This window comes from Homo sapiens, chromosome 4 (assembly GCF_000001405.40).
Source record: "Homo sapiens chromosome 4, GRCh38.p14 Primary Assembly".
In the NCBI taxonomy this organism is placed as follows: domain Eukaryota; kingdom Metazoa; phylum Chordata; class Mammalia; order Primates; family Hominidae; genus Homo; species Homo sapiens.
Genome location: NC_000004.12, coordinates 120610810 through 121130312, shown reverse-complemented (window position 1 = coordinate 121130312; position 519503 = coordinate 120610810). Strand labels below are relative to the sequence as shown.

Here is a 519503-nt window from a genome sequence, read left to right as displayed (position 1 = left end):
CTGTGTCCCTCTACCCACACCATTTGTTTGGGGACTTTTCTGCTTCAACTCATTATAAGAGTTATACCCTGAGCTGTGACTCTTACTTCATTATTAATAATACACAACTTGTGGAAATTGTGTGAAGAATAGCTATGTCCCTTTGAAAGGAGAGGAAGTCACGTGATCTGTTCTTAGGAAATGTAAAACTAAGCGTATTTTAGGTTGTTGGTAATCATGAAGATTTTGATCTTTGATTGAAGGTCTCACATGAAGAGAAAGTTGTCTTTACTTTGTCTTGGTTGTGATATGGTTAGGTGAAAGCCTTCCTTCAGGGTCTGGTTAGAACTGGGAGTTAGGCCAGCCTCTACTTCTCTTTGCTATGTTTTGTTTTGGGCTCCACTTTTCTCACCAACAAAAAGAATATTTTGGACTATATTGCTAGCATTATTGAGCATGAACTAACTTGTAGATGATCTCCCTTAGTTTATTTACTGAGCTTTCTCACCCAGCAGGAGAGGTATAAATACCGCCTTGATGATTAATCAAGAACACAGAGAGATTCAGTAATTTCCCTAGGTTCTTATGGCAAGTAAATGGTAGAGCCAAGATTCAAAACTGTCTTGAACCTGGGAGCACCCAGTTTTTGGCGTGCTACAATTCTGCTTTGTAGATTACCTTGGAAAGCTCAACTTATTTTTATGATTCTTTTGGGTTATCATCAAGTAGCATTACAGGAGCACACTTCTTAGGAGAAAATATTTTGATTAAAAATACTATAAATTGAATGGGAATTGTAAGTTGCCTCCTGAATTAAGAGAAGTAGTATCTCATTTGCGCTACTACGTGGGAAAATAAAAGTGTATACTAATGTTAAAATGCACTAAAATAATGCAAGCATGGGCATAAATGATGCCTTCATGTGTCAACACTTTTTTTTTTATTATACTTTAAGTTTTAGGGTACATGTGCACAATGTGCAGGTTAGTGACATATGTATACATGTGCCATGCTGCTGTGCTGCGCCCATTAACTCGTCATTTAGCATTAGGTATATCTCCTAAAGCTATCCCTCCCCCCTCCCCCCACCCCACAACAGGCCCTGGTGTGTGATGTTCCCCTTCCTGTGTCCATGTGTTCTCATTGTTCAATTCCCACCTATGAGTGAGAATATGCAGTGTTTGGTTTTTTGTTCTTGCGATAGTTTACTGAGAATGATGATTTCCAATTTCATCCATGTCCCTACAAAGGACATGAACTCATCATTTTTTATGGCTGCATAGTATTCCATGGTGTATATGTGCCACATTTTCTTAATCCAGTCTATCATTGTTGGACATTTGGGTTGGTTCCAAGTCTTTGCTATTGTGAATAGTGCCGCAATAAACATACATGTGCATGTGTCTTTATAGCAGCATGATTTATAGTCCTTTGGGTATATACCCAGTAATGGGATGGCTAGGTCAAATGGTATTTCTAGTTCTAGACCCCTGAGGAATCACCACACTGACTTCCACAATGGTTGAACTAGTTTACAGTCCCGCCAACAGTGTAAAAGTGTTCCTATTTCTCCACATCCTCTCCAGCACCTGTTGTTTCCAGACTTTTTAATGATTGCCATTCTAGCTGGTGTGAGATGGTATCTCACTGTGGTTTTGATTTGCATTTCTTTGATGGCCAGTGATGGTGAGCGTTTTTTCATGAGTTTTTTGGCTGCATAAATGTCTTCTTTTGAGAAGTGTCTGTTCATGTCCTTCACCCACTTTTTGATGGGGTTGTTTGTTTTTTTCTTGTAAATTTGTTTGAGTTCATTGTAGATTCTGGATATTAGCCCTTTGCCAGATGAGTATGTTGCGAAAATTTTCTCCCATTTTGTAGGTTGCCTGTTCACTCTGATGGTAGTTTCTTTTGCTGTGCAGAAGGCTCTTTAGTTTAATTAGATCCCATTTGTCCATTTTGGCTTTTGTTGCCATTGCTTTTGGTGTTTTAGACATGAAGTCCTTGCCCATGCCTATGTCCTGAATGGTAATGCCTAGGTTTTCTTCTAGGGTTTTTACGGTGTTAGGTCTAATATGTAAGTCTTTAATCCATCTTGAATTAATTTTTGTATAAGGTGTAAGGAAGGCATCCAGTTTCAGCTTTCTACATATGGCTAGCCAGTTTTCCCAGCACCATTTATTAAATAGGGAATCCTTTCCCCATTGCTTGTTTTTCTCAGGTTTGTCAAAGATCAGATAGTTGTAGATATGCGGCATTATTTCTGAGGCCTCTGTTCTGTTCCATTGATCTATATCTCTGTTTTGGTACCAGTATCAAGCCAAAAGAACAAAGCTGGAGGCATCACACTACCCGACTTCAAACTATACTACAAGGCTACTGTGTCAACACTTTTAATGTGGCTAAGTCGCTAATAGAATCAAATCTAAAAGACATATGACCTCCCAATTTTGTAAATCAATTTAACAATTATTATTTAAATACCTACTTATTTCTAAAAATGTCTAGGCAGCCCACATCTCATACTGCCTCTGTCTCTATGCACTGTGCTTGGTTGAATGCACACTGAGAGTGGAGGACAGAGTTGTTTACCAAACATTATTCCCCTAACTTGAAGGTCCCTTTGCTCTTTTTTTATTTCTGCTATTTTTCTTCCCATCTCCCTGGGGAATCCTAACAAGATTACATACTAGAGAGATAAAATCCATTGCTTTGCTATTGTGGCCGCACTATGATCCTTCTTTCTCTGGCTCCAATTTGCTGAAGTCCCAATGACACAGCACAAAAGAGAAGAAAATATTTGCTATAATCCCTACTTTTCAATAATTTTAGAAATAATTTCTTTTGCCTAATTCTACCTCTTTACTTTCATCAATCTTTTGCTCCAAGAAAGAAAGGTGTTATGGGGAACAGTTATGCTCACTATCTTTGTGATTCCATAGAAAAGAAAAGGAAGCTTCTGTCAGCACACACACTCCACATATTCATACACACCACAGACACAAACCACACTCACCACACATGCACACACACCCCACATAAACACACCAGGCACATACTCTGCCTCTGCCTCCCCAGTCTTGAAGGCAACGCTACAGGTTCCTGGCTTCTCCATTTGTGACTGGGGAAATTGATTCCAGTTGAAAAAATTGCATAATAAAGCTAACTTTTTCTCATTTTGTCTCAAATCCTTGTGTGTATAATATATTGCCAAGAATACTGACTAACTCCATGCAAAGATTCCTTCAGGAAGTAATAATGTTGAGATCTAGACCCCATTAATTTGGCCAGTTATTGCTAAGTAATGTGACGGAACTTTTAATGTTTGGGGGTGGGAGTGTGTGAATCTCACTGCTTTGTGTATTGTGCTCAGAAGCTAAAATAATTTCTGTCTGCCCTCCTTCCACTTTATTCCATACTAGTATCAGAAGGAAGAGTACAATGAATGAGGCTGCTGACATATTGTGGTAAACCAGATCCAACCCTTGGGGCTTCCTAATGTACTTAACTTATTAAGATTAATTTTCTGGAAGACTCCATCTTTTAACTGCTGTTCCTGAGTCTGCTCTTTGCTGGGTATGAGTATGCTTCGATGAAACTGACACTCCATTTCCACATTTGTAGGAAAGCCTCTTGGCCATAGGATAATGACCCACATCCATCCACCACAGCCACACACGGAGCTGGCAAGAATGCAGCTCCTCACTCACAGCTGCCTCTGCAGGCAGGGCTGCGGATGGCGCTGAAGCAGAAGAAAAATGGAAAAATGAAGCAAAAGAAGAAAACCTTTCCCTTAATACCTCCCCGCAAACCTGGTTCATCGGGCATTTAAAGGAAGACAACACTCAGTTGGCACATGCAGCATCTCACAGGAACAATTAGGCTTGAGAACAAGAACAGGGGAGTGAGAATTGTTAGTGCAGCACCCTAATCCTGACGTATTCATATTTAGAGAGGATTTAGGAGGCATCAGCGCTGGCTATGCTGCTTCGTGGGTCGCCTCTTGCTCATTTGCCACCCTCGTGGCTCCGTCATGGCCCTGGGAAGGGAAACTGAGAAACAACATGTGTGAGATCTCAGAGTCTGGCCTAATCAGAGGTATTTTGCGTTTATCTCTAGGGGTTCGAAAAATTGGGCAAGATGTGGCAGGTAAAGAATGAGAATGGACTCTTTTCCTCCTTTGATGCTGTTTAAACCATATATGTTCTTTTCCTCTGTTCTTGGAAAGGAGGACCTAATGTCTTCTCACTTCCTGACCTCTCCTGAATTCTTTAGACTGAAACCACGTCTTTCCCTTTGACCTTTATTTCTTTGTTCATACTGTCCTCATATTCCTTTCAGGTAACTGAAGGTTCAAAAAGGCAAGATGGATGTTAGAATGGATGTAGACAGTATAATCTCAAAATTCTCTCAGGAGATGTGGTAACTTATTTGTGATCTCCAGATTCTCATTTCTCAGTCCAGACCTCTCATGATTCCTAACAGAGAACTCAGTGTCCCAAATGGAATTTTCCTTCTAAACTTATCTGCTCTGTTGTTTATTCACTCTTCTTATGTACACAACTGCCATTTATCTATTCCTGCAAACCAGAGACCTATGAGAGAGCAGCCCCTCCACCCTCTGCCAGAAGGTGCCCATTCTGGCTTCTACATCTCTTGAACTGCCCCTGCTCCTCTCCAGAGCCTTCACCCTGGGCATGGTCCACACCTGCACCACCTTCACCTGGCCCACAACTGTGGTCCACATGCCAGCTGGGTGCCCTGTCTTGCAACCTTGCGACTCTCTCCAGGAGTGGCTTACAGTGTTCCAGAAGCACTAGGCCCCGAACTGCGGCTTTTGCTGAATGAGTTCAGGTTTGCAGATGATCTCAGTGCTGCTCTGGCTCCACACTGAGCTGCTCCAGCTATGGAACGCAAAGTCTTCTCTCTACCGTCCCTGACGCAAGATATGTGTATGCAGTAGAATACTTGGAGAGCTCACTATTCTAGTATATGCTGAAGAAAACAACTGTGTATAACCAAGGTTCTCTGTAATTGCTTAGGCCTTTTAAAGGGAGAGTGGGCAGGTACAAATCATGTTGGTGAAAAGTAAATCCCTATACAGATGGCATACACTCACAAAGAAGAGCAAAGGATGGGGAAATGGAAAGAACAAAATTCAAATCAAGAATCAGGTCGTTTATGTTCCACCCTTCGGCAGCCCAGTAAAGCTGGCAGAGGCAGGCTATTTTGTCCTCCAGCCTGTGTAAAGAGAAGTCCCCAGAAGCAGTCCAAAGAGCCATCACCAGGGGCAATGGAGAGTTAAGTGCTCAGGGCCCTGGTCCTCTACCTAATTCACAGAGAAGCTCCTCTTTCTTTTTCTTTCTTCCTTTCTTTCTCTCTCTCTCTTTCTTTCTTTCTTTCTTTCTTTCTTTCTTTCTTTCTTTCTTTCTTCTTTCTTTCTTTCCCTTTCTTTCTTTCTCTTTCTTTCTTTCTTTCTTTCTTTCTTCTTTCTTTCTTTTCTTTCTCTCTCTCTCTCTCTCCCTCCCTCTCTTTCTTTCTTTTTTCTTCCTTTCTCTTTCTTTCTCTCTCTCCTTCCCTCTGTTTCTTTCTTTCTTTCTTCTTTCTCTCTTTCTGTCTTCCCTTCCTTCCTTCCCTCCCTCCCTCCCTTCTTTCTTTCTTTCTTTCTTTCTTTCTTTCTTTCTTTCTTTCTTTCTTTCTTTCCTTCTTTCTTTCTTTCTTTCTTTCTTTCTTCTTTTTCTTTCTAGGTCTCACTCTCTCTCCCAAGCTGAAGTGCAGTGGTGCGATCTTAGCTCACTGCAACCTCCACCTCCCAGGTTCAAGCGATTCTGGTGCCTCAGCCTCCTGAGTAGCTGGGATTACAGGCGCCCACCACCACACTCGGTTAATTTTTTTTTTTTTTTTTGAGACAGAGTCTTGTTCTGTCACCCAGGCTGGAGTGCAGTGGTGCAATCTCCACTCACTGCAAGCTCCGCCTCCCAGGTTCATGCCATTCTCCTGCCTCAGCTTCCCGAGTAACTGGGACTACAGGCACCCGCCACGATGCCTGGCTAATTATTTGTGTTTTTTGTAGAGAGGGGGTTTCCCCATATTGGCCAGGCTGCTCTCAAACTCCTGACCTTAGGTGATCTGCCCACCTTGGCCTCCCAGAGTGCTGGGATTACAGGTGTGAGCCACCGCACCTAGGCAGAAGCTCCACTTTCATCTGATTTGTAGACTAGAGCTCCATTTAAAAGTTTATCTGACAAAAAGGGGGTCCTGTTTTTAAAAATTTAAAAACCTATAGGCTATAGAATAAAGGACAAACTCCTTATTATGATTTTCAAGACATTTACAACCGGCGGCTCTATCCAGAGCATCCTCTGCCAGTCATAGTCAGCAAACCCCTTCCTGGCCAAGTAAAGAGCTTCCTTCCAATCTAGAACTAGAAATACCATTTGACCCAGCCATCCCATTACTGGGTATATACCCAAAGGATTATAAATCATGCTGCTATAAAGACACATGCACACATATGTTTATTGTGGCACTATTCACAATAGCAAAGACTTGGAACCAACCCAAATGTCCATCAATGATAGACTGGATTAAGAAAATGTGGAACATATACACCACAGAATACTATGCAGCCATAAAAAAGGATGAGTTCATGTCCTTTGTAGGGACATGGATGAAGCTGGAAACCATCATTCTCAGCAAACTATTGCAAGGACAGAAAACCAAACACCACATGTTCTCACTCATAGGTGGGAATTGAACAATGAGAACACATGGACACAGGGTGGGGAACATCACACATCAGGGCCTGTTGTGGGGTGGGGGGAGGGCGAGGGATAGCATTAAGAGATATACCTAATGTAAATGACAAGTTAATGGGTGCAGCACACCAACATGGTACATGTATACATATGTAACAAACCTGCACGATGTGCACATGTACCCTAGAACTTAAAGTATAATAAAAAATAAATAAATAATTTAAAAAACATAAAAAAGAGCTTCCTTCCTCAGAGAAGTCTTCCCCAAGCCATTTATTCATTTCCTCTCCCATGTTATCAATTACACCAACTTCGTATGTTTAGTCATTATTATACCAATAACATTGTTTTATCAACTATTTTGTTTCCGCGCCTGTTTCCCTTGCTTATCTGTTTGCTCCTCAAGAACAGGAGCCTTATTTATATCTCCAAGGTGCAGCACTGAAAGTAACTCTAGGTGTTTGACAAGAGCACTTAATTTCTGTGAACTTCAGATTTTCCTTAAGTATCCCAGACATTAGTTGGAGGCTTCCAGCCCCTCTGATGTGACCTGTCCTCTCTGTTTCACCATCTCACCATAACCTCCAAAGCTCATATCAATCTGGATGTAAACTTGGATGTGAAAACCAGAGCCTTTCAGAGGTGCTAAAAGTCATCTGCCCTCTGCAGTGATTTTCCTGTGGTTTGTACAGTCTGTCCTGAAGATTTGTGGAGCCATGGGAAAGGCTTGCATTCATAGAATTCCACTAAAAGCTCCTATCTAGTATTCGTGTATCCTGCCTTTCCCTCCACCACAACTTTGTTGTATGGTTATTTTTATTATTACTTTCTCGTCTGCTTATCTCCATTTAGTGCCTGGCCTCTCATCACTTTCTCTAACTTCCTACTCTTTCCCTCTCCTCAATAGTAATAAAACTGTCTCCTTTTGTGATAAATATAGCTGGTTAATGGCCATCACTTATTTTTCAATGTGTCCTTGAGGTCTTACCCTCCACCAAAAAGAATTATCAATGCAACCTATCACCAGAAAACAAACCAAAAATATTGCAGGGCTCTCATTAAGATGAATTCTGATGAATGTAATTTTTTTCAAGGGCTGAGGCTTAAAATGAAAACAATGGCTATGAATTTGTAGGAGTATGTAGGGTTCAATTATAAAATGCATATAAGCTTAACATGGTGGCTAGCACATGGCAGGGGCTCAATAAATCCTTTGGTTTCTGTATCTATAAAGACAAAGGTCAATGTTGAAAAGGCTAATAAGATATTGTCAAGAGCTGTAAAATGTCTGAGACTTTATTCTACTTAAAAGATAACTGGTGAGCCCACCACGGTTTCATGAATGCTGGCAGAGGATAGAAGACTCCTGGATCAGAGACAGAGACTTCGTGACTCATAGTGATGGCTGTAGTCACAGTGTCATCATTTTCTTGGGCCAGTTATCTGACCCCCAACTTCCACGGGGTGAGTAAAGAAGGCCAAGGGATGCCTACATAAGCAGTAGGCCGCATTACAGGAAGGGGACCCTGAGCTTAGAGAGCCCAAGTCTTTGAAATGGGCAGTAAGAGGACATTATCTTCATTATGCTGGACATTTAGCCTGTGTGCCATTAATTCCAGAAGGAGACACTATCTTCTAAGTCTGTTCACCACAAAATTTTTTTTGCAAATATAGTCTAGAACTAAGGCAGCCAATTCCTCTGCTTGCAGGACATGCAGAAGAGGAACAATTATCTCCCAACAGATAGTTATGAATAAAACCACAAAACTTTCAAATACTGTAATAAATTGTGCTATCTATGTGAGCCTGGGGTTAAAACTTGGGTTACAGATACATTAACTTCTTCATTTATAAATAGGAATACTTCCTATTAATAATTCAATCTCAGACATAGTCTGATACCCTTTGTCAATTACAAGTTTTAAACTCAGTTATTAGGAATATCTTTCCTTATTTATCTTTGGTTTGTATTGTATGTGCATACTCAAAGAATGATAAAAAAAATAAGTGAAGAGTTTTCCTGTTCTTTGAGGAAAGCTATTCTAATTTAATACTCCATTAAAAGTCCCCAGAGAGGCTGGTTGCTTGCTTGGTTTTTATACACTCAACTCAACATCCTTTTGAAAAATTATGCTTCCCCACTGGACCCAGTTTGATCCAAAGTACTGTCTACCCTCTCCTGGTTTCCTGGGCAAAGGATAAACCATGTGATCCAAACCAGGCCAACTGGACACTCCTTTGCTGGAATTGGAACTTCCATTTGGCAGAGCACCTTGGTAAGGTAATGGTTGCTACCTAGGCCTCTTAAGATGCACCTTGTCCTACAGCTTCCCTGTCATCTCTGAATCAATCAGTATCTCTCCAATCAATTCTTTCAGTCAGAGAGTTAGTTTCTCTAGTTTTAAATGAAAGAGTCTTGATTAATCAGAAATGTGGGAGTTAAAGTTCAGAGAGTTTATGTCAAGGGTATTGTGGGGAATATATATAAGTGTGTGTGTGTTGTGCGTGTGTCTGTGTGTGTGTGTATGTATTTTTTTCTTTTCCTCACAATATGTTTGAAAATGGAAAGTGGAACTGGAGGTAGCCTTATAAGAATATAATCAGATATGATATAATCAGATGAGTTAAGCAATTCAAATGTTATGATTGGCAGTCTTACAGAATATTACCCTGAATCATAGTGCAGTAAATTTTAATATATTTTAAAGTGGAAAACACTGTAATAAGGAATAAAACAATATTTCATTTGAGTTTTCTCTGGAAATCTAACAAAGCCCCTTAAGAAGATATTTTAATGAAGTAAACTTGGAAAAAGTTACAGTAAAGTGAGACCACCAAAGCCCATGTCTAATTTCTTTATTTCTTTTTCTGAAGTGCTTACTTGCATATAATTTATATGTTAATCAGTTATTAATAAATAAACCATAGGAAATGGAATTCCTTTGTGTAAGAGCTATACCAAATGAATTCTGCTTTAAAAACCAGTGGGACGATGGTGATTCTTTCCAGCAAAATTAAATTCTAGCATTATAAACTTCCAGTTATTCTGTCATAAAATGTTAATTCAAACACAGAGTAGCTCCTTAATGGGAGGTTAAGGTAAAATTCCTGATGGCTTCAAAATTTTCTGTAAATTAGTATCTTTTTGGACAGTTGGTCAATTCTACACGTATCCTCTTGGTCACTTATCTATTTTGGATCTTACTGTTTGTCAATATCATTTATTAGAAGTTTCTTTCATTTTCAGAAAACTATACTGTATGTACAGTGATGGGTGATGAGAAAGAAATAGAGATATTTCCTACGTTTTCTATTGTCAGAGGAAAATTATTAGCAGCCATGAGACGATGCAATGAAGCAAAGGGAGACTGAAGCTCCTTTTAATTTTCGATATATTCCTTGGTCTTTCAGCGCCTCTAGTAGTCTTGCCCTCATTATATAAAACACAGTAGTAAAGCTGTCACAATTTGGCAGTTTAAATTAGAGAAAAATATTGAAATTACATTAAATTTATATAAATGGTCCCAAAATATCTTAATTTATGGTAAGCAATTAGAAGTACCTTATTTCTTAGTAATGTACTTGCACTTTAAAAAAATACATCAAAGTACTACCATATCTAGGGTTAGTTAGAATGTAGCAATGGCACATTCAAGGAGTCTGCCTCTCTGAGAGTTTATCTTTCAATTTTGAAATTCTGAAGATTTATCAGTTTCGTATTCTACAGGCCACAATTCAAAGTTGAGGACCACTTGAGTCAGAAGTGTTTACTTTTGAAAACTAAGAGCATTTTGCCTTTTGGCCATTACACAAAATCCTTTTTATAATTTTCATTTTGCAGTTCTGAAGAATTTTAAGTAAAACTCTGATTCCAGTGTTTTTAAGATTATCTCCTTTAGAAAAGCAAATTATATCACTTAAGGAGAAGCTAAATCACAAATGTGGTTATAGAGTTAGCAATCTAGCAGAATGACAGCTTTTGATCTCATATTATAGTTTTTAGGCATCCTGATGAAGCCTAACTTACATGTTAACATAGAGAAATTTGGAAGGTCTGACAATATTTCAGAGTAAATTAGCTTCAGGAATGTTCCTGATATTAAGGCCTGCAAAGCACCTACAATTTTCAAGAGACAATCAGGCTGTCAATCAGTTTTCACAAAATATGCATCTCAGATCCTAAAAAAATGGAAGTACAAATATGTCAAAAATATACTTGAAACTGTTGTTTAAGTGACAGGAAATTACTGATAGGAAGTATATACTCCAAGTGTTCTTTCCTTTGTAGCTAAATCTGTGAAAACTTTTATAAATCTCACAATTTTAAAACAAACGTTCTACTTTGTCTAGTAAATCCTAATTTAACGTATTTGTTCAATTCTAAGTATACCATAAAATAGTCAGATGGACAATTGAAGTATCCTAACAGAAATTTAACAGTGAAAGAACTAAGCTTATGATAAAAAGAAATTTCTTCAGATAACTTTCTGAAAGTGTTTTTGCACCTATAAACATGACATCTAAGTGCATTTCAGATTCTTTATAAAAGATATCCAAATTCACTACTAAGAATATGGCAGCTTGGAAAAGTTAGCAACAGCCAGACAGGTGTGGCATTTTCATGTTCTTGCACTGTGGATTGCTAGAATAAGAAACTGAACTCAGAATGTAATAAGCTTAAAAACAAATTCTTTTTCTCCTCCTCTCATCTAAGCTGGTCTTTTCACAATCTCCTGTTTTCACAAGTGTCTGGAAGTAGGAGGAAGAGGGAGTAGGCAGAAAGAGGGAAGGTAGGAGGTTGATTGGTGAGGTGGAGAAAGGAAGACATCAAAGAGCAGTCATCACCTGTCACTCTGAGCAAAACCAATTAGCTTCATTCATTGGGAACCCCAGGAATATCGCAGCCAGAAACCAGCCTTAGTGTCAATGTCTTTGAAGCATCGAAGCCATCTTTGGTAAATTAGCAGCCACTCTAGCTGCATCATGACCCTCAACCAGGCCAGCAGAGAACACTTTTCTGAAAATTGCCATGCTCTTCCTGGAATAAGAGTCATTAAGTTGTTTTCTTGAGTTTCTGGATCTTAGCACATAGTTCACAGCAGAAGAAGCTTCTCTGTACAGTATTCTTCAATTGCATCAAATCAGCTCCAATAGCCCACAAGGGAAAGGGGCTTGTCTTTGCTTTGTTATGCTCCTGACATTCATCAAAATCACTACATTTGTTTTTTGCTCTTCACAAACTTTCCTAAGATGAAAAGATGTTTTTCCTTCTTCCTTTTCCACTGGCTATCACTGCCTTGGGTGTTTTGAAGATTACACTTCACGTGGAACTCCTCTTATTGATCCAGAACCAGTGATGTTGGACTGCACGGCCCTCACAGGGCCAGGGATGCATCACTGAGCCTTCCACATGGAAACAGTATCCCTCTGTGGCCAGACTGGCTCCCAAAAGTGAGGGAGAAGTCCCATAAAGTTTTGCAGAAAAAATATTGTGAACCAATGTACTTGCCAAAATCTTGTAACATGCGTGAATGCTCTCTCTCTCTCTGTCACACACACACACGCACACACACACACACACACACACACACACACACACACACTGTATATAGGAGCTCAGAAAATATATCACTCATGTGAAGTTCTAAAAAAAAATGTTTTGAAGATACATTGTAGCTGAAGAACATATTATAGATGGAATAGATGGTAAATTAAAAATATAAAACCCTAGTGGCTCACGCCTGAAATCCTAGCATTTTGGGAGGTGGAGGCAGGCAGATCACTAGAGGTTAGGAATTCAAGAGCAGCTTGGCCAACATGGTGAAACCCCATCTCTACTAAAAATACAAAAAAAAAAAAAATAGCCAGGCATCGTGGTGCACACCTGTAATCTCAGCTACAAAGGAGCAGAAGGCTGAGGCAGGAGAATCGCTTGAACCCCGGAGGTGGAGGTTGCAGTGAGCTGAGATGGTGCCACTGCACTCCAGCCTGGGCAACAGAGTAAGACTCCATCTCAAATAAATAAATAAATAAATAAATACCTAAAAGCTATATTCAACATAACATAAGAAAACATCAATAAACTTGATCCACAAAATGTAACATATATATGTAAATATAAACCAGAAAAATAAATATGTAAATGTCATAATACCTTATGTGATATTTACATGTATCTACATGTAAATTTTTTAAACAATATAATATATAAACAAGAAAAACAAATGCATCAAATATGATAAACAATTAGCTAACATGCTTAATATGCAAATTACTCTAATAATTTTTTAACACATTTAAGAAATATTTGGTAGACATTCACTCATATCTACTAGCTAAAATGAGCATGGAATTTTTATGTACTGCTGATGAGAGTGTAAATTTGTTCAACTTTTCTGGAAAGCAATATACGTCACATATCATGTCTTAACATGTTTCTATTCTTTGATCCAGTAAAGTCCATTTCTAGAAATCTAAATAAGAGTTAATAATATGATCAAAGATTTATGCAAAAGAATGTCTAATAATATAAGAATAGTTAAGAAAATCAAGAAACATTCATGAAATGAGCTATTTTGTTATTAAAATTTTTTACAAAAATTTATCATCAGAAAATATTAACATAACTCTAAGTTTTTAAAAAAGCCAGCATGTTAAAAAATGTACTCAGGTTCACAATTTCTTATCTGCAATTCTGAAATCCAAGAAATTTACAAAAACCAAAAGACTATTCTGTAACTATAATTAAACAGCAAAACATGACCTTAACTAATATAAAACTATAGACTTTATTCATCTTATTTATTGTGAATAGCTGAACATTAATTATTTGTAAAAATAATTAATGTATTTGATTATACAGTCTAATCCCAGATTATACTGGAGGTATCATACAATATACAGTTTACCAAATTACCTTTTTATATTCAATCATTTCTCAGTTCTTAATCACATTTGGTTCCAAAGGTTTCAGATAAGGGATTGAGGGTTTAATTTTCAAAAATGTTATCCATTTGTATATAATAATCCTTAATTCTATCTAGGTAGTTAGAAGGGTGCGAAATAGAAAGGCAGAGAAAGGAAAGAGTTCAGGGATAAAGGAATGGAGGAAGTGTTCTAGAATATTAGTAGTGATCTATGAGAAGTGGAATTACAGGTGATTTTTGTTTATTTTTCAATATTTTGAATTTTCTAAAATAAACAAGCTTTTAGAATCAATTAAAACAAAAAATACTATAAAAATATCATTTTAAAGGTCATTTTTCACTATTAGAAACTCTTTATGAAAAACACAAAGAAATGCTTAACCAAGGTTGTATTTAAATTATGACAAATTTAAACTTAGTGGAAGATATATTAACGGATTTTAGTGTAAATATATATATACATATACACATATCTATGTAGTTGGTATTTACTTCAATTTAGCTTGCACTTCCGTACCCATGTAAATGCACACATATATGTAAATATTTACACATATAAAGTATATGCATATATATAAAACTTTCTCAATTAGGTCTAGCTTGTTCACCTCATTTAAAAACGCAACATCTCTTGTGCTCTAGATTTTCTAAGCCTGCCCTATTTTTCCCCATTACTCTTACCACCTTCTATCATAGTATATTTGTTATTTATTTATTCATTCATTTATTTTAATTTCAATTTTAATTGATACACACATAACGGATGTATGTATTTGGGGGGAACATGTGATGATTTGATACATTCATATCATGTGTACAAATGAAATCAGGATAACTGGGATATCCATCACCTTAAATATTTATCTTTTCTTTAAGCTAGGAACATCTGACTTAGTCTACCTATTTTATCATAGTAAATTTATTAATTTATTATGCTGATCATTTATTGTTTATCTTTCTCCCTGTAGGGTATTAGCACACAAGGGCTTAAAATGTTTGTCTATTTTCTTCACAAACATCCCAAGCACCCAGAACAGCTTCTGACACATATTAGGTATTCAAGAAATATCTGTTGAATTAGTGAACACATATAATTTTGAATAATACTCAATAACATAGAGAAGAACACACATTAAGTGATTCATAGAATCTCTGAATTTTCAGGATCATAGAATACCAGATCTGAAAGAAGCCTGACATCTCTTTAGTCGAACTAAATATGATTTATCTAAATGTGACTTTAGGCCATTAATTACTATTTGATAGGATATCCAAGTACGGTATTTCTTTTACACTAAGAAACATTTATAACCAGTTTTCTAGTAAAAAGTCTTCTCAAAGTTTGCCTTTTTAAGATGTTTTTCATTTCTAAAGAGAAGATTCAGGACTCCTCTTAATTATTTTGTGATGTAATTCTGGTTTAGTGGTTTATTAAAATAATATTCCTTTGACCCCTTTAATCTTGTTTGAGAAAAAATATCCTATCATCTAGTTTCTGAGGATAATGTAGAACATTATAGGAATGAATATGCAATACAGACAAAATTATCTACATAAACTTCCATCTTATTATTTACATAACCTACATTGACACCATGCCCTCCTCTCACAGGATAAAACAACTCCAGAATCAGCCACACAGCAAGGTTAGATAGAGCCTGCATGAGTTGTGTATGTGTAAGCATAAAGAACCCACAGAATTATGGTGGGGAAAGATGCAGTCAGAACAAAACCCTTTTGCTCTCCCACTATTCTGCAGAGCAAGTCATTATCATTCTTCTACTTTTGTATACGCTCCCTGTGAAAAGTGGCCCTAAGATGTTAGGCTGCCACTGCTTGGGGTGGTCTGGAGTCAGAAATAAAGTTTCCAGATACAGAAGGATTAGATGGAAGCATACTTCCGATGTTTTTCCTTCCTTTAGCCCCTCTGAGTGTGTTTCTTTTTTATTTATACATTCTATTTAGCATGGTATCTTCCATGCTAACAGTTTCTCTGTTGGCCTTCGTGATGTCAATTTCTGTTGCTTTATGTTGTGCTGTGTAGCAGACACTTGGTTTTCTTCCCAAGGAGCCCGTTTCCTTATTATAGAACTTATATTTGATGCAGGTATTATTAGAGTTCTCAGAGAAGTCCAGTCCTGCTTTAGTCTCAGCCCAGATGGAACCTTAATTATCCTCTACCAATCATAACACAGTACAGGAATTGCATTTCCCTTGCCAGTTTGAGGTTGGGTTGCAAAGAGGTTCCTGATCCAATTCTAAGTAGTAATACATGAGTGGACATTGAAATATATGGGGTATTTTTTGGGGAAAGATTCCAAGTTCTTAAAAAGAGATGTGTGTGTGTGTGTGTGTGTGTGAGAGAGAGAGAGAGAGAGAAAGAGAGAGAGAGAGGGAGCACCCTTTTGTTTTTTTGTTTTGTCTCTGGACATTGATGTATGAGGATATAAGGTTTGGAGATAACGTCATTTTGCAAACATGAAAAGGAGTAACAAAAGAGCAAGGCTGAAGGCTGGTAGAACAAAAAGAATGACTGTGGATACTTAATGACATTCTTGATTTGCTGAATCAATCAATCCTGGCGCCTCCCTACATCAGAAGCCCTAGTTATGTGTGACAATAAAGTGTCCATGTTGGCCAAGCCATTTTGACTAAAAATCAAAAGCCTGCCTCTTCAGCAATATGATAGCAGCCAATCTGCACATTTTTAAGTCAGGCTTGGTTGTTTGCTGTAGTAATGCAACCTTAGATGTTTTCAGTTCTCACTTTTGCCAACCTCAGTCTACGATTTCAGTTTGAGCAATCATTTGGCATTTTTGAAGTGGTTTGCCTATTCATAGGCTACATCTTAATCCCTTAGACCTTCAGAACCTTAGACCCTCATCTATGGTCTTATTTCAAAGCTATTCTTTGAACTTTAAATTTGGCCTAAATTTTAGTGTCTTTATTATATGAAATAAATGTATTTCAGAATGTTGACTGCATTATAAAGCTAGTGTTGGTGATTTATCTGTTGTCTTATATGAAGAAACTAATGGCATATTTGCAATCAACAGTTCCTTCAAGTGAAATTGAATTTTAAAATATTCCAGCAAAAGAGATTATCAGGTTCACCAGTGTACCACTGGATGACATTCATAGTTGCTTGAGAACTTGCAAAGGTTTCTCAGATGGAGTATTTTATTCTAGCATTGCTATCAATTTTCAGGGTCATGGAACTTCTTACATTCCCAACATCCTTTTGAAATGTTTATCATATTCCAAATTTAACATTTTCTTCTAAGTTTCTAATTGACATTCAGTAGTTGTTCATAGTTGGGGGTGCATGTGATATTTCAATGACTGTATACAATGTGTGATGATCAAATCAGGGTAATTGGGATATTCATCACCTCAAACATTTACCTTTCCTTTGTGTTGAGAATATTACAATTCTTCTCTTCTAGTTATTTTGAAATATACTATACAAATGAAAATCCTGTGATTAATTCTGATGAAAAGAATATAAAAGTTTGAAACTCTATCTTCTCCGAACCTATCTCTAAGCCCAGACCTAGAGCTGGAAACATCACTTCCTTATCTTTCACACAAGAGAGATGAGCTAGACCCAATATTTCTAAAAGTTTTCCACTGGAGAACCTCTAATGGCAAGATGATAATGAATGTGTTAAGAACATAGACTCTTTTGGAAGACCTCCATCATAAATGAAAAATTGAGGCCAAGTTTGCAGTTAAAGTCATGATATAGATTTGCTTTCATACATAAATATTGAATAAAATTGATATGCCAAAAAAATGTGCCATGCATATTCTGTGACTACTTATACTTCAGATGCACCATTTTACTCTAGTAATATATATCTTGTAATTTTATAATTTGACAGAACAGTTTCTATTCTAAAATGTTAAGAATTTTTATATTGACATTAGACTGCAATATCATGTGTCATCAGTAGGTGCCACCACTTAACATAAATTTCAGAATATGACTATTCCTTAGTTCAATGTTCATAATTAATTAGTACATTTAACAATTAATGTCATAAATGTAGAAAATGCATAGTTCTATTTGAAATAGAAATACTTTCCTTAGGAATCTAGAAAAAGTTAAATTCTGTAAAAGAATGCTGTAAAAAAAGAGGCTATGTGAAATTTAGTGAAATCAATGGAGAAAATGAATGCAATCCTTTGGAAAGGCATCCATTATCTTTCTGGAGTTTGGAATACCAAAGTTCCTATTATAATAGATCATGCCCTTGGAAGTTTTCAAAATAAAAAGATAAGCCTGTTCACAAATACATTAACACAATTCTCTCTTCTTCTTAAAGAAAAAAAGATAATAATACTAGCAAAGAGTTATGGTGGAAAACACATGGGATTTGTGATTGAACAGACCTATTTGATCCTAGCTCTTCTACTTACTATTTGGACCATCTTAAGCAATTTTAATCAATCTTTTCTCTTTTTATACAGACTTTTTGAAAGATTAATAACTTTTGTAAATCACCTGGCACATAGTAGGCGTTCAGAAACAGTAGCTATCAGTAGCAGTCATGTTTCAGCTAAGTGTAGCATCAGCATGAATAAAGCACTGCTAGGCATTGGTTCTCGTGTTAGTTTCCTAGAAGTGCTGTAATACTCTATTCAACAGTCTTCTCAGATGTCTTTAGAAATGCTTTAAAAATGGGTGGGGCATGGTGGCTCATGCCTGTAATCACAGCACTTTGGGAGGCTGAGGCGGGAGGATCACCTGAGGTTAGGAGTTTGAGACCAGCCTGGCCAACATGGTGTAACCCCATCTCTACTAAAAATACAAAATGTGGGCATGGTGGCCGGCGCCTGTAATCCCAGCTACTCTGGAGGCTGAGGCAGGAGAATCGCTCGAACCTGGGAGGTGGAGGTTGCAGTGAGCCGAGATCATGCCACTGCACTCCAGCCTGGGGGACAGAGAAGACTCTGTCTCAAGAAAAACGAAAAAAAAAGAGAGAGAAATGCTTTAAAGATGAATGGTTAAGATCTCCATGCTTGAAGTATAATTTGGAGGCATGAAAACAAAAGCCATGTGCGTGCCTTACAGGATTTTATATTGTTCTAGGTTTTGTGGAAAAGAAAAGAAAAAGATTTTTTGGTGTTTTATAACAAATTCTTTCTTTCTAATTCTTTCCAGAATCTTCTTATTGGAAGACCTTGTTTATTTTTAGCTCAGTATCTTGAAATCTCCCCATTCCCTGTCCAGTGTCCTGGTGGTAGTGGTGGTGGTGGTGGTACTGATGGTGGCAGTTTTTGCTCTACATACACCTAAGTTTGTCTAGAACACAATTAACAATTATGCCTGGGTCTTGAGAAGCAGTCCGCCTGGGCAATGAATAATGTCATGATGGCTGTGACTCAGTATGTTTCTTTCACAAAAGAATTGCACATACAGTTCTCGAGACTGACCAAAAAAAGGTTGAAAGTTGTTTAACAATTTAAATAGGCTACCTTGACAATAAGCTTTGCATTGAAATACAGTTGAAATGAAAACAGGAGATATGCTTTGGATAGCTAGTCACAATACTACCCAACAAGACCAAGATCATGACCACAAGAGCCTTGTAAATGAATTGGCATCAGATCACGGAACTTCTGGCATGATTGAAAACAAAGAGAAAAACTGTTTTACAAATGCCAAACATATGGCAAGAATTCTTGTTTGGAAAACTGAAGGGCCAGTGTTAGTGTTGTTAATAGATATTCTAAAAAATCAGCTGTCTTGCGTTGATGCAATAAACACATCTCTGTAGAAATCGCTTCAAAGCAACACAATCATGAGGTTATAAAGGTAGACTGAAAATCTGCATCGCTGTTTGTGTCATTTCTGGTCCCCAGGATCCTTATCCTGCAGCTTTTTCTCTAGGTCCTTTCCCATTGGCTCTGCCACACTTTCAAGACACTGTTGGTCTAAAAGACAGAATCAAATCTATGCATGACATTTTAAAACTTGCCTTATGAGAAGAGTTTTGCAATAATTACTCTCCAATTTTGAATATGATCTTTTCCTTTGGTTCAATTTCTGAAGGCTAAGCAATAAGGAATAAACTGTAGGGATCAATTTATTCTCCATGTTTGGAAAGTCCCAAATATTCACAAGCACTAATACCACAAAGGTGCTGAGCTCAAAGTGTGTGCTTAAAAGAACACTAGCTGCTTGAGCGTAGTGGGCTAGAGTGAGTCTTTCCTGATCACTCCATCTGGGATTTGTGGTTACCTAGGTCTACCCCATATTCAGAGAGGAGAATGGAGCCATCAAAATACTGACATCATGGAAAGAGGGCTAATGGAGGTTCCTTTGAGTGTGTGGTTAATGTTCTACCTTGGTCTTAGCCTTTTGCATTTATATGGGCACATTCAAGATACTCACACCACACAAGCATGGCATATAAGCAGAAGGGGAACAAACAGATGTTTTTTCCCCCCTGGTATGACAGGGCCGTAACTAAAGGGTGCTGCAGAAGCTATGTCACACTGATCTCAGCTGGTCTTTACTTTAGCATCTGTTTTTTTTTCTAGGGCTCCCTCAAAAGGGATATCCCTAACTAACCCATCAGGGCCTTCTCTCCCATACATCAGTCCATGTAGAAACAACAAAGGAATTTGATTGTGCTAGTTTTCTGTGTAAGCCCCCACACCAGGCTTGTTAGCAGAAGCCTCCTCCTTCACCCAGCCTGGCTGGCTTCCCCTTCGCAGTCAGGAGTCTTCATTTAAGTCCCTTTTAATGAGAGGAGCTGAGAGCTAACTCAATAGTCCCAACCTTCCTCTTAAAGGAATGAGCTCCACCCTCCCACAACAGCTACTTCCAACAGCATTCCTAATAAGACTCTGTAATGTTTTCCTATACTTATTCAGTGCCTACACATTTTTATTTTCAGAACCAACGGTGCTATTTTTCAGAGAAACAGTGAACTTATCACATTTGAAAGAGGACCCTGTCACCTACTGCTTTCCCAAATGAGCTTACAGGCCGAAGGTTACCTATTAATATACCAATCTCCATGAGTACTGTAGACTAATGAAAAGCATGGTCACTCACCGATAAATATTGAAAATGCCATCATCAGTTTGAGCTTATTCCACCGGAATTCCGAATCCATTATTGCTTCATGAGTTGAAACCTGTTTGCTGAAGAGAGGTGTTCGGCACTCAAAGAAGGAAGGATGGCGTGCAAGGGCTATTTCTGCTTCCAATTATTTCAGTGGCTTGTTTGGGGCTAAATAAGCCACTTAATCTAGAAATGCTTAAATAATTGCTTAAATGATGCCTGGGTGAGGGGTAGCTTGCTGAATCTCAGTGGTAGTTCTTTTGATTTGAGAAAGATTTGTACGGGTTCCCAGACCTGCTTGTGGACATCCCCGGGAAGTCTATTCTGTGCTATTCTCTGTTTTTGTTTCCAACTGACAGAGTTCTTCAAATACAGAGTGGCATGTTCAAAGATATATGTAGCACAAGTATCTCTTTGATTCATGAATATATGCCCTCAAATTTACCTCTAGGAAATTTTTTTAAAATATTTAATAGAAAATTTTTTAAAGTCTATTTTTTTCAACTCCTCCATTTAATCAGCCTGACTCAATCAGCCTTGTTTAACTTTATAACCAGCTCTCTTTCACTGAGGTAGAATTTTTGAAATGCTGCTGTATTGCACCTGTCATTTTGCGTATGACATCTTTGGTAAGCAGCAGGGGCAAAATTGGCAATATCTCTCAGCCGCAGAGTGAGAGGTACACACATTTACTCAGGTGTTGCTCTTCACTCATGGGCTTTATCACACAGCTTTGGAAACTGTCCAAAATCTGTGACTTTTGCCATTTTAAACACTGATTTCCTATTATAAGAAATGAGATGATTCATGTTTGCAAACAGTGGTTCTCAAAGCATAGTCCTCAGATCAGCAGCAGCAACATCAGCTGGGAACATGTTTGATATGCAAATCCTCAGGCCACACCCCAAAATTTGAATCAGAAACTGGAAGAGTGGGGGCCTACCAATCTGTTGTAACAACCTTCCCAGCGCTTCATTGCACACTGAGAGATACTTAGCAGAAGAGCAGATTTTACCTGCACACTAGTTGGATAACACAGAGGAGAAGCTGTCCTGTGCTCCTGGAAGTCTTAACAAAGCACTGTAACATTCACTAAACAATCTCCCACTTGCTGTGCGTTCTTTTAATCACAACCCAAAGATACCATGGTCAGTATGCTGTAGAAGACCTTAAATAACCAATCCTTTTAAAGCCTTTTGCCTTTACTAAAGAAATGATGAAATTTTTTGTTGTTCTCACCCAAATCCATGTACCACATTAATCATATTCTTTGAAGTGGGAGGCCCTGTTGAAAAGAAGAGAATGAACAATTACGAGGCCAAAAGGCAGTAGAGACACCATAGGTATGTACAGCTGGCATGGTTCTCATGAAGTAACCCACAGGTTATGCCTGTTTTAAATATTTTTTTAAAAAGAATCTTCATCTATAAGATTTTTCTCTTTCTTTACTACTGAAGCTAAATCTCTTGTTCAGAACATTGTTATCTTGCTTGAGAACTCTGTAGCCTTATCCTAATCGGCTTTCTTCTCAAGCAAATTTATTTTTAATCCTCTCAGGTCAACGCTAAATTTAGCCACTCAGGTAATCTTTTCTGTTGTTGTTGATCGATGTGGCATGCTGGTCATTTTCTTTAATTTTTTTCCGTTAATTTCTCGGTTCATATCTTGAGTACTCATGTCTTTCAGTCATCTTCATTTGGCTTTTTGGTCCTGTGTGGTCCTCTCTTTTATTCGCTCACTATCTTCCACCCATGCCATTATTTTATTAGTTTTATTCAACCTGCCTTTTGAGTGTCCTATCTTTGACTTTTTCTGCCATCTACTTAATGTCAGACAGTATTGCCTGGTAAATAGGTAAGCTGAGGAGCTGTCCATAGTGGCAGGGTGAAGTAAGGACAGTGCCTACATAGAATCTCTCTGTGGAGGAGAATCAAGGTCCCTGAGTGCAAGAGACCACAGATAGAAGTCAGGTTGGCCAGCATGGAGTCATGTCTTTACCATCACTCGTTTCTTCTGGGCATACCGAGCCATCTCGCCATCTCCAGTTCCATGTTAATCTTCTGTTTTGCATGTCTCTTCCAGACTCTGGCATACCCATGCCCTTGTGGAAGAGGTCTGCAGTGGGATTTGAGAATTTGTGTTTCTCGTATGTAGTGTGCTACTAGTCCAAAAACCGCACTTTGAGAGGCTTTAGACAGAGCAGTAAAAACCAATGCCACAAAAAAATGGTCCCTCTGGGCAGATCAATGATAAAAAGACATACCCACAGGGCAGAAAATGTTGTAAGAGTTTCTCTGGGTAGACAAAATACAGTCAGGTGGTCCTTCCCTTAAGTGGATGTAGCCCTCAAGGCTTGGCAAGTGCTGTCTGGACTGAATTGCAAGCCCCATTCCCACCCCACTGCCCAGCCTAGTACCTTTGTTTCATGCCAGAACTGCACAACCTGATCCATGGTGCTGCTTGTCTTTCCCTCCTTTCTTACTACTCTGTCTAAAGCAATGGCTCTCAAAGCACGGTTCTTGGACCAATATCACTATCACCTAGAAACATACAAGAAACACATATTCTCAAACCCCACTGCAGACCTTTTGATTCAGCAAGCAGCAGTCTGTGTTGAATCAAATCCTCCAGATGATACTGATGCATGCCAAAAACCAAACAAACAAACAAACAAAAAAAAAAAACCAAAAATACCTGGCATACAAGTCCTCAGTAAATGTTTGACTGTTAAAAGAATACATGAATTTATCCTTCAAAATTAAGCTCATGCATTGTCTCCTTGAGAACAGCCCCATTCCCAGCCCCCATCTTCTGTTCTATATCCTCTGTGTGGCTGTATCTTCTGTGTTCTCACAGCACTCCGTATCACTGTGCAGCAAGATTTAATGCGTGATGCAAAATCATTTCCTTTCTTGGCTCTTTCCATGACACGGGCATTTCATGAGCATAGAATCTGTTCACCGAAATTAATTTTGCAGTCCCCAGCACAGTGCCTGTGCCACTGTGAATAGAGACAATTCACATGAGAGAAAGCAAAGGAAGAAGATGCAAGCAAATAAACAGGCAAAGAATAAAGTAGTCACTTTCATCTTCTTTGCATCTTCTTGGAATTTTACCTGCCCAAAGGACTGTGGGCAAGCAGATTTCTTTGCATAAAATTCCAATCAATTCAAAAATCCATGCTCAGAAAAAATCTTTCCTTATTGTGCATGAAATAATGTGCATTTCTTCTTGTCCAGTGTTTTGCTTACCGGTAGTTTGATTACTTGTAAACTTGAAGACATATTATATGAAAATATCCAGTCAGAAGGAAAAAAGAAGACAGTCCATAGAATTTGTGGGACACCATCAAGGAAATCAATGTATGCATGATCAGAATCTCAAAAAATAGAAGAGAGAGAAAGGAAAAAAACTTATTTAAAGAAAAAAATTGAGAAAAACTTCTCAAATCATGGGAGAGATATAAACAATCAGATCCATGAAGTTCAGAGGTTCCTAAATAGAATCATCCCAAAGAAGATGACACCAAAATACTTATAATTAAAATATGAAAAGCTAAAACCAAAGAGAGAATTTTGAAAGCAGCAAGAGAGAAGCAATTCATCGCTTAAAATGGAACCCCCATACAGCCATGAATAAATTTCTTAATAGAAACCTTGTGAGCCAGGGGAAAGTGGAATGATATATTTTAAGTGCTGGAAAAAACTGCCAATCAAGAAAATTATATTCAGCAATATTGTCCTTCAGAAATGGAGACATAAAGACTTTTTCATATAAACAAAAGCTGAAGCAGTTCATAACTGTTAGATCTGCCTTACGAGCAATGCTAAAGGGAGTTCTTCAAGTTCAAATGAAAAACTGCTAATTAGTAACATGAAAACATATAAAAATATAAAATTCACTGGTGTATGAGTGTATAGTCAAATTCAGAATATTCAGAATATTCCAATACTGTAATTGTGGTGCACAAATTACTTTTAAACTCTAGTATAAAAGTTAAAAGACAAAGGTAGTAAAAATAACTATGGATAAAGTGATTTGTTAATAGATACACAATATAAAAAGATGTAAATTGTGACACCAATAACATGAAATATGAGGGGGGAGATACAAAAGTGTAGAGTTTTTGTATCTAATTGAAGTTAAATTCTTATCAGCTTAAAATAGACAACTATAACTAAAAGATGTTATAGGTAAGACTTACGGTAACTACTTTAAAAACTCTAGTAAATATTCAAAAGAGAAAGGAATCAAAGCATATCATCACAAAAATTCCTCAAATCACAAAGACAGAAAGAGAGCAAGAAGGAACAAAAAAAAATACAACAGTCAGTGAACAATTCAAAAAATGGCAACAATAAGTTCTTACCTATCCATACGTACTTCAAACATAAATAGATTAAATACTCCAATCAAAAAATATGGAGTAGCTTAAGGGACTTAAAAAGAAACAAGATCTAGCAATATTCTGCCTACTAGTGACTGCCTTTAGCTTTAAGAACACATAGTCTGAAAGTGAAGGGGTGGGAAAAAAAAAAAAAAGAACTCCATACAAATGGTAACCAAAAGAGAGCAGGAGTGGTTATACTTAAATCAAACAAAGTAAATTTTAAGTCAAAAAATGTCATAAGAGACAAAGAAGGTCATTACATAAAAATAAAAGTGTCAATTCAAGAGGAAGAGATAAGAATTATAAAAATATATGCACCCAATATCAAAGCACTTAAATACATAAAGCAAACTTTAACAGATTTGAAGAGATAAATAAAGAGCAATACAATAATAGTAGAAGACTTTAATAACCCAATCTGTGTAGCAGATAGATCATCCAGGCAGAAAATCAATAAGCAGCAGAACTAAACAACACTATATACACCAAAATAGACCTCCCAGACCTATATAGAACTTTCCACCAACAGCAGAAGAATCACATAATCTTTTTTAAAAACTTGTATATTGAGTTGTAAAATGATAAATTGTACTTGAATGTATTTATGGGTTACAAAGTGATGTTATTCAATGTGGAATAATTAAAGCAAGCTAATTAACATGTCCATTAACATAAATACTTATTTTTTTCTGATGAAAACATTTGGTATTTATGTCTTAGCAATTTTGAGATGTACAATTCATTTTTTAAACTATTTCCACCATGCTGTGCAATATATCTCAAAGAAAAAAAAAAAACACCTTTATTTCTCACTGGGTGTGAGCATGCCTATTATCCCAGCGCTTTGGGAGGCTAAGATGGGAGGATTGCTTGAGCCCAGGAGTTCGAGACCAGCCTGGGTAACATGGCAAAACCCTGTCTCTACAAAAAACACAAAAATTAGCTGGGAGTGATGGCAGGCACCTGTAGTCCCAGGTACTCAGCTACTTGAGAGGCTGAGGTGGGAGGATCACTTGCACTGAGGAAGTCAAGTCTGCAGTGAACAGTGATTGTGCCACTGCACTCTAACCTCCATGACAGAATAAGACCCTATCTCAAGAAAACAAACAAACAAAAACCTTATTTCTCATTTTTCAGGATAGATCACATGTTTGGTCACACAGCAAGTCTTAGCAATTTTAAGAAGATTGAAGTTATTCCAAGTATCCTTTCTAACAAAATTAAAATGTAACTAGAAATCAATGACAATTAGGGATGAAAAAATTCACAAATCCATGAAAATTAAACAACATATTCTCAAATAACCATGGAGTCAAAAAAGAAATCAAAGAGGATTTTTTAAAAAATCTCACAATAGGCTGCACATAGTGGCTTGTGCCTGTAATCCCAGCACTTTGGGAGGCCCAGGAAGGTGGATCATTTGAGGTCAGGAGCTCGAGACCAGCCTGGGCAACATGGCAAAACCCCATCACTACTAAAAATACAAAAATTAGCCAGGTGTGTTGGCGCACATCTGTAATCGCAGCTACTCGGGAGGCTGAGGCAGGAGAACTGCTTGAACCTGGGAGACGGAGGTTGCAGTGAGCCGAAATTGTGTCACTGCACTCCAGCTTGGACTACAAAGTGAGACTCTGTCAAAAAAAAAAAATCTCACAACAAATGAAAACAAAAATACAGCATATCAAAACATATAGGATAAAACAAAAGCAGTACTAAAGGTGAAGCTTATAGCAATAAATGGCTATATTAAAAAGGAAGAAATATCTCAAACAAACAACCTAACTTTACATTACAAGGAACTAAAAAAAGAAAAACTAAGCTCAAAGTTAGCAGAATAACAGAATTAATAAAGATTAAAGCAGAAATAAATCAAACAGGAAATACAAAAACAATAGAAAAAATCAGCAAAGCTAAGAGTTGGTGTTTTAAACAAAATGGACAAACCCTTAGCTAGATCAACTAAGAAAAAAAGAGAGAAGATTCAAATAAATAAAATCATAAATGAAAGAGGAAACACTACAATGCATGGCTTAGAAATAAAAAGGATCAAAAAGGACTATAGTGAAAAATTATACACCAACAAATTAGATGATCTAGAAGCAATGGATACCTTCCTAGAAACATACAATCTTGCAGAATTGACTCAAGGAAAAATAGAAAACACAAACAGACTAATAACAAACAAGGAGATTGGATCAGTGATCAAAACCTTCCCAATGAAGGAAAACCCAAGACCAGAGGGCTTCACAGGTGAATTCCATCAAACATTCAAAGATGAGTTAATACCAATCCATCTTAAACTCTTCCAAAAAATAGAGAAATAACATTTCCAAATTAATTGTATGTGGCCAGGATCAACCTGATACCAAAACCAGACCAAGACTATAAGATAAGAAAAATACGGAGCAGTATCCCTGATTAACACAGATGCAAACATCTTGAATAAAATATTAGCAAACCAAATTCAACAGCACATTAAAAGGATTATACACCATGACCAAGTGGAATTTACACCTGCAATGAAAGAATGGTAACAAATATGCAAATTAATCAATGTGATACACCACATTAACAAAATGAAAGAATAAAACCACACTTTCTGATTTCAAAATGTATTATAAAGCTATAATAATCAAAGCAGTAGATGCAGAAAAAGCATTTAACAGACATTTGCGATTAAAACTCCCAACAAAATAAGAATAGAAGAAACTTAACACAACAAAAGCCATATATGGAAAGTACAGAGCTAACATCATAATTAATGGGAAAAATCTGAAAGCTTTCCCTCCAAGATTCATTCCAAGGCCAAGATGCCCACTGTCATCACTTCTATTTAATATATTACTGGAAATCCTAGCCAGAGCGATTAGACAAAGAAAAGAGATAAAAGTCCTCCAAATCAGAAAGGAAGAAGTAAAATTATCCCTGTTTGCAGATGACATGATTATATGTGCAGAAAACCCTAAAGATTCAACAGAAAAACTATTAGAACTAATATACGAATTCAGTAAAGTTACAGTATACAAAGTCAACATACAAAGATTAGTTGTATTTCCATATACAAACAAGGAACTTTCTAAAAGAAAATTAAGAAAGCAATCCCATTCACAATAGAAACAAAAAATGAAATACTTAGGAATAAACTTAATCATAAAGGTGAAAGACTTTCACATTGAAAATTATAAATCACTAATGAAGGAAATTAAAGACACAAATAAATTGAAAGACATGCTGTGTTTGTGGATTGGAAAAAAATCACATTGTGAAAATATTCATACCTTCCAAAGCATTCTACAGATTCATTGCTATCTCTATCAAAATTTCAATGACATTTTTCACAGAAATAGAAAAAACATCCTAACATGTATATAGAACCACAAAAGAACCTGAACAGCCAAAGAATTCTTGAGCAAAAAGAACAAAGTTGGAGGCATCACATTTTCTGATTTCAAAATATATTACAAAGCTATAGTAATCAAAACAACATTGTACTGGCATAAAAACAAACTTACAAATCAATGGAACAGAATAGAGAGGGCAAAAATAAATCCATACATCTAAGGTCAACTACAATGACCGTAGATGATTTCACTGTGGTGCCAAGAACACACAATGGGTGTCTTAGTTCATTTGTGCTGCTATAACAAACTACAGACTGAGTAGTTATAAAGAATAGAAATTTATTTCTCATAGTTCTAGATGCTGTGACCTCCAAGATCAAGGTGCCAGTAGGTTCTTTTTCTGTTGAGGGTTTGGTCCCTACTTCCAAGATGACATCTTGAACTCTGTGTCTTTTGGGGTGTAGGAGGAGAAATAATGTGTTCTCACATGGAAGAAGGTGGAAGGGCAAAAGAGAAGAACTCCCTCCATTAAGACCTTTAGTAGGGGCACTATATCCCATTCATAAGACCTTCACTCTCATGACTTAATGATCTCCTGCAAGGCCCACCTCTTAATATTACTACATTGATGTCTCAGCTCATTTTCTGTTGCTTATAACAATATCTGAAACTGGGTAATTTATAAAGAAAAACAATTTGTTTCTTTCAGTCATAGAAGCTGAGAGTCCAAGGTTGAGGGGCTGTATCTGGTGAGAGCTTCTTGCTGGTAGAGACTCTCTGAATAGTCCTGACATGGTACAAGATATCACATGGTGAGGAGGATAAGCATGTTAACATGCTAGCTAAAGTCTCTCTGTCTTTTCTTATAAACCATCAGTTTCCCTGACCCCATGAAAACCTATTAATCCATTAACTCATTAATCCATGAACCCTAATCATCTAATTACCTTTTAAAAGCTTCACCTTTCAATACTCTCACATTTGGGGATTAACTTTCAACATTAATTTTGGAGGGGACATCAATATTTAATAGCAATAGGGAAAAAATAGTCTCTTCAATAAATGATGTTGGGAAAACTGGATATCCCTATGCAGAAGAATGAAATTGGATCCTTACCTCACACCATGCATAAAAATCATCTTAAAATAGATTAAAAAATTAAAGATAAGAACAAAAACCATAAGACTACTTGAAAAAAGCATAGAGAAAAAGCTTCTTGACATGAGTCCAGGCAATAATTTTCTGAGAGATGACACCAAAACCACAGGTAACAAAAGCAAAAATAGACAAGTGGAATTGCATCAAACTTAAAAGCTCCTGCACAGCAAAGGAAACAATCAATATAGCGAAAAGGCAACCTAAAGAATGGAAGAAAATATTTGCAAACTGTATATCTGATAAAGGGTTAATATAAAAAAATTTATGACACTTAATGGCAAAAACAGCAACAAACAATACAATTAAAACACGGGCTAAGGACCTAAATAGATATTTCTCAAAGTATGACATACAAATAGCCAAAGTTATATGAAAAAGTGCTCAACATCACTAAACAGAGAAATGCAAATCAAAACCACAATGAGATATCACCTCACACCTGTTAGAATGGCTGTTATTAAAAAACAAAAGATAACATGTGTTGGCAAGGATGTGGAACAAGAGGAATACTTGTTCACTGTTTATGGGAATGCAAATTAGTACAGTGACTATGGAAAACAGTGTGGAAGTTTTACAAAAAAAAAAAATAGAATAACCATATGATCAAATAATCCCAATTCTGGGTATATGTCTAAAGGAAGTAAAATCAGTATATTGATGAGATACCTGCAGGCTCCTATTTGCAGCTGTATTCACAATAGCCAAGACATGGAATCAACCTAAGTGTCTGTTGATGGACGAATGGATAAAGAAAACTTAGTATACATGTATAATGGAATATTATTCAGTCTTTAAAAAGAAGGAAATTCTGTCACTTGCAACAACATGGATGAACATGGAAGATATTATGCTAACTGAAATAAGCCAGAAACAGAAAGGGGAATACTGCATAATCTCACTTATTTGTGAAATCCGATAAGTCAAATTCATGGGAGCAGAGAGTAGAATGGTAATTTACAGGGTCTGGGTATTGGGGAAAATTGGGGAGATGTTGGTTAAAGGGTACAAAGGTTTAATTATTTGTGATGACAAGTTCTGGAGATCTTACAACATTATGGTGACTATGGTTTAAAATACTGTATTTTATACTTGAAATTTGCTAAAAGAGTTGATCTTAAGTTTTCTCACCAAACACACACAAAATTATAACTATGGGAGATGATGGATATGTTAGTTTGCTTTATTATGGTAATCATTCATATTGTACATGTATATTAAAGCATCACATTGTATACCTAAAATATATACAATTTTTATTTGTCAAGTGTACTTTAATACACCCAGAAAAAGAGAGAAAGAAACTAGAGTGTCCCAGAATCAAGTTTCAACTGTCACTGTTGTGTGCCAGCCTTAATAAAATAATATCATTTCTGCAAATAGAGGAAGGGTTTCCTATTACCCCATTTGGAGCAACTTTGGAAATTCTCTTTGAAATGACTTGACAGGCACTTTCCCACATTACCTGATAACACATTACAATTTCATTGGACTGAAGGTACCACAGTAAAATGGTTTGTCTCATTATCTGTAGGTTACATATCATTGTTTTCATACTAAAATGGAAAAGTGATACATATTATTCACAAACTTGTAATTTTTTCAACTTTTTAGAGTGCATTTCTGTGTACGTTGTTGAGTGAGCCTTCATAAACCTTAAAGTCTGGCAGGAAATAATTTTACTAATGAAGTAAAAAATATAAAGAACTTCACTCCTTTTTAAGGCTCAATAATCTTTCACTGTATGTATACACTTCATTTTGTTTCTCCATTCTTCTGTTTATGGACCCTTGGGTCATTTCCACCTTTTAACTACTGGGAATAATATTGCTATGAGCAGAAAAGCCTTTTCCATGTAGAGTAATTCACAGTTTCAACTACTTTCCATGAAGCATTTTTTCATCTGTTCTAAGTATCAGCATTTCATCGTAGGGTTAAAAAGTAGTTTTGCTGTAGAAGTAGAATGAGCCTGGGGTTTGAAGTTAGACAGCAAGTGACCATTTCTGCTTCTATTTCTGTGTGAACTTGGTTCAGTTTCTTCATCTCTTAAATGGATCAATAATAATTTCTGCTGCACACACTGTTGTGAAAATGAATGAGACAATAAAGCAACTAGTGTAGTGTCTGAGGCATTGTGTAGTGCCTGACACGTCGTAAGAGGATAGTAAATGCTAGCCATTAGTAATACTTCCAAATGGCCACATATTTCAACCACAAGACTTAATCTCATCTCAAGCTGCTTCCTTCACCCCATTATCTCACACTGGGGCTTTGTTCCTACTTTTTCCTCTAATGGTTCTTAAGAGTTTTACTTCAATTGCTTACATAGATCACAACACCATTCCCCAGTTTGTTAACCTTTTTAATATTTCATTCTCAAAAAGGTCTATTCTACCAGATTTACCTTTAGATCTGTGTTATAACTTCTATTAGTGAGAATATGTTTTTAGAGGTTAAAGATTATTCATATCTGAATTATTTTGCGGCCCATATAAGAAAAAGTACTGAAATGATAACAACGACATTTGGTAAGACTCTCTCCATCCCAGTGAAAGAGCAAGGATGATTAACTTTTTAAGCCTACAGAGAAGACATTCTAGGACCATATCACTAAACTACTGTTTTATAATTACAAAGTGGCATTTTGTCACCAGAAAGATATATGGGAATCAATGGAGGAATACTAGCTCACATGTCTAAATCCAGGAAAAAACATTAGGAAGCCCTAGAATTAGGAAGCCTCAGAGTGTGCAAAAGAGGTAAAGAGATTCCATTTAACCTTAGACTGCCCTGGTAGCCAGTTTGTTTGCTCTGGGTTGAGCCATCCATTGTCCAGGAATGTAATGGGTAAAAGAGACTCAGAAACATCCTTCCTCAACCCCAACACCCTTGCATCTGCAAACCGATTTCACATTGTTAAAGGTTCACTCAGTTTAGTCATTTTAATTTTAAACCAAAATAAATGTAAATAATGATCCAATCAATAAATTGGTCTTTTTATAAAATAAAATCAATTCTAAATCTACTTTAAAGAACCATTTGTAGAGGTTTTGGTTTTAAGTTCATGAAAAGCATGATAACAATCACAAGAACTGTGATTCCATGTTTTCAGAAGTTTATACTGCAGGCCTTCAACCTGCTTTTAGAGATAATGCAGTTAAAACTAACACTCAGCACAATCAATTAAAAATATCCAACCATGCTAACATTTTGGAATGATCCGGATGGTTAATATTTGAACGAAGCATCTGAACTGATTGGCTGTTTTGCTACTGTGTTTCAAGTTAGAGGTATCATCAGAGGCCAAGGTTTCTTTAAATTCCTCCAACAGTTCATTTTAGACTACCGATACTAATAGGTAGCCTCTTGAACTATGTGAATGAAGCAATTTTCAGTACCGCCAGGTGTTAGAAAGTGACTAGTACGTAATGGAAGCCCAGTTAATGTTGCTGCCAAAATTGATATATGAATGAATGATCTCTATTGGCCTGTATGTTTCAAAGCTTCTATACCAGATCTTAAAAAAAAAAATCCAAGTTTTAGTTTGGTTCTGGTTACAGTTACTCCAGGGCCTGTGTTATCTAGTTTGGCTCTCTACAATAAATTAGCCAATTTTTTACCAAATTTTTAGTGTATTAAACATAGGAAAGTCTTATATAGGCAGATACTTTGGTTTGTTTTACAATTTAATCATTTGATTTCTATTTTGTTCCTTGCGAGCTTAATATTTTGAACAAATTATCTCTGCTATTGTCCCTGTTATTTTCCTTTAGTGCTGATTTCATAACAAGAAAAAACTGACATTTGAAATCAAAGGTTTTTTCCTAAGTAAAATGTCCACTAGATGGAAGTATTGTTTCAAAAGAACGAGGGTGATGGCTTTAAAAAACTATTTCTAAAACTTACCCAGTGAAAGTTACATCATAAAAACTGATAGACAATTCCTTTATTACTTTCCTAATTTTTTTATTTTTATATAAATGACAGCATTTAAAATCCATGTCATTAGGAGGCTTATATTGTGAAAATTGTTGCATCTCTGTAAAGACTTAAGATGTCTCAGTGCTGAATTCTCTAAGTTTATTTTCTATATGTTTCATAGGTTTAATGACAACAAAGAAAATATCTTAGTTAAAAAACATGCCTTAAAATCAGAATCCTGGGAACTTGCTTCATGAGTCAGAAATAAAAAATTTGTAGAGGGTTAAATAAAAACCCTAAACATAAAGTGCCTAACAAAAAGATTATAAAACCCTCAAGTGTGGAAAAATACACACACATAGATTAGATGTGAGTGTCTTAAAGTTCTCAAAGAAACAGTATCATTGTGTATTCACACATTCTTGCCCAGTCTACACAACTGTATTTAAAGTGCATATTTTAATATTTGCTAATGCAAATGGCATAGTAAATTTGCAAATTACATTCCATTCTTATTTGCAGTTGCTGACCTGAATATAAAAATATCTTTATTAACTTAAATTTGTCATGGTTTGCCATTATTTTAGTATACTTAAGGCAGTACTTGAGCAATTTTTTGTTTTCTTACTATGATGTTTATGACTAATATTTTTGAAAGTATTTACTCAACCTCTTATGGCATATTATGCTTTATAATTAAATATGGCTTTGGAATTAATTATTAACATTATCTTTAAGAAATACAATTCTGAGGAAGCAAAATTTTAATGCAATATAAAAGCATTTTAGTTGGAGGCTTCAAACCTCCAACTTAATGACAAGCTTCTTCCACACATTGCCCCACAAGTGTACACTTTCAACAACTGATAAAGGGAAATCAATCAGCCCCCTCTGCAAGCTCTTTGAGGTAATAATTGGAAATATCAAAGAGTATGTATTTCATAAAGCAAGGCTGAGTCATCATGATGCCATTGAAAATACTGTAGTTCTTTTTTCTCTATAAAAGCTGTGGGACATTTTAAAATTAAATTGGAATAGCAGTAATACTTTCTTAAAGTTTTTTCTAAGCTCTCACAATTGACAAAAAAAAATCTTTTTATAAAGTTTTGAGAGTAAATGGTTTGTTTTTTTACATATTTCCTTAGTATTATTTCCTAAGTATATTAACTTAGTAAAAGTTAGCAAGTAAAGGAAGGTTTTCAAAAACTAACATAACAATTTTCTATTCCTCCTTTAAATCATTCAAAAAAAATGAAGTTTCAAACGTTGTTTTGATTTAATATTATATTATGTAGAAATACAAAGGCAGTTCACGCTTTGTAAATTGTATTTAGAAAATTGTGTACTTTGACAAGTCTAGAAGTTCATTTTCCCGTCGTAAAGCTAGACAACTAAATTGGCCTACTAAAGGACTGTGAACCAGTTTGTTATATAAATGAGAACATGTTGTTGATGTTTGACATAAACAGCAGAGGTGCAACTGAAGTCAGCCTGCTCACATAATTAAGTAGTCAATGCAAGACTACGTAAACCCTTGATTCCAGTGTTAGAATGACTGTCTGTGTGTTTCTTTGTTCACCCATCCAACTAGCCCTATATTTATTAATCAATATTTATCGAATGCCGAGTATACTTTTGGAGCAGTCAAGGTTTTCCGTGCCTTTATATTTGTGTGCTGTCAAACCTTTCTAATTTGATTCCCAAATGCTCCATTTTTTAAACATTATAAAAAATTCTTCTGTAACTTCTTTCTGCCTGCTGAAAACAAGGCCAAACTCTTTGGCCTGATATGCATGGCTTTCCTCAATAAAGCTCCAACTTATATTTTGAGATTTATTGGCTATTATTTTACATATCTTCCATTTCATTCAAATCTTATCTACTCACCATTTTCTGCACACCTTCACTTTACTGATATGTTTCCTTTGCTGAAAGTACTCTCGTGCTATACTATGGCCTACACCTCCAAATTCTTCACATATTTCAAGACACATCTCAGTTTTTCACTTCCTTATGCAATTCTACTTCACCCCAATCAGAAACAACCTTTCCAGTCTCTGAGGTACCAGTCACTGCCTTTGACTTATAAGTTTCTTACATTATTTATTACTTTGACCTGAATAGTGGAATTATTTGCTTGTGTTGTTTTTTGTCTCTCTCTCAAACTGAAAGAAGACTGGGATCCTGTAATACTCATCTTTGCATCTCAAAACTCTTATCACACTACCTCCTGTTACCCAACCTGTGACTGGACTATCATCACTACTTCCTTCTCTTTTTCTGGCAAAGGCTAAGGCTTCCATCAGTGCTGTACCTCAAATCTTCCTTCCTACATCCTTAAAAATCTCCTCCCACTGACTATCCTCTTATTCATCATTGGCTTCTGCCCATTAGCGTATTAACATGCTCAAGTCCTTTTTGCCCTAATACAGTCTAGCACCATCTTTCTCGACTCTCTTTAATAGCTAACCTCTTGAAAGTGTTTTCTACACATGCTGTCACCACAGCCACAGCTTTCACTAACTTCTCATCCTTATGTAATCTGCCTTTTACCTCCATGACCTAGGTGAAACTGTTCCCACAAAGGACACCAATGACCTCCTGCTTGCTAAATCCAATGACCGTTTTGGGGTTTTCTTGTTTTTGACACAGGGTCTCATTCTGTCACCCAGGCTGGAATGCAGTGGTGTGATCACAACTCACTGCAGCCTCGACTTCCTGTGCTTAGGTGATCCTCCCACCTTAGCCTCCCAAGTAGCTGGGATTACAGGTGCACACTACCACGCCTAGCCAATTTTTTGTATTTTTAGTAGAGAGGAGGTTTCACCATGTTGCCCAGGCTGGTGTCAAACTCCTGGTCTCAATCTGCCTGCCACCTCGACCTCTCAAAATGCTGGGATTACAGGGGTAAGGCAATACACCTGGCCCACTTCTTAAATCTTTCCTTATTTGGGCTCTCTACATCACCTAACACTATTTATCATTCTTCCCTCTTTAAGTCACTCTCTTCCCTTGAAGCAATTCTCCTGCCTCAGCCTCCCTAATAGCTGGGATTAGAGGCATGGGCCACCACACTCGGCTAATTTTTGTATTTTTAGTAGGGATGGGGTTTCTCCATATTGGCCAGGGTGGTCTGGAACTCCTGGCCTCAAGTGATCTGCCCACCTCAGCCTCCCAGAGTGCTGGGATTACAGTACCATGCTGGGCCTGGTACTTATTCTTACATTTCTTTCTGGATGGCCCATATGCACCCAAGTACAATGTGTCCCAAACCAAACTCATCACATTTCCTCTTTTAACCTAAATTCATTTCCTATTTTTTGTTCCTCATCACATTGAAAGGCAGTACTATTCATCAAGTTTCCCAAGTCAGAAACCAGAGTATCTTCCCTGGATTATCTCTCTCCCTTATGTTACATATTTTAATCAAATACTGAACCCTGCCACTTCTATCATCTACAAAGCTTTTGAATGTGCTCCCTCTGCTCCAATGTCTGTCCCACTGCCCTGGTTAAGACTATCATAATTTCCCACCTGGATTTCTGTCATGGCCTTGTAAATTGTCACTCTGCCTCCAGTCTTGCTCTCCGGCCATCCATTTTCCACACTGAAGGTAGAGTAAACTTGACAAATACAAATCAGATTATTCCGCTGATTGAACACATCAATTACTCTAATGACTTATAGGATAATGTCACACTGCCCTAAGATAGTTTATAATGGTATGCATAACTTGGCCACCACTCACTACTCTGGCCTCATGTGGTCATACCCCCTTCAAACCCACTAGTCTCACTCTTTTAACCTGTTCGAGTTCCCTCAACATGTTCTGGTCACTCTCACTTCTGGCCCTTTACATATGCTGTTTCCTATGTCTAGATGCTCTTACTTCCACCTCTCAACCCCTTGCAAGGCTAACTCCTTCTCATCCACCCAGCCTCTCAGCTTACATGTCTCCCTCCAGAAAATCTCTATTAACTTACTGCGCCTGGATCTAGCATGCATCCCATGCATGTCTAGTAGCATCCTGCATCTTACAGATGATGCTTAATTGTTTTTTGCTTTTTACACACCTGCATTCTTATGAATTGGCATGCAGTGTCTATATTATGCACAATATTAAAGTCATCCTGTGGTAATCAATGTTGATCTTTAACGAAGTCAGAACAAATGGAATGGTCAGAGTAACGTCCATATGTTCAGTCTTTGTATATAATGGCATATTGTAACATTTATATTGAAGAAGTAATTTAGCATGGATTATACTGAACTCCTAGAGAAATCACTTGTTGCTGGATAATGTTAGTCATTAACAAATTGAAGTGAATTTTTCAGCTCTGTTTACAGATTCACATCAAATGAAACATTTTTTCACTGTCCAAAATGGCTAACAACCTACCATAAATAAATAAATAGCAGGATGCTTTAATTGTAGAAAGTGTTCAGCATCTAACTGGCAAGAGCTGGACAAATGAGGGTCATCTTTTTCAATTCCTGCATCTTATAGATGGGAAGAAAAGATGTCTTGAGAGGTAAGGTGTTATTTTAAGGTCATCCCACCACATAGTGGTAAACCTCCCATCCTGTTAATAGGACCATAGAAGAACCCATTTGTCACAGTGTCCTACCCAGTGCTCTTTTCATTACACAGTGTTATTGCTCACCATGTTTCTTCTCATTTGTAGCTTGCATGAGAAACCCTTGGCCTGGCTCAGAGTTTCCAAATCTTGCAACACTGAGAATGTATTTCAATGATGTATGTTTTCCAGCTGAAGTTGTATTTGTTAAAATTAATCAAATCTTATCTGGAACTACAATACATGCAACAGGTAGAATCAAGGAATCATTTTGTTAGGCAATTAAAATTTCCATTGTAAAAACCCCTCATGCCCTTTCAAAGGTCCAAAATATCTGGGGAGCTCAGTTTGAAAACTACTTGAGACTGAGGGAAGGGCACATTTGGTAGCAGGAGTTGTGAATTCGGCCACTCAATCAACCTAATGCTCCCCTTGGACTTGAACAGAGCTGGCAGATACAGCAAAAGGTTACTTTAGCATTCTTTTTTTTTTTTTTTTTTTTTTGAGATGGAGTCTCGTTCTGTCACCCAGGCTGGAGTGCAGTGGCACAATCTTGGCTCACTGCAAACTCCACCTCCCGCCTCCCGGGTTCACACCATTCTCCTGCCTCAGCCTCCCAACTATCTGGGACTTACAGGCGCCCGCCACCACGCCCAGCTAATTTTTTGTATTTTTAGTAGAGACGGGGTTTCACCATGTTAGCCAGGTTGGTCTCGATCTCATGACCTCGTGATCTGCCCGCCTCGGCCTCCCAAAGTGCTGGGATTACAGGCGTGAGCCACCGTGCCCGGCCTACTTTGGCATTCTTATGTCTCTTAACAGTGCACTAAATAATTACCACAATGAGATAGTAGTGTAAAGCAGAGCTCAGCCAAGACAGAATGATACAAAATTGGGCAGTAGGAGTGGTCCTCCCATGCTTTCTTTCCTTCCTTTCCACCTTACATACATTCATTTTAACAAATCATGTTTCTGGTTTTTGCACTGTTTCCCCTAAGGAGCATTAGTCACCAATATCTTGGCAGTGTCCAAAGTGCTCCAGTAACGTAAAGATCTGAAATGGAGGATGCAACAGGCAATTTTTAAAATATGGTTTATGTTCTAGACAACGTCAGTCATTAAGTTATTCACACAGGCCTACTCCATATTTCAAGCTCCTAGTAATTCTTCAATGTCTATTTCTTATCCTAGCTCTTTTGTGAAGCCATGTCTAACTCATCTAAAGGAGGCCAAGATTGCTTCCTCCTTTAAATTGTTACAGCGTTTTGCTCAGACTTCTTTTGTAATACCTAGATTCATCAGAACTAGTCTTCACAGGACTTCCCTTCTCTCTGCCCAACGATTCTCTTCTCTCCTTACCCCACAACACACACCTCTATTTTTGAGGCAGCTGCTCTCTTTATCTACGTATCCAAAAGAGCAACCAGCCCAGTACCTGGAAAAAGACGAGACTTTAGGAAAGATGAATTGAGAATATATTTTAGTCTTAGCATTTTTTTATCTTAACATATTGGTTATGTAATCATTTTGTATCTCAATATTCCCATCTGCAAAATGGGGATAATACCTGTCTTGGAGAGGTAGGTAAAATTCTTGGTAAATATTGTAAATAATGCCTGCAGTATCATTATTCAACACATATTTATTCTAATTCACTGGCATGGAGCTTTGGGTCTGCTCTTTGGTTTGTAGATTGTCATGGCTACAGTAATAGTCTTTCTGCCAGACCTAGAAGGCTGCGTAGCCCAGAGCTTGGCCCATCAATTCTGTCTTGTACAGGCAGATTTTTTTTTCTACCCAATTTGTTTCGTGGTCCTCGGCATACCCAAGAAAGCAAGTTATGATGGGACAAACGCTGGATTTGGAGGCAGAAAACCTTGGTTAAACCTAAGCTTTAATTGATTGTATGATATGGAGGAAGTCAGACACCTGTATCCTCAGTTAATTCACATATAAAATGAGAATACCTGTCATGTTTGCCTCACAGGCTTTTTGCAAGTACCAGAGGGAATTACAGAAGTGAAAGCTGTTTGGAAACTGTAAAGGACAATACAAATATGAATTAAACATTTGGTTATTTTGTTTGTATTTTGAATAGGTAATATATATACTTTGTACAAAATTCAAAAAGTACAAATGGGTATATAATGAAAGGCAACTCTCTCCATCCTGTCCCCCAGCCACTCAAATCACCCCCATAGGGACAACAGATGCTATTACTTTTTGCTTATCCTTCCATAGATTTTTCTACTTACATGCAAGTTATTATGTAACTTTTTATAAATCTTTCCAACTGCCCCCATACTTTCCTCCAGCCTAAGGCTCCACTTAACACTTTTGAAGCCAGCAACACCCAGGGTTAACACCTACAGTTGGCCTACTTGCACTGTTAACTGTATTTACAATTAAGAGTCACTCAGTCACTGAGAAAGATTCTGTCATAAGTCTGAAAAAGCCATCATTCTCAGTACACAATGCCCCCGGGGAGCACAGGGCATGGTGAGGCCCAAAGTTGCTACATCTTCTGCTCAGAACCCTGATGGTCCCTATTCTCGCACATTCCAGCTGAAGCTGCAATCCATTGAAAATCAGTTGCTTTACTTTTTTCTTCTACATACCTTTGCTTAACTTAGTTACATATAAAATGTTTTATTTGGATTTTCTGCAATATTTGCTTGAATCTCGTACACTTGAAACAATCTTAATTTTTGGTTGTTTCATATGTGTGATATTTGCATCCTACTATATTCATGAGAATATTGTACAAATTAGCTAAAAGTGTCAATATTACAAAGTTCTTTCAAATCATTAGGTGAAAAGTCTACATTTATGTTAATTATATGGTATATTTTTTGTAATCCCATCCTCTAAGTATGTGATTTCAATATTAAAAGTCTCTCTAATTTTAAACCGCTTCAAGTGAGTTTTGTAAATCCTGAAATTTCTTAAAGATTATATTCTTTAGACCCTTTTGCTAGATACAGTCTGAACTTTTAAGACCACACTTCAGTTGATCACGATTAACTATATGTTGCTATTTTATCGTCCGTGTTTCTCTTTCATCACATTTTCCACCAGATTTATTAAGGTATAATTGACAAATAAAAATTGTGTATATTTATATTGCACAACATGATGTTTTGATATATGTATATATTGTGAAATGATTACATCAAGCTGGTTAATATATTAATTACCTTACATATTTATCTTTTTTTGTGGCAAGAACATTTAAGATCTAATCTCTTAGCAATTTTCACGTATACAACACATTATTGTTAACTATAGTCACCATGCTGCACTGTAGATCTCCAGAATTTATTCATCTGTCTAACTGAAACTTAGACTCTTTAAACAACATCTCCTTATTCCTCACCCTACCCCCAACCCCTGGCAAAGACCATTCTACTATCTGTTTCTATGAGTTCAATTTTTTCAGATTCCAAGAGTAAGTGAGATCATATAGTATTTGTCTTTTTGTGCCTGGTTTATTTCACCTAGCATAATGTACTCCAGGCTCATCCATGTTGTTGCAAATGATGGGATGGGATTTTTTTCTAAGTCTAGATAGTATTCTGTCATCTTACACACAATGTGTGTAAGATATTCCATTATTTTACACACATTATCTTATACACACATGCATGTGCATTTCATATTTCCCTTATCAATTTACCTACCAATAGACATTCAGGTTGATCCCATATCCTGACTATTGTAAATACTGTTGCAATAAATATGGGAGAGTTATATCTCTTCAACATACTGATTTCATTTCCTTTGGGGAACCTCCATACTGTTTTCCATAATGGCTGTACTGACTTACATTCTCACCAACAAGGTACAAGGGTTCCCTTTGCTCCACATACTTGCCAACACTTGTTATCATTTGCTTTTTTTTAAAAAAGATAGTCATTCTAATTGGTGTGAGGTGAGATCTCATGTGAATTTGATTTGCATTTCTCTGATAGTTAATGATGATGAACTTTTTTTTTCATATATCTGTTGGCCATTTGTATGTTTTCCTTTGATAAATGTCTTCATTTCCTTTGCTCATTTTTTATTTTTATATTTTTTTCATAGGTTATTGGGGTACAGGTGGTATTTGGTTACATGAGTAAGTTCTTTAGTGGTGATTTGTGATATTTTGGTGCACCCATCATCCAAGCAGTATACACTGGAACCTACTTGTAGTCTTTTATACCCCACCCCCCTCCCATCCTTCCTTCCAAGTCCCCAAAGTCCATTGTATCATTCCTATGGCTTTGTGTCCTCATAGCTTAGCTCCCACATATCAGTGAGAAAGTATGGTGTTTGGTTTTCCATTCCTGAGTTACTTCACTTAGAATAATAGTCTCCAATCTCATCCAGGTCACTGCAAATGCTGTTAATTCATTCCTTTTTATGGCCGAGTAGTATTCCATTATATACATATATGTGTGTGTGTATATATATATATATATATATATATATATATATATACACACCATAGTTTCTTTAGTCACTCGTTGATTGATGGACATTTGGGTTAGTTCCACGATTTTGCAATTGAGAATTGTGCTGCTATAAACATGCGTGTGCAAGTATCTCTTTCATGTAATGACTTCTTTTTCTCTGGGTAGATACCCAGTAGCGGGATTGCTGGATCAGATGGTAGTTCTATTTTTAGTTCATTAAGGCATCTCCACACTGTTTTCCATAGTGGCTGTACTAGCTTACATTACCACCAGCAGTGTAGAAGTGTTCCCTGATTATTGCATCCACGCCAACATCTACTGTTTTTTGATTTTTTTGATTATGGCCATTTTTGCAGGAGTAAGATGGTATTGCATTGTCGTTTTGATTTGCATTTCCCTGATCATTAGTGAGGTTGAACATTTTTTTCATATGTTTATTGGCCGTTTGCATAAAAATTCTAGAAGATAACATTGGACAAAGCCTTCTAGACATTAGATTAGGCAAGGATTTCATGACCAAGCACCCAAAAGCAAATGCAATAAAAACAAAGATAAATAGCTGGGATTAGTTAAACTAAAGTGCTTTGGCATGGCAAAAGGAACAGTCAGCAGAGTAAACAGACAACCCACAGAGTGGGAGAAAATCTTCACAATCTATACATCTGACAAAGGACAAATATCCAGAATCTACAACGAACTCAAACAAATCAATAAGAAAAAAACAAGCATACCCATCAAAAAGTGGGCTAAAGACATGAATAGACAGTCCTTTGCCCATTTTTAATGTCATTTGTTTTCTTGCTATTGAGTTGTTTAAACACCTAATATACGTTGAATATTAACCCCTTATCAGATATATAATTTGCAAACATTTTCTTTCATTCCATAGGCTGTCTTTTCATTCTGTTGGCTGCTTTTTATGCTGCACCAAAACTTTTTAGTTTGATTCCATTCATTTTTCTAGTTTTGCTTTTGCTGCCTATGCTTTTGGGGTCATATCCAAAAAATCATTGTCCAGAGCAATGCCAAGAAGATTTTTCCCTGTTTTCTTCTAGCATTCTTGTGGTGTTAAGTCTTACATTTAAGTTTCTAATCCATTTCGAGTTGGCTTTTGTATGTGATGTGAGATAACGTTCCAAGTCATTCTTTTGCCTATGGACATTCTGTTTTCCCAACATCACTTATTGAAAAAAACTCTTCTTTCCCCATTATATTGTCTTGGAAACTTTGTAGATGATCAGTTGACTATAAATTCATGGATTCATTTCTGGGCTATCTATTCTGCTGCAGTGGTCTGTGTGTATGTTTTAAAGCCATACCTCGCTGTTTTGATTACTATAACTTTGTGGTATATTTTGAAATCAGGTAGTATGATGCCTCCAGCTTTGTTTTTTTTTGCCTAAAATTACTTTGACTATTCAGGGTCTTTTATAGTTCTATATGAATTTTACAATTGTTTTTTCAGTTTCTGTGAAAAATGTCATCAGAATTTTGATAAGGATTGCATTGAATCTGTAGGTCACTTTGGGTTCTATGGCCCTTTTAATAATATTAATTTTTCCAGTTTATGAACATGGACTATCTTTCCATTGTGTCTTTTGCAATTTTTTAATGAATGTTTTATAATATTCAGGGTGCAGATCTTTCACCTTCTTGGTTAAATTTATTCCTAAATATTTTTTAAATGTAGCTATTGTAAATGGAATTGCTATCTTGATTTCTTTTATGGATAGTTTATTGTTAGAGTATAAAAACACTACCAATTGTTGTGTGTTGATTTCATATTCTGCAACTTTACTGAATTTATTAGCTCTAAGAGTTTTTTGGTGGAGTCTTCAGGGTTTTCTGTATATGAGATCAAGCCATCTGCAAACAGGGACAGTTTAACTTTTTCCTTTCCAATTCAGATGCCACTTATTTATTTTTCTTGTCTAATGGCCGTGGCTAGAATTTCCAGTACTAGGTTAAATAAAAGGGTTAGACTAGGCATCCTTATCTTGTTTCTTATCTTAGAGAAAAAGTTTTCAGTTTTTCAGCATTGAGTATGATGTTAGCTGTAGCTTTGTCATAAATGGCCTTTATTTTGTTGAGGTGCATTCCTAATACCTAATTTGTTGAGCATTTTATCATGACAGGATGTTGGATTTCATCAAATGCTTTTGCTACATCTATTGAGATGACCATATGGTTTTTTATTCTTTATTCTGTTAATGTGTTGTATCACATTTATTGCTTTGTATATGTTGAGCTATCCTTGCATCCCAGGGATAATTCCCATTTGATCATGGTTTATAATCCTTTTCCTGTGCTGTTGAATTTGCTTTGCTTGAATTTTACTGAGGGCTTTTACATCTGTGTTCATCAAAAATATCAGCCTATACTTTTCTGGCAGTACCTTTGTCTGGCTTTGGTATCAGAGTAATGCTGGCCTCATAAAATGAATTTGGAAATGTTACCTCCTGTTCAATTTTTTGGAAGACTTTGAGAAGGATTGGCATTAATTCTTCTTTAAATGTTTGGTAGAATCTTTAGTCACTTTATGAATGAAATTTCACCAATAAGAATAAAGCCAATCTAAAAATTTGAATTTCTTTTATACAGGAAACAATATGTATTTTGTTTCCTGTATAAAAGAAGAGAGAAACCATATCTGTTATCTAAACAGAGAGAGTTTTATATAACCAATTATCAAAAACTAAAAGCAAATGGGAACAGAGGTAGCAACTGAGAAAGCAATTACAATCCCTGTCCTGGAGCACAAAGGGAAGAGGTGGAATTGTCAAAACCTAGAAACTTAGAGTTAGAACCATGGACGGGCTCTGTGGAGCTGAAACTGGTATCTGAGGAAGAGGCCCTGAGTAGGCTAGTGTTACTGCCTTCGAGCTGCAAAACAAACTTCTACCTCGAGGACAGGGCACTGGTAAATTGGCACCGACGTCTCTGAGGGACTGTGATGAAGCTAGTTCTAAAGCTTGGGAAAACTGTGAACTGGAGTCAACAGCCGCTTCTACAAAATACTGCCACTGCCAAGTAAATAACTATAGCTACATTGAGGGAGACAGGAAGAGGATGCAAAAACAGAAGTAGGAATAAACTAGGAAGCACTGAGGAAGAAATGCATTATTTGTCTCTCCTCCACCTTTGCATTCTCCCTCCATAATCGCTGACTGGCAGAGCCTAACAGGAGCAGCTGGCAAAACAGAAATGTGTTTTGTAGAGTTTATCCCCAACACCACAAAGCAGGGTAGGGAGAAGCGCATTAAAAATTAAGTGAAAATAGCTTAACCCTGGGCACAAAATGTTACATAAAATTCAAAAGGGAACCTCATACATGTTCAGATTTTGAAAAAACAGGTGAACAAACAGAAAAAAAAAACCTGAACCCTAGCAATGAGACAAAAAAATGAAAAGTTCTACGTTGTTTTAGAGAGACCTGTGAACTTTCCCATTTCTTAAAACATTGGTTAATGGAATGTTGACATTATTGTCTTGTATACTTTTGAGGGAACAACAATATGCTAGAAGAGTTAAACAAAACACTGTCATATTACTTTTATGAAGAATTAATTAAGTGGAATATAAATCATTTCTCCATCTCCACTCTAAAATGGAACTATTCTGCTATCCTAAATGAATTTTTTTTCTGTTCAGATGCTTGAATTAGTCGTTTCACCCATTGAGAGATGCCATACAAAACCAAGAAATTGTGTGTTTTCTTTAGGTTAAAATAAATTAAGATGGCCTTTAATTTGGTTCTTCTCATTCATATTATAAAAATGTTCTAGTTCACATGAACAAAGATAGTACAAGAAACCCACACTAGCCCAGTAGCTGTTTGTGTTTCTGTGAATGTGTATACCTATGTTAGGGTCTAAGAGAAATGAAAGGAAGAATTAAAGTAAAACTGTAGATTTCTTCCTTTTCTATCTGACCTAATTCTGTAAAGCTCAGTTCTACACATATTATATCTTCAAAAGTACATGAAATTGGGGGCATTCCAAATTAACATCACCTCTTTTGAATTATGTCAATGACTGTCTGTTGAGCTTTTGAACATGTAATTATAGAGCTGTGGTGGGTTAAAAATGGCCACAAATTCTTTGCAGTTCCTTTCATCAGGGGTGGAGACTGATTCCTCACCTCTTGAATCTGAACCAGGCTTGTGAGTTGCTTTGTGAGACCAATAAAACGAGACAGAAGTGACAGTGCTCAGCCTCCATACCAGGCCTCAAGAGACCATTTCCTCATCTCTGCACCCCCTTCTCCAGCCCTACCCCATTGCAGGCCTTGGGAAACACTGCCCGTTCCTCTACTGTATTTCTTCCCTCCTTAGAATCTTTCAGGGCTTCCCTCTACTGTGAAGGATAAGACAAGATCCCTCCTGCCTTCCATATTAGCCTAGGAATATCACACTTCCCATGCATGCAAAACAAGAAGAGAATTAGATATTATTTTAGGTGGTTCTATAGCAAATATTTTGTATAATATGTATGAGGTAAAAAAATGTAACCCACACATAAAACAGATATTACTATTTAAGTTGTTAATTTTAAATAAGCTATTTAGTTAAAAGAAGATCTACAGCTTAAACTGAGTAATAGTAGAGGCTGTGTTCAAACACAGAAAACTTTTGGGGAATCCTGCTTTAAGGCAAATTGGTTCAAGTCTCACTTGGTACAAATACACTATCCAATTCACTTTATTTCCTTTCACCAAAAGGATCCCTCTAACTTTAAGATCCACCCTGCTTCAGCTTTCTGTTGCCAGTGAAAAAAATCAAGCAGCTTTTTAAAGCTTTCCTAACTAACTAGTAGCAAGATGGTAATTTTGGAAATATGCTACTCTTACCCCCCATCAATATTATTGTGCTTCTCCATTCTATTCATATTTTCTCATCACACAAGTTGTGGCTTTTTTATGTTAAATATGTATTGTGGTAGAAAATTGCAAAACATTTTCATCTCACTGCTCTGGGAACTTCTCTTTCATCTTCAGCCTTTCCCATTTTTCTATAATTCGTACCCTATGTAGCCCACTTTTCTGGCATTACTTCTAGTTTTAGTGCAGAGTAACATATTGTCCCTTTTTTCCCTTAGATTTCTCAACTCTTCTAGTGCATTTACACTGCTTCTCATTATTTTCTTGCCTTCTTCATCTCTTGCATGCTCTGCCTCCATGCTCTTTACTAATTATCCTTAACCCTCATGATTTTACCTGTCATTATTATCCCACCACTATTTTAAGCCCTAACCACTGTCTCCTTTTCTCTTCACTCTTTTCTCTCCTTTTTCTCCTCTTACTCAATGCCTTTATCCTTCATTTTATTGTGTTTCTTCTACATTGTGACCTGTTGCACTTACCTTGAAATCCAGAGGAGAAGCAAATAGAAGGTTTGTAAATGTGTTGCTGATGTAAAGATAAAGGGAGCCAGACACTTCTAGTGCTTTTGAAGTTCTTTTGGCATTTGAGTCCCACTTGATTTGTGTGACTGATTCCCTTAAGAACATTCTTACTCAAAATAAGTTACAAAAATTCTGGTCTAAAATTGATTGGATATAAGATTATCCTTAGTCTTTGAATGAGACTCTGTTTAACACAAATTACATATTCCTTACAGGTCAGTGTGCAATTTCCCACATAGATAAGGTCTTTGAAAAGTCCTTTCAAAATCAGAGTGATTTTCTCATGTTTTGACAGATGTACAAATGAGTTCTTTTGAGTTTAGTGTTTCAAATGACCTTTGAGTTTCAAGCCTATTTGAATTTTCATTATGTTATTCTCTTCTTCTAATTGCAAAAAAAAAAAAAAAAAAAAAAAAGTCCACCCTCTAAATTTGCAGTTTCTTCAAAATAGGAATTCCCTCAGAGTTTCACTGAGTAGTTTCAGCTAGGCGATTGAAAGTGACAGAATACCACTATGATTATCACATTAATAGAAATTATGGTCTTAGAAATAGAGAGAGCTATGGATAAAATGCTATGGAGACAAAAGAGAAATATTCAAGGCTCTATGTTTGGTTATACTTTTTGGACAAGAAAACATTGAAGGATTACATGGAAGGAATGGAGAGGATTTCGACTGGGTACATTTAAGCTTACATTAGAAAAATTCAAATTTTTCCTTTATAACACCAAGAGTTTTCAGAGTTACATTAGACACTATTGGTATGGAAACTGTTTTCCCAAAATCATTTCAGTGATTCAATTACCATTTATTTTCTAGAAAAAATGGCCCTACTTCTTTTAAATGACCGGAAATAATGCATTTTTTCTACAACAGAGCATAATGAGGGTTGAGAAGTTGCGCCAGAAAATGAGAACAGTCCCTGTTTCTCTTTACAATCCACGTACAGATTTTTGCATTTTATAGTGTAGTGATTCATTTTTGATCTAGTTTTACAATAGAATCTGATTTGGCACAATGAAGTAAATATTAACACATTTCTTTCCTAGATGTGGTATTCAAAAGTAGAAATGTGACAAAATCCAGTGTTAACTGGTCTAATCCAATAAGGAATTTAATACATTTGAGTCTGATAACACACACTGAAAAGCTTAACATAATTTTAAAATAATGCTATTCTACTAAAGTTTTATTTTCTCGAGGGAAATTTTTTTATATGCCAAACTACTAGGAAACAGTTAAAAATGGTTGTTAAGATGACTGGACTTGGCTTATTATTTCTTTCTTCAGTTTATTCTCCACATTTGTGAGTGACTACCTTGAATCCATTTCAAAAGGGGAGGAGCGAGTATAATAGCTGAAAGCACTGCCTGGGTTCAAATTTCTTGGCTAGAAATATGACAAGTTCTGACAGCCTCAGTAGCATCATCTCCAAAATGGGAATTCTAATAATTCCTACTGAAGATTGCTCTCACAAGGACTAATAAGCAGTGAGCGACAACAGCAGGCACTTAGAAACCACTCAATAAATAAGTGATTAAATGGCCAAAAGGTTAAGGTGGAGATTCCCCTCCTTTTTTTTAAAAAAAAAAATAACTAAGTTCTAGGGTTCACAGGTTACTTGTAATAGAAACTGGTTGAATCAAAGGTATATATAATCATATGCCTACTTTTTATGAGCTGCACATGTTGAGAGTTTTAAAAATTGTGTCAGCCCTCCTATTCACTGCTTTTCATAGAGAAGTTAGTTTTTAAAATGTCTTTAGGAAAGGACTCATACTGTGTCAATGACAGAGTTTAAGTGATTTTCAAATAAAAGAGAAGACTCAAGCAGCTAAACCAGTTTGGACTATTCCACCTCCCTCTGGCTTAATCTTTGAGATTTCTGACCTTAGAGGTTTGTGGCTAGAATTGATGGATAGGTACACTTTTGTGAAAACACTACATGTGGTTAGATTTGCTCTTATATGGTGTCAACAAGGAGACACCAAATCAAATTCTGTGGTAAGATCCCTTTTTAAATAATGCCCATTAACATGACAGCAGCAAAAAGGAAAAAAAAAGAATCTGTGAAATTAGTTGATAGAGGCTCCAAGGAATATCCTGGGGCAGCTTGAGTTGGTTCAGAACGCAGGCTTTAGAGTTTGACAGAATGAGACTCCGATCCCTGCTCAGCCACTGATGGCCATAAACCTCCGTTTTCTCATCTGTGAAATGCAAATAATGTCTTTTTCACTGGTTGTTTTTGGAATAAATTTGTAAAGGAAAGAGTTTTTGATTTGTTACATTTTGTCAAACCTGAAATTAATCATTTTGGCCATCCTAACAAGCAAGGTCTAAGTGATTCCTTTTGTTTTATTTTTTCACTTACAAAGTACGGTTTTCTGATTAGGGAGAAGCAATGTTTTATTTGAACAGAAATTGAATCCAGGGAGTAAAAATTGGTGATTATTATATAGGCAATTGTTTAGTGCCTATTATATATCACATGCTTTACATATTAAAAATAGTTTAACCCTAACAATAACCTTATCAGAGAAATTTTATTATCCCCATTTTACAGATGAGGAAACTGAACTTCAGAAAGATTAAATAACTTTCCAAGTTCACACAGTCACAAAGTTATTAAATGTCAGTGCAGGAAACTGTACCCAAGACCTCTGGCTCCGATGTCTGTGTTCTTTCCACTACATCTGATGCCATTCAGCTTCAAAACATTTAAAAAAATAACCAGGCTTTATGTCTGTGTGGCCTTAAGGCTGTATGATATCACTGGCACATAGCTATCAGGAACTTGGGCCAAACTGCTCACATGAAAGAGTGTTCTTCTTTAGCTGTGCCTAAACAAGCCATGGGATGTAGAAAATAAAGCAATTATTAAATGAACTCAAATTATAGGAATGTATTAATCACACAATCTCAAACTCTCTGTTATATTTAAGGATCTATCTCCACCCGTTTCTTTCAGCCCTTTTCATACTCTAGGCTGGCCCAGTATTTTCTCATCTCTCTCTTTATTTTCATGTATGCATAGCTTTAGTACCCTCCCAACACTGCTGCTAGCTTAGGCTTGCATTGACTATCATTGCTACATGATTGATACAGTGCAGGCTCCTGGAAACAGCCATCCATGCTGCTTTGGTCAACGAACCTGGACCACAGAATAGTTGTTGGATCACAGGCTGAGACTCAACGTTATCAGTGGATTCCTTCTTCTAGAACACAGGAGGCGGTTAGGAAATGTTTTCAGTATTGACATTTTAAAAAATACCTCAGTTTTTCCATCATGTAAATGATATAGTGTAATACACTAATTAGTAAAAATGTTCACAAGAAATGGGATGATGGGTGGATATATACTCTGAAGTGAAAACAAAACAGGGATTTTTATATCAGAGGAACCCATTAACTGCAATCAAGAGAATGTCTCTTTTACAAACCACCAGAGTCCTTCTTAAGTGTGGCAAATGGCATTTGCCTCATTGCTTTATTCCTTTAGGTTTTACTCACTGCCAAGAGGATGAAGCCTGTACCTCTACTAACATGGTCTCTCCAATTTGCCCAACCTAGGTATCCAGTTTCTTCTTCTGTTAACTTCGTTAGCAAAATCCATCTCACCAAATGATTCTATTCACTGCCTCTGAAATGTACTTTGGTTATTTCCTTCCTGTGAACCTTTCCTGGACGCCATTTCTGTGGTTTTGATGCTCTCATCCTCTTCTGTACCAAATCAAACCTTTCCCAGTGGTGAATAAGTTACATCCTATAATTCTTAACACTCCTTTGGCTGTTATCATTTGGCATCTGATGCTATGAGTAATATTTAAAAGCCAAGTAACTAGTCACTATCATACTGTGGGCAGGAATAATATCTGTCTTTTTAATAATGTATCTTCAACATCTGAAATATAACAGGCATTTAATAAATATTTACTGAGTGTCTAAAGGAAAGAAAGAAAACATATCTAAACTCATCTTACAGACTTTTTCTGGGCAAATACTAAGTTTTAGATTTTTTTAAATCTCTTTTAGCACTGTGCTCAGTGACTTGAACAAAGTAAGAATTACATTATTTTTTCAATGTCCTAAATTAATCGTTGGAAATTCAAGCAAATTGCATTTGAGGGCTTAAATATAATTTTTAATCTTTTATTTTAATCCAGTGCTTTTTTGTAAGATAGTGGCAATTCCGATTTAAGTAAGACATTGTTAAACGTACCATAATGATCTTAAAACATCCCATTCTACTTCCTGAACAAACTAAAACAAGGAAAATCGGTTGATCTTATGTACATATTTAAAATTAGGGTGATTTTTAAAGCAATAGTTAATTTCATAACATTTCCTGAATATGTCATAGTCTATGCTGTTCCCTTTTCCTTCAAACCCTTATTTACCCCACACTTCCCTCCGTTAGCCTAGGATGACTGACCCATCCTTCGGATCTCTATTTAGACGTTACTTTCTCCAAGAATCCTGCCCTAAGGCCGCACTCTCACCTTGGTCATGGACTTACACACTGCCCCATTCCCTTAAGATATCACCTGCTAATTGCTTAACTCTTCACTACACCGCAGGTTCCTCAGAGCAAGGGCCTCATTTATTCCTTTGTTCCCAGCAGCGAGCAGAGGGCTGGCATATAACAGGTGCTCAGCAAATGTTTATTAAGGGAATAAACACCCTCAGGAAGAATAAAAGGTGACTCAGACTTGATGTTTCAACTTTACATTGGCTAAGTGTGTAAGAGGTGTCAAATTACAGATAATCATTAATTTTTAAGAGACTTTAGAGAACTACTTCTTGAACTGTTTAAAGAAGAGACTGAAACTGAACCAACAGACAAAAGACTATCTGGTGCTAGTATGATCCGGGATGTGATACTGTTTTATCCAAGCTTCAAGATTTGCAGGATGGTTTCTATCGGTTCTGTTGTCCCAGCCCCCAATGTAGAGATGTCGACTATAACACTCTAGAAGTTTATGTATAGAAGGATCTATTTACATTTGTGTAAAATGAGAATTGTATTATACAATACAACTGAGGTGATGGCCAATCCATGGGCAGAATATTATCATAAGCTTCTGATGATCTTTCAACCTTCTTTCATGAGTGAGCCTAGTTCATATGACAGTCGTTCTTAGGGCCACTTGACAGTCTGAAAATTATTGTGGACCCCAAGGAGTTTTTGTTATATAGGTTATTTCTTTCAATAGTCAACCTATGAATTACAACAGAAATCTTTAAAATATTTATTAATTCATTTAAATAACTATAGTAAACCTACTGCACATTAAAGTAACATTATTTTCCAAAGAAATGTTTTACATTTTTGTTAATCTCTTTAATGTCTGGCTTAATAAAAGACAGTTGAATTCTCATATCATGTCTGTTTTCAATCTGTTGCAATTTATTTTGTTTGAAGTATATCTTCAAACAAAGGAAAATCCAATTTTTCACAGATATGTAGTTGGAAAATGAAGAAACATTTCAATAATCTTTTCAAACAATTCTGGATATTCTTCTTTAACGTGACACCATAACTCAACAAATGGTAGTTTCTTAAACCTTATAATTGCAGTATGGAATATGAAACCATATCAGTTAACTTTTCATACTGTGTTACATTAAAACCCGTTCGTCTATTTTGCATTTTGAATGGATCCTTATGCGTGATTTTAGATCATGATGCATTATTAGTCATTTGGAAAATACTTGTTCATTGAGCTATGCAGTTCTTCCAAATGTTGATATATGTCATTGTACGATATCTAAAACCACATTCATTTAAATGATCACGATCTTACTAGGAAAGACTTTAAGTACTGGGAAACTGTCAAGCTCATGGTGACAAAAACAAGTTTTAAAAATTCTAATTTTTTACTCAAAAGTTCAAGTTTTTCACTGGAAATAAATATTGCTGTTTGTTTGCCTTGAAATGACAGGCTGACTTCATTCATTTGTTAAAAAATTTTTTTAAAAAAGTGTTTGCTAAGTATCCAAGTCTGAGTAACCATAGTTTGTCTGTCAGTTGTTCTTTCAAGTAAAAATATGTCACATAAAAAAGCAGGTAGTTTAGCTCACAAATCAATTACATAAATGTCTTCGTTCAGGATAAACAACTGCACTTTAGTATGCCACAGAAGAGCTTTATTTGTGCCTCCCAGTTTGCCATACGGAATATTAAAAAGACATAGTCAAGAGTTGAAATTTAATAAAATAAGTATTTTTTACTGCTTCATCAAAGACATTCTTAAGCGAAACTCATATTTGGGGCAGTAAAAAATACAATAACTACCAGGATAGTTGGGTGCCACTGCTTTGAACATGCTAAGGTGCTAGCAGGTTTACCCACCATTGCTTTCGTATCATCAGTGCAAATGTCAACACAGTCAAAGAAGGCAAATTATGTCTTAGAATTAATATGAAACTAGCTTTGTCCTTGCAGACCTCCCCTGAAAGGATCTCAGAAACCCCCATGGGTCTACGAACCCCAGTTTGATGACTGCTGCCTTAAAACATAGGTTTCAACCAGTAGTTCTCCTAAATAGACTTAAATTCACTCTTGGTTTTATAATAGTTTTTGGCTTTTTCCTCCAATTGCATATTTAAGAATTGCCTGGTTTAAAAGTAAATGCAGATATAAATATGTAAATATCTTGCAAACACTTGAATATGTTATACTATCCAATCCTCACAAAACATCTGTAAGTCAACTATAATTTATTCCATTTTTATATTTGAAAAAAGCCACTGATGCTCAAAGAGGTTTTGTCCTACAGCAAATAATTTTCAGAGTCTAGAATTAAATATAAGCCTGTTTGGCTAAATAACATATGTTCTATCTAATATGGCACATTACCCAAGTCTCTCAAAACACTGAAGATAACTTACATATATATATAAATATAAATATATACAATGCCACTGGTTTTATCGGTGGCTTGTTTTTTTAGAAGACAGAGTATACTGATATATGCAAATCCTGATGTTCAAAACACAGATATTTTGATGAATTTTATGAAATTCACAGAGTCCTTACAGAACTTTCCTACAGACTCAGGTCTGTCATTAATTGCCTGAATTAATGATGTCTCTCTAACATCATTAGCACTCAGTTTCTTCCTAATGGCAATTTTAAATCAATACCCCAATCACTGGTTCATTTGAATTCCCAATCAACCCTGTGAAATGCATGGGGGTAGATAGTGTTGCCCCAATGTACCAAAGAGGGAAGTGATCCTCATATACATGCAGCATAAACTAAAATTGCATTGGTCAAGAATACCAAGACTTTTTGTAAATAAGAGCAGCAGCTTTTCAGTCTAGTTGTCTCCATCTGTCTGCCTCTTTCTACCCTGGTCACTAGCCCTGTCCTCCCTTGGCTTCATTGGTCCTACTCTGTTGCCCTTCTTCTCTGGTGTTCATCCCTTTCTTTTGCAGGGTCCTCTTCCTTCATCCATGTCTAAGACATTGGTGTCTGCCATGTCCCATCCTAAGTCTTCTCTTCCTGGCTGCCTTACTCCTCCCCCATGCTTGCCAGACACCTGAATGTATCCTTCCAGCTCCTGTCTACCCTCCTAGGAACTTTCCTTTTGGCTGCCTAAATGGCAGGGCACTCAGATGTCACAGAGGCACCCCCAACTCCACAAGTTTAAGACAGAACTCATTACATTCCTCCTAAAACTGCTCCTCTCTGTGTGTTTCTCTTGGCTAGTGGCACCATCCCTGCCTTAGCGCACCAGCCAGAAAACTGGGAGTCAGTCTAGACTCTCTTCTCTCCATTACCCTCTATGTCCAATCAATCACTAAGCCTTGTCTATTCTATTTCCTAAATATCTCTAGAGCTGTCCTAACCTCCCAAACAGCATTTCTGCTGCCTTGGTTCAGACCTAATTTTTCCTCTGGAAATAACCTCACTGTGATCTCTCTTCTATTTGTCTTGCACAGTGAAACCAGAGGAAACCTTCTAAAACACATTATCTAATAATACTTACAAACCTTAGAATCTGTCCTAGCTTAACACCTTTAACAGTTTCCCAACTACTCACCACCTCCAGGCAAGTTCTGGCTCCTTACACCCAGAGAGCCTTGTGTGGCTTGGCCTTGCTTACTTCACCTGCAGTCTAGCCGCACCTAGTCTCCTAGTTTCCAGGACACACCATGTACTTTGACACTTTCCTAACCTCTTCACTTGCTTCTGTTTGTGGAATGCCCTCCCCCCTCCACCACATCCTTGTTGGCCTTGTATTTCTTCCTTGTCTTTCAGAACTCTACACTGAAATCTCTACCAAGAGAAGCTTCTGAAGGGGAGTTAGCTGTTTCCTTTTCCATGCTTCCACAGGACCAGGTACCTGCACTTATTATAGTGCTAATCACATTTTCATTTATGCCTCTGTCTCCTCACCAGGCGGTGAGTTCCTTAAAGGCAGCACCATCACCTCTAAATCTCAGCACATAAGACATACCTGGTACACAGCAGGGACTTCGTAAGCTTTGTTAATGAATGACCCAGGGATCTGCTCTAGATCGTATCTCCTAAGTGGAGATACAATGAGGACTTTTCTCACCTCATTGTCTCATCTGCAAAAAATATGCTTGCACAGTGATCTGAAATGTCCTTTTCAGTGTTTAAAAATTTTACAAAACTATTTTATGTCGTGTAAACGGTTTTATAAATCCATTTCCTGCAGTGTTTTCATCTAGGAACCACAAAACTTTAGGAGCTGCATTGGTCCACCCTCTGTGACCAACTGTTTAGCAAAAAAGATCATAGTTCTTAATATGACCGGGATAAGGCTGATTTTCATCCTACCTACCTTAATTTCATTGTGGCAATAACAGAACTAGTGTTTTCAATACTGACACTATATCTTAATAAATAATTATATATTATTAGAACTTATATAAAACCAGGTTTGCTGGAAATCAGGTTCTCAGTTGCAAAAATGAGATCACCAAATCATTCGGTACTTTTTTTTTCTTGGTTTTCCTAAGCCCAGGCCAGGTTGCTAATTAGGTAACTTTTTATCATAATTACCTAGTCAGCCTTAATGGCTTCACACACTCTGCTCCGTTTCACTGGTCCTGTAGGGCCGCTTTTTCAATTGTTAAAACAGCTGCTGAGTTTCAAATCGGAGGAGGCTCGGTCTGCGCCGAGGGGGAAGCGCTCCCTGAGTGAAGGCTGTGATAGGCAGGCGTTCGGGTGAAAAGTGGGACATGAATGCACAGTTTGCACACTCTGCTTTCCGCCTCCAACCACCAACCTTCTGGATTTAACACGTCCCCCTCCCTGCCCCCAGATCAACCCCAGAGTTTCCCTCTATTGTGCACCCCGGTCTGCTTGACAGTGTGATGGTCCCGCGTGCGCGTCTCCTGGGTTTTGCAGCTTTGTCGGGGGCTCGGTGGGCCTCCTTCATTCTCCCCGAGTGGCGCTAAGGTTAGGACAGCAGCGTGTCCCTCGCGATGCCGCCCGCGAGGGTCCTGTTTGGGGAGCGCTGGGTCGCTGAGCAGGGTGGTGTGTGTGTGAGAGAAAGAGAGGGAGGGAGGGCTACAGGGAGAGAGAAAAGGAGGGAGAGGGTGTCTGTGTGTGAGTGTGTGTATGTGTATGAGTGTGTGTGTGTGTGTGTGTGTGTGCGTGCGCGCTGGCGCGCAGCGGGAGGGAGAGAAGGAGGGACGGAGGGGGAGGCAACGGGCAGAGGAGGGAGGGGGCGGGCGGGCAGCGGTGAGGCGGGAGGGGTTAGGGCTGGGAGGGGAAGAGACTCCGGGCTTCAGCAGTGACACTCGGGAGCGAACACACACTCCCCACTTCCAGCCGCGAGAGAGTGGAGCTAACTGAGCAGCGCACCCGCCACGGCCGCTGCCGCCCCGTGCGCCCGGCTCTCCCAGCACCCCGCGCGGCGCTCCAGCCAGGCGCCTGTGCGACTAGCGGCGGCCGGCGAAGCCCGCGCCAGCCCCGCGGGTCGCTGCGGCATCCTCCCGCCGCCCAGCCCCCGCACGCTCCCTGCAGTTTAAAAGGACCTCCCGCCGCTTCTCGGCGCTGCCCCGGGATTCCCCAGCCCCGCGCGGCTCCCTACTCCACTTCGCAGCAACTTCGGCGACCGCGCGCCGCCCGCCCTCGCCCGCCTTTGAAGTTTGCTGTGCCGACCGCAAAGTTGGGACACTTCAGCGGATTGAATTTTTCTCTTTTATCTGCCTCCGTCCCCGCCCTCCAGGCTTCTCGTTCCTGGATATTGGTGCTTAGCATCTTGGCAGGGTCCGGGGACGTGGACTATTTCGCACACCACACCACGGGGAGGGATTTTTTTCTATTTTCCCTACGAAAAACAGATCTTTTTAAGGTAAGTGGGGAGAGGAAAGCAATGCCCCAGAGACCCGACGCCTTAGCCCGCCACCCTGAGACCTAGCACAAGGAGCGTTCACGCCCGAAGGGTCATCCGAGATGGGGGCTCGAGGCACGCGCCCCCAAATCTTCAAGGCCCAAGAAGCTTCTCAAGGGCGCCCTATCCGTAGGAGCTGAGGGCATGAGGGGCAGGAGCAGGTTTCCCTCGTTTTTTTTTTTTTATTGTTGTTGTTGTTTGTTTGTTTGTTTGTTTTTAATTTAGCTGCTTTCGAAGCTGGGCGGCCCGGAGAGATGTGAGGAGGTGGACAGACAGCGCAAGGGCGGGGAAGACCTGGGACCCGGGAGCTCGGGGTGCAGTGGGGTCTGGGGAGCCGCGGAGCCTTTATCCCGGACTTAGCCTGGACACTTACTTTGCCCGCCTGCCAAGAGGGCTGTTGCCTCCCTTTCCAGGTTCATGCCCTCCGCCCGCCGCTAGGGAAAGTCTGCGGGACTGGGGTTTTGCAGAGGGCGTCTGCGTGTAGGGCGAAAAGCTAGAGGTCCAGGCAGCGCACGAGTTCTTGGTGGGCGTCTGGGAGCTGCGCAGCCGGGGCCGGGAGTTCGGTTGGCCCGACCCCCAACCGCTCTGGCTCCTCATTTGTCCTCTGCGTGGTAGGCGAGCATCGTTATAGAAACTTCCTTGGGCTGAGCGAGGTGGCCTGGGACCGGCTCATACTTTCTTCCGGAGAGCAGAGCGGCCACCGAGGTGACGCCCCCTACGGCCCCAGCCAGGAGACTCGGCTTCGTGCCCTCGTCCTGTCTGTGCGTGAGTTGGGGTTCGCTCTCACCCGCGCTACCTTTCTAACTGAGCGGAGTCGCCGCGGCCCCGATAACCTAGGAGTCCGAACGAGTGATTGCAGGTCCCAGCTGTTTTCTTGGAGGCACTTTGCAAACTGCTGAATTTGGAGTGCGGTTTCGTTGCATTGTGCGCTCTCGGTTCACCTTTCTGCCCGCACCCTATCCCAGGCCCAGGCGTGAGAGCTCCCGGCAGTTCCCCGGACCCGCCCCGCATCAGCTCCTCGGAGTTTGCCGCGGGCACCTCTACGCTGTCTCTGAGCTGTCCCTCCGGCCAAGTTGCGGTTCCCCTCCTGGCCCCCTTCGGGGCGCTGTCCATTTCTTGCTCTTGGGTACGGGTGGCTCCCTAAAACCAAGACCTTGAGCGGGAAATGAACCTGAGTGTATGTCTGGGTTTTGTTGTTGTTGTTATGTTTTTTCCTTCTTTTCTTTAAATTTATTTACAGAGTTCTTTTTAGCAACTTTGTTGGGTTGATAAATTTGCTTCTCATCTGTCGATCCCGCTAAATCACAAAGAAGAGTTTATTTTTTCATTTAGTTGCTGCTTTCCCCAAACACACTACCCTCTCTTTCCCCCCTCCACCCCTCCTCCTGCTGCCTCGCTTCCTGAACCCTTTTTCTTTTCTGACGGAGGGAATCTCCGCACCTCCTCCTCTCCTCCTCCCACCCGGTCCCTGAGCGCCTGTGAGAACCAGGGGAGTCATCAATGGAAATAAATAGGACTCCGCTCCATTCTCCGCCCCCTTCAAACAAGTAAAATCCTCCCTGGGTTCGGAGAAGTAGAGATAAAACATCCCTCCCAAGGGAGCGGTTGCAGGGGATTTGATGGGATTGAATTGTTTTATTATCTTGAAAGAAGTGATGGATGGATCCGAGAGGGAATATGTATATAAAGCAGAGTGTAGTGAGGGCGATCGGTATGATTATTCATTATTGTTTGTTAAGAGTGATAATAAGGCCGCAACCTTCGCTCAGACTGTGTTTATACTGGGGTTTGAGTTTATGTCAGTCTCTTATTACAGTGGTTTCAGAAAGTGAAAACACCAAAACCGTATTAATTCTTCAGTCATTCTGCATATGGGATTAATCAAATGTCAAAAAAGATACTGTCGTTTTACCACAGTTTTAATCTATGATCTTTTAGAAGGTTGCACTCTTATAAAATGTCATTTGCCTCCATCTGTCTTCTTAAAGTTTAAAAAACTTGGCAACATAATTAATTATGGTCCCAATTCCCATTTTCAATCTAAACCTATATTCAGGATTATATTAAAATACCCCATCATTTATTCCTCAGAAGTGACTCTTATGAGTTTAAACTCTTGGAGGGGAGAGAGGGACAACTGGGAATGAGGGGCCTAGGAGTTAGATAAATTAGTACTATTTCAGATTTCTCTAAAAATTCCTTTACTTCTTCCTTTAGAGAAAGAAATTACAAGGTCCTTCTCTGCACAGTTCATCACTTCAGTGAATGCCCTTAATCTTTACCACACACTTGAAACATAACAGCTTGCAGCCTTGTCTGCATTATTGCTTTCATTTTTGTGTCAGGACATTTTATTCATTAAACCTGTATGTCAAAGACTTAGGCTTAGTGTGGCAGTAACACTCTGTTTTAATTAGTAACTATCATAAAAAAGAAGCTAGAACTCTGTAATAGGCCTAAATTGCTATGAATTATGTTTGGTTTAAATTACGCATTTATTTCAGCAGAAATGAAACCATGAATATAAAACATCTTTTAATCACTTGCAGATACAGCTTTTATCTCTTAGGATGTAACAAAATATGTAATTGAAAAATATCCTTCTAAGGACAAGAGAAGCCCCCACCCTCAGCTTATTTGTCCTGGGTCTGTTTAACATTCATATGGTGAAGTATGAATGTTAAAGAGTAAAGACTATTGTCACAACATTGCCAATACCAGGTCGATGGAATGCTACCTTGGAAATAGCCACAGTAGGTCAGTCGTCAGCTTAATGTAGAGACTTTTCTAGTTGGCTGCGTGAACCTTGTTGTTTCAGATTTTAGTTTTCTCACTTGGATTTATCGACCAGACTCTGTTGTGGAAGGGAGAAAAATGTATTTTAAAACTCTAACAAATTATTTGACATGAAGGGGAGAAAAGTAGAAATAAAGTGTATCTCTTCTCTTCCTATATTTATTTCTATAGCAATTCTCTTCAGCCTATCTAGAGGTCAGAATTTTTACTTTAAAACTGAATGTGTTTTTGTTGTCGTCGTTAGGACTTATCATTTTGGTATGATGGATGAGCAGATATTGGAAATGGAATAATGATGACTGAATCAACCGAGAGCATAGGAACAGAGTGTGAATTACACATCATATGTGCTAATTAAGATTATTTTAATCTCCTTTCCTTAGTTTCTCCATGATAAGGTGGTCGATAGTGACCAAGTAGTGCTCTCTCTCTCTCTCTCTGTCTCACTTTTTTGCTACCTGCCTTCTTGTCAGGTCTTGCTTTGGGGACCTATACACCTATAGTAGCAGCTGAACCTTGCCAGTCAGTGGCCATCAGCTAATCACTTGGAAGAAAATATGTCTCATAGTCATCTGTATTGGGTCAAAGGCAGGGATACCCAATATAACCAACAAAATAGTTCAACTAATTCATTTGACCCTGAAATAATATCTAGAACCTCTAAATGTTTATTTTAGAATGATTATTCTAAAGAACACAATTTATTCTTCCCCTGTGGGCTCATAATCATTTAATAGAAGCCACAGCGTGGTTGATAGTAAATAGTAAACCCCACAAAATCTTTGCTTTGAAAGCTGATTTTAAAATCAAATCCTCCAGGATTTAAATACTCTATTTTAAAATACTTTGCATTTTATTCCCTGAAGTTAGGATAAATTCTGCTGTATTTTTCCACTGTATTACAAATGTAACATTACGTGACACTCAGCATGCATGCAGTCAAGCTTCCATGTTAATTTCCTCCTAGAAAAAAAAAGTAAATACTTTGCTGCTGTTGTTAAAAAATAATCATGTAGTATGAGACAGAAAAACAAGAATGCTAATACTTTATTGTATCACATGGTGGTATGTTGACCATAAACTCAGTTATATTTTTGTTGAAAATCACACCATTTCAGTGTAAGTCTGTTTGCTTGGCTGTGTGTATTTCACGTATTTCTTGCCTCTTCTGAGATGACACCTGGCATTTGCTGTACCAGTGCCTAAGCCAGTGCCAAAAGCAGGTGTATCCTTGGCTGCTTCCTTCCTAAACACACAACCCAAAGAAGCAATATCCACACCTTTCCCCTTCCTTCTGGTACTTTACTAAAAACTGCAAACCAACAAACACATGAATTTTAGTCTTTTGAAATATTTGGAAAACATGTAATATATAATGTTAATTCCCCCAATAAAAAAAGTTGTGGCTTGTTTTGATTTTAAAAATTAAGGGTAACAAATTTGATCAATGTGGTATAAAAGCAAACTAGCAAAATGGTCTGTAGATTTTTCACTTTGGGATAAAGAGACAAATTTGGCCACAGAACAGCTGGGTATTTGGCCCTATTACAATGCCAATTTTTTTCAAGGAACTCATTGAGTTAACTTTGATTTAAACTTCACTTTAAAGTCCACAAACCTCAAGTTTATGAGAAAAGTATAGAAACTTTCAAGATATATGTCATCATTCTTTCAATAACTTCCATATCCTTTGGAAACTGATTTATTTTAGTAAGTTAGTTAATAGGTCTTGGTTTTCGCTTGTTAATTTTTTCTGTAACAAATTTGAACATGACACATTTAATATTTTATATATTTCTCTGAAGTATTTATTTTTAGCTTCACTTATGAAAACTCTAAAATGAATCTTTTCTTTAAAAAAATGTGGCTAGAGGTAGTAGTATAAATGTATAATTTATCAAATGTCTCTTTTAATTCTTCTTTTAAAATAATTTGCCGTCTTTTTTATAGTTAAAAGAAAAACTTTTTTAGGAATAATGGTAAGGTTATATAAAGTTTGGAGAGTACTCAATAAAAATATGATTACGCGTGATTGGGAATCAACTCATTTGAGTGGAACTCTTAGACACTGCCTCCACAGCGTGGAGACTTTTAAATATAAAAACCAAATTATAAAAACAATTCACAACATGCATGCACGTTTGCTTTCTAATTGGAATGATTTCAGCTAATATCACAAATAGTGGTGACCAGCTGAAGTAAATGGAGACTGTACAAGTTTCTGTCAGTGTTTCTTCTCTCTAAGCGGAAATCAAGGTAAACACCCTCTTCTTCCAGCTGTGTGCTCTGAGAACATATATTCCACAATCTAAAAACATAGCCAAAAATATGGACTATATTCAAATATGTGTTTTATCAACAACTGAAAATCACCATATCTTGTCTTCTGAGGCAATGCTGTTATATACACAGATGTAGATAGAATATGAGCCTGAAATTTAACATTTTCTAAAATAAGCAGTAAAATCTGAACTCATAATTAGACCTCTAAAATATGACATCTTGTTTTTGAAATCACCATGACTGTTTTTAAAATTTATAATGTAGGAACTATGAACAAATTGGTATATACAAGACAGACAATGCCCTATCCTGGCAGTTGGCAAACAAACTGTTGGCAGACAGTTAGGGGTAGTGTTGTGGTACTTACTTGAAAATACTATATTTAAGAGAGAAAAACCAGTATAATAGGGCCTGATTGATTTATTTAGGATTACTTTGTCCAATTTAGCTGTTACAAGTGTATGGTGACTTCTGGAGTGTAGATGGTTATAATTTATATATTAGAAATATATACTGCTGGATCCTGTAATTGAAGAGAGATTTGTTGCCAACAGTGGGACAGATCAGAAACACCAGCGCTAGCTAAGACACGTAGTAAACTGGGGAAAAACATCAGTCGTTTAACTCTGTGCCTCCCTGAGTCTCTGATATTGTTAGTTCTTCGGGTGCTATGAAAATATGTTACTTTTTATGGAAAAAGAAAACTGCCTCTTAAATGAGAGATAAACATTTAACACTCTAATGATAGCAATAGCAGGATTCACCATACTAATAGAACTAACAGATGGGTTACATGAGAGATGGCCTTAGAGGTACCAGGGAAGCCACCCTGCTCCCAGGGCCTCTCAGGGTACCAAAACACTACCTGAAAAAATATGCTTTTTTTTAACTTTTAAATTAATTTTATTTTTAACTTTTACATTAATTAATTTATATTTAACTTTTAAATTAATTTTATTTTTCAGTGTCCTCTATAAATATGAAAATATCTCTGCAATGGGAAATGGGTAAACTGATACCAGCTAACATTTTACAAAGATATTTTAATAACTAGATAAAGCCAGATCACTTAAGACAACATTTTAGAAGGGGTTATTTTATACATATATATGTATAAAACATATGTAAAATATATGTGTGTGTGTGTGTGTGTGTGTATTTCATTCTTTACACATAAAAGTGAATATAAATAGATCTTTTGGTATTTCCTTCTTACACCATAATGGGCAATTTGTGCCCCACAATGAAGCAAAGAGGACACCCCCTTTTAGAGACCTCTGCTTTACAAGGTTGACACTATCAGAAGCTGTCCAGGAATTAGAAAAGGACATTTGAAATTATCTTTGCAAGGTTAGACCCAGTGAATATTTGCATTTAAAAGCTTGTCTTTTAATTACAGTAAAGTGGAGGATACAAGATACTCTTTTAAACAATCGAAGGTTGCCCATTGCCTCTAAAATCGTACTGAACAGATATTCAGCTTCTGTTAGTGTCAACCTTGTAAAGCAGAGGTCTTTAAAAGGGGGTGCCCTCCTTGCCTCATTGTGGGGCAAAGATTGCCTCATTATGGTGTAAGAAGGAAATACCAGAAGATCTATTTATAGTCACTTTTATCTGTAAAGAATGAAATCAAGTTTTGTGAATATTACTTAATACTATATCAATTAACGAAAGCACTCTTACTCAGGATATCAGATGGTCATGGAACAACAAAGAACGGCAGAGGTGACAGCATGTATGAAGCAAAATTAATGCAAGATAAAAATAATGACATTCTGCTAGGTGCAGTGGCACAGTTATAATCCCAGCTGCTAAGGAGGCTGAGGCTGGAGGACCACTTGAGCCCAAGAGTTTGAGGCTGTAGTACACAATGATCTCCCTTGTGAATAGCCCCTGCGGTCCAGCCTGGGCAACATACTGAGACCCCATCTCTAAAAATATAATAATAATAATGACATTATAATCAGCCCTGTTTATAAAACACCCCTGAAATTAACCAGAAAAAGATTTGAAATGTACAATTATATCTACTGTAATTGTCTATGATACTCATCCCAGTGTAGAGAGCTTTTAAGTATTTTTTAATGTATTATAAGTATGTATGTGTGTATTCAGACACACCCACACAAACCCACGCACACGCATACACACTTTTTTAAATCACAATTCTAAGAGGTTTGGAGACCTCAGACCTCAGACCACACATTACTGAGTGAGAGACGTTGAAAAGAATTGAGCAAGAAGCTGAAAAAGCTCTCAAATTAGTCACTATTTTCAATATTATTCTGTTATTTGTAGAGGTATTTCATAATTCCTCTTTTATGTATAAATGCATATTGTGCCCCATTATGTTTTGAAAATATCAGTAATCTGAGAGTTTAAAAAGTTCCATCCAACATTTTTTATGTATATTGTGTTATATTTTGAAGTTTTTCTTTGAAATTATATTTTTTCTTAGTAATGTTGTCAGTTGTTAACTAATGTTAAAGTTGTTTCCATGCTTTGAATTTCACAATGGAAGCAGAAATGATTCTATTTATTAATAATAATAATATATCTTTGTATAACCCTTGATTGTTTACAAGGTACTTCCACATCCATCACTTTCCTTAACCCTCACAGCAACCCAGTGAGGAAGATATTCTATCCTTCTACTCCTGATAAATCTGACTTACCTAAACTCACATAAACTTTTTAAATAAAGTTGTAACTCTTTGGTTTTAGAAGCAAAATTGATGAAAATGTTTAAAAGCTTAAGCTGAGATTAGTTGCCACATTAATTTGTCTGGACAATTTGCTTAGAAGTTTTTTACAATTTAATTATTCAGAATACCACTTATTTAGCCTAAATCCACAAGACCATAATTGTAGACTGTCTATGCACTCACTGTTTGTTTTTGGTAATAGTTAACTTCTTAGGGAATTTTTAAAGGGGAAACTGATTAAACTCTTTCACTTGTAGATAATTATTTCAGGTAAAACAGAAACAAAACTTACCTTTGAGAGTAAAAAGCACCAGTTCTAAATGGCACAAAGGGCTAACAGTGATAAATAATCCCCATATCTCTCCTTCTAGAAGGTTAGTCTTTTTTAACAGGGGAAATCACTGAAAGTGAAGTGGAACATCAGTCTCTGAACACGCGCAGGTTCTGATGTAAACCTCCCATGGCCCCCCCGACACCCCCAATCACCATTTGCATAGATTCTCCTCTAATCATAAAAGGTAAACTAGGTTATCAGTTTACTTTATTAAGTCTACTTATAGCCTGAAATCATCTGTTGAAGTCAAATTTTCTCTCTTCAGCCCTCCTTTTAATTAGTCCTACTAACCCAGTCATTCAAATCCGGGTATTACAATGTTCTAAGATATGCTATTTGTTGAGTTTGATTTCTCCTCTCTCACTCTGTGTGTGTGTGTGTGTGTTTATGTGCACATATGTGTAATAGACAAAGCCTTTCACATACCTTAGAGACAAGTTATCGGAAAAAGGAAATAATAAAACATATTTTCTTCAGTAAATAGAGCCCAATAAGAAAATTTGGGATTAGAAAAATAACTCAAAAGTTTATTAGAGACACATAACCCATGATATTGAAACATATTCCAATTATTATGGTAGCTGCAATCACTGAAAAATCAAGAAGCTGCAGAATCCTCTGTGAAATTAGTAGCAATTAGTAATTTACCTATCAAGTTGTTCCATTATAATGTTAATTATGTGGCATTCTTGAGAGGCAAGAGTTGAGGTTAGATCAGTTCTAAGATTTTTAAAATTATTTTTAAATTAGTTTTTAAAAATTGGATGAAACTGTACATTTCAGCAAAACAAGAGCGCCTATAAACATATATAAAAAAGATACTCCAAAAATTCCAAAGTTTAAAACCCTTTAAAATTTAATAAGAAAAATAAGTTCAGATAATGAAAGTATTTATACACTCAACACTTCAGCCAAACTCAGTCTATAATTTTTTAAAACATTTTCCACATTTAAAGTTTATTCACACGTACAAAGCAATGACAACCACCAGGCATTTTCGAGATCTCTTTTTCTCTTGGCAGGCTCTATCTTGTGTAATGATCACTGAACGTTGTTGACCGCGACACTCACCAGCTGCAGCCTTTTCCTTAGTGCTTCCCTTAAAAAAATAAAAAAGAGAAAAGAAAAAAAATAGGAGAAGAAAAACCACACCTAACTGTGTATCTTACTTCCTTGGGGGGGAAAGGATTACATAATTGTGGGTCTGAATTCCCATATTGTATCAGTACTTGTGGTTTGTCATCTCTCTAATTGTTGTAAGTTTACATGCTTGTATTATTTCATCACAATTTGCTATAAACTATTGAAAATGACTGTGGGATCTGTCTGTGTTGTTTGCCTTTTGAAAGTGTACTTTTCTTTAATCATCTCTTAATCCAGAAATAATAATGCAGAACATCCCAGGAACTGATCCTGATCCTCAGTGCTCTGATCTCAACACGTGCATCTTAAATCCTTTGCTAGATATAGTGCCTAAAAAGCCCAAGCACGCTCGGCTTTGAACCAGTGTTGATCAGTTTTGTTTATTAAACAATGTTGATGTCCTCAGATATGGTGTATGAAGGATAACAAAAAGCATATTAAGAATTTACAATTATTTTTGAGATTATTTTTTAAAATCGACATCTTGGCCTTTAACTCTGTGCTTCTAATCAGTCTCTAATTGAATAAGGTCCTAATCTTTTACCTGATAGGTAAATAAAGATGGAATAATCTGATGCTGAAACTCCTTCACATATCTCTGTTTTAAGAGCAAGTCAAGACGTGTTTTTTGCTGCCGAATAAAATGTTGCAACCAGTCTGAGAAACTGGCTTACACTATTTGAAGATAAATAGAACCTTTTTAATTTTAAAAGAACATTCATATCAATTATTTCATTTAATCTCATAACAATCCTGGGAATAATTGTCTCCATTTTGTAGATGAGGTAATTGAGCTTGAAGGGGATTAAGAGGCTCACTCAAAGTACCAAAGCCGATCATGGTTTAATCAGGACCTTTTCAACTTAGATCTTTGACTCAGATCTTACTCTAAGTTGAGTGATCTTTTTCTATTTTGCTTTGGCAGCCTTTAAACTGTTTCAAAACTTGAATAAATGAATAAATGCATGAATAAATGAATAAATACACGAATAAATAATAAAAATTACATAATCGTTGGTGGGGGGATGGTGGGGGAGTAAAGAACAGACCAAAAAATAAATTCAGGTGTTTGCAAGAAGACTCAATCCTGAATTGAAGAGGAACTCAGACATGAGAAGAGGTCACCTGAGACATTGAGCTATGAGCTAGGAGAGAAGAGACAGAGAAGGAAAAGGAAATGATATGTTTATTCTTTCTCCAAATCGTGAGATTGTGGACGTGAGGGCGATCTGGCTGCGACATTTGTCAACCCTTTGATCGCCAGGGTTGATTCAGCTGATCTGGCTGGCTAGGCGGGTGTCCCCTTCCTTCCTCCCTGCTCCATGTGCATCGCTCCCGAAGCTGTGCACTTGGCCAAAGAGAATGACCATCCCCGATGAAGGAGGACCGGTCTTTGGTCAACGGTATATGAGTAGCTGCGCTCCCCTGCCAGAACCTCCAAACAAGCTCTCAAATTACTAAATTATCAGGAACCACTGTCTTTGGAGAATATTTTCTAACCTTTCCGGAGGTGTTTTTGTGTGTTTTGGGGGGCCTTGGATTTTACAAGAGGGCTGGTAGAATAAATACATACTTGAAGACTGTTCCTTTTAAGTTACTTTCTTTTACAAAAACAAGTTAACTGCATACTTGTGTGCCCTCCCCTTTTTTCTGGAAATAATATTTCCAGGGCGTGGAAAGAGTTTAACCCTTTTAACTCTTTAAGGTCCCTGGTACATCTACTCACTCATCTATCTATGGATTATGTTAGCTTTATTACAGTTTTTAAAAATTACTATTTTGGTTTTGTCTTGTACTTTGGCACTGGAGGCCACCACACATTCTTTAATAGTATAAACACTTAGGCTTTAGTGCTGACCCATCAAAAGAACTGCTGGGGACCTTGGGGGTAAAGATGAGGGAGAGTTGAAGCTTCCAGACCATCAGATATTTGGGTAAATGTGGGATTAGGCCCACAGAATGAAGCATCACTTTTTTTACTCTATTCAATTTATTATTCTGTAGTAGTAATAAATGGTTTCTTCTTGATCTCATTTTATTTATTGGTAGTGTTTTTGCAAACTCTGTTAAGTATATGAACAAACTAGAAACTTTGGTGTAATTTTGAATCTTGTCACCGTCTCCTAAATAGTCCACTGGTCCATTAGTGGGCTTTGTGTTAAACACAAACTGCTTGGGGGAATAAACTTTTTTTTTTAATGTAAAAAAGGTAAGCTGGGCACGGTGGCTCACACCTGTAATCCCAACACTCTGGAAGGCCAAGGCAGGAGGATCTCTTGAAGCCAGGAGTTCAAAACCAGCCTGGGCAACCAATGGAAACCTCATCTCTACCAAAACTAAAAAAATTAGCTAGACATGGTGACACGTGCCTGTAGTCACAGCTACTTAGGCGGCTGAGGTGGGAGGATTGCTGGAGCCTGGGAGGTCAAGGCTGCAGTGAGCCATACTTGCACCACTGCACTCCAGCCTGGGTGACAGAGCAAGACTCTGTCTCAAAACTAAAAAAATAAAAAAACTAAAGAAGGTAGAGAAAAGAGAAAACTGAAATAGTATGGATATAATAATAGTTCTTAGAAAAAGAAAGGATATGGGCAATGTCTTTCATTCATACCTCTCCCTAAATAGAGGTTTAAAATATTAAAACTTGGTAGTCAGTGAAAATTAAAGATTAGAAAGTTCTAACAAAATCCTAGAGATGAAAATCCTACTGCTGCTATTACCAGATTATAGGTCTTCATAGTTTGGGAGTTTCAAAATAAAAATACAGGAGAATCACGAGATTGGAAGAGACAGACCCACCCATCACCTGGCTATTCAAGTGCAGTCCATGAACTGTCAGCATCAACGTCTCCTGGGAGCCCGTTAGAAAGGACCATTCTCAGGACTTACCCCTGACCTGTTGAACCTGAATCTTCATTTTAACGGGAAAAGAGCGATTTCTGTGCGCATAAAGATTTGAGAAGCACCCGTCTATGCCATTCCTGTGCTCAGATCAGAATAGATCCTAACCAAACCAAAATTTACATGATTTCAGAGGAAAGAGGCCCTCCTGAGTAATACGCTATTTTTCTTATCAGGACATTTTTGTGTTCTTAAAGACAGAAAAATTATACCAGGCTCCCGGACCATCCAGCACATGCCATCACTGTATGGCAGCCATGCCAGTGGATATCCGTGATGTCCCCTTCATCAGATTAGAGATATGCTTCCAGACTACTTAGGTTTCACACAATAGCCTATTATATATAAGTTTAGCACCCATAAAATTGTCAAAAGCATTCATATTTTATTTGCTATTAAGCCTATATTCTCTTGAAACAAATTCTACACATCAGCAACAATAGTTAACTTGAATGTTCTTTTTCATTTATTCGTTGTGCACCCACAAAATGTCATGAGTATCTACTTAATGTTGGGCTCTGTGGTCAATACTATCTATCAGTTATAGTACTTGTAGATATATGTAGGATTCCTTTTCTACCCTTAGGAAACTCCAGAATATGTACAAACAATTTAAGATGGTCTTCAATAGAAATATGAGCATAAAAAAGTGCACAGCCAAATTTTTCTGTCATTGTTGAGGACTGAGTCTTAAAGAATGAGTAGACGTTTGCCACCCAGAGAGGCAGTAAAGGCATCCTAGCAAAAGAAGTAGCCTGTGCCCAGGCTAGAGGCACTTGCTGGGAATATGAAGCAGAGGGTGAGGAGCTTGTAGGAAATGAGTGTGGTAGAGTGCAGGGCTTGAGAGTGAAGGACCTCATGGGCCGTAGACTTCATCCTCTCGGTAATGGGAAGCCATCTTACTTTTAATTTTTTCGAAGAGTGAAACAGATTTTTGTTTGTAAAGATGCCAGTGTCAGTACTGTAGAAAATGAATGAGAGATATTGGAAATGGGTATGAGAGCAGTTAGGTGAGATGCAATAAGTGGATAATTTGAGGCTTTGGCAATTTGGATAGAAAAGAGAACAAATTTGGGAGAATACGCAGCAAGTAGAGTGGCAGGATTTGAGGATTAATAGGACATGGGGATTGAAAAGTCAGATAGTGTGGAAGTCCCTAGTTTCATAATTGGAAAGATTGCGCTGCTGCACTGGCATGTCCTGATTTTCATGCAGCATCTTCGTTTATGCTTCAGCCGCCTCGTCAGGACCTACTGTTCACTTCAGTCAACAAACATGGAAACCGAGGCTCGGAGCAGTTGCATCATCTGCCCACAGTCACAGTGGCATGGAAGCATTCTGGCAGAGGAAGGAGTGGAGCCCAGATTCAAATTCAAGCCTGACTCTCAAGTCTGGCTTGCAGAGGTGTCCGCTGAGTTATTTTACACTCTTGAGGGTTAGGTGCCTGGGCTTCAGAAGGAGAACGAATTTGAAGCTAAGAATTAGCCTTGAGGGTTTGGTAAACAGCCGCCCCTAACTTCTTTGCACAATACAGAAATCTTAGGAATTTTTCTGATGGGAGTATTTCAGATTGCTTTGCTGTCTGCTGTTAGCTTCTTGAAAACAGTATAATTCAGCAAATATTTATCTAATGCCTACTTTATACAAGAAAACTAAAAACAGCTATGTAGGGAATATAAAGGGGAGTAAAAAGTAATTTTTGTTCATAAACTTGTGTTATATAAGCCCCATGAAGAGCTTTTTTATAAGGACAAGAAAAATAAAAAAATAACTATAATTCAAGTGAGACGAGAAAGTAACATAAGAAACAAAGTCTTTGGTTTCACCAGAGGACTGTAATTCCACCTTATTGGCCTCTAAGGTTCCCAGGGGACTTGCAGTAGGCACTTAATAAACACTGGTTGACTTATTGACAGTGTACAGGGAGAGCTCAGATAGCAAACCATCTAAGTAAACACCACACTGTCGCAATCCTATTAAGAATTTCCCCGGAGATTTTATAGCGCTCTGTTTTGGGTATCTCACTCCGGAAAGTCAGGAAGCATCCTCCCTCTGTAGGAACACTTCCTACTTTTCAAACTGCTTCCTTCAGTGGAATGGCTTTGTCAGATATGCCTTTATGTTGCTGAGCTCCAAGCTCCTTTCCCTAAAACCATGCTGACAATGGGGACTGGCTGGGCGAGCCGGAGAGCCTCTAATCCGTTTCATCTGATAATGGACGTCAGAGCATCTGGTGTCCTCCCTGGATTTAACACTGGCCAGTTATTCCTCACCTGACCTGACTGCCGGGTCTTGGTGAGCCAGTGCCTGTCTTCCAGTCCCTGTGGCTTGGCAGCGTGTCCCTCTTAGTGGGTGATGGTTGCAGTTAACTCAGATGAGGCAGGTTCCCAGGTGCAAAGACTGGGAGACCAGTGTTTGTCTTTCTGCTGTCTCTTCCTCAGTGTTCTCATCTGTTAAAAGTCCCTTCTGGTTCCAAAATCCCATGACTCTGTATGGCTTACTCTTCACGTGAGCCCTTGCTGAAATGTTCCTTCTTCAGAGGGGGTTTCTTGACTACTTAGCCTAGAAGGGCCCCTTCTTCCCCAGTCTTCACCTCTCTACAGGTCCTCTCTAGTCCCTTAGCCTGTATCATTTTCTTTAGAGTGCCCTCTGGGATCATTATATTAATTATACTTTGTTCTTTACTTGTTTTTCATCCCTCTTATCCACTGAGTATAAGCTCTACGAGCTCAAGATCTTCACACATCTTGTTCGCTGCCTCATTCGCAGCACGTCAGGCAGTGCCTAGTACACAGTAAATGCCCTACTTGTATTTGTGGAATTACCCACTCCATAATCCCACCACACTTGCTCTTTTCTGTTGTCACTGCCTTATTGGTGGGTATCGCTTACTACATCACTGGAAGCTGGGTTATAAAAGATTTCTTTGATGGAAACTTTAGGGAGGATGCAACCCATGTGTTTAACAGACATTGCCAGTAGAATCACCAAGGCAGTTTTTAAAACCAGGTTTGTTATAAGAACAGAAACATCTTTGAACTTGAATCATGTTAAGTACCTTGTCTTGTTAATATGGTAAGTAGAACTAGAAACACCTTTTGAATGTTGAAGATCCTTTAAGAAGATAGTACATATGGCCTGAGATAGATGGAAAATATGCAGAAATTCAAGGTCGTGCCTGAATGAAATGATTGATAGTTTTTTAGAATCTTTTTTTCTTGCTGTAGTATTCTGTTTTAGTCTTTCAGTTTTATCCTTGCTGTTACTAGCAAACAAAACCAGTAGTTATCTCAATTCAGAAGAGATAGTGATGGTTCGATTTGATCCATCAGTATTTAGTGAGCATTTAACATGTGTATTGCAAAATGTATGAAAAGATTGCTGACCTGCCCTGTAGAGTATTATACATCAAAGCTTGGTGTCCATCCTAAAGACGCTGCCAGTCACTTCCTTACTCTCTCTAGCCTGGTTTTCTCAACTGTCTCAGTGACTGCAGTCAATTCCCTCCTGGTCTTTTCTTCACTGAGCTCACCATCTGCCACTTCCCTGCTGGTGCCTGTGTAGTTCGCTACATTCCGGATTATTCCATTGCCTTTAGAATTCCTCCAGGGATGGTGCTTCTTTCCAAATAAGTGCCCAGTAGCATAAGTTATATGGTATTTGGCAGGTGTGAGTTTGTAGGAAGGCTCACAGGTTTTATTTAGCCTATCTGTTTGGATACAGTTTATGAAGAGGTCTGGTCACATATACCAAATAGTAATATTTTCTTGTCAGATTTTCTTCATACCTTCTGTATCTGTCTTTCTTAATTCTGTTTCCTGCTCATTTACCATAACAACCACTTTCCAGGACGAAAATATGCCTTTGGACTTCTTTCTTCTCTGGGTACTTTCAACAAATGGGTTGGCCTCAAATAATATGCATCCCTTCACTTAAAATTTAAGTTCAAAGAAGCAACTTCTGGGGTGCGTGTGTGTGTGTGTATGTGTGTATGTATTGCCTTTCTCTAATATGTCTCTTCAACCATCCATGTATCTGGCGGATCCCATTTCCCACCATGATAATTGAAATCAGTCTTTTTATTTTTTTAGCCACACTTCCTACTAATTTCCACTGTAGCCTCTCCTCATTTATGTTTCTCATCATTTAAAGAGAATGCCTTCCTCTTTTTCTCCTTTCTTCTAATACCTTCTTAAATATAATAACCAGTTTTTAAAACTGCATCTAAGATAGACAGCTATTCAGGCTATTTGATGCCACCTGAAAATTCTGCTTAACTAATTTATTTCTCTCATTTCTTCCACCTTTGCAGTACTTTCTGTTTGTCATTTTATCATATGCACGTTCCTATAATCAATGTGTTATTTTTTATTCCTCTTTTTTCCTCACTTCCTTCCTCCAACTTACCAGCACATTCTGGCAATCCAACTGCAAAGCATATCCCCAGTTTTTCCATTATTCCTCATCTCCTCTACAAAGCTGAAAAAACCACCATCTCTACCATGGACAACTGCAGTAGCCTTCATCTGATCTTTTTGTTTCAGAAAGATGAAGTTGTTTTCTGCTTTTAAAACTACCACTTCACTGAAATCCATTTTCTGCACAATAGACAGGGTTATTCCTAAAAAAGCTTGGATCACTTCATGGCCTTTCTGTGCTTAAAGAGCTTTCCACTCATGCCTGTAATCCCAGCACTTTGGGAGGCCAAGACGGAAGGATCACCCGAGCCCAGGGGTTTGAGACCAACCTGGGCAACGTGGCAAGATCCCTTCTATACAAAAATAAAAAAAAAAACCTAGCTGAGTAAGGTGGCACACACCTGTAGTCCCAGCTACTCAGAAGGCTGAGGCGGAAGGATCTGTTGAGCTCAGGAGGTAGAGGTTGCAGTGAGCCATGATTGCACCACTGCACTCCAGCCTTGGCAACAGAGCAAGACCCTGTCTCAAAAAAGTTGGCAATGGGGGCCTTCCCAACACGCTTAGAACAGAATCCAAACCCCTTAATATGGATGTGAATCTCTATGTGATTGGCACTTGGTCTTCCATTCTTCCCTCACCCACTGTGTTCCACAGTGATGTCCTTTCCTTTTGTCAATACCTCAAGCTTAGTGCAACCTTGGTGCCTTTGCACCAGCTATTTCTCTGCCCAGAATGCTTTTTCTCCTGACATTTATTTGCTTCATTGGCTTCCTCTTGTCATTCAGATGACAGCATAAATGTCATCTCCTCAAGGAAAACTTCTCTAAATACTCAATCTAAAATGCCCATCACCACACTGTCTTTCACAGAAGCCTATTTTAATTTTTAGCATAGCTAGCAGCAATAGTATTTTCTTGTGTATCTGTTTATGTGTTGCCTGTCACTCCCACTAGAACACTCACTTCCTGAGGTCACCACTGTTCCTAGAAGAGTACCTGGCATGTAGCAAAAATGTATTATATAGATATTGAATTAAAAAAATAATGAATGAGTAGAAATGCTGACATTGGACTCTGTTGGCTGGGCAGGTACATTTTGCCCCATAAATAGATTCTAAGTTCCTAAGATACATATTTTTTCAGACCTCACATTACCCAGTTGAGTTTGGAGTATGACATCGATATTTGACAAAACTCTTATTCTCTTCATTTTTTGCTCTTTTGGCCATATTTAGGTTTTGGTATCCTAAGAAATCCATGGAGTGACTTACTGAAGAGTTAACTTCTTGGATAAATGGCTATAAAAAATCAAATTTTTATGGTGCTACACACTGCAGTGACTCAATATTTTTTTATTGACCACAACAATTCATGCCTCACCTTCCAGGCTGATACGTGCTGTTGCTGAATGCTACTGGCGCGCTGCCATGCTCCATCTTAGCTAAATTTCAGTAGAGAATGAGGTATGCAGTTTGTAAACTGCTTTGGGGAATGTTGCACAGGAAGTCATTTTCATTTGGTTGCAGATCAACAGGAAATAAGGCTTAGTTGCCAAACAAAAGCAAGAAAAGCAACCAAGCATATTATTCCTTCCTTTGGGGCTTTCATTATTCTAAGAATCATTAGCATCACCTAAGACAGTGGAAGTTATCCCAGCTATCTCAGTTTCACATATAGAGGACATTTTGATAGGAAGAAGGTATTTAGTATTCTGTTCCAGTTTTTCTTTGCATTCTCCCATACACTGCTTTTGAACTTTGTCATATCTTCTAACCATCCATCTGATACATTTTAAGAGTTCTACTCCTTTCTTTACTAAAATGGGTCTGGCTTCCTGAATTACAGACTACTCCTATCTATGAGACATTTATTTCGGCCAGTTCTGTTATTCATTATTCTTCTCATTGGCATTAATATTGATGGGAATACAAGATTACTTACTTTAAAATCTGATCCTCTTTGAAGTAATTCTGATTGTGTAGGCTTGGCCATCTTTTAAATTAGAATGCCCTAACGTTATCCCTGTTAGGAACTCTGCATCATGAGACTCAGAGGGAGCGCATGACAGAATGGAAACTTTATTCGAATCCTTGGCATGTTTTAATTTCACATTGCTTTTTTATATTAATTTAATTTCCTTCCAGAAGGAAAGTTGGCAGTCATTTAGAGAAGTGCTAAGGGAGGTTGGAATCATTGCAGTTGAAATGCATGTGCAGGTCCCTAATCTGTAGATTATTGACATAATGAACTCTAAAACTCTTAATAATCATGTCACTGTGTACTGACAGCCTGCATTTAGAGAGCTTTAGTGCACGAGTTCTGTACATAATGTCGGCTCTACTTCATTGGGTTGGGTAGAAGTTGGCATGTTATCGCAGAGTGAGAGCTCACCTAGCATGTGCCAGAGACCACTCGTCAGGGCAGACCAGGAATCCTTTACTTCCATCTGCTTTATTTCTCCCTTTTCAGGTATGGAAATGTCAGCCCATAATATGCTGTATTTCCTTCAAATTTTTAACAGATTTGGATTTTTAAGAACAACTAACTTCAGACATTTTCATTGTTTGCAAAAGAAAACAAAATAAAACACCTTTTGGGAATTCAACTTTTGATTGCTGCATTTTTGCCTCGAAGGAATCCGTACATCCACGCTGGCACATGTTGGACATTCAGTATTAAAGTGTGCAGTCCTCTTCGCTTGCTGCCCAGCAAGTCATGGCAGACACACGGCTCTTCCCCTAACTAAAGCTATATATTTTTTTCTTACACCTGGACCAAATGCTTCAGATTTATTATCAAATGTGACATGGATGATTCAAACAAAAACAAATGCTCTTGAGTTTGAAAATAGAAATTTAAAAGACTAAATATTTGCATTTAGAAAGGAAAAGAAAATAACAGAAATCTCTGTGGCAGACCATTCCTTGAAATTATTCTCGCCAAATTATAATCATGCACTTTCCACTCTCTTTAATTAAACATTAGATTTCATTTATTCTCTATACATTTGCTTCAAGTAAATCAGAATGCCCATCCTTTTTTGTCATTGTAAATGTATTTCAACTTCGTGGCCTGCACATGATCAGGCACATTAGATAATTTTTAAGCGAATCTCAGTGATACTATATATTTTTTCAAATTTTATACTTTATGTTATATTTATAGTGATGAATCTGATCTTAAATTTTATAATATGTAAAGTGTGTAAGAGCTTGATGACATTTTTCACAACTACATTTATACATTTCTGCAAAGAACTTGTTGGTGATAGAGGGATGGAGGAATTTGTTTTGATCATATTATCACAGGTAGGTAAAGCTGTTGGCTGCTGTTCTGAGGAAGCTACAGTGATGAGAAAGGTCACAGTGCATTAATTTATATCACGTCTTCTATTTTGAGAGCCTTGGACCTTTACATGAAAGCCCAAAAGAACTTTCTATCTACCAGATTTGCAATTGTTTGAATTGCTCAGATAATATAGCCAAATAGCAGTCTATAACTATTAAAGACAAGCTTTCTAGTGGTTGAAATAAGAGTCTGCTCTTAAAAGTCTTAATTGTTTTATGTGGTAAAACCATTTAGTGGATTTTTAAGGAAAAAAAATTAGCCAGATTTATTTCTTATCACTGTTCATACAATTTCAAAGAATAAATGTTAACTAACTGAACCAGTGGTTTAACCCAGATGGGTAAATTGACTAGTTGATCTTATGTAATTGCAGATAAATTTTGCAAAATGACAGCAGTAGAACTGCTATAGACATTCTGGGGCAAGTTGAATTTTTGTAGGGTATGTTGTGCTTTTTTGTGATGATAGAGGTAATTCTGGGTATTTAATTGATACAATGAATTACTCAAACTCCCTTTAAATTTTTACTTTGCTTACCATTGACCATTTTATAATTTACAAGCATTTCCACAGGTTTGTGGGAAAAAGATATGCCAGGTCAGTTGGACAGTTTATTTTATCTAAAAGTTCCATAGAATATGAAGTTTAAATTAATGCTAAAGAAAGGCTTAGAATTGTCTGTACATGTTCAATTATCCATCATGTGCTCCACTCCCTACTCCTTGCAGAACAATAAAAACGCTTTAAATCTATTCACTGACATTTTCTTTAAAACTGGAGGAAATGAAGGGGAGAAGCAAGTTCCCATCACCATAGTCCTAAAACATTAGAAAGAATCCCTTCTCCATATCTCTTGGGTTGTATAGTATTTACCTGCTCGCAAGAAAGTGGGCAGCAGATGTTCCATTTTTATATTTAAAAGTTTCCTCTTTGGGGACTACTACTTATTTGCCTTAACTCCAATATCAGCTGATTGAACTCATAATGTTTCCACATTTTTGATCTAAAAATATGTGTGTGTATATATTCATACACCATATAAACTAGTTATTTACTTTGGATTATCCAAACCCATCTCTACCTTTGTAAGTATAGACTATATGGTTAACCTTTGGACAATTTTATTTCCCCTGTAGGATATTGGCATTCCAAAGAAAAATCTCATATCACCAATAATCTATTTTCTAAAGATTGAGTTGTATCAAATCATTAGGTCATTTTTATTTTCTCACCTCAGTTTTAGCAGGATCTGAGGACTTGTGCCAAATGTGAAGAAGGCCTTTGACAACACAAAAATAGCAGAATTATAGATTGCATCTATATCTTTTATTCATTAGAACTTTTCAATTGAAACAAAGTCAATTTTTTCAGTATCAGAGTAACACTACCAAGTTCTTTTGGGTTGTGGATACTGTGCAACCAAGTTGATCTGCCAAGCAAAATAAAAATATTTGGAATTATCCTAGCAACTTTCAGCTTATGTTTGAACTAAAGCCTCAATTGTAGAAAGATAGCAAGATTTGTTGCTGTGCAAACACATTTCCTACATCATCCACCAGATGGCCATGAAAAAAGAAAGTGCTTAAAGTGAAACTCTGATTGATGTTATTTAATGTAAAGTTTAAATCTAGATAAGCTCTGCCTACCTAGAAGTAACAAAAAGAAATGAGAGGAAAAGTTATGCCATTAGAGGGCACTTTTGTAATCTTAGAAAAAAAGTCTGTTCTTATAAAGCAATTTAAGGCTTATGCTTAACAAGAATGAATTTTCATTTGTTTATTCTCAATGACTAATTCTTAAATTGTATATCTGAGACAGAACATTTTATTGTTAGGGAAAAATGTGTAAAATCTTAAAACCACCATTTAAATAATATTTATGTAAAGCTTCAATTTTTTATCAGTCAATATAAGTTGTAAAAATATATACAATGTATCTACACAGTCATTTTTTGATTAGCTATATTCAATGCTCCTTGTAAATACATTTTAACTTCTGCCTGTAACCTGACCAAATTGAACAAGCCATCAGTGCTCCCTAATATTTAAGTTTTTCCCCAACAGTAGTTGCATGTTATTAGATAATATTTGTAGAACCAGAATCTGACAGAGTATAAATTCCTGTGTTTGGGGTCCATACAAATTTTTAAAACTTTTTTGAAAAGTATGTTTTGCCCATAATTGGCATAGCAATTGAGATGGTTAAAACTGTTTCAGAAACAAAAAATGTGGCCTGATGGAATTTTAGTTTGGGAAATATGATGTTTTTGATAAAGCAAAAGATAAAGTTTCAGTCCATTATCTATTGGTGATTGTCTAAATAAAAATATCTACCTGAGCCAATAAAGTAGGTAAACCAGTAAAATAGTTTAATAAATAGAAGCTTAGTGTCAAAGACTATGAAAGACTTGAGATTTTAGCCCACTTGCAAGCTAATAAATTAGTCTGTCATAGTTTCATGGATGCTAGAAGAAGGCAAGATACTCCTGGGTCAGAGACAAAGGACTTTATTACTCAGAGTGACGTATTACTCAGGCAGAGTATCATTATTTTCTTCCACTGGCTCCCTGACCCCCACTTCCCACAGGATGATGCAAAGAGGGCCAGCGGGCACTGGGCCATGTTTGGATTTTATTACAAGAGAGGATCCCTGAATTTAGGGACCTAAAATCTTCTATAATCGGTGGTAGCCATGCCTGCTCTTTGCTCCAGAGGCTTTATCTGCCAAGACTGCTCACTATACAAATATCCTTGAAAAGATAATGTGGAACAAAAGCAGTCAGTACTTCTGCTCCCAAGTACTTGCAAAAGCAAACACAGAGACCCATGGAGAATTGCCTCCCAACACTTACTCTGCATAATCCTATAACTTGAATTTGTTTACTAATATTAATTTGTTAAGTAGCTGAACTGGAGAATATATAATAATCAGATTTACCATATTTTAAGCCACCTATAATAAATAGTTCATATTTTTTACATCAGATAGTATTTACTGTATGACCTTACTTATCTAAGTCTCACTTTGATCATTTTTAAAATGAGAAAAAAGAATAGTGCCTACATTATAGTGTTGTTGCTAGCATTAGATGAAATAATATATATAAAGAACTTAGAAGAATGCCTGGCATGTGGCATGTATACAACAAAATTTATTAATATTGTTTTTATCTCAGATTTTTTTTTCTTTTTTTGAGACGGAGGCTCTGTCGCCCATGCTGGAGTGCAGTGGCGTGATCTTGGCTCACTACAACCTCCGCTGCCTGGGTTCAAGCGATTCTCCTGCATCAGCCTCCCAAGTAGCTGGGATTACAGGCGCCCACCACCACACGCAGCTAATTTTTGTATTTTTAGTAGAGACGGGGTTTTGCCATGTTGGCCAGGCTGGTCTCAAACTCCTGACCTCGTGATCCACCTGCCTTGGCCTCCCAAAGTGCTGGGATTACGGGCGTGAGCCACTGCGCCCAGCCAGAATTCATTTTTTATAAGTATCTGATTTAATAGAGAGTTCTTTCCTAGGGCAGTTGAGGATGCAGGGAAAGTTCCTATCAATCGACACTATTTTTCCAACTCGGGCTGACCTAAATATCCCAGATACCCTGGGTCCTTAGGCAGCTTGTCCTGCTAAGTCATACTGTGGCACCGTGGTTGGCAGCTTTGTGGGCAAACATGGGGCCTAAGGAGGTAAGCCTTGAGTGGCTCTGAGGCAAATATGCCTGTGTATCTCGCTTTCAAGTGCTCTGATAGCATGTTTGCTAAATTTCTAACAAGTACAGAAAGCGAAATTCTAGCTATTTCTAAAGAGATTTTCTTCTTTATTTGGCCTCGTCTGTTCTCACAAGGCAAGTTTTGGGGATGGTACTACAAAGAGAAATAAACTTGTAGAATTGCATGTGGCATGTCTATGGTATTTCTAAACAGAGGCAGCATAGCAAATGCCATTTGGATTTTCAGTTTCTGTTAGCTCCAAACAAAAGAGGAGCAGAGGGGAGGGACAGACAGCAGTGAGGGAGGTCCCATTCAGGTCAGTCCACCATGTCCTTGCTTGGTTAGATTATATCAACCTAGTCTTGATTTTGATCCATCCAGCCATCTTTTGCAGACATAGCCCTTGTCTACTGTTAGCAACTCTCATGAGCTCCCACTGACATCCCCAAGTTCTTTTGGATTTCTCCTTGACAATCATCTGGATATCTGAGGGAGAGATTACTTCAGGCAACTTAAGAAGGCCTGGTCTTATTCTTAAACTGCCAGCTTTTTAGGAAGAAAAGTTTATTCAGTCTCAGAAGCATTGCTGATTATAGATCACCCATCCAAACTCTTCAAAAAACTGAGGTCCGGAGTGGCTAGGTGAATTGCCTAAGATCACACATCTAGTAAGGAACTGAAGCTAAACATCAAGTTTCTTAGCTCTCAGTTGAATTTTCTTACACTTGCAATACAATTAAGAAATAAGAGTGGGAAAGAAAAGCCTCATAATAAGTTATTATGGCTTTCTGGAGAGATATTACAGAGGATGAACACTGGGCTCTGCAGTCAGATCCACCTGTATTTGTATCCTTTCTCTGCTTACCTAATGGAGTTTTGTTTTTGCATAGGATAGCAGCTACTTCACAGGCTTATTGTGAGGACTAAAAGTAGTAATGCAACTCGTGAACTTAGAACAGTGCTTTGCACATAGTAGCTCTAGATCACTGCAGATATTTTGTATGGAAAACCGCAGAACACAGAACAGCAAAGAATATTTGGAGAAAAGTAAAATGCATTTTGCACAAGCTCGTTGTGAAAAATCCAACTCTCATGTCCACATTGTAAAAAAGAGAATGTTATTTCTTTCAAACTATATATTTTTGCAATCTGAATCTATTTTTGATAGCATTCAAAGAAAGATAAAATTAAAATCAAATGATGTTTTAAGTAGAGGTTGATTATAGTAATGTCCATTTAAAAATAAAACTGGCATTCACTTCATCTTGAATTATCACAAATATTTGCTATTTAAAGTACCTCAATGTAAAAACACTATATTTCTCTAATGCTTTAATTCCCTGATGTATGTTAAGTCAAAGAGGTAAAGGAAAACAATTCTTTACATATTTCTTTCTGTGAGGAAAAAAAAATACCAAATGGTCAGAGGAAGCAAAGTTTTTTCATGAGACCTGTCATGTCAAGGAACTTGCCTACCTGGGGCTTCCTGTTGGGAACACCAAGACATGTGGAAGACAGTGTCTTTGACAACACCCCTACAGCAATGTGCAGTAGAGAATGATCCATCATTACTTAGAGGATCTTTGATGAAAGTCAGTGACAAATGCCAAAATGTAACTCAGTGAAAGTACTCTCTGCTGGAGGTTAAGACAAATGTTCTAAATATACACCTTTCTGGCTTGATGTGTGAGTGAAGGTTCAAGCCCATTTTCTAAAATGATAGAGGTGTATATGTCAACGTTGTGTTGAAGACTCTGGTACCTGATAACAACTAAACATCAACTAATAACTCATCTTGTGATTCTGGACAAATTGCTTAATCTGTGAAGGAGATGAAGTTTATGATTTATAAAAATCCTTGACTTATGAAAATTTGATCTTGGAAAAAGCATAATACTACGTAGAGAGTTATATATGTATAACCCCTAGTCAGATTTTAGGGAAGAATAAAAATAATTGAGCAGTGATAATTTTCTGGTTCTCAATGAGTCTCTGTGATTTATGTTGAATGTAATAGTTCAACCATATCAGCAATTAGCAACTTGACTGCTGAGCAATGATACCAACCAACCATTGGTATAACTTTTATAATAGTTCAAAAAACTGACCTTAAGAGATTATTTTCGTGCAAGCTTTGAGACATTGATATAGCGTTATCTACAATGTCCATATAGGCTTCTGCTGTAATGAAGTGAGGATTTTCTCTCTGAATACCCAGAGAAGTTAATGCAGCAAGAGTCTTTTCATTTCAAAATCTTTTTAATGTCTGAAATTCTAGTGAATTTATTTTTAACATCATGAAAATGTTTGAAGAAAAAATATAGTAAAGTTGCCTTGAAGATCATGTGTATGTATCCAAAATACATGATGCGTCCCTAAATTTCCATCAAAGCTAAAATAGTGTTAACCCTTTAGAAAGTCTGTGACTTGCCTGAGTGTCTGCCTGCAGAACTAATAAAGTAGTCATTTCTGTTGCCTCAGGATGGTGCTGCTCCACTGGTGCCTGCTGTGGCTCCTGTTTCCACTCAGCTCAAGGACCCAGAAGTTACCCACCCGGGATGAGGAACTTTTTCAGATGCAGATCCGGGACAAGGCATTTTTTCATGATTCGTCAGTAATTCCAGATGGAGCTGAAATTAGCAGTTATCTCTTTAGAGATACACCTAAGAGGTATTCTCCCTGCAGTATTTTCTTTATTAAAAAGCTCACAAAGGATGCCTCCAAAAAAGAGAGTAACCTTTAGACTTAGTTTAGGTAATTTACAAATCAACCTATGAATGGCATTACCGATTTTCTGTAAGTAAGGGGGAACATGGCAGTGCAACTTCTAATTATGAAATAGAGGCTGTTTGATTCTTGCTGATTGTCATCTCCTTTTGCGTGTAGGAGGCAATGCTTGCATTTCTTACATTTTGGAATGATTATTTTCTTCTTTTCAGTACAGGAGGATTTTTTTTTTTTTTTCCCTGAGACGGAGTCTCGCTCTGTTGCCCAGGCTGGAGTGCAGTGGCACAATCTCGGCTGACTGCAAGCTCCGCCTCCTGGGTTCACGCCATTCTCCTGCCTCAGCCTCCCGAGTAGCTGGGACTACAGGCGTCCTCCACCACGCCTGGCTAATTTTTTGTATTTTTAATAGAGACGGGGTTTCACCATGTTAGCCGGGATAGTCTCGATCTCCTGACCTCGTGATCCGCCCTCTTTGGCCGCCCAAAATGCTGGGATTACAGGCGTAAGCCACTGCGCCCGGCCTCAGTACAGTAGGATATTTCTAAGAAGGATTCTGTAGGATTAAAGTGAAATCAATTTTCATGAATATGTATGATTCTTCAAGAGTTTGCATTAAGTTTTGTTTCTGAGACAAGGTCTCACTGTGTTGCTCAGGTTGGAGTGCAGTAGCACGGTCATGGCTCATTGTAGCCTCAACATCCCGGGATGAATCAATCCTCCCACCTCAGCCTCATGAATAGCTGGGACTATAGGTGTGTGCCACCTTTCCCCTCAAATTTTTAAAATTTGTAGTAGAGATGGTGTCTCACTATGTTGCCCAGGCTGGTCTCTAACTCCTGAGCTCAAGTGATCCTCCTGCCTCAGCATCCCAAAGTGTTGGGATTACAGGCATGAGACACCACACTTAATGCATTATGTTTTATGAGTATAATATTTCTTCAACAAATATTATCATATTCTGAGAGAATCAAACTAAACAGTCATAAAAACTGACACGGTTTATTTACCTTTACTCCAACATCAACAAATTGGGCTCACATAAAGTTTCTAAATATTTTGACCTTTAAAATATATATATATATAAAATAAAAATAATATGTTATAAATTAATTACATTTAAAGTTACCTATTTTGTAGTGCTCAAACTCTTCTCCCTTTGTAAGTTTAGCACACACAGTTAATCTTTGGATAATTATATTTCAAAACCAGTTGCTCCTTCTAACCTGGGATACAGTGAAATTCCAAAGGATTAAACTGTTTCAGAACATCAATAACCCATTTTCTAGAGATTGAGATATATCAGATCATTAGTCATCTTTTCAGTTTTGATTAACAGTAATCATGGAAGATGGTGGTCTGAACCCCTTCCACTCAATGGCCCAGTCTTATCTCCATCTGGTTAGTCAAAATGATGATAGGTGATCAGTTTTCCTACATTAACTAGAGTGAACTATTGTTCGGATTATCATTTTGGCACTGCTCGAGTAAAATTATTTGTTTGCATGAACACACTAGACTAGTAACTGACTTGTCAATAACATATAAAATAATTTTGAATCTTTAAATGACATTCATGGGAGTGAAGGCAGAAAAGGAAAGGATGATTACATTGAAGGAACTTGCTCTCTTGGTCCTGACTAAAATTGAGTCTGTGAAAACAGTAAAAGGCATACAAAGCAGTCATAATACTTCAAGTTAATCTTAACTATTAACTGAGTTCTTGCTGGGCACATTTGGCTTTTCATATTATTTTGTCCTTTGAAATTTACGTGTGAGTGAAATCAAATCAAAATTTTTCTGTAGAAATTACTTTCATTTCCCAAATGCACTTGGGCACTGCCTTCTTTGCAATATACTTTAAATACAGCATTCCACATTATGTAATCCAATCACTTAATTAAATGATTCATCTTTCTTTAGTCTTCCAGTTTCTTAAAAATTAAATAAGTTTTGCCTGTAAGAGCTGTTTTAGAAATTACACTTTTAAAGTAAAGCGCCATGTTTTTATTAAGAGACATTATAAAACAACATTTTCTCTTTTTATTTCTCTCATTTATTCATTCTTTATATTTATCTTTTTTCCGCCAATGATTATTGAGGCCCTTGGTATCCACAATAGGAAAAAATGTTAACATACACTAGTAAAAGCAGACTTATGCTAGTAAAGGATTATAACCACAAGTAGAAACTTCATTTCTAGGGGTGAAATATGTAATGATAAGCACACAAACATGTTGTTGATATTCCAACTAAAAAAAGAAATTCCAGATAAAGTTGCACAGCAGTAAATTTAAAAAGACAGCAAATGCATTAATTATTCTTACGTTTATACATAAATTCCAAAGGCTAAATGGCTCATGGTGTGCTTATCCCTCAGCTTTGGCACTATAATTTGGGCCATGTTTCCTTAGTTATTAATTATGTTTCTGTGTCCCTCACTAGCCAGTAAATATCTCGAACATGTAGATTATGTCCCGTCATCTCTGATTGTCACTCTCTTCTACAGTTGCTTTGTGCATGGTAGACAATAAATATCTGTCAAATTGTTAAGTATATTCAAATTATCATTTATCCCTAATCATAAGTGCTTCCATATGAAAATGTTAACTTAGAGGGTCTCCCTGCTGCTTTATATGCATAATCATTATCTTGTGGAATGAAAGCATTGTTTTATTTGTAACTGGTCACCTATGACCTACGTTTAAGTTACTAAGACACAGTTTTGGAAATAAACTACTTCCTTGTGTGAAATGAGAACAGAAGGTAATAGACAAACTTGTACATTGTTTTCTTCTGTGCCGTTGCTTAGCTCTGTTATTCACATAAAACCTAAAATCAAACACGAAGTTTTGAACACTCTTTTACTTATATGATGCCAAACTAGTTATATTGTTGTACCTATTCCTTTGTAATATAGATAGGTTCAATTATGTTTATGTGGTTAATAACTCCCATGCAATCTGGCCAAAGGGACAAAATTCTACTCACAAAAAGTAGACTGTATTAAAAATTAAGCCTTCTGACACTGTTCAGGAATGCTTATGGTACATTAAACTTCACATACAGTAAACAATTCAATCATCTATTTTGTCTAGATGATTGTTTAACTTTACTGTTATATGAATAAGTTGCTTTTGCATTTATAGGGTCTTCACTTTATTTGTCTGCCCACAGCCCCACTCCCATTCTCCATCTCCAAAAGCATCTTTGAATGGTGGTGGCTGGGGGAAGTACTTGTATTTCAATTCAGATTCTATATCTTCAGATAGAAGGAGACTCTAGGTGTATGAACCAGGCTAGAACAAGAAGTGTGGTGTTAGGATTCTTAGGTTTTATTTACTTATTTAGTAATTCAATTATTTTAAAATGTTGATCAAGTACATACATGCAGAAACCTGTGCTAATTGCTGGGAATACAAAGGCGTGATAAATGAACCCTAACAGGGCCCTTGTGAGGAAAATGACATTAATCAAATGATAATACAATTATATAGTCACAAGTAACAATAAGTGCCCGAAAGTAAAAAGTATAGGACGTTCTGAGAATGCATCAGAGGACCTGATCCAGAGTGAGTTGGAAAAAGCATCCCTGAAGAAATGACTCTAAATGTGAGTATGAGTCACAAACCTCTGTAGTGACAGGGCCTCTGCCTACCTCACCTGTTTCTTGTCCTGTCACTACCCACTTAACTCTGTGCTCAAACCACAAAGTACTTCTCTAGTTTCTGAACCCTACTCACCCTACCGTCTATGGGATGTGGTTTTCTCTGCCTGAAAAGAACTCCTTTGCCCCAACTCACATGTAAAGTCATTTCTTCGGGGATGCTTTTTCTTTAGTCTCAAAGACTAAAATAAATCTCAAGGAATGTTTGTTGGATGAATTAATGAGTAGTTTCCCATACCTCCACTTTCACCACCTCCGAATCATTCCTTAAAACTGCAGCAAGAGGAATCTCCTAAAAAAGCAAATGTACTATGTGATTTCCAGCTGAGAGTCCTATCGGAGCTTTAGGTTTTAGCCTTAGGGAAAAATTCCTTAATTGTATGAGCCTGGATGAGGTCACACAGGGAGTGAGCATAGGTAGAAAAGAGACGTTCAAGCACAGTCCTGTGGTTCACTCCCAACATTAGAGTTCAGGGAGGTGAGAAGGAACCAGCAGAAGAGACTGCTGGGGTCGGAGGCTCTGGTGGTCAGTGTTGGTCAGGGTTATGGAGAGAATAGGAAGGCAAGAGATATCCAGGAGGTTCAATCCACAGGAGGCAAAGCCTGCTTTTCTCTGCATGGAATCAATGAGCAACTCTGGGCTTGCTGGAACTGAAACCACTCTTTCCTCATTGGCAAGATTATAGGTTTTGAAAGATAATTAAATGAAACCATCTAAGTCATTTGGAGTAAGAGTATATGGTATTTCTATAGTTAAGCAATATTTTTATTCTTTTTAAGGCATTACAATAAAGGCTCAGGGGAAAGCACAGAGTAGAACATTTGATTTTTTAAATTTTGTTTTAAAATCATTAAGTTATTTAATTCAACAGAAAACCTGTGTTAGAGAAATGTGTCTTTCTACTGACTGACACAGTGCTCTTTACTTTTTAAAGTATTTCTCAAATGGTGATTAGATAATGCGATTCCAAAAGATATGAAATGGGCTAGGCATGGTGCCTCACACTTGTAATCCCAGTGCTTTGGAAGGCTGAGGCAGGAGGATCACTGGAGGCCAAGAATTTGAGACCAGTCAGAGCACCACAGTGAGACCCCCATCTGTACAAAAAAATTTAAAAATTAGCCAGATATGGTGGCACACGCCTGCAGTCCCAGCTACTCAGGAAACTGAGGTGGGAGGATCGTTTGAGCCCAGGAGTTTGAGGCTGCAGGGAGCTATGACCACGCCACTGCACTCCTGCCTGGGAGACAGCACAAGACTGTCTCAAAACAAACAAATAAAAAGATATGAAATAGTAAAGCTGTGAATAAAAGTCACTAATGTAAAAATGTGAATACAGCGTTATATTGCCAGAGACAAACACACAGTTTAGAACTAGGTTGCTGTGAAAATGTTCTTTTGAAATAGTTGCAACTATGTCAGAGTGCCCTCAAGTTAATGTACAAATTTATCACCAAATGTATGGAAAGCATGGCACCTATAGGGCAACAAACCTGGAAATTTTCTTGGTTGTGATTTATTTTGCAGTGGCGGGGCCTGTGTTAAATAATACCAGGCAACAGGTCAGTGTTGATTTTTAACTCAAAATACTTTGGGTTCAATGTGTTTTATTTCACGCTGTATTTGTTGATGATAAATCTGGTTGCAGATCCTTGGGGCTGTTGGACTTCCACAGTTAATGCTGTATCATGTTTTGTGTCAAATAGCCAATTTTATTAAACTGTGTTAAGGGAAAATACAATGACATTTTATGAAAATTTTATAAAATTTATAAAATGAAAAAAAAATTAAAACCAAATGATTTTTCTGGTAAGTCTTGATTGTAAATGTTAGAAAGAATTACCACGGTCTAAAGTGGTCCACTTTCCCACAGGTATTTCTTTGTGGTTGAAGAAGACAATACTCCATTATCAGTCACAGTGACGCCCTGTGATGCGCCTTTGGAGTGGAAGCTGAGCCTCCAGGAGCTGCCAGAGGACAGGAGCGGGGAAGGCTCAGGTAAGCAGCAGGATAGATCTGCCCCTGGACCTTTGAATGGATGGTTTTAATGCTTGTGAAACATACAACCTTCTATGTGTTAGTAAGAAAAGGCAGCATGGGTGCACAAGTGAATCTGGAGGTATGAGACGGAGATAAGGGAAGTGGGAGGGTGGCATCAGATGACACTGATCCTGATAAAATAAAAGGTTAGGAGAGACAGGTACAGGGATTGACGGCTTGAGGAGAAGGGGAGAGGTTTGGACTAGCCTCTATGGCTGTGGTTTGCAATCTTGCCTAAACATCCTAATCACGTACGTATAAGGCTTTAAAAACTGCTGATGCCTAGATCTTGCAAAGGTCTGATTTGATTGGAATGGGGTGAGGTCCAAACTTTGGGATTTTTAGCCACACTCCCCAGGTGATTCTAATATACAGCCAAGGTTAAGAACCTCTGATCTCCAGGGAATAACAGATGGAAACAGAGAAGCAGAGAGGCATTTAGTAGCAGTTAAAGGCCAAGATGAAAACAAAGTTAGTAGGATGAGTGGGCTAAGCATTTAAAGAAGACAGATGATAGAGAGCAAATAAAATAAAAGAGAAATGAGAAGAGTTTGTATGGCACCCTGAAAGCTCTTTAAGGGCATCATAGGTTAAAGGTGAAGGCTTGACAATGGGTGCCCTACAAATGACTATATATATATACATAGTCTTTATATATATATATATATATATATATATATATATATATATATATACACACACACACACATAGTCTTTATATATATATATACATATATATATACACATATATATATAACTATGTATACGTATCTACAAAGGCTAGCTATAGTAGTTTCAAAGAGGGGCAAACATCGCAATTAGGAAAATTATGGAAGTGTGTATGGGGAGTAAAGAGACCAAGATACAGAAAACAAATCTTGATGGGCTTTTTTTTTTTTTTTTTCAGGACAGGGTCTTGCTCTGTCGCTTAGGAGTGCAATGGTGTAATCTTGGCTCACTGCAACCTCCACCTCCTGGGCTTAAGCAATTCTCCTGCCTCAGCCTCCCAAGTAGCTGGGACCAGAGGTGCATGCCACTACGCCCAGCTAATTTTTTGTATTTTTGTAAAGATAGGGTTTCACTATTTTGCCTAGGCCGGTCTCAAACTCCTGAGCTCAAGCAATTCGCCCACCTCGGCCTCCGAAAGTGCTGTGATTACTGGTGTGAGCCACCGCACCTGGCCAAATCTTGATGTTAATATATCTGTTTGATGATTGTGTTTATCCCATAGTTTAGGAATAGGAAATTCTGTATAGCTCACTTTCAACCTGCAATGATAAGCTGGAAAAGGTTTCTTCTCACTGTAGCTACCCAGTCATTCACCAAGCCCTGGAGACTAAGCTATACACTGATATCTGTGTGATATCTGATACTTACGGTAACAAAATATGGAAAAAATTAGTTTAGCTTTACCACTATTCCTGTGTTATTCCTGGGTGCACGTTCTATACTTTGAACCTTAAGCATTCTTTTTTTATTTTGTTTTGTTTTGTTTTATTTTATTTTATTTTATTTTATTTTATTTTATCTTATTTTGAGACAGGGTCTTGCTTTGTTGCCCAGGCTAGAGCACAGTGGTGCAATCATAGCTCACTGCAGCCTTGAACTCCAGGGCTTAAGCAATCCTGCCTCAGCCTCCCAAGTACCTGGGACTACAAGCATGTGCCACTATGCCCAGCTAATTTTTTTATCTTTATTTCTTACAGAGACAGGGTCTCTCTTTGTTGTCCAGGTTCAGCTTCAAGTAATCTTACAGCCTCAGCATCCCAAAGTGCTAGGATAACAGGCATGAGCCATGACACCCAGCCAAATATTCTTACTGGTACTTTATATTGTGTATTTTAATCAGATTGTCTAGTCCTTCTAACAGCCGTGAAATTAGCAAAATGGCTGGCCATCCAAATGCAAACTGATACAATTCTTTTGGTAAGCAGATTGACAGTTAGGATTAATAATGTCTCAAAAGTTTACAGTCTCTGACCTAAAATTTTTACTAATTGGATTCTGCTCTGAAGAAATAATTTATATTCAGAGAAGCCTTACACATATATAAGAACATTATGTATAATGGTCAAAATAAATATTATCTTGAATACATTTATAAATATTTTTACTTATGAACATGTACTATTTTCATAACGGAGAAAAAATAAGATAAAAGGATAACTTAAGGTTGGCAAGCCACAGTGTATGCCCTGACAGTAGCCTGTGCTTCTCCTGTATTTTCTAGGTGATCTGGAACCTCTTGAGCAGCAGAAGCAGCAGATCATTAATGAGGAAGGCACTGAGTTATTCTCCTACAAAGGCAATGATGTTGAGTATTTTATATCGTCTAGTTCCCCATCCGGTTTATATCAGTTGGATCTTCTTTCAACAGAGAAAGACACACATTTCAAAGTATATGCCACCACAACTCCAGAATCTGATCAGCCATACCCTGAGTTACCCTATGACCCAAGAGTAGATGTGACCTCACTGGGGCGCACCACGGTCACTTTGGCCTGGAAACCAAGCCCCACTGCCTCTTTGCTGAAACAACCCATTCAGTACTGTGTGGTCATCAACAAAGAGCACAATTTCAAAAGTCTCTGTGCAGTGGAAGCAAAACTGAGTGCAGATGATGCTTTTATGATGGCACCGAAACCTGGTCTGGACTTCAGCCCCTTTGACTTTGCCCACTTTGGATTTCCTTCTGATAATTCAGGTAAAGAACGCAGTTTCCAGGCAAAGCCTTCTCCAAAACTGGGGCGTCATGTCTACTCCAGGCCCAAGGTTGATATTCAGAAAATCTGCATAGGAAACAAGAACATCTTCACCGTCTCTGATCTGAAACCCGACACGCAGTACTACTTTGATGTATTTGTGGTCAACATCAACAGCAACATGAGCACCGCTTATGTAGGTACCTTTGCCAGGACCAAGGAAGAAGCCAAACAGAAGACAGTCGAGCTAAAAGATGGGAAGATAACAGATGTATTTGTTAAAAGGAAGGGAGCAAAGTTTCTACGGTTTGCTCCAGTCTCTTCTCACCAAAAAGTCACCTTCTTTATTCACTCTTGTCTGGATGCTGTCCAAATCCAAGTGAGAAGAGATGGGAAACTTCTTCTGTCTCAGAATGTGGAAGGCATTCAGCAGTTTCAGCTTAGAGGAAAACCTAAAGCTAAATACCTCGTTCGACTGAAAGGAAACAAGAAAGGAGCATCTATGTTGAAAATTCTAGCTACCACAAGGCCTACTAAGCAGTCATTTCCCTCTCTTCCTGAAGACACAAGAATCAAAGCCTTTGACAAGCTCCGTACCTGTTCCTCAGCCACCGTGGCTTGGCTAGGCACTCAGGAAAGGAACAAGTTTTGCATCTACAAAAAAGAAGTGGATGATAACTACAATGAAGACCAGAAGAAAAGAGAGCAAAACCAATGTCTAGGACCAGATATAAGGAAGAAGTCAGAAAAGGTCCTCTGTAAATATTTCCACAGTCAAAACCTGCAGAAAGCAGTGACCACAGAAACAATTAAAGGTCTTCAGCCTGGCAAATCTTACCTGCTGGATGTTTATGTCATAGGACATGGGGGGCACTCTGTAAAGTATCAGAGTAAGGTTGTGAAAACTAGAAAGTTCTGTTAGTTACCTTCTTATAGAGATATATTATGTAGAACTCCAGGAGGGACATTAAATCACTTTAAGTATAAACTGACTACTCCCACAGTTGAGAGAAGTTGTGACCTGTACTTGTACTATGGAAGGAAGGATATCAACGTGTGTATATTGATGTTTATATAAGTAACTCTTGAAGGAGACTTGTTCTAGCGTGCCCCATGGTACCTAGTGTGTGTCTGATGCCGGTTGGTGTCAAAGATAGAGGGCTTCTTGAAGGAACTTGCCATTCCTTGCTTTGACCACTGCATGAACTGCTTCTAAATTATTTTATTACCTAAAAATTTAAAATATGCCATTCATTGCACACACCCACAAATGCAAATCATTCCTCTCTGTAGATGCTAGGATATATATAAATTATTTTATAAATTCTTGTTTTAAATGTCAGTGTTTCTATGATTGTAAACTATTAAATTCTTTTCCTATTAAAGTACAGATCTAATCTAAGTATTATTAAGTTGATAGCCCTCTAGTCAGTTATATTGCTATTGTAAATTCTTGTTTGTTGAGTAAAATGTTTAAATACTATATGTATCTCATGTACAAAGTTGACATACATTATATTCATGTACATAAAATTAAAGAGATTAGATTATATACTGTTCATTTTCCCAAGCAGCTACCTTGGTGTATTCAATTTCTAATCTGTCCTCAAAACTGCACCTTCTGTAGTTTGGCACCAAAACAGACCCTTTTTTAATAATTAAAAAGGGATGCCCCATCTCTCTAAAGTTACTATGGCATTAGAAATAGTTATTAAAATTTGTACTTTTGACGTTGAATGGGAGCCAGCTGTTAGGAGAGTTAAGAGAGCTACAATAGACTTGTTTTAAAAGAATAGGACAAGCCAAACACTAACTCGACAAGTATTCAACAAATTGTCCTTAATAACCTAAAATATATCACTTTATAAGCATTTATTTTAAGTACAAAATTGAGATATTTCAAGCATTTTCCATCTGTTTGAATCTTAGCAAAATAGTTAATAATTATTTTAATCTCTAGCTGATGCAACTTAACAAACACCAATCAGGACTTTTATTAGTAAGAAGAAAACTAGGAAAGCTGTTGTTTTATAACATTAATGGTCTGCTACTTTTAACTTTGATTTTTCATGGATTTTTTAAAAGTAATTTCAAGTGTAAGAGACAATTTAGGCAAATCATAACATATTTTATCAGAGACTGTGCACAAAGGGCACTTTTAGGTAGCTTCATTCTCCACAGGTTCTATACATAAATCATGAGGTGTTACGAGAATATTGGTCCAGGAATCAGAAAAGTGTGGAATTTACAATCACCTAAAGCAATATGACTTTAAGAAAATCTGTTACCTCCCATCATCTCCCTTTCCCATCTGTTAACATTTGGTGGTGATAGATTTAGATGAGTTGACATTGTTAGATACTTTCTATTATAAGAGGTTGTCTTTGGTAGAATTCTATGATTCTAAAGTGCTGTGACTACAAGTGTGGACAGGTGTAATCACTTTACCTCTACACTGCCCGCTGCATGCTGACACTGCCTTTCATATGGTGGGCATTCAACAGCAACATTCCTGTGGAGTATAGATGGCTATGACTAAGGTAGTGTAAGTGGTGGTCCTTATAAAATATGCTCTGCTTGCCTTAGGGGAAAATAGTTCCTTAAAAACGTTCTCATCCAACTCCTCAGTGTTAAGATATCTAAACAAAAGTGACCACATCTATACACAACAGTAATGACACCTGAAAGAATTTTTTAACAGATAAAGAACAGTACTCCCATGGTTATGTAACCAACCAACTAGGAAGGAGAGACTTTAAAATTGACAACATCCCAGAGATGTTATATCCTAAGTTATGAATGTGCTGCCGTTGAAGAAAAATCAGCTTTCTCATATTACTCACATATATATATTATTACATAACAATGTGTTAAATTGGACTACAGTGAATCAAAGAGTTATTGCAGCTTCTGAAGGTGACAGACTTTTAACTTTCAGATATTGCTTAATGCCTGGGAAACCCTGGGAACCACGCCAAGTCAATTTAACCAAGCTTTTGCTTTTTAGCCAGCTGTGATGGTGGTTTCTACATAGTCTGGATAAATCCAAGAATACTTTCATGGCCCTAGTGAAATTTGCCTTTTTGAAATTATTAGGAAAACGAAATACACATTATGAAACTTCTATCACTCCTAAAGAAAGGGGAAAACCTATTAAAAATGAAGCTCTTATTTACTAATGCATTTCTATTTCAGGAGCATTTGGCTAAACTGGGGACAAAAAACAAAAACTTGTTCTTAATTAACAAAAGAACTAGAAAGAAGCTCATATGAAAGCACCACCTTGTGTTCAGTAAGCTTCAGGATAGCTCTGTTGACAGCAGGGCATTTAGAGAGTCCCAAGTATAGTCATGTATCACTGGGGAGGGAAGAATCTTTGAGGACATCTAGTTTACAATCTTTATTATTTTTCAGGTGTAGAAAAGAGATTAAAGATCATAGAAGTCAGAATAAATTTGTAAAAGTTCTCATAGTCAAAACAGCTAAGTAATGGCATTGCCCAGACTCCAAAATCCTGACCAGAATATAAATCACCAATTGTTGGTTTAAAGGGGTTATTTGTGAATCATTTTCCAAAAAAAGAAGTACACTTTTTGTGTTACTTACCATTTCAAAGAAACTTATTCTTCAAGACCATTTCAGATTTCCTTAGGAATGTATGTGTTACCCATAATTGACCACTTCAAACTTGTAAGAAAAAAAATGTTATGGTCATTTTGTTATTTTTAGAGACAAAGTATTTCTAATCTAGGTTTGCATACAACCTTGAGGCTGTGAGATCATTAGTCAATTGCTTTAATTATAAGCCCTGTTTTTTTTTTAAATCTAAAAACTAATAAACATCTATAAGAATTATAACAGATTATTTTCTTCATTAAATTTGTAATCAAGTTCTAGATTAAATGTTTAAACATGCATTAAAGGATTAGTTCTGAAAAGCACTTATTTTCATTACTCAACACATTTGAAAAAATGATTTTGATATGATGAAGAGACTTAAAAAAAGACAAAGATGAACTTCAGAGTTTGAAAAAGGCTTAATAATTCTCAACAGTTTGAATGAAACCACACATGCGTGCACGTGCACACACACCTACACTTTTGTATATATTCAAGGGATCCATTGTAGCTGAAACCAATCCAATATCTCTTCCAATATTTTACCAATCCCTTCTAGAGATTATCTAGTTCTACCATCTCATTTTACAGATGAGGAAATTGAGGCCCAATTAAGACTAGAATCTAGATTCTCTTACTCCCAGTTTAATGTCCACTCAGGACTTCATCTTAAGCACTTCTTCACTATAGAAAGCATGGGACAACTCACCCAGAGTATACTTCTTTGTCTCTATTCACTGGCTGGCTTCAAAACAACACAAAAGCATCTAACTTGGAGGACAATGTCATCTGGAGCATCTCCAGCCACTTCCTTCCCCCACTCTGATATGGTGTGACAGAGGTACAACTGGCTGGGAGCCTGCCTTCTGGCCCTCTCCCTATGACCAAGTAGAGTGACCACTGCCAGACTTTAGCTGATCTCTATATGTAGTCGACCAAATGACCTGGGAAGCATCAAGGCACCCTCACAACTGTGTTTCCCCAGAGAGTTTTAGCCAGAAAAATACAGAGTCTTTGGGGATTTGGGCCTTTGTTGTTTTGAAAGTGGGAAGTAGGAGAAAGAACAGGGAGAGAAGTAGGTAGGGTGTGAAGAGAAGTATAATTTTATCTCATTTCTTTCTCTGAGAGATCTAAGAAGTCAAGAGACACAAGAGATCCAGTGTAACTTGATTTTATTAATGTTTGCATTCTGTCCTTCATGTAACCTTACGCTGGAGTATTGGACCTGGATCACCATCCTCTCTGTCAGAATTGCGTCTCACTGATGAACATTTTCATTTCCCAGGAGTGGTTGATCATGCATCTTGGCAAATTTCCCTCATTTCTCTTTACAGTCCCCATTCCTGACCTTTGAGAAACAGTCATCAAAGTGTAGAAGTAAAGTCTTTTAAAATGCCTTTCCAGATGGACCCTTAGAACTCTTTCAAAGATATTTGTAAATATTCACTCTAAATGTAATAGAAATAAAAAGCTGTAGATCTTCATTACAGAAAAACCATTAGCTCAAGATTGAAGAGCTCACAGTCTTAGGCACAGTTTCATCTTACGCTGTCATTATTTAGATCCCAAGAAAGAGAGGGTGGGATTGGCTATCCCACAGTATAGCGGGGAGGAGGGCAGTGCAGGAAAGGACATTGATTCCTAGTAAAAGATCCATTAAAAAACAGAAATAAGAATGAAGTACCAGAACGTAATTTATCATCCCTTTATGCTACAGAAGAAAACTTGCAAGACAGTGTAAGGTTTCCCTGGAACTTGTTAGAAATGTCATCTAGACGTTGAGCCAGGAACACAATCAAGCAACCTTTCAGGATATAGCCAGGCCCCAAGCCTCTTCAGAACTGGGAATAATGTTTTGAATTGAAACAGAGGTGTAAAGCAGAGAGGTCAGAGCAGATCAATACTGGTTATGGGTGATGAGATCCAGACAGAACAGTCCCCAAAAAAATAACTGTCTTACAACGAGGGGGTGTGATGGATGTGTTATTTTGTTTTTTTTGAGTCTAGTAGTATTACTGTCTGAAACTGGTCAGTTTTTAGGGGCAACTTCAAAATGTTATTTGTGTCTTTCTTGTAAATACCTGCCAAGATTAATACCCAATCAAATGCCATGACTTGGAAATAAACAAATATTCATTTCTTATCTATAATTACCTTTTGGTGTAATCCTTTCAACTTGTGTAAATAGGATATAACAGAATAACACCAATAGTTGTTTTAAGATAGACTGAAAAACCCAAAATGCCCATATTTAATTATAACTCTGACAGTAGTGTGTTTCTGAGAAAAATTGTTTATAATAAACAGAACCAAGTGTATGAATACATCATAGGCATAGAAGTCTGACTGACTGTTCATTCTCATCTTTTCCTATAAAATGAACTCAGACCTATTTAAATAGGATTAATATATTAGTTCCTTTCACCATGCAGGCCTGATAATTTCCACATTGCCAGACCAACAAACAGTTTTTGGAAGAAGCATGCCACCCTCAAGAACCACTGGTAAATGTCTCACAGGCATCTGAATTTGTCTGACCTGGTTTGCGCTCTGTGGGTCCATATGGCTGAAGTAACAAGATTGTGGCTCAACTAATGTCACAGTTATAACAATAGACATAGATTGCTACATGAGCAGTTTGGTAACAGCAACTGATCTAGTCACAAATATGGCCCATTTCCAATGGTTGAGTTTCCGTGTATCACAGTAGCTACAGTAGCTTCAGCAACATTTGATGTTTCCAGCTCTTCTGGATGTGGTAAGAACTTTAAGTGAGAGGGACAAACAAGCATACTTACATGTTTTAAATAACCAAATAAAATTCAACCAGTTTTATTATGGTAAAATATAACTTTAAAAACATTTTTAAAGAAATAGCAGATTCTTGGTTGACTATTTTAAAAGAGTAATATTGAATATCTCCTTCCTGCTGAATAAAGCTTGTCATTCTTCTTCAAATAAAGAGGTCAAGCTGTAAATTACAGCTTGCGGAATTTTGCCTTCTATTATGCACAGGATCCCAGGTTCTGTTGGGTTGTCCTGGGGTGATCATCAGGTATGGAAAAAGATAAAAGAGATATGAAAGCTGGGTAAGAATCACAACATTTACATCTAAATTGAATTTTGTGCAAGTTCCATTGACTAATGGCAGAGAGCTGTGCTTCAAATACAGCTGTGGTCTGAGCAAACTTGGCTGCTCTAAATACTGAATGCCAGTTCCTTTGCCAATTCCATGGGCAAGCATTCCAGGAGGCTTGAGTTAAAATGTGCAGATAAATACTCAGTTCTGGAGTTTTTTGGTGCCAAAGCATACAAAATACTTATGTTCTGCTATGGAAATACTGGAAGAACAGAACTTCTGTTTTTAATATCTCTGAGGATTTAAAACAGTTCTTAGACTACTTATTACCTTTCATAAAACTCACTCCTACTTTAAAAGTCTCTTGGTGGCTTACCTATATTAAAAAGAGGAAAAGAATTCTTTTTGATTCTGCTGAGTTTTCTCTTCTCTATTGAAGTTAAGCAAGCTAATAAGAGGACAGCAGAGGAAAGAGTGCAGAAGTGGGACTTTGGGCATTTTCTTAAACTTCTGTGGGCTTGAGCTTTCTCATTTGTAAAATGAGAAGGGTGATGATCTCCTAGATTCCTTTTTGGAGAAGCAGGGAAACTAACAACCTTTAAGCACATACTGAGTGCCAAGCATTTGAAATACCGTTATTTAATCCTTGTAACAACCCTGAGATGGAGACATTATTGTATTCTCATTAAGCAGAGGAGGAACCCAAAGAACAAAGAAATTATATAATGTGCTCAAGGTCACAAAGTTAATACAAGATGGAGCTGGAATTTAAACACAGATACATCTGGTACCAAATGAATGCGTTTTTCCACATCCACCTGTATGCTTGTGAGTTCTAGTGCTACTTAGTGAATCTCACCAGAATAGAATACATGACAAGTCCCTTACTAAAACTGGAGAAAGTCAAAGTATATTAAAGCTTGGCCTGCATATTTATAAACAAGTTTTCTCTGACATAGATAAATATCAAGCATTAGGGACAGAAGACGAATAATTGACAAAGTATTGCTAAGTTGCTCTTATTGTGTAGAACTTTCCCATTTTAATGGTGACTCATACTACCATAAAAACTTTGTTTGGTATTTGTTTGTGTCTTATTATATAGAGTTTGATGTAATGCTTACATATGGCATAATGTGTCTTTAATATGATGTTAATAAACCTTTATTTAATGCTTTTGTTTTTTAGCATATAAAGAGTTGTCTGTGGTTGTCTTTGTTTTTGTTTCTGCTTTGCCCTTGCACATGTTTGACTTCTGTTATCATTTTTTAATAGCAGATGTTTACTGGGCCTTCATTAGATACCACATCCTGATATGATAGTTATAGCCTGAGCTGAGGCATCTCTTTAATCCACATAACAACCTTATGAAGTAGACACTGTTGATTTTCCACATTTTACTGATGAAGAAACCAAGGGTCAGAGAAGTTAAGTAACTTCCCCAATTTCATGCAGCTAGTATGGGGTGCAGTTCTGTGTCCAATTCAGGGTTTTAGATAACGCCAGTGCAGGAAGGGATGATACTTATTTACTGCCTTTGGGAAAGATCCTCTGACTGCTTTCCAAGGAACTCATCGGCACAAATCTACTTTTAAAGTTTGTTAGACTTGTGTTCGTTCTACAAAGCACTTGTTTTGATGGCACATCAGATACTTACTATTGACATTCTTGTGATTTGCTTTATTACACTTTTGTTTCTATATAAATTTTTCCTCATGTACTTCAAAGTGAAGGAGTTCACACAGCCACTTCCACAGTCCCAGGCTGAGAGCTAGTGATCTTCATGTCCTGCATGGGAAAGGAGCGGGCTGATGACAGGATTCAGGTAGCATCAGCAGGGCTTGTTTGGTTGGACTCCATCCTGGACAGCGCTAGGGAGGAATGATGGCCGTGTTGATTCTCTGGGTCCTCCTCCAACTTGAAAATATTTTTTCTAATTGCTAAAGTAATATTATAGATATATATAAACTACAAATTACTGAAACACGTGACATGAAACTTGAACATTGGCCCTGATTATTTTCCCCAAAGAAAACTATTTTTAACAATTCTACTTGCATTCCAGTACTTTTCCTTTCCTGTTCATAAAATAATATCTTTCATTTTTATCAAATATGGAATTATACTGAATACACAGTTTTGCTTTTTTCATTGAATTTGATATTTTGAGTTACATTCCCTGCCAACTTGACCTTTAAAAAAAATCAATTATTCTCAGACATTCTCCAATGATTTGTGAAGGTGTGTGTCTTATGAACACACATATTAAACCATCCTCAAATTTAATGCTGAAGCATCACCTACCTCTTCTATGTTCACTGTTGCATATGAGCTTCCTCTCCCAACAAGTAACATATTCTAGAACTTGTCTTCATCTTTAGGCTCATCAGTATCTTTGTGGAGGTGTTTCCCAGATAATATGGGATATTGCTTAGGGGTTCATGGACATATGAGTCTAAGAATCGGAAAAATATATTTAAATGTAAGTTCAAAGAAAATGTTCTTAAAGCCCAATTAGGTATTTTTTACATCAAAATTTTACTGAATACTGTTTCTGTCTCACACTAATCAAGTTGATATTTGGCGAGTAAAGATGACATTCTGTGTAGAAATTTTTCCTGAGTACATGTGACAAAGAGGTTGGGTTAAAAGCAGGTCATCCATCCCGGTGGAGTGGGATCGGAAACAAAAATAATAATAATAAAAAATAATAAATTTTAAAAAGCAGGTCATCACCTGGTGTCTCTTTTACTATCTCCCCACAAACCTCTACCCCCTAACCACTTGATCTAATCAAAGCAAGGAACCAAGTATTTTCTTTTTTAAAAAATGTTAGTTTATTGTGGTAAAAACACCTAACATGAAGTCTACTTAATAAAAAAGTTTAAGTGTACAATACAGTATTGTTGACTATAAGTACTATGTGTATGGCAAATCTCTAGAGCTTACTCATCTTGCTTGACTGAAACTTTATGCCCATAGATTAGTAACTCCCTGTGTCTTCTCCCCTCAGCCTCTGACAATCACCATTCCATTCCTTTTTTTTTTTTTTTTTTTGTAAGACAGAATCTTGCTCTGTCACTCAAGTGCAGGAGTGCAGTGGTACAATCACAGTTAACTGCAGCCTTGACCTCCCCAGGCTCAGGTGATCCTCCCACCTCAGCCTCCCAGGTAGTTAGGACTACAGGTGTGTGCCACCACACCTAGTTAATTTTGAATTTTTTTGTAGAGAGGCAGTTTCCCCATGTTGCCCAGGCTTGTCCCAAACTCCTGGCCTCAAACAATCCGCCTACTTCAGCCTCTCAAAATGCTGCAATTTACAGGTGTGAGCCACCACACTCAGACTTCCTCACTTTTACTCTATGAATTTGACTATGATAGATACATCATATAAGTGGAATAATGCAGTGTTTGTCTTTCTGCAACTGGATCATTTCACTCAGCATAATATCCTCAAGTTTCATGCATGTTGTTGCATATTGCAGAATTTGCTTCTTTTTTTAAGGTTGAATAGTATTCTAATGTATGTATTTGCCACATTTTGTTTATCCATTCATCTGTCAATGGACATTTAGATTGTTTCCATAACTCAGCTACTGTGAATAGTGCTACAATGAACATGGGAATGCTAATATCTTTTCAATATCCTGATTTCAATTCTTTGAATAAATATCCAAAAGTGGGATTCTGGATCATTTGGTAGCTCTATTTTTAATGTTGGGGGAAACTTCCATATTGTTTTCCAAAGTAGTTTGCCATTTTGCATTCCTACCAATAGTTTTCAGGGGTTTCAATTTCTCCACATCCTCACCAACACTTGTCTTTTTTTTTTCTTTTAATAATGGCCTCCTAACAGGTGTGAGGTGATATCTCATTGTGGTTTAAATTTGCATTTCCCTGATAATTAGCTATGTTGAGCATTTTTTTCATAAACTTGTTGGCCATTTGTATGTCTTCTTTGGAGAAATGTCTATTTATGGCCTTAGCCCATTTTTTAAATGTTGTTTTTAAACACACAATAATTGCACATATTTATGAGGTATAGTGCAATGTTTTGATACATGTGTACATTGTGTAACGATAAAATTAGGATATTTAGCATATTCATCACCTCGAACATTTATCATTTTTGGTGAGAACATTCAAAATCCTCTCTTCTAGCTATTTTGTAATGTATGATATAACATTGTTAATCATGTCATCCTATTGTGTAATAGAACACCAGATCTTTTCCCTCTTATCTAACTGTAACTTTGTACCCATTGACCAATCTCTTCCTATCCCCCACTTCCCACTACCTGGTTATTAGTTGTTTCCTACTGAGTTATAGGAGTTTTAAAATACCTTTTGAAGATTAACTTTTTACCAGATATATGATTTACAAATATTTTCTCCCATAGGTTCCATAGAACCATAGCCTTCTCACTTTGTTGATCATTTCCTTTGCTGTGCAGAAGCTTTTTAGTTCAATATAATCCCAGTTGTTTATTTTTATTTTGTTGCCTGTGCTTTTGGTGTCATATCATGACCTTTCAAAGTAAATCTTCACTCTACATGTATTTTTGAATCACAATTAAATATTCTGAAGGTTTTGATAGTTTCTTGGTTGGGTAGCGGGTAGTGGGAAGAGAAAGACTCTTACCTTTTCATCTATTACTGCCAAACAATTCTGGCATAGGTGAAAAAGATAAACATCTTCACGCTATCTGGCGGCTTTCTCCTTTGCATGCTGCTCTTTGGAATGTTCAGGCAGAAGACTGACACATGGCAGGGACAAAAGAAGATAGAGATGTGGGTTCAGTGTCTCTGCTGTCTGGGGATTAAATGTCACAACAGTTGTCTCTGTAAAGAGCTTGAGCAAAAATACTTTTAAAATTTCCATTTCATGCTCATTCCAAATTCTGGTTAAGTGAAGTGACAATAAAAAAGTAAACTGAAACTACTTTCAAGGGATCCATAGAGGACTAAGACTTGAAAATTATATTTAAGCAGTATATAGTAAAAATTTTTATTGCATCTGCATTTGAGGTATGATAAAATATGCAGTTAATGCTAACATCTGGTTTGTTGTATATGTCCTGATTTTATGTGTATTTACAGGAATGTATGTGTGTTTTATATGAATAAACAGAGGATATAAGGTTATGTATAAAAACTATATATGGCATATATTAACCATGACATACTTGACTTAGATTTACGTTTTCATGTTCCAGAATGAGAATGCCTTTTAATTTTTAATTTTTCCTTCTCATACTTCCTTTGTCTGGTTTTCTTATAAACGTTATCCTTGCCTCACAAAACTAATTGGGAGGCATTCCTTCTCTAAGAAAAAATTTGTATAATATTAGGAATTATTGTTTTCTTGAATATTTGATAAAACACAGCTGTGTTTTATCATATTTTATTATCATTTGGGGTGTTATGACTACTTTATTATTCTACTTCATTACTGATTATATTCTATTCAAGTTTTTTCTTTTTGAGTCAAAATTTTAATTTATATTTTTCTTTAAAATTTGCAGTTTTGACTTAAATTTTCAAATTTATTGCCCTCAAGTTGTTCATAGTATTATGTTACGGTCTTTAAATATTTTACCTATTTATAGCATTGTTTCCTTTATTATGTTTTAAATTGTGTCTTATCATTTTCTTAAAAATCTTCCCAAGAGCTTACCTATTGCTGTATTTTTTCAGAAGCAGCATTTAGTTTTGCTAGTCTTCTAAACTGTTTCTTTGTCTTATGTTTTGTTGATTTCTAATCTTATTGTTATTATTCTCTTCCTTCTGCTTTCTTTGCATTTTTACTATTTTTCCAATTGCCTGAGTTAATCATTTAGCTTACTTATTTTTATGTTTTTACTTTCTAATACATGGTTTTCCAACCCTACATTTCCTTGTGAGTGCCACAATAGCATTCCCTTTGAGTATAACTCACTAGTGTTCTATTTGTTTTTATATAAAATGTTTTGTTAAGTGATAAGACATTCATAATTCTCACAATGATTACTTCTATTATTCAAGAATTGGAGTATTATTTTCTTTTGGTTATTTATATAGACAATTTTATTGTGGTCAGAGAATGTGGTCTGCGTGCAATTAATTCTGTGGGAGTTATAGTTATTAAGATTTGCTTTGTGTCTTATTCGCGTTCAATTTGTATAAATGTTTCATGAGAGCTTGTAAAGAACATGTATTCTCAAACCATTAAGTTTCCACAGAAAATATGCCCATTCACACAGCTTGTAAATTGTGTGCTTCAAACATTCTATATCCTGGCCGGGTGTGGTGTCTCACGCCTGTAATCCCAGCTCTTTGGGAGGCCGAGGCAGACGGATCACGAGGTCACAAGATCGAGACCAGCCTGACCAACATGGTGAAACCCCGTCTCTACTAAAAATACAAAAATTAGCTGGGTGTGGTGGCGCACCTGTAATCTCAGCTACAGGAGGCTGAGGCAGGAGAATTGCTTGAACCCGGGAAATGGAGGTTGCAGTGAGCTGAGATCATGCCACTGCATTCCAGCCTGGTGACAGAGTGAGACTCTGTCTCAAAAAAATAAATAAATAAATAAAATTCTATATCCTTTCTTTTTTGGTTTATTTGATACATCATTTCTGAGAAAAGTTTATTAAAATTTCCAACAATTGTAGAATTATCAAATATTCCATGTAATATTGTTAGTTTTTGCTTTATATATTATAAAGTCGTGTTGCTATGTGCATACAAGCTCATTATTTATAACTTTTCAATGAATTTCCCTTATATCATTAAAGAATAATATTTATACTAAATATTCATTTCCTTAATCAAGTTTTTTGTCTAATATTTTTATTTCTACCCCAACTTTCTTTAGATTAGTAATTCTTTGGTATGGCTTTTTTTATTTTTTGCCCCCTTACAAATATGTTTAAATTACATTTCTTTTGAATAGCATAACGGTAAAATACGCATGTGATAAGGTTTGGCTGTGTCCCCCGCCAAATCTCATCTTGAATTCCCATGTGTTGTGGGAGGGACCTGGTAGGAGGTAATTGAGTTATGGGGCAGGTCTTTCTGTGCTGTTCTCATGATAGTGAATGAGTCTCACGAGATCTGATGGTTTGATAAGGGGAAACCCATTTTGCTTGGCTCTCATTCTCTCTTTGCATGCTGCCATTCATGTAAGATGTAACTTACTCCTCCTTGCCTTCTGCCATGATTGTGAGGCTTCCCCAGCCACGTGGAACTGCAAGTCCAATTAAACCTTTTTTCTTTTGTAAATTGCTGAGTCTCAGGTATGTCTTCATCAGCAGTGTGAAAATGGGCTAATACAGTAAATTGGTACCAGTAGAGTGGGGCATTGCTGAAAAGATATGCAAAAATGTGGAAGCGACTTTGGAACTGGGTAGCAGGCAGAGGTTGGAATGGTTTGGAGGGCTCAGAAGAACACAGGGAAATGTGAGAAAGTTCGGAACTTCCCAGAGACTTGTTGAATGGCTTTGCTGAAAATGCTGATAGCGATACGGACAATGAAATCCAGATTAAGGTGGTCTCAGATGGAGATGAGGAACTTCTTGGGAACTGGAGCTAAGGTGACTTTTGTTATGTTTTAGCAAAAAGACTTTAGCAGGCAGCATTTTGCCCCTGCCCTAGAGATCTGTAGAACTTTGAACTTGAGAGAAATGATTTAGGGTATCTGTTGGAAGAAATTTCTAAGCTGCAAAGTATTCAAGAGATGTCTTGGGTGCTGTTAAATGCATTCAGTTTTATAAGGGAAGCAGAGCATAAAAGTTCAAAAAAATTACAGCCTGACAGTGCAAAAGAGAAGAAAATCCAACTTTCTGAGGAGAAATTCAAGCAGGCTGTAGAAATTTGCATAAGTAACCAGAAGCCAAATGTTAATCCCCAAGAAAATGAGGAAAATGTCTCCAGGGCATGTCAGAGTTCTCACTGGCAGCCCCTTTCATCACAAGCCCAGAAGTCTAGGCAGAAAAAATGGTTTAGTGGGCCAGGCCCAGGGTCCCCATGCTGTGTGTAGTCTAGGGACTTGGTTCCCTGCATATCAGCCACTCCAGCCGTGGTTGAAAGGGGGAAGTGTAGAGCTCAGGCCATGGCTTCAGAGCATGCAAGCCCCAGGCCTTGACAGCTTGCATGTGATGTTGAGCCTGCGAGTGCACAGAAGTCAAGAACTGGGCTTTGGGAACTTCTGCCTAGATTTCAGAAGATGTATAGAAATGCCTGGATGCCCAGGCAGAAGTTTGTTGTAGGGGCAGGGTCCTCAGGGAGAACCTGTACTAGGACAGTACAGAAGGGAAATATGGGGTCAGAGCCCTCATGCAGAGTCCCTACTGGTGCACCATCTAGTGGAGCTGTGAGAAGAGAACCACTGTCCTCCAGATCCCGGAATGGTAAATCCACCTACAGCTTGCACCATGTGCCTGGAAAAGCCACAGACACTCAGTGCCAGCCCGTGAAAGCAGCCAGGAGGGGCTATACCCTGCAAAGCCACAATTCAAGCTGCCTAAGGCCATGGGAGCCTACCTCCTGCATCAGTGTGACCTGAATGTGAGACATGGAGTCAACAGAGATCATTTGGGAGCTTTAAGATTTGACTGCCCCACTGGATTTCAAACTTGCATGGGGCCTGTAGCCCCTTTGGTTTGGCCAATTTCTCCCATTTGGAATGGCTGTATTTACCCAATGCCTATACCCCCATTGTATCTAGGAGGTAAGTAATTTGCTTTTGATTTTACAGGCTCATAGGCAGAAGGGATTTGCCTTGTCTTAGTTGAGACTTTAGACTGTGGATGAGTTAATGCTGAAGTAATTTAAGACTCTGGGGGACTGTTGGGAAGGCATGATTGGTTTTCAAATGTGAGGACAGGAGATTTGGGAGGAGCCAGGGGTGGAATGGTATTGTTTGGCTGTGTCCCTACTCAAATCTATCTTGAAATCCAATGTGTTGTGGAAGAGACCCAGTGGGAGGTAAATGAATTTTGGGGGCAAGAGTTTCCTGCACTGTTCTCATGATAGTGAATGAGTTTCACGAGATCTGATGGTTCGATAAGGGGAAACCCTTTTCGCTTGGTTCTCATTCTCTCTTTGCCTGCTGCCATTCATGTAAGATGTGACTTACTCCTCCTTGCCTTCTTCCATGATTGTGAGGTTTCCCCAGCCATATGGAACTGTAAGTCCAATTAAACCCTTTCTTTTGCAAATTATGCAGTCTCAGGTATGTCTTTATCAGCAGCATGAAAGTGGACTAATACATCATGAGAATACAAAATTAGTAACAGTGATGTGTTAATTACAAAGGCTAGGTAGTTATTCAAGTCGAATTTCAAATTCTAAACTCTTTTTGATGGCCAAGTTAAAAAGAAGACGTGGCCAGTTACATAGATCATAATGCCGTAGAGGAATGGTATCATGCCAATTCCTTAAAGAAATAAAGTGTTTCCTAGCACTAAATTTTAAATAGAATTGGATGTGAGAGTGATCTGGCATTAACTCAGCACATTTATTTACCACGGCTTATTTATATGACCTGACCAGCAAAATGTGTGTTGTATTCATCCCATTCCTGTTTGTGCAAAATTGAACAATCATATGAGGAGCTATCTTCCTAGCTGAGGATGATTTTCTTTGAAAAGCTTATATGAGTAATTATATTCCCCTAAGTGAATATCTAAAAAGCTCTTCATTAAAAAATGCCTGCATTTCTCATTTGGAACTCCTTTCTGGAAGGTAGAGAGATGAGGTTATGTAATAAAAAATATATTCAACAGTCTTCCTATAGCAAGTGCAGTGAGGGCTATTAATGTGGCTGTTTGTTCCAATCCCTCAACAAAAAGCCTAAGGCTTAACCTTAAAACACAAGGTCCATGTAGACAATCTACCTGGGGCCAAGACAATATGGCACCAGCATGTACTTGATAATCTGGTTTGATAGAACTTCAGAATATCTTATCAAAGGAGTCAGTGTTCCACAAAACATAGCCTTGATTTAGTCTGATCATGAATATTTTTCTAAGGTGGGATTCTGATAAAGATAGAATAGCATAGTCACTTCAGTTTGAATTCTCTGGTGAGGAGCTGAGGTTTTGAATTGCGGATTGCAATTACTCCATGCACATTAAAAGCAAAACATGAAGATGTGTTAATTACATGGAATTCAATTCATGGAATTGAAGAATCTAAGCAAAAATACACATAGAATGGAGGGCCATCTCAACTATACATACAGTGTTCAAACACAAACAATATGATTTAAAAAAGGTGTCCATTTTATACATGGGAAGTAATTGCTTAAAAATACACATTTTTACAGTGTATAACGTGGTCATAATGATTTTGGCCATGTTAAAAAAGTAGATGTTGCACACTTTTCAATTTTAAAATCCATTAAACTTTACAGCACAATGACTATGTATACCTTAATATATGCAAATATTACAAAATCATTTAGGAGCTCGGAGGATCCCAGAATAGAATGCAGACTTTGATCATAGAATCTTACCGTATTATAAATGTATGAAACAATCTCACTGAAGAAAGTATGGAAAAAAGTTGCTGACCTCAGTAACTTGGTAAATAAATTTTGTGAGGTTCAGGCCAACATAAGCTGTATGTAAGCACGGTAGTCTACTTGATAAAGTTCTTCCCAATGAGGGCAAAAGTTATACAATTCTGAGAATGCTATGCATGTATAATGAAACTGTGCAATTAGGTAAATGGATTACAGATGGTGGAAGGCAGGTTTCTCGCTGTTAGAGTGGGAGTTTACAGGTAAGTAAGGACAGGAGGCTAGAATGATTCATGTGATAATGAATTAGAGTCAGAGATGCCAGTATATATTCATGTTTTGATTAATATAAATATAAATATTTATATGTAGAAATATAATATTTATCAGTTTTGTATATACAAAGGTTAGTATACATACACATATTCCTATGCTTTGTCAGCTGAGAAGGCCTAGAAGCAATGAGACCCTAATCACAATGGGCGCATCTAGTACCCAAATCTTTGTTTCTAACACCATTCTCCAAAAAAGGATTCAGCGTTCCTTTGAGAAATGGTTGATTCTATGACTGGGACATGAAATACACAAGATGAGTCTGGAACATTTTATACTACCAGAAAGTAAGAAAATAATTTAAAAAATAATTAAAAAGTTTTAAACCCCACAATAAGTATATGTCATTAGAACACGCGAACCAACTGAAAGTGCTCCCAATGCCAAACCAGGAAAAATTTGAGCAACAAAATTAATAAAGTAGTATTGGATTATAACTTAAACCATAAATAAATATTCATGGTTTTACATTAATGTAAATAAATAAATTAATTAATAAGTAGGGAAGAAGAGACAAATCTTCCAGGCAGAATTCCAAATAATGTATGTACATACTCTCCCTGGAGGGTGTAGAAAGCAAAACTCTCCACTCCTCAAGTGTAAGCTGTGCACAGTGACTGCCTTCCAAAGCGTACAGTAAGGAAAGCCAAGTGGAGGAAGTAACTTCACCGAAGAAAAACCTGACAAAACCCCATCACAGTCAGGTGATTAAGGTCACCATCAGCAATGATAAGTCATCTTGATAGTAATTACTCTGACACATGAAGTGGTGAAAAATGGTACTTTATCTCTATGATCTTTCTGGGTGCCAAAATCCTACTACCTCAATCTAATCATGATAAAGATCATCAAATTCCAGTTGAGGGACCTGTTGCAAAATGCCTGACCAGTACTACTCAAAACTGTCAAGGTCATCAAAATCAAAGATAGCCTGAGAAATTATCTCAACCAAGAGGAGCCCAAGAGACATGACTATTAAATGTAGCATGGTAACTTCAATGGGATCCTGGAAAGGAAAAAGGACATTAGGTAAAAACTGAGGAAATCTCAGTAAAGTGTGAACTTTGTTTAATAATAATGTATCAGTATTGGTCCGTTAACTGTAACAAATGTGCCATCCTAACATATGATGCTAATAATAGGATACCGGCTATGGGGTAGATGAGGACCCTCTGTCCTCCCTTTACAATTTTTCTATCAATCTAATATTGTCTAAAAAATAAAGTTATTATTTTACAATACATGTTGCCCTGTGTGACCTTAGAAAAAGCTGGGAAACACTACCAGCACATGACTAATATTGAAAAACATGGTTTCTTATAAATTCACAAGAATGTTCTAGTTGTAAATATACCCGTTAGCATCTAGACAAATGTATCCACTGTATGAAGTTACTGGATATGAAACAAATAGTGAAGACTTGAGAGGAAAGACAACCTGTGACAAGTTTTATAATAGTTTATTCACTTATGCATTTGGCAAATATTTATGAAGTGCTCCCCGTGACCCAGGCACCATGCTAGGTAATGGGCCAAAAATAGGGAAAAACCAGACATGGTCACTGCCTTCCCAGAAAGTCTAGTCTACTGAATACTAAACTTTTTTTTCTGACAGCTGAGTGGAGGCAATGCCTATCGAGGTGACTTCCAGCTCCAGCAGTAGCAATGTATAGCCAACAGATAGAATCCCAGATATTTTCTGAGTCTTTAGCATGGGGAGCAAAGGAAGAAGGAGGTACCCAGGACTTTAGAAACAGTTTCAATACAAATCTAAAATAAAATAAGAAAGGGAGCAAAAAAACCAACCAACAAACAAACAAACAAAAACTTCCAGAGGCCAGGCTCAGTGACTCTCACCCATAATCCCAGCACTTTGTAGGGCCAAGGAGGGAGGATCGCTTGAGCCCAGGAGTTCAAGACCAGCCTGGGAAACAGAGCGAGACTTTGTCTCTACTAAAAATAAAAAATATTACCAGGCTTGGTGGCACGTGCCTGTAGTCCCTGCTACTAAGGCGGCTGAGGTGGGAGGATTCACTGAGCCCTGGAAGTCAAGGCTGCAGGGAGCCATGATCATTCCACTGCACTCCAGCTTGGGTGATAGAGCAAGACCAAGACCCTGTCTCAAAAATTAAAAAAAAACAAAAAAACAAAACACTGCCAGAATGTAGCCCTGTTTTCCTGTTTTTGTTTTTGTTTTTGTTCTTTTGTTTTTTGTTTTTGTTTTTTTTTTTGTGCAGATCAGGAGACCATTATCACTGACTCTGAAGATGGGGCTTCTACATTGAAATGTAGACTTTCTTTCCCTCAGCAGTTTCTAGCATTGGCACAGCACAGAGAAGAACCTGGGGGCATGGGAGCAGAGCAGAGCTGCAGGTGGAACACAGCCACAGAACACTCGGTTAGGGTTGAGAGCCATGGCCTCACAGAACTATCTTGTTATAAAGTGTGCAGCAGCCAGAATTTTGCGAAGCATTCAGGAAGGAAGTAGATCCTTCTAATGAAATCAATATATGTTTAATCTTCTGTATATTGGCTACATGTGAGACATGCATCTTTACCATGAAAACAGAAATAAAGTTAGCACAGGCTTAAAGTCAGACAGCCTTAAATTCAAATGCTGGCTCTTCTACCTTCTAACAAGGCTACCTCGGGTAAGTTGCTTAATTAAGCAAAACAAGGCTCGGAAAGGTTAAGCAAGCTACTTGAATCACACAGCTGAGCTAAATGAACTTTGAACTCAAGTGGGACTCCAACCACTGGCTCTTTCCACTTCCCAAAGCTGCCGTCCTGTGCAGGAAGCCCTGAGAGACTGAGCTGTGTCATCCCACATGGTCAGCGTGTCCAGCTGCCTGTCCCCAGGAAAAGAATGTCCAGAGTGAGTAAACAGAGCTGCACCTTGCCACACCCCTAATTGGTGAACTGAAGTGCTTATTTCCTTTCCTCAACAAAAATGATTGTCTTTCATTCTGTGATGTGTCATAGAACAGGGATCCCCAACTTAAGGGTCACAGACCTGTACCGGTCCGTGGCCTGTTAGGAACCAGGCCACATAGCAGGAGGTGAGTTGTAGGCAAGAGGGCACTACCGCCAGAGCTCTGCCTCCTGTCAGATCAGCGGCGGCATTAGATTCTCAGAGCGCAAACCCTATTGTGAACTATGCATGCAAGTGATCTAGGTTGTGTGCTCCTTATGAGAATCTAATGCCTGAGAACAGTTTCATCCCGAAATCATCTTCCCCACCTCTGTAGGTGGAAACCAGTCCCTGGTGCCAAAAAGGTTGGGGACCGCTGTCATAGAACACTGAAGTCATGGGTCAAATGTAACACAATACTCATGGAAAAAAAAAGTAATAAAAGCTCAAGGTTATTGTCTAATCACAAAGACTGAAAATATTTTCTATTTGCTTTGGATTTGCATTATTATACTATTTTGAACCTATTTGAGATTGGTTTTTGGTTTACTTTATTGGTTGACACAGTAGTATTTCTAGTATCCAGGGATATATTTAAGCTTCTCATTAGTGAGCTGACTAATAAAAGCATGTTTTAGGTAATTTCAGTTTAACCATAACCTTCATGTAGAAAGGGGCAGGAGGAGAAAAAGATATAAGCCCTCCTGAAGTGAGAGAAAAAACTTTTGTTCAAAATATTCTATATAAGGTGAGCTGTACAGGAAACAAACAACAATATGAAATAACATTATATTCCTACAGTGAGTGATAGGGTCAGAAGAACACTTACTTTCATACATAGGGAAAATATACAGTGGGTTTTGAAGTCCTCCTGGGCTGGACTTCATCTTGCTTTCCCAGGTCTTGTGACTGGCAGTGTATGTGGAAGATTATTTTTCCATTTAATCAAGGGTCACATGTATCCACACACTTGTGGGAATTCATTTGCTATACTTAAGTTTGGGATCAGCACACTTAACCAAATTAAAGGCTCTATATTGCCCCTCATGTGTTGTTGTTGATTGCTTGGAAAACCAATATTTCCAGCCCATTTACTTCAAACTCATTCCTTCCAAGGTGTTATTTTGCATGGCCAGCACGCCTGTGTTACCCCTGGCACAGCTGTTGATTTCTCTGTAATTAAAATCCTTGTGGGGAGAGCAGAAAGCTGGCCTTTTACATCATTTTCTCATTAGTTTGGTTTTTAATTCCTATTGGATCATTGTTTAGGCTTGTCACAGGGAAACTTTCATTAGAGTCTTTTGGCTGCAATGCTGTTTTAACAGAGCAAATGGAATTTGAAAATCCAAACAAATATCTCTTCATCATTTTTGATGGATAAAAGAAAGATGCTGCTAAACAAAGCAGGCTGTAAAGGGTGTTATTTCAGCTGTAATTAATATTTGATCTCCAAGTTTAGGTAAATTCCCTATCATTTAAGACGTTTTCACAACTGTTAAGTCAAAATTTTAAGAGAGTCAGTTGAGTTTCCTACTAGGGGGGTGTAGAACCAAAGTGTCAGAAACTCAAGAATGTGGAGACCCCGTTTGTGTTGTTGACTTTCTTTCATTGATTATGACTGAGTGTTAGCCTTGATTGCAGACCTGGAGATACAAGTGGAAACTGCTATTTGATGGTCATTATAATCCTTCTGATTTTTGCTATTTTGAGCTCAGCTATCTCTTCCTAAATTCAACTTACCAGGCCATATTTGAATGCCTACTTAGATATATATGTGTGTGTGTCTATAAAATACAAATCTACATATCCACCTCTAAGTCTTCCTCTTTTATAGAGGCCCACTTCTAACTCTGGGTTTATATGTAACTGCTAAATCAAATGAAGAGAGTAAAGATAGCTGCTTCCCCTCATAATTCTGCTCTGGACTGACCTTTATCACCAAAGTATTTAGGGAAGCCTGGTACCAGGCTTCCACACACAGTGAGATTATACCAAGGAGCCATAAATAAACTCAAGGTTGCTGACATTATTGCAGACAGCAGGATCAAAAGAGGAAATTGCATTGAAACTAAACCTGATTTCAGATAAAAGAAAACCTTAGCCTTCAAATTTTTTCTTTTTGTTGACATTAGTTTTACTCAAGTTTCCTCTTACTCCGCCTTTGCCTACTTATAAACCAAAATGAAGTCCCATGGCTCTACAGGGTCTTGGAAAGCACATGCATTGTGAAACTGTAAAAATTCAATGACTTCCCTCTGACTACATCACAAAATAATCATGGAGAATTTATCACTTCGATAAAAGAAGAAAAAATGTATGTTAATAACAGTCTGTGCATCAGGAGCTTGCAAACTCTGCCCTTTAAACGTATTATCGAAACATTACACTCAACCATGGGCCAACTAAAAATGACTGTTTGCAATAGAGGGTAAATATTCCTCTTTGGGTTCTGCTTAATGTTATGACTTGAGCTTCTGTGATTAGTTTCTTTAACACATGCCTGTTCTGAGAAGCTTATGTAATGGTCCTGCTGTTTTGGTTCTAACTTATTAAAAACATTCTGTGACCCTCCACATTTGCAATATAGATAATGTGGGTGCCTTGAAACATGGGCTGTAAATCTGCAGTGTCATGAAACAGATGGTCTCAAATGATGAGAAATGAACAATATACCTTGTTGATTCAGAAACAAAATGAAAACCATCTCACCCCTCCACACCTAGTAATTCCTAGTAAGTAAAAAAACCACAGAGATGTAGAATATTATAGATAATTAATGCCAGAAGCGCTCTATCAGCTAATCCAGTCAACAGCCTCACTTTAAAGAGACAGACTCAGAGTGATGAAGTAGGTTGCTTAGGGTCACACAGCAAGTTACAGAGGCTCTTCCTAGATTCCTACTCAAAGTCCTTTTTTTCTACCATATTTCCTTTGTTTGGCTTCTCTATTCACTGACACAATGTCGAAATATGTTAGCAAACTTTGACCTGATAGTCATAATTATTTTTCAAGTGTTTATTTTTAATGATCAAAAGTGCAGGCAAATATAAGCTTCAGATTCAAATGGCAAAAGTGATGGTCAGAAGTATGTTCACTGCTACATTTTTCCAACTTGCATGAACATTGATCATTCAAAATACTTACGTAGAGTCTTACTTCAAAAATAACATTTACTCACTGGTAATAAAAACATTAAAAATAAGGATCGGCCTATTGTTTTTAGCTGCACTTAACACAGCCCATGCCTAATCAAAGGCCATTTTCTTTTGGAAAACAAATCTTGATCAACTCTAACCAAGGTGCTGAGGAGCGGTAATCATTAGTAACGACCTTGTGAAACTTATGAGGTACCTATTGTTTGCAGGCCTCTGGATGGAGCTAAAAACACTGCTTGCCAGAGCTAAAGGCAATAAAGACTAATAAATGCCAGAGCTGGTGCAGAAACAGAAATTCTACCTCCCTGCATCCTTTAAAGTAAGAACAAGTCACGAACAACAGAAAAGGAGAAGGGTGGCCTTATCAGAGAGGATGCTGATGATGGATTTTGTCACATGTGAAATAATTCAAAGGCCTTCCAGAGTAGCCAACACTTGCAGAGAAAAAGCAGGATGAAGCCAGCACAGGGCTCTTTGGGGGTGGGTGTGAGTCTTCTACATTACAAGTAGTGTTGATGGGAGCCATGAAATGGGACAGTGCTAGTTTCTTACACCATTGTAAACAGTCAGGAGCACAACTGCAAGGTTTTGTTGTTTGCTTCGCTTGTTTGTTTTTCTGCCTCTAAGATAGATGTTTGAGATTTCAAAGAATTGTGGATCAGGCCAGTCACAATGGCTCACGCCTATAATCCCAGCCCTTTAGGATGCCAAGGTTTTGGTCCAAGAGACCAGCCTAGTCAACAGAGCAAGACCCCATCTCTACAAAAAATAAGACAACTAGCCTGAAGTGGTGGTGCATGCCTATAGCCTCAGCTACTTGGGAAGCTGAGGTGGGAGGGCTGCTTGAGTGCAGGAGTTTGGGGCTGCAGTGAGCCACGATGGTGCCACTGCACTCCAGCCTGGGTGACAGAGCAAAACCCCATCTCTAAAAATAAAATAAAATAAGAATAGTTGGTCAAAACAGAATTGTAGCAAAAAGCCAAAGGCATGGGCTGCTCTAAAAGTAAGTATAAAGGTTTAAAGTGTAAAAGATATCTTCTTGTATCCTTCTAAATGAAGATATAAATCTAACTTGAAAGGAAAAGTTGAGAGTGAGACTTTTTATTGCTCTGGTCTTGAATTCTGGAGCTTGATTGTTAGAAGAGAAACACTGGAGTGACAATGCAACTTGGACCAAAAGAAAGAGAAAGGACGAGTTCAACTAAGTAAACATTTTAAAAATTCAACTACAGGAATATTCAGTATACAATAGAAAAATGACACTGATGTTATCTAACAATAAACTATTAAGTTTTCATTTCCTGTATCACTGGACACTCTGCTCCAGGGATCCATGGGACCTTATAAAGGAGACATACAGTGTTGAGAGACTTGACTATATTGGAATGATCACTAAGCTGGTTGGGCTGAACTGGGAGCCAAAAACCAGGAGGCCCTGCCCAGCTGTTGACCTCACTGGCTATGAGTGAAAGCCATTTAGCTTTCTAGGAGCTCTACTTTTTCAAATGTAAAATGGGGGATTGGGTTGGAGAATCCTTAATGTTCTTTCTACTGCTAAAACTCTATGACTCACAATGTAAGTAACTCCATACACTCTTTCCTTAGATGAGATAGCTCAATAATAATATTTGGTGAAAATGAAATAGCTGAACCAAAAAATAACATTGCATGCATTCAACAATATTTAAATCAAGAGAACGTAATTATGGCTTAAATTTAATTGAATTTTTTGGAAGTTGGACAGAATTTAGCAAATGCACTTTAAGTGGTGGTAAAAATGTAATACCTTCCCTAGATGATAAAAACTTTGACCATGAGTTTGATCCTAAAAATTCTTTTCTGTTTCTATTTAAACGAAAAAAAAGAGATTTTGCACATTTTATTCCTCATGTAAAACTAAAGGCACAATTTTACATTCAGATAGCTCTTCATACTTTTCAGCAATTCCAGTAGAAAGGATTTAAATATAGCATCCTTTAATACTTCTTACAGACACAGTAATAAAAAAATAATTTGACAATATTGTTCTTTACTTAGAAAAGCCCACAATAATTATACCTTATTATTATACCTCATATTTGTACAATGATTTACATTTCAGACTACTCACACACCCATGACTTTACTCAATTCTCACAGTAACCCTGTTAATAGGTATTGGATCCCTATATTTTAGGTGAGAATACTGAGGTTCAGTGACGTTGAGTGACTTCCTGAAGGTCACACAGCTGCAGGTATCAGTTAGGACAAAGCCCACATTTCTCTTGTCTAATCCAGGTCTGCTTCCGTTGCATTCTTCATGGAGTGCTATTGTCATGAGAATGTGAGCTCCACAGGGCAGGGAGTTTTGTCTCTTGCTCACTCCTCTATCCTTGCTGCCCAGATGAGTGTCTAGCTAAGTAGACACTCAATAAGAGTTTGTTGAATGGATTATTGGTTATTTTATTATTATAAAGGCAATACATATTTGCATAGATATTTTTTCAAAATGTATGCATTGAAATGATGTGCCAATATCCAACCAAACATAATCAGTATTATATTTTAATAAATTGGTTTGAATTTTCTTCACTATGCATCTTTTTTTTTAGATTTTAATTTTATGTTGTATTTTGTAGTGACAATGGGATATATGAGGCATATAGATGTATGTATCTACAGGTTCACTTTCACAAATCACACTACCAGTAAGTAATAGATCCAGGGTTTAAATGCGGTCAGTCTGCCTACAGAGTGCTTGCCAGGCAATGAAGGAAGAGCATGCCTGAGAATAAGGACAACCCAGAATGGGAAGCTAGGGATGAACAGAGAAGCAAGTTCTGCCAGCATTCTTTTACCCCATGTCCAGCTATTCCCAAAGACATTTCCACCCGTAGATAGGGTCACACATGTGTGACATATATTCTGGCTACTTATAGCTTCATTATCTCAACAGCAAAAGACCAGAAACAGCCCAGTAGTCTACCAACAGAGGACTAGTTAAAAGAAAAAGTATAAACTATTTGTACAATGGATCGACATGACCATTATAAAGAATGAATCATCTCTACAGCCTAGGAAATTCCTAGTGCAGTTACCAAAAGGAATCCTAGGCCTTTTAAGGATATCTGGATATTGGAGCCCAGGATGCTGAATTCTGCTGAGATCACTGAACCTTTTTCCTGGGAAACTAGACTAAAGAAGGCCCCTTTCTTTTTTGTTTAGCTATTACAAACCCTTTTGTCTTTTTATACCCAATGTTCTGGGCAGGCAATAGAATACTGTCTCAACTACAGGGAAACAATCAGAAACCCATTTTTTATTTCAGTCCATTGGCCAATGCATATCTACCCTGTGTAAAAGATGTGGTAGCAGAGCTTGTGAAAGCTTCAGCTGACAAGGTTCTATTGTCTCTACCAATGTGATGATTCCTCATAATGTGCAGATTCAGCATTCCTCAGCTAGATACCTTACTTCCTATGAAATTGTTACTTTCCCCTTTAAAGATCTCTATCGGTTGCTATAACACCAGGTACCCAGCAACTCTCATTTTTTTACCTAAGGAAGGAAAATCTCATTATTTATTGTTTGACCTCTGTGGGAGAATTTTCTGGAAACACCCCTGGACAATCCTGATTTAATTTTGTTTGTACCTAAAAATAAGAAATGGAAAATGATAAGCAGGCTATCACAAATCTAAATTCACAACTGAAATCTGAGCTTCTACCAAAAAGTTAAATCAGCCAAATGGCTGAATTTATCACGCCTCTGAGACAGCCAAGTAACAAGAGTTAAAGAGCAAATGTTTGTACAGACAGTAAGTATGCTTGTAAGGTGGTCTATGATGTGGTAATGCTTTAGAATAAAAGAGGTTTCCTGTTCTCTGCGGATACTTACATAAAAATGAAAACAAATTAAGCTTTTACCCATAATAAAAGTAGAGACTCATTCAAAGCATAATGATCCAGAATCCTATGATAATGACCTAACTGGCCTATGCTAAACAAGCAGCATTTACTAAAATGATTGTACCCATCACCTCCCAAATAGGAAAAACTCTGGAGTGATTCAAAGATGCTATCATTAATTGCCAAAGATAAGCCCCTGATTCAGATGGAAAGCATTAGGGGAGGTCAGAATGCACATTACTTAAAGATAATATGGTGTTATAAAACTGTTGTCTGATCATAACAAATTATCTTCTGGAGTTTAGCAAAAATGCTTTGTTATTTTACCTAAATTGTTACCTAAATAAGTTAACCTAAATTAACATAACAAAATTGGACATGATATTGAAACATCATTACCTGGGTAATTTTAAGAGTCTTGCCAAAGATGTTTCCAGTGTATATCTTACTTGCCAACAGCCTAATCCTGCCAAGACTGAAAAGAAGGTTCCAAGTCCCTTTGAATACCTTCAACCCCAATCATTCCCATGACAGGACAATAAATATCTTTTAGTTATTGTTTGCTTATTCTCAAGATGGATTGAGGCTTTTTCTTGCTGGAGGGAAAAGCTGTGATGGTAGTGAAAAAGTTATTTGATTTTTTTGTTTGTTTGCTTCTGACATGGGGAAATGTAACCCTTCACTTCAGTGACAGGGCACACATTTCCCTGGGACTCTTCTTAATGCACTTTGCAAAGCCTTAGGTTTTACTAAGAGAAATTTCATCCTCAATATTCAGAAAAAGTAGAGAAAATAAATGAAACTCTAAAACTGAACTAAGCAATGCATCCAGGTGTCTTCAACTTTTTCTGGCCTAAGGTATTTCCTAAGCTTTAATGACATTAAAATCAACTCTTTCTGGCATCCATCAGCTTTCACCTTATAAATTAATAAGAGGCCATCCCATGTATCTAGGAATTACACCTTTAATCTCTGTTGCAATACTTGCAATCCAAGTATTGCAATGGATTAATGCATATACCCAGTCTTATCTACAGCAAGTACAAGTGGCCTGCCCATAACATCACACTAAACAGAACCTAAGTAAGATTTGTTCCTCTGAAATAAGACCACCCACAAACCTTGATAAAAAGACCTTACCAGGTATTATCAACAGTAGTACCATGGTAAACTCCTAAGGCATTGTTTTTGGATCTATGTTCTCTAATTTAAAAAAAATTCAAACCATCTTACCTGGACAATTGGACATCTATTTTATTGGGAGAGCTTCAGCCAAGAATTCTTAAGAATCTTTCAAAGACAGAAAATAGAGCAAGTTTTCTAACCAAAGATCTTTCGATCAAGCTGAGGAAAGCACAAAGTAGACAGCTTCCATCTAAAATGCTGAAACAAGATTATTTATCTAATATATTTCCTATCCTACTTATCGTTCTGTATTGTTAATCTTACTTGTTATTGTACTTCAGTGAACCCTAGAAATTACTCAAAAAGGTTTATCAATGTTTTTTACACATGTTAATCATTTTCAGAAAGCTAACCTTCCATAGCCTTCCTTTATCACCAAAGAAAAGAGAATCTAATGAAATACTGAATTTGTCACTGCCCTACCTGATCCTGCTAACAAAAATTTAATGGCTGTTCAGTTGAAACATCAGAAGGCATATTTCCTTTCACAGGTCCCTTTAGGTACATGAGTTTTCCTCACATTATCAAGCCAATCTTCAGCTTTAGGGAAATTGGACCCTGACTACAAATCAACACTTCTACTGAAATCTATAATATATAGCCCTGTCAGTGGCATTGACCTCACCAGGGTCAAAAGCAAATATTGTGCTATCCTTTCTGGCTTCAGCAGTAGTCAGTCTGTTACTTTTTCTTTTTTTTCTTTTTTTTTCAAGGATTCTCCAGCCTCTTTGCAGGAACTATTTCTTCCACTCAATAAATGTGCCAGCCAGTGCCGGGGACTGGTAATCAACTCACTGCTATTATGATAATCTGTGCTTTCCTAGAATCCTACTTTTTTTATTTCAGTAGTTTTTGGGGTACAGGTGGTGTTTGCTTAAATGGATAAGTTCTTTAGTGGTGATTTTTGAGATTTTAGTGCACCTGTCACCCAAGCAGTGTACACTATACCCCCCAATGTGTAGTCTTTTATCCTTCATCCCCTTCCCAACATATATCCTCCCAATTCCCCAAAGTTCATCATATCACTCTTACGCCTTTGTGTCCTCAAAGCTTAGCTCCCACTTATAAGTGAGAACACACAATATTTGGTTATCCATTACTGTGTTATTTCACTTGTTTATTTTATTTTATGACAGAGTCTTGCATAGTCACCCAAGCTGGAGTGCAGTGGTGCGATCTTGGCTCACTGCAATCTCCACCTCCCCGGTTTAAGTGGTTCTCGTGCGTCAGCCTCCCAAGTACTTGGGACTACTGGAGTGTACCACCATGCCCAGTTAATTTTTTGGAGAGACGGGGTTTCACCATGTTGGCCAGGCTGGTCTCAAACTTCTGCCCTCAAGTGATCCACCCACCTCAGCCTCCCAAAGTGCTGGGATCACTTGGGATCAAGTGCAGGTAGATCACTTGAGGTCAGGAGTTCGCGACCAGCCTGGCCAATATGGTGAAACCCCCCGTCTCTACTAAAAATACAAAAATTAGCTGGGCATGGGGGCACGAGCCTGTAATCCTAGCTACTAGGGAGGCTGAGGCAGGAGAATCATTTGAACCCAGGAGGTGGAGGTTGCCATGAGCCAAAATCATGCCCCTACACTCCAGCCTGGGTGACAGAGTGAGACTCTGCCTTTAAAAAAAAATGCTGGATGCAATTAAGTTAATTGATGGCCTACTAAGGAATTGCAACCAATGTTTGTTGCATACTGTGCTCTCCCATGTGACATTTTAGTCATATATATACGGTTGTATAAAAATTTTGCTTTACAAAAATTTTTAGACAACATCCTGTCTACTTCATAATGCCATTCATCCTGACGGCAGATTATATGATCAAGGAATCCCAGTTCTTCTCAGTCATTTAAGGTTTAGACTGAGTCACTTCTTTCTCCCTAAGAAAATGCCAAAGTTACAAGTATTCTAAGTTTTACATACAGAACATCATAGCATCATAGGAGGGCATTTATATCCTATAATGAACTCATCTTATATGAACCATGTTGTGTCTATAGCTCCAGAGTCATCACCTCTCCTCATGGAACAGAGATTCGCATGTCCCTACCTTGTTTATTTGGGGGATGTGGAAACTACACTAGGTGTGCAGCCTCTTCCCGTGGAAGAGCCAGTTCTACTGTCCTGCTCGGTATTGGCACAGGGAAAACTCCAAGGCAGCTGTTCACACCCAAATTCCAGATAGAACACAAGTTTCTTCTGCTCTCAGATAGTCGATATTTTACTGATTTATTGCCCCAACTCTGCAGACTTTAGCCCAGGGATGGGGATAGCTTGTGCTGAAACACTCATCAAAGACTAACTCTTACTTTACCTCTCATGCCCTCTTTCCTCATCTCAGCACTAGAGATATTTTTGTTTCATTTTTAGCCATAAAATTGCCTCATACCATCATATAATCTTTCAAAAATACACTTTAGGGAACAAACTTTGAGCTGATTATTCTCAAAAACAACAGGCCTTTCACACTTAGAAACCTTTTCTTTCAAGTTCTTATCTCACCCCAGAGTTTAACATCCATCTAGAATTTAAGAGTTGAGGGTTGTCTTTTGTTTGCTGGCTTTCTGTCCTGGCCTGACTAACTTTTTCCGAAGCAATAGCTTTCTCAGCCTTACATCCTATGACAGAGAATGTATTACCTGAAACATAATATGATGGAATTTTAAAATATAGGCTCACCATTTCAGAACTACCTATAGTAAAATATTTTTAATCTCACCATATGATATGAGTCATTCTCAGTGGATTCTTCTTTTTTCATTATACATTAAGTATACCGAGCCTCATGTATAAATATATCCCTTAATTATACTATCATGTACAGTACAACTGAGCACCCCTTCATGCTCACAAGTGGGGAAAATCAGATATACCATGCCTCCTTACAGCATCTATTTTAAGGTGTATTTATATTTGTATAGGTTAGAGATTATAGACCTATCATATGCCCAGATTCATGAGGTTTTCTGTGAAAGTCTTATATAAAAGAATGATATCCTGCCTCCAAATCAGTTAAAAACTAAAGGGAGGATAAGCACATTAGTAGATTATGAGAACAAAAACAAAGAGAAAGCCATAAAAATGTACAAGTGCTATCAGTGCATTCTTTTAAAGGAGGGATGAGGACTCACATACCCTGGTTGGTATCAAAGTTTTCATGAAAGGGGTGGTCTTTGAAAGACAGAGAAGAGAGACGTTTGTGGTGCGGAGACCAGTATAGGATGACTCAGAAGGGAATATTGACTAGAATAGCAAGTAAGTAAGCAACGTGGATTGCTGCAATTTATCATTCATGTAAGTCAGCGAGCACATTGATAAGATGGGAAGAGAGAAACAGCCCAGAGGGAATCAACAATAGGAGTAGTCCATGGTGTCAACACTTGCAAGAAGATGAGCACAGGAGGAAATATTTTTGTTTAATGGAGCCATATTGACCTTTAAAAATACAATTTCTCCAGCCTGGGCAACATAGCGAGACTTTGTCTACAAATAAAATAAAATAAAACAAAATAGCAGGGTGTGGTGGCACACACCTGTAGTCTCAACTACTCAGGAGGCTGAGGTAGGAGAATCACTTGAACCCAGGAGTTCAAGACTGCAGTGAGCTATGGTTGTGCTACTGTGCTCCAGCCTGGGCAACAGAGGCAGGCCCTATCTCAAATAATAAAGATAATAAATTTAAATATTTTTTTAAAATACAATTTCTTACTATCTATATGTATCTGTGTTTCTATATGTATCTGTGTTTCTATATGCATCCCATAATATCATGTTGTAAACCTCAAATATATACATTTACTTTTTTAAAATAATAAATAAAATTCAAAATAAGAAAAAATACAATTTTAGATGATGAGTAGGCATGAAAAGCAGATTACAGCAGGATAAAGAGGGAAGGGTAAGTATACTAACATAGTAATGTTACAGGATAGTACAGAGATATTAAGAGATAGTATGAGGGAGCCTAAGGATCAGTAAATAAAAACATTTTGTCTGTTTATTTGGGTTTTGTAGTACATGGTATATAAAAGTATGTTGTCAAAAGAAATGGAACCAGCAGAGAAGGTGTTGTGGGATCTTTGGGGGTCACTTTTCAGGCTGGAAACCACTGTGGTCAGTGGCATCTTTTCCCAAGTGTTGCTAGGGCCCGCTGGGCTTGTTCTCCCCACTCAGTCTGGCAGGCTATGCTCAGCTCATGCTACCACCCTGGATCCCATACCTCCACGGGAGACTACAAGTCAGGTGTGGAACAGTGAGGGGTGTGTGAGCGTGGGGTCCAGCCACTGTGCAGTCAGACATGTCAACTGCTGCCACAGGGTGGGCAGCTCCAGGTGTTTGCATGGGCACCAGTTCTCTGTGAGGCTGCAGCTGGACTAAGCATACCACAAGCAGCTTCCCCAGCTGGCACCAGGGAACATGGTGACACCAAGACGCTTGGAGATACCAGGAACCACAGGGCCCCAAAGAGGAAGTCACAGTCCTGGCTCAGGGAGCTCCAGGTCTGGGATCTCCGAAGGGCCACAGCTCTTCTCTCCTTCTCTTCACCCACATGGTGGCTAGCAAGGGGCATGTCTCAGCCCTGTTTGTGTTATAGCTCTTTCAGCATTGCCATTCGGCAGGTCCCAAGTTCTTGTCCTATGACCAGGAAGAATGAGGTAAGCAGACAAGTGGAGAATGAGCAAGACAAAGAGGAGCTTTATTGAATAGTAGAACAGCTCAGAGGAGACCCACAGGGGGTAGCTCCCTTCTGCAGCCACAGTGTCCCTAGGAGTGTTCAGCCTACTCATCATCTAAAGTTGTATTCTTTTCTTCTTTTGAATTTTATTTTATTATTTCAAAAAAGTAGGTTGTATTGTGTCTTTTTTTTGTTTTTTTAAACAGGGTCTCACTCTGTTGCTCTGGCTGGAGTGCAGTGGTGCGATCTCAGCTCACCACAATCTGTGCCTCCTGGGTTCAAGTGATCCTCCCACATCAGCCTCCCAAGTAGCTGGGACTACAGGTGTGCACCACCACACCTGACTCATTTTTTATTTTTTGTAAAGTCTGTCTTGCCTGTGCACCACCACACCTGACTCATTTTTTATTTTTTGTAAAGTCTGTCTTGCCATGTTGCCCAGGCTGGTGTCGAACTCCTGGATTCAAGTGATCTTGCCATCTCAGCCTCCTAAATTGTTGGGATTACAAATGTGAGCTCCACACCTTGCTTGTGGACATAGTCTTGATTTCTCTTGGTAAAGACCTAGAAGTAGAACTGCTAGATCATGATGTAAGTATATGTTTACTTCATAAGGAACTGCTAAAAAGTTTTCCAAAGTGGTTATATCATGCTACACTCACACAGGAAATCTATAGAGGGCCGGGTGCTCCATGTACCAAAATTTAATATTGAGAATATTACATTAGCCATTTGGTGGGTATGTAGTTGTACCACATTTAAGTATCTCTTTTTGTGCTAATTGGCCATTCATACATTTTATTTGCAAAGTATCTGTACAAAACTCTGGCCTATATTTTATTGGGTTGATTGTGTTCATATAAGAATAGTACTATATTATATTAAGAATATTATATTATTCTTATATAACATATATATCCTTTGTCAGATATAGGTATTGTGAATATTTTCTCTCAGTATGTGCCTTATATTTCTGTATTCATAATTTGTCCGTGGTGGGTTTAAAATATCTCCACAAATTCTTTTATATTTATTCCTTTAAGAAATGGAGCCTGATCTCCTTCTCTGGAAGTTGGGCTGTACTTGGGGAAGAAAAGTGAAAGTGATGGTGTGCACCTTTGGAGAATGGATCACACTCCACCCTTCTTCTCTCTTATTAGTGTGAGCATCTCTATTCACCACCCTCCTTCTTGAGCCAAGACTTAGTGCGGGGTAATGTTACTGCAATCAGCTTCTGGATATTGATCTGGGAAATCCTTTTTCTCTGTCCAAATGAGTAAAGAGCACTAGACCTTTACTTTTCCCAAAGAGTATACCTCCCCTATCTTGTATCAGGGACTAGGTCTACCCAGATATTTGTGATAATTTAGTATATAGAGAATTTGGCCATCTCGCCAGTCTTCTCCTCTATCTCTCTCTCTAACTTTCTCTCTCTCTCTTTCTCTCCCTCTCTGTCTGTTTCTCTCTCTATCTTTCTCTCTTTCTCTTTCTTTCCATGCATTTAAATTTTTTTTATTTGAATAGCTTTAAGAGTACAAGTGGTTACCATATAATTTGGGAGTCCTAAGCTAGAGGTTGTTGTGGGGCCAATTATTTTTTACTCACAGATTGTTCATGATTATCTTCCCATGGCAAGGGCAGTGGGACAAAGTTTTTTGTGAGTTCATTATAAGAATAATGCCGAGGTCCATTCCAAGATGGCCAAATAGGAACAGCTCTGGTCTGTAGCTCCCAGCCTGACTGACGCAGAAGACGGGTGATTTCTGCACTTCCAACTGAGGTACCTGGTTCATCTCACTGGGACAGGTTGGACAGTGGGTGCAGCCCATGGAGGGCGAGCCAAAGCAGGATGGGGCATCACCTCACCCAGGAAGTGCAAGGGGTCAGGGGATTTCCCTTTCCTAGCCAAGAGAAGCTGTGACAGACTGTACCTGGAAAAACAGGACACTCCTGCCCAAATACTGCACTTTACCTATAGTCTTAGCAACCAGCAGACCAGGAGATTTGCTCCCGTGCCTGGCTTAGTGGGTCCCACACCCACGGAGCCTTGCTCACTGCTAGCGCAGCAATCTGAGATGGACCTGCGAGGCTGCAGCCAGGTGGGAGGAGGGGTGTGAACCATTGCTGAGGCTTGAGTAGGTAAATAAAGTGGCTGGGAAGCTTGAACTGGGTGGAGCCCACCACAGCTTAGCAAGGCCTACTGCCTCTGTAGACCCAACCTCTGTGGGCAGGGCATAGCTGAACAAAAGGCAGCCAAAACTTCTGCAGACTTAAACGACCCTGTCTGACAGATCTGAAAAGAGCAGTGGTTCTCCCAGCACAGCATTTGAGCTCTGAGAACAGACAGACTGCCTCCTCAAGTGGGTCCCTGACCCCCAAGTAGCCTAATTGGGAGACACCTCCCAGTAGGGGTCAACAGACACCTCATACAGGCAGATGCCCCTCTGGGATGACGCTTCCAGAGGAAGGATCAGGCTGTAATATTTGCTGTTCTGCAGCCTCCACTGGTGATACCCAGGCAAACAGGGTCTGGAGTGGACCTCCAGCAAACTCCAACAGACCTGCAGCTGAGGGACCTGACTGTTAGAGGAAAATGAACAAACAGAAAGGAATAGCATCAACATCAACAAAAAGGACATCCACACCAAAACCCCATCCGTAGGTCACCAACATCAAAAACCAAAGGTAGATAAAACCACAAAGATGGGGAGAAACCAGAGCAGAAAAGCTGAAAATTCTAAAAACCTGAGTGCCTCTTCTCCTCCAAAGGATCACAGCTCCTCACCAGCAACTGAACAAAGCTAGGCGGAGGATGACTTTGATAAGTTGACAGAAGTGGCTTCAGAAGGTCGGTAATAACAAACTTCTCTGAGCTAAAGGAGGATGTTCTAACTCATCGCAAGGAAGCTAAAAACCTTGAAAAAAGGTTAGACGAATGGCTAACTAGAATAAACAGTGTAGAGAAAACCTTAAATGACCTGATGGAGCTGAAAACCATGGCATGAGAACTTCGTTACACATACACAAGCTTCAATAGCTGATTCGATCAAGTGGAAGAAAGAGTATCAGTGATTGAAGATCAAATTAATGAAATAAAGCGAGAAGACAAGTTTAGAGAAAAAAGAGTAAAAATAAATGAACAAAACCTCCAAGAAATATGGGTCTATGTGAAAAGACCAAATCTACATTTGTTTGGTTTACCTGAAAGTGACGGGGAGAATGGAACAAAGTTAGAAAACACTCTTCAGGATATTATCCAACCTAGCAAGGCAGGCCAACATTCAAATTCAGGAAACACAGAGAATACCACAAAGATACTCCTCAAGAAGAGCAACCCCAAGGCATATAATTCTCAGATTCACCAAGGTTGAAATGAAGGAAAAAATGTTAAGGGCAGCCAGAAAGAAAGGTCGGATTACCACAAAGCAAAGCCCATCAGACTAACAGCAGATCTCTCGGCAAAAATCCTTACAAGCCAGAAGAGAGTGGGGGCCAATATTCAACATTCTTAAGAAAAAAAATTCAACCCAGAATTTCATATACCACCAAAATAAGCTTCATAAATAAAGGAAAAACAAAATCCTTTACAGACAAGCAAATGCTCAAAGATTTTGTCACCACCAGGCCTGCCCTACAAGAACTCCTGAAGGAAGCACTAAACATGGAAAAGAACAGCCAGTACCAATCACTGCAAAAACATGCCAAATTGTAAAGACTACCAATGCTATGAAGAAACTGCATCAATTAATGGGCAGAATAACCAGCTAACATCATAATGACAGGATCAAATTCATATATAACAATGTTAATCTTAAATGTAAATGGGCTAAATGCCCCAATTAAAAGACACAGACTGGCAAATTGGATAAAGAGTCAAGACCCATCGGTGTGCTGTATTAAGGAGACCCATCTCATGTGCAGAGCACACACATAGGCTCAAAATAAAGGATGAAGGAAGATCTATCAAGCAAATAGAAAGCAAAAAAAGCAGGGGTTGCAATCCTAGTCTCTGATAAAACAGACTTTAAACCAACAAAGATCAAAAGAGACAAGACCATTGCATAATGGTAAAGGGATCAAGGGATCAATGCAACAAGAAGAGCTAACTATCCTAAATATATATGCACCCAATACAGGAGCACTCAGATTCATAAAGCAAGTCCTTAGAGACCTACAAAGAGACTTAGATTCCCACACAATAATAATTGTAGACACTGTCAATATTGGACAGATCAACAAGACAGAAGGTTAACAAGGATATCCAGGACTTGAACTCAGCTCTGCACCAAGTGGACCTAATAGATATCTACAGAACTCTCCACCCCCAATCAACAGAATGTACATTCTTCTCAGCACCCCATCACACTTATTCTAAAGCTGACCACATAATTGGAAGTAAAGCACTCCTCAGCAAATGTAAAAGAACAGAAATCACAACAAACTGTCTCTCACACCACAGTGCAATAAAATTAGAACTCAGGATTAAGAAACTCACTCAAAATCACACACCTACATGGAAACTGAACAACATGCTCCTGAATGACTACTGGGTAAATAACAAAATGAAGCCAGAAATAAAGACGCTCTTTGAAACCAATAAGAAAAAAGACACACATACCAGAATCTCTGGGAAACATTTAAAGCAGTGTGTAGAGGTAAATTTATAGCACTAAATGCCCACAAGAGAAAGCAAGAAAGATCTAAATCAACACCCTAACGTCACAATTAAAAGAACTAGAGAGGCAAGAGCAAACAAATTCAAAGGCTAGCAGAAGGCAAGAAATAACTAAGATCAGAGCAGAATTGAAGGAGATAGAGACACAAAAATCCCTCCATAAAATCAATGAATCCAGAAGCTGGTATTTTGAAAAGATCAACAAAACTGAAAGACTGCTAGAAAGACTAATCAAGAAGAAAAAAGAGAAGACTCAAATAAAAAATAAGGGGATATTGCCACCAATCCCACAGAAATACAAACTATCATCAGAGAATAATATAAACACCTCTATGCAAATGAACTAGAAAATCTAGAAGAAATAGGTAACTTCCTGGAAACATACCTCCTCCCATGACTTAAGGGGGAAGAAGTTGGATCTCTGAATAGATCAATAACGGCTCTGAAATTGAGGCAATAATTAATAGCCTAGCAACCAAAAAAAGTCCAGGACCAGACTGATTCACAGCTGAATTCTACCAGAGGTACAAAGAGGAGCTGGTACCATTCCCTCTGAAACTTTTCCAATCAATAGAAAAAGAGGGAATCCTCCCTAACTCATTTTATGAGGCCAGCATCATCCTGATACCAAAGCCTGGAAGAGACACACACACAAAAAAAAGAATTTTAGACCAATATCCCTGATGAACTTTGATGCAAAAATCCTCAATAAAATACTGGCAAACCGAATCTAGCAGCACTTCAAAAAGCTTATCCACCATGATCAAGTGGGCTTCATCCCTGGGATGAAAGGCTGGTTCAACATATGCAAATCAATAAACGTAATCCATCACATAAACAGAACCAATGACAAAAACCACATGATTATCTCAATAGATGCAGAAAAGGCCTTTGACAAAATTAAAAGGCCCTTCATGCTAAAAATTCTCAATAAACTAGGTATTGATGGAACATATCTCAAAATAATAACAGCTATTCATGACAAACCCACAGCCAATATCATACTGAATGGGCAAAAACTAGAAGCATTCCCTTTGAAAACCGGCACAAGACGAGGATGCCCTCACTTACTGCTCCTATTCAAAATAGTGTTGGAAGTTCTGGCCAGGGCAATCAGGCAAGAGAAAGAAATAAAGGATGTTCAATTAGGAAAAGAGGTCGTCAAATTGTCCCTGTTTGCAGATGACATGATTATATATTTAGAAAACCCCATCGTCTCAGCCCAAGATCTCCTTAAGCTGATAAGCAACTTCAGCAGTTTCAGGATACAAAATCAATGTGCAAAAATCACAAGCATTCCTATATAGCAATAACAGACAAATAGAGAGCCAAATCATGAGTGAACTCCCATTCACAATTGCTACCAAGAGAATAAAATACCTAGGAATACAACTTACAAGGGATGTGAAGGACCTCTTCAAGGAGAACTACAAACCACTACTCAATGAAATAAAAGAGGACACAAACAAAGGGAAAAACATTCCATGCTCATGTATAGGAAGAATCAATATCGTACTGCCCAAGGTAATTTATAGATTCAATGCCATCCCCATCAAGTTACCAATGACTTTCTTCACAGAATTGGAAAAAACTACTTTAAAGTTCATATGGAACCAAAAAAGAGCCCACATTGCCAAGACAATGATAAGCCAAAAGAACAACATTGGACGTATCATGCTACCTGACTTCAAACTATACTACAAGGCTACAGTAACAAAAACAGCATGATACTGGTACCAAAATAGATCTATAGACTAATGGAACAGAACAGAGGCCTCAGAAATAATGCTACACATCTACAACCAGCTGATCTTTGACAAACCTGACCAAAACAAGAAATGTGGAAAGGATTCCCTATTTAATAAATGGTGCTAGGAAAACTGGCTAGCCATATGTAGAAAACTGAAAGTGGATCCCTTCCTTACACCTTATAAAAAATTAATTCAAGATGGATTACAGACTTAAATGTTAGACCTAAAACCATAAAAACCCTAGAAGAAAACCTAGACAATACCATTCAGGACGTAGGCATGGGCAGGGACTTCAAGTCTAAAACACCAAAAGCAATGGCAACAAAAGCCAAAATTGACAAATGGGATCTAATGAAATTAAAGAGCTTCTGCACAGCAAAAGAAACTACCATCAGGATGAACAGGCAACCTACAGAATGGGAGAAAATTTTTGCAATCTACCCATCTGACAAAGGGCCAATATCCAGAATCTACAGAGAACTTAAACAAATTTACAAGAATACAACAAACAACCCCATCAAAAAGTGGGTGAGGGATATGAAAAGACCCTTCTCAAAAGAAGACTTTTATGCAGCCAACAGAAAATGCTCACCATCACTGGTCATCAGAGAAATGCAAATCAAAACCACAATGTGATACCATCTCATGCCAGTTAGAATGACAACCATTAAAAAGTCAGGAAACAACAGATGCTGGAGAGAATGTGGAGAAATAGGAACGCTTTTACACCATTGGTGGGAGTGTAAATTCGTTCAACCATTGTGGAAGACAGTGTGGTGATTCCCCAAGGATCTAGAACTCGAAATACTGTTTGACCCAGTGATCCCATTACTGAGTATATACCCAAAGGATTATAAATCATGCGACTATAAAGACACATGCACATGTATTTTTGTTGCAGCACTATTCACAATAGCAAAGACTTGGAGCCAACCCAAATGTCCATCAATGATAGACTGGATTGAGAAAATGTGGCACATATACACCATGGAATACTATGCAGCCATAAAAAAGGATGAGTTCATGTCCTTTGCAGGGACATGGATGAAGCTGGAAATCATCATTCTTAGCAAACTATCACAAGGACAGAAAACCAAACACCACATGTTCTCACTCATAGGTGGGAATTCAACAATAAGAACACTTGGACATGGGGCGGGGAACATCACAAACCAGGGCCTGTCGGGGGGTGGGGACCTGGGGGAGGGATAACATTGGGAGAAATACCTAATGTAAATGACAAGTTGATGGGTGCAGCAAACCAACATAGCACATGCACACCTATGTAACAAACCTGCACTTTGTGCACATGTACCCTAGAACTTAAAGTATAATAAAAAAGAAAAAAAGAGTACAAGTGGTTTTTGGTTACATGAATGAATAGTATAGTGGTAAAGTCTGGGCTTCTTCCATATATATTTATTGAGTGCCTATTACATGCCAGCAAAATTCTAAGTACTTGAGATATTCATCAAAAATAAAGCAGGTAAAATCTACTCCTCAACGTTAAAATTGTAACCACATTTTATTGGAATTACCAACCTTGCAGAACATACTGCTGGTAAACTTAAAGTCTATTGATGATCTCATGATGATAGGCCTTTGTGAGCAGGAAGTAGCAGACATTCTGAATGCCTTAGTAAAACAGTTATATGCCAGAAAGACATATAACATAGGAAAGTTCAGAGTTCTTTTAACTCAATAATGTTTTGTGGAATCTGAGGCATATCAGAACATGACTTCCAAATGAAGCATAAACTGCTGCATTTGTCCCACTCCCCACTACTGCTAAGAAGAAGAGGCATATGGCTTGAAGGGCATTTATAAAGGATTTTGATTTTGAAAGTAACATAGATTGTGTGTGTGTGTGTGTGTGTGTGTTTCTCCTCCAGATAATCCATAAAGCTGCCAGCTTTGCTTGACCCTAAGCATGAGAAGTCTTTCCAGCTGGTTCAGTGTAAGCATTTTCCAAATCAGTGGCTGCATACCATATGCTAAGGATGGTGTTGATTTGCTCTTATAAATATAACACATCTGGAAGAGCCATTACAATTTGAGTCACCACCTTATTAATTTCAGGAAAATCCTTTTTTATTCTGAAAGACCAAAAACCAAGTTTAAAGACAATATGATAGGAAATACCACCTCTGTTTCTTTCAAATGTTTGGGGATAACGTGAATGTCTGTAATTTCTCCAGAAAAACTATATTGCTTTTGATTAACTCTTTTGGTATGGAAGTGTACTTTCAGATGCTTCCTTTTTGCACTTTGATCAAAATAGCAATTGCCCTTTAAGTTAATAAGCCAATGTATATATTCTGCCAATTGCCAAATATTCCAATTTAAAATCTATATTCATAAATGGCAAAAAATAACAAGGGTATGTTTGTGGAGCCATTGTGTCTCAAGCCAAAACTGTATTTATCCCATGAGCTTCATAAGCACCAATGTAATTGGTAGCACACAGTGATATTTAAGCAACAAGGCTTAGCATGAGAGCAGAGCCCAGTAATCCCTGAAAGTCTAGGTACACAGTGACTTCAATAAAGGGCCTCATCACAGTACTTGCTATGATTTGATTGTTCCCCCAGACCTCATGTTGAAATCTGATCCCCAATGCCAGAGGTAGGACCAAGTGGAAGGTATTTAGATTCTGGGGGTGGATCCCGCATGAATGACTTGGTGTCATCTTTACAGTAATGAGTGAGTTCTCACTCTATCAGTTCTCATGAGAGCTGGTTGTTAAAAAGAGCCTGGCACCTTTCCCCTCCCTTTCTTGCTTCCTGTCTTGCCATGTGATCTCTGCACCTATCCATTTCCCTTTGCTTTCTGCCATGAGTGGAAGCAGCCTGAATCCCTCACCAGAAGCAGGTGCTGGTGCCATGCTTCTTGTACAGCCTGCAGAACCATAAGCCAAATAAGCTTCTTTTCTTTATAAATTACTCAGCCTCAGGTATTACTCTGTAGCAGCAGTAAACACACTGAGACAATGCTTTTTCTCAAAAGCGTTCTTCATTAATGGGCCTCTGGAATTTGAATGAGAAACCATGCTTCTCCTGTGATAAGTCAAATCAGGCTGCTGTGTTTGCTAGATCCAGAGTATTTTAGAATCTTGATCAGCTGCCCTTCTATTTCAGTTTGAGGATACCCATTTATCCCCAGTATCTATTGCCAAAATTTTCTAAACCATTGTGGTTGCCACTCCTAACCCTGCTGCCTACTATGGTAACCATGCCTACCTTAGCTCTGATGATTGAGAGTTGCTTTTCAGCTTCTGCTATCATCATCTGCACTGAAACAAAGAATCCCATTTCAATAGAGACATTTCTTGCCCTGATCTCTAGAGAAAGGAAGGAGAAGCTTCCTCTTCTTTTAACAAGCAAGATTCTATGAAGCTTGGGTGCAGAGTGCTAAGATTAATCTAAATCCCCACCAAATGTCTTCTTTCCAATTCTCAGTCCCTCTCTTTCCCAATTAATACTCTAAATTTAATGTAAGAGACTAAAAAGACAATGAATTCAACTTACATTGTAAGATCGGACACCATATTTGATTTTTGGTCATACTGGCTCTGAAATTTCAAGAGATTATATATATATTTATATATATATATAAATATATATATAAAATATTTATATATATAAAAATATATAAAATATTTATATATAATATATATATTTTATATATATATTTTTAAGGCACTCAGAAGGTTGCTGGTTCTTTGTGCTAATTGAAGTAAGAACTTAAAATCCTAAGCTTTATGTTTTCTTTTTTTCTTTAAAGCTTTATAGAAATCTGAAAAAAAAAAAAAAAGCCACCTCTTCTCAAGTCCTGGTATTTCACATTCTTGCCATAATGGTCCACCAGAGTTGCCACTCAGCCTTCCCAAACCTTGCCTTCAATAGGCCTTTATTCCAGGGAGTCACAGGGGATAATTTAAATGAATACTTTGCCCTTGTGTGCCTTGTCTTATTTTCTATTGATAAATGAATTGTCCTCAAGTAGGTAAGAAAACTAAACTCAGTGTCTCATACTTGAGGCTTCTGTGCCTGAAATAATTTTGAAAGTAGCAACTGCACAAAACAAGGTCCGAGTGCAGAAAGCCAAAACTAAATTAGCAATTACAAAAAGAAAGGCATTCGGTTGCTTAAAAATCTTAGGAAAGGCCAGAGAAGCACACTTCGGAACAACACCGCAGAACTGGCCTGCCAAAAGAGTTTCTGCCACCATATAATCAGGAAGATTAGAATCAGGAGGCTGCTAGTGAAATTGTTGACTTCAAAAGCACACTGCTGGGCTGGACATGGTGGCTCATGCCTGTAATCCCAACACTTTGGGAGGCCAAGGTGGGTGGACTGCTTGAGCTCAGAAGTTCAGGACTAGCCTGGTCATCATGGCAAAATGTTACCTCTACAAAATATACAAAAATTATTTGGGTGTGGTGGTGCATGCTTGTAGTCCCAGCTACTCAGGAGTCTGAGGCAGGAAGATAATTGAACCCAGGAGGTCGAGGCTGCAGTGAGCTTTGATCATCCCACTGTACTCCAGCCTGGGTGACAGAAAGACACCCTGTCTCAAAACAAAACAAACAAACAAACAAACAAAAAACCCAAAAGCACACCACCTTAAGCTAGATCCAGAGAAGAGGACGTGATGCTGCAGCTGCCATAGCTGCATCTCACCACCAATAAAGCAAGTGACTGGCTGCTAAATCTCTGATGAAGAAAAACCCAAAGGTCTCAAGGATTGTGCTTCCCAGCTGAAAAGCTGAACAGCAGGCAGATGGCCTATGCCTCACTGGCCTTCAAAATCCTGTATGACTACTTCTGATAGCCAGAACTTCAAGCTAGCAACCAGAAAGAACCCTTTTGCAAGGGATCCAGGAGTACAGGAAGATGCGCCAGAAGAAGGTTGGAAGGGATGCAAGGTGTCAATCTATCATATCTACACAGAAGAATTTTTCTGTAAAGAAATAAATGTTTAAAATACATTTGCAGGACTTCTGGTTCTATTAAGAGTATAAAAAATTTTGTTCTGAACCTCCCACTTCTCTTGAATACTATACAAAGAAATAATGTGGAAATATGACAACAAAAAAAAATCCCCACAAACAACATTTTATGTAACACTAGAAAATGTATACAACTCCAAAACTGCAGACGATGAGTAAGAAGTGTGGCTCCAATCAGAGGCAGGAAATCGTGCCTCAGGACAGTGTTACATTTCTGGTGAGGGCAGATTTCAGAGATCTCTAGAAAACATTCCTTTATAGGAACAAACAGCTGGGAAATTCATCACAAAAAGATCACCTAGGTACACAGTTATCAGGCCATCTAAAGTCAAGACAAAGGAAAGAATCTTAAGAGCTGCAGGGCAAAAGCATCAGGTAACCTATGAAGGAAAATCTATCAGATTAACAGCAGATTTTTCAGCAGAAACCCTGAAAGCCAGAAGGGATTGGGGTCCTATTTTTAGCTTCCTTAAACAGAATAACTATCAGCCAATAATATTGTATCAAGTGAAATTAACCTTCGTAAATGGAGGAGACATAAAGTATTTTCATACAAACAAATGCTGAGAGAATTTGCCATTACCAAGCTAGCACTATTAGAAATGCTAAAAGGAGTCCCCAACCCTGAAACAAAACCTTGAAATGCACCCAGATAGAACCTCCTTAAACCATAAATCTCACAGGTCCTATAAAAACAATAATGCAATAAAAAAAAAGAAAAGTTATTCAGTCAACAACAAGCATGATGAATAGAATACTCAATACTAATGTTGAATGTAAATGGCCTAAACGCTGCACTTAAAAGATATGGAATGGCAGAATGGATAAAACGTATCTTCTGTCTTTAAGATACTCACCTAACACATAGGGACTCACAGAAACTTAAGGTAAAGGGGTGGAAAAAGATATTCCATATAAAAGGAAACCAAAAGCAAGCAGGAGTGGCTATTCTTATATCAGACAAAATAGACTTTAAAGTAACAAAAAAAAGACAAAGAGGGACATTGTATAATGATACAATTCATTAGGATTCAAAAGGATTAGTCCCACAAGAAAATATCACAATACTAAATATATACACAACTAACACTAGAGCTCCCACATTTATAAAACAATTACTGCTAGATATAAGAAATGAGATAGATGGCAATATAGAATAAATAATAGTGGGGGACTTCAATACTCCACTGACAGCACTAGATAGGTCATCAAGACAGAAAATCAACAAGAAACAATGGACTCTGATGGCTGGAAACATGGCCAAATAGGAACAGCTCTGGTCTGCAGCTTCTAACATCAACCCAAAAGGCAGGTGATTTCTGCATTTCCAACTGAGGTACGCAGTCTATCTCACTGGGACTGGTTAGACAGTGGGTGCAGCCCACAGAGGGTGAGCCGAAGCAGGGTAGTGCATCACCTCACCCTGGAAGCACAAGGGGTTGGGGAACTTCCTCCTCTAGCCAAGGGAAGCTGTGAGGGACTGTACCGTGAGGAACAGTGCATTCTGGCTCAGATACTATGCTTTTCCCACAGTCTTCGCAACCCACAGACCAGGAGATTCCCTCTGGTGCCTACACCACCAGGGCCCTGGGTTTCAAGCACAAAACTGGGCGGCTGTTTGAGCAGACACCGAGCTAGGTGCAGGAGTTTTTTTTTTATACCCCAGTGGTGCCTGGAATGTCAGCAAGGCAGAACCGTTCACTCCTCTGGAAAGGGGGCTGAAACCATGGAGCCAAGTGGTCTAGCTCAGTGGATCCCACCCCCATGAAGCCTAGCAAACTAAGATCCACTAGCTTGAAATTCTCACTGCCAGCACAGCAGTCTGAAGTCAACCTGGGATGATAAAGCTTGGTGGGGGAGAGGCATCAGCCATTAATGAGGCTTGAGTAGGTGGTTTTCCCCTCACAGTGTAAACAAAGCCACCAGGAAGCTCAAACTGGGCGAAGCCTACCACAGCTCAGCAAAGCCACTGTAGCCAATCTTCCTCTCTAAATTGCTCCTCTCTGGGCAGGGCATCTCTGAAAGAAAGGCAGCAACCCCAGTCAGTGGCTTATAGATAAAATTCCCTTTTCAATGGGATACAGCACCTGAGGGAAGTGGGGGCTGTAGGCGCAGCTTTAGCAGACTTAAACATTCCTGCCTACTGGCTCTGAAGAGAGCAGCAGATCTGCCAGCACAGTGCTTGAGCTCTGCTAAGGGACAGACTGCCTCCTTAAGTGGGTCCCTGACCCCTGTGCCTCCTGACTGGGAGACAGCTCCCAGCAGGGGTTGACAGACACCTCATACAGGAGAGCTCTGACTGGCATCTGGCAGGTGCCCATCTGGGACGAAGCTTCCAGAGCAAGGAACAGGCAGCAATCTTTGCTGTTCTGCAGCCTCTGCTGTTGATACCCAGGAAAACAAGGTCTGGAGTGGACCTCCAGCAAACTCCAGCAGACCTGCAGCAGAGGGGCCTGGCTGTTAGAAGGAAAACTAACAAACAGAAAGGAATAGCATCAACATCACCAAAAGGACGTCCACTCAGAGGCCCCATCCGAAGGTCACCATCATCAAAGACCAAAGGTAGATAAATCCATGAAGATGAGGAAAAACCAGTGCAAAAAGGTTGAAAATTCCAAAAACCAGAACATCACTTTTCCTCCAAAGGATCACAACTCCTCACCAGCAAGGAAAAAAAAACTGGACAGATAATGAGTTTGATGAATTGACAGAAGTAGGTTTCAGAGGGTGAGTAATAACAAACTCCTGTGACCTAAAGGAGCATGTTCTAACCCAATGCAAGGAAGCTAAGAGCTTTGGAAAAAGATTAGAGGAATTGCAAATTAGAATAACCAGTTTAGAGAAGAAAATGAGTGACTTGATGGAGCTGAAAAACACAGCATGAGAACTTCATGATGCATACACAAGTATCAATAGCCAAATCAATCAAGTAGAAGGAAGAATATCAGAGATTGAAGATCAACTTAATGTAATAAAGTGTGAAGACAAGATTAGACAAAAGAGAATAAAAAGGAATTAACAAAACTCAAAGAAATGTGGGACTATGTGAAAAGACCAAACCTGTGTTTGATTGGTGTACCTGAAAGTGATGGGGAGAAAGGAACCAAGTTGGAAAACACTCTTCAGGATATTATCCAGGAGAATTTCCCCAACCTAACAAGACAGGCCAATACTCAAATTCAGGAAATACAGAGAACACCATAAAGTTACTCCTTGAGAGGAGCAACCCCAAGACAAACAATCATCAAATTCACCAAGGTTGAAATGAAGGAAAAAATGTTAAAGGCAGCCAGAGATAAAGATAGCATTAACTACAAAGTGAAGCCCATCAAACTAACAGCAGATCTCTCTGTAGAAACCCTAAAAGCCAGAAGAGAGTGGAGGCCAATAGTCAACATTCTTAAAAAAAAAAAAAATCAAACCAGAATTCCATATCCAGCCAAATTAAGCTTCATAAGCATAGGAGAAATAAAATCCTTTACAGACAAGCAAATGCTCAGAGATTTTGTCACAAGCAGGCCTGCCTTACAAGAGCTCCTGAAGGGAGCACTAAATATAGAAAGGAAAAACCAGTATCAGCCACTGCAAAAACATACCAAATTGTAAAGACCATCAACACTATGAAGAAACTGCATCAACTAATGGGCAAAATAACCAGCTATCATCATATTAACAGGATCAAATTCACACATGACAGTATTAATCTTAAATGTGAACAAGCTAAATGCCCCAATTTAAAGACACAGACTGGCAAATTGGATAAAGAGTCAAGACCCATCAGTGTGCTGTATTCAGGAGACCCATCTATGTGCAAAGAAATACACAGGCTCAAAATAAAGGGATGGAGGAATACTTAGCAAGCAAATGGAAAGCAAAAAAGGCAGGGGTTTCAATGCTGGTCTCTGAGAAAACAGCCTTTAAACCAACAAAGATCAAAAGAGACAAAGAAGACCATTACATAATGGTAAAGGGATCAATGCCACAAGAAGAGCTAACTATCCTAAATATATATAAATCCAACACAGGAGCACCCAGATTCATAAAGCAAGTTCTTAGAGACCTGCAAAGACACTCAGACTCCCACACAATAATAGTGAGAGACTTTAACACCCCACTGTCAATATTAGACAGATCAACGAGACAGACAATTAACAGGGAAATTCAGAACTTGAATAGACATCTACAGAACTCTCCACCCCAAGTGAACAAAATGTACATTCTTCTCAGCACCGCATCACACTTATTCTAAAATTGACCACATAATTGGAAGTAAAACACTCCTCAGCAAATGCAAAAGAATGGAAATCATAACAAACAGTCTCCCAGACCACAGTGCAATCAAATTAGAACTCAGGATTAAAAAAACTCACTCAAAACCGCACAACTACATGGAAACTGAGCAACCTGCTCCTGAATGATTACTGGGTAAATAACGAAATTAAGGCAGAAATAAATAAATTCTTTGAAACCAAGGAGAACAAAGTCACAACATACCAGAATCTCTGGGACACAGCTAAAGCAGTGTTTAAAGGGAAATTTACAGCACTCAATTCTCAGAGGAGAAAGCAGGAAAGATCTAAAATTGACACCCTAACATCACAATTAAAAGAACTGGAGAAGGAAGAGCAAACAAATTCAAAAGCTACCAGGAGACAAGAAATAAATAAGACCAGAGCAGAACTGAAGGAGATAGAGACATGAAAAACCCTTCAAAAAAAATCAGTGAACCCAGGAGCTGGTTTTTTTTTTGAAAAGATTAACAAAATAGACTACTAGCCAGACTAATAAAAAAGAAAAGACAGAAGAATAAAATAGACACAACAAAAAATGATAAAGGGGATATAACCACTGATATACACAGAAATACAAACTACCCTCAGAGAATACTATAAACACCTCTAAGCAAATTAACTAGAAAATCTAGAAGAAATGGATACATTCCTGGAAACACATACTCTGCCAACACTAAACCAGGAAGAAGTCGAATCCCAGAATATACCAATAACAAGTTCTGAAATTGAGGCAGTAATTAATAGCCTACCAACCAAAAAAAGCCCAGGACCAGATGGATTCACAGCCTAATTCTACCAGAGGTACATAGAGGAGATGGTACCATTCCTTCTGAAACTATTCCAATCAATAGAAAAAGAGGGACTCCTCCCTATATCACTTTATGAGATCAGCATCATCCTGATACCAAAACCTGGCAGAGACACAACAAAAAAAAATTTCAGGCCAATATCCCTGATGAATATTGATGCAAGAATCCTCAGTAAAATACTGGCAAATCGAATTCAGCAGCACCTCAAAAAGCTTATCCACCACAATCAAGACGGCCTCATCCCTGGGATGCAAGGCTAGTTCAAAATATGCAAATCAATAAACATAATCCATCACATAAACAGAACAGATGACAAAAATCACATGATTATCTCAATAGATGCAGAAAAGGCTTTTGAAAAAAGTCAACACCTCTTCATGCTAAAAACTCTCAATAAACTAGGTATTGATGGAATGTATCTCAAAATAATAAGAGCTATTTATGACAAACCCACAGCCAATATCATACTGAATGGGCAAAAGCTGGAAGCATTCCCTTTGAAAACCAGCACAAGACAAGGATGCCCTCTATCACCACTCCTATTCAAAATAGCATTGGAAATTCTGGCCAGTGCAATCAGGCAAGAGAAAGAAATAAAGGGTATTCAAATAGGAAGAGCGGAAGTCAAATTATCTCTGGTTGCAGATGACATGATAGTATATTTAGAAAACCCCATCATCTCAGCCCAAAGTCTCCTTAAGCTGATAAGCAACTTCAGCAAATCTCAGGATACAAAATCAATGTACAAAAATCACAAGCATTCCTATACATCAATCATAGACAGAGAGCCAAATTAGGAGTGAACTCCCATTCACAATTGCTACAAAGAGAATAAAATACCTAGGAATACAACTTACAAGGGATGTGAAGGACCTCTTCAAGGAGAACTAGAAACCACTGTTCAAGGAAATAAGAGAGGAAACAAACAAATGAAAAAGCATTCCATGCTCATGGATAGGAAGAATAAATATTGTGAAAATGGCCATACTGCCCAAAGTAATTTATAGATTCAATGCTATCCCCACTAAGCTCTTATTGAGTTTCTTCACAGAACTAGAAAAAGCTACTTTAACTTTCATATAGAACCAAAAAAGAGCCCACATCACCAAGACAATCCTAAGCCAAAAGAACAAACCTGGAGGCATTGCGCTACCTGACTTCAAGCTATACTACAAGGCTACAGTAACCAAAACAGCATGGTACTGGTGCCAAAACAGATCTATAGACCAAGGGAACTCAGCAGAGGCCTCAGAAATAACCCCATACATCTACAACCAGCTGTTCTTTGACAAACCTGACAAAAACAAGCAATGGGGAAAGGATTCCCTATGTAATTAACGGTGTTGGGAAAACTCGCTAGCCATATGCAGAAAACTGAATCTGGGCCCCTTTTTTACACCTTATACAAAAATTAACTCAAGATGAATTAAAGACTTAAATATAAGACCTAAAACCATAAAAACCCTAGAAAAAAACACAGGCAATGCCATTCAGGACATAGGCATGGGCAAAAACTTCATGACTAAAACACCAAAGGCAGTGGCAACAAAAGCCAAAATTGACAAATGGGATCTAATTAAACTAAAGAGCTTCTGCACAGCAAAAGAAACTATCGTCAGAGTGAACAGGCAACCTACAGAATGGGAGAAAATTTTTGCTATCTATCCATCTGACAAAGGGCCAATGTCCAGAATCTACAAGGAACTTAAACAAATTTACAAGAATACAACAAACAACCCCATCAAAAAGTGGGCAAAGGATATGGACAGACACTTCTCAATAGAAGACATTTATGCACTGAACAAACATATAAAAAAAAGCTCAACATCACTAGTCATCAGAGAAATGCAAATCAAAACTTCAATGAGATACCATCTCATGCCAGTTAGAATGGTGATCACAAAAAAAGTCAGGAAACAACAGACGCTGGAGAGAATGTGGAAAATTAGGATTGCTTTTACACTGTTGGTGGGAGTGTAAATTAGTTCAACCATTGTGGAAGACAGTGTGACAATTCCTCAAGGATCTAGAACTAGAAATACCATTTGACCCAGCAATCCCATTACTGAGTATATACCCAAAGGATTAAAAATCATTCTACTACAAAGACACATGTACACGTGTGTTTATTGCAGCACTATTCACAGTAGTAAAGCCCTGGAATCAACCCAAATGCCCATCAATGACAGACTGGATAAAGAAAATGTGGCACATATACACCATGGAATACTATGCAGCCATAAAAAGGATGAGTTCATGTCCTTTGCAGGGACATGGATGAAGCTGGAAACCATCATTCTCAGCAAACTAGCACAGGAACAGGAAAACAAACACTGCACGTTCTCACTTATGAGTGAGAGTTGAACAACAAGAACACACAGACACAGGGAGGGGAAGAGCACACACTGGGGCCTTTTGGGGGATGGGGAGATAGGGTAAAGATAGCACTAGGAGAAATACCTCATGTAGATAACAGGTTGATGGATGCAACAAACCACCAGGGCACGTGTATACCTGTGCAACAAACGTGCACATTCTGCAGATGTATCCCAGAACTTAAAGTATAATAAAAATAAGTAAGTAAAATAAACAATGGACTGAAACTATATCCTAGGACAAATGGACTTAACAGATATTTACAGAGCATTCTACCCAACAACAGCAGAATATACATTCTTTTCATCAACACATGGAGCATTTTCCAAGATAGACCATATGATAGGCCACAAAACAAGTCTCAATAAATTTAAGAAAATCGAAATTATATCAAGTACTCTCAGACCACAGTGGAATAATATTGGAAATTAACTCCAAAAGGAACTCTCAAAACTATACAAATATGTGGAAATTAAATAATCTGTTCCTGAATGATCTTTGGGTCAACAATAAAATCAAGATAAAAATTTAAAAATTCTTTGAACTAAACAATAATAGTGACACAACTGATGAATAACTCTGGAACACAGCAAAAGCTTTAAGAGGAAAGTTCATAGCATTAAATGCCTCTATCAAAAAGCCTAAAAGAGCACACATAGACAATCTAAGCTCACACCTCAAGGAACTAGAGAAACAAGAACAAACCAAACCCAAACCCATCAGAAGAAAAGAAATAACCAAGATCAGAGCAGAACTAAATGAAACTGAACCAAAGAAATTCAAAAGATAAATGAAACAAAAAGCTGGTTCTTTGAAAGGATAAACAAAATTGATAAAACATTAGTGAGATTAACCAAGAAAAGAAGAGAGAAGATCCAATTAAGCTCATTTAGAAACAAACTGGGAGATACTACAACTGATACCACAGAAATACAAAAGATTATTCAACACTACTATGAACATCTTTATGTGCACGCACTAGAAAACCTAGAGGATATGGATAAATTCCTGGAAACATACAACCTTCTACATTAAACCAGGAAGAAACAGAAACTCTGAACAGACCAATAATAAGTAGTAAAATTTAAGCAGTAATAAAAAAATTGCCAACAAAATGAAGTCCAGGACCAGATGGATTCACAGCTGAATTCCATCAGACATTCAAAGAAGAATTGGTACAAATCCTACTGAAACTATTCCAAAAAATGGAGCAAAAGAGATTCCTCCCTAAAGCATTCTATGAAGCCAGTATTAACCTAATACCAAAACCAAAAAGGACATAACAAAAAAAGACCAATATCCCTGATAAACACAGCGCAAAAATCCTCAACAAAATACTAGCTAACAGAATTCAATAGCATATCCAAAAGATAATAGACCATGATCAAGTGGGTTTCATACTAAGGATGCAGGGTTGGTTTAACATATGCAAGTCAATAAATGTGAGACAGTACATAAACAGAAGTAAAAACAAAAACCATATGATCACCTCAATACATGCAGAAAAAGCATTTGACAAAATTTAGCATCTTTTTACGATTAAAACCCTCAGCAAAATTGGCATAGAAGGGACATACCTGAAGGTAATAAAAGCCATTTAAAAATAAAAAATAAAAAACAAACATACTGTAAAGGAAAATGTAGGGGGAAAAGTGGCTCAATTTTCCCACAGATGATGAAAACTCACTAAAAAATATTGTCATAAAGAATATAAAAAATTTAAACCATCTATTCTACAGAAATCTTGAAAGTTAATGGAAGATCACAAAATGCAAGTATAATAACTCAGGGAGAAGCAATTCAGTACAGATAAAGGGAGAGAATGATTACATAATTGGAGAATTTGAAGTGGACCTGGAGATCAAAGACAATTTTGAACATGCAAGAGCTCAGAAAACCACTAGAACAAAAATAAAACTTTTTAAGGTTTAGAACTACATATTTTTTTTAAAAAGCAAACATACTGAAAAACATTTATAAGTAAAGAAATAATACAAAGACCAAACATATAAATAAGTATAAATTGATTATTCTCACTTACGTTTTTATAGATTTTAAAATTGATTCACAAAACTGAATCAGAACAGTTTTTAAAAATCAGTAAAGCTGAAACAACCCCAGAAATATAAGGATGGCTCAATATTAGAAAATATATTAATAAAATATATTACATAAATTTGAGGAAAAAAATTATCTCCATATATCTTGATAAGCAATTATTCAACATTCACTCTTGATTTAAAAATAAACATTTAATTACATAGGAATTGGTAAGAAAAAATTAACAGGAATTGATGGGTACTTCCTTACTAGGAGCTACATATATTGTAATAAGATGTGTGTATATAAGACTAAATGCATTTTTTGCTAGTCAGTGAAAAGGTTGCCTAATAACATTGCTGCCATTTAATATTATACTGATGATATTAGCCAATGCAACTAAAGAAATAAATTAGATATTTAAAGTTGGAAAGCAGGAGCTAATCTATTCCTACGTATAGATGATATGATTATAAAAGTGCAAAGCCTAAGCACTTTCAACTGGAAAACTACTGCAAAGAATAAGAGAATTCCATAAGATAAGGGTGACAAGGTGTAGAACACACTATCCCCAAATATGGTGCTTTGGCATATTGATTCTTTTAAGCTGAAGGAACTTGAGAAATGCCAGGTACAGGAAGTACTCTCTGACCTTCCCCTGAAGCAGGTCATAAGACCCTCATGTGAGAGGTGCCCTTCCTCTACCCAGAGGAAAGGAGCATCCTCGTCTCCAACGACAGAGGGGCTCTGAGAGCAGTCTGAGTAAACAGACCTTGCCATTCCCTCCAGTTTCCTAACCTTCATTCAGACCCTTTGTCCCATCACATTTTTCGACAACTTTCCACTCTTGGTCAAAGCTAACATAAAAACACTCAGGCTTAACTGCTTCTTGGGATCTTCATTTCCTTATGAAGGCTCCAGTGTCATGTAAGACTTATGTTATATAAATGTATGTTTTTCTCTTATTAATCTGTATTTCATTCATCTATTTTACAGGGCTTTAGCCAGAGAACCTAGGAGGGTAAAAGGAAAAGATTCTTCCCCCACTGCCCCAGTAGGATGTAAAAATTATATCTCTAAATATACAGCTAACATTTGTAATAGCTTCAACAATGTACTACCTAGAAATAAATTGAGCAAAAATGTGTTAAAAGCTCATATGAGAAAAACTTTATGAGACTCTTGAAGGATACCAAGTAGATGTGAATAAATAGAAAAGCATATTATGCTCTTTGGTAGGAAACGTTAATATGTGATTTTTCTGATTAATTTATAAATTCCCAAGTAAATTATAAATGTGTCTGTCTTTAGAATTGGATAACTTAATTATTATCTTGACATTATATAAAAATCAAGGAAGAAGGAAAATTGAAAAAAAGTGCAATGAGAATTGGGTAGCCCCATCAGTTATTAAAATAAAGTGTAATATTTCAAAAGTAAAACAACATGGTACTAGGGCAGGAACACATGGATAGATTAATAATGCAAAATAGAAAAGTCCAGAAATAGACTCAAATATATATAGGTGTTTAGGATATGTCAAGATAGACATGGTATTGGAACAATTGTGTAGCCATCTGGCAAAAAAAAAAAAAAAAGAATCCTTTCCTCATAGGAATCTATGGAATTAATAATTCCAAACAGATTTTAACTGTAAAATATGAAACTTTAGAATTTCCTATATATTACAAGGTGAATTCCTAATCTTGCCAAAGCTTACAGTGATTCAAAACCCAAAAGTCATATTATAAAAAGAGCTCCTAAAAACTAGGATAAGCAAGCCAGTTTTTTTTTTTAATGGCAAAGTACATGAATAGACAGTTTACAAAACAAAAAATGTGCTCCATTCACTTATTAAAAATAAATGAATGAATACACATATGCAAATATGTTCAGCTTCATTCATAATAAAAGAAAAAAATTTAAATGATGCTGGGATATCATGCAACCTGATTGGCCCAAACTGGACAGTTTGATAACAATCTCTTTTGGTGATGCTATTGGAAAACAAATACACTCTTAAATTGCTGGTGAGAGTGTAAAATGTTACTACTTCTATGGAGAACATTTATCAGAATTTACCGAAATCGTATCCTTTAAACCAGTCATGCTACTTCTGGAAATGTAGAATACAAATTTACCTACAATCACAGAAAATGGCATGGTGTATAAGATCATTAATAGTAATTTGTAAAAGCAAAAGTTTAGAAACTTCCCTGGAGTACATCAATAGGATATTGGTAAAATAAACTATGGTTCAGCCACAAAATGAAACACTATGTAGTCACACCAAAAGAAAAGAAAGAGAGAAAAAAGGAAATAAGGCAGGAGTGAGGGAGAGGAAGAGAGGGAAAAAGAGAAAAGAAGTAGATCCTTTCTTTTTACTGATATGGAAAGATTTCTAAGATATATTGTTAAATGAAAAGAACAAGTTAGAGAACAGAGTTATCAGTGTGCTATTCTTTATATAAGAATAGGGCACATAAGAATATATATGTGCATAAATATTAGAAGTATATATGATAAACTAATGAGAAGGTATTAGCACCAAGGAACAATGTGAACTAAGAGGATGAGAGAGATTTTTCTATATAAATATTTTTATAGCATTCTGACTGTGAAACTTGTGAATACCTGTTTACAAAATAAGTAAAAGTGGCTAAAAGAATGGAAAGAAACCCACTAGTGTCATCCAGAAAACACCAACTTACACATATTTTCTGAATTTACTCTAGTTTCCAACTCACAAAGCAGAGGGGGAAAAGGAACTCATGGTCATCCTGTAAATGAAACCCCAGAGCTCAGGATGTAGGAAGGATTGTTGAAGTAATGAATATGCAAAACACTAATATTTCAAGATAAAACAATGAAATTGAATTAAGAATGATACCCTGAGGACCTGCCACATGTGGTATTCTGCTGTGCGCTGTAACAGAACTAGAAATTTGCTATTGGGGTGTGGGGATTCAATACACCTATTAATCCCAAAGCATGCCAAAATCAAATCTCACCTCACACATAAAGGTAGCAAAAGATTGGTAGTATCACAGGTTTGGAATAGGAATAGAAACAATAGGCTAAAAATGGAACAGTTGTCTAATCTGGGACCACTCAGGTTAAAGACATTAATGAGTCCATTTCCTAATGGATTATAGGTAGGAGTGAGTGGATCGTGGACAGCATTGAACTGGGAGACCTACTTCAAAGGGCATCTAGGAAAATTTATAAAATATCTTTACTCCTTTACCTCTGAAATATTATAAGTTAAATTTGATTAAAAACAATGAGCAATAATATCAAACTTAGAAGAAAAATAGACCTCCAAAAGAGGTGTCTCAGAAGCGCAGCACTCCATCTAAGAATGGTGGGAGAAATGGAGAAAGCTTTGTTATTTGAGGGGCTTTAACATGTCAATCACATGGACATCAGTCCCTGAAGTCTTTTGTTAACACCAACTGCTCTCCTCACTTACTTTCCTCCTCCTTAATGTCCTCCTGGTTTCTATAGCAGCATCACTTTCCTTTTCTAGTGAAGAATACATGACCCTAGGCTTTTGCTCCAATTTATCAAACCTTCAGCACCGAGCCCTCTGAGGTAAATCTTCAACCTCTCATGGACTACCATAGAAAGAAACTTGACCTTCCAGGGCAAGTCCATTGTTACTACTCTAAGAAATAGGCTAGAGTCTTTGCTGCAGTACTTTTCAGGACAGTTTCATGTTCTGCATAAAAGTCAAAACAGTATTTCATTCTTGTGTATTTCTAAGAAATGGCTAGAATTTGGATGCTAACAATGAACATGTAAAAACTAGCATTGTGCTTTAAGTATGGATGCCAGAAGCTATAATTTCTCTAGAGGGACCAGATTTTAGTATCAAGTAACTAGCATTTACTTTTATGGTTGCCTTTTGGATAGCACCTTATGTGAAAGAAGAGCAGAGAACTAGAAAATTCACATCAAAATAGATAAATTTTGAAATGATTTAAGAATTCAATTCTGGGGCCAGGCGCGATGGCTCACGCCTGTAATCCTAACACTTCGGGAGGCCAAGGTGGGTGGATCACGAGGTCAGGAGTTCGAGACCAGCCTGGCCAACATGGCGAAACCCTGTCTCTACTAAAAATACAAAAAAAAAATTAGCCGGGCATGGTGGCACATGTCTGTAGTCCCAGCTACTCGGGAGGCTGAGGCAGGAGAATCGCTTGAACCTGGGAGGCAGAGGTTGCGGTGAGCCGAGATCACGCCACTGCACTCCAGCCTGGGTGACAGAGAGAGACTCTGTCTCAGAGAAAAAAAACAAAAAACAAAAAAAAAAAAACCTTCAATTCTGGAAAGGATTTTGTTTGTTTGTTTTAACTTTGATTTTCTCAAAAGGGTTTCCACAGAATAGGATCTTCTACCAGCTGTATCTGTAGAAAAGGAGATGTGGTGCATTTTTTTTTTTTAACACTAAGGACAGTTTTTTTTTTTTTTTTTCCCATAAGTTATCAGGGTACTGGTGGTATTTGGTTACATGAGTAGTGGTGATTTGTGAGATTTTGGTGCACCCATCATCCAAGCAGTATACACTGCATCCTATTTGTAATCTTTTATCTCTCTCCCCCTCCCACCCTTCCCCGCAAGTCTCCAATGTCCATTGTATCATTCTTATGCCTTTGCATCCTCATAGCTTAGCTCCCACATATCAGTGAGAATATACGATGTTTGGTTTTCCATTCCTGGGTTACTTCACTTAGAATAATAGTCTCCAACTCCATCCAGGTCACTGCAAACGCCATTAATTAATTTAAGGACAGTTTTTTAAAAGAGAAAACAAACAAACGAAAACCTTTGGTTGCACTAGTTTGATCATCCTCGCTGTGAAAGGTTTGCAGAAGCTAAGCAAATTAGCTCCAGTTTCCTAGCCCAAAGCTATCTCTCCTTTGGAAATCCTGAGATACTCAGTCATTGCAAAGCTCTGTTCTGCTCAGCCTGGTACCAGAACATTCTTCACGTTAGATCTGCCCCAGGACTTTGGGGAAGTACTGTTGTCTCTGAGGAGGAAGAAGGACAGGACTTCACCTAGAACCTTCCAGATGTAAGCTTCTCACAAAGGCTACACACTCAGATGCCTGTAGGGGGAGTAAAGTACATAAATGTGAGAAGCAGGCCCATGTCTTAAGAGTATGAGCAAGCTGCTCAGATTGCAAAGTAAGTTGGGAGAAAGAAAGCACTCCAGGTGGAGGTGAGGAGCAGTGTGAGCAAAGATCCTGGGGCAGGAAAAATGTTGAACAAATTGAAGGTGGTGAAAGAAGGCCCATGTGTCCTAGAGCAGAGGGTAGCTAAAGATTTTCTTTTGTGGTACAATGGCAGAGTAAGTAATCGCAAAAGAGATTGAATGGCTTAAAGAGCCTGAGATATTTATTAGAAAGTTTGCTGACCCCCTCACCTAGAGAATGAAGAGGCAATAACCAGAGAAATGGTTTGTGAAATGTAACCTGAATCATGCAGGACCTTGAAAATGGGAGTTAAAGTATTTTGATTTTATGTTTTGGGCCATAGATAACCACTGAAGGGTTTTAAACTGGGAGTGCCATAACAAGGTAAATGTCTTTTAAAAGAGCATTCTGGCTTCTATGTACAAAACAGACAAGACAGAGACATAAATGGAAGTTAGGAGACCCGTTAGGAGGATATGATGGTATTGCAAAGAGATGATGGTAGTTTGGGCTTCAGTGACTTCAGTGAAATCTAGTTTAAGAAGTGTTAAGGAGATAGTGTTTAGGATACTAAAATTAGAAAAAAATGGAATAGGAGTTTCTTGAGGCCTCTACTATTCCATAATGTTTTAATGTTAAACTTATGCATTGATAGCTTTACTATTTGTGTTCATTATTATTATTTTAAACTTATAATTTATGATATATCAGTTATAATTGCCAAAGTTTAAAATCGTGACTACTGGGCAAATATATAATGATCATACATAAACATACTATTTAACTCACTAATAAATGAAGAACCAGTAAAATGTTATTGATTCAAAGAATACTTATGATATGTATCTGTATATAATCTATTTATGTATCTATCATCTCTCTCTCTATCCGTCATCTATCTGTCTATGTATTCATCTATTTGTAATTTTTTTAACATTAGGATAAAATTGTTAGATTAGATATTAAACTGGTTAATGTCTTACAAGGTGATTAGCTTTGGGGTTATCCACTCTACTAGATAAAAACTATCCACATCTCTAATATACAAAATCTGTAAGTTAACCTTCGCTCCTACAGAGTTGTAATGTGCTCCAAACAAACAAATATCAAGCCCACTGCTGCACTGAAAGAACACCCAATAATCTCTTTTGCCCATTTCAACTTTCACGTAATTTTTCTGTTAGGTACATTATGCTGTCCCATAAGTATAATAAAGGGGATTGCTCATTTCAGCATAATCTAGATTTATAATCATTTTATTTCTGTTCTGATATCTGTCATATACAGATCCAAGTGAGGGATAAACAGAAGAAGGCTTGGGCATAAGAACAGTATCAGGTGGAAAGCGAGTTTTACATATAATAATGGTTAGAACACTCCTTTCGGATTTTAAGTGTATGTTTTCCATTTCTGGGATATTCACTAAAAATTTATTTTAAATCCAAAAGTTTAAGTACTTAAACTCAAATTTGTGGTGGGAAAAATACTCTTATTCTTAAAATGGAGAGCAAAATTAATGATGCCCTACTGCAGCCAAAAGCAAGATTTAAGGACATTTTCCTTAGTTGTTTCATAGGACCTAGGCTTGCGTGGTTGGCAGCTTCATCATTTGAATGTGTCCTGCCGTGAACTGAAATGCTGACCAGAGTTTTTTGAAGAACAGCTTAACAGGATTGCAGTTTCTACCACCAACTGTACTGTGTATGTAAACTTAATGCTCTTCTCATCTAACAGTCAGACTTATGGACAGATTTTCTCTTATGTGACTAATTATAAAGCATATATAATGAACTGCTTTAGTATTCCATATTTGTTTTGAACTTTTACATTTTCTCAAAGCATACCTTTGTGGGCAGGAACTTGTATCATTATCCATCCAACCTGCCAGTGGGAAGTCCCAGCCATGAGAAGTAAGCATCATGGCTGTGATGTTCCACTAAGCAATTAGGAGAAGCTAGGAATGTATTTTCCTGGGGAGGTGAAGGAGTCAAATCATGGGGATTTAGTATTGGCTGGGAATTTGGATTCCTGAAAATGTATTTTGAATGTCAAAAATAAAAATCCTGAGATGAATAACTTTACAGAGGAATTCTAAGACTCTTTGGCTTTTTAATAGGTGTTGTTCATGACTAATGGGGTGTTCTATTGTGAACTTGGATAAGGTAACTCCCAAAGGCAGTTTCATACAATAAGGTGGGAAGGAGGCCATATCACTCTGTAGTATCAGACTTGGGAAATGGAAATGGAATTACTCCCAGTGCTAGGATTTGTCTGTCATTTACTACTAAGTAAGCTCAAAGGCCCAACTCTCTTTCTCTTCTTGGTAAAACAAATGCAAAAGGCAGAAGAAAATTAACTATTTCTTGCTAAATTCACACAACTCTAGCAAATAATCCAAATTCTCAAATTATTTATTTGGCTTGTGGCAGACACCTAAGTCATCCTCACAAGTTAATTTATTGGATGATAGTCAAAAGCCATTTTCCACTGGCCATTTATAAAAACAAAATGGTACCTCCTCACAAGAGCGTAGAAGACCAAGGAACTTGGAGCAATTCTGTACTGGTGAAGAAGTATTTATGTTGCAAAAGTAAAAGGTACAGTTTTCAATAAAAAGCATTTGCCATTATCTAAGATAGATTTAACTTCATTAAAACATAAAAAATGTTGATTAAATAAATGAGTTATTCAAAATACTTTTATTTAATGTCATGGATTTTTTTAAAGCAAAGACAGTTCTGGAATCCAATTTTATATCTTATATTTATATCAGAAACAACTTCACTTTTGTCAGCGATATCTATAAGTATAGAGAATCTTGTACACATACCTACAATTTTTAATGGTAAGGTGGACACATTTTCAGGCCACAACCACATGTGTTTACTTGATTTTAATTTTCTGGATGTGTTTATTAAGGGAAATTCTCTTTCTTTCCTGAAAATTTAAGATAATATTTATTTGTACCTTTCCAAGTTTAGGGTGAAACGACATCACCTACATTCTATTTACTCCCATTGTCTTCATCTGCAACAGACATAAACTATTACAAGAAGTGGATGGGTGATCTAAAAGACAATGGAAATTTTTCCCTCAGTGGAGAGTGAGAGAATTACCAAACTTAAGGTGCTAAAACCCACCCTGAAAGTAATTTCTTCTACTATAATAATAGTAAGGACAGTGATGATGATGGTGGTAACAGTAGTAGTAGTGGCAGCAATGATTAGGCTTAACCAAGTTTTTGGTATGCACCAAGCACAGTGTGAAGCACTTAACATTATCTCATTTACCCACAGCCTCATCTGTCTATGCATTCTGTCCACAACAGAGGTACTACTTCCATAAGCATATCCTATCAAATAAGTCCACTCTGGGGAGAATCTATAGACATACCCAAAGTGGGGTTCATTATAATAACAAAAAATCTAAAATCTCTTGTTTGATCATTAACATATAGGTTAGTTGCACTTTCTATATCATAGTACAAATATCTTTATTTTAAAATAATATTTTAAATTACTTAACAATAAAAAATTTAAATTCCTTTTAGGGTAATCAATATTCTTTATCTGGCATTTGATAAGCTAGGGGAACTGAGCAAGGCCTGTTTGTTCAGATTCATCTCTGTGTCTCTGTGTCTTCAGAGGTAAAAACATTCCTTTCCTCTTGGTACAGGGAAGACATCTCTGGAATGGCATCTTATGACCCATTCTGGGGGAAAGTCACCTAGCTTTTAAGCCTCACTTCAGGGGAGAAAGGGTGAAGAGAATTCTTTCCAGTGTCTATGACTGATTTCTGCTGTTTCCTCAAATACCAAGGTGCCATATTGTGGGGTTGTGTGTCCTGAAGCCCATCATAGGTAAAGGAATGCAGGATGAAAAGTGGAGGCAGTTAAGGAGAATTCAGTGGAATAAGAGCACTTACTATTGAACTATAGGACCTGAGACAAACCCAGGCACATAATAAAATGAGGCTCTTAAAGATGACTTGAAGTCTTTCATCTTCTTGCTACTAGGACACTGTTAGTGACTATAGGAAGATCTTCTGCTATGTCACATTATTGTCGTATATGAATATATTCCTTTCAGGGATAACTTGGATAATAATTTGGGTGATGTCTCAACCCATAGGGTGCTTTTGAAGAGGATGACTCTAGTAAAGGAAAGTAGAAAACATAATGGCCTGGCATGACTTGTAAGAGTTTCAGGAACTCTCAGTCAGGTCATAACAGAAAGAACATTAAAAAGTGAGAACTGTTGCTCTTTTGCCAAGATGACTTTACCCTGTTCTGAGACATTCGCAGCATTCTGGGTGAGTTCAAGCTTTCCTCTATTACCATGGAAAAAGAGGGGGGGAAGTGACATCAAGGAAAATAGAGGCAATGTGACCTTAAGTCCTTGGCCCTTGACAAATTTTGTAAGCAAGGTTACAGGAGGAAAATATATCTATGTGTCTCTCCTTTCTCTTTGTCATTTCCCCTATTAAATGACAATTTTAAAGTCCACACTCAAAGCACACTGGGCAGCCCTGCCAAATGATCCATTAGAACTAGTTCTGCTGTCATAATACAATTTTTCCTGTTCTTGTACTTTTGTTCTGTCACCTTTATCTCTTGAACTTTATAAGTAATGGAGAAGAATGGCACAAAGATGGTTTAGAGGCAAATAGCTGAATAGACATGTGCCTATTTGATTAAAAAACACACCATTCCAATGGAAGACACATACAATTTGTTGACATATTCCCCATGGACCCAGGGAAATGAAAAGTAGTCCTTAACACTGTGCAGCCTATAAGCTTGCTTTTCAATGTCAGTTCTTTTTACATTTATCAACCACCCCAAAGTTGTTGTGGAGGCATATATTTTCAAAGTATTTCTTTCTGTCAATATGCAGTGATTCTGTACTTCATCTGTCATCAAAAGAAATATGTCTTGGGGTCAATTTTGTATGATACTTTATCATATGAACAAGAGAACTGCAAAAGTATGAAATAATTTTTTTTTACATAAAGTACATGTTTGATCTATTTTTACAATGTACTGATAGTTATAAAAACACTCAGAATGTGTCCATCTTTGTGTCAGTATTACCTCCCTGGCAGTTAAATTGAACATGGTCTCTTACTAATTATAACCATCCTATGTAGCTATTTGTCATTTTTCCAATAAAATTTAATAAAGATTAAGTGATCCAAATACAACACTTCACATTGAATATGAGTCAATTAGCATGGATCAATTAGGAAACTTCAGTTCTACAATGGACACACTTCTGTGCTTACAGAAAAATTCAACGCAGAATATAAACTTTGTGTCCTGTTCAATAGCGTTACAAAAACACTTAAGACTGTTAAAACTCCTTCAGGAATTCATAATGAATTTGCTGTATTGTTTTACTGCCAAATTTGGGGAGTTTACTGATAGACCATAGTCTCTAGATCAAAACCTAATTTATAGGGTTTTCCAAGAGGACAATCCTAACACTGGGGAAAATAAGCCAAGGCTTCTAAAACACACTAGAGTCACTCAATCACTTGCTTAACTGTTCTACGCAGTGAATAAATTCTGTGACTTTCAAGGTCACATGGGCTCTTTTACTGACTGCTATCCTCTTGCCTGCACCTGCACTTCTGTTGTGCTTGGATGACAAAGCAGACAGCTCTAACTCAAATCATGGAGAGCTCTGTGAAGCTTGGTGTTCTCTTGTTTTCTTTTCTATCAGTTTTGTTTGGCCTCAGTGACCCAGATGTAGGCTAATGCCAAGCTTATATACTTTAATAATATTTAGTACAACTGAAAAATAACCCACCTAGGTTTGATTCTTACAGACCTATTTAGAGTCTGGATGATCTCTGATTATTGCTCATTATTCTCGAAGTTGTTCACTGGGGGACTATTATAGCCTCTGTTATAGCACTAGCTGTCAAATCTAGTTTTTAAAATGCTATCCTTTCATCCATCCATTCATCATACATGTGTTGGGCACTTCTATATTTAAGCCATTGCATGTTAGTTGTTATGGATTTTATCATAATATAGAAGATCACTAAGGCAGTATGATTCTTAGTTCCCAAATTCAGGTAAGCAAAATCAAAAATTGTATTTCTCTATTTTCTTTAAGGTCAAGCTGGGAGATAATTCAGCTTCAGTCTTCACTAGGATTCCCTGAGCAAAGCTATTCAAAGGCCCTAGACTTTCATATAAGTTCAGACATATCAGAGAGGTCCTATGGGTCACTGCTGGTTCATTTTTCTATACTAGTTACTGATGATACACACAGGGTTGTAGTGTAAAAGGATCCAACAGGATGGATCATTCTGATCCTGCTGTGCCACCCTTGGTATTGACGTTTTTTTCGGTCAAATTCTAGTGGCTCAGACTGGCCTCTCTCAGTGTACTGTGCAGCCATTCCTTCCAGAGGCTCTTTAGAGAGCAAAGCGTAGTTCCCCTGTGCCCCACAGATCACCTTTCCCGTCCCAGTCTAAAAGGATCACTTTCTCTCCTGTCCTTTTTTCCAGGATACTGTTTACTGGCTTAAGTTTTAGGAAAATGGAGCCACAAAAGGAAGCATCAAGCAGGCAAGTTGTGATTGTTGACTTATAACATGAATCATAATCCGAAAAGGAGGATAAAGAGATGCCTGAATTCCCAGAAAATGCCTGACTTTTTACTGATAAGACCATTTCTTAAATAATCTCTATGACCAGGCAAATGTCTTGCACTCAGCTGGCCTAAGCACGAGTTAGCTTCCCTGTGGCAAAGGAGATGTAATTAACCTCACTGATTTATCAATCAGGATTCACTCTCGGAGTTTGGAGTTAAGTTCACCCAAACCAAATAGCTACCATATGGAAGAAGAAGCTGAGAAGACAGACTTAATGCATTTCATTACATAGCTTAACAGACTATTTTCATCCCAGAATCTCGTAGTATTTTCTGGTACTCTGTATACAGAACATTTAAATACTGATTTCAACTTCAGTGGCTGTCCTAAAGAAGGTGCTAAATGAAGTGCCAGGGGTCAGCAAGCCAAGAAATCAAATATTCTGTCACTAACCGCTCCATTACTAACCAGGCACATTTTATTTATTTTCTATTCACTAGGGTCCTAGTATATACCTAGTTGTGTGTTGGACAAAGACAAAACAGTCCCTGCCCTCAAAGAACCGAAGATTGTGTTGTTCTCACTGCTAGCCTCACATTAAGCATATCTATTGAAAATACTTCCTGCACATCTCTTGAAATTGAAACAAAAATGTTAAAGAAGTGGGAAATTTAAAGACTGATAAGGTATTTAAAAGTTTGCATGGACGGGTATGGTAGCATGTACCTGTAGTCCCAGCTGCTTGGGAGGCTGAGGCAGAGGATTGCTGGAGGCCAGGAGTTCAAGGCTGCAGTATGCTACAATAGTGCCGGTGAATATAGCCACACATTCCAACCAGGGCAACACAGAAAGATCCTGTCTCAATAAATAAATAAATAAATAAATAAATATTTGCATGAACATCCCTATCATAATTTCTGGCACATAGGTTCTCAAATTCCTTTCTCTTCAACTCTTAAAAACCTAGCAAAATTGGCCGGGCGCGGTGGCTCACGCCTGTAATCTCAGCACTTTGGGAGGCCGAGGTGGGCGGATCACAAGGTCAGGAGATTGAAACCATCCTGCCTAACATGGTGAAACCCCATCTCTACTGAAAATACAAAAAATTAGCTGGGCATGGTGGTGGGCACCTGTAGTGCCAGCTACTTGGGAGGCTGAGGCAGGAGAATGGCATGAACCTGGGAGGCAGAGCTCGCAGTGTGAGCCGAGATTGCGCCACTGCACTCCAGCCTAGGCAACAGAGCCAGGCTCCATCAAAAAAAAAAAAAAAAAAAAAAAAAAAAACCTAGCAAAATTATAACAGCTCTCACTACTTCTTGAAAAATTCAGACGGTTCTTTCTCAGTCCTCATCTTTGATTTTTCCTAGGCATTTGGCTCTTTGGACTTCCCAGACCATCTTAAAATTTCTTTCCTTGCCTTAACTTCTAGTTCTCTCCACTGTTTAAGTTTCTTCTTTGTTTTGTTGAGTCTCACTCTTCTATCCCCTTACTGACACTGCCTCCTCTTGCCCAATACTCTGGTTTCATCCCCTACCTTAATTTTGTACCCACTTGTGTCTGAGTACATCTGTTCATCCTTTTATGAACTCTCAACTTTGATGATCTTATCTAATTGCAGAATTTTGACCAACATCTCTTAAAATAATTCCTAAATAAATATGAAATTTCTTGTCTTTTGCCTGCACTTCAGGTCCTCATTTCCTAAGTTTCAACAGGACATTTGTCCTGACAGTTTTTAATATTACCTGAACACCACTATAGCTTAAGATCTGGCTCTAACTCTTACCACTCGATAACTTTGAATAAGTCATTTCACTGTCTAGGTCTCAGTATCTCTCCACAATCAAATAAGGAAATTGGATTTAGGGATCATCCTAGATGATCTCAAAAGTTTCATGCAGGTCGAAAGACTCCATGCTAATTCATTTCCAAAACTGAATTTATCTTCCTCTCCCTCAAAAAACTTATTCTTATCCCACCCTCTAGTTTCTGTTCCATTTTATTTTTGAACTCTTGTCTTTCATATTGTCTTTCACCAATTTTTTTCTCTTCAACATGTATCTTGCCTTTTGACTCTCCTCTGCCACTTCAATTCTACTCTAATTTAGTTATTTTCCTCCAAGCCCAAACTTTTCTTATAACTGTCTTAAAACAATGATTTTTTTTTCAGGCCACTCTCTATGCAAAAATCCACAATGCTCATATTGTCTATGTTAACTTTCCTGAAAGTACACCAAATCAGGAAAAGTATGTGCATATCTCTTATAAGAGGTTCAAAAGCCTAGCCCAAGGAACTCTCTGCAAATGCAAACATTATTTCTCTTATTTTGTTTTAAGACAAAATTCATTTAAAAAGTGTTTAAGAATGAAATCTCCACTTTACTTCATGATATACCCATATAATCACCGTGATGTAAGGACAGTGTTTGGGGCAGTGTACTGAAGTGGTTGAGTGCTCAGGCTCTGTAAACAGACTAGCATTTGAATCCCATTCCACTCATCATCAGCTAGGTGACCTTGAACAGAAAATAGTAATACCCACAGTTGACACTTGAACAACATGGAGGTTAGGGGCATTAACTCTCCCATGCAGTCAAAAATCCACATATAACTCCCCCCAAACTTAACTACTAATAGCCTACTGTTGATCTGAATCCTTATCAATAACATAAACCGTTGAATTAATACATATTTTTCATGGTATATGTATCATATACTGTGTTCTTATAATAAAGTAAGCTAGGGAAAGAAAATGTTAAGAAAATTATAAGAAAGAAAAAATATATTTACTATTCATAAAGTGGAAGTAGATAATCATAAAGCTCATTATGCTCATTGTCTTCCCATCAAGTAGGCTGAGGAGGAGGAGTAAGAGGAAGTGTTGGTCTTGCTGTCTCAGGGAATGGCAGAGCTGGTAGAGGTGGAGGAGGTAGAAGGGGAGGCAGGAGAGGCAGGCACACTTCGTGTAACTTTTAATGAAAAAAATCTGCCTATAATTATACCAGTGACATTCAAATCCATGTTGTTCAAGGGTTACTTGTATAATGTAATATTCTTAGGAGATTAAACCATGAATGTAAGGAGCTCAACATACCTTCTGGCCCATCGTAGGTGTCTCATTATATGTTTTGGGTTCCACACTCAACCACTTGGGGTTAAATCTTGGTTCCAGCCTTTGCTAACCATGTGACCTTGGTCAAGTCACTTGACATTTCTGAATTCCCTCATCTGGAGATGATGAAAGTGCTTTCTCATAGGGCTACTATGAAGGGTAAGTGAACTAATCAGAGGCAGATTTACCATAAAACTAATGAAGTTTGAACTTCAGAACCTCTCATTCCACAGGAGTCTTCCAAGACTCTGGGAGGTAGGGCGGGGCTGGTATAAATCTATTCATTTGGTTATATGTTTTTTATAAAATTTTAAAAAGTAGAATGTTTTATCTGCATTGTTTCTGTGGATAAGATTGATGGTTCTAATCCAACTTGCCCTCCATCACTGTTCCCTCCGGTTGGATGAGGTTAGAATGATCCGTGGCATTTTTGAGATTCAGTAAAGGAAGCTAAGGTGGAAATCCGTTTAGTCTATGGTTATGGGGAAATTTTTACTGGCTCACACTACTTCCTACATGGTTTAGTCATCACCAGCTGTCCCTAGTGTAGAAATAATTTCAGGACTACAGCTACCTCCACCTCTACCATGACAAAACATTGCAGGACCGGCAGTCATAATGTGAGGATGTTCTATAGTGCCCAGCAGTGAAGTATGTCTATAATGATGGAGGGACTAGGTTTGAAATTCACACAACCAGAAGCCAATCTATAGGTATTATGCATTACTCCGTAATGTATAATATATAATACATAATTATATATATTATATAATATACAATTATAAGTATACCATAATTTTTTCTTTTTCATGTATATGTCATATTTCATCAAGCTCTAATATGTCATTTGAACTGCACGTTGGAAAGACATTTAGGAATGTTTCAATAAAGCAAGTGAAAATTTATGAACTTCTAATTTGGACATATATAAAGGGGATACTTCTTTTGTTATCTTTAAATTTATTTATTAAAAAGTAATTAAAATTTTGCCCACAAATTAATGAAATATGAAACAGAAGTATTGATGAGTAAGGAGATTAACATAAATTTTTCTGAAGTTTAGAAACAAGTTGTAGCAAAAAATACATAATATCATTTCAAAAACAGAAATTAAAAGGAAGAGATAAGGTTTGAACACTAGGATAAACAGGCTCTTGGATTGTTTGATAATCAAATTAATGAAGAGAAGTAAATCATGTACGCTCTGGAAAAGGATTTATATTTCTTGCTGATTGGGTGTTAAATAGTGACAGTGACAAAGGTGACAAAAAACGCAATAAACACCACTACAACCAAGAATATCTATAACAAACTGGCTAACAGTCAGTTTAATACATATGGTTACTCCCTGCATGCACACACACACACACACACACACACACACACACACACAACTTCAAATGCCCTGAAGTGAAGTTGATAAATATTTTTTAAGTAGGTCTTTCTTCAAACTTGACAAAAAATTCCAAATATTTATATGACATACCAATAATTATTTGTAATGCTAAAATTACTTCTCTAAACTGTCAGTAACTATTAAATAAAATTTACAGTTGGTCATTGTTTTGGACTAAGACCCTGCACTAGGTCCAACAGACCAGACCAAACCAGAATGGAGTCACGTGTGCTCAGTGCCACGGAATCAAACCGAACTTTAAAACTAGCCAGTTTTCAAAAAATATAGGAGATTCGCAACAATCAATAGAAAAGGGACCTCGTCTACTTAAGCTGGCATGATAAGGAAGTCCCCCTAGTAAGCTTTAACCCTTACTAGGAAAGCAACCTGAAGTAACCTAATGTTAACCAATCCACTTTTTTGTACTGTGCTATTTCCTTGTTCCTGCTCAAGATACTTTACAAAATCAACTATTCTGCCAGCTCAGAGGAGTGCCTTTCTATTTCATAGATTGGATTCTGCCTGAATCATGAATCACTAATCACAGCCAATTAGATTACTAAACTGAAAATTTGTTTAAATTTTGTTTTTTGACATAATGAAAACAAGTTTCTAGCAATCATGATAGGGAAAAGTCTAAATTATCTTTCTTTTGTCTCTGTGGAAAACAGTATCACTAAATCTTTGTCATTGGAAACAGCAATCAAAAAGAGTACAGCCAAAAAATAAGGCAACAAGATTATTACATAAGTATGTACAAAATATTGCATCTTTTTTCTGGATTTTGGGATGTTTGTAGTTTTGTTGGCTTTTTAAAATTAGTTTTGAGATATAATTTATATACTGTAAAATGCACATACCTGTTTTTTCAGCTATTTACAATTTAAAATATATTATTTCTTTTCTCATTCTAAATAAATTCTCACTTTCAAACTTAATGTTGTATTTGTAATTTTGTATTCTTTTTCCTGAAAGTACTCCCTTCCCCCATCTCAACTGGATAAGCTTTAGGCCCCACAGAACCTGGTCCCACCCCTGGCGGTTTGTGGGGAGTGCCTGGCACATAGGAAGATCTCAATCAATGTTTGCTGTGATGGCTGTCCTTCATGTTTTTAATTTCTTAGCATTGGGTGAAATTATGCACTCAAAGGTAGAGATATTCACGTTTCAGAGTGAAAACATCAAATCCAAATTCCTTGGTTCAGCTTTCAAAGCCTTCATGTTTCTGGTTCCAAACTCCCTTTTATGCAAACATTTGCTCTTGTCCTCAATGTGTATCCTTGGTTCTAGTCTGCCTATTTTTTGTTTATTTCTGAGACTTTGCCTTTGCTATGATTTAGGAAAAAATCAATTGGCATGGAAATATATTCACACACACACGTATTTCAGTGAAAAAAAGCAGTGTATAAACCTCAACTCAAGCATATCCTCAACTTCGTAAAATAGAAAAATTATGTACAGCAAATATACATTTACATAATGTTTAATTATGATTATCTCTGAATGGTGTGTGGCTTTTAAAAAAATTCTTCATATATTTCGAGTATTCTACAATAAACGTGTTCAGAAAACTATATTGAAAAATTTAGTAGTTCAGGTACATATTTTATGTAGTTTTTTTAAAGAAGAGAAAGTGCCTTCAATAAAATGTGCTCTTATTCAGACTTTTCAATGGGTCATTTTTATGAATGTGATCTTCTAATTGGAGCTTAAAGGCAGGAACCTGGCATTTCTGTGATCTACTCTGAGAAAGAGTATTAACTTATTCTGTAGCCTTAAGCTCTTCACTTAACCTTTCAGCTTACCCTTTGTGAAGAGAGGATAATAGCCATTCTGCAGAACTACAATGGCAAATTAGCTTAGGTTTGTAACGTGCTTTAAAGATGAATCCCTGCCTTAAATACCTTTGTAGTTTTCAGTATTACTTAAGGAAACAATGAGGAAGGTAATTTATTATCCTATGTGTCTATGTTTCACATGGTAAGAGGAAACAGAACTTTAGTAATGTACATGGTAAAGGCTTGGAATGGAGGCAAAATAGCTTGGTGGATGAGAGCAGGCATGTTTGAAAATAAAAGTCAGAGGAAAACAGCAGAGCGTGTGTCCTTTCCCCAGTACCCATATAGTTGATTCCTATAAAAATTCTATTTATTTATTTATTTTTGAGGTTGATTGAGGATCGAGGAACCTAGGATGAGAGGGAAGACAATATTCCATGTAATGTTATTTAAAATATGAATAGGATGGGAGAAAACACACTGGAAAATTCAGAAATAATTTTAATCAAAGCCACTTCCATGTAAAGTAGCAAACTTACAGCATAATGTCACTTTAATAAGTATCTTCCTGGTGATCAAAAAAAAATTTTCCAGGTCTGACCCAACCTAAATTTAACTTAGTTGGGTATGATGATACTCTTATAATTTCTGAGACTTAAGAAAATAATAGGCTAAACTGATACTGATTAAAGTAAAATGGTTTTGAAATAACATCTAGAAGCAAATGTTACCAACTTTTATCTTTATAAATCATTTGATCATAACAAACTAAAATATATTAGAGAAAAAAATATGTTTTTAAAATCATCAAAAGTGTAGGCAAAGAAAACAGCATTATAAAATGAGGAGGTGGTGAAGGGGTAGCATTTTCCCTCTAAGGGTGGGAGGGCCTTCTTAAATACTGACAAAAGGCTCATTTAATTGTTGAAGAAAGTAGATTATGTCTTTGATTTCTTTTGAGGAACACAAAGTTCAAAATCAGTAGTGAACATGTGGTTTGCGTTGAGTTCATGTCAATGCAATTTGTTCCAGGCCTTATATCCCCAACTGTCCTGTTGCTGTCAACACCAGACTGTGAAGGAAAAAAGAGAGTCGAGAAGCTCAACCTTTCAGAAGCAGAATGTAGTACATAGGACATTATATGACCTTGCCCATGCCCTGCAGTGATACCACGTCTTCGTCTTAATCCTTATCCTTCCTAATGTCACAAGGGGACTCTTCTAATTCTGAGCAATTGCTGTGGAAGTATAAGAACTGTCAAAGGCAATTTTAATAAAGTGGATTGTCACCTTCCAGACCCTCACCCTGAGACTTAGCCAAAAACTAGCCCAGTAGTTTCACATACTCTCACCTGCACCCAAGGAAACTTGCCCTTTACAGAGGCTTAGCGAAGGTTTGTCTTGCAACTTCTGGCTCCAATTTTGTTCTTTTGAATGTTCACCTAAACCTTCTGGGAGTTCCTTCCAGGTTTGCAATTTTCTTGACCCTGCTTTACTTGCTTGGCAATTTTAATAAACAATGAGTGAAAACATAACTCGGTGTTAAGAAACAGTATTCACATATTTGATGAACATATTATTTATAGAGCTCTTTTGGATTATGTCAGAAAAGAACCAACAGTTTTTCACAAGTCATGGACCTGTCGCTTTTGTTGTGTTGTGAAAGAAATGTACTTATCTGAGAATCCTTGCCTTTGTTTCAAGAATATGAATCAAATACTCCTTGTCAGATTTCTTATTTATACATTTATTTATTTATTTACTTTGAGACAGAGTTTCCCTCTGTTGCCTAGCTGGAGTGAACTGGTGTGATCTCAGCTCACTGCAACCTCTGTCTCCCAGGTTAAAGCGATTCTTCTGCCTCAGCCTCCCTAGTAGCTGGGATTACAGGTGCCTGCCACCACACCTGGCTAATTTTTTTTTTTTTTTTTTGTATTTTTAGTAGAGATGGGGGTTTCACCATGTTGGACGGGCTGGTCTTGAACTCCTGACCTCAGGCAATCCACCTGCCTCGGCCTCCCAAAGTGCTGGGATTACAGGTATGAGCCACTGTGCCTGGCCCCAGATTTTCTTGTCAGCATTGTTCCAGGCACTAAAATAAAAGGAAAGCATAAGTGAGGGAAAAAAGTGGGATGTCTCTTAAGACTTCTTATAGTTCTTGTTATTGAACCCCTTGTCTCTGGAGTATAGTTTTTTTGGCCATCAAGTCGATTCTATAGTGAATATTAATAACAGTAAAAAGATAAGGTAACATATACTAAAAATCTTGACCTTTTGAGATTTCTGTCTTGCTTTGAGTATTTTTTATGTGCTTTTCATAAGCAAATTAATTTGAATAGCAAGTTAAAACTGAATTCAACTCTGGAAACTCTTCACACTTTTTTTTTTCCTTATCATTAACTCCAAGTGAATATACTCCCTAAGAAATTGGTTGGAATGTTATGGAGTGTAATGGTTCATTTACCTGAATAAAATCTAGGGGGCATTAGGAGCTTTCAGCTTAACATAGTTCTCCGTTTAAGAGAAGAAAACTTGCTTTCAGCAGATCAAAGACACAATCATCAGACCCTTCTTACTTTTTAGTTCCCTTAATGTTATTATCACATCTTCATAAATGTGGTAAAAGAAAAACTTCAGTCAAATTAAGTTTAAAGGAGTTTAATTGAGTAATGAACAATTTGTGAATTGGGCAGCCCCCAGAATCACAGCAGATTCAGAGCGAGTCCAGCGCAGCCACGTGGTGGATGATATACAAAAAAAAAAGGAAATGATGTACAGAAATTAACAGTGAAGTACAGAAGCAGTTGGATTAGTTACAGCTTGGCATTTGCCTTATTTGAACACAATTTGAACACTTAGCAGTCTATGAGTGGTTGAAGTATGGCCGCTGGGATTGGCTAAGACTTGGTTATTGTTACAGGTGCATACTCCTAAGTTAGGTTGTCAATTTTGTCTGGCTATTAAGCTAGGTTACAGTTCATCCACAAGGACTCAAATACAGAGTCATTCTCAGACCATATTTAGTTTGCTTTAAGAAATGTTGTCCATTGGCAACAGATTCTGAAAGGGCAAGAGAATTGAGATTTCAGGGCTTCTTATTTAATTCTCAAGAAACATATTTTAAAGCCAAACATTAAGTATTGTGTCTTATCTACCCTGAGTACACTTGTGAACATGTTGATCACATTTTGGGAGAGGTTACACTTCTTATATTTGTCCTCTGCAAAAGAAGGGTTGGCATGTGCGCATCATAATTTTATCTACACCTAAGGAAAGCTGATCTTTCCACGGGAAAATTGCACATTGTTTTACGTTTTCCTTTATCCAAATTTACTTATGTGGGTTATTTTTACTTGTCTATATTTCCATTGAGTTCCATAATCACACTCCTCTCCACTTCCATGGGGAACTTGTAATGGACCAACCATGAGTAAAGTAATAGACTGCCTATGATTAAAGTCTTCAAGATTTTTCTCAAGTGAACAGCATGAATCATTTTTGAAGAAAATACAGTATGATTACAGTCATATATTGTTCTTTGAAATACAAATCTTGACCATTTGAGACAGGAGAGGTAGTCAATGAAATAACCATGTCTTTGGGATTCAGCAATGGTGGTGCCTATAGAGTCAACAGAAAAAGCCTCAGCATTCACACTGTAATTGAGCTCATTCAAACAAAGCGACCTTCACTAGGTACTTTCCTGTTTAGAGAGCATGTGGACTTTGATTTTACCTGCCCTCAAACTGACTCTTTGCTCATTATAATGGTATAAAAACACACCCCTGGGTGGAGATTTTAGATGCTAATGAGACATGAAACATATGAACAAGCTTGTATAGTTACTGCGCATGTGCACCCAGAGGACCACCCAGAACATGCTTACTGGTAACACCTCTTCCCACTTCCTTATGAATAATCATGTAAGAGTCCCATAAAGAGAGTCTCCCTAGTGCCAGTCTTTGCTGTCTCATCCTGATGAGTAGTCTGCCCTGAACTCTCTCTCTTTCAGGGTGTATGCCTATTCTGCACTTAACTTCCAAAATATTATTTTTCTTTTGCAATAAATTACTTATATTTCATCTCCTTTGCTGTGTGTATGTTGGTTAAATTCTTTTAAACTAAGGAAACAAGAACCAAGGTCTTAGAACAGACATCAACACATCAATAATCTACCACTGATTTGCCTTAGAGTTATGTCTTTGTGAGATAATAATGTTTTAGTAAATAAGTATAACTAACACTTATTTAACAGTTGGTATATGCTAGTCTATCTCTCTATGTTGTATATTCATCATCTCATTTACTCTCCACAACAGCCTCAATAAATACTGTAAAATTTAGGTCAAATATTTAAGCCTTCCACAAGTTAATCAGGGTTTGCTATGAAGTAAGATAATAATATGGAAACCTCAAACAATTAGCAAGCTAATTTAGACAAAACACCTATTTTATACTTTGCTGAATTACACAGTTCTAGCTAAAATAAATCATTTTTTGTATAGGTGTGTTTGTACACCTTTGTGGGTGTTTGCAGACTCTAAGTAATTATTCTGGTTCAATTTTTTTTTTTGTATAGGGATCATTTTTCTAAGTGATATAAAGTTCCTTGTATTTGTAAAGATAAATGAGAAAGTCTATGTGGGAATTTAACCAGTATTTTGCTAATATGCACTCAATAATAGCTTCTATTGTTTTGTTATGCATTCATTCATTCAATAGTTTTATTGAGTGCTTTCTATGACCCAAGTAGTGGGAGATTAAACAGTGAGCAAAACAGAGAGAAATCCCTGTATAATGTTGAATAATGTGAGAAGATTTTGCAAGATAAGACTAGACTAGAGCCAGTTTTCACAATAATAGCAACTTCTAAATAATGCTTCTTGTTTTTATTCCTTATTATTATGTTTCTCTCAGGTGCTGTAAGTGTTGTTAGATGTCTGTAATTTTAGCCAACTTGACAGTTCTTTTAAAATTTTTACTGTTTTTATGTATTCAGCTGTATTTATGGAGTGCCTACTATAATTTAGCTATTCCTCTAAAAGTAATTAAGAGGCATTTAGCACTGAACAGCACTAAACTTTGCATTAATAATTTTTAAATACAGAAAGGTTATTCATAGACACATAATTAAGGGAGAGCAAGGGGGAAATACCCAACATGTTGATACCAACTGTTTCCAACCAAAGTCAGAAAAGATGATAGCTTTTTGGCCAAGCGTGGTGGCTCACACCTGTAATCCCAGCACTTTGGGAGGCTGAGGCAGGTGGACCACCTGAGGTCAGGAGTTCGAGGCTAGCCTGACCAACATGGTGAAACCCCATCTCTACTAAAAATACAAAAATTAGTTGGGCACGGTGGCAGGCACCTGTAATTCCAGCTACTCAGGAGGCTGAGGCAGGAGAATTGCTTAAGCCCTGGAGGTGGAGGTTGCGGTGAGCAGATTGCGCAACTGCACTCCAGCCTGGGTGACAGAGTGAGACTCTGTTTCAAGCAAAAAAAAGAAAAAGAAAAGGTGACAGCGCTTCATGCACAGCACCCGTCATGGGTCGGAGAGCAGTCATACATTAGATATTTGACCATCCAAGAATTGGTAGGAGTCAAGTAGAGGAGCTCCTGGTGAGTTTGTGACACTGCCTTGTTTTGAACCATTGAGTAATGCCCCTTGGCCACATCGCTTTTTTTCTCAAAGTAGTAAAGGACAGAACAGACATCTTATAGACTCAGACAAGACACTGAGCCTAAATACTTTGATTTATGAATTAGTGGTCTGGGATGGGGAGAGGGGTGCATTAGATATGGGACAAATTTATAAAGGGTGACTAGGAGTGGAAAGGGTTGGCAGAGTGAAACCTGCTAGGTAAAGAACGTTAACGGATGGCTGGTGGTGGATGGGCATACTATCTGGTACCTAAACAGATTGTCCCACATGGGTAAAGAATGAAAGAAAGATTCGGAAACAAATGAATCCTTCATTCATTTCTGTGAGAAACATTTTTCTTTTGGTTTATAATTTTTTTAGGGTCATAAAACTGTATGCAACATTATATAAAGAAATTAAAATTCAGTTTAAAGTTTAATGGTTTGAAGATAAAGTACAATGTTTGGCCACGAGAGCAGCTATTGACTAGGCAAGAGAAAAAGAAGTATCAATTCATTTTAAAACAAAATTACTTGTGTTTTAAAATTCTGGCCAAAGATGAAGTTGGGTTTTCAACATATGGAGACATTTGAGGAAGTGTATACATGCTCCAGTAACTTACGCAAGGTAACATGGTTATAAACTTTCTTTTGGAAGGAGCATAAAAAATATTTGGGACTGTTAATCTGAACAGAAGTGCAATATTTTAAGTGATTAAGTGTTTTTTTGATAACTTTCTTAAATGTTAATAAACATACTTAATATCATGTTGTACTAATAAATCCACCTCTGGTTTTGTAGACAACAGGATGAAATTAGTGAAGAACCAAATTCCAAGTTACAGTGAGCTGTTCCTCAGAGATCTTCTATACTTTTATTTATGAATGATTGTGTAACATTTATATGAATATAAAAATACTTGTAATCAAAACATTCTTTATCATGAAAATTGATCCTCTGCAGTAGAATTAGAGTAGTGAAATAAGCTTCTTATCTTAGTAGCTGTTTTAATATTAAAGACACTTGTGTGTAAAAAAGGAAACATGGGCTAGTGAATCAAGGAAGTCTTCAAGGTTTACATTGGAAAAGAGAAATGGAGAGGGTGTTCCAGATTGGGGGATTTTGATGAGCAAAGTCAAGAAGAGTGAAAACTTAACTGTGAAAAGATGTATAGTAGGGAAAAAAAAGGAATGGAAATTTCAAATGAGTTGTTAAGAAGCAATTATAGGCCGGGCACAGTGGCTCATGCTTGTAATCCTAGCACTTTGGGAGGCCAAGGTGGGTGGATCACTTGAGGTCAGGAGTTGGAGACTTGCCTGGCCAAAATGGTGAAACCCTATCTCTACAAAAATACAAAAAATTAGCCAGGCTTTGGTAAGGTTTGCCTGTAGTTCCAGCTACTTGGGAGGCTGAGGCAGGAGAATTCCTTGAATCTGGGAGGCAGAGGTTGCAGTGAGCCGAGATGGCACCACTGCACTCCAGCCTGAGTGACAGATCAAGACTGTGTCTGAAAAAAAAAAAAAAAAGAAGCAATTATAGAGAGATTATGACTCCAATTATATTAATGCATGAATCCTTTAAATATTATTAATATTTGTATTTATAAATACTGTTTGTAATAGTTTAATTGAAGAACGATGGATTGAATGAGTACTTATCTGTCCAATAAAGATTGATAAAACAGATGAATTCATCTTTGCAATTAATTTTCTCCAACATTCTTACACTTGAATATATGGAAGCTGTATTTTCTCATGTTCTGAGAAGTTTGTTGAATGTCATCAAATGTGGAAGCCATGGACAGTTTTGGAAGGCTTGTGCTTTCCAGAGGATATAAACCTGAGTTAGTATACTGGGTGATGAGGGCTCTAAGTAGAACCTTTGGGGTAGATGTTTACCTGCAAACCCATTAAGTACTGTATTTACTGAAATTGCTTCCTAATGCCTAGAGGGAAAATGTGGAAGAACTTAGTTTTAAAGAGATAAGAACTCCTGTAAATCTGGTTTAAGTTACTTGATCTAGTGAATAATCTACTTCTAAAAGACCAGGCCAGGTATGGTGCCTCATGCCTGTAATTCCAGCACTTTGGGAGGCCAAGACTGGAGGATTATTTCAGCCGAGTAGTTCAAGACCATCCTGGATAATGTAGTGAGACTCCATCTCTACAAAAAAAAAAAAAAAAAAAAAACAAAATCGCCATTTTTTACTTATCAAGCAATACTTATTACATTGAAGTAAATGTAGAAAAACCAAAGCTATAAAAAATGATTCTCTACAGCATACCACTTCATCTGGAGATGAGCCATTTCTCCAGCTCAACAGTAAGAAATAGTTGACTTTTGTCAACTCTTCAACGGTATTTTTCCAGAAAGAAGATTTTCTGGAGAAAAGTGTTTTCTTTGTTTCTCCAAAAAGAGGTGCTGCAATTTTGTGTTTTAAAACTTTTAATAATAAAAAAAGTTTGAGGATGAGAAAACAAAGAAAAATTATTAGTAGCTTTACATATAATCAATATAATTAGCAATCACTAGATACTAATTGTCTCTTTACCAATGAAGAAGTGAATTTTGAAACCATTACACATTATACATATTGCAGTTTTAATTAGCAATGAAAATCAGCCTCAAAGTTAAGTATACCTTAACTATGAACTTAAAAAGATTTTGATGGTCATTCTTAAAAGTCTAGTTGACAATTTTCATAGGTACTTTCATTTGTATAATTTAATATTGAAATAAAACATTTATTAGAATTAAACTATTTGAATAAAAAATTTTGCAATGTGCTGGGCGCGGTGGCTCATGCCTGTAATCCCAGCACTTTGGGAGGCCAAAGCAGGCAGATCACGAGGTCAGGAGATCGAGACCACCCTGGCTAACATGGTGAAACCCCATCTCTACTAAAAATACAAAAAATTAGCCAGGCATGGTGACGGGTGCCTGTAGTCCCATCTGCTCGGGAGGCTGAGGCAGGAGAATGGTGTGAACCCAGGAGGCAGAGTTTGCAGGTAGTGGCAACAGAGTGAGACTTGGTCTCAAAAAAAAAAAAAAAAGTTTGCAATTTTACGTTTTTAGTCATTGAAATAATAGATGACTCTTATGCCATTTAAAAAATCAGTAAGTACTTGTTTGGTTAGTAAAACTCAAATGCTCAGTTATATATTTGAGCGTGTTAATGTATATTTCATTTTTTTTAACGAACTTCTTTGAATCCAGAGTGAATGACTTAAAAAAGACCTCCTGAAGGAATACCAGCACCTTGAACAACCCCGTAAGAGAGGACAGAACCCTACTTGTGTGGAGTATGGAAAGGAAGCTCCCCTCAGTTTTGTCTGTGAAAGTAAGGAGCGAGTGTTAAGATGGGGTGGGATGTGTGGTGGAATCCATCAACTACTCTTACCAGGTTTATCTACTTTCTCTGGCCCCTTAGAATTTCTGGGGTAATTTATTTTCAGAATATAATTCAGAATGCAGATTTTTTTTCCCTAAGAAAACAGTGACAATCTGTCCATACTTCCATAAGAGTTTTACACTGCTTCCTTAATTTGACATCAAAATTTGCCTGTGTCTTTACGAATGGTGAGGGCTGTAGGAACACTGGCAGACACTAGTATGAATTTTGGCTGGGTTTCTCTAGGTTTAGATCTCAATGTGGTTGTATGAAATCCACAAGCTTAGAGATGGGCTTGAGTGATTTAGAACAAACATGAAAGACAGAAATCATAGTGTTCAACAATAAGTTTATTATGAAATCTATCAATGTTATGCTTATTACATAAGAAATGTACTTCATATTTGGCTTAAATCCATTCTCAAATCTTCATCACCAGATTAACTCCACAAAGATATTGCATTTTACAAATTCCAAGAGATTAAAAGGAGGCAATCCAGACTGGAGAAAGAAATGCAATCTAACTTGACACTTGTTTTTCATAGAGAACCGGATTTTCAAAGAAATCTTTTTGGTTAAGTATCATTAGAGTTGGGCTTAAGATCAGGGCCCACATCACTAGTCACATTAATATGGCCTGAAAGAGTTAATATGTCTTTGAAATATGAATAGCCCTACTTTTTGGTAGTGCCTGATAAATGGTCTTCAGTGTGCTTTAAACTCTTTCTTATTATATTCTCATTACATTCTTTTTAGCCAAGTGATTATGGGCAACTGTCAATTATACTTAGCAATGAAAAGCTAAGGTCACACAAAATTGAAATCTACAAAGTAGACAAGCAATTCAATGTAGTTATTAATTTTGTAATATAGAATCATGGTTAAGTGTACAGATTTAAATGTAGACTGTCTTCCCCAAGTCTAGCTATGTGATTTTGGAATTTGATTTGGTTGTGTGAAAAATGAGGATAATAATAAATTTTACCTCCCTACAAGATAATTGTGAGGATTAGAAAAAACATGTTTTAGGCTGGGCATGGTGGCTCATGCCTGTAATCCCAGGTCTTAGGGAGGCAGAGGCGGGAGGTTAGCTTGACCCCAGGAGTTCAAGACTTGCCTGGGCAATATAGTGAGACTCCACTCTCCACAAAAAGGAAAAAAAAAAAAAGACAAAAAAAGAAAAAATGTATTTTAGAAGCACTTAGCTGTGTCTGGACTATAGTCAACAATCAAATCATATACATAGGTGGCATATATGTCAGTGTATGTAAGAAGGTGCTCTCCATTAAACTGTTTGTCCGAGTGATTCTTGTTTTTCTCATCCACTGACAATTATGGTAGTGCTTGGGAGCAAAGAGACTTGAACAATCTATGGTCATCATAAATTCATAATGAAAAACTAGATTTTCTTTTGAGCAGGTCAGAAAAACTATGGCTTTAGAAAATCATTAAAGTCACATAATAGTTTAATGTTATTGACAATATTAAAGTCTATGGGGTTAAAATATGGTTGGAATAATATCTCAGCTCCAAAAAACTCATTCCACAAGAGACTTGTATCATAGTTGGGTGAAAGGTTTGGGCTAACTGATGTGAATTTAATGGCCTATTCCAGCCCTTGGGTTTAGGTTATACTTTTGGCAGAATGAATGCCATGGGTTGAATTGTGTCTTCCCAAAATACATATGTATTCATGCAATGGATTCTTCTTGCCTGCTGCACAGTTATCCCAATTATCTGAGAGTATTACTGCAGTTAAAAAAGAAGTTTCATTAGTGCAAAGCTGGCCAAGTGAAAGAAGAGGAGTTTATTATTATTCAAATTGGTCTCCCAGAGAACTCAGAGGCCAGGGTTTTTATGGATAATTTGGTGGGCAAGGGGTTTAGGGAATGAGTACTGCTGATTGGTTGGGAATAAAATCATAGTGTGTGGAAAATGGTCCTCAGGTGCTGAATGTGCCTCTGGGTGGGGGCCACAGGACTGGCTGAGTCATGAGTCATGGGTCCCAGTGGGGTCTGTTGATTGCTGGAATGCAAAAGTATGAAAAGCATCTCAAAAGACCAATCTTAGGTTCTACAATAGTAATGTTATCTATAGGAACAAATGGGGAAGTGACAAATCTTGTGATCTCTGGCCACATGACTCCTGCGCAATAAGGGATTATAGAAAAGCAAGCTAGAGGACAATGGCTGATTATCATTTAGCTACATCAACTTTGTAGCAGAATTCAGGCCCCTTCTATAATCTTAACCTTGTGGACTTTCATAAGTCTTACAAAGGCAGTTTTAGTCCCCAACCAAAAATGGGATCAGTTTTAGGTAGGGACTAGTATCATCCTTAATTTAAAGTTAAACTATAAAATAAATTCCTCCCGTGGTTAGCTCAGCCTAGATCCAGGAATCAGCAAGGACAGCCAGTCTGTGAGGCTAGAGGCAAGATGGAGTCAGCCATGCTAGACTTCTTTCACTGCCATAACCTTTGCAAAGGTGGCTTCACTTATGTCGAAGTTCTTTTCTGTTTTGTTTTGTTTTCTTTGAGATGGAGTCTCGCTCTGTTGCCCAGGCTGGAGTACAGTGGCATGATCTCAGCTCACTGCAACCTCTGCCTCCTGGGTTCAAGCAATTCTCCTGCCTCAGCCTGCCGAGTAGCTGGGATTACAGGTGCCTGCCACCACGCCCAGCTAATTTTTCCATTTTTAGTAGAAATGGGGTTTCACCATGTTGGCCAGGCTGGTCTCGAACTCCTGACCTCAGGTGATCCACCCGCCTCAGCTTCCCAAAGTGCTGGGATTACAGGCATGAGCCACCACACCAGGCCCACTTATGTTGAAGTTCTAACCCCCAGTACCTCAGAACATGACCTTATTTGGAATTAAGGTTGTTACAGATGTAATTAGTTAAGATCAGGTCATAGTGGAGAATGGTGGGCCCCTAATTCAATATGACTGGCATCCTTTTAAGACAGTCATGTGAAGCCAGAGACACACAGGAAGTATGTCATGTAAAGATGAAGACAGAAATCAGGGTGATGCAGTAGAAGCTAATGAATGCCAAAGATTTCCAGCTAACCACCAGAAGCTAAGAAAGAAGCATATAACAGGTTCTTTTCACAGCTCTCAGAAGGAACCAACCATGTTGGCACATTGACCTCAGACTTTTAGCTTCCCAAGCTGTAAGACAATATATTTCTATTGTTTAAGCTCCTAGTTTGTGGTACTTCATAAGTGCATCCCTAGCAAATGAATACAATTAGTAAAAAATATAAAATTAAGAAATGAGAACCTACTGATTCCAGCAACATGTTAAAGTTATGAATTTGTTTTTCTTTTCTTTTTTTTTTTTTTTTTTGAGACAGAGTCTCTGTCACCCAGGCTGGAGTGCAGTGTCATGATCTCTGCTGAGTGCAACCTCCGCCTCCCAGGTGCAAGCATTTCTTCTGCCTCAGCCTCCCGAGTAGCTGGGACTACAGGTGCGTGCCACCACACCCGGCTAAGTGTTGTATTTTTAGTAGAGACAAGGTTTCACCATATTGGCCAGGCTGGTCTCGAAGGCATGATCCACCCGCCTCAGCCTCCCAAAGTGCTGGGATTACAGACATAAGCCACCACGCCAAGCCAAAGTTATGAATTTTTTAAATTTAAAGAGATCTTAGAGATGTACTCATCCAATTCTTTTTTTCCTGCACCTGAGGAACTGAATTATAGAGCGATCTCTGTAGTACACATAAAGTATTATTTGAATAAGACAGGTTCCCGTTACCGGTCCTTTTCTCTTAGTTGCTTTTTATTACTTGAAGAGAAAGTACCAATAACCAAACACAAGGATGACTATAAATAAAATGGACAAGATAGATGAATGTATCTGAAATTCAGGATATGCAAAGGCCACTTTTCTGGGATGATCAAGGTGGGGCTTAACAGGGAAAGTAGGGAAACTCTGTGTGTGAGAGAGAGAGTAGGGGAGGGAGGGAGAGAGAGAAAGAGAGAGATCTTGTTTGTGCTTTGTCTTAATTTTTGGGTTTGAATGAAAAGCAAAAGGAAAATTATTTTCTGAATCAAAGACCAATCAAACTCAAGGTAAAGCAATGACACTTTATAAATAATGCCTGTTCTTCCTCTTCCCTTCCCATCCCAAATTGCTAAAGATTCTATAAATATTGATTTATGCTAATTCTTTTCAGACTATTATTTTTGCTATGGTCTGAATGTTTGTGTCCCCCAACATTTATAGGTTGAAATCCTAATCCCCAAGTTGATGGGATTAGGAGGTGGGGGCTTTGGGAGGCGATTAGGTAATTAGGACAGAGCCCTCATGAATGGTATTTGTGCCATTATGAAAGAGACCGGAAAGAAACTCCTAACTCCCTCCACTGTCTGAGGACTCAGCCAGAAGGCACTCGTATCATCCAGAAAAAAGGCCCTCACCAGACACTAAATCTGTTGGAGCCTTGCTCTTATAGTTCCCAGCTTCCAGAACTGTGAGAAATAAATGTTTGTTGTTTATAAACCTCCTAGTCTATGATATTTTGTTATAGCAGCTCAGATGGACTATGACAATTGTTTTTATTGTAGTCTAAGTTCTGGGATACATGTGCAGAATGTGCAGATTTGTTACACAGGTATACATGTGCCATGGTGGTTTGCTGCACCCATCAACCCGTCATCTACATTAGGTATTTCTCCTAATGCTATCCCTCCCTTAGACCCCTACCCACTGACAGGCCCCAGTGTGTGATGTTCCCATCCCTGTGTCCATCTGTTCTCATTGTTCAACTCCCACATATGAGTGAGAATATGCGGTGTTTGGTTTTCTGTTGTTGTGTTAGTTTGCTGAGAATGATGGTTTCCAGCTTCATCCATGTCCCTGCAAAGGACGTGAACTCATCCTTTTTTATAACTGCATAGTATTTATATATGTGCCACATATTCTTTATCCAATCTATCATTGATGGGCATTTGAGTTAGTTCCAAGTCTTTGATATTGTGAACAGTGCTGCTGCAACAAACATACATGTGCCTGTGTGTTTATAGTAGAATGATTTATAATCCTTTGGGTATATACCCAGTAATGAGATTACTGGATCAAATGGTACTTCTGGTTCTAGATCCTTGAGGAATCGCCACATTGTCTTCCACAGTGGTTGAACTAATTTACACTTCCACCAACAGTGTAAAAGCATTCCTATTTCTCCATATCCTCTCCAGCATCTGTTGTTTCCTGACTTTTTAAAGATCTCCATTATAACTGGCATGAGATGGTATCTCAATGTGGTATTGATTTGAATTTCTCTAATGACTAGTGATGATGAGCTTTTTTTCATATGTTTGTTGATTGCATAAATGTCTTCTCTTGAGAAGTGTCTGTTCATATCCTTTGCCCACTTTTTGATGGAGTTATTTTTTTCTTGTAAATTTGTTTAAGTTCTTTGTAGATTCTGGATATTAGCCCTTTGTCAGATGGACAGATTGCAAAAATTTTCTCCCATTCTGTAGGTGGCCTATTCACTCTGAAGATAGTTTCTTTTGCTGTGCAGAAGCTCTTTAGTTTACTTAGATCCCATTTGTCAATTTTGGCTTTTATTGCCATTGCTTTCGGTGTTTTAGTCATGAAGTCTTTGCCCATGCCTATGTCCTGAATGGTATTGCCTAGGTTTTCTTCTAGGGTTTTTAGGGTTTTAGGTCTTACATTTAAGCCTTTAATTCATCTTGAGTTAATTCTTGCATACGGTGTAAAGAAGGGGTCCAGTTTCAGTTTTCTGCATATGTTTTCCCAACACCATTTATTAAATAGGGAATCCTTTCCCCTTTGCTTGCTTTTGTCAGGTTTGTCAAAGATCAGATGGTTGTAGATGTGTGCTGTTATTTCTGAGGCCTCTGTTCAGTTCCATTGGTCTATATATCTGTTTTGGTACCAGTACCATGCTGTTTTGGTTACTGTAGCCTTGTAGTATAGTTTGAAGTCAAGTAGCATGATGCCTCCACCTTTGTTCTTTTTGCTTAGGATTGTCTTGGCTGTGGGGGCACTTTTTTGGTTCCATATGAAATTTAAAGTAGTTTTTTTTCTAATTCTGTGAAGAAAGTCAGTGGTAGCTAGATGGGGATATCATTGAATCTATAAATTCCTTTGGGCAGTATGGCCATTTTCATGATATTGATTTTTGCTATTCATGAGCATGGAATGGTTTTCCATTGGTTTGTGTCCTCTCTTATTTCCTTGAGCCGTGGTTTATAGTTCTCCTTGAAGAGGTCCTTCACATCCCTTGTAAGTTGTATTCCTAAGTATTTTATTCTCTTTGTAGCAATTGTAAATGGGAGTTCACTCATGATTTGGTTCTCTGTCTGCTATTGGTGTATAAGAATGCTTGTGATTTTTGCACATTGATTTTGTATCCTTAGATTTTGCTGAAGTTGCTTATCAGCTTAACCAGATTTTGGACTGAGACAATGGGGTTTTCTAAATATGCAATCATGTCATCTGCAAACAGAGACAATTTGACTTTCCCTCTTCCTATTTGAATACCCTTTATTCTTTCTCTTGCCTGATTGCACTGGAAAGAACTTCCAATACTACGTTAAATAGGAGTGGTGAGAGAGGGCATCCTTGTCTTGTGCCAGTTTTCAAAGGGAATGTGTTGCAGGAAGTCAGGGACCCTGAACGGTGGGACTTGCTGAAGCCAGGGCAGAAGAACATAAATTGTGAAGATTTCATGGACATTTATCACTTCCCCAATCAATACTCATAATTTCCTATGCCTGTTTTTACTTTAATCTCTTAATCCTGTCATCTTCGTAAGCTGAGGATGTATGTCATCTCAGGATCCAGTGATGATTGCGTTATTTGCACAAATTGTTTGTAGAGCACGTATGTTTGAACAACATGAAATCTGGGCAGCTAGAAAAGGAACAGGATAACAGCAATTTTCAGGGAACAAGGGAGACAGCCATAAAGTCTGACTGCCTGCAGGGCCAGGCGGAACAGAGTCATATTTCTCTTCTTGCAAAAGTGAATAAGAGAAATATCACTAAATTCTTTTTCTCAGCAAGGAACAGTCCTGGGAAAAGAATGCACTCCCAGGGGGAAGCCTCCAAAATGGCCGCTCTGGGAGTGTCTGTCTTATGCAGTTGTGGATAAGGGATGAAATACGCCTTGGTCTCCTGCAGTGCCCCCAGGCTTGTTAGGATTGGGAAATTCCAGCCTGGTGAAATTCTAGTCAGACCGGTTCTCTGCTCTTGGACTCTGTTTCCTGTTAAGATTTTTATCTATGACAATACGTGCACAGTGGGACAGGGAACCTCATTACTAATTCTAATTTCACCCTGGCCTTGTGACCTTGCCCTGCCCATTTGCCTTGTGATATTTTATTGCCCTTGAGGCATGTGATCTCTGTGACCCACACCCTATTCGTACACCCCTCCCCTTTTGAAAATCGCTAATAAAAACTTGCTGGTTTTGCGGCTCAAGGAGCATCATGGAACCTGCCGATATGTGATCTCTCCTGGACCCTAGCTTTAAAAGTTCTCCTTTTGTACTCTTTCTCTTTATTTATCAGACTGGCCGACACTTAGGGACAATAGAAAAGCACCTACATTGAAATATTGGGGGCTGGTTCCCCCAGTAGGAATGCTTCCAGCTTTTGCCCATTCAGTATGATATTGGCTGTGGGTTTGTCATAGATAGCTCTTATTGTTTTGAGATACATTCCATCAATACCTAGTTTATTGAGAGTTTTTAGCATGAAAGGGTGTTGAATTTTGTCGAAGGCCTTTTCTGCATCTATTGAGATAATCATGTGGTTTTTGTCATTGGTTCTGTTTATGTGATGGATTACATTTATTGATTTGCCTATGTTAAACCAGTTTTGCATCCCAGGGATGAAGCCAACTTGATCATGGTGGATAAGCTTTTTGATGTGCTGCTGGATTCAGTTTGCCAATATTTTACTGAGGATTTTTGCATTGATGTTCATCAGGGATATTGGCCTGAAATTTTCTTTTTTTGTGTGTGTGTCTCTGCCAGATTTTGATATCAGGATGATGCTGGCCTCATAAAATGAGTTAGGGAGGATTCCCTCTTTTTCTATTGTTTGGAATAGTTTCAGATGGAATGGTACCAGCTCCTTTCTGTATCTCTGGTAGGGTTTGGCTGTGAATTGGTCTGGTCCTGGACTGTTTTTGGTTGGTAGGCTATTAATTACTGCCCCAATTTCACAACTTGTTATTCTTCTATTCAGGGATTCGACTTCTTCCTGGTCTAGAGTTGGGAGTGTGTATGTGTCCAGAAATTTATTCATTTCTTCTAGATTTTCTAGTTTATTTGGGTAGAGGTGTTTATAGTATTCTCTGATGGTAGTTTGTATTTCTGTGGGATCAGTGATGATATCCCCTGTATCATTTTTTACTGTGTCTATTTGATTCTTCTCTCTTTTCTTCTTTATTAATCTTGCTAGTGGTCTATCTATTTTGTTAATCTTTTCAAAAAATCCAGCTCCTGGATTCATTGATTTTTTGAAGGGGTTTTCGTGTCTCTATCTCCTTCAGTTCTGCTCTGATCTTAGTTATTTCTTGTCTTCTGCTAGCTTTTGAATTTGTTTGCTCTTGCTTCTCTAGTTCTTTTAAATGTGATGTTAAAGTGTTGACTTTAGATCTTTCCTGCTTTCTCTTGTGGGCATTTAGTGCTATAAATTTCCCTCTAAGCACTGCTTTAAATGTGTCCCACAGATTCTGGTAGGTGTGTCTTTGTTCTTATTGGTTTCAAAGAACTTATTTATTTCTGCCTTAATTTCATTATTTACCCAGCAGTCATTCAGGAGCAGTTTGTTCAGTTTTTCTGTAGTTGTGAGGTTTTGAGGGAGTTTCTTAAGTCTGAGTTCTAATTTGATTGCACTGTGGTCTGAGAGACTGTTTGTTTGATTTCCATTCTTTTGCATTTGTTGAGGAGTGTTTTACTTCCAATTACGTGGTCAATATTAGAGTAAGTGGGATGTGGTGCTGAGAAGAATGTATATTGTGTTAACTTGGGGTGGAGAGTTCTGTAGATGTCTATTAGGTCCACTTGGTCCAGAGCTGAGTTCAAGTCCTGAATACCCTTGTTAATTGTCTGTCTTGTTGATCTGTCTAATACTGACAGTGGGGTGTTAAATCTCCCACTATTATTGTGTGGGAGTCTAAGTCTCCTTGTAAGTCTCTAAGAACTTGCTTTATGAATCTGGGTGCTCCCATATTGGGTGCATATATATTTAGGATAGTTAGCTCTTCTTGTTGTATTGATCCCTTTACCATTACATAATGTCTTTCTTTGTTTCTTTTGATTTTGGTTGGTTTGAAGTCTGTTTTATCAGAGAGTAGGATTGCAACCCCTGCTTTTTTTTGCTTTCCATTTGCTTGGTAAATATTCCTCCATTCCTTTATTTTGAGCCTATGTGTTTCTTTGCACATGAGATGTGTCTCCTGAATACAGCACACTGATGGGTCTTGACTCTATCCAATTTACCAGTCTGTGTCTTTTAATTGGGGCATTTAGCTTGTTCACATTTAAGATTAATAGTGTCATGTGTGAATTTGATCCTATCATTATGATGCTAGCTGGTTATGTTGCCCGTTAATTGATGCAGTTTCTTCATAGTGTTGATGGTCTTTACAATTTGGTATGTTTTTGCAGTGGCTGGTACCAGTTGTTCCTTTCTATGTTTAGTGCTTTCATCAGGAGCTCTTGTAAGGCAGGCCTGGTGGTGACAAAATCTCTCAGCATTTGCTTGTCTGTAAAGGGTCGTATTTCTCCTTTGCTTATGAAGCTTAGTTTGGCTGGATATGAAATTCTGGGTTGAAAATTCTTTTCTTTAAGAATGTTGAATATTGGCCCCCACTCTCTTCTGGCTTGTAGGGTTTCTGCAGAGACATCTGCTGTTAGTCTGATGGGCTTCCCTTTGTGAGTAACCTGACCTTTCTCTCTGACTGCCCTTAATGTTTTTTCCTTCATTTCAACCTTGGTGAATCTGATGATCATGAGTCTTATGGTTGCTCTTCTTGAGGAGTATCTTTGTGTTAGCCTCTGTATTTCCTTAATTTGAATATTGGCCTGTCTTGCTAGGTTGGTGAAGTTCTCCTGGATAATATCCTGAAGAGTGTTTTCCAACCTGGTTCCATTCTCCCCATCACTTTCAGGTATACCAATCAAATGTAGATTTGGTCTTTTCACAGAGTCCAATATTTCTTGGATTCTTTGATCATTCCTTTTCATTCTTTTTTCGCTAATCTTGTCTTCTTGCTTTATTTTATAAGTTGATCTTCAATCTCTGATATCCTTTCTTCCACTTGATCGATTCAGCTATTGATACTCGTATATACATCATGAAGTTCTCATGCCATGTTTTTCAGCTCCATTAGGTCACTTATGTTCTTCTCTAAACTGGTTATTATAGTTAGCAATTTGTCTAACCTTTTTTCAAGGTTCTTAGCTTCCTTGCATTGGGTTAGAACATGCTCCTTTAGCTTGGAGGAGTTTGTTATTACCCACCTTCTGAAGCCTACGTCTGTCAATACATCAAACTCATTATCCAGTTTTGTTCCCTTGCTGGCAAGGAATTGTGATCCCTTGGAGGAGAAGAGTCATCCTGGTTTTTGGAATTTTCAGACTTTTTGCATTTCATCCCCATCTTCGTGGCTTTATCTATCTTTGGTCTTCGATGTTGGTGACCCTCGGATGGGGTCTCTGAGTGGACATCCTTTTTGTTGATGTTGATGTTATTCTTTTCTGTTTGTTAGTTTTCCTTCTAACAGTCAGGCCCCTCTGCTGCAGGTCTGCTGGAGTTTCCTGGAGTTCCACTCCAGACCCTGTTTGCCTGGGTATCACCAGTGGAGGCTGCAGAACAGCAAAGATTGCTGCCTGTTTTTTCCTCTGGAAGCTTCATCCCAGAGGGGCACCTGCCAGATACCAGCCGGAGCTCTCCTGCATGAGGTGTCTATTGACCCCTGCTGGGAGATGTCTCCTAATCAGGATGCCCGGGGGTCAAGGGCCCACTTGAGGAGGCAGTCTGACCCTTAGCAGAGCTCTAACGTTGTGCTGGGAGATCCGCTGCTTTCTTCAAAGCCATCAGGCAGAGATGTTTAAGTCTACTGAAGCTGCACCCAGAGTCCCCACTTCCCTCAGGTGCTCTGTCCCAGGGAGATGGGGGTTTTATATATAAGCCCCTGACTGTGGCTGCTGCCTTTTTTTTTCAGAGATGCCCTACCCAGAGAGGAGGAATCTAGAGGCAGTGTGGCCATAGTGGCCTTGTTCAGTTGCAGTGGTCTCTGCCCATTTCTAACTTGCAGGTGGGGTGGCTTTGTTTACACTGTGAGGGTAAAACTGCCTACTCAAGCCTCAGCAATGGCTGATGCCCCTCCCTGCCACCAAGCTGGAGTGTCCCAGGTCGACTTCAGACTGCTGTGCTGGCAGTGATCATTTCAAGCCAGTGGATCTTAGCTTCCTGGGCTCTGTGGGGGTGGGACCCACTGAGCCAGACCACTTGGCTCCCTGGCTTCAGCCCCCTTTCCAGGGGAGTGAACTGTTCTGTCTCACTGGAATTCCAGGCACCCCAGGGGTATGAAAAAAAAACTGCCGCTTGCTCAATGTCTGCTCAAACGGCCGCCCAGTTTTGTGCTTGAACCTGAGGGCCCTGGTGATGAGATTGAGGGTATCTCCTGGTCTATGGTTGCAAAGACTGTGAGAAAAGTGCGGTATCTGGGCTGGAGTGCACTGTTCCTTACGACACAGACCCTCAAGGCTTCCCTTGGCAAGGGGAGGGAGGGAGTTCCCTGGCCCCTTGCACTTTCCTGGTGAGGCAATGCCCCACCCTGCTTTGGCTCACCCTCCGTGGGCTGCATTCACTGTCCAACCAGTCCAATGAGATGAACTGGGTAACTCAGTTGGAAATGCAGAAATCACCCACCTTCTGCGTCAGTCTCACTGGGAGCTACAGTCTAGAGCTGTTCCTATTCAGCCATCTTGCCAGAAATCTTTCCACAATTTTTTAAAAGAAAATATGTGGATGTCTGCTGGGCCCTGTGGCTCATGCCTGTAATCCCAGCACTTTGTGGGGCTGAGGTGAGAGGATCACTTGAGGTCAGGAGTTTGAGACCAGCCTGGCCAACATGGTGAAACCCTGTCTCTACTAAAAATACAAAAATTAGCCAGGTGTGGTGGTGGGTGCCTGTAATCCCAGACATTCAGGAGTCTGAGGCACAATAATCACTTGAACCCAGGAGACAGAGGCTGCAGTAAGCCGAGATCACATCACTGCATTCCAGCTAGTGTGACAAAGTGAGACTCTATCTCAAAATATAATAAAATAAAATATGTGGGTCAATTTAAACCAACACTTTTCATCTTGCATCAATAATTGCATTTAAACATATGTTAGGTACAGTTCATAAGGCCATATATTTTTCTAGGAATATTATCTTTACTGCAGCTTGTACACTGGTAGGTACGTTGTGTTTTTAGGGTCTGTTTTATTAACCTGTGGAATTATGCACCTTAAGTACTACCATCAAACTCAAATTAAAATAGTTCATAAATAACTGAGAATAAATTTAGTCCCAAATGTTTATCTCTAAGTTACAGATGTTTTCTTTCCTCATTTTTCTGCCTTAGATGCATTAGATTTTTTTTAACTTTATAATCAAAGTTAAATAAATAAACGTTTCCATTGGGAAAATGATGGACTTTCACCAGCTGCAAACTTCACAGCATTGGTAAATTTATGTTTATTCTGTAGTAAAACAATAATGCATGGTCCTGGCCTGAATTCACAGCTAGAATTTAATCTGTTTAATAGGGCGAGTTCAGTCTGAGGTCCTTCTCTCCTTCATAAAACTGTACTCTGGCAGTTTACGATTCTAACAAACCTCCAAGAGTGAGTTACCATTTGGTACTCAAACTGGAATATCTACAGGATTATTCAGAAAGTAATATCCCAATAGGGGGCACTTTATCTTTTTACAATGAGATATTTAATTTTACTGTGCCTTGAAATATTTGTCAAAGAGGCAAAAATGTCTTTTCAAAGAACTTTGGTTCTTTTCTCCAGTTTCCTAAGGTAATTAGTATAATAGTGCTTCAGTTCCTTTGACTGGAAAACAAAGTATTTTAAAACTGTCAGATGAGTTTTAAAGAGAAATCATAACATACAGGTTAACAAATTATGCTTGAATTTAGGTTTTGGGTTCTCCTCCATCCTCTTTATCAAGTGTTTCTCAGATAGACTGAAAGTAGACTATGAACCCATAAATTAGGCATACCCTCATAAAAAGGCTTCAAACACTATTGAGCTTGCTCTATTTTTATTGAATGGAAAGAGAAGGAAACTGGCCCTCTGTGGAGCACCTAATGCTGTACTATAATCTAGTACAGTAATTTGTTCTCATTTTGCCTATTCTATCCATCTGTGATTTTATCATGTTTTGTTTTTCTATTCCTATATGGGAGGAAGTAGTGATTTCAATTACATGAATATTGTGACTCAAGAATTCTCCTTGAGTATGTGTTAGTTTTTCTGTAAGAGTAGAAGATTCCATGTAGAACTGCTGGGTCAAAGTGTATGTACATTTTTAAGTTTTAAAAGATGCTGCTCAATTTCTCCCCAAAGTGGGCCTCCCATTTTTTACTTGTATGAACGGCATGTAATAGTGTCCATTTTGCCACATCTCACCAACATTTGTGGCTTTGTTCAGCCTTTACATTTTTTTTTTTTTTGCCTGATAGGATCAAAAAAGTTTTCTCACTGTTACTTCCATTTGTCTTTCCCTGATTACTACAGAAGTTAATAATCTTTTCAATGGTCATTTATATTTTTACTTTTATTTATTACTTTTTCATTTTTGTCCATTTGTCTTTCAGGTATTTGTCTTTTCTTATGGATATGTTGTCTGTTACATATATTACAAAAATTGTTCTTAGTCCGTAGCTTGTCCTTCATCATTTTAATGATCTCTTGAACCATTCAGAATTTTATATTTTGTTGTGCTTTCCCATACCAAGTTTTTTTTTTGTTGTTTGTTTGTTTGTTTGTTTGTTTGTTTTGAGGTTGACTTTTGCTCTTGTCACCCAGGCTGGAGTGCAATGGCGTGATTTCAACTCACGGCAACCTCTCCCTTCCAGGTTCAAGCGATTCTCCTGCCTCAGGCTTCCAAGTAGCTGGGATTACAGGGGCACACAACCACACCTGGCTAATTTTTGTATTTTTTGTAGAGATGGGGTTTCGCAATGTTGGCCAGGCTGATCTTGAACTCCTGACCTCCAGTGATCTGCCTGCCTCGGCCTCCCAAAGTGCTGGATCATAAGGCAGTGCCCTGTATCAAGTTTTTACATTAAAAAAAATTTTATTCCTCAGGAAAGTTCTCTCCGCTCCATAGTTATGAACATAGTCTTCTACATTTTCTCCTAGTAATTTTAAAATTTTCATTTTTATCAACTGCAAAGTTTTATTATAGTGTGAACTACTGATTGAAATCTTTTCCTGTCCCTTGAGGTTGCCAAATACTGCAAGGGTAAAGGTGGAAACAGATCTCTGTTGAGAACAAAGTTACTGATTTTTCTAAGGTGGAGTTTAAAGAGGGCCTGCCCCTTGCCATTAGATTCCTGGTCTGACCTCAGCTACCAGTGGGGCTAACCTGCTCTGACAGCCTTTACCAATGAGATATATGAGAGAGAATTTGGAGGAGATCATGCCTGCTGGAAAGTGTTCTATATGTTTAGAAGTACAGCATTTTGTTCTCAATCTTAAACACTGGGGGCAGTGAAAGAGATATGTCCAGTGAAATTTATATTTAAGGGTGTTTTTTTGTTTGTTTTTGGTCTGAAGACTGAAGAAGAGATAGCTTCTTCCTTGCTGGTCATGAAGGGAGAAAAGTGCAGTATGTATTGCTCCAAAGGTTCAATATGGAAGGGCCACACCAACACCGTATTTTCCTGTGAGCCTTTGAATATCTGGAAGAGAACTCTAGTGGTTCCCTGTGGGCAGAGCACGGAGAACAGCAGAGGGAGACCAAGGCCATGAGACTGCCCAGGTGGCCCCTCAGCCAAGGGATGGTACACCCAACCTGGAAATCCTTTTGGCAGGTGAACCCCATATGAGTGCTACATGGAGTAAGGCTAACACTCTTGGGGTGAGAGGGGTTCATTTGTAACAGAGGCAGCCCAGGTAAAGCTGAATCAGTCCTTCTGAAAACCAACCTCAAATTACATCAGTCAGAGCACAGTTACATGAGGAGAATCTCTTATGCCTCTTTGCTGCACTTGCCACCTGGAAAGAGGCTAATATGAGCTAGTATTAAGAGTTAGAGAGAGAATTTCAAATAAAGAAAGATACGGGAGGCAAAGGAAGCAGAGCATATCCACTTCCTCACTCCCTGATGCCAGAGACACAAATCCAACAGCTAAGAGGTGGAGTTGCCAGATTCCGATTTCAGGCAGTTAGGCTTTGAAATTGAGCTCTTAATAATTATGCTAACGTGTGACCCTCAGGTATGATCTCTGCTTCACATTTCCTGCTTATACTCATTTTCAGATTAAGAATATTTCCTTTGAGTTCTAATTTGTGTATACACACTTACACATGGGCACACACACATATACACACACACATACATATCTATGATACAGTTTAATTTATAAATTAGGCACAGTAAGACACTAACAACAACTAAGAATAAAATAAAACAATTATAACAATAAGCTGGCATCACTGCTCTTGCACTTTGGGGCCATTACTAAGGAAAATAAGGGTGTTTGAACACAAGCACTTGCCACTGGATCTGATAACCAAGATGACTACTAAGTGACTGATGGGTGGGCACAATATACAGTGTGGCTCTGCTGGACAAAGGAATGATTCACATCTGGCTGGGCAGAGCAGGATGGCATCTGATTTCACCACATTAACAGAAAGGCATGCACTTGGACAGTTATAAATTGTTTACTTCTGGAATTTTTAATTTAATATCTTTGGACCTTGGTTGACTGCATGTAACAAAAACTGCAGAAAGTGAACCCACAGATGAGGAGGGGCTACTATATATATAAAGATTAATGGTTATTGACTTTTATTTGGAAAATTGGGAGCATCTATTTAGATAAAAAGTTGTTAATGCAGGGAATTAAAATGATAGGTTTTCTAATACTGAATTACCCTTGTAGCCTATTTTAAATATGTCATATTATTATACATTTTTTTCTTTTTTTGGGGCAGGGGGGAGTGTCTAGCTCTGTCACCCAGGCTGGAGCACAGTGGTGTGATCACTGCAACCTCTGCCTCCTGGGCTCAAGTAATTCTCCCACCTCAGCTTTTCGAGTCGCTGGGACTACAGGCACATGACACCATGCCCGACTAATTTTTGCATTTTTGTAGAGAAGGGGGTCTCACAAAGTTGCCCAGGCTGGTCTCCAACTTCTGCGCTCAGGCAACCGGCTTGCCTCAGCCTCCCAGATGCTGGGATTACAGGCGTGAGCCACCACACCTGGCCACACATTTTCTTTTAATAACTTGTTGGATTCCATTTGCTAACATATTAATGTATTATTTAGGATACTGTTGTATTCATGTTCAAAAGTGAAATTGAATTATATTTTTTTCTTTTATTGTTATTGTCCATTTGTGTTATCAAGATACCGAAGGCTGTGAGAATAGATGATTAGATTTACTATTTTTCTAAATTCTTATGTGTTTACATAAAAGGGGGATTACCTGCTCCCTTATCTTAAATCTGTCTTGAGTCTAACAACTTCTGTATAGATACGTTTTTAATGACCTATTGAACTTTATTGTTGTTCTATTGGGTGGTTTTCTACTACTTCCTGGACCAGTTTCGATAATTTATATCATCCTGGAGAAGTTATCCAATTATGTAGATGACATGTCCAAATTCATTGGTAGAAAATTACTGATAGTACCAACTAAAATCTCGTAACTTTGCAAACCTTTTTGAATTAGTAATGTCCCCCCTTTACTTACCTTATTACTAATAGTTTTATGTTCACATTTTAATTACATGTAATTGCCCTAAATTTGTCTATTTTATTAGATTTTTTTCAGGTACCATCTATTATTATAATCAATTGTATTCATTTTTTTTGTTTTCTGTTTTCTTACTTTATACTTTTATTATTATTGTGTTCTTCCTTATACTTTGAGTTAATTTTTGTTTTTCCCTTTCTTGCCTCCTGATTATAAGATATAGTTCATTTATTTCAATCCCTCTTTAAAATTAATAGTCAAGGCTGTATACTATTCACACTAATTATCACTTTGCATCTACCCTGCAGGTTTTGTTTTGTATTGTTTTCTCTTTTTTTGATAAGCTCTAAATATTTGATTACTATTGATTTTCAGTTTTATTGCTCTGTTCAATATGTTCAGTCTGTGTGATATAATTTCAGGTTATTGTTTTTTGTTTTAAGATTAATATACAGTCTTGCCAGTTTAGCTCTTAGGCCCTTGCAACACAAACTCTGTTTCAATACTTGTGCTTTACAAGGCTATGCTTTGGCCTTCATTTTTAAAACTCAGTCAGTGACTCTGTCTTATATAGATTGTTTTAAATAATTCAAAAGTTTATAATTATAGTAAATAATATATAACATAAAACTTACCATCTTAGCCATTTTTAAGTGTGCAGTTAAGTAGTGCTGAGTATATTTATATTGTTGTGCAACAGACCTCCAGAACCTTTTCATCTTGCAAGATTAAACTCTATACCCATTAAAAAATAACTCCACATTTTCCCCTCCCTTCAGCTGCAGATAACCACAATTGTACATTTTTTCTAGGAATTTGACTACTTTACATACCTCATGTAAGTAGAATCATACAGTATTTGTCTTTTTGTGACTGGCTTATTTCACTTAGCATAATGTCCTCAAGGTTCATCCATGTTTTACCATGTGACAGGATTTCCTTTAAGGTATGTATATACTACATTTGAGTTTACCATTCATCCTTTGACGAACATCTAGGTTGCTTCTATTTCATATAGATTATTTAAAAACCAGCTGCATGGATTGTGATTATTTCTATGTTTTGACTTTTTCTTTTATTTAGTATTTTATCTTCATTATTCTCTTTCCCTACCTATTTTTTTTCCCTTTTCTATTTCTTCATTGTATCCTAAAAATTTTAACATATGCGCCTAAACTTTTTCTCTGGCAAGTTCTAAAGTCAGCAGATCGAATGAAGCTCCCGAATATCAACATGACTTTTATGCCTCTGCTTCCCTTTACATCTTCCAAACAGACTTATACCTTGTACTTTCCATGTCAATAATGTCTAGAATTAAAGGTCAAGAGTGACATATTAAAAGATATTTGAAAATATTTGAAGTTTTGCAACCCACAATTATGTAAATTTACTTTTTTTTGGTTATCTTTGTTCATTATATCATTGCTTCAACCTAGTTTTATTTTTCTTCTTGCTCGTTTTCATCTTTTGGTTTCTTTCAGAGAGTTTTTGAGTAATAAATATTGTGAATCCATGTACATTTGAAAATGTCATTATAGGATTTTGGGTGTGCATGATAGTTTGGTTGGATATAAAATTCTAGGTTCAGTTTTCTTTTCCTTTATTGGCTATCAGTTTTAAGATTTTGCTTCATTGCTTTACTGTTTCAGTATGGCTAATCAGATAACTCACACAAATCTGCTTATCATTTTCTTGTAAGCTATGTGCTCTGTTCCTCTTTCAATATGTAACAAAGTATAAGAAGATAGTGATGGTTAGGTGCCAAAAGAATGAACAGACAACAGAAACTATGGATATATAAAAGATCACTTCCAATGATGGTAGCCAGAAATAGTTTCATGGAAAAGATGAAGCATAGATCATACTATGGAGGATGGTATCAGTTAAATAAGAAGAAAACAATAGAGAAGACATTTCACGCAATGGGTAAAATGTAAGTATGACATTGAGCCAGGTATGATGAGGGAAGAGAGAACAAATGAGTTTGATTGAATGAGGGATTCTAAAAGAATGATAGGAGTTAGGGTCAGAGGAGTAGGATGGAACTGGACCATGAACAGCTTTTTGACTTCAGAATAAGGATTTGGGAATAACCAGTAGGTATGTGGACTTACTCAAGCTGCTAGAAAAAAGGATTGTCAAGAGAATATTTTAGAACTATTAATCTATCAGTGATGCTGACAGTGCATTCAAGCAAAAAGATGCTAGAGTAGGGAAATATAAATATTGTAATAGATGTGGGGCTTTAGGGTCTAAACTATAATTAGTGCTAGCCATATGGACAGAGGCAAAACAAGAATGGAATGAATCTAAATCAAAGGCAATTGGTAAACAGGGAGTCCATATTTCAAGCACAGATGCTGGCAGAACTGTTTCTAGAGTAGGAAAATCAGAATAATTAAACATATTGTGGTTATGTCTCTAAAGGTCTAAAATAAACTTTTGACTCATGAATTTAGTAAAAAAATTAAAGTTAGTTTTTCCTCTTTAATTATCTTACCATTTATCTCTATTTTTCTTAGAAACAGTGCTAGGATCTTTTGCTTGCAGCTAAATATATTCCATGGATCAAATGCTTCTTTTATACTATACCTTAGGTAGTACTTGGAGCATTTTCCCATTTTACATTAGAACTAAATGTCATATGAAATAGTATTGGGCTAGAAAATATTTATCCTTTGGAAAAAAATGATGTTGGTATGAATAAATATTTTTGAATAAATAAAGCATTCTTTATTAGGTATATTCTTTAAAATAAGCGATAAGTCTCCAAAGTTAGATAAATTAACAACTTATTTTTAATTGAATTTTACTAATTCTAAGTTTTGTAATGTCTTCCCTTTTAAAAGTTCACAGCTACCATATAGTCATGAACATAAGAAATATTTTACCTACCCTTCCTGCTCTACAATCATTTTACATTTCATGGGTCAAATTCTCTTCTCAGATTTATTTTTATTTTTTGTAAATCCCACTGAAGATAGTGGAAATGGAGCCAGACTATCTGAGGGCAAAATTTAAAATCACATTTGCAAAGATATTGACTTTCCCCAATTCATATTTTATTGAGAGATTGGACATTGAAATTGGTTGGAATTATCTGTAATAAAGTATTTGAACTTGATGTCACTGAGACATATTGAGAAAAGAAGAAAAATAATGTTTTACTGCAAGTTGCTACTTTTCAGATTTCGACTTTCATTTCCCATGAAAAAAATGTAAAACTGGAGAATTGAACATGTTCACATTTCCCCCTACTGAGCTTGAAAGTTGAGAAGCATTGCAACTGCACGAGTAAAATATTTTTTACAGCATATAATAACAGTGGAGCTTCAGGAGATTGGCAGGAAAAGGGAAAGGAAATAGGGGGGAAAGAAGGGAGGGATGTGTGTCAAATATTGGACCCAGGAGTCCAAAACAAATTAACTAAATAATTTTAAGATTAACTCACATTGTTTCATCTCTACATTCTCATTGTGTAAAAATTATTACAAAGATTTTAAAGATTTCATTTTTTGGTGTTTTTAATGATCTTTTCTAAGTATTAGATAACATAGCATGCCCAGACAAAATTCAAACTCACGTATACAGAGTCCTACAAGGGATGCTGTCTATTGTGAGTTGCCCACTCTGAGCAACATAATTTTAGTGGCAAAACACAGAGGTCATTCAATTCTATTGACATTGAATTAGTTTTGGAGGAACTTTTTAAACACCTAATGAATGATTTGTTTGAGATGATATTACCCATGCTCTCAGTGAGAGCAATTTGCACTTGATTCCTCATAATGATTTATAAATCTCTATTTAGAATTTACTACATGGACATATGTGTCTTGTCCCATGTTTCCCCATTTCCTAACCTTAAGTACAAACCTTAAGCAATTCTGGCCCTTTGGATCCTTTTCTGTGTCTATCATGTTTAAGTCCTGTTTTTCTTTTTTTCCAAGATAAAGTCTCGCTCTGTCACCCAGGCTGGTGTGCAGTGGCATGATCTTGGCTCACTGCAAACTCCGACTCCCGAGTTCAAGCGATTCTCCTGCCTTAGCCTCCTAGGATGCTGGGATTACAGGTGCCTGCCACGACACCTGGCTAATTTTTTGTAGAGACAGGGTTTCACTATGTTGGCCAGGTTGGTCTCGAACTCCTGATCTCAAGTGATCTGCCCGCCTCAGCCTCCCTGTTTAACACACCCTTAAAATTCTCATTTCAGGTTAAGATGTCATGTCAACTTCTACCTTCTGGAAACTTGCTAAAGAATTCGTCTTTGCTTATGCACTTGCTCAAATGCAATATGTTAATGCTGAGTTTTACCAATTGATGCTTAGAAGGCCTTGCTTCTTTGCTGTGAGGTCTGCAAGATGTCTGTATTGCTACGCAGGATTACAGTGCTCTGTCTCCAGTCTGACTGCTCAATATCTGTGTTCTCCTCCTATTAGTAGGACAAATGCTATAGTGACAGAAGTGCTGCTAAAGCCTCCTTGTTAGAAGTAATTTCTCCCCACCCTGACACCCAAATTTACCTCCAATTGAGCAGTAATATGGACTGCATGAGACATTCTTTGTAACACATTAAACAGGCTCCCCTGTCTTTCTTCCCTACCCTGAAGTAGTTTCAATTATAGGAATATTTTCATGCACCCTTGTATTTACGAAATCTGATAACTAGTGTTGCTTATTCTTTGTGCTTGGTGCACAATTAGGAATTCTATATGAACTTTTCAGGAATACATTATTGTCTTAAATGTTTATTTTTGTACAGATACCATGTTTTATTTTATTTATTTTGAGATAGGTTCTTGCTCTATTGCCCAGGCTAGAGTGCAGTGGTGTGATTATGGCTCACTACAGCCTTGAACTTCTGGGCTCAAGTGAGCTCCTTGCCTTAGCTTCCCCACTAGCTGGGACTACAGTGCACTATCATACCTGGCTGTTTTTTAAAAAAAGAAAACTGTAGAGACAGGATCTCACTGTATTGCCCAGACTGGTCTCAGACTCCTTTCCTCAAGTGATCCTTCCACCTTGGCCTCCCAAAGAGCTGGGATTACAGGCATGAGCCACCATGTCTGGCCAGATACCACATAATTTGAATTAAAAAATGAAGAACTTCTTACACAGTTTTAAGTAAATTTGGAGTATAATCAAGAACTTTAAAATGACAAAATATGTTTAACACAATTTAACTACTATTAAACTTATTTTTCACATCTTTTGGAGATACAAGTGATCTATAAGCCCAGAAAAGAAAAAAAAAAACAACGTTTCCTACAAGCTCTTACTAACAATTTTTGGGAAACTGGCTATCTCTCTGAAAGCATCATTGGCCCATAGTGAGCTTCACGTAGATATTAAAGACATCATTCTTGCCCTGGAGGGATGACTGGAGGCTGCCTTGTGCCACAATACTAAGTAATAGATTCACTTCTGTATAATTAAAGCAAAACTCAGATGGCTTGGTGAAGAACATTGAAGTACAGCTATGAAACATAGTTCTAATCCATGGTAATAATAACAATAGCACCCATTTATTTTGAACAGGTTTTGTGTCTGGGGCTCTGCAAAGCAGGCATTATCATCCTCATTGCCTAGGTAGGGAAATAGCATCTCAGAGTGGCTATTAGCCTTTCCCACGGTCTCATGTTAATACATCTCAGATCTGTGATTTAAACCTCATACTCCCTGATTCCAAAATGTCTGCTGTTTCCATGGCTCCTCATCACTCCAACTGAGACTGGGAAGCACTCTTAATACATGGGAATTCCCCTTAGGAGCAGTAGAGTCTATTTTAGTAGTTGTATTTGGAAGAAGAAGTTTCAAGAAGCCATTTTTGTGGGTAGCCTATATAATTTAGCACAGACTCTGGTATGGCCTATGCAATTTTTTTTAAAAAAGTCTTTTTGTTTCCTTCTGGTCTAAGGTTCATTATGGTAAAATTTTGCAGAAAAGTTCAGAACTCATGATTTGAGAGATCAGCCCAATGCCATTTTTTTCATTACAGTTGCATAGTGTCTTTAATAAAGACAGATATATAATAACTGAACTCCTTACACAGAGAACAGCAGTGCAAAGGCTGACTAGATTCTAACTCAGGGAGAAAACATTTGACTCAATCATGTAACAGAATCTGTTATTTTTTATGTATTTGATTATTATTATTAATTTGTATCTTTTCTTCAGGGAATACCCCTGTCACACAGCCAGAAGTCTTCCAATTTGGTTTTCCATATGTTGACAAGTTTCTTATAATAAAGGATTTAAATTACCTTCAGGGCATACAGTACCAGTCACTTTCAAAATTATATATTGCTTCTTATTTCAGCCACATATACAATTTAAATACTTTATTTCATAAGTTAGGGTTGGATATAAGAACTTAAAATCTACAGACCTGTTTCAGCAATAGAAAATTTTGCTGCTGTGTAGAAATAAGTGACATTACTCTACTGTTGCCCAATTTTTTTAAAAAAAAACCTTTTAAAAACACAGAAAACCAATGTCAATAAATACTGTTTTGAACTTCTGGAAGAAATCAAGTTAAAAAATTATTGATTCATATGTAAAGACATATTAATATGGTGTCCAGTTACAATTGGAAACTACAGGGAGGAATTCTAAAATTAATGATCTTCAAACAAGGTTAATTTACCATGATTTCCCACTCAGTGTAACAGGATGGAGTTAGAAACTTACCTTTCTGATGATAAAATACTACCTGAAACTTCAAGCTGCCAAGCAAAAGAAGAAATAAACAGTTGGCAGAGAGAAGGTCTTATGTGATCCTAATTCAGTAGGGGATAATTGGTCTTTGTGGTGTGAGTGCCCCGTTTTATTGAGAGGTCACCAATCCATCAGCACTCAACTGTAATGTTTATTTGAAACATCATTTTCTAAGGAAAAAGATGACGAGTTAGTGAGTGCAGCGCACCAGCATGGCACATGTATACATATGTAACTAACCTGCACAATGTACACATGTACCCTAAAACTTAAAGTATAATTAAAAAAAAAAGATGGTTTTTACTGTTATGCTAAGTAATTAGTATTATATCATTATTATTACTTTGTCTACATAATTTCAGAGAGTTTATAGAAAATGATCACTTAAACTAATAAGAGTCCTCCTCACTCTGCCGTCTGTTTTTAAAATACTTTAGCTTTGAAGTTGCCATTTTGTTTCAATAAGTGCAAAGAAAAACAAGTGGAACAAATTGGGAGGTTCTGACAAATATTTGGTATTGCTTTTTCATTAATTACTGATGTCTTTTAATGTTATCATTTCTGTGAAGTAAAAATTTGTGGATGAGCTAGGCTGTGGTTATAAATAGGTCAAGCCACAAAATAGCTGCTAGAGTAAGAGAAACTTTCTGGAAAGGCAGGTCCTACCTTAGAGCCCCTCCCAGATGAAGATATGTCCCTGGAGAAACTGTCTTCTCTTAGACACAGTTGACTAGACCAAAGTTGAACTGACCACAGAGCAACCATTTTATTGTTTTTTACTGTTTATTGTTTGTACTGACAAAAACAAAGAGCTTGGCCAATCAAATTTTCTGCCAATTTGTAGAGGAAAAATGGGAGGGGGAGTCGGAGGGAAATGGGGAGAGACAGAGAAATGGAAAGTTCTACCTGTCCTAGAGCCACTGCTAAGCCCCATGGGAAGTATAACCGGAAAGTGGTCAGGACAAAGTAGGCAGGATATAGAATCAAGGGCTCAGGATGTTGAAATCAGCCAGTCCTGGGCTTGAATCATCCCTACCACTTCGTGAATATATGAAATTGACTAACAAGGTTAATAGTCTCTCTAAGATTTAGTTTCCTTGTGTGTAAAATGAGGCTTATGAAATTACTTTACAGGTGATGAAATCCAGGACGTACAACCCCAAAACGTGGCACTTGGGTATTTGAGGAAACTGCACAAACAAGGTCATTCTTTGACCTTCCTTCACCCTTCTCTCTTGAAGCAGGTCATGAAACTTAGGAGTTCTCTAATCTTCCCTGGAAAAAGATTATAAGACCCTCATTTCAGAGGTACCCTCCCTATATCTAGAGGAAAAGAACATCCTTATCTCTGAAGACACATGGACACAGAGAAGAATCTGAACGCACAGGCCTTGCTAAGTCCCCAAGTTTATCACTGTTAGCTCATACCCCTTTCGTCCAATTTTATTTCTCCACAACTGTCCACTTCTTCATCAAATCTAGCATAAAAAACACGCAAGTTTACCTGCTTCTTTGAGTCATTTCTTTATGAAGGCTCCTGTGTCACATAAAAGTTATTAAATAAACTTGTCTGTCTTTTTTAATAATTGGTCTTTTGTTATGGGGCCTCAGGGATGAGCAAGGAACAAATAATTTTTCATTCCCCAGTTTCTGGTGGCCAGAAGGAGATGGCCGGGATACCCCACTGGTTCTGGAGATTGCAGGTGAGATCCTGGGAAAAATGACAAGTGCTGGAGAGAGGTAAGAATTCTTACCAGGGTCACCTCTCTCAGATCTCTATCTGAAATGCCTAGTTGAGAGATGAAGGTAGAAATTTCTCCTCGTTCCTTCCTTTCCAAATTTAGATTAGCAGATGAATTACTTGTTTGGATAGTGAGATAATGACTCTGGTTAAATTTGGATTGGGGTACCCATTAGTTACTGATCTTTTCTCTTCAGAAACAGCTATTGCTTTCCTTTTTGTCTTGTTTTTTTTTTTCCTCTGAAAACTTGGCTTGACTTTCTGGCTGTCAGAGGTGCATGAGTTATTGGTTTTGCATTGCAGGCAGCCAACTTCAGGATGGAGGCCCCAAGAATATGGCCAGGCAGAAATGTGGATTGCATCCCTTTTTGGTTAATATACTGATTATTGATAGCTCTTGGGTGTGGGGGTGTTATATGTGTCTCTGTTTCTTTTGGCTATCTTTGAGAATGGTTCTGGATCATGGGAGGGTTATATCTTTTTGCATCTTATTTTGAGGACATCTTTGGCGTCCATGATTAAGTCATAAAAGGCTTATTGGTTTCAGTTCTGAGTCATCTGAGAGATACCTTTTGTTTATTAAAAAAAAGACAAAAAAAAGGAGTTCAATACTTCTAGAAATATTTGCTATTTGTCCCAGCTGAAACCTTACAATAGGATTTGAAAGTATGTATTTTTTAGGGCTCTATAGTCAGAAGTTGGCTCATTGGAAGCTGATATTAAAGGCACTCCCTATCTCTCTCTCTCTCTCTTTCTCTCTCTCTCTCTCTCTCACACACACACAGTTGATCCTTGAAAAACATGAGTTTGAATTGCATAGGTCCATATACATGGAATTTCTTCCACTCCTACCACCCCTGAGACAGCAAGACCAACCCCTTCTCTTCCTTCTCCTCAGCCTACCCAATGTGAAGGCAATGAAAATGAAGAGCTTTATGATGATCCACTTCCAATGGAAATATGTTTTCTCTTCCTTATGATTTTCTTAATAACATTTTCTTTTCTCCATCTTACTTTATTGTAATAATTCAATATATAACATGTATAACATACAAAGTATGTGTTAATTGTTTCTAATAAGGCTTCTGGTCAACAGTAGGCTATTAGTAATTGTGTTTTGAAGAGTCAAAAGTTATACTCAGATTTTTCACTGCATCGGCGTTGGCATCTGTAACCCCTGTGTTGTTCAAAGGTCAACTGTACATATATTTAAGGCGTTTTTGTTCTATTGGATAGCACTTATCTCATGGGAACTTCTCAGCTGACCACAACCTTCTTCCAGAATCCCTGCTGAGTATATGCTTCACCAAAGCTGTCGTATAGGCTCCACCAAAGGAAGCTTCCACTTTCTTCTTGTAGGAACTTTGGTAAGGCTGCTAGGGCTTTAAGATAGTAGATATAAAGAACCTAGTCTGCTTTCTGGCATGTACTAGACACTCAGTACCTGGAACCTTAACCTTGGTTTCTTTCACGTTTCTTTGGCTTTCTGTTAATTTTCCATACTCTGCTCCAAGAATAGCACTGCCTGTTGGGTGAGATGACTACTAATTTATCCTTCAGCTTTTCTTTTTATAATGTGTCTTAGTTCATGTTTTGTTGCTGTAACCTGGGTAATTTATAATGAAAATAATTTCATTCGGTTCACAATTCTGGAAGCTGGGAAGTTTAAGCATTGCACTGGCATCTGGTGAGGGTCCTCCCATGGTAGAAGGGTAGAAGGTGGAAGCAAGCATGTGAGACAGACAGCAAATTGGCCAAACTCACTTTTATAATAATTTACCCTCAGAAAAAGTATCCCATTACTAGGATAATGACATTAATCCATTCATGAGGGGTCTGCCCTCATGGCCCAATTAACCTCTTATTAGGCCCCACCTGCCAACACTGTTGCGTTGAAAATTAACTTTCCAACACATGAAATATTCAAACCATAGCATTCCACCCATGGCCCCCCAAATATATATACTTTTCACAGTGCAAAATACATTCATTCCATCCCAGTGGCCCCCAAAGCCTTAACTAATTCCAGCAGTAACTCAAAAATCTAAAGTCCAAAGTCTCATCTAAATCAGATATGGATGAGACTTACAGCATGATTCACCTTGAGGCAAATTCCTTCCAGATGTGGGCCTGTAAAATCTATTTCCAAAATACAATGGTGAGACAGGCATTAGACAGAAATTCTCATTCCAAAAGGGATAAATAGGCAAGAAGAAATAAGAGGTCCCAAGTAAGCCCAAAACCCAACAGAGAGCATTATGTCATAAAGCCAGAGAACAATCTCCTTTGACTCTATATCCCACATCCTGAGCACACTGATGTAGGGATTGGGCCACCATGGCCTTGGTTAGCCACAGCCCCACAGCTTTGCTGGGCTCAGCCCATGACTCAGCTCTCTTGGGTTGATGATGTATGCTGTTGGCTCTGTAGTTCTGGGGTCTTGGTGGCAGTCCCACTTCCACAGCTTCATTAGGCATTGCCCTGGTGGGGGCTCTCTTTGGCAGATCTGCCCTGTGACAAGTCTCTGTCTGGGTCTCCAAAGGCCGTATGCAACATCCTTTGAAATCTAGATGGAGAAAATCATGCCCCTACAGCTCTTGCATTCTGGACACCTGCAGACTTAACATCATGTGGATGCCACTAAGATTTGCCACTTGAATCTTCTGGAGTGACAGGTCAAGTCACACCTAGGGTGTCTGAGGAGCACTGTAATGAAATGGGTGGAGCAGAGACGTGAGGTGGCTCTGGGTGGCAAGCCCATGGAGGGCACTCAGGGCCCATTGCTCAAAACCATTCTGCCCTCCTACAGCATTGGATCTGTGTTGGCAGGGTTAGCCTGGAAGATCTCTGAAATGCTTGCAGGATCTTTTCCCATTGTCTTGATGAGTAGCACCTGGCTCCCTTTATTCATATTAACCTCTTTAACAAATGGTCACCATCCACACCCTTAGTGTTCTCTCCTGAACAGGCTTTTCAGTTTTTATCTGGCCAAGATGCAAATTTTCCAAATCTTTTCACTCTGCTTCCCTTTAAATTAGTTAATACCTTTGCTCTCATATCTCACTGCATGTAGTTAAAAGTAGCCAGACAGAAGTCTGAATGGCTCACTGCTTTGATATTTCTTCCACCATATATCCAAGTTCATCACTTTTAAGTTCTGCATTCCATAAAGTCTTAGGATATAGGCATAATTCAGCCAAGGTCTTTGCTATCTTATAACAAGAATGGTCTTTATTCCAGTTTCCAATACCTTGTTCCCCATTTTTGTCTGGAACTTGTCAGAATGACTGTTACTGTCTATATTTTTCTCAACATTTTTAGGAAGATTTAGACTTTCCTAATTCTGGGATCTTTTTCTAAGCCTTCATCAGAATTGTCCTTCATGGTCTGTTCATGGCAATATGTACCTTTTCTTGCTTGCTCCTCCAAATTCTTGTAGCCTCTACTCATTACCGAATTCCAAAGCTGCTTGCACAATTTCAAGTATTTGTAACAGAAATAACTCCACTTCTTGGTCCCAATTTTCTGTCTTAGTCTGTTCTCTTCTCCTATAACAGAATACCACAGATTGGTTAAATTATAAAGAAAAGAAATTTGGGGCCAGGCATGGTGACTCATGCTTATAATCCCAGAACTTTGGAAGGCTGAGACTGGAGGATCACTCAAAGCCAGGCGTTTGAGACCAGCCTGGGAAACAAAGTGAGACTCCATCTATACCAATGAAATAAATAAAATAAAATAAAATAAAATAAAATAAAATAAAATAAAATAAAATAAAATAAGATAATTAGCTGAGCACAGTCATATGCACCTATAGTCCCAGCTACTTGGAAGACTGAGGCTGGAGGATTGTGAAGCCAGGAGTTGGAGGCTGCAGAGAGCTATGATCATACCACTGCACTCCAGCCTGCAGACCGAGCAAGACCTAGTTTCTAGTCTTGAAAAAAAGAAAAAAATTATTTGGCTCATGGTTCTGGTGTCTGGGAAGTTCAAGAGCCTACCACTGGCATCTGGCAAGGGTTATTTCTTGGCAGAAGGACAGAAGACAGAAGCAAGCTCTAGAGACACAGAGAGGAAATGGGGTTAAGCTTGCTTTTATAACAACCCACTTTCTAGATAACTAACGCTCTCCTGTGGTAATGACATTAATTCATTCACGACGGCTCTGCCTTCATGACCAATTACCTCTTGTTAGGCCTTGCCTCCCAACACTGTTGCTTTGGGAATTAAATTTCCTACACGTTAACTTTTGAGGGACACATCCAAACTGTAGCATAATGTTACTCAATTTAGTCACAACAACCTTCAGTTTTCTTCTAGTTAAAATTTATGATTCTTTTTTGGTACCACATACAAGTGTATGGTACCTTTCCAAAACTCAAGACATTAAGAAAAATTTAGTGTTCACACTTTTTTAGGTTTCAGGGACATCTTTTCATGGTGCTGTTGCTATTGTAGAATCAATGCTGAGGATAGATGTTTTAAGAGCAAGAATCTGACACCGTTACTCTCCATTTTATTTTAACAAACTTTTTTTTTTTAATCACACCAACTAAATCTTTATTCTTTTCTGCTCTGGAAACTTGGTTTTATATTCAATTATTACAAAAGCCCTCTGGTTCTCTGATAACTGAAGACAAATATGTTTCAGGTTATTATTATTTTTTTTCTATCAATCAGGCTTTTAGTCTACCATGGTGCTTGGAATCAGTCATCAATAACCAAGGCACAATTAAAAGAGTTCGACAGTATGTATAAATACTGACAGTATGGTAAAATAATTAATTAATATACAGTCATAATTCAAGTCTTCCCTAAAAACAAGGCCCACTCAAGTACATACGTTTAAATGCAATAACTAGAGCTTGCTTTAGACATATCAATGAAAAAGATTCCTCCAAAAGCAAATCTGAAAGTAAGGAACAATGTATTTTGAATAATTTCTTGTTTGTCAAGACAGTGCAATATTTTCTAGAATAAGTAAATCAGGTGCATGGTAGTACTTTAATATCAATTTTTTTGATTTTGTTATTTATTTTTTAAAGACTGGATTTAAACTCCTGATATAAAGCAGACTTTTAATTTCCCGTTTTTCAAAGATAATATTGAAAGGTCGCTTTCTAGCTTTTAAAGTTTTAAGAAATGACTCATTGTACTATCACTGTCTTACAGGCTTCAAAATCAAATATCCGGTCAATACTGTGCATTTTGATTTGGCAAACATGTATCCTTTTTGTGTGTTGTAATGGAACTTATTATTAAGAACTTTTTATTGCTAGTTCCTATGTTTTAGTTAGTAGATCTTCAGAACACTCCATTAAATAGATAAAAAAGAACATTGCATGCTTTAATGAAATACACTGAATGTGTCAATTGTAACAAAAATATCTGACCAAGCTTCATAAAATATCTGGAAAGTTTCTCATCTTATTGATTTCAGATTTATCTTTAAAATTTTATTTATATACTTTCACCATTTTCTAATTAGTAAAGAAGCCTACATTCAGAGAGGGGCATTCTCAAGGCTGCAGCCTTGCTCCCCAGAAAGACAGCATGCAACCAAATATTTGAGAGATATGCCTAAATAAGGATCCCTAAATAAGGATTGTTTCAGACTAAAACCAAAAAACGTTTTCCTCTCCAGCGATCAAAAGCTGTGGAAATTCTCGTGCCCAAAGAGACAGTGGCAGAGCATTTGACTGAGAGCCCTGGATGGCTTAAGGGTGGCTGGAAGCCTGTGTTTGACAAAGAGCTGAATGCTCCAGGAAAATGCCAGGGCCCCACCTTCTGGACTGTGGGCCCAGTGGATCTGGTCTGGCATGGTTTCAGCCCTGGTTCTAAGGAACCCTGGAAAACCTACTTAGTCCAGTTCCTTGTGAAGCACAACAAAAAGTCAAGTAAATTCTAGGCTCACCATAGAATTTTTGAACATCTCAGATCAGCCTCAGAAGTGACTTTCATTCAAGACATATTTAATGAACACCTACTATTTTTCAAGGCCATGGAACTCCCAATTCCCCCAAAAGAGAGTTTTTGTTTTTATTGATTTATTTTCCCCTAGAGAAGTTAGAGATCTTCCATGGGAAGTCAAAGGTATCAAAACTCACAGAGTGGCTAAGTGTTCCTCTCCCTGCTGTGAAAGCTAAACTTACATTTCTTAGAAAGAGGATCATGTCATCATTTACTGTGTTCCTTAAAGTCTCCGAATATTGCCACTACATGATTTTTTTTTCCCATAATGCCTTTTGTTCTTGTTTTTTAAACCTTTTTCCAAACTTGAATCAAAATCTACATAGGGGCCGGGTGTGGTAGCTCAAGTGTGTAATCCCAGCACTTCAGGAGGCCAACGCCGCCGGAGGATCCCTTAAGCCCAGGAGTTCAAGATCAACCTGGGAGACATAGCTAGACCCTGTCAAAAAAAAAAAAAAAAAAAAATCTGCTTAGGAACTATGTTCCAAGGGTTTCCTGCAGAAACAGGAATCGTTTCCATGGTGTGTGTGTGTAGTCTGTAATTTTGTCAAACTTTTGTGTGTGCTTTTAATGGTTTATGAGAACATCAATTAAGAACATCAAATGGTTTCCGAGAAAAGACCCTAGAGTAGAAAATTACCATAAATATCAAGAGAAATGAGTAGATGACCCCAGGATCACTTTGAAGGATGAAACAGGCTTTTAAAGGTCCTGGGCACACTGCACAGCCTAACAGCTTATTAAAAACACTAAAACAAGACTTGTGACTTTATTGCATTGTTGTGACACCAGATGCTATTGTTTGGGTGTCCCCTCCTGTCTCCCACAAATCCACTTCCGTATGTCTGAAAATCCGTAATACGTCTAATGATTATCAAGCAAGGGAGGTCTCAGGAATATTGTACCTTGAGAAGTATAAGAACTTCCCAGAGGTTATGTTACCATAAAATATCTAGTTTCTAGTGCTTAAAACATTAAATTGTTTGCAACATATTTTTCCGTACGTTAATCAACATACTTTGCGATCCCTTATTAAGTTCTAGCCTCTGCAACAAACGTGAAAAAAAGCAAAGACGCATAACTCAAATGTGAGAAGCACGGAAATTTCCTAGACCGCAGGGTTCGTTCTCAGTAGTCGGCAATAAGCTGGCTTTCAGAGTCAGGAACTTGATAAAGTTGTTTTGGAGGATGCCCCAGCTGTGTGAAGGTCCATTTCGTTTTGCATCTGAAGAGAAGCAAGCGAGACTCCCCTACAGGGAGTAATGGTTCAGCGGGGCAAGGTTTGAAAACCCAGAGCTGGACAAAGGCGGGAACGCACGCCGCCGCGCCGGGGCTAGGGGTGCTGACGGCCCGCGCAGCTCGCGGGCCTCCGGGTTTGAGGCCCTGGGGTCAGCCCTGCTCCGGGCTTCGCGCCCGGGCGCGGGTCAGAGCCGCCAACTTCGGGCCAATCAGCGAGCGGCGTCCCGGCGCCCGCAGCGCCCAGGCCCGCGCCCCCCGCGCCCCCGCAGCAGGAATGGCAGGAACGGATCCGGGCCGAGCCCGACCCGGGACGAGGAGGGGCTGAGCCGCGGGGGATCCTGGAATCGGCAGGGAGGTGGGGATTCTGGGAGGAAAACTCCATTTCCTCCTTCCCTGCCGGTTTCTCCCCTCTACCCTGGCACCCCAAATTTCGATGTGCCGCCTGCCGGGCGCTAAGCGCCGGTGTTGAGAGAGGCGGCGGCCGCCGCGCCCGGGAAAATGCTGGGCATGTACGTGCCGGACAGGTTCTCCCTGAAGTCCTCCCGGGTTCAGGACGGCATGGGGCTCTACACGGCCCGCAGAGTGCGAAAGGTGGGTGACCCGGCGGCGGCCTGCGCGCCCCTGCACCTCGCGCGCCCTGTGCCTCCCGGAGTCGCCCTGCCGCAGGGCCCGGGGCGCGGCGGGCTTCACCCCGGTCGCCCCTCGCCCGGGCCGGGCCAGGCGTCCGTGGGAAGGCCGGGGACCGCGGGGCACGGCGGGGGTGGCCTTTACTCGCTGCGCCACCCGAGCAGGCAGCGCCACGTAGGTGGCGGCGGGGTGCGCTCCGCTGCCGGCCGGTCCAGGGGCGGAACTGCCACCGGCCTCCCTGCCGCAAGATGTCTTTCCTCTCTCCCGCAGGAAGTGAGCGCGGCGGGAGCCTCCCTCTTCCTCGGTTACGGGTGTGAGCTGCGTCTTTGCGTTGGCGAAGGCACGCGTGGGCGGGTGTTTTCCCCCGCGCGCACGCTGCTCCGCTGTCGCCTCTTTTCCTTTAGGATGAATTAATGTGGCTAGAAACGCCTAACTTTCCATGCGGGGATGGGAGGAGCAGCCCAGAGCGCCGCTCCACGCAGGCCGTAGAATCTCATTCATACGCCCAGGATTTCCTTCCCTCCTTCTGGAATGTATTATATGTGCCTTCAGGGAGGTGCCAACCAGATGATCTTTGAGTGTCTATACCTTTTTTCTCCGCTCTTTTTTTTTTTAATTTGTCTCCAACATCGGTTCGATCTCTCCAGCCAGAAAGTTACAGGCATGTGATGAGAGGAAGCACATTGCTCAGTTCGTACAGGAAGGGCCTGAAAGTGTTGGATGTTGAAAGCAAAGGCCTAGGAAGAGAGGCCACAGGAAAAGTCCAGCTCTTTGGATTTGATCTTATAATATTATAACTTGTTAGAGTCGTCCTAGCCGTCCTCGCCCCCTTTTCTTAGTAGATATTTTGTAAGATGGAGGTTTGGGCAAGAACAGGCTTGTTCAGGTAAGGTATGTTAACAAGAGGTTCAGAGGATGCAGTAGAGACACTAGGGTGCCTTTCATCTGCATATAACCCTCTCCCCTTTGCCTCTGACCTAAAGAGCTGGTGAAGAGTAGTAGAAAGTGCTAGTAATCCCCAAAAAGGGCTCCACTGACAACATGATCTCCAGTCATCCTTCAGGGCAAAATTGGAGAAAATAAACCACTTATTTATTTTTTCAAGTGGGAGTTGGCGAGAATGTTCAAATGTTAAAAACAGGAATAAATAATTTATCTGAATTAGAGGTGTATTGAATAGTTGCCAAATGGCCAAATGTTAAAATCAACATTTTTTGAAGGCCAAATACAACCATCACCAAATGACGTCTGTACAGAGTTGAAATTCTCCTTTTAATTCATTCTTAAAAGATGTGAAAAATTCTCAAACAGACCTTCCTTAAAGGTTTCTGGCTTAAATTTAATTACTTTAAAAATTAAACACAGATCTTAAAAATCATTTTATTTAATGTTATGAAGAGTACTGTAAACAACTCTGCAAAGATTAGAATTATTATATAATCCTTGTTGTTTCCTTATATTACCATATAGATTTTTAGAAACAGCTGGCCAACCTACTTTCTTTTGAGATTTTTATTAATTTCAGTTTATTTTTTTCATGTGTTTGATTCTTTGTAAGTATTTTATTTTTGGGCATGCAATGAAATGAACAGCTTCCAAAATCATCATATATTATTGCATCACTTTACTATTGCAATGATAAATGCTTATCTTTTCCTGGCCAGTTTAACTTTAATAAATAAAACACATACAGATTTTCATCCAGATCATATTTAGAATGCTTCGCTGTATTTCAAAGTGAATGTGCAGATGTTTGCTATGAATCCAAACTATTATCGATGTTTAGTTATGATCCCAAAATATTCAGTCACAAGGTCATGGACAGGTTTGTTGATCTCAGAAATGACCTTAAAGCAAGCTTCAGTTCCTTTTCCTTCCAAAATCTGAGGACGAAGACAAAGCTAAAGCCAAACAGCAGACTTTAGCTGAATTGTGAGGCTGCAGCTGAGTATCAAGGCATCCCTTACCTGCTTATGGAAGGCAAACAGTCCCTCAATTCTTAGGTATTTTCCAAGTAACCTTGTACTAGGCCTAATTCTGGACATAAATCAAGGGATCTGAGAAGAGAGATTTATCAGCAGCTACATTAAGAACCTTACTTAAAAGTTTTTATGCTCTCTATTCTAAACAAATTTTGGAAGATACCACTTTTAATACATGTGTTGGAAATTACAGATGTTTTGCCACACTTTTATAACACATATGCTTGTATAACACTCCTGTTTTAAAAAGTGCTTGCAATTCAAGCCATCTGTTGATTTCAAATTCAGAGAATCTAATCCAGACTGAGGTTGGGGAATCTTGCTAGAAACCCCACCCTCATTACATTCACCAGGTTGAGATGGGATTTTCTTGCTGGTGGTACCTCTTAATCCTCTAGTCCTACCCCTTTTCGTGCAGTGCTTCCTAGAGTGGTGGTGTCTTTGCAGCAGAATCACCTAATTCCCTGGCTTTACCTTAGTCCTACTAGATTTTTCCTTGGCAATTATCCTTTTTTGCTGGTCTGTTGCCTCTGATTTTTTTTCCAGTATAAAAATCTGTATAGTGACAACTCAAGAAAACGAAAAGAGTCAGTTAGAAAGCTTTTGAGAAGAAAAAGGAGACCTGAGTTCATTCATACTTTTACACATTGTGATTTGCTAATAATCAGAATAAGGAAAAATAATGAAATTGACACTTTTTGCATGCTGTGTGCCAGACCCTGTCTAATGCTTGCTGTGTTTTCTCGGGAGCACAGTTGAATGCTTCAGTGAAAATGTGGCATTTTAGGTTGCAAAGTATTATGCAGATTAAAATTAATATTAGTTACTCAAAACTCATAAATTAAGTATACATCCAATAAAAATTTAAAGTTAAGCAGACACCTTACTACATTACATTTTTTGTTTCATGACCATTTTTTTCCTAGCTTGCTTATATGATTAACCACCAGTGGGTGGTGTTTTTTGATATTGTACCTGAAACTGCAAAGTGGAAAGGTTATTTCAAGCTCTCAGATTATGTGATTTTAAGGGAAAGATTAAGGTGGAAATACACTGCTCTCAGCTTTCTTTCCCTTTGGATATTTTAGGCTGTAGGTTTTTCTTCTCTGACTTTCAGTCATTTAATCATTCATATGTGGCAGGTACTGTACTAGGCCCTGGGAATACACAGGTGAGCAAGACAGACAAGGTCTTTTTCTGCAAGGAGCTTGCTTTCTTATGTGGGGAGATAGGCAGCAAACAAGTATAAAATGGAAGATTACCAAAATGATTGAGGCAAGTGTTAAATTAATTGCAGGAAATAAACAGGATGAGGCATTAAAGAGTAAATGAGGGGTGGGTCTACTTTAGGAGGGTCAGCAGGGAAGACTTTTCAGAGGAAATGACTTCTGAGCAGAGAGCTGAAGTCGCTGAGCCAGCCAGGAGATTCTCTAGGAAGAGAAGTGCAGAGAGCCAGCCTGTTCAGTATAAAGTTCTTCCTCTTTCAAAGTGCCTGTCTCTGGGCTTTGGCCAGAGGCATGCTTCCCAGCCTGTGGGCTGGCCACTTGGCAGGCTGCAACCATTTAGGAGAAATAAAGTCCTGTCTCCGCCTCTCCTTTTCTAAAATTATATCTTGTAATTTTTTGCTGAGTTAACAGACATCATCTAATTGGCACATCCTCATTTTACAGGTGAGAACACTGAAGCCCAGAGAGTTGCAGGGAGTCTTGCAGCTCACAGTTGCCTCTCAGATTCCTATGCCTTCCACAGTGTCAACTCCCTCCTTTCCAAACCAAGGCACACACCTTGATTCTCACTGAGGGATTTGTACTAAGGTCATTTGGTGAGGTAAAATCCTAAGTAAAAAAAAAAAAAAAAAAAAATACCTGACGTAAAGGCTTAAAGGTGAGTTTGTAAAAATACAGTAAGATTTTAAAACAAAAGTCAAATTTTACAAAGTTAAAAAAAATCAAAGAAAGAAAAAAGCTGAAACAGATAAGTAAATAAAAGCCTGTAGAGGAAAAATCACCATGCATAAATGTTAATACAGGAAGAGCAGACTTTGTGGGATAAGGTGTTGTGTTGATCAGTGTAGAAGGTGACTTGTCTGAAGAAACATGGATTTGTATCCTAGGGCTAAAAATCTGCCAGCCAATGTTTGCTTACATTTCCTGGTGGCCGATGATAACTAATCTGGAAACATAATCAGAGGAAAAGTAATCATGAAGCCTGCCGTATATGCTATCTCTTCCCTGTGTTCACACATTCACACTTCTCCATAGTGACTCAAGGCAGCTTTGTATTTCCTGGTGTTATTAAACATTTTTTAAACTATGTAACTACTCTAACATTTTCTCCAAACTATATTTTTTGTGATAATGGCAGCTACAATTAATTCAATAAGTATTTATTGAACTATGGCAGTTTTTAGGCACTGTTTTAGTTACTAGTGGCAGAAAAGCGAGTGACAGAGACAACAGTCACTAGATGCTTTACACAGTTTTTAGTGAAGTCCTGCAATAAACCTGCAAGGGGGCTGTTAGTATCCCTGTTTTATAGATGAGAGAGGTGATGTTGAGGAAGGTTACATCAGTCATAAGTGGATTAATGAAAATTTGAACTCAGGTCATTCCATATACACTTTTCCTTAAAAATGTTTTTTCTCTATTCTGATAAAATGCTATATCCACAAATATACAAACACATGCACACTTTTAAAAAAAACATAAGTTTACAAAAATAAGAAAAGAGTAAACTCACTTCATCATCTCACACTTCTTTCGACGGTATCTTGTGGAAATTCCTGTATCTACCTTGGCTCTGTTTTTTTTTTTTTTTTAATGTCTGACTATAGTCTATGCTGTGGATGTGCCATAATTTTTATTTATTCAGGTCTTGTTTTACACATTCATTTAACAATCTTTATCACTCTATATGCCAAGACCTGTACTATTCACTTTGGGGTACAATAGTTAAGAAAATAGGTATTCTGGCTCTTGGGGAGCTTGCAGTCCAGTGAGGGAAGACACAAGATAACAGACCTATAAGATAAATTTTATACTATGTTAAATATTATAAGAATTATAGAAAAAAGAAAAAGAGCTAGGTATGGTTGACTTGGCAGAAAAGGTGTGTGGGTGTGTGTGTGGGATGCTATACATGTTAGATGGGTCAGTTAATCCTCACTAAACAGGAGAGATTTGGGCAATTATTTGAAGGGTGGTAGGAAATTAGCCAAACATATATCTACGGGAAGAGCATTCTAAGTGCAGAAGAGGCAGCTACAGTAAAGGACCTAAGACGGGAGTTTGCCTGTTGTGGTCCAAGCACAAGGAGGTCAGTGTGGCTGGAATGCAATGAGCAAGCAGTTGAGGAGGAGGTCAGAGGGCTAATGAAGGGATGAGTGTTAGGGGAAGATCCACTGCTTAGAGCCCTTTAGGCCACTGCAAAGCCTTTGACTTTTACTTTGCGTGAAATGAGAGGGCACTGCAGAGTTTTGAACAAAGGAGTGACATAAGTTTATCAAGCATGACTCTGGCTGTTCTGTTGAGAAAAGTTTGCCACAGGGCAAGTGTGTAAACTGGGAGAGTTAGGATTCTACTGCAGTAATCCATGTGAGAGGTGATAGCAGTTTAGACCAAGATAGTGGCTACTTTGGTAGTGTGGGGTAACAGAACATGCTGATAGGATTGGATGTGAAGTGTGAAAGAATGGGAAGGATTCAGGATGATTCCACGGATTTTAGCCTGAGGAATTGGAAGGATTGGATTGTCAGCCAACAACTGAGATGGGGAAGGTTGTGGGTGGAGGAGGTTTGAAGAGGGCAGATCACGGGTTCAGTTTAAGGCATGTTGTTTTTGAGATGTCTGTTAGACAGCAAGGGGATATGTCAAAGTGTCAGTGAGATACAATTGTATAATGCAGTTCCTCCTTCCCATTCTTTAAAATGTCACACATTTTATGTTTTATGTTATAAATCTTACAGTACGTTTTTACTCTTGTTTCTTTAGATCATCAGTGATCTTTTAGAGCAATTAAAATGAAGACAAATTGTCTTTGTTATGTACCTCTACTTTTTACCATTACATTTAGCTATTTATTTATTTATTTATTTATTTATTTATTTATTTATGAGATACAGTCTTGCTCTGTCGTCCAGGCTAAAGTGCAGAGGTGCGATCTCAGCTCACTGCAACCTTTGCCTCCCAGGTTCCAGCTATTCTCCTGCCTCAGCCTCCTGAGTAGCTGTGATTATAGGTGCCCACCACCACACCTGGCTAATTTTTGTATTTTTAATAGACAGGGTTTTACCATGTTGGTGAGGCTGATCTCGAACTCCTGACCTCAAGTGATTTGCCCACCTCGGCCTCCCAAAGTGCTGGGATTACAGGCATGAACCACCGTGCCTGGCCCATTTATTTATTTTGAACTAAGTTTCTGTCTGGTATCATATTCTGAATGCTGAAGAACTTCATTTAACATTTCTTATAACACTTGTCTTCTGGCAATGAATTTTCTCAGCCTTTATCTGCCCTTCTGCCCTGCTCTTGTTCTTCTCCCCACAGTGGACTTCGCTGTGTTATTTTTTGGTGCTGGGTGGGCTGATGGTGAGGGGTATGGGAGAAGGATCTCTGTTGTCTTGTTCCATTCGCCCTCTTATGTAGGGTTTCTCTGCCTGGGCACTGGGAGTTGGGCTTTCTCAATATGCCTGCTCCTCTTCCCTAGGAGAGCTAATCTTTTAACTTGTGTCAGTGGTTGGTCTTTTGTGGGTGAACATTTCTTGTCCCTTCCCCAGTGGTAGGAGTCCTTTGATGGTTGTGGTCTAAGTGCTTGAGCCTGTACTGTTTCTTTCCCTTCTCCCCGCAGTGGTGGATCTTTACTGGGGTCATCCTGGGGATGACATAGTTTATTGCTTTTCTTCAGTAGCTAAAGGCTTTCTTCTGATATGAGAAAAAGGTCAGGACAGGAGGTGTACACTGTCATGCCATTCTTGCAGCAGCTGCTGTTCCGCTCTTGCATGACAGCATCACTGAGGAAGTCTCTTTGTTCTCCCATCTGTTCCCAAACCTCTCTCACATGGGGAGGTCCTTGGAAAATAATGTGAACATGCCTGTGAGCATCTCTTGGGTCTGGGGCTTGCTGTAGTTCTATACCTTCATTCTGTCTCACATTCCTCCTTTAGCAAGTTGTTAAAATGTTAGTTGATTTTTTACTTGTTTGGATGGTGGATGGAGTAGGGCACTGGCCACAGGTAAGCTAGTGCTCTCCTTAAGAAAAGTTATGATTTTGCAGTTTATCATTCTCATTGTTAGGATAGTAGTGATACTCTTACTAACCTTCTTGGTGGAAACTGAACTTTTATATATTTTTTATTTCAATAGCTTTAGGGGTACAAGTGGTTTTTGGTTACATGGATGAATTGTATAGTGGTGAAGTTTGAGATTTTGGTGTACCACTCACTGAGTAATGTATATTAAATCCAATATGGAGTTTGGATAACCCTCCTAGCCTGTCTCTTCCGAGTGTCCAGTGTTCATTATACCACTCTGTATGCCTTTGTGTACCCACAGCTTAGCTCCCATTTGTAAGTGAGAATGTGTGGTATTTGGTTTTTCATTCCTGAGTTACTTCACTTAGAATAATGGCCTCCAGCTAGATCCAAGCCGCTGCCAGAGACATTATTTTGTTATTTTTTATGGCTGAATAGTATTACATTGTGTATATATACATTTTCTTTTATCCACTCATAGGCTGATGGGCACTTAGGTTGATTCCATCTCTTTATGATTGTGAATTGGGCTGTGATAAACATACATGTGCAGGTGTCTTTTTGATACAATGCAGTTGATACAAAGCATTTCCTCTGCTTGCACTCACTCCATCCTGCAGCCCTTGGAAGAAGGTGCGTGCTTCTCTTTTGCCTTCCACCATGATTCTGTTTCCTGAGGCCTCCCTAGCAATGTGGAACTGTGAGCCAATTAAACCTCTTTCCTTTATAAATTACCCAGACTTAGGGAAGTTCTTTATAGCAGTGTGAGAATAGATTAATACACTTCTCATCCCTTTAAAAAAATACTCTGGAGTTATGGTTTTATATGTGAGGTTTCCTGGATCTGTTCTCTAAATATCATATTTTTATCTGGTCATGGTTTTCACTTGAGATTTTGTTTTTGAATTTGATTCTAAATATCATATTTTTATCTGTTCGTAGTTTTCACTTGAGATTTTTTTTTGAATTTGATTCTTATCTCTTTCTTTCAATTCATTCTGTAAAGATATTTAATTGGGAAGTTAATGGTTTTTAACTCTTAAAAGTTTTTTTTTTTTTGAGTGCTGTATTTGAATCTCCTTAAATTTTCTTAGATAATTCAGGTATTCCCTTTAGTTGAGGTATTCTGTCTGCTGCAGAACACAGAGCGTGGGTCTAATTCTTCTGCCTTATCTTCCTTTTTCTAGCAGCTCTGCTCCTTTGTATGGGCTGTATCCCTTGGTTGACTCATTGGAGCTCAAGACTGTTATTGAATAGTCCTCTGTGGCGTCAGTCCTGCAGGTGGTAGAAGGCAAATGGGTCTCTCTTCAGTGGGCCTGCACTGGCAGATAGGCTGTCAGTTCCCTGTCAGTCAGCTTTCTGGTCTCCTTGTACTTTTGTGGGCATCAAGAGCAGGAAAGATTGTGGGCTGTGACCCCCTCCATCTCTGACTTTCAAATTCTTTTTGGGATTCCCTGGTTTTCAGTCCTTGTCCCTGGTTACTCTGCTGTCCTCTACTTTATTACTAAGTCTACTGGAGAGAACACCTCACACCAGATTTCTGCCAGAACCTAAGGCTTCACTTGCATCCATTTGCCCACAGATGCTAGTAGTAGTTGTTTTGCTCAAGAGAGGAAAGTAACAGGTTTGAGGGTGAAGGGGAAAGGTGTTGCATTCAGGTCACCATATACCCACAATTCTTTTTGTCGCATCTCTTCTGCATTTCCGTTTTGTATTATTTCATAAGTGATGCATTTCATAAAGAATAATTCCATTTTATTATAGGCACCACTACATTTCTTTCCCCTGACCTCTGCTATATCAACTGGAGTAAGAGAGACAACTGCAGTAATTAAACTTGAAGTTTTTGTTCTCCCTCTAACAGGAAGCTGGCAGATGGAACAAGATGTTTGTGGCCATTAGTTCAGTGGCTCAAAATGTCAGGGCAGAAGTCTTTGCAATTCTCTTGGACTCAAGGTGGCTGCTTCAGCCCCAGCTATCATGCTCATATTCCAGGTAGGGAGAAACAGGATTAGGTATACTTTCTAGTTGACTCAGCTTCATTTAAGAACTTGTGTGATAGTTCCATACAATGATTTCTACTCACAGGTTGTTTGCTCCCTTCTCTTCGAGATAAATATAGTATTTTACCTGGATACATTAGTACCCTTAACACGATCAGTGTTCTAGTACTAATGGGAATGGATATAGGGAGGCAACTAGTCTGCCTCAGACTTCCTACAGTGGGGAAGGAAGATTGGTTATTTTTCACATTGAACTTTTAAGAAACACATTTAATACACTATTGAAGGTCTAATTATATTGCAAAGGCACATCCATGCACAGTAGTTTAACATTGAAACATAATTATGTTCTAAGTGGGGACTCTAGTCTCCTTCTGTGAAAAACATCATTATTTCAAATATAAATGACTCAACTGCAGATTGATTCACTTTAATGTATTTATTTCATCTATATGTATATTTTTTATTTCTGAACTATTTCAAAGTAAATTACAGATGTTGTGACAATTCACCCCTCAATACTTTAGCATAAGGACATTCTCCTAAATAGCCATGATGCTGTTTTAGCAAATCCAACAAAAATAACAGTAATTTCCTAATGTCTTCTAATGCTAGTCCATATTTAAATTACTCCAATTGCCTAAAAATGTTTTTATAGCTATTTATTTTTGAACCAGGATCTTATCAAAGACTACATATTACATTTAGTTATGTCTATTAAATATCTCTTTAATCCCTCCCTCCCCCTTTTTAATAACAGTGACTCTCTGAAGAGATCATGTCAGTTGTAGAATATCTCACATCTGGATTTACCTGATTACATTCCCAGGGCTTTATTTAACTTGTTTCTCTATCTTCTATAATTCCTGCAGTCTGGAAGTTAGATATAAATATTTCTGGCAAAAATACATTATGGAGTGATGCTGGTTTATTTGTGCTGCATAACAGTAGGGGGCATATAATGTATCTGGCTTCCCACTGTTACTGATGCCAACATTGGGTTAAGGTAATTTTTCTGTTGTAAATGTCCTGTTTCCCCTTTGTTCTTAGCAAGTAATCTGTGAGCTGATACTGCTAAATGGATATATATTTTTTCACCATCAACCTTTTGCCTAATGGTTTTAGTATCCATGGAGAATTCTTGCCAAATCAGTAATATTATTAGGGATTTCAAAATGGTGATTCGCTAACTCAAATATTCCCCCTTTATTTATAAGTTAGCATTCTCCTGTAAAGAGGAGCTTTTCATCATCAATTTCTGCTGTCTGGTTAGCCTGAACTATGGTTAGTATTGAAAAGGCAGGATAAAATGCTTAATTCCTTTTCTTTACTAATTTTAATAATAACTTATTATCCTCTAATGATAGCAAATGAGATTTTAAAAACATTTTCTCTCACTGACAGTATGGGCTTACAAATTTGTTAATGTGTTTCAATCAGTTATCCTCTTGTCCTGTTTGAGTCTCAGATTGTTCTAAATTTGGTCTGTGGAAGCTCTTTCTATTGGAATTTAAAAGCTGGAAGAAATCTTAGAATCAACTAATCTAAATCCCTAAGTTTTGTAGATAAGGAGACTGAGGCTTAGAAGATAGTGCTTTTCCCCACAATTCTGAGAGAGATATCTGCAGTGAATCTTGTTTTTAACTTCTCACTAATAACATTCAGCAAAATGAGAGAAAATGGCCCACATTTTTGCAATCATACAGTTTTTGTTTATTAAAAGTTACTGTCTAGTCCAGTGAATAGAAGATTGAATGGATTAATTATCTGCTTTATTCAGAAACAGTTTGAATAAAAACAAAGATGCTCCATTATGGGCTGGACATTGGATCAGTCTGAGAAGTGAGTTTGACTCAGACAGTTTGGTGTGTACAGGCTGAATTTATCTTGAAGTCACATTTTATTTGACCTGCACAAAGTGTTGAGTTCTTGGAATTCATTGACAGTGTAAAAAATCAGTGATTTCACACACAAATTTGAGTTATTAGCTTCTCTAAAAATCATGTATATATCTGGCAACATTGGGTCCACATGGTGATACAGCAACATTCAGTTGGAGTGGAAAAGTTTTTAGGTGGCATGCTCTTTCCACCTTACCTCCTGGCTACTCTCTAAAATATCATTTACATGTTTATGGTTGGGTATCTGGTGTTGTGTTGCCCTACTGCCTAACTTGTAAGTGTTTGAGGTGGTGACTCTTGAGATAGAAGTGAAGAAGTCTAGGAAAGTTCTTGCAAAGAAATCACAAGTCAAAGGTAATACCAATAATGCAGGCACAAATGGACAGCAAGAAAATGGAAGAGCGGACAGTTTTCCTATCTGCTAGTGTGAAATCTTCAGCAGGTTTATTACAAAAAGTAAAACCAATGATATCAGGAAGTCAGCCAGAAATTTTTGAAGTTTTCAAGAAGAGTGTTTGAAATACAGGTTTCCTTCCTGTCATTAATTTTGAACCTCCTCCTAGGTGTTTAATTTACTAAGGCACATGTATATACTTCATTTATGATGAATCATATGAAAAACTTTCATTTTGTAGGTCAAAAATGGTCAAATATTGGCAATTTCATATAATTCCACTAAAAGAAAAAGAATTATATATGTATGGGGTATGTGCCCCAAACTTCCCTTTCATAGATGTGCTGCCCAAGCAGATCTGAAGTCCACTGAGGTAGAAGAGGCTTATACTGAAGTTAGAATCTCTGTAGGAAATGTGGTTAGTGAATAAAAATAAAATTGTAATTACAGTTTTAAGAAACTACTGTTTGTATGATAGAGACAACAGTGAACAAAGAGAGAGAGAAGGATTGGGTAGCTGGTGCTGGAATCCCTAGGGGAAGGCTTCCTAAGAGTGGGTCTACTCAGTATAAAATCTTCATCTAAAGCCAAATATAAATTAGGTTTTCAATATCTGCATTGTTTCTCACCACAGTAGTATGGATAATTGAGAGTTGGCTATTTACATTTTTATAATCTTGCAGCCATGAAAATTCAAGTTTATTTGATGAACTCTTTGTAACAGACCCGGTAAGGTACTTTGAAGAAATGTCATCAAAGATAGAAAGCTAATTTACCTCCCCTATCAGTGTTTTTAATGTCAGTGTTTTTCAAGCTGTGAATCGCAGCCCATCAATGAGTTCTGTAATTAATTTAGTGGGTCAAAACTCTTTTTTTTTTTTAAAGCATATGAAATAACACAGAGTAGAAAATATGAAGAAATTTATACAGTATCACAGGGTTTTTTTTGTCTTTTCTTTGAAGGATATTCCTGAAATATTAAGTATCTCAGTTTTATAGGTGTGTGTTTCTGTGTATGTGTGAATGTGCTAAGTTGAGATACAAAATACATTTCTTAAAGCTAAAAACCACTATTTATTATAATTTGGTGGTTTGAGTTTATGATAGAGAGTGATTGTTCTCTATTAATGGTGAAGCTTTAAAATCAGCATTCTGCTTAATCTGAATTTTCAGAGCTTTAAGTCTTTTAATAATCTTACTAGGCCTGCATCCAAGCAGGCTTCCCCCGCACCCCCCACCCCCCGATCCCATTGCATTTATTTGAGTTTCTATTCTTTCCTCTTTAGTCCTCTGAACACTGCTGAATTGATAGATTCACTTTTTTTTTTCCCCTCCAAATTTGTACTGCAAAGAGGAACTGATTGGTTTGGATAGATCAGTTACTTTGGAAAGTGTGTACTTAGATTATTATTACTTTCTGTAATAGTTGATAAAGGCTAAATACATGACAGAGTGGACCGAAAATGGAACCACATTCATTCATATTTAACCCTCACATTTATTACAGAAAACACACCTTATTTTTTGGTCTGTTTTCTAGATTGGCTTTAACATAAGCTCACAGTTTCTTCAATTCAGTAGTCAATGTATTGAGTGTGTACATTGGGCAATTGCACGGCCCAGGTCATTGCTAAATTGTAGTCAATGGAAAGCTGAGGAGGTGGCATCAGGTGGCCTCAGCAGTGGACCATGCAGCTGTCTGTCAGGGTTTTGAGTGTTGGCTTGGTGAAGTGGATGTTGCCTGAGCACTCCACTCAGAATAAACCACTGGTTCCTGATACTATGTCTAATCATCGCCACCTGATTGACCTTAATCAAGCAAGCTATTTAAATTCCGAGGCTCAATTTTCTTAGTTGTTAAATGGGGAAACTCCCACATAGGATTATTTGGAATGCAGCACATGGTAGTTCAGTAAGTGTTAACTCTTCTCCCCTGTTCTTGTGGAGCTTTTCCTACCTGCCATCAAATCCTGGTTAGGTCCCATCTGGAGGAGAGAAGTGATTACTTTGTAAAGAAAGCCTCTTTGGGGCTGTTGTGTTTAAGTGTGATGTTGAATGCCCATTTTAGCATGAGGGGACTAGTGAGGCATGAGAGGATTGTGAAGCAGAGTAGGCTTCTAGCTTCTCTGAAATTGGCTGTCTAAACTTTGTATTAATATTTCTAATGTTATGAATAGTGAGCAATCTCCCTGTTTCTTTGCTATGCCTGTGTTTAAATTACTTACAATTATAGTCTTGATTTGAGGAATCTCTGGGTATTTTCTGCCCCTAAGTTAACATTAAAGAAATGGTCTTCCTGGCTCTGCCAGTATTTATGGCTTCTCCGGACCTCTTTTCTTCATCTGTAAAATGAGGGGGCTGGGTTAACTATTAATATTTGTAATTCTTTAAGCTTTAAAATTTTACTGTTCTCAGGAGTTGGGTGTTCTGTTGTTCATTAAGTAATTTATATCCTTGAAATATTGCCTTAGTGGTTATCTTTTCTCCTTACAATGTTCATCAAAAGAGATTTTGTTGGTTTTTTTCTTGCATCACCTCCATGTGAAGGGAAGGATTCTGCTGAAAAATAGTCATAGGCAGGTTTAGAAGCATGAGTGGCTCTGTGTCTCCTCTGCACACATTTCAACAAAATGTCTGGTTGGACAAATTCAACTCATTCCCACTGTCTCTGCAGTCCCTGCTTTGGTCACTTTAGAGAGAAAAGAGTGTTACTTGCCCATTGAACATGTCCTTAAAAGTCCCGTCAGGGTAGATTGAAGGACAGCCCATTTCCAGATTCTGATTTTAACAAAGACCAGAATTCTGTATCTCAAACTAGTAACACGGGTGTTTCTCATGCATGTGGGCTTCAAAGCACACACTTCAAGAAAGCATGGTTTAAAGTGTGCCCATTTGCCTGTTTGAAAGATTGGCAGGCAAATTTAAAGTTTATTTATGAACACTCTTCCTCTGAGAATGCCAAGCCCACGTCCTTCTTGTCCAGAATATGGATGAATTTATGATTTTTATGGAAACCAGGTGATTTTCTGCCTGGTGGGCTTGTCTCTCAAGTCAGACAAAACTCAGTGCTTTTTTCAACATCGCTTGCCAGAGGCTATGAAGAGGATTGAAACATATGAAATACAATGTCCAGTGCCTTGTCAGAATTTGAAAGTAAATGATTTAACCCTTTTATGTTGCTCCTATGTTGTGGATTTAGCGTTTTAGGCTAAAAACAGATTAAGTTGGATTGTAAATAAACATTTTGTGTTGGGTAAATTAGTTAATATTTCAAAAGCATCTCTTCTTTGGGCATGAAGATTTGCAGAAAAACATTCCAGAAGAAAAAAGTCGTTTATTTTAGTATGTTGATTTATTGTACTAATCCTTGTTCAATATAATCATTGCTACTCAGGGTGAAAAGTTCGGACCCTTTGCTGGAGAGAAGAGAATGCCTGAAGACTTGGATGAAAATATGGATTACAGGTTGATGTGGGAGGTGAGGATATGACTTATTTTAATGTTAAAAATATATTTGTATTGTACCATTTAATGCATTTTTAAGGCTACATTAATTGATATTGATTCCAGTTAAGTATTTAAGTATTGAAATGTTTTAGGTTTTTTTTTTTTTTTTTGAGATGGAGATTTGCTCTTGTTGCCCAGGCTGGAGTGCAATGGTGCGATCTTGGCTCACTGCAACGTCCGCCCCCCAGGTTCAAGCGATTCTCCTGCCTTAGTCTCCCGAGTAGCTGGGATTACAGGCGCATGCCAACATGTCCAGCTAATTTTGTATTTTTAGTTGAGACGGGGTTTTGCCACATTGGCCAGGCTGGTCTTGAACTTCTGACCTCAGGTGATCTACCCGTCTCGGCCTCCCAGAGTGCTATGATTACAGGCATGAGCCACTGTGCCCAGCCAAAATGTTTTAGGTTTTAAAAAAAGTTCAGCTTTTTTTTTTTTTTTTTTAGAGAAAGTGGACTGTTGAGATATCTTACTAGACAGTTCTTTTAGAGATCTGAAGTTCTTCGTTGAAAAATAAGTTTTTCAGGTATAGTGATGTTTGACTTTCAAAATAAGCATGCCCTGAATTTAGAACTTGACTTCTGTAAATAAAATTATACTTAATTTTTTTTATTTACTAGTTGAAGTTCTAATTGTATAGAAACAAATCTCAGTTTCATGTTGTAACAAAAATCCCGCCTTAAAATGTACTTTACCTTTAAAAACACATAGTTAAGGAGTTGTAACACTAGAGACAGTCTTTTGCAGTCTAAAGTTTCACTTAAGCAGAGATCTGTATATGCCAGTATATGTCTGCACGTTATGAGAATTTTCATCCTAGTTTATGCCAATTATATTCGTTGCTGTTCTTTTCTAGGCATTAGAAAAAGGACCTAAGGTATCAAAATAGGAAAGCAGTGGTGTAGACTGTTGAAACAAAAATTTGGAAAATGCAGTCCTAGGAATTATATATGCATGTGTTACTTAATGACAGGGATTCATTCTAAGAAATGCGTCATCAAGTGAACATCATAGAGCATATTTGTACAAGCCTAGATGGTATAGCCTACTGTACTCCTAAGCTATAGGGTATAGCCTATTGCTCCTGGACGGTAAACCTGTACAGCATGTTACTGTACTGAGTAATGGAGGCAATTGGAAGACAGTGGCAAGCATTTGTGGATCCAATGTATCTATACAAGCCAGGCACAGTGGCTTGTGCCTAATTCCAGGTACTCAGGAGGCTAAGGCAGGAGGATTGCTTGAGGCCAGGAGTTGGAGCCCAGCCAGAGCGACATAGCAACCCAATGTCTTAAAAAAATATAAAAAATTATCTGGGCCTTGTGGTACGTGCCTGTAGTCCCAGCTACTCAGGAGGTTGAGGTGGGAGGATTGCCTGAGCCTAGGAGTTCAAGGCTGCAGTGAACTATGATCTTGCCACTGCACTCCAGCCTAGGCAACAGAAGGAGACCCCTTCTCTAGCAAATGAAATTGAAAAAGATCTAAATACAGAAAAAGTACAATAAAAATATAGTATTATAATCATAGGAGACCACCATTGTATGTATAGTCACTGTTGACTGAAACATTGCATTGTGACCCAAGACTATTTGATAGTTTCTATGAGAAGGGTAAGAGCTGAGATACATGTAGGAGGTAGAGATTATGCAATCAGAAAAGGTTGGAAAACTGGAGTTTTCCACACATAGAGAGTCTCTCTTGCATGTATCAGTAAGGGTCTTCAGAGAAATAGAACCAAGGAGATAGTATATATATTTGTTTATTTTAAGGTATTATGTTATTGTGGTGGTAGCAAGTCTGAAATTTATAGGGCAGGTCCTCAGGCTGGAACCTCAGGCAGAAAGGTGATGCTGTGGTCTTGAGGCAGAATAGCTTCTCCAGGATACCTTAGTTTTTGCTCTTAAGGGCTGTGACTAAATGGATGAGGGCCACACATGTTATGGAGGGTGATCTCCTTTACTTACAGTAAACTGATTGTAGATGTTAACCGCATCTACAAAATACCTTTACTCCTATATCAGTATTTGATTGTTAGATGTTAACCGCATCTACAAAATACCTTTACTGCTATATCAGCGTTTGATTAAATAATTGGGTACTATAGCCTATCCATAGTATACATAAAACTATCAGTGTATTACCTGTAAGCAAAATGCATTTTTAAGCATCACCCGTATTGTTGAAACTGCTGGGGGTGAGGAGTGGAGGTGACTGAGAAAGGATTCTGAAAGGTTTCTTCAGTGCAAGTGATAAAAAATGGAAATTCATAATATAGTCCTCACTATAATTTAAGTGGGAAATGTTATTGATATTGTCTGAATTTAGCCTGCTGTTTTGTTTACTTTTATGTACTTAAACATTTTAATGGCTTTCACTATGTTTCTACAAGGTCTTAATTTCCTCAGCAGTTAATTCTTTTACTATGAAGGTTTTTCAGAAACCATACATTTATGTGAACCAAAAAAACCTGATAACTTAGTAAGTCATAAAATGATAAAAATGCTACATTTTTAACAGGTTTTTTCTTTTTTAAAAATGTTATTTGTATAAATTTAAGGGGTACAAATTCAATTTTTAACATGTTATTAATAGTTTATGTTACTTGTTTTGTTATCTGAAAATTTTAGTGTGATGATCATATTAATGTTTTGTGTAGCTATAAGGTAGTGTTAAACAGATAATAATTTTTATTTTAAAAGGAAGACTTGCATATAGGAAACAAAGTCATTTTTGTACTATTATATAGTTGACAGTTCCACAGTACATCATCTAGTTTTGCATTATCTATTCCTGTAGTTCTTTAATGTCTTTGCATTATTATTTTGTTTTCACACTAGTTGTCTCCAGCTCTCTCACTCTGCTACCCAAGGAGCTATTGATTTTATACATTTTTATGCTCAGGTAATGGTACACTCACACGATTGCCATTCTCTGTTTCATTTTACTTCACCCTTTATGTCTGTGTTTTGAACAAGTAATATTTTTACTTGTTACACAATTCAGAAGGTACAAAAGGGAATTGATGAAAAGTCTCTGTTCCCTTCCAGCCTGTTTTTTTCACCTGAGACCTTTTGATACATTTAACCCCTTAGTTCATATACCTTCCCCCTCCCCTTCTGGTTCTTTTTCCTCTTGGTCTCGTCTTCATTTCGGATTGTCAGCCATTGTATTAGTCTGTTGTCATGCTGCTAATAAAGACATACCTGAGACTGAGTAATTTATAAAGGAAGGAGGTTTTTTTGTTTTTTTTTTTTTTTTGAGAAGGAGTCTCCCTCTGTCACCCAGGCTGGAGTGCAGTGGCACGATCTCAGCTCACTGCAACCTCCATCTCCTGGGTTCAAGAGGTTCTCCTGCCTCAGCCTCCCAAGTAGCTGGGATTACAGGTGCATGCCACCACACCTGGCTAATTTTTGTATTTTTAGTAGAGACGGGGTTCTACCATGTTGGCCAGGCTGGTCTTGAATTCCTGACCTGAAGTGATCTGCTGGCCTCGGCCTCCCAAAGTTCTAGGATTACAGATGTGAGTCACCATGCCCAGCCAGGAAGGAAGTTTAATGGTCTCACAGTTCCATATGGCTGGGGCAGCCTCACAATCATGGTGGAAGGCAAAGGAGAAGCAGAGGCATGTTTTACATGGTGGCAGGCAAGAGAGCTTGTGCAAGAGAACTCCCGTTTATAAAACCATCAGACCTTGTAAAACTTATTCACTACCACGAGAACAGTATTGGGTAAACTGCCCCAATGATTTAATTATCTCCAGCTGGCCCTGCCATTTACACATGGGGATTATTGCAGTTCATGGTGAGGTTTGGGTGGGGACACAGAGGCAAACCATATCAGCCATTCCCTGCTCTGCCCAGTTGTGCAGCTGGACAGGGGAAGGGACAGATTCTGTGGTAGGTCTTCTAGAGGGAACATTTCAAGAACAACACTTTTAGAATTGCAGAGTTATTGCTTGCTATCTTTAATCTTGTCCCTTATTATGTTGAGTGAGCAAGCTGCTTCCAAACCCTGAGTTATACCATTGAAAGTCCTTTATTTTTTTATTATTTTAGCTTTGGAGGTGCTAGGATTCAGAAAGAGCACAGATACAGGAGAATAACTGGTCCTGTTACTGGTCCTGCTTCTGCCCCTTGTGGAACTGTTTGAGTCTTTCCAAAGGGAGATAATGAGCCTTCCCTCCTCTGGTGGGTAAATTTAGATTGGTTATGGGAGTCATTTCTGCTATGCCCCATATCTATGGTGCTAACCACAATGAAGCTCTCAAATGAGTAGTCCTTCTCAAAAAAATAGTTACATATGTTGTGGTTATGGAACATGAACCAGAACCTGGTGGTAGTGTCTGGAAAATGATGTCATGTGAGAGAGCATGTGGCATAACTCCTTCTCAGTTTATACCTGTATTCTGCTTATGATGCCAGTGGTTGTGGTGGACAAGGCCAAGAGCCCCTGGGGAGCCATTTCATACCAAAGAACTTGGAGTTACCAGTCAGGATTGAGCCTCCTGGTAGGTGTGAGCCTTTGTGAGCTTGGGACAGGGTATGAAGGGATCTTAGGGTCATGGGGAGCACTAATAATATCTACTGCCACCTCTCTCTCTTTGTCCAAAGGTGCAGCTTAGAACTTACTGATGCCCACTGCTTCAGAGTGCTCACTAGTACCTCAGTTACTTTCTGTATTGGCCATCAGGTTTTGAGCTTGGTCTCTGAATAGACTGAGTGTTGTGGGTCTTTAATCCTTCTTGATCACCTCAGATTTTTACTTTTCTTTTAAAATTAAGTGCTTAAGCAGAAGAACTCTGGATTTCTTGGGCCTCAGGCATATTACAAAGCTTGAGGTTAGGAACCAGTGTTTGACTGTAAATGCTTCCCTTGGACAATTTGGTGGAATATACCCAGTTTTCTGCATTGTATTCCATTCTTCTCTTAATTAGAAGTCTTTCTGTCTACTTTTTGCCAGGTGGTTTGGAGCTTGAGATACATTTCCTTCAATTCTCTACTAATTCAGACTCATTCTATGACCTATGACCTATGTTCTATTTGCTAAACTCTCAATAATTCTTTGTTTTTACGTCTCCAAGACATCCTCTTTCTATAATATTTTCTTAGATATTTCAAACCACAATTCAAGTACGTTTTCTCCAGGCACTGGCTCTGTGCTTCCAGCATATAACTTTACATTTTGGCACCTGTGGAATGCAGCACAGTTTGTGCATTTCCTTGCTACCTGTTCTGACCATGATTTAGTTGTTCTAAAGTGGCTACTGGTGAATCCAGTAGCAGCTGGAATCCTCCAAACAGCTCTTTTCTATTGGCTCTGGGCCTTTCTTTCCATTTCAAAAGTGATTCTCTGGGATGCTTGCAACAGGTTTTGTGTAGAAACTGCCCTGATAAGTTCTCAGAAACTTGGTGTTGTCCTATATTTCCAGTGGAGTCATTCATTCTTGAACTTTACAACTGCTCCAAGATCACAAGGTCTCTGCCTCACTCTCCTCTTTTTCTCTCACTCATGCTGAGTCTGCATTTGCCTCTTAGTCTTTGAACGTTTCTGTGGATGCAGTGGGTGTTCAGTGGTGTGATCTGATGCAAGTGGAGTCATATGCTATGCCACAGTTCAGTACACTGGGTGGTCCCTCTGGAAAGACAGCTTTTACTGTGTGCAGAATCCTAAAGAACCAGATACAAACTAAAATTTCAAGTAAAATATCTTAATTCTGGGTGGCATTTTCATAGGAAAAATTTAAGCCTCTTTTACTTAAATACATTATATCATCCATAACTTATGCTAAAAAGGTATTTATCTCAACACAAGGAACATTAGGACAAAACCAAAACAAATAGAGGTTGAACTTTGCTTTTTTAAAAAGTCTGTGGCCTCGTAAGGGTTCCAGATGTAACACAATGTGGGATACCCAGAGCACTGTGAGAGCCGTGTGCGTCACCTGCAGCAGCCTGACTTAATGGCATTTAAAAAGTTTTACATGCATTTATTTTCCTACGTCTGTCTCCTGGATCATTCATGAGAAAACTCTATGTTTTACATCTGAGGTTAGTGTATTACCAGGGTAATTAGTCATTACAACCTACTAGAAAATTGCATATTACAAAATCCAGAGGATCAAATTATCATGATTTTATTTATTTTTGTGGGCAGTTTCTGATTTTGTGGACTGGATAAATAACATGTTTTCAAAATATAGCCATCATGGTGGGAACAGGGTGAGGGATAAAAGACTGTATATTGGGTACAGTCTATACTTCTTGGTTGACAGGTACACTAACATCTCAGAAGTCACCACTGTAGAATTCATCCATGTAACCAAAAACCACTTGTACCCCCAAAGCTACTGAAATAAAAACAAAAAATTTAAAAATTTAAAAAAGGATGGAAGCTTGTACATAATCTATCACTCGTTTATTTAAATACATGAGGACATATATAAAAGTGCTTAATGTACCTAAAATAGAAGTGAATGGGTAACAATAGCTGTCTCTAAGGAAAAGGAATGGGTGACAAGAAATAGAGGAGAGAGGGAGACTTTTTTATTACTATATAATCTTTTTACCTTTAAATTTTTATTGTGTATGGGCATTACCTGTTGTGTGAAACAAACTTTTTTTTAAGCAATAAATACCCCCCAAAACTCCACAAAATATAGCAATTAAAAGACATCATTATAAGATTTGCAGCTGTTTTTGTATGATTGTGAATCTCTTACAGTTATAGCAAATTATTATTTCAAAATAAGTGTACATAGCAGATGAGTTGGGGCTCCTTCTGTTATTGATGGGGTTTAAGACATCCATTTATCAGTTAAAATATATATGGATTGTTTTTGGAAACTTCTTTTCCAACCCTTGACTCCCCTCTTCACTTACACACTGGTGATGGTTCTTAGTTAATAACCTCTGTTTGTCCTTGGTTATTAATTTGAACCAATGAAGAACAGATAGGAACCAGATGAAGATAAAATATCTACTTTATTAATGAGCATGTATGATATTATGAAATCTATATTTGGTCCTCATCTACTTCCTTGACATTTAACTCCTAAAATCCTTGGAATCCCTAGAGTATAAGAGTGTTTTTTGTTTGCTAATGAGATGACTGGAGGCTGGAGTCCCCTAGATAGCCTCCAGGATGGGACTGTTTGCCAGGGGAAGCAACCACGTGGTGATTAGAGGGTTGGAACTTTCAGCCCCCTGTGTCCCCCTCACCTCTAGGGAGAGGAGGGTGGCTGAAGGTTAGGTTGATATACTAGTGACTAATATCAGTCATGCCTAGTAATGAAGCTTCCATAAAAACCCAAAAGAACTGTGTTCTGAGGGTTTCCAGATAACTGAACACATGGAGATTTCTGGAGGGTGGTGCACCCGGAGAGGGCATGGAAGCTTTGCGTCCCTTCTTTTATAGCTATTTATCTCTTCTATACCTATGCCTTTTTCTGTATCTATGCATCTCTCCCATCTGGCTGTTCACCTGTATTCTTTGGAATATCCCTTATTAATATACCTGTAAACATAAGTGAAGTGTTCTCCTGAATACTTTTAGCCTCTCTAGCAAATTAATTGAACCTGGGGAGTGTGTCATGGGAACTCCAGTCTATAGCAAGTTGGTTAAAAGTTTCAGAGGCCTGGACTTGCCACTGCCTGGTGCAGGACAGTCTTATGAGACTGAGCCTTCAACCTGTGGGATGTGACGTTATCTCCAGATAGATAATATAAGGATTGAATTAAATTAGAGGACACCCAGCTGGTGTGGTACTGAATAATCTGAATAATCCACCAGAGAGTTGCTTGCTTGGTGTGTGATGGGGGAAACCCTACCACATGTGGTAGTAGAAGTGTTCTGAGTTGACTGTGTTGTGAGAATAAAGTAGGAGATTCTGAGTTTGTTGTTTTCCTATCCCTACAGCATGCAATAATTTTCTAAGTACCTAGCTCCAGAAAAGCTGGATTGGTGACTAGGAGCCCAGGCCTTCATGCCTGGCTTCTGAAATCTTGAAGTGTGTACCACCTGTGGCAGGAATTGAGTCAGGAAAGTAGATTCAAAATCTATTGCCAATCAGCTGTGTGACGAATTATGGCCTAATTCAGACTCACTTCACAGCATAATTGGAGTGGAGGATAACAGAGAGCACTGGAGAGAGACAGGTCTCCAGCCTGTGTAGAAGGCACATCCTGAGTCAGCTGGTATGTCTGCTTACTATACAGCATGGGGATGGGCACAGGAAATTCTGGCCCCTGCTTTTTTTCTGAGGTATGGTAACCAAAGTAAGTATCAGACCCAATGACTATCAGGGTCTCAGTAATCAGCTGAAGAGAGGGAACCATGAAGGAAAGAAACCCAAAGTATATTTATTCCAATCTATTTCTCTCATGGAGGAGGAAGTAAGGAAATATGAAAAAGGAGAATAAGGATTCTTTATGAGAACATACAGAATTATGTTCTTCTCGTTTCTCATACAGAAAAAAATGATGTGCTCGTTTGGAATTCTTCACAAAACAAAAATAGGCATGGTGAGTGAAGCGGGATGGAAAGAGGAGCGCTATCAGACAGTCAGACAGTCTTCAGTCTGATTGCTGCCCCTAGGATGCAGTAGAGCCTTTATTCTTCTGGGACCTATGTTTTAGTAGCAAAGATAGAATTAAAACATCTGTAATAAATAATATAGTGAAAGGTAGTGATATATGGTATAAAGAAAGTAAAATAGGGCAAGAAAGCTTCTGTCTGATACGAACTTGAACACATCAATATTACTGCTGATAACAACTCCAAAAGACAGGTTAAATATAAAAATAATTTGTTTAACAGCTTCAAGGGGTGTTAAAGCAAGGAGTCCTAGAGTGACTAAAGCTCCAGAGAGGTGATAATTTTGGAGAGATGAACTGATAATCTGCAGTTGCTTTTCTCTTGGGGAAGTGGTCAGACTGCTGATTCTGTGTATAGGCAAGAGGCTAAAAATCTGAGCTCAGCCTGTCTAGAGGGTTACTCTTTGAGGACACAGAAATAGGTAGAGCTTTTGGAAATCTTGTCGTGTGAAGCAACAATATTGGAGACCCAAAAGGACTAAAAAATATTGCTGTCTCCTTCTCAAGACATTTGCAGAATTATGAAGCTGCGTGGCAGATTATTATAAAGTTAAGCCACATGCCTTTGAAAAGCAAGGTGTTCTGTGGTCTCATCTTGCTGAGGAGAGGCTTTCAGTGCATGCCATACTTTGAATTGGAAGCACCATAGGGCTGTGGGTAGGAATATAGTACACTGAAACAGACTGAGCCTTGCCACAACTGAAGCCCAGCTGTGAATCACCTCACTCCCTGATGCGTTTAAGGTGAACAGTTTCTGCTCTGCCTGATAGAAAACAGGGTAAATCTACTCCAGAGAAATATAATACCTGGATCCTCTAAACTTTTCAATATAAAATATCCAGCATTTTATAAAAAATGACTAGACATGAAGAGATAGGACCATATCACTAAAAATGATAAAAGCTGGACAATAGAAACTGACTTAAGGATATTTCAAATGTTGATTGGAGTTGGCAGATGTGGACTTTATAATAACCATGACTGTTATACTCTAGCACATGGAAGAAAAGATGAGACAAAAAGAGGAAGAGATGGAGAATTTTACTAACAAATTGAAATGTATAAATGGCAAATTTATACATTTAGAGCAAATTTATATTTTAGAGCAGAGAACTCAGTGTGCAAATTACATAGTAGGTATGACAAAGCAAAAGACAGAATGAATGAAAAGGAAAAGAAGTCAGTAGAAAATATTGAAAATGAATTACAGAGATTAAACTGATATGTGAGACAGTGAAAATATCTAATACATCTGTAATGTTAGGACCTTTTAGCTTAGCAGGAGAGGATGTAGAAAATGGGACAGAAGCAGTTTTGATGAGGTAATGGCTAAGAATTTTCCAGGACTTTTTAAAAACATTATCTGATGAATTGAGGAAGCTGTATGAGCCTGAAACAGTGTCAGTAGAAAGACGGTTACACCTACAGATATCTTAGTAAAACTACTTAAACCAAGACAATCCTAAAAGCAGCTAGAAAAAAAAGGAGACATTAAAAAAGAAACAGTAAGAGTGAGAGTTGATTTTTAACAGAAAAATTAAGATAGTAGACAACTGAATAATATTTTTAAGATGCAAAAAGAAAATAGCTGCCAATCTAGAATGCTTTATCCAGTAAAAATATCATTAATAAAATGACCTAGTTCTTCCCATCTCTTCCAAATGTGACCTGATTCTTTGAGTCACTTCTATGTGACTGGTTCTTTGGATTTGTCAAAGAATTAGCTTTAGTTTAAGGCTAAGGCTAACAGCATTGTTCACATCATTCATTCTTCAAATGAGGGTACTAAGACCACCTCCAGATCTTACCCAGAGGAAAACTTTGCTACTTTGGATTTACTGAAAGGAGGAAAAAAAAAAAAAAAACTATAGGAAGGCTGCGCATGGTGGCTCGCGCCTGTAATCCCAGAACTTTGGGAGGCTGAGGCAGGCAGATCATGAGGTCAGGAGATTGAGACCATCCTAGCGAACACGATGAAACCCCGTCTCTACTAAAAATACAAAAAATTAGCCGGGCGTGGTGGCGGGTGCCTGTAGTCCCAGCTACTCGGGAGGCTGAGGCAGGAGAATGGCGTGAACCTGGGAGGTGGAGGCTGCAGTGAGCCAAGATTGTGCCACTGCACTCCAGCCTGGGTGAAAGAGCGAGATTCCATCTAAAAAAAAAATTATGTGTGTGTGTGTGTGTGTGTGTGTGTGTGTGAAATATTTAAGCACAGGGATGTTGCACAAATTGAAATAGACAGACTTTACAAACAAGCCAGTGAGGAAATTTCCAAAGTAGAACAAAAATGTAACAAACTTCAAACTATTTAAAAGAGGTTGTAATTGATCTCCTGAATTTCAAATTTAGAGGTACTGTTAATCAACTATGTGCAAGTGACTTCCCTGCTTGAAATGCGAATGAAGAGATGCTGTGCTATCTCTTTAGAATGAAAGTGACAGAATTTAAAGATATTAAATGATATTATAGAATAGATTTTTATTTTGCTGAAAAACCTTATTTTAAAATAAAGTTCCTCGCAACAAATTTCATCTCAAGTAGAGTGGTGGCCCATCTTCAGTGTTGACTAAAGTTAAATGGGAATCTGAGAAGGACTTGATTAAATGATCATGTCAGAAGTAAAATAAAGCTGTCTAGAAGAGGAAGCATGAAAAATCTCAGGCCTTCTTCACTTGATTCACCAATGATTCTGATGCAGGTGCAGGTGAATTAAGAGAGCTCATCAAAGTTGCTCTTTGGGACTGGGCATGGTGGCTTATGCAAATAATTGCAGCAGTTTGAAAGGCTGAGGTGGGAGGATAGCTTGAAGCCATAATTTGTTTTTTGTAGAGACAGTGTCTTGCCACAAAGCAAGATTTTTATTTTGCTGAAAAACCTTATTTTAAAATAAAATTCTCACCAACAGATTTCATCTCAGATAGAGTGGTGGCCCATTTTTAGTGTTGACTGAAGTTAAATGGGACTCAGGGAAGAGATTGCAACAAAGCAAGACCCTGTCTCTACAAAAAATAAATTAGCCAGGCATGGTGGTACATGCCTGTTGTCCTAGCTACTCATGAGGTTGACGTGAGAGGATTGTTTGAGTCAAGGAGGTTGAGGTGTCAGTGAGCTATGATGGTGCCAGCCTGGGCTATAGAACAAGACCCTGTCTCAAAATGAAACAAAACAAAAACCTGCTATTAAAGCGCAGATTGGCTTCTTATATGATAGATAAAGAAGTGGAAGGAGAAGAAGCTGATGTTCATAATGATGATGAAGAAGACTTGAAACATATTTTGATGAAGAAGATGAGGGCAGAGGGGAAGAAGATGAAGATGGTGTTGATGTGGAAGAGGGAGGAAGGTTGAAGAGGAAGATGACTAGTGGAATACTAATAGATTCTGACCCTCTTTTTACTTTTAGAAATTTTGCATTCTTTGGGAGCCAGTTGCCATCTCCTATTTTTTCCCCTTTTGTACTCAGTTGCCTTGTTCTAATAAGGTCTCTTTCTCTCTCTCTCCCTGATCTGGTTCTTCACTTACTTTGTGGGAGACTCTTGAGCAAAATACAGTGGAAAAAACATCTCTACCCATTTCTGTTCCAAGTTTCTTGCCTTAAAAAAATGTGAATGTAGTGATGTGGAACTAACACATCAACCTGCACTGTGGGAAAGAAGAAATTTTCTCCCTTTGCTTTGCTGGAAGCTGGAGGGTGCTTATCCCCCTTGCATTAGTGCACAAAATTCTTGATTTTACTTTCTCTAAAGGATTCAGAGATTACACTTTGTCTCTTTGTGATTATGGACATTTAACATTATCATGTACATGCACTTTCTCTTGTTAAATAAAAAAGAAAAATCTTACAAAATGGAATTAAGTCAGGAAAGGATGGATTTCCGATGTTTTGGTGTTTAGTGTTACAAGGAGAGGAGAGAAAGAATGGAGCGGAAGCAGAAATGATAATGGCTTTAAGTGGGTATTTTGGTGACATGGCTTCTTCTTGTGCATGGGTAATTGAAGTTGAACTTATATTTTTAAAACAGAATTCTCTTCTAGTGATGACTTGAGCTCTACTAATTGCAAAATCATCCAAAATATATAAGATCCTTGAAATTGACATTCTCTGTTTTAATTTTGTCCCTTTTCATTTGTAAATTCTACTTTTCTTTTATGGGAAAGGAAAGAAGATTCTCAGTTTTAAACCCTGAAAATACATATATGTTTCTTTTGTTTTTACAATAAAGTTAAATGTATACACAAAAGATTTGATACTGTTTTCCTCAGAACAGATAAACTTGAGATCTTCCAAATTTCATTTATAAGTAGTGTTGTCAAACTTTAAAGGCAAATAAAGATGTTTTCAAACAAGCAAAAACTGAGACTTTATCACTAGCTGACTTGCGCCAGAAGAAATATTAAAGTAAAGGGAGCTCTTCATGGAGAAGGAAAAGGAATCCTGATGGAAACATGGAAATGCAGAAAGGAGTGAAGAGCAGTGAAGGGTAACCATATTGGTGAATAACATATTGTTGGTGTTGGACAATAATAATGTTGGTTTAAAAATATATGCAATTTATATAATAAGAACAATTTGAATGGCTGGAGGGAAGTAACTGTAATTAAAGCATTGCGGGTTTCTAGTAAGTAAATTTATTAAGTAAATTTAACTAGATTATCTAACTAAAATGATACTAAAATATGGTTTTAACTAAAAAGTTAATACAAGGGAAAAATAGGATGATAAAATCATTTTATTAATCCAAAAAGAAGGCAAGGAATGAGGAGAAAGACAACTGTGTCATATAGAAAATAGTAACATGGTAAGTATAAACCCAATTAGATCAATCATTGTGCTAAATTTAAATGGACTAAGTATTTCAATTTAAAGACTTATACTATTAATGAATTGGACCAAAGAACAAAGCAAAGCTGATGCCTCTTTAGAGACAATTTTAAAACTTAAAGACTCAGAAAGCCTGAAAATAAAAGAATGAAACAAATATATTATGCAAAGACAAATGAAATTAGGTTTAACCTTATTAATATTTGATAAAATGCACTTTAAGGAAGAAACATTACTAGAAATAAAGAGGGTCAATACATTCGAAAATAGATATGTTCCGAATGTGAATGCGAAAACTAAAATAATTAGCAGTAGAAATAGGCGAATGAATAATCCTAATGGTAGACTTAAGCACAACTTTCTCAATTGCTGATAGAATAAACAGGAACAAATAACCTGGAAAGGACATATAGATAATTCAATCAATACAATTAATACAAAAGACCTAATTGACAGATACAGAATACTGTGTCCAGTGACAGTTGGTCAAGTAACGCACATGGAACACTTACCAAATTAACTATATGCTGAGTCATAGAGTGCAAGTCAACTGCATCAAAAGATGCAGTCTTGGGGGATGGGCCAAAATGGTGGACTAGAGACAGCTCATGTGCACCATTGACAGAAAGGAAACAAAAGGGCTGGTGAATACTGACCCTGCTGGCCAGCCATCTGAGAAGCCATGTGGGGATCCATCAAGGCAGCAGGGAGACACAGAGAGTAGAGAGGAATAAAGCTGGACACCAGTCTGTCTAGGTTCAGTGCAGGAGAACCTCTCGGACATGGAAAAGGGTGAGTGAATGAGAGCCCCCTGAGGAATTCACACTTTCCATAGGGACCTCTGCAAGACTGGAAACGGGAGAATCCCCCTGGACTCCCAGCAGCCTGCCATCTTCCTTCTGGACTGAGGCAGAGAGCCGTCAGGATGTTTTTCATGGGCAACTCTTTTGAGTCCAAGGGGACTTTAATAAACCTCGGGTCCTGGAGCAGACCACCACTGGCACTGTAGCCTCAATAGAGGCTTCAGTCATGGGGCCTGGGAGCAGTAAGATTGCTCTACTCCCCCTTCACTGGATGGGGCTTAGTGCCAACTTCTGGCCCAGTGGTCCTGCTTCTGCCTGAACTTGGTGCAGCTGCAACCTTCTGCTGTCCTCGGAAGTACCCAGATGGTAGGGTGGGAGCCCCCACCCACCACTGCCACTAGTAGCCAGTCAGGCAATACGTGATAGAGCTGCCAGCTAGTCAGTGGTCCCACTTCTGTCTGAACTTAGCTGGCAGGCACAACCTTCTGTTTTCCTGAGAAACAATGAGACAGCAGGCAGGGCAGGTGACTTCACCCTCCTCCACCTCTCATAGCCAGATGAGCCACACCCATTAGAACTTCCGGCCCAGTGGTCCTGCTTCTGCCTAAATTCTATGGGCAGGTGCGCCCCTGTGAAGCACTCAGACAGCAGAGTAGGGCTGACCTGGCAAGGATATGGCCTGTCTGCCAACTGTGGTTCCTACCTGAGAGAGCCCTGTGGACCAGAACACTCAACACCAGGAACATCCAGATTCATAAAATGAGTTCTTATAGATCTACAAAGAGACTTAGATAACCACACAATAATACTGGGAGACTTCAACGCCCCACTTGACAGTATTAGATCATTGAGACAAAACTATCAGTGACGTTCGGGACCTGAACTCAACACTTGATCAGATAGGGCCAACAGACATCTATGGAACTCTCCACCCAGAAATAACAGAATATACATTTTTCTCGTCTGCAGGTGGTACATACTCTAAAATTGACCACATAGGCATAAAACAATCCTCAGCAAATTAAAAAAGAAAAAAAAACCCTAAAATCATAGCAAACACACTTTCAGACCACAGTGCGATGCAAGTAGAAATTAATACAAACAAAATCACTCAAAGCCACACAACTATATGGAAATTAAACAACTTGCTCCTGAATGACTTTTGTATAAACAATGAAATTAAGGCCAAAATCAAGAAATTCTTTGAAACTAATGTGAACGAAGATACAACATACCAGAATCTTGGCGATACAGCTAAAGCAGTGTTAAGAGTGAACTTTATGGTGCTAAACATTCAAATAAAAAAGTTAGAAAGTGGCTCATGCCTGTAATCCCAGTACTTTGGGAGACCGAGGCAGGTGGATCGCTTGAGGTCAGGAGTTCGAGAACAGCCTGGCCAACATAACGAAACCCTGTGTCTACTAAAAATACAAAAATTAGCTGGGCATGGTGGTGGGTGCCTGTAATCCCAGGTATTTGGGAGGCTGAAGCAGGAGAATTACTTGAACCCAGAAGGCGGAGGTTGCGGCGAGCTGAGAACGTGTCACTCTGGGTGACACAGTGAGACTCTGTCTCAAAAAAAAAGTTAGAAAGCTCCCAAATGAACAACCTAACATCACATCTAGAAAAACTAGAGAAACAAAAGCAAACCAACCCCAAAGCTAGCAGAATACAAGAAATAACCAAAAATCAGATTTGAATGGTAGGAAACAGATGTGAAAAACCATACAGAAGATCAAAGGGTCTAGAAGCTGGTTCTCTGAAAGCATAAATGAGGTCAATGGACCACTAGTTAGACTAATAAGGAAAAAAGGAGAAGATTTAAATTAGCACAATCAGAAATGACAAAGGAGACATTACCACCAACCCCACAGAAACACAAAAAACCCTCAGAGACAATTATGAAAACCTCTATGCACACAAATTAGAAAGCCTAGAAGAAATGGATAAATTGCTGGAGACATATAATCTTCCAAGATTGAACCAGGAAGAAATGGAATCTTTGAACAGATTCAATAATGAGTTTAGAAACTGAATCAGTAATAAAAAGCCTAAAAACCAGAAAAAGCCCGAGACCAGATGGATTCACAATCAAATTCTGCCAGATGTATACAGAAGAGCTGGTGCCATTCCTACTGAAACTATTACAAAAAATTTTAGGAAATTTCATTCTGGACATAGGCCCTGTCAAAGACTTTATGATGAAGATGTGATAACCAATTGCATCAAAAACAAAAATTGACAAATGGGGCCTAGTGAAACTAAAGAGCTTCTGCACCATAAAAGAAACTATGAACAGTGTAAACAGACAGCCTGCAGAAGGGGAGAAAATATTTACTAACTACACATCTGACAAAATTCTAATATCCAGAATGTATAAGGTACTTAAACAAATTAACAAGCAAAAACCAAACAACCCCATTTAAAGGTGGACAAATGATATGAACAGATACTTTTCAAAAGAGGACATACACATAGCCAACTAGCATATGAAAAAATGCTCAACATCACTAATCATTAGAGATATGCAAATCAAAACCACAATGAGATACCATCCCACACCAGTCAGAATGGCTATTACTAAAAAGTAAACAAAAACAAAAACATGCTGGTGAGGTTGTGGGAAAAAGGGAATTCTTATACACTGCTGGTGGAAATGTAAATAAGTTCAGCCATTGTGGAAACCAGTGTGGTGATTTCTCAATGAACTAAAAACAGATGTATCATTTGACTCAGCATTCCCATTATTGGGTGTATACCCAAAGAAATTGATATGGTTTAGATATACGTTCCTACCCAAATCATGTCAATTTGTGATTTCCCAATTGGAGATAGGGCCTAGTGGGAGGTGATTGGATCATGGGGTGAGTTTCTCATGAATGGTTTAGCACCATCCCCTTAGTACTGTTCTTATGATAGTGAGTTCTCCTGAGATCTGTTCATTTAAAAGTGTGTAACAATTCCCCCTACTCTCTCTTGCTCCTGCTGTGGCCATGTGAGGTGCCTGCTCCTTTTTCACCTTCAGCCATGATTGTACATTTCCTGAGGCCTCCCCAGAAGCTAAGCAGATGCCAGCACCATGCTTTCTGTACAGCCTGTGGAACCATGAGCCAATTAAATCTCTTTTCTTTATAAATTACCCAGGCTCAGATATTTCTGTATTGCAGTGTGAGAATGGACTAATACAGGAATATAAATCATTATACCTTAAAGATGCATGCACACGTATGTTCATCACAGCACTATTCACAGTAGCAAAGTAATGGAATCAGCCTGCATGCCCATCAATGGTAGACTAGATAAAGAAAATGTACACTATGGAATACTATGCAGCCATAAAAAAGAACTAGATCATGCCTTTGTAGCAACATGGGTGGAGCTGGTGAACTAATGCAGGAACAGAAAATCAAATACCACATGTGTCACTTCTAAGTGAGATAAACACTGAGTAGACATGAGTAGACATGGAGAAAAAGAAGGGAACAACAGACATCAGGGCCTACTTGAGGAGGGAGAGGATTGAAAAACTATTGTATACTATGCTTATTTCCCAAGCCACAAAATAATCTGTATACCAAACCGTGTAACACACAGTTTATCTATATAAGAAACTTGTGTGTGCATATGTCCCTGAACCTAAAATAAAACTTAAAAAAAGATGCAATCTCCATAAAAATCCTGGAAAGTTTATTTTTATTAATTTTTTTTGCAAGGAGGGTGATGGTATGGAAATTGATTTTATAATTTATGTAAAAAGCTAAGGTGCCATCAAGGCAGCTTTGAAGTAAAAAAACAAAACTGGAGGACTTATACAACCAGATTTATAAAGGGACTTTGGAATTGTCATGAGAATAGACAAATAGAAACTGTTGTCGACAAAAATAACATTAATGATATAGTGGGAAAAGTATGTCATTTTCAAGGATTATATTAGATCAAAATTATATCCTCATGGAAAAATAGTATTTTGACCCCTAATTCACATCATATATGAAAAATCAACTTAATATTATTGTAAATGTAAACATATCAGATGAAAGCAATAAACCTTTCAAAGAAATTTTCTAAGAGAATACTTTTATGAACGTAAAGACAGGTTTCTTAAATAAGCACAATAAACACTAACCTTAAGTGGAAAAATGATAAATTGGTGAACACTAAAATTAAGAACTCTTTATCAGAAGATACTACAAAGAGAATGAAAGAGCAAGTCACAGAGGATGATAAGATATTTGTAATACATTTCTGAAAAAAGGATTTGTATCCAGAATATAGTAAGAACTATAAAAATCAATTTAAAAAAAAGAAAAATGGGCAAAATACTTGAACAAGGATGTCATACAAGAAGATGTCCAGATGGCCAATGAACATGAAAAGATATTTAACTTTATTAGTTATCTGGGAAATGCGAATCAAAAGCGCAAGATGCCACCATATGTTCACCAAAATGACTAAAATTAAAAAGACAATGTCAAATGTTTGCAAACATCATCTGAAACTCTCATATACTGCTTCTGGGTTTTTTAATTGGTCACATCACTTTGGAAATCTATCTAGTGGTATCTACTAGAGCTGAATATATGCATATGATATGATTCAGCAGTTCCACTAGACAGATATTAACTAGAACACGTTACTAAAAGATTTGTACAAGAACCTACATAGCAGCAGTATCAGGAGTTGTCTCAAGCTAGAAGTAACACAAATGTCCGTATACTAGTAAATGGACAAATACATTCTGGTTTATCATAAAATGGAATATTATAAAGATTTTATGATAATATTTCTATTATGCTTAGCAACATGGGTGAATCTCAGTAACAAAGCCTTGAGTGAAATAAGCTAGAGAAAATGGAATACATCTGTTTGATTCCCTTTAGCTAAAGTTTGAAAGCAGGTGAAGCTAATCTATAAAATTATAAATCAGGATTGTGGTTACCTCACTGTGAGGGTAGTGATTAGAAGTAGATATCTGGGGAGACTGTTTCTTGATCTGTGTGATAGCTATATGGCTGTGTTTACTTTGTGAGAATTCATTGAGATGTATGCACCAAGTTTCTGCGCCTTTCAGTAATTGTGTGACACTTCAATAAAAAGTTTAGTTAAAATAATAAGACAGAACAACAATAGGATAAAATGTCGGCCGGGCGCGGTGGCTCACGCCTGTAATCCCAGCACTTTGGGAGGCCGAGGCGGGCGGATCACGAGGTCAGGAGATCGAGACCATCCCGGCTAAAACGGTGAAACCCCGTCTCTACTAAAAATACAAAAAATTAGCCGGGCGTAGTGGCGGGCGCCTGTAGTCCCAGCTACTTGGGAGGCTGAGGCAGGAGAATGGCGTGAACCCGGGAGGCGGAGCTTGCAGTGAGCCGAGATTGCGCCACTGCACTCCAGCCTGGGCGACAGAGCGAGACTCCGTCTCAAAAAAAAAAAAAAAAAAAAAAAAGGATAAAATGTCTAGGCTGTGGGTTTCTGCTTTAGCTGGGCTGTCAAGTTGTGGTAGGACCTAAATAATAAGTGTAGCGGCCATCTGAAGAAGAACTAGGTGAAGAAACCAGATTGTAGCAGAGATGACAATGAAGTCAGATTGTTCAAAGGACAGAAACAAAGCAGCTAGGCTAATGGTTAGTGGATGAGAGACCAGTAGTGGTGTGTAGGATTAGAGAGGCAATTCTAGATTAGATAATGAGGTTTATTCTGGTGGTAGAAGGAAGTCATTTAAGGGATTTGAGCAGGAGACTGATGAGATTTGATTTATGTCTTGAGAAGGTCTTTGTGTCTGCCTCGTGGAGAACAGGTAGAGAGGCAAGAGTGGAGCAGGGAGACCACCTAGATGTCTGTTGCTGTAGTCAAGGAGTGATTTGATGGTGGCTTGGAGTTGGGCCCTAACAGTAGATTTGGTGAGAAGTGGTTGGCTTCCAGTTGTGTGTTGAAGGTAACTAACACTGATGGGGCTTGCTGATGGATTGTGTATTGAAAGAGAAGAGTCAGCCAGGCGCAGTGGCTCACGCCTGTAATCCCAGCACTTTGAGAGGCCAAGGCGGGTGGATCACGAGTTCAGGAATTCAAGACCAGCCTGGCAAACATAGTGAAACCCCGTCTCCACTAAAAATACAAAAATTAGCCAGGCGTGGTGGCGGGCGCCTGTAGTCCCAGCTACTTGGGAGGCTGAGGCAGGAAAATCGCTTGAACCCAGGAAGTGGAGGTTGCAGTGAGCCGAGATCAGGCCACTGCACTCCAGCTTGGTCAACAAAGTGAGACTTCATCTCATAAAAAAAAAAAAAAGAAAGAGAAGAGTCAAGAATGACTTTTAAGTATTTGGCTTAAGCTATATGAGTGGAAGGTGATGACATGTCTGAGATAGGGCAGTTATATAAGACTGAGACTGAGAGGGATGACAAGGTGGGGTAGACTATGTTGTAGACTTTTGAAGGAAGGGCATTGTCTTTTTATTACCTTATTATTATCTTTACTCCCCAGGTCTTTGCAGAGTATCTAGAACATAAATATAATTGAATAAAAGTTCATTTCATATTCATTATTCAACAAATCATTCATATTGAATAAATACATTGCATAAATGTATAGCTATTTTTACCATTGGCGTTCTTAAAAAATAAGTTACTTAAAGGTTAAAAAAAGGAAACAACTGATTAACTTCCTTAGTATTTTAATTCTCTGAGCCTTGCCTACTTTATAGAGATTTTTCTTTTCTTTTTCATGATGATGTTGATTTGACTGAAATATAGTCTTTAAAGGAGCAGATTGGTTGGATATTAAACTGGACATTTTGTTTACATGTTTTTCTCATTCTTTGCAGTTATTATGTGATTACAGCTGTCCTGCTGTTGGGAACTTGGTTCAGTACCAGGTTTCCAATGTGTTTTAGTTTTGGGAAAAAATGTTTTCAATTGTTTAAAATCTTTTGTTTTCTTTATTGTTTATGGAAGTCCTTTTAGGTGTTTGGAACAAATAATTCTTTTTACCAAATGTTTTTCTTTTGCAGATGATAACATTTTGTTATGGGGTCCAAATGGAACCACTTAGTGTAGACCTTGGTGGAAAAATACCACCTATGAAGCCTTATAGAATGCTGGAACTCCTAAAACAAATGTCATAGTGCATTCTTCCTGACATTAGTCCTCTAGTTAGGGAAAATGCAAAGCAATCGAATGTTTCATGTCTTCTGGAAGTTCTGTGTTTTGTGGTTGTCCTTTATCTGCCATTCATAAGATGGGTCCTACCTAAATATGCCAGCCAATTTCTGGTCATTCAGCAAAACCTGAGGTGTGATTAAAGAATGCTTGGAATTAGAAGCCAAATTGTTTGACTAAAAGAAAAAAAAACACATAACTTTTGTGTTATTGGAGTACTTCCATTCCCTTTGTGGTTCTGATCACAACTTATAGAACTGGAGGAATTTTTTTTTTTTTTCTTTCGGTGATAGGGTCTTGCTCTGTCTCCCGACTGGAGTGCAGTGGTGTGATCTCAGCTCACTGCAGCCTCTGCCTCCTGGATTCAAGCAATTCTCCTGCCTCAGCCTCGTGAGTAGCTGGGATCACAGGCATGTGCCACCATGCCTGGCTAAGTTTTGTATTTTTAGTAGAGATGGGGTTTCACCATGTTGGACAGACTGGTCTTGAACTCCTGGCCTCAAATGATCTGCCCACCTCGGCCTCTCAAAATGCTGGCATTACAGGCATGAACCACCATGCCTGGCTGGGTAGAACTAGAGGAATTTTATCAGATAGATGTAGTTGATTGCAACTCCAACTCCAACTTGTTAAATAATGAGGAAGGACATTATGTCAAATAAGAGGAAGTTCAGTAGTCAAGCAGGCTTCAGGGCTGGTGGATTAATAACTTAATGTTACCCAAGTTTTTTCCACCTCTTCACCTTTCTACCTTGGTGGAGGCTTAATCCTCAAGCTAGTGGCAGGTATCAGGTAGGTTGCAGACAAGATAGTGTCTGTAAGGAATAGGGGTACCTTTTGAAGAATCTTCTTCTCCTAGTAGATCTCCTCTAATATGCCAGAGGTGGGTAATGTGTCGTATGTCTTTTCTTTTCTTTTTTACTTTTTTTTTTTTTTTTTTTTTTGATACGGAGTCTTGCTCTGTCGCCCAGGCTGGAGTACAGTGGCGCGATCTCGGCTCACTGCAAGCTCGCCCTCCCGGGTTCAGGCCATTCTCCTGCCTCAGCCTCTCGAGTAGCCCACCATCGTGCCTGGGTAATTTTTTGTATTTTTAGTAGAGAGGGGGTTTCACCATGTTAGCCAGGATGGTCTCGATCTCCTGACCTCGTGATCCACCCGACTCGCTGGGATTACAGGCATGAGCCACCGCGCCCGGCCAGTGTTTCTTTTTTTGAACTGGGAAAGGGAAAGAGATGAAAGAGATTGCTTTTATTCCAGTCAGGCATAACCTAGAGCTGGGAAAGGTCAGCTTTTTATCAGACTTCATAGGAAAGAGTAGGTATATGAATAAATTTAATGTTCTTTGAAGGAGGAGGATGGTCAGGGTGTACACTCAGAAGTAGTGTCCCCCATGAAAATGAACACATTTGTTATTTTTCATTCAACAAATATGTCTTCGATGTTTACTCTTTCTTAGATATTTTGTACTGGGTGCTGGATTTACTTAGAAAGATAAAAAGTATCGGGCAGAGAAGGTAAAGCTTAAAGCCTGGTAAGCAGTCCAATATTTGTATCTTTCATTATTTCTATGTTATACAAATGTTTTGATTGGGGAGCATAGAAAGCATACTTAATGAAAGTGTTTTTAGTTGTAGGAACTATAAAAGAACATTTCTTTTATGCATTTTTAGGGGTTAAAGCAAGTGTTTCAAGTAGAGAGAAAGTGTAAATGAAGGTAGGAAAAGTGTAAATTAAGGGAGATACAAATATCAACCAGGTTATGTTTTCAAAAATGCTTATTTTTCATTACATATCATCACACATGATGTAAAAAATTATAGCAATACATACGACATTAATGTCCCACATTATTTTTTTTGTGTATTCACTCTTGCTGATATTTTTGTGTGCATTTCTATGTATATATGAGACCAATGGGATCCCTATATAAATCTTTTAAAGTAACTCTTATTTCAATATATGCAGTAGTAATATTGCTTCTCTGATATGTGGTCATGAAGAGATTTGTTTTTTCACTAATAGATTGGGCATAAATGCAGGGGGCATTTGTGAATTTTTCATAGCAGTTTTATTAAGATTTATACACCACAAAATTTACCCTTTTAAATGTGTAATTCATTAGTTTTCAGTATATTTATAGAGTGTGCAGTTACCCTCACTGTCTAATTTTAGAATATTTTCATCACTCCAAAAAGAAGCCCTGTACCCTTTAGCAATTATTTTTGAATATTTTATATATTTCATTAATATCTTGTGCAAAGTTTCATTTGAAGAGCTATGATTCTCTAAGTAATCTTCTAAACACATTAAGTCCTTATATTAAAATTTCAGTTAACTTCTTTTTTTTATTATACTTTAAGTTCTAGGGTACATGTGCACAATGTGCAGACTTATTACACATGTATACACGTGCCATCTTGGTGTGCTGCACCCATCAACTCATTATTTACATTAGGTATATCTCCTAATGCTATCCCTCCCCCCTCCCCCCACCCCACAACAGGCACCGGTGTGTGATGTTGCCCTTCCTGTGTCCTTGTTAACTTCTTAGAACCAGTTTCAGATAAGTATTTTGGATTCTTAGAAGGATCTCCAAGAGATGAATGTGTGTACTTTTAGAAGTAAAACCATTAGCAGTGCAGAAAATTTTTGTGTGGATTGATATCAGTTTTTAGTATTTATTGCATAAATAAAAATAAGAGTTGCATTAAACTAGTGGTAGTCAGGTTTCCTATGTTTTTAGATTTCTAATTGTATACTAGAAAAAGAAAACATTTAGCAAAATAAACGAAAATCAACTTTAAGAAAGTGCAATGTGGAGATGATTAATTGATCTTTATTGTACCTTCTAACACTATAATACTTAATAATTCTGTTTGCTTTACATTGAGAGAAAAAAATGAAGGCAGAAGGGGAAAATGTAAGTAATGTGCTTGCATTTAAACTTTTCATGTTTCCTACAATAACACTTTAAAAGAAACTAATTTAACCTTAAGCATACAAATGGCCACTGTCCACTATGGTAGCAACTGGTTACATATGGCTATTGAGCACTTGAGATCCAGCGAGTACTACAGGGGACTGAATTTTTAACTTTATTTTAGCTTTATTTAATTTTAAAAACTGAGGCAATGTAAAATATGTTTTTACCAAACAGCTTTATTCTTTGGTAGGACTACATTTTAGTTTACTGTTGCATTGTGTGAGATATAACTGTATTGTAGGGTGTGTATGAGGCACGTACGTTGTTTTGAAAATTATATCTATCACTGATTTAATTGTCAATGGAATAATTCAAATGATTTTTTGAAAATAAATTTTTTCTACACACGAATGTAACTTTGTAATGTGTTCATTTGAATATTTCATACAGACAACATGATTTCCAATAATACCTTTGTAGATTGTAGATTAGTAATAATATAGAGATTTGTTATACATGCATTATATACATGGTATTTATGTATTATAAAATGGTTATTTCAATTACTGTATTGCGTAGCTTTCTAATATAAAAATGCAAATGTGGCAAAAATTTATATAAAGAAAATATACTACTGATGCAGAATTAAGTGGAGATACAGAAGCTAGTACCAGAACAATAAAGGACAAAATGAAGATGGAAGAAGGTGGCCAGGTGCGGTGGTTCACGTCTGTAATCCCAGCACTTTGGGAGGCCGAGGCATGTGCATCACCTGAGGTCAGGAGTTCGAAACCAGCCTGGCCAACATGGTGAAACCCCGTCTCTACTGAAAATACAAAAATTAGCTGGGTGTGGTGGCAGGTGCCTGTAATCCCATCTACTCGGGAAGCTGAGACAGGAGAATCGCTTGAACCCGGGAGGCGGAGGTTGCAATGAAGCCATATGCTTCCTTCATTGGTTCAAGTCTCAGTGGCTTGCTGGACACACTCTCCTGGCACCATTGCTGTGCTTTTCTGCAGTGCAACTTTATTAGCAGCTTGTCACAGGGCCTGGCTTGCTTAGGACCCCGCTGAGCGAGGGAGAGAAGGAAGGAGGCAAGGAATCTGGGAGAATGCCCTCTGGGGCTGTGCATGTGGTCCAAGAGGCCCACAATAAATATTTTTCATATGATTTCAACAGGATCTGTAGATTTGGTCAGCTTGGTTCCTGCCTCAAGAAAGAGCCATTTTTGGTCAGAGGGATTGTAAAAGAAATTATTTCAGTTATCAAAATTTTGTTGCAGAAGTATGAGGAAAAGCCTAAAAGTGAACATTAGACAATAGAATACATGGCCTTTCCAACAATAAGGAAGATCAATTGAGTCAAAGTTTGAAAAATTGCAAGTAGGTTTTTTATTTTTTGGCTTTAGGTGAGTCATATTACATGAGACACCACCCAGTTAATACTTTCCATACAGTTATTTTCAAAGGTTTTCAAGATGTACAAAGAAATGTCAATTCATGGCCTAAATAAATGAACTTGTGGTGTAGAGTTTTAAAAAATTCTTTATATGGTTAGTTTTCTCATAGAGAATGGTGCTCTGGCTATGGTAAGTCAAAAAATCCAGACACAAAATTTTTAAAGTGTGAGACTAATGTTTCCCATACTGGTTAATTCTACTTCATGACACATAATGAAAATATTTGCATTTAGTTTTTTGAAGTAGACTCTGTGAAAAATGTCATGGATTTAATTGTTAAATTCATTCGTTTATTTGCCAGCGATTTTACTTATTGCCAATTTGTGGAACTATTAAAAGGAATAGAAGACAAGGAATTTAATGGATTTGTGCCGTTTGCCAATACTCTATGATTGAGTTGCAGAAGAGTTTTACAAGGATTTATCATACTGCTGACTCTGAAGATTTTCTTGAGAAATAAATACTTGACAAATAATCAAAGACAAAAAAATCTTTGTGTGATTTGTGTTTTCTCACCAATATCACATTGCACATAAATGAGCTAAATTGAAGCTCCAGGGAAGGGAAAAACATTTTATAACCTAGCTGGTTGTTGAAACTTTCAATACAAATCAATAATTATGTTTTTACACATAAAAAAAATTCAGTTGATTTTAATTATAGTACAGTGTTATGTAAACTTGATGTGAAAAACCAGGAGAACAATTTGATGAATGCTATGTTGATAATGGTAAGCTTAGTGTTGTTTTTCAATTTATACAATATTTCGTTGAACTTAATTTCATTAATACTTCATTGACACCCAGAGTTGATAAATTTACTTATCTTGGATTGATGCAATTTTGAAATTGATGAGCGTTTTCATCAAAGTCAAATCAATTCTAAAAAAAGACGAACCAGCTTTGTCAATGTAGATGTAAATGTATTAAAGGACAATGATTTTTTGGTACTCTATTTACATATTGGAATATTTTAAGTATCTTTGGAACAACTTGCTTTTGTGAATCTATTTTTTTAATTATGAATTTTATAAAACCTAAACTGAGATTAAATATTAATGACGAAAATGTAGTATATGAGTTGACATGTGCTGTAGGTATAAAATACAACCAGATTTCAAAGATTTTGAAGAAGGTAAAATGTCTCATTAATAATTTTTGTATTGGTTACATGGTTGAATTGATAATATTGTGAATATATTGGTTTAAATATAGGTATTAAGATTAATTTTGTATATTTCCCTTTGCTCTGTTTAATGTTACTACTATTAAAATTACATATGTGGTTTACATTATATGTCTGTTGGACAGTGCTGGCATAGAGAGTGTCAAGAGTACCCTGAGCTCCTTCTCGGGAATTAGCTCATGGCAAATTTAGAGAGAAGTATAGGTCATATTTATGGAGAAAGTGAACTTTAATATTTTAGTTTATATATTCTTTACTTGTATTGTGACATTTAGCAGTTGATTTTAGCTTCAGTTTAATTATTTGTGTGTGAGTTTTAATTAATAGACTTTGTTTTTTGAAGTATATTAACAGAAAAATTAAGTATAAATTACAGAAGAGTTCCCATGTCTACCCTCGTGTTACCCCCATTTTCCCCTATTATTAACATCTTACATTAGTGCAGTACACTTGTTACATTTGATGAACCAATATTGATACATTATTATTGAGATCTATAGTTTACATTAGAATTCACTCTTTGCGTTGTTCATTCTATGGGTTCTGACAGATGCATAATGACATATGTCCACTGCTACAGTGTCATATAGAATAGTTTCACTGCCCCCAAATTTCCTGTACTCTATTCGTCCCTCCCTCCTTCACCCCAGTGCCCAGCAGTCATTGATTTTTTTTTTAACTATCTCCATAGTTTTGCCTTTTCCAGAATCTCATAATCAATTGATCCTTGAACAACACAGGGGAGGGGCACTGAACCCTGTGCTGTTGAAAATTGATGTATAACTTTTGACTCCCCAAAAACTTAACTACTAATAGCCTACTGTTGACCAGAAGCTTAATGTAAATACTTGATTAATGCATATTTTGTATGTTATGTGTATTATGTACAGTATTCTTACAATAAAGTAAGATAGACAAAATGAAATTTCACTAAGAAAATCTTAAGAAAGAGAAAATATATTTTGTATCTAATACGTGCAAGTGGATCATCATTAAAGGTCTTCATCCTTGTCACCTCACATTTAGTAGACTGAGGAGGAAGAGTAAGAGGAGTGGTTGGTCTTGTTAACTCAGGGATTTTAGAGGTGGAGGAGGTGGAATGGGAGGCAGGCATATTTGATGTAGCTTTGAAAAAATCCACCTATAAGTGGACCTGCACAGTTCAAAATCTGTGTTATTCAAGGGTCAATCATAGTTGCAGTCATATAGTATGTAGCCCTTTCAGATTGTCTTCAATTAGAAATATGCATTAAATTTTCCCCTGTATGTCTTTTTGAGGCTTGATAGCTCACTTATTTTTATTATTGAATAATATTCCATTGTATGGATGTACCACAGTTCCTTTATCCATTCACTTATTGAGGGACATTTTGATTGCTTCTAAAGTTTAGTAATTATTAACAAAACTGCTATAATTATTTGTGGGCAGTTTTTGTGTGGTGTGGACATAAATTTTCAACTCACTTGGGTAAATGCCAAATTGCGTGATTGCTGGATCACATGGTAAGAGTATGTTTAGTTTTGTTAGAAACTGTCAAAGTGTCTTCCAAAGAGGCTGTACCATTTTGCATTCCACTCAGCAGTGAATGAGAGTTCCTGTTGCCCCATGTCCTTGTCAGCATTTGGTGTTGTCAGTGTTTTAGATTTTGGCCATTCTAATGGATGTGTAGTGGTATTTCTTTGTTGTTTTAATTTGCAATTCCCTAATGACATATGATATTCAACATGTTTTTCCTATACTTATTTGTCATTTGTTCATCTTTTGGCCAAGGGTTTGTTTAGATTTTTTTTGCTCATTTAAAAAATTGAGTTGTTTTCCTATTTTAAGAGTTCTTTGTATCTTTTGTATACCAGCAAAGATTTTTGTATCACTGTGTGGCTCATCTTTTTGTGCACTTTACAGTGTCTTTCACAGAGCACAAATTTTTAATTTTAATAAAGTCAAACTTACCAATATTTCTTTCATGGGTCTGTGCTTTTGGTGTTGTATCTAAAAAGTCATCACCAAACACAAGCTTACCTAGATATTTTCCTATGTCATTTTCCAGGAATTTTTTAGTTTTAGAAAATTTTACATTTAGATCTGTGATTCATTTTGAAAAGTTAATTTTTGTGGAAAATATAAAGTCTGTGTCTACATATGTATTTTGTGTGTGAACATTCAGTAGTTCCAACACCATTTGTTGAAAAGACTATCCTTTTCCCATTGAATTGCTTTTCCTTCTTTGTTAATCAGCTTATTTATTTATTTATTTTGATGAATATTTCTACAGAGTACTTTTTAATCAGGAGGTAAGTTCAACAAGTTTGTTTCTTAGGGAGAAAGGTCATAGGTGTAAGAATACAGAAATGAAAGTCTACAGAAATTAGATCTTCTGTAGTCCTTCTGTAGACTCCTATAGCAGTTAGTTTCTGCTCAAAAATTGTATTATTCTCTCTGAATGTTTAGTTACCATATGGACGTATAATATCTGTTTGAGATTTTGGATATATCTGAGTGATTTCACTGACTTCCAATCTGAAAACAAGGTGGTTAGTTTTTTGTTAATAATCCAAAACTAGTTGTTTATTATTTTATTCTTCTTTTATCTTTGTTGTGTGGCCAGTAAAAAGAGATTCTTACATGCCACATTTTATGAGTTCCTGGGCAGTAAACACGAAGTTGGCTGAAAGATAAGTTTGTTTGTTTGTTTATTTATTTATTTTTGAGACGGAGTCTTGCTTTGTCACCCAGGCTGGAATGCAGTGGCACAATCTTGGCTCACTGCAACCACTGCCTCCTAGGTTCAAGCAATACTGCTGCCTCAGCCTCCCAAGAAGCTGGGATCAAATGACTGTGCCACCATGCCCAGCTAATTTTTGTATTGTTAGTAGAGACGAGGTTTCACCATCTTGGCCAGGGTGGTCTTGAACTCCTGGCCTCAGATGATCCACCCGCCTCAGCCTCCCAAAGTGCTGGGATTACAGGCGTGAGCCACCGCACCCGGCCCCGTTTATTTTAATATAAATTATTCTTCTAGCAGCCTGGAGTTAAAAATTGAGTCCAGGAATGGAAAAGCAACTGAATTGTTAAATTGCACAGTTATCCCAGGAACATGATGTGGTTATCACAGCAGCTGGCCAAATAAATAACTGCTAGGCTAAATAAGTGTTACTTTGATTATTCAGTTAAAATTTCAACCTAAGTGATGTGGTACATGGAAATAGCCATGGTCAGAAATACGGGTTTTTGAGGAGGAAACTATTTGCTACTCTAAAGGTCACTTGTGTTTCAGAAACAAAGTCTTCGTTTATTCAAGGCCGTAAAAATATAGCTGAACTTACCTCATGCTCTCTTCCTTGTTAAGTTTATGATTCTGAACTCTGGCTGATTGACCCTACCTTGTCTCAGAGTTGGCACTGGAGTTATTTTTCAGCAAGTTAGTCTTTATCCTTCTCATGAGAAAAAGTTATTTTTTATTTGTAATAAAAAATATAATATGTGCTGTTTCTCAGATAAGATTTTTCTGGATAGGTTTTGATAAGACACCTATTTAGAGTTTTACAAGAGAATGTCCTATAAGAGTTTGTTTTGTTTTTAAGGATTCCTCTGGATTTGACTGCTCTCCCATGGCCCACATTGTAAATTTTTGTCAGTATTTTACTCAAGTTATATAAAACATAGTACATCCTAGTTCCTATAGCAATAGAGAATAAAGGTGGTTTTTATTTTTCTAAAATTTTGCATGCATTCCTTCATGTCCTGGGAATTCCTGAGATTTGTGGTAAATAGAATCCTTATATTTTTTCATCAAATGTATCTCTGGTAAATAAAGCTTATAAAATTTTAATTTCACCCTGGAATATATCTGATGTGGGATTCATTTCACAGTCTGAAGTGCTTTCAACTTTTTTACTTTGTAAGGTCTTTATGTTTTTAGACCTTGTTTCTCTTTAGTTGTTTGGTTATACAGTCAGTTCTGTTATAATGCAATATATGTTCCTAAAAGTCACTGTACTATGCCAAATCAAACAATAAAAATCACAAGTCTTATGGGAAAAATGGGGTTAGGGACACAATACACAAAATCTTTGTAATTGACACACAAAATAAAAGATAGGCATCTAATAAAAATGATAGCACAATTTTACATATGTTAAATGATTAAGAATGATGAATAGTACAATAAATATTTCAGTTTACTTTAAAAAAGACCTAAAGTTTTCTTGGGGAAGTCTCCAGCAAGAAGAGCTGCAGGTTGTGATTCTTTTGCAGTGGTGGAAGGAGGGTAATCTGAAAACAGATGGAAGGTCATAACTCCTGATGTGGATGTGCGTGTCTCACAATACATGTGGTGAACCAAGGAAGGTGGTAGATATTTGAGGTGTGAGTGTTTTGTGCATTTCTCTGTGGCTCATTTGTATTTCTCTGTAGCTCAGCTAGATGCAGTTTTCTTCATTCACCTAGTGTTTCTGGGAGACGAAATTGTGCATGATCAAAATCAGAAATTTTATTGTGCTCAGATTGTTCCCTAATATATCAATAGCATTGGAGCCAGTTGTCATTTTACAAACAAGCATTCTAGCAGAACAAACTCTATACACTTTTGAAATAATGATGATTTTATAGCTTTATAAAATACTGTTTAGAAGCAACGTGGCTTGAATTACTTACCCACTCCAACATGGCATCTATCCTGTAAGCAGCTTTTTTCTGTGAAAAAGAATTTTTTGGAAGCAATTTCTTATTTAAGGAATAGCTACCAAAATGCCTAGTCATTTGTATTTTGCCCCCTGTCTACTACTCTACTACTTTTTTTGTGAAATCTGTCACTAACTACACTGCTTTCTTTCACATCATACTCTCCCCATGCCCTTGGGTTAATCATATTCTCATAGTTTCCTCAGAAATCTAGCTTTGGCTTGTTTTTTCTCTATGGCCAGTTTTCTTGTGGAAACTTGGCTGATTCCCATTCTGACTTGACCTGGTCCTCAGAGACCAGAGTCAGCTTTCCTAACAGCTCTGCTTCCAGGGCATAAATGAACTGATGGTTTCAGGGTTGCCCCTGTGAGGTATTTCAAGTGCCATGACCATCTGACACTGGATTGAAGATAAACTCCCCTCCTGTACACTAATTCAACAGCTAGTGCAGACAGAGGCTGCTGGCTCCTTGGCAGTCTCAGAGTCATCCTCAGCACAGTGCTCCAGGCAAACTCCACTGATCAATTGGAATTGGCACTCAAGTTGAAATTGTTTTCCTGTCTTTGTTTTAATCTGTATTTGTGTGGTCTAGGCCCTGGCTTCTAGGGTGGCCTGAGTCAGGGCCCTGGGTTGGCTAACAAATAGATGGAAAAGATTGGCCGCATGCTTTAGGTCACCAAATTTGGCCAGGAAACTCTCTTTAAATATCCTAGCCAGTTCATCAGGGAGGGCCAGGCCAGGCCTTCTTGACATCACCACAGGTGGGGAACACTCTCCGTCCACCGCCCATCAGAAAAGTGAGCTTGTTCTCAGCTCAGTGTTGTGATCTGCTGCTGAGAGCCAGGCCAGGTGATTATGCAGCTGGCACGCAGACCACACTTAGAACAGGAGCCTCCCACCACCTCTTCCCTACAAGGTGCTACAATTGCTTCCTGAGCAGTGGCTGTAGTCCCAGGCCATAGGACACACATATACTTCCTGTCAGAGCCAGAAGCTCAGATGCTTCAGAGACATAGACAAAATCTGCAATCTGGGACCAGTTTCCTCAGTATACCCACAGTATCAGTATTGGGCAAGAAAAAGAAACTCAATTTCTTCTTCCCCCTCTTTGGCTAGATTTTTTTCACAATAGTGTTAAATAATAAAGCTAATAGTAATCAATCTTGTCCTAATCTTGATTTCAATGTCATGTTTATGTGTTTTACCACTAAGCATACTGGCTTTGATTTAAATTGGCTGTTATTTGCATTTTAAAATGATTTTTTTTTCTTAGTGAACTAAGAGTTTTTTTCAGGAATCTTGTGAAAATTGAAACCAATCACATGCAGTTAAGCTGAATGTTTCATTTGCTTTAATCTTCTCTTGTGATTCTGAAGCAGAAATCCATTTTAAATTCCACATATTTGACTTAAATCTCTATTTTATCTATTAAATAAAGACAGAAAACATTTCACCTCCACTGCTTTCTACTCCCACTTTGCATGCTCTGTTAATGTGTGATTAAAGTCATTATTATTAACTTTACATATTCATCTTCTACTTCAATAATAGAAGCTGCTGGACTTTGGAGTTCCTGATTTTGATTACTTGGACAATTGACTGTGAAATTTTCATTAATGATAGGAAGAATAAGTTTTAGTGTTCTGTAGCACTATAGAGGGACTATAATAAACAACAGTATATTGTATACTTTCAAATAGCTAGAAGGGCGCATTTTGAATATTCTAAACACAAATATCAGATAAATGTTTGAGGTGATGTATATGTTAATTACCCTGATTTAATCATTACACATTAATATATGTGTATGAAAATAGCACACCATACCCCATAAATATGTACAATTATTATGTGTCAATTAAATAAAAAAACTGGATAAACATTTAATAAAGTGTACATAATAGCCCAAAATGCATGAGGAGCTAATAAAAAAACAGCTATTTAATAGTTTCTATCTACTATCCCAGAAAAATTATATACATGGGTGCTGAAAAAATAAGTACCTTTTCTTGCAGAAACTTTCTATTATTTTTTGAGAAATCATGGCAAATAAAGGCAAATGAAGCCCCTAGTGGGGAAAAAGTAGATTTTGGAAATTATGAAGTTCTTCAGTTACAAAATTTTGGAATGAAATAACCGACATATTGTTGGAGAGTATTCAGAACACTGGTAAACATGAGAAATCTGTAGGATGTTTTTAATGGTCATGTAAACCCAGGAGAGTCCAATAGATATAATGACTTTTGATTTGAGTGAAATGTTTGACAATGACTATTGTAAATTTTTGTGGGAGGTGAAGAAATGTGGATTGTGTGATAGTAAACTTTGAAGTACTGATGGATAGTTGGCCACTTATAGCCGGAGTGTTGAATTTTAATTGAAAAGCAGGCTCTGTCTTGGCTCTTCCTGTTCAATTATTTCTATCAAAGACTCATGAAAATTGAGCACATATCTTGAGCCCACTGTCTGTACAACTAGAGTGAAGGGAGGGGATAGATACTGTTTTTTTCTCTTCTTAAAAATTGTGGTCAGGGCGTGGTGGCTCACGCCTGTAATGCTAGCACTTTGGGAGGCCGAGATGGGTAGATCACTTCAGGTTAGGAGTTCGAGACCAGCCTGGCCAACATGGTGAAATCCTGCCTCTACCAAAAAAATACAAAAATTAGCCAGATATGGTGTCACATGTCTGTAGTCCCAGCTACTTGGGAGGCTAAGTCATGAGAATTGCTTGAACCCATGATGCAGAGGTTGCAGTGAGCAGAGATTGAACCACTGTACTCCAGTTTGGGTGATGGAGTAAGACTCTGTCTCAAAAAAATAAAATAAAAAATATGGTAAAAACACATAACATAAAATTTACCATCTTAACTGTCCACTTACCACTTTAAGTGTAGAGTTCAGTAGTGTTAAGTATATTTACATTGTTATCAAGCAGATCTCCAGAACTTTTCTATCTTGCAGATCGGAAACTCTATATCCTTTAAACATCTCACCTCCCCACTACCCCCTGCCCCTGGTAATCACCATGCTACTTTCAAATTCTAGGAATTTGACTACTTTAGTTATTTATTTTTTTAGAGACAGGGTCTCACTGTGTCACCCAGGCTTTAGTACAGTGGTGCGATCATAGTTCACTGCAGCCTTAAATTCCTGTGCTCAAGCCATCCTCCCAGCTCAGTCTCCCAAGTAGCTAGGACTACAAGTGTGCACCACCACCACTGGCTAATTTTTTATCTTTTATTTTTGTTGTAGAGATTAGGGTATGTTGCCCAGACTGGTCTCAATTTCTTGGCCTCAAGTCATCCTCCTGCCTCGGCCTCTAAGGATTTGGCTACTTTAGATGCCTCATATAAGTATAATCATACAGCATTTGTCCTTTTTCATGACTGATTTATTCCATTTGGCATAATGTTTTTAAGATTCTTCTGTGCTGTAGTGTGCAATAGGATTTCCTTCCTTTTTAAGGCTGAATAGTAATCCCTCGTGTGTATATACCACATGTTGTTTATCCATTCATTCCTCAGTGGAAATTTGAGTTGCTTCTCCCTCTTGGTTATTGTGAATATGGGTCTGCAAATATCTCTGTGAGATCCCACTTTGAATTATTTTGGATTTACACCCAGAAGTGGAATTGCTGGATCATACCTCTGTACAGGTTTTTTTTTTTTTTTTTTTTTTTTGAGATGGAGTCTTGCTCTGTCGCCCAGGCTGGAATGCAGTGGCGTGATCTCAGCTCACTGCAACCTCCGCCTCCCGGGTTCAAGCAATTCTCTTTTCTCAGCCTCCTGAGTAGGTGGGATTACAGGCGTGTGCCACCACGCCTGGCTAATTTTTGAATTTTTAGTAGAGATGGGGTTTCACCATGTCGGTCAGGCTGGTCTCGAACTCCTGACCTCATGATCTGCCCACCTCGGCCTCCCAAAGTGTTGGGATAACAGGCGTGAGCCACGCACCTGGCTCTGTACTGTTTCAATAGCAGTTGCACTATTTTACAATCCTATCAACATGGCACAGAAGTTCCAATTCCTCTATATTCTCACCAATTCTTTCTTTTTTTTTTTTTTGAAACAGTAGCCACCCTAATGTATTTGAAGGATCGATAATATTTTAAGATACTTAGCATTCAAAAAGCTTTTAGTAACTAGAGTGATGGATTAAATGCATATATGATGAAATTCAGAGTAATTTTTTAAGTTTACGATGGAGGATACTAGACTTAATATTGACCTATATGCAAATATCTTACTTGATTTTATACGGACATTTTGGTTAGCAATATTATTTGGTGGCAATAACAAAAACTCAGAATGCAATAAAAGAAGTAGAGTGGTCAGATTACAGGGAGAGAATAGTGCTTTGGTACTGTGTACTGGTCAGACCATATCAGGAGGGTCGTGTCAACATCTGCCTGTTAGACACAGACCTGGAAGTTGATAAACATCTGACGTGCCACAGGGAGCCATACCCAGAAAGGGTCTGGAAGCTGTGACCTGTCAGTCAGTGAGGGAACTAGGGCTCAACCTGAGGAAGAACAGAAGCAGATAGTTGTCTTCATATGATTTAAAGTGGTGTCATGTGGAAGACGGTGAAGGCTTAGCTTTCCTGTTCGATGACAGAACAACAACAACAACAACAAAACATTATGTGGAACTAGAGAGAAGTGTGTTTCTAATCAACCTGAGGAAAAACTTTCTGGCAGGCAGAAGGGTACAACTGTGAAACCTGCTGATTCACAGCCTAGAGAGTTCCCTCTTCCCATGTGGAGAGGGAGGTGTTCAAGGATAGGCTGGATGATGGCGGGAGCATGGCTGTAAAGTATAGTCTTCTACTGGAGGGGAAATCTGGCAAGATGAATCTATATTCTGTGCACAAGAGAGTAGGAGAAGGTAGACAAAACATAGTTCCAGAGGCAAAACCTCTAACATATAGTAGGTGGTCATTCTTGCCTGCCCAGGCTCAACCCTACCTAGACTCTGAATAAATCTCCTTCTTAGGAGGAATCTGAAACTCTGTCCTGACTGCTGAGAATCCACTCAGGGGTGATGCTGAGCTACCGTCCGCTCCACACTGCCACCAAATGTCACACGGAGCCCAAGGTCTGACCCACTGCAAACCTCTCTGAACCTTGTTCTTCAGAGTTTCCTGCCTCACACTTGACTCTTTACAGCTTCACGTTTAATTCACACTCACACATGTGCCTTTCCTCTTGCTGGTCCCTTTACTTGGACTGTCAGCTCTTTTCTCATCCGTACTCACTCATTATTTTTCCTGGGCTGGCTTAGGGGCCTCTCCCTGCTATTCTCTGAATACCCAAGGCAGGTCAGGCAGGTGAGGTTTTTCCCCCACCCCCCACTAGGTGGCTGTTCCCCCACCTCCCACTAGACTGTGAGCTCTTTCCAAGCAGGTCCTAGATGTTGATCTTTATTAGTGCAAACAATGTTTATCGAATGAAATAAAATGGGGCAGAGTCTTTTGTTTGTGTGTCCTAGTGCCTAGTGTAGTGCTTAACATGTAGTTGCTTAATGATTTTTGGAGTAATAGAAGACTTAAATATTTGTATTTCTTTCACTCGAGGTCATAAAATCATCATATGGCTCTCAGAAACCTTAATGTGGTTGGGATGTGCCTGGTGAATCAGAGTTTGAGACCAGCAGGCCTCCACTTTCCTCCTCTTTCCTGCCTCTCCCTCCCTTCCTCTGTCTCCTCCGTCTTCCCTTCCTTCCTCGTCCTTTATCTCGCTGTTTCTCCCCTTCTCCTCCGAGTCCTTCTCTCTGCTTCTTCCTCCTATGTCCTCCTCTCCTATTCTTCCTCCTTCCTCTCTCCTCTACTTCCTCCTCTTTTTTTTTCTTTGTTCTTTTTTGAACTGTGCAGTCTCCTTACACAGTGCTCTCATGTAGACTTTGGCAGACTTTAAAAATTCTGTAGTTCATGCATGGGTTAATTGAGGCTGAGTATTTCACAAGATCTCAGATGCATGAGTGCTAACAGAGATTCCAGACCTCTGTGTGTTGACATGAGGTTTTTTTTCAACATGGCAAAGGAGGATCAAAGACACCTTGTTCAATTTCTACACATTTGCCTTTTTATTTACTTGTCTTTCTAGTTTTTCTGTATCTGTGCCAGTCTCCTGATGCCAACCATCTGTTGATTCTTTAATATTATAGCAACACAGGCTCTGTTTGTATTCATGGTAGTTTACAGTTTTATGTTTGCCAAGACCTTTTGTTGTTTTTATGTACTAAATTAAATGTGAGGACAACAGGCAGGCTATGAGTGTCTTTATGAGCAGCTTGATTTATTTGTATCAGATTATATAAGCTGTCAGGAGGTTACCTTTTGGTCTGTTTAGCAACCAATTGTAGGTCTAATTTATGTTTAATGTAAAAAAGTGAATTCAATGAACTTTTTAAAAGTTAGGTATTGTATTTTCTACAAGTGAAAACCACTTGCATGAATGTAACTACATTGCACAATGGAGGCTCTGCAAACACTGCTGAAAAAGTATGCATAATATTCTACCTGAGAAGTTTTGTTTTCTTTTTATATAAAGAAGATTAATGTTCATGGACTTGAATAAATTCCATTTAATGATTTGGTCTATAATTTCCTTGCCCTATGATAAATGACTACTCAGAAGTACTTTGAAGAATTTTTAGTGCAGCTTAGATAATTAATGTTTTGATGTGTATATTTGTTACATTTTAACTTTTGATTTAACAATCATGTTTTTTAAAAAAAATCTGTCAGGCCATAGAGATCGATGGAAACATATATATGTATATTCTTTTGTCTGCATTTAAGGTAGTAGTTTTATATTTTATAAATCTCAGACATTTCAAATCCCAAAGGAGGGCTATGTTGATATATTGCCCAGGACTTGCAAGTTGTTTCCAATTTGCATATTAATGAGTAGATTGTAGGTGACATGGAAAAGAATATAATATTCATAAGTATGGAAGAGACTGTAAATGCCTTATTTTTATCTATAGGCTTCATTTTTAGGTCAAAGAGAGTGTAGAATTAGTTCTCCATAAACAAAATCTGTTTTCTTAGGAGTTGTCCTGAACAGTAGTGTCAGGACATTTAATCATCTAATACTCCTTTGTGTTACCTACTATCCATGCCACCTTTTACAGACAGAACACATTAAGAAGCTTTGGTCCCAAATAAATTAACAGGTTTTTCTTTAATTCTGTGGCATTGCACTTTTCCTTGTTACCATTGCAAGAGGACCTGTCATCATTCTACTAAGTTTGTATCATCTCTCTGGAGGAAAAGGACTTTAATGGATTATCTAATCACTCATTCTAACCTCTAGGTTCATAGGCCCTTAATCTAGAAATCTGAAATCCAAGAGGCTCTGAAAACCACATTTAGAAAAAAATAACTCATTTAGAAGCAAATCCTGACTTGTACTTATGTAAAGTTGTTTGTAGCTTTTTGTTTTTATCCTACCTAGCTAGCATTACTATTTATACATTTAGTTGCAGAAATGTGAATGTGCTTGATTATGGAATGGTGTCCCAAACCCTGCAGAAAATGTTATATAAACACAGTATATATGCCATATTTTCTTTTCCAATAAGTTTTTTTAAAATCAGCTATGCAAAACCTCTGATTAAGGAATTTTGATACTATATAGGAACATTTCCACTTCTTGTTTAGGTAAAAAAGCCCAAGAACTATAGATATTTCCATAGGAGAGACCCATTAAAGGAAAGTATAATAGGGTTACAATATGTGAATAAAGCAGTAGATGTTAGAGTCAGTAAGAAACTGTTAATGAAAGTAAAATATTATGCATATTCATGATACAGAACAGCATAATACCCATATTTAAAATCTGTCTTGAAGGAGTTCATTGGCAGCGCCCAATGTTGTTCCCATTTCACTCAGTGAACACATTTGGAAGGTGAAGTTGGGTCCAGTTTGCTTGTCATTAGAGTTTAATATTAGGGTTTTTGTATGTGCTCAGGCCAAGTTTTTCTCACTTTTGTGCTAACAGCTGCCAATGAAGTGAGATATCTCTGGACAAAGAAGGTGTTTTTGTCACTTTGTAATTTTAGATGACTTATTTTAAAGGGTAGTTTGTTGCAAAATTAAAAACACTCCCTTGGGGAAAGCCCCAGATTTGTAAGCATACTTTAAAAAACTCAAACTAAAGTTACATAATACCTTTTGAGCATCAGTTTTCCCAACTGCTTCCCTTTATTGTGTTCTACATCTGTATTTTTAATGGTTTATTATGTCTTTATGAGGTGAAAAGAGCAATAGAAAAAATATTTATGGTCAATAGTTTCCTTATGTGTTAAATTCTTGATACAAGTTTGATGTCTCTATATACACTGGTGAAAGTGTACTCAGACCATTCAGTAATAAATGAAAAAAATATATAATTTAAGCCTTAAGATTTGGAGAAAACTGATGAAATGGGAAATGTAGAAACATATGTTTTGGTTTTTTAAAATTTTATTTTATAAGAGGAACTGATTTTCTCTATTTGTAATATGAGTTAGTATTAAAATTTATGAAGATCATTTAATATTCCCTATACAACATTTTTTTTTCTTATCTCACAGTTGTGTGGGTGAGAAGTCCAGGTAGGTTTTCTGCTTAAGGGTCTTAAAAGGCCAGATCAAGGTAGTGGCAGGGCTGGGTTCTTATTAGGAGGCTTTGAGGATCAATTTGCTTCCAAGCTCATTCAGGTTGCTGGCTGAATTTGGTTCCTTGAGATTGTAGGACTTAGGTCCTTATTTTATTGCTGGCTTTTGGCTAGAGACTGTTTTCAGTCCCTAGGTCTGCGAATGGCCCCTCTCAGGCCACCCTGTGAGCCCCTCAATCTCAGCAATATGTCAAATCCTTTACACATTTTAATATCTTTAACTTCTATACTTACCAGCCAGAGAAAATTCTCTGCTTTTAAATAGCTCATGTGATTAGGTTAGGCTCCCCAAAGATTATCCCTATATAACATGATCATAGGAGTGATATCATATTCACAGGTTTCTTTCATACTCAAATGGGAAGGCATTATACAAAGGTGTGAGTTATGGGAAGTCAGTCTTAGAATTCTGCTTACCAGTTGGCAAACTAGTGACCAAGGTAGTGAGTGTATTAAGGTAGTATAACATGGTGGGCTCTGGAATCACATCATCTTGGTTCAATCCCTAGCTCCAGTAACAGCTGTGAAACCTTTGGAAAGTTATTCATTTCTGTTTCTGCTTCAGTTCGCTCATCTGTTAAACGTGCTTAATATGTAGCACTTACCTCATAGAGTTGTTTTGAGGAGTAAATTATATAATATATATAAAGGTGTTTAACAAAGTGCCTGGCACATAATAAACACTCAATAACTATTAGCAGTTATACTGTTAGTATTTGTTTTTTAAAGCAGATTTCTTTTCTTTCATGTTTCACTTTTCATAGAATAAATGAGTATAAAATGCAAAGCACATGTTTGTAAAAGTAACATGATGTTGACCCAAATAGGAATCTTTCATCCTTATGGAATCTGACTCATGTGAGAATCTCTCAGATGAAAGTGTGAAGCACTGTTCCCCTGCTCCAGGCAGTGGATGTGCATTCTTAGATGGCTAGGGCCAGGTGTGTGTGCAATGAAGTGTGCAGTGAAGTGGGAGGAGGTACAGTGATCTGAGCTGAGACAGACAAGTCAGCATGTGAAGGGCCTCTTTTGTCATGCAAAGGAGTTTGGAATTCTGGCAAACAGCATTGGTATGAGGAGGTGGAAGAATTGCAAAGAGTACTCTGGCAATAGTGTGAAAGATGAATTCGAAGATAGATTTTGAGTTGATATAGAAAAAGAGTCAATTACAAAAATGCTATTGTTATTCAAATGGTGGATCATTGATTGTCATAACATGCCCCAAATCTAAGAGTTTTTCTTGACATCTTAACAAGAAAAGTTGAGGAAGCTCTGATGGGGGTGGGGGCTGGGTCAGGCTGGAGAAGTCCTGGTGGATACTCTTGGTCAGGAAGAGGCAGAGAATTAGAAGCAAGACCAGGTTTGAGTGAGATTCAATTTCTAGAGTAGATGAGAACCCCGGAGATCAGTGTATGAGGACAGTGTAAGTGATGCCCAGGAACTATAATTCACCATTCAGGTTACCCATCTCAGAGGAGTGGAACTGTGGACATGTTGAGGACCAGGGAGTGCCAGTTGGCAGAGATCTGGGCTAGCAGTCATCTGACCTCGAGCAAATCCAACCATGCATCGCTATAACCCTGTCACCAAAATGTCGGGATTGAAGAAAGAGTTTGATGAGTAGAGTGACTCCGTGGGGTGTAGAGCAGCTGGTGGTAACCCAGTCACTTAAAGGCTTGGTTGGGAAGGAGATATCAGATTATCCTACAGGAGAACAAATCACAAATGGAGTTTTAAGATTTTGTGGTACTAGAGTTGGAGCAGGATTGATATCAAGGCTGACTCAGCAATGGCAAGGACTGAATAATCTCAGTGTCTGTCCCTACTCTTCTTAAACAGGCCATATGTTTTTCTCAGAGTGAGGAGATTTGAGAGTGATTATTAAATGTCCTGAGTGGTAGAGTCCTTGAACCCAGACAGACCATTAAGCCCCATATCTCTGGAAAAGACAACATTCCTGAAGAATTTCTCCCCACTTGGAGTGTCCCAAATTCCTTTCTTGAAAGGTTCCCGTGCAGCCTCATTTTCAGTTCCTTTGGTTCAGGCACTTGATGGTGTAAGAAAATCACATCAAGGGAAGAAGCCCTGGTTTTCTTTGTAGAAAATGTCTTCTGCTGCAATATTTGTGTTCTAGGTTTGGATGGCATTTCTTGCCAGATTTTTTGTTGCCAGAGCAGTTATTGATGCGAGACACAGCTGTGTCTGTAGCAGGGAGATATTCCTATGCCAGTGATCCTACCTCCTGGCAGCATGAGCCTTTTGGCAGAATTCTAGAAAATGACCTATAGTAAGAGAGAAGTGTGTACAACATGGATGTACGGGCTCTTCTGAGTTGGTGCTTCTGTTCCCATTTAATTGTTAGGACATAAGAGCTTTAGTCAGATTCTGAGTGAGGAAACAAAATCTTTTAGGAACAAGTACAGATCAATTTCTTATTTTTATGAATAAAATGTTTACTTTTAGAGAATAATTTTTCTGAACACTCCTTAACTTAAAGGATATTCTGTAAATCACCCTTTCTGATACTGATCAATGACACTCAGAGATATCAATATCTTTCCACTCTATGATGACACTGCTAGGAGATGTAGAGTTGGGAATCCTCAGCCAACCTATCTGATGGCTGGATGTGTGGGAAGAGGATTTAGAAAGGATTTGCTGTGTTCCTCTTTGGTTGCATGTAACATCAATATTTCTTAATTTTGTGTTTTTATTGTTTTCTTGTTTACATTAAGTTTGCCTGTCCTGATTTCACCTGCCTTGGATTAAAAACATCTAGAATATTGGTCTGTCTGATTTTTAATCTTTGATACTGTGCTTTTTAGATATCAGATATCAACTTTATGTTCAAGGCCTGTAGATCGTACTTCCCATCCTTATGCTTTTCTCCTTAGCTCCTAAGATGTAGATTAATAAATTAATACAATTATTGTCATAGTATATTTAGTCCTTTCACCTTTCACAGAATTTTCCCTCCATACACAATTCATCATGCACAGTAGGGTTGTTGGTCACCCATCATCTATTCCCCTTCATCTTTCGCAGTTGAATCGAGATTTGGCAGAGTTTCCACCCTTCCTCCATGCAGCAGTGTATTATTACTGAGAAGCTAACGCCTTACAGGGGTGGCCCCTGATTAGTCTTAGCCATTGAAATTTCTGTTAGTTGGAGGATAGAATATCCTAATTCATACAGTCACCATTTATTTCCTGTTATTGCTTTGATTTTGCTGCTCCAGCCACAAAATTTGAGTCCTATTGTCCTTGACTAACTGCATCTTCCCAACCAGATTTACTTCTGTCGTTCATTATGTCTCCTCCACACAAAATGACTAAGTTACTTTACCATTCTTTCATTGTTATAATTTTCTCTACAGTGGATTCACCTCTTTGCAAAACTTACGTTCTGAAGCCAATTTATAAGGCAATAATTTCTTATAATTACTCCTGAATATTCTTCCTTATTTGATCGCTAGATGGAGTTGGTTTGTTTTTTGGCCACAAAAGGGAATGGTCTTTATTATTTCAATTTATTTTCTTTCTTTGATTTTTCTCATTTTTTTAAATGCTTTGGTTGAATTGGTATGGTTTAATTTCTGTAAGTTAAGTATTTGTATGATAAAACTTTGTTAATCTTGAAATGACCCTCTGCCTCTCCTATTTGCAAATTTGTATCCCATTTTCAGCACATGGAACTAAGTTCACCTTGTGTGTTGGAGGTTCCCAACACTGCCCCAACACTTGATTTTTTAGAAGAACTCGCAGGACTCAGCCCATTGTTGTACTCATGGCTAAGGTTTATTACAGTACGTAGTAGGTGTGTACAGCCCTATCATAAGGGAAAAGGCATAGGCAGAGTCTGGAGGAACCTGTGTGCAGTCTTCCTTATGCTGTCTCCCTCCCGTGAAGGATCACACAGAGCAAATATATATATACATATATATGTGTGTGTGTGTGTGTGTGTGTGTGTGTGTGTGTATATATATATATATATTTTTTTTTTTTTTTTTTTTAGACAGAGTCTTGCTCTGTCACCCAGGCTGGAGTGTAATAGCCCAATCTTGGCTCACTGCAGCCTGCAACTCCTGGGTTGCAGCAATTCTCATGCCTCAGCCTCCCAAGTAGCCAGTTTATAGGCATGTGCTACCATGCCCAGCTAATTTTTGTATTTTTAGTAGAGACAGGGTTTTGCCATGTTGTACAGGCTGGTCTCGAACTCCTGGGCTCAAGCGAGTCACCCTCCTTGGCCTCTCAAAGTGCGGAGATTACAGGCGTGAGCTACTGCACTTGGCCAGAGCATACTCTTTGCCCGCAAATAAAAATGCAGCCATACATGTGTGACGTTTCTGTACAAGGAAGCCCATTAAACATTCAATGCCCAAGATTTTTATTAGAAACTCATAGATGCCTTCTCCCTAGGATATACCAAAATTCCAGACTTCTGGAAGGAAGACAGGTGTTCAACATAACCCATATTGTTTACACAAGTAGTCTAGGCACAGTAAAACACCTTGATATGTTAACTATTGACAGGGAACACTCTGAGAGCCAAGTTCTCCCATGCCCACCAAAGGCCAAACTTACAGGCAGGACTTTTTGGCAGTCTCAGGCCTGCTAGGTTTATTCTAGAGACGTACCTCTCTACTGGAAGCTTTTCATAATGCACTCTTCTCTGCTCTCTTACTTTTCATCTTGGTCCATCCTCAGGACTTGGCATTGTATGTTACTTTACACCCTTCTGTACCAATTCATTTTGGAAATGAATGCAGTTCATTTGTATGTCCTTTATAGTGATCAGTACATTGCTTTGTGAGCTTTTTAAACATTGTGTTTTCTGCTTCCTCATACTGAAGGTATAAATTGAGTAAAGGAACTGTGTTCAAAAATTTCATCTGTGGCTTTTCATAGCACATTTGAAAATAACCAATAAAGAAATGTATAGTAAATGTTGTTCAGTAAATGTTTACTGACAAAGGATGTTACTTTTTAGAATTTTTCAGCACAGAACTATGATTGCTGGATGATTATGAGAATTACCTTAGTAACTGGGAAGTATTTGGTTGCCTTAGGTGCATTTTTATGCTAAGATCATTAATTGGTTTCTCTGTCAAGTTATGTACATTTTGAGGAGAATACTGTTAGATTTAAATGGGTTGGGTGGATTCAATTTTAATAGCTTTAGAAAACTATGCAGTTAGGAGAGGAATTTGGATTAGGAGATCAAGATCAAAGGAAAAGTAGATTAAAAAAATTTTTTTCTCCCTGTGGATTACATGATGTTCTTTTGTTATTTAGTGTTTCTATAACCTTTGCACAGAAGTTTTCAGATACAAAGCATCTTCTCCTTTTTTTTTGTTTTTTCTTTTTTTTTTTGAGACGGAGTCTTGCTCTTCACCTAGGCTGGAGTGCAGTGGCACGATCTTGGCTCGCTGCAGCTTTCACCTCCCTGGTTCAAGTGATTCTCCTGCCTCAGCCTCCTGAGTAGCTGGGACTACAGGCGTGCTCCACCAAGCCTGGCCAATTTTTGTATTTTTAGTAGAGACAGGGTTTCACCATGTTGGCCAGGCTGGTCTCAAATTCCTGACCTCAAGTGATATGCCCGCCTCGGCCTCCCAAAGTGCTGAGATTACAGGTGTGAGCCACCACACCCAGCCCAAAGCATCTTTTTCTAAAAACACCATCAAGACTGTGATCTCTGGATCTGGGATATTGCCATTGCTTTATGTATGACCACCAACTCTTTAAAATAATTTCATGTTTTATGATTAGAATTTTGCTACCAAAAATTGCTTATTAATATTTAATACCTTTTGTAAACTCTTTTAATATGCTGTAGGGAAAATTCTCCAAAAGCTGACTACAGGCTGGTCATGATAGCTCATGCCTATAATCCCAGCACTTTGGAAGGCTGAGGCCGGCAAATCACTTGAGGTCAGGAGTTTGAGACCATTCTGGGCAAAATGGCAAAACCCCATCTTTACCAAAAACATAAAAATTAGCCATGTGAAGTGGTACACATCTGTAATCCCAGCTACTCGGGAGGCTGAGGCTGGAGAATTGCTTGAATCCAGGAGACACAGGTTGCACTGAGCCAAGATTGCACCTCTGCACTCCAGCCTGGGCCACAGAGCGAGATTCCATGTTAACAACAACAACAAAGAGATAACTGATGACTATAAGGCTAGAAGTCTTTGCAGGTCTGAAATCTATATTAAAAATTGGGCAACGCTAAGGCTTCATAAAACTTTAACAGGATTTAAAGTCTTATGAATCGTTGCTGAGGGATCTGGTGGATGCTGCCAAACTGTCAGAAGACATGCTGGCCTTATTATTATGGTTTTCTAATACTTTGGTGAAATAACACTTTTTGCTTATGGAAGTCACTTGCTTAACAATATTGACAAAATAAAAAGTAAACAAATAAGCCACTAAGTAGCTAAGAGAAATGCTGTAACATTCGTGCATAAAAACCAGCATGTTTTACAGAAAACCCCTAAAACAATGGGTACAATAAGCTAATGTCAGTTAAACTCAACTTTATTCTTTTTTTTTTTTCCAAGAAGGGAGAAAGTGGTCACTGTTGTATTCTTCATGTGATAAAAAAGCCTATCTGTCCAGAAATGCCATTGAAATCTGAGTAGCTGAACAGGTTCGTAAAACTATAGAAAAGGACAGTTTCTGTGCTGTTTAGGCGCTTTCATAAATTTGCTGTGGAAAAGATGATGTGGTTTTCACTATGTGTTTCATTTTTTGTCAGGTATTTATTTTTTTAAAAAAAATTAGCCCAATTTAAAAAGTACTTTGAAAGGCAAAGACATGGAGTGCTTTAAAATATTTTACATTAAGTGTCTTATAAAATATTTTTGAACATTTAAAGGAAATAAAGGCAATGAGAGTTAAAGAAAAGACACACTATATGAGCTTTTAGTTAATAAAATATTTATTGAGACTGTATCAAATAACAGGCTTCCTTCTCTGAGTGGTCAGTTGTCCAGGTATAGGATTTGCTTAGCTACAGAAACCTGACCAAGTTCTTCAGTTATACTTGTCTTTGTGTCTTTGACAGTATCATGAGACCTTTCTTAATATGGATTGTTTATAAAGGTAATCTCAGCTAAATGTCAGGTGTGGCAACCAAAAATTGCTTTTGTGATTTTTAAGCTGCTTCAATAGAAAGAGTGCCTAGGTCAGAGGTCATAATCGTCCTTTCCAGGCTGGATTCTGTCCCATGTTAGGAGGGTTTTGACAAGTTTGTGTGCACCCATGAGGATAACCCGGACAGTAATGGAACTGAAAATCATGTCCAAAAAGGAAGGAGTTATTTGTTTTGTGGAAGAGAAACGTAGAGAGGGAGGGATTCTTGCCTTCAGAAATTTGAAGGGCTATAGATGGTAGAGAAATTAAAACTCTTTGAGAGGGCAGAGCTTCAGTTACTGGCAGTGGGTCACAGAGCAAGGTGTTTCAGTTTGGCATAAGAAAGTGTGTCAATACAGCTAAAATGACATCTGGGTTTGCTACTACCTTATAATATTCAGTTAGAGGCTATTTGAATATGTATTTGGATTTGAATAATAGTGTTAAGATATCCTTAACACTATCTTTGTTCCTTGAAAGTACTATGTTTGTTCCTTGAAAAAGCTGACATGGCTGGGTGTGAACACTCATGCCTGTAATCCCAGCACTTTGGGAGGTCAAGGCAGGAGGATTGTTTGAGCCCAAGAATTCGAGACCAGCCTGGGCAATATAGGGAAACCCTGTCTTTATAAAAAATAAAATAAAATTATTAGCCGGGCAAGGTGACATGCACCTGTAGTCCCAGTCCCAGCTATCTGGGAGGCTAACATGGGAGAATCATTTTTTGAGCCCAGGAAGTTGAGGCTGCAGTGAGCCATGATGGTGCTGTGCCACTGCCCTCTAGCCTGGGCAACAGAGATGCTGTTTCTAAAAAAAAAAAAAAAAAGTTGACATGGTATGTATGTTCCCAGCTGTGCCATTGAAAGCAGAATGTTTATATTTAAGGTGCCTGTAGCCGTTGTGGGCCCAGTTTCCTCATTTTACTAATACCTTATGATTGCAAAATACCCACTGGTATAAAGAACTGTCATGCATTTTATTTCATTTGATGCTCTCACAGGTTCTGTGAATTTGCAGGGCAGAAACTGTTGTCCCCATTTTAGAGGTCAAGTGATCACGGCTTAGTTCAGTGAGAGGAAACGACTCACCCAAAGTGATGTAGTCAGAGCCTTGGATGACATCTAGGTTTTTGATTCCTAGTTTAGCATCTTTACCACTCCAGAATGATTTTCTTCCACTTGAAATTTAAATATTTGTCACAAAAAGTGACTTTATTTTTCTCATCAGTACTTTTATATTAACTTTGTATGTATTATATGATGGATGTTATTTAGTAAAGAAACAGTTATCTGTAAATGCCTGTATTTCCTCTCCATCTGCTTTCCCAGGGCAGAGGAATCCATGGGTTAGGATTACCAGATAGCAATTAGCAGGTGGGAGGCAGAGGGACGGAAGGTAGAAGGGAGTTATAAGTAGATAAGCTACAATGGTGTGTGTGTGTGTGCGTGCGTGCGCGCGCACGCACGCGTTCATAAGCACACACAAGCAAATAGTAATTTTAGAGAGAATCCTTTGAACAATCAGTGGGGGAATAAAACCCATGCCCTTTTCTTGGAAACTATAAATCACTACAGTTTCCTAGCTATGATCATTGCTGATTTCTGAAAGTGTGTCTCCCTTTGGTTTAAATCTGACAAACAATGTGCCGTCAGAATTGACTACTTGAGCACACTTGCTTTTTTGTGCTCCTAAAGATATCCTGAAGTCTGGATAATTAAACACTGAAGGCAAGGCATATGGCCTTACTTTAGTTAAAAACAATTGCAGAAAGAATGCCTGTAATTTAAATACAAAAACATGGTGGCATTTTATACTCTAAAGACATCCATACTCTAAATTTTAGTGCTTAAAACTGCTTTCTTTGAAGAGCCTTGTTGAAAGACAAAAAGGGAAATATGTTTTATTTAATAAATAATACTGTAACATAACGTATTGTAATTTTTCATTAAGGATATTATTGCTGTCTTTTTTGGAACTGACTGTATTTGCTGCCATTACATTTTACCATACATTAAATCAAATTTTATCTATCAGTTACATTTTGCCACTTCTGGGGGGCAAATCTGGCTGACTGGCTTTGCTCTTGGAGCCTTGATGGAATGTATATAGTTAGTGAAAAATTCCTTAGGCATTTGAAATGATTGAAGGAAAATAATAGAGTAAGCAACATTGTAGACTCGTCTTTGAAAATTAACCATCCAAATAATAATTGAGCTTCTCTGTCTATAGTTGACCCAATTTAACAAATAAAATATTTAAGTTTAGGGAAAGAAGATTTGTATCTCTCTCCCCTGCTCCCTATTTCCACTTTCTTCTTTCATTTACACGTTAGGGTTTTCTGTAATTGAGCTGAGATTTTTTGTGGTTTCCTCTGTCTTTTTCTGGGTGGAAACACAAAATCAACTATGACATATTCAATGTTGTGAACTTTTAGGCTGAAAAAAGGTACAGATACATGGTAGCAATGACCAGCACATTATTTCTCTCAGATACTTGAAAAGTGACGTCAGTAGCATTCAACAGAGGCTAGACCCTGCCAAGTTCCCATAAGGGAATAATTTCATTAAATGTGAAGCAGCAAAGTCATACAGACATGAACAATTATATTGAAGCATAAAAGTTTTCATTTTCACAAGAAGGTATCTTTCCCTTTCCTACTTTATTTTATTTTACTTTGAGAGATAGAGTCTTGCTCTGTTTCCCAGGCTGGAGTGCAGTGGCGTGATCTCGGTTCACAGCAACTTCTGCCTCCCGGGTTCAAGTGATTCTCCTGCCTCAGCTTCCCAAATAGCTGGGACTATAGGCATGTGCCACCACACCAGCTAATTTTCGTATTTTTTAATAGAGATGGGGTTTTACTATATATTGGCCAGGCTGGTCTCAAACTCCTACCCTCAGGTGATCTGCCCACCTTGTCCTCCTGAAGTGCTGGGATTACAGGTGTGAGCCACCTTCCTGGCATGTTTCCTACTTTAGCTAACCTTTTTGTGTAACTACTGTAGGAAGCCTGTGCAAATCAAACAGGTTTTCGAACTGAGGTGGTTTTTACTACACGATGAGACTGTTGACTTCATCATTGGCCCCAGGTATGCAGAAGATGATCCTAAGTCAGATAGTAACCAAATACACTTCATTTCCAAGAAAATTCAAATAAAAGAAGATGGTATTTGGAAGACTAAGTCTTGACAGTAACATAATACACTTTGGCAGCAAAAATTAGGGAGATGCTGAAACATGGTACTAGGAGGAATTTTCAGTCTTTTTTATTCCTTAGATTTAAAAAATGTTCAATTTATTACCTCAGGGTTCAGTATCAAATTAAAATAGATAAATGGAGACTTTAATAATAGCCAGCTGTCTGGAGTTGTTTTGATTTGGTGTCTCTGGGAAGAGGAATGATGGATTAGATTACTTTTGGATGTCTCTTTCAGATGATATGTCAGCAAGGCGAACTCTGTGTTTAGGGTAGTGAGATAAAAGTCGTGTGCACAGGTAATCTACCAGCTTTGGTGGAGTGTTGAAGACTAGACTGGTGCAATGAGGAAATGGCCAGCCACTTGAAAGCTGGAGAAAACAGGCAGGCCCCAGAGAGCAAAGACTCTCTAAGAACTTAAAAGTTGTTTGGGTAAGCATATTTGGAATAAAATGGGCAGTGATTCTGTTAATGAACAAAGAAAGTTATTTCAAATATGAATATGTAGGTAATGTAGTATATTGCTGGTTGTGATAGTGTTGTTCTGAGAATAAAGATAAATCAGCACATAAATTTGTGTGTATTAAAAGTGATACATTTCAGAATAGTTTTAGTATAAAATCAAATTATGTATTTCCCTTAAGACGGAATATTGTGTGAGAAAGTGATAGACAGGAAGTGCATATGTCTAATGGACTGAAAAGGAAAATAAGTTGCTAATACTGAATAATTGAACATAGTTGGGGCTAAAGGGCCTGGGAAAAAGCTGAAATACACAAAGAACAAACAATGCCCCTGGTAAAAACTCAAATATTCTTACTATAATAAGTCACAGAGAAATATTTCTTCTGTTTCGTATCTTTGAAGAAAGAATTCCAGATGTTAAACACATCTGATATATATTGTGCTTACTACTGAGTGACAAATGTATGATTAAGAAGGGCCATAAACTAATTTCTCTAAGTAGTGCTGTCCTCTCAAACTGAGATATGCCTGGGCAAACCCATTTGTGTTTCACTACACAAAGTTAGTTAGCTTGTGTGGATTTCAGTAACAGTTATAGATTTTCAGTTTCAATTCTACTGAGAAAATTTTTCTTTCAAGTATTAGGTGGCATTGCCACCTGCTGTGCTTAATTTGGCTTTTTGTCAATATAAACAGTTTTGGTGCTATTGCTGTGAGGGTACCTGAAAGGAAGGACTTTATATCCAAATATTTAAAATTATTTGTTTACTCTGCCAAAAAAATGTGAACTGACATGCCCATTGAGGCAGAGGTGTAGAGTGTACATTCTCTTTACCATATCAGTGTTGCTGGACATTTTTGGAATTTCCCAGTGGGCAGTGAGTGTTCTGAGTCGAAGTGTAAGTAGGGAGGCAGAACAATTTTCAGGCACCTCCCAAAGCAGATCTTTTCAGTGAGAGTTTGTTATTTAGTGAGAAGTGTTACAAATTCCCATACCTTCACATATAAGCATCTTAAGTATGTAAATATGAGGTATTTATAGTCCTAAATTGCTCTTTTAGAAATTACAATATGAAAAATTAAATTCGTGCTTCCCAGTGATGGTCTGGCATTCATTATTGAGGATCCTTGGGCACTTAAGAAAACAGGAATTGTTTGAGAAACATGGCAGTATGTCACATATAAGGAACAGGCAGACTGTATTCTTTCCTGGGTATTATATATGAGAATCTTTAAATATCAGTTTTTGCAGTGCCTGTAACAGATGTGTCTTTAAAATGTTTTTTGGGTAAAAATAACTGTACCTGCCCAAAGTAACTGTCTAGATGGATTCCTGGTCTGTTGGTCCCCGCATGATCTGGTGTCTGCCAATCTGTTAGATCTCAATGCCCACCACTTTCTCGGTTGCTCCTTCTGTTCCAGCCTCATAACCTTCTTATTGTTCTTTGAATGCACCTAATTCATTTCCAAACCGAAGGCCTTTCTCCTTGCCTTTCACTTGCTGTACCCTCTGCTTGGAAACAGTCTTCCCCTAGCTCTCTACTGGCCTGTTCCCTCCCTTTAGAACTCTTAAGGTCCTCTCATCAAAGGGCTTTTCCTGATGGCCTCATGGAATAGAGCCCTTCTCTTAGTACTCTATTTTCTCCTGCTCTGTTTTAGTTGTCATCATAGTACTCATCTTTACACGAAATTATATTCTACATTTGTTTACTTTTAAGTTCCATGTGCTCTGGGGCTTTGTCTTGTTCACTGAAAGATTCTTGATGCCTTCAGCCATTAAGGACCCAATAATTGTTTGTTGAATGAACAAATGATTGTTCAGATGTAGCATGAAAATACATACCTTATTGGACTGATTGTCTTTTATTTTATAAAATAAAATTTTGGAAATCTAGAATTCTTATCAAGTCTGCCAAGGTGAATTTGTAACCTGTATGTTCGTGTTACTTGGTGTTGGAGATATGGAGTGCTAATCACTCACTCCTTTCCTTTTTTTTCTGGATTCTAATGGAATAGAAACATGAAATCAGAGTTGAATGGTGATTGGTATATAAGTTTTATAAACTGGGCAAGTCCCTAGCAACTGATAATGCAGGGGTTTTGGAGAAGCTAGATTTCAAGTAACTTGGGTTCAAGAATGTCCAATGGGTTACCTGCTTTTGGAGTTACTCCCCTCCTCTCTCCAGTTGAATGTAGAGTAGGCCTGAGCAATGAGAGCGTATGGTCTGAGACAAAAATCAGAGAGCCCACCATCCTCAGCAATCCATGAGTGGGCCATGAAAGGATAAAATGGGATTGTTTCATTCATTCACAAGTAAAGAGCATAACATTTTGTTTCATTGGATGTCAGATTCCCGCTGGCTAGATGAGCAGGTTCTCCTTTTATGGAGATGATTCTGTAAGCAGGTCCAGAGAGGAATTGAAATGATTGCTCCAGTTCTACCCCTCTCAACTGGGAAATAAGCAGTATGACCCTTCTCTTTGGAGAAAAGGGGAAGGTTGCAATAATGATTATTCTCTGAACAATTGTGATTGCAATACATATACTGGAATATACTTACAAACCGAAATAATTTTGACCAGAAAACAACTATCAACGTAGGATGTTTCTGAGAGTTCATTGCAATTGTGAGTCATCTAGACATCTGCCAAATGAAATAGTAGGCTGTATTTCTACATGTGTTTAAGAGAAGAATGCATGTTAGTCCAACTTCTATTTATCACCCATCAATAAAAAAGGTATATACTTATGAAAAAACGTCATGTCCTAACCTTGATGTGTTTAAAGGCTAATATTCTGACTTCCATTGTAAACTCAGGAGCCTTTAATGTTTCAGGTTCGTGGGAGTAAGGGAGAAGTTTTGTACATTTTGGATGCTACCAACCCACGGCACTCCAACTGGCTTCGCTTCGTTCATGAGGCACCATCTCAGGAGCAGAAGAACTTGGCTGCCATTCAAGTGAGCTTATTTGCTTCTCATTTGTACTATGCACTGTGAGGGGGGATGAATTAATATATGACTGTACTCCCTGTTTTAAATTTGTTTCCCAATGACCTCCTTCAAATAACAGTAACTCATAAAAGCAGAGAAATCTCATCTAGTCAGCATATGTAGGAAAGGGCAAGCCTAGCTGTAAACTAACACCAGGGTACTTACTTTATGAGAATTCCTGAGGGAATGAATTACACAGTCTGATATTGTCCTTGGCAGATCTCGCTTTCAGGTACTTTTATTTCATTCAGTGAATATTCATTGATATTTTAATTTGTTTGATAGTTTATTTTGTTCATAGTACTATACCCTCTGTTAGTGTTTGGGAAAGGCTTTATGGAGAAGGTTTACTTGGGGATATTCCCTGTGACCAGGCTTTGAGCTTGTCGGAGGTGGTGTGTTAGTCAGGGTTTCCCAGAGAAACAGGTGCAGTGGCTCACGTCTGTGATCTCAGTATTTTGAGAGGCTAAGGTGGTAGGATCACTTGAGCCCGAGAGGTCAAGGCTGCAGTGAGCCATGAAGATGCTGTTCCACTTCAACCTGGGCAACAGAGCAAGACTATGGCTCCAAAAAAAAAAAAAGAAAGGATATATCCTTATATATCCTTTTTTTAATATAAAAAATATATAAAAATATATATATGGTTGTGTGTATATATGTATTTGTATATGTGTGTATATATGTGTGTATACATGTATATGTTTATGTATGTGTGTATATATACGTATATATAAAATAGGGGATTACCTCACAATGATTATAGGAGCTGGTAAGTTTAAAATCTACATTGCTGATGTACCAGTTTAAGTCTAATGGCCAGAAGCTGCTATAGAACCAGGAAGAGCTGATATCCCACTTGGAAACCCATCAGGCAAGAAGAGCTAGCGTTCCAGGTTGCAGGCTGTTAGGAGAATTCTCTCTTACTCTGGGGTAGGTCAGCCTTTTGTTTGATTCAGGACTCAGCATGATTGGATGAGGCCCACCCACATTATGGAGGGCAATATACTTTATTCAAGTCTCCTGATTTAAATGTTAATCTTTTCCAAAAACACCCTTACAGAAACACCCAGAATAATGTTTGACCAACTATCTGGGACCCTGTAGCCTAGTCAAGTTAACATGTAAAGTTAACCATCACTGGTGGGAACCGTGTTTTATTGAATTCCATTTCCCTGTATCCTAGCATACTGCTGGACAAAACATTAGGTTTTGATACAAACTATGAGTTGAACTTAGGTGATCCCTCAGTGGAAAATAAGGCAAGAAGAGAAAACGATATAGTTTTTAGAGGAGCCCTATAGTTAGGGCTTCTCTAAAACACATTGATCAGATGACCAAAAGAATAAGGAAACATTAAATTCTGGCAGATAATTGACTGATTACATGTGAAAGCTCATCTTCCTGGATTCTAAACTTCAGAAGAGGAAGTAAAGCTATGGTTGGCAAAAGTAAGAGGGGAAGGGAAAAGAATAAGACATGAACAGTATTTGAGAATCTACCATGTACACTGTTCAAGAAGCTTCATATACATGTGGTCATTTATTCGTAGAAATTCTGATAGTTTGACAATTTGTTGACATTACACTGATTTCATTCAATTCTCAATATAAAATCAACAGTAGCAAGAAGGAAAAGGCACAGAATTAAGTTTTAAAGTAACTAGCAAACAGTCATCTAGACTACTTAATTTCCTAATGTCATCTAAACAATTTTTTTCAGTACAAATGAGTATTAGATAATCAATGTGACTACTGTCCCTTTTTGCATGGATACATGAGAGATGACTCTTACTAAACAGCTGAGGTGACATGGAAAATAGGATCTCTGGCAGCCGGGGATATTCAAGCCACTTTTCCAATTATTCATGATGGCCATTGATCCAACCACAAGTTTAAACTGATGTTTTTTTTTTTTTTCTTTTTCAACATGTAGACATTATTTTTTTCCAAGTGTTTATATATTTTTTCATGGCTTTCTGAGGCAAACTCATCCATGAGAACATCATTTATGTCAATATTTTAATTTACGGACTCAGTTTGTTTCTTTGTAAATGTTACTATTATTAAAATTGCCTATAGAGCCATGAATTTACCTTAAGCCAACCCATTGTTTTGGTAGGTTCTCCATCATTGTGATTGTGGAGAATATTATTTATGCTAGATGGTTTTTCTTTTCAGGTGTAAATAATGATTTTAAGCCTTCTCCAAATTCCTTCAGTTTCAGAAATGTCTTCCTATTGCCTATTATTTCTGTAGAATCAGTAGGTCTCTTTCTTTGCCTAAACTTACAAAGTGTTATGTGAGTTTCATCTTATATTTACTTAGGTAATACTTGTTTAGGAGTTCCCCTTAACTGAACATCTTACTTGTAATGATCCCTTTAGTTAATGGAAAACAGTGTCAATAAGTATTTATACCTTGATCTTTCACCATTTACTCTGCTACTCTACTATGCCCTGTATGTTATCATATTGTAGGCACTTCGCTCATTTTCAGTAATCACATTGTCTAAGACTTACAGTTTTCATGTTCATTTAGTACATTCCACGCAGTACTTTTCTTCCTCTATATCAACTGTGTTTTTTCCTTGAAAGAAAATATAAATCACAAAAGATGACAGGTACTCCAAGAAATTATTAATGACTTAACAAGAGGAGTGAGGGGGGATTAGAACAGGACTTATGTAACTGGTGGGCTCTCTGAAATTTCACTCTTGAATTATAATCTAAGTATGTTCAGAAGCCACTCTGAGAGGCTTTTGGTGCAGAGCAATGACAGTGGCTTTCATTTCTTTTAACACTGTTTTGCACTTTCTTAATAGGGATGCAGTGCACTGCTACCATATTTTTTGTCATAGATTACAATAGGGATCTTTGTTAGCTCCCTTGAGGTAACATCTTTCTTATTTTGAACAGTAGCTGGAGTAGAGGATTGCTGAGGGTTCAAAATCACATCTGAGCTAAAGGCAGAGAGCATAATAGTTGGGTCACGTGGCTGAAAGAGATTTCAGCCTTCTAATTGGTTGGAATGATCTCCTAAAGATTGCATTCCAGAAACATTGAGTTGGTAAGGTCATGATGTTTCCTGCATAACATTATGAATCACTTGCATTCCAAATTGCATCTGAAGTTTGGGGTATTCAGGAAATTTTTTATTTGAGCTGTATATCCCAGGAGTGGAGTAAATGAGAAACATTTGTGACTATGTGGCTTGCTCGGTGGAAAACGTCAATACTTGGTCCAACTTTTTTGGACAAGGGATTATGAAGTTGAGGTCTGTTTTGGCAGATAATTGGAACTCCTTCTTGGAGACTTGATTATATTTCTAGTTTTGCAATTTATTTGATTTTGAAAAATTTGCTTTGCAAATGATGACTTAAGTATCTGAATTATCAAAGACGGATCTAGTAAGCAAACAGTTCTTCCCACATGCACACTTTTCAGAATAATCATTTAACTGTATGTTCAGACTTCTGAAAAGTTTCCAACTATGGCTAGAAAATTCTAAATGTGAAAGTTGTGGCTTAAAATGAACTAAAATATCCTTAAGCTCCATAGGAAGTGGGTGATTCTTATTAAATGCTAATTTTGTTGCACTAAAGGAAAAAAATGTATATGTAGCTTAAAAATATTTTTGACCTAGTTTGTGTTTTGCAGGCTCTTAAAAATTTCTGTTCTTTTGATAGAAGATGAATATTTTATGCCACTTACAGTTGAAACTATTAATTATTTGAACATTTCAGAGATGGAGTGCTACATCTCATATTCTTAAGCCCATATTTTCAGGCATGTCTTTTCTGTGACTAGTTGCCATACTTATCGATTTACATAAAAAGGTAAAAACATTTGGGTAAAAACATTTGGGTCCTGGTGCACTTCATGAGGGGTGTCAGGATGTGAGGATGGTCTAAATGAGGTGAGAAGGCACTGGGTATTGAGCCAAGATATTCTCACAGCTCTGCCCCAATTCTGCTGTCAGTTTAGAATGCTCATTACCAGCAGTTATTTTGTCACAGATTATTGAACCTCCTTTCTCTGCCTTGCCTGAGGATGGATAGTCATAAACAATTTATCCTGGGGTCTTCTCTGGCGACACGTGAAATTTAAATATGACAGAGCTGGAAAATCACATGTGGATCTCTAAAGAGAGAAGCAACTTTGTTTTCCAAGCACAGATAAGACATTCTCCATTGTCACTAAGCTACCAAGATCCATAGGAGTAACAAATAATGTTGATACAGAATTCAAATAGCAGCAGTACCAACTAAGCAACCAACAAAAATAAATACCAAAAGGATTTATTACTTATGTGCAAAATGATGGCTTTTCCAGTTCTCTATCTTTCCTATTTCTGTTTTTTCTTACCAGATTTATACAAGTGGCATTTTTAGAATTTTTTTAAGAATCTGTCACAAAATGATAAAGTACAGCTGTCTAGTGATTTTCTTCAATAATAACATAAAAATAACAGTTAAATAACTTACAGATCTATCTTTTAATAGGTTATCTTCCAGTAAGGTCTGCATTTGTATTTTATTAGGGTAACATTTTAAACTAAAGTAAAAATGCAATTGGTCCCGTGAGTTTTTAAATACCTGCTCTACTTTGGTCTTATGTGGGGAATTTTATTACTTATCAATATTATTTTCATTAATTTTGTAGCTTATTGACAGGGCAAATTTGCATTTATAGGAATATTCTTAAGTTATTTATAGTGGTAAAGTTGAAATCTGTGTTAATCCTTAAAATGATGATGATGGCAGCTAACACTTACTGAATGCTTACTGCATGCCAGTTAGCAGTTATTCACTTATTAATGTATTTATTAACTATTTACTGTGACTGTATGAGAAAGATATTATTATATAATTTTCATCTTCCTTTGTCAGATAAGGATACTGACTCTCAAGAGCATCTAAGTAACTTGCTTGAGACCACACAGCAAGTGAGTGACTGGGTTTGATTTGAATCCAGATTATATGTCTTCATTGTCCACTCTTTTAACCCCTGTGTTGTAATGCCTTAAAGTTGAGATTACTTTTTAAAAATGTAAATTCAGATCTTAAAAATCTTTCATGTTTCTGAACTTGGTATTAGATATTTTTGAAACTACTGACAATTTTCAAAGCAGGTTAATTTTAAAATATATATTTTAAGTTATTTATGTTATGTATCCCTTGATTTTTTTATGTTCCCAAACTGTCCTTAATCCATTATAAAGCATTGCACCTGCTTCTTCTTCATATACAGATCATGCCTAGGCAACATCTATTCTTGTTTCTTTTTCCTTTTGTCTCCTCTTGCCTCATTTTAGCTGCTAGCTAATGTGCTAAAAATGTGATAAAGGTAACATTTAGATCTCTTGAAATTATTATTATAATACACTGTAGTAAAATTTCAGAATCAGAGCCTGTCAGGTTGGGTGTAGAGGAAAGTTTTAATTAGGTGGGACTTTCTGTGCCTCTCGTCCTAGGAACCATAGAGGAAGTTACCTTTTCTACTTCTATTGAAGACCAATCCTGCTTCCCAGTATCCATGTCTCACCCAGCGGTAAAACAGAATCTTTTATAACCTTATCTTTGACTAATATGAAGGTTCTGTCAGTCACGTTTATTAGAGTATGACTTTTGAGTTATTTGCAGAATGACTTTCATCTAGCCTGTCTTATTGGTATGTATTTATGATTGTAGTAGTTATCCATCGTTATGTAACAAATTTACCCCAAATTTTAACAGCTTAAAATAACAAACATGCAGTATGATTTTATACAATTTGTAAGGGTCAGGAATTTAGGAGCAACTTAGCTGAGTGGTTCTGGGGTTCTGGTTCAAGGACTTTCATGAGGTTGCTGTCAAGTGGTCAGCCAGGGAAAACTTGATTGAAGTCTGTGAAGACTTGATTAGGCTGGAGATTCTGTGTCCAAGGTCTGTCACATGGCAGGAGGCTTCAGTTCTTCACCACTGAACTGGGGCTCTCTCTGGGGTTGCTCAGGACTTGACAGCCTGCTTCTCCCAGAGAGGGTGATGAGAAAGAGTGAGAGCAAAAATGAGTGAGAGAGAGAGAGAAAGAGAGAAAAAGGGGGAGCTGCAACCTTTTATAACCTAATCTTGGAAATAACGTTCCACAGCATCACTTCTGTTGAATACTATTAGTCACACAGGCCAACCTTGGCACAGTGTAGGAAGGGACTACATGATGGTCTGGATACCAGAAGTCGAGACATCCTAGAGGTTGAGACATCTGTCTTCAAGCTACAGCAGTGATCAGTGGGGAGAATATACTTTATGTAAGGATGGAATAAGGTTAGAGTAAATGGAAAAGGCAAACACTTGATACAGACTCAGAAGGAATGCAGAACCCAACCCAGTTTGGATAATATTAAGAAAGGCAGTTTCAAGCAGTAGAAAGAGCATGAACTTTGTTGTCTGAAGGACTTTAAGTAGATCCCGGGCTCTGACTTTTGCTGGCTGAGTAAGTTACTTAACTCATTCATTCAACCCATAGCTATGGAGCATCTGCTACGTACCAGGCCCAATGCTGAGCACTGGAGATACTATGACTAAAAAGATGATCTAGCTCTTGCCTTCATAGCAGTAAAAATAACCTTTAAAACTGCTCTTCTTTATGAGTTGATTGTAATAATGCTTACTTTATTGGATTTTTGTGAGGACTAAATTAAATGAGATAATATATGCAAAACACTTAGCCTCTACACACCTGGGGATGCTCTGGGTTTCATTCCAGTCCACTCCAAGAAAGTGAGTATCTCAGTAAAACACCATAACATCTTTGGTTTCACAGTGCATGTAAACGTTATATTTATACTATACTGTTGTCTATTAAGTGTGCAGTAGCATTATGTCTAAAAAATACACATATCTTTAAAGAATACTTTATTGCTAAAATGTGTTAATGATTATCTGAGCCTTCAATGAGTTAGAATCTTTTTGCTGGTGAAGTGTCTCACCCTGATGTTGATGGCTGCTGATTGATCAGGGTGGTGGTTGCTGAAGGCTAGGGTGGCTGTGGTAATTTCTTAAATAAGACAACAATGAAGTTTGCTGCATCAATTGACTTTTCCTTTCACAAAAGGTTTCTGTGTAGCATGCTTTGCTTTTTGATAGCATTTTATCCACAGTAGAACTTTAAAAATTGGAGTCAGTCTTCTCAAACCCTGCTGTTGCTTTATCAGATAAGTTTATGTCATATTTGAAATTCTTTGCTGTCATTTCAACAATGTTCACAGCATCTTCACCAGGAGTAGATTCTATCGAAGGAAACTACTTTCTTTGTTCATCTGTAAGGAGCAACTCCTCATCTATACAAGTTTTATCATGAGATTACATCAATTTAGTCACATCTTCAGGCCTCACTTCACATCTTCAGGTCTCACTTCTAAGTCTAGTTAGTTTTCTTGGTATTTCCATCACATCTGCAGTTACTTCTCCTGAAGTTTTGAACACCTCAAAGTCATCCATGAGGGTTGGAATTGACTTCTAAACTTCTGTTCATGTTGATATTTTGCTCTCATCTCATGAATCACACATGTTCTTAATGGCATTTAGAATGTCAATCCTTTCCAGAAGGTTTTCAATTTACTTTGCTCAGGTCTACCAGAGGAATCACTGTGACAGCAATAGCCTTATGAAGTGTGTTTCAGAAATAATATTTGAAAGTCGAAATTTATCCTTGATCCATGGGCTGCAGAATGGATGTTGTCTTAGCAGGAATTAAAACATTCATCTTCTTGAACACTCCATCAGAGCTCTTGGGTGACCAGGTGCCTTGTCAATGGCAGTGTTATTTTGAAAGGAATTTCTCAAATGAGCAGTAGTTTTCAGAAGTGGGCTTAAAATATTCAGTAGACTATGCAGTAAACAGATGACAGTGCCATCATCCAGGCTTGGTTATTCCATCGATAAAACATAGGCAGAGTAGATTTAGCACAATTATTAAGGGCCCTAGGATTTTCTGAATGGTAAATGAGCATTGGCTTCAATGTAAAGTCACCTGCAGCATTAGACTCTAACAAGATAGTCAGCCTGTCCTTTGAAGCTTTGAATCCAGGTGTCACTTCTCCTCTCTCGCCATGAAAATTCTAGATGGTATCTTCTTCCAATAGAACTATTTCTTGTACATTGAAAATCTGTTGTTTAGTGTAGCCAGTTTTCTTAATTATTAATATCTTAGATAGATCTTCTGGATAACTTGCTGCAGCTTCTCCATCAGCTCTTGCTGCTTCACCTTGTACTTTTGTGTTATAGAGATGGCTTCTTTCCTTAGACCTCATAATTCTGCTAGCATCCAGCCTTTCTTCTGCAGCTTCCTTGTCTCTCTCAGCCTTCACAGAATTGAATAGAATTAGGGAGTTGCTCTGGTTTGGGCTTTGGCTTAAGAGAATGTTGTGGCTGGTTTGATCTTCTATCCAGACCACTCAAACTTTCTCCATATCAGCAATAAGATTGTTTCACTTTCCTTATCATTTGTGTGTTCACTGGAGTAGCACTTTTAATTTCTTTCAAGAACTTTTCCTCTGCATTTATAACTTGGCTGTTTGGCCCAAGTGGCCTAGCTTTCAGCCTGTCTCAGCTTTTGACATGCCTTCCTCATAAGCTTAGTCATTTCTAGCTTTTGATTTAAAGTGAGAGACGTGTGACTGTTTCTTTCACTTGAATACTTACAGGCCATTGTAGGGTTATTAATTGACCTCATTTCAGTATTGTTGTGTCTCAGGGAATAGGGAGGTCTGAGGAGAGAGAGAGAGATGGGGGAAGGGCTACTGGTAGAGCAGTCAGAACACACTATCAGTTAAGCTTGCCACTATATACGTATGGTTTATGGTGGCCCCCTAAACAATTACAATAGTAACACCAAAGACCCTTGATCACAGGTTATCCTAACAGACACAATAATAATAAAAAGGTTAGAAATATTGCAAAAAGTAGCAGAGGCATGAAGTAAGCACATGGTGTTGGAGAAATGGCTCTAAGAAACTAGCTCGATGTAGAGTTGCCGTAGTCCTTCAATTTGTAAAATATGCAATGTCTATGAAGCACAATAAAGCAAAGTGCAAGTAAACAAAGTACGCCTGTAAGTGCTGATATAGTAAGCTTAAATTTTCATTATCACCACCCCTTGCCAGGTTTGTAGTTTTTGTCTTTATAATATCGTCTGTATATGAAACAAAGTAAAATCTGTTTTATTTCTTATAAAGCTTTCCCAGAGTATCTAGTATAATTCTGTGCATGTAGAAGACTTCTCAGTAATTATCCACTACTCAAGAGACAACCTGCTGTGTGGAGTGACTGAATCCTAGTGAGCCTGCCCCACAGTGGCCGCAGCGGCCTATGCACCCTGCTACTGAGCTCCTCTGTGTTTAGGTGCACGAAGCATCCTCTTAGGCCACTTGAGTAGTATTTACTGTGGATGACATTGTGCTTGCTGTGCTCTGTGGCCATTCTTCTCTTTGGAAAGATAAAGACTTTATAGACACAAGAAATGCCCTGTGGGGAAGAAGTCTTACTGTACTGTGTGCTGAGATCTTTATTAGATATAGTGGCTTGGTGACCCTAGGGATAAGATTAAAATCATTATGCCTATATGTTTGTGCCAAACCACTTTTCAGCTTTTTTAAAGAAGAAAGTTTTGTGCAGGCTGATTCTTTCTTTATTTTCTTTTCTTCTTCTTTTTTTTTTTTTTTTAAGGCCGGATCTCATTCTGTTGACCAGCGTGCAGTGGCCTGATCATGGCTCATTGCAGCCTCCATCTCCTGGGTTCAAGGGATCCTTCCAAGTAGCTGTGACCACAGGCATGTGCCAGCATGCCCATCTACTTTTTTAAATTTATTGTAGAGATGGGGTCTTGCATTGTTGCCCAGGCTGGCCTTGAACTCTTGTACTTAAGTGATCCTCCTGCCTTGGCCTCACAAAGTGCTGGGATTACAGGCATTAGCCACCATGCCTGGCCTATAGAGCACCTTTTATGTGCTCATTTATGGTAGTCTTGTGCAGGACATTGGCATTAAATTAAATTAATTAATTAATTAATCTTGAGACAGGGTCTCTCTCTGTTGCCCAGGCTGGAGTGATGCAGTGGCACAATCTCGGCTCACTGCGACCTCTGCCTCCTGGGTTCAAGCTATTCTCCTGCCTCAGCCTCCCGAGTAGCTGGGATTACAGGTGCACATCATCACGCCTGGCTGATTTTTGTATTTTTAGTAGACAGGATTTCACCAGCTACGTTGGCCAGGCTGGTCTCAAACTCCTGATCTCAAGTGATCCACCTGCCTCGGCATCCTAAAGTGCTGGGATTATAGGTGTGAGCCACCATGCCCAGCTGACTGATTGTTTCTTACAGAAATCCTCTGAATTTTGCCTGCTCTCAGATGTTTTTGCAGATTGGGTAATGCTGGATATTAGAAAGTTGTGTCCCTAGAAATTATAGCCTTATGGGGCTCATATATTCTTTCCATATTTAGTGACCTAACAAAGCCTACCTCTGTAACATTAACCAAAAGAAGGCTAGAGGGCTGAAGAATGTTTGTTCCCTCATTGATTTGGGGCTTTTGGTTGTAATAGGATTGGTGATAGTGAAAGTGTGAAGTAGAATTGAAAATAGAAATTCTGTGAAGCTGTCATGGGGGGAAAGTGGCAAATCTTACATTTCATATTTAGATTAAATTATAGTGTTTAATTTAAAAATTTTAAAATTTAAAACATTTTAAAAATAGTTAATTTGAAATATTCCCAAGACTCCTAGAATTGAAATCCAAAATACTTAATATCATGATGACACTTAGATAAACTATTTATTTATGTTGTCATCTCTATCACTAGGCTGAATTTCTCAAGAGTGGCATTTGTGTCAGTTATGTTTGTTTCCCAGTGTTCATTTCGTCTAGTGGGGGCTCAGTAAGTGCTTGTTGAACTGGCCTCCTTTGGCAGCTCTTCTGCCTCTTTCCTGATGTGGTACACCTAGTTGAATGTACCTTGTCACTTGGGAAAAGGCTTACATCTGTTTCCTTTAAAATAACAGAAAGCAAATGCTTCCACTTGAACTCTGGCCTGAAATATATGTGCATGCGAGTATTTGGTCTGGCAAAGTGTCACATTTTTACTCTGTGAGTGCTGAGTATGTACTTGTATGTGTGTACACATTTCAGTCTACTGCTAAGTAGTTTTATCTTAGCCAGACTGCCGTGCAGCCAACAGCACCTCATCGTTAATGTCAAAAGTCTTTTTACAGATATAACCACAGACAAGCAGAACCTTTAATTCAGATACTCTGTTGATTAACAACCAGAGAGTTCAGTCTGGACTCACTCAGAAAACTAGGATATAGAATAATGAAATAGCTAAGGCTACTGAGAAAAGAAGTATTTACTATGAAGTGGTAGTGTGCTTTCAAATCATACGTAACAAATGTAGTAATGAAAGATTAGTATTTGAGAATTAATCAATATTGCACTAAATATACTGGAACTGGGCTATATCATTACAAGATTTAGGAGGTATGTTAGAAATTAAAAAGAAGAATCTTAGGAATGTTTTAGTCACTAGAAAATATAATGAAACATTTGTTATATATGGAGCCAAGCAAACAACATGAAAGCTCACTTACCAGAGGAGGAAATTAAACTAACAACCATGTACGTGTGAGTGCGTGGGTGTGTGGTGTGTATTTTTGAAGTGTTAAAACTAAAATTTAGACACCCAGAATAAGCACATATACTACTTGTTGCCAGGCAAGATTTTTGGTGTATGAACATAAAGAAGGAAATGACTTTGTTTTTGTGTTTCAAAATTGGAAATATGTTTTATGGTAAGTTTTAAACTATTTTTTAATGGTTGGCATTAAAGAAGTCAATAAACAAATTACAAAGTGAAGTAAATGTAATGGATACAACACAAAACAGTAGAATTAGCCACATGTAGGTCTTTATCAATGGAAGTTGAGTAGTCTAGGGAAATTTCTATTCAAAGAAGACTGTACTACATCCAGTGCCTGAATAGACTGTCATAAAAGGTTCAGCCACTGTTGAGCAATACGAAGTAAAATGTGAAGTTCTGCATTCTATCACTGAATTCACTACTCAAAAGAAGGTATAAAAATTACCTTGTACTTTATATACTGTACTCAATGTAATTTGTATAACAAAGTTATACTGTATTAAGCCAAGTATATTTCACTCTGATAATTTTGAGAAGTCTACTATGTCACAAAATCTAGGAAAATGTTACCTTAGACCCTAATCTAATCATCCTTGATTGAGTCTTAGTCACCGTAGAAATCTCACATGATTTAAAAAACACAAGGATAGGTAGAGATTTGTTAAAGGATACAAAATTACAGCAAGATAGGAGGAATAAGTTCTAGACTTTTTCACTGGGGTCCCCAACCCCTGTGCCGTAGACCCATACCTGGCTGCACAGCTGGAGGTGAGCCATGGGTGAGCGAGAATTACTGCCTGAGCTCTGCCTCCTGTCCGAGCAGCAGTGGCATTAGTTTCTTATAGTGATGGCAGTGGAGGGCTGTCTCGAGTGGCCGCTGCCATCATGCCAGCCACTGCAGGGAGGGTATGGGGAGGAGGCAGATAGCCCCCTGCAGCCTGCCGCCCTAGGGGCCACCATGATGTGTCCGGGCTGGGTCGCCTGTCAGGCCTATCGTGGGCAGAGTCGTGACCTGTGATGGACAGAGGGGCCCCATATTGCGGTCCCAGGTTGGGCAGAGAGGGGCCCTGAGATGAAGCTGGGCCTGGAGTGGTGCTGTGCTTGCCCATGGGGGGAAGGGGCTGGGCCTGGGTCACGGAGCTGGGGCCACACTTTTGGGGCCTGAGGTGGGAATTGGGAGCAGTGCTTGCTTTGAGGACCCGGCCAGCCATGCAGTCACTGTACCCACCCTGCTGAGGGTGCTGGGTTCCTATGCCTTGGGAGGAGGCTCTGCGTGGGGCTGCCCAGGGCCATGTCCATGGGGTCCACCCTGCATTGGGGTGACTGCCAAGCCTGACATTCCCAACGGCTGGGCCTGGGGCCCGTGATCCACTCCCAGAGGAGCCCCTCCCCAGGCAGGGCCCTGAGCCAAATGACGGGGAGCCCCAGGCTGTCCCTGAGCACAGGGCCAATGGGGAGAGCTTGTGTCAATGTCACTCTTACCCCAAATGCTGGCCCCAGCCCGGCGAGAACCTGGAGCCCTGCCCCAGGGTGTGAAGGGGCACAGCCAGGACTGCATGCTCCATGGAGCCAGTGGGAGCCAGGAGCAGGTAGCAGCCGCACCCTCCCAGATGCGGCTTCAGCTACCCAAGTTGGCGCTGTGGACCCAGGCCTCCCTGTGCTGCTTGCAGGCTCTGAAATGCCTGCTCCCGCTCCCTGGCTTCTCCCAGCTGTCAGCGCCTACTCTGATCTCAGAGCAATGTGGGGCTGAGCCCGGTTGCTGTCACAGCCTGGCTGGGGGTGCATACACCTGGGGCAGTGCTGACACACCAGCTGCCTGCTGCCTCAGCTCCCCGCTGCCTCAGCTCCCCCGCTGCAGACTTGGGCACCAATGAGTGTGGGGGGGTTGGAAACCGATGCAGAGCTGAGGGCAGCTCAGTGTGGCCTGCAGGTGCCCCTTGGCACAAGCACCTGGGCTCCATGGAGGGTGGCAGGAGGCAGATAGGCTCCTGGGCAAAAGGGGGCAGGTACCCGGTGAGGCCCCACCTTCAGGCTAGGGATTGCCTGAAGGCTGGGGGCCAGGCTGACAGTCCGGTCGACCAGAATGGGAACTTGTGGTGCCTTTTCTGGGCCTGCCCATGACTGCCTGTGAACCAAAGAATGCACACTTCCTCCCCTCCGAGGCCTGTAAAAGCCTCAGGCTCAGCCAGAGCAGAGCAGATGATGGAATGACCAGCTGCAGAGAGGAGCTACCCTCTCTGCTGAGAACTGAATGCTTATTGTGATGACTTGCCTAGAGAGAGGAGTTACCTTCTCTGCTAGCAGCCTGAATGCTCATTGGTATACCCTGCCTGTGGAAAGAAAACCTGCAGGTTTCCTCTGAGCTGTTCTGTTGCTCAATGAAGTTCCTCTTCATCTTGCTTACCTTCTACTTGTTTGTATACCTCATTTTTCCTGGTCACAGGACAAGAATTTGGGACCCGCCGAATGGCGAGGCTAAAAGAGCTGTAACACAGACAAGACTGAGACCTGCTCCTTGCTTGCCACATTGCGAGTGAAGAGAAGGAGAGAAGAGCTGCAGCCTTTCAGGGATCCCAGACCTGGGAGCTCCCCAAGCCAGGGCTGTGACTCCTTCTTTGGGGTGCTGCAGTTCCTGGTGTCTCCGAGCTTCTGGATGCCACTGTGTTCCCTGGTGTCAGCTGTGGAAGCTACTTGCGGTGTGCCTGTCCCAGCTGCAGCCTGGCAGAGAGCTGGCACCTGTGCTGGCACCTGGAGCTGCCCACCCTTCTGCAGCAGCCGGCATATCTGACTGTGCATTGGCCAGACCCCACACTCACTCTCACACCCCTTGCCGCTCCATGCAGTCTCCCTTGGCAGGTGTGGAATCCAGGCCATTAGTGTGAGCTGAACACAGCCTGCCAGGTCGAGTGAGCAGAATGAGCTCAGTGGGCTGAAGCAAAAATTTGGGCAAAGGCACGACTGGCCACAGAGGTTTCCAGCCAGAAAAGCAACACCCCAAAGATCCCATAATAATAGGAGTGCAAAACCTGTTGTAAACTGTGCATGCCAGGGATCTAGGTTGTGTGTTCCTTATGAGAATCTAGCTAATGCCTGGTGATCTGAGGTGGAACAGTTTTATCCCAAAACCATCCCCAGCCCCATCCCTGTCCATGGAAAAACTGTCTTCCACAAAACCTGTTCCTGATGCCAAAAAGGTTGGGCACTGCTATTCTATACCGCTGTAGGATGACTATAGTTAACAATAATATATAGTTTCAAAAAGCTAGAAGGAAGACATTGAATGTTCCCAACACAAAGAAATGATACATGTTTGAGATGATGGATATGCTGATTATCTTGATCTGATCACTATACATGATATGTATTGTAACATCACTAGGTACCCCATGAATATGTACAATTATGTGTCAAGATAAATAAGTAATAAAATAAAAAGCTTTATCTTATTCCCCAAAAAAAGACAGCTTGAGGAAAGGAAAAAGGAAGATTACTAGCAGAGTTGTAGGCTATTGTCTATGGTACTTTACTGCATGAAGAAGGTACAGAGGCTGAATGGAAGAGGGGTTGTAAAACTGGAGTATGGGCTTTCCTTTCACATGGAGCTTTGTTTAACAGAAGTCTAGAAAGTAGATATAAGAATCATTATCATGGTTAGTTTATGTCAAAACTATACATACTGTCTTATTATACTTAATTAAATGGGTAATCATTTGACTAGTGTGTCTATGAGTTCGTAAGTTGGTACTTAATGGTTATATTATTTAATTCACCTCAGTGGACAGAGATTAAAACAGAGTCATTTTCTGGTTCCTTTTCCTGTGGTTAATTAAGTCCTTTGAGATATGGCTGTATACACTTTATGGTGGTTTACACATGTCTGTTTTATTAGTTTTGCAGACAGTAGACAGGAACAAAAAGGGGCATAGTCATTCTTGCTGTGAGTTAACCCTACACTTCTCCAAGCAGTAGAATGTAAACTCAACTAGGCTTTTGAGAACTTTCCCTCAGTGACTTAATTAATTCCATGCCCATTTCTGGACTTTGGAATATAGCATGCATCTATGTAGCTTGTTTTTTACTTTATCAAATTTAAAATGCTCATTATCGAACATTTATATTTTTATATTAAACTTTTGTAAGTATAACCTGCTTGGTTTCAAATATTTCACATGCAACATGACATTGGTTGGAATAATGTTATGTTGTATGTAAAAGTGTAAGTTGTATGTAAAAGATTAATATCACAATCCTTTGAAATACTTTGCACCTTGCTATTGAATAAAGTTGATGACTTTTAATTCTGTTGACATAATCTAGAACCCATAGGGAAACTCTATGATAATGTTTTACTTCTAGAAAGTCAGTCAATAAGTAAAAACAAAACAGAAAAAACATAAAAAACTTTTATTATCCATGCTTATGAAATGAGATTTCAAATGGAGTCACTTTGATGCATCATACAAATGTATCAAATTATTGAAATTTTGCATCAGCAGGCACCTCAGAGATTAAATATATCCTTCAGGAAATCTAGCCTTATAACAGTATCACTAGCCTTATAATAATCAGGTAGTTGTAGTATCCTGTCCTTTTAGACTTAGTATTGGACTGACAGTCAGGCATGGCAATTCCTGAGCATGTTGGTGGTAGATTGGTGGAGATGGTGCTGGAAGTCACCTCCAGAGCATGGTGAATTTGATAGGCAGGTGGGTAGAATAGCCTCAGAACATTTGACTTTCACTCTATATAAATCTTGTGGCACATAGCCCTTTATATTGGGTTTATTAATAATAATGATAAAAATAGTCATTGTGACTAATAGTAATTGGCACTATGCTTAACACTTTAGATATATTGTCTTATTTAATTCTAACAACCCCCCCTAAAGTAGTAGTAATATTCCCATTTTGCTGATGAAAAAACTGAACCCAAGTATATAGAGCTTGAAAGTGGTGGAACAAAGAGCTTTTCACCCTAGCCAGTCTAACATGCAGTTTTGGTATCTAGATTCCCCCAGTTAGAGATGATGAGCATAATAATCAATTTTTATCTAGAAGATTCAGATGAATACTTGTACATTTTACAGCAATGATAAATATGTGCTTTAAGTACCTTTTAAATATATGAGTTGTGGTGATGTTTACAGTTGATCTAACACCAAAGCTAATAAAGTATCTAACTGTAAGTCTTACAGGAGAAATCATGGGTTAAAAGTCATTTGGAATTGAGGGCACTCTCAGTGCTTAAGAGGATGTTTCTATAGAAGAATACAAGTATCCTGTTTTATACTTGATCTTAGTAAAAAGACCAAGAAGAGATGTAATAGCCTTTGTTAATGTTTGGAAATATATTAAAATTAAAAAGATATTATAAAAGATATATTTTTCTATTTTTTGGAATATTAGGAAAGATGATAATAAACAATACGTATATATTCCTGAACTTCTGACATCAACATTCACACTGCCTTACAAATGCACACTTTCTCATTCTTTTTTCCTAAAATAGAGAAATATCCCCTTCTCTTTCTTAAGAACAAATCTCCTACCTGTTTCTCTTTCTGATGAACACTTACCTTGTAGGTTATCCCTTCTCTCCATTTGATCTTTATCCTCTCCTTCCTTCAATTGTCTGTATGCTGTGTCTTCATTTTCTTACCTCCAACGTTCTCTGCCACCCACACTAACCTGGTTTCTGCTTCCCTCTGGCCTTCTGTTTGTTCTCTCTCAGGTCACTAGTTCTGCCCTCATTATGAAGCCACTTGATGCTTTTCAGATTTCCTTTTACTCTCAGACTCCAAGGCAACATTAGGTGTTGTGGACAGCTACCTCCATCTTTCAACTCACCCTTCTTTGGCTTCCTGAAACCACCTATCCTCTGAGTCACTTTTTTTTTCTTTCGCCTTTATAGCTTATATTCTTTTACTCAGCTATTAAATGTGCGAGTTCCTTTCCTTTTGTATTAGTCTGTTTTTATGCTGCTGATAAAGATGTACCAGAGACTGGGAAAAAAAAGAGGTTTAGTTGACTTACAGTTCCTCATGGCTGGGGAGGCCTCACAATCATGATGGAAGGCAAGGAGGAGCAAGTCACGTCCTACATGGATGGTGGCAGGCAAAGAGAGAGAGGTTGTGCAGGGAAACCCCCATTTTTCAAACCATCAAATCTTGTAAGACTTAGTCACTATCACAGGAACAGCACAGAAAAGACCTGCCCCTATGAGTTACCTCCCACAACATGTGGGAATTCAAAATGAGATTTGGATGGGGACACAACCAAACCATATCTCCTTTATTCTACCTCTTTCAAATATGTGTGTACATGCATGCACACAGGCATAGGCACACATGTGCATGCACACACAGACACATTTTCTCTTTACTAGGTTTCTCCTATTTGAACTCTAGACTAGGTCAGTTTTCTATTATATACTTCAGTAGTACTGTGCTGCTCTTTGTCGTCACATTCATCAAGTTATTTTTATTTCTTTGGTGGTTGATTAATGGCTATTTCCACTCTTTAGGAATACTGTAAACTCTTTAGGAATAGGTACTGTATTTTATTGCATTATGTTATACTTAGTCCTAATTGCTTCACCTTATGTGCTCAAGTCCTAAGAGCTCATAAGTGCTCAACAATTTTTTCAAATGATTTATCTTTATCAGAACTACTTTCAGATTACTTAAGTGAAAACAATCATAGAATTAAAAATTGTTGACATTGAAGGATTATGTGCAGGTGAGTCAGGAAGAAGAACTGGGAGAGCCCACATGTAATTCTAGTTCATATTTAAAGGCATGAGAGCCAGGAGAAATGATGGTGTAGTTTCAGTCCAAAGGCAGGCAGGCTTGAGACACAGAAAGACCTGAATTTGAGTCTGAGGGCATGAAAAGCCAAATTCCTTGCTTGATGATAGTTGAAATTCTCTTGCTTGGAGGAGAGTCAGCCTTTTTGTTTTATTGAGGCCTTCCACTGATTGGATGAGGCCCACCTACACTTTTTAGGGTAATCTGCTTTACTGAGTCTACTCTACTGATATAAATGTTGATTTCATCTAAAAACAACTCCACAGAAACACACAGAATAATATTTGACCAAATATCTGGACACTCCACGTCCTAGTCAAGTTGACACATTGTCTTAGTCTGTTCAGGCTGCTGTAACAAAAATAGATGATGCTGGGTAGCTTATACCCTACAGAAATTTATTCCTCACGGTTCTGGAGGTTGGGAAGTCCAAGATCAAGGTGCCTGCTGTTTCAGTTGTCTGACGAGGGCCTGCTTCCTGTTTCATAGGCAGCTGTCTTCTTGCTGTAACCTTATGTGGGGCAAGAAAGTAAGGGAGCTCTCTAGGGCCCATTTTATAAGGGCACTAATCCCATTGATGAGGGATCCATCCTCATGACCTAATCACCTCCCAAAGAGCCTCCCTCTAAATGCCATTACATGGGGAATTAGATTTCAACATATGAATTTGGGGGGACACAAATATTCAGCACATATAAAATTAACCATCACATTGATCAAATGAACATTTCTTATAGGCTGCTTTCAACTAGTTTTTTCAAATGTGCAATCCATAGGCCATGTTTAATCTATGCCTGATTTTTCAGTCCCTCCACGTGTTGAAGCTACTTTTTTAGTCTGATCGTTTACAAATTTCCTGTAATAACCAATGTTTTAGCTAGATTTGTTGCTTTTTATAGCATAAATCTACTTTTCTTAGTGCTTTCACTTTGCTAATGTTGTTTTCCCTACTTTAATGAGCCCATTCCCTACTAATATTATTTTGTTTAGGACTTATCTAGCTTTCACAGATTCAGAGTGCGTTTCAAACATCATCGTGAAACTACCTCCAAAAATTCTGTAACTACCATTCTCTGTACAACTATCTTGGTCCTTTTTACACTTTATAGTCCCCTCTTCGGGGATATGTTCCAAGATCCCCCGTGAATGCCTGAAACTGGATAGTACCAAGTCTGATTATAATTACTGGAAACACATTTCTGTTCCTGTCTTCTATCCACAAATTTAATGCCTTTTCCATCTTAACTAAGCACTTATCATGGACCGTGGCTATAATTTTTGCAGTTTGAAGTGCAACAACAAGACTAGCATAGATTCCTTCCTCAAAATGTTATGGTAGAAGATTCATTTTTAGCATAGATGTTATCAATCTCAGCATATTAATGTTTTTTTTTCTTTCCTAATTAGGTCAAGAACTTTCACCTTTTCAATTAAAGGAAGCATTTTACAACTTCTTTTGGGAATATCTGAGTTGTTAGCACCACTACTCTGGGGCTATTACTAAGTAGAATAAGGGTTACATGAACACAAGCACTGTGACAGGTGGCAGTTGGTCTGATAACCGAGAAGGCTACCAAGTGACTAATGAATGGGTAACATCTACAGAATGGATACATTGCACAAAGGGAGGACTCCTGTCCCGGGTGGGATGAAGCAGGGCAGCATTAGATTTCATCACATTGCTCAGAATGGCATCCAATTTAAAACTCATTAATCGTTTATTTCTGGAATTTGTCATTGAATATTTTTGGATCAGGGTTGACCAAGTGTAACTGAAACAGCAGAAAGCGAAAGTGCAGATAAGAAGGGGGCTACTGTACTGTTATTCAGCCTGTTTTTTCTGTTTCCCCTGAGAGCATATAAAGTCCAGGGGGAAAGGACCAGCCTTATGTGTGTGGGTATTCAATACTCTGCACATTATATACTGTAGTAAATGTATTGAATAAACTTTCAGCTATCTAATATGTTTCTGGTATGTCAAATGGGTGTATGCTTGGCACAATGCTGGTTCTCTTTCCAGGGAGCACAGTTACTTGTCTAATCTTTTTTAAAGATTTGAGTGAAACCCTCTCACCCTCTCAACTGTTGACCAACTTTTGACTTCTTAAGAATTTGTTGAGAATAGGAAATTTATTCTACAACCCCATTGTAGCTCATTCTACTTTCTGAATGACATTCTTGCCTTTACTGTCTTACTAATTCAAAAGGAAATGACAATTTTTTTCTCATATTTGATTCAATTCAGCAGATACTTTGTTGATAGCCTTCAGTGAGCAAAGTGTCACATCAGGTACTGAGGTTGCACAAAGGTGAATATGATATAGTGCCTGCCCTCAGGGGGCTCACAAGCTCATGGGGAAGTGAGGAGGCCAGGGAAAAGAGAGGTTTGTGTTTAGCTAATTCTCATGCAATACAGCGTAAATGAATATTTGGGGAATAATTTATATGTAATTTGTGATATAGTTTGGCTGTGTTCCCACCCAACTCTCATCTTGAATTGTAGTTCCCATAATCCTCATGTGCTGTGGGAGGAATCAGGTAGAGATAATTGAATCATGGGGACAGTTTCCCCTACTCTGTTCTCATGACAGTGATTTAGTTCTCACGTGATTTGATGGTTTTATAAGGGGCTTCCTCATTTGCTGGGCACTAGTTATCTCCCCTGCCCCCAGAAGAGATGCCTTCTGCCATGATTGTAAGTTTCCTGAGGCCTCCCCAGCCATGCAGAACTGTGAGTTAATTAAACCTCTTTCCTTTATAAATATCCTAGTCTCAGGTATTTCTTCATAGCAGCGTGAGAATGGACTAATAGAATTTGGGTGTATGATCCCTTCCCCATGGAGCTTCCAACCCAGTTGGGGATTCAGCTAAATAAATACAGATGAACATGGAAAAGACTCTGATAGGACCAGCACAGATGGTTAGGAAGTATGTATGGGGGGCCTGTTCCTCACACTTGCTTATATAATAATTTAGTTGACACTCTCTTTTTTGATGTGATGTGGACCAATTCATGTTAAGTTAATAAAAGTTGGCCCCAGTATGGGATCATAGACTTGATACTTCAAACATTTTATTTTACCTTAAGTTTTATAAATCTATATTTATTTACCAATTTACTGATCTATGACCAAAGCTTTCTTGGTTCTAAGTATAGGTTCTCTCATTAGCATTTGCTGTCATATTTTTTCATAACCACTCAATATCCAGTTTTACTCTTTATAAGTAGTATAAGTAGACTCTTGCAAAGCATCCTAAGTTCAGAGTCCTTCTAGAGTTGTGATTTTCCCCTTTTATAATTGTTTTGCCTCATATAATTTGGCTATTTCTTTTATAGACTTATCGTTGAGACTTTTCAAAACATTCAATTGATTTTCTTAGAAACAATTGAATTTTTCTTACTCAGCTGTCTTTATTTTATTTGAAATGTAGTTCAATTATATGATTAAAGTAACTTGTCCCCAGTGTTTTAAACAGGTGTAGGAATGAATGCGTGGGACTGTGGGAAGCATGCCTGACAGTTAGGTGGTAGGAACAGAATGTGTGGGCAAACAAGAAGACAGCAGCTTCCTAATTGAGAAGACTTCAGGTGGGGCATCATTCAGTAGATTTTGTGGTATGCAGAGTGTCAGTTAAGTTTAGGACCTAATTAAGGGGAGGTCAGTTAAAAGAGCTTCTGATGTAAATAAAGCAAATTTGCAATAAGAACATGTCCGCCCTCTAATCACTTGTTTATAAAACGGCTGCCCTCTCCTCCACAGCACTATCTGATTCAACACTTTCATGGTTTGTCAATATTGATAACTTATTTTTAAATAAAAAAGTGAAGTATATATATTTTTTTTCAAAAGCCACTGCTTCCCAAGCTCACATCACAAGAAAAAGTAGCAACTTTTTCTGTTTATGTTCTTTTTTGTTGATTCTTTTCTCCACAATATCAGATTTGTGTCATGAGATGGTTCAAACATTACTAGCTCTGCTTGAGCCCCTCAGAGAAAGATATGTGTATACATACACATATATGTTAGTAATTTGTGATTGATATTCTTTGCTTATAGACTTGATTTTTTTGTTTAATATAGTATTCTGTTTTTAGGAATCATACTAAACTGTTTCCTCCCTGTATGGCTGATTATAAGCTATGACTAGCAAACCAGATTTTATTTGCAGTTGTTTGAAACTTCATTTTTCTTATATGACCTGATTAATGCACTCTGAACATGAATCAGTGTATCCTGCCCTGTTCTTTGTTTTGAATACATCTGTCATTTTCTGCCTCACATTATTTTCCTTGATTTCAAGTCACTTGCTTCTTATTTTCAAATAAAATAATTTTTAAGAATATTATTCTGCTTCAGTCAATTTTTGCTCAGAAGACCGCTCCAACGAACAACCCTAAACTCTTAGTGGTTTATAGCAACAGAGGTTTATTTCTTGCTGACAAAGTATAGGCTGCCAGAGGCTATGACTCTGTCCACAGCTTGGCTCCACATGGCATCTGAAGATACAACCCTTATCAGGGACATGTGTTTTCCTGGCAGAGGGGAAAGAGAGCGGCGGCCAAAATGTGATGATTTTTAAAGCTTTCACTTGGACGTGGTTCACTTTGCTTCTGTTCACATTTCATCGGTTAGTGCAAGTCACCCGGCCAAACTCATAAGGTATACCCACTCCCCAAAGGTAACTTTCTGAGTCACATAGCAAGTTGGGAAAGTCCTCTTACTGGGAAGAGAGTGAATAAACAGGAATCCTGTCTATTACAGTTATGTCTTAAAGACTTTTGGTTTTATTGTTGGATTATAGATACATTTTGTGAATTTTAATGTGGAAATGATTTTTTTCTTGATGTTTGTCAGCTTTGTATGTTGAGTGCTATAGACATATCGATACACAGGTTAAGACTGATTCAGGAGTTTAGTAAAGAAGCTTTATATGAGAGGATATTAAATATGAAATCTTTACTGTTTCATTCTGTTTTCTTTTTTGCACCTTCATCGCTTGTCTTTTATTTCTATTGATTATTGGATAGCAGTCCAGAGACTTTTTTTTTCCTCTACACTGGTATAAGTTGTTCATTTATAAGCCCTTGCATTGTTTTGAAGATAATTCCCTTTTCCATGGATTACCCATTAGTCATGTTAGCTGGATAGTGTGGATTTTCACAATTTACTACCTTTTCAATATAATGAATTGTACCTTTGCCAATTTCACAATCATGGTTTTTCTTACAGTGTCCACATGTGGATAGCAGCCTGCCAACAAGTAAACAAAAACTGAGTTAAGCGACATACAGATACAGCTGAAATACCAAATTACCCGTGGCCTCTCCTGGAGTTATATTTATTTGCACACAGTGGGGACTAGTATTTCCTTGTGAAACAAGAGACTTTTACTGTTTTGAAATAGCAGAACTGAACCTCAGATGCATGAGTTCATTAGGATAGATTTATCCTAGTGAGGCATGGCACTTGAGAAGAGACAAAGAGCAAATTATCAGAGAAGGTTGAGGTGTACACATAATGCCGGATGTGGAAGGGTCATAGAGAATTTGAAAATTAGATTTATTGCCTAGATATCTAGGAGTAAATGTTTCTGTGTAGTGATAGAAGCAGAAATAATTAGACTGGAAGGCATCTTGAGTTCATTTGGTCCTAACCATTACCACAGTACAGAAGTAGTCACATTGATAAAATCTTATCAAAGCATGGCTTATGTTACGCTATGTAATTTTGGAGAATGGGCCTCTCAACCTTACAAGGTTGTATATTCCAGCTTTTCATAGGAATCCTAGTTAAGTATTTCTCTTAATTCCATACCATGCTTTGCTTTAGTAGGGTGAGGTCTGAGAGGGAAAGCAGTAATCAGATCAGCCTCTATATGTACTTTTCCTTTTAAATTCATTAACTAGACTCCCCTAAAGATGAGTTTATTTCACTTGTGATTGAGTCTAGCTCTAGAAGGGATGAGATTATAAAGTCCAACTCTATCATTTTACAGATAAAATAAGAGTACTGATGATAAGAGGCTTCCCCAAGGTGACAGAGCCTCAGAGCGGCCAAGCCAAAGCCAGAAGATAGTCTTGATAAAGTGTTCTTCCTGTCATATACCACATATAAGGAACTACTCTAAGAATATATTAATATCAGATGTAGCTAGGTAATGGAATGTAAGCTTCTCCTGTGCCTGAGACTGAGGCCACAAAGTTAACTGTATGTTTTGAGCCCAGTGCTTGACCAAAAAAGAATAATTTTGTAAGTCACTGAAGTAAAGAGAAAGAATAAAAAATTATATGGGGCCAAATTCCCTTCAGCCCATAAATGCATTGGATTATTTTAGGCTCATTTGGAAAATATTTTATCTAGTGAAGTTAAAATTATAGTTGCATAATTTGATAACTAATTCTACTTCATTCCTGACCTGATTATTCTAGTTCTCATGATGCTAGTCCTAGCCTCAGGTTCTAGATTGGCTCTAGAATTTACTATTTGTGGGATCTTTACATTTTATTTTTCATCTCTGAGCCTCAGTTTTCCCATATGTAAAATGCAGGTGTGTTGGAGGGGCTCCTTTGGAGAAGTTCCTATTGGAGACAGACCTTGATGCTAATCATTTCCTGTCTGCCAGATATACTTTACATATTCTATATTATTTAATCCTCAAAACAATTCTTTGAAGTAGATACTATTGAACCCACTTTATAGATGAGGAAAGCTAGACTAAGACAAGTTAAGATAACCTTGCTTAAGATCTGTAACTAATAAGTTATATACTAGGATACAAATTCAAGTCTATCTGACTCCCAAGCCAGTATCTATCCAGTGTACTGGACATTTCCATTCCTATCTCCAAGGGTTCCATGAAGGTAAGATGAGACAAAGTACATGAAAAACTAGAAACTGCAAAGTGCTATATAAAAGAGGGATACTGTTATTTCTTCTAAGTGTTCTTGGCTACGTAATTAGCAGAAATTAGCAGTAGAGTCCAGTCCAAAGCATTAATAAGTCTAGGGGCATTGTATTTTCTATTTTACAATGAGGACATTGAGGCCCATAGGGATAAGAAAGATGCCCACATAGCCATGAAGTGACAGAGCACTTCCTAATCGGGTTCCAAAGCCTACCATCTGGCTGGCTTCTACAGTACTTTGCCTCAGGCCTTGATATTAGCCCTTGGCATAGGAGCTGGGATTCTGTTACCCACGGATTGATTTTCTGTGATGGAACTTCCCACCCAGTGTGCTGAGATACCTTGGGAATCTAAGAATTAGGTTACTAGTGTGAGGTGAGATACTGATGATAGTAGTTTTTTCTTATAGTGTTAAGACCATTTACATAAAGTTAACCATTCAAAATTTGTGAAAGTCCAAATGTTATTTGAATATCACTGTATTTATATGACTACTCTTCTAAACTTTCTGAATTTAGCAATGATTAATTTGATGCATAAGAAGTTTGTTGGTGCCCCTGCCTCTAGAGAATGCTCTGTAATGGCCACACCACATGGCACTACCTCTGACTTTTCTGCTGAAGCAACCTAGCCAGGTTATTGCTTTTTTTCTGGATTTGTTTATCTTTATTACAAAAGTTTTTTTGAAAACCATGACAACCATCATATTTGGAGAAGCTTTTGTGTGTGTGTTTGCCAGCAAATCTGAATTCCATATTATATGATGTTACCAAAATGACCAGTCTGATACAATCTAAGCCACTGCTATTGTTTTTCAGCTTTGTTCAAAGAAGCAAAATTCTACTCTCTTCTTTTCTTATCAGAATGCATTCGTTGTCCGAAGGAAGGGCTTTGCGAGTCGATTTGTCATCTAAAATAATTTTTTTGGTTGGGGATTATGAATGACTCACTTTGTAGATTTGTTGACTGAATTGACTAATATTCTACGGTACCTTAGTGAAGGTCCACATGAAATTATATTTATGTGTACAGAGAAGAGATAGATTTAAAGCAAAAATTCACAGTTAGTGTTTTGTTTCGAATCTGTAAGAAGAATCATTATTAAATACAGCAGCATCTTTGAATGCTTCAGGGAAAACTTCATTACCTTGGACTCATCCTTGACCCTTCCTCTCTCACACTCCATATACAGTCTGTCAGGAAATGGCATCTGCTTTCCCTTCAAAGCATGCTCAGAATGATTACTTTCCACTGCCTCCACTACTCACTGCTACAGTCCTCATCGAGTCACCACTATCTGTGACCTGGCTTAGTTTAATAGCCTCCCAGCTGTAAATAAATAAAGGAAAAGCTGAGTAAGCTTTTTATTAATATGTGTTGTTTTTCTTCTGGCACAAGTATTTTACTACCTATTATTTTAAAAATATTGAGCAAGTATTATGAGATTAGCTTGCACTTGATAATTCTTTTCCACTTGAGAAAATCATCTTTTGGGGAGGTAAAAGCAACACATATTAGAAATTCATTGATCACATGAATTAAGTGACAAAAACCACAGAAGTAAATGATGTGCCCAATTGAAGTTAAGACAGTTGATATAGAGAACTCCTAATTAAAAGTTCCTACATGAATTTAGTAGATTAGAGAAAGTTTCTTGAAGGAGGATGAAAGTGAGCTGCGCCTCAGAGCACATGGAGGAGTTATAGCAAGGGGCCAAGTGGCATCTTTGCAGTTGTACTAAGGTGGGAATTAGCTCTGTGTTTTCTGAGAAGTGTACTAGTTTGATGGAAGAAGAGGAGCAGGTACATTTGAAGGAGATTTGGGGACAAGAGAATGACATGAAAATTCAGATGATGGGAGTTCACTTGGTAAGCTGTTGGAGTCGTCTCTGGGAATATGACTGGTCCTAAATGTTGAGAATCCTGATGTGGACCTGGAGATGGTGAAGGAGGTAGACCCAGTCAATATTGTTGTTAGGAAATCTTAAGTGGAGTTAAGAATGTGATTTTGGAGAGCATGATGGGTGTAGTTAGGTATCCAACTATCCTAGTTTGCCCAGGACTCTCTCAGTTTTAGCACTGAGTAATCCCTATCCTTGGAAACCCCTCAATTGCAGGCAGACTTCATGGTTGGACACCTTGGGTATGGTTCAGACAATTGATTGGTATCTGAGGTCCAAACCAGAGCAACACTTTAACATGTTAACAGTGGAAGAGAGCATGACAACAGGAGATCCAGGGCAGAGCATTTAAGAGCTCTACTAGGCAGGCAGATTTATTTCAAAAGTAATAAATAACAATAAGTAAGAAAAACAACACATATTATTAAAAGCTTACTCAACTTTTCCTGTATTTATTTACAGCTGGGAGGCTATTAAACTAATCCAGGTCATAGATAGTGGTGACTCGATGAGGACTGTAGCAGTGAGTAGTGGAGGCAGTGGGAAGTAATCATTCTGAGCATGCTTTGAAGGGAAAGCAGATGCCATTTCCTGATAGATTGTATATGGAGTGTGAGAGAGGAAGGGTCAAGGATGAGTCCAAGGTAATGAGCTGGATGTCTTATATTTTGGCTGAGAGCATTTTGACCAAACGAATTGTAATCAAAGCAGCACGGTAAAAGCAACTTTGTGTGATAGTTTGGTTGAAACAGACTTTGGACACAAAATGAATATGTTAACCACTGGCATTCAAGTTTTTATTAAATAGTAATGATAGTAACTACCACTCATGAATGCTTTCCACATGTAGGGCATCTGGCTAGACTTTGCAAATATTACCATCTTTAATCTTCACAGCCATCCTATGAGATAGGCACTACTATTTTCTCCATTTTACAGATGAGGAAATTGGTGGTTTGGGAGATTAGGCTGTTTGCTCAGTCACATAGCTAGTCAATCTAGAGTGAGACTTTGAACCCTGAGCATCCCAAAGTCCTGCTCTCTTTGGTTGCCATATAGTACTGCTTCCTGGTATCAAGGAACAGGGTTCATTAATTATCCATTGTTATCTTTTACTACAAAAGTAATAAATAAAATAAATTAATTAATTCTAGGAAAATTATAAAATGTAGAGGAGCAGAAGATGACTATACAAAGTACTCACGATTTCCTCCATTAGAAACAGCCCTATTAACACCATTGTTTACATATTATTTTCTTTTTTGGGCATATTGATTTACATACATTTTTAAAAATTAAAATGATATTTGATAAATGTTTTAAAACCAATTGTTAGAGATTTGACTTTTTTTCAACTTATATTGTTGGGCCAGTAGGCTATGGTGACTTTTTGATATTACAAACACTGTGCAGTAGAAGTAATGAGCCAAAAAACAACATGCAAATAAAATAAAGCAAAATGAAATGAGACTAAAAAAAGACAAAAAATTCAAAACAATAGGCAAGAGATGAATAACAATTGTAAAACCATTCATTCTATAAATATGTTGTATTCAAATTATAATGCTTTGAAAACTGATGGCTGGGGAATATTTGCTTTTGAGCAGGCCTTGATGTTGAACAAGTTTCTAAGTGTTTTTAATAAAATCACCTGGAGCCAGTGACTTGAATCACAAGCAGGATCTCAGCCCTTAGGCAGAGTCACAGGAATGTGGCTCATCTTAAGTGTATATACAAGGCGTCCAGGAGGGACTGTGCTCAAGGGAATAACCTAAGACCAGAAATGATAGATATAGTAAGGAGAATTAATCTCAGTATGAGAATATTAAACCAGTGATCAAATCTGAACCACAAGGTTATTGCTAGGCTAACAGTAACATGACGACAGGAAGCTGATACTGAGTCCCAGAGCATTGGGGCAACACCCTTGTCTTAGTCCATTTGTGTTGCTATAAAGGAATACCTGACACTGGGTAATGTATTAAAAAATGTGTATTTGGCTCACAGTTTTGTAGGCTTGTACTGAAGTGTGGTGCCAGCATCTGCTTCTGGTGATGGCTTCAGGCTCCTTCTACTCATGGTGGAAGGTAAAGTGAAACAAACATGTGTAGTGGTCAAAGAGGGGATAAGGAGGGTGCCAGTCTCTTTCTAATAATCAGCTCTCTGGGGAAGTAATAGAGGAAGAACTCATTCATTATACTGAGAACGGCACTAAGCCATGTATGAGAGGTCTGTCCCCATGACCCAAACACTTCCCATCAGGCCCCACCTCTAACATTGGGGATCACATTTCAACATGAGGTTTGTGGGCACAAACACCCAAACTATAGCAACTGTAAATCCTTCCTGCCAAAGGGCATGAGATTAGGCCTGGGATGAGCCTCCAGGTGGACAAAATGGCTCCAGAAATTAGGGATCTGGCAGGCCTTGTCAATCTGAGGTTTGTAGGGAGGAGAACAACACCATGAAGAGTTGCAGGATTTGTAGGATGATCAAAAATTAGTGCAGTGTATGCAAGGAAGTGACTTAAGAGGATACTTCTTAATAGTATTGGGGTAGCAAATGAAAGGAAAGAGACTGTTGGTCTGCACAGTGGTTGGAATTATATGTACAGAGATATCCAGACATTCCCATTAAATAAATAGATTGAAGTAATACCTGTAACTATATTCCTCTTTATATCACATTTTTTGGCAAACAGAGAAAAACCATGCAGCTGGTCCTGTGGAGCCTGGAATGCTGCCATTACTTTCATTAAATTAAAGTTTTAGCTGGTATATGAAAATTTTCTTTTATTACAGAGCCTCTAAACAGACATGCCATATCCTGTGATTACAGTTTAAGTTAATGGTATCATGTTTTAAAATTAAAAATTATTATCTTTCCTTGGTGCTATCAAAACCATCACAAAATTAATCACTAATATACTAGGATGACGGTTCAATTAACTTTCATGGATATTGATCAGATAAACACTAATATTTATTATTGCATTCTGAAGTCTTTATTAGGTTAGTGGGTTACCCAAACAGTTAAAAACTCATCTAATAAAGACCTGGAAAATGCTGCTTTTGAGTTAAAGAGACCTCTTGCTTAGTGTCTATATATTTTTTGCTTGTTTGCTTTTGTTGCACTAAGAATACCAATAGTATATAAGTTAATTCAGTGATCTTAATTAGAAATAACCTTTTTAATGTTTTTGGATATATAAAATTTAAAAACTTCCAAGAGTGTTCAAAATGTTATAGGAATGTCTATACATTAAGTGTAGCACATGATTAGATTTGCTTCAGTGCTTTGAACTTTTGAATCAAGCCTTCCTTCCATAGGATTGGATGCATATGATCATAATTTCTGTCTCTTCCATGAAATTTTCTAATATATATTGTTTTAAAATTACAAAGTAGTCATGCTTATTATTCAAAAAAGCCCTCCCAAACTAAGACAATGTTGAATATAGCCCCTCTCCCATCCTCAAAATAACTGTATGTACAATTTGATGCATGTCTTTGCAATTTTTCATGAAGGTTCTAATTGTGTTTACATATATACATAAATCTATGCATGCATACACTCTCCTTCCTCCCCTCTCTCCTATTCCTTCCCCTCTCACATCTTCTCCTTTGTCTTCCTCCTCCTGCTTTTAAACATAAGTGCTATGATATTGCCAAAGAAGAGAAGGCTTTGTTCTGTGCTCTGTGCTTTATTGAATTTCATTCATTGGTGGACCTTACTTTCTTTGTCCTTTCCTGCCTTTGCCACTATGAAGGTTCAATAAATTCAGTCTCTGTTTTGCTTTTCTTTATATTCAGCAGCCTCACTAGGAACCCTCCCAGAACAAATCCTTAACTATGTAAAAGAGAGCAATTCTGGGTGCTTTCTCCTGGGGACAGCCCGCTTTACAGCTTCAGTTCTGGCTTCCCTGGTGATTGGCCCAAGGCCCAGCATGGCTTTTGTATCAGTTGATTCCAAGTGTGAAGTTTCTCTGGGGTTTCCTTGGAAAGAAGGTTCTTTGTAGCATTCCTCTTCTGTGTCTGTTATTGGTCGAGGTTTCCTCTGCATTAGTTATCTATTATTTCGACTATGTCTGATTTCTGTTTTCCAGGACTTTCTAAAATATCTTGATATGTTGATGGTGGACCTTGTTTTTTTTTTTTTTCTTTTTCTCGTGTCTGTCATTTCTGTGGGATTTAGAGACCAAAGAGGTGAGGTACACATGATGGCTCCATCAACACCTTGAACTTCCCAGATGTCTAGTATTTTTTCTATTTCGGGACCAGGTTTCAGTAAATTCTTTCAGGGGACGAACTTATTTGCACTTCCTCTGGTTTGTGTTAGAACTTGAAAGGCTTTTTTTTTTTTTAAGTTTTGTGTTAGTGTTAATAATAACGAAATCATTGATATCTCATTGCTCTCTGTCTGCATGTGTGAATGACACTGTTGCATGACAACTACATTTATAGGCCACCACAAAGTGTTGCTTGCATAAGGCCAGTTAGTGATGCAAAATTCACTTTAAAAATTGAACATAATTTCATTTGACATGTGTAAATGTCACTTTTTGTCATATGTATTTGTATTTTATTTGCCAGGTAACTGAATATTGTCACCTGCCTTTTTCAGCACCCAGATCAACTAGAAATAAAAAAAAGTAATAACTTTTCATGCACACATAGTACTCCATTAATGTATCTTAAAATTATTTCTTAATTACTATCAGAAACAAATGAATGGTTCAGCATTTAAAAAAATTTGTTTCAGGAAGGAGAAAACATTTTCTATTTGGCAGTTGAAGATATAGAAACAGACACGGAGCTTCTGATTGGCTACCTGGATAGTGACATGGAGGCTGAGGAGGAAGAACAGCAAATTATGACAGTCATCAAAGAAGGGGAAGTTGAAAATTCTAGAAGACAATCAACAGCGGGCAGAAAAGGTATTGCATCTTTAATTGGTGATCTGGGAGAAGAAAAGTTGTAGAAAAAAGTGTAGTTTAAACTGTGGTTGAATTATAGTTGCCTTGTAATATGGCATTCTCAAATAAAGTTAGTTTTTGTCAAAATTATTCTCGAGGGTATCCTGTGGTGGACTCATCTTTGTTACAGCAGGAAAAGTATTTTGGGAGTGGGTGATGGATGTACCCTATAGGACTGCCTAGGCCGCAGGCAGGGCTGCATTGCTAGGGCAGCTCCCGGCTCTCACTGCTCTCACTGGCGCATTGGGGTAATGAGTAGTGAGGATTTTTATAGTCTTGCCATAGCTCTGCCACTAATCAGTCTTGTAACGTTGGGCAAGTTGCTGACTTTCTGAGACTTTACTTTCTCATCTGCATATAGGAAAAGGTGAGAGTGGAGGTGAGGTACACAAGAGAGCCTGCTGGATCCGAAGGGGATTGATTCCTCTTGTTTGGGATCTTTTGGGAACCTGCAGCTTCTTGGCATCTCTTTCTGTTCTGATCACAGAAGCCTGGAGGATTGCTAGGTTGCCCTAGTGTGGTTACCAAAAACTTTCAGTGACCGTAGGTCAGACCTTCCTCAGTCAATACTGCAGCCACTTGCTTGTTAACTGCCAGGGAATAATCAATTATTATTGGCCTTGTTTCTATTATGTTGTGTTTTACTCCTAAGGGAAATTTAAGGGATATATGAATGATGCTATAGGTATTCACATTTTGTAATAGGCCTCGTCTTTATCCTTTCAGGCTGTTATAACAAAATACTTTAGACTAGATACTTGGTAAGCAGCAGAAATTTATTGCTTACGTTTCTGGAGCCTAGGAAGTCTATCAAGGTGCCAGCAGATTTGGTGTCTGGTGAGGGCCCGTTTCTAATTAGATAGCACCTTCTAGCTGTGTCCTCATGTGACAGAAGGGACAAGCAAGCTCTCTTGGGCTTCTTTTACAAGGGCATTAAGCCCATACATGAGGACACAGTGCTCATAACCTAATCATCTCCTAAAGGGCCCACCTCTTAATACAATTCCATTGCGGTTTCAGTTTCAACGTATGAATTTTGGGGATTCACGAACATTCAGACCATAGCAGGCTGATACTTACTATACAGTACTTTTCCATTTTGTGTAGCAAAGCCACTTCAGAAGTGATACTGGTTTCATTAGTCAAAGTGGTAGTATGCTTTTCCTGTACTTTTTCTGTTCTAACTGCATGTTATTGGCTGAGAAAGTGTGAACATTCTGTCACCATTGCCAGCTTATGCTTCTGTTTCTTTATTTTAGTTGAATTATTTAAGGGGAAGATAAGGACAGGCTTATATGCATTATGCTATTTGGAATATCATATTTTGGGTGATGGGAATTATTTCTGTGTTATTCTGTGTTTTCTTTGTTTTTGTATTTTATTTTTTCCCTGTTGTCCCCAGGGCAAGTTATTTTATCCATTATTTTAATTTAAAAATAAGTAATCTACTTACCTATTACTGCCCTGATTTCTGCTTTAGTTATTAAAATACCAGTTTTCATTATCTTTGTAAAAAGAATCAACAGAAACTTAAACAGAATTTTTTAAACACATGAACCAAGCACTTGCATTGTGGCTATTTTGGTTTTTTTAAAATTTTATTTTATTATTATTATACTTTAAGTTTTAGGGTACATGTGCACAATGTGCAGGTTTGTTACATATGTATACATGTGCCATGTGCCATGTGCCATGGCTATTTTTATTTTAGAATTCTTAGTTTTATTTAGAAAAGCAAAGAAACAAAATAAAAACAAACAGCAAAAGAAACAAGCCACCCAAATGTCTAACAATGAAGAGTTTGGTTAAATAAATTGTGGTACTTTAAGTTTAAAAATATGCCAACATTTGACTTGAGAAGATGTTAAATGGGAAAACATATAAAATTGTATATAAAGTATGATCCCAAATTTACCTCTTCTTAGACTGCGCATAAAATATGTATGCACTAAAGGCAAGTCAGGCTTGCCAGTAATATTATGACAGTTGTCTCTTCCTGATGGGATTATTGGTGTTTTTTATTTTCTGCATTTTCTAAGTCTAATTTTATTTTATAATCAGAAACAAATGTGTAATTTAAATAGCACGCTGAGAAATTTGGTCAGACCTGCACCAGTCTATATGGGACCGTGTAGCATAATTCACTCTACTAGCTTAATCAGCACTGTTTTTATGACCTTGGTCTTTTTTCACATGTATGTGAGATTCTCCTTGGTAATTCAATATAGTTTGCATCAGTTGGATTTTTCTCCTTGTGAAGGTAAAAATGAGCTAAAAATGACCAATTTCAGGAATAGCTTTTGTTTTCTAATTTAACATTTTGATCTGAAAAGTTAACATTATAGGATGAATTAAATAAGGAATTTGACTTTGTATTAATTTGGTGAAATACAAGTGATTTTGAAAATAATGTATTTCTCTCTAGTAACACTTGCTATTATTTTTTTGTGGCCAAATACTATTAATATTTATAGTGATAATAAGAATTTATTCATATGGTATCATTAAGCACAATTAATTAATTAATTTAAAATGAGAGCAAAACTGAGCATTTCTTGGCTCTGAATTTTTGTCTCATGAATATGTTTCCTTGTGAATGTGCAGATCGCCTTGGCTGTAAAGAGGACTATGCTTGTCCTCAATGTGAATCGAGTTTTACCAGTGAGGATATTCTTGCTGAGCATCTCCAGACATTGCACCAGAAACCCACAGAGGAGAAAGAATTTAAGTGCAAGAACTGTGGGAAGAAATTCCCAGTTAAGCAGGCTTTGCAAAGACAGTGCGTATATTAAAGAAATATCTTTAAAATTATAAGCTAACACAGTTTATTCCATTCAGCTTAACTCATAGTTTTTAACCTGTGTGTGTGTGTGTGCACGCGCGCACGCGCATGTTTTGTGTGTGAATGAGAGATTAAGCATTTTACATTGGTATTGTCATTAACTCATCTTTTCTTAGTATAGTATGTTGATTATTAAAATATTCAAATTATGGATTTTAACACATAAACACTGTTTATGGTAATTAGTTTTTGTCCATTTATTAATTTGCCATTATGTATCAAGCTTACTGGTTTAATCTGAAATTCAGATATGCCTACTTTAGTTACTCCTTTGAGGTAACAGACTTTTAGTTGTCTACGTTTTATATTCCTTCTGGAATCTGTTTAAAAAAAAGTTTAAGAAATGGGGAGTTCAAAGTATAAAGAATTCCTGGACATTTTGGGAAGCACTGTTTATTTGAGAGCAACTTTGGAGGAATAATTTAAAGATGCATAGGTCCCAGTTATAACAATATGATTAATTAGATGATCCCACACATAGCTCTGTACCCTTTTTTATTTTAACAATTTATATTAACAACATAAAATTATCTTTATTTAAATATTTTACAGGATCAGAAATTGTTAAAAGTGAGAAAGTAGGTATATGCATTTGTAAAGTTTTATTTTTTTACTCATTAAAGTTTGTAATTTTAATCAGATAATTGAATTTAAGTAATTTAAAAGCATATTTACATATTGGATGCAACTGTAGACTCTCATTGTGTTGAAGCCAATTACTTCCAATATGAAAGTAATGTAAATTGTCCCATCTCATCAACATATCTCTTCTCTTATGTGCTCCCATCCTGCCATTTACTTTCTTTCTCCAACCTTAGCTTCTCATTTTAACAGAATGTTACCTTACTTATGAGCAAGAAATCTTTAACATAGGCTTTAATGTTACATTTTTACATTTTTGTGTTTCATTGAACTAAAATTCTGAAATATGCTACATTTCATACTAAGACTGTATGAATATTATTATATGCATCAACTTTTGCTTATAAAAATTGAGATGAAAATTGTGCTTAAAACTTAATAAATGTTCAGAATATCAAAACTTTTATAATAGCAGGATACTACATATTTAGAAATTCTATTGTACTTCCTTAAAAAACAAGCAAGGACTATATGCTTTTAAATAAATAGATGTTAAGTTGCATTCTGGTTAGCTTTTATTGCATTTAGTATTATATATTTATACAAAAGACACTGCTGAGCAAGAGCTTATAGTTAAGGTACTGCTAAAAATTTAAAAAGGCAAAAGACAATGAAAAAAGGGATCACGAACATGACTTTATTCAGAGTTAGTGTAGTTTCATTTTTGTCTTAGAGTTCCAGTTTTTGTTTTCTTTTCTTTCTCTTTTTCCTATTTCCCTTTAGTGTTCTTCAGTGCACAGCGAAAAGCAGTCTAAAGGAGTCTTCGCGAAGTTTTCAGTGCTCTGTTTGCAATTCTTCCTTCAGTTCAGCATCGAGGTTTTGTGTCTGAGTTATGAAATGGCTGTTATATAATTGTGGGTCATTTTTTGCATGCATACTTTCATGCTTCTTAGTAATTCAGTTTCACATACCTACAGAATTTAAATGCTTTTCTTCTTACCTGCATAGGTAATGCATGGAATGACCCCGAAACTCTACTAGGGAGCATGTATTACAAAATCTTGCTGATGTTTGAGTTTTGTAGGTATGTCTTCACCATTTCTTCCTGTTCCGCTTTGCTGGTTGTCTTGTAGTTTTGAGCAGCACCAGGAGACTTGCCGGGGGGATGCCAGGTTTGTGTGCAAGGCTGACAGCTGTGGAAAGAGGCTGAAGAGCAAGGATGCCCTGAAAAGACACCAGGAAAATGTCCACACTGGTGAGGAGTCGTTGGAGGGTCGTTTCCGAAGGGGCTTCCTTTCCCCAGGCTGCAGCGATCTGTTTTTAATTCTCGCTCTTGAGGAGAGAGCTGGCTTTTCCATTGTGTTTCACACAGATGTGGAGCGCTGGCAGTGGATTTTTTTCTTTCACTGAACACTATTTCTTTCTCAGGTTGAATTTAGCAGCATTTGTTCTTTTTCCCATTCCTGAATTAATTATAACTGTAAGCCTTAGTTAAAGTCTAGTTATGTTTGGGTGGTCAGATGCATTAAGAATTAATATTTTTAAGTAACAATTTTAAATGTTTTGGCATGTGACATTTCTTTTATAAATTGTTAAAATTTATCATTATTAAGTGATGTCCTTCTGCCTTATTATTTTTACAGTAAAAATCCAACTTGTGAAAATACAGTTCTCCTAAGTTAGAGAAAATTGCTAACACATTTTGACATTGGAATTGAATATGTATGGATTAACAAAACAAATATTATTTGAATTCCATCTGATAGCTAGCTAAACAATAAAACAAATATAAAATTTGACTGTCTTTTGGGTTTATCTGCTTAGCACATGGTATACTGTCAGTAAATATATTTTGGCTTAGGGATTAAATCTATTGCAGTGAGTTGAACAGATGGCTGTATTGTCTCAGTTAACTTTTTACTTCTTGTCTTTTTACCTCCAAAGACTTCCTCCTTAAAGGAGGTTGAGATTTATGAAACCCTGTGTGTTCTTCTCTTCATATTCTTTGTTCATGTGTTTATTTTTGCCCTTGACTTCTGGGAAATGGGTGGCTATGTGTCTCTGGATGTGGGGGAAAGTGGATTTCTTTTCTCCCTTCAGTTGTTTATTCTTATATTCAGGAGAAGATGATAATCTGCACCCAGCATCTGTATCCTGTATTTGTTCATTGTCCAAAAAGTATTCACTTTAATAATAATACAGTTATAGAGGCTAGCGTGAACAACTGCTAGCTGCGACTTTGCATCATTGGTTTGGGCTGCATATTAAGTGCAACCTATGGTGAAAGCTCTGTGTGGTGGAAGTAGGGCCTTGTGAAATGCACCTCCAGCTTGGTGCCCTTCACTAGGCTTTTACAGTGTTCTGGTTTCTTTCTTTCCTTTTGAAGAATACACAGCTGACTTAGGGAAGATGGATTTTTTTCTGAATTCAGTATACTGGGGTCTTCCCTATGATTGCAAAAGGCAAGCATAACTTTTTGATAGACTTGCCTTCGTAGTTTTTTGATTTTCAATGCTGTTCTAGTTAAAATGCTATTCTTAATTTTCTTCATCTATGTCTGCAATATATTGTAATAGAACTTTCATGTCAGTTTTAAAGCTTAAGTTTGCTGAACTAAGTAAAAAACCAGATGCATACGAAACTCTGGAGACTTGCATTCTTATTACTGGGCATGTTGTCTTCAGGCTGTGCTATAAGCACAATGTCTTTGAGGCTTCTTGTAGTTGGCCTTGCATATTGTAATATTATTAATTCTGGAAATTTATGGTGATTTTGTAGGAAATAATTCATAAAAGGAAATCTTGTTTTATATATATTTTTTAATTTGTGGACCATATAAAGTGTAAAATCTTGCTGTATTTTAGCTAACGGTTACTATGCCATATGTTTTGCTGGGGTTGGTACATGATGTCATTCTCTCATTCACAGTATGTCTCTTGCTTCTCCCCTTTCCTCCATGGGCTGCACAGGCATTGGAGGAAAGAATATTCCCTATTGGAGATAGCAAGCAAAGCAGCTCTCATATACATGGTTGTAGAATCCTTTATTATAGAAAGGCAAAGGCACTCAAAGAAAGAGATCTTTGATGGCAAATGTTTTTTTGTTAAGGTGATATGAATTGAGGATGATGATTAGAGAGAAGCTGAATTTTTCAATATGGATCACATTTTTCCATAGCAACCATAACATGGGTAGGTAGGTTCTCAGACCAGCTCCTAGAAGCATACTTAGCTCACAGCGTGTTGAAAGTTGAGTACTTAAGTGATTGTGTATTCAGTACAGTTGTATTAATTTCCTCACATGGCCTACTGGTATAAGTAATGTGTTCCTAAATGTTTTTGAAAGTTTAAATCTGAAAGTCAAATATCAGATTTACCTAAATAGGAAAGTTAAGACAGTATAACATCTAGTTATGGCTTTGCAGGTGCTGTTATCCATGAGCCTAGGGGAGCTGGTAGAGTGGTGAGGCTCCTCACAGTTACTTAAGAGGGAACAGAGTGAAGGGGCTAAGCTCCTCCGTCACTTCCCATCTTTCCCTTTTGCTTAGATTCCATGGTTGCTGACAAAGAGACTTTGCATTAATGGGAGATAACATTTATCTACATTCTCAGATGAATAGTCATACATTTTTCCTGTGTGTCTTCTCAGAGGAGCTAGGATTCTTCTAGGGTGAAAAAGAGGAGAAGCCATGAAAAGGAGAGAGAAGACTGAAGATTGGGGATGAGGGTTTGATGTATACCCTTTGATACCTGCAGGCAGAGTTGTGGCAGGAGTGCAGGGGTAAAGTGAGAGTGGTGGGTGGAGAAATCTGTTTCTTTCTCTCCTCTCTCCTCCTCGGACCCATCCAGTGGGAAGGAGTAGGGCCTAGTATCAAGGAGTAGTTGCTATGAGGGCTAGGACAGGGCAATAAAGGATTATTGGTGGAAGATGGACCATCCCAACTAGTAGGACCTGGAAAAGAGGGAATATTCTTTCTGAATGGTGCCTCAGGTATGATATGTTTAGGAAATTGATGACCAAATATATGCTATCAGATATTCATTTTGCCTGGGAGAATTTTCTCCTTTAGTAGCCATGTTACTTTTCAATCACTGAGAAGCATTTTCTTGGCTATCATATTTAGCCTGCTAAAAACAGTGCATTAAATGGAATAGGCATCTTGAATAATAAGACAAAAATTCATATTTGCCATTTGAAAGTATATTTCTTTCATAAATGCAGTCCTATAATAAAACGAAATCATTTTGTAATATTGATTTTACTTGTTTTAGATTTGCTTCAAAATATAGAGAAGTGGGAGAGTGGATGGGATTGAGGTTGAGGCAGGAATGGTCATGGTGAGTCATTGTTGGGGCCAGGTGATGGATAGATGGTGATTCATTATACTATATGCTTACTTTTTGTATATTTGAAATAAACCAATTAAAAGTTGAAAACATATTTTATGGTTATTCATTGTGGTGCATTTGATATTATTATATCACATTTAATAATGTTTGATTGCCTCTTCATTTCTATAACAACTGTGAAATTTGAAATATGAAATGAGCTACTGTAAACATAATCACTACATAAGAAGACAGAATCTGGCTTTGAGTAATAGTATGAATTGCCAATATATTGTTTTATTGTACTTTATTTCTTAATGTTAACTTGATAAGCATATACTTAAAGATTTTATAAAACTCTAGTGCTGGAAAGAATAATCTATAAATTCTATCTTAAAAAACCCAGCTGATTAAATAAAATATTCTGTTGAAATGTAAAAGAATTAACACAATCACTTTATGAATTAATAAATTTAGTTTTTTCTTTTACAAACACATTTGGTTAATTTTAATTTTGCTTTGAATTCCTTGTGGATATATCACTTTCTCTTTTAATACTATACAGTATTAGTACATGGAAAAGTGAAAGGCCTGTTTTATATATGAGAAAGGTGGTATATGAAGCTGTGAAGATGTCTCAAATTTAAAAAGAAAGCATTTACACAGAATGGGAGAAAATATTTGCAAACTACCCATCTGACAAGTGATTAATAACCAGAATATATAAAGTGCTCAAACAACTCAATAGGAAAAAAATCAAATAATCTAATGAAAACATGAAGAAAATATCTGAATAGACATTTTTCAAAAGAAGACAAATGGCCAACAGGTATATGAAAAAATGTTCAGCAAAATTAATCATCAGAAAAAAATGCAAATCAAAACTACAGTGAGATATCATCTCACCCTAGTTAAAATGGCTTCTATCCAAAAGACGGAATAACGAATGCTGGAGAGGATGTGGAGAAAGGGGAATGCTTGTACACTGTTGGTGGGAATGCAAATTAGTACAGCCTCTTTGGGTAATGGTATGGTGGTTACTCAAAAGACTGAAGATAGAGCTAGCAATTCCACTGTAGATATATACCCCAGTGAAAGGAAATCAGTATATTGAAGAGATATCTGCACTCCCATGTTTATTGCAGCACTATTCACAATAGCCAATATTTGGAATCAACCTAAGTGTCCATCAATGAGAGAATGGGTAAAGGTAATTTTCTTAAGTGAAGTAAGCCAGGCACAGCTGCACAAATTTCACATGTGCTCACTTATATATGGAAGCTAAAATTAAAACTATTAAACTCATGAAGATAGAGAATAGAATGATGGTTACCAGAGGCTGGGAAGGGTAGCGGGGAGGGGGTGAATAAAATGGGATAGTTAATAGGTGTAAAAATATAGTTATAATGAATACGATCTATTATTTGATAGCACAACAGGGTGACTATAGTCAACATAACTTATTGTATATTTAAAAATAAAAGAATAGAATTGGAATGTTTCTAACACAAATGATAGATGCTTGAGGTGATAGGTACCCCAATTACCCTGATGTGATTATTACACATTGCATGCCTATATTGAAACATCACATGTACCCGAAAAATACATAACACCTATTATGTACCCATAATAATAAAAATTATGAAAAGGTATATAAGCTTCTGCATTCTCTTGGGAGCTTGGGTCTTTATTCTGAAGGCTCCCCTATATACATGTTAATTAATTTGTATGTCTTTTCTCTAATTAAAAATAATTAAAAAGATTTAAAATATAACTTACTCTTTAAGTTTAATGAATATATCTACAACACTGAATTGTTTAGAATTCTAAATTATGAAGATGAACTTACATATCACCTCGAAACACTATTTGTTTTTCCTCTTAATAGTCTCATTTAAATCATCATGGTATTTTATTTCTATTTTAGGAGATCCTAAGAAAAAGCTTATATGTTCAGTGTGCAATAAAAAGTGTTCTTCAGCATCAAGCCTACAGGAACATAGAAAGGTCAGTAAGATAAAAATTCATCACAGTTTAATATCTATCTTTAATAATTTTAATATGTTTTATAGTAAGTATAAAAGTTACCAAGTTATTTTGATGTGAAAAGATAATCTGAAAAATCAATGGCAATTATTAACTCTAACAACATTAGCAACTATTTAATATAATTTGTAATAAAATAGAATTAATGGAGTTTTAATTTTTGCTCTTGTTATGACAAGGTCCAATATATTCATACTATATTTTATTATTATAACAAAGATGTAAATGATCATTGTTAATTTCACATATTGTTTCTTTTAGCATAGCTATGAGCATGAGATATTTTCTTTACAAAAGAGAAGGAGATGGTATTCGTGAAAATAAAATTTTACTTTTGTTATGGTTTGTAAAATGAATTTTTGTTTCTGTTTATATATAGATGTATTACAAAGTAATTTGACAGGACTTAAAATTTATATGATTTTTAATCCAGTAGCTCCAACCATGTGCTGTGGGTTTAACTTATAACATGTGAGGCAGCTAAATTATTGTGTTGATATGTCTGAGGTTATATCTTGTATGTTTAGTGATTTTGATACTTAAGGAGAAATAATAGGACAAGCACCAGACCAGGAATCAGGGTAGTGGGTTTCTTTTTCTATCACTAACCTTCCATGTAACATTAGGCCTTTCTTCTCCCATTTATAAAATGGGACACTGAATTGATCAGTATTCTCTTGTTTGTTTGTTCTCTATGTACCATGAAACTACTTTTTTTTTTTGGTTTTCAGTTTTCAAGTGGCAGTCTTATTAGATTGTTTAGAGATATGGAATGCTTTATGAATTTGTGTGTCCTCCTTGTGCAGAGGCCATGCTAATCTTCTTTGTTACATTCCAATTTCGGTGCTGCTAAAATGAGCACTGAGATTACTTTTAAAGGAAAAATTTTATGCAGAATGCCAATCCAGAGGACCCTTTTATAGGTCTTTTTTCCTCCTTCCCCCTCACCCTTATGGCTTCTGAAGCAGAACCCTTATGGCTGAAGCAGTTCATCTTCTGCAGAGACAAAACAATTAAGTCTACTGGAATAGATCTCTTCTAAGCATCCTCTTTTATAATTCTATGATTTATTTTTCTGACCCATTTAAATCTTAGAGGTTGAAATTTAAGCTATTTTACCAAATAGAGCAATGGTTCCCAACCTTCTTGGTACTAGGGACCGTTTTCCTGGAAGACAAGTTTTCCAAGGACCAGGGGGTGGGGGAGGAGGTTTTAGGATGATTCAAGCACATTACATTTATTGTGTACTTTATTTCTATTATTATTACATTAAAATGTATAATGAAATATTTATAAAACTCACCATAATATAGAATCAGTGAGAGCCCTGAGCCTGTTCTCTTGTAGCTAGACAGTCCCATCTGGGGGTGATGGGAGACAGTGACAGATCATCAGGCATCAGACACTCCTATGTGATGGTAATGGAATACAGAAACTATAACTCATGCCTCCTGAGTGGTCTTTGCAGAATGTTAATAAGTTGCTAGCTCAATGCAGCCCTTCCTCCATTTCAGCCATAGTCCTTCACTATTCAGCCTTTCCGAATCCATAGTCAACTTTTATTGACTCCAATTGGAACTTTTCCTATAGTTGAGAATGTCTAATGTCTAATAGAGTTAGGTTGCAGTATTTCACCTTGCCAGTAGATGATGCTATATGACAATGCCAAATTATACTATAGTCTAGTATCTTAAATTACTATTTATTATCTCCTATAATGATAAGGTATATTATGATTCTTCTTGAAAATAATTTGGGAGTTCAAATTTTAAAATATTACCCTCCAAATTAATTTGGTACACTGTAAATTTTATAAAATCTCATAAAAATATACTTTATTTAGCATTTGGCATAATTAAATAGTATTACTTGTCATTTTCACTTTAAATATGATCTTTTTATTAAGCATTTTTTTGTTTTTTTTAAAAGTATTTTTTTATTATACTTTAAGTTCTAGGGAACATGTGCACAACGTGCAGGTTTGTTACATAGGTATACATGGGCCATGTTGTTGTGCTGCACCCATTGACTTGTCATTTACATTAGGTATATCTCCTAATGCTATCCCTCCCCCCTCCCCTCACCCCACGACAGGCCCTGGTGTGTGATGTTCCCCACCCTGTGTCCAAGTGTTCTCATTTTTCAGTTCCCACCTATGAGTGAGAACATGCAGTGTTTGGCTTTTTGTCCTTGCGATAATGAGAGGTGACAGTGTGCTGGCAGCCCTCGCAGCCTTCGCTCCATCTTGATGCCTCCTCGGCCCTTGGCGCCCGCTCTGGCCATGCTTGAGGAGCCTTTCAGCCCACTGCTGCACTGTGGGAGCCCCCTTCTGGGCTGGACAAGGCCGGAGCCGGCTCCCTCAGCTTGCCAGGAGGTGTGGAGGGAGAGGGCCAGGCGGGAACCGGGGCTGCCTGCGGCGCTTGCGGGCCAGCGTGAGTTCCAGGTGGGCGTGGGCTAGGTGGGCCCCTCACTTGAAGCAGCCGGCCAGCCCGCAAACCCTGGGCAGTGAGGGACTTAGCACCTGGGCCAGCAGCTGCTGTGCTCAATTTCTCACAGGGCCTTAGCTACCTCCCTGTAGGGGAGGGCACGGGACCTGCAGCCCACCGTGCCTGAGCCTCCCCATTGCCGTGGGCTCCTGTGCAGCCCGAGCCTCTCAGGAGGAGTGCCTCCCCCTGCTCCATGGTGCCTGGTCCCATCGACCACCCAAGGGCTGAGGAGTGTGGGCACACAGCGCGGGACTGGCAGGCAGCTCCACCTGTGACCCCAGTGTAGGATCCACTGGGTGAAGCCAGCTGGGCTCCTGAGTCTGGTGGGGACTTGGAGAACCTTTATGTCTAGCTAAGGGATTGTAAATACACCAATTGGTACTCTGTATCTAGTTCAAGGTTTATAAACACACCAATCAGCACCCTGTGTCTAGCTCAGGGTTTGTGAATGCACCAATCAACACTCTGTATCTAGCTAATGGGGACGTGGAGAACTTTTGTGTCCACACTCTGTATCTAGCTAATCTAGTGGGGAGGTGGAGAACTGTTGTCTCTAGCTCAGGGATTGTGAATGCACCAATCAGCACCCTGTCAAAACGGACCAATCAGCTCTCTGTAAAATGGACCAATCAGCAGGATGTGGGTAGGGCCAGATAAGAGAATAAAAGCAGGCTGCCCCAGCCAGCAGTGGCAACCCGCTCAGGTCCCCTTCCACACTGTGGAAGCTTTGTTCTTTTGCTCTTTGCAATAAGTCTTGCTGCTGCTCACTCTTTGGGTCCACACTGCCTTTATGAGCTGTAACACTCACTGCAAAGGTCTGCAGCTTCTCTCCTGAGGCCAGTGAGACCGTGAACCCACCGGGAGGAGCAAACAACTCCAGATGTGCCGCCTTTAAGAACTGTAACACTCACCGCGAAGGTCTGCAGCTTCACTTCTGAAGCCAGCGAGACCATGAACCCACCAGAAGGAAGAAACTCCAAACACATCTGAACCTCAGAAGGAACAAACTCCGGACACACCACCTTTAAGAACTGTAACACTCACCGTGAAAGTCTGCAGCTTCACTCCTGAAGCCAGCGAGACCATGAACCCACCAGAAGGAAGAAACTCCAAACACATCCGAACCTCAGAAGGAACAAACTCCGGACACACCGCCTTTAAGAACTGTAACACTCACTGTGAGGGTCTGCGGCTTCATTCTTGAAGTCAGTGAGACCAAGAACCCACCAATTCCGGACACATAGTTTGCTGACAGTGATGGTTTCCAGCTTCATCCATGTCCCTACAAAGGACATGAACTCATCCTTTTTTATGGGCTGTGTAGTATTCCATGGTGTATGTGTGCCACATTTTCTTAATCCAGTCTGTCATTGATGGACATTTGGGTTGGTTCCATGTCTTTGCTATTGTGAATAGTGTTGCAATAAACATACGTGTGCATGTGTCTTTATAGCAGCATGATTTATATTCCTTTGGGTATAACCCAGTAATGGTATATACCCATATATGGCTGGGTCAAATGGTATTTCTAGTTCTAGCTCCCGGAGGAATCACTACACTGTCTTCCACAATGGTTGAACTAATTTACAGTCCCACCAACAGTGTGAAAGTGTTCCTATTTCTCCACATCCTCTCCAGCACCTGTTGTTCTCTGACTTTTTAGTGATTGCCATTCTAACTGGTGTGAGATGGTATCTCATTGTGGTTGTGATTTGCATTTCTCTGATGGCCAGTGATGATGAGCATTTTTTCATGTGTCTGTTGGCTACATAAATCTCTTCTTTTGAGAAGTGTCTGTTATGTCCTTCACCCACTTTTTGATGGGGTTGTTTGTTTTTTTTCTTGTAACTTTGTTTGAATTCTTTGTAGATTCTGGATATTAGCCCTTTGTCAGATGAGTAGATTGCAAAAATTTTCTCCCATTCTGTAGGTTGCCTGTTCGCTCTGATGGTAGTTTCTTTTGCTGTGCAGAAGCTCTTTAGTTTAATTAGATCCCATTTGTCAATTTTGGCTTTTGTTGCCATTGCTTTTGGTGTTTTAGAGATGAAGTCCTTGCCCATGCCTATGTCCTGAATGGTATTGTCTAGGTTTTCTTCTAGGGTTTTTATGGTTTTAGGTCTAACATTTAAGTCTTTAATCCATCTTGAATTAATTTTTGTATAGGGTGTAAGGAAGGGATCCAGTTTCAGCTTTCTACCTATGGCTAGCCAGTTTTCCCAGCACCATTTATTAAATAGGGAATCCTTTCCCCATTTCTTGTCTTTGTCAGGTTTGTCAAAAATCAGATGGTTGTAGATGTGTGGTATTATTTCTGAGGCCTCTGTTCTGTTCCATTGGTCTATAGATCTGTTTTTGTACCAGTGCCATGCTGTTTTGGTTACTGTAGCCTTGTAGTATAGTTTGAAGTCAGGTAGGGTGATGCCTCCAGCTTTGTTCTTTTTGCTTAGCATTGTCTTGGCAATGTGGGCTTTGTTTTAGTTCCATAGGAACTTTCACGTAGTTTTTTCCAATTCTGTGAAGAAAGTCATTAGTAGCTTGATAGGGATGGCATTGAATCTAGAAATTACCTTGGGCAGTATGGCCATTTTCACAATATTGATTCTTCCTATCCGTGAGCATGGAACGTTCTTCCATTTGTTTGTGTCCTCTTTTATTTCACTGAGCAGTGGTTTGTGCTTCTCCTTGAAGAGGTCCTTCACATCCCTTGTAAGTTGGATTCCTAGGTATTTTATTCTCTTTGAAGCAATTGTGAATGGGAGTTCACTCATGATTTGGCTCTCTGTTTTTCTGTTATTGGTGTATAAGAATGCTTGTGATTTTTGCACTTTGATTTTGTATCCTGAGACTGCTGAAGTTGCTTATTAGCTTAAGGAGATTTTGGACTGAGATGATGGGGTTTTCTAGATATACAGTCATGTCATCTGCAAACGGACAATTTGACTTCCTCTTTTCCTAATTGAATACCCTTTATTTTTTTCTCCTGCCTGATTGCCCTGGCCAGAATTTCCAACACTATGTTGAATAGGAGTGGTGAGAGAGGGCATCCCTGTCTTATGCCAATTTACAAAGGGAATGCTTCCAGTTTTTGCCCACTCAGTATGATATTGGCTGTGTGTTTATCATAAGTAGCTCTTATTATTTTGAGATATGTCCCATCAGTACCTAGTTTATTGAGAGTTTTTAGCATGAAGGGCTATTGAATTTTGTCAAAGGCCTTTTCTGTATCTATTGAGATAATCATGCGGTTTTTGTCTTTGATTCTGTTTATATACTGGATTACATTTTTTGATTTGTGTATGTTGAACCAGACTTGCATCCCAGGAATGAAGCCCACTTGATCATGGTGGATAAGCTTTTTGATGTGCTGCTGGATTTGATTTGCCAGTATTTTATCGAGGATTTTTGCATCGATGTTCTTCAGGGATATTGGTCCAAAATTCTCTTTTTTTATTCTGTCTCTGCCAGGCTTTCGTATCAGGATGATGCTGGCCTCACAAAATGAGTTAGGGAGGATTCCCTCTTTTTCTATTGATTGGAATAGTTTCAGAAGAAATGGTACCAGCTCCTCCTTGTACCTCTGGTAGAATTCGGCTGTGAATCCGTCTGGTCTTGGACTTTTTTTGGTTGGTAGGCTATTAATTATTGCCTCAATTTCAGAGCCTGTTATTGGTCTATTCAGGGATTCACCTTTTTCCTGCTTTAGTCTTGGGAGGGTGTATGTGTCGAGGAATGTATCCATTTCTTCTAGATTTTCTAGTTTATTTGCGTAGAGGCGTTGATAGTATTATCTGATGGTAGTTCGTATTTCTGTGGGATTGGTGGTGATATCCCCTTTATCATTTTTGATTGCATCTATTTGATTCTTCTCTCTTTTCTTCTTTATTAGTCTTGCTAGCGGTCTATTAATTTTGTTGATCTTCTCAAAAAACCAGCTCCTGGATTCATTGATTTTTTGAAGGGTTTTTTGTGTCTCTGTTTCCTCCAGTTCTGCTCTGGTCTTAGTTATTTCTTGCCTTCTGCTAGCTTTTGGATGTGTTTGTTCTTGCTTCTCTAGTTCTTTTAATTGTGAAGTTAGGGTGTCAATTTTAGATCTTTCCTGCTTTCTCTTGTGGGCATTTAATGCTATAAATTTCCCTCTACACACTACTTTAAATGTGTCCCAGAGATTCTGGTATGTTGTGTCTTTGTTCTCTTTGGTTTCAAAGAACATCTTTATTTCTGCCTTCATTTTGTTATGTACCCAGTAATCATTCAGGAGCAGGTTGTTCAGTTTCCATGTAGTTGAGTGGTTTTGAGTGAGTTTCTTAATGCTGAGTTCTAGTTTGATTGCACTGTGATCTGATAGATAGTTTGTTATAATTTCTGTTCTTTTACATTTGCTGAGGAGTGCTTTACTTCCAACTATGTGGTCAATTTTGGAATAAGTGCAATGTGGTGCTGAGAAGAATGTATGTTCTGTTGATTTGGGGTGGAGAGTTCTGTAGATGTCTATTAGGTCTGCTTGGTGCAGAGCTGAGTTCAATTCCTGGATATCCTTTTTAACTTCTGTCTCATTGATCTGTCTAATGTTGTCAGTTGGGTGTTAAAGTCTCCAATTATTATTGTGTGGGAGTCTAAATCTCTTTGTAGGTCTCTAAGAACTTGCTTTATGAAACTGGGTGCTCCTGTATTGGGTGCATATATATTTAGGATAGTTAGCTCTTCTTGTTGAATTGATCCCTTTATCGTTATGTAATGGCTTTCTTTTTCTCTTTTGATCTTTGTTGGTTTAAAGTCTGTTTTATCAGAGACTAGGATTGCAACCCTGCCTTTTTGTTTTCCATTTGCTTGGTAGATCTTCCTCCATCCCTTTATTTTGAGCCTATTTGTGACTCTGCACGTGAGATGGGTCTCCTGAATACTGCACACTGATGGGTGTTGACTCTCTATCCAATTTGCCAGTCTGTGTCTTTTAATTGGAGCATTTAGCCCATTTACATTTAAGGTTAATATTGTTATGTGTGAATTTGATCCTATCATTATGATGTTAGCTTGCTATTTTGCTCGTTAGTTGATGCAGTTTCTTCCTAGCATCGATGGTCTTTACAATTTGGCATGTTTTTGCAGTGGCTGGTACTGGTTGTTCCTTTCCATGTTCAGTGCTTCCTTCAGGAGCTCTTGTAGGGCAGGCCTGGTGGTGACAAAATCTCAGCATTTTCTTGTCTGTAAAGTATTTTATTTCTCCTTCACCTATGAAGCTTAGTTTGGCTGGATATGAAATGCTGGGTTGAAAATTCTTTTCTTTAAAATGTTGGATATTGGCCCTCACTCTCTTCTGGCTTGTGGAGTTTCTGCCAAGAGATCCACTGTTAGTCTGATGGGCTTTCCTTTCTGGGTAACCCGACCTTTCTCTCTGGCTGCCCTTAACATTTTTTCCTTCATTTCAACTTTGGTGAATCTTACGATTATGTGTCTTGGAGTTGCTCTTCTTGAGGAGTATCTTTGTGGTGTGTCTGTATTTCCTGAATTTGAATGTTGGCCTGCCTTGCTAGGTTGGGTAAGTTCTCCTGGATAATATCCTGCAGAGTGTTTTCCGTCTTGGTCCCATTCTCCCTGTCACTTTCAGGTACAACAATCAGATGTAGATTTTGTCTTTTCATGTAGTCCCATATTTCTTGGAGGCTTCGTTCGTTTCTTTTTATTCTTTTTTCTCTAAACTTTCCTTCTCGCTTCATTTCATCCATTTGATCTTCAATCACTGATACCCTTTCTTCCAGCTGATCGAATCAGCTACCGAAGCTTGTGCATTTGTCATGTAGTTCTTGTGCCATGGTTTTCTGCTCCATCAGGTCATTTAAGGACTTCCCTACACTGCTTATTCTAGTTAGCCATTCGTCTAATCTTTTTTCAAGGTTTTTAGCTTCTCTGCGATGGGTTTGAACTTCTTCCTTTAGCTCGGAGAAGTTTGATCGTCTGAAGCCTTCTTCTCTCAACTCGTCAAAGTCATTCTCCATCCAGCTTTGTTCTGTTGCTGGCAAGGAGCTGCGTTCCTTTGGAGGGGGAGAAGCGCTCTGATTTTTAAAATTTTCAGCTTTTCTGCTCTGCTTTTTTCCCCATCTTTGTAGTTTTATCTACCTTTGGTCTTTGATGATGGTGACGTACAGATGGGGTTTTGGTGTGGATATCCTTTCTGTCTGTTAGTTTTCCTTCTAACAGTTAGGACCCTCAACTGCAGGTCTGTTGGAGTTTGCTGGAGGTCCACTCCAGACCCTCTTTGCCTGGGTATCAGCAGCAGAGGCTGCACAACAGCGAATATTGCTGAATAGCAAATGTTGCTGCCTGATCATTCCTCTGGAAGTTTCGTCTCAGAGGGGTACCTGGCCATGTGGGGTGTCAGTCTGCCCCTATTGGCGGATGCCTCCCAGTTAGGCTACTTGGGAGTCAGGCACCCACTGTCCTGCACCCACTGTACGACAAGCCTCAGTGAGATGAACCCGGTACCTCAGTTGGAAATGCAGAAATCACCCATCTTCTGCGTCGCTCACACTGGGAGCTGTGGACTGGAGCTGTTCCTATTCAGCGATCTTGGAACTGCCCTCTTTATTAAGCATTTTAAGGAATTTTGAACATGGCTTTAGCTTGAATTTTTCACTATAAATGAGATAGTCAATGCACAAATGCTTAAATATATAGTCGATGTTCCCTTTATAGTTTTGGGAATATCAGTTCAATTCAACCTTGAAAAATGTTTCATGTTGAAGCCATGAGAATTAACAAGTGAACAATATTTCACTTAAAAATGAAACAAATGAACAATGTTTCATTTAACGATTTCCATTTTATATGTGGATGAATAATTTTTATAATTTTATATATCAATAGAAATTAAACATTAAAAATGATAACAAAAGTTTTCATTTATGTATAACTCAGAAGGTATGACATCTCTTTAGAGTATCTTGTTTGTCATTATAAAATTATATATATTACAGAAACATAGAGTTTAAGAATATAAATCTGCTCTTACTATCTTTATATAAACATTACAAATCATATCATTGGTCCTCAAACATAGGTGTTTAACTGAAGCCGCTGTGGAAGTCTTTGATGATTGAAGAGGCTGCCTTTAACATGCCTCAGGCTGGAAGTTTTTCTTGTCTGCTCTGGAGCACTAGCATTCCAAACACTTGTGCAGGCAGTCATACAGATCCCACATGCTTTCTAAAGGAACTCTTTGGATTCTAGATATCCCCTCATAGATGCCATTGCATCTAAGCGGGGAGATAAGTCAGACTCTTGTGGAATGACATATTTTGGCTTCTGCCTTGTTTCTCTACTTTTTCCCTGCTTTACATAACTGAATTTAATGACTCACCAAGAGTCAGACCTGACAGAAGCAGAGGCTGGTTGGCAACCTTCAAACTGCCACGTGCTTGGGCATTGAATTAAGCCGTGGGCTGCAGGCCTGGGATCTGTCAGCCTTGCCCCTGCATCTGTTTCCCTGCCTTGAAGCCTTCTATGGCCATTTAGATCAAGAGAACCATTTATCAGGGGCCAGCCGAGTCCTCCACTCATTACTCATGTGCTGTACCAGTTCAGGGACTTTTGCCTAGATCTTTCACTCTGCACTGTTATTCCTAGTTATTCTGCAGGGACACTGTCTTGGCTTCTTGCACAAGGGCGTTTACTTCTCTGGGGTTTAGTATTGTGAGCTGGACCTTTAGTGAGGTTGAAACAAAAACATGACTTCACCACAACCATTTTTGAATATTCAACAACATTGTGTGATGCTGTTGTTCATTGGGATGATCAACATTTCTAATATAATATGATATGTAATACATTTCTTTTAGAATTGAATACATTGTTTCTGAAAACCTAGACTTTTACTTTTCATACCACCTATCCAGTTTCTCTGTGTTAGTGTCTGGGAGGGAAATAACTAATTTAATATTCAGTTTTAATATTTATATTAGCCAATTGTTTACTGAAGTTATATCCCCCCTTATTGTATTTTTTAAATACATTTTATTCTGTATATTTAAGTTATACAACATAATGTGATGAGATACACATATAGTTAAATGATTATTTTAGTGAAATAAATTAATGCATCCATTATCTCACATAGTTACCCATTTTTCCTCCTGTGGCAAGAGCAACTATAATCTACTCACTTAGCAAAAATCCAGAATATAATACGCTATTATCAATTGTAATCTTCGTGTTATACATTAGATCTTTAGAGTTATTCATCCTGCATACCTGCTACTTTGGATCCTTTGACTAGATTTCCTCATTTTAAAAGTTGTGATCCTCCTGTCATGTGAGACTTTTTTTTTTTTTTTTGAGACCGAGTCTCACTCTGTCACCCATGCTGAAATGCAATAGTATGAACACAGCTCACTGAAGCCTCGACTTCCCAGGTTCAAACAATCATCCTGCTTCAGCCTCCTTTGTAGCTGGGACCACAGACGTATGTCATCACACCTGGCTAATTTTTAAAATTTTTTGTAGGGACGAGGTCTCACTTTGTTGTCCAGGCTGATCTCGAACTCCTGGGCTCAAGCAATCCTCTTGCCTTGGCCTCCCAAAGTGCTGGGATTACAAATGTGAGCCACTGCATCTGGCTCATGTGAAACTTCTATTGTGAACTAAATGCTTTTCAGAATCCTGTAACTTCTGATCTTTTACTGTAATTAATGTTGCACTCTCTACTATGTACATTTAAGTTTAAAATATTGTTGGCTACTGTAAAGGGAATATTATTAACTGCATGCTACATATTTCCAAGTCTAAATTTGTGCATAACAGAAGAGTTACTATATATTAGGTGTAATTTTTTACAGAGTATAAATTTAATATGTACTAAATAGGACAGCTGTATTACATTTTTAAGGACTGTGAGTATTATGTCTCAAAAGATATTTTTTACTACATAACTTATGTCCACTGCATTTTCAGTGTATATAGGTTAGTGTGAACAAATTAGGGCTGAATTGTAATATATAGTTTGGGTATTGCAGTGGCAGCTGTTCACATGTTTACACTTTTGCTTGAGAGCTGTGTAATTTACTAGGCTTTGACAGTTGATTTAACTGTCTATTTAACCTTTTGCAGATTCATGAGATATTTGATTGTCAAGAATGTATGAAGAAATTTATTTCAGCTAATCAGCTAAAACGTCATATGATCACCCACTCAGGTAAACTATATACTTTTTTTGTTTATAGTGATATCATTACAAAAAAATTACATTGTCACTTTTTATAAACTCTAAGAGTGGTAATCAGGGGCCTTAGCTATGAATTCTGCTTTGGACCTTTAGTAGTCATGTGATTCTGAACAAGTTATTTAATTCTTTAGTCCTCAGTTTATTTACAGAGCAAAGGTGCTTAGAGTAAATGATATTGAAGATCTTCAGAATCACCATGTAATTTGTCACTTACTCCTCCTTGAGCCTCAGTTTCTTTATTCTTCATTTGTGAAATGGGATACTGGTGCCTACCTTTCAAATTAGCTGCAAAGATTAAATGAGATCATTTAGGTACTGTGCTAGCATAGTGTCTGACATTTAGTAGATATTCAAAAATTATAATTCTTGCATTTTTAGATACTTTTATATTCTAGCTAAGTTACTAATACATGTTAGTAAGAAATCTATAAATACATTTTGAGTATGTAAGTTTTTAAAGCGGTAGTTTCATTTAAGCAAGTCTTATGAATAGCTCTGTTTTACTAATGCAGATTAAAAAAATAAGCTCTGAAAATAGTTTTTACTTTATGGAGTCTCTAGAGTTTAAGATATCTGTAATTTGAGGCGATTGAAGTCAGAATGTTTTTGAATATGCAAGTTGTTGATACATATGAATATTTTAGTAAATTAAAATCAGATCAAAACCTGTTATCTTTTAGGTATGCTTTATTTGATACATATTATATATTTTTTATTTAGGTGTCAATGTTATATGGATATTGCATAAATACGAATTTTACATACCAGTGTAAATATCTGGTTCCTGCCGAGCATTGGAAGCTCTGCCTCCATGAGGCCTTTGTGGCCCTGGGGGAAGGCAGCTCTGTTCTTTGTCTCCATCTCTGTCAGGTCACTTTCTGTATTTGGGGCCCTGACCCTGATTTAAACTGTCACATATCAGCATGGTTTTCATCTGGAAATAGGAGTCCTTCCTTGAATGTAAACCTTTTCTTTATATCTAAGCTACTTTAAAAATTCAAAATACGTCTGTAAGAGAACAAGCTCATATTTCATTTAGGAGTAGACACATTTATGTGTCTATTATGTGGATGGTAGATGTTTTTTAGTTGTTTGACCATCCTTTAGTTTTCTTACCGTAAGAAGTAATATAAGGTAAGGGTGTTTTCTCTTTTATCCTTTACCTTTATATAGATATGAGATTGTCTCCACTCATTTTTTTAATAGAAAAACGACCCTATAATTGCGAGATTTGTAATAAGTCTTTCAAGAGGCTTGATCAAGTGGGTGCTCACAAAGTAATACACAGCGAAGACAAACCTTACAAATGCAAACTTTGTGGAAAGGGATTTGCCCACAGAAATGTTTACAAGAATCATAAGAAGGTAAAACTTATTAATATTATTATTATTTTTTATGAATTTGCTGCTGTGATTTTCAATTTTTATTTTTGATAAAGCTTTTGTACATCTGGGGCCTACTGTATATAATGCAACAACTAGAGAAGATCACTCACCTGGGCCATAACCCCTCACAGCCTCCTTCCTGTCTTCCATTCTCTTTTGAAACTGTCCTTATAAGCAGAGTGCCTAGTTTTTCTTAACACCGCTATTAGATTAATTTTATGGGGTTTACTAATTGTGAAGTCTTTATTCTCTTCCTTCTTTCCATAAACTTTGATGTTTTTATTTACGTTAGCTTTTTGAAATTCTCTTCATCCTTGGGATCCTTGTAGTATGCTCTGCTAGGTCTTCTGCCAATTTCTCTGAACATTTTTGACTTCCTTTCCCCTCAGGAGGTTATTCTGGATCCTTTGCCTGTGAACCTCTTCTGTGTTCTCTCTCCTTAAGAAATGTCAACTACATCCATGACTTCTGCTATCAACACCATACTGATGAATTCCAAATGATTTATTTTCTTTAATCCCAAGTTTCAGACTCACATTTATAACTGGGCATCTTTTCGACATAATGAATTCAGCATGCCCCAGAATGGTTTTTTCATTCTCTTTGCCCAAGATAGCTTCTCTTTTGGAGTTTCCTCTTTGTCTTAATGACAAAAGCATGTAATTATCCTAGTCTCTTTATTCAGTATTGGTCCCTTTATAAAATTAGAAGCCAAATATAAAGACTCTACCCTTTACATTATCTCATCACTTTCACAGTCATCCCTTCCTTTACCATTCCAACATCCTGATTATTTCTCCCCTGGATTCCTTTAATACTCATCTAATTAGGCTTATCACTTCCTGCTGCAATCCATCCTACAAGGCAAATCATCCCAAAGCATCACTCTGGTATATCACTCTCATACTCTAATATTAAAAGTAGATTGCCAGTGTCTACATATGTAATAGTATATACACCTTCACCTGTCATTCAGAGTTCTCTACATCATGACCTCAGCCTACTTCTCCAGCTTTTTATCCTTTTATCTGCATTAACCATACCTAAAACAACTAAATATTTGCCTGCCTTCTGTGTGACCTCTCTACCTTCTTCTTTCTCTTCAAGTTATTAATATAGTGTCCTAGTTTCTTCTGTTGATTTTGGTTTGCATTTCTTATACTTTACCTTTGCTCAAGTTCTTGTTTCAGAATGTATCATGTAGATAATACATCATGCTTGAATTGAATTCAGGAAATTGGTCCAAAGATATTCAACATCTTAGAAATGCATGTAAAAACATTTTCATGAGATACAAAATACTTGCTTATTGATTTTAGTTGATGTATTATAGCATGCTGTTAAATAACATGTATATGATCTTTTAAAAATAATTTTTCAGTTATTATACTCCATGGGGATTATAATTATTATAATATTTATGGGATACTTCCAAAGACTTCATTTTATCTCTTTTGAAATCATTTAAAAATTATGATACCAATTTCAACTTTAGTCCAAAAAGAGAAAGAAAAAGGCAGATTTACCAAAGAATAAACAGTGTTGATTATAGTGTCTTAAATCGTCTCTGCCTAATTTCTTCCTTACCATCTTTATGTTTACCTCAAGCATTGTACATTCGGGGCAGGACTGCGTTCATTACTGCTGCTTTGGAATTACGTGACTGTAAAAAATTATCTGGCTAGTTCCTGTTTAGTCTCTGGAACCCTCTTATTCCTTTCTCTGATGAAACTGATCTATCCACATTTATGAGTTTTTCACAGTTTGGCTCATGTTATATGCCATATGGGAATTTGGCACAGGATCTTTGCACCATCTCTCATACTTTAAGCCATAAATCATATAAAAGTAATAATGATGTCTTGGGAAGCATAGAAACAATGATGCTTGTAATTTCCAAACTGGAAAGCAACACTCAATCCTTCTGCACTAGACAAATGTATTTCTTACTGTGTTATGATCCTAGCATATATTTGGCATTGTTACATGAAAATACCTGAAATATTCTCCAAGAATCATGTAAAAACAGAAGATCAACCTTTTCTTCCATCACAATCATTAATGGCTAGTTGAGAAACATAGAAGTAAGGATATGCCACAGAAATTAGAAAAAAACGTTAAGAGTCAGTGTGATCTTTATCTTTTAGTATGCTCAAGGGTTATTACTTTTAATTAATTATTCTTTTGTTTTTTGAGAATATAATATATACATTTTTATTATACTTATTTGAGTTATTTTGGGTTGGTTCTTAACATTTAGACTTGCTTGAAAAATAGAATATTATTTTTCATTGTGATTATGATAGCATATACAGAAATTATTTTTATTTTTTGAAATAGAGTCTCACTCTGTCACTCAGGCTAGAGTGCAGTGGCGCAATCTTGGCTCACTGTAATCTCTGCCTCCCAGGTTCAAGTGATTCTTGTGTCTCAGCCTTCCAAGTAGCTGGGACTACAGGCATGTGCCACCATGCCTGGCTAATTTTTGTATTTTTAATAGAGACAGGGTTTCACCCTATTGGCCAGGCTGGTCTAGAACTCCTGACCTCAAGCAATCTGCCTACCTCGGCCTCCCAAAGTGCTGGGATTACAGGTGAGAGACACGGTGCCTGGCCAGCATATAGAGAAATTTTAAAGGGGTGTTTTTTTTTTTTTTTGAAAATTTAGTTACTCATTTATTTCATCATCTTGCCAGTTATATGGGTTCAATAGGTTACTTTTTCTTCTTCATTTTTTCTGACAATCATTTGATCTGAATTACAGTTGTATTTTAGGATCTAGCTAAAAAATCTCATTTATCTCAATTCAAATATACTTCGATTCTTTAAATCACAATTGAACCAGTGTTTCAGAGCCAGAGGAGACAGAAACCGTTCAATTACTCTTCACCCTCCATTGTGTTCCCTGTCATATATAATGCAAAGCAAAATTTGGGTAAGTTGTACAGTGCTTCCCTCCTCCTGCTGTAGGATACATGTTTAGATGTAGTGAACCATCTTGGATCCTAGAGCTGGCACCACTTACTTGCTGATGGAAGTGAGTATGGAGGGGTTTTGCCCTCATGAATTTACAAACAAACTCCTAGGGGACAGGTGTGTGCCTATTCAAAAAAAGAATCTTTTTTCCTGACCCTTTACTTAGCCTTCCAGGGATGAAACTTTAGAGGCTTATGAGGAAATCTAGTCACAACTTCTCCTGGAATAATTCCATTGGGCCTTAATGTCTCATCAAGTCTTTTTCAAATTCTGGGCCATGACTGCTGTGTAGGTCTTGAAATCAATTTACTGAGTGATGACTGGCCATTAAAAAATAGAATAGAAGGCTGGGTGTGGTGGCTCATGCCTGTAATCCCAGCACTTTGGGAGGATGAGGTGGGTGGATCCGCTGAGGTCCGGAGTTCAAGACCAGCCTGGCCAACATGGCAAAATGCCATCTCTACTAAAAATACAAAAAAATTAGCCGGGTGTTGTGGCGCACGCCTGTAGTCCCAGCTACTCAGGAGGCTGAGGCAGGAGAATCACTTGAACCCGGGAGGTGGAGGTTGCAGTGAGCCAAGATTGTGCTACTGCACTCCAGCCTGAGCAACAGAGCGAAACTCCGTCTTAAAAAAAAAAAAAAAGTAGAATATAAAATATAGAGTAAAGGGTCATTCAATAAGATAATACATGTATTTGTGTGTATTTGTATGTGTGTGTGTGTGTGTGTGTGTGTGTGTGTGTGTGTGTGTGTGTTAGATTTTGGAGTCAGAATTATTTATTTGGTCATAGCCAAACAATTTAAAAGGCAATACAGTTCACTCTTTGCCTGGTATAAATTTTATTAGACCTTAAAGACAGTAACAAGTTTCTAAAAATATCATGGATTAGAATCTAAAACCAAAACATATGGTGTAAGTTTAACATAGTAAAAAAAAAAGTTCTTGAAAATTTCCTGGAAAGATGTCATCTTGGAGACTGAGTGATGTTCACTCAACAGTTAGAGCACAGCCACTCTTTCCTTTAGCTTTTGCATCAGGTTACTCTTCAGTGATGCTGCAGGAGAGGTAGTACCCATTCATTTAAGGTGTTGCTATATTGTACAAAATCACCTATCTTTGTATGCTAGAAGCACGTTCACAATGAGCTGCACACATTATGAGGGACATGCAGGATTTGAATCTGACAGAAGGAACCACAGATACAGGTCATTATCTAAATACTTAGCTAATGGCAAATTGCTTGCCTTATTTTAATTGTTCTTTCTCTTAAGTGGATGATGAGATAGCAATGTACAATTTCAAACAATATTTTTTACTTATTTTTTTATTTATTGAAGCATAATGACAAGTGAAATTTGTGTATGTTTATGGTGTACAATGTAATGTTTATATGTATACACACACACACACATTGTGAAATGATTACCACCTAATTAATGTATTCATTACTCACACGTTATCTTTTTTTGTAGTGAAAATATCCAAAATCTACTCTGTTAATTTTAAGTGTTCTCACCACACAAAAAGGATAAGCATGTGAAATAATGGATATGTTAATTAGCTTGATTTAGCCATTTCACTAAACATGTCATACACCATATAGATACAATTTTTATTTGTCAATTAAAATAATTAAATACAATGAAGATCTACTTTCTTAGCAATCTTCAAGTACAATACATTATTACTAAATGTAGCCACAAGGCTATACTACAGTGGTCCCCAGCTTTCTTGATGCCAGGGACCAGTTTCATGGAAGACAGTTTTTCCATGGACCAGTGTTGGGCAGGGGATGGTTTTGGGATGATTCAAGTGCATCATATTTATTATGCACTTTATTTCTATTATTATTACATTGTAAAATATAATGAAATAATTATACAACTCACCATAATGTAGAATCAGTGGGAGCCCTCAGCTTGTTTTCCTACAACTAGATGGTCCCATCTAGGGGTGATGAGAGACAGTGACAGATCATCAGGCATTAGATTCTCATAAGGAGCATGCAACCTAGATCCCTTGTGTGTGCAGTTCACAATAGGATTCACCCTCCTGTGAGAATCTAATGCCGCCACTGATCTCACAGGAGGTGGGGCTCAGGCGGTAATGTGAGTGATGGGGAGTGGCTGTAAATACAGATGAAGCTTCACTCACTTGCCCGCCACTCACCTCCTGCTGTGTGGCCTGGTTTCTAACAGGCTACGGGCTGATATTGTGGGGTTGGATAATCCTGCTGTAGCAGGGTTGGGGACCCCCTGCTGTAGTATACATCTCTAGAACTTACTTATCCTGTGTAACTGAAACTTTGTATCCCTTGACCAACATCTTCCCATTCCTCCCTTCCCCTGCCCCTTTACCTCTACCCCTAGTTCCTGGCAACCACCGTTCTACCCTCTGCTTCTGTGTGTTCAGCCTTTTTAGATTCCACATGTAAGTGAGATCATGCAGTATTTGTCTTTCTGTGCCTGGTTTATTTCACTTATCATAATGTCCTCCATGTTCATTAATGTTGCCAAAAATGACAGGATTTCTTTCTTTTTTAAGGCTGAATAGTATTACATTGTGTCTATATACCACATTTTCTTTATCCATTCATCTGTCAATGGCTTCTTAGGTTGTTTTTATATCCTGGCTTTTACGCAATGAACCTGAGAGTGTAGGTGTCTCTTTGACAAACTGATTTCACTTTCTTTGAAGATGTACCCGGAAGTGGGACTGCTGGATCATATGGTAGTCCTATTTTTAACTTTTTCAGAAACTTCCATACTGTTTTCTACAATGGATATGCTAATTTACATTTCAACCAACAGTATACAGGGGTTCCAATAGTTCTTGCTGTTTTAGTAGATATCTTATGAAAATAACTTTAAAATCGTACATGCATGTCTGGTAGTCAGTTTTGGAGCTCGAGTTGTGAACCTTCCCAACAGCTACCTTCTCCTGCCTGTCATGGTTTCAGTCTCCGCACCAGTGGAGTGACTTTCTTCAATATAGTAAAAACTGTACTCATTATTTGTACAAATTATTTGTTAATTATTACCACATGTGCCAATATATATGAAGGCCAATGATCCTAACTGGAGGATATTTTGTAGACTGAGGAAAACACAATTTTTATCTTTATTATAATGCCTTTGACATACTTTCGGTCACAGTTTGTAATGGGTTTGCACATAGAAGATTAGAGATGAGATGGTGGGTGTCTTCAGTTTAAGCTGCTATAACAAAATACCTTGGGCTGGGTGGTTTAAACAACAAACAGTTATTTCTCACAGTTCTGGAGGCTGGATAATGTAAGATCAAGGTGCTGGCAAATCTGGTATCTAGTGAGGGCCCACTTCCTGGTTTGCAGATGACTGTCTTCTTGTATCCTCACATGAGGGAGAAAGAGGGAGTGCAAGCTCTCCTATCTCTTTTGATAACGGCACTAATCCAGTTCACAAAGCGTCCACCCTTAGAACCTAATTACTTCCTAGAGGTCCCAACTCCTAATACCATCACATTGGGGGTTAAGACGCAACCTATGAATTTTGGTCGGACACAAACATTGAGTCCATAGCAGTGAGAGTTGGTGGTGGTTGGGTGGCAGAGCCAGGGGGTGAGGGTCAGAATTGGAAAAGGTGGGCATTGGAATGGAAAAGAGAGAATGAGATGTCACTCAGTGTCCTGAGGCTGAGAAGAGATTTCAAAGTATTAGATCAGACAGGAAGTTTTCAAGCGAAGTATTCTACCATAGAAGGCACCTCTTTCATATCTCTTGTAAAATCTTTAGTAACATTTGCATTTCACACTAATGTTTTTGTGTAAGAGGAAGTTCTTTTAGGTGAGTTTGGAGAAGAACAGAGTTCCAGCTGCCCATCTGGGAGATAAGTATATTTAAAAGTAACTAGTACTATGACACATATGTATCATTCAGGAACCTACTTCTTTGCCTTAACATATGATTTGCAGGGATGTTTATGTTAGTTCATATAAATCTACTCATTTTTTTTGTAACCACTGCTATTTTGAACAATAATGCAGTGAACATCCTTTTATATAAAACTTTAAAACTATGCTAAGAGTATTTTTGTGCATAGATCTCAGGTGTGGAATTTCTGGGTCAAATAGGAAGTCTACTTTATGTTTAGATCCTCCTACCCACTGCCTTCTGAAAAGCTCTACTTTCTCTTAACAGTGTATAAAATGCCATTTTACTCTTCACCAATATTTCATTTTGTTAGTCTTCTATTTTCAGTCTGAGAATTAAAAAGTGATTCTCATTACATTTTATCAGTGATGAGTAAAATTGTATGTGTGTTTTTCTGTTTTTTTGTTTGTTTGTTTTTGACAAGGTCTTGCTCTATCACCCAGGCTGGAGTGCAGTGGCACGATCTCCACTCACTGCAGCCTCCACCTCCAAGGCTCAAGCAGTCTTCCACCTCAGCCTCCCGAGTAGTGCACACCACCATGCTTGGCTAAATCTATCTATCCATCCAACTGTTTTTTTATTTATCTTGCCTGACCCAGTATTCACCAAATATTTGAAATCCTATTACCATTTTAGTATCTGTAAAAATTCTACAGATTTATGTTATGTAGAAAACTATTTGCTACTCAGGAACTGGCTTTAATATTTATAGAACGTGATTTTTTTCATAGGACTAAAATTGCTCCCTTGTTGTTTGTCTCTTTGAACTTTAGGAATCTTTACGTATTTCTGTATAGATGGTACATAAATCTCAATTTAAAAAAATTACCAATTTCTTTAGCCAGCCTGCCTAGAAAACAAGTTATCTACTAGAGGAGCTAGTATAGTTACTAAGAGTTGTTACATATGAGTTATTAATATTAGGCTGCCTATTTTTATGCAGAAAATTCTCCTGTACAATAACTGTGATGAGTGTGAAAACTGTATCTTCATGAGTGAAGCTACAGGTGTATGTTATCTGGTTATTTCTGTGAAGCCACATGGTTGTCATTTCCATCTATTTCAGGAGCTACATTGCAGAGGAGAGAATACACTTGTTCAGCACGCTCTAAGTTAGCTGTAATAAATGGTAGCTGTTGTAAAAAGGCTTAACTTTTCAGTTAATGGTCAAGTCAGCCAGCCTAGGAGGTCATGTGTTTGTTCAAAGCAGTGTTTGTGAGAAGCGTCCTTAATTAGAGACATGAGTTATGGCTCTTACCAGTGTCGTTGAGTGGAAGGTTTCCTGACTTGGAATCTTTGTTGCTACCTTCTATAACTTCATCTGAAAATCTGTGGTTATTTCTTCTCTTAGCAACTTCCCTTTGCCCTAATCAGGATTGTGGGGACTCAGTAGTTGGCTCCCTGGCATTGTGGCTTTGTACTGATGGAATTGTGGCTTTGAAGCAGTGGGAAGGTTGGACTTGGCTCTGCAAGACTATAGTTATGTAGGAACATCAACTAAATTTCATGCTTTTAACTTCTCTATGTGGAGTGAGCTACCCATTTCTCTACTGAGCTTAAAGTAACTGACTTCTTCAATATCTTTCCAGTTTCAATTTATTTTGTGAGGAGGAGTACTTTTCAAGAAGTCAGTTATAAATTTGACAGTAAAAATTTAATCCACAGACCTTGTAAACATCCAGATGACATGTATTTTATGTAGCTTTAGCTTTATTGTGTGGCCCACTGGGATGGTAATGTGCTATGACATGAAACCTGAGTCTTCAATAATAAAACTCTATAAAAATAATCGTTCTAGCAAACATACCTCTGGAATATTTTCTCCAAATTTGTTTTATCTTTAGTTGTTTCTTCTAATTTTAAGGTAGTTTTATTGGTTTGCACATACCCCAAAGAAGAAATACCATTACCAAGAAATACTTTTACCATGGAGTAATATATATTCTTGATAGTCAGTAGTATAATTTTTAATTGTAAATGGTCCTTAATTTCATTTTATTCTCATGGAATTAATATTTGATCTGTGTGGCTAGAAATGTATTAATCTGGTAATTAATGTACATTACGCCAGAAACCTTCTGAAGCATTTTCGAGACATTCTAGTAGGTGTTATAAATAGTGCAACAGATTTTATGTATTTTTTATATCTGCAAAAGAGTTGGTATATAAAAAGATATGTTTCATAGTACTTGTTCATGGACTAGTTCATTTGTTACATTGGGAGATGTTAGTGTCATCAGTGACTTGGCATACAAATGGGATGTTCTACAGAACATCATAGGGTTATTAAGGATCATTTGATCAATAAATCAGTGAAAAGCTTGGCATTCATTAGAGGTGAAAGATTGAAGGACAAGTACCTTTAAAAAAGCTTGATTTCATCTGATACTTGTAAAATATATCTTGGAGACAGAAGTTCTCTATTTGCAACATGCAAGCATCTTACTGTGCCTTACTTAAATTAGGTGGCTTCTCAATGTCTTCCAGTTGATTGAATGCATGGGTTCTCTGCCATCCCAACCCAGATGGTGACATTGGCATCCTTCTTGACAAAAGTATTTATTCACCTGGCTATGCACAGACATCTTACTACTTAAAATATGTCATTGGCTTTAGGCCAATATCTAGATGTTGTGGCTTTGGTTGAACATAGTTAAAAGGCATTATGCTGTCCCAGGTTCTTTCATAATTAAGCAACTTAAGTCATGTTCCTTAAGTCATGTTATGTCCCAAATTTGGAAAGAGAAAAAATGAATTAGGGAGGAATATAGTATTTTTAGAAGATGGGAGCAATCCTGTGTTCCAACCTGGATGCTCTAAAAACAAAATAGTTTCTACCTTTTTATGATAATGCTGTCTACTTATTGTTTTGTAGAAAATCTAAGTAGCAAAGAAAGGTATAAAGAAGAAAGCAAACATTCTGTCAAATATCACTGTCTTTCCTTTAAAAACCCTCCTCAATGTTTTGTAGAATGTCTTCCTGGACTCCATTCTGTGTGCATATATGTATGCGGCTTAAATGGTATTCTTTATATTATGTTTTGCATTCTGCTTTTGTCACCTAAAGTATGATATGCATGACTTTTCATATCTAAGAAAATAAATATAGAATTATAATATCTACTACAGTTTAGTTAACCAGGTTTATATCTTTTTATGGGCATTTAGGAATTTTCCTTTTATTTAAAAAAAAGTAGTTTTTGCAAAAATTTGTCAGTTGTATTTCTGTAAAGGGAATTGGTTAGTCAAGGGATGTGCACATTTGTCATTTTGGTACATAGAACCACATTGTTATGCAGAAAATTTTTATTCCCAATTACAGTATGTGGGATTGCCTGTTTTTACTCTTTAGTCAACACTGAATGGTATCCATCATCTTCATCTTTGGCAGTCTGATTAATCACAGATAGTATCTTTATTTTTAATTTTTCATTCCTTTATCATATTCATGGCTTTAAATATTGATACCATATGTAATCTGACATCTCCATCTTATACCTTATTATCCAGACTTGAAATATTCAAGTACCTGTAGTGCTAGACATCTCGTAATATTTATTTGAACTTGCCCCAAATTGAACCCCTGATGTTTTACTCAGACTTGTTTCTTGCTGCTCTTCTGCATATCTGTTAGTGGCTAATCCATCATTGCATTGCTCAGATCACAAATCTTGGAGTCATGCTTGCCTCCTTCTTTTTGTGTCTCATGCTTCATATCCAGGTACTTTCTCAAAACCTGTTCACTTTCAGAAGATATTTAGAACTCTACTACTTCTCTTCACATCTGTGGCTACCAACCTGGATAAGCTCTAATTATCTCTCTCCTGCTGCATTGCTGTTGCTTCTCCACTTTGTGTTTTCCCCTACATTTTGTTGTCAACACAGCCATCAAGGCATCCTGTTAAATGTCAGGTGAATTGTGTCCCTCATCTGCTCAAAATCCTGCAGAAAGTTACATCTCTCTTAGAATAAAAGACAAAATTCCTGCACTGGCCAGTCAGGCCGTACACGATTTGCTTCTCCTCCTCACTTCTCCCATTCTTCTGACTGCATCTCTCCACTTCTCTGCCCATTTCACATGGCTCCAACCACACTGGCTTCCGTGATGTTTCTTGACTAGGTCACCCGAATACCCACCCTTGCTCCTTCATATCCATCAGATCTTATCTCATAGGTCACCTTCTCAGCTAGAATTTTCTTGACCACCTATTTAAAATTGCTACCCCATTCTCTGAAATGTTTGTTATCTTCTTTCTTGCTTTATTTTTCTCCATCACATTTATCCCTTCCTAATATAGTACATACTTTTTCATTTGTTTATTGTCCTTCTCCTCTGCTAGTGTAAAAGCTTCGTGATAGCAGGGACATTGTCTTTTGGTTCATGGCTATAGGCTCAGCATCTAAAATAGGACTTGCTAGTAGAGGCATGAAACGCATAGCGTAGACCTGGCATAAAATAAAACGATGAATGAAATTTTAGGAGTGCTATTTGGAAGGGAGTCCTTTTGTCCATTTTCATCTTTTCTTATTAAGATGCCATAACTTCTTATATTAGCAACATTACACTTCTGTTTTATGTTGCAGATATTTATTTTGTCATCAAAGATTTTTGCTTTGGAGCTTTAAGTTTATTTCTGTCATTTCAATGTCTGGTTTACCTTGCTTGGAAAGCCTTTCCAGACTCAAAAGTTATTTAAAAATTTACTCGGATTTTCTTCTAGTACATTTAAAGTGTTATTCTTCATTTTAAGAAAAATACCTAAATTGATTTGCAATTTATCTTATTGTAGGAGGTGAGTGGTAGATCCAACATTACTTTTGCCCGAATATCTGGACGTTTGCCTCAAAGCCATTTACTAAACTTTCTACTCTTTTCCCACCAATTTTAAATGCCATATTTCTCCTGTACTAAATGTTCATGTATTTTATGTAATGCAAGAGACCTACTTGTTTTTCTGTTTTATTGATCTATGTATTTCCATGCTGTCATTTTAATTTCTTTGGGTAAATAGCACATTAGATTATCTGTGATTTATCCTGACTAATCTTAAATATCTGTTCTTTCATGCTTTCTCTATATCTTTCACAAATAAAACCAAACATGAAAATGTCTTTCTCACCAACATTATGCTAATAGATTATGCTTGTATGTTTAATATTATGTCTGCTAAACTAAGAAAATATATAAATTAATAGGCTATAAATAAAGTGACTTTTCTTTAAATTACTTTTTTGTTTTTGTCACATGTATTATAAAAACCCATCAGTTATGATTTGTTTTATGTAATATGAGATAATAGTTTAATTTTTGATTTTTTAGCATTTATGAGACTTATTATCATGCCATCTATAGTAGAATAAGATTTTATTTACTGATTTGTGCCGAATGGGTTTATACTGGTGTGTAATGTAAAAGAGGTGGAGTGAGCAGTGTTTGCTGTTTTGTTTTGGTTTTGTTTTTGAATTTTAGATCTAGTTAGTGGCTTTTCATTGTTTCTTGTTTGTCAGTATATTTTTGTTTCTTATGTACCTGGGTGCTTAATATTGTTTGGGAAATCTATGCTGTTTGACCTTCCCAAGTTACCGCAACTTTTTGAGCCTTAGTTTTATCATTTGTAAACTGGAGTCAGTAATAGTGTTTTATTAATCCAGTTACTGTTGTAATTAAGTGAAATGATTTATGTAAAGTGTTTAGAATAGCATTTGACACAAATTAAATATTTAATGAATGTTAATTAGGGTTAATTATAACATGAATAAGTGCTCTAGTGTAATTTAGGGGAAAAGCAGCACCTAGGACTAGAATTATTTGAACTGATTCAGTGAAGTTGAGAGAAAAGGGTGAAAACAATTTCTCTTTTAATAATTTCTTTTATCTGTGTTGCAAATGTTGTACCAGCAGAGTAAAAGCCTGGCCAGTGATAGGGGAGGCTTAGTTTTCAGAGAAAGTACGCACAGTTTCACTACAAAGTAGGCCCTGAGAAATCTCAGTGTGTATTCAGATTAGCAGTTTGAGATAATAGGAATATTTTTTTTTTACTATTTATCAAGTTAATAATTACTGTGAGCATTCAAAAGTTATTTTTCCTCTTGCAAACACAGCACATTTGTCTTTACAATTTTACGGTGGAAGAATGGCACTAGAAGAAACAGATACTGTCCACCTTCCCTTCTTTCCTCTTTCGCATCATGAATCCAAGCTCCACTCGTTCATTGTAATGACTGGTTGATTCTAGATCCTCCTGACTCAGTGTTTTTCCTCTGCAGACCCACTCTGAGGAGAGACCGTTCCAATGTGAAGAATGTAAAGCTTTGTTCCGGACCCCATTTTCTTTACAGAGACACCTGCTAATACATAACAGTAAGTCACGATTCAGGCAGTTGAGAATATAAGGAATTATCTCATACTTTGTTTTTATAACCTTTGAGAATGTAGACATCCCAGAGGTGTGCCTATAAGTATTTATATAATCTGACTGTAAACATAAGAAAGACCGAAAATTCTGCCTTTCACTTTTTTTCGCTTTATATTTGCTTTATTTTTCCACAGTAATATTAATTATTTTATGAGATATTTTATTTTCTATAATTTCTTCCCATTATTTAAAGTTTCTATATAAAAGCATTTTCCATATTCAGGAAGACATCTTTGAGTTTTGTTTTGACACATGATTTTGTTTCCTTTCAAATATAATGATTAAGAAAACGTGTCAGACTCTTTAAAATATGCAGATATCTGGCATCGTTTTATGAGCTCACAAACTTTTCAAGTTGTAAAGGATCAGAGTGCACATCTAATCGGACACCTTAATTTGAGGAGGATACAAAATATTGAGGCTCCAAAGCACCATGACATACTCAAGATTTCACAGCGCAAGGAGTAGCAAACAGGTCCCTGATAGGTGCTTTTCCTACTTACCACTGCCTGAGATTTCTTCTTTTGTCAGAGGCAATTTTTTTCTTTTGGATTAATTTTATACATACACACCATGAGGTGCGTTTCCTACTTGCTACTGTCTCAGATTTCTTCTTTTTGCAGTCACATTCTTTTTCTTTCTGATTAAGTTTCATACATACGCACCATGAAAGTCTAACGCCTACACTTAGAGCTCTTTTTACAACACCACAGAATGTCCAGTTATATCACTAAAGGATATCCCTTCATTGAGAAGAACATGTTATTGCCAAGCTGAGTTTTAAAGTGGATTCTCTGTTTAGATGCTGAAGTAGCCAGAAACTTACTACAGTACTATATCTAAAATTAATGGAAAAATTGTGTACCATGGGTAATATTTACACTTCTTACTTTTAAGTTAATTAGCTTAATCAGTAGAAAATCCTCTATACACATGAAGTTCCTACTGCTGCTTAAACTTTTAATATTCCTGAGGAAAGAAAAAAGTAATTAATTTTGACAGTTGGTTATACAGAGGCAGTATCTTGGAGAATTTTCCTCTGGTCAAGTGTTTAAAATGCCAAATAATAAAGATACTAAGATTTCTTAAAATAAGTATTGAGTGGTAATGATTCTGATGAAATGCAATCTGCTTCCTGTAAAAAAAGGCAGTGTTATGCTCTCAGGTCATTCTGCATTCAGCTTACAGGTCTAAAGAAGTTATTAGCACAACTTACCAGTTTTCTTATTAAAAAGAATTATGTGTTTAAAAATAAAATTTGTTGTGCAATTGCAGGAATTTCTATTATAGTTCATTACCAGTTTGATTTAGAAAAATAACTGTTATGAGATGAATGAATGTTAGAATAGAGATTTGGACAAGTAAACCTCATTCATACTATTGAAATATGGCTAAATTTGACTTGATGCTTGGGAAATTTTGCTTGGGAATGATGAAATTTTATTTCTAATAACAGCAAGGAATTCTTAACAGAAGTAATCTACCACCTTTGCTTTCAGTTTTTTTGTTCTCATTCACTTGAGAAATAGGATTAAAGTGACTATGTGTAGACTGTGCTGTGGAGTATGTATTTAATATGATGTTGATCAGCACATTAATCACAGGCTTTATGAAGATGCATCGTGACATTTGGCCAGGAAAATCAACTTTGATAACTGAGTGAGTAAATGAGTTATTTTAGGGAAATAAAGTTAGATATCAGTTAGTGAAAAGAATGGGAAAACCAGAAATGGCTAAAATAGGGAGGACAAAATACTACGTCTTATGCAATATGAAAATTAAAACCCATTTATTTAACTTTAAAATATGAAAGCTGTTGTTAGAAACTTACATCAGCTTTCTGGCTCAAAATGTGAAGAATAACTTGTAATGATTTTGGAAATTGTTGCTATTTCCCAATATGTTGAAAACCAAAAGGCAAGTTGCTGGCTAGCTTGTAGGTACTAAGATAGGGAAAAAATCTGATAAATTTAACACAAAGAAATCTGCAATTAAAGTATGAAAGAAGGAAGGTAAGAACTTCCTTGCTATAGCTTGATGAGATTTTGTACAGGGACCAACATTTTTATTCACTTGATAGTTTAATGAAAATGCTTTGATAGGAACAATCTTAGAGGTTTTTTTAAAAAGATCTCTTTCAGTACCTGAATCGATTTGATATTAACATTAATGTTTACAGTCTTTTATCAATTGATATTTCCTTATGCTATCACTGATTATACAACTTATACAAACAGAATGTTTAAATAAAACAGAAAGTATAAAGATAGTGTATAAGAATAATACTCTGCAACAAAAACACACAAAAAACCAAGCTCTCAGAATCCACATAGTTCATGCATTGTATGGACGTGACTTTGTTTCAGACATTAAATTTCAAAAGGACTCTAAGAGACTTTAAGTTAGAGAGGGATAATTCTATTTAGAAAGACAAAGAGAAGGTAATTTTTCTTTTCCTTTTCTCCTTCTTTTTGTCCCTCCCTCCCTTCCTTCCTTTCTTCCTTCCTTTCATGTGAAGAAATAATAGAGTCTTCATATTTCTAAATTTAGTGCTAGTTATGATGGAAGGAATTTAGAAGAGCTTGGCTAAAATTGAGATAATCTCTTATTTAGATATAGAAATTTAATTATTCTTAATTTTGCCTTGTTATCAATATGATATGGGAATCTATGTTAATATGATTGTTTTCTAAAAAGGGAAATTATATTCAAATACTAGTCTGTCTTATTTATATAGTCACATACTACATACATTTTATACCGTATTGTTATTAAACATCGTGTTCTCATTGCACACATTCATTGCTGAAATTGTATTTAAAATGGCCACTAAAACTTAGGCCCATGTGTTAAGAAGAACTATAAAAATAGCATTATATGAAAGTTAGAAAGTACCATAAGATTTCTATATATGTTTTCTGAGGTTGCTTTCCCCTCAGCCCCAGGCTGGATAATGAGAAGAAAGTGAAATACCCAGGGTGGCTAATAGTCTTGCTATCCCAATTTAATTCCTCTCTGAAAGACCCCATCCCTCAAAGCCTTGGAGACTTTTTCCAACTGCCCAAGGGCTGAATCAGGGAGCCTCCAGTCCAGGAAGCAGGGGCATTGTAACTTTCCCTCTCCCAGAATGGGAGGGCCTGAGCTCTGATGCACACCCTCTGCCCTCAGAGGCTTTCCTCCTCAGCTCTCTACCTACAATCCAATTCTGCCTATTATCTATTCACAGGAGGTTATAGGGACCGTGGTGGGATTTGAGGGAACTTTGGGAGGGGCCCAAAGGCAACTCACCTTGCTTGACAGAGGTCTTGTGTCACTGGAGTCTATTTACCTCAAATCCCAGCCCCCGCTGTAGAAGTACATACTTTTAAAAAATGTTCATGGTAACTTTGAGAATTCTGCTAATTCAGTCCCCACGTTTTCCAGTTGAGAAGACTGAAGATGTAAGATGAAAGGACTTCTGCCTAGTCACACAGTGAATTAGCAAATAATGGAACTGGAATTTGTTGTAAAAAATAAAAAGTTAACATTCTTAGAGCTACAAAGCCAACATTTTGGAGAAAGCAACTAAGTCTGGCATACATGGGAGGAAATTAATAGGACCCTGCTATTGCTTCTTAAATGTTTCTCTTTGTTTCTAAGGTGAGAGGACTTTCAAGTGCCATCACTGCGATGCTACCTTTAAGAGGAAGGATACATTAAATGTTCATGTCCAGGTGGTTCATGAAAGACACAAGAAGTATAGGTGTGAGCTATGTAATAAGGCCTTTGTTACACCTTCAGTGCTTAGAAGTCATAAGAAAGTAAGTGGAAGTCTTCTGTTAGTTTGAACAGATTACGTGTTTAAGCAGTATGGGTATATATGTTAACTAACATGTGATAATTATATATTAATCTATCAAAATATTTACTCAAAATGACAAATGCATGATTTATATCAGCTCTTCAGACAATGTTCACTTTCTTCATCTTTCAGGATAGACCTATTTTTTTCCATGAATGAGAACCTGAGTTAGATGTAGACTCTTCATAACCCATAGCTTTGCTGATAGATGGCTTCTAAAAAGTACTCAATGAGCAGGAGCTTATCAATTTTTATATATTTTTGAATTAATGTAGGCTGTTTCTTTCTAAGAAATATGAGTAGTACTTTAATAATTTTATATTTCAAAGTGAATTCTTATGTTTATTGGCAAGTTAATAGACTGAACCCTTTTGTTATTGGGATAGGCTTTGATCTTTACCTCTCTAGAGCATAGGGAAGTTTCTGGTACAGAATGGGGACTCGATAAATACTTGCTTAACTCAAAGAAAATGTTCATATAGTGATTTGGAGATTTTTTTGTGTGTGTCTTATGCTACTTGGGTCATTACCTCAAGGGAATCAAGTTTATTTTTTACGTGCTCAATAATGCGTTTTAAAGTATATATTTTAAATAGTAAAATTTGTATTGTAACAAATACACTTAAAGGTTTTAATGTTGACTTTTTTCCTTATTTTGGAGACAGAGTCTCGCTCTGTTGCCCAGGCTGTAGTGCAGTGGTGTCATCATAGCTTACTGTATCCTTGAACACCTGGGCTCAAGTGATCCTCCTGTTGAAACCTCCCGAGTAGCTGAGACTAGTCATGTCTCACCATGCCCAGATAATTTTTTAAAATTTTTGTAGAGATAGGGTCTTGCTATGTTGCCCAGGATGGTCTTGAACTCCTGGGCTCAAGCTATCCTCCTCTGAAAGTGCTGGAATTACAGGCATGAGACACTGCACTCAGGCAGTGTTAACTTTAGAAGTAACCATGAAGTATGGTAGTTTTCTGCCATTAGTGTGTGATACTGAATGAATGTGAAGAAATAACTCCTGTTTCAGTATCTATCTATCTTATCTGTCCTTAATACAACTGTTTCAAAAGGATTGAATTGAGTAACTTTCTTTTCCTGTATTTTTTTAATATTTAATTTTTATGGGTACATAGTAGATATAGTTATATACAGGAGATATTATATATATATATTGTTTGTTTGTTTGTTTGTTTGTTTGAGTCAGAGTCTCACTCTGTCACCCAGGCTGGAGTGCAGTGGTGCCATCTCGGCTCTCCGCTCTCCACAACCTGTGCCTCCTGGGTTCAAGCAATTCTTGAGCCTCAAACTCCCAAGTAGCTGGGATTATAGGTGCCTGCTACCACGCCTGGCTAATTTTTTGTATTTTTAGTAGAGACGGAGTTTCACCATGCTGGCCAGGCTGGCCTTGAACTCTTGACCTCAAATGATGTGCCCGCCTTGGGTTCCCAAAGTTCTGGGATTGTAGGCATAAGTCACTGTGCCCAGCCTGAGATATTGTATTTTGATACAGGTATTCAGTGTATAATAATCACATCTAGGGCATATGGGTTCCTGTATTTTTAATGCTGAGTAATAATGATATTATCTGGTGTTTTTAGCTCTCTGAATAAACTAGTCTTTCAACTTTCTTTGCTTTAATTACTTTTTGCATGAATTTAACACATTTTTTGTTGACTTTCAATAAATAAAGGAAAAGTATAGTGAGCTTTCAAGAGAGATTACTTTGTCTGCAATAATAGTCACACAGTATATTCATAGTGTGTTGCTCATTTTAATCTCATAAATTTATTCAGTATTCTTAAAGTGAGCTGTTTCCATGCTTTCTTGTTCATATTTAAGGTAGTTTAGTATTATACCTTTAATGTCTTTTGAAACTAGCTAACCAAAATTGGAACCTAATAATAGATATATTTTTGAGTTAAGTGAAAGGAATATTTTAATTTTTTTCATTAATATAACCCTAATATCCTTTAGTTTGGAACTTCTTCAGTTTGGAACCAATGGCAGTCATATAAATGAACAATGAAATACATAGCAGCAAAAGAAATGCTGTGATTTTATAAATAAATTACAAATAAATTAGTAATTATCTGTTTGGAATAATTCAGTGCTATAACAATAGATATGTATATATAATTTCTAAACAATAATGAAACACAAATTGGCATATTTTGCCCCTTCTGTCAGGGAATGGAAAGAAGAGAGGTCTGTTATAAGTTAAAATGTTATATATTTTACTTTAGATTGAACCATAATGTGGACCTGGGGAGTAAAGGCTCTTACTGAAATGTAAAGATAAATAACTATTTTGTATATCAGCTTGTAGTAAAAATGGAAAGTTAAGTGCTTGCCAAATACAAAATCCAGGAGATGCTTGTTTTACACAGTGTTGTTGGCTAGCATGGTAGTTGATTCGATTGTGTTTTTCAAACTCGAGTATAATATAAATTGTTTCAAGGAAAAAAAATCAAAAGACACTGATACTGACTAAGGTCTTTAGTTTATAGCTCTTTAAAAATTATAAATATGATAGTACATATCCAAATACACATTTTAATACCAAAATGCAAATTCGCTAATTAAATAATAAGGCTGCAAAGTCAATTATGTTAATGTTAACAAGTTAATATGGAAGATGAAAATGTTTTGCTATGGTGATGGTTCTTTGATGTTGTCAGGTGATGAGGTAATTGCCCCACCCCTTTTTCTCTATGACAGCCAGTGTTGTCTTCTGAGAAATGTCATTTAAAAAAACCTTTTTCTATTCTTTTTTCATTTGTCTATGTCAGTTCAAATACCACTTGTCAGTAATTTGTTCTTAACAACAAAGGCAAACACAGGCCCTGGAAGCTCTGTTTTGTGATTATAACCTAGATGATTGTAACCTAGATGATAACATTAATACTTTTATTAATTTTTAGGTTACATTGAAAAAAAATTCTAAAAGTAGTCTTAGAAAGGATGTGTACATACCTGAAGGAATTGCTTTCACCTCCCCTTTTCTCCAATCTCTTAAGTTTGAGAAACACTGGGACTTGAGAAATAGCTCTGACCCTTCATTTATTGGAATTATCTGTTTTTATGTTGGGAGCAAAACTGGTCTCCTAATGAGACTGTAGGGCCAGTTTAAAATGCTCTGTCTCCCTCCTCTTTTGGGGAGGGGTCACTCCTTTCTCTTTGAACTCTCCAGCATTTATCGAAACTTGCTTTTAACTATACTTATTCACCTTTCCTCATGTGATTGTTTATGCCTAGATTAAAGGCATGTTGAGGGCAGAAATATGCTTTCAAATTGACTGCTCAGTTACCACCTGGTGATTTTAAAGGTCAAATCAGATTTATATTCCTTTTTGCTTTGCAGTAAAACCAGTCTAGTCAAACATCATAACACAAGTAATAGATGACTTTATTAAGATTAATTCTGTCCTCAAGAGTTAAATATACACAAAGAATGTGAAAAATGCTTCAAATGAAGTGTTTCTTGGCAGCTGGGAAGGGTAGCTATAGCCCTATTTTGATTATGTGCTTTTGCTAGAATATACTGGTTTGTATAATTTAATCATTTTTAGTTGGGGCTCCATGAGGGCTTAAAAAAGTAAACTGCAGAATGATTTTGAAATTAACACTAATGCATGATTCTAAGGCACATTTTTTTGAGCCAGTGGGAATATCCATCATAAATTGTTTAAAATCTCATTGTGAAATTAAATCATTTTAATGAAATGTAATCCTACAAAATAAGGATTTACTATTGTCAGAGGCATTTAATCATCTTTACCTAATTCTTTGTATTTATCCTTAGCCTTTTTATCCCTTTCCTTTTAGACACATACAGGAGAAAAGGAGAAAATCTGTCCATATTGTGGCCAGAAATTTGCCAGCAGTGGTACACTCAGAGTTCATATCCGGAGCCACACAGGTATGGAGATTGTAATTAGACTAGTGAAAAAACCACTTAGAGAAATCACATGCTTCCAAGACAGGAAATATTGTAATAATACAAATATCTTCCAGATTAAGAATTAATCTTGGCTGTTTTCTCTCTCTTAAAGCATTGTACAACCCAGTTTTTTCATCTAGAAGAATTTGGAATGAGTATATTTTCTTAAACTAAGTAAAACATCTAAAGTGGAAATAATGTTTTTAATGTTTGGTTGTGATATAACTGTGATTAACATCTATATGATTCTAATGGATGGAATTAGAGAATAACAGTTTTACTTTTTATAGATAGTTAAGGGCATCAACTTGATTTATAATCCTTCCTGTAACCCATGTCAAATGTGGCCTTTTTACCTTGGAATGTTGCTTGAATGCTGTAGGATTTTATTGGATACCAGAGTGGGTGATGTGAATGTAATATCTGTTATGCCACAGGTTACTTCCTAAAGATCCCCTTCTTTTCTTAGCACTTCCTGTGTAATTTCTCCAATGAAAGAAAGCTGTGCCCTAGTGAAGGGTGAATGAACAACTAAATATACTTCAAAAACCTTGTCTGGATTCTACCTATCACATAGATAAGCCCTTGAAAAAGACTTGAAAGAATACTATTAATATTGATAGCCAGATGATTTTACATTAGTCTGAAAACTTTTTTCAGTACCTAGACTCTAATTACATGGATAACTATGTGACTGGATTATACAGCTGAAGCTTCCTCTTCAAGGGCCGTAGTATATGACTTTCTTTACCTTTGTATCCCCAGTACCTAGCTCAATGTCTAGCACAATAACTGTATTGTCAATGGAGAAATGTTAAAGTAGGCCAAAGAATCAATACAGTGAATATTAGATATAGGTGGAGGAAGGGACACCCTTGGAGCATAATTTTTAATTTTCTGACTAAAACTTAAAGACATATGGTCAGCTTAGTATTTGTTATCTTAGAATAGGTACTTAAATACTTTTAAATGAAACACATAACCAAGAACAGATAGCTGTGGAATAATGGGTGCTCTAAAGAAGAAAAGGAAGATTTTTCTTAATTAGAAGTCATCTAGAGAAAGTGAGGCTTTTAGGATCAAGTGTTGCAGAAGCAGAGAGCCCCAAAATGAAAAGCAGAGGGCAGCACATGGGAATGAGAAGCAGAGAACCATGTTGAGGGCAGGTGTACTTAAAATTGTGCCAACGGCCGGTGGCACCAGGTACTGATGGTACATAAGTAAGGAACTAATGAAGAGGGAACAGAAAGTTTTGAAGTTCCTGGCTAGCACTGCAGTCTAGTGGTGTAATCTTTGATGTCACTGGGCAGCCCTCTTTTATGTGTATTTGTGGCTGTATGGAGTTAGGATGGAGTAAGGGCAAGGGTGAAATCAACAGCCCTTCACTCTGATATCAGTAATTCTTAGAAGATATCTTTGTGCCATACTTAGACTTAGTTTGCTTAGCAGATATCATGCTGTATTAGTGTGCATGTACATATAATTTGTGTATGAGAGGAGGGCAAGTAGAGAATAGGAAACATGTATTATATGTACATATCAGAATAGTCAGTTTATGGTAATGCCCCAAGACATGATGTAATTGTGTTATGTTTGGTATAGTGTGTTTTTAAAAGGTAGGGACTTACATTGTTCAGAATGCATTAAGACATAGCTACCAGCACAGAAAAGATGAACCCAATCCAGTAGAACCCTTGATTATTCAAAATAATTCCATCCTTGAGGATATTGTATGCCTACATTTTATTTTACTCATAGTATGGCTAGGCAGTGGAGAAGAATAAAGCACTTACACTAGTAATTGCTTCTAAAATTTTAATTAGTATTATCCTCCATAAAATTACAATAATAAGAGGATTTTTAGAGTTCCAAGAATTCTCTCTGATAAAATTATTAAATATATGTCATGGTTTTTGTTGTCTTATGTTCTATATTATGTATAATTTAAAGTGTATTCTACACTCCAAATCACTTTATGTATCATTTGGTTATTTATTGTATACACGAGTCTGGGCCAAATTGTTGTACAGATTCTGGCCTATTAAATTTGGCTTCTGATCAAGAGAACTGGTTATCTAAATTCAGACAGCAGTGGTAAGGCACAATGAACTAACACATACAATTTGATTGATAGATAAAGAAATTATATATATATGTGTTTGTGTATATATATATACACATATACATATACACACACATATATACATATACATATACACACACATATATACATATACATATATATACATATACATATACATATATATATATATATATAGAAAGAGAGAGAGAGAGAGACAGAGAAGGAGAAAGTGGTGTATGTGTTTGTGTGTCCACACAGAAACTCTAATTCTAATTGTCTATCTAGTTATTTACTTCTAACCAGATTTTTCTGTTTAAAATAAAACTTACCATACTTTCTCATTTTACAGTTCTTCTTTGGGTTATTTTGATGTCAAGCCTATGCCCTCAGTGACCACTGTCTAGCAGTGTGGCTGGGGTTGTGTTGGAAGTGGTTGGTGGCTGGCATCTGGGCCTCCATAACGGCCCTGGCACAAATTTGTTTTCCTGCATGGACAAATGATGCTTTCGCTTCCCTTTTATTTGCTTTGTCCTGTCCCTCAAATGATAAGCATCCATTTGCCCTCCCAGGCTACAGCCTGGTTCAGTAATCACATGGTTTTATGCAGTTATTTCACTAGTATGATAGCGGAGCTCCGAATGTTTTGATTCTGTAAATTCAGTGTTTTCTTCTCCCTGTGTTACTTTTCCTTATGAAGTCACCTGGTTTTATTCAGCTGTTTTTCAGTGCTAGGTGTAGCAATTTATGGGTGTGCTATCACATGAGCAAGGTGACAGTCACGACCTATTCGTCAAGAAGTATTTAGTTGTACATTATTTAGGGAGGACACAATGAAGTGGCGAGGACCATGAGTGAAGGCAGGGTGGGGACAGTCAGAAGAGGACAGCTCCTCTGTGGAGCAGTGTTCTTTGGATCACTGATGCTCATGTTGTGGCCTCATCACTCCATACCATTCTTAAAAATAATCGAGGATTCTGGAAAGCTTTTATTTATGTGGGTTATATCTATAACTATTTGCCATATTAGAAATTAAAGCTGTTTACCATATTAGAAAATTTAAAAATGTTTACTTGTTAATTTACTAAAAGTAACAATATTACCCATTACATGTTAGCATACATATTTTTATAGAAAATACCTGCATTTGCTAAACTAGAAATCATTTAGTGTGAAAAGAGAAGTTGTTTTACATTTCTGAAAGTCTGTGGTTTAAGAGGAGACAGCTGGATTCTCGTATCTGTTTCTTCACTCATCCTGCTGCAATATGTTCTTTTGATTGCAGAATTTGAAGAAAATCTGGCCTCACAGATATGTAGTTAGAAGGGGAAAGTATTTTAATAGTTGTTAAATAATTTTGGGTGTTATTACAGTGGATGATATTACCTTGGACATTATTACTACACTAAAACTCAAAAAGGGCTAGTGTTTTTAAAGGCTTATTGTTGTGTGGAACCTAAAATTATCTCAGTGAGCTTTGCCTATTCTGTGACAGTAAAATCAGTTGGACTGTGTTGCACTTCGAATGATCTTTTACCCATGCGTGATTCTGTAACATCATCATGTTACAGGTAACTTGGAAAATATTGGCTCACTAAGTTATGCAGATCTTTTATGTTTACTTTACTTAGAGGAAGAACGTTTTATCTTATTCAGGGGATGATATGTTAATATCATAGCTGATCTCATTAAATAGCCTAAATATTCAGAAGCCTTCAAGCACTTGGGAGCATTCTAAATTTTGTTTGACTGCTATAATTCCTATATTTCCTAACAATTCCTATCATTTCCTTTTTTCTTTATTTTTTTCAATGACAGGCTCACTTCTTTTATATGCAAAGAACAAATGTTCACAAAATGTTTAATAACCATAATTTGTCTGTCAGTCATTTTGTTTCATATAAAAATGATGTTTCATGAAAAAAACTGCCAGGTCAGCTTGCAACTCAATCACACAAGTGCTTTTCCTTGAGACAACTTTCATACATCAGCATGCGTTACAAGTGCTTTCAGCTTAATTTCCAAATATTAAAAAGATTATACACAAAGGTTAGAACTTAATAAAATTAATATGTTTTACTTTATCACAGATGTTCTCAAGTGAAACTGCCATTTATATGTACCATGATTTTGTGGCTGTGAAGGCTACAGTGACTAGTATTACAAATTGAAGTCACTAGCAGTTACCAGTTTTACTCACCATTACTTTTATACCATTAGTGTAAATGTCAACATGGTGAAAAAGACAAATAATGTAATAGTAATATTATGAAAGTAGTTTTGACCTTGCAGACGTTGTAAAGAGTCTTGGTGATTCCCAGGAGTACTCAGGCCATATTTAGGGAACAAATACTCTTGAAGGGCCCCCTGGCCAATGATAAATACCTAGGGAAAAGCAATTCATGTGAAATATGTGTTGGCTCATGTAAATAAGAGCCCGGCTGACAGAGGCCATTCTGTTTAACTGGGGCCATTTCCGTCTTGATTTCTCAGACTGGTATTGCTTCCAACTATTGCTGCAGCATTCTTCATAGTAAATTTTCAAGCTTTTGCCACTGCTGCTGCCGCCGCTGCAACGTTAATGTCCATTGGCATTGCCTTTGCTGCAAAAGTCAGTTGATGAGTAGGTCTGCCAGCTTTGACTCTACTTTTGCATAGGAACTGTTCACTGTTGGGCTGATATTATGTTTATGACTGTAAATAGGAAAACATTAAGGCTTTCTAAATTTGGGCTTACTTGTAGATATAGTCTAGAACTCAACTCCAAAACTTGCCTGCAGATAGCAAAAGATAGAAATTTGATAAAAGATCATCCTATCAGTAAGGTTTTTGCTGATATTTGAAATTTTGTAGTCAGGGTTCAGGGGACTCTGAGTTCTCATGAGATTAAATAACTTTTCCCGCCTAGAGAGTTGCCGTGATTAGTAGAAACAGGTCTCAGGGTGTTTCCTGTTATACCCTCCTCTGCCATAGGAGTCAGTCTTGCATAATGGAAAGAGCAGGGGCTTTGGGACAGCTGGCTTGAGTTCAAACCCTAGCCCCCTGCCACTAGCTAGTCATATACTTTTGAGCTAATTTCTTCATGTCTCTAAGTCCCATTTTACATTGTACATTTTTGTGAAGAATAAATGAAATCATGTATGTAAAATACTCAGTGCTAGTTCATAGTAGATGGCCAGTTCATTGTCATAAGTATAATTTCTAAAATTCTTCTATAATATCACTCCTTGTTAAGAGTACTTTTCCAAAGTTAAATGAATTGTGTTTATTAATATACCGTGGCAAGCCTTTACTGAATGACATAACCTCCTATATTATTTTCTACTTTTCTTCTTACGTTTATTTACAGGACATCATATTGAGAATTTTCATGTTCAATACCTTTCCCTTTTATTTCTTCCAGCTTTATCAAGATCTTAAATTGTTGAACGTGTTGAAATTTTCATAACTTAGTTTCGTAGATATAATCTTGGTTGACTATTGATAAGGAATTAATATCATGGTGTTTGGCATACTTAAAATCATGGAATTTTCTTAATATATTAATTTGGGGAAAATGCATTTTAGATGGCTATGTTTCTGATTAACTAAGACTTTTTTTAAAAGAAGGCTAAGCATTCTTTTTAATACATGTTTAAATGATAACTCAGTTGAAAAAATATTTTTGGTGGTATTTAAAATTCTGAACTGTGTATGTCCCACCAATTTTTTCCTTGAAATTAAATCATAGTAACCTCCAAAATACGCTTAATAAATTGTTCTCCTTGCCATATAAAACTTATCCTAGGCTTTTAATATTTACACTGCCTTATTTATTAGGCATAAATCCAAAGTATGCTTGATTCCTAAGTCTGAAGAGAGGTTGCGGGCAATAATGTTTGTTTTATAAAAAGAACATTGTTATGTCCCTTGAAAAACTGTTTATAATGGCAAAAAATTGGAAAAGATCCTACATATTTAACATTAAAAGAACTCATAATTCATGGTATATCCATAAATTGGAATATTATATAGGTAACAAAAGTGATATGGATATATACTAAATAACATGAAAAGAAATGAGAAAGATGTTACAAAAACAGAAGGATATATTTTTGTAAGAATAAAGCATTTGTATTTAAATAATTGAAAAGTTATCTACTAAATTATTAACTGCTTTTATTTCTATATGTTATAAATATGTTTGGTTTTAATTTTCTTTATGATTTTCTGTTTTCTAATTTTTATAATAATTTCTCTTGAATAATACAAATATTTAGTGTGTATATCATGATTGTGCAGGTAACTGTTATTATAAGATTTGTGCTAAAATACTTAGGTGTGAAACTTCTCTGCATCTTATTCTCAAATGGACCAGGAAGAAGTGCATATAAAAATACATGTTAAAAAAGAGAAATTATCTAATTTTTTTTTCTGAGACATAGTCTTGCTCTGTCCAGGCTGGACACAACCTTTTTGTCCAATCATATTTTAAAACAGCTGTCCATACTTTCTTGAACCTAAGCATACAATTGAACTGTTTCCCCTGCATCTGTGGATCTTCATTCTGAAGGCTCCCATGTCACGTAAAACTATGATCAAATAAATTTGTTTGCCTTTTCTCCCATTAAAAAAAAAAAAAAGAGAAATGAGAAGGAGAAAGCAAATTTGGTGAAATGTTAATAAATATTAAACCTAAGTGAGTTTATACAGTGTCCACTGTACTATTCTTCCAACATTTCCTCATGTTTGAAATTTTCATATTTAAAAATAAATAGGGGTCGGGTGCGGTGGCTCACGCCTGTAATCTCAGCACTTTGGGAGGTTGAGGTGGGCAGATCACCTGAGGTCAGGAGTTTGAGACCAGCCTGGCCAACATGGCGAAACCCCGTCTCTACTAAAAATACAAAAATTAGCCTTGGTGATGGGTGCCTGTAATCCCAGCTACTTGGGAGGCTGAGGTGGGAGAATCACTTGGACCTGGAAGGCGGAGGTTGCAGTGAACCAAGATCACGCCACTGCACTCCAACCTGGGCGACAGAACGAGACTCCACCTCAAAAAATAAACAAACAAACAAACAAACAAATAAATAAATAAATAGGGATATTTTATTCCAATGAGAGCAACCGTGTAGATGCAGCTGCCACTTAAGTGGACCAGAGAATTGTTACTTTAACATCTAGCTTCATAGCTTAAGTCTTGTGCACATCTCCACCAGAGCCTGATTCTTTCAACAGGAAGACTTCTATTCCCTAAATATAAACAGACGTTTTGTTGTTTTGTTTTTGTTTTCTTTCAGTTATACTGCTTAGAGAAGCAGTCTTCTGAAGAAGCTGAATGTCATTATTTCATGCTTCATCCTTCTTAAGGATGCTAGATTTATCTCCTTGAAAAAGGAATCCCACAAAATTTGCTGTTCTCATGGGTTTTTCAGACATTTTCTTTGAAATGCATTGGAAAGTATTTGTAAGCCTTAGAAAAGAAGGTTTAAACAATTGATAAAAAGGCTCACTGGGTCATTTTATTATCCTACTTAAAACCTTTCAGTGGCTTCCCCTTGCCTTGTACAAAATGAATGCCCTAGACTTTTCTCATGAGACTTATCAACTACCGACCCCTCACTGTTTACATTCCAGGCTGCTTACTGGCCTTCTTTCGCTTTTCTCCAGTCTCCAATTACGTGTTACTTTCTCCTTGACGTGTTCCCTGACCTGTCCCCTACCCCTGCCTTGTTAGGTCAGCATATCCATGCTCCTTTACCCTCCTCAGCACTGCCCACTTCTGATTGCCTGCACCTGTGGCCATCTTCAGTAGTCTGTGGGTCCTCAGTTTTCTTAGGGCCATGCCCATAACTGATACCTTACTTTTTACCATTCAGCACACTGCCTGGCTTAGAAAGAGAACTTGTGAATGCTTATTCAATAGATAAAATAACTTACAAGTGGGTTGCATTACCTGTATGATAGTAAAAAGGATGCATGGGTTCAGAGTGAGAAGTTCCAGATTTGAATACAAATTTAGTTGACCATAAAATTATTTTTTCACATACTACATACAAAAATCCGTAACATTCACTTTGAGAAGTGCTGGCATTAAAGAAGAAAATGCTACACTTCCCAATCTATGAGCTGGACCCACCCATATTTGCTTCCCTTTCCATTTTTTATCCTGTTGCTTTGTCATGTAATTGGTGGGAAAACAAACTGTATAACAAATGATCATTAATAACATGGTTCAAGATCTAACTCACTAGTGCCTATAAACTTACAGTGCTTAAATGAGGGAATAAAGAACAACATGTGGTCAACCAGCACCAAACTTACTGTTTGATTTCAGCTTGGAGTTTCCTAGTTTTTAAAGTTTCTCATTAGAAAGAACGTAGAGGAAATTGGTCCTGACAAATGCTCTATCTGTTTTGTTTGACAAGGGTGAGTCTGTGCTATTGGAGCTGGAATAATTACAAACAATTATGTAGTACATTATAGTCTTTTGCAGTTGTGTAGCAAATCTCATCTAGTAGAGATCTGGGGGCTCTCATTGTTTATTATATATAAATACCTATTTTCAGCTATATTACACTGTACTTTGCTTATCAGTTTCCCATGACTAGATTCTAAGCTGAAGGACAGGGCAGATCAGACTCACCTCTTTAATCTTTAAATTTGTTGAAAGAGGAACGTTCTCTCAAATATAGTATCTAAATTAATCCTTTCACGGCCATTGAAAGGATTCAGCCATTTCTAGGACCATTCTCATTTTCTAGATGAGGAAGCACGGATTCAGAGAAGCAAATGACCTATTCACTATCAAAATAATAAAACACAGGTCTTTTGACTTCAAATTCTGTTTTAAGTTATCTCTTTTTTTTCTATATAGCTATTATAATTACCACAAGAATTACAGAAATTCTGTAAGTCCCCCAGTATAAAAGATGAGGAAATAAAAGTCTTATATCATTTTAGTACTGTGAAAGTTTTATGCTTTAGAGCCAAATGATGTTTTTATTTATTGATTGATCTTTTCACATTGTTTTAGTCTGTTCTCACCCTGCTATTAAAGATATACCCAAGACTGGGTAACTTATAGAGGAAAGAGGTTTAACGGACTCACAGTTCCACATGGTTGGGGAGGCCTCACAATCATGGCAGAAGGCAAAGGAGGAGCAAAGTCACATTTTACATGGCGGCAGGCAACAGAGCATGTGCAGGGGAACTCCCCTTTATAAAGCCATCAGATTTTGTGACACTCGCTCACTATCACAAGAACAGCACAGCAAAGATCACCCTGTGATTCAATTATTTCCCACCGGGTCCCTCCCATGACACATGGGAATTATGGGAGCTACAATTTGTGATTTGGGTGGGGACACAGCCAGACCATATCACACATTCACTTGTTCATTTTCTGCTAGTCAGCTTTATAGTGGGCAGTAACATACAGAGGAAATAATGATTAAGTTATATTTACTAAATTTCCCTTTTTTTATTTCTAGGAAATGGTTACTAATTGGCAGTTGGACCTTTGAATATACTGCAATGTGATGAGATTTTTATGGAGTTAGTCTTTTAATCCCATACCAAGTATGCCTGAAGGTGTCAGTTTAACTTTGTTTTTATAGTATTCAAACTGTCCATCAACAATTTCGGAAATCAAATTTCTTTTTTATGATATCAAATAACACTCAGTTTTATGAAGAGGAAATAAGACTCCAGTTTATGGTTTTTCCTTCCAATTTGCCAGTTGGCGTTTTTCAACATTTCCTGTCCAGTACAGTGACAGTATTCTTTTATGGAACATTAAAGGCAGTCTCCTTCATACATATTATTTTTTTTTTAAAACAAGTGTTTTTGTTAATTGGCTCATGACTAACGGTCATTCTACAAGACAGTGATAAATTAGCTATTGGATTATTACCTGTTAGTCGTGGGAGGAATTTTAGTATTTATGTTTTTATTTTTTGTTGATAGTGCCTAAAATTAAAAACATCCTTCAATTCCTTCATTTTATGATTGATTTTATCCTTCACTACCTTAAATAACCAACTGGTTGTATCCTTGCTTCCCCTTCGTTCCGCTCTGCATCCTCCTTCTTCCCCCTTGTTCGCATTACCACCATTCTGTAGTCTGACAAGACTTTGTTTTTTCCATTAACCTTGAAAATGTTATTTTTTATAAATCTTGTATCCACCTTCTAAAGTCCATTCATTCTGCACAGTTTGGTAATTAGAATGAGAATGTGGCAAGTGTGCACAAGGCATCTGCTTTTTTAGAATAAAAAATAATATTCTTGACTTTAGAATAGAAAGGGTTTCAGAAATCTAGTTCAAGCCTCTTATTTGAAATAATGCCAAGCAAAGTGCAATGATTTGCCTAAGGTCATAAAACTTGTATGTGGTTCAGCTAGAACTAAACCGAGGCTTAAACTTTTTCCAATATATCACATTGCTGATATTTTTATTTCTTATTCTTTGACATACCCCCTGACCCCTGCTGTTACTCTTGAACATACCATAGAACTACATACACTCCTTTCATCATGTTTGACAATATTTTCTTGTTGATATATCAACCAATTGAAGATAACTTTAACATAGAAACTATAGTTTGTTACCTATGGTCAACTGAGAACTTAACTCCAGCTATGGAGAAACTTTGCTACCGTAAAATTAGTATTTGTAATACATTGTTATTTAATGCCACCTTTATATCCAGAGTATTGATTCTGGAGTCAGATTATGGGCTTCAAACTCCATTCTATTTATTTCCTTCTTGAATGAACATTAATGAGTTGGCTAATTTCCTTGAAGCTTGGTTTCCTCATCTCTGATAAATGGAATAATAATAGTCCCAGCTGGGTGTGGTGGCTCATGCCTGTAATCCCAGCACTTTGGGAGGCCGAGGCAGGGGATCACCTGAGGTCAGGTGTTCGAAACCAGTCTGGCCAACGTGGTGAAACCCTATCTCTACTAAAAATACAAAAATTAGCTGGGCGTGGTGGTGCACACCTGCAATCCCAGCTACTCATGAGGCTGAGGCAGGAGAATCGCTTGAACCCAGGTGGTGGAGGTTGCAGTGAGCTGAGATCGTGCCATTGCACTCCAGCCTGGGCGATAGAGTGAAACTCTGTCTAAAAAAAAAAAAAAAGAAAGAAAAAAAAAAGTCCCAACTGCATAGTGTTGTTTTGAGGAACAAATGAAGATATAAATAACTTTGCACAGTGCCTGCACAATGTAAGCATGTGATACTGTGAGCTATTGCTGCTAACATTGCTGATGTGTTTGTTTCTGTATTTAGTCACAGGTATTCATACTCCCTTGATACACTGTTTGACCCTCTATTCCCAGTGTCATTATGCTTATCTTTTCATAAACTTTAGCTACAGAATATAGATCATCTATAGAATGTAGATGAGGATTTGCTGTCAAACAGGGCTGGTTTAGGGTGAGTGAATGTGCATGTACAGTGTGTTGCTGTCATCTTCATTGAAGGGGAATGTTCAGGATTGTGCCTGGCGGGCAGCTCTGTAATTTATCATCCGGCTTCCTATGCTGAAACAACAGAGATGGCACTCTGTGGGTCAGCTGAAATAGTAGAGCACAGTCTCCTGTTGGTTTATAGCTTCTTAGGGTCAGTGAGAGCTGAGGTTAATTCAGCAAGGGAATCCACGGACTGTGACATGAATTCCATCAGTTGTTCATAAATTATGGAAGAAATTCTAGGAACTGCTTTTGGGTTTTTAAAGCTCTGGGCCAGAAGGTTAATTACTTGCCTACAGTTCCAACCAGCTTTCTGTGTTAATAGATACCGACTGTGTAGGCCCTTCTGTTCTAGGCTTGCTTACACATTGTTATTTGAATATAGTAATAAATCACTGTCTTAGGAAACATGTAATTTTTTGGATAAATACCTGTGATCAGCTTAGATATAAAAAATCAGTATATTATTATTTGATCGTATTTGGATTTTAGCCACTGTTTTTCTTTTTCCTTGAATGCTTTTTTAAAGGAAATAATTTATTCTTTTTAGAATATTTGTCCAACATTATAAAAACAATAGCTTTAAATAATTATAAGTAATTATAGAGCAATAATAAAATTATTAAAAAATTAGATGATTACTGAATTATAAACACAAACGAAAATGTAAACATTTTAAAACAACATTTTAGCACATTTTTAATAAGAATTAGATGACCTCCATATGTTGAGAGAGAACTTATTTTGCTATATTTATTTTCTGTCTCATTACTAACATTAAACCAAATCAAATATTCTCTTACCTGCAGATAATCTAAGAGTTAACAGAAACGTTGAGTAGAATTGACATAGAAATAAATGATTTCCTTAGCATCACACTTCAAAAGCTTCAGGTTTTCCCCAAGAAATGTTTGAATGGAATTTTCTTATAAGCAAAGTCTTGAACTGCATGTTTTTAGATGTCTCAGTGTTATGTTGACACTTTAAATAATTTCAGATCCACAACCACATCAATGGAATGTACCCTTTCTTCCACTGTTTTTTTTTTCTATACTCAGCTCCTACTCAGTTGATTTTGGGTTAATGACAAGTATATCTAACAACTTAAGAGACAGACATTCATTTTGGCTTTCATTAGTAATATGATTATCTATTTTTTCTTTCTTCAAAAATATCAGAGGCCCTAATTTTCTAATGTAAAAATTATAGTGCTATGTCAAAGTTTGTCATAGGTTGGATTAAGGGGCACAGAGTGAAAAGTGAGAGAGTGACATTTGTCCTGGAATATAATGCTATGAACAATAACCAAATGAATTAATAATATCATCACAGAGACTAATAAGATAGATCATTTAAAATATACTGTCATTTACGTAGTTCATATTTTTATCATTTCTTCTTTTTTTTATATACTGGAGTCCTCAAAAATGGATATGGCCTAGGCCACAGTTTACATCAACTGTTTGAACAGCTTTATCTATTGGTAAATTATTAGATAATAGCATACCTCTATTAAACTTGCATCACCAACATTTTTCCTTTGGAAAATAAAAGGAGATTTGATTTCCCCTAATTTGTGCTTTCTTCTGCTGTTGCTACCATTTTTCCACCAAGAATAACTCTCTGTGTTGTTTTTCTGCAAATCGGCACTATGCTTCTAGGCTGGGGAAGGTTTTATATCTTCTCTAGCTGTTTTTTTTTTTTAATCTTCTCTAGTTTTATGGGAGAGACAATAATTTTATGGGTTTCTTGCTACTCAACGTTATATACTCTTGATACTTCCTTGCTGGCACTATTTATAGGAAACTCCTCTTTGTGCAGGCACCTAAGGTTTAACTGCTTAGTTACTCCATGACCACGGTTCACCAACTATACTCATAAATATTGGGTTAAATAAAACTTTGGTAGAAATTCCTAAAAATAGAAAACTACTGGGTGAAATGATTAATAATTTTCTCACCAAATTCTGACTCCCTAACAACAAAACCACATCAATGATAAAGAACATTTCTTCCTTGACTTAAATTGTTCCCTACCATAGCAGTGTGGAACACTCATGGAAGAGTTTTTGTTTGTGGATGGGAACCTTGAAAACTTGGCCAGTGTCTGGATTGTTCAGATCTTTCTGCTGTTTGTGGAACAGTCCCCTTGCTTTTGCCAGCACTCACATCAAGACCCTTTATTGTCTGTCGTCTTGCTCCCTTAGACAAGTCACATGTAATGAGGGTAATTTATGCTCCTGGTTGGCTGAAGCAAGAGCATCCTGAGTAGGGAATCTTTTACTTTTGCTTCATTAACTCACCTCTTTTCATTCTGCATCTCGTATTCTTTTTTAAAAAAATTTGCATCAGTAAAATTCACTTTTTGTTTCACCCTCAGTAAATCCACCCAATCTGGCTTTTTATGATTTCCGACTGAAAAGTTCGTGAGCACGTGGCTGTCCTGTTTTTTTCCTTCTTCCCAATGAACCTCATGTCCTTTGAGTTGGCATCTCTTCAGAAATGAGGGAGGGATACTGTAACTGTAAGATTCTTAAGGAAAATAAAGCATCGTTTAAAGAAATAGATTTTGAAAACCAGACTCCATTTGTTTTGAATCAGATGATAAAATTGTTTTGATAAGTAAGGGTTCTCTTATTTGATTTTTACATTTTATTGCCCACTTTCTTACAACTGTAAACTCTGTTAAGCTTTTAAAAGTAGAGGATCTCTAAAATATTCAAGGAGTAATGTCAAGTTCAGGTTTTTGTTGTCCTTCTTTCAAAGATGGTGTCCTTGGGTTTAACTTGTTTAGGTTAAGTGAGATTCCTCAGAATTTGATTAATGGGAACATTCCAAGAGTAACAAGGTGGGGTTCCGTGAGGTCGGTGGGGTTTCATGGCTCTTTTTGCTGCGGGGAAAAAAAGTATTTCAATTACAGAAAGATGCCAAGAATGAACTTGAGCTACTCCTATTTGTCAGTGTAGCATTTCACTTCTCTCTATGGTGTACTTCTAATTTATTAGAAACTCCATAAATTGAAGGGATTGGAAGGGTGAGATTGGAAAAGTAATTGGGTGGTGCTTTCACAATTACATTTTTGGTTTAATTTTCACCTAGAATGATTCAGTTTGCTGTTTTGTAACCATTTCCTAGTCTACAAAAGCAAAATAAGCCAGTCCCCTGATATTCATGGAAAAAAATGTAAAGTTCTTCTAAAGAATTCCCATATAATACATATATTTTAAAGTTCAACCATGTGGAACGATATCAGGTATTTTTCATGAAACATACACTTTTGAGGTTTGCTTTTTCACTTGAAAGTGTTGCCATCTCTAAAACTGATTTTTGTTAGAAAACTCAAAGTAAGAAGTAAAGCTATGCTTCCAAAATCTTTAAACATTATTTAATTTGGATTCATTGAAAATAAATGAGTTTGACTTTATTCCATTTTAAATTACATTTTCTGTGTGTACATCTTTTCATATTTTCAAGGAATTATGAGTTCTTTGAAATCTACGTTGGTTTTTGAAATATATTAAATGACAAGTTAACGTTATTAAAATGCTTATTGAAAATGGTCTTTTTATATTAATCCAGATAATTAAATATATGTATATTACATATTAAGCTTTGCTGCTTGTTTATAAAATGTTCAAAGCATAGGGCACATTGGCTGTACACTTTTTTAAAAAATTGTGGTAATATATACATGACACATAATTTATCATCTTCAAAATTTTGCATTTTTTAATCTTCAAGTTTGATCATGGTCATTATTAACATATTAATTCAGTGTATTTAGTAGCATGAACAAAAATTTGATTTCTGTGCCTCTGCTAGAGTGGTCAGGTTCACTTCTTAAATTAGATCCATGTTCTAATTTAAGATTATCAAGATTAAAGTGATTTGCAAGGTTTTTCTTTATTAATTTCATGTATTGTAAACATAGATTTTTTCGAAAGGATTTGTGTCAAGATGTTGAATATTGAGGTGGTTACATAGTAGTAGATGGATATTCAGTGATGTGGCTTTAGGATCGTTTTATCAGTAAGATTCATGTTATCCTAAACTGCCTTCACAAATTTTCTTAAGATGCTCTTTTAATACCAGTATGTTAATCCTTTGGTGAGGGCTAGAATTCTTCTGACGTCTTTAATTAAAATTATATTCCATCTATATGGAACATCTATATGGTAACATACATAAATTTTAATCTGAAAGGCATATATTAAACTAGGATTTGATTTTTTTCCTATTGTTATTAGCCATACTTGCTAGTGGGTGGTTGTCATCATAACACATTTTCTTTGTCAAAGGCTCAAGGTAGCTTGTTGGGGCCAGGCTGGGCTCAAGTCAAGTAAGGTGTTCCATGTGGCATCCAGATGTTCCCTTTCATTACTACTGGCTGCCTTTGGAAAGCTAGCTCCAATTTTCTGGAGCTGTTTTCTGAATATTCCCCACACACATTTCAAATAGTGTAGCTTTTAAGCTACTTCCATCTCGGGTGTTCCAGCAGTGAGAATTTGGATACACTTACTTCAAGCCGAGTAAGTTAAAGTACCTCCAATTCAGAGATGAAGAGCTACAAGAAGTCTGCCTGAATAATGTTAAATTGGCATTAAGGAACTGCATTTATTCAGTTATTTTGCCTTTGCTAATGACTTTAGCTAAGTCCTTCACCTGCCCACTTCTCCAGCCCAGGGATCTTTCTTAAACCTATATCCTTGTTTTGTATAATTTATCAGCATCTGAAATTATCTTATATATTTTCTTTAACTTTTTCTTGTCTTTCTCATCACACTAGTAAAATTGAAGAGACAGTGATTTTGTGAAACTATTTGCAACTGCATTCTCAAAGCCCAGGACAGTAACTAGAAGATGGTATGTGCTAAAAAAAAAAAAGTCTATTTAATGAATGAATACATTAGCTTCATGGAGTATCCACTTTGTGGCACCTTTAAAAATCAACCAAAATCAACTTTTTATAGTTACCATCATGCTTCTGTTTGTTCCTTGATGTGTTGTTCAAAGAAAACACTGTGGCTTTCAGTGTTATTCAGTGTCAACACATAATTTAAAGAAAGAGATCTATTTTCCTTTAGTTAAATGAAAAATATTTTATTCTGTGTATATATGTAAATATTATTATTTATGCTGCTGTGTTCACTAAATCTATTTTATTAATCTAATACCTAAATCTCATAGGATGGTATGACATATTTACCAATATAGTATTTCCCTTCTAAATGTTGCAAGTGACTACCTGTATGTAGTTCTCAAGACACAGCTTATTATTATGATAGTGTTTGGATTCACTTGGGAACTGCTTTAAGACATAACACACATTCCTAACCTGCCCCCTACTTTTTCTTGATGAGCGTTGATAACCAAAAGAATGCTGGAATCTACCAGCCAGAAAGATCTGGTTAATGTAAACTGTTATTGTCAGAAGCAGAGTTATTGTCATTAACTTTAGAAAGTCTAACCCAATTTACACAAAATGCTAGCCATATTACTAATTTATGTGATGGCATGAGGTTAAGAGTGGGTTCAAACTCGGCCTCCACTATATGAGAAGCTATGTCATCTTGAGAAAATTACTTATCCTTTCTGTGCCTTACTTTCCTCATTTGTAAACTAGGGATATGAATACTTAGATTATAATATTGTTGCAAGAATTAAAATTGCTAATGTGTGTTAAGCATTCTGAACTGTAGAACAGAACCTTATAGTAGACTCTATACATTTTAGCTATTGTTATTATTTCCATTTAGATTTGTTTTTAGCTACTTTTTTGGCTAATTTTCAGATTAATTAATTTACATGTTAGTTAGAATTTGAATACTGTGACTAGCCTAAGCAAAATAAAGATAGTGTCTAAATATACCTGAGCTATTAAAACATAGTCGTTATTTGAAGTTGGATCACATTGTACATCAGAGCCCATGTACTGACTGTGACCTGTGTTCTTAGAGTTGACTAAAACTGAAGATAAGTTTTTGTTCTCCACAGGATCATTTTATGTGTAGGTGAAAATATTTCCTAGAAACATTCTTCACAGTAATTTGAAATAATGAAGGCAAATATCATATGCATAATGTGAAGAAAACCTAAGAATAACAATTTATCTTTAATATGCAAATTAGGAAAATGACTTTAGTAGTTATTAACCTGTTGACTGTACAGGTAACCTTCAGGTTCCGATTGTGTGGGACAGCAGATAGCTTTGTCCTCGGAGTCCAAAAGAGAGGCAGGATTGCCCTAAACATCCTCCAACCAAGAGGGTAGAAATTTAATGTAGAGTCTAAGCTGATTTGCAAACTACACATTATAGTTTTCAAATAAATTGCTTATAAAAGCCATTTACATGGTGATGCACTTTAAAGCTGGAGTACATTCTAGGATAGAATGAAGGAATGGAGTTGAACTTACCCAAGTTTCCCAGATATGTCAGCTCAGTGTTGGCGGGTGGCATGGGGTAGAAATACCAATCATCTAGACTAGAGGTGCTCTGAGTGATTTACGTAGACCTCATGGGCAACATGTGTAGATATCAGTGATAAGAGTAACTGCCACCGTTAAGAGTAGGATGACTGGGTCGGGCGTGGTGGCTCACGCCTGTAATCCCAGCACTTTGGGTGGTTGAGGTGGGTGGATGACGAGGTCAGGAGATCAAGACCATCCTGGCTAACAAGGTGAAACCCCATCTCTACTAAAAATACAAAAAATTAGCCAGGCGTGGTGGCGGGCACCTGTAGTCCCAGCTACTTAGGAGGCTGAGGTAGGAGAATGGTGTGAACCCGGGAGGCAGGGCTTGCAGTGAGTCGAGATCGCGCCACTGCACTCCAGCCTGGGCAACAGAGCGAGACTCCATCTCAAAAAAAAAAAAAAGAGTAGGATGACTGTTAATTTGTTAGGGCTGTTGTAACAAGGTGTCGCAAACTGAGTGGCTTAAACTATAAAACTGTGTCACCTCTCAGTTCTGGAGGCTGTAAGTCTGAGATCAAGGCACTTGCATGGCCATGCTCCCTGTGAAGGCGCTAGGGAAGGATCTGCTCCAGGCCTCTCTCCTGGCTTCTGATAGTTCTTGGCTTGTGGCGGCATAATTCCAGTCTTCACATGGCATTCTCCCTGTGTGTCTCTGTCTTCACAAGGCCATCTTTTTATGAGGACATCAATCATATTTGATTAGGGGCCCACACTACTCCAGTAACGTTTGCAACAACCCAGTTCCCAAGTAAGGCCACATTATGAGGTACTGGGGTTTAGGATTTAAACATACGAATTTGGTATGGGAGGGCACAATTCCATTCATAACAAGTGACCATGTATCTATTGTCCCAATTGAGACACTTGTGAGAGTGAAAGGGAGTAATATTGTATTAGGGTTCTCCAGAGAAAAAAGAACCAATAGCATATTTATAGATATATTATATATGAGGAGCTTGATTATGGGAATTGGCTTACACAGTTATGGAGGCCAAGAAGTTCCATGATATGCCATTTGCAAGAGACCAAGGAAAGCCAGAGGTGTAATATAGCCTGAGTTTGAAGTTCTGCAAACCAGGTGAGCCAATGATGTAAGTCAGTCCAAGAGCAAAGGCCTGAAAACCAGGAGCAGGGGTTTGTTGATGTAGGTACTGGAGTATGAAGGCCAGAGAACTGGGAGCTTCCATATCCAAGGGCAGAAGATGGATGTCATCTCAGATCAAGGAGAGAGATGGAGGGAGGGAGGAAGGGAGAGAGACAGAAGAAGAAGAAGAAGGAGAAGAGAAGAGAAAGAAGAAGAAGGAGGAGGAGGAAGAGGAGGAGAGAAAGAGAGAGAATTAATTAATTCACTGTTCCTCCATCTTTTTGTTCTATCTGGGAGAAGAAGAAGAAGAAAGAAGAGAAAGATGAGTGAGAAGAAAAGAAAAGAGAAGAGAAAGAAGAAGGAGGAGGAGGAGGAGAGAAAGAGAGGGAATTAATTAATTCACTTTTCCTCCATCTTTTTGTTCTATCCGGGTCCTCAATGGATTGGATGATGCCTGCCCACATTGGGTGAGGGTGGATCTTCTTTACACAGCCTACTAATTCAAATGCTCATCTCTTCTGGACACACCCTCACAGACCCAGAAATAATGTTTTACCAGCTACCTGGCCACATCCCTTAACCTAGTCAAGTTGACATGTAAAATTAACCAGCTATTACTATATTATTCTAGGATAACAGGCATAAACTGAGACTACTTTAGACGAATCTGGATACATCGTCACTGTACTCATAGGATAGGTATAATTTATCCAGTTTTTCAAAGGTTCAATGGCATTGGATGACCTTGTCAGAGTTACAGCTGGATGGAGGATGAACAGTATTCAAACTCAGGACAATCACATTCCAAAAAATGTATGAAAAAAGCTATGTCTTAAAAGAAGTTAGCCTTTTTAAGTCTATGGACAGAATTCCTATATTATAACAGTAGGTAAAATTGGAAATGGATTTATTATGTTCCCTTCTTTAAAATTCCTCACTAGTCTTTAACTATGTATTTCTTTCTTTGCTTGATGGATTTTGGCTGTTATGAAAGGAAATAGTAACCTGGTATATTATATTAGGATTAACATATAATTATTTACCTGATAACTGCAAATCTTTTGTTTTTGTTTGCTGGACTCTGTTGGTATTTGGAGAACAAAACCAGACGTAAAGCTATGTGATACAAAGAGAATAGCTATGAATATTGAATTATCTTAGGCTTGCTAGAAAAATAATTTTACGTAAGTGTAAAATAACATGTTACTATTCTTATCATGCTTTATCCCTAATATAGATTTGATATGTTGATGGATTTCATTGTTAATAAATAAGAAGGAAACATTTTAGCCTTGTTTATTATCTATCACTAAAGTAAAATAAACTTTGAAAATCTAAAAAATGACTTTTTATACTTTATGAAGAAGAAAATGAAAAAATTATCTGGAATTGTGTGATGCAGGAGCTACCACCATTTAGCAGTCACATTCTGCTATGTTTTCTTCCTGTCCTTTTCCTTTGTGGTTCAAGGTTAAATGATTAAGATCTCAGTAAATGATAGCTCCTGCTGTACTCCTACTATTGCTGCTGATGCTGTTACTGCTATTACTATAATGTTCTTTTTTATCATCATCCTGAAATAGAAAAATTCTAGATATATCAGAGAAGCAAAATCATTATGACTTAGAGTCTGGATGGAGGGAGAAGTGAGTAAAAAAGTGTGGGGTTATCTTGGATGGCTCCCAAGTTTTTAATTTGCTAACTAGGTGAATGTGGTACAACTAATCAGGACAGGATTTATAGCATGCATAAGACCAAAGGATAAATACCGCAAATTCAAAACAATGCACACTGATTTAAGCTGTTTGTGAGATACCCAAAGGAGGGTACCTGTTAGACATATGTGTACATGGAGATTGGGGCTCAATAGAGATCTGGAATTCTGATAAGCATGTGTTATCAACTCAGGGTTAAAATAAGATGATCTTTTCCTAGATGTTGCCAAGCCTTTGTCCTACTGACTTGGAAAAGCCACACCTTCCCAGAGTCACGATGATCCTAAGGTCAATAATTCTAGGTCAGCTTACCTAGTGCAAAGGTTGATTTTGTCTCAGAGAAGTTGGTAAGTCTGGATAGCTCATTTAAGGGACCTGTTCCTGTTTGTGTTGTGATTGTTGTTTTTAGTTTATTGCTACTTTGGGTGTTTGTCACCATTTTACAGTGCCTGGTCCAAAGGGAGAATCCTGGGTGCTTCTCCCCAAGGAGGAGAGGCTGGAAAATGTCGCTTGGCAGGGGACACCGCTGCAGGTGCTTCCGTATGATGTCTCTGCTGGAAACAAAGTTGGGGAGAACAGTGCAAGGCCATTGTGCAATGGGGCCAGCCTTGAGATCCAGGAATGTAACTGACAATTTCATGAAGCAGTGTCAGGGACAGGGGAGAGGTCAAGGAAGGCCTTGTTGAAAAGTAGTCACTGGATCAAGCAACAAGGGGCATTGTTGACCCCATGAGAGAGTTGACTGGGATAATGCACATGATATCCAGATTGAATTAAGATCAGAACCAAATGGAACATGAGAGAGTAGAGGAAGAACATACACTGCTAGTCAGAAGGCCTGGCTCTGAAGGGAAGACAAAAGTTTTACATTAGCTGAAGGAAAATATTTTATTATATTGATCTTTGATTGCAGCCAGGGTCTAGCATCCTGCTGTGTAAGTACATTGTTAAATGAAAGAATAAATCAATTAGTGATTTTGAGCTACTGTCCATCCTAAATGATTTGGCTTTGACAAGAGGGCATCTTCAGATCCCTTTTGGAGATTAAATTTTGTCACAGTTTTGTCATTTCACAGTAGAATTTTTTTTGAAATGTGCTGTGTATATGTGTGCTTGTCTTGAAAAACATTTTGGCTGTTTTCAAAATTATAGCCTCTAGGTGAGAGATATTTGATTATATCAGAAAGTATGGATTAATTATTATTTAGTTTAACTACCAATGGTCCTTTTGAACATATACCAATTTTATGAAATTCTTTTGAAACTCACAGCCTTAACTGAGTCAAATTCATTTATATGAAACAAAAAAATTAAACAGAACAAGGTGTCAATGAATCAGTTAAATAATTCCCCTTTAAAGAGTAGTACAGTGATAGAGCAAATTGATTAACATAAAATATTTTTAACAAATTCTTAAAATGAGGAGATTTAATTTGGTCTCAAGTATTAAAAGGAATATGCAGCAAATATGCTACTGGCAAATGTTTATTTTTGAGTATCGGAAGTGCTCTGGGCTCAGTGCCCTCTCCACAGGAGGGGAGGCCACAGTCCACTGCTGTCCTGCACGACCCATGCTTGGATCTGCCCTGCTGTGCCTGGAGCCACTTCTTGAAGTAGCACAGGGCATATGCGGTGGCCAGGATCTGAGTGTGTGAGAAGTGATAGCACAGGACTGGTTCTGCTACTTCATGTTTTTCTGACATGGAGGCTTCCTTTATTTGTAGGTGAGCGTCCCTATCAATGTCCTTACTGTGAAAAAGGATTCAGTAAAAATGATGGACTGAAGATGCACATTCGTACTCACACCAGGGTAAGATTATATTCTGTTTCATTAATATTGATCATGAAAACCATACTTATTTTAAAAGAAATATATTTAACTTTATATTACAAAATAAAGGCAATACACTGGAAGTTGTATATCTATATTTATGACAGATATTTCAGGATAATTTTTTTTAAAGATAAAACAATGAAAGAAAAGAAGAAAAAAAACACAAATTGAAACCTCAAAAAGGTTTTTATTCTTTGAATCAGGACTCAATTTTCAGGAGTTATAAATGATGAACTTCAAGATAAATAGATTTTAAAATTTTAATACTACAATATTTAAAGGTTTTTCTTGCAGAATATTCACCAGTAATAGGAACATTTTTTAATAGAGTCTGCAAGTTTGTCAGCATTTGGCCATTAAGTAATACTGATGAGCAAGTATATTTGCAAGAAAGACATTGCAGATAAATTACCAGGACAGGTGGAAAATAAGGAAGTGTAGCTCAGTGCTTCACAGGGCATGCCTAGTGCTGTGGCTTATTCTTCCCAGGGTGCCCTTTGTTCCTTTGCTGTCAACACTCTCACTGGACTATTGTCATTCTGTTATCTATGCCTTTTCCAGACTCAAGCATCTGTTTCACATGCTTTTAAAAAAATGTAAGCAGCTTACTCACCATCACCCACCATTTCATAGCTCACTATTCGATTTAAGCACAATTAGACACTTTAAATGAACTTTCCACATGGAAATTTTATATTGTTTTAAATAGCTATTGTTGATTTTGCTCTATACAACTTTTCACTGCATTATCTTTCACAGTTTCTTTTCAGTTTGGCCTTTTAAAGTGCGTATGGTCTGTATGTAAATGATGTATTTTTTTTTTCAAATTTTAAGAGACTTATCTAATCCCCTTTAGAACAATTCTAATTTAAACCTCTCCTGGATTTTACTTTTTACCTTAGCTATAAAATAAAAATTTTAGAGAAAACACATAATAATAATATTCTTCCCGGTATAATAATACTGTAGCCTTCCACTTCAGTTCTGCAGCACGTAAAAGCTATCCTCTGTGGTCCCCTTAAGAAAATACTCTTTTTGTCTTTGTGGTGAAGAGAGGGAGCTTCTCCACTTATTAAAGCAAATCTATAGCAGGTTTCTCACTCTAGTTTGTAGTATCATATTCATTCATATTATATGAATATTAGGAATTGGAGTACTTCCTAGATATAAAAGTACTTCATAAACCATAAAGGATTAGACAGATATTCCTGTTTATAATAGTATGATTTAAATGTACAATATCCAAAATATTTCACAATGAGTATTATGAAAGAGGTTTAAATTAGCTTGAGATTAGGAGGTTATTTTACATGTGAGCAGTTGTCACAGATGTATCAATAATGTATTTATTTAAAAGATGCCGACAAAAAGGCAAAGGGGCCCTGGTTCCTCTTAATAGAAACTAGTGATATTGACAGAAATTTACATATGATGTTGTTTTACTTGATTACTGAAGATAGACATGATTACAACACAGAAGAAGCTGTTTAAATCACTGCAGGAAAAAATATCTTTTGGGTTTTCTCAAGAAGGTGAGACATTTCCAATTCAATTAATTTGTTTTTTACTTCATTTTAATATAAAGTTATTAATGAGAATAATACAGATAGTTAAGATGAATAAAAATAAACACAAAAATCACTAATTACATGCCAGTACTCTTTTAGGCCTTCACATTTATTAATTCAGTTAAGCTTCACAACAACTCTATGAGGTAGCTGTTATTATGATTTATTTTTGTAAAACAAGAAACTGAGGCACAAACAAGTAAGTGGCAGAGTTGAGATTTGAACCTAGGGAGACTGGCTACAAAGACCATTTGCATTTTTTTGCCTATTATTTAATTGAATATTTTCTCATTCCACTGTCTCATATATTTTCTGGTATATTTCCACACTAAGCAAATTACAGTAATGACCCCAAATTTAAAAGTCCCATATTCTTTTGAATTTCTGAACCTCGATTTAAGGATCCCAACACTGTCTCCAAAGTATTCAGCTGCAGATGGTCCCTTGTCAGAAGTTTTCTGACATTAACTGCACAAAAAGAAAACAAATTCTAGGCTTTGACTAAGGGAACTCAAGAGAGTTTATAGACCAGAAGCACCCAGGATTTTAGGCAGGATCCCCCACAATGAGTAATGAGTAGAAGATCCAAGGAACAGGGTAAATATGTGTAAGCCTTTTGGGTTTTACCTCAAACTCTTTTTTAATTTTCCTTTTTCATGCATTTTTAAAATATTTTACCCAGACAGTTTTATTTTGAAAATCCTGTTTCCTAAGCATTGAATAAATACAGATAATCTTTGCATATTAGTTCAAATTTTCAAAAGCCTACTAAGGTTATCAGCTAGTACAATCAAACTATTATTAAAACTCAAAAGAGATTTAAAAAATGTGCTAGAGGAACAACCTCTGCAAGGTCATATTTTCCCAGTATTATTTGCATTTTGTAAGACTCCATTCAAAAAAGATACTATTACATTTGGGCCATAACACATTTCAGTTTCAATTTTGCATTCACATTACATGAGCATTTAGATAGCTCTAATTCCCAGACATTTTTGGTCCTATTTTAAAAGTTTTTAATTCCATTTTAACAACAACAGAAAAAAAATAAGCTATCTAATTCAGTAAGGTACATCTTTAGGAAGTTTTGGTAAGACAACCCAAGATGCTGTGTCAGGCCTATACCCCCAGGTTTACATTCTATGGTGACTGCACGAATGCTTTCCAAAAGGAACACAAAGCCATTTACTCTCTGGTTATTGCCTATAGGGTGCAGTAAGAGCCCCAGATGTGGGAGATAATTTTGCCAAAATCCAATTAATCATTGACCTTTCATGGAGAGACCAGGGTTTGAGGTGAAGGCTGGTGGATTTTATTTCCTTCAGTATATTCTCTTTATATTTGGTTTTCAGCTTCTACTGTGTTGTACCTAGTTGTGTTTTTCATTGTATTTTTGCAGCTTAGATCTGTAGTCTGCTATCTTTAGTTAAATTTCAGAAAATTCTTGGCCATTTTTTTTTCAACTTTGTTTTGTCCCTTTCTTTCTGTCTTCTTATGGGACACCAGTTACACATGTTAGACTATTTGATACTGTTCCAGAGCTCTTGAGTGCCGTATTCAATTTTTGTTTCATTTGCATTTTTAAAAAAATCTCGGTGTTTTTCTCTGTTTCTAATTTCTATTGATATTTTCAATTTCATTGATTTTTCTACCTCTGTTGTGCTCAGTCTGCCTATTGAAGGAGTGCATTTTTGATATTATGTTTTTCATCTCTAGCATTTTCACTTGGATTTTTAAAAATAGTTTCCATAAGGCCTGGCACAGTGGCTCATTCCTGTATTTCCAGCACTTTGGGAGGCTGAGGTGCGAGGATTGCTTGAGGCCAGGAGTTCAAGGCTGCAGTGAGCTATGACTGTGCCACTGCACTTCAGCCTAAATGACAGGGTAAGACCCTGTAAGACTCAGTTCAAAACAGATACTATTACACTTGGGCCATAACACATTTCAGTTTCAAATTTGCATTTAAAAATAAATAAATAGATAGATAAGAAAATAAATAGTTTCTGTATTTCTGTTGAAATTGCCCATTTTTTCATCTGTGTGGCCCACCTTTTTCACTAGATTCTTTGACATATTAATTGTAATTATTTTAAATTCTTTCTTTGGTATTTCCACCATCAGGGCCATCTGTGAATCTCATTGTTTTGACTATTCTATCTCTTGATAATGAGTGGGAAGGTTGCAGGAGTTTGCTTTTCAAGTGTAACATAATTTTTGATTGAATGTCTGTTTTGTGTGCGCGTGTGTGTGTGTGTGTGTGTGTGTGTGTGTGTAAAAGAAACTAAGTCTCTAAGTCTAGGAGACTAAAGTAAATACTGCTTATGCCTGGAAATAGGTATACTTCTTCTGCTAGGCCGTTAATGTGATTGAGGGCTTGAGTCAGTTTGGTCAATGGCTAAGCTAGGTTTGGGGTTTGTTGTTGCTGTAAGCTTCTCCAGGGGGTGGGCTGCTGCTGCTGTGTTCTTCATGCGAGGCCTGGACGCTCAGCAGGCTTTTCTTAAGGATCCTTCCTCACCATCAGGTTTTGGCAGATCCTGTGTACCTTTGCCACAGAACATGTTTCTCTCTCTCTGCCTTTGTCCCGCCACTGGCAGTAGCCCGCTGGTGCTTGTTACTAGGCACAAGACTTAAGTAGGCCAGAGGGCTTTCCTGGGGCCCCTGCTCTAGCATTAGTTGGGCAGGTGCTCTGCACTTGAGTCTCAGGGTTGTGGGTTTATCAGCATTTCTGCCTCTACCCTAGTGTTAGGTGGCCCCTGCTTCTGACACCACTCAGGGTCAGCGGCAGTGTCCTAACCACTAGCTACATGTGGCTATCAAAATTTAAATTTTAATTAAATCCAATTAAATGCAATTAAAAATTTACTTTTTCAGTCATATTAGCCACTTTCAGGTGCTCTATAGGCACATGTGTCTGGTGACTACTGTATTCTGTAGCACAGATACAGGACATTATGGTCACCACAGAAAGCTCTGTTGGACAGCACAGGCCTAGAGGGTGGATGGTTTCCTGGCCCTACTGGCTGTGGCAGGTGAGCTCCACCTCATATCTTTAGAGTAGAAGGTTTGGGGCATGAGAAAGAGGTTTCTGCCCCTCTTCCCGCAGCAGCAGACCTCTCCTGTGGATCACTGGGGTTCTTGGGCAAGAGCAGGTTTTCTGCCCCTCCCCTTGGTGTCAGTGCAGGATACGTAGTCAGGTTCTGTCTCTCTCCAGAGGCCACGGGTCATTGCCTGGAACAGAACACCTGCGAGTTTCATGTTCCACCCCCAGCAGCTGGTAGCTTTTGCCTCCTGTCAAAGCAGAGTGACATATGGGACGTGGCAGGTGTCTCCCTCCTCACTCAGAGGCAGAAGGCTTTTGTTTCCTGTGTGAGGCAGGTCTGTGGCCTGGGTGGTTTTTGCTGCTCCCTGGCAGCCACTGCTCATCACCTTGTATTCATGCAGCACAGGGACAGAAAGCAGATGGGTTCCTTCAAGTACTCCTACTCCACCCTCGGACCTTGTCTGTGCCACCTGGGGGCTCTCTAAGGTATCCTGCCCTGCCTCTAATCTTTCTTACGAACCCTGATGGAGCCAGTGGAAAACAGATGAGTGGCTGTGGACTTTCCATGTGCCAGGGCCCCCAGGTTTCTAACCTAAATGCTAGTCCACAATCCTTAAGGAATTAACCATCACTTGTTTTCTTCCTACCCATTTTGTGACGGGTTCTCTCTTGCTCTGACAAAGGTGAGACTATTCTGTGTTCCATTTTTTTTTTTTGACATTTAGTTCATCTGATTGTTTTGTGACCTTGGCTCACAAAATGTTTCATGACCTTAAGCTTAAAAGAATGACTGTAAATTTTTCAGCTTTTTGTCATTATTAAGTTGGGGGTGATGTTCTTTGTGGCTTTCCACATCCTATGAATAGTGATTTATTTTTAACTGTGTAGGGTTTTTGAGGATAACTTTTCCCACTTAATTCTAGATTAATTTCCTGCCCAGGAGCTGATAAAAGTGGAACTTCTTATATTCCATGTCCAGTTAGCTCCCCCATTCAGTCAGGGAAGCACCCCTATTTAGAGGCCCTATGTGAACTTAGGCCGTTTTGCTATGGTTTCTCTAAAGGGGTTCTGTTTCCTAGGATGCAGTCAGACCCTGGCGGCCTCAGGCAAGCCTCAGCAAACTCACCCTCAGGGCACTGGCATTTGGAGCCATTTCTCATCCCTTTCTAGATCTACCTTTTCCTGTCCCATTCATGGTCTTTGTTCTTTGCTTGTGTGGTGGAGGAGAGAGCTATTTGGAGGGAGCAGGTCCTCTTTTGGGGAATTTTTTTTTTTTTTGAGAGAGAGGGTCTTGCTCTGCTGCCCAGACTGGAGTGTAGTGGTGCAATCATAGTGTACTGCAACCTTGAACTCCTGGGTTCAGTGGTCCTGTAGTCTCAGCCTCCTGAGTAGCTGAGACTACAGGCATGCACCACAATGCCTGGCTGTTTTTAAATTTTTGTGGAGACAGGATCTTGCTATCTTGCCCAGCCTGATCTTGAGCTCCTAGGCTTAGGTGATCTTTTGGTCTCAGCCTCCCAAAGTGTTGGGATTGTAGGTGAGAAATACCACACCTGGCCAAGATTATCTTAGTTTTCACATTGTAGCTTTAAACCAAGATTTGGTTTAAAGATTTGAATTTTTCCAAGGCCTTGGGCCTTGGGGGTACCCCAGGTATGCTGCCAGACCTTTCCCTTCTTATCTCTGTTGTCTTTGTCTCAAAGGTCTGCTTTACCACTCCAAACTACACTGAGGTAGAGAAATGCCAGTTGCTGAACTCTTTGTGTCCAGTGCCTCAAACCCATTTTAGTCTTAGGAACTATGGATCATCTGGAAATTATAGAACTTATGTTTTTATTGCATTAGACACATTGAGCCAAAACAGTCACTCATTGAGTTAGGACACAAGCTCATAAATACCCATTTTATAAACATTAGGTTCAAAAGAAATTGTTGTTTGTAACTGTTTACGATAGAAAACTTCACGTCTCGTATAACCCCTTTTGATTTCAACATGGAAGGCACCTGGGCCAATTAGAAAGTTATTTCAGAAACTCTGCCTTTTGAACACATTTCAAAAACCCAATTAACTTATACAGGTTTCAAGTTTCTAAGATCGCAGTTCTCTCCAGCCTTGTTTGCAGAAACAGCCAAATTAGTTCTTACAAAATTAAAATGGAATTGCCAGTGGTTACAAGTAACAGCAAGTCTGTTATATTGTTTTATATTTTATTAATTTTCTTTCATGAACTTTCTTATCCCTGATCCTCAGATTGTTCAGATGTAGGTCTGGGTTTAACAGACCTGTGCCTTTTGCACTTTGCCTTGACACCATGCAGTGAGACTGTGAGTCTCTGAGTCCAAACGAGGGTGGGTATCTCAGAGTTCCTAGGTATCAGACGCTTTTGAATTTATCTAGAGGGTTTGGGTGGTCTATTGATGTAGGATTTGAAAATTATCCCCCCAAAAATTTATTTATTTATTTTTTAATTTTTTATTTTTTTATTATTATACTTAAAGTTTTAGGGTACATGTGCACATTGTGCAAGTTAGTTACATATGTATACATGTGCCATGCTGGTGTGCTGCACCCACTAACTCGTCATCTAGCATTAGGTATATCTCCCAATGCTATCCCTCCCCCCTCCCCCCACCCCACAACAGTCCCCAGAGTGTGATGTTCCCCTTCCTGTGTCCATGTGATCTCATTGTTCAATTCCCACCTATCAGTGAGAATATGTGGTGTTTGGTTTTTTGTTCTTGCGATAGTTTACTGAGAATGATGGTTTCCAATTTCATCCATGTCCCTACAAAGGACATGAACTCATCATTTTTTATGGCTGCATAGTATTCTATGGTGTATATGTGCCACATTTTCTTAATCCAATCTATCATTGTTGGACATTTGGGTTGGTTCCAAGTCTTTGCTATTGTGAATAATGCTGCAATAAACATACGTGTGCATGTGTCTTTATAGCAGCATGATTTATAGCCCTTTGGGTATATACCCAGTAATGGGATGGCAGGGTCAAATGGTATTTCTAGTTCTAGATCCCTGAGGAATCGCCACACTGACTTCCACAATGGTTGAAGTAGTTTACAGTCCCACCAACAGTGTAAAAGTGTTCCTATTTCTCCACATCCTCTCCAGCACCTGTTGTTTCCTGACTTTTTAATGATTGCCATTGTAACTGGTGTGAGATGGTATCTCATTGTGGTTTTGATTTGCATTTCTCTGATGGCCGGTGATGATGAGCATTTTTTCATGTGTTTTTTGGCTGCATAAATGTCTTCTTTTGAGAAGTGTCTGTTCATGTCCTTCGCCCACTTTTTGATGGGGTTGTTTGTTTTTTTCTTGTAAATTTGTTGGAGTTCATTGTAGATTCTGGATATTAGCCCTTTGTCAGATGAGTAGGTTGCGAAAATTTTCTCCCATTTTGTAGGTTGCCTGTTCACTCTGATGGTAGTTTCTTTTGCTGTGCAGAAGCTCTTTAGTTTAATTAGATCCCATTTGTCCATTTTGGCTTTTGTTGCCATTGCTTTTGGTGTTTTAGACATGAAGTCCTTGCCCATGCCTATGTCCTGAATGGTAATGCCTAGGTTTTCTTCTAGGGTTTTTATGGTTTTAGGTCTAACATTTAAGTCTTTAATCCATCTGGAATTAATTTTTGTATAAGGTGTAAGGAAGGGATCCAGTTTCAGCTTTCTACATATGGCTAGCCAGTTTTCCCAGCACCATTTATTAAATAGGGAATCCTTTCCCCATTTCTTGTTTTTGTCAGGTTTGTCAAAGATCAGATAGTTGTAGATATGCGACGTTATTTCTGAGGGCTCTGTTCTGTTCCATTGATCTATATCTCTGTTTTGGTACCAGTACCATGCTGTTTTGGTTACTGTAGCCTTGTAGTATAGTTTGAAGTCAGGTAGTGTGATGCCTCCAGCTTTGTTCTTTTGGCTTAGGATTGACTTGGAAATGCGGGCTCTTTTTTGGTTCCATATGAACTTTAAAGTAGTTTTTTCCAATTCTGTGAAGAAAGGCATTGGTAGCTTGATGGGGATGACATTGAATCTGTAAATTACCTTGGGCAGTATGGCCATTTTCACGATATTGATTCTTCCTACCCATGAGCATGGAATGTTCTTCCATTTGTTTGTATCCTCTTTTATTTCCTTGAGCAGCGGTTTGTAGTTCTCCTTGAAGAGGTCCTTCACATCCCTTGTAAGTTGGATTCCTAGGTATTTTATTCTCTTTGAAGCAATTGTGAATGGGAGTTCACTCATGATTTGGCTCTCTGTTTGTCTGTTGTTGGTGTATAGGAATGCTTGTGATTTTTGCACATTGATTTTGTATCCTGAGACTTTGCTGAAGTTGCTTATCAGCTTAAGGAGATTTTGGGCTGAGACGATGGGGTTTTCTAGATATACAATCATCTCATCTGCAAACAGGGACAATTTGACTTCCTCTTTTCCTAATTGAATACCCTTTATTTCCTTCTCCTGCCTAACTGCCCTGGCCAGAACTTCCAACACTATGTTGAATAGGAGTGGTGAGAGAGGGCATCCCTGTCTTGTGCCAGTTTTCAAAGGGAATGCTTCCAGTTTTTGCCCATTCAGTATGATATTGGCTGTGGGTTTGTCATAGATAGCTCTTATTATTTTGAAATATGTCCCATCAATACCTAATTTATTGAGAGTTTTTAGCATGAAGGGTTGTTGAATTTTGTCAAAGGCCTTTTCTGCATCTATTGAGATAATCATGTGGTTTTTGTCTTTGGCTCTGTTTATATGCTGGATTACATTTATTGATTTGCGTATATTGAACCAGCCTTGCATCCCAGGGATGAAGCCCACTTGATCATGGTGGATAAGCTTTTTGATGTGCTGCTGGATTCGGTTTGCCAGTATTTTATTGAGGATTTTTGCATCAGTGTTAATCAAGGATATTGGTCTAAAATTCTCTTTTTTGGTTGTGTCTCTGCCTGGCTTTGGTATCAGAATGATGCTGGCCTTATAAAATGAGTTAGGGAGGATTCCCTCTTTTTCTATTGATTGGAATAGTTTCAGAAGGAATGGTACCAGTTCCTCCTTGTACCTCTGGTAGAATTCGGCTGTGAATCCATCTGGTCCTGGACTCTTTTTGGTTGGTAAGCTATTGATTCTTGCCACAATTTCAGATCCTGTTATTGGTCTATTCAGAGATTCAACTTCTTCCTGGTTTAGTCTTGGGAGAGTGTATGTGTCAAGGAATTTATCCATTTCTTCTAGATTTTCTAGTTTATTTGCGTAGAGGTGTTTGTAGTATTCTCTGATGGTAGTTTGTATTTCTGTGGGATCCGTGGTAATATCCCCTTTATCATTTTTTCTTGCGTCTATTTGATTCTTCTCTCTTTTTTTCTTTATTAGTCTTGCTAGCGGTCTATCAATTTTGTTGATCCTTTCAAAAAACCAGCTCCTGGATTCATTAATTTTTTGAAGGGTTTTTTGTGTCTCTATTTCCTTCAGTTCTGCTCTGATTTTAGTTATTTGTTGCCTCCTGCTAGCTTTTGAGTGTGTTTGCTCTTGCTTTTCTAGTTCTTTTAATTGTGATGTTAGGGTGTCAATTTTGGATCTTTCCTCCTTTCTCTTGTGGGCATTTAGTGCTATAAATTTCTCTCTACACACTGCTTTGAATGTGTCCCAGAGATTCTGGTAAGTTGTGTCTTTGTTCTCATTGGTTTCAAAGAACATCTTTATTTCTGCCTTCATTTCGTTATGTACCCAGTAGTCATTCAGGAGCACGTTGTTCAGTTTCCATGTAGTTGAGCGGTTTTGAGTGAGATTCTTAATCCTGCGTTCTAGTTTGATTGCACTGTGGTCTGAGAGATAGTTTGTTATAATTTCTCTTCTTTTACATTTGCTGAGGAGAGCTTTACTTCCAAGTATGTGGTCAATTTTGGAATAGGTGTGGTGTGGTGCTGAAAAAAATGTATATTCTGTTGATTTGGGGTGAAGAGTTCTGTAGATGTCTGTTAGGTCCGCTTGGTGCAGAGCTGAGTTCAATTCCTGGGTATCCTTGTTAACTTTCTGTCTCGTTGATCTGTCTAATGTTGACAGTGGGGTGTTAAAGTCTCCCATTATTAATGTGTGGGAGTCTAAGTCTCTTTGTAGGTCACTCAGGACTTGCTTTATGAATCTGGGTGCTCCTGTATTGGGTGCATATATATTTAGGATAGTTAGCTCTTCTTGTTGAATTGATCCCTTTACCATTATGTCATGGCCTTCTTTGTCTGTTTTGATCTTTGTTGGTTTAAAGTCTGTTTTATCAGAGACTAGGATTGCAACCCCTGCCTTTTTTTGTTTTCCATTTGCTTGGTAGATCTTCCTCCATCCTTTTATTTTGAGCCTATGTGTGTCTCTGCACGTGAGATGGGTTTCCTGAATACAGCACACTGATGGGTCTTGACTCTTTATCCAATTTGCCAGTCTGTGTCTTTTAATTGGAGCATTTAGTCCATTTACATTTAAAGTTAATAGTGTTATGTGTGAATTTGATCCTGTCATTATGATGTTAGCTGGTTATTTTGCTCGTTAGTTGATGCAGTTTCTTCCTAGTCTCAATGGTCTTTACATTTTGGCATGATTTTGCAGCGGCTGGTACCGGTTGTTCCTTTCCTTGTTTAGTGCTTCCTTCAGGAGCTCTTTTAGGGCAGGCCTAGTGGTGACAAAATCTCTCAGCATTTCCTTGTCTGTAAAGTATTTTATTTCTCCTTCACTTATGAAGCTTAGTTTGGCTGGATATGAAATTCTGGGTTGAAAATTCTTTTCTTTAAGAATGTTGAATATCGGCCCCCACTCTCTTCTGGCTTGTAGGGTTTCTGCCGAGAGATCCGCTATTAGTCTGATGGGCTTCCCTTTGAAGGTAACCCGACCTTTCTCTCTGGCTGCCCTTAACATTTTTGCCTTCATTTCAACTTTGGTGAATCTGACAATTATGTGTCTTGGAGTTGCTCTTCTCGAGGAGTATCTTTGTGGCATTCTCTGTATTTCCTGAACCTGAACGTTGGCCTGCCTTGCTAGATTGGGGAAATTCTCCTGGATAATATCCTGCAGAGTGTTTTCCAACTTGGTTCCATTCTCCCCATCACTTTCAGGTACACCAATCAGACGTAGATTTGGTCTTTTCACATAGTCCCATATTTCTTGGAGGCTTTGCTCGTTTCTTTTTATTCTTTTTTCTCTAAACTTTCCTTCTCGCTTCATTTCATTCATTTCACCTTCCATTGCTGATACCCTTTCTTCCAGTTGATCGCTTCGGCTCCTGAGGCTTTTGCATTCTTCACGTAGTTCTCAAGCCTTGGTTTTCAGCTCCATCAGCTCCTTTAAGCACTTCTCTGTATTGGTTATTCTAGTTATACATTCTTCTAAATTTTTTTCAAAGTTTTCAACTTCTTTGCCTTTGGTTTGAATGTCCTCCTGTAGCTCAGAGTAATTTGATCATCTGAAGCCTTCTTCTCTCAACTCGTCAAAGTCATTCTCCGTCCAGCTTTGTTCCATTGCTGGTGAGGAGCTGCATTCCTTTGGAGGAGGAGAGGCGCTCTGCTTTTTAGAGTTTCCAGTTTTTCTGTTCTGTTTTTTCCCCATCTTTGTGGTTTTATCTACCTTTGGTCTTTGATGATGGTGATGTACAGATGGGTTTTTGGTGTGGATGTCCTTTCTGTTTGTTAGTTTTCCTTCTAACAGACAAGACCCTCAGCTTCAGGTCTGTTGGAGTACCCTGCAGTGTGAGGTGTTAGTGTGCCCCTGCTGGAGGGTGCCTCCCAGTTAGGCTGCTCGGGGGGTCAGGGGTCAGGGACCCACTTGAGGAGGCAGTCTGCCTGTTCTCAGATCTCCAGCTGCGTACTGGGAGAACCACTGCTCTCTTCAAAGCTGTCAGACAGGGACATTTAAGTCTGCAGAGGTTACTGCTATCTTTTTGTTTGTCTGTGCCCTGCCCCTAGAGGTGGAGCCTACAGAGGCAGGCAGGCCTCCTTGAGCTGTGGTGGGCTCCACCCAGTTTGAGCTGGCTGGCTGCTTTGTTTACCTAAGCAAGCCTGGGCAATGGTGGGCACCCCTCCCCCAGCCTCGCTGCTGCCTTGCAGTTTGATCTCAGACTGCTGTGCTAGCAATCAGCGAGACTCCGTGGGGTAGGACCCTCTGAGCCAGGTGCATGATATAATCTCGTGGTGTGCCGTTTTTTTAAGCCTGTCGGAAAAGCGCAGTATTCGGGTGGGAGTGACCCTATTTTCCAGGTGCTGTCCGTCACCCCTTTCTTTGATTAGGAAAGGGAACTCCCTGACCCTTTGTGCTTCCCGAGTGAGGCAATGCCTGGCCCTGCTTCGGCTCGTGCACAGTGCGCGCACCCACTGACCTGCGCTCACTGTCTGGCACTCCCTAGTGAGATGAACCCGGTACCTCAGATGGAAATGCAGTAATCACCCGTCTTCTGCGTGGTTCAGGCTGGGAGCTGTAGACCAGAGCTGTTCCTATTCGGCCATCTTGGCTCCTCCCCCCTGATAACCAAAAATTTTGACCAATACATCAAGCTGATGAACCATGTGAGTGAGTGTAAGCATGATGTTGAAGGAAAAAGAAAAAGGTTCATTCTATTTGAATTAAGATGTTAAGGCAGGAGGAGTGAGGGCTGCTGTATGCTAAAGGGAGCAAAAGGCAAGAATAATTTTCCTAGCTCCAGAAGCATCGTATAGAGGATATGCAGCGTTGGTTGAGAACAGAAAGGAGTCTTTTAAGGGTGAGAATCATCTTGAAATCCTCATGGACACATTAGGAGGCATGCATAAAAAGCTTAGGAAACAGATGCAAAAGCAAGTTGGTTGAATCGGATTGGGAGGGCTGGTGGATTCCAGGACTAGAGATAGAGGATGATATTTGAGTTGTGTTTGAAGGAGTATGGTAGAGGGCAGGCCAGAAAAAAATGTGACTGCATAAGCAAAGTGCACACCTACAGATACAGTAAGGGTGGCCTGTCCACTGTAACTGAGTTTGAGGATACATGTTGAAGGATGACTTATGTTGAGACAGGCTGAGATTGAGCAGTTGGTATGAATTGTGAAAACATTTTATTGTGTGTGTTTGGTTTGGTTTTGAGTAGAGGAGTGACATTATCAGTTCTATCTCTTAGAAAGGTTGCTCTGAATCATTCTCCAGCAAGAATTGAAGGAAGTAGCACTTGAGTCAGGGAGGCCCATTCAGGAGACACGATGGAGCCAGGTGAGCAGGAATAGGGACCCACATGAGATGGCCATGGGATCTGAGAGTCAGGCACATATATGAGGGACACCTTTGAGATAAGTATTGACAAAGTTTGGACAAGGTTTAGACATACTCAGTATAGGTGGTGAAGAATAGGGAGGAGTCACAGATGAATCTAGGACGCCTACCAGGGGCATTTTGGGATATTGTGATTTTCCACATAGAGACAGGAAGAGCAGCTTGTGGGTTTAGAGAGGAAGGAGGGGAGGAGCGGATACTGGATTCACAATTATCTGGGTTAAGTGCCTGAGGAGTGCTAATAGCTATTTCTGTTTTTATGTCTGGATAAGAAGAAGAGATGTACAAATTTAATAACTTTTAAGAATAGTTTATTATGAATATGGAGAAAATTTAACATTTTTAGAATTTCTAAACTTCATCAGCTTTTGTCCTATAGGAACAAGAGAATATGCCTCATTGTCACTGTTTGAAAATATCGTTAATTCGATTTTGGAATTAGTGAATCTTTTATTGTTTCTAGAACCCATATATTTCTTGGGGAATTTTATATGCCTTGCCAAGGAATCATTTAAGATAAATGACTTCAAAATACCGTTGTATTTTATTTGGCTCCAAATATATACCTGCATGAAATTGAGCATTCTTATTCTATCACAATAAGGCATTTTCTTTTGTAAAAGGGAAAATCAGACCACTTGAAAAATCACTTTCCTTTCAGAGACCGACAGCATCATTACCCCCTTTCTTTTTCTTCATTTCTCCTTTGTGAAAATTCTTTCTGATGGTCATCAACCCACTTGGCAGAGTGCCCTCTATTCTTAATCTCTGTGTAACTTCTGCCCATGAGCCAGTCAGCTATCTTAAATATCACCAGAAAAGAAAGTTTTAAATTTCCCAGTTAGGAATACTTTTTTGGCATACCAAATGATGCTCCTGAAATAAGGACTTTGGGTCCAGGCATGCTAGATCATGGTTCTCTGGATTTTGATAGGCTTTGAGAGTAAAAGGTGAAATTTTAAAGTAAGCTTGATTTCATTCTCTTGACAAATTTTTTGGGTTGGTTAATTATCCCATAGGAAAATAGACAAAAGTCTTTGTGGAACAAAATTCTGTTTTACTATAGTTAAGGTTACAAGAGTAGAGTTACATTGATGTGAGGGATTGAACTGACTAGAGGCATTGGCTGTGATTTTTCTACAGTTTTTTAAATGGTATCTGCATTCTCATTCTATATGTCTTTGCCTAACTTGAACTTTTTGTGGGGAGGGGAAGCTGGTACTACCCATCTAGAACATAATGTGCATTAGTTGGAATAATGGTGTAGTAAGGTAGTCTCCAAGGTGGTGCTGGTAATCTCTTTCCTCCCTGTATGCACCTGCTGCTCTTTACATTAAGAAGTACAGTCCAGTTTCCTTTCCTTGAATCTAAGCTGGGCACAATGACTTGCTTGGATAATAGAATACAGCAGAAGTGATGTTCTAGGATATCCGAGGCTGGAACAGAATAAGCTTTGAACTTTTGTCTGTATCTCTTGGGACCAATCACCATGTTGTGAGGACCTCAAGTAATGTGGAGAGGCCAGATAGGCATGCCACATAATAGCTAACGTGTACTGCCAGCCATCTGAGTAAGCCATTTTGGCTTTCTAGCTTAGTTGAGCCTTCAGATAACTTCAGCTGCAGCCAACTGACTGCAACTGCAAGAAAGACTCCAAGTGAAAACTGTTGCAGAACCCAGTCAATCCACAAAACCATGAAAAATAATGTTATTTTATATCATTAAACAAAATAATTAAAATAAACAAATATTAAACCATAAACAATAATAATGTATTAAGTTTTGGATGGTTTATTATGTAGTAATAGATAACTAGAACAAGTACTAAATATTACATAATGCTGAATAAGTACAATTTTAATTGTGTAATATTCTTCTATATTTTAAATGATAAACATTTATGGACAGAGCTCTAAAGTGAGCACTTACTAAATGTTCCCAAAGAGAAGTTAGCTGTTGTATCTCAATATCACCATTTACCAATGGGAGTTGTATTTTGTTTTTGGAAAATACACATCTTACAATTCAGTTTAAAAAAATATACTATCAGTTGTTTAGAAAGGCTTATAGTATTCTAAAAAAGATTTGGGAGACCCAGGAAAGTGTGAACTTAAAGGCTCTCATTATACTTACATACTATTTAATCTGTAGTTTCAAAATCTGATGGCAAATTTGCTTACATAACACTGAAATTTATATAAATAAGTTAAATTAAGAGCTTTCCTTTTAAGTAATTGGCCTTATAATTGGTGTCATATTAGGATGGCTAAAGTGAATAGGTTCATCACCATTATACGATTTTCTCCTTAGTACTTTATAGAACATTGAATGACAACGGTAGAGTCTGAAACTGAGTTATCTAGCAGTACTACTGTAATCAGAATGATACTTATTTGGGGGCATCAGGAAGGTAATTCTTGCTGTTGAGGCTGATGGTCTGGCAAACTCAAGCGTGGGTGATCTCTGCTTAAGATTAGGAGGTTGGTTGGGACGTTCCCTATTTGGGACTTTCTTTGTTAATGCTCTCTGACTAAAGCTGTTTTAAATACACAAACCTCTGTTTTTGAATTTAGAAAACTTATTTTTATAATTTGTTTATATGTTTCTCCTTTTTAGGTTGTGACTTTCATGTAGACAGGAATTGTAGCTCACATCTCTTTTTCCTTAGCAGCTGTGTGCCTGGCATCTAGTGAGTTATTAGGTTTGTTGAAGGAATGAAGTGAAATTATGTCAGAAGCGAATTATTAAATTTACCAAATTAACTGAGCAAATATATAGCTAGATAAGATATATGAATCCATTCATTTATTTATTCAACAAACATTGATTAAATGACTACACTGTGCTAAGAGCTGGGACTATAGCAGTACACAAATCAGACATTGTCTCTACCTTCAGTGGAGCTGGGAGTCACTCATAAGTTTAATTCTTTTCTAATCAGCAATTCCTTCTCACTAAAGACTTGACAAGAAGGTATGAGAAGGCAAGAGTGCGTGCATTCATCAGATGTTTGTGATGTGCCCAACTGTGTGCCAGCAGCTGTAGTGTCACAGGCCCTGCTTGTGTCTGTCAGGAAAGACGGACACTAAGGACATTATTTTAAGTAACACATAATCCCAAGTATGCCAAGTGATGGCGTGGGAAAGTACTGGGTCCCAAGTATATAACTGGTACCAGGCCTACTCCGAGGTCCTGGAGTCTTTGGCATGGCTCTCTCTTAGCTCTCAGTTGCCCTTCCTTGTTGCTGTGGTTGTCTTCTTCAGTTGCATGTGCTTCTCTGCATTTCCACATTTTACCATATGGGAGGCAGTTCTATCTGTCTAGGCAGGAATAAGCAACTGTACACCTATTACTCTGAACTTGATGCTCTGCATTGATGTACACTGGGCCCGGCCTTCCCTGGTTGCCTGTCTGGACCATTCTTGTCATCTGGCTCTGAAGAGTTTGTTTTTAGAGGTATACTTGCCACAGAAGGAAGCCAGAGATCTGTGATCCTCTGATGAAGCCACTCTCACCCTAGTTATCTGCCTGACACGCCTGACAGATGAAGCTCAGGTGGGCAGACACCTCAGGCCACAGCATGGACTATGTACAATTCTTCAAGCTCAAGCCTTAACTCTCCTACTTATTGCTGTTGTAGGACAGCATACTGGGATGGAAATGAATGAAAATGGTGTTATTAGGGGTTAAGATTAAAACCCACCTCATTTGTGAAAAGGAAGTAGACTTTTGCAAATTATAGTATTTTATTTTTAATAAGAGATCACTTTACAACTAGTCACTATCTGTGTGCCATTAATATGTCACTGTGCCAGAGATTGTGCTCATTGATCTAAAGACTGTGTTTCTTGGATACCTGGATAGGAAAATTCACTAATTCTGCAAATGTTTAGTAAGCCAACTATATGCCAGCACTCTGCTAGGTGTTAGGGATACATGATCGAATATATAGTACAAGATGCCTGAGAGTGTCCGATAACTTCATATGGGTGGGTCGTGGAGTAAAATAGAAGGTGTACTAAAAAAGAGGCGTCTGGGATGCACAGAGGGCAGATGATAAAAGGTCGTCTCTGAATGCTGGATAAACATGTTTGGGCTTTACGCTCAGGGCTCTTGAGGAGCTTTTGAAGGTCAGTGATCTCAGAGTGTTGGCATTTTCAGCCCTGCTAATTACTTTGTCTCTCGCTGGTTACTGGCCACTACCAGCATCATCAATCATCGATTAGTTCTGTTTGATCCAGCAAGCCCACTAGTGGGTGCCTGTCCAAATGAAAAGAAATCATTATATCAAAAAGATACCTGCTCTCGTGTTTGTTGCAGCACTATTCACAATAGCAAAGATGTGGAATCAACCTGAGTATCCATCAACAGATGATTGGATAAAGAAAATGTGATACACACACACACACACACACACACACACACACACACACACAAAAGGATAGTATTCAAGCATAGAAAGAATGAAATCATGATTTCTGCAACAAAATGGATGGAATTGGAGGCCATTATCTTAAGTGGAACAAGCCAGACACAGAAGGCCAGACATCACATGTTCTCACTTATAAATGGGTGCTAAAAAAATGGACATACAGAATGGAATGATAGACAGTGGAGACTCAGAGGGTGAGGAGTGAGAGGAGTAAGGATGAGGAGAAATTACTTCATGGGTATAATGTATATTATTTGGGGGATGGACAACCTAAAAGCCCTGACTTAATTACTACACAATCTAGGCTTGTAACAAAATTGCACTCGTACCCCATACATTTATATATTTAAAAAGTATTAGACATCTCTTTTCTTGAGCCTGAGCCTGGGTTCTCCTCAGCCTGCTGACAATTTTTTGTTATCCTGTCCAGGTGATTTTGGGCAGAGATAAGGGAGTGTCTCAAGACGATGCCCCCAGTCATCGTCTTGAGAATCAGTAGAGCCCTTTCCAGTGGGCTTTTCCTAGTCTCCATTTGGTCTCCCTCTTTCTCCCACTGCTTTAGAGCAAGGAATAAAACATCTGTGGTTAAAATCAAAAGACTGTATCTCCCATCCAGCCTCCAGACCTGGCAGGAGAAATCTCAGCATTTTAAGTGAACAGCTTTTTTTTTTATGCCCCAGTAGGGTACAGTAGCACAAAGGCCAGTGTCCTGTAAGTGCCTCCTTTTCTGTCTATCACATAACTCTCAGGGACTGTTACCACAGCTGGAATCAGTGTTTTAACTGAGGTATTGGAGACACTTATGAGCTCATTATCATTTGAACATATGAATAATGTAAAATTTAGACAGAGTTTCATTTGAAAGGATTATTTAAGGAACTTTTAGTTTACAGATTGATTTATATTGCTGTTATTCTGAACAGTAGGAATAAAATCAGTTCCCTGTAGTGTAAGTTGGATGACACCATGGTGACACAGGGCCTTTCTTGATTATCTCACATAATGTCAAAAATTAAAAGCAAAAGAATTGATCTTAGGGAATTCCATGACAGTTTCTATTTAACTTCACTTAACAATGACTTCAAACAGTTGTTACATGTATAGAGAACTCCTGATTAAAGGGACTTTCTTTGACCAATGTGTTATGTTTCTAATTGTAACTCTTTAAGAACATGCATTTGGTCTCAGATGGCCAACTAACTGTTACAGAGTCAGCTTCTGTGCTATGTGCCGTGTACTGAAGGAACAGTTAAGAAAAGGCTGCAGCCCTTGCAGAGTCTGGGGGAGAAGACAACGAGATAAAGCATGGCAAAGACCACGCTGAAAGTATCCCAGGGTGCTGTATGTGCACATAGGAAGATCACTTACCTCAGCATAGGAGGAGGGCTAGGCAAGGAAAGGTGTCGGAAGAAACAGAGGAGCGTTTAGTCTGCAGAAGTAGAAAATACACTGGAGACATCTATGTGGAATGGAAAAAAAAGTGGCTAAGCCCCAGAATATTGTCCAAAAGGAAACCAGGAAGGAGCAGCCAAAGAGGCTGAAGGAGAACCAGGAGAAAACAGGGAGGTGGCACTGAAGCCAAGGGAAGGGAAGCGTTTCAGCATTTCTGGGAAAAATCACATGCTCTGTCTGAATCTTGCAGTTTTATGATACATATAACCATATTCCAGATTCTGAGAAATCCAGCAATAAAGGCATTTCTTATAGTTTGTTTAGGCTAGTGTTTGCCAGGCTAGTTTGAACGTAGTGAGTAAGGGTGTGTGTGTGTGTGTGTGTGTGTGTATTTGTGTGTGTGTGTGTGTGTGTGTGTGTTCCACTAACATCTCACTGGAGCTAGTCTTTTACAAAACACAATTCAAGAATCTCTGGTCTAATGCATCCCATGTATGGCTGCATCAATACTTATAAAGATTGCTTTGATCAACTGTCTCAGTTGCTAAAAAAAAAACAAACAAACAAAGCCCTCCCCCATCCCCTACAGCGGCTCCTCTCTGCCTGCAGAATGGAGCCCAGGTGGCTTAGCCTGGGTGCCCTGTGCCAGGCTGGCTGTGCTGCCTGCCGTCTGCCCCGCCCGTGCCCCCTTCCTCCTGGACACTCTGGGCCTCAGCCAGTTTGGACCATGTGTCCTTCTCCTAAGGATGACCATGCTTGCCTAGGTCCACTTCAATACTTTTTGAGGCTACAAATAAAGCAGTCCCTCTCCTGGTCAGGTCTCACTTTTTATACATTCTTCCCTGCCACCTCTGCCATCGGCATACTTTACTGGTACATTAATTATATTAGCCCAGTTTTTTTGTTTTTTTTTTTTTTTACTTTTGTGTCATTGTTTTTCTTCTGTTTCTTTTTTTCTTAGAGCTTAGTTCACGTATTCATTCAGTCTTTCCACAATATAACTGCATGTTGTATGATTTTATCCTCATCCTCATTGGTATTTATATATCTTTTTTGTAAAAATGGAGACTTTCTAAATAGATCTTTATTAACATTATTAACATCGAAAGGACAGTGTGTTTAAAACCTGGTCTCAGCCACCTGGAGTTCTCTGCATACCCAGAAGGGGAGTGGGAAGCTGGCATTGTTGCATTAGATATTCTTACAGTGAAAGAGAACCATGTGTGATGGCAACATTGGAACATGGAAAACAAAGCATCTGGCTCTGCCCCAGGGAGACCAGGTAGGGTCCACTGAGGAAGTCTGAATTGGATCAGAAAGTATGAGTCTGAGTTTTCTAGGAAAAGGAACAAGATTGGGGGTAGGGCATTGCAAACCAACTGAGTGTCGTGTGCAAGGATGTGAAGCTGTGATTTGTGGGTGGGTGAGAAGCCCACTGTAGGAGAGAGCCCAAGGTGTGCGTTGTTGAGAACTGGAGCATGAGGTGGGGGTCAGGCAGGCATGGCAAGACTGTGAGGAGTCCCAGGTGCTGGGACAGGAAGATAGGATTGATTGTGTTGATAACAGTAAGTCAGAACAGGCTTTCATTTGTTTCCCAGTGAGAGAATGGAGTAATAAAATGAACAATAAGACTAGGTGTTCCCTCTTTACTGAAACACAAACCTATGAAATAAAGAAAATATTCAGTCCAAGCAGCTCTGTCTATCCCTTGAACTTACCTATTTTTCTTTCATATCTTTTTTCTTTTATATCACACAAATGGTCTTGTAGGTTGAGACTAGTAAAACTATAACAATTGCTAAGGCTGTAGGTATTTGCTATTACTAGCTAGAACAAAATACAATGCACAACATTTCTAAAATGTCTTCATTATTTGTGACCTATTTTGAGTGCAGTCTAGAGTCACAGAATATCCCAGCTGCAAAGCATATAAGAGGTCAGTTGATCCAACCCCTTTATTTAAAAATGAGGGAATTTAAGTCAAAATATCGTAAAGACTGGGTATAGCTAGTTATAGCAGGAATATTTCTCTCTCTGCAAGCACTTCGATGACATTATCTTTCCTCAAATTCATTTGGTCATGAAATTAAAGGGAAACTGAATAACAGGTTAGGTTAGAGAGCAGGAGTATTATACCATTTTTTAGTTTTTATAGTTTTTTATTTTTAGTAATATGTTATATAAAATTATTACCTGTTTAAAAAATTTTATTGTGAAGTAACCTGTTGTATTGTCCTGAGGTAACAACCTCAGAGATCAGTTATTTTCAAGCAATACATCTGATTTCAAGAGATAAGTTACAATGAATATAAAATTTACTTGTTAGGAATTTATATTGTTATTACTATTGGAATTTGTCTATCTTTTCTGTAAAATTGGAGATCTTGTAAGTGGATCTTTATTAATGTGAAAAGGACAAAGTTTCTGAAAGTGCATAAAACAAATAATATTATCTGATTACTTAATATTAGATGTTAAGAAGTATATTTTAGAATGAGTAACTTTTTATTGATCATTATATACTATGTACTGAGTTAAGTACTTATATTCTAATCAAGAAATCTTCCTAATGATCATATGAACTGTGTATAATATATTCAGTCTTAAGAATAAAACAATAGATAATAGACCCTGCAAATTCTCCCTTTTTTATGTTCAGCTACCAGTCTTTTAGATGACCTCCATATGGTAAAGACTGCAGGAGCTCCTCTTAAGCCACCCAAATGCCTACCCTTATCCTGAGATGGTTCAACATTAATTTGAACACCTCATCAGACACACAGTTCCTTAACTATCTTAGCTATAGGAACCATTACAACTTCTGTCACCTACTCACAGAATTATACCCTTAATATTTTCAACCAGCTTGGTGTCAGAAATTCCTTGCCTTGCTAATCACAGAGACCCAGCCATGTCTCTTAAACATGAAGGGGTTTATTTATAAGTGTGCAGAAGTAGGCATTCCAGGGATAGTTTGACACTTCCACAAAGTCATCCAGGCATGTGGCTTCCATTGTCAAGGTTCCAGTGTGACTCAAGATGGATTTTGCCACTCTGGCCATCACATCCTCATTCCAGGCAACAGGAAGGAGGAGGCAAGAGAAGGTAACAGGATACGCCCCTGCTGATTACACTTCCACTAAGGAGCTTTCTGGAAGTCCTACCCACCAACTTCCACATGACCACACTTGGCGGTGAGGAATTCCGGAATTATCATCTTTTCTTAAGCTTGTTGCCACACTAAATAGAATTACTTTCTGTTACTAAAAACAAGGGAATAAATATAAAGCAGATTTTTCTCCAGTCTCATTTGCCAGCCCAAAATTATACCATTCTTTTTCTAGACTTTTGTTAGTTTTATTGCTTTAACTGACATCTCCTTCTCTGCTGTACTGCCTGGCCTCTTACCCATAAGTAAATTTTTGTAAAAAAAAAAAAAAAAAAGAAGACCTCTGTTTAATTGAAATTGCCTCCTCCATCATTTTCTGACCATCTCATCTCATAGCCGGGTGAGGGACCCCTTCTCTGTGCTATCATCACTTGTTGTACATTGCACTGCACTGAGCTCTTTTGGTGTCACTTTCTCCCTCAAATTACACCTGTAAAAATCTCTTGCTCATGGTGGGCGGAACTTCAGGGTCTAGCTGACTGCCTAGCACACGGTGGGAAATTGTTAGGTTGTTTGCTGAACTGACTGTAAAGTGTCATAGTCAATATTCAAGTGTAAATAGCAGGGCTTTAGGTGAGTACTGTTTTAGTCCCTGTCTCTTTATTTCTCACAGCTGCTGCAAGGGAAACTCTTAAGGGCTTTTGTATCTTATCTGCACCTCTTTTTTTAAGGGCCTGGGCAGAGTGGTGTCAGAGAACAACTTCGTCTCTCTGGCTTGGGCAGCCCCATTTGTAACAATAATACAGTAGAGTTGTTTCAGGAATGTCTACTAAACTCCTTTATGAACTTGGTATATCCACAAAGAGTGTGTGTACAGCAGATTGCAGATTTAGCTAAAATAAACCTCTATAAATATTTAGCATTGAAGCTGATTGTTGCTTCACCACCACTGTATTATCTTTAGACTTTAATAATATACTTCAGGATTTAAAAGAAAGTACATGCTGTCTGAAATATATATATAAAGAGAGTTTTTCTTTGTTTTAAAGATAGGCAATATGCAATTAATTTTTAAAAGAAATGAGGCCATTATTCTTAGAAAAGTAATACAGTATTTCCAAACTATTTTCTTTCTGGAACAGAAATTTATGTTCATCTTGTTCTCTATTCAGAGAATTTTAATTACTAAGGTATCACAGGTATCTTGGGATAAAGACTTATCTGTATGAAGATCCCATTAATGGATTTCAAGAACTATGCTATGTTGAGATTCCTAAATAATTTTATTTCTACATAAAGTTACCCAGTTATATTTACATGATTCATGTGCCTTTTTCAATTTTGGGTAACATTATATTTATATGCATATTGCAACGGTGAAGAGAAGAAAGGTTAATATAATACGTAAAATATCCTTATTGTGTTCATATTATGTGCCAACCATTAAGATAAGCAAAATGCTATGACATAGATATAATATTCCATGTTACAGAAGAGGGAAGTGAGGCTTAGAGAGCTTAAGTAGCTTGTCCAAATTCCAGGTAGTCATTACTACAATGACTATTAATAGGCAGCCCAAGACTGGAAATTAGCTTATCTTAAAAACCGTATTCTTCATTCCTAGATATGCAGCCATCAAGATGTTCTAAAGTATTATGTTCCGTATTGAATGAACTAATCTTTTAGAAAAATCATAAGAAAACTGGTATCAATTTCCCATTGAGTTCAATAACAACTTGTTGCTGCTACAGTATCTCTTGGGTCTACCGGACTCCCTCAGTACATGGTCCTCAGGATTCCTGTTCTGATGTTTCTTGCTGGGACCACACCAAGATGACTGGCATGGGGACACCCCACGCAGGAAATCATTTAGTGGTGCCACTAGGACCTCAACACCATTTTCCCTTCACTTATACCTTAGAAGCTATTTTCTTTGAAATATTTTTAAAACTTTGAAAGCCACCAGGAAGAGATATTTCATGTCCCTTGTAATACATTATAATAAGGGAAATTTCAATGTAGAGAGACTTACTGTCCACATTTTTACCTAAATTCCTTGTATTGTAGTTTCTTTTTATCGTAGGAAATCAAAACAGCATTTTCAATATGAGTCTTTCATATCCTTGAAGATGGCTATTTTTGATACCATAATTTTTCAGGGAGATACGTCTAGGCCAATGATGACTCACAGTAGGTCACATGGCAAGTTTATATCAAGATTGGTGTTTAGGCTGTGTGAATTATTGCTTTGAAGGACCTATGGGGCCTCTCAGTCATGCTGCCTTCATCTCATGGATGTTGTGGGGTTTAAAAAAATGCTTGATTTCAGTATTTCTAGGTATTATAATAAAACATATTCTTAAAATCATGAAGGAAATAGAGTCTTAAGGGTAAAGGTCATTCATTAAAATAGAGTTATGGATCTTTCCTTTTGCTCCATAAAAAAGCTGTTATTCTTTGATTTCTTTATTTTTACTCTAATGGAGGCAGTTATATGTTCTAAGAACATGGTATCATTTTCAGTTTGACCAAAACCATGCTGATGCTGAAGTAAAAACCTGCTTATCCTGAGAAACATCAAGGCTCTGGCTCTCTCTTTCTTCACTTCCTGCTTGAGACTTCATCTCTATACACTGTGTCAACCATAATTCATTAGAGGGAAAGCCGTCTCCTGCGGGGTCCTAGATTCATATCTTTCTAGGCAGGCTTCAGTTTCCTAGCTTCTGAGGAATATTTAATTGTGCTACTTGTAAAATTATATTCTTTACCTTCAGTTTTTGTCTCTCCTTTAGTTCTGCTTTCAATTGTAAATTACATTTCTTTATCACACATTTGGATATTTTTCAGACAAATCATATTTCTTGTGTGTATTTTCTATTTGGTGTACCTCTCCATTATGGAAGCTCTGTAGTGTGGATGTTACCCTTTCTTGTAACCTCAGTTCTTTTCTAGAGCATTTTAAAATATGAATATTAAAAGGCCAATACCATGCTTCTAACGCAACACTAGGCGACGTATGTAAGGGGCAGGGGGCGGGGTAGATGTTGCTTGGTGGGAAAGTGGAGGGTAATAATTGGTACAAAACAAATTAGTACACCAGGTTCCATGATGTCATATCCTTGCAAAATGAAAGCAAACATTCACCTAAAGAAAAAATTGACGAGTCTTTTTATGAATATTGTATATTCTTAAGTGTAAATGTTCTCTGAAATAATAATTGTCTGGAATCAAATCAGAAAAAAATATATATATGTATATATACACACACACATACATACATCATTTAGTTTCCTATGTCATTATGTGTTCAAGATTATAAATGGAAATAATAGGAAACAGAAGTGGGAACAATTTCCCAAATACATTTTCATCACCAAATGCTATTTATTTATACTGTAATGACATATCAGACAGATGGATTATTAAGGTTTTTCCTGTCTTTTATAAATCTCTGATTTACAGTGATTATGATGGTGCTGATTGCTTGTGGCCTTGATACTAGATTCTAACAGATGAATAGGGTAGACAACTGATCTGAGATTTGTTGTCTAGAAAACCTGAAGCAGGAGGAAAGGGCAAGAGGGTCTGGGGACTGGCAATGAGACCGGAAGCCTTTCACCCCGGGGTCAGCAGTTGGGCCAGGCTAAGCTGTGAGTGATATAAACCACTCATCTAAGGACCAGCTGTGATCATGACAGAAAACTGACAGTGATCTGATGTTCTTCACTGGTACTTTCTCTCTCTCTCTTTTTTTTTTTTTTCTTACTGAGATGGAGTCTCACTCTGTCACCCAGGTTGGAGTGCAGTGGCGTGATCTTGGCTCACTGCAACCTCCACCTCCCGGGTTCAAGCGATTCCCCTGCCTCAGCCTCCTAAGTAGCTGGGATTACAGACGTGAGCCACTGTCCAGCTAATTTTTTTGTATTTTTAGTACAGTCGGGGTTTCACCGTGTTGGCCAGGCTAGTCTCGAACTCCTGAACTCAAGTGATCCACCCGCCTCAGCCGCCCAAAGTGTTGGGATTACATGCGTGAGCCACCGTGCCTGGCCCTTCACTGGTACTTTCAAAATGCAAAATACTTTTCTGCTTCAGCAAAAAGTGGTAGACATTTGGAGATGCTTGTTAAGCTTTAGTACCACTCTTGAGGCCCACTGAGTGCCTGGTGATCCAGTCTTGCAGCACTGGACTTGACCCAAGTCTCAAATATTCTGGAGTTTTCATGCCAGACACAGACTGGATCGTAATCCAAAAACTCAGCACATCAGTGGGGCAGTTCTAGAGGCTTTCCCAGGACTAGTGTCAATCTGCATTACACTGAATTCCATTTAAGTCAAACCTTTTTCATTACCTTATGAATCATATCTATATGTTTCATTTCATACACACACACACACACACATATATACATACATCTTTCTTGGATGCTGCTGTAGGTTGCTCTTTCAGCTACTCCTTCTATTCGGTGAATGAATGTACTCCAGTCAAATGTTCACTGTGCCAGTGTAAGTTAAAATGAACATTTTACTGGAATGTGGTGTGCCTGACTGCTTTGGATCTATTACATATATTTGGCTTTGTAGAGGCAACAGAGTGAAGGGACTAAAATTAACATGTGTTTTCAGACATGTAAGCAGTCTCCCATGTCATTGCCAAAAAAATGACATTCCACCTAGAATATAGTCTTTAACATGCGGGACAGTTTATCACCAAGAAATATATGACTCAATGGCTGAATTTTAAATTTTTTTAAATACTGAATTATGTTTCTACTCCCCACTGGCAGAGCATGAGTTGAGTTTTCCACATCTGTCCCATTAGGAGCCATTGCCAATGCTGTGGCTGCTGCATGCTAAGTGTCTGTTCCTTTTCTTGCAATACTAGGCTCAAAGCCCCAGAGGCTTCTATCACTCTCCATCCCACCCCCATTTGTGTCTTCAAGTGCCCAGTGTATCTTCTTTCATCCCTGCCTGGAGAGAGGCCCTTTGGAGATTGTTTGTGGACATTCTTTGAGGGGAGAGAAATGTGTACTCACTGAATTCTCTCTGAGCATTCAGGCTTAGTTTCTTTATGTACAAAATAAGAATTATGTTAATCGAATCTTCTTCTGGGTGTGTTATTTATGTTGACTTGACATAGAGGATACCTGGCTATTAGTAGAAAAACAACTGCAACTGCAATTGTAAAAGGAGAGAGAACAAAGTACTGGGAGATTGTGCTGGCAGTTCTTTTCTTACAGGTTAACATTCTCTGAAGGCACCAGTGTGTCTAAACCAAATAACCAATGTAAAGAATTACAGCAAAACAAAATCATCTAAGCATGCAAAGGAATGATTCAGCACTGAGATCCGTGAGTCCATGAGGCTCTCTATGTCTTTGGATATAATTAAAACAAGGAAATTACCTCAATTCAGCCTTGTTTTACCTAATATATTCTGAGAATGGGTTGGATGATTTCTTAGTAACCTAGACAGCTTATAAGTAGCTCTCTCTGTAAAAATATTTTTTCTTAAAATAACAAAATATCATCCTCTTGAGGGAGAAAGCATTTTGTTTGGCCTGAGGCAAAACTTGGCACTTCAGTCCAAAGCACTGCCCTTCTCCCTCCCTAGCCCAACCCTCCATCCCTGCCCCTGTAGCACTCTACCTTGTGCCCACTCGGGTGAGCAGCCACTCTTCGCAGTGGGGCAGTGTGTGATGGGAAAGGGCTAGCTAGAGGTCTTGACAGTACTTTTCCTTGGTAACTAAGCTTGTTCTGCCAGTGGGATGCTAGACTGTGACTATTTAGATACGAGATGAGAGATCAGGGCATAGGAAGAAGGGGAGATTGTGTTAGCAGAATTCTTCTTATCTAGTACGTTGCCCTGTGACAGCTGGGTGGATTTACAGGCTGACACATACAGTGTGTCTCCTAGATAGTATCTAAATGGACCATTACAATGAGCTGTGATTCCTGAATTCAGATGATGCTGTTTAATATAGAAACGGAGTTGGCATTTTCTTGTTCTTAACATGAGCTTTCTGGTTTGCACCAAATGGAGGGGTTACCCAGGGTGTAGGATTTTCAGGGCTAAAACCAGGCTAGTCCTGGGCAAAAAGGGATGGTTCATCACTCTTTCCATGGTTTTTGAAATAAGTTAATGGGTGTTCTTTCTCAAGGAACACACTGAACTGAAAACAGCCAAAAGCTAGTAGGTAAAAAGTCACCAAGGCCTATTAGGAAAAAAAGTGAAATGTGATCTGTTTCTGGTTACTACTGATGACAGTAGGGTCATTTTATTTTGGAGGTAGGAGTGGTGTTTTGCAGAGGTGTGAAGTATATATCTGCCTGATGAAGTCTGTGTAGCATCATCAGATATTACAAAAGTTTTCACAAACACCCATTTGTGAAAGAAGATTGAACTCAAATTTGCTTACAGAAAAAAAAAAAACAACTGTATATCAGATGAAAAGTGTAAATAGTAAAGATGCTAATTTTCTAAGTAAAAAAAAAAAACTTCTGCAGTTACCTTTGGAATTTTAAAATGTTAATGGTGTTCAAGTTTAGAATAAACATTTCTCGTTTATTACAGTAATACTGTTGTCATCTTTTTCTTTGTTTTAATCTTTTAGGCTGAATGACTTTTTGTCAGAATATTTTATGACTTTTGAGCAAACTAAAATCTAGCAAGATCTCTGCCAGGACAACTATAGAATCCTCACCTGTGCAAATAAGCTGTTTTTTCAGCATTTTTAAGTTTGACTGGGGCAGGTTTATGCTACTACCTCCTTGCATCTGTGCGGTGTTGACTCAGAGATGTAATTTATATTGATATGATTTCCTCTGACTTCTGCCCGCTCCTTGATGGTTTTGTTTCACCTGTTGACATAAACTTGGCTGAAATGAATGCTCTGTTAGTCATGGGTGAATTAGCTGCATGTGTGATAGCACCTTTCTGCTGTGTTCTTATTATTTTCAAAATTGTGTAATGGGATAAGTATGTTTTTTTTAGAATTAGATATCCCTTTTCTAAGGCTTTACATGTACATAATTCCTTTCTCCTGCACACCTCTGAATAAACTTTATGGTTTTATTCAAAGATGGATTACACTTGCCACCATCACATATGTCAGAAAGCATGCTTGTTATTTTTGGAAGTGACCAAATTGAATTAGTTCAGTTCTATGTGGACTGGCTGGATCTGCTTCTTAAATGTAAGAGTCTGTGACTATGTTGAATTCTCATTTCACTTCATTCTCTGTACTCCTATATTATCTGCCTAAATCGACAAGGATACTTTGTATTTGCTGCATACCATACTTCAAATTGTGTAGTAACAAAAGCTGAAGGTGATGGACAAGTGCACCTCAACTTGATCTACTCCACCCGCCAGGATTTTCTTTACTAATCCATTGTACTCTTCTTGAGGATAAGGACCCCATTTTAAACCTTTTTGTGTTTCCCTTGGTTTCTAACACAGTGTCTTGCCTAATACCGCATGGAGACTTTTGCTGATGAAATTACTCTCAATGACATCATCTAATCATGGGAATTATCTTGATTGCTGTCAGATCCTTTGTAAATAGAGCTTGGAACACTTAAATTAATTGGTATGTAAGCTTACAGTACTGGTTCAAATATAGGAAAAGACCTTTTTAGAGGAAGTATTTAATATTTTTCTTCCTAAATTTACCTTTGGTGATGGATTACTGGGTCTGAGACTATACACTTGTCAGGAATGTTCCATTGGTAAAGGAAACTCCCAGCAACATGCAAAAAAAAAAAAAAAAAAAAAAAAAAAATTCAAGCTATCTTAAATTTGTAAGACTTACTTTGATTTTCATTAGCAATTTTTTAAGATAAAACAACGAGGATGATACATGACAAGAGAAAAAGACAGTTACATCAGAAACCTGCTCTCCCAACTCTGACAATTTATTATTCTCTTAGTTGACTTCCATTCTGAATGTTATTTGAAACTCAACATTTTTGCCTTGGACACTATATATATCAGTCGGCATAAGTGTGTGTATATATATGTTTTTATATTTTCTGTATATCTTCTATATTTTTTATCATATTTACTTCCCTTATATTTCTTTCTCTTTCATTTGTACTTCCTTATATTTTCTTTACAATTTGCATTGATTTTTCGAAGTTTGCATCATAATTTTTTAAGATGGTGAGCATAACTTTTTTCTTGTAACAAAATTTTCCTTTTCATATGATTATTCTTCTTTTGTAAGATTAAAATAAAATCTAAACACTTAGTCATTATGCAGGGAAAGAAGTAATTTCCCATTAGATACTTTAAATAATAACACTCTTTCACTTAACCAGCATTCCTTTTCTTTCAAGGATTACAAAGGACATTCTTTACAATGCACAAGTACGTTGTTCTCAGAATTCTTATCAGCAGATTTTTTTCGGCTTCCTTTGTAACTCTTGTTATGTGTGTAAGAAAAATGTTGCTGTGTAAAAGAACTCATTCCCATTTTTAGAGTCAGGATTCTTAGACTGTGTTGTGTATTTTCATTTTTAATAGCCAGTCACTGACTTTGAATTTTTCGTTCATTGTCAGTGCTATGCTTCAATGTAAGCTGGAAGTATTCTGTGTCACTAGGATAGGGCCATTAGAATATGGTGTAATGATTGGGAAGATGTAGGCAGTAGGATGATTTTTATCCCAAACTAACCAAAAGCCCAACTGAAAGGGCCTTAAAAGATGAGGATTTATATTAAGTCACATGACAAGAATTTCAGAGGAAGGGCCATCCATGGTTGGTTAATAGCTCAACAGGGTCGTTAGTGGCCCCAGCTTTTCTCATGTCTCCTGCTGTCCTCAGCCAGCTCCTCGCGTGCTCAGCACATGGCTGCAGCAGCTCCAGCAGCCTCTCCTTATGTGGTCTGTATCAACAGGCAGAAGAGGCCTTTTCCAGAATCTCCCATAGACTTACCTTCTCTTCTCAGTAATCGCAGCCAGGTCGCATGCTCTAAGCTAAACCCATCACTGCACGGGAAGTGGAATTGCTGTCATTGGTTTAGCCCATCAGTCCCCAAATGCGTCTGCAAATCAGAATCACCAGGGAATATTTCAAAACTGCCAAAGCCCAGGCCATACCTCAGACCATGAAATCACAATCTCTGGGGGTAGGCATCAGCATTTTTTGAAGCTCTTCGGGTGATAACAATGTGTAGGAAGTGTGGAGCCAAGGCTTAGCCTGATCAAGGGTCACTCTTTTGGCTGGGCTGGGAAGGGTCCTCCTCCAGGGTGCTTAACCAAGCAGAAGGCAACACCCAAATAGAATCAGGGTTCTGCTAGCAGTGATATAGACTAGGGAAGAGGCTCAGGTAGGAAGCAGAGTCACCCAAGACACAGGCCTGGGATTACAAGTGCCTTATTTTTTGTTCTGCTCTCTCTGATTGTGTAACTGTCAGGGTCATGACTACGCTAAATGTCACGCCCAGGGTCAGGTTCTGATCCGTGCTGAGGTTCGAGGGAGTGGGTGGATGAGCAGAAAGAACACTCGGGGGATCGTAGGCAGGTGAAAGATGATTTTATTCAGCAGCAGCTCTCATCAACAGCTTTCTCACACTGTCCACCCTGTCTTGGCTGCTTAGTCCGGCAGCCCCCATACACATCTGCGTAGCCGGCTCTCCCTTGCCTTCAGGGGCAGTGGCTTAACTCTTTCTCTCTTTGGCCACAAGCAAGCCGAACGTGTCCTGGCTCCCCTCTGTCCCTCTGCAAAGACGGACAACTCTGTCTCTCTCTTTCTCTGGGCACCCGCGTGCCCACCATGTCAAGCCATGTTGAGCTGAGCCTGTCAACAGGGCAATTATACCTTTTACAGATAATAGTGGCTTAGAGCCAAGTGATGGCCTTCCCATGTTACGGCTACATGGCTGTGATAACAAGTGGAGTTCTACACCTGCGCTGTAGACTCGCTGAGTCACTCTGGATGTTTACCTCGACCTATCCTTTACCAAAGCACAGCCATTGCCTTACAATAACCTTGATCACGTTTTTAAACAAATGTTTCTTCATTGTAAAGTGAGAATAACCATAGCAAATTTGCAGCATTGCTTAACAACTTAATGGGAAAACAGTCTCTAAATTTCTTAGCACTTTGCCAGCCAGCAGAAAGTAGGCAGTTTGTGAACATAGGCAGCAGTGTCGGGGTGGTAGAGTATAATAGTAGTAGTAGAAAGAGTAGGAGTTCTTACTGATGCTGTTTTTGTCATTGTTATTATCATTACAATGCTTATGGTAGAGGATGGTGAACTAGATCAGAAGTTCTCACTTCTGGTTGCGCATTAGAGGCACCTTGGGAGCTTTTAAAAAGCTAGTGCCTGTCCCTACCCAAACTAGTTAAATCAGGGTGAGGGTGGGCCCTAGGCATCAATGTTTTTAAAAAGATCCCTAGGTGGTTTAAATGTGCAGGCAGGGTTGAAGTCCACTGGACTAGAAATTAGGAGAATATTAGGGAAAAGTTTAGTTTCATCAGTTTTGTCTCACGATTCCAAATGGACTAGTTTGAGTCACCCTGCAGCCCCAGGAAAACAAGGCTTTTGAGCTGGTTTGGATGATTCTTTGCATGCTTTATGCCAGATAAGCTCTTTTAACACCTCTATGCAAGTGACAGGACTTTCTGGCTGCCCAGCCATTTCATTTATACACACTATTCTGTGGGCCTCAGAGTGGATTAATTAAAAGGGACCAGGTGCCTCCTTGTTTCTATTTAAAGACTGTATGCAACACTTTAATATAAAAATTGTATCCTATTCACTGTGCTTGTTTTTAGTGTTCTATGTGTTGCTTGTGCAATTCATTTTCCTAATTTATAGAAGTGTGTTTTTCATTAGCTACAATGCAAAACCAATTATGGATGTGTTATATAGAAACCTGCTTTAAATATTCTCCTAGCTTCCTAAGAGTTATAATTTTTAGATGCATTGTTTACTAGGCCATGGGTATGTTTTGTCATATGTTGAAAGATCACACTGGCTATAAAAATAAGACGGTGAATAAAAAGCCACAAAAGCTATAAACATCTGTAAAAGAAGTTTTCTAAGCAAGGCTGCTTGTTAGAGGGAAACTCAATGCATTTTGATTGTATGCAGCTGGTGGCACATGCACTTTCAGAAAGGGGCCCATTAAGAGGAACTGTTAGATATATGGCATGCCGTACTGTGGGCTGTAGCTCTGTTCCCTCAGCTGTGTGTAATAGAAACCCATGGGGCCACACTTGCAAACCCTCCTCTAAATTTCACCCACGATTCTGTTGCGAATTTGGTTTATAGAAGCAAGTAGTCATCTTTTGGTCTCAAAGCCCATCATGCTAAACGAAGATTACTAATCTTACCTGACTCCTAGAAAAGTGGAGGACTCCGAAAATCACAGCATGGGTTTCACAGCCTCTGCCATGGTGAGGAGCACACATCAGTCTGACCTCTGATCAGTGGTCAGGACCACCACAGGCCCCTGTCTGTAGCTCTCTTTTATTCTTGGAGGATCTGTTGTGGGATTGCCATATGAAGTACAGATGTTGGCCCAGTTATACACATACCCTATCATATAAGAGTACAAGAAGCCCTTTACTCCAGACACATGTGAACAGCTTGGCTATGCTGGGGTTGGGGAGAGAAGGGCCAGGTTTTGGGAATCTACTGCTCACCAGTCTGCGTTTTTGTGGCTCACAGTGAGGCCAGTCCCTGGAGCGCTGGGTTGTCTCAAAGCAGGCATACAAGACAGTTTCTGACTTCTGAGATGGTTCAATGTTTACATGATCCATCTTCCTGATATCAAAAATAGTTCCCCTAGATAGAGAAAGACAAAACCCCTGATGCAGAAGGATAATGGCGATATTTTTAAGTTTTAGAATAGCATGAAAGCAGCTTTTAGAAAAACAAATTTAACTTTTTAGGAGAAAAATGTGAAATCTACAGAAGCAGAGAATAGGATAATGAATCCCCAAGTAGCCCCAGCCCAGTTCAACAAGTATTAATTTTTTTTTCCATTTATAACTTCCTCACTACCCTAGCCATAAAACTTGAATTTTTATATGTAAAATTAAAATTATATCTAATTCAAGGTGTAAGTGTAATTATGACGTAGACATCTTTATATAAGGTCTATTGTAGAATTTGTTCATCTAGATTATGATAAAATTGAATTATGGGCATCCTAAGATCAAAGATATTTTCATTCTAGACCAGTGCTTTTCAAAAGTGTGGCTCGCAGACCAGTGGCAGCCCACAAACTCTTTATTTCTGGTCTATGATAAATAAAGAAACCGTGAAGAAGTGTTTAGAACTCTTACAGCATTTTGGCATTGCTGTGACATTCAAGTACATGATAATTTTTCTAGTAATTCGTTTTTAATATATTTTATAAAAGCATCACTCTGCAACAGACTGGGAAAAAGTCTTTAATTACAGATAGTTTGAGAAGCACTGTCTATAGTGTTTCTGTGGTTTGCCCCCCAGGGGACGTTTGGCAATGTCGGGAGATATTTTGGGTTGTCACAACTGGGTGGAAGATGGAGTGGGGAAGGGTGTACTACTGACATCTAGTGGGTGCACAGGACAGTCCTCACACCAAAGAATTATCTGGCCCTTTTGCTGAGATCCAGAAACCTTGCTCTGGACCAGAGTGGGGAGTTTAAGTACTCTGTGCCTTGTCTAAGGAAAGTTTGGCAAATAGTTTCTTAGTACAGGCTAGAAAGTAAGTCAACAACTGACTGTCTGTAATCTTCCTCACAGTTGAGGCTCCATATTCCACAGTGGAAATTAGTGAGACATTTTGCAGAAGAGAAAGTTTGAGGGTTAAGTGAACCTGCCCCACATCTTTTAAAAATATAACACAAGCCTTTTTTGTTTACAAGTCAGTGTCATCTATGCCACAGTTTGTAATGTGTCTGACAGATCAGCCACTATGGTAGCAGCTGAGAAGATGGGAAACTAGGAATTTATAAAATTTAGTTTATGTAGAAATTTCATATTTAAGAAATTCACACCAAATCTGTGCCTCATGGATTTTTTTAAATAAAACACTATTTTGCTTTCAGCTGAACCTTTGTTTTTAACATTTTTGTTAAGGCAAACTTCTCTAAAATCAATGATATACAATTAAAGGCATTAAAATGTTCCACTTTTGCAGAAAGGTCTAAGTGTAAATTGATGATGTGGTGTTCTCAAGGTCTCTCCTTAGTGAGAGTCCCTTATGAATTTTTTAGATTTTCTTTTAAATTTAGAAATAGGAAATAATTATCTGATGAAATATGTCATTTTTGTGAGTTTTAATAGAGTAAACATTAATGGCTATAAAATAATCTAATCTAGAAAAAGTAGCCAAACAAAATTAATTTGGAACAAAAGGTATGCGTACCCTTTAAGTCCTAAAATGTCTTTCTGTGTGTGTGAGAGAGAGACAAAGACTGTCTTCCACATCTGATTCCTCTTTGATAAGCTTCTCTAAATTTTATATGAAATCCAGGTTGGTCACATGGAAATTATTTCATTAAGTGCATACACTGTGGCTTTATTACAGCTTTGAGCAAGACAAATAGAGAAAAGGTGTATCCCTAGTGCATTCACAGAAGATATAACCACAGAGGAGCTAGTGTTTCACTCGCAAGTTGAACCTTCTCCTAAGCAAACTCATGATTATATATGTTCAGAAGACCACAGGCTCTGACAGTCCTCGCCATGCTCACTAGTCTTCCTGTTTTCTTTCATTGCCTACAAGTTTCCCTTTCTCAATTTCAGTAGAGTCAGCTATCACGGTCATGAAAGAGAACTATTAAGCATCATTCTATGATTTTGTGACACCTTTACCTTGGCCTCTGACTATAAGAGAAAGAGCTCACTGATTTTATTTTCCATTTTATTTGATTGTGGTCTAATGTAAACCATAGACAGCAACCACAGGAAATCTTTGGATTATGTACCTACTGTATGTGGATCATCCACCTGTGATCCATTCTGGGATGGATCCATCCAGGGATCCGAGGTTGACCCATCCTTATCCTTGGTAGCCTGTCTGATGGGGTCATACCTCTAATCTTTTAGTCAGGAATTCTTAGCTCAACTAAAAGAAAGCTTCTAATCAATTTCTATTTCTAAAGACTTCATGTTCAGAGTCCTCCAAAGTATATCTAAAATTTAACTTTGTTTCTGTAGAACCCTCTCAGATGATGTTGAGATTTATTAATTCAGTTTATCTTATCAAAAAAATGTAACATTTGAAGATACTGTTCTTTTATATAGGTGGGCATTAACTACACAAAATACGACTTTTTATTACCTAGATTACAAGGTGCAGCACATAGAGCTGTGTAAATCCTACCTTTTGAATGAAATCTGCCAAGTATTGTTTGATTAAAGCTAGACTGATGAGACTCCTGATTAATTCTGCCTCTAATAGATTACACAGTTTAACTGACAAATACATTGCCTCCATTTAGTAATGATTCCCAAGTTGTGATGACAAAGGACAAGCTATTTGTCAGTTAAACTATGTAATCATTCAGAAACAGAATTAATCAAGAACCTAATCATTCTTTCTCTACTGAAATTCAGCTAATGAGTTAAAGTGTATAATTTATACTACATATTCCACTCAGGAAGGCTCTAGAGGCAATGAAGTTTTTTTTTTTTTTTTTCACAATGTTCAAAGAAAGGAGCAGGAACAGAAGTCAGTGCCTCTCCAATCTTATCCCCTGTACCACTCAGCCTGTTCTTCTAACTGTGTTGACCATGTTCTGATTGGTATTTCTTTGGCATGGCTTATTAGGGGTAATGAAAAGAAATTAGTAAGGGAGGGTCTATGTGAGGGTTTACTCTCTGAGAAAGAAAATGCGTTTATTTTCTTCTATTTTGGTTTATTTGGTTCTCTTAACTTTAGAGGTGAGTGGCCTATGACCTCTTGGCTCTGCCTCTAGTATAAGAGCCATTTACTAGAGCAAGAATTCTCTAAGACTTGCTTTGATGACATTCACTATAAATTGGAATCCTTTTCCATGGTAGGCATTAGAAGTTCCTTCAAGGAGCACTATAGACAGTCTGACTAGTATCTGCCATGAATTATATATCTTCTTGTGATATCTTCAGGAATAGTGCAGGCTCTGTGTAAGATCTGGGATGAAGAAGAGAGGCATTTGAAGGACAAACACAGCTGCCTGTTGATATACTTAGTTATGACAGAGAGCCTTTCTTGCCAGACTAACATAGAAGTATGCTCGTGGGGCCTTCATGTGCTTCTCTTAGGGCAAAACCCCAAAGACTCCCTGGCTTTAAATGGTTCTAGGTAGAGAAGAGGGAGTCCAGGCAGATTGAAAACTACTTAATCAAATGGATTTCTCTTCAAACTTCTTTAATTGGAAGAACCTTTCTAACACTACACATTTTATCCTTTACTTTTCTGCCAACATGCATATATAAATACATGGTTGTTGTACTTGTAGTATATTGTGAAGGAGAAAATAAGGAAAGGTAATATAATTTCAACGACATTTGTAAGTGAAGTATATTAAATTAATCAGCAATAGCATGTATAAACATGTGAAAAATATCAGTATGTGAGTGGATAATGTGTGTGTGTAAGTATATAAGACATTATTCAGCTAAAGCAATGATTAATACGTGTTTGCATTTTTAAACCTCTTGTGATAACTGCAAAGCCCTCATGCCTCACCAGAATCTCAGTATACTAGCAGGGAGTCAGTCTTTTAAGCATCTGTATGAGCAATGTCTAGGATACTCACCCAGATAGTGTCTCCTAAGAGGAAATTTGGGAAGGAGTAAAAGGGTTGTTCTTAATCTTTGGTGCCCAGGTCTTGATTTTCATTGCCTTTTCTTCCCTGATACCTCTTCTTGCTCTTAGGGTGGCATTTTGACAGTTCTGTCTTAGGATGTTCTCTGCAAAACCCTCACCTGTCATTGGCAGCTGCCATGGTGCCATGCCCATCATGTCTTCACAACTTCTGGTCTTACAAGTAAAGTGTAGGGATTAAGCTTTTTGTTTCTTCTCATATACTTCATAATAATGTCTTTGTATGTTTTTTTAAAATAAAAGTTTAAGTAGAATATTTGGATATAATACAAGCCTTAATAAGAAATCCCAGCAACTTCAAACAAATTCTGATCCAAATACTTAAAACTACCTTTTCATTTTCAAGTTTTTGAAAAACTGTGGAATATTTGAAGAAATATTTGAAGTTGTGAAAAGACATTATGTTTATTCAGACTAGAGGGGAAAGCACATTATATTTTTTGGACTGCAAAGAAAATTGAACATTTTTCCTGATGACTGGGGAAGACTCATTAAACATATTTTTTTACATCTTTAAAATTACACACATAGTTACTTTCATTTCTGGCAACATGGTAGATACTCCATATCCCGGAAAAAAGGCCCTATAAGGAGCACTTATTAATGCTGGATAAAACAAAGCAAACAGAAAACATCTGAACTTGTAAAAAAAGTAATGATAGCCCTCAGGATTCAATGAACAAAAATGGAGCTGAAAGTGAGTGATAAGTTCAAGTTGAGGATGCAGCACCTGTAGGGTAATCTCAAGACTTGATTTTTCATGGTGTCAGGGAAAATGAGACAAACTGTATGTTCAGATTATAGGGCAAGATGGAATCCCATACCACTTTTATTCTTGGACTCTAGAAATGCTATGCTCAAAATAAAATTGGGGACTAGACATAATCTGCCTTTGGTAAAGGTTGGTACTTGAGACATTTAACTGTTTTGGAGTAATTGCTGGCTAGGGAAAGCTTTCTTCTTAGAGTTTATAACCGCAATCCTTCCCTCAAGTGTGGAGTTCAGACTTACAATATCTGCCTCACCAGAAAACCCTAAGGCAATAAATCAACTTAAAACAGTCTTTGATTGATAGCATCCCAGAGTGCCTGGCAGCAGCAAACACAAATGCTGTCTGGAGGGACTTACCCTCAACCTAGGGGTCACAGGATTTTAACAGATAAAGACCACCAAACGTGTCCTCACTATTTCAAATCCCAGACACCCAAGGAAACAAAAGCCACGAGCAGGAGACAGGAGAAACCACAAAAAAGAGAACTAGACTTCCAGACATCTTAAGATAATGCTTTATCAGATAAAGTAAATTATATAAATGCCTAGAATATTTTCAAATAGGCATAAACAACATGCGTTGCTTATGAGAAAAATGAGATTGTATCAAAAATGGAATTGGGAAATAAGCAAATAAAACTTCTAAAGGTTAAAAATATGATAACAGAAATTAAAAGCCCTAGGGTCCCATTAAACAGCAAGCTGAAAAGAGAATTGATCAACTGATTTTTAAAATCAATTGACTTTAAGAAATTAGAGTACAACAGAAAGAGATGGAAATGTTAAAGAGATATTAAGAAATATGAAGAGTAAAATTAGTCTATTATATATCTCATTGGATTTGTAGACTTTCATTCAACAACAAATGAGAAAAGTAGTCATATTCAGTCAAAAACAATTTGCCACCAACAGATCCTTGGAAAATCAGATACATAAAAAAGCCTGAAAAGTAAAGAAATTGTTAATCATGTGTAAAGCTAAATCACGTTGATTATATAAAATGATAATGATTTCATATTAGGCATTGCAATGGACTGAATATTTGCATTCTCCCCAAATTCTTATGTGAAATCCTAACCATCAGTGTGATGGTATTAGAGAGTGGGACCTTTGGGAGCTGATAGGGTCATGAGGGTATAGCTGTCATGAATGGGATTAGTGCGCTTATAAGGAACTGAAGAGACCAGAGTACTTTCCTTCCACCATGTGAGGACAGGGAATTCACAACCCAGAAAAGGGCCCTCATGTGAACCTGACTAGGCTGACACCCTGACCTTAGACTTCTAACCTCCAGAATGGTGAGAAATAAATGTCTGTTGTTTATAGTGACCCAGTGTATGGTATTTTATTACGGCAGCTCAAAATGACTAAGACAAGCATTAAAAATCAAGATATAAATAAAATACTGCTCTAAGTGTAAGAGGATCGTTCTACAGTACCTGTATTATTCAGTAGGAGATAAAACATATGGATAAACTTTAGTTTTAAACATACAAAGTAAAATATTTTAAGGATAACCATTAAAAGGAAAGAAATAGAGATAATAACTTTTAAAGTAGTACCAGGGGAAAGGATCAATCTAAAACATGTAATAAAATATATGGGAAAAACTTGTAAAACAAATAGGATAATAGTAGTGCACAAAATAAATGTTGGAAATATAGTCAAGTATATCAGTAATCACAAATTTGTAAAGAGGCAAAACTTGCCATCTTAGATAGAAGTAATCTTTGGATCACAAAAAAGCTTGGGTTAAAAAAATCTAGTCATATGCTGTTTATAAAAGTCACTGCCCATGCATAAGGATATAGGCTGTTTGAAAGCAAAAAGATGAGTATAGCAGGCAAATACTAATTTTAAAAAGCTTTTATAGCTATATGGCAGTCATATTAATTTCAAGGTAAAAAAGAATTATTACAGATAGAAAAGGTCATGTCAAAATGATAAAAGGTTCTATTTTCCAATAGCATAATAGTTTAAAATTTGTATATACTTACATACCTAATGAAAGTCTCAAAACATCTAAAATAAAGTGATAGAATCACAAGGATACAGTGAATATTGGAGTATAAAATGGTTTATTAGCTTGGTTTATTAACTTTGCAGAGTTATTTGTTTATTCATAGAAAAGTTGAAGATTCAGTCCCACATCTAGGTACACATGCCTTAGAGAATTGCTTTCACCTATATTCAAGTGTACAAGATTTTTTCAGAGGAACATTATTTATAAGAGTGAACAACTGGGAATAACTTAGCTATCCATCACTGGAGAATGTATATAAATAAATTGTGGTATACAGCTATTTAATGTCATATGCCCAACATTGAAAATTAGTAAATATGAGCTACATATGTTCACAAAAATGAAAGCGAGGACTAGAAACTTGTGAGGATAATGTTGAACAATGATAAAGTACATCTCAACAGAACACACACAAAAAGTGGATACGGAATGATAGTATTTACATACTTTCAAATGGCAAAATAATACTCTATCTTAAGGTTCCATTCATACATAGGTAGTAACAATGTAGAGAAAGGCAAGGGAATGGTACTTAACATATCTGAGGGAGCTGTCATCCCTGAGGAGATGGGAGAGTGCTGCAGGTGGTGGGGGAGGAGGCAATTGAGAGCGGCACCTGTATTGAAAAGGTTGGACTTCTTAGGCTAGTTGGTGGGCAGATGTATGTCTCTCTGGTTATTTACATACTGTTTTTTATAGGTCTGCAAAAAAAGTTATAGATTTTTTGATACTAGAGAGAAAATATAAATACAGCTTGTTAACAAGAAACATGCATACACTATCTCAATTCAAAAATGTTTTTGTTTTCTTTTTGAGAGGGAGTTTTGCTCTTGTCGCCCAGGCTGGAGTGCATTGGAGTCATCTTGGCTCACTGCAACCTCCGCCTCCTGGGTTCAAGCGATTCTCCTGCCTCAGCCTCCCGAGTAGCTGGAATTACAGGTGCCCGCCACCATGCCCAGCTAACTTTTGTATTTTTAGTAGAGACGGGGTTTCACCATGTTGGCCAGGCTGGTCTCAAACTGCTGACCTCAGATAATTCGTCCGCCTTGGCCTCCCAAAGTGCTAGGATTACAGGCATGAGCCACCATGCCCAGCCCAAGAATGTTTATAGCAATATTTTTGAAGATATATTTGATTAAAAAAATGGATCTCACTGCAAATTTACCTAAATCTGAACGAAACTTTTTGATGATGCACTAAGTAGTAACTTGCAAGCTGTTGGAATGGAATAATATTAATTAATTTATTTCACAATTAATCCGGGCTAAAAAGATGGTGATAAAAAGATGGTGATAAAACTTAGATGACTAAGTTCCTGGTATCAAAGAAGGCTAAGGAATTCTAAATTATTTTTTCTCTTCATTTTGAGGTACTTCTTTGCCTTAAGTTTTCTTTATTGTTTTTATAATAAAAATGCCTCATTTAAAAATGTAATTTAGATTTTATAAAAGAACATCCTACTGGAAAAAGATGAGGTAATAGAAATGAAAACACAGGTGCAGTGGCTCACACCTGTAATCTCAGCACTTTGGGAGGCCAAAGCAGGTGGATAATTTGAGGTCAGGAGTTTGAGACCAGCCTGGTCAACATGGTGAAACCCCATCTCTACTAAAAATACAAAAAAAAAAAAAAAAATAGCTGGGTATGGCAGCAGGTGCCTGTAGTACCAGCTACTCAGGAGGCTGAGGCAGGAGAATTGCTTGAACTAGGGAGGCAGAGGTTGCAGTGAGCCAAGGTCGTGCCACTGCACTCCAGCCTAGGTGACAGAGGGAGACTCCATCACAACAACAAAAAGGAAATACATAAATCACAGTTGATTCATTTTTAAACTTATCCCCCAAAATCTGTAGAAAATTTAGTTCTAAAGTTTTTATTTCTAGGAATTCCTCTTAGAAAGTAAACAATTTGTACCCTCTAGATCAAGGGTTCTCAAACTTTCTTCATTCATGATGCCCTGAGTATCTCAGTAGATTTTTATGGTACCCATAAACCAAAAGAAATGACCTAGAAGTGTTAAGCAGTTACATCACAGCAACCATCCAGCATCCAGCATTGCAAAGACAGGACATCATTGGAGGAAATGTAGCACAATCCAATGTTGAAACTGAACTGCCTTGAGCTAGTCATTTTCAGTGTCTGACAGATGTGGGTTATTCCTATTTCTCCTGAAAATATAAAATTGCTCATAGCACCTGTATTAGTTTGTTCTCACACCACTATGAAGAAATACCTGAGACTGGGTGATTTATACAGGAAAGAGGTTTAATTGACACTACAGTTCTGCATGGCTGGGGAGAGCTCAGGAAACTTACAGTCATGGTGGAAGGGGGAAGCTCACTCATCCTTCTTCACATGGCGGCAGGAGAGAGAAGCATGGAGCAAAGTGGGAAAAGCCCCTTATAAAACCATCAGATCTTGTGAGAATTCACTCACTATCATGAGAACAGCATGGGGGTAACCAGCCCCATGATTCAATTACCTCCCATCAGGTCCTTCCCATGACATATGGGGATTATGGGAACTACAATTCAAGATGAAATTTGGGTGGGGCACAGCCAAACCATATCAGCATACCTGTAAATTTGCTGCAGTATTCTGTGGATCCCATAACACACACCTGAATATGGAGGACTCTGCATTCATTCATTCACTGGCAATTTTGGTGGTCTCTTTTTGTTGACTGCAGGAGAAGCCGTACAAGTGCTCAGAGTGCAGCAAGGCCTTCAGCCAGAAGCGAGGCCTGGATGAGCACAAGAGGACGCACACTGGAGAAAAGCCTTTTCAGTGTGATGTGAGTTTGGATTTTTTTCCCCCATAGTGTCTTCCAATAACAGAAAGTAGGGGTGTGTGTGTGTGTGTATGTGTGTGTGTGTGTGTGTCTGTGTGTGTGTGTTGCATTGCTGGAATGTGCCTATGCCTGTTAATGTCTTATGCTATTTATAGCTTGTTCTTGCATAATACATGTAACTGCATTGTAATCATTTTATTCATCTGGTTTACTGGCAGCAAATAAATTCTGATTTTCTTTTAGACATGCTTGTACCCTGTTTTAATACCGTTGAGTTGTTCTTCCAAGGTGTAAAAGCATGATGATTTGAGGCAGCTTTCATGTGTCTGGCCAAATCTTTACTGATTAATGACAGTTAAACCAGAGATTTGACTGGTCATACATATTATTTACTTGGTTAAAGCCAAGCATGTACAAAATTCCAAAATGCATATAAACTCCTTTGTGTTAAATAATGCTGTTACTAAGTGTCTAGGTTTTCTGCTTATGACATTTGGATTGAAATGGAATTATTTGACATAGCATACATTATTTCTGAAAGGAAAAAAATACTACTGTTGACAGTAAAATTAATCTGAATATTGATCAATTTAGGGGAAAAAAAACCACTGTTCTTTTGTGCGGGATTGGCAGTTGACAGAGAATTGACACAGATGTTAGGGAATCAATGTAAGAAAAAACATTAAAGCTGTGCTGTGTGATATGGCACAGTGCAGAATTCTGCTTAAATATTGAGGGAAATTCCAGAACTTAGATCCATCATCATGTCCCAATGGATACAGCATAGGGTAAGCAGTCCATATGAAAGGAAACTCACAAACACAAGATGTTTTCCTTGTCCTTCCATGAAACTTCAGTGGTAAGGTTAAGACAACAATGTACTCCCAGTGGGCATACTCATAAAAATACCTTTATTAACAGTACACTTCTTTTAAGGAAAGAAACAGTTGTAGAGGAAGAAATGCACACATATAAAGCTCTATACTGAACAGAGCTACAGCCCTAGTTCAGTGATTTCAATTAGTTTAAGTCATTGCTGCTTTTATTGGAAGGATTTTCATAAAGGCAAAACCTATTTAGATGGTTTAATTGTACTGTGACACAAGTAGCTGATATACAGCCCAGAAATTAAATGCTAGCTGCATATGGACATCTTTCTACCATGACATTTAACTCATCCTTTTATCTATGCTGAATGCTTTTGTTGGATATTTCCTTAGGTGAATTGAACCATCATGTTATGTTTTTTGAAACTATGATGTTACAAGCTGACTTTTTTCTATCTGCTTCCGTCCCATTTATTTCTATGATGTGTTTAAAATTCTGAAATCTTCATTTGCAGCCCATACTAATCTGCTGTGTAGAGATCCATATTTCTAAGTGCCTCCTAAACATTTCTGAAATGCAGACTGCTCAGTATAGAACTGTCTTTGCTCCAAAATCTTGTCCTCTTAACCTACTCATTGTGGATAGAAGTCACTGTTTCCCACCCCACTCCAATCTCTCTCCCTCTTAAAGAGCTCTCAGATTCATTAATTCCTCTTAGTTTTCATTTCTACTTGTAACACATAGCTCAGACCTTTACTGTTTCATCTACATGCAGTCTCCAGTGTGTGTGTTCTCTACCCTGTCACCCTACCAAGGTGCTGCATTTTTTTAAATTGAGGTGAAATTCACATGATATAAAATTGATCATTTTAATGTGAGCAGTTCAGTGACGTTTAGTATATTGACTGTGTTGTACAAGCACCACCTCTCTAACTCCAAAATATTTTCATTGCCACAAAATAAAACTCCATACCCAATAAACATTTACACCTCACTCCCCTCATCCCTTAACAGCTACCAATCTGCTTTCACTTCTATAGACTTACCTATTCTAGATATTTCATATAAATGAAATATGCAATATGTGACCTTTTGTGACTGGCTTCTTTCATTAAGCATAATGTTCTCAAGGTTTATCCACATTTTCTCATGTATCAGTAGGTCATTCCTTTTTATGGCTGAATGATATTCCATTATATTTTTATATCACAATTTGTTTATCCATTCATCTGTTGTTGGACACTTCTTTCTACCTTATGACTATTGTGAATAGTGCTGTGGTGAACATGGGCATACAAGTATTTGAGTACCTGTTTTCAATTATTTGGGGTATATACCTAGCATTGAATTGCTGAGGCATATGGTAATTCTGTTTAACTTTTTCGGGAACTGACATACTGTTTTCCTTAGGAGCGACACCATTTTACATTTCCATCAGCAATGCACAAGGATTCCAATTTCTCCCCATTCTTGCCAACACTTTTTTTTTATTTAATTATCCATCTTGGTGGGTGTGAAGTATCTGACCATGGTTTTGATTTACATTCCCCAAAGAACAAATGATGGTGAGCATCTTTCCATATACTTCCTGACCATTTCTACATCTTTTCTGGAGAAATGTTTCTTCAAGTCCTTTGCCCATTTTGAAATAGTATTGTCTTTTTAAGAGGTTTTAAATATTGGATATTAGGCTCTTATCAGATATATGACATGCAAATATTTTTTTCATTCTGTAGGTTTTCTTTTCACTTTGTTGAAAATATCTTGAGATGCATAAGGCCTTTTAATGTTGATGAAGTGCCCTTTATGCATTTTTTTCTCTATTTGATCATGTTTTTGGTGTTATATCTAAGAATTCATTGCCAAATCCAAGGTCATGGGATTTGTCCTTCTGTTGTTTTTTTTTGTTTGTTTTTGTTTTTTTTCTCTAAGAGTCTTATAGTTTTAGCTCTTATATATGGTATAAGGAAAGGGTCTATTCTTTGCATTCTTTTTCAGTCTTTCACTATTGAATATAGTGGGTTTTTCATAAATGCCCTTTATTTTGTTGAGAAATCTCCCTTTTTACCTAGCTTTCTGAGGGATTTTTTTAATCAAGAGAGGATGTTGGAGTTTTTCAGATACCTTTTCTGCATCAATTGAGATGACTATGTTTTTTTTTTCCCTTTGTTCTGTTCGTATGATGTATTACTTTGTTTGATTTTCCTATTCGAACCACTGTTGCAGTCCTGAGATAAATCTCCATTGGTCATGATTTAGAACCCTTTTAATATGCTCTGAGATTCAGTTAGTATTTTGCTTGCTTGTTTGTTTGTTTTAGGATTTTTGCATCTGAATTTATAAGAGATTTTGGTCTGTAGTTTTCTTTTTTCATAACATATTTGTCTGACTTTATTATTAAGTTAATGCTAGCCTTACAGAATGAGTTGGGGAATGTTTCCTCCTCTTCTGTCTTTTTGAAAGACGTACAGAATTGGTATTAATTCTTCTTTAAATGTTTGGTAGCATTTATCAGTGAAGCCACCTGATCCTGGACTTTTCCTTGTTGGTATGCTTTTTATTTGATTCAACCTCTTTATTGGTCTTTTTAATTTTTCTATTTCTTCATGGGTCAGTTTTGGTAATTGCTGTGTGTTTCTAGAAGTTTGTTCATTTAATCATGGTTACCAGTTTGTTGGCAAATTGGGTAACCATGATAAAATGGGCATATATATATATATATATAAAATTTATATAATGGACATATATATATAATTTATATATATATATATAAAACCAGTTTTGCCCAAATGACACGTTACTCATCAATACTACTTTAACCTCTTAGGCACAGTCATTCGAGGCTGTGCAAATGGCCCAGCATGCCTATAGCAATAACTTTGAAATCTTTCTTTCTCCTGCCCAGGTCTCTCTTTTGAACCCTAGGCAGATATTTTCAACTGCCTATAGGACATCTCTCTTGTACTCCAAACTGAAATCATGATCTCCCAGATTTCTTAATCTCTCAACATGATCCTTTTGATTTCCCATATCTCTGAGGACTGTACCATCCCCAAATAACCCAAATCACATATCTGAGCCTCATGTTGGACACCTCTTTTCCCCTAAGTCATGAATGATAGCCATTATTCTAGTTAAGGTCCTCATATGGGAAATACACAGAGATCCATGGTTTGCATATATTCTCTCTGATCTCCACTAAAACTCAGGAATATATAGGTGTTATTTGCATATATATGAAGAAGTCGAGGTTCACTGAGGTTGAGTGACTTGCCTGCAGTTCACAGCAGTCAAGATTCTAGAGTTTAAGGTTTCAGTGAGCCAAGATCGTGCCACTGCACGCCATCTTGGGCGAGGGAGCAAGACTTTGTCTCCAAAAAGAAAAAAAAAAAAAAAAAGATCTAGGATCAAAACCCAGATCTTTCTGAGCAGTTTACCATGCAGCTTTCACTCACACCCTGTAATTCCTGCCTTTGCATCTACCTGTTTTTCAAACATACCACCATCTCTAAATTCTCATTGTCACCTTTATTTCTCTAATTCTCTCACACCCTACATCTAATCCAGTAGCATATCCAATTGGTTCTACGTTAAAATAAGTTCAGAGTCTGAACGTTTCTCATAACTCCACAGCTTTATCTCAGTCTCCTGGAATATTGCAATATCTTTTTAACTGCTCTCTCTCCTTCTGTCTTTGCTCCCAACAGTCTCATGCAGAGTAATCTTTGTAGAACCTGAGTCAGATTATATATTTGTAAAATGAATATAGTATTCATTTGCTCAAACCTTCCCATGACTGTGCATCTCATTTAGAGTGAAAACCAGTTTTATCATGGTCTGAAAGACCTCAGGTGACCTGCAGCCCTCACCCTCCCACTCTGCTCTCTTTGACTCCATCAGCACCCTCCACCTCACTCTGGTCACATGGCCTCTTTAGTCTTTTTTGGACACATTGAACCTACCCTGAATCTACATCTTGGCCTTTGCATCTGCTGTTGCCTCTGCCTAGAACACTTTTCTTCCGGTTCCTTCATGGCCTGCTCATGTGCTTCTTTCAGATCTCAGCTCAAATTACTTTCTCTCTTATCTCCATTACTTCCTTAGCTCTCATTCTATATTATTTGTCTTCATGGCACTTATATCCACCAAAAATTTGTTTAATTATTTATCATTTATTATAAGCTCAATGACACAAGGTTTTGTCTTTATCATTTATTGTTGGATCCTCAAGCCTAGAACAGTGCCTGGCATGTGGGAAGCATTCAATATTTTGAATGGATAAAGAAATTAATTGATAACTACTGCTTTTGTTCATGTTTAAATCATTTCTGGTCTGGAGTGGAACAATAGTACTGGCCTCCTTGGCTCCAGTTTCATACTCTCTTGCTTGCTAACTGAATTATACTTTAGTTTCAGTCTCTATTTAGAATCCTTTAGTGAATTCCCACCACTTACAAAACATACGTCCACTTTCTTGAAATGATTACCATGATTTCCAGGATTTGTTTCCAGCTTTCAACTCTAAATTATTTTCAATTTATTTCTCTAGTGACATCTAATCTTTAGCTTTTGTGAATTCTTTTCACTTCCCCAGCTGAGCCATGTTCTTCACGCTCACAGTACCTGTAACTATCTTCTTCCCCCTCCCTGTCATATCATTCCCCCGCTTAGGACATGATAAACCGCGATGCATCCTTCCAGATCCAGGCCTTCTGCCAATTTTCCCTTAAAGCCTGCCTTCTTCTCTCCAAGCCATGGACTGCACGCTCCTCTGTTCCTCTCTTTGTACTATGCTTGTGACTTTACAAATGTTTCCACTTAGAACGTGGACTCCACAAGGGCTAGACAGTGTGTTCTTTGTCATTTTGTTCCTAGCAGAAGTGGTAGGCACATTGTATGTGATAAGTATGTGTTAACTGAAGATACTTATCTAGAATTTAGGTGCTTTCTGTTAAATATCTTATTTCACTTTATTTTAAAACAAAATCAGTTTACCTCCAGTCTAGAGTAAGAATAAATATTTTCCTAATGCACTCCTAAGTTGGAGTAGGGTGAAAGTTTGGATACGAATCACAGATGGAAAGAAAAGGAAGCATCCGTGTTGTACTACTTGAACTAGTTTTTGCTCTCCCCTGTTTGTAAAATGAAAGTTCTTGAATTTGGCTGATTTATACAGAGCATCATTTGGAGTCTTTTACTGACTGCATTCAGGTTCATGAAAACAGCTTTTAATGTCTGGGTAGTCAGTTTTACAACTGTGACATCAGGTACTCTCTCCTGATATTTAATCCTGTACTCTGGCTCTCATTCAGCAAGCTGTTGGAGTGTTCCCATCTCATCCCTAGTGTGGAGCTTCTAGGACTTCCTTAATTCAGACCCATTATCAATGATTTCAGCATCTTGCTCAACTTCCTTTCCGTTTTTTCCAGCTTGCCATTGCTCTCATTTTCCCATGGTAACTGTGTAAATGGACTTGCACTTTGTATCCCTCCCACCACAGTGGCAAGCTGAACTGTCTGAGAACCTTTCTTACATTTTCACAGTGGTTTTTATATATATTTTTAATGGTGTCAGCCAGGCAAATGGAAAAAGTAGGGTGAGCTCACATATCTCTGTTTGAAATGAGATATTTTAGTAATAGTTGGCCCTTGGGAGGGAGGATAGACTCTGAACCCAGACTGTCTGGGTTTAAATTCTGGAAACACCACCTAGTTCTTTGAACCTGGGAAACCTAGGTAACCTTTTGTGTGTTCATTTTCTTCTGTAAAATGGGTTTAATAGTAATACTAATATCTACTTAAAAGCATGACTGTGAGGATTGAGCAAGTTAATATTTAGAAATTGCTAAGAGTGGCTCCTGGAACATGGTGAAAGTTGTAAGATAGTTAAGCCTAGGCCCTGTGCTGGACACTGGGATGAAATAGTAGAAGATGCCATGTCCTGCCCTCATAGAACTCACATTCTTGTAGAGTATAGCATTAAACAAATACATGAGACCAGGCATGGTGACTCATGCCTATCATCCCAGCACTTTGGGAGGCCGAGGCAGGAGGATCGTTTAAGCCCAGGAGTTCAAGACCAATCTGGGCAACATAGCAAGACTCCATGTTTACAAAAAACAAAAATAAAAAATTAGCTGGCATGGCGGCACACACTTGTAGTCTCAGCTATTCAGAAGGCTGAGGTGGGAGGATTGCTTGAGCCTAGGAATTCAAGGCTGCAGTGAGCTATGATCAGACCACTGCACTCCAGCCTGGGTGACAGAGAGACACCGTGTCTCCAGAGAAAAACAAAAACAAAACAAAAAACAAAATACATGAATTAACATGCAATTACAATTCATGATAAAGACTGGGAAAGAGAAGGAAGAAAAAAGCCATGAGGCTATAAGTAACCTAAAAGATGAGAAGAATCAGCCATAGGGAAAAGAGCATTTCAGGAGAGCAACAGCATGAATTGAGGCTGGGAATGGGCATGGGGGAAAGAGAAGGCTGGTGGAGATGGAGCACAGTGAGAGAAAGAGAGGGATGCAGGGTGAAGTAAAAAAGAGAATTGGAGGCTTTGCAGCCAAGTTAGGAAATGTATTGTGAATCTAATTTTAATAAGAAGCCATTGAAGAATTTGGTATCAGTTGTTTATGGTGACATTGGGTTTGGAGAAGGGGCGAGAGAAATAGAACATGGGAATAAATGTTAAATCGATCTTCTTTATGATTATGAATTTGAATATATACTTATAAAAACAATTTAGCATTTCTTTCACTTGAAAATACTCTCCATTGATACTTTCTTCAATTTCTCCAGGATTATTCTGCAGTCTTTGGGGGTACTTATATTGTCCATAGAGATTTAATCAATCAATCATTGAATCTATCAACCATTATTTCTTCCTTTAATTCAAGAAATTTTTATGTAGTGGCTACTCTTGCCCTCATGTTCCTTAGTTTAGCAAGGAGACAGACATAAAAAAATAACGCAAATCATGAATGACACTTGAGGAAAGTGTTGTTAAGGAAAAGTAAAGGCCGCTATGAGAGCATTTAACAGAGACCAACCATCACCTGGCAGATGTGTCACGTGGGCTTCCTAAGGATGAGTAGGAGTAAGCTGGGTAAAGAGAAGCGAGAAAGTTCTGAGGCAGGAAGCCCAATGGTTTCTTCAAGAACCTAGAGGAGGCCTGTTTAGTTTGGCTAGAGCTCAGTGATTACCTTACAAGTAGCAAAACACCATGGAACAATTTTAGGTAATATTGTGACATTTGTGTTTTCAAAAAGTCATTTCAACTGTTATGTGAAGCATGGACTGGAGAGGATGAGGAGGAATGCAGAGAGATTCAGAAAGTATTTAGCAGTGGGTTACTTTTGGCTTGTATGAGCGTGTCCTGCACATTAGAAGGCATTACTTGCATGCTTGCCCCTATGCAAAATGCAAGTAATATTCCCCATTTGTTGAGACAGTGAGATACCCCCCACAATTCCAAACATTTCCTGCAGAGAGGGGAAGTTGTACCACCTCTATTTGAGGATGATGAAGCTGGCTATTGCAATAATCTAGGCTTTAGTTTTCAGAGTGAAGAGATGTATATTGCAGCAGGCATACATGACATCCATTGGAATATGGGAAGAAAAAATTACCTCTTTGATTCCCATTTTTTTTTCAATTTCTATTTTAGATTCAGAGAGTACATCTGCAGGTTTGTTGTACATGGGTATATTGCATGATACTGAGGTTTTAGGTGTGAATGATCCCATCAGCCAGGTACTGAGCATAGTACCCAGTAGTTTTTCAACCCTTATCTCCTCCCCTCCTTCTCTGCTCTACTAGTCCCCAGTCGCTATTGTTACCACCTTTATGTTAATGTTTAGCTCCCACTTATAAGAGAATATGCAGTATTTGGTTTTCTGTTCCTGTATTAATTCACTTAGGATAGTGGCCCCCAGCTGCATCCATGTTGCTACAAAGGACATGATTTCATTCTTTTTTTATAGCTGCATAGTATTCCATGGTGTATATGCACCACATTTTCTTTATCCAGTCCACTGTTCATGGCACCTAGGTTGATTCCATGTCTCTGCTATTGTGAATAGTTCTTCAATGAACATGCAAGTGCATATGTCTTTTTGGTAAAATGATTTGTTTTCTTTTGCATATATACCCAGTAATGAATGGGATTACTAGATCGAATGGTAGTTCTGTTTTAAGTTCTTTTAGAAATCTCCAGACTGTTTTTCACAGTGGTTGAACTAATTTACATTCCCTCCAACAGTGTATAAGCATTCCCTTTTCTCTGCAGCCTCACCAGCATCTGTTGTTTTTTTTTTACCTCTTTTTTTTTTGTTTGTTTTTTGTTTTTGTTTGTTGCAACAGAGTCTTGCTCTGTCGCCCAGGCTGGAGTTCAGTGGCACAATCTTGGCTCACTGCAACCTCCGCCTCCCAGGTTCAAGCAATTCTCCTGTCTCAGCCTCCCGACTAGCTGGGACTACAGGCACCCGCCACCGCACCCAGCTAATTTTTGTATTTGTAGTAGAGACAGGGTTTCTCCATATTGGTCAGGCTGGTCTCGATCTCCTAACGTCAGGTGATCCGCCCACCTTGGCCTTCCAAAGTGCTGGGATTATAGATGTGAGCCACCATGCCTGGCTGACTTGTTAACAATAGCCATTCTGACTAGTGTGAGATAATATCGCATTGTGGTTTTGATATGCATTTATCTGATGATCAGTGATTATGAGCATTTTTTCATGTTTGTATCCACTTATATGTCTTCTTTTGAGAAGTGTCTGTGAATGTCTCTTGCAATAATATATAAATACAGTAGTGCATATATATGTTTTATTTAAAAATACAGATATTAGTTGCATTTTTTAATGGGGCTGTTTTTTGCTTATTCAATTGTTTAATTTCCTTACAGATTCTGGACATTAGAACTGTTGGATACAGTTTGTGAATATTTTCTCATTCTGTCAGTTGTCTGTTTATTTTATTGATTGTTTTGCTATGCAGAGCTCTTTAGTTTTATTAGGTTTCACTTGTGAATTTTTTGTTTTGTTGCAACTGCTTTTGAGAATTTAGTCGTAAATTATTTCCCAAGACTTCTGTCCAGAATGGTGTTTCCTAGGTTTTCTTCTAGGATTTTTATAGTTTGAGCTCTTACATTTAAATCTTTAATTCATCTTAAAGTTAATTTTTGTATATGTTGAAAGGTAGGAATCCAGTGTCATTTGTCTGCATATGGCTAGCCAATATCCCAGTGCTTATTGAATAGGTGTTTATTGAGTAGGGAGCCCTTTTCCTGTTGCTTATTTTTGTCAACCTTGTCAAAGATCAGATGGCTGTAGGTGTGTGACTTTATTTTTGGCTTCTGTACTCTGTTGCATTGGTGTATGTGTCTGATTTTGTACTAGCATCCTGCTGTTTTGGTTACTGTAGCCTTATAGTATAGTTTGAAATTGGGTAATGTGATGCCTCCAGCTTTGTTCTTTTTGCTTAGGATTGCTTTGGCTATTTGGGCTTTTTATTTATTTATTTATTTATTTATTTTGGTTCTATATAAATTTTAGAATAGTTTTTTCTAGTTCTGTGGAAAATGATATTGGTTGTTTGATATTTGATAGTAATGGCATTGAGTCTGTAGATTGCTTTGAGCAGTATGGCCATTTTAATGATATTGATTCTTCCAATCTCTAAGCATGAAATATTTTCCCATTTCTTTGTATCATCTGTGATTTCTTTTAGCAGTGTCTGTAGTTCTACTTGTAGAGATCTTTCACCACCTTGGTTAGATGTATTCCTAAGTACTTTTTGTATGTGGCTATTTTAAAAACAGGAACACAGTTAAACTTTATTATCATTAAACAGATGATTTGACTTTGGTGCCCTGGCTTGGGCACTGCTGGCTGGTCTCTTATGAGGTGCAGTATCACATGTGATCAAAGGGAAGAACGCCAATTCCATGTTGGTGCTGGTTGGCTGACAGTCCCAAGGCACTTGTTTGCTTTCAGGGCACTGTTAGGATTGCAGTTTGTGTCTCTTGGGCTAACAGAGATAAGAATTATATTATCTGTTTTTAAATAAAGTAATGCTTACAAAATGAACAAGTTGCTAAAAGAAGCCTGTACAGAAATGCAGATTGAAAATAATAATGATACAAACACAAGATAACAAAAAGAAAGCAGAGTTAATACTACTAGTCAGTAGCAATTTGAGATAAAATATAATGACATCATCATATGTGATGAGAAGTAAGCCAAAAATGGAAATTATTAAGGAGACATCTGAAATATATATATATATATATATATATATATATATATATATATATATTTATATTTCCTATAATTGCCTATACATTTGTTAAAGATGACTTTGGCCCTAAATATGTATCCCATCTTAAAATCTTGTCTAGTGAAAATATAAAGCCATAAATATTAATTTAGCATTAAAATATTTATTTTGTCTTTATCCTCAAAATTTTGTCTGTCTTTAATATAATATATAAATACAGTAGTACATGTGTATGTTTTATTTAAAAATACAGATACTACAGTTGCATGCTGAAACATTTTCTTAGTGAAAGAGAAGCACTGGTCTGAGTAAACAGTGTCTCTGACTAAGGTGGTGGCAGTGGAGATGGAGACGATTAGATGTCTTCATGTCTTTGAGAAAAATGTGCAAAGAAGAACCGGTGGAACTTTGTAATTGATTAGATCAGATGAGGAAGAGTGAGACATTGGGTGAAGGTTGACTGCCACATTTACAGTCAAACCAGGTGGAGGGTCGGACCATTTTTTGAGACTTAGGTTTGAAAGACAAGAATTCTGAGTTCAGTTTTAGACATAGTAAGTTTGGAGTACCAGTGAACTATCCAAGTGGTCAGTTAAGTACTCCACTGTTGAGATCAGAAGGGGGACTGGACTAAAAATATTACTTGCTAGTGATCTCCATATATGTGGTAACAAAAGGTATGAATACGATTAAGATCACCAGAGGAGAAAATACCTAGTGAATGGAGAAGAAAGCCAAGGATTGGGCACTGAAATCCTGACTGACTTAGTTAGGATGGAGGAAGGGCCTATTCCGGAAAATAAAGGGGAATAAAAGGCCAGATAATTAGAAGGAAAACAAGGAGAGTAGATCATTATAGAAACTAAAGGAATGACAGGGGAAAGGCATGTCAAATGATGCTAAGAATTCATGTTAAATGAGGGCTCAAAAGTGCCAGGATTTGGCAATGTAGAGATTATCCATAACATTTCAGAGAGCTGTTTGGAGAGTTAAGAAGTCCAAGGCAGAAGTCTGATGTGAGTGGACTTGCTGCTTAAGTGAACATGGAACCATCACCCAACTAACTGCATTTTTTCATTCCAAAATAATATTTGCTTTCTGGTTATAAAAATGTACTTTTTAATTAGAGAAGAATGAGGAAATATGGAGACAAAAGAAGACAAATAAAATGATTCCCAATTTTCCAACCAATGTCAGCTAATATTAATATTAATCTATTGACATTTTCTTTTTTTTTATTTTATTTTATTTGTATACTTATTAATACAGATAGTTATAATTTTTATTTGAGTATTGTCGACTAAGTTGCCTTGATCTTATTATTCTGCTTTCTTTTCTCTATGTTTCTTCTTGCCTTTAAGTATTTTTGAAATTACAATCTCGGCTGGATGTGGTAGCTCACATCTGTTTTCCCAGCACTTTCGGAGACTGAGGCAGAAGGATCCCTTGAGCCCAATAGTATGAGATCAGCCTGAGCAACATGGTAAAATCTCATAGGTAAAAAATACAAAAAAAAAAAAAAAAAAAAAATAGTTAGCTGGGCATGGTGGCATCTGGCCTGTAGTCCCAGCTTCTCCAGAGGCTAAAATGTGAGTCGAGGGAGGTCGAGGCTGCAGTGAACCAAGATTAATGCCACTGCACTCCAGCATGGGTGACAGCGACATCTTGACTCAAAAAAAAAAAAGATTAATATTTTTAACAGCTGAAAAATATTTCTAAATCTGATTATATCAAAATGAATATGCTTATTAATTTTAATTGGCCAAATAAGTCATTTGTAATTTTCACTTTTATATATGATTCTGTATGAGCATCATGTATATAAATCTTTGACTAGGAGACAGTCATACAAGTGATACTCCTGGTTCTTCAAAGGCTTGCTCTCTCTCTGTCTATCCAAGATTCTTCTGAGGAAGTACTACTTAGTACCCATTACACTCTATCAGCCTCATTTTGTACACTTTCATGCACATTCTAATCCCTCTCTTAAAATAGTGTTTGTGTATGTGTTATTTTTTGTAAATGTATTTCTCAAGTACAGTATGCGTGTGTTTGCATTTTGCTTTTTACCCTAATTGAGTCTTATCTTTTAATAAGGGTACTTAATACTTTTATATTGATTATTATAATTTATATACTTTGTAGTCTGTCATCATATGCTATGCTGTTGCATGTTTCCTGGGTCTTTACCCTTTTCCTCTGATTTTTGCAACATGGACTTGGCTTTGTTTTGCAGTTGCCTCAAAGGTATTGAGTTACAAACCTTATGCTTACAAGCTATTCCAAAAGAAAATGTCATTTCCTGAGATAAATTGGCTGCATTTTATTGTTTTGGGAAATTATTTGTTTGCAAAGTCACTTGTATATTCCAGGGGACTGCCACTCTTTAGAACAGTGGTGTTTTCTTTCTATTCCACTTGTGCTGGCCTTGCCTCCCTCTCATTAACATTTGTCTATTCTTTCCAATCTGCTGAGGAAGATGAAAGAGAAAAAAAAAATGTACACTGACATTTATTGAGTGTCTGCAGTATAGCCCTTATTTACACAGAGTATTTTATTTAATCTTAATAATCCTGCAAGGTAAATACATTGTCATTTTACAGGTGAGGAAACTAAATTTAAAAGGCATACTTGGTCATTTAATTTCCTTAGTAAATAGTAGAGTCAGAATTCCAGGTGGTTCTTCAACAAATACTTATTGAGTGCTTACTTTACAGAAATTGTTGTACCCTTTAGGGGACATAAGGGAATAAAGTATATGAAGATCCCTGCTCTCATGGAGCTGAGACTCTAGTGAGTAGAGAGAGACACTAAACAAGAGAGTAGGTAAATTACAGTGGGACAGAAAGTGACAGGTACTGTGTAAAAAGTAAATTTGAACAGAGTAAAGGGAATCCAGAAAGGATGACAGATTTCAGTTTTAAATTGGGAGGTCAGAGCAGGCTTCCTTGGAAAGTGATCAGACTCTAAAGCTTATTTTCTTTATACCACACTATGCTGCTACTTCTGTGTCAAAATTCATTATTATTGGATTACCCCCTTCTTACCCAATTAGGGCCCTGAGCCTTTCTGAGTTTCTTATTGCTGTGAATGTAAATCTTCTTTCCTCCGTAAAGAAAGAGGGCAAGGATTTTTTGTTTTGTTTTGTTTCAGTGTAAGGTTTTCCCAAGCCTAACCTCAATTAAAACTCCAGCTTTCTTTACAGTATTTTTACAAGCCATTTCCTCTCTCATTATATTTTTCATGGTGTTTTCACATTATTTAACATGTCTTATTTCACAACGGATATGATTTTGAAGAGTTTCATGTCAGTGGAATTTTTCTGAATAACATCAAACTTTAAACTCCATTTTTTTTGGTAACTTGGACAGTTGTGCCTTGCATTTTCTGTGTTAATATTTTTAGTTATGGGGCTGTTTAATGCATGTTGAGCCAGGTGGGAATGTGGCAGAGCTCATATGAAATAAACTTGTTACCTTCCTTAGTTAAACAAAGTGTATATAATAAGAAATAGAAAAAAGAAATAGTGTGTAATAAATTTCTGCTTATGATACTTAAAACAGCATTAGCTTTTTATTTCACAAGTGGTACTAAACTGAAGGGATCACTGCTGAGAAATGTCTTATGCCATTTATGTTATAGAGAGAGATGCCATCTAGACCGTAAAGCATTTTGCTTAAATAGTTTAATATGAAATGGCAAATACATTCCATTAGGATAAGAAAGGTATTGTTGCCAGGGAGTTGTTTCACTGGAAATGTTTAAATCCAGCAGCTGGGAAAAGGGAAGGGTGACTCGGGTACAAAGGACACCGATTAAATGCAGTAACTTATTAATTTTCTTTGCCAATAGTGTGAGTGTTAAATTTTGTTTATAAATTTTGTTTATTTCAGTATAATATGGTTGGTCTTTGGGTCTTTTCTAGGTTTGTGATTTGGCTTTTAGCCTGAAGAAAATGCTGATTCGACACAAGATGACTCATAATCCCAATCGTCCCCTGGCAGAATGCCAGTTTTGCCATAAGAAGTTTACAAGGAATGACTACCTCAAAGTGCACATGGACAATATCCATGGTGTAGCTGACAGCTAATAGGGGCTGTAAAGGAATTAAACTATTCAGAAGGGCTCCTAATATGAATCCCAGATTTTTATCACCTGATCAGCATAACAGAAGTAGCCAAAAGTGACTTACTGGTCTCATAGTTCTTATTTGCCTACATTTAGAGTCTGTAGATGCATATGCAACCAAAAAAAAGTCTTACTTTTAACAAGAAATGGTATAAATGGAAAAAAAATACAACTCCATAGCCTTGCAAAATGCAACTTGTGCTCTGTCTTATAAAAATGGAGAAAGGAGTCATGGCTCTCTTTCTTGGCCATCCCTCTGTAATGAAGTTTATAATATACTTCCCTAATAGGCCTTTTTATTTTATTGTTATTCTTTGTGTGTCTGTGTGTCTGTGTGTCTGTATGTGTCTGTGTGTGTGCACTCACTTGCAAATGCCAGTTGTTGCAGCTGGTTTTACCAATTTAAATAGAAATAAATCAAGATATCCAACTATTTCTTTGCAGATGAGGATAAGAATAAGTTATCAAAGTCTCAAGTTTGATAGGAAAATAAATAGTTGCTATTTTATAAGACAAACCAAGAGCTGAGCTTATCTAATAGCTCTGTGCAACAAATGAGTTTAAAATAGATATTTGATAACTAAAACATCTATTAAAATATTGCTCATTTTAGAGGATTCTTAGGAAACATTATTTATTCTCATCATTCAGATGCAGACATTCATGGTCTGGAATACTTTTATAAGTTCTACACAAAAATGACCATCACATTTAAATATTCAGCAGGCTACCCCTCTTGAATTTAGACCATTTAGCTTTAGAAATTAACAGTATACCAATATATATAATTAAAAATAGAAACCAAATAGATTCTCTGTATTTGGCAACAGAGTGGCAGAACAATAGTGGCATCTCCACATTTGTTAGGATGAACATAGCCCTTTCCCCTCTCCTTCCATAAAAGTGCACAGAACATGTTAGTGCAGATACAGTCCTCAGAACATTAACATTCCATTTTGCAAAAGACATTTTCCAGAATCTTGGCAGTAGGTAATTCTGAAACACTTTTGAATTACCTTCAATCATCCCATATAATTAGGAATCCAGAATACAAAGTACAAACTTGGCAATTGTTATGATTGAAACTGTCACTGATGCTTAAGGGAAATTGAAGCAAGAAGCATAATTTCTTCCTTTAGGTTATATTTCAGCAAAATACTTGACAGCAACATACAATGAACAGCTTGTTTGGAGAGATGATATGATACAATGTAATAGTGATGTCAAAATAACCTGGAGGAATATCCAAAAACCAGAAAAACGTTAAAATGAAGCCCAACTCATGAACCTCTCTAACTGAAGCCCAGTCAAAAGAAAGGAAGTATAGTTTTAAGGAAGTTATTTGGTTCTAATGAGTTAAGGAGAAAGGTTATCTGAGACACAGTTCTTTGACTTCAGGAATCTCATTTTAGAATTATATTCATGCCCAGTTCCAGTTTTAAAAAGAAACATAAAGATTCAATGTAGACATTTGAATGTTGTAAAATACTAAATTTGAAACTCAGAAGAGATAACTTTTAAAAACATAAATCCTAAAATTATAGTTTAGAAGATATTTAAGTATAGTTATATGTAGTATTTTGAATCTGAAATTATAGACTGTATTTTATAAAAATAAATTTTGGTCTTGTTTCTCACTATATCATTTGTTTCAACAATATATTTTTAGATCTAAAGTGTTTTCATTTTAATATGATAGTGTGTTTAATATCATTTGAATATAAAAAGACAGCTGTAAAATTTGATAGTGTGTATTATTTAAGCACATCCTGTATATTTCTTTGAATGCTGCTTTCTCTATATGGGATGCTTTATATCCCGATTATGTGATGAATGTAAAACTTGAAAGGAGTCCAAATTCCAATTTTGTGTAATCTCAGTGAGTCACAGTTCACATGGCTGCTGGGGAAATTACCCTGAAAACTGTGGTGTCGCTATGCTGTGGAGTAAACAGACAGGCAAGAGGTGCTGGGCTTTATCCTGCTGAAGGTTTATAGACATGGAAATCTTTAGAAAATGGTGTAGAAGGACCTACACCAGAGAGTGGTACACCACTCTCTCCTTTCAGAGGACTGAAACCAAAACAAGTCCTTAGTAGACTATTTGTATGCTGTAAATTTTTATCCAAAAGACAAGTATTCATGGGTAGTTTCAGATATATTAGCATTTGCTTGCTAAAACTTTTAAATTACTTAGTAATAACCAAAAAAAGACACTATTTTAGGCATGATTGATCAATTGAAAGCATAGATAATCATAAGGAAAAGTCTTACAGACAAGCTGAAGTACAGGTACCTACTTTGAAATGTCTTCTGTTTCCTGCTGTGAAAGATTTTGGCTGGGGTATTTTCTTGAGAAAAGACCAGACCCTTAGGTGCCTATAAAGTCTAAGTAATTGAGACTTAGAAATTGGCTAAGTAAATTTAAGAGACGTTCAATAATGTAGGTGGGTTCAGATACCCTTTTATAATAACTGTCTTCTTAGTATATTAACACTCAAGATGTTTGTGTATCTTTAATTTGCCTTTGTTTCACAATAACTGGCTTTTGTTTTCCTTTTCATGGTGTGTTGTTGGCTATATAGAGGCATTTATTGGTAAATTATAATCAGCAGTTGCACCATGGAAGTATTCTTGGTGATAAATTCTTGGGGTTACATAGTATAGTTAACATGTTATTTTCAAGAAACATGAGTGTGTGTGTCTGTGTGTGTGTGTCTGAAGAGTATCACTTATATGCAGTGCATATACATGTAAGTGCATTACTTTGCTCAAATATCTTCTGACCTATTACAGTCAACTCATGCATGAGTGTGAACATGTATTACAGAAGGTCTTACAGCCTTAGTTTCTGTTTTAGATTTTATGTGCTGCTTCCTTTCTCAAACAAAAGCATGAAAGGAAAGAGGATAAGTACTAGAAATATTCATTTTTTTCCTTCACAAATCTAAATGTTGCTTATGAAAACTCATCTTAGAGTAATGAATATGTGGAAGTGGGTAGGTAGGAGGAAATGTGCCTCTTTAAAATCCTAAAATTTTACCATTGATATTGACATTTGTTTGCGTGTATATAAATGGAGCATGTGTAAATATAGAATTCCAATAGCATTTTTTATTTTATTATAAATCTATAATAAATATATATAAATCACTACCAGACTTGGTGTTAGCATTTTATTTTACTATAGAACTATGGTACCATTCTATGGTAAAATCCAAATGAATTGCTTTAAAGTTGTTTTTGATGAATGAAAGAAATGTAATTGCCATTACCTCCAGACCTCATGCTTTTATACTTTATACATCCAAGTGTTTCTCAATCTGCAAAGTACCTCTGAAGTTGAGCCAAGTTGGTCTCAGGGCTATAAGAGATATTTTCCTTGCCTCTCTTCTCATTCCTGGTTATACAAAGAACAATGTGAAAAGGATCATCACTAAGAATGAATGAAACCTGGTAACTAAGAATGAATGAAACCTGATTAGTAGCATCTTAAGTAAAAATAACTTGATGCTCACAAATATAATTTAAGGGTAATAAAAGTTATGGCAAATGTTTCAGGTATTCCTTTTATTTTAAATTTATGTTTATCATTTTGATGTTGCCCCAATCTTGTGAGATTTTCTTGATACAAAAAATAATCATCTGAGTAGTGGATTTAGAAATTATGCATTCATTTAACTTTGATTTTTCAGAATCAGCTGAGGCACTAGTTCTTTGGAGCTGACTCATAGCCTTAGCTAGCTTGGGCTTAAAACTGTATTATCACTCTACACATTGTTAATTTGTTGTATGACAGAATAAAAAATTAACTCTGGAGCCTTCATTGTGGGCATGTTAAAATATTCTAGATATTCTAGGCCCAGGAAATAGTCTGGAATGTAACAACTACTTATATACTAAAATAGTGCTGCAGATGCAATGTCCAAATTCCTCTTCTTCCTTTTTTAAAAAAATTCTTAACACAATACTGAAACAAATGTTCATATTTAGTTAGAAAATATATAGTATTTAATTTCCTGAAATTAAAACATATATTTAGTTACCTAAATATTTGATTAGCATGTTTAGCTTCCTAATAATGCAAACTTTTAGCCAATTAGAATAAGGTCTTAGTCCTTGAACCCATGCCACCTTAGCATACTACATGGTAGGAGGAAACTAATCTAAGATGTTAAATTATATCAATAATGCATATGTTTAAAATTAAGAAAGCATATAGGACCACTGAAGCTTGATCATCTAAATCAATGCAAAACAGTTCAAACAAAATATCACTGCTCCTGACAAGGGAAACTGTAGACCTACTAGGAATTAGCTACACTTAAAAAATTCAAAAAATATCAATTTATCTCTTTAAAATAGTATAAAAATGAAGAGAGTCCCAGCTCACAATGGATACGTGAATCACTCCATTACTATTTTTTGATTTTGTCTTCTTACAGACTATCTAATAATGCTTTCTTTCCTTAATTTTATCTGATATCTTTTTCTTTAATGTTTGACTGGCATATCTTTTTTCATTTTTCTACTGAAAACTTTTCTGTGATTATATGAAAATTTTACATTTTTTAAATGAACTGATGTTAAGATTTCTTATTTTTTATCCTGTCTGACAGCACTGAATTGAGTGCTTTTCAGTCCGCGATGATGGCTTTGTCCTGCCTTTCTCACTGTCTCATCTTGCCTCATTTGGATGGTGGCCTGAGCTTGTATTGGAGGCCCTTCTCAAAGAGAAATCTGGTGCTTCATACGTAGCATATGAAATTTATCTGGACACATGTATAGTAATACATTTAAAGCTGAATGAGTTCATTATTGGAATTAGTGTTAAAACAATATATTATCTATTCATTCCTTAGTATCTGATAAATACATAAAAACATGAAGTACATTGACCCCAACTCTATACTTTTTATTTTCTAAAGTAATTATTAGCATCTGAAGAACCAAAATTGCCTTTAATGGATGAAAACTGGTTGGAAACTAAATGTTAATGACATGTGAGCAAACTATATAGTTCTCATTCTGTGTAGGCATATAAAGAGTATGGAGATGGGGAGCAATGTGACATTTAATTGATTATAACACTTTTATTTAAATTGGCAAACTGATGGGTCCTTTTGTGGATTACTACATGTAGTAATTAAGAATTTTGAGGCTGGACACGGTGGCTCATGCCTGTATTCCCAGCACTTTGGGAGGCCAAGTTAGGCAGATCACTTGAGCCCAGGAGTTCGACAACAGCCTGTGCAACATGGCGAAACCCCATCTCTACCAAAAATACAAAAATTAGCTGGGTGTGGTGGCACGCACCTGTAATCTTGCCTGTAATCTCAGCTACTCAGCTGAAGCAGGAGGATTGCTTGAACCCTGGAGGCGGAAGTAGCAGTGAGCCAAGATTGCACCACTGCACTCCAGCCTGGGCAACAGAGCGAAACCCTGTCTCAAGAAAAAAGAAAAAAAAAAAAAAGAATTTTGAAAATCTAACTAGTGGAAATCAATCATTACTTTTGACTTGTCTAGTTTTATTACTGAAATGTAGGAAATCTTCTCTAGACCTTACTTCTAATCAAAAGGCTCACCACATAAGTAAAATAATTGTTTGCTGCTCATCTTCCACCTGACAAACACAGTGCATAGCTTTATCCAGAAAAAAAAAAGAATATAAAGCAGGGTCAAGTACAACTGTATCACTTTCATTCTTTCCTTCTCTCCTCGCATAAAATCCATCTCTTATGTTGTTTCAGCTGCAGTATAACTGGTGTAGTCTCCAGTTCTACCCTTTTAAGAGTGACAAGCTGGTTTTGTTCCTGGACTCAAATTATGATATTTAGGATATTAAATTGTTTCCTTTCTGCTCTGACTAAAATATGAAATTGGGGTCTACAAATTTAGCTGGTTAAGATACTATTAGACTAAGTATGTGAGTTGAGCCAGTTGGCTTTATCCTGATAAAAACTATTCCACAGTTTTCTAAGCTACAGATCTGACCCGAGTTGCATCAGTGCAGTAAAGGGCAGATGACTTGTTGTTTACCACAGATCTAGATAAAGGGGGTATATGGATGGCACAGAGTCACTAGAATGAAACGAGGAATACAAAATATATGTTCTATAAGCCAAAACAATCCTGAGAAAGAACAAAGCTGGAAGCTTCACACATCCTGATTTCAAAACGTATTACAAAATTACTGTCATCAAAACAGTATTTATGCCAGTTTTTACTGGCATAAAAACAGATATGTACAGGCCAATGGAACAGAATAGACAGCATAGAAGTAAACCTTCATGTATACAGCTAAATGATCTTTAACAAGAGAGCTAAGACTACACAGTGGGAAAAGATAGTCTCTTCAATAAATGGTATTAGGAAAACTAGATATCCACATGTAAAAAAAGAAGTTGGAGCCTTACACCATATACAAAAATTAACTCAAAATGGATTGAAGATCTAAATGTAAAACCCAAAACTTTAAAACTAGAAAGAAATATGGGGGAAAATGCTTTATGGCATCATATCTGGCAATGATTTCTTGGATAGGACACCAAAAGCAAAGACAACAAAAGCAAAAATAGACAAATGGAACTACATCAAACTTAAAAACTTCTGCACAACAAATGAAATAATCAGAGTGAGAAGCAACCTATGCAATGGGAGAAAACATTTGCAAACCATGTATCTGTTAACAAGTTAATATCCAAAATATGTTAAAAATTCCTACAACTCAACAACAATAAAAAACAACCCAATTGAAAAATGGACAAAGGACTTGAGTAGACATTTATCCAAAGAAGATAAATGGCCAAAAAAAAAAGCATACAAAAACATGTTCAACATTACTAATCACCAGTGAAATGCAAATCAAAACCACTATGAAGTGTCACCTCACACCAATTAGAATGGCCACTTCAAGAAAAAGAAAATATAACAACCATTGATGAGGATGTAAAGAAATGGAAAGCACTGTGCACTATAGGTGGGAATGTAAAATGGTACAGCCACTATGGGAAACAATATGGACATTTCTGAAAAAAATAAAAAGACCGTATGATCCAGCAAACCCACTTCTTGTTACTAATCTGTATTAGTCCATTTTGTGCTGCTATATCATAATACCTAAGACTTGATAATTTATAATGGATGAAAATGTATTGCTCACAGTTCTGGATGTCGGGAAGTCCAAGATCAAAGTGCAAGCACTGGCAAGGATGTTATTGTTGTGTCATTCCATAGCGGAAGGTGAAAGGGCACAAGAGAAAAGGGGATTGAACTCATCCTTTTATAAGGAAACTATTCTCACAATAGTGGCATTAATTCACTCATAAGGGCAGAGCGCTCATGACCTAATCACCTTCTAAAAGTCCCACCTCTTAATACTGTTACAATGGCAACTAAATTTCAACATGAATTTGAGAGGGGACAAAGATTCAAACCGTAGTATTATCCCAAAGAATTGAGAACTGGATTTCAAAGAGATATTTGAACACATTGTAGCATTATTCACAGTATCAAGAGGTAGATGTAGCCTAAATGTTCATCAGTGGATGAATGGATAAAGAAAATTTCATGTACACCTACAATGGAATAATATTTAGCATTACAAAAGAAAGAAATAATTTCATATGCTACAACATGGAAACTTGAGGACATTATGCTAAATGAAATAAGCCAGTTAGAAAAAGACAAATACTGCATCATTTCACTTAAATGAGGTATCTAAAGTAGCCAAACTAATAGAAAATAGAATGTAACAACCAGGGAAGGCAAAGAAGGGAAAATAAGAGTTGTTAAATGGGTATAGGGTTTCAGTTTTGTGAGATGAAAAAGTTCTAGAGGTCTGTTACACAGCAATATGCAATAGTTAACACTACCGTGCTGTATACTATACACTTAAAAATTGTTAAGATGAAAAAAGAAAATGTATGTCCTATAGATAGGGTTACAATAATACTCTTCTAAAAATAAGTACGTTTAAATTAAAATTTCAGATAAAAATACTGCAATTTAAGAATTAAAACATCCTTCCTAAGGCATATATGTTATATGTAGAGTTGAGATTTAACCTTCATCTCCTGAGTTTTGTCTCTCTTCTTACTGGAGGTCATATTACAAATATACAATTTCAATTCTGAGTTTGAATTTTATCTCTAAATGGATAAAGATGTGACCTTCTTTCAGTACTCCTTTGAAGGAGTGATTTGTAACTTAAGTATAGAAACATATGATTATATATAATATAAATTTTTGTATCTGATGATTAAATTAAAACTAATGTTCAATTAGACCAAGTTTAGCTAAGTCAGAAAAGTAAGTAAAACATATTTTGGGGAAGGGGAAGGGAATGGTCAATTATTACCAACTTTGAATTTGAGATGAGTGTTAATATAGATATTTAATAGATAAAATCTTTAAAAGCTTATTTAAACACCAAATTAATGACATTTTCACATTTCTTATATATTACCTTCTTCTTTGAAAATTACACCTTTAGCTAGTTTCCTGGATTGTCTATTGCAAATGCACAAATGTCTGAGGAGTAAAAATACACATATGTAATTGAAATGAATAGTATATAAACTTCATGTTATAAATCAGATATAAGATTATCAGTTAGAAGCACGAAATATCCTGAACAGTTTTGCTTTAACTGAGGAAATACTTTAACAAAGGTACAATGTAACACATCAATTTTAAAATTTAGTTACAAAATATATTTTAGTTGATACTCAAAGCTATATAAGTCCACAATTCTCTCTATTCCTAGGAGAGAGAAAGGAAAGAAGAATGAAAGGAGTATTAGGCCGTTCTTGCATTGTCATAAATACCTGAGCCTGGGTCTCAGGTATTACCTATAAAGAAACAAATGTTTAATTGGCTCACAGTTATGCAGGATATACAGGAAGCATGGTATTAGCATCTGTCAGGCTTCTGGGGAGGCCTCAGGGACCTTTTCTCAAGGCAAAGGCAAAGCAGGAGAATGCATATCACATGGCCAGAGCGGGAGCAAGAGAGAGAAGTGGGGTGGGTGGGGAGATACTACAGACTTCTAAACAACCAGATCTCACAAGAACTCACTATTGCAAGGAGAACACTAAGGGGATGGTGCCAAACCATTCATGAGAAATCCACCCCATGATGCAATCAACTCCCACAGGACTCCACCTCCAACATAGGGGATTACAATTCAACATGAGATTTAGAGAGGATACATATCCAAACTATATGAAAAGGAATAAAGGACAAAAAGAAAAGGAGGGAAGAAAGACCATAAATTTGAAAAGATGATAAATCTGTAACATCATTTACTTAACTGAATGATGTCAATTTTTTTAAACAAAACAGATTTAATAGTATCTACTTGTTGAGTTTGTTTTGAGAAATAAATCAGAAAAAGCATAACACTATCTGCAATGGATGCCTGACACAGTTCGAGTTCAAGAAGTGGTATTGCCTTAGCTCCTCCAAATATTTCACCTATATATGCTGCTTAGAAACCTCCCACCACTCCGCAGCATTCCAGCTTACACCCTGAAGCAAAATAGTCATGAGCCAAATTGATAACATTTTAATTTGTATATCATGACATAACTATAGTGATAGAAGCATTTCATTTGGGAATATTTTTGAAAGTCCTTAAGCACTGTACTTACCAATTTAACACATAATACTTTATTAATGATACCTATTCTTTTAACTAAAACATCAAAAGAAGATATTTTATCAGTACCTAGACTATCAGGTATTTTTTATTATGTTTGAACTATATCCAGCTCTTATCTTAAAACTTAATCTAATCAATAACTTTGATTTTATAAACCTTCAGCTACCTACCTCCTTATTAACAAAATTAAATAATAGTATTCAAATATTCAAAAGAGGGAATAACCTTACTATATTAATCACATTTTAAGTGATATAGCTCATATCAAAATGAAATTTGCCATAAGTAATAAAAACTGGCTATTAAAATAATGTAATTACATCAAAAACCACAAATTAATTCAAGTGTTTACATATGAATCTGAATACATCTTTCCTTTTTTAGACACATTAAAAGAAAAGGAAGAAATACTCTGAGAAGATTAAGAAACCGAAATTTGTCATTTATGCATTATGGCTAACTTCAGCTGATATTTTGGGGGAAGAAAAAGGTAAAATGACATCCTATGAGATGAAAAACAAGTTTACATCTTTGAAAAATAATATTAATGTAATATTCAATGTAATATTCTTTGAGAATATTACATTAATTTTTTTATGTAATTCATGTATTTATGTAATTTTTATTCATGTAATTATTCATGTAATTATTCTTTGAGATAATTTTTGAATACTGGTTCTCTGAGCAAAAGAACAGTAGTGAAATATTATAAAATTAAAGGCATTTTATAATACAGGATCATGTTGGTCAGACATGAGTACTATTGCAAATTAGATAAGCCCCAAAAGGAGAGCATTAATTAGAAGTGCCCCAATGTGATTGATAAAGGGAGCCTGAGCAGCCAGAAATGATAAAGAACACAAATCTTGAAGATCTGAGTGTCTTTTGGCCTTCATGGTATCTGAATAGTAGGGTATGTTAACATCTCTGAAAAAAAGCCTGATTTTCATATTCTCTTTAGTCTTGCTATCGTTAGAGACTCCAGGAGAAGTGGATTTGTTTTCTTAATCAAATTAGGTATGTTCATGGAACTGGTCCAAATATGACCTTCTTTCTTGCTGACAAGGAAGTGCTTATCTGACGGGGTGTGTTTCATCAATTAAAATATTTCTCATCTTATTTGGATGCTTTGTAGTCCCTGATATAAGGGGATATGCTTGGATATGAATGTTAAATGTTGAGGCTCACTGTATATCAAGCTTTTGTTGTTTATAATTGTTGTTGTGACGTGTTTTCAGAAGGAATTGTCCCGACCAAAATGTCTGACATTAACTGATCTTTCTCCACAGAACATCCTGTGGTAAATTATTACATTAATGACTCCCAGTAAATCATGGCTCCTGGCACATGAGTAAGCAGAAGCAAGGCAGTAGAATAACCTCTCACTCAACCTACAGAACCATGAAAAATAATTCATTACTGTTGTTTTAAACGCCCAAATTATGTGGGGGTGGTTGTTACAAAGTAATAGATAAATACAGAAATTAGTATATAGAAAAGCGTTTCTACTTTAACAAAATCCTATAATATATGCCATTGTCTTTGGGACCAGGCAATGGGCATAAGCTGGAAAAAAATAGCAAGTGAGCTTCTGATAGAGATTGGAGGAATGGCAAATACATTTTAGTGAATGCTGAAAAAGTGTTGAGGCTGCTATTGGAGGTTTGAAAAATAGCGACCCATGTTTTTTCATTATGAAGCAGTTTGTCTCTGTAGTAAAATTAAAGTTAGAAAATATGTACCTAATGAATATGTAGACCTAGCTAAAGAGCCTCCCACAAAGAATGAAGAAACTGCAATTGACTTCTTTTAGCTGTATATGATAAGGTATAGGAAAAGAAAGATTAACCAAGGAAGGAATGTTCAATTTGCAAACAGAATTTAGAAGAAATATAGATGAACCAAGTCATGCTGGGTTGAGGAAAATAGAATGGTTTTACATTTCCAGTCTCTTTAGCCAACAGATTCTCAAAGTAGGAAAAGCCTCAGGGCAAAATCAAATCAGGGATGTTATTCATAAAAGCTTTTATAAAGATGTCAGGAAGATTGAAGGCAATGGCCTAGTAGACCCCCAGTTCAAATAGACAAAAAGATTTCTAAGGATATTAAGAGTGTTGTTCCCGACATTTCCTGCTAACTAGAGAGGTCTGTTGTAAAAGAATTATAGAAATGGTATTTGGGGTGTGGAATAAACCTCAATCATAAAAGTGCCCAAAGAGCATCAGATTAAAAGGGACTGAGTCAGTAAAGAATGAAAAAGCAGCTGGACCCCACCCAACATTCTGTGAGCAGGAAGAAGACTGGGAAAACTCTCCCACTATTTGAAGCTATTCAAACAGACCATTTCCTATGAAAAAAGAAGACCCTCTCTAAGGACGGAACCAAGAAGAGCAATGAAGAAGGGAGCAACTCCTGTGGAACGAGACTGGGCCCTCATTCCTTGGCTTTGAATGGGAACATGTTTTTAAACGTGTCCAGCTGGATTTCAAAACTTCCATGTGCCTATTATGTGCCTCTCATTTCTCCTTTATTTGTCATCTGCATATAGGAAAAGTTTTATTTCCTTGTAGGACTCTTCAGGTTATCTATTTTATCTTGGGTGGGTTTCAGTAGTTTGTGGTTTTCTAGTCATTGGTCAATTGAACAATTTCATCTAAGCTGTCAAGTTAGTGTATAGAGTTGTTAGTTGGTAATGATAGCTCCTTCATTCCTGATACTGGTTTACTGTGTCTTTTTTTTCGTGGTCAATCTTATTAGAGAGTTATTAATTTTATTGATTTTTCAGAGAAACAGCTTCTGATTTTATTGATTTTCTATATAGATTTTCTGAATTTTATTTTATTAATTTCTGTTCTTATATTTACTATTTTCTTTCTTCTACTTACTTAGAACTAATTTTGCTCTTCTTTGTCTAGTTTCTTATGGTAGGAGCTTAAATTGCTGATTTGAGACTTTTTTCTTATATAAGCATTTAACGTTGTCAGTTTCACTCTGAATTACTGTCATACCATCCCACAAATTTTGATATGTTGTATTTTTATTCAGTTCAAAATATTTCTTGCTTTTCTTTTAGACTTACTCTTTGGTCTATGAAATATGTAGAAATTTATTGCTTGATTTCCAAGTACTTGATGATGTTCTTAGTATCTTTCTGTTGTTAATTTTTTGTTTGATTCTATTATGGCCAGATAATATACTTTGTATTACTTAAATGTTTAAAAATTTATAGTATGTGTTTTATGACCCAGGATATGATCTGATTTGAAGAATGTTTTGTGTTCATCATAATATGATGAAGAATATGGATGAAGTATTCTATAAATATCAGCTAGACCCTTTGATTGTTGGTGCTGTTTAATTCTTCATAGCCTTGCCAATCTTCCTGTCTCCTAGTTTAATCTATTCCTGAAATAGGAGTATTGACATTTCTGATTATTATGGTGAATATGTCTTTCTTCTTTTCGTTCTGGCAATTTTTGCTTTATGTATTTCAAAGTTCTGCTTCAGAGTGCATACTCATTTAGAAATGTTGTTATGTGAATTGACACTTTTTATTGTCATGTAATATCCCTCTTTATCTCTGGTAATTCCCTTTGTTCTGAAATCTACTTTATATAATACTAAATTAACCATTTCATTTATGTTTGTTACCACTGCTTTATATTCCTTTCTTTCCTCTTTCCTGCCTTCTTTCAGGTTATTTGAATATTTTTATTATTCCATTTTATTTTGTCTATTGTGTATTTTTATATGTCTCTCTGTGTAATTTTTTAGTGGTTGCTCTGAAATTCCTATAAACCTACTTACGTTTTCACAATCCACTTAAAATCAGTATTTTACTACTTCAAAAGGAATGTAGAGATCTTACCCCATATCGGTTCCTTTACTCTTCCCTCTTTATGTTATAGTTGTTTGACATATTAAATCTACCTATATTGAAAACTCCATCAGGCAGTGTTAATTTTTTGCTTTCAACTGTCAAACATATGTTAAATAACTCAAGTGGAGAAGAATAGTGTGTTATGTTTACCTAGATTTTTGCCACTCTGTTTCCCTCCTTCATTCTTAAAGTTCTAGGTTTCCTTCTCATGTCACTTCCCTTCTCTGAATAACTTTCTTTAGCAAAAGTTTCAGAGCAGATCTGCTGGTAACAAGTTTTCTCGGTTTATCTTCATCTGCAAATGTGTTTACCATTCCTGAAGGATATTTTTAATGGATATGGAATTCCAGGTTGACAGTTCTTTTCTTTCATCACTTTAAAATACTGGTTCAGGTCTCTGTGGTTTCCGATGGGAAATATGTACTCTTTTGTGTCGTTTTCCCCTTAGAGGTAATGTTACTTCCTGTTGACTGATTTCTAGATTTTTCTTTGTCTTTAGTTATAAGTAATTTGATTATTGTGTGCCTGGGTGTGGATTTTTTTAAGTTTGAGGTTTGCCATGATCCTCTTTTTAAAAAAGTTTCAATAGTTTTTTTGGGGGTACGGTGGTTTTTGGTTACATGAGTAAGTTCTTTAGTGGTATTTTCTGAGATTTTGGTACACCTGTCACCCAAGCAGTGTACACTGTACCCAATATGTAGTCTTTAATCCCTCCTCCTTCCAGCCTTCCCCACTGTGTCCCCAAAGTCAATTGTATCATTCTTATGCCTTTGCATCTTCATAGCTTAGCTCCCACATGTAAGTAAGAATATGCTATATTTGGTTTTATATTCTTGAGTTATTTCACTTAGAATAATGTCCTCCAGCTCCATCCAAGTTGCTGCAAAGGACATTATTTTGTTCCTTTTTATGGCTGAGTAGTATTCCATGACGTTATATAGGCCATGTTTTCTTTATCCATTCACTGGCTGATGAACACTTAGGTTGGTTCCATATTTTTACAACTGCGAATTGTGCTGCTATAAACATTCATGTGCATGTGCTTTTTCCTTTTTTACCCCATAAGTTATTGGGGTACAAGTGGTATTATGTTACGTAAGTTCTTCAACAGTCATTTGTGAGATTTTGGTGCACCCATCACCCAAGCAGTATACACTGCACCCCATTTGAAGTCTTTTATCCCTCGTTCCCCTCCCGCCCTCCCCCCAAGTCCCTAAAGTCCATCATATCATTCTTATGTCTTTGCGTCCTCATAGCTTAGTTCCCACATATCAGTGAGAACATATGATGTTTGGTTTCTCATTCCTGTTACTTCACTTGCTATAATAGTCTCCAGTCCATCCAGGTCTCTGCAAATGCAGTTAATTCTTTTCTTTTTATGGCTGAGTAGTATTCCATCATATGCATATACCACAGTTTCTTTATCAACTCCTTGATTGATGGGCATTTGGGTTGGTTCCATGATTTTGCAATTGTGAATTGTGCTGCTATAAACATGCATGTGCAAGTATATTTTTCATATAAAGACTTCTTTTCCTCTGGGTAGATACCCAGTATCTACTGGATCCAGTATCTGCTTGATCAAATGGTAGTTCTACTTGTAGTTATTTAAGGAATCTCCACACTGTTTTCCATAGTGGCTGTACTAGTTTACATTCCCACCAGCAGTGTAGAAGTGTTCTCTGATCGCCACATCCACACCAACATCTACTGTTTTTTGATTTTTCGATTATGGACATTCTTGCAGGATTAAGGTGGTGTTGCATTGTGGTTTTGATTTGCATTTCCCTGATCGTTAGTGATGTTGAGCATTTTTTTCATATGTTTTTGGCCATTTGTATGCCTTCTTTTGAGAATTCTTTATTCATGTCCTTAGCCCACTTTTTAATGTTTTTTTTTCTTACTGATTTGTTTGAGTTCGTTGTGGATTCTAGATATTAGTCCTTTGTCAGATATACAGATTGTGAAGATATTTTCCCTCCTTGTGGGTTGTCTGTTTACTCTGCTGACTGTTCTTTACACCATGCAAAAGCTCTTTAATTTAATTAAGTCCCAACTATTTATCTTTGTTTTTATTGCATTTGCTTTTGGGTTCTTTGTCATGAAATCCTTGCCTATGCCAATGTCTAGAAGGGTTTTTCCAATGTTATCTTCCAGAATTTTTATAACTTGGGGTCTTAGATTGAAGTTCTTAATCCATCTTGAGTTGATTTTTGTATAAGGTGAAAGATGAAGGTCCAGTTTCATTCTCCTACATGTGGCTAGCCAGTTATCCCAGCACCATTTGCTGAAAAGGGTGTCCTTTCCCCACTTTATGTTTTTGTTTGAATTGTTGAAGATCAGATGGCTGTAAGTACTTGGCTTTATTTCTGGGTTCTCTGTTCTATTCCAATGGTATATGTGCCTGTTTTTATACCAGTACCATGCTGTTTTGGTGACTGTGCCTTATAGTACAGTATGAAATCAGGTTGTATGATGCCTCCAGATTTGTTCTTTGTGCTTAGTCTTGTTTTGGCTATCCATGGGCTCTTTTTTGGTTCCATACGAATTTTAAAATTGCTTTTTCTAATTCTGTGAAGAATGATGGTGGCATTTTGATGGAGATTGCATTGAATTTGTAGATTGCATTTAGCAGTATGGTCATTTTCACAATATTGATTCTACCCATCCATGAGCATGGGATGTGATTCCATTTGTTTGTGTCATCTATGATTTCTTTTCAGCAGTGTTTTGCAGTTTTCCTTGTAGAGGTCTTTCTCCTCCTTGGTTTGGTATATTCCTTTTTTTTTTTTTTTTTTGGAGCTGTTGTAAAGGAGGTTGAGTTTTTATTTGATTCTCTGCTTGGTCTCTGTTGGTGTATAGAAGAGCTACTGACTTTTGTACATTCATCTTGTATCTGGAAACTTTGCTAAATTCTTTTATCAGTTCTAGTAGCTTTCTGGAGGAGTCTTTAGGGGTTTCAAGGTAAACCATCATATCATCAGCAAACAGTGACAGTTTGACTTCCTCTTTACCGATTTGAATGCCCTTTATTTCTTTCTCTCTTCTGATTGTTCTGGCTAGGACTTCCAGTACTATGTTGAAGAGGAGTTGTGAGAGTGGGCATCCTTGTCTTGTTCCAGTTCTCAGAGGGAATGCTGTCAACTTTTCCCATTCAATATTATGTTGGCTGTGGGCTTGTCATAGATAGGTGTTATTACATTGAGGTATGTCCCTAGTATGCTGATTTTGCTGAGAGTTTGTTTTAATCATAAAATGATGCTGGATTTTGTTAAATGCTTTTTCTGCATCTATTGAGATGATAATGTGATTTTTGTTTTTAATTGTTTATTGACTCACATATGTTTAACCATCCCTGCTTTCCTGGTATGAAACCCACTTGATCATGGTGGATTATCTTTTTGATATGTTGTTGGATTCAGTTAGTGTTGGATTCAGTTAGCTAGTATTTTGTTAATGATTTCAGCATCTATGCTCATCAAGAATATTGGTCTATAGTTTTCTTTTTTGGTCATGTCCCTTCCTGGTTTTGGTATTAGGGTGATGCTGACTTCATAGAATGAATTATGGAGTGTTCTTTCTTTCTCTATCTTGTGAGATACTGTCAGAAGGATGGTACCAATTCTTCTTTGAACATCTCGTAGAATTCTGCTATAAATCCGTCTGGTCCTGGACTTTTTTTTTTTTTTTTTGCTGGTAATTTTTAACTTACCATTTCAATCTTGCTGCTTGTTATTGGTCTGTTCAGGGTATCTAATTCTTCCTGATTTAAGCTAGAAGGGTTATATTTTTCCAGGAATTTATCCATCTCATCTAGGTTTTCTAGTTTTTGTGTGTAAAGGTATTCATAGCAGCCTTGAATGATCTTTTGTATTTCAGTGGTGTCAGTTGTAATATCTCCTGTTTCGTTTCTTAATAAGGTTATTTGGACTTTCTCTCTTCTTTTCTTGGTTAATCTTGCTAATGGCTTATCAATTTTATTTATCTTTTCAAAGAACCAGCCTTTTGTTTCATTTATCTTTTTTGTTGTTTGTTGTTGTTTCAACTTCATTTAGTTCTGCTCTGATCTTGGTTATTTCCTTTCTTCTGCTGGATTTGGTTTTGGTTTGTTCTTGTTTCTCTAGTTCCTTGAGATGTGACCTTAGGATGTTGGTTTGTGCTCTTTCAGTCTTTTTGATGTAGGCATTTAGGGATATGAACTTTCCTCTTAGTACCACCTTTCCTGTATCCCAGAGGTTTTGATAGGTTGTGTCATTATTGTCATTCAGTTCAAAGAACTTTAAAATTTCCATCTTGATTTCGTTTTTGACCCAGTGATCATTCAGGAGCAGGTTATTTAATTTCCATGTATTTGCATAGTTTTGAAGGTTTCTTTTTGAGTTGATTACCAGTTTTATTCCACTGAGAGAGTGCTCGATATAATTTCAATTTTCTTAAATTTATTGAGGCTCATTTTATGGCCTATCATATGGTCTGTCTTGGAGAAAGTTCCAAGCACTGTTGTGTAGAACATGTATTCTGTGGTTGTTGAATGAAATGTTCTGTATATATCTGTTAAGTCCATTTGTTCCAAGGTATAGTTTGAATTGTTTCTTTGTGGATTTTCTGTCTTGATGACCTGTCTAGTGCTGTCAGTGGAGTGTTGAAGTCCCCCACTATTATTATGTTGCTGTCTATCTCTTTCCTTAGGTCTATTAGTAATTGGTTTATAAATTTAGGAGATCTAGTGTTAGGTGCATATATGTTTAGGATTGTGATATTTTCCCGTTGGACAAGGCCGTCTATCATTATGTAATCTCCTTCTTTGTCTCTTTTAACTGCTGTTGTCTTAAAGTTTTTTGTGTCTGATAAAAGAATAGCTACTCCTGCTCGCTTTTGGTGTCCATTTGCATGAAATGTCTTTTTCCACCTCTTTACTTTGAGTGTATGTGAGTCCTTATGTGTTAGGAGAGCCTCCTAAAGGCAGCAGATAGTTGGTTAATGAGTTCTTATCCATTCTGCAGTTCTGTATATTTTAAGTGGAGCATATAGGCCATTTATATTCAATGTTAGTATTGAGATGTGAGGTACTGTTGCATTCATTGTGCTGTTTGTTGCCTGGGTACCTTGTTTTTTGTTTTTTGTGTTTTTTTACTTGTATTTTTATTTTATAGGTCCTGTGATTTATGCTTTAAAGAGGTTCTGTTTTGATGTGTTTACAGGATTTGTTTCAAGATTTAGAGCTCCTTTTAGCAGTTCTTGTAGTTGTGGCTTGGTAGTGGCGAATTCTCTCAGCATTTGTTTGAAAAAGACTATCTCTCATTAATTTATGAAGCTTAGTTTTGCTGGATACAAAATTTGGGGCTGACAATTATTTTGTTTAAAGAGGCTAAACATAGGACCCCAATCCCTTCTGGCTTATACAGTTTCTCCTGAGAAATCCGCTGTTAATCTGATAGGATTTCCTTTATAGGTTGCCTGATGCTTTTGTAACATAGCTCTTAAGACTCTTTCCTTCATCTTGACTTTAAAAAGCCTGATGACTACGTGCCTTGGTGATGATCTTTTTTGATGAATTTCCCAGAAGTTCTTTGAGCTTCTTGTATTTGGATGTCTAGATCTATATAGCAAGGCCAGGGAAGTTTTCCTTATTTTTTTCCTTAAATAAATTTTCCAAACTTTTAGACATCTCTTCTCCCTCAGGAACACCAATTATTCTTAGGTTTGGCCATTTTACATAATCCCATATTTCTTGGAGACTTTGTTCATTTTTTAAAATTCTTTTTTCTTTGTCTGATTTGGGCTAATTCAAAAGCCTTGTCTTTGAGCTCTGAAGTTCCTTCTTTTACTTGCTCTAGTCTATTGCTGAAACTTTCCACTGCATTTTGTATTTCCCCAAGTGTGTCTTTCATTTCCAGAAGTTCTGATTATTTTTTCTTTGTGATATCTGTTTCTCTGGAAAAATTTTCATTCATATCCTGGATTTTTTTTAAATTTCTTTAATTTGGTTTTCACCTTTCTCTGGTATCTCCTTGAGTAGCTTAATAATCAACCTCCTGAATTCTTTATCTGACATTTCAGAGATTTCTTCTTGTTTTGGATCCATTGCTAGGGAGCTAGCGTGATCTTTTGGGGCTGTTATAGAACCCTGTTTTGTCATACTTTTCTGGTTCCTTCTCATTTGGGTTGACTGTTTCTTCAAATTGTTCTTGGATTTATTTTTGGTTGGGCTGTGTTTTTGTTTTTAAATTTCTTTTTTCCATCTTAAAGATTGAACTTTAATGTTTATAGTTTATTTTAGCCTAACTTGATTCTTGGTGCTTTTAGGGTGAAGACTCTGTATGAGTTCCTTAGTTATAGACAGTCTTTGTGCAATGGGGCTTTCCCTTATGCTGGTTATAGTAGTTATGTGTGTGGTCTGTGGGTAAGTTAACTGTCTCCTATGGGTTTGGAATAGCAGGGATCCCTTGAAGTGTCTCATTCTCTCATAGTGTACACTTATTTATTTATTTAATTCTTCCCCAGTATTTTATTTACTGAGTTGATGATTCAGGCCTCAGACCAATAGGGAAGGTATCCCTGGGTAGGCACTGGTCGTAGCTAGGGCAGCTGGGGAGATATAACACCCAATGGTGGGCAGAGGTCCCAGCCTTGATGAAAGTGGCTGGGGGAGCTCTCAATTAGATGAAATTTTATGATGGTAAGAGTGGGATATACTTCAGCTCCTCTTCCAGGCCAGCAGGAAAGCTATCCATCTCACACCCTCACTCTTGTCCCAGTGTTCTGGCTATTCAGATGAGACAGGCACCTCTTTTCATCTGTAGGAATGTTGATGTTCCAAGTAGGGAGGACTTGTGACTCTGCCTCTCATGCAGGCCTAAATCTGAGGAGTGCTCCTCATGGTGGACTGCAATCACCCTGAATTGTTCCAGGAAGGCTGTCTGTAGGTTGCTTCCACACTGTGTTCCCATGGAAGAAGCCTCAACTGTGTCTGCAGTGGTGTGCCAGAGGGAATAAGGACTGCTTCTCCAAGGCTCTTCATGATCACAGAAGCTGCCTGCCTGTTAGGGTAGAGGTGTAGACTTTCTCTACTGCTCCCAGCACTGCAATTATGTCTCTTCTATAAGAAACTTCCCACCAGCAGAAAGATCTGGGACTCAAGACTTGCTGTTTAGATTCCTTTGTCCCATGGAGTGATCCCTTGATGTGGTGCTCTCCCCCTTCCCCTAAGAATGGGGAAGGACTGCAGAGCTGGACTGCAGTGATTGTTATTGCCCTTCTGGGTCTAGTCACTCAGTGGGGCTACCAGGCTCTGGGCAGGTGCTGGGGAATGTCTGCAAAGGATCCAGTGATGTGACCTGTCTTCAAGTCTCCCAACGGTGGATACCAGCACCTGGTCTGATGGAAACGGCAGGGGAGTAATGTAACTTTGTGAAATTCCTTGGTTTTAATTAGGTTTAATGTGCTGGCTTCCTCAAATGCTGGTTATGCTAATAGTAAACTTGTCATGCGGACAGATTCAGGGTGTCTAGTTAGCCAGGATGTTGCAGGCAGTGGTGTTGGAAGCCGTTTTCCCCTTCCTGGGTGCAGTGTTATTCAGCCAAAAGGTGATGTAATGGCCTGTGTTGGTTGGCCTCCAGGCAGGAGGTGGCACTTGCAAGAGAGCACCAGCTGTGGTGTCAGCTGTGGGATTTGAGCTTGCCTTAAATTGGCCAAAGGAAGTATTCTGGTTTCTCAATTAATGGGCGGAGCCATAAAGGTCCCAAAAGTTTACATCCTTTGTGTTAGGTGGGTCTGGGCTCAGACTCTTCTTGGGTGGGGCCTGCTGCAGCCACTGTGGGGGATGGGAGGTAGTTCTCAGGCTGCTGAGGTAATGTATCAAAGGGGAGTATAACTGTCTCTGCTGTGCAGAAGAGTTCACAAGGGGAGTGGGGAGTAGCCAGCAGCAGCAGACCTCACCCAGCTCCTGTGCAGTTGGTGAGGCTGGTCTTGATCTCACAGTGTCCCACTAGCAACACCAGGTTTAGATCCAGGCAGCCTGTGCACAGAACTCAGACCTACCCCAGGCCATAAGCCTCCCTGCAGAGATAGCAAGCACAGCTTTCTGGCCATGTCCCTCCCTGTCTGCTGGTATGGCCAGGCACCCAGCAGAGCTACACAGGCCAGGCACCCAGCTCCAGTCTGTAGCACACTTCCTGCTCACCCCCAGATTCTGTTCAAGGGAGTTCATCCCCACTCAAAATTATCTCACAGAATTCAGTCAGGAATTTCTTTTAACCTGCACAACTCCTTGAGTTTGTTGGCTGCCTTCCCCAAGGGCCCCTGTGAGATAATCAAGGCTGGTTTTCCTGAGCTCAGGCTGGAAACTGGAAATGCCTACAAAGACACTTCCTGCTGCTGCTTTTACTTTTATATTTCACACCACTCCCTAAATCCATTCCAACTCTGGGTAAAGTTAAGGTCTTCTCCAGTGATCTAGATTTGCAGATTTCCTAGTGCGGATGTGTGTTTGGAGGCAAGCTCACTCCCTCTCACACTCTGGTAACTTACAATTTGTTGCCTGTCTCACACAATAGGCCGCAGCCTGCTGCTTCTTTCAAAGGATCTGTGAATTCTTTTGGTTTTCCTGGTAAATTCCTGTGGCGGTTCTTGGGAGAAAAAAGTTCACAGTGTGAATCTCTACCCACAATTCTGTCCTTCCAAGTAGGAGAGACATGCTAACACTGCCTCCTATCTGACATCTTGGAAAAAAAAAAAGCCATTATTCTTTAATGTGTAGATTTATGTCTTTCATCAAATTGGGGGAATTATAGCCATTAGCATTTTATCTTTCTTCTTTCCTTGACTGACTCCGCTGACACAAATGTTAGTCCTATTGTTGTTTTCCTATACGTTCCTGTATCTCTATTAATATTTTTGTAAATCTTTATTCTCTCTGATATTCAAATTGAGTACTTTTTATTGATCTATTTTCAAGCTCACTGATTTTCTTCCTCATCATCTTTCTGCCATTCTGCTATTGAGACCATTCAGTCGTTTTTTTTTTTTTCTGTTATTGTGTTTTCAGTTCTAAAATTTTCCTTGAATTTTCTTTATGTATTTTTTTTTTGCAGAAAATTTGTTTTTCCATTGGCTCCAAGTGTTCATGATTGCTTGCTGTAAGATAATTCCAATATCTGTGTCATGTTAGCATTGGCAATGGTTCATTTTCTTTTCCTATGTGAATTGAGACTTTTCTGGTTCTTTGCTTTGTAATTTTGGATCATATCCTGGAAATTTGGAGTATTATGTTATGATTCTCTGAATTTTGTTTAAGTCCTGAGGGGAATGTTGATATTTTTTGTTTTAGCAGGCAGTTGAATCTGCCGGATTCAGGTCACAAGTTCCAATCTGCCTTCTGTAGGCTGTGGTTTCAGTGCCAATTCAGTTTTCAAATCCTTTGCAGTTTGTTTGAGTCTGCACTACATATGTGCTGCCCAGTCGTCTTGGATCTGGGTGGTGGTGTATCACATCTAAGGATGCATAGGGGTAGACTTAAGAATTCATTAGTAACTCTATAAGGCTGCTTTTCTCAGTTCTTCTTTCTCAACAATCTTTCTAGTACTTTCTTGTTCCCTAGGAGTCCTTATTTTGGACCTCCAGCTAGAAATCCAGGGCTTTGGTTACCCTGCCCTGTTGTGTACTTGCACAACTTCATCTCAATCCACAGTCAAGGAGTAGGATGGAAGACAAAAGCAGCGAGTGCTAAAGCAGCGCTACTGAGCAGGGAGGTATTTCAGCTCCCTCAGGATTTTGGCTCCTGTAGGCCTCCATTTCTTGCTTTTGCATCACCATGGGATTCCTTAGGGGTTAGAGTGTTCGAGAATAAAAGAAGAAAGGAAAAAAGGGGATTTCCTTGCTCTGAATGTATTACATTCCTTTCCTTGCTTTTTGCACCAGAAAACTAGAGGGCTTCTCTTTATTTGTCCTTTAGTGCCCACTTCTAGGTTGCTGGGGGATACCAGAAGGGGGGAAAAAAGTATAATATTTACCACTGGTTTGTTTGAACTTGAATTCTGACCTCCTTTTCTAATCTATCTGCTATTAGTTACTTTTCAGATTCCTAGAATAGCCATTCCATTCTGCCAGATTTGAGAGCTATATTCAGTGGGAGAGACACTTCCACCCAATTCTTTCCCAGAACCAGAACCCCATTCTTCCTTTTCTTGAAGAGTAATGTCTATTGCGGTTATGTTTCTGTGTCTTGCCATTTTCTATTGGGTTAATGGGGGCAGATAACTTGCCTTCTTATTCATATCTCTGGATAAAGAGGAGCTTCAGGCTGGGCGTGGTGGCTTACACCTGCAATCCTAGCACTTAGGGAGGCTGAGGCAGGCAGATCACGAGGTCAAGAGATTGAGACCATCCTGGCCAACATGGTGAAACCCCGTCTCTACTAAAACCCCAAAAATTAGCCTGGCATGGTGGTGCACACCTGTAGTCCCAGCTACTCAGGAGGCTGAGGCAGGACAATTGCTTGAACCCAGGAGACAGAGATTGCAGTGAGCCAAGATAGTGCTACTGCACTCCAGCCTAGCGACAGAGTGAGACTCCATCAAAAAAAAAAAAAAAAAAAAAAAAAAAAAAGGAGCTTCACTCTGAGGAGCATCAATTGCACCTGGACCTGATGCAGATCATGAAATTATGGATTCTAAGCTTTATGCAACTATTGGATGAGACTTTGGAGCTCTTGATAAAAGATAAATGTATTTTGAATATATAAGGAGCATGAATCACTAAGGGCTGTTGCAGCCATGAAAATGTACCACTCAGAGCTGCTGTGGAGACCACAGTTGAGTGACAGCTGAAGCTACTGGCCTGTCTGGATCCACTACTGCTTTCATGTGAGTCCATGCTTCCTATTCCAGCTGCAGGATTACTAATGGAGTCCCATGCCAGTGAGTCTTGAGATGCCTAAGATGGGCAACTTTGGCTCAAAGCCCCCCATTGGCCTGGATGAACCTTTGTTAGAACTGCCCTGCAATCTGAGATTCCTCCTTCTTCCCACTTCCTCCAAGGTGTCAGAGCTGGATCACATCTGAAGGCTCTCCATGCCTTCTCTGGTTCACTCCCCTCCATTTTTCACAGCATTTCCCCTAATACACCTATGGCCTATCTGATCCCACCTTGGAAACTCCTTATTGGAGGACAAAAAAAAAAATACAGAGTCCAAGGACAAACTGTGGTAGATTGCCACATTAATGGCCCCAATGTATTGTGCCTCTCAATATTCACTCTCTTATGTTGTTCCCCTCTGCATTGATCAGGGTTTTTGAGGGAAACACAGTAACAGGACATATATAAAGCAATTTATTTTAAGGAATTGAATTGGTTTATGCAATTGTAGGGACTGGCAAGGCTAGAAACTCAGACAGGATTTGACACTACAGTCTCGAGGCAGAATTTCTTCTCTGTGAGACCTGTTTCTGCTCTTAAGATCTTCAGCTGATTGGATGAGGGACATACACATTATCAAAAGTAATCTCCTTTACTTAAAGCCAACTGATTGTAGATGGTAACTGCATCTACAAAATGCCTTCATAACACCTAGATTTGTGTTTAATTAAATAATTGAGAACTATAGCCTCACCAAGTTGACACATAAAACCGTCACACCCACATTGACTTTGATATGGGCCATGTGACTTGCTTTGGCCCATGGATTAGTAACAGACATTTGGTAACCACTTGCGCATTAGGGCTTGCCTTCTTGGAACACTCCCTCCATCATATGAAGGAGGGTAGCCTTCTTGAAGATTAAAGACGACATGCAGAGAGAGACCCTGCTTTCCCAGCTGAGTCCAACCCCTAGCCAACTCATCAGCTGATTGTGGTCACATGGTTGAGTCCACACAAGTTCTACAAAAGAACCACTCCACAGTAACCACAAAATTATGAGAAATAATAAATCCTTATTATGATAACATTTTCAAACATTATGTTTTTGGGTAGTGTGTTATACAACAATAGATAACCAATATAATACTCTTGACAATGTTGATAAAAACACTAATATAAAATAAGAAAAAATCTTATACATTTTCCAAAATGCTTATTGTTAGATGAATACAAATTTAAGAATTTATCCTATTTAAGATTTACAAAGGTGAATCTGCAGTTTGAGTGCCTTCTGGCCGTATGTCATCTAGTTGGTCATGTGAGCATGTATATGTATGCAGGCTTTATACAGAAATGTCCTAAGAGAGTTTTAAGTAACTCTAACCATTTCTTAGGTTCTTATCCCTGGAAAACTTATAGTGGTCTCAATATGAATTTCACTCACTGTATTTTAAACACAGAACCAAGAGTTTAAAAGTGTCTTTTTAAACAACTCACAAAATCCAGGCTGAAGAGGTTGGCCCAAATTATTTTTAATGTCCTTTCCATGTGCCATATGACAGTAGATTTTACAACTTTTGAGAATTTGGGTAAGGAGAATTTGCCATGCACAGTTTAAAAGGAGAAATCTTTAACTGTTTCTCACTAAGAAAGTTCAAATTACTAAACTCAAAATTTCTGGTAATCTGACATTTAGTTAGTAAAGAGAAAGGGCTGCTTTTGGAGTCATTGGCTTCTAACACTGAGATTTCAAAGAAAGCATAATATAATGAATTCTAGAGCAATTCGCATTATTGGAACTCATCTTGCCTGTGAGTTGAGCAAATATAGCTGTTTGTAACCCCATTTTCAGAGGACAGTCTTCAGCACATACATTTTCAAGATGTCCCACTGAACCATTAACTTGAATATACACGTACTACAAACTTCTATGATATTTTATTTGATAAGTTTTATTGCTTTTAAATAATCATTTAGTCAACGTGGACTAATCTAAAAGATATTTGCAAGTATGATTAGAAGTTTTGGGGATATTCTGCACTTGTGAGAAGTCAAGAAATCCTAAATAGTCTGTCAGCCCTAGAGATTTTGGCCTGTTGCAGTAAAACTATGGCATGTGGTGTTTCAATTGCTTCCCATTTGGAGATGGCGTTTTATTGCAAAAATAGATCACACTCTTTAGGGCTTGTCCTCTGCTTACCTCTACATGCCAACAAAGTTGGCTGTAGTCAAATGAAATGGAAGTCAAACTAGTCCATTTTACTCGGGCTACCATATTAATTCTTCGAGTGTGACTTAAACATATCTGTTCAGACACAAGTGCAAATGAGCATAAGTATAATATTATTGATCATATAGCTATCCCATGTTAGCAATGGAAAAGATGAGTATCAGGGCTTGTCCAAAGTATAATAGTTTAAAAGGCCTTGACATTTTGCATTGTGATTTCTATCTTTGGATGCGATTGGATATAGCAAAGTTAACCTCAGTGGGAATGGTTGGGGCTGGATCAACCGACTAAAGTAGGGAGGCCAGTAATGGGACAGCAGGACAGAGGAATGGTGCAAAAACGTTTCCAATAGTTAGGTTATGCCATTCTGAGAGTCTGCAGATAGATGCTTAGTCCACTTGTGTTGTAGGGCAGGTTGGGAGCAGCATAAGTAGCTTTAATGTCACTGCAGATGGACAGAAGCCAGTATGGGAGTCCAGAAGCAACTGGAAGACCTTTGACTTCATGGAACTGTGCTGCCAAAGAGCATATCACCAGATGCCAAATGAAAGTTCACGGATGAAATATCAACAGCTAAGGTGGCAAAGACTGATTGGAGATAAAACAGATGGTATCCTGCTGAAACAACAAGTGACCAAGAGTTTAGTACTTCAAATTCAACAGCTGTCAAAATCAGGCTTGAGTCTCTGTGACCATCTCTGGCCTAGACTATGACAGATATCACAACCTCTGGGATGTGCTTTATCCTAAGAACCTGCACATATGGAGACCACAGGGTGTGAGCTGTTTAGAAAATGCTACAGTCAAATCCTGCAGATATTGCTGTTGCTGCAACTGACACCTTCCAGGGATGATGCTTTTAATGCCTGGACTCTCAGAGCATGCCATCTATCTGCTACTCATCATTTTTTGTCTGTTTCTTTATTTTTCAATTTTCAGTCAACGTCCATAGTGTAAATTCTCCAAATGGCTTAATCCTCAACCATATTTGTGTCTCTTAATGCTCTGAACCTTCTTGTCCTAGTGTAGCCCATGCCACTCACCATCAGCCCGTCCCAGGCCTTGTAGTCTACTAGCATAACTCTTCCCCTACACCTTCTGATTGGCCTCTCTGTAGTCAGAAAGCTCTCCTACCACTTCCCATTTTTCTGAGTCTGTGCTTTACATTTCGCTTGGCTAACAGATGTCTTAAATGTCTCTCATATCTCACAAACCTCAGAGTCAGGAGGAAGGATTGATGCCAAGAAACTTAAGGTTGTTTTAATTTAAAAATCAATTAATATAATTCACTATACTAACAATGTAAAAAACCCAAAAAGTATATGATAATCTCAATAGACATAGAAAAAGCACTTGAAGAATACAACATCAATTTCTGATAAAAATTTTGTCAAGCCAGGAATAGAAAGGGATTTTCTCTACCCAATAAAACTGTTAGCAAGAATCTATAGCTAACTTAATAGTTCACAGTGAAAAACAGAATGCTTTTATCTTGAGATCAGAAATAAAATGATAAACTGGAGGTTTATAAAAAGATAAACTGGAGGTTCTGGTCATGCAGACAGCATGATTGTCTGTGAAAAATCCGACAGAATCTACAAAAAACAACTTGCCAGTAACTGAGTTTAGTAAGGTTGTAGGACATGATATTATAATACAAAAATCTATTGTATCTCCATACAATAAAAATAATCAGAAATTGAAATAAAACAAAATTACTTAAAACAACATCAAAAGGATAAAATATCCTTTGGGATAAACTTAATAAAAGATATGCAAGAACTGAAAATTTTAAAACATTGCTGAGAAAAAATTTAAAAGACCTAAATAAATGAAGAAATATGCTCATTCATGGGTTGGAAAACAGTATTGCTAAAATGTCCATTCTTCTCAAAAAATTAATCTATAGATTCAATGCAATCCAGACAAAAATGTCAGCAGGCTTTAAAATTTTTTTTAAGAAACTGACAAGTTAATTCTAAAACTTATATAGAAACACAAATCATCAAGAATAGCCAAAACAATACTGAAGAAGAATAAATGGAGGACTAACACTACCTGGTTGTGTAGTATGGACATATTATACAAATAGATCAAAACAGAACAAAATACAAAGTCCAGGAATAGATCCGCGTATATAGGGACAATTGATTTTTTTTGAAGGTAGAAAGGAAATTCAGTGGGGAGAAGATTGCCTTTTCTCCAGATTGTGCTGGAACGGCTGGATATCCATGTAGAATCATGTGAATGGGACAGTTCAAATTCAGACTGATCCAGGTGTGCTGTATTGGCAGCTGACAGGCCATGAGCAGCATTGCCATCTTTAAAGTGATTTGAGAAATGGTGAGCAACTCTTGGAAAACTTCCAAACCAAGCGTAAAATGAAACAAAGAACAATCATTTCTCAAAATGGTAGTTATGATTCTGAAAAATTCAGTATATATTAAAATACTGAAAAATTATTGATGTTTATGATTGAGATAAAATTAGGTTGTAAGCTTGGGTAATTGAATAGTGGCTGGCACATAATGTACATCCAATAAAGATTTTTTTGAATGAATTGAATAAGGATTGTTTTCTGACTTTAGCCTCTTACCATGCCTTCCACTTTTAACTTAAAACTTTTTCAAAGGCTATGAAAGGTAATAGTAAAGTGTTTCAAATCTCACTTACTTATTCAGTGATATAGGTTAGTCTGGGAAATTCAACTAAATATCAAGAGCTCTCAGCCTTATTTTTTTCTGTAATCTATAAGTGGTAGGGTAAGTGATTGCTGATCCTGAGCCATAGCTCTGGGTAGATCAATCCCTGTGGGAAAACCTGCCCTTTACCCTGGAGGGAGACACTATTTTTCTCTTCCACTTAAATATAGCACATTTAAAAACAACAGGAAACTTCTTAATACTCATAATACTAAGAGATATAGCCTTATTAAATTTCATTTATTAGTTTTTATTGTAATTAACTTACTTATATGTCGTGCAGAGTTTGGCCTCAGTCTCTTCCTGCTCTAAGCCCATGATCAGTTGCAATTTGCTCAGCTGCCTAAGGCAGAAAGTTAGTGAGAATCATTTAAAAACCTCAGTGTGTTTCAAATAAAATCTCCCTTGAATATCAACTGTATCAACTCACATATTAACAATGATTATTTTGATTCCTTTATTCCAGGACCTGAGAAATCTTTGAGGGCTAATTTCACTGTTTCTTTGATGTTTTGCTAAAAATATCAAATTCCAACAAACAAAATGCACAAAAATCCTGGGAAATATGTCTTATCCTTGGATAGTCCATTTGTTGCAGCTTATGAGGGCACCACCAATTCTGGAAATACCATAAGCACCTAGCGAAACTCAGAGCCTGTGCATACCATCAAGTCATCCATCTGGAGGCTCAGGGCTTGGGATGCAAGTGCCCTGGATACACGTTAGCAACAGTAAACATTGATATAGGGCTGCAAAGCATGGCATCTTTATTTTTTTTTTTAAATAAACCTTCCATTTTCCAAAAAGGATTTAGGTGGATTAGAAAGGATTTTATTTGTGAACATGTTTGATGGGGGTTAGTTAAGAGTATTAAATGACCGGAAACCTCAAAAAGCCTGGGATAGACAATTATTTTCCATGTATAATCTGCTGGATAATGCAGGGTTATTTTCTTGCTTCAAAAATAAATAAATAAAACAGGTTTCATTCTGCTCAGAGGCTTCATATTAACTTTTCACTCCCACTAATGTTTTTACATTATTTGGTCAATCATTTATCAATTTCTACTGGAGTTAAAGCAATCTGAACACTTCTGATTCTAGTGGGTACAGGACTCAATGTGTAAATTGATTAGCTAGCAGAAGGTCTTTGTATTTTATACATTACTGAAGAAAATAGAACTTAATAAGCTCTCTCTTTTGAATACTTCAAAGCTACCTTTTTGCTAAATCATTGTTTTTGCCATTCATTTATGTATCATTATTTCCATCATCTTCAGTGTTTCCCTCCAATCCATTGTGAGACATTTTTCCTAGCTTTGACAGGATATAAGTGGAACTTGTTGGTGAACATTGGACAAAACAGATGGGAAACAAAGAAGTTTGTGACATAAGACATGCAGAAATTTGGATGTCTCCAATTAATCATGGTTCACAGCTGACAAAAAAAAAGTGACAATAATTGATGTCATTCTTTGAGAAACAATCTGGAACTTTAGCACCCTGGGAAATCTTGTTCATTTTTGCTCAGCTACTACTGAATTAATGCATGCTATAAATTGCTTCTCAGAGGGGTGCTTCATAAAGGGTTTCTGGGACAAATCATGTACCATGAAACATTCCAGAAACCATTCATTTTCTGGTTTCTCACCATGCAGTGTTGTGTCACCTAATGTAACAAGTGCAGTCCCCCTAGATACAAGATGAGAGTGCTAATTTATCTGCAGTGCATTTTGTCAATGTAGATGGGCTCCATAACTCAACTAGATTCCTAGGAGGTTTATTTTTTAGCTTGAGATGTCCGAACTAGTTGTCTGATTTGGTGAAATGCAATGATGTATGCATGCCCTTCACTGGCTCTGCGGCTGCAGGACACGCAGCTCCCACTATTTCACATGTAACCTTAGCCTTCATTGTCCTCCCTCTCAAAAGATGATATAACCACTGTCCAGCCATTTCTCTTCTTATAAAAGGTGTGATCCTACACATATGTGGCACAATTCCAAGTTCTACACCTGATTAAAGAAGCTCTCTGAGTAATACAACACAACATGTATTTTCAGAAACAAGCACAAAGTTAAGAAACAGGATTCACCCACTGGGATTCCAAGAAGAAAATATAATTTATATCAATAGTTCATTTTGAACTGTGAAAGAGAATGAGACTTGTTAATTTTCAGTACAGTGATTGGCACTAATCCCCTTACTCAGGTGATGAGAAGGTCATGTGTCACATTAAGTTGAGGTGAGAGTTCCAGAGTTCCAAAGCATGCAGAGATTGGCTGTGGCATCCTCACTCAGTTGGTTTGAGCATATTGCCAGGCATTGTAGGTAAGCTGATAGATGAATTATTATCTAGTTTGGATTACCATACCTCATAAAATAAACACATGCATTACACCATTGGTGGGAGTGTAAATTAGTTCAACCATTGTGGAAAACAGTTTGGCAATTCCTCAAAGACCTAGAGACAGAAATATCATTTGACCCAGCAATCCCATTATTGGGTATATACCCAAAGGAATGTAAATCATTCTGTTATAAAGACACAAGCATGTGTATGTTCACTGCAGCACTATTCACAATAGCAAAGATGTAGAAACAACCTAAATGTCCATCAATGATAGGCTGGATAAAAAAATGTGGTACATATACACCATAGAATACTATGTAGCCATTAAAAAGAACGAGATCATGTCCTTTTCAGGGACCTGGATGGAGCTGGAGGCCATCATCCTTAGCAAACTAACACAGGAACAGAAAACCAAATAGTGCATGTTCTCACTTATAAGTTGTAGCTAAATGATGAGAACACATGGACACATAGAGGGGAACAATGCACACTGGGGCAGGGGATGGGAGGAGGAGGAAAAATACCTAATAGGTACTAGGCATAATACCTGACTAATGAAATAGTTTGTACAACAAACCCCCTTGACCCATATTTACCTATGTAACAAACCAGCTCATCCTGTACATGTTCCCCCAAACTTAAAATAAAAATTAAAAAATAAAAATCAACCTCTACAGGGAAATCATGATTAACAATAATACCAGAAATGCAACCAAAAGCAACCAACAAAGGAAAGAACAATGCTGAATTTATTCCTACTGCCATCTCTTTGTCAATGACATTGCAAGATAACAATAATCAAATCTTTTGAGAAAATGGCCACAGCAGTTTGAAATGATCAAGAAGACAACTTGAAAGCAGGATTTATACGCAGCATTATTAACTATAGTTAGTAAATTAGAACCTTAATATTGTACTTCAAATTTAACTCCTTTTTTCAAAATTCAGTTTTATATGTTTTATAGTATATGTAACATTAATATAGTAGGGTATATATGTATCTAGTGAGTGCATGAATATTTATTGAGGATACATGTTCAAAAATGTAAGAGATTCAGGATGCACTCAAATACAGACTTTTTCATATCTGAAATACATAAAATATAGTCAAGTAGAAAGCATTGGTAAGATTCTAAGTATACACATTGTAAGCTACGTGAATAGCTCTACAATCTGAATTGTATTTTTTAGTAACAATTTAGACCTAATTTTAATAAATTATGAGATTTTTCTTTTTTTTTCAATCTTAGAAACCTAGGATGCCATGTGAGAATTACAGTCATATTGAACAAAGGCAATCAGGTAGAGGATCTTAACATTAACTTAATAACTTGTCGAAGATTAAAGACTCCATTTTCCATGCAGAAGTGTCATACTGTCTTCAAATCAAAATTGAACCAAAAACTACAATCACAGAGTATTGAAACCAAGGCTGTGTTAATTTGAATTTGGGTGGAATAAGGTACATTGCAGAGTGGTGCACATTGGGCCCAACTATCGCCTTAACACTAGGAAATGGCAATACTATCACCTGCAAATATGATATAAAATGAAGGTGAGGAATGGCTGTACCCTCTATCTCCTGAGCACTTTCTTTTTTTTTTTTTTGAGACGGAGTCTCACTCTGTCGCCCAGCCTGGAGTGCAGTGGCGGGATCTCGGCTCACTGCAAGCTCCGCCTCCCGGGTTCACGCCATTCTCCTGCCTCAGCCTCCCAAGTAGCTGGGACTACAGGCACCCGCCACTACGCCCGGCTAATTTTTTGTATTTTTAGTAGAGACGGGGTTTCACCGTTTTAGCCGGGATGGTCTCGATCTCCTGACCTCGTGATCCGCCCGCCTCGGCCTCCCAAAGTGCTGGGATTACAGGCGTAAGCCACCGCGCCTGGCCCTCCTGAGCACTTTCTATGTGCTAAATCTCATTTTACTTCCACATCAGACAATGAAGCAACCATTATTATGCCCGTTATACAGGTGAGAAAACTGAGGTTGAAAGAGTTAGGTAGATTTCACAAGTCACCAAGCTGAAAAATGTCAGTTCTGATACTGGAATCTGTATTAGAAATTTGATTCCAATGGAAGCAGAATCAGGTGTAAAATTTGGAGAAACAAATATATTGAAGATAGAACTTGAGTATTTTGGAAATTACTCTTTGGTGATATTATACAGAGGGATTCAGGTGTTGTATAGAGATTGAAAATAGGTATCTTTCACTGTCCTTACTCTAAAATACCACGATTGTGTTTATTATTACTACCACTCATAACACTATACGAAATTGTTTTTTAAGACAAGCAGTAAAAGCCTAAGACTTAAAATTATAACAGGATTTGCTAACGCACAATTTGAAGGGGCATTTATGTGCTCTGTAATTTTACAAAAAGTTCAATTGTTTTATTTTCTTTGAAGTCCAAGGGCTAGTTATTGTTACGATAATTGGTAATAATTGCACGTATAAAGATAAAATTTTAAAGGAAATAAATGTAGTTCTCAGTTACGTTTTTATAAGTAGGTTATGCAGAAGTAGGCACTTTTTTTCAAGTGATGAAGATTCAACTGTCACATTACAAATTATTAAACAATATTTTTGCACACATATTTGTACATAAGAGTATAGATATATTATTATACATAAACACATAGATTGACAGGTAGATTAAGAAACAGCACACACACACACATTCAGACATGTAACATATACATACACCGTTATAAAATGATAAGGGCTGAAAACTACCTGTCAAAAACTTTGACAGGTCTGAGATTTTACCCTACTTGCAAGGTACCAAGTTAGCCTGCGAGTTTCATAAATGTGAGTAGAAGACCTGAGACTCCTGTGTCCAAGACAAAAGTTTATTACTCACAGCAATAACAATAGCCAGAATATCATCATTTTTGTACTAATGCCTGAGCCCCAAGGCATACGGGACATAGTGAAGAAGCCAGGTGGCACCTATGCAAGAACTAGGTTGTTTTATTAAAGAGGAATTCTGACCCTAGAGAACCCAAATCTTTTATAATGGGCAGTAAGGCTGCCTGCCTTAGCTCTGCAGGGAGACATTATTTTTATTATACTGGATAGTAATCAAACCTGCCCATTACTCTGGAGGGAGACATTATTTCTTTCTTTCCACACTGTTTGCTAAACCAACATTCTTGAAATGATACTCCAGAACAAAGGGAGTCAGTGCCTCTGTAAGATGTGCAGAAACGCAAAAGCTTTGTCTTCCGACACCACCAAATACATTGATTGTCAGCATTTAGCTTGAAAAGGGGCACATGGCACAGTGCTTGTGAAAATCATCTGGCCTTTGATCCCCTAATGGCCAAACAAAACATGAAGACATGTCTGATGTATGGACTTTTCCACATCACATTTCCTGGAAAGCATGTGTTTCCTATTTAGGAGTCACCCTGACACATTTGGCTCTGGAGAGCATTGAGACTGGACTTGTATCTACGTTACTCGCTCCCTAGGCACTGTTCTGCCAACCTGACTTCTGGGCCCCTGCAGAAGGCTGAGTAATGGAGCATTAAATACCGACAATCTGGCTATGAGGAGGGCTTAATCTGTTTAAGCCCCACAGAGATCTGGGCAAGCATCAAAATAAGCACGCCAAATGCGACTTTAGTTGACTCTTAGGCAGGAAAAGCCTAAAACCCCAGTGAGAGCACATGAGGATCAGGACTATTTGTCTTATAAGCAGCGTATTAAGATATCTTCCTCTAAGGCAGCAATATGGAAGAATTCAATGCCAGACTTCCCATCAGGCTGCCATGTATTCAACTCAGGGCACCAGCAAACAGGAGAACTAAATGGAAATAGAGTGTTAAAAGCCCACCTTCAATGAATTTATCCAGGACTTTATAAACAGAGATCTACAATAGAGGTATTTTTAATTTCAGCTTACATGGTAATTTTGTGATGTTTTAAAAAGCACTATTTTATTTTGAATTACATATTTGGGTGGAGGCATAATTATTTTTTCAATTCTTATGGCCTCTGTGGAGTCCAGTGGAAAGAGCATAAATTCTGACTGTCCAGGGTTTGAATACTGATTGTAGGCCAGTTACCTATCCTTTCTGAACCTCAGTCTTCCCATCTGTTGGTACAGATAATTATTTATATCATGCAGGACTGTTGTAAGGATTTAAAGAGAAAACACATTTATATACTCAGTGTAGAGTACAGCACATAGAAAACATTTACTATAGCCTTGTGGGGTGGCTCAACACCCGAAGTCTGTCTTTTGTTTGAATTTGGGCCACTAATTCTGTGGCACTCTAGGATTTTATGTCATGGGCCGTGCCAGATAAATACTCAAAAGTGGCCACTTCAGACTACGCTCAGAGGAAACAATAGTTGATAAAAACCACCAGACTCACTTCCTCTCCTGAAACTGTAAACTTCTGTTCTGGTGCCGTGTTTATGTTGTAATCTTCTGTGCACGGAGTTGCGGGGAGGAGAAGTCATTTAAGAAGAGCCATAGCAGCCCCGTAGGTAGGAGATGCACATAGAGAGAAATGTACTGATGAGCCCAGATCTGTGAGGGATCTCTTGGTGTCAGATGGACCCCATCAGCAGCAAATATGTGTGCATGTGTCTGATGAGCAAAAGTGCTTTAATGTGGATATAATTACCATATGCTCCATGGATGAAATAATGTTTCTAGCCCACATTATCTGCCCACATTTACAGTACACACAGTGTTAGGTAATGCAATTTATCTCAACAGCACAGGCCCTTTTTTTTGCAAGCCCAGAGCCTGTTCTGGCTCTTCACTGGGTGAATAGAGTTTGTAGACACTTCTTACATGGTCCCATATAGCCTTCAACTTAAATTTAAAAATGGCTTTGTTTGCATAATTACTATTCTTTGCATTATATTTTAAATCCCCATGTGCGAAAAAAAATGTGTTTAAATGCAACTTACTGGACATGTTTTCTAAAGATGCGTTAATAAGACAAATGTGATTTAAATGTGTCAGTGAAGGCTTAGTTGGAACATGATTCTGACTGACATAAGTATAATGCCCTACATTTGTTGTGTGGCATGAAAATGTATTCTATACTTTTATTCTGAATATTTTGACATTTGATTCATTTTTGCCATATTATGAATGTAAAATATTTGAAGAAATGACTGATAAATATCATGATCATACAATATTGATATTTCTTCAATTTTATAATATTGATTTTCTTCAATAGTCATCTGTAAAGATATATTCAAAATGTTTATTGTCAAATTATTAGCCCATTCTTCCCCTAAAACTGATATAGCTGAATCAAAATAAGAAATGTTTTTTTCTATTTTCTTAATTCTATAGCCATACGTGTTACAATGCCTTGCACTAAGTCTATGTTCAAAAGATGAACTAATGAATGATCACCCAGAATAATGGTTGATGTTCTACTACTATCTACTCTATCGACTGTACTATGCTACATATAACACATCATGGTATGGGATATTTCTCTGTAACTTCTTGCAGTTTTTGTTGATGGTAGTATAACTGAATCTTCTTGATACCCCTGCATTCTGCCTCATCTTCTTCTTTTCCTCCTGTTTCCTTATTTACTTATTTTTTGTTCATTCTCCCTTCACTCCCCAGCATCACTCCCTCTCTCTCACTTTCTTCTTTCTCCCTCTTTCTCTGTCTTCATTCCTCATTTCTGCCCTCTTTCATCTCTCCTCTTTACTTTTTCATGACTTCTTTCAGGGCAAATGAACATAGTTGATGAGGGTCAAAGAACTCATATTTTTTTACTGATAGAAACTACAAATTTTGATCATCTGTGGTTTTATACTATCCATGTGTCTATTAATTCCCATTATCCTAAGTATTAAAAAGTTGCCTCAACAAAATATGGACTTAAATCTTGCTTAGGACAAATAAAGAAAACAGGTTGAAAAGTTAAGCATTTGAATTTTTGTGTGACAGTAGAGAATCTGATAAATAATAAAACTCATTGATATGAAACCAGATATGAACCTCTACAAGGCCTAAAGTCATGAAGGAATATCCTTGGGCCTAAATTTTACAATTTAACGTGATTGTTGAACACTATCTATGTTTACCCTATTGAAGACAGAACTTGACAAACCATTTCCTGAACATGGAAACAGACTTGCTTAGGTAATAATATTAATGTAATTTTATCTTTATTGAGTAAAAGCATAAACATTATCACTAGTCTCTTCCCCATATTCCTGAGCTCCATGAGGTAGAATATTCAGCAGTACTAATACCAAGTTAGAACCATCTATAAAGAATGGCAAGTTGTCCCCTTTCTTCACTCTGTTGCCCAGGCTGGAGTGCAGTGGCAGGATCTCAGCTCACTGCAACCTCCGCCTCCCGGGTTCAAGTGATTCTCCTGCCTTAGCCTCCTGAGTAGCTGAGATTACAGGTGCGTGCCAACACGCCCAGCTAATTTTTGTATTTTTAGTAAATACGGGGTTTCACCATGTTGGTCAGGCTGGTCTCAAACTCCTGACCTCTGGTGATCCTCCCACCTCGGCCTCCCAAAGTGCTGGGATTACAGGCATCAGCCACTGTGCCCGACCTCACATTTTCTTTCATAAACAACTTAACGTAGTTCATTTGGTGACAATATTCTGATTCTGGTATAGATTGTTCTTACATAGTTATGAGTGTCCTTAAGGCAAGAGACCTTCAAATCAGTAAATACTTCTAAAAACATTTTTGTAGCTGGAGAGGTTAGAAAAGTGACACTGGCAGCAAGATGGTGGACTGAAATTTCAGGCGTGCATTCCCCCACAGAGACACAGAGATAACAACACTATATGGACCAGACTACCTTTCTGAGAACTCCAGTGACCAATTGAGAAGCTACCACACCCAGGCCAACACAGCGCCAATAAGGGAGTCCAGAGAAAGGGGCACTGCCACTTCTATCTTGATGTCTTGGGCTAAGGGAAACTCAGCCACTATATTGTCAGGACACTCAAGCAGACCTGTGGAGGGGTTTAGGTGGAAAGGAACTGAGACCCTCTACCAATAGACATGTGACTGGGACATCTTGAAAGGACATCCTCCAACCCAGTTAAGCCTTCAAGTGACTTCAGCCCTGACTGATATCTGATTGCAAACTCAGGAGAGTTCTTAAGCCAGAACCATACAGCCAAGTTGCTCTCGAATTTCTGACCCACAGAAACCATGAGAGATAATACAATTATTTATCCAAGCTACTAAATTATAGGGTAATTTGTTATACAGCATGAGATAACAGTTGTGGCTCCACCCTTATTATCTAATCACCTCCCAGATACTCCACCTTCAAATGCCATCACATTGGGTATTCAATTTCAATGTCTGAATTCAGGAGGGGAACAAACATTCAGCCAATAGCACCGTATAATCAGCACAGGCAATGTGCTTAATATAAAAACATTAAGAAAAAAAGAGATTTTCTGTGTTTTGTGATTCACTCATTGATTTAACAAAATATGTTAAGTGAAAGTGTACATAAATACCACAATAAAAGTTAAGATGAATATTTTATAATGCTTTATAAAATAAATATATAGCTTAGTAAAACTTTTATATTTCCTTACAAATTGCCTCCACATATTTATTTTCACTAATTCTCATCACATTTAAAAAAGAATTGTATTAATTGCTTAATCTGATTATGGTCTAACAGTTGTTCAAAACCAATTCATTTTATTTTGTGTTTGTATTTATGCGAACAAAAGTCTTAGGATAGTGGGTTTAAGATACACATTCAGCAAATAGGATCTTACTTCCAATTTGAAGAGTAAAGTTTCCTTACTTCCTTTTTTTTCTTTCTTTTTTCTTTTTTTTGACTTCTTAGAATCTTCTAGTTTTGATTGCTCCTGAACACCACTATAAATCATCATTAATGTCATCTTCCCTAACAAGTGTTTGTTCTGATTTTGCCACAAAAGACTTTGCAAAAAACACAAATGGTTTTAGTTGTTCAAAGTATGTGTCCTCTTTAACCATGAGCTCTAACTACTTTCTTGAATTAATAATATTGTTATTACTGACAGAATATTTCTTAAAATGATATCTTAAATATTTCTTAAAATGATATTAATGTTCCTAATTTATCTTTACTTTTGAGTGATGTGGAGTAATTTAACTGAAAATTGGAATTTTTATGCAGAATGACAATAAGATACTCAAATATATCTGTATTTGCCATAGAGCAACATGAAAGTTAAAATACCAACTGCTTAGTGAATCATTGTTCTCAAAAAGATTCATGATGGCTATGTAGTCTTTAAGAGAATACTTTAAAATATGGGTTACAAATAGCTTTTTATAATTTGTAAAACATAAAATAGTAATCAAGTAACAGCTGAATACTAAAATATACCACATAGAAAAATAAAGAAAATTAAATGAAGCAATGTCTCATATACTTAGCGTTTTTGGGAAAACCATACAAGTTAATTTTTCAGGGTGAGTATGTGTATGTTTTGAAGTAATAAAATTAAAAATGTAACTCTTTTGGTTTGTTTTTCTTTATCTCTTAAACATTATATGCTAAAATCATTGTCAGATTTTTATTATATTCTTATATAAAATAATTCTATCTCCTCCCAAGGTCAATCCTCTGTTGACAGTGTGACTACTTAAGGTAACTATAGACTTGTGATCACTACTTCCAATTTGCTATGGTGTGAGAAATTAAATTTCCAGTGTCAATGGAATTAAGTATAAACTATGAAATCAATATGTTTTGATTATGGTCTGAAGGCTCATGTGAGGGGGCTGGAGCATAAGGTAGAATTTGGTTATGATACCATTGGATATATTAAAATATATAAATCATTTGGTTTATATTCATTGAGTATACAATTTTAGCACCCTGAACTTCTATCTTCCCTTCTACTGACTCAGAGATATCTCCTGACGTGCCTTCTCTTTTTTCTTGGTACTTTTCTGAGCTTTCTAAATCTGAGTTTTAGACAACCAGTTGTGTATGAATGTATTTATGTGTATGTGTCACACATGCATACATAATGTGGTGAGCAGTTGAATGTGTTTATGTATGTGCATACATAGTGATTGTTGAGAATGGTAGTTTGTAATCCATTAAAATATTTAAATTTACCATTTTAATCCAACTTCTCCCATCAAGCTCTTGAAATATTTTATTATTTGTCAGAAAAGTCATCATATGGCACTAACCTATGCATTCTAAGATTTAATGAATTGTTTTGGAGGAAGTTGAAATCCAGTGTTCTGAATCTTAAATATTATAGAAGCTTTAAACAATTTGTCTTAGTTGGAGAAGGCTGGGCATATTTAAGGATATTATGTACCCTGTATTACTTCTTAAGAAACAGACTTTCTGAATAATAGCTATAACACTTGACTCTGTTATATATCACGGTAAGACTAAGTAATTGAAGATGAAGGAACCTGACCCTGGAAATAACAGAGACAAATTAGACAGAACACATTGATTTCTGATGTAACAGACAGCCACCTGATGGAACTGTTTTTACTTATAGAAAGTGAAGCCACAGTACTTCATTTTACAGAGGTACTTTTTAATGGCCCAACTATTAAATGAATAAATTTTTTAAATTAAAAGCAAATGTTACTAATCATTTGAAGTCCTGATATCCCAGTGTGCAGAGTTGCTTCTAAAACGCATAACATATCCAGCCTTCTGATCAATGTATGTTGAGTCTGCACATTTAGGAAAAAAAAGAATGCAAAGTGGCAGAACTAAGAGTATCCGCTAACCTCAGAAGAGTAGACAGATTATTAAGTACCTGACATATTTTCTTATCTTTCTCATAAATGTAGTTGTAAAACATCAGTACATTCTTTTAAGTGACAATTTCCTGTATTTAAGATAGGTGGTCTGATTTTTCAAGAGAAGCCAGAAATCCAGATTTTATAAATATTCTTATATTTTAAAATAGTCATCATAAATTTAACAGTTTTGCAGCATTTCTTGGGCCAAACAAAGTACATCTATGAGTTGGATATGGCCTGTGACCTGTTGGTTTATTACTCTTATTTTAAGGACTTCAAGCCAAAATGAATAACTAAGGCATAAGCACTCTCCTTGTAGTCACCTAAGCTTCCATATAATAATAAGAGGCTACTTTAAATGTTTTTGAAATTATATCCAGAGACATCAGGGGACACAGCCTAGTGCTTTATAGCTCAGACTGTGCAGTAATTTAGTCCAGGATGTGATACAGGCTTTGCCAATGAGCTGTGTGAACCAGTGCAGGTCTCTTAGAAAGTTCAGACTTCTTAAGGGATTTCTCGGAGGAATAAATAAGATAATATATGAAGTATCAGCACCTGGCACACCATAAATGCTCAAAATGTATTGTGATTTTAGTTATTGAAATAATTACAAACAAAAATGGCTAATATGTTAAAAGTCTTGCAGAAGAAAACATTCTAACTTAACAAGTTAGACCTTTTATTTTTAATTAATGTGTCAATATTGAGAACAAGCTATTTTCTATTCTCTTTCTTCTCACTTGTAGTTTGTTTTCTGATGCATAGACTGGGGCTAGTTTAGAAACTGTTGTAAACTTTTAGATATAAAGTTCCAGCTGACATGATACTTGACATGATGTAAGCTGATGGAGTAGTGTGATTCAGGATGCTTAAATGGTATAATGAGTTAAGTGAGAAAATGACTAACATGTTGCCATCAGGCATCTCAAGCAGCAAGAGCAATGTGTAAATATGTTTAACTGTGAACGGACAATCAAGGAACGAAAAACAGATCTACTCTTCTGTTCCACTGTTGAAAGTTACAGAACATTATTTCTCATCTCAAACTAAATTCCATGCACATCGAATGGTATTTTGAAAATAATGGAATGTTCTTCCATTTGTTTGTATCCTCTTTTATTTCATTGAGCAGTGGTTTGTAGTTCTCCTTGAAGAGGTCCTTCACATCCCTTGTAAGTTGGATTCCTAGGTATTTTATTCTCTTTGAAGCAATTGTGAATGGGAGTTCACTCATGATTTGGCTCTCTGTTTGTCTGTTGTTGGTGTATAAGAATGCTTGTGATTTTTGTACATTGATTTTGTATCCTGAGACTTTGCTGAAGTTGCTTATCAGCTTAAGGAGATTTTGGGCTGAGACGATGGGGTTTTCTAGATATACAATCATCTCATCTGCAAACAGGGACAATTTGACTTCCTCTTTTCCTAATTGAATATCCTTTATTTCCTTCTCCTGCCTGATTGCCCTGGCCAGAACTTCCAACACTATGTTGAATAGGAGTGGTGAGAGAGGGCATCCCTGTCTTGTGCCAGTTTTCAAAGGGAATGCTTCCAGTTTTTGCCCATTCAGTATGATATTGGCTGTGGGTTTGTCGTAGATAGGTCTTATTATTTTGAGATTCGTCCTATCAATACGTAATTTATTGAGAGTTTTTAGCATGAAGCGTTGTTGAATTTTGTCAAAGGCCTTTTCTGCATCTATTGAGATAATCGTGTGGTTTTTGTCTTGGGTTCTGTTTATATGCTGGATTACATTTATCGATTTGCATATGTTGAACCAGCCTTGCATCCCAGGGATGAAGCCCACTTGATCATGGTGGATAAGCTTTTTGATGTGCTGCTGGATTCGGTTTGCCAGTATTTTATTGAGGATTTTTGCATCAGTGTTAATCAAGGATATTGGTCTAAAATTCTCTTTTTTGGTTGTGTCTCTGCCAGGCTTTGGTATCAGGATGATGCTGGCCTCATAAAACGAGTTAGGGAGAATTCCCTCTTTTTCTATTGATTGGAATAGTTTCAGAAGGAATGGTACCAGCTCCTCCTTGTACCTCTGGTAGAAGTCGGCTGTGAATCCATCTGGTCCTGGACTTTTTTTGGTTGGTAAGCTATTGATTATTGCCACAATTTCAGGTAAGCTATTGATTATTGCCACAATTTCAGAGCCTGTTATTGATCTGTTCAGAGATTCAGCTTCTTCCTTGTTTAGTCTTGGGAGGGTGTATGTGTCGAGGAATTTATCCATTTCTTCTAGGTTTTCTAGTTTATTTGTGTAGAGGTGTTTGTAGTATTCTCTGATGGTAGTTTGTATTTCTGTGGGATCGGTGGTGATATCCCCTTTATCATTTTGTATTGCGTCTATTTGATTCTTCTCTCTTTTCTTCTTTATTAGTCTTGCTAGCGGTCTATCGATTTTGTTGATATTTTCAAAAAACCAGCTCCTGGATTCATTAATTTTTGAAGGGTTTTTTGTGTCTCTGTTTCCTTCAGTTCTGCTCTGATTTTCGTTATTTCCTGCCTTCTGCTAGCTTTTGAATGTGTTTGCTCTTGCTTTTCTAGTTCTTTTAATTGTGATGTTAGGGTGTCAATTTTGGATCTTTCCTGCTTTCTCTTGTGGGCATTTAGTGCTATAAATTTCCCTCTACACACTGCTTTGAATGTGTCCCAGTGATTCTGATAAGTTGTGTCTTTGTTCTCATTGGTTTCAAAGAACATCTTTATTTCTGCCTTCATTTTGTTATGTACCCAGTAGTCATTCAGGAGCAGGTTGTTCAGTTTCCATGCAGTTGAGCAGTTTTGAGTGAGTTTCTTAATCCTGAGTTCTAGTTTGATTGCACTGTGGTCTGAGAGACAGTTTGTTATAATTTCTGTTCTTTTACATTTGCTGAGGAGTGCTTTACTTCCAACTACGTGGTCAATTTTGGAGTAGGTGTGGTGTGGTGCTGAAAAAAATGTATATTCTGTTGATTTGGGGTGGAGAGTTCTGTGGATGTCTATTAGGTCCACTTGCTGCAGAGCTGAGTTCAATTCCTGGGTATCCTTGTTAACTTTCTGTCTCATTGATCTGTCTAATGTTGACAGCTTGGCTTTTTGTAGATACAAGTGTTCTCCAATTTGATCTGCTGAAAATACAACAACAAAATTCAAGATAATGAAAAATCGGAATGGCTATGTTAAATACTTCATGTCATTTTTAGAAGGTAAAAAAAAATCACTTGACTAATTGACTGGTAGGGACAAGGAAGCTGAACTAAGATGAGATAACACTATGCGATCCAGATAGTAATGCTGGGCACTAACAATCAATGGATGGAAAATTACCCTGAAAATATTTGCCGCTTTCTTTCAATCTGCCTGGCTGAGAAATGTAGGTTGAATCTGCCCTACTTTGTTTAATTTTTTCTTTTTGGGCTTCAAATTTTGAAAAACACATTTTCTCCTTTATACGAGGGGGAAGTTTTTAAAAGTGCTAACCTTTGTCAGGTTTATACAGTAGAAAATAAGTGTAGTAATAGTAATGATTCTACATTCATTTTATAACTTGATATACTTGGAAAAATACTTCTTTTTCTCTCTGTAGAAAAGCTTCTTTATCTTTATATTTAACCTCTCAATTCTCAATGTTTTTTAATTTTTTTCCGTAGCCCTGCAAACCCTGGCACCAATTGTGACCGTCATCTTGCTTAAGTCAGTTAGTTGCTGCCTCTGAACTTGCATTTCTTCATATGAATATATTAGTGAATTGAACTAAGCATGGTTAGCTCTAGGATTCTCCTTTATTTTTGAAAAGTCATAAAAATCAAGACCAGTATCTTTAAAGTGGCCAGTTAACAGTTTCAGATTACAAAGTTGGCAGCACTTTGTAATCATTATGTAAAGCACCATTTGAATGGTGCTGTATAAGTGAACCAAGTTCACTAGATAATAGTCCCGGATTATTCTATGAATTTCACTTTGCATCAAAACAAGGAGAGAGTACACATTCGTATAGCAAAACTCCCACTGCTAAACTAAAGCCTAAAATGAGGAAACATTATATTTGGACCCTGAAGAAAATTAAAAGATATAACCACAATCCTAGATAGCACACACTTTTTTAGGGAGATGTCATTTCCATTTCTAATGATTTTTTAAATCATTTTATACCCACCATAATATTTAATATTTATAATGTTATACATTGCTACATTAATGTAGCATCAATTTTATGAAATCTTTTTATATTACTGAAGAATCTATAGCTGAATTATGAATGTCTGAAATAATTTCAGAATTTCAGGCTTTTTTTTTTAGCACACAAGAGATTATTTATCATTATGTATATGTGTAAGTACATTACAATCATATTATTAGTACTGATTGAATTCAAGGCATTGAGGACATTTCTTAAGGTCTGGTTAGACCAGCATGATCCACTTTAAATGGGAGTGGGAAACCCAGAATTGAGCTGGATCAGGTGCAGAAAACAGATATAAGCTTTCTGCCTTGGCTCGTTGCTGTGACTTCAGTAGTCCCCCTACAACCAACTGAAGGAGGAGGGAAAAACCCAAGCTTAGTTGACAGCTGGATATATGGAGGCAAGTGAAAAATACAGTGCTACTGCTTTATATCCCTAGTCAAGAAAAGACTGGGGTAAGAGAGGTCCCCTAAATGATAGTGCTTTGGGCAGTGTGGCTGATAAACCACTTTGTTTTGTCAGAGAAGTGGCTAGATATATACATATATACCAACTCATACACAGTTCCAAAGTGGTTTAGCTGGTTTGTTTGGTCAAAGGCCTGGAAGAGGCAACATTGGAATAGTAGAGATAAGGAGGTCTGAGGGAGAGGCATGTGGACCCATGGATCTATGGAAGTGTGACACAAAGTGTAATGATGTTTATTTTGTATATTTGTGTCCACTGCAGAAGAGCTACTAATAATCAATGAGACAGGATTATTCTGTCACCAGATGTCAGCCAACACTGAGAGAGGTGGTGCTTGCACACTTATGCTTGCACAGAGGACTTATGAACGAGTAGTCAGGGTGAAAGAGACAGAACTTATCAATAGGCCCAACAGCCTGGGGCTCCCTTTCATCATGGTTGATCTAGCTACTGCTGCTGCTGAGCATAAAACCTGCCAACAGCAGAAACCAACATTGCGGGGAGGAGCCAAGATGGCCGAATAGGAACAGCTCCGGTCTACAGCTCCCAGCGTGAGCGACGCAGAAGACGGTGATTTCTGCATTTCCATCTGAGGTACCGGGTTCATCTCACTAGGGAGTGCCAGACAGTGGGCGCAGGTCAGTGGGTGCACGCACCGTGCGCGAGCTGAAGCAGGGCGAGGCATTGCCTCACTTGGGAAGCGCAAGGGGTCAGGGAGTTCCCTTTCCGAGTGAAAGAAAGGGGTGACAGACGGCACCTGGAAAATCGGGTCACTCCCACCCGAATACTGCGCTTTTCCGATGGGCTTAAAAAACGGCGCACGACGAGATTACATCCCACACCTGGCTCGGAGGGTCCTACGCCCACGGAGTCTCGCTGATTGCTAGCACAGCAGTCTGAGATCAAACTGCAAGGCAGCAGCGACTGGGGGAGGGGCGCCCGACATTGCCCAGGCTTGCTTAGGTAAACAAAGCAGCCGGGAAGCTCCAACAGGGTGGAGCCCACCACAGCTCAAGGAGGCCTGCCTGCCTCTGTAGGCTCCACCTCTGGGGGCAGGGCATAGACAAACAAAAAGACAGCAGTAACCTCTGCAGACTTAAATGTCCCTGTCTGACAGCTTTGAAGAGAGCAGTGGTTCTCCCAGCACGCAGCTGGAGATCTGAGAATGGGCAGACTGCCTCCTCAAGTGGGTCCCTGACCCCTGACCCCCGAGCAGCCTAACTGGGAGGCACCCCCCCAGCAGGGGCACACTGATACCTCACATGGCAGGGTATTCCAACAGACCTGCAGCTGAGGGTCCTGTCTGTTAGAAGGAAAACTAACAAACAGAAAGGACATCCACACCAAAAACCCATCTGTACATCACCATCATCAAAGACCAAAAGTAGATAAAACCACAAAGATGGGGAAAAAACAGAACAGAAAAACTGGAAACTCTAAAAAGCAGAGCGCCTCTCCTCCTCCAAAGGAACGCAGTTCCTCACCAGCAACGGAACAAAGCTGGATGGAGAATGACTTTGACGAGCTGAGAGAAGAAGGCTTCAGACGATCAAATTACTCTGAGCTACAGGAGGACATTCAAACCAAAGGCAAAGAAGTGGAAAACTTTGAAAAAAAATTTAGAAGAATGTATAACTAGAATAACCAATACAGAGAAGTGCTTAAAGGAGCTGATGGAGCTGAAAACCAAGGCTTGAGAACTACGTGAAGAATGCAGAAGCCTCAGGAGCCGATGTGATCAACTGGAAGAAAGAGTATCAGCGATGGAAGATGAAATGAATGAAATGAAGCGAGAAGGAAAGTTTAGAGAAAAAAGAATAAAAAGAAATGAGCAAAGCCTCCAAGAAATATGGGACTATGTGAAAAGACCAAATCTACGTCTGATTGGTGTACCTGAAAGTGATGGGGAGAATGGAACCAAGTTGGAAAACACGCTGCAGGATATTATCCAGGAGAACTTCCCCAATCTAGCAAGGCAGGCCGATGTTCAGATTCAGGAAATACAGAGAATGCCACAAAGATACTCCTCGAGAAGAGCAACTCCAAGACACATAATTGTCAGATTCACCAAAGTTGAAATGAAGGCAAAAATGTTAAGGGCAGCCAGAGAGAAAGGTTGGGTTACCCTCAAAGGGAAGCCCATCAGACTAACAGCGGATCTCTTGGCAGAAACCCTACAAGCCAGAAGAGAGTGGGGGCCAATATTCAACATTCTTAAAGAAAAGAATTTTCAACCCAGAATTTCATATCCAGCCAAACTAAGCTTCATAAGCAAAGGAGAAATAAAATACTTTACAGACAAGCAAATGCTGAGAGATTTTGTCACCACCAGGCCTGCCCTAAAAGAGCTCCTGAAGGAAGCACTAAACATGGAAAGGAACAACCGGTACCAGCTGCTGCAAAATCATGCCAAAATGTAAAGACCATCAAGACTAGGAAGAAACTGCATCAACTAATGAGCAAAATAACCAGCTAACATCATAATGACAGGATCAAATTCACACATAACAATATTAACCTTAAATGTAAATGGACTAAATGCTCCAATTAAAAGACACAGACTGGCAAATTGGATAAAGAGTCAAGACCCATCAGTGTGCTGTATTCAGGAAACCCATCTCACGTGCAGAGACACACATAGGCTCAAAATAAAAGGAAGGAGGAAGATCTACCAAGCAAATGGAAAACAAAAAAGGCAGGGGTTGCAATCCTAGTCTGTGATAAAACAGACTTTAAACCAACAAAGATCAAAAGAGACAAAGAAGGCCATTACATAATGGTGAAGGGATCAATTCAACAAGAAGAGCTAACTATCCTAAATATGTATGCACCCAATACAGGAGCACCAAGATTCATAAAACAAGTCCTGAGTGACCTACAAAGAGACTTAGACTCCCACACATTAATAATGGGAGACTTTAACACCCCACTGTCAACATTAGACAGATCAACGAGACAGAAAGTCAACAAGGATACCCAGGAATTGAACTCAGCTCTGCACCAAGCAGACCTAGTAGACATCTACAGAACTCTCCACCCCAAATCAACAGAATATACATGTTTTTCAGCACCACACCACACCTATTCCAAAATTGACCACATAGTTGGAAGTAAAGCTCTCCTCAGCAAATGTAAAAGAACAGAAATTATAACAAACTATCTCTCAGACCACAGTGCAATCAAACTAGAACTCAGGATTAAGAATCTCACTCAAAACCGCTCAACTACATGGAAACTGAACAACGTGCTCCTGAATGACTACTGGGTACATAACGAAATGAAGGCAGAAATAAAGATGTTCTTTGAAACCAATGAGAACAAAGACACAACTTACCAGAATCTCTGGGACACATTCAAAGCAGTGTGTAGAGGGAAATTTATAGCACTAAACGAATCCAGCATCACATCAAAAAGCTTATCCACCGTGATCAAGTGGGCTTCATCCCTGGGATGCAAGGCTGGTTCAATATACACAAATCAATAAATGTAATCCAGCATACAAACAGAGCCAAAGACAAAAACCACATGATTCTCTCAACAGATGCAGAAAAAACCTTTGACAAAATTCAACAACCCTTCATGCTAAAAACTCTCAATAAATTATGTATTGATGGGATGTATTTCAAAATAATAAGAGCTATCTATGACAAACCCACAGCCAATATCATACTGAATGGGCAAAAACTGGAAGCATTCCCTTTGAAAACTGGCACAAGACAGGGATGCCCTCTCTCACCACTCCTATTCAACATAGTGTTGGAAGTTCTGGCCAGGGCAGTTAGGCAGGAGAAGGAAATAAAGGGTATTCAATTAGGAAAAGAGGAAGTCAAATTGTCCCTGTTTGTAGACGACATGATTATATATCTATAAAACCCCATTGTCTCAGCCCAAAATCTCCTTAAGCTGATAAGCAACTTCAGCAAAGTCTCAGGATACAAAATCAATGTACAAAAATCACAAGCATTCTTATACACCAACAACAGACAAACAGAGAGCCAAATCATGAGTGAACTCCCATTCACAATTGCTACAAAGAGAATAAAATACCTAGGAATCCAACTTACAAGGGATGTGAAGGACCTCTTCAAGGAGAACTACAAACCACTGCTCAATGAAATAAAAGAGGATACAAACAAATGGAAGAACATTCCATGCTCATGGGTAGGAAGAATCAATATCGTGAAAATGGCCATACTGCCCAAGGTAATTTACAGATTCAATGCCATCCCCATCAAGCTACAAATGCCTTTCTTCACAGAATTGGAAAAAACTACTTTAAAGTTCATATGGAACCAAAAAAGAGCCCGCATCGCCAAGTCAATCCTAAGACAAAAGAACAAAGCTGGAGGCATCACACTACCTGACTTCAAACTATACTACAAGGCTACAGTAACCAAAACAGCATGGCACTGGTACCAAAATAGAGATATAGATCAATGGAACAGAACAGAGCCCTCAGAAATAACGCCACATATCTACAACTATCTGATCTTTGACAAAACTGAGAAAAACAAGCAATGGGGAAAGGATTCCCTATTTAATAAATGGTGCTGGGAAAACTGGCTAGCCATATGTAGAAAGCTGAAACTGGATCCCTTCCTTACACCTTATACAAAAATCAATTCAAGATGGATTAAAGAGTTAAATATTAGACCTAAAACCATAAAAACCCTAGAAGAAAACCTAGGCATTACCATTGAGGACATAGGCATGGGCAAGGACTTCATGTCTAAAACACCAAAAGCAATGGCAACAAAAGACAAAATTGGCAAATGGGATCTAACTAAACTAAAGAGCTTCTGCACAGCAAAAGAAACTACCATCAGAGTGAACAGGCAACCTACAAAATGGGAGAAAATTTTCGCAACCTACTCATCTGACAAAGGGCTAATATCCAGAATCTACAATGAACTCAAACAAATTTACAAGAAAAAAACAAACAACCCCATCAAAAAGTGGGCAAAGGACATGAACAGACACTTCCCAAAAGAAGACATTTATGCAGCCAAAAAACACATGAAAAAATGCTCATCATCACTGGCCATCAGAGAAATGCAAATCAAAATCACAATGAGATACCATCTCACACCAATTAGAATGGCAATCATTAAAAAGTCAGGAAACAACAGGTGCTGGAGAGGATGTAGAGAAATAGGAACACTTTTACACTGTTGGTGGGGCTGTAAACTACTTCAACCATTGTGGAAGTCAGTGTGGCGATTCCTCAGGGATCTAGAACTAGAAATACCATTTGACCCAGCCATCCCATTACTGGGTATATACCCAAAGGACTATAAATCATGCTGCTATAAAGACACATGCACACATATGTTTATTGCAGCATTATTCACAATAGCAAAAACTTGGAACCAACCCAAATGTCCAACAATGATAGACTGAATTAAGAAAATGTGGCACATATACAACATGGAATACTATGCAGCCATAAAAAATGATGAGTTCATGTCCTTTGTAGGGACATGGATGAAATTGGAAATCATCATTCTCAGTAAACTATCGCAAGAACAAAAAACCAAACACTGCATATTCTCACTCATAGGTGGGAATTGAACAATGAGATCACATGGACACAGGTAGGGGAATATCACACTCTGGGGACGGTTGTGGGGTGGGGGTAGGGGGGAGGGATAGCATTGGGAGATATACCTAATGCTAGATGACGAGTTAGTGGGTGCAGCACACCAGCATGGCACATGTATACATATGTAACTAACCTGCACAATGTGCACATGTACCCTAAAACTTAAAGTATAATAATAAAAATAATAATAATCATAAAAAAAAAGGAAAAAAAAAAGAAACCAACATTGCGCCTCTGATATAGTATCATTGTTCAGGGAGATTAGCTACTTGGTGACAAGTTGATTATATAAGACCCTTTCCACTCTGGAATGGGCAATTATTCACCCTAACTTGGATTTATACATATTCCACATGTGGGTTTGCCTTTTCTAGCCACCACACCTCATCTGGGAACTAACAATTAAGGGCTCACAGAGTGTCTGACCTACTAACATGGCATCCCATATAACATTGTCTTCAATCAAAGGAGGTGAGGCGTTGGGTACAGGCAATTTGGTCCCCTATGCACTGCACTGATCAGAAGCTATCAGCTTGAAGGAGCTTGAGCACAACCTCTTGAAAGTATAGCTGAGGTAAACTTTGAGATGACAGCCTTCAGGAATTAGGTTCTCTCCTTTAGGATGCAGTATACTCCTTAAACCGTGACCATTATATGATCTTATGTTTCCATAAGATAGAACACAGTAGTGCAGGAACCAAGAAGTGAAGGTAGAAGTGGACCCCTCACCACCTCTCTCAGTGACTAATTCGAGGGATTTGCACTTCTTATGTCCACAACTAAAAACCTTGGCTTCCTGAAGGGTCACACTTACATGGGGAACATAATGGAGATCATCCTTTAAACTCAAAGCTACAGTTGTCATCCGATCACACTAGGGTCTTCACACTGGTGGGCCAACAGGCAAAGAAAGGAGTTACCAATGTTAGCAAGAGAGTTTTGCCCCTTCATTTTGACTAGGTAGGACTGCTGCTGCATAATGAGAGCAAGGAGGAATGTGTTTGTCACTTAAGTATTCTACAGAGTCATCTTTTGTTTTTGCCTTGCAGTTTAAACTGAAAAGGCACAAGTAGGGCAACTATGGCCTAATAAGGACACAGTGGCCTAACCCTCAGACCCCACACAGATGAGGGTTGGGTTTACTCCACTAGATAAACCACCTAATCCAGAAGAGGTGCTAGTTACAAGGCAGAGGAAATGAGAGTGAGTGGTGGTGATGGAGAGGGAGATGATGAATAACAGTTATAACTTCCACACCAAATGCAGGAGCAGTAGCAGCAGCAGCAGCAGCCGCAGCAGAAACTGTAGTTTGAACTTGTGATGAACCAGAATCCTGTGAAGCTACACCTATATGGATAGACACAAGCATATCTGAGTGGTGCAAGGGTGAGCTGTGTTGCATACTTTTGCTGTCTTGCCCAGTCAGTTGCCCTTTATTGGGCCAAGGAATGCACCCTCAATTGCATTCAGTGTTGGCAGGCAAAGATCACAGTTTTCTCCTTTGCCAGAGAATTGTCCTCTGCAGAAAGGCAGCAGATTTCCCTGGGAAGTTATATGCCCCCTCCCCACTGTAGGGAAGCCTGAAGCCAATAAGAAGTTTACATGGTGGTAACTAAGGTCAGCCACCTTGACTGAGGTAGGGGCAAATATGAGAGCAAGTTATGCTCCAGAGCTCCGCATGGGATCAGACTGCAGGTAGATTCCACCTGAGAACACGTATTATTTACTTTGTTGCCCTGCCTTATCCTGTTTCTCTCATTGCCTTTTGCTTGAGAGCATCATCTCAATAAATCATATGTACACAAGTACTTATCTAGAGCTTTAATTCATATCTGGATTAGAGAGAGAAAATCAAGCATGATACCAAGAGCTCTGGTTTGGGCAGCTGTGTGGTTACTTTATTACTCTGACAAAGATTAGAAGAATAGATACAGAATGGAACAGAAGTCAAAGCTTAGTCTTGGAACATGTTAAGTTTTATATACTTTTGAATTGTTGAGCAGCTTAATATATGGATCTAGAGTTCTAGAAGAAATGCCGGGGCTAGAGAAAAATAAATTTGGAAGTCATTGTAATATAAATGGTATGTAGAAACAACCTCCTTGTAAGAAGTGTATATAGAGCAGAGAAATTTCATTATGTGAAAGTTAGAAATTAGGTAGAGAAGGAGGTTTTTAAAAAGTCTGAGATAGAGCAGCCAGAGAGGTAGGAAGACAGCTAAAAGGATGTGTTGTCATGCAAGCCAAGTGAGAAACACTGTTTGATAAAAGGGGCATTTTCAACACTGTTATGCTGTTGACTTGTTACATTAAGTATAATAAGTACAGAATAGTGGGCCTTAACTTTTGCAACAAAGAGATTTTTGATGGCCTTTAAAGAGAAATTCCAGTGACATAGTGGGATAGAAATGAGATTTCAGTGGATTTAAGAGTGTATGGGAGGTGTGCCTGGGGGCGTCATGTTGACAGTTCTGTAGGGAAATTTAGTTGTGGAGAGGGGCAGAAGAAAAGGGTTGTAACTGAGATGATTTGTGTGGTCAAGTGAGGCAATTTTTAGGAGTGGAAATACTACGTTGATAATAGCTAAAAACCATGTATTTTCTCCTATACACTTCACATATAAGAATATTTATTCTCCACAATGATGCTATGTTATATTGTAATAATATCCACACTTATAAGTGAGGGAGCTTAGCCTAGCAAATGGTGAATCTAGGACCTGAAGCTGGGCAGTCTGACTCCAGAGATCAATCTGTAATCATCATGTTATTCTCAAATATTAGTGAATGTCTGTATATTGATGGAGATGACTGAGTAGAGAGGGAGAGATGGATGATGGAAGAAATATATCAGATGATCAAAAAGGCAATGTGTGTATGAATGTAGAGATGAGCTCTACAGCACACCTTATAAGAGTGTTATAGAAGAAATGGCCTATTCTCAAATGGAGCAAAGAGGATAAGTGCATTTATAAACACAGGCTATAGTTTTGGAGATGGGAAATGAGGGTCTGATGCATTTCATTTTCTCAGATTATATTCTGAGATTACAGGTAAGAGAAGGATGGATAAGCCTTTTTATGGAAATAAGAGAAGACAAGAAAGATTTTAACTAGTTTCCTCAAAGGATGGGAAAATAGCAGGTTTGCCAAATAGTGCTAAGAATAAATTGGAAGTTTGTGATCATGGATTTGGAATAAAATGGGTCTGACTGACTGCGCCCTTTCTATAGCTATATTTAGCTACTGACATAGAAAGTGTTGATGGTTGATGATTTTCAGAGCTAGTGTATTGGCAAGCTAGTGCTATGGAGGGAGAGATGGGCAGGAAAGTAGTAGGTGTTTACGATGGATTGATTACAGCAAGTGACCATAGACAGTATTCTTCACAAGAATGGAAGTGAAGACAAGAGGCAGTTGATACACAATGGAAAAAAAATGAAGAGATCAATAGGCTAGAGGTTAGACTGCCTTAAAGAATGGTCATAATCAGGTTATCTGAACAGCTAACCATGAAACAGGTTGTGACCAGACAATGGGAAAATGGATTGAATTTTTTTTTTTTTTCTGAGGCAGACTCACACTCTGTCACCCAGGCTAGAGTGCAGTGGCAAGATCTCAGCTCACTGCAGCCTCTGCCTCCTAGGTTCAAGAGATTTTCCTTCCTCAGCCTCTGAGTTGCTGGGATTATGGGCATGCCCCACCAAGTCCAGCTAAGTTTTTTTGTATTTTTAGTAGAGATGGGGTTTCACCATGTTGGCCAGGCTGGCCTCAATCTCCTGGCCTCAAGTGATCCACCTACCTTGGCCTCCCAAAGTACTGGGATAACAGGCATGAGCTACCGCACCTGGCCTGAAATATTTTTTAAATGAAGCAGTGAGAAGTTATGGTCTAGGGTGTGACCATGGGAGTTGGGGCCTGAGGTGAAATGAGAGGAAAAGGATAGTGGGTCTCAGAAAGACTAGAAACTGAGAGAACACAGCAAAGGAGGAGCAAGGAACCAACGGTGCTAGTGTTTCTCATCTGGGCTCACTTTTATGCTGCTTTATGGTGATAGAAGGAGCAGTCCTCCAGAAGCTTCCATACTGCTCACTCTATTTGGGAAGCCCAGACCTTGATTTCTAGAATAAACTGCCCATACTCCTTCATATTATCAGGATGGATCCCATTACACGTCACAGACATGTTTATCTAAGGTAAGAGGACAGCATTTTCTCAGACTCTTCCATGCACCACTGGCAGTCCTAACTCCCACTTTGGAAATCTCAGTCTGATTAACTAAGTTCTAACCTGATAATTGGAATGTTCTCTTCTTGGAGTATTCCTTCTTGCAGTGCTGTCACTCTTGGAGCTCTATTGCCATGGTGCAAGGACGCCCGGACTAACCTGCATGGAGAGACCACATAAATAAATCATGTGAAGTACTTTAGCTGACAGCCCAACTGGAGTCTCATCTGACAGGTGGCATCAGTCTGAAATGGGAGGGGACTCTTCCACATGATTCCAGCCATCGAGTCTCCCCACCCTTCTAATCTTACCAAATGTGTCCCAGATGTTGTGGAGCAGAGAGAAGCCAACTTTGATATATCCTGTCTAAACTGCTGCCCACAGAATCTAGTAACCAATGAAATGGTAATTTTACTGCACTGTTTGGGGTAGTTTGTTTCTTTGTACAAAGCAATACTTATTATTTCATAGAAAATAAACTCAGAGGCCAGGCACAATGGCTCACACCTGTAATCCCAGCACTTTGGGAGGCAGAGGCAGGTGGATCACAAGGTCAGGAGTTCAAGATCAGTCTGGCCAATATGGTGAAACCCCGTCTCTACTAAAAATACAAAAATTAGCCGGGCATGGTGGTGGATGCCTGTAATACCAGCTACTCGGGAGGCTGAGGCAGGAGAATCACTTGAACCCAGGAGGCGGAGGTTGCAGGGAGCCGAGATCACACCACTGCACTCCAGTCTGGGTGACAGAGCAAGACTCCATCTCAAAAAAAAAAAAAAAAAAAAAAGAAAGAAAGAAAGAAAGGAAAGGAAAGAAACTCAGAAAGTCAAACCAGATTATTTTTTCTCAATCAACTATTTTTCCATCCACATAACAGAATAATTCAAAACCACAGGGAAATGAAATAATACATTGTTGAAAATTTGTGTAAATACAATGCCTCATTCATCTTCCCATTGAATGGTGTAGAATTGAATACTTACAGCATTAAATATTGGATGCTGTAAAAAATGTAGATGTAGGTAAACACTTTGCAGGTAATATTGTTAAAATTGTAACTTTAGTTAAACACTTTGCAGTTAATATTTTATGGTCATTATATGTGTACAAAAACAATTACATCAGCTAGATTTATGGCAATCTGAACATACTGAGAACACACGATTTATTTGTTTCCCTTTCCTTATTACATTCCAGACAGACAAAAGTCACATTTTTCTCAAACAGCTGTTTATCACCATCACTATTGAAGTTTTTAAAAAATTAAAAATTGTTAGAGATAGAAGAGTGTCAATGTTAAAATTGTGTTTTCTCTTTTGAGGCACATATACTAAAATCTTTTTCTCCTAGTATCATGTTAGTGTGGAAAGAAATTTTTCCAAGTTTCCTTATGAGCTTTGGAAGGGAGAAATAAGAAACTATTGGTGTACTCTTGATGATTTCTTATTTGGGTTACCTCAGGCCACTTCTAAACATTTCCAAAAAGCTTGGCATAAACTTTCTATAAACAATACACATTAATGTTAATTTGATATCAGAAACATTAATATATTAAAATATTATATTTTATAATACCATTTGTTGCAGTGATTAGCTTCTCTCAGCCTCAGGAAAAAAACAAATGGTGATACCAATAATATGTTGTATTTAATACATGAATCTTGTCAGGATTAAATCATAGGACAAAATGAGGATGTATTTGTAAAGTATATGCTAAGGCTGTCATTATTATTCTTGTGATTTAATTATTCTAGATATATGCATTTTTATGTACTCCCTCATATTAATGAAGATAATCAGATCTTATGTTTCTTATGTAATATTGCTTTATTCACAATTTTCTTTGTTTGTTTAAAAACCACATTGGGCATAGGTGCAAGAGTAACAGAAAATCTAAGACAAGAAATAAGTTAAAAAATATTATATGTCAGCAAAGAAATAAGTATTGCTTCAGCATTTTTATAAGTACATAAATATTTACTTTTTTAAATCATCCCTAAGCCACTGTAACATATTACACTTCTGTAATATTTTACACAAATTCACTCATCAATTGTGAAAAGAGACGAACCACCACTGAAGAAACATGAAACAATGTTGTCTTCATTGTAAAAAATGCAGGTACTGAGAGATCACCAATACTAGAGAACAGATGGGTGGATAGCAAAAGTCTGAACATTCTGAACAAAATTTTCTCTTGGCTAAATATAATGCTCCTTTTTAGAGAATGAGAGAAAAGTGTATTCTTAAGAAATAATATACGAAAAGATTTTTAGTGGCTAAGAATAGTTAACTGGCTTTCCATTTATGAAGCGAGTGTATTGAATTAGATATCAGGTTACTTAATATACATATATATACACAAAAATGCATATATTATGATTTATATTACTGTCTTAGTTCAGGCTGATGTAACAAAATGTCACAAACTGAGTGGTTTAAAGAACAGAAGTTTATTTCTCATAGTTCTGGAGGCTGGAAGTCCAAAATCAGGGTGGGATATATGGTTAGGATCCGGTGAGAGCCCATTCCTCGTTAGAGAGCAAGCAAGTTATTTTTATCGTATTAAAGCCTTGATGACAAAGAAGTGGTGGGAGTGTGTTTTATTTCAGTTTTTGTTTTCTGGTTTCAGACTAGCTTTAAATACCAAAGGTTGCATAATTTTTTTCTACAGTGGAGATTAGCACTGTACTTCTACTGTTTTCAGAGACCACAGAGGAAAGCATCATTACCTAATTATTCACATGCCGCTGAAGATGGAAACTTGTTAGCTTGAGATCTGGCCTCTCTCTGTCCTGGCATCCAGAACCCCCTACACTCACACACAACCTGTTTGTTAGTTTTCGGTCAGTGTACGAGTCACCAGTCTTTAGAGTCATGTTGTTGCTGAAGGAAATGGCAGAGTGGTTGGAAAAGTCTATCAAAGTTTCCATGACTTCATCTAAAGATTCTAGTAAATCTACTCCACTAAGGTGATTAAACATGTAACGCTAGATAGAGTGAGTTGCTGGGAGGTTTCTAGAGTCTGGCATTATTTTTTAATAACAGGTCTTCGTTAGCAAAGTTTCCAATCCACTATCAAAATTTTACTCTCTTTTATCCACTGGTCTAACTCCTAGTCATTGCAATGGGACCCCCACCTATGGATTCATTATCATCTACCACTGAGTATCAGAGCTAAGCAGAAAAACTGAACTCATTCTCTATTAGAGACATGCAACTATATTGTAGTCATTCTTAACAGCTTTCACGGTTAGTTAAAAAAGGGGGAACGCTAACAAGATGTTCAGCAAAAACCCATCTTGTAAACACAGACATCTTCAATTTCCTCTTTGCTATGAGTTCTTGGGGTTTTTCTTAATGTAAAGAGCAATTTAAAAATATTTCTGGGCAGAGGAAAATACCTTAAAATTTACACTCAATGCAGTAAAACTTCAATGCATTCAATTAAAGCTTGTAATATAATAATGATAACAACAGACAGAATTTAAAGAGCACCTCATATGGATAATCAAGTTATTGAGAACATACATGTATTATCTCTGGGATGAAGATTGCCGTGTCCTTAGATTCTGTGTATAAATAGACCTTGTATATGTATATGTGTCTGCTTTTTTCTAACTGGGAGATATATCAATTATCTATCTATAAGAGTACATAAATATGTTTACATTTTGAAAATAATTATGAAGCAAACATCTAAATAATTACTATCCAGAACAAGAAAGAGAACATTTCTATTGCCCAAATAAAACATTACTTCTGCCATTGCCTTACTGATATTTCTTCACTAATAAACACCACCTAGAGTTTAATGATGATAAATAAATCCTTTGCTTTTTTAAAAAATCTGTGCTTAACATTTTCCCCAAGTGCTTATTTTGCCCACTTTTAAACTTTATACTAATGGAATCATACTGCAGGTTTTATTTTGCATCTACTCTTCTCTCAACATTATATTTGTGAGATCGATCCATGTTATTACATGAAGCTAATGATCATTTTTTATTGCTAAGTTATATTCCATTATAGGACTGTGCCATATTCTATTACCCATTTGACTGTTGATGAAATTTGAGTTGTTTCCAGTCTGGGCTCTTTTGAATAATAATGCTGTGAACATGCATCTGTAGGAATATATGTAAGTGTTTGTCAGCATTTTCAAATTTTAACATCAGAATCACTTGGAGAGCTCATTTCCCTACAAATTGCTGGGTACTTTCCCCCATAGTTTCTGATTCAGTAGGTCTGAGGAGGGGTATGGGGATCTGCATTTCTAAGTTCACAGGTGATGTTGATAGTCCTGGGGGCGACATTAGAATCTCTGATCCAGGGTTCATAATAAAGCATGGAACTTCTAGGTCAGAAGGTAGGAGTATCTTCAGTCGTATGAAATAATCCCAAACAGTTATCCAAAGCAGTTAGATCAGTGTCTGTTCCATCAGCAGAAAATGTGAAATCCCATTGCATTGATTTGTCGGCCTTATTTTTGCTAATATGGTGGGTGTGTAATAGTATTTTGTTGTGGTTTTAATTTTTTTTCTGTTAATGAGGTTAAGCACATTTTAGTATATTTATTGGTCACTTAGATTTATATTTTGTAAGATGCCTGTTCAGTTTTTTTCCTGTTTATCATTGTGTTATCTGTCTTTTCCTTAACGTTTGGAAGAACTTATTTATTTTGAATATTAGTCTTTTTTATATACAGTTATTACAAGTAGATTCTCTCCCTCTGTGGTTAGTCTTTTTATTCACTTTATAATATACTTCAATAACTTGAAGATTCAAATTTTAATGTCTTAACTGTATCCATGTTTTTCTCTATGGTTAATGTTTCTTTGTGCCTTGTTTAAGAAATCTTTCTCTCTTCTAGGTTGGGAGGATATTCCCCTATATTATCTTCTGAATCTTTATAATTTTGCTTGAAATTACCTATAAGTGGTCTTATGTTTTTCATTTTCTTTTCATCTAGATAACCAATTATTGGGTATCATTTATTGGAAAATATGTCTTTTGCTCATAGATCTGTAATACCAACTCTATTGTATAACAAAGGCCTATATACATGTGGATTTCTGGGATCTCCATTTACTCAATTGGTCTATTTTTCTATCCCTCTACAAATACCACAGATTACTCATCACTATAGTTCATGAGTTGGCAAACATTTTTCTGTAAAGGACTAGATAGTAAATATTTTAGGCTAGATGGACTTTACAGGCCAAATAAAACCTCTGTCTTCTTTTTCTTTAACAACTCTTTAAAAATGTAAAAAAATATTCCTAGCACAAGGGCTATACTATAAACTGAAACAAGCTGTGGGCCAGAGTTGGCCTGAAGCCATAGTTTAATGAACACTACTGAAGCTTTATTTAAAATTTTTATATTTGTATCAGCCATTGCAAAAATCACATTTAAAAAACCTGTGAGCTAAAATAATAAGCATTTATGTTTCCCATTAATCTCTAAATCAGAAAGGAGGTTTTACTGTGGGTTGAGTAGGCAATTTTGCTGGTTTTGTTGATGTCTGTCAAATGTTTGGGTGTCAGTTAATATTAGGTTGTTTTGAATGGCTTCAGGTGACACACTTATTCTCAGACTCCTACAAGCTAACCTGAACTTGTTCATGGGGAAGCTGCGTGTCTCCAAGAAAGAGTGGAAGCATGCAAAGCCTCTTGAGTTCTGGGCTCAGACTGGCACATTGTCACTTTCACTGCATTCTACTCAACAAAGCAAGTCACAAATCCAGCCCTGATTCAAGGGGTGAGAACATAGACTCTACTTCTTGATGACAGTATCTGTAATACCATATTGCAAAGAGTGAGGATATAGAGTAGACTGAAATTAATTTACCGACAAATGAAACAGGGAAAATTCTCCTATTTTGTTTTTTATTTTATTAAGCAATTTGAACTGAGTCTTGAAGTATGAATAAGAATTTGTTATGCAGAAAAAAATATTTGAATGGATAGAAAAGTACTTCCAAGGCATCCAGTTGTGAAAGGACTTATATTCAAGGAATGACAAGGAGTTCTATAGGTTGTGTCAAGAGTTCAAAATGAATGAATGAGCATTGGGGCCAAAAATGAATTTGGAAAGGAGTTTAAGCTTGATTTTCGGGGGGCTTTCATCCTAAAAGCAATAATCCATTTCAAGGCTTTCTTTTAATGGCTTAATTAAATAATGTAATCAAATTTGTGTTTTAGAAAGTTCTCCAGAAGGAGGCAAGATGGTAGATAAGTCAACTTGTTGTATTTTTTAGGAATGTCAGGTGAGAAACAATGGGAGTCTGAACTAAAGTAATAGCAGCAGCAATGAGAGTAATGGGACATTAAAAAGATATTTTGAAGTTTAAATGAATAAGAAATTATGAATTGTAAGACAAAGAAGATAAAAGGGAAGAAAAACACATAATAAACGTTAAGTTTTCTTACTCAGGTGCTGCTAGTGATAAAGTTATTCACCAAGATAGGGGACATAAGTGAGAAAGAAAGGGAAAAAATAGTAACAAGTTCAGTTTTTAATACATTAAGGTTGAGCATAACAGTAGGTGTTTGGGTATAAGAAGTTTGGGAGATAGTCTGCTGACTGAACATAAAACTTGCTTGACATGATATCACTCTGATAAATGGACTGGAGGAATTTACTAAGAACAATTCTGCACAATAGCAACATAATCACATTATGGTGGCATATTTCAATGTATCCTTCTACTATACAGACCTTATATTTTAGCATTATTTTTGTAATTGGAATGTCCATGTAAAATATTATAGAGTAAGAGCCGTGTTTCTCAAATTTTAGTGTCTCTGTGTGAGCTAGAGCTCTTGACAAAATGCAGATTCAAATTTAGTTAGTCTGTGGTGGAGTGAAATTCTCTATTTTTAATAAGTTACCAGATGATGGTGACACTGCAGATCTGTGGACCACACTTTGAGTAGCAAGTTTATAAAGCACATTAGTTCATTATGTTTTGAATAAAGTGACATTAACTGTTGTTCAGAACAGACAGTAGCTGACGAAGTTTGAAGAAACCACACAAATAAAAAGCCTCTTTCAAAATGTCTTATATTTTAATAACATCCAGGTTGTACATCTTACCAAAGAGATGAGCAAAGAAATAAATCCTGAGCAGTCTTAACCTTTGCTCCCTGTCTAAAAGCCAAAAGTAAAGAGCGTGAATTCCCTGAGACAGGCCAAGGTGTATGTGTCCACATGTGTTAGGTGCCTTTGACCCAACAGCTGTCACTAAGTATATCCAATGCTCAGAAAACAGCAGGGTAAGTCGTTGAATAGTCAACAAGGCTAAAAGTCAAAGAGTAGATACAGAAATTGATGTAGAGTGATTTCTGCCACTGGAACTTAAACTGGCTGTATATTCCTTCTCTCTAATCAGAAGCAGCTTCCCTTCCCAGCTGTACCAGATATTCTGTTTATTCGCTTTGTGCAAGTGTTCTTCAGTGAAAACTTCATTTCCCAGCATATCTTCAGGGATCTCCATTAGACTGGTAACAGATTATCACCATCTGTTGGCAATTATTTCCCCTATGTAAGAGCCTGATCTGAGAGACATGTCCTCTTTCACCAGCAGAGTAACAACTTGAGAGAACTAGGTTGGTCTCTAGAGAAGCAGCTGGATGTAGATAACCAATATTAAAACAGCCTGATGGCTTCTAGTTCTGTGCTACACATATTTTTTTTTTTGCAAGTTGGGAACTATCTCATTTGTGTTTTTTAGAATCCAAAATATATTCAAGAACAAAAGAAACCAAACCCATTATTTTACAAAAGAATAACAACCACCTCATTTATCGTGTTCCGTTTTAATGAGATTAGATTTTTAAAATAATACATTTACCACTTTATTAAATATATAATTAAAGGAAATTCACAACACTCAAATATAAATTCCCTGTAAATATAAAATTAATTCTTAAACCAGCAAAAGACAGTTTGGAGACATATACATTAATGGTAACATTTGGAATATGATTGCAGATTAATTAAGAAATCTTATAAACAACTACACTAGAACCATTATCCATATCACTCAATTCAAACTGTATATTCATTGAGTTTCCAGTTGTTTTTCTGTTCTAGGCATGGAGGATATTCTATACATGAAAAAAATGATAAAAATTATCTATCCTTATTAGCTTCTCTTTTAATTATGGGAGACAAATTATCAGATAAAATATATAATATATTGGTGATAAATGCTATGAAAAAAATAAGGGATATGTTTCAAGAAGTACAGATGGGGAGGCGGGGAGGGAAAACTTTTTATTTTAAATGGGGTAAAGTGTGTTTCTGGACATCCATCCTTTACCCAAATTTTAGAATTATTGAAGAATAATTTTAAAAGCATCATTTAGGATATATAAAGGATAATTTCAGATAGTGATGGTAGCATCCTGTTTTTCAGTGCAAGAATGAAAAGAAATAGAACTTTTCAGTCCCTAGAACAATGCCAGTGTGCACACTGTCTTAAGCTACACCCAACATATCGGGGAGATGTCCAAGGTACTGAGCTTAAGGCAATTCCATAAGGGGCAGCCTCCAGTTGCTCCTTGTCACTCATTGAGACTGCATAAGTCACTCAGCTTCATCCTCTGTGTGGAGTGGAAGTCTACATAAATATCAGATAAACATTTTTTGCAAACCTTTTATATTTCTAAGCTTTTAAAAAACTCTACCTTTAATAATAATTATTTTCTTTCAATTGTTGACCTTTCTTCATTGAAAATGTGATAACATCTTTTTCTCTAAAAGTATTTTCTTTGTGAAGTTAAATCTCAACTTAAAGTAGAAGGCATTCACAGTGAGATAAATCTGGGTTGAAATTCTGACAATATCATTTAGCAGATAGGTGACTTGGAAGATGACTTACTGTATCTGAGATTCTGTCAAATGAGGTTCATAATGCACACTTCTTAGGATGTGAGGATTTAATTAGATAATGTATGTAAAGTATCTCTTGTTGCACCTGGGCTACAATAATTGTTTAAAAAATGTTAGTTTTTTCCCTCTTCTCTACTGTTGAGAGGTAATTCTCTATTGGTCACTCATATTTCTGCACACCTTGTAAGCACAGGCAATGACAGCTCTTATTCCGGATTATCTTTTCAAGGATGTTTGTATAGTTTTCAGTATTGGAAGTTATAGCATTTCCTTCCAGAGCAAAGGGCAGTCATGCACACTGTCTAGTGTAACTGATAGAATTATTTTCCCTCAGGGGACAAGGTTGAGCAGGCTTGCTTGCAGCCCATCATAAAATATTAGCATTTCCTAAGCTTCAGATTCCAGCAGGTGTCATCTGGCTCTTATTCTGCTGCCTTTTGGGAATTGAAGCTCAGGAAACTGATGCATAAAATTATGGCTACTGCTATTATTGTGATAAACCCTCCTTTGTCTCTGACCCACGACTGTCATGTCTTCTTCCAGCATTCATGTAGCTGTGGCAAGCTAATTGGTTATCTTCCAAGTAAGGTAAATCTCTTGACAGACCCTTTACAGCGCTTGACATCTACACTTCTCTACTACATAGGTTCAATGTCATATACAGCAAAATTTTAACTTCATAATTTAAGCCATTTTACTTGTTTTCTTCCATCATATTGAGGTGTAATCAACAAATAAAAATTGCATATATTTAAAGCATAAAAGGATTTTTTGTTTTTTGAAAATAAATTTGATTGTGGGTGTTTAAAGTATACAACATGACGTGATGGGATAAAAATAGAGTTAAAAAGTTACTACAGTGAAGCAAATTAACATATTCTTCACATTCATCATCTCACATAAGTATTCATATTATTTTTTTGTGGCAAGAACATCTAAGATCTACTCATTTAGCATAAATCTCATATACAGTATAATTTTTTTAACCTATAGTCCTCATGTTTTACATTAGATCTATAAACTTTTTCATCCTCAATGTCTGCTACTTTGTATCTTCTGGCCCCCATCACCCCATTTCCTCCCCCTCCCACCTCTAATAACCACTATTTTTTTATCTGTTTCTGTATATTTGAAGTTTTCTTTTTTAGATTTTACATATAAGTGAGATCATGCAATATTTTTCTTTCTATGTCTGCGTATTTCACTTGGCATAATGTCCTCTAGGCTTATCCACATTGTAGCAAATGGCAAGATGTCTTTCTTTTTTTAGGGCTGAATAATATTCCATTGTATATATGTACCAGTTTCTTTATCCATTCTGTTAAGGGCACTTAGGTTTTTTCTATATCTTGGCTGTTGCAATGAACATGGGAGTGCAGATATCTTTACGAGACAATGATTTCATTTCCTTTGCGTAAGTGTCCAGAAGAGGGGTTGCTGGGGCATTTGGTAGTTCTATTTTTTTGGAAACTTCCATACTGTTTTCCATAATGGCTATACCAATCTATATTCTCACTAACAGTGTGCAAGAGTTTCCTTTTCTCCACACCCTCGCCGACATTTGTTATCTTTTGATAATAACTATCTTAATGGGTGTGAGGTGGTATCTCATTGTGGCTTTGATTTGCATTTCTCTGATGATCAATAATGGTAAGCACCTTTGCATATACCTGTTTGACATTTTTAATATCTCCTTCGGAGAAATGTCAGCTGAAGACATTGACCCACTTTTAAATGGAGCTATTTGTTTTTTTTTCCACCATTGAGTTGTATGAGTTCTTTTTACATTTTGGATAAATTTTGTCTCTTATCATACATATGGTTTGCAAATATTTTTTCCCAATCCACAGCCTGTCATTTTTAAATTGTTTTCTTTCCTGTGCAGAAGCTTATTAGTTTGATGTAGTCTCATTTATCTAATTTTTGCTACTGTGGTATGAGCTTTTGGTATGGTATCCCAAAATTCATTGCCAAGGCCAGCATCCAGGAGCTTTTCCCCTATGATCTCTTTTAGGAGTCTTATAGTATCTGGTCTTATATTTAAGTCTTATATCCATGTTTAGTTGGAATTTTTGTGTATGGTGTAAGATAAGGGTCTAATTTCATTTATTTGCATGGAACCCATATTTCGCAGCACTCTTTATTGAAGAGAGTATCTTCTCTATTGTGTCCTCTTAGTGCCTTTGTCAAAAATTAGTTGACCATGTATGTTTGAATTCATTTCTGGACTTTCTATTCAGTTCCACTGGTCTCTATATCTGTTTTGAGGCCAGCACCAAACTGTTTTCATTACCATAGCTTTGTAATATAACTTTAAGTCAAGAAGTATGATGCCCCCAACTTTGTCTTTCTTTCTTAGAATTGTTTTGGCTATTGAGATCTTTTATGGTTCCATAGGAAAGTTAGGATTGCTTTTCCTATTTCTTCGAAGAATGCCATTGGGATTTTGGTAAGAATTATGTTGAATATGTATATTGCTTTCGGTGGTATGGCCATTTTAACAATATTAATTCTTCCAATCTGTGAGCATTGAATATCTTTCCATTTATTTGTGTCTGCTTCAATTTTCTCATCAATGTATTATAGTTTTCAGTGTACAGATCTTTTATCTCCTTTGTTAAATTTATTCTTGGGTCTTATTTTTTTTTGAAGCTATTGTGAATGGAATGAGTTTCTTGATTTCTTTTTTAGTTAGGTTATTATTTTTTGTGTAAAAATGCTTCTGACTTTTGTATGTTGATTTTGTATCCTGCAACTTTTCTGAATTTATTTATTAGTTCTAACAGTTTTTTTCGGGATGTGTGTGGAATCTTTGCATTTTTTTTTTTTTTTTTTTTTTTTTTTTTTTTTTTTTTGACAGTGTCTTGCTCTGTCACCCAGGCTGGAGTGCAGTGCGCGATCTCGGCTGTCTTTGCGGTTTTTTTACATATAGAGTCAAGTTGTCTTCACACAGAGAAAATTATATTTCTTCCTTTCTATTGTGATGCCTTTTATTTCTTCACTTAAATACTCTTCCTATTATTTCCAGTATGATGCTGAATGGAAGTGGCAAGAGTAGGCATCCTTCCCTTGTACTGGATCTCAATAGGAAAGCTTTCAGTTTCTCCCGGTTGATGATGTTTGCTGTGGTTTAGTTTGTTCGTTTGTTTTTTGTTTTGTTTTGTTGTTGTTGTTTTTAGAAATTGCTTTATTTAGAAGAATTTCCCTTCTATACCTAAACTATTGAGTGTTGTTATCTAGAAAAAATGTTGGACTTTGTTGAATACTTTTTCTGCATCAATTAAGATGATCATGTGGTTTTTGTCTTTCATTCTGTTAATGTAATGGATCACATTGATGTATTTGCATATGTAAAACCAATCTTACATACCAGCAATAAATCCACTTAGTCTTGATGTATGTACACCTTGTGAAATGATTACAGCCATCAAGGTCATTAACATATACATCATCTTACATAGTTAACATTTGTGTGTGGTGAGAATATTTAAGATCTACATTCTTGGAAAATTTCAAGCATACAGTATATTATAATAACTACAGTCATTATGGTATACATTCAGTTTCCAGAACTTTTTCATCTTATAACTGAAAGTGTGTACCCTTTAACTAGTATTTCCCCATTTCTTCTACTCTTTGACACTTGATAACCACTCTTCTGTTCTCTGTTTCTATGAATTCTACTTTTTAAGTTTCCACATATAAGTAAGATCATGTGGTGTTTGTCTTTTTGTTCTTGGCATATTTCACTTAACACAGTGTCCTCTAGGTTCAATAATATTGTCCCATATTGTCCTCTTTAAAATATATGTATATACACACACATACACATATATGCCTCCACATACACACACACACACGTTTTCTTTATTCATTCACTCATAAGAGAACATTTAGATTGTTCATTTTTTGGCTTTTGTAAATATTGCTGCAGTGAACATGTGGGTGCAGATATCATTTTTAGAGAGTATTTTTGTTTCCCTTGGACACATACCCAGAAATGGGACTGCGGGATCACATGGTGCTTTTAATTTTTTAAATTAAAATATTTTAAAAATGTGATTCCATATGAATTTAACCCCTTATAAGATATATAGTTAGCAAAAATTTTCTCTCATTCTGTAGGTTGCCTTTTTACTTTGCTAATTGTTTTCTTTGCTGGACAGAAACTTCTTAATGTAATGTAGCCTCACATGTTTATTTTTGCCTTTATTACCTGTGCTTTTGGGGTCATACCCCAAAAATTATCACCAAGACCAACATCAAGGAGCTTCTCTCCTATATTTTCTTCTATGAGTTTTATAGTTTTAGGTCTTACATTTAAGTCTTTAATTTGATTGATTTTTGTGTATGGTATAAAATAAAGATCCAGTTTATTTATTTTTTTTTTGCAATTGGATATCCAGTTTTCCAACACCATTAATTAAAGGTACTATCCTTTCCCCATTGTATATTCTTGGCATCTTTGTGGAATATTAGTTGACCATATATGTACAGATTAATTTCTGGACTTTCCATTATATTCCAATGCTCTGTGTGTTTGTTTTTGTGCTGGTACAATACTGTTTACTAGTGAAGCTTTGTAATATAATTTGAAATTAGGAGGTGTGATGCCTCCAGATTTGTTCTTGCTCAAGACTGCTTTAACTATTCAAGGTCTTTTGTCATTCCATATGAATTTTAGGATTGCTTTTTCCTATGCTGGCAAAAAATGCTATTGAAATTTTGATAGGGATTGCATCGAATTTATAGATCACTTCAGATAGTATGGATATTTTGACAATATTATTTTTTGATCCATGAACACAAAGTGCCTTTCCATTTATTTGTGTCTTCTTCATTTTTTTCATTAATGTTTTATAGGTTTCAGTGTACAGATGTTTCATCTCCTCATTGTTTGCTCTTAAAGCTTAACTGTTGTAATGGGAATCAGAGAATTTGAATGCTTCAAATTTAAAATTTAAAAGTTAATCTTCAGTTTTAAAATGGTATATTTCCTGCAGACCCTTATGTGGTCTCTTCTAACTTCCCTCTAAAAGAAATACAAAGACGGGCGGGGCGTGGTGGCTCATGCCTGTAATCCCAGCACTTTGGGAGGCCAAGGTGGGCAGATCACCCGAGGTTGGGAGTTCAAGACCAGCATGACCAACATGGAGAAACACCATCTCTACTAAAAATACAAAATTAGCCGGGCATGGTGGTGCATGCCTGTAATCCCAGCTACTCAGGAAGCTGAGGCAGGAGAATTGCTTGAACCCAGAAGGTGGAGGTTGCAGTGAGCCGAGATCGTGCCATTGCACTCCAGCCTGGGCAACAAGAGCGAAACTCCATCTCAAAAAAAATAAAATAAAATAAAGAAAGAAGTATAAAGACACAGATAATAATGAAAACACTCATGATAAACATTAGAACTAATAACTAGCCCATAGCAAGAATCTGAAAATGTTCATTAAAAACAAATTTAATGAAAGTAGATTGCAGAGGGTAATGCAGAGCCCATATTTCCAGAAAACAGAGAATTTGACATAGTTTTTGAAAACCCTATCATAGTCTCAATGTCCGTCTCCTGGCTCAGAAATACCGAAATTATACCAATCGGAAAAATGACAAACACCCTTTTAAGGTGTGGGCACTGCTTTCTTGAGGTTGCCAGAGTGCTGCTTCCCTCATCCCACCCCCGGGCTTCACATCTGTGTCTTTCTTCCTACATTCAGTAAGACTGCTGGACAAGAGGCTCAACTAGGAGTCAGGGAGGGGGATGAGCAATGAGGCTGAGGGGGCTAGAAGAGATCATCCTTTAGGTACTGGATCAAGGAAGTGTTCTTTTAGGAGTATAATCTGGACATTTTATGCTATTAGATACTGGTCTCTATTTTGTGTCCAACAATGAGGCAGTAAAGGGAAGTAGCAGATTTTGACTCAGGGCAGCAGAGTTGTAGTAGTTGAAAAGATGAGAGTTGCTGGTGGTCTAGCTAGGAGCTATGCATATTAACCTGCAGAAGGGAGACAGTGTTTCTCTGAACATTCAGAGCAAAGTCATATTTCTAAAAACACTGAAATATGAGAACAGGAAACAATCTTACAGAGCTGTTTGGTATTCTTAGTAGGATAACAGAGGTATGAAACAGAAAGCCATGCAAGAAATTGAAATATAAAAATGTAAGCTTTATGAGGGCAATAATTGTTTCATTACTGCTCTATTTCCATAGGCTTGCTTAACAAAAACTGATGAATGAATGAATAAGATAAGGAGATAGCTGGATGAGATAAAGTAATATTTCTGGGAAACTAAATGTAGAAATAACAGAAATGAAATCTGCAGTAGGAAAAGACTAAGAACTGGAATAAGTATTGAATTTAAAAAATAAACAAAATCGGCCAGGCATGGGGGCTCACAACTGTAATCCCAGCACTTTGGGGGGCCAAGGTGGGCAGATCACAAGGTCAGGAATTCAAGACCATCCTGGCCAATATGATGAAACCCCATCTCTACTAAAAATATAAAAATTAGCTGGACATGGTGGCGGGCACCTGTAGTCCCAGCTACTCGGGAGGCTGAGGCAAGAGAATCGCTTGAACCTGGGAGGTAGAGGTTGCAATGAGCTGAGATAGCACCACTGCACTCCAGCCTGGGTGACAGAGCGAGACTCCGTCTCAAAAATAAAATAAAATAAAATAAACAAAATCACAAAACACACAAAAATAGGCAAATGAACAAAGTTATTTAAAATATGTGTTGAAATATCTTTGTTACACTTAAAGATATACCTATAATAATTTAATATATAATATAGATAATTTAATTCCAGGAAAAGGTGAGCCAGAGATATTATGATCAACATACAAAAATTAGAAAATAAGCAAAGGAACATTGTTTATGAAGTAAGGAACAATCTATCTAGTAAGAGACAAACATACAGAGTATTAATTCTTACACAATATGATAATTGCCAGCTTAATATGATAGAGAAATTTGGGTGACACCTCACGAGGAAGTAGCACATAAACTCTCTTGAAGCATGAACAGGATTTTTCAATGGGAAGGGCATTCCAAAGAATTTTTAAGGATGTAGGGTATTTAGGAAATAGTAAATAGTTTGGTATGGCATGAGTAGAAGAAGTGAGGAAAAAAAACTGCAGAAAATTCATCTAGAAGAAAGAGAAATAGCAAGTTTTCCCTTTTAAGTACAAATATTTATGTATATATGTAATTAACTTTCTTGAACACTTGTGGGGATTAATCATTTTGCTTTCAGGAAATGTAATGTGATATAGCTTTCATTGTTGTCTTGAATCTGTATACAAATATTTTGTCATTTATTTTTACATTTTAGTTCCCTAAATAAATTTAAGCAGGGACCTCTCTTAACACTTCTTGCAAAGCACAATGAAAAAAATCCTGAGTATTGGAGCTGGAGAGATCTGGCATCCAATCCACATTTGCCAGATGTTGACTTTGATCAAGGCAATGTACTTATGTAAAGCATGCTGTGTGACAGCCTGTGATTATGATGGCTCTTAAAATCATTTGATTTGGAAGAGATAGCCTTATTCTATGACTTACAAATTTTGACTTAGGCCCATATAATCCTGCATTGGGCCTGGAGCACAGAGTAAGTGCTATTTCCATTCATTTCTCTCTGTGGCATGTGTTCAACACAGTTAACTACAGGTCCTTTTTAATATTAATAGTAGGGTCTCTGGAAATATTCTTTAGGTTAAATTAATGTGACTGGGGAAAGGAGCCTTATGTCATGGTTAAGAAGGCAGACTCTGGCACCAGAATGCCTGGATTTGCATCTTGGCTCTCCCACTGATGAGCCATATGACCATGTGGCTTTCTTTCTCTGTTTCTCCATCAGTATAATGGAGAAATAATGACTTATCTTACAAGGTGGTCATATATTAAAAGAGTTAATATATGTAAAGCACTTGGAAGGGTGGCTGGTACAGAGTGAGCACTTAATAAATGCTGGCTAATATCATCATTGGAAACTAGGCCAGGCATGGTGGCTCACACCTGTAATCCCAGCACTTTGGGAGACCGAGGCAGGCGGATCACAAGGTCAAGAGATGGAGACCATCTTGGCCAACATGGTGAAACCCCGTCTCTACTAAAAATACAAAAATTAGCTGGGCATGGTGGCGTGCGTGCCTTTAGTCCCAGCTACTCGGGAGGCTGAGGCAGGAGGATTACTTGAATCAGGGAGGCGGAGGTTGCAGTGAGCCAAGATTGCACCACTGCACTCCAGCCTGGCGACAGAGCAAGACTCCATCTAAAAAAACAGACAGAAATGGTGGCTCCTCAGATGCATTTTACGTTTAAGTTCCTTGTACTTTTTAATGTGTTTTGTAGACAAAAGGAGAGATAAAAAAAATTGTTGTGCATGATTACCAGCAGAAGTGTGTCTTCCTTATTAGTTACCAGAAAGGTCTATATTATCTTACTGTGATTAGGTATAAACCCAAATTTCTTTCTTTCTTTTTTTTTGAGTCGAAGTCTTGCTCTGTTGCTCAGGCTGGAGTGCAGTGGCACAATCTCGGCTTACTGCAGCCTCTGTCCCCCGGGTTCCAGCAATTCTCCTGCCTCAGCCTCCTGGGTAGCTGGGATTACAGGTGCATGCCACCACGCCTGGCTAATTTTTGTATTTTTAGTAGAGATGAGGTTTTGCCATGTTGGCCAGGCTGGTCTTGAACTCCTGACCTCAGGTCATACGCCCGCCTCGGCCTCCCAAAGTGCTGGGATTACAGGCATGAGCCATCGCATCCGGCCTAAACCCAAATTTCTAAAGTCAGAATAGAATAAGATCTTCTAATTCACATGTGAATTTGGAAGCCATCTTAATTATATGTCACATCCATACTTGAGGAACTGTTGATACCTCAGTTTCCTTATCTGAAAAATAGGCATAATATTACCTACTTCTACTTTTGATATTAAATCTGTGATAGCACATTCAAAATGATGACCTTAATGCCTAGCATAATAAATAATCAGCTCTTATTATTATTATTGATCATTTTCAAATGAACTTTTTAACATTTGTGAATAACTGTGGGAATATGGCTGTTGAATCCAACAGCCAAAACTTGTTTTCCTGTTGTAATCTAATCTAACACCAATGAAATCAAGTACACTTCTTCCATCCTTTGATAAGGCCAGGTTATAAAATATTTATGTATATTGATAACAGGAGAAAAATATTTGTTTTGATCTTCTCCTCCTAATATGCTTTTTGAAACAAGAGAAGCGACAGGTCCTATATTCAATTTGACATTGTCTGATAGTTACTTAAAACAGTACTTTCATTCTTTCTGTTTCTCACATTCAACTGATTGCTTACTTCATTTTTCCTGTCAGTGTGCTCAGCTGGATAAGGAATTGATTCTTAACTTGATGTTATTGTAATTTCCAGGTATAAAGCTTTTGCATTTTATATTACAAATTAGACTAATAGCTGTTTTCTTCTTATAGTCCCATCTTTTAGTCTATTTCTTTTCCCAGGTTTATGTTATTTACTCTATATGGTAAATATTTTATACTATGGTATATAATTTGGGAATTATAATTGGGAATATAATTTGCTTTAATCTAAAATATTTTATATTATTTGATTTTGACTATTTAAGATGCACACATCTCGGCTCACTGCAAGCTCCACCTCCCGGGTTCATGCCATTCTCCTGCCTCAGCCTCCCAAGTAGCTGGGACTACACACCTGGCTAATTTTTTTGTACTTTTAGTAGAGACGGGGTTTCACCGTGTTAGCCAGGATGGTCTCAATCTCCTGACCTCGTGATCCACCCATCTTGGCCTCCCAAAGTGCTGGGATTACAGGCGTGAGCCACCGCACCCAGCCAAGGAGCTTATTTTATAACACACTTTTCCATCAAAAATCCAGACTTGTCACTTACGAAGTAGCACTATTAATATGTGCATAGGCATTATGTTTTTAAGTCAAGTTCTATATGTCCAAGTTAGTTCTCATATTAAAAGTTCTTTTAGAATAAATTTATAGCACAAAACAAGCATGTATACCATGACTAAAATATCTGATTCCAACTCCAGAAAAGCATTGACAGTTCTCATTGTCAGTATTTATTTTGTATGTTATACAATCTCTCAATGGTAGGACACATAAACATCTTGAAACTTTTACTCAGACTTATTATTCATATACAAAAGATCTTGTTTAGAAAGTTAGGAAAGTATATACCCCTTTCTGTTTTTGTAATTTAGCTTTATTTAAGTGTTTTGAACATATGTCTAAAGTAATCACATGTAGAATAAGAATAAATTTGGAAAATGAAGGTAAAATATGCCTTTCTCTCTTTGTAAATAATGAACAAACAGTAGTGCTGTTACCATGAAGATCTAAAAAAAATGTTAAGTTTACTACATCTTATGGTAAAACAAGTGACTGCAGGGAAGGAAAGGTGAATGTTCCCAAGGTGGAAGCTCCACTTGTCTCAGAGAGGGAATACATTGTGACTATGGCTGTGGGGAAGACATAAGCTGGCTTAGAAAATTAAGAGCTACTTACTTAGTGTTTTAAATACTCAATTTCTTCAAAGTGAAAAAGTTTCAATACAATGGGAAGTCAACATTGCTTTTATAGACATTATTAAAACATAATCCCAAACTCGAAGAAAGTTTTATGTAAATGATTGTTTGAACCTCTAAAAATTTAAAATTCAACTTGATTTATTTTTATTAGATGAGATCCTGGCTAGGTTCCACTTCATAAGGCTTATTATACTGAGTTTATTTTTACAACTAATTATCCTCACCTACATAAACTTCCTAGATTTTGGAATACTTAATTGACTGGTCAAGTGTCTTTGCTATCCAGATGACAGTTACCTATCATGGATCTTCAAAGGGACCCAAAATTTGGACCAGATGCCATCTTCTCAAGGGTACAGGAGGAACTGAAGCATTAAATTGTGATGGTATTGGCCAACATATGTAGCTCATCACTGCGAACAAGTGCTCAGCCTACGTTTGGGGTGGTGTACTGTCATTGTGACCCATAACTGTTGGAAGAGTTCCAGAAATAACACAAGGGATTATGCATTAATATAGAGCAGGTGGCAGGTAAGCACTCCCGATAGGTTAAATGAGTGAAGGAATGAATGTGGAAGTTGAATGAATTATAGGTTGACATAATTTGGATATGTAGACAAATTCCTAGCCCAGAAAAAGAGTACTTGTGTTTAGAGTCTCATTGTGCAGAGGCTGGTCTGAAACTGATACAAAGAAATTGGATTTAAAGTGCTCTAAGCAATTAAATGTCTTATACGATTTGCCGTTTTTATCACAAATTCATAGTTCCAGGATGACCTTTATTTTTTTCTACATAAAGGGAAATAATAGTAATTTTATATCTTAAAGAGAAGAGCAAAATTTTTAATATTTGCCTTTTAAAAATAAAATGATAGGGCAGCTCCAGGAGATCCACATGGGCAGGTGAAGCTCCTATACCTCCAATCTGAATCATCGGAATAACAAGAAAATCTCACATCTCTTTAGATTTCACAGGCTCAAGCAAATGTGAAATATTTGACATTTTCACCTTAGCATTTTCACACATAGAAAAGACACCTTCCAAGGGTAAGTAGCAAATTTTCTTTTCCTGTTGAAAGCTAGTTTTGCAACTCAAAGAGCAAAAAAGGAAAAATGTTGCTTTAGAATTTTCTGAAATGCTGCAACTCACATGCGGGAAACTCTCCTTCCACTGAGTGTCTGCACATGGCCCCATATCAGAATCTTAGTTGTTGAATTGCTGAAAATTTAGAACTCATCCTTTTTAACCAGTCTACCATGTACGTGAAAATCAGAAAAGGTGTAAAAGTTTTACATTGACAGCATTAAATTCTTTCAGTCTTAGTTACACATTTTGTTGTCACTTAAGTTTTAATTGGCTAAAATTAGGCTTCTTAATTTTCAATAAAACTCAGTAATTTTAATTGTGCAGCAGCTACTTCATTCATGCTGGTTGTGGCTGCTACGAAATGAAAGACAAGGTGGTTTTTGCATATATGTTTCATTATTTTTTGAAAATAAATTCAGGGATAATACGAGGCTGAGATTTGTGGTCTATAAGATGTTGAAGATAAAAAAAAATTTGCTGCATTTCTAAGGAATAATGGGGTCCAATGGGAGCAAAGAAGGCATTTAGGGAAGCAGTGAAGAAAAGCGAGAAAATTCTAGAATGCCATTGACACGAGGGAGAGGAGTACATATTTAAAACTTTAGTCAACAGGAAATGATTATAAAGATTTAGGAAAGGGCACGATATAATTAGGGTTTTGTTATCAGGGAGGGTATTTTGGCAACAGTGTGTAGAATAAAATGCAAAGAAGAAAAACAAGGACTTGGAAATGTGGTGCTTTGCAAGGATGAGCATCAGGCACTGGTTTCAGACAGACCTGTGTTTGAAACACAAGCCAAGTGAGCATGCATTGCAACCTCTTATTTCCAATCACATTATGCTCCTTCAGAGGTACTGTAGTGGCTGGGTGATACCTGCTCCTCTGAGATCTGTCCTCCAGCTCCACAGGGTCCCCCATCTCAGCTCCTGGGGTTCCCAGCCCCCAGGTGTCATCCTCTTTTCAAAGGCCTGATCATCAACTCTATGAGCCCCTACTTCAAACTCCCAGGGTCTATATTCTCAATCTCCACCATTTTATTCCCTTAGTCCTAGTGGAACTGTTTCTTGTAGTTATCTTTTTTGAGTTTTAGTACCTTTTGGCTTTTTTTTTTAGGACTTCAGAGCATGTGTGAGCCAATCTCTATATTATCTCTATATTACAGCCTTGTATTGCAATACCCATTATAGTTTCTGTTTTCCTGGCTGGACTTTGACAGCATGAGGGTGAGCAGGTGTATTATCTGTGTAGACAACATGGCAGGAACATCAAAGGATAAAAAAGTATGGGGCATGGTCAGGGAAGGCAAGTAATAGGATGTGATTAGACAGCATAGCTGAGCATGAGATGTCCTGAAAGTTCAGTGAGAGGATAATTAGGGTGAGATTTTATTGCCATATTAAGTGTCTCATTGTATATTAATAGAAGAAAAACTGATTTCTGTAACTTCTATCATCCATCCCAGTAATTTCCTCAGTGATACACTGATATAGTCTGATTCTTAAAATGTGACAGTTTTAAAAATATATGGAGATCCTTAAGCTTCTGTCAGGTTGTGTGGCCTGTAGGAACATTCAGAGAGATGTCTAGTAGGCAGATGGATATATGGTTCAGAGCTTCACAAGGGCAATCTAGACTAGAGATATGTATTTTGAAATCATCAGTATACAAAGGACAATTAAATTTAAGGGGGTAATTGAAGCCACCCAGAAAGCAGGCAGAGAGAGAGAAGAGAACACTTATGGCAAAACTTGAGAAGAATCAATAATTTCCATTATTTCTCAGTAGGGTTGCTGTGCTTTAAACAAGCCAATCTGATTTCTGTTTCTCACGTCATTTACAAATTCCTGCCTATATCCCTGGAATCAGTTACCTGCTATTTTCCAGCAGTACTTGCTGAGAAGACAACATAGGATAGTATAACAGGCCTGGGCTTCATTTCATACGGTCTTGAGAGTTTGAGCTCTGCTTATATTTTTATTTTTTATTTTTAGAGATGAGGTCTCACTCTGTCACCCAGACTGGAGTACATTTGTGTGATTATAGCTCACAGCAGTCTCCAACTCCTGGCCTCAAGCAATTCTCCCACCTCAGCCTCTAGAGTAGCTAGAATTATAGGCATGCACCACCATGTCCAGCTATTTTGTTGTTGTTGTATTTGTCCAGCTATTTTGTTGTTGTTTTTTGTATCTTTGTTTTTGTGTCTGTGTGTTTTGTTGTTGTTTTGCTTCTTAATGGTTAGGGATACTCTAACTTCTAGGATGCTCTGTTTTCTCCTCCATAATATAAATAATGATAGTACTTTCTTCTCAGGGTTGTTGTACACATTGAGTCATACATAAACAAATTGTTGGAGAGCTGCTAAACATCAGTTTCCGCTAAATAGTCACTGTAGGTATAAAGAGGAATAAGTGCTCACAGTCCCATGGGACAGACAGACTCATTATCTGATGAATAAAATGCCTTGTACAAAGTGGAACAATATAGAATGCTTCAGGTATGGGGCAGGGAAGAACTGATAAAAGAGATTGTCTCTGTATAAGCTGGATCTTGAAGAAAATGTGGGAGTTAATGGAATGAAAATATCATAGGATAGTATTTGGAATTTAATGCCAGATGTTTAGTAAAGAAGCTTTTTTATTCCCCTTTGACTATCTTCTAACCCTGGCTTAAAATTTAACTACTTCAGAAAGATTTCCTAAGCTACTTGGCTTCCTCTGCACTTCCCTTTAGTTCTTTATTCTCTTCAGCATGCATATATTATTCATTTTTGTCCATATTTTATTTTTAAGTAGAAAGAAAACTTATTTGGGAAAATGATTTTTAGTGTTCTTTTGGAGTCTGACAGTGTTCAATACATAGTAAACCCCTTATAAATCCTTAAATTAATTTTGTCACATAAATAGCAGTCTAAGTACATTAATGAAAAAGATATTTACAATCTTTTTGATATTTAATGAATATCCAATTTTCCCTTACATAGATCATAGATCAAAACTAGGTGATGGCAACATGAAGATCATTGAGAATATGGAGAATATGGCAACAGCAGCCTTCACAGCATGGTAGGACATGGATGTCTGAGTGCAGTGGCTGGAGGAAGGATTTTTGAGATGAGAAAGTAATGACAAACTCTGTAGACAACTCTCTCTGTGGGTTTTGCTGTGAAGGTAGTATACGAATATGGTGGTACTTAATGGGAAATATAAGGGCTGAGGATGTTATTATTTTTTAAATAGTGAGAGGATTCTAGAACATGTTTGCATATTCATTGAAATGTCCATTTAGAAAAGGGATGTTGATGACATAGAAGGAATCCCTGAGACCTTTAGGAAACATCTTTTCCCTCTTCTGGTAAATTGCAAAATCTGAAATTGAAGGCCACCAAAGTTATTTTTAGGTTAAAAATTATCCTGTAGTTCCATAACTCTTTATTCTTTTGTTTTGGGATTATTATCCTACAACGGATATAATTATATAACTGTTGTAACATTACATTTAAATATAATTATATTTCTAATCATACATGAAGTAAACATATAATAGGATGTTACTCTGATTTTATATTGAATGTATCTGTCTCAAATCACTAAAAATAAGACTTTGTATTGTTCAATGAAATCTCTAGTACATATAAAACATGATAGACTTTTTAGTATAGGTTACTCAAGAACTTTGAATGCAGAGGAAATATTTTCACAAAGATATACCTGATAAACCAGGCAGGGTTCTTGTTACATCCTCCTGAAAGAGACTTATGTTAAGATCTGATATCTACAAGAATCACTCACAGCATGGATTAGGAAGTGTACCCCACTTTTCAGGAAAGAATTTTCATAACCTGTGAAAAGGAGAGGGGGCAAGTGTCTTGACTTTAGTTAAGTGAGCCATTTTTGTTTCCTCTGAGGAAGAGTAGGCTGGCTGTGGCGTCTCTCACTCCATTGACATCTAGTGTTTTGTCTGCAGACTTTTCTGTCTGGGTGACTCCACTTCCTCCACCACCATACATCACAGGAGCCTGAGAACTCAATGTGTACATTGGAGACCAAAAGCAGATTTGCTTGATCCTTGAAAGAGGGAGAAGAGTTTTGTTTGTCTGATCCCTTTGGCCACCCTCTGTTCTGTTTTGGAAACACTGATTGTTGCAGAATGTTCTCAAAACCACACTCACCTTCACCCCTGAGTTATGCTTCACAAAAGAGACTGGTACAAAGCAACATTTAAAATGTTTTCACGTGATCAGTGGTTTCAATTTGGAATCTGGGGCTGGTTTATGGAAGAGATGAGAAGGAAATTTTTTCCTGTCCTGGGGATTTTGTATGTTTTTTCTGTCTCTTAGATTTTTCCCTTTAAAATGTGGTTGTGAAAAGCAGATGTTTAGTAAAGCTGAAAGTCTTGGAATATTCATCAATGCATCGCAACTCAATACCTTAGGGTAGACACTGTCTGTAGTAGCAAAACAGATCTTTTTTCTATGTCTACCATGAAATGATAGCCATTGAAATGATGCAAAATATGACCTCTATATTTAGTCTGTATTCAAATCCATTTATTGTTTAAAGAAACCATGCAATGCCAATTAAAATAGTTTTTTTCTTTAACAAATCAACTGCATATTTATTTTGCTGACTAAAGAGAATTAGATAAAAACATCAAAAATTAAATTTCTGCCCTAAGTATCATAAAATGAATACCAAGGTCCTCCTAAAAGCTTAATGAGATCTCAACCTGGCCTCTAATAGCAGTGTCCGATGTCTGACATGTTGGCAATGTATAGTGAAATGTTATTATGACTGTTATTATGGTGTAGTACCACAGAGAGCTAGAAGTGCCCAGGACATCAATTGTATTCTATTGTTGTAAGGTGTCCTTAAACCTCATGTAAAGAGTTGCAGACATTCAAAGTTTGGATACTTACCTAGAAGAAACATTCAAAATATGGAGTGTTTGCTCAAATCATTGTTCTAGTGAAAATAGCATGTTGAAACCACTTTGATTCTCTGACATTTGTCTGTGTAAGGCATGTAATTCATTACACTGATTTTATATTGAAGAAATAAATTTGAAACAAACATTTTATTCCAGCAGAGGCTGATGTTCATAACTGTTTTCCTGAATACTAGGTAGCTAATCAGTCGTTGATATATTAACAAGTTATTCATGATTTTCTAGCTTCCACTATGAAGTAAATTAAAAGAGGCGGATTGGCAGGGGTGTCATGACATTGTAATGATACAGTGCTGATGATAACTCTATTGGGGAAATACAGTAGCTGTCTTTGCTTTCACCAAAATAATAAATAAGCAAACTTCCATCTTATATACAATCTTTTCTTAGTTTGTTACTTTCTGAAAATTGCTTTGAAAGTTTATTAGAACTGTGTAAAATACAGCATGCCATTTCCTAAGAATAGCACACAATGTGGAGACACTTTATCGAAAAGTAAAATGTTTATTTCACTGGCTAGATTTGGTAGCATTCTCCTACAGTGGCAACTCAGTCTTTCTTGAGTAACCCAGCCTCCCCACCCTTATTTAATCTTAAGTTTGTGAATTGAGCATTGTGGTTATCTACTGCTGAATGTGTATTTGAGAGCTATTTCTTATTTCTAATTTTGGGGATATTATGTAGGCTTTTGTGTAATGCATATAATAACAAAGACTGTGCTTCCTCCCAGAATGTGTTCACTGGATGTCTTGTCACCCGATTTTACTAATCAACCAAATGTATTGTTCTACAGAGCTAGCCCCTTTAAGTCATAATTGCCCTATATTGAATTATCAAAATACAATTTCAGGCTAAATTAGCAATAATCCTTTTGGAAGCCTATGTATGCCAGAGAAAAATGAGGGCCATGTGTCTTCCATGCTATAGGCTGAGGAATCTTTCAGCTGTGTGGACAGCAAGGAAAGGGAGAGGCTGCAGCAAGTGGAAGGAGAGGCAAATACAGCTACAGAGGCAAAGGGAATAGGCCACAAAGGCAAAGGGTTAATGAGCTGTGTGGGTCTGATTTTATTGCATGATCAATATGAACCTTTTTCTAGATGTCAGGCTTTTGAGTATCTGATTAAAACTGTGACTAATCCTTTAAGTAAACGCAAATATACACAAACACAAAATTGTTGTGTAAAATTTCTAGCAATTCTTAGGTCTCTGGAAGCCGCAGGTTAGGAACTCACACTGGGACCAATGGGGAGGGAGTTCAAAGCAGAAAAAAAGATGGAGATCAGCATATTAACCTACTAGGAATCTCTCAGAGAAGAAGATAATAAGTTCATAATAAGAGGAAGATGCAAAGGGGTTCACATAAGGCAAACTAATGGCATTGAAGCAATCACGGAAAGATTGAAAGTGAAATAGAACTGCAGAGAAATTATCTGGAAGGTTTGTTATTTTATGGGAATTAAACAGATGAGAAAATTGTTCAGGAAAACTGGAACTTTTTCGGAACTCACTCTAAAGGAGATACGATTTTGACGGATCTTGAGTTCTTGGCAGACTCTAAAAAGGTTATCTGGGTTGCTTGAGTTGCTGACTACATCAGAATCAGAAGGGATGTGGTTGCTCTTGGTAAGATAGAGTTTAGGAAAGTTAAAAATTTCATATCATTATGAATTTGAGATCTACTAAGAAAGCAAAAGCAGGGTACTGGAGTTGAGTTTAACAGGGAAGTGTATTTGGGTCATGGAAGAAAATGTGCAATTTTAAGTGTCCCTCAGCAATTCAGTGTAATGGGAACCATGGTGGGTGAAGGGTGGAGTCCTCAATTAAACCGAGGGCAGGACACTGCATGGTTAGAACAGCATGTGGTTATGCCCTGATGCTGGTTTGGTGACATGAGAATCAAGAGACTCAAGTCCCAATGTTGGATTTACCACGAGCTTGTGAATTTGAGAAAGTTATTTTACTACTCTGGACCTGTTTTTTTCCTGCTCAGAAAAGGACCACAGGAGGCCTAAATAATCTCGAAGATTCCTTCCAACTCTAGACATCTATGATACTGCAGAGAATGGAAATGAATAGAAAAAGAGCCTCAATACATCAACAATGTTTTACTTATTTTCAAAAAAGATTCCTCACTTTGATGCTGACTCAGATGCTGTGGATGTGTGATTAAGAATTTTAATTTCGTTAATATCATCAGTTTCCTGAAGTAGAAGAATGACAATTCTCCCAGGGAAATCTTGATGATTGAGTGTTTCCACTAGCAGTTGAGAGTCAGTATGTTAGTTAACATTTAAAAAAGCAAATACTTCATTTATTTACTCTGTGTGCTTTGTGGAAACTTACCACTGCCAGCTTCAGCCACAGAACATTCTATAAGAAACAGTGTGGTTTCCAGATGAGGGCAAGTGGATAGTGTTTTCCAAGGCTGCTTCAGGGAGCATCTGAGGCATTTCAGAACATTTTGCATCTTGGCACAGTGAACCTGCTATGAATTCTCTGTGCCTGGCTGTCTGTCTCCTACCCCAATCATTACCTTCTTATCTGGGGGGACAAGCACAACTGGGAACACGTGTGGAATGAAAGAGCTTGTTCCAGTGGTCTCAGCAATGCCTCATGTCTTCTGTTCAGTAGATTCTTGCAGAATGAAGCTGGAAGGGCCACTTAGAGGATCTGATTCTAACCTCTGCGTTAAGGAAAAATCCAGCTCCTTTTATTCCTTAACTGGAATCTAGGGTCTCATAGTGCCACTTATTTTTTTGTAAAGTGGAGTGAAGATTGTACCAATAAGAAATAAAGAATACTTATTTCGTGCATATTTAAAGCTGACATGTACTTTACATATTGTATT

At 37.5% G+C, this 519503-nt stretch overlaps 2 protein-coding genes, 2 long non-coding RNA genes and 3 pseudogenes across 28 annotated transcripts, besides 15 other annotated features; 4 read left to right on the top strand and 3 right to left on the bottom strand.

Annotated features, from left to right (window-relative positions):
- Positions 1-48573: 48573 nt before the first annotated feature.
- NDNF-AS1 (NDNF antisense RNA 1) lies at positions 48574-58951 on the bottom strand. Its single transcript, NR_187407.1, has 3 exons — positions 58733-58951; positions 56449-56563; positions 48574-50190 (listed from the first exon to the last, which is right to left on the bottom strand). It is a non-coding gene; the product is annotated as an NDNF antisense RNA 1 (long non-coding RNA).
- On the top strand, positions 57778-94700 carry NDNF (neuron derived neurotrophic factor). Of its 3 annotated transcripts, none has more exons than NM_024574.4 (4): positions 57778-58320; positions 84475-84663; positions 90259-90383; positions 92656-94700. In NM_024574.4, exons 2-4 carry the CDS (start codon positions 84476-84478, stop codon positions 94047-94049), a joined length of 1707 nt encoding a protein of 568 aa, NP_078850.3. In that variant the 5' UTR covers positions 57778-58320; position 84475; the 3' UTR covers positions 94050-94700. The 3 variants fall into 3 exon arrangements, with proteins under 3 accessions (NP_078850.3, XP_024309980.1, XP_024309981.1); XM_024454212.2 differs by lacking the exon at positions 57778-58320 and adding an exon at positions 58875-59124; XM_024454213.2 differs by lacking the exon at positions 57778-58320 and adding an exon at positions 58878-59120.
- On the top strand, positions 68835-69073 carry RN7SKP137 (RN7SK pseudogene 137; annotated as a pseudogene).
- Positions 165308-165831: an enhancer, noted in NCBI's record as "NANOG hESC enhancer chr4:121885637-121886160 (GRCh37/hg19 assembly coordinates)". NCBI's record gives its function as "activates a minimal SCP1, AML or CMV promoter by ChIP-STARR-seq in naive H9 embryonic stem cells {active_cell/tissue: H9 hESC(naive)}" and the evidence as "EXISTENCE:reporter gene assay evidence [ECO:0000049][PMID:30033119]".
- Positions 200992-207377, bottom strand: LOC105377399 (uncharacterized). The gene is made up of 2 exons (XR_001741804.2): positions 206986-207377; positions 200992-203545 (listed from the first exon to the last, which is right to left on the bottom strand). It is a non-coding gene; the product is annotated as an uncharacterized LOC105377399 (long non-coding RNA).
- PRDM5 (PR/SET domain 5) lies at positions 207587-446022 on the top strand. 23 transcript variants are annotated; one of them, XR_938679.2, is made up of 16 exons: positions 207587-207797; positions 222756-222839; positions 276773-276895; positions 308968-309142; positions 311786-311960; positions 313389-313481; positions 313739-313860; positions 318864-318943; positions 330568-330652; positions 331856-332046; positions 345222-345315; positions 349010-349170; positions 353032-353125; positions 369467-369543; positions 374171-374297; positions 375675-375717. XR_938679.2 is itself a non-coding variant. In XM_011531566.4 (16 exons), the coding sequence occupies exons 1-16, from the start codon at positions 207705-207707 to the stop codon at positions 445294-445296; spliced, it is 1770 nt and encodes a 589-aa protein (XP_011529868.1). In that variant the 5' UTR covers positions 207587-207704; the 3' UTR covers positions 445297-446022. The 23 variants fall into 23 exon arrangements, 20 of the variants coding, with proteins under 20 accessions (XP_011529868.1, NP_061169.2, NP_001366033.1 ...); XM_011531566.4 differs by lacking the exons at positions 369467-369543; positions 374171-374297 and adding exons at positions 419900-420004; positions 445288-446022 and having other exon boundaries at positions 375675-375760; NM_018699.4 differs by lacking the exons at positions 369467-369543; positions 374171-374297 and adding exons at positions 419900-420004; positions 435038-438398 and having other exon boundaries at positions 331889-332046; positions 375675-375760.
- On the top strand, positions 233664-234195 carry SETP12 (SET pseudogene 12; annotated as a pseudogene).
- Positions 244670-244850: a silencer, noted in NCBI's record as "fragment chr4:121806618-121806798 (GRCh37/hg19 assembly coordinates)". NCBI's record gives its function as "represses an EF-1alpha promoter that drives an FKBP-Casp9 reporter gene in an ReSE screen in HepG2 liver carcinoma cells {active_cell/tissue: HepG2}" and the evidence as "EXISTENCE:reporter gene assay evidence [ECO:0000049][PMID:32094911]".
- RNU6-550P (RNA, U6 small nuclear 550, pseudogene) lies at positions 319744-319844 on the bottom strand (annotated as a pseudogene).
- Positions 333778-333947: an enhancer, noted in NCBI's record as "experimental_72637 CRE fragment used in MPRA reporter constructs". NCBI's record gives its function as "activates a minimal promoter by MPRAs in K562 erythroleukemia cells, with activity observed for the non-introgressed 4:121717606 variant allele {active_cell/tissue: K562}" and the evidence as "EXISTENCE:reporter gene assay evidence [ECO:0000049][PMID:34662402]".
- Positions 339528-339697: an enhancer, noted in NCBI's record as "experimental_72607 CRE fragment used in MPRA reporter constructs". NCBI's record gives its function as "activates a minimal promoter by MPRAs in K562 erythroleukemia cells, with activity observed for the non-introgressed 4:121711856 variant allele {active_cell/tissue: K562}" and the evidence as "EXISTENCE:reporter gene assay evidence [ECO:0000049][PMID:34662402]".
- Positions 344823-344992: an enhancer, noted in NCBI's record as "experimental_72587 CRE fragment used in MPRA reporter constructs". NCBI's record gives its function as "activates a minimal promoter by MPRAs in K562 erythroleukemia cells, with activity observed for the non-introgressed 4:121706561 variant allele {active_cell/tissue: K562}" and the evidence as "EXISTENCE:reporter gene assay evidence [ECO:0000049][PMID:34662402]".
- Positions 351874-352043: an enhancer, noted in NCBI's record as "experimental_72556 CRE fragment used in MPRA reporter constructs". NCBI's record gives its function as "activates a minimal promoter by MPRAs in K562 erythroleukemia cells, with activity observed for both the introgressed and non-introgressed 4:121699510 variant alleles {active_cell/tissue: K562}" and the evidence as "EXISTENCE:reporter gene assay evidence [ECO:0000049][PMID:34662402]".
- Positions 380874-380923: an enhancer, noted in NCBI's record as "active region_21862". NCBI's record gives its function as "activates an Ori minimal core promoter by ATAC-STARR-seq in GM12878 lymphoblastoid cells {active_cell/tissue: GM12878}" and the evidence as "EXISTENCE:reporter gene assay evidence [ECO:0000049][PMID:35858748]".
- Positions 388161-388727: an enhancer, noted in NCBI's record as "H3K27ac-H3K4me1 hESC enhancer chr4:121662741-121663307 (GRCh37/hg19 assembly coordinates)". NCBI's record gives its function as "activates a minimal SCP1, AML or CMV promoter by ChIP-STARR-seq in primed H9 embryonic stem cells {active_cell/tissue: H9 hESC(primed)}" and the evidence as "EXISTENCE:reporter gene assay evidence [ECO:0000049][PMID:30033119]".
- Positions 388728-389294: an enhancer, noted in NCBI's record as "H3K27ac-H3K4me1 hESC enhancer chr4:121662174-121662740 (GRCh37/hg19 assembly coordinates)". NCBI's record gives its function as "activates a minimal SCP1, AML or CMV promoter by ChIP-STARR-seq in primed H9 embryonic stem cells {active_cell/tissue: H9 hESC(primed)}" and the evidence as "EXISTENCE:reporter gene assay evidence [ECO:0000049][PMID:30033119]".
- Positions 396039-396245: a silencer, noted in NCBI's record as "fragment chr4:121655223-121655429 (GRCh37/hg19 assembly coordinates)". NCBI's record gives its function as "represses an EF-1alpha promoter that drives an FKBP-Casp9 reporter gene in an ReSE screen in K562 erythroleukemia cells {active_cell/tissue: K562}" and the evidence as "EXISTENCE:reporter gene assay evidence [ECO:0000049][PMID:32094911]".
- Positions 409840-409889: an enhancer, noted in NCBI's record as "active region_21861". NCBI's record gives its function as "activates an Ori minimal core promoter by ATAC-STARR-seq in GM12878 lymphoblastoid cells {active_cell/tissue: GM12878}" and the evidence as "EXISTENCE:reporter gene assay evidence [ECO:0000049][PMID:35858748]".
- Positions 428346-428515: an enhancer, noted in NCBI's record as "experimental_72528 CRE fragment used in MPRA reporter constructs". NCBI's record gives its function as "activates a minimal promoter by MPRAs in K562 erythroleukemia cells, with activity observed for both the introgressed and non-introgressed 4:121623038 variant alleles {active_cell/tissue: K562}" and the evidence as "EXISTENCE:reporter gene assay evidence [ECO:0000049][PMID:34662402]".
- Positions 477630-477799: an enhancer, noted in NCBI's record as "experimental_72419 CRE fragment used in MPRA reporter constructs". NCBI's record gives its function as "activates a minimal promoter by MPRAs in K562 erythroleukemia cells, with activity observed for both the introgressed and non-introgressed 4:121573754 variant alleles {active_cell/tissue: K562}" and the evidence as "EXISTENCE:reporter gene assay evidence [ECO:0000049][PMID:34662402]".
- Positions 479762-479931: an enhancer, noted in NCBI's record as "experimental_72414 CRE fragment used in MPRA reporter constructs". NCBI's record gives its function as "activates a minimal promoter by MPRAs in K562 erythroleukemia cells, with activity observed for both the introgressed and non-introgressed 4:121571622 variant alleles {active_cell/tissue: K562}" and the evidence as "EXISTENCE:reporter gene assay evidence [ECO:0000049][PMID:34662402]".
- Positions 481605-481899: an enhancer, noted in NCBI's record as "tiled region #8715; HepG2 Activating non-DNase unmatched - State 24:Quies, and K562 Activating non-DNase unmatched - State 24:Quies". NCBI's record gives its function as "activates a minimal TATA promoter and a strong SV40 promoter by Sharpr-MPRA in HepG2 and K562 cells {active_cell/tissue: HepG2 | K562}" and the evidence as "EXISTENCE:reporter gene assay evidence [ECO:0000049][PMID:27701403]".

Bases quoted from the DNA above. Each gene is read 5' to 3' on its own strand.
- PRDM5 (NM_001379104.1), top strand. From the start codon at position 207,705: ATGCTGGGCATGTACGTGCCGGACAGGTTCTCCCTGAAGTCCTCCCGG. The intron at 309,143-311,785 runs GTATTGCATCTT...GTGAATGTGCAG, and splicing joins ATCAACAGCGGGCAGAAAAG to ATCGCCTTGGCTGTAAAGAG. The intron at 313,861-318,863 runs GTGAGGAGTCGT...TTTCTATTTTAG, and splicing joins CCAGGAAAATGTCCACACTG to GAGATCCTAAGAAAAAGCTT.
- NDNF (NM_024574.4), top strand. From the start codon at position 84,476: ATGGTGCTGCTCCACTGGTGCCTGCTGTGGCTCCTGTTTCCACTCAGC. The intron at 84,664-90,258 runs GTATTCTCCCTG...ACTTTCCCACAG, and splicing joins TTTAGAGATACACCTAAGAG to GTATTTCTTTGTGGTTGAAG. The intron at 90,384-92,655 runs GTAAGCAGCAGG...TGTATTTTCTAG, and splicing joins CAGGAGCGGGGAAGGCTCAG to GTGATCTGGAACCTCTTGAG.